This window comes from Ambystoma mexicanum, chromosome 5p (assembly GCF_040938575.1).
Source record: "Ambystoma mexicanum isolate Mex_15411 chromosome 5p, UKY_AmexF1_1, whole genome shotgun sequence".
NCBI lineage: Eukaryota > Metazoa > Chordata > Amphibia > Caudata > Ambystomatidae > Ambystoma > Ambystoma mexicanum.
This window is the reverse complement of record NC_090930.1, coordinates 886,318,722-886,890,594: the sequence shown is the minus strand read 5'-3', so window position 1 is coordinate 886,890,594 and position 571,873 is coordinate 886,318,722. Positions and strand designations below refer to the sequence as shown.

The 571,873-nt window shown below is 46.8% G+C and overlaps 1 protein-coding gene and 1 long non-coding RNA gene across 5 annotated transcripts; one reads left to right on the top strand and one right to left on the bottom strand.

Moving 5' to 3' along the window:
* Positions 1-283,866: 283,866 nt before the first annotated feature.
* Positions 283,867-314,895, bottom strand: LOC138481269 (uncharacterized). Its single transcript, XR_011274210.1, has 2 exons — positions 314,539-314,895; positions 283,867-285,701 (listed from the first exon to the last, which is right to left on the bottom strand). It is a non-coding gene; the product is annotated as an uncharacterized lncRNA (long non-coding RNA).
* A 235-nt stretch (positions 314,896-315,130) lies between these two features.
* UPP1 (uridine phosphorylase 1) lies at positions 315,131-548,701 on the top strand. Of its 4 annotated transcripts, none has more exons than XM_069613322.1 (8): positions 315,131-315,213; positions 367,034-367,095; positions 407,774-407,891; positions 448,063-448,221; positions 518,485-518,599; positions 520,818-521,027; positions 541,450-541,596; positions 544,899-548,701. In XM_069613322.1, the coding sequence occupies exons 2-8, from the start codon at positions 367,043-367,045 to the stop codon at positions 545,045-545,047; spliced, it is 951 nt and encodes a 316-aa protein (XP_069469423.1). In that variant the 5' UTR covers positions 315,131-315,213; positions 367,034-367,042; the 3' UTR covers positions 545,048-548,701. The 4 variants fall into 4 exon arrangements, with proteins under 4 accessions (XP_069469423.1, XP_069469424.1, XP_069469422.1 ...); XM_069613323.1 differs by lacking the exon at positions 315,131-315,213 and adding an exon at positions 324,610-324,725; XM_069613321.1 differs by lacking the exon at positions 315,131-315,213 and adding an exon at positions 324,707-325,089.
* The last annotated feature ends 23,172 nt before the right edge of the window (positions 548,702-571,873 follow it).

The window sequence follows — 571,873 nt, the reverse complement described above, 5'->3', positions numbered from 1 at the left end:
ACACAACACATGTTGACATCCTCAGCATTGCTAATCCACTTTCCAAGTGGAGCTTCATGCCAGAAGAGCGGTCCGTTTACAGCGTCCTTTGCACCTTGTTTGCCCAGCCTGACTATTCTTGTGTGGAGGCCTAAATGAGCTTACTCTTTTTGCTGGCCATACATGGTGGCTTTATGAGGGTTATGCCATTCAGATGCTTTTCTTATCGCACATACCGGAAAGGTAGGGGATGAGGAAGGCATGTAGCTACCCGTATCGCTGCCTAGACCTTTCACCACACAGTCCAGACAAGCACAATCACAGCAAACAATGACACATGTACAGGTTGGATGTGGGGAATACATCTTGGTACCTAAACACTATCTCCATACACTGATTGATGGAATCGAACAGGAATCGCACATGCTCTCATATGTTAACCTCAATCAAGCTAGACCAGTAACAGATGAAGGCCTACAGGTACTTGCCCCCCTGCCCTAACAGCTCAGTTTACGGGCACACCACAATGGTACTACAGGTAGGAGATATGGGTAAAGCCTATAGGTACACAACCCTCCCACTTGACCTCACCAAACAAAAATAATGCATACGCTTATACAGCAGCTTACCAAACCAGGACCTATGACACACAGGTCCTACAGTTGCCTTAAGGACTGCCCATCTCGTTGGCCCAGTCAGGAGATGAAAAGGGAATATAAGCACTTCCGCCCACCCCCCCCCAGCCTCACATTTACATACATCACTTCATAAAGGAAAGCCTGTAGGAACCCAACTCTCCACCCCGTGTCAGGACCGTTCACCCCATCCCCTCAGCAAGCTTTATCAGGACGTCCTTAATTAGCAATGTTTTACCCACTTAGTTTGTATGTTAAATGCCAACTTGCTGTCCCATCCTGGTCATGGCTCCAAGGGCAAGTTTGCCTACCAGGTGCTTGGTGGCCCTATCCTCTGGTAGATAGGAACCAGATGCAGGCAGTCTAGAAGACAGGTGGGTGGAGCAGTTTACCACAAGGTATGGCAGATATCAGTCCTGCACATAACAAATGTACACAAGGAAGATGCATGGTGTGGGGCTGCCATGTGCCTTTGAGTACACAACCACATGAGTGTTGTTCCAATTCCGTACAGGTATGTTAATGCTAGTGCAAACCTTGAAGCAAGGGCCAGACTTGGTATTGGGTGCACATTGATCTATGCGTCTTAATTTCTTCTATGTAGTATTTTCCCCTTGCTCCGTTGTTCCTGTTTTTTTGCTCCTTTGCCTCTTCAGCTGTTCCTGACCTTTTACTGTATTTGGTATTGTCTCTCTCACTTGGTGGTCTCTTGGCATCCTTTTTCATTCTTGAACAGCTCCAGGGAATTTTCAATTCTGGCTTCTCCCTGGCCCTTATGTGGTTGTTTACCTGTTCCTGTTATCCAGCTTTTGCCGACACTATGCCGTACCTTCTACTGTTAAATTTGTGAGCAGTCACATTGTAATGCCAAAATACTAGTGCACTGCATCTTCTGTGCCAATCTAGCTCTATAGTTGACACCGCCAGATACCCATGGCATAGAGAACAGGTAACAATCCTTTCATCCTGAATCTCATGTTCATGGTCGGTGGGCACAGGGCAAGTTCTAGGAACGGCACTTGAAACCTAGAATCTCAAACTAAAGGGAAGGCAAGCACTGACTGATGAGATGAACACCACCTTCTCTAGGGATCAAGCATTGGCAAAGGCAATAGGTCTGCATATGTAAATGGCAAGCTTTTATGTAAAGTCCCCCCTGTAAGGAAGGCGTGGTATCCAAGCAAGACAGACGCAGGTGATCACAGTTCAAGGGTGTTTATTAAACTGTAAAAAGGGGTGAGATAAACGCCTAATTTAAACGTAAATCTAAGATGGGAGCAAGCAATGACAATCAAATAATAATATTACAGTCCTAGTGGAGTCTAGTCAAATAAAAAGGGCCTATACTAAAAAAAAACTATTGCCAGTCCTTACCTCTAAATACAAAAAAGTGTGGGATAATGTTCACAAAGAGAGAAAGAAGTTTTCTCAAAAGGATAAGTCGGGATGTTGTAGCCGGGGTATCCCTTCCCCACATTAGAAGCACGGGACAAGGCGGGACCCTTGAGCACCGCACACTTGTTTACAGTTCTTTTTCCAATATCTGGGCCTTCTGTGCCTGTCTCTTTATGCAAGGTCACTTGCCTCAGAGGGCCTGATACATCACAAACAACAAACAAAGGTTCCTTCTATTTATTTTCACGTCTGGCGATTACTCTGTACCCGAGGATCCCCCTCAGCCGGGCTCCGATCCCTTTCACAACGTCAGCCTCCCTCAATTGGGCTCAGACCAACAACTCACTGTGGACATCCCTCAGTCAGGTTCATGTTTGTCACCACAATGCAGTTCACTTAGTTTTCCAATTCATCATCACCTTGCAATATTCAGGAATCTCAATGTCTTTTTAAACAATTCACTGGGTTACTGGTGACCCCTTTACTTGGGTCCTCCTTGTCTGGGCTCAGACCTCCTTCATCTGCTTTCCAAAACACTTGTCACTTTACACAGAGACTTCTGGAATTTTGGCCAGCGCCAACATGAGTGGTGTTAAGTGCGGATACTGGCCTGTAGTGGCACATCTATCGTGGACATGCTTTCCCAACATAGCATGACCATATTACTGGATTTATAAGCAAAGCCGACATGAGTGCATCTTCATGGGGGTACTGTCCTCCACAACAATAGACATATTGCATTACTAGCATTATGGGCAAGCCAACCTGAGTGTTCCTGTGTGGGATTACTGGCATATATTGCCACAGGCAGATGTGAGGCGCCATGAATGAGACTGGGACACAGAGGAGCCATGTTTGCTGTTACAAACATTTATTAAAACAAACAGGGTTTGGAAAACGACTCACTATCCTTAATCTAGGAGGAGTTGCCCTACCTCAACCGAAACTAATGCGTCTGTCTAGTGTCGAAATGTCTGACAAAAAGTATGTCCTGTGTCCGTAATCCTATTCTGGCCCTCACACTATAACTAAAGGGTAAGTGATATTGTCTCTTGATTTTCAAAAGTGACGAAATATTCAAGTTCAACACAAAAGATCAAATCCAAGGAAAAGGGTTACAATGAACGATGTTCAAAGTTCCAGAGAATTACTTCCTTCCACAGCGTCCTTGTACAATACTATAGGTTCAAAAGAATAATTGGGCCCTGTAAGGAAGGCATGTCATCAACAGTAAGACAGACACAAGTGACCAAAGTTCAAGGGTGTTTATTGAACTTCAATATAAATGCCTATCTAAATCTACAGATGGGAGCAAGCTACGACCATCAAATAATAATAACCCTGTCCTAGTGGTGTCTTGTCAAAATAAAAGGGGCTATACTAAAACACCTATTGCCAATCCTTGCCTCTAAATACAAATAGTGAGGGGAATAATGTTATGAAAAAGTAAGAAGTGTTCAAAATTAAATGTCCGGTTTTCAGGCCGTTGTCCTCCCTTCCCCATGTTTTCAGCACAGGATAAGGCGGTTCACTCGAGCATAGCACAGTCTCTGGCTTCTTTAGCACAAGGTTACAGTTCACTCATCAGCATCAGGGCCTTCAGAGCGTAAGCCTCCTTGCTTCTCAAAGTCTCTTCACTCAAAGGGCCTGATGCAACCAAATAAACAACAAGTTATTTTCCCCTCTAGATTTTCACATCGGGTGAGTCACTATCCACCCTGCATCCCCCTCAGCTGGGCTCAGATCCTTTTAGCATAAAGTTCTGAACAGGCTTCCTTCTGCCGGACTCAGCCTGTCTTTCACCTTTCACTTTATTGCACTATGTTTGTAGGTTCTTCCTTTTCGGGTGACTCATGGTTCACCCGGATCCCCTCTGCCGGGTTCAGATTTCTTCAACACAATTAGCCTCCCTCAGCCGGGTTCAGACCAATTTTACATCAAGTAACAGACTTTTGAATGTGCACAGGGTTTGGCTTGACCCGTTGCAGGATCACTTCCATTTCACAATTATTTCTTTTATCGTTCGCACCTTTTCGGTTGGGTACCCAACAGAGACATTCGAATGAGCACCCACGTGATGCCGGACCACTCTGTCTGCGGTATTGTATCTTGGCTTCATTCACTCATCTGCTGTCTTAATAATCTTCTTTATACAATGTTGCCGCTTGCAACCTTGGTTTCCACACAGACCGGTTTGGTATCAGTCTCCCCAACTCACCGGCTGTGCTGACTTCACTGGTGTTGCTTAGTTGTAGGAGCCATAGGCGGCAAACGTTCTCCCCGCCTTGACTACCGACGCAGGAGAGCCCCGGGTACCTCTGACACACAATGCAGGATTCTTCAGCTTTAATTCCAGGTCTTACATTTCCTATTCTCTAAGGCTCATGAAAGATTCAGTCTTTCGGTGAAAAGGTCAAGGGTACCTCCCTCCTTGCAATCCTCTTCGGTCTTGCCATCTTCCGCCTTCTATTAAACTGCCATCTCGGAACTGCTGCTTCCTCGTGTGCTTTGCCTTGCTCAGAGTGTACTTCCATGCTCTGCCTTTTATCTGTGAGGGGAAGTGTGATGGAAGTCAGGTGTGTGTAATGATCAGTTATTGCCTGACCATGGTATTGGGACAGGTCAGGTATTGTAAGGAACTCATGGTGACAATAGTAAAGACAGACACAAGTTATCACAGTTCAAGGGTGTTTATTAAACTGTAAATTCAGGGTAGAAAAACGCCTAGCTTAAATCTAAGATGGGAGCAAGCGTTGACCATCAAATGAAAAATAAAGCAGTCCTTGTGGCGTCTTGTCAAAGTAAAAAGCCTATAATGAAAAAACCTATTGCCAAATTCCTTACAACTAATTACAGAAAGAGTGTGAGATAAGGTATTCAAATAAAGGAAAAGGTGTTCATAAATAATCATTCAGGATGTGATTGCCTTGCGGTCTCCCTTCCCCACGTTTTTAGCACGGGACGAGGTGGGACTATGGAGCACAGCACACGTTCGAGCCTTCCCAGCACGAGCGAACAGTTCTGTATCTGCTATCAGCTTCTTCAATGGTTAAGTCTCTTTTCAATAAAGGTCTCTCGCCTTCGAGGCCTGATGCTCTCAACAAACAAACACAAAGTTCTGTTCTACAAACACTTTGGTGGGGGGTGGCTGCAGGTGTTTTACAGCCCCAAAAGGATTACTCTCTGCCCTTGGTATCTTTGGTTTTCCTGGGGAATAGTTCCCTGGACTAACTAGGGAGACACCTTCGGGTTTCTCACAGTATACGGCTCAGATATTAGTCTGTTTTCGCTCAGTGAGTTGTCCATGGGAAAGTGTTTGTGTCAGAAAAGGGGGGGGGGTTGAATCCCTACGTATCCTACTTGGTAGGATGGGATAAAGGTGTTACAGGGAAGGGGAAACTGCGTCTCACCATCCGGTGTCTCAGTTCTCTACGAACTGAATCCAAAAGCAATGGCCCTGTCTTGGCCACCTGGATGTCAGATCCCCGGGGACTAGTTGGTGAGACAACTTCAGGTTTCTCACAGCCCCAAAAGGATTACTCTCTCTCCTTGGTGTCTGCTTTTCCTGGGGAATAGTTCCCTTCCCCAGGCTTTGTCTTCACCTTTTCCTAACACGTTACAAATCCTGATGGTATGTCTCTTCCCAAGGACTTTCACAACAGTTCCAAATCCCAAGGGCATGCCCATCCTTGGGTTTTCTAATAGACTTATTGCTCTCTTGATCTTCAACTGGTATACTTCCCTGCCAGGACTTTGTTACACAAATACTTTATTTTTAGAGTTGGGTTTCACTAACCCACTCATGACTTGCTTTACAAATCCTTTTATTTTGATTTGCTTTTGCCTCTTGTTGCCTTTCCAAGAAGCTATTAACTTTATTAGGCGATCCGGTAACCCACTAGCGCTCTTCGGATTCACAGGTATCCTTTGGCCTACGCTCGCTTCGGTTCGCTTTCGATGGACCGGCACCTGTTTGCTGGCAACCCGTTAACCCTCTTATTCCCCCAGGTCTTACTTGTTGCCTCCAGAGTTTCCTCACTCCTGTTTGAATATCGGCTTTATGTGCATCCGGTTAAACACTGTACCCTTGCCGCCTCTTTCCGTGGTGTGCAGTTCCCGCTGCTCTTCCTCTCCTATCGGTGAGCCGCCTGCACCCACGCTTTTCCTAGCCTCATTGCTGCGGCATACTGTACTCCATCCAGGGACTCGTTATTGCGGACCGTGCTGCTGTTCAGTGTCTAGAGCTCCCTTATCTCCATCTCCTTCTCCCTGTCAGGTGTAACCGGGCCGAATTTGAACTTCCCAGTTTGCTTATTCATCTTCCAACAACTAGACTGCTTCGTCGGTCTTCTTGGTCTCATAATCTTCATTACTCTGTGAATCTTTCTTGTTTCAGTGATCATGGGATAATTTGCCAAATGGTCTTGAGGGAGTGGATACCGAACTTCATTGGACGTGATCTTCACTACTCCCTGACTCTTCCCCGTCCCCCCTGACTATTCCCCGTCCCAGTTGTCCATACACTGTCCCTCATGGGAGTTTGGGGAGTAACAAAAGCAGACTTGCATAAAGCTTAGGGAGAGGCACAACAGTATGGCATTCTGGCATTAGGCATAGAATAAACATCCCTGGAAGGGTAGGTGGGGCATGCGACTTTCTCCAATTATGTCACCTCCCCTCCAGGTGATCCTCCCTCATATAGCGGCATCCAGGGTCAGCATCAGATAGTGGCTGTTGTCCCCTGGCCACATGGGTGTGGGGGCGGTGGCTATCTCAGGGAAAGGTGTGATGACACCCTTGGATTCATCACAAGGAATAAAAATGTCTTGTTATTCTGGCCGAAAGTGGCATACATATAGTGTAGGCAGAGCCAGCAAGAAAATGTCTTCTCCCATTGGCATAATACTCAATAACTTGGCATCTATTGGAGTTTGGCATGTTGCGCCTTAAAACTGACGTGGCAGGATTGTCCTGATACTATACCTCCTAGCAATCGTGCTTTAGGCCCCAGATCCTTCACCATGTTTTAGTCTTGTCTTAGCCTGAGGCCTCTTGCTACACCCGGCTCTCCTGCCATGCCCACACACCGCCTTGGCTTGGCAGGCCACAACCTAATGCGGCCCTCGGGGACCCACGAGACACCAGCTACCACTACCTTTCCAAAGCTGTGTACCCATACCACCTTATAAGGAGTATTCAGTTGTTTACGCCAAAGTTGCTTACTGATCTTGCTACACAATGTACTGTCAGGAACTCATGGTGGCAACAATAAAGAGATACACATGTGATCACAGTTCAAGGGTGTTTATTAAACTGTATGCAGGTTAGAAAAACGCCTAATCTAAATCTAAGATAGAAGCAAGCGTCAACCATCAAATGAAAATAAGGCAGTCCTTGTGGAGTTGTGTCAAATAAAAGGGCCTAGACTAAGAAACCTATTACCAAACCTTACAACGAATACAAAAAGGTTGTGGGATAAATGTTGAGAAAAGAAAGAAGTGTTCACAAATAATGTGTCAGGATGTGTTAGCCTGGGTCTTCCTTCCCCACGTTTTGAGCACGGGTTAAGGTGGGATCTTGGAGCACAGCACACACTCGAGCTTTCCCTGTATGAGTCGACAGTTCCACTTGTAGCTATCAGGACTGTCGATGGCCAAGTCTCGTTTCTCTTGAAAGTCTCTGGCTTTCGAGGGCTTGGTGTATTCAACAACAAACCAAAAGATCCTTTAACAATATTCAAGTTAATTTCCTGGTTTTGCTTAGGGTGAGGATTTTTCACCCCTGGGTGCCCCTCTTCTAGGCGCTGACCCTTGTTCCTTGGTGTCTTGGGTGATCGGATTTCGCCCCTCGCATCGCTCTCTTCCGGGCTTGGATGCTAACACAGTTCCTATTGATATCAAGGCCTTTGGGGTTGTGGTTTCCTGGTCCTGCTGGCCTGATACGATTTTCAAGAAAAACAACAAACGCACACAGTCTACATATTTCTCCGGTGATGGTCTCACCTCTGGGTCCCCCTCTTCTGGGTGCTGACCCTTCACAAATTATATTCCACAAATCAAACAATAGTTTCTTCTGTTAATAGAATTTGGGTGATGACTTCACCCTGGATCTCCATTGTTCGGGCTCGGACCCCTTTTGACTGTTAGTCTCCCTCCACCGGGTTCCCTATGGCTTTTCCAGCATTCGATAATCTTAAGGTCTTTTTAAACAGTTCTAGTGGGCATCCCTCGGCCGGGTTCACTCTTGTCAACACACTGTTTCTTGGGACTTTAGACTTTGTCCCTTCTCGTCAGCATCCCTCTTCCGAGGTCACTCTTGCCAACTTCACATTCACTTTCAATGTTTACGGGATTCACTTCCCTTGCTTTCCCACAGTTCTTAGGTCAAAGGCTTTCAACTGTACAGGGATTTTGCTTGACCTCCTGTATGACCACTTTGACCTATCTTGGCGGCTCTCCTACAGTCTTCTGGTATTCAGAGTTTCACTCAGACGGGGATCGACCAGAGTCTCTTGAGTTAGCACCCACGTGGTGCCAGTTGCCTCTACAGCTGGTCTCCCCTAAACACTTTTACAGTTCTTTGAACTTAGTTCAACTTGACACTTTGCGTCTTTCATTCACCATAGCCCGGCTATTAGCGGCTCTCCCCTCGACTCACTGGCTGTGATGAACCGCTTGGCTTTCCTCGTAACTGGAGTCAAAGCTGGTACCACGGTAGCAGGAGTTTCCCCTCACTCCCGCTTATCAGCGTCGACACGCTCCATGTACCCTTGACATCTGCTGCAGCACACTTGGGCTGTTGTCCTCAGCCTTACGATTCTTTCCTCAGAGGGTTTGCAGGGTTTTGTCGAAGAGGCCATGGTCGTGTCTCTCATCAGCCTCTCGTTTTTTGCCGCCTTTCTCCTCCTTTTGAACTGCTGGGTCTTGATAGCTGTCTCGCTGTGTGGTCTGCCTTGCTTGTACTGTGCTCTCTTGCTCTACCTTTTATCCATGTGGGGAAAGGGAAGGGCTGTCATGATGCCTACCCCCGGGCATCCGGATCAAGTCCATCAGCCCCGGGAGCAGGCATCCCGATACTTATTAAAACCCCAACAGCCCCAGCTGGGGGCTGTTTGGATTCAGTCCTGGCGCCTTAGGCGCCAGGCTCATCATAGAAATCAGTCCTCGCGCCATAAGCGCCAGGCTCATAAACTTTACTTACCTTATGCAGACCATGCTGCAAATGAGTCCAAGCCGACATGAGGCCTGGATGGGATTATTTTATTACAGGGACTATTTTTCACTTGGGTGTGGTTCTGGGGAACTTCTTACCTGGGACTACTTTGCAGGCTATTTAAATCACGCCCGAACAGCAGCCCATGCTTCGTGTTATTCTGCATCCAGCAGCGTAACGCTCACTGTGTCTGCAAGTCAGCATCCAGTCTTCTGCCACGCCCGCCTCGAATCCGGAGCTCCTAGACAAAAGAAAGAGGTTAGATCACAGACATTATTTGATTCCTTACCTGATTCCAGACCCAACACAGCTCCGAGCCTGGAAAGGACATTATTTCAGCACGTGCCGCTTCACCAGCAGCAACGCCACGTTATACTCACCAGTCCACCGCATCTTTCGACTCGGCGCTGCCTCTGTCATTTTCTTCGTCGAAACCCAGCACCTGGGGGGAAAACAAAAGGCTTACCTGCTTACCACCGGAGGTATTATCCTTTAATTCGCCGCATCTTCCTATGCCGCACCTATAAAGGGAGAGAAAACAGCAAGTTAAACTCATGCAACTTTTACCGGACAGTATTTGGTAATACAGACTCTTACCTGAACGCCATCAGCTGCCTCCAGGCAATATTCTTTTGGACCCAGCTGCAACCTAACGAGGGAATGGAACAAGAGTGACCATCGGACATATTGAACTCTTTGAACTTTATAGACACTGGAGTCAATATTCCTCCGGAACTCCTCCAGTACCTTCAAACCAGTGAAGTAACTGATATCTACGCGCCCCTGCATGCCATGCAGGATGGAGAGCTCATCATTTAAAAACATAAGGTGAGGTTACCAAGAGGGGATATCGGAGGTGATTAGTGGGGAGAACGAGAACAGTTGGGGGGCCATCACTAAAGTCCACGGGTGGCTAAATCCCTTTCCCCACTTGCAGGAGAATACTTCTATGAGTCCAGCAGACAAGATTAGGCAGGCCAGTCCAGACAGTCATCTCTGCACTACGCATCACGGTGGTAGAGACCGCAGCTGTCCAGGTCCGATCAACGCCCCTGTGGGAACCAGGTGAGCGTAACAGGCTGTCAGGTGTGTGTGATTTAAATCAATTGCCTGACTTTGCCTGATGCCTGTTTTTGGACAAGTCAGGTGAACGGCTCTGGTGTTAGTCTGCTATCTTCCATGGGGTAAGAAAGTGTTTGTGTCAAAAAGAAAGGGTTTGCCATGGGAAATGATATTCTTTGTCCTAGGGGCTTTGATAAAGTCAAAAGGGTGAGACTGATAGGGCTTGGAAATCAAGCAGGAATTACCCCAATTTGTATCAGAAAATAAACAAGATGGATTGGGGAAACAGTAGTATTTCATCTGCATAGACAGGGTGTCCGGGAAAGAATAACCAGAGGGATGTGGATAAGAACAATCGGGAACATTTGGGCAGGGAACAGAGTAACAGGGATTCTGGGAAAGAGGGTTTCTGGGTGCAATGGGGCTTGGGTTCTTGGGGAATCGGCTGGACATGGAGGGATCATTAGAGTGAGGAATATCGGAGAAAGGAGGATTCTCAGAGTTGGGGTGTTTGAGGTTTGCAATCTTAATGGCTTCACTATATACAGAGGGATTGTTGGATCCCTGCCCAAGGGATTCACTAAGAGGAAGGCAGGTAGATGTCATATATCCTATAAAAGCTTCAGAGGTATCGTCTCCCTCTTCCTCTGTATAGTACCGCGCCTCGACTGGGGTCTCTCCCGGAGCACAACCTCGGGTTCCCCTTTCCAGGTGATATTCTCTCTTCTGTCCACCCCTAGGGTTGGGGTCTGAGAGCATTGACCCTTCCCAAGCCACCTGAATAAGGGATTCTCAGGGTTGGCTAGGGAGAGTACCCTGCATGTAAGCGCAAGGCTTCTTCACAAATGTCTGCTTCCTAGTATTCCCAAATGTCTACAAATGTCATGTAAACTTGCCATGCTATATAAGATAAGCTCTGAAGCAACACCGGCAGAGCGCTCCGTCGGACCACTGCTGTGTCACTTGTCATTCTACAAAACAATACTTGCTGTACTGTTGTTTCTCTAATAATAACTTGGTTTGTCTATCAGCAAGGTGTCCAGACTCTACTTTTCATTGCTGCGCTGTGGAGTTCGTTTAGGAACTGATCCCTCCTTGGGGAGGGTGGGACCTTACGGGATTTCCTTATCAGATGCTGCTGTGACCCGTTCCGTCCTGCTTGCCTCCTGGGATGCCTGCGGACCACGGAGGACGTGGGCACTGATTCGATGGTCTGCAGGCATACTGGGTGTGGCGGTACAGATGTAAAAACCATTGTATTCCTCCGACCTCTGCTGATGGGTAAACCAACCTGTTTTATTTCTAGATTTGCACTGTCTCCAAGCCATTGTATCTCTCTGTTTGCTGTATTCACATGCCATTGTTTTTATTCATGTCCATCTGGATCTCTTGATACCCCTCTAACCACGTGGTATGTATTGTAATGCATGTGCCCGTCTATGAAATAATATCATCTGTTATGTTATGTTGGTTTCAGTATATGCCTAAATGTCGTTCACTGCATCTATCAGTTGCATACTTTGCATTGTCCTGATGCTCATTGTCATTTGCTGGGTTTCCTGGATTCAGTGCAGAGACTGCGCTCCGGGAGGCTGCTGTTGGGACTGAATGAGTCTATCCCACCCCCCTAGGTGCTTCCAAATAAGGCATACCCCGTATGAGGCAATAGAACCTACAAGGGAGGAGCAGTCCACATCACCAGCTACCATACAATGGCCTTGCAGCGCATAGACGTAGATGCTCAGCACTAGAAATGCCCACACTCCGTGACACCATTTTGTATTAGGCCCCAAACGAGACATGCCGCAGGCTCATGCGGCTCGCATTCCCAGTTCACAGAGCCCAATTTCTACACAATATGCTGGCTCCGCTTAACCCTTGTTCCCACAGAAGTCCATCTCCCTCTCGTCCCTTCAGCGTTGCGAACATTTAGTATCGCCTCTAGGAATGTGCCCAACAAAGAGCGTGAGACAGTAGCAGTCTCGGCGCTGTGTCCATTCATTTCCACTAAACTGCCATCAAGCCTCTCACCCCCACCCAGCCAGACTGGTGCTGGTCGCACACCACCAACCTGACCCCCACGCCCTCTGCTCCCTGATAAGCGCCCGACCCCCAGGTCCTAACCTCCCTAAATTGCCCACTACAGATCTAAAGCCCACATGACTGTATTTCTCCTTAGCAGCAACACCTGTCTATAGTAACATGAGATACCGCGAAGGAGTAAATCAAAGATCAATCCCTAAAGGGGAGACAGTGGGTGCAGGAACTGCGGTATTCATTAAATCCTGAATGCATGGGTCACCCCGACTGTATTTTATTCTCCTCTCTCCCGGGCATCCCTTTCCTGTGCCACCCAGGTGCCTGCCATAATAAATGAATAGTCTGTCTCAGTTGTTTAGTTTAGTCAGATACAGTGTAGTTTATGCATGCCCTGACCTTCACCGCAAGGATGAGCTCAGCTGACCCACGTACCTAAAGATCGACGGGGAAGAACCAGCCAATTATCGCCTGGCATCCCCTATGGAGCAGGCCCATGTATAGGGTGCCACCAATCGGGAGCACCAGAAAGTCCAGTATGTGAATGACAAGCTTTGTATTTATAACCCCCTGTTTGATAATGTAAGACCAGAGCGCTCTCAAGTTCTTTGCCGGCACTTGTATTTTGTACGAGTAAACCTTGTCACCTTTGCAAAACTATGCCTTAACCTATTTCCCTAGCGGGGTGTATTTACTCTGGAGTGTGCATTTAGAAGGACTTGCCTTGACTGCCCACAGTTATATTAGCTTTCACACGCTTATCCTGTAGGAAACTGTCTGATTAGTGCCCCATTCAAGAGATCAGTAGGGTATAGAGCACACGCTGGATGATCCACAGGTAATGTTCACGTATTACCGGGCACCACATTTTGAAAGTAAAATACCCACACCCTAGCTCTTATAAAGCGCCTAGAGGTGCCTTCCAAGATACTTAAAAAAATATATGTATTTTATTGATTTATCAAAACATAAACCAGAAAATTGACTCCCCATCATCATATAGGCAAGGTTGACATTACAGGGACCAGTGGGGTCTGCACTGATACGGGGTCTGTCCCAAGCCTTCACACCTAGTGACACCAGCTCCCTTAGGATTTCTCCATCCACAGTGTCTCCTTTAGATAATAATGCATTCCGGTAGATTACAACAGCTGTGTGTCTGGTGTTGGGTCTTCTCCAAGCTAATCCACCACAAATTGCAGTTGTCCCACTATGTAGTATAGTTCAAAGTGCAGGACTCTGATATTCCCCTCCGCATGTGGCTTATACAATGTTGCTAGCGCTATCCTACTCCGCCCATTTTTCCACAAAAGACTTCTGCTGATGCTCTCCAATTTCTTAAAGAAGGACCCAGGTATATAATATGGGACGTTCACAAAACAGTGTAACAGTCTGGGCAGTACCACCATCTTCAACATAGCTGCCCCCCCCCATCATGGACAGTGGAAATTTAGACCAGAACTTCATAGAGCTCTGAATACCCTCCAGTGTGTGTAACGTGTTGTGTATGTGCTCTTCCTTCGGGTCACGGTACACGTTGATCCCCAAGTATCGAAAAGTACAGCCGGCCCACTCTTGCCAAGGCCCACGGAGGCAAGGCTACTACCTGTTTTGAGCCTGTTTGCAGCCGTTTCAGCCTCTGCCAGTCCCCCTGGCCCTCACAGGAGAGCACCAGCTTGGAGGACTCGCCGCCCCAGGACCACTAACCACCACCTTGAGCCCCTGTGGTCCACGGCACGTGACAATTGTACAAAAAAACCTGTCTTGCTCCCTCACGGCTACGCACCCTCTCTAGCCACACGGTGACTCAATGCAGATACACTGCCTGCACCGCTATATGCGTATCTGAATATCCCTTAATATGCCTAACACTGCATTTTGCTAAATTGGAATCTAGGTAGACTGCCACTGTTATCTACTGCTGATACACTGCATTTTGCTCCTTTTTGCTCAATTGGAATCTAGGTAGACTGCCACTGTTATCTACTGCTGATACACTGCATTTTGCTCCTTTCTGCTAAACTGGAATCTAGGTAGACTGCCACTGTTATCTACTGCTGATACACTGCATTTTGCTCCTTTCTGCTAAACTGGAATCTAGGTAGACTGCCACTGTTATCTACTGCTGATACACTGCATTTTGCTCCTTTTTGCTAAATTGGAATCTAGGTAGACTGCCACTAATATTTTGCTATGTACTCTCTTCCCGTCCACACCTGCTTAATTAGCACACTACTCACTTTGATTACTTCACCACACCCCTCCACTCTAAAGCACCACCACCACTATCAAATCAGCCTGCACAATCGATCACACACAATAGACCCCGTTCCCAAGCCATCTCACACTCCACATAACATAGCACTAATGATACCTAGCCTCAACCTCAGACTAGACAGACTCCGAGCCCGCACCATCTCAACCCACCACTATGCCACTCCTACACACCTACCACTCAGAAACCACAGACTTAGCTCACGCACCTATAAAATGCACACACTCCACTTCCATAACAAAACATCCACCTGCCAGAAACCTAAACACACACTCACCACACCGAGCAGTAACTCCCACTCTCATTACACCACTGGACCTAAAACTGACTCCATCACCACACCCTCAAAAATCTCCTGCCCATGCCCAACGCCTTACAAATGCGCCTTAATCAATGTTCGGTCACTCAATGCCCACGCACTAGAAGTAAATGACCTAATAACTACTCAAAACCTAGATCTACTCGCTATCACAGAGACATGGCTCAACGAAGCCTCCGGCCCAGCCATTTCACTCGCCCTTCCACAAGGATATGCCATCCTCAGACAAGACAGGACAGCCAAAACGGGAGGGGGGGTAGCCATTATTCACAAAGAAACCCTCCCCATCAGAGCCATACCCTACCAAGAGGAAGGTAATCTAGACATCCTATCAGTCAAACTAACACTCTCTCCAAATAGCACAATAAATATCCACACCATATACCGTCCTCCTGGCCCAACCGCTAACTTCATGGGTCAAATCAATCACCTCCTAAGAAACAACCTTAAAAAAACTACTAAATCACTTCTCATAGGCGACCTTAACTTAGGATTCAATGACCCTAAGGACAAAACTGCCATCTCTCTAGCCAAGGACCTCCTAGACCTAGGCTTTTCTCAAAAGATCATCACACCTACCCACTCCAAAGGACGCATCCTTGACTGGATCATAGATCACAACTGCAATACAGCCATCACCGCCAATACCAGCCTCCCATGGACAGACCACAACCTTCTCCTATTTGACATCCCTATCTTAACAAGCACTAAAATGCCTATTAAAGCCCCAGCAACCTCAGCAAGAAGCGCAAAAAAACTCACTGCAGACAATATCATTGCACTCCTCAATCTACCTTGCCTAGCGCCCCCATTCTCCGATGACCCCAACATCCTCGCAGAAATATTCAAAGACACCATCACTATGGCTGTCAACACTGCGGCCCCATTAGAAATCAAAAAAGAAAAAAAATCCTTCCATTCCAATTCCTGGTTCACTCAGGAACTCCAGACCTTGCGCAAAGACAAACGCTTAGCCCTAAACAACTGGCAGCTTAACCCATGTGATACCACAAAAACTAACTTCAAAGCCATAGCAAAAAAATACAAAGATGCAATCCTCCATGCCAAATCAGAAACTTACAACAACCGCATCTCCAATGCCAACTCCCACTCCAAAGAACTTTTCAATATATTCAGAGAGCTAACCGTACCACCCACATGCCCTGATGAGATCGTCAAAGACGAGGCATGGTGTACAGGCATCCAATCAGCCATGCTTACAAAAATAAACCTCCTCCAAAACAAAATATCCCACCACCTTAAAACCCTACCCAAACAAAGTGAACATGCTCAGATAAAACCTCATGCTAAAGTAAGAAACGGGCCCAAATTCACATTTACCGAAATCTCAGAAACTGAGGTCACTGACATTCTCAGACACCTCAAACCATCACAATGTAAGGGTGATGTATGCCCCCCAAAAATCATCAAAGACTGCGCAGAACCACTCGCCCCCCTTCTCACAGCATTCATCAATGCATCCTTCAAAACAGGTATAGTTCCAAACAGCCTTAAAGAGGCTTGGGTCCGCCCTCTCTTAAAAAAACCGACACTAGACCCTACCAACCCTAACAACTACCGTCCCATAACCACAGTCCCCTTCCTCCTGAAATTACTCGACAAGGCCGCCCATAAACAGATTCAACTATACCTGGAACTGAACGCTATCCTAGGTAAAAGACAATCCGGATTCCGCAAGGGACACGGTACTGAAACCGCCCTTCTAGACTTAAAAAATGAAATTACTAACATCCTAGACAAAGGCAAGCCTGCCCTCCTCCTCCTCCTTGACCTCTCAGCGGCGTTTGACTTGGTAGACCACACCACTCTTACCAGCCATTTAACACACGCAGCACACTTCTCTAAGGACGCAGCATCCTGGGTAACATCATTCTTAGAGGGAAGAGCAATGAAAGTGTTCTCTAACACAGCACATGCTGCACCCTCCATCATCCACTGTGGGGTACCACAAGGTTCCTGTACTGCCCCCACGCTCTATAACCTCTTCACCAAACCATTATTTGACAAACTTGACACGCTAGGAATCACATACACAAACTACGCCGACGACACACAGGTACTCCTCCCCCTGACAGGAAACTATCTCCAAGACGCATCTACCTTACAGCAAATCTACTCTACCATACAGGCCTGGATGGCTACCAACGGCCTCTGCTTGAACGGGGACAAGACCGAAATCCTCATTTTAGGACAGAAATCGACCCTCTCCAAACTCAACCCACTGTACATCAATTTCAACATAGACAATTGCATCATCCCTGTCCTATCCTCAGTCAAAACACTGGGGGTTCACATAGACGCAACACTTTCCATGGACAAACAAGTCAGCGCCATAGTCTCGGCCTCAGCACTTACTACTAAACTCATTAATGCAATAAAACCATTCCTAACCAAGGATAGCTGCCTCTCCATCGCCCGAGCAACTATAGGAGCCAAACTAGACTATTGTAATGCACTCCTAGCCGGAACCTCCCAAAAAAACCTATCTAGGCTCCAAACCACTCAAAACAATGCCCTCAGAGCAGCCCTCAGCATACCCAAAAGAGAACACATCACACAGGCCAGAATAGCTGCACATTGGCTCCCAGTTAAAGACCGTATTTCCTTCAAAATCCTCACAACCACCCACAAATGTATCAACCGAACAGCTCCCTCCTATTTATCAGACACGATAGATAGATACCAATCCACAAGACCTAGACGAGCACAATATACGAACCAACTAACAATACCTCGCATCAACAGAACCAAAGCAGGAGGTATAGGCTTCCCTTTCCTCGCACCTAAACTCTGGAACTCCCTTCCCACTGACCTCAGAGCTGATACATCTCTATTCTCCTTCCGAAAAAAGCTTAAAACTGCACTATTCAACTAATCACGATTGCATGTACTCCTGCTGCTTTTGCACACATGCAAAAAATGTATCCACTTGAACTGTATGTAACTAAGTAAGCAACTCTGTAACCAGCGCCACGATGCCTTCGGGCTGATGTGCGCTTAACAAATGCGAATAAATAAATAAATAAATAATGGTAGCGTACCCTCCACTGACCCAATCAGCCCTGCTATCGGGAATAATGCTGATTTATCTATACTGATGGCGACCCCTGATAGTTTCTTAAACAGTGACATGGCCTCTAATAGCAACTCCAAATTGTCCTCTGGGTTCTGAATATATAATAAAGTGTCATCCACACACAAGGATATCGGGTGCCTACCCCGATCTATTTCAATTCCAGGGTCCCTGTATTCCGTCCTGAGGTACTGGGCAATTGGCTCCATGGCCAAGACATAGAGTGACAGTGGGCAACCTTGCCTTGTGACTTTTCCCCACTCCCACGATTCAGAGATACATCTACCCGTTTTAACTCTAGCCATCGGCCTAGTATACACCAATTGGACTCACTGAATATATGCCTGCCCAAATCCAAATCTACGCAAGGTTGCATAGAGCCAATCCCATCTCACTGAGTCAAATGCCTTCACCGCATCTAGTGTGGCAATAGCACATGGAATGTCCCAGGACACTGTCCTATCAATCGCATGGCGTAATCTCCTCCGGTTCCAGGTCATACTTCGGCCAGGGACATACCCCGTCTGGTCCGGATGCACTAATTTATGTATCACTCTTTTCATTCTAGTCGCTAATATCGCCATCAATATCTTACTATCTTGATCAAGCATTGACAGCGGCCTATAAGACGTGTAGTCCGTCAGTGATTTATGGGGTTTTAAGAGAGGTATTATGATAGATTCTCTCAGACTTAATGGGAGAACCCCCGCCTCATAGGAATCATTGAGGGTGAGGAGCAAATGGGGGGACAGCACTTGCGCATACTCCTTATAGTATTCACTGGGTAGCCCATCTGACCCTGGTGCCTTCCCTGCCGGCAAGCACATAATCGTGGCTTGTATATCCTCTAATGTAATGGGTGCTTCTAGACCATCTTTTTCCTCTTGGGTCAAGCTCGGAAGCTCGATCGCGCCCAACACGTCTGCTAAGTGGGTGCTTGGCACCGGGGGCCCCTTTTGGTACAGTTGTTGATGAAATTCACAGAACGCCCGATTAACCCTGTTTTGGGTATAGCAGAGTCCCCTTGCCCTGATTCTATTGAGTATATAGGCCTCTTTTGCACTTCTTGTACAGCCATGCTAACAATCTTCCTGGTTTGTCCCCTTCTTTATGCTGTCTCTCCTTGTATTTGGCAAAACTGTGCTTACCCAGCCTGTTCCAACATTCCATGCAATTATGCTTTAATTCCCTAGACTTTGCTTTGGTTGCTTGATGTTGCTCTTGGGACTGCCCTAATACCCTCAGCCGTTCCTCGGCAGAGATCAGTTCACAATTTATACTTGCTTGTACGCCTCTAGATCCCGCCATAGCGGCCTTTCTAACCACCACTTTTAGTGCTTCCCAGAAGGTTTCAGCACCTGGTACACTGCCCGTATTATGCACCACATAGTCTGTGATGCAATTATGAATGTTATCCCAGAATGGGGCATTGCTCAATGGTTCATTCCTAAGTCGCCACGTAGGTGTAGGGGCCCTAGGAGTCACAAATTGCCACTGTAGTCTAAATGGGGCATGATACGACAATACTCTACCTCCATACTGAGCATGCGTAATCTGATGGATCAGTTCTGTCCCTACAAAAAGGTGATCTATCCTTGCATGTACTGAAAAATAGGAATAGTGTCTAGCTGCCGGGTGAAGAACTCTCCAAGCATCTTCCAAGACAAGGAGTCCAGAAGCCTCTGTAATGTTCTGGCAGGCAGAGCAGGTTTAGGGTATTTGGTGTCAGACCTGTCCAGGGTTGGGTACAACGTAGAGTTGAAGTCTCCTGCCCATATTATGTTACTATCCCGATAGGGGCCTAAACATGGATACAAGGTCTGGAAAAACCTGGCATCACTGTGGTTAGGGGAGTATATTATAATTAATCATGTATCTACATGTTCCAGGAGGCCCTGTACGAACACCATCCTGCCCTGATTATACATTTTGATGCAAGTAACTTTGAAAGGTACTGAGGGTGCTATCCATATCAATACCCCGTGAGTGTAATCAGAATACGTAGAACCAAATACTTGCCCTCTCCATTTGCTAGCTATTAGTGTCTGTTTCTCGGCTGTAAGATGCATTTTCTGCAGGAAGACGATGTCCACCTTCTTTCTTATAAGATATGTAAACACTCTTTTCCTCTTTACATAAGCATTCAAACCCCTTATGTTACAGGTCAATGCGTCTATGGTACCTGCCATTTACCTCTATCCCTTTTTCTTAGTCCACTCCTCACTGACACCCCTGTACCTATCGGCATCCATCCTCGTAATGCTCCGTCTTGGAACGTAGTACTGCGTATTCTTTTCAACAAACATGCAGGCAACCCATTCCCCCCATAAAATTCCCCAACTAAACATAACTGCCCACCTTTGTTACCCTTATCTGCTTTCCCGATTCTGCCCCAAGCTGTCCAGCCCAGGGCAGGTGCACAGCGGGTAGGCACACAAACAAGTGCCCCATAAAAACAGAACTCGGAGGGCGTGACAAGTACGACTGTGGGTCCGGACTCCACCACCCTGTGCTGCCAGTAATCCCCACCATATACAATAAAGCCCTTTTACAAGCACTCAGGAACTCTTCCTCCAACAAAGTGACTTTTTAGTAAGAGCCATCCGGCTCTGGGATGTATGTTCTTATCCCGCTGTATCAGCACACTCCACCGTGCTGTTGTGCAGACCAAAGTACCTTAGTTTTCTCATCTCCAGTTGAGCGGGTCTCTCCTTTCGTTTTCCACAATCGTCATTACGCTCCTTTTCACCGGGCCCAACTCTGTCCATCCAAGCTTGCGCATCTTCCGGGATATCAAAGAACCAAGTCTTGCTTTTATGTATAACCTTAAGTCGTGGTGGGTAGATCGGCATATATTTCAGCCCAGCCTTTCGGAGCATAGCCTTAGCTGCTGAAAATTGCGCCATGCTCTTCTGCACTTGAAACGTGTAGTCGGGGTAGACCGACAAATCTGCAGAGGCTCTCTTCAGTTTGCCTCCTTGTCTAGAATACGCCAGTATTATATCCCTGTCCTTATAATTCAGGACCTTATCGATGAACGGTCTTGGGGGCGCTCCTTGTTAGCACCCTATATGTGCCCTCTCGATTGTAAAGCCTTGTGTGAGGTTGCCACGCCCAATCTCTTGAAGCAACAAGGTTTTGATGTATATTGTAGGGTCTGCACCTTCCTCCTCCTCTGGCAGGCCTACTACGCGAATGTTGTTGCTTCTGGTCCGCCTCTCTGCCTCCTCCACTCTGTTCTCTAGCAGACTGCCCTTTTTCTGTAAAACCTGCACATCTGCATGTGCGTCATGGAGCGCTTCGGAGTTCTCCACCTGTGTCTCCAGCGTGGTAGTGCGCTCCGCAAGATTCCTCATGTCCTGACGCAAAAGCCCTACATCCAGTTGTACTGCTGCGACCTGCGTCCCCAGTGTGGCCTTCAGATCCTCTATGGCCAGCATCATCTGATTATGCAGCTCCATTGTGCCCCCATCCTTTTCTTGCGCCAAATCCGCACTACCTCCTGGCGCCTGCTGCTTCGGTTTAGTAAAGTTGTCCATGGTGGGCTGATTCGTTTTGGTTTTTACTGACTTCAGAGGCATTTGGTTTGCTTCCTCACTTCTGGTTGGCCACAGTCGCTCCTACTCAGGATGGCAGTATTCTAGTTGCCTCTACCTGAGCGCTGCTTAAGCCGCTTTGGCCAGCGGACCCTTCAATGTTATAGGGGACTTTGGTACCACAATTCACCTTGGCAGGATCAATTTATGCAGTGCCCTCAAGGGGAGGGCACACCCCTGCCCCCTAGCTCGTTTGCTTCTGAGGCGCTATCCCATTCTGGTTATAATGTGCACTGTTGTTGCTGTCCAAGTACCAATAGGAGCCGGCTGCGGGTGTTGTCAGTCCATTCCTTCCCCCATCTTCCTAAGATGTTGCCCTGTCTGCTGTAATCCCAGAGCAATTGGGGCGATGCTGTTGGTTTCAACCCCGGGCCCGGGTTCATGAGATGCTCCGCTGCTGCAATGCGTTGCTCTTCCCAGCCAAGTATCTGTTCCTCTAACCTTTATTTGTTTCATGCAGCAGAGAGCCCTGCACCAGTAGCGTCACAGCCGGATGCAGTTGTACGTTTACTTTCATCGGGTTCAATCCTTTTCTGCAAGAGGCTTCAATATCGTGGTCGCCGACCCCAATCCTGACCGGGTCTGCACATTTTATTTTCACCCCCTGTGCCCGGGCCTCTGATGTCCCCGGGAGGCTTCCCCACACTCTACCCACAGCAGCCTCTCGCCCCGAGAGGGGGCGACGCTCAACAGAGCCCTCTCCGCTCCTCCCTGTACCTTTTAGTATGCTGGTACCCCGCTCCGGGGCATACCGCAGTAGTCCAATGGACTCGCCAACCGCTGACTGGGTGCTCTCTAGCACGAAGGAAGTCCGGTGCTGCAATGAGTTCCACGTCGTCGTCTTCCAGCTCAGCAGCAGCCTCACTGATCGATGCGCCACGCTATCGCTCCTCACCACACTATGTGGCAGTCCTGGTCAACAGCTGTCCACCTCCACTTCTCCCGACCTGCGGCACTCCTGAAGTCTGTGCGTCCTCCTCTCTCATGTTTCTCCCTCACTCAGGCACTGCAAGTTTCACAGGGCACTCCGCTCTGTAACGCTCGTCAGCTGATTCCTTTGTTGTGCCCCGGCCATCTTGATTTTGGCTCCGTCGGAGGGTCTTCGGTTCCGCATTGCATGTCTCTCTGCAACTCGACTATAATGCTTCTCCTTCCGGCTGGGCAATCACCAGACCGTTGCACGCATATCCGAAGTTTTCTGCTTATATGTTCACATAAAAGTATACTTTCACTGCAGATCAGGACGGATCAGGCATGGGCCTTCCAAGCAGCTGTCCTACTCCATCGGCCTCTAGCCACGCTGCCGTGCCTTGCAAGATACTTATCACTGTATTCAAGCTGTACCACAACCAGTTCCCATTTTTCCTCTGCCAGGCCCTGCAGAGCATGGTGTTGGCTAGTTCCTCTTTTTTGCTCTACAGTTCTACTAGGGAACTGTAGCTGCCAACACCGGCACATTCCCCTTTTTCGCACACCATGCACGAGTTCAGCTTCGCTGTGTTTATAATACACATCGTTGGTGCATAAAAGTCACAGCTCCATCGTTTTCATTGCTCTGTCACCTGCCTCACGTACAATTGTCATTACATGTACAGTTCTGCAGCTGCTTAGTTTGTGTCATCTGTCTCATTACATGTACAGTACTGCATCTGTTCATTTTGTGTCATGTCTTATCTGAGTTGTCTGAATGTAAAGCGCTGCATTTTTGTACTGCACTTACCATAGCATTTGTCATCTGGTTGCGTGATCTTGTGCACTGTAGCCAGTGGCCCATGGGCGCTGTTCCAGGGTCCATGGTTTAAGTAAGGTTTCAGTGTTTAAAGGGGTCATACCTATGCCCCTAGTTGCAGTGTGAGCTCTGGATGCGTTTTATCGGTGTAAATAAAACAATTGATTGTAACAGAAGTTTTTGGGTGCCGTCTCATGAACAGAGGTTATGGTGTTGCCAGGTCACGGGGGAAGGGGGGGGTTCAAGAGAGCCTCTGTGTTTTGTCACATGGCCCCCAAGCTTGCTAAAAGAGACTGTTGCTTTTGTCCATCGCCTTATCAGGACGCTGCTGTTGTAGAATTGCAGCCGGTCAAGTGGCACAGCGAGTAGAGCGCTCGCTTTGACATCCGTGCAGAGCCTGCTAACGAAGGTGCGAATCCCGGCAGGGCCAAACTCAGCCTTTCATCCTTCCGAGGTCGATAAATGAGCAGCACACACCGTGGGTAAGCAGCGCTCAGATACCTGAGGGTTTGTAGCGCTATATAAATGCCAAATTATTATTATAATTTGGGCTGTCGGTTTTTTGGTTGCTCATGTAGTTGTGGTTTTAAATACTGTCGGCGACTGGTCACTCTCTCTCTCTCTCTCTCTCTCTCTCTCTTCTCTTTCTCTCTCTCTTCCCCCCCCAACAAGGTGTTTAAGTGGTATGCTATTACCACATGCTTTCTCCATTTACTCCAGACACCTCTTGAGTTTTGCCTGCAGGCTCCCCTTAGTGGGGAATAATGTTGCCCCCTTGATCGCCTTTCTCGCCTGGTGCACCTAGTGTTTTCAAATGTGGCCACTGTGTTTTAAAGTACTTTGCACTGGATTGCATTACGACTGTGATATATGCCAGGATTGGCCTCGATCTATTTTCTTTGCCTCCCTCTTTTGCTACACTCACACTAGTATCCCTATATAGCTACACGCTTTGCATACCACGCGTGTGAGGGTGCAACAATTTGGCTCACCCAATGCCTCCCACCTTGCCCTACTCACGACCCAGGACTTGCTCCCATCTCAGTAACTTCCCACCTCATTCTACACTCACTCCCCTGCACCCACGATGGACCCGGTGGCCACGTCATTCTACAGGCGCATGTCTGACTAACTGTAAAAAAAATATGTCGATGGCTTCATGTTGAAATCATTTTCACTGACACCAAGGCTTCACCTTGCTGGAAGGGACATTGACTTGTCACACTCTTCCCTTACTGACCCACCTTCCCTGTTCCCTATTGACGCCGGCTCTGGTGTCGCCCACACCACCCTCCCTGGCTCTGTGCCCAATGGCACTGACACTTCCCTCCTGCCCATGTGCACCTATCCCCAAGCAGATGTTGCAGATCCTCCAATGAGGATACACTCTCCATGGAGCTCCACTGACTTATACCATGTGGCTCAACAATTCCCCACTCTGCCTGACAACCGTGCTGCATTCATGGAACATTTGACCACTGGAATTGGTGCTATGATCCCACAATTGGGGACCTTAAGCAGCTCCTCCAAGCAGTACTCAAAGACACTGTATACAGATTATGGACAAACTCCAATGGCCTGACACCCAGGACTCGCTCCCATCTCAGTAACTTCCCACCTCATTCTACACTCACTCCCCTGCACCCACGACGGATCCTGCCGCCACTGCCATTACTGCTAGTGTGGAGGCGCTCACCGCCCTCACCAAACAAAAATACCCTGTAAAATCAGACTGGAGCAAAATTGCAGCCTGTTAACATGAAACAGTCTGAATACCTCGCTGACTGCCTGTCTAGACTGACATACCGGTTTACTAAATACTTCGGCATTGCTTATGCTGGTGAACAGACTCAACCTTCCCTTGTATCGCATTTTGTTAACGGCCTCTTCCTGGAAATCTCCAAGAACCACTCAAAATTTACTAATTGGGTGGCAAGCTCAATCCATTGAAAAAGCACTACAAGCTGCCCAACACTTCTATGACAAACTCAAAAGACAAGAGTAAGATGGTGTCACCCGCCTAATGGCATTACAAATACAGCATGCTCAACAAACTGCTTGAAGCAACTGGGGATGCCGGGGTTTCTCACGCCATCAGTGAATTCAACAACACCCTCCTTTTGCCCAGGCGCTCCACAGACTTGCGCACATCTATTTTTGCTCACCCCGCAACCTCAACCTCGGCAACTGTTTTGCAGATATTGTGAGCAGACCGGCCTCCTCATCCAGCAATGCCCTACCAAACCCCCCATATCACGGCAATATGGTCCCACTGCTCTCAGAAATACTTTAATCATTCCCCCTGGCAATTCCACCGCCAATTTTTATCCACCGCCGCCTCCTCCAATGCCTCCAAATAGGGGTTACCAGGATATGCTGATCTCCTACGGACCACAATGATGTTGCCAGAGGGGCTCTGCCATGCTGGCTGCTGCTTTGCTCCCGCTGGACCAGGCTGTTCCTTATCTCCAGTGTAACATTCAGGGACAAAAAGTACACTGTTTGGTTGATACATTTGCCCGCTGCTAAGGGAAGCAGAATTTCCTCATGTCAATGTCTCTGATCAAATCGTAAATGCTGTTGGAATGTCTGGGACAACGATCCCACACCCAGTGTCAAACAACTTATCTGTTTCAATTGGTCCCATTTCTAACCAACATGCTTTTCTCTTTAGCCCATATTCACCTGCTAACTTGTTGGATATTGATTTATTGTGCAAAATTAATTGTATCATTTATTGTTCCACAGATGGTATTTACCTAGAGGTTCCACAGTCTAAACAGGCGGAATGGTTATTCCTCCAACAATCTTTGCTCTCACCCACCCCTCCAGAGTGCCCTGCCTCCCTCACCCACGGCCAAACCATACAATTGCAACACCTCCTTGACTCACTCCCCATCTCATTATGGGCTTCCCATGCTAATGGTGTGGGACACATCATCTCTGCCAAACCAGTACACATCACCTTGAATCCGATCTCACCCCAACAGATGAAGGTATCAAGCCTGTCATTCAATCACTACTTAACCAAGGTATTTTGTACTACACCACCAGCCCATGCAATACCCCCATACTCCCTCTGGCCAAAGAGGGGACAGACAAGTGCCGTTTGACACATGACTTAAGAGCTCTTAATAAGGCTGTCGGCCCTTCTGACCCAGTAGTGCAAGATCCTTTCACTATCCTCTCATGCCTCCCTCCCAATGCCACCTTCTTTACATGCATTGATCTGGCATCAGCATTCTTTTCTGTCCCAATCCATGATGACTCACAATACCTCTTTGCCTTCACATACAAACAGCGCCAGCTCGCCTACAGATCCCTCCCCATGGGCCTTATTGACTCCTCCTCCCGTTTCTCCCAAATACTGCAGGAAGACCTCCAAGATAGTTCCTTCCCAAAGGGGTCATCATGCTACAATACGTAGATGATCATCATGCTACAATACGTAGATGATCTCCTGATACCATCTCCCTCCTTTTTGGCTTGCTGTACTGACCCACACACTCTACTCACCTCCTTGGCTGCCAAAGGCCACAAGGTTAATAATTCCATACTCCAGCTGTGCCTCCCCACTGTCCGTTACCTAGGGCATGACATCTCACATGGTGCCAGGCGCCCTCCTGTGTATGCATGCATCCTTCAATGCCCCATCACCAAGAGACAGCTCTGCTCTTTTTTGGAATGAGCAATTTTTGCCTTCCTTGGATTCTGGACTATGCCTCCATTGTCGCGCCCATGCAAAAGATGCTTTAAGATGCATTGCTTGATAAACGTACCTGGTCTCTAGAGTTAACCACTGCTTTCGCAAAAATTAAAACTGCCCTCCATCGCCCCAGCCCTCCCGGATTATTCCAAATCCTTCACCCTGTCCTGTGATGAGAAAGAAGGGTATGCCTTAGGCATACTCGCACAGAAGCATGGGGCCCTACGATGCCCAGTTGCCTACTTCAGCTCTCAGTTAGACCCGGTAGCCTCCGCCTTCCCCAAATGTCTAAGGGCGGTGGCTGCTGCTGCTGCACTCTTGACTCCAAAGTGGACACCATCACACTGGCACGCCACATAAATATGGCAGTGCCTCACTCAGTGTTGGCCCTACTCCTCACCACAAAACACATCACCTATCAGTGGCCCGCCTCACCAAGCATGAAAAATTACTCATCTCCACCACCAATATCACCGTCATTAGATGTGCCCCTCTTAATCCTGCCTAACTTTTACCCACTCCGCATGATAGTCACCTGCACTATTGCCTTGCTGCGGTTGACATAGTTTCTTCTCCACGATGCGCCTCCTTTGAATATGTCCTGGTCGTCATAGACAAATTCTCTGGATGGACTGAGGCCTACCCCTGTAAATATGCTGATTAGATCACTGTGGCTAAGAGACTACTTAAGGAGTTCATCCCATGCTGAGGCCTCCCAATATCCATAAATTTTGACAGGGGCACTCATTTCACAGGACAGATTGTCCAAAACATTTGCAAGGCCCAACGTATTCTTCAAAAGTTCCACTGTTTAAAATGGGGACTTGAAAACCCGCATTGCCAAAGTGTGCCATGTAACATGGCTAAACTGGCCAGCTGCTCTCCCTCTCCTTTTGATGGACATTTGAAATACTGTTAAGAGAACGCATGGCCTGTCAGCACATGAGATTCTAATGGGCAGACCCATGAGGATGCCAGTGACTCCTCCACTAGCTCCAGAACTATGTAATCTGCAACGGGATGATAATCTTGTTGTGTCATATTGCAAAAAACTATTGCTCGTTGTCAGTTCTCACTTACAAGAAGAACGTCTTCATCCACCTGAAGCACCGTGCTGCAGCCTCCTGCCAGGAAACTGGGTGGTCCTGAAGGTTCATCTGTGACAACCCACACAGCAGTCCGTTGCAGAGGCTGCAATGCATGGTTCCACGACCCGCCACTGTGTAAAGACAGCACCACCGCCAGATGAAGACCTACAGCAGAAAGACCACAGCAAAGCGATCCTGACGTCCACCAGCACCACAATTCCAGCGCAGCTGATGTTGCCGGGGTCCAGGATAAGAGGCACCCTGCTGCAGCTGCCCTCGGGGACACCGCATCCAGCGCTCCTAGAGGATGACACCCCAATACCTGATCCCAGGTATAACCTACGGAGTTCAGCAGCCATCACCCCTCCCCTCAGCAAGTGGCCATCACAGAGTGTCACAGCTACATCTGCCTTCTGCGGGTGGCCCAACATTTCGAAATATTTTGTTCTTCACGCAGCCAGAATAATGCAGCACACCTGGAGAATAGGTGCAAAAACCCTCCAGTCCAAGAGGTCTGGGGGCAAGCTGGGTGAGCCTAGCACCTCAGCATTTGCTTCGGCTTCTTCTGCATTGCCTGCATCACAGACCAGCTGCACCGACCCATGTGAAGTCTCAGAGGCTTCTCCTTCTAGCTGGTGCATACCTGCTCTTTGCATCTCCTGCCTTATTTTCCGGGTGGGAACGACCTGGTATTCCCAGCTCTGCAGAGCTGCCAGTAAGGAACACATTGCTGCACACAAGCCTGTTCTCTTCAAGCTCCACTCCTGCCTCATCATCATTCCTGTTGTTATCCTGAACTTTGGTACCCCCTACCACTGAACTTGCTTGGAACTTTTGGGCATAAGGCCCCATTCTGCATACTGCTGGACTGCACAAGTTAGGACTATTATTGCCACCTCATGCCCACTGCATAACTGATGTTTCTCTAATCACATGCCTATCGTGCCTACAATGTATTACACATGATTACTGCTCACTTTTCATGTTCACGGGCTACACAAGCTAGCATCCCGTGGACAAGAGACTGCCCTGACTGGTGGGCCAGATTTCTTGTTGTAATAAGTGTATGTGATATGATTGTTTCCTGCGCAGTGTCATTGATTTTAAAGTATTGGACCCTGCTCTTTCGTTCCCTCCTCACTTGTATCTACGCAAGTCTCTCTATGTACACTGCCATGATATACGCTGACCAAGTTGGGGATTTCTTGGACTAAGTACCACAAGCACAGCCATTGGTATCCCTAACACATATCAGACATGTTGCCCCTGCTGACTGTTTTTCGGGGACTACTGTCCAGCACTTCAGCATTCATCTCCCCACACACCAATACGTCCCTCAAACGTCTCATGGAGATATGCCGACCTAATGAATGCCTCCGATTGTTATGTATGCTCGCACACCCCTAGGCATGCCAGTCGGGGAATACCCTTTATCCCTGTTACGTTCGATTTGTCCAAATGGTGTTATTTCCTCAACATAACTGAATATGGGACTAACCCCAATTGTCCCTTGTTAGACTACGAGTTGCTGCATGTATATTTCCACCACTGCTTCTCCAATACTATGCCTCCTAGTATCCCCAAATGCATTTATTTCACAAGCTTTTATATCAGTCAGCGATAATGGCACCATACACATGGGATCAACGCCCACCACCTACCTTTTCCACCGGGGGGGCAACATTATTATCCTGCACCACCACAATATAAGTATACCTCCTGGTAGAAGTAACACTCATGTCTGGCAACGACAATGCCGGCTGTTCCTTTCCTTGACTATCCCCAGGCCTACTCGCCTCATCCATTCCTTAGTGACCCAGATGCCTACCACAGATTTTGTCCCCCTGGGCGGATATCCAAGATTCCGTGCTGGAACGCCCCTATCACCCAGTGTCTGACCGCGTCCACATGGAATTGAGCTTGATGTAATGTGCGTATTAGGTTGCCACTATATAGCACAATCCTGCGCCCTGTGGTCTTTACCCTGTCCCAGGGACGACCAAATGGGGGGTTGATGTGGCAGAATTGTCCTGATACTATACCTCCTAGCAATCACCCTCCCTGCTTTAGGCCCCAGATCCGTTTTACGTAGCCTTGTCTTAGCCTGATGCCTCTTGCTACATCCGGCTCTCCTGCCATGCCCACACACCGCCTTGGCAGCATCACACTGATGATAGAAACAAATATCAGCACTGCTACAACCAGGGCAGGCCCCACAACACAGAAAGAAATTGACAATTAAGACACTGCAGAACATCAGTGTCTCACCCCTGTGTCTACAAATTGCTCTATGTCGCTATTAATGTGTTACATATATTATGTTGAAGGCGTTTGCTGCCAATGAATGTGTATATATGAATAAGTTATCATTTTTGTATGTGATTTTATACTTGGATTGATACAAGACCTGTGGATAAAAAAATAAAAAAAGATGTTTTACCAAAGTGAAATGGACATCACTTATTGTGTATCTCGTCAAAAGGATAATTAACTAAAAAGAAAGAGAAGGGTGACAAAATAGCCTTGACCACACAAATATTGTTTATTGATTCTACAAAACAATACTTGCTGTACTGTTCTTTCTCTAATAATAACTTGGTTTGTCCATCAGCATGGTGTCCAGAATATTCTTTTCATTGCTGTGGGGTTCCTACTGGAACTGATCCCTCCTTGGGGGAGGGGGGCTTCTTGGGGGACTTCCTCATCAAAACCAGTTGTAAATTGTATAGATGTGTACCTACTTTTTTCAAAAACAGTGTGCTATAAAATGAATATTATTAATAAAAACATTTAAAAATATCCCCTCCACCGCTGCCGCACCTCCTTGCTTGGTTTGGACTGCATCACTGTTTGGTTGCTTGCACACATTCATGGGAAATATGTACACCTCTGCCAATGTACAAATTCACCAGCCACCACTGCTCCCTTCCATTGCTCAGGTTCAGAGCCTGTTATCAGATGAGCTATTTCATGCTCCACAGGGAATTTCTGGGCCCAACATTCATATTGTGATCTGCCAGGAAGGATTCAATTAGGAAGCAGTACACATGTTATACACACTGTGTATGAAACCACAGATGGACCCTTTTAGCCTGATATAACAGATATATACAGTAAACAACTAACCTGATCAGGTACAGAGTGGTGAGTAGTGAAGAATCCCCTAGAGCCCCTGCACTCCCCTTCTTTGTAATAGAATGAAGTAGGAGATACGGCGGCCTCGGGGAAACCCTCTGGGGATATAGACCCTGGTATCATGAACTGCAGGGCTTCAGAATTGGCTCAACCTTTTGTGGTGCCGCAAATGTGGATGTTAAGTGGGTAGGATGTAGGAGATTCCTTCTGCCTGCTTGTTCTAATCTTCATGCAGCGTTCGGATCCTGTGATAAAGCCTGGCCGTGTCACGCTAAGAGAAAGAAACAGCATATAGGTAAGCAACAGAAGACAAGGAAACAAAGGCTAAAGTCAGCTTTCTGCACATAGAAGCGTACCAAATGGTTTGCAAGTTCAGCCTCATGTGCGATACGGAAGGAGATCTCTAAGGCTCTGATAGGGTCTAAACGAGGAAAGAAGAAGAGCAGTAGATGTAAGGAGCAGCAGGGAACAGGTAAGTATAGAACCACGGATACAGAGAGGGCGATCTTACCGTGTGTCCAGAGAAAAGATTAGCAATGCGCTGAGTCATTGGAGGAGACTGCATAAGACTTATTCTGACGCTGGAACGAAGGGAAACCAGGAAGTCAGCTGCAGAAAAGATTAGACCTGCACACGGCACAGCGAGCGCCATCTTGGGCGAAGACAGACAAACGGCCTGGATTCCTCTCCACCTATGCCAAAGAGAATGCCGCTGTACCCGGTATGCTACAAACAAAGCAAGTGGATGTGCTTGTGTTGCTGTGCTCTGGATAAGAATAACAACCCTTTGCTGTGTCCATAGACCCTGTCAAGTCATTTGTTTCATTTTGCCAGCAATGGCATTAATATTGACCTATCCTGGAAGAGTGCCTTCTAAGTTGCTGTCAATTTGGCTAGGAGGGTGAGCTAGTTAGTTGATTTATCCTATAAGTAGCCTCATGTGGGTCTCCATGCTGAGGCGCTTCCAACGACTGTTCCATCCATCATTTCTAAAGTTTTCCAGCATTGGATCTTCCATAGATTCTCATGCTTTGAACATTCCCCATTGTCAGGCTGAGACACCTCGTTACACACTTACTACTTTTACAAAAGGTCTCAGCCAATGGGACGCTGAGTGGTAAGCCCCTTCCCTGGAGGCCATGTTCAGATTCTAACCGCATGTCGTGCTGAGAGGAATCCTCACCTTTTTCCCAGGAGAAAACTTTTCTTTCGATCAAGAAATTGGATCAGATACGTCTTTTTCTTTTTTCAGTCGACTTAAAAATGGAGAGCAGATCTAGGAAGTCCCTTTTTCGAGCTTGCTCCACTTGCGGGCTAAAGAATGTGTTTGAGGGAGACAAACACAAGGAATTAATTGACTGCCTATATCCTAACCATACCATTGAGGAGTGTGACATCTGCCAAGGTTTCTGTGCAAAAAGGCTTGGAGACAGAGACGGGAGGGTAGTGTGCTGGCTAAACAAGGGAAAATACCCACCCTCCGAAGCTGAATCTTCCAAGAGTGTGGCAGTACCCTCATTTTCTGTGAAGCTACTCTGGTCTCAGAAAAGAGCAAGGTCCAAGCAGAGACCATGCAAAAAATATAAGGAGGAAAAAACCCACCATGGGGACCCTATGGGCTCATCTGTGGTGCCAAACAAGCTGTCAAAGAGCACCTAAACGGCTACGGGGTTCTCCGCGACCACCCAAAGACCATCACTGCCTGCAATGTCATCGTCAAGTTCCAGAAACAAGGCGGCGGACCAACGACATTCGCCGTCAATGAAGTCACAGTCGAAGAAGGTAGCCAAAATACTGATGACTCCATGATCGACAAGTTACTCGTCGACAAAGGAATCCCACTGCTCGTCGACGATGGAATCAAAACACCAGTCATCAACGAAAGATCAAGTGTACTGATCGGACCCATCCACGGAACCTAACGAAAGTCGCAGCAAAAGTCTGCTAAATCACCAAACCAAGCACCCTCGTCTTCCATAGGGACAGCAAGTGCAAAGGACATAGCCACCCAGTCTAGAGAAGGCTGGCACATATCTACCTGTGCCAATGGAGACACCTACTTTCATAGAGGAGGAAATACAACCTACCTCACTGGCCGTATCACCGATAACATACTCACATATGATGCCGGAAGAGAGATTGCAGCAGCACATTGACTCCGATTTTGAGGCACAACAAGGTTGTTCACCAACTTTCTCGGATTCTGAGGAGTCAGTTATTCTTGAGGGGGACATACCCAAAAGAAGAGATGACGACATACAACCAACACCACAGCCTCAGGCTCCACAGAGACCACCTCCAACACCTCAGCATCCATTGATACCAAGAATGGCAACTCCAGCTCCACAAATAGCTGCTCCAACACAGCCTCCAATGCACCCACAAATGCTACGTTCAGTGCTTGTACTAACTATCCTACAAAGTTTACTGTCTCAGCTCAATATGAACTGCTATACCACCACAGCAAGAGGCAAGGCTGCTACAGGAAACAAGACCACTGTGGCATAGATCACGCTCACCGCTGCCAAGAGCGGCTTTTCCAACACATAGGATGAGGTCTCCTCAGCGATACAGGAAGAAAGTGGTACCCGGACGTACACAACCAAGACCTCAGAGGTCGCCGGCACGCTGAGCTAAATCACCAGAACACCACCCATTGCACTCCCCACACATAACTGAGGATCAGGAGGAGGTTGAGTTGCTGCATACTGATACATTTTTTTTTATTTTTGTTTTTATTAATTTTAACACAAAAAACGCAAAGCCACATAACATCTATTCAACATCTTATAACACCTTCACTTGCTTATTCTTATCCTCCCTCCCCCCAACTCGAGCCTACGCCCCCTCTTCCACTGCTGTGGTGTCTTCCAAGGATTCATTGTCTTCTGTATCACTAGAGGAATTCTGTTCCTCAGGTCCGTCCTGGGTGGACCCTTGCAGTGTGGCTATCTGACGTCTCCATGCCACTAGGTCTTCTGCTTCCTCCTCCCCCTCTATTAGTCGCTTCCTGCCATACAGCTGTTTCCGCCTCAGCCCGTTTCAATAGATCCCGCCACCACACTTCTATTCTGGGTCTATGTCTCACCTTCCATCCCATGGCGATTCTACTCTTGGCCAATATGTAGGCCAGGTCCTTGAGTTTGCTTACATGTCTCAGGTTGCTAGGTCTCGTAAAGCCCCTACAACATACATGCCCACACTGATTCCACGTCCAGCCGGATTCCTTTCTCGGCTAATCTCTTGTTTATTTCACTCCAGAATTTCCCAATCTCCGGGCAAGCCCAGAACATGTGCACTATCCCTGCGTTCTCTTCTCCACATTTAGGACAAGCTTGTATTCTTGTGTTTTTTAATCTTGCAATTCTTTGGGTGGTCATATATGCTCTGTGGGTTACGTATAATTGGATTTGCTGTAACCTCGCATTTCTGGACACTTTTTTGTGATATGTTTGGGCTCTCTCCCACATCCCGTCCTGCATGGGTATCCCAACTTCCTCCCCCCAGTCTCTCCTCAATTGCACTACCTCCTTCCCCATCCTGGACATCAAGAGTTATAGATTCGGGAGACCTTGTGTCCTCCCTCCGCTATATCATATATTGTTTCTACATACTCATCAGGCTGACCTTCCAGCGCCCCCGCGAGCCACGTTTCTCGCACCAGCTGAACCACCCTGGCATGGGTAATGTCTTGACCAAGGTGTACTCTGGTACTCGCTGCCAGTTCATCAAATTCTATGGCCCTTCCCTCTTGCCATAGGTCTCCCACTGTAGCTACGCCTACCGTTTCCCAGTGCCTCCTGATCGTTTTATGCAGTTGTACGTCTACTCCCTTTAGCGCCACTAGCGACACCTGGGGGGAGCATGGAGTCGGGTTCTCCAGTGCGTGACAGGCCCTACGCCATATTTTCCATCCCAGTTCCAGCAGCCATGCTCGCCCTTTCAATACTGTGTTGGGCACCCATATCAATCCTTTCAGGAAGATCGGGGCGCATTCAGACCGGAGCAAGTTGGACTCTGCTGTGGGGTCTTCCCTTAGCCATCTGGTCACATGCTGTATTTGGCTAGCCAGGTAGTACATCTCAAAATTGGGCAATTTGATCCCACCCTTGTCATACATGTTCTGCAGCTTCCACAGGGCTACTACCCTGTTTTTGGTATTGTGCCATATGAAGCCCCGGCATACGCTTTGTAGTTTGCCGTAGAATAGTTTAGGTATCATGTACGGGATGTTAACAAAGAAGTGTAACAGCCTGGGAAGCACCACCATTTTCAAGAGTGCAACCCTCCCCACCATAGCCATGGGTAGTTTTGCCCAAAATCTCATACTCTTCTCCAGGTTTTCTATTGCCCTTTCCGTGTTATGTTTATGCTCGTCTTCCACCCTGTGGTATATGTCCACTCCCAGGTATCTAAATGTGTTGGTCTCCCAGGGTATCTGTAATACTGGTTTGGGACGTGGGGCGAGGGCCCTGTGGGCCCTTTCAATTGTGAAGAAGGGAGACAAATCCGGGTTGCCCAACAGGTCTTTCAAGAGGTTTTCGACGGCCAATTCGAGTCGGCCCTTCAGCACATTTTCCGGGACCCCAATAATGCGTATATTATTCCTCCTTGATCTGGATTCAAGGTCATCACACTTAGCCTTTACTGATTTCATGTCCGTGACAAGGGTGGCCACTGTACTCTGCAGTGTAACTATATTGTCCTCACTGGCACCGATTCTATTTTCAGCCTCAGTGATCCGCGTCCCCTGTTGATCCAGTTTGGCCCTAAGAGATGCCACATTAGCATTTATATCGTCTAGCTTTTCGTGAAATGCAGCAAAGTTTCTAGCCATAGACTCCATCATGGCCGTCAGGTCCGCAGGAGGCCCCTCCGCAGGGAGTGGTGTGTCGGTCTGGTCACAAGAAGAATGGGCCGACTCGGATCTCGGGGTGGATTTTGCAAATGTATCCATAGCCCCAGTCTTACTGGTATTCCTGGATCTGTTAGACATTGTGTAATATGAGTAAGTAAAATACGGGTGCTGTATATGACCTGGGGCTGTGCAAAGGAAAAGGTCAAAGGAAGGAGATCTGGCTTTTTGCATGATGTAGCAGTAGCCCACAGGGTTAGAAGAAACTTATTATCCAGGCTTCTGAGCCAGGGTGTAGAGGAGGCAGTGTCTGGGGAGACGACCATGCAGCGCGCCTCAATGGATCATATGAGGCAGAATGGGTAATCGCCGTGGAATCCCAATGTCGTGGAGTGCAGCGATGAGGGAGCGGGGGGTATCAACCAGAGCGGAGGGGTCGCGGGAGCACCCGCCCCCAGTATCCCCCCCAGCTCCTCACCTTACGCTTGTGCAGGATCCGGGTGGCGGAGTCTCCAGCGAGCCCGCGCGAGGGGATCCCACGCCGTCAATGGCACAGTTTCAGCGCCGCGCTGTGGGGCCCCCGGCCGTAGGTCCGGCGGGGGCGATCTCCGCGATGGGTCCTGCGGAGACACGGGGGCCGCGGGAAGAAGTCAGGCAGTGGCGCTGCACGGGCGCAGAGCGGCGGACGGCCGCGGGGGATCCCAGCGGCAAGGCCGCGACGTCTGAGGCAGGATTCGCCCACGCATATCAGCGCAGGTCGTGATGGCGGCCTCCGCGCTCCCGATCAGCTACAGCCCCAAGGCTCCGGGAGGCCAGTGATCGAGCCAGGGAGGCGGGCGGCGAGAATAAGCGAGCAGTAGGGCCGCAGGCAGCGGTGGGCCCCAGCTGCGCAACCCGTCCCCCGCTCAGCGGCAGAGCGGTGGCCCAATCAGTCCAACGCGGGGCCGCGCCACAGGAGGTCCGATTCGGGCCATAATTTCACGGGCAAGTGGGGCGAAGTGCCTGCAAGGCAGGAGCCAGTTTAGAGGATGGGGCAAGATGTTAGACGGCAGATGAAGGCAGATATAGAGCGGCGGCACACAGAGCTGGAAAGCTAGGCAGCCATTTGATTGGCTGCTCAACAGCGCCCCCCGGGTGTCTGTAATACTGGTAAGTCTTCCAGCGGGATCCCTATGTATCTGCCTACGGGAAATAGTCTGGATTTAAGGGGGTTAACTACTATCCCAGAGAGTGACGTGAACCGCTCCATCACTTCCAGGACATATTGCAAGTTTTCCTCTGGGTATCTTAAGTATTGTAGGATATCATCTCCATACAACAATATGAGGTGCGCCCCCCCCACCCCCGTGTGTATTCCCACTGGTTCATATTGCTGTCTCAAATATATTGGCAAGGGTTCCAATGCGAGGATGTACAGCATTGGGGACCAAGGGCAGCCCTGTCTAGTGCCCCTACTGAGCTGCCATCTGTCTGAAATGGTCTCCCCCGTCTTGACTCTGGCCAGTGGGGAGCTGTACAACAGTTTTGCCCATCGTAGGTATCCTGGCCCTATACCGTATTCTTTCAGGGCAGCCAACAGCTAGGGCCATCTAACCGAGTCGAAGGCCTTCACGGCATCCAGCGAGGCTATCGCCATTTCCTGCATGTCCCCCCTCACCTGTGCTATAACGTGGTGGAGCCTTCTCAAGTTATCAGCTATGCGTCTATGTGGTACGTAACCGGTCTGATATGGGTGTATGAGCTTGCCTATGACTTGTTGCAATCTGGTTGCCAGAACCGCCGTGAGGATATTACTATCTTGATTCAACATGGAGAGCGGTCGATATGACCCGCAGTCTGCGCTGGGTTTATCCGGCTTAAGGAGTGGGATGATAATTGCCTCCCTAAAGGATTCCGCACTTCCAGCGCCTCATTTAACATGTCTAGCATCAGGGGAAGTACCTCCATGCTGTACATTTATAAAATTCACTCGACAGTCTGTCTAACCCTGGGGCCTTACAGTTTGGCAGCTCCTTAACCGCTGCTTCTAGTTCCTCTAACGTTATCGGGGCATCCAAACTCTCTCTCTCTTCCTTGCTTATTTTTGGTAGGCCTATATCCTGCAGTATTTCTGTGTTCGAGGGGATTGGGTCCTCCGACGTATTCCATATCTATGACAGGTAATCACCACAGCTGTGCTGCTTCGGAAACTTTTCCGGCGTCTGCGTCCTGCGTCGATGACGTCGATACGCCGACGTCTAGGACCTCCTCCGACGTCCGACGTCATCCGATGTGATAAGTAGGACGCACGACGCCTGTAGCCTCAGTTCCGTTTTTTCCGCGAACGTGTTGCTTCGTGTTTCTCGGTTCTAAGCCTCGTCTCTTTGGTGTTCTGTTCTTTCTGGTTCTTCGAACCTGTTCGTTTGTGAATTTCGGCGATGTCTTCTACTTCGTCTTCAACCCCGCGTCCGGGCTTTAAGAAGTGCGGGGAGTGTGGGTCCAAGATGTCGGTGACTGACTCGCACGACGCCTGCCTCTGGTGCCTCGGGGAGGCCCACGACACGGATGACTGTGTTGACTGCCTGTCGCTCACGTCCAAAGCCTTACGCGAACGTAAGAAGATGTTGTCGGTAGGTCGGGTGTCCAAGCCCCGGAAGTCGAAGTCGGCGGGGCTTTCGACGGATGATTCGAGGGGTGACTCTCCGCGTCATCGTCGGAAGTCTCGTCGGTCTTCTTCTAGGAGTGGGTCTCGCCACTCCTCAGCCTCTTCGAGGCATTCTCGGAAGCGCCGTCACCGGTCGCCTTCCAGGTCCTCTTCCGAGGATTCTGCCCGGCACGTCGGTTACCCCACCAGCCGTGCGACGCCGGAGGAATGGGCTTCCTTCGGGAAGAAAATGTTGGCGATTCTTGAGTCGCAGGGTACTCAGCCGTCCGCGCCCCCGAGTGGGGTCGGCCGTGTGAGGTCGAGAGACACCGCTCGCATGAGTGGTCGGCACGAGTCACGGGAGCGGTCCCGTTCGGACAAGGAGGCTCGTTCTCGCCGTACCCGTTCCAGGTCCCGGTCCTCGACGCGTTCGAGACCGTGTGCTCCTGTGAAGTCTTCGAGGAAGACGTCGACGTCTGAGGCGTCGAGGGCGTCGACAGGCTTTCTCGAGGCTCCGGCTTCGAGGACGTCGTCGAGGCCGTCGACGTTCAGGTCGTCGAGGGACACGCTCGGGGCTCCGGCCTCGAGGGCTGTGTCGACGCCACCGATACTGGAGGCGCTGCATCTGACGTCGACGCCGATTTCCTCGACGTCGACGCCGATCCTCTCGACGCCATCGACGCCTTTCGTGTCGGAGGTGCCCCGTGTCACGGGTGTACCCCCTAGGAAGGCTCTGGTTAAGAGCAAGCACTCTCGGGTGCCTTTTCGCCACCTGGAATTTATTTCAGAGGCGGATGAGGATTCTGATGGCCTGGTTCCTAGTCTGGTGCCTGATGAGATTGTCTCGGGCCATAGTCAGTTTGACGATTTGAGGCAGTCACTGCATGATGCCAGTGGACTGGACACCTCCCCGGAGGTGGACTTTTGTAGGCCTGAGCCTGGCTCCCATGCCGATTCCTCGTACCGGCGCCTTATGGCTAGGGTGTCTGAGTATTTGGGATGGTCTGCTCCCCCAGGGGAGTTTGTGCAGGATGATCTGACGGACATCCTTGATGTTGGTCCCCCAACTGACCCGGTTCTGCCGTTCCATATGGCTTTACAGAGACGGGTGGCGGCGGCTTGGACTGCTCCGGAGAGTCTCCCGGCGGTGGGCAGATCCTTGTCGCGTAAATACCGTCCAGCCAGTAGCGACCCCTGCTACTTGACCAGGCACCCCACTCCGGAGAGTTTGGTGGTGCAGGCGGCCACGGCCCCGGCAAAGCAGGCGTCGTACCCTACCATCCCTCCTGATAGGGACGACAAACGTTTTGATGGCTGGGCGAAGAAAGTGTTTTCTTCTGGTGGTATGGCGCTTCAGGCGGCCAACTCCATTTGTGCCTTGTCACGTTTCACGCACACTCTGTGGAACTGTGTTGCGTTAGCGGCTGTACATATTCCAGAAGGGGTTGAACGGGAGGGTTTCCTTGCTATGGTCCAGGATGGTAAGGATGCCATGTGTGAGTCCGTTCAGTCGGGTCTGGACTTGGCTGATTGCGTCAGTGGGTCCATGGCGGCGAGCACCGTGATACGCAGGTTTGCGTGGTTGCGGAAGTCGGGGTTTGCTCCTGATGTGCAGTCCCGGCTCCTCAACATGCCCTTTGATGGTGAACGCCTTTTTGGCAGCAAGGCTGACGAGAGCCTTGAGAGGTTGCAGACCTCAAAAGCTGCAGCGAAGTCGTTGGGCGCTGCAGTTCGCCAACCTCCGCCTTTTCGTCCTAGGGGACAGCAGTGGAGGGGTGGTTCCTTTCGCTATTACTCATCCTTCAGTAGAGCGAGAGGAGCTGGCAGTCAAAGAGGCCAACGCAGGGGTACCAGAGGTGGACGACTGGGTACCCGTGGTGCCAAGGCCGCTCGGGCAGTTACCTCTTTGCCCTCGGGTAACGCCGCAGCCGCTCCTACTCAGTCATGAGGCCATGTCCCATGGTTCGCCGGTTGGGGGAAGGCTGGCGCAGCATCTTGTAGAGTGGCAAGCCATTACTTCAGATGTGTGGGTTCTGGAGATCATAGCCCACGGCTACTGTCTTCCCTTTCGGCACAGGCCTCGCGACAATCCACCGGGGAACCTCTCTTTGAAGTGTCCGGATCCGCTCCTTGCGCAGGAAATTCAAGCCCTGCTGGAGAAAGGCGCTATAGAACTGGTGCCTGTAGCGGAGAGGAACAAGGGATGGTATTCCCCTTATTTTTTGATTTCCAAGAAAGACGGGGGATTGAGACCCATCATGGACTTGCGCGGTTTGAACAAACTCCTCAGGAAGGACAAGTTCAAGATGGTTACTCTCTCTCAAGTCCTCCAGGCCCTTCGGCTTCAGGACTGGTTGGTGTCACTCGACCTCAAGGATGCTTACTTCCATGTGCCGATCCATCCCAAGCACAAGAAGTACCTGAGGTTCGCGGTTGGCGACTCGCACTTTCAGTTTCGGGTCCTGCCGTTCGGATTGACCTCCGCCCCGAGGGTTTTCACCAAGCTCATGGTGGTGGTGGCAGCGCATCTCAGGCAAGGGGGGATTCACGTCTACCCCTACCTGGACGATTGGTTGATCAGGGGGAGCTCTCCCGAGCAAGTCCTGGATCATCTGTCCGTCACCTGCCACTCCCTCCACAGGCTGGGCTTCTCCCTCAATTTAAAGAAGTCCCATTTGACGCCAACGCAGAGGCTCCAGTACATCGGAGCAGTGCTCGACACTTCCCTGGGGCAGTGTTTTCCTCCCCAGGTGAGGGCTCTTCACATTCAGCAGATGGTGCACAAGTTTCAGCATGCCCAGACGCTCCCTGCGTTCGAGTTCTTGAGGTTGCTCGGCCTCATGGCATCCTGCATTCTTCTGGTGCCAGAGGCTCGCCTGCGCATGAGATCTTTGCAGTGGGCACTCAAGATGCAATGGTCGCAGTCCTCCGGCAGGATGTCGGACCCGATTCAGGTGCCGCCCTCGGTCGCCCAGGACCTTCTGTGGTGGGCCGTCGAAGGCAACTTGATGAAGGGGGCTCCATTTTGGCTTCCCTGGCCGGAGGTGACGATCGTGACGGATGCATCCCTCACGGGATGGGGAGCTCATGCCAACGAGCTGACAGTCAGCGGTCGTTGGTCTCCGTCGGAGTCCAGACTCCATATCAATCTGTTGGAGCTGAGGGCCGTCAGGCTAGCCCTGAAGGCTTTTCTGCCGACTGTGCGAGGAAGGAATGTCCTGATCCTGACGGACAACACGGTGGCCATGCACTACCTCAACAAAAAGGGGGGGGCAGGGTCACTTCCTCTGTGCAGGGAGGCGATGCAGCTCGAGTTCTGGGCCATCCAGCAGGAAGTTTCGGTCTCGGCAGTTCATCTGGCCGGAGTCGAAAACGTGACGGCGGACGCTCTGAGCAGGCAGAGCGCGATCTCTCACGAGTGGGAGTTGGCTCAGGAGATTCTCCTGGAGATCTTCGCCCTTTGGGGGACCCCTCAAGTGGATCTCTTCGCCTCCAGTGTCAACCGGAAGTGCGGGAGGTTCTGCTCGCGGGAATTCCCTCCAAGAGGGGCCTTAGGAGACGCGTTCGTGGTGGATTGGTCGTTCCCGCTGCTGTACGCGTTTCCTCCAGTCCCCGTCATCCCGCAAGTGCTGCGGAGGTTGCGGAAGTTCGGTTCCCGGATGATCCTCATTGCTCCGGCGTGGGCTCGGAGGACGTGGTACCCGGACCTTCTCGACTTGTCCATCTGCCCTCCACGTCGTCTTCCCTACCGAGACGATCTGCTCTCACGGGAGGGGGGTCTGGTTCTCCATCCAGAGGTCAGATCCCTCAACCTTCACGCTTGGCTTCTGAAAGGTTGAGGTATAGGGATTGGGACCTCCCTGAAGACGTGATGGAGGTGTTGCTTTCGGCCCGAAGGCCAGCAACTAAGTCTCTGTACCGTTGCCGTTGGCGTAAGTTCTGCGACTGGTGCAGAGTTCGGAATGTGGATCCTTTTGCATGTGACATCCCCATGGTTCTGTCCTTTTTGCTTTCTTTGGCCCACAGGGGCTTGCAAGTGGGTACCATTAAAGGTTACCTGGCAGCGCTGTCCATCTTTAAGCGCTCGTCTGATGAGTGTTCTTACTTTAAGATCCCTTTAATTTCACAGTTTCTGAAAGGGCTCACTAATGTGTTCCCTCCGTCACCTTTCCTGGTGCCCGGTTGGGATTTAAACCTTGTTCTTAGGTTTCTTATGGGTGCTCCGTTTGAGCCTTTACATTCTTGCCCTTTGAGGCTGTTAACTCTGAAAACTGTGTTTTTAGTTGCGGTTACTTCCGCTCGCAGAGTGAGTGAGTTGCAGGCACTTTCAGTTAAGCCACCCTTCACTGTATTTCACAAGGACAGGGTTGTCCTTCGAGTTCGTCCTTCTTTTCTTCCGAAGGTAGTGTCGGAATTTCATTTAGCCCAGAAGGTTGTTCTTCCGGCATTCTATCCTCCTCCGCATCCTGGTAAGGAAGAGGAGAGGCTCCATAGGCTTGATCCTAGGAGAGCTTTAAGCTTTTATGTTTCACGCATGTCCCGGGTCAGAGTGGACGATCAACTCTTTATTGGTTACGCTGGTAAGCGTTTGGGGCAAGCTGTGACGAAACAGACTTTGTCCCGCTGGATTGTTTTGGCCATCTCGGAATGTTACCGCTTGGCGGGTAAGGACCCACCGGCTGGCTTGCGGGCCCATTCTACCAGGGGCATGGCTGCATCTACTGCCCTGCAGAGGGGTGTTCCTATTCGCAACATCTGTGATGCAGCCACCTGGGCTTCAGTACATACATTTGTACGGCATTATTCCCTCGATTCCATCAGAGGGCAGGATCTGGCCTTTGGCAAGGCGGTCCTTTGCTCTGCTATTTGATTGGCTATTCTAATTTTGTTTATAAATTCTTTCCCTCCTCCTTGCTCTGGTACTGCTTTGGGAGTCTGTCATAGATATGGAATACGTCGGAGGACCCAATCCCCTCGAAGAACAAGTTACTTTCTTACCTGGTAACGTTCTTTCGATGGGATGGTCCGACGACGTATTCCATATCGCTCCCGCCCTGCCTTCCCCGCTGCAGAATTTCTTTTGCGATTGCAGCTTACGTTCCGCAAGGCTTTGTGTCTGACTGGCAGTTGACTTCTGTCACACGTTCTGGGGGAAAAAACTACAACTGAGGCTACAGGCGTCGTGCGTCCTACTTATCACATCGGATGACGTCGGACGTCGGAGGAGGTCCTAGACGTCGGCGTATCGACGTCATCGACGCAGGACGCAGACGCCGGAAAAGTTTCCGAAGCAGCACAGCTGTGGTGATTACCTGTCATAGATATGGAATACGTCGTCGGACCATCCCATCGAAAGAACGTTACCAGGTAAGAAAGTAACTTGTTCATCTCGCTCTCCTCCCCCTTTCCCATGTCTTGGTACAGTTGTTGGTAATATTTGTGGAACGCCTTATTCACTCCCTCTTGGGTTTCTAGCATCTGGCCCTTCTCCCCTCTTATTGCTCTGATAGCTGCTCTGGGCGTTTCCTTCTTGTACAGCCATGCCAACAACCTCGCCGGCTTATCTCCCCCGCGTGCTGTCTCTCTATATATTTCTTATAATTTAGGTTACATAGTCTCTCCCAGAGTCCCTGGCTTTTTTGCTGTAGCTTACTTATCATTTCCACGCTCCTTGGGGGGGTTACCCCCGTTTTGTAGCTGTTTTAAGTTTCTCCTCAGCCTTTTGTAGGTCCAGAATTATATCCCCCTGAAGCCCTATGGATTTTGATATGGCAGATCCCCTCACCATCACCTTAAAAGCCTCCCACAGGGTGCCTGCTGATCGTACACTTCCAGCGTTTTTCTTGAAATATTCCTTGATGTCATCCCTTAGATCCTCCCTAAACCCTGTATCTTTCAATGCCTCTATTCTGAGCCGCCATGTGGGGATCCTTGGTCTAGGGGGCAAATATTGCCATGTTATCATCAGTGGTGAGTGGTCCGGGAGGACCCTTGCTTTGTATTCTGCCTGAGCTATTTCCCCGGCCACGTCCAATGAGACAAACACATAATCCGCTGCATACTGATACTTAACATCATCATTTAAGGGTGATGACTGGGATACGGGCGATTCCCCCACACAGGACACACCAGAAGAGCCCCCAAAGCAATCTCCACCAGACGAAATAGGGGCCTTTCATGCAATGATTACTTGAAGCATGTCAGGAGTTGGGCCTCACCCCGATGGAGGAGAAGAAAGACTGCTTCTGTTTGATCACATGAACAAAGGTAGGCGAGCAATTGTCTTCATCCCCATCGTGGATCATGTCTGGAAGGAAGGCCTACGAACCATGAAACACCCATTCACAGAGCCTGCCTTAAAAGAGATGCTTGGGAAGAAATTCAAAACCCCAGAATCCACGCCAGAGTCGGTAGTCTCAGCTAATTCAGTCACCCAAATGCTCAGTCCCTCCAAAGAATGAAGGAAAGTGGATGCATTCGGGGGGGGGGGGTGCTGGCCATTGGGGCCACCAATGTCAAGGCGGCAAATGCACTCGCCGTCATGTCAAGATATGCCAGAGAAATGTGGCATGGGATGCCACCGATCCTGGAAAACTTGCTGGAGGAGAATAGAAAGGAGGCCCTCGCCATCCTGAAAGAAGAAGCCTCTAACCGCAATAGCTACATAGAGGTAGGGATTGCAGAAACTGGCTTCAAACAAATAGGAAATGGGGGGAGTGCTCCGACCTCAAGGTTGGCTCGGCTACATGGAATTTCGCCAGGATGTTTTAAATCAAGTCCTAGATATGCCATTGCAAGGGGACAACTTGTTTGGAACAAAAATGGATGCCTTGAAGGCGATCGTAGACACCATAAGATCACCGACAACCGTACAGGGCAATTGAAGCTGTTACTACTCGCAAGGATTTAAGAGGAATTTTCAAGGATACCAGAAGTCAAAGGACTACAGAGCAGCACACAGGCCCCTCGTCTTCACATAGAGGGAGGCAGACCAAGTCATAAGCATGACTCACCACAGAGGGAGCAGGTGTTACGCTCACCTGGTATCCACGGGGACGCCACCCAGCCCTGGTTGGATGATTTGCACTCTCAAACCCTCTCCTGGTCCCTTGGTAAGGCCTCTGGTTAAAGATGGGTCTGCAATGTAGGAGAGCTGGATTCAATACCAGATTGTCTTTGTTTTCCCACCTTCCTTGGCCTCAACTCCTTCCTCGCCCTTGGGCCTTCTCCTCACCTTAATATGGTAAAAGGTGGATTCTCCGTCCTGATTCTCGTGGCAAGGGCGCGTAGATGTGAGGGGCGAGAAGCGACCAAGTTACTTCACTGGTGCAAGCCCCCCTGTGGGAATCCAGGCCTGCTGCGACTCTGTAGGTTTGCTGCTTTACATTCTTTATATGCAGTTCTTATGTTCCTCTTAGTTCGACTAATAATGTCTTGCTTCTTTCCTTTTAGGTATGAAAAGGTATTTTGGTGTTGTCATGCAGTTTGAAGATGAGCATGGGCCGGTAGGCGAAAGCGCGGTGTAAGCGATGATGTCCAGTGATTAATGTGTGATGCGCAGCGCTGTTTCGCCTTTTATATTGCTAACCTGTGTCTTTTCTCTCCATGCAGGTTGCGATGTTCCTCGCCAAGCGCCGTAATGTTCCAGCAATGATACTGACCAGAAGATGACTACCCAGGTAAGAATTGTGTGGCTTTCTTCATTCCGGAGGAAACGTGAGTAAACGCTTACAAATGCTGTCTTTTGTCTTTCTTTCTCCTCTTTCCAGGTTATGGTATTCCAGGATGCATGCAGTGCTGGATGATAGAGTTCGTACCTTCAGGTGAGTGGAACTGAAGTCGGCGATGGATTGAAGACAGGATATTGTTCTAGGTAAGTTTCGTAGTGTTCTTTCTCTCTCTGCAGGTCCTTGGTTTCAGGTAAGCTTGCATCAAAGAACTGGACACAGTGAGCGTTACGCTGCCCACAGCAGAATAACGCAAAGCATGTTCTGCTCTTTGGGTGTGTTTTAAATAGTGTTTTAAATAGTCTCAGGTAAAGTAGTTCAGGTAAAATAGTCCCAGGCCTGCCACACCCAAAGTAGTCCAGGTAATGTAGTCCCAGGCCTGCCACACCCAAAAGACTACACCGCATAGTTCTTTGTAACTGAGCTATGTGTGTGCCTCCGTGTTGGCTGAACCCCCCCCAAGTTAAATAGTTCCAAGTAAATAGTCCCATTGATGGTTATGAGCCTGGCGCCAAAGGTTCCAGGACTGATGCCAAGAGAGTCTTGGATGAGGTTTTAAGGCCTTTGACCTGGCCCTAACTGGCAGGCTGACTTGCCAGTGAGGGCCAGGGGCAAGGGTCATGACAGCAGGAGGCGCGAGTAGTGGGGCAATGTCACAAACTGCATCACCAATGGAGCAAGATCACAACAGACAGATGGGTCCTGGACGTAATCCATCAAGGCCACGTCCTAGAGTTTGCCAAGCCCCCTCCTGTTATGCCACCACAGCAACATGTGCCACCCAATCTAAAGGTGCTATGGCAAGAGGTACAAAAGATGCTGCAAGAAAAGGCTGTGCAGAAAATCCTGAAACATCTCCAAGGCACAGGGATCTACTCAAGGTATTTTGGTGTTAAAAAGCTGGAAGGAAAATGGCGGCCTATCATTGACCACCAGAGGCTAAACATATTCATGAAAACGCAGAAATTCAAGATGATTGCCCTGAAAGAGATCATAAGAGCGTTTCAGCTGCAAGACTGCTTGGCTTAAAAAGTACTTGAGGTTTGTGGTGGGAAGCAAACACCATCAGTTCAGGGTTCTACCCTTCGAACGCAAATTAGCCCCCAGAACCTTGACGAAGTGCCTCGCCCCCATAGCGACGTACCTCAGGAAATGCGATCACCCCGTCTACCCGTACTTGGATAACTGGCTAGTGCGTGCACCCACATTAGCTCTGGCAAAACAGTCCATTTCACAAACCAAGGAGACACTACAATGCTTTGGATTTACCATCAACTACAAAAAGTCCTCCAAACAACCTCTTTTTCTTGGTACTACCTATTCCATGACAGAAGCACTGGTTTGACCATCCCCGGACAGGAGCAAGGCTTTAACAACAAGGGCCCCTTCCCGCGAGCAGGCAACGTGGGTTTCCCTCCAGAAATGCATGCAACTGCTAGGAAGGAACAATGTCCTCTTGCATACATTTCATTCCAAACTGCAGACTACAAATGAGGTCACTAAAGGGGTTCATGGCTGAACGATGGTCCCAAACAACTCGCTCCTGGAACATCAAAGTAACCCCCACATTGACCCACAGACTCAAATAGTGGTCATGGACTCACCACATATCCAGGCGCAATCTGCTACAAGAACCACTACCCCAAAGAACCCTAGTCACGGGCTCCTCCCTGTCTGGTTGGGGAGCACATGTCAAACACCTCCACGTGAAGGGATGTGGATACAGCCAGAAGCGGTCCTACATATCAACGTACTGGAATTGAGGGTGGCCAGGTGGGCACTCCGGTCATTCCTACCAGTGTTGCGGGGTCAACAGTGAGAGTACTCCCAGGCAACATGACAACAATGTATTACATACAGAAACAAAGGGGAACAAGTTCCAGGACACTCTCCTGCGAGGTTCAACAACTATGGCACTGGGCGATCGACAACCACCGATCTCTGCAAGATTACCACCTTCCAGGGATCCAAAACTCATTGGCAGACGAGCACTGCAGAGAAGCCACACAATGTCATGCATGGGAACTGCACAATGGACTTATTCGAGACCAAACACAACAAGAAGTGCAAGCGATTCTCAAGCAGGGTGTCCCAGATAGGGTAGATGGAGGATGGTTTCTCCATATTGTGGAATGGCCTATCAGCCTGTGCGTTCCCCCAATCCCAGGGATGCGCAAAGTAGTACAGATGATGCACGCGTATCCTTGCCACCTCATCCTGATAGCAGCAGCCTGGCAATGCCAGCATGGTACTCAGACCTGGTTCGGATGTCAGAAGACTGCTCATTTCCTGTACAGTTAACCCCCGACAAGATGGGGATAGGATACTGCACCAGTCACAAACTATCGGTGTGGCTCCTGACTTCTTGGAGTTCAGGCACTTAGAGGTGCCAGAAGAGTGCAGAAAGGTTCTGCAGGCAGCGAGAGTGATGGCAACCAACCGCTCCTACAAATTCAAATGGAAATTGTTCTGTGCATGGTGTGCACAGCAGGGCTCACAACCACTGAGAATACGCCCAGACCAGCTCCTCCCATACCTCTTAACCCTGACTCAGAGTGTGCTCGCCCATTCATCTATTAGGATACAAACATAGCAGCTATATTCAGGTACAACAGGAAGGGAAACACTGCTCCACTATTCATTGACTGGATTATAAAGCACTTTATGAGAGGCCTATTTTGCTCGTTTCCGCTGGTCAGGAAAACAACTCCACAATGCAACCTCAACACAGTATTTGCAGGTATCGTGAGGGTGCCCTTCAAACCCTTGGCAACAGCACATATCAAATATGTATAATGAAAAGTGTCATTTTTGGTTGCAATCACTTCATCAAGGAGCGTGTCAGAAATACAAGCAATGGCAGTTAACGAGCCATATTTACGTTTCGGAAGAGATAGGGTGGTGTTAAAAACGAACCCCCCAGCTTCATCCCTAAAGTCCCAACAGACTTCCTTATGAATTCTACCATCATACTACTGGTTTTCTTCCAAAATGCCACGTTGCCTGCAGAGATTGCCCTGCACTCCCTGAAGGTGTAGAGGGCAATAAAGTACTATTTGGACAGAAAGAAACCCTTCAGAGACTGGTCGACTGTTCGTCGCCTTTCGCCCATCTAATAAAGGGAAAGCTATCTCTAAACAAGGGTTATCCAGATGGATCTTTTCTGGGGTCTCCCTCTGCCATCATGAAGCAAATAAGGCATTAATGAGCAAGGTGCGGGCCCTTTCCACTAGGCCACAGCAGCACTGTGGGCAGGAGTCCCACTCACTGACATATACCAGGCAGCCACCTGGGCGGTGCCCCCAAAGCACTGCTGCCTAGAAGGGCAGCACACTGCAGACGCAAGGATGCGGAAAGCCGTCCTGCAGTGCCTGTTTCATTAAGGAGGGCCTTTATCCTTATCACCTCCACCATGTTTTTTATTTTTTTATTTTTTTTTATTTGTATTTGTAAACAAACATACAATGTTAGCACATTGCTACAGTCATATTTTAGCGTACTGTTCGTAGTAATCATATATAACAAAAGTCAAACATTAAACAACCAACAGTGTCTGTCTTCCTGCTGTGGTAAAATTGTGTCCATTTTTTCCCCTCCTGTTGGTGGGGTGTTGTGGGGGTTGATATAACTGGTTTGGGGGAGCCCGTTCGGGGGGTAATTTAGTGTCTTGTTTGTGATTCGTAGTGCTTATGTAGAGCTTTTCATGCAGGTTTAGGGGGGCTTGTCGTCTGCCGAGGAGAGCATGTCTCTTATTAAGGCTTTCCATGATTCAAACGTGGCACTTATGTCACCCTAAGTCCCAATGATCCCTATGTTCCAGATGTTGGTTTCCGCAGTTGCCCATCTCTCCATCTCTTTAATCCATGTCTCGTATCTCGGGCCCCCAGGCGATTTCCACGCCATTGCAACCGCTCTCTTTGCTAGGATGTCCATTAGTTTCACAATGTGTTTATGCTTGCTCAATCTGGGGTATATACCTACTAAGCACTCTTTTGGGGTCCATTCATACCTGTTCACTCCCGCTTTTCTGCAGGTTCATTCGTTTCTGGACCAGAAGCCTCACACCCTGCGACAGGTCCAGAACATGTGCATCATGTTAGCGTCCTCGCTGCTACGCCAGGGGCATTGCAGCCGGGCTTGTTTGTTAAACCTAGTGACCCTGTAAGGTGTCATGTAAGTTCTGTATAGGATGTTCAACTGGATTAGTTTGAACCTGGCGTTTCTGGACACTTCTTTAGGGTAGAGAAGTACACTATCACCTCCACCATGTTAACGAGTTCTGCTATTATATTCAAAGCATGTGACTCTATGAAAGAGCCAATGCTGGAGAAGGAGTATGTTTCTTACCTCTTACTCCAGTTCTCCAGCATTGGTATCTTTTGATAGATTTACATGCGCCCTCGTCCTCCCTGGGGGTTAAAGACCTATTCTGAGGTAGAGACAAAGTATCATCATCCACCTGTTAGAATCTGAACATGACCTCCAGTGGAGGGGGTTACCACTCGACGTCCCATTGGCTGGGGCCAAAATTGCGCAAAATGAGGAGGATACACTACAAAACACACTGTTTTTTTCCTTTAGTAAAAGTAGGAAGTGTGTAACCGAGGATTCCCAGCGTGACAGGGAATATTCAAACAGCATGCGACTCTATTGTACTCCTTCTGTCTGACATCCGTTGGAACCAGGAAATGTACTTACCTTTTTTTAGCCGATGTGGGTAGGATATTGACATTTTTCATTATTTGCTTTGTTGTTTCACCTGGACACGAGGTGGGCAAGACCACCATTTCTAGATGGATTGACGTGCCTTCCAAAGGCAATTGCTTTGCTTGTTCTTCATTGTTCCTGAGTGATTACATGTGCATTTCACCAGGTCTTAGGCAGCATGAGTAACTTTCTAAGAGCATGTACGCATTACTGACATCTGTACAGCGGCAATGTGAGCTGCTCATGTGTTCTGTACGCTCTATTACTCCTGCGTCCCGACCCCTTTCCTCCATACTGCATCGGCGTCCCTCGCTAGGGACGGGAACGCAGCCTTTTATCACTTAAAAAAAGCATTTTCCCATTAAACGTAAAGGCGCACAGAGGCGTGGCTATGGGTGTGTGCGCTCTGCATGCCTTGCCCTCCAGCACCTCTCCCCAGTCCTCTTTCCCATGTCGACGAAAGCAGACCTACTTCACTGCGCTAGTGGTTAAGGCCTTTTCCCTTGTAATTTCGCGCGCAACATCAATTCCCAGAAATTGCATTTCCTCTTTCATTCCCGGCATCAGTGCCTGGGGAAGATCATCATTGGGAAGGCTGTTCCGCGTGTGATGCACTTACACCACGGTCACTTAAAAATCATTTGACTAGGTTGAGGGATCTTTTTTCCAGGTCACCACCGGAGCAGCTAAAGGACTTTGTACATCGGAAGACAAGGCCTAAGGTAAGTACCCTGTTCACCAAAGCACTCTGCAAGGGGGATTGTATTCTGGGGAGTCTCCTTAGTGAGAGGGCTTGTGTAGATCCTAGTACTAGTCAGGGGCCCGAGGCTCGCATAGCTCCTGGCCCACAGGCCGAGGGGTCTCGGGATCCTACCGGGTCCGTGACTGAGGGAGTGCAAGGTTCTGGCACCAGGAGTATTTCAGAGGGGCATCGCTCTGACACTGGGTTCAGGCCCAAGGGGAGCGCCTTCATACACAGGCACTACTGGGTACAAGTCCGAGGGTGTTAAGCCTTCAAGGTAGGTACCTGAGTTGCAGACGTGTACCGAGCAGCAGCTCAAGGGCCTACTCATGCAGGATTGTCACCAGACTCCAGTTTCCCACGCATTCATGTTAAGGGAAACAAAATGGCGGCTTTGGGAGACAAGATGGTGCGGCATGAAGGGACGTGCCCCTCCAGCCTATGCAATATTAAAGGGCATCATAAGGGAGGTGATCCCACCACCTCCTGTGCAGCCTGCCATGCTGGTTCAGCCTCCAGTCCCAGTCCAGGAACCGCTGCAGCCGCCACCAGGTGCAGCCCCAGTTGAACAGGGTGCCCAAAGCGCACCGCCTCAACCGGCCCCAGTGCAACCGAACATAGGACATGAGGGGCCTGAGCACAGAACGGGTACACAACAGCCAGGTCCCGATCAGTCTTGGGGTGACCCCCAGGATACGGAAAAGGAAGAAGATGCATATATATCTTCTTCTGCCAAACCATTCCACAATAGGTTGGCAGAGTTTTGGGGGATACCGCAGCCTCAGCAGGAGCAGCCTAAGACAGGCGTACAAGCAGAGGTGCTCACGCTAAGGCCATCAAGCAAGTCAGGCATAACCCTACAAAAGTACGTAGAGGCGCCAATTAAAAAGAGCTGGACCAAGCCTCACTCCTCCAAGCCAACTAATAAAAGGTTGGACGAAAAATTTTAGGCAGTCAGAGGGCGAGGCCATTCTGCTGTCCACGCATCACCAGCCTCATTCTTCAGTCAAAGCAGCAGCTTCAATGTATTCCAAGCCCCAATCTTCAGCTGCCTCAACTACTGCGATGTTCCTCTTAGCAAAAGAGCACAGGTTGCTCAAGACCTTCGGGAAGAATGCAGGCCTGAATTTACAGCAAACCAATGCAGACGCCCATTGGCTGCCGCAAACCAAAAGTTATGGAGAGAAATATCAGACTTCCTCCCATATTTGCCTATACATAGGCAGGCCTTCTTCAAAGTGGGTCTGGGTGAGGCCAAGATTGTGGCGCAAGACATTGAGTCTGCGGTAGACCATATTGCCACAGGGGGTGCAGTATTTGCACCTGGATGAGGCCCACAAAGTTTAATGCAGATGTCCAGGAGTGGATTCTTGACCCCTCATTCTAAGGGGTGGATCTGTTTCACTCCTCCACAAATGAGGAGCTCAACAAAAAGAAGGCGCGCTCACAGACAGCCAAGTCCTTGGTGATATTGGCCAAGCTGGCTGGTAAAACCCTTGGTCAAGCCCAGAGCTGGTCCGAGCACAGGACAAGAGCATTTGGTGGATTCTGGGGGTTTCAGGAGCGCAGAGCTATGCAGGTTGGGCAGACCAGATAGGCCGCCCAACCTGCATAGACACAAGCAACATCAATTGTCTCCTATGGGATATTTTTCAGTCCCCAGCCTTAGCGGGGAAAAAACAGTGAGGACGGTAGCCTGGTCCACAGCTCTCTGGTGAGGGGTAGGCTTACTGCTCACATGCAATTCTGGCGTTAACATTGTTCAGACCCCGGGATCAGCTCAGTGGCCTCGACGGGCTTCGGTCTTCCCATTCCCCCTGTCCCTCTGACCTCCAATGTGAGGCCTCGATCCTCCGGGACGAAGGACACCAGGTCTACCGGTACCATGACGACTGGCTGATCAGAGGAATGTCTCCAGGTGTGGTGCAGCATACAGCATAGTGTCTCATGTACAGTCTGTATGAGCTGGGGTTCTCTATCAACCACCGCAAATTGCAGCTGGCCCCCACACTGTCATTCGTCTTCCTGGGCTTAGTGTGGGACACGAACGAGCAAAGGATCTTCACTACGCAGGAGAGGATCAAGGCCATGAAAGCTGCAGTGGGGATTTTTCTCAGCAGGAAATCGACAACCGACTGGTGGTTCCAAAACTTGTTAGGAATCATGGCAGCATGCTTGTTGGCAGTACCATTCACCAGGCTCAGGATTAGAAGGATACAGCTGCATCTAGCAAGCTGTTGGAATGAGGAAACGGACTTGCAGTCCAGCAGGATAACCATCCCTGGGGATCTGCGTCCGGACCTTTTTTTGGTGGAGAGACGAGGGCAACCTTAGTGTGGGTATGCCTTTTATATTGCTGACTGCATCTGTAATAATGACACACGTCTTTGGAGGGTTGTGGGGCGGGGGGGTTCCACCGTAGACAGCCACTCAGTCCAGGGGCTGTGCTATGGTCCCCCATGGACAAGGGGGATCACATACATGTGCTGGAGCTCAGGGCCATACAATTAGCGAGACAAGCATTTCTACCACTGATCATGAGCAGGGCAGTCCTTATTCAAAGGGACAGCTCTACGTGAATTTATTATGTCAACAAGCAGGGGGGGGCAGAGCCCCCTTGTCCAGACTGACAATTCAGATCTGGGACTGGGTCATCTCTCACAATATCCACCTGTCGGCCATCCACCTCCCGGGAGACAGCAACGTGGAAGCAGACGGGCTCAGCAGGCTGGGAGAGAACTACGAATGGGAGCTATGTCCTGAGTGACATATTCCAAGCATGGGGCCATCCGACAGTGGACCTCTTTGCCACAGACCGCAACAAGATGTGAAAGCATTACGTGTCTTGGATGGGCAGGGGCAGTTCTCTTTAAGGGATTGTCTACACTTGGCCTGGGACAACCTTTGTACCTATGTGTACCCACCAATGCCTCCTGCTTTTGGGCAAGGGATATTGGTTTAGAGCCTATTTCCTGCTCCTTGGATCCATGTGCTCTCGTTCTCTGCTCATCTGGAAAAGTCGGGAGTACAGGTAGACATGTGCCGCACCTATATGGCAGCCATAAGGGTGTACAAAACTCAGACGTTATATTCCATGTCAAATCCAGTGGTGAAGAGGCATCTTGCATGTCTAACAAGATTGTATCCACTGGTGAAACGTCCACACCCGGTTTGGGATCTCAATGTGGTGCTAACCGCAATTGTGCATAAGCCATTCGAGCCTATGGCCACTACTGATATCAGACTGGTGACTATTAAAACTGTGTTGCTGTCTGGTCTCACGTCAGCACGCAGTGCCAGTGAGATCCAGGTGCTTGTAGAGTCTCCATAGGGACGATGTCGTGCTGCGCACTCATCCAGGGTTTCTAATCAAAGGTAGTACCAGCATTCCATTTAAATGAAAAGATGGTGCTTTCAACTTTCTTTTCCAATTCAAAGTTGGAGGCGGAAAGGGCTCTACCCTGTCTAGATGTAAGAAGAACACTGAATATTTACTGTAACAGGACAAAAGTGTTCTGCAAGAAGGACACTCTGTTTATAACGTTCGGAGGAGCAAACCCAGGCTCTCAAGCCTCTAAAGCTTTGATAGCAAGATGGATGGTACCAGCTATCACTGAAGCGTTTAAGGGGCAAAACAAGGACTGCCCAGCAAATTTGTATGCTCATGCGATCAGGGGAAAAGCTACAGCTGTGGCTTTTCAGAGACAGGTGTCATGGCAGGTAATTAGCAGAGCGGCTATATGGGCTACTATGTCTGCCTTCTGCAAGCATTACTGTTTGGACAGCAACTCCAGGTCGGATGCGACCTTCAGCCAAACAGTGCTGAGGAAACTATTTGCATAATATTGTACTCGACCCCCGCACCTCCCTCCAAGTGCTTATACCAGTTGTAATCGCCCATGCAGTATGGAGGAGACGGGACGTAGGAGTAATTAAAAGTTACTCACTGTGGTGACTAAAGTACTCCTAGTCCATACTCCCCTTTCCTCCATACAACCCTCTGTCCTCCTCCCTAAAAATATAGTTAGTCAGGATAAATAATCTGGCTGATGCGTAAAAGGGGTCTGAGGAGAGGCATGCAGAGCGCACGCGTCTTTGGCTACGCCCCCATTGGCCTCGTCAGGGCCTTGGCGGTATCCCACCAGTGGTAATTGCGCTGGGATACCGCCAATGCTATTAGCGTTACTGCAACTCGGTCCAGCGCAATTTGCGCCGTATCCAGAATTGCAGTGGCACTGCAATCCCCCACTTATTTTGAGTCCATAGAACTCTATGGAGCTTTTCAGCGCTATTGCTGCTGGCAATAATAGCGCCAACAATGGGCAGAAAACTGGAGATTTACATCAAGCCCAAAGCTGGACGTAAATCTCCAGCTTTCCGCCCAAACTTAGTATTGGGCAGAGTGACAATGCAGCGGTAATACTGTTACCGCCGCATTTTTGCCACTCAGCCCAACCTCTGATGAGGCCCTGTGTGCCTTTAAATTTAAAGGAGAATGCTTTTTTAAGTGAAAAAAGGTTATGTTTCCGTCCCCATCGAGGTATGGAGGAAAGGGGACTCTGGACTAGGAGTAATTTAGTCACTACAGTGAGTAACTTTTAATTCCCTGGATATTTCCTCCATTTGAGACATTTCGTTTGCTCAAGGCATTCCTGCATAACCTATTCACTTGAAGCCGCCTGACATAAGTTGCGTCACCTCCTCAGAAAATGTTTTAGTGCGTGATCTGTCCCAACATTTGCACGTATTTGCAAGAGTGCTTTTGACAAGTGCAGTTGGGCAATTTGGCTGGGTGGCGGGAGTCAGTGACTCTGTGCTCTTTAGAGCCTGTTTTCTTATGTTTGCATTTATTGTTTAATTTGCGCTCCTGCAGACTCTTTAACCTTCGGCCTTTGGCGTAATTCAGAACTTGTCATATTTATACAATATAAGTTATGCTTACACTTTAAAGTCTGCTACGCCGATTAGTGACTCTATTCAATCTAATGTTAAAAAATCGGCCGGCAAAAACCTGTAGTATGACTTCTCTAAATTGTCTGCGTTCCAATCAGCAGCAAGTTCTCGCAGGCACATCCCTTTGCAATTTGCAGACCTCCGCGATCTGTGCAAGGCTAAATCCGCCCGTGCAACTGTCTATCATCCCAGTGACAAGATTCAGCTGAATGTGGAGGCTGTTGCTGATCTTCCAAGCGCAATGTTAATTGACTTTGCAGCCACGGCTGTATTTGAGTCTGGTCTGGCTCCACTCTTGCCTGTGTCAAGCCTTCCTCTTCATTCGTCACACGCTTCGCACCTTGTTGGCGCGGCAGCCGGTGAAGTAATTACAGTTAACACCATGATCAATCCAGTTAGGGCTGGGCATTTGCCTGTACTTAACTCTCAGGTATCCCAAGCAATCCTGACAACACCTTGAAACAACTTACTCCAACTACTGCCCCCACTTCGGGCGCCAGATGCTGCACACAGGTGCAGAGCTTACATCCTAATACCAATGGCCTGGAATCTTCTAGGTCAGCTGTAGACAATCGCTCAGAATTTCTTGAAAGCCTGAATGACGGAAGGGCTGAGCTGATATCTCTTGGCCTGAGTCATGTGCGGCGGATCAAATTGCTTGTTGTGGCTCAGGTGAATGACTAACAGGCCCTAGATGGCCCTCTTCAACTGCCACAACCGTCACCTGCGTTGTCTCGATTACCGATCATGTTCTCAAAATCTTCCACAGCTTCCTCTCCTCTATCTGTCTCCTTTACAAACCCAACACCTCGTAGAGTGTCATTTCCTAGGCAAGTGCCTCCTCCTTGGGAGCCATGAACACGGCTCTAATATCATGAGCTAAACTCCACGAGACGTTGGATGCCAGGATGAATAGAAAAACGGAATTAATGTACGGTGGAACAAGGACGCTATTCTAAATTCGCGGGGGACGACACTGTAAAGGAAGCAATCACTATTAACCAGGTTGCACCCACTACTTTGGCCCCCCACTGTATCCAATAGAGCGCACTGTACGTGCTCAATTTCACGAGCAAACACTCTTTTTAAGTCTCCACACACTACATTAGATACCTCATTGATTCTGGTTGACTCAAGTTCCTTGACCTTACAGATCTCCCGCTCAGTGGACACTTGTGGCGTCACAAACGTCAACCAGAATGCTGCGGGTCCAACACTGCAGGAAACAGTGTTGAGGGGGAACCTGTCAATGAGTGTCCTGATGCCCCCAGTAAGCAAGTGGCGACGTCTGTACTTGTTTCTCGTGTGGCCCCTGGCCTGGAACAAACTAACACGAATGCCATCGGCCCCCGCTTTACCATATTCACAAATACCAAGTCCTTGCCATCTTACACTCGTATGGTAAAGAAATCTAAGAATCAAAAACTTCCACCGAAGTCGGCCCAGAGTAGCTTTTGAAGGTTTATACATTCTCTGACACTTCCACTTATCCAAACTCAGACAACTAGCTCTTAGATCAGGAACAAATATGCTGAAGTGGCCAAAGCAAAGAAAGTGACTGACGAGATTAAGTCGACTATGCCTTTAGAATTGTCAACAAGATCTGTAATGGCACATGAGCCACTCGCCGATTTAATACTCATTTAATAGCTGCTTACCTGGAAATTGAGAATGCTCCCCACAACCCTATTTGCAACACTCCGGCTGCTGCAATCCGCCATCCAAATGCAGCCATATGCTCAGATCCCAGATCACCAATGAAACCTGCCACTCTGCATTCTACATTTCTAACTTTGGAACAACAGTGAACTAAGATTGCACATTCCACAATCTCCAGTAATGTACCTAAATAAACAGAGTTGAGAGTGACAACCCACCCTATTAGGGAACACGAGGCTGTACTTAACAGTATTAGTGAGAGAACTGACGATACGCATGTCCAATCGATCACATCTGACCAAAAGTACTATGGCCAATCAGGAGCACTGCTCGGCCTCCTATAGAAGCTTTCACTCTCTGTTATTACAGTGTCGAGGGAGACGTTTTCAAACTTACATATTTGGTGATCCACAATCCCTTGAAGATCTAAGTACATCAGATATATCATTGGTAGAGTTTACACATCACCAAGATCTCACGCACGACAGACTTTGGATCAAGTCCGGCATAGTTCTAAATACCTTATGGAAAGCCAAACCAGAGCTTTATCACATGGGCTTTATTATAAGGCAGGATGACTCGCGCAATGAGACATTCGTAGCTGATCATTTTCCCATGAGGCCACCCTACCCTGGCGTCACTGCTCCAAACCCACTGCTGAGAATTACTTGCACTCGGGTAGCTTTTGACCACATGTGGGAGGTCACATCAGTTTCAGAAACCGCCGTTTGCAACGCATGGCATAGAAGTCTCCCTCAAACAGATAGGAGGAGGTTTATGCATAACAACACACCATTCTAAGTTCAACCGCTTGCAAGTTAGCCAGCTGTAACACAAGGGAGTTTAAGCATTATTACACTTGGAACACAATCCCCTTAATGACTTTCACATCATACTACTTCAAGAGATCTGGTATATCACGCCTCTGACTTGGCATGGTTACACACTATCCTTACTTCCAGCCAAAGTTTCACATTGAGGTCGTCCATCGGCTGGTCTCTTAGTAGCCGTCAAAACTGGCCTGAATTTTATTTTGAAACCATGGGCCACGCCTAATATATACACATAATTGGTAAAAATCAATGCTCCAGTTGGCAATATTACTATTTTGAACTTGTACTGGAACCATGATGGTATTTCTGATTTTGCCTCCCTTCATCACTTATAGCAAATGTTTAAACTTATTGCTTTAGACCCTTCCATCACGTTCACGGTCCTTGCATGTGATTTAAATATTCACTGCCTCAAGGGTCCTCCTTCTGAAGCAGATGGAACTAGTCATAAGTGGCTATCATTGATGCGAGATAGATCATTTGTTATGTTAAATGGTGCTCTGAGGGGGGACATTCCCCGAAAGCCCAATTGGAAGAGGGCGAATCAGAATGCCATCATATATTATGTTTTTATCCAATGCAGCATGTTTGACATTATCGAAGACTTTCGGGTTTGTATTTGTATTTGTATTTTATTTATTTATATAGCGCACTAGGCCCGAGGGCAACCAGGCGCATAATTTATGAACAAAGGTATAGACAAATTGCATTAGTACAGTTACAGGCAGGCAAAGGTTATATTCGCAGGTGCATATCTTAAGGCACACAGGTACAAAGTGGCATGGCAACAGGTACAGGCAAACAATAAATTAACAAGCAAAAGTGCCGGTAGTGCATGAGCAGTGGAGCAGGTGGCTTAGGCTGGTAGTGAATGAGGTGTAGAGGATAGCCATAGCTTGGCTTTGTGTTTGAAGAGCGTGGCGGGCAAGATGGTTCTGATGGATAGTGGCATGGTGTTCCAAAGTTTGGATGCGAGGACTGGGAAGCTGACGCCGCCGGCCGTCTGCAGATTGTATTTCGGTATAGTAAGTGATTGTGTTTGGGCAGATCTTAGTGTCCGTGAGGGGATGTATTGAGAGAAGCGGGAAATTAAGTAGGTAGGGGCCTGGTTGTTAACACATTTGTGAGTGAGAGTCAGAGATTTGAGCGAAATTAATTGGGCGACAGAGAGCCAGTGTAAGCTCTTTCTGGTGTCCGAGATGTGTGCCGATCTGGGAATGGCGAGTGCTGCTCTGATCGCATTGTTTTAGACGATCTGAAATTTGTCGAGGTTACGTTGGTTAGTACCTTGATAAAGTGCGTTGCAGTAATCAAGTTTAGACATAACCAGCGTCCTGGCGAGAGTAATGCAGTTCTGGGTAGAGAGGAATAGGCGGCAGGCTGTAATCAACTTACAAGTGTAGGCCAGTGCAGCGGCGACTGCGTTGGTTTGTCGGTTAAGGGACAGTGTGGAATCCAAGTAGATACCCAAGGTTTTGGTCTCTTTAGCTACTTTGATGGCATTACCATCAATGTTGAAAGTGCTGAAGGATGGGTCAAGCTTGCTAAGTCTTTTTTGGGTACCAAGGATGAGGAGCTCTGTCTTGTCATCATTGAGACAAAGTTCATGATGAGCCATCCATGCTTGGACGACTTGGTAAACGTCGTTGAGGGCTTTGGCGTCTGCGATGTAGTCACCAGTGATGGGGATGAGTATCTGGGTGTCATCCGCGTAGTTGGTGTAAGTGACACCCAGATAGTCAAGCACATCGAACAAAGGCTTGGTGAAAACATTGTAGAGCGTAGGAGATACGCACGATCCTTGGGGAACTCCACAAGTGACTGGCGATGGGTCAGCGGAGTCCGTGGGTGAGAAAACTCCCATGAGTCTATTGTCAAGGAAGGATCTGATCCAGTTAGTGGCATTTTCAGAAAAGTGGGCAGCAGATTTCAGGTGTTGGCATAAGATTTGGTGATTGACCAGATCGAAGGCCGCAGATAGGTCCAGGAGTAGTAGTAGGGCTAATTTACCATTATCTTTTAAGTCCTCTATTTGCCACCCAGAACCTCGACTTCATTGCGATCACAGAAACATAGCTACACGCTGCTTCTGGCCCGCTCTTATCCCTCGCCATCCCTGATGGATACTCTATCCTCAGAAACGACCGCTTATTTTTCAGGTCTAGTAGGGCTGTTTCTGCCCCGTGCCTAGGTCTGAATCCAGATTGTCTAGTACCAAGTAAGTTATTAGTCTCCAGATACTTCTGTATCTGGAGGTAGGCCGCTCTATCTAAGATTTTTAGGAGGAACGGGACCGTTGTGATAGGTCTGAAGTTAGTTGGTATGGACGGGTCAAGTGTCGGCTTTTTCAGCAGTGGGATGACCCAGGCGTCCTTAAGGTTGTTGGGCACGATTCCAGAATGAAATGAGGAGTTAATGAAAGGAGCAAGGTCGTGGACAGATTCCTTAATGATGGGGGCCGGGCATGAGTCCCCTTGGCAGTTCGAGGGTTTAAGGTTGCTGATAATGTTTTCAACCTCAGTGATAGTGAGAGGAGTGAAGCTAAATGGGGGCTGGGTGAAAGTAGTGGGTGTTTTAGGTGTCAGATGTTTGGAGAGAAGAGAATTTTGTTTGGCATTGATTTTAGCTTGTAATGTGGTTATTTTGGAGAGAAGAGCATTTTGGATACTATTGCACCAGGAGCTGTCTTTGTTACACGTATCTGGTATAGGCAAAGGGGATTCTAATTCTTTAAGAATTTTGAAGAGCTTCTTCGTGTTGGATTCAGCTTGCGAGATGCGCAGGTTGTATGTTTCTTTTTTGCCTGTATAATGGCTTCCTTGTAATTAAGGGAGGTGATGAAGAGGTTACCTTTGTTGGAAGCACAAGGGAGACTTTTCCAGAGTGATTCTGCCTTGCGTTTTTCTTTACGCAGAGCTCTAAGATGAGGCGTGAACCATGAGTTCAAGTGTGCTTGTTGTTTAGCTTTCCTGAGTTTAAGCGGGGCTATAGTGTGAATAGCTTTGAGCAGTGTTCGGTTGAAAGTGTCCACCAGGACCGTAGGGTCGTTATAGGATGTGGCACAGTTGTTCAGAGTGGGTAGGATAAGCGGGAGTAGCTTGTCTCTGGTGATGTCCTTTTTATTCCTGGTGGGGATAGAGGGGGCTATTGGAGGTTTGGTGTTGGGAGTGGTGGCAGGTAGTTGGAAGGTAATGACATGGTGGTCAGACCAAGCACAAGCTGAGTTGGAGCTTATTGTAGTATTACAATTTAAGTCTACGATCCAATCAAGAGTTCTGCCTTTGTTGTGTGTGGGTTCGAGGTTACGTTGTTGGAAGCCTAGGTTTGACACAATGCTTGCGACTTCAGTGGCCATGAGATCCTTGGGGTCAAACAGCCCAGGATTCAGGTCCCCTAGCAGCAGCACTTGTGAGTTAGGTTTAGTATTGTTGGATAGGATGGATGTGATATCTTCTGCGAAGGAGGAGTGTGGACCGGGTGGTCTGTAGATAAGGTGAAGTGTCGCTGTATTGGTGGGTGAGAGTTTTACTGATAATAATTCTGCTGAGCAACAGTGAGTGTTGGGGATCAGTCTCATGTTGATATTCTCCCTGTGTAAGAAGGCGACGCTGCCACCTTTAGACAGGTTGGATAAGCGGTTGTTTCTGAGGATAGAGTATCCATCAGGGATGGCGAGGGATAAGAGCGGGCCAGAAGCAGCGTGTAGCTATGTTTCTGTGATCGCAATGAAGTCGAGGTTCTGGGTGGTAATGAGGTCGGCAATTTCGAGGGCGTGAGCGGCAAGTGATCTGGCATTGATAAGCGCTCCTTTCAATTCATTAGGTACGGTCGTGGAAGGTTTGGGTGAGGACTGAGTAGAGGCACTGGTGATGTTGGTATGTTGGCGTTGGGTGCACGGAGTGTTCGACAGGTGTATAGCAATCATGAGCTGTTGGCAATGAAATGGTCTTGGGTAATTTTCCCATCTCTTCCAGAGCGATACATGCCTCTGCTTGAGCTCTCGATCGGCCGCAACAAGTTTCGCTGGTCGGCGGGCAATTGCTCGACTTTGAGCAATCCCTTTGTGCTGACCCCCGAGACCTCAATTTTGAGATTATGTTTCTAGATGGCCACTATGTGGCTGCCATGTTCATGTTTAGACTTTACTCGTCAACCAACCGGAGACCAATATAGAAGCATAAACATGCCTTTGATCAGGAGGAGGTCATTAAGAAAGCAGAGTTGTGCAGAATCATTAGACAAGTGGCTTATTTGCCATTCTATGTGAGGCATGAATCTGTACAAGTTCTCAGGATGAAGTATACAAATTGGCACAGAGCCAGGGCCTCTAAGAACAGTGCTGACATCTCGAAGATTATAAATGCTGTGTACCAAATCACTCAATCTACGTACCAAATTTATTCTGTCACCAAAGAGACCTGGATTCAACATTTTCAAAGATTGTATGCTACTCATTGGCCCAAAACCTTGATGATTCAGGCCACTGGACATCGTCTGACAATATGAGTTTTGACAAATCGGACATACTCGTTCAGATTAACACGCTAGCCCTTCTCGCGCACTGGGCCCTGATGGCCTCAACAACCACATGCTAAAATCTCATCCATAAGCATGGGCGCTAATCCTCTATTTCATCTTCTCTAGGGTCATCGAAGAAAGGCAAATCCCTCTGACATGGAGAAAGTCCATCATAGTACCAATCTTCAAAAAGTGAAACCGTAAACAACTGGAAACTATCAACCAATTGCCCTCCTGAATATTCCAGGGGAGATATTTGCGAGGTTACTATTGAAGGACCTATGCACATGGGTCAAAGAGGCAAGGGTTTTTGACACCCATCAAACAGAATTTGTTCAGGGCCTGGGAACAGCAATTAATTTGTTCGCAATATGGGTGAATAAGAGTTATGGCTATCAGCGTAAACAACCAATCTACATGGCCTTTATCGACTTTAAGGCAGCATTTAATTTGGTGTCAAGAGAACTTCTGTTTGAAAATCTCAAGAAAGTGAATTGCCCTCTCTACATGCAAGCCTTGGTTGCTCAATTGCCTACAAATACCTCCATACATGTCCGCCTGTCCATAGATGGTAATTTGTCTGGGCCAATTGTAACACATTGTGGTCTCAAACAGGGTTGCATTTTAGCATCCTCCTTATTTAATTTCTTTATTGCTGATTTTGGGCGCTTTCTGAAAATCAGTAGTTTCCGACCCTCCGAAGATTGGCTCTTACCCGCTACCGTGGCTTCTATATGCCGACGACCTAGTTCTATTTTCGAAAACACCAAAAGGTCTACAAAGTTTACTTTCGGCATTGGAGGTCTATGTTGAACAAAATCAATTGACTATAAACCTGTCAAAGACTAAAATCCTGATTTGCGGTACGACCCAGCAAATCAAAAAAGCCAAGTATAAGTGGCATATAAATGGTTCGCGAATAGAAACCACAAATGAGTACTGCTACCTAGGTTTGAACACCAACAACCATCCATCTGATTTATTTATTTTTATTTATTATATACTCACAGCCGAGTGGCTTTGTATATACAGAATACTACAAATTAGACATACAAAAGATACAACAATAAACACAATAATATTTGAGTACCGACTGTCGGTGCATCTGATCAGCTGATTCATTACATAACATATCAGCCATACATATTATTATATAAAACAACAAATCAAGAAGATAACAGTTTAAGAATTACAGCGCATTTCCAATAACATTTTACCATATAAAATATCATGTTGTGATCATGTCCCTCTAAAAACAAGGACCCGAGGGAGGACAAATCAGCACAGTTAACACCACTTTTATAGGATTTTAGATAGCTGAGTCTTAGATGTTGCAGACTCACACACACAATCAAAAGGTGTTCTAGGGTTTCACTTGCTGAAGTACTACATAGCCGACAGTATCTTTCAGATCGTTCTATGCCAAGGGGCACCTTTGGTAGCCAACACGTCGCTTATGTTAAACTTCAGTAACAAGTATTGTCTGGCTATCGAATTACTGGAATACGCCACAATATTGGGAGGTTTAGTCAAGCGATTGGCTATATATTCACAAAAAGGGTGCTGTTACATTTTGTATTAAGAGTAACTAAGTTTTGTTCCTTATTAATCATGCTCAATCGTGATTTCAGTCGAGATTTAACTACATACACGTCCCCCTTCCAGGAGCGATTAATGCACCCGACATGCCGCTTTGTATACAGTGAAAGAAATGTGCCTAACGTCCCCATGGATTTGTAGTTGTCATGCTCGAGAAATGCACCTAATAAGCTCACCATCATTGTACCATTATGTAGGGTTCGAAGATGTTCATAGAACCTTACAGTTTTCATATATAATCAAATGTAATATCATTGAACTTGAATTCTAAATACAAGTATTCGATGGACAATGCTTGGGGCATGCAAAACAGACACCGCAGTATGGAGCCTTCAAAGCGTTTTAGAGCTGCTGCATACTGGTGTCCCTAAATCTCAATGCCATGAAATCGGATAGGGCGGATTTTTGCAGAGCATAAGAGTAGAATTGTTGTGATGGAAAGTCCTCCTTGGCGCCCTATGAAATAGCTGATTGCACGGACAGCTGTATTACATTTGGCTCGAGTTTCTGTCCAGTGCATCGACCATTTCAAAGTATTATGTACATAGAGACCTACATATTTGTAGGAAGTAACACATTAAACCATTTAACTTGCATACTAAGTTCTTACGCTGATGCGAAGCAGGGGAGAATATAACTGTCTTGCTTTTCGCTATATTAACAGCTAAGCCGTTTATATCCGTGTACTCCCCTAACACTGTGATCAGCATTGTAACCCTTTGGGAGTATGATCTATCAGGACGAGATCATCAACGTATGCTAACCAGCTAGTCTGATGGCGGGCCCATTTTCACAGGGCAAGTGCGCAGGTTGTTAAAGGCCATCCAGAGATCGGCCAAGTGTATGTTGAAGAGCATAGCAGCAACAACGCACCCCTGCTTCACCCCAAGATGTGTAGGCATAGGGTTAGACAATTTTCCCTCAGCATCCAATTTAATCCTTACAGATGTATTTGAGAAAGCAGCATCAACATCCTGAGAAGGCCAGGAGGGATTTTCCAATCAGTTCATTTTTGCAATAATTTGTTTCTGATGACGGAGTCAAAAGCTGTAGAGAAATGGATGAACGCACAGTACATCAGAGTCTGTCTACGTGACTAGGCAGTTTCCACGAGGATATGAGAATCAGCAAGTTGTGAGAAGTGGATGCTTTCTTGATGAAGCCCATTTGATTTGTAGGGAGTATGTTATTCTCAGTAATCTATTGGTTTAGCTCTAAAAGTAGAACCTTTCCAAACAGCTTAGCCAGGATGTCTAACATGGCTAGCATCATGTAGTTAGGCGGTTCATTCTACAAACCTTTTTTATGTACTGGCAGAATGTGGCCGCACGTGTCAGTAATGCGACCAAAAGTACCTATATGAGTGAAGAGAAGGTGTAACGCATGTGCCCACATCCCTCGGGATAATTTAACTAGGGAGTTGCAAATCCCATCAGGACCCGCAGCTCGAGAATAATTTAGTTGTTTGATTATGGTTGTTAGGCCTAAGATAGTGGCTTGGCACATCCAGGCAGTGACAGGGATAGGGGGGAGGTCTTTGTGGGGTACGATCAAGCCCAAGGTGGATGAAATATGGTGAACCCAGTCTGGTTCAGTTACACCATTAATTGGTAGGGGCCACTTTCCATTACCCCTCAATACACTCCATATCCTTGTGTTGTCTTTTTGAGTGGCAAGGTGGGCAATTTCGTTCCATTTTGCGACTTCACATTTTAATTTTTACTCCTTTAACCATTTTTGATAATTATGTTTACCCATTCTAACATACCAGTTAGTCACCTGGGGAGAAGCCCCTCGGCTCCTCAAGCTGGCTCATGGCTATTCACTCTGAAACAAAAGGAGAGCTGACAGTCCAGCCATCCTCCTGTTTCAGAGTACAGAGCCATCAGCAGCAGGCAGCACTTTCATTCAAGGAGCCCGTGGTAAAGCATTGCACCACGTGGCTCCTTCAATGACAAGGCTGCCTACTGGATCTGAGCTTGGGCACACTGGTGTCACACCTTTGCTGCGCCCAGCCCCTTCTTTTGTTTAAAAGGAGAGGCTGGCACATCAAAGGTAATAATGCCAGCACACCCCAGCTCTACTTCTTGATAGGGGGCGTGGTCTAAGCACACCAGTATATATGCCACACCCCCTAATGCCACAGACCCTGTGAAACCAGCCCTACTGTGACAAGACCACACAGACCAAGAAGAATACAAACCCACGACTACACACTCAACCCAAGAAGATGGAGTAATGAGGCTCAAGCCTCGGTATCCAAAAATCACTGCTGATGGATACAAATCTATCAGCAAGAAGAAGAACAAGCGCCACACCCCTTAACGAGAGCCCCCCCACCCTCGATTTCTAATCCAATTTAAAGCACTGGCGCTAAAGCACCACCAAATAGCCAAGCTTTCACTCCTTCCTTGTTCAATATGCCTTGTAGACCTTCAAAATGCGAAGGCCACCCAGCACTTAAGCGCCAACCTTGGTGGTCACATGCATGCAGTTAGGATGTGTATAAAATTACCTAGTTGCACTTTATTTTAACAATACATAGTGTAAAAGTAAGGTGCAAAGGCAATTTCACCTTGTTTTTGCATGTTTTGGTTGTTCCCTCTGCGCAATTTTACAAAATGACGATATGTACTCTAAAACCACCTAACTAGGATCCTTCTATTCCCTTCGTATAATGGCAACTTTAGGTTCTGGCTATATTTACAAATCGCTACGCTTTTGGTCTCGTGGTTTATTTAGTCACCACCCCGCTTCCCCCTCAAAGGCATTATACCTCCATTATACATAGTAACATAAGGACCGCAAGAGGTCAGGGCTTATGATCTCAAGCAATTAAAGATGTCACGTGTAGGTCATTGCACCGATCATTCGTCAAGCAAAGGCGCCGCATTTGCTTTAAACTGAAAATGCGCATTCGGGAATCTGGATGGAACTTGGCTGTGCGCCACATTTCCTCAATCCTGTCTTTTCAGCCCTCTCACGCAAAGTACTTCCTTGTTTGACTAGCGCTGCGTTTTGCTTTGCCGGATATTACTCAAGGAGTATGTATGCTTGCAGCTACCACCCACAACTTCAAATATTGGTGAATTCATCAACTTCAGTGATTATTTTCCTGCAGGTGAGCGTACCAATATATTTCATTGATTGGAAATGGAAAGCGAAGTGGTGGCAGGGGATACATGAAATCTATTTCTGGAGCCGACATCTGCACTTGTTTTTGTTAATGCTTAGTTGTGTAAATCGCATGTGCATGGAATATTTTTCCTAGAAAACAAGCAATAATGCAAAAGTCCTAACAAAGATGGCCATATCCTTTGCACATGATTTATTCAATGATGGTGTTATTTGAGAAGCGGGGTTTCATGTTTTTTCCCCCCAGGCACAACACTTTTTATAGTGTTAATGGCATAGTGTCCCTATGGCTGATCAGTTGTTCTTGTTTCTTTGGTTTTATTCTGAACAAATAAAAGACATCCCATAGAAACCTCAAGGTGGGTCACAAAATATGTGTAAAGCACAGGGATGAAAGGTACAGATAACAATATGTACAAACAAATTACATATAGGCAGCAGGGTAAATGGGGAACAAAAAAACGAGTCTGTTAAGTTTCCTAAGCATGTGCCATGAATAGGACCCATTTCTACCAGACCATCAGTTCTGAGACAATACAGTGATTGGCGATTGCAGGGCCTTGCCCATGGTTCTTGTCTAGCCATTTTTAGCTCTGGTTTCCGGGTTGAAGAACAACAGTAAATCGAGAAATTGTACTCGCACCATGTACCTGATAAATTAAGACGGTGGTGGGTAAAGTTAAAGTACAGAAATCAGGTGGGCCAGTAAACTCCTGGATTCATATAAAATTCTCAAATATGTCCCATAGTCTGTCTCATCTAGGGGTCCCACTTCACCTCTAACTGAGCCGAGGACCCCACCCACAGGGTCAAGCCTGCGAGAAAGGGAAGGGGTGTTTGGGAAGCCCACATGCTGTTTTCCTGCTTTACCCTGGGAGCCTCTGCACTGCTGACTGGCCACGCCTCCTGCGCTTGAAGACCCAAGGACCCCACCCGCAGGGTGAAGCCTGCGGGAAAGAGCGCAGGTGTTTGGGAATCCCACTTGCTGTTTTTCTGCTTTCCCCTGGGAGCCTCTGCACTACTGTCTGGCCACGCCCCCTGCACTTGAAGAGCCGAGGACACCCCCCGCACCACCTAGGGTGAAGCCCACTGGAAAGGGTGCAGGTGTTTGGGAAGCCCACATGCTGTTTTTCTGCTTTCCCCTGAGAGTCTCTGCACTGCTGTCTGGCCACGCCCCCCTGCACTTGAAGAGCCGAGGAACCCACTGTTAAGTGGGGAGGCTGCGCCCAGGTGCAGCTTCCCGACACATAAATGAGGGACAGAGACGATGCTGCACACTCAGGGTCCCCGTGCTCGCTCACTACACGTGACATGGGGTTGCCACTCTTATTGAATACATGCCGCTGTGATGTCATGTGTATCACAGGAGACCGAGGTCACATGCTGGGGGCGGGACCGGGGAAATAAAGGAACCACTGGAACTGCGCAAAAGGCGCCGGTCTGGGCTTACGCACCATACGATTGAGTCCTGTGTATTTGTGCTGCGCAATCACTGACGGCCGAGCGGGCCTAATCACTCTGTGCAGATCTCCCACACCATCGGAGATCCCAGGACAGAACACTGGCGACGAGGACGTTGCTTCGCCACACGCGCCCTGCCTGTATCTGCACAAGTCACATCAGTGAAGCTGCTGTCTTGCCGTGCCGCAGACAGTGCAGTAGCAGTCCATTCCGGTAAGGAGAACTACCAAGTACGTCGCACGGAACCGCGGATCCCCAGGCAATATACATTTCAACACGGAGACCGCGTAGAGTGCGCCCAATATTCCGAACGTTCTGTAAGCATCACAAACATTCCATCATCTCGCGAACACACGCAAGCATGCATGAAAAGTTCCCCCTACGTTCTGAAGCCAAATTTCTACACTACTGAACGTTCCAACATCTTGCGAGCACCGAAACAAAGCTTCCCCAACGGTCTAATGGTCTTTTGTTTCCAAACGCACTGTCGCACACTCTCCCACCACCTGCAAGTCAGCTAATCGGCACGTACCCACACATGCGCCTGGCAAACTGTTGACCGGATACCACGCAAACCTACCATTCACTGAGAGAGCACCAGGCCAGCACCATGTCTAGTACAAATGCTAGCCCAACAAGTGCAGGAGGGAGTGCAGCTGACAGAAGAAGTATCAACCTTAACCCTGATCGTCAAGACCCCGCACAAACCACCCTTATGGGACCATTCGACCCATATACCACTGTGGCAGCAGTTCGTGGGGCATCTGGCTACAACAATTTGAGATGCACCTGGAAGCCAGAGAAATCACTGAAGACAGGAGAAAACGCACACTTCTTCTACTCAATGTCGGGTCAGCGACCCTACGCCTGTTCAACATGCTCCACAACAATGGCGCTGCTAGCGACTACACTGTGGCAAAGGCAGCATTAACCGGCAAGTTCAAACCAGACCTCAATCCTCAATCTGGACTATGAGAGGTTCCATTTCTGCATGGCCAGACAATGCGAAAATGAGACCATGGACAACTTCCATGCAAGGCTACGGGAAATGGCTGTCGGATGCGAATTCCCTGATGAAGAGTTCGCGATCCGCCTCCACATCATTAACGGACTATCCTCTGAGAAACTACGGACAGCCATACTGTCTGAGAAAAACGTAGCTCTGTCACGAATCCTTGAAATGGGACGCCTTTGTGAACGCACTGATGACCAACTGGCCGTCATAGAAGCGGCAATCCAAAGCCTACCTCTGGATATTCCCGTGAAAAGTGAAGAAATCGCAGCCATCAAGAGATGTCAACCCACTGGAGAACAAGGAGGATATAGCCCAAACCCATCCAGGCCCAACCAACCACAAAGGCTAGGCGACACGTGCAAATGGTGTGGAGGCCCGTGGCACCGAGGTGAACCATGCCCCGCATGGGGTTTGACATGCCGAAAATGCAACCACCTCAACCACTTTGCTGCAGTCTGCCTTCACCCGCCTGGCGGGAAAGAAAGAGAACAACTACCACACCAACGAGACCACAGGAGATGATTCAGCCCAAGGGAGCCTCCTGGCCAACAGCAGAAGAATGGAAGAGCAAGAGCATTAGACTGTTCGCAAAGGACACCAAGTAGCATCGAAATTGAGGAAAGCGAAGAAAGAGCGTCTCACCAGACAGACGCGAGAAAGAAAGGCGGAAGAAGGCAAGCAAGAAGGTGCACCGAGTACACCTGATATCCTCAGTAGAGCCATGAAAGACCAAGCGAGCGAAAGTCGGAAGCACCGGAAGCAGCCCTCATGCACCATAATCTCAGACGGCAACCCGATGAAAGTATTCATCGACACAGGAGCAACTGTTAACATGATGCCAATGCAGGCATTCCACAAGCTCAGCCTGAAACCGGCACTCCAAGACAGAAAAGTACAACTATTTGCATATGGCTGCAAGAAGCCACTGCCAGTACAAGGGTCCTTCCGATCAAATCTCTCACACAACAACACAGCATGCCGCAGAAGAATCCACCTTGTGGATGTGGGGTGCAAGACTCCTGAGCTGCAGGACAGGAGAAAATCTGCAGTTGATCCACTTCGCCTTCAGCACCCAGCCAACCGAAATTGACCACCTCCTCAAGAAGCACCACCGTGTGTTCCAAGGCATAGGATGCCTTTGGGGCAGGTCCATCAAGTTGCATATTGACCCTACCATTGAACCCAAGGCAGTACGGCATCGCTGAGTCCGTTTTCATCTGAGGGAGGCCGTTGAAAAAGAGTTAGACAAGCTCGAAAAAGCTGCCATCATAGAGAAAATATCAGGACCAACCCCCTGGGTGTCACCCATGGTGTTGGCGCAGAAGCCAAAACAACAGAATGCGGTCAGGATCTGCATAGATATGAGGCTCCCAATCGCAGCGATCGGAAGAGAGCGGCACATCACACCGACCATTGACAAGCTCATCGTCGACATGACCGGAGCCAAGTTGCTCAGCAAACTAGACCTCAGGTCGGGGTACCACCAATTACGCTTAGCAAGGGAGTCAAGATATATCACCACATTCTCCTCCCACCTCGGCCTGAGAAGATATAAACGCCTGAATTTCGGAATATCTTCCACTGTCAGAGTATTCCAGAACGAAATACAGAAAGTCCTAAACTGGCTGGAAGGCACAACTAACATAAGCAACGACATCACAGTGTATGGAACCAATGCCAAGGAACACCACGAGCGCCTTACAGCCGTATTACAGCAGCTCGAAGACATGGTGAGAAGTGTGAATTTTGCAAAGAGGAACTCGGCTTCTTCGGCTACATTTTCATTTCCAGCAGGGTATCACCTTCCCCCTCAAAGGTGAGCGACATCAAGAACACCAAAGCCCCAACGTCATCCACTGAGGTGAGGAGTTTTATGGGCATGGCAACCTATTGCGCGAGGTTCATCCCCGACCTTGCCACCCTTGCAAGCCCCCTTTGAGAATTAACCAGGAAAGACCAGAAATGGGAATGGACGAATCAGCACCAGCAGGCATTTCAGCAAATCAAAGACTCGCTGTCCAGCTCCACGACCATGGCGTTTTTCAACATCGAGCATACCACCATGTAAAAGCAAGCCCGGTAAGCCTAGGGGCAGTCTTGACCCAAACCGACCGTGATGGCAGCGTACACCCCATTGCTTTCACCAGCCGTGCTTTAACCAAGACTGAGGAGAACTATGCACACATTGAAAAGGAGGTGCTGGCGATCCTCTGGGGGTGCCGCCACTTGAAGGTCTACCTGCTAAGAAAGGGGGCAAAGGTCCTCTCTGACCACAAACCCCTTATCCCCATCTTTAAGGGCCCAGCACCACATGCCCCAGCGAGGATTGAAAAACAGATGCTGGAGCTGCGACCATACAACATCGAAGTAGAATACCGAGCTGGGGCAGACAACCCCAGAGACTATATCTCCCGCCATCCGTGGTCTGCCAAAGAGCTTGAAGAACGTTACGTGGCAGAAACCGAGGAGCATGTATGCCACATTGTTGCATGCGCACGGCCTCGGTCCCTCACTCTACAAGAAATCGCAGAAGAGACGAAATCTGACATCATCCTAACACGAACCATGCAAGCCGCCCAGACAGGAAGCTGGAAGAACTACCTTGCTACTCTGGCCAGCGAACACCATCAGCTCAAGAGAAGCTGCAGGCCTCATTCGGGATCCACCACAAACTCACAATATCGCCCGAAGGGGTGCTACTAAAGGGGCACAGGATCATACTACCAACAACGCTGGAGGAGAGGGCCCTCAAAGTAGCCCACAGCGGACACCAAGGCATTGTCAAGACACTCTCATATCTAAAGTGCAGGATGTGGATGTCACGCATGCAACAACGGGTAATGAGCCTCAATGAATCCTGTGTGGCCTGCCAGTTCGCAAGAAAAGCCGCAACACCTGAACCAATCATCAGTGCCCCACCGAGCAACATACGCTGCGAGTCTGTTAGCATCGACTTCTGCACCATTGCAGGAGAAGGATATCTGCTGGTCCTAGTAGACGAATTCAGTCACTATCCAGAAGTCGTACATGTAAAGTCCACCAACGCAGAAACAATGATCATGGCACTGGAGAAGATATTCGCCATACACGGTATCCCCGCCAAGATAAAAAGTGACAAAGGCCCAGCATTTACCAGCCAGGAACTGAGGCAGTTCTTCCAAGACCTAAGTATAAAGCGCAGTAAGATCACCCTGTATTGGCCACAAGCAAATGGCGACGCAGAACGGTTCATGGGGTCACTGAACAAGGTGATACGCATTGCCAAGGAACTAAACCAGTCCTGGTTGACAGCTTTGTACCGGTTTCTGCGAACGCATCACCAAACCCCACATACCTCAACAGGTGTCAGTCCTGCAGCGCTCATGTTTGGGGTGCCAATCCAAGCGGAGCTCCCGATGCACCCAAACTGGGTATCCCCAGAACCGGACATTCCGCTCATAACGAATAAGGCGAAACGAGTAAGACGGAATGAGCAAAAAAAGCCTAGCTCGCTATGCCAGGCACCACAAGCTGTAGCCAGGAGACACAGTGCTCGTCAGAAATCGAGCACCCCCTGAAGAAGATGGCTGTAAACTTTGAATCATGACTGTGGACGGTACGTGATGGTAATCACAGTATGATTACGGCTACCAGGGACAACGAAGTAGTGACCAGGAACATCTTGCACTTCTGGAAAGTCCCCGCAACACTGTGGGAAGAGAGAACGGGAAGCCCAAGAGAAGAGCGTGAGCCACCAGTGCAATCAGAGGCAATGAGACAGGCCGGGGATGACGAGACGCCCCAAGCCTCCAAGGAGCCGACCTCCAGCACTGCAGGTGCCCCAATGAGCCCCCCAAGAGAAGAAGGAACTGCACGGGCTCACCCTCGCTACCACCTGAGAGAAAGACCGAAGCCATCATCCCGGCTCCATGGGTATGTCGTGCAAGGCGTGTATTGCAGAACAGGAGGAGCTAGGGCATGATCAAGAAGGGACTGGAATATAGTTAAATATCTGCTAGTAGAAAAGCATTCTAAGTTTGGGAGGAATGTGATGTCATGTGTATCGCGGGAGACCGAGGTCACGTGCTGGGGGCGGGACCAGGAAAATAAAGGAACCACCGGCGCAACAGGTGCCAGTCTGTGTCTATGCACCATACTATCGAGTCCTGTATTTTTGTGCTGCGCAACCACTGATGGCCCGAGAGGGCCTAACCACTCTGTCCAGATCTCCCGCACCATCGGAGATCCCAGGATAGAGCAACCATGGCGAGAACGTCACGGCTCAGTTAAAGGGGCACACTCCTCCTTTTCATAATTGAAACAAAAACCAAACACTTACCGTCTACACAACCACAACAGGTGGAAAACAACACTATTTAACTGCAACGGTTATTTATTAACAACGTTAAGTGGTACATGCTCAGGTCAGGGGAGAAAAACTTCATAGTCTTGCACGTAGCTCAGCTGCCTGCGGTGCTCCCACACAGGATAGCGCTTCTCCCCGATGGGACCTTTTCCGCCCATGGCAACGCCTCCCCTTGATCCGTCGGGCCGTCGTTGTCGCTGCTTAACAAAGGTCCTCCCTGATCAGACTCATCGCTATCCATTCCTGGCCATTGTGAAGTCCCTGACACCCTTCGGCTCTCTCTGGTGGTTCCTGGCAAGCTTGCTAGCCTCCCAAAGAAACTGGAGTTCCTCGTTATTGTTGCCTGGCCATCAGAGACAGTAATCATAGAGCCTTTTGTGTCCACTACTCTGAATGGAGTGGGCTCATGGGGGAGTGGCATCATCCCTTTCCGGTGTCTGGAACAAACCAATACTCTGTCTCCAACTTCCAGATGTTGTTCTCACAGCCTCCTCCTGTTGTTCTCTCTCTCATCTGCTCTTCTCCTTTCAAACACTGTATCATTATCAATTATCCCTGGCTGTGAGGAGAAATGTCTGACAATAGCTCTCTCGAGCATCACTGGAAAGTTGCTTCCACCGGTGGGATCCCGGTCGAGCAATAAGGGGTGGTGCGATACTCCGACAGAAACTGATACAGGGCTTTTCGCTCGCACTCCCCCTGTCTGTGTGCAATCCGAAACACCTTATTGAGTGTTGCATCAGCCCTTCCGCTTCACCATTCACTCAAGGCCCCACTGGCGTCACTTTCCGATGTCTCACTCCAAGGGGATGCAGGTATTCAGAAAAGCCTCCACTTTGGAATGGTCGGCCACTGTCAAAACTCTGTAGGAAGTCCATGGTGGCAAATATCTTTTCCAGAACAGTCACCACATCTTCCAGTGAAGTGGACTCCATGTATTCCACCTCCACGTACTGCAACCACGGGTCCACTGGGACTAAAGTGCATGTTGCAGCAAGTGGACCCAAAGCCAATGTGTACAACCTCCCAGGGCAGGCTGCTCTGGTCCATCGACTCGATGCAGGGTGCCTTCCAATGGGGCATTGCTGCTCGGAAGAACAGACAGTTGCGGACCAGCCATAAACCAGGCCTTCAGCCGGAGCCACACTTCGGTCTTTGCCACCCCTTGATGACCGTTGTGGGCAAGCTCCAACACATGCGGCACTAGGCTTGTGGGGATGACCATCTTTGATCCTCTATGGGACCAGCCCATCATCTATAAACGTGAGTTTGGTCCGTATGTGCCACATTTGTTTGAGTGCCTGTCTGGCCTTGTGTGTGCGCCGGTCCAGCTTTTCAAGCACTCTCTTCCACTCTCCGCAGGTCCCTGTCGATTGTAGTGTTCGGAAGCACTCATCGCTCGCTGAAACCTCTCTTCTGTCATCGATGGACATGGAGACTGACATTGCGGCTGTCGACAGGATGTGTAAAAACTCTTCTGTCTCCCCTTCCTCCTGTCTCCACTCTTGCTGCCCCACCTCCATGGGATGACGAGACAAATAGTCCCCCAAGTTGGTGTTTCCCTGGCGGAATACCAGCTAAATGTCGTACGTCTGCAGAGCGAGCTGGAGGTTTGGAGGATGTTCCAGCCATTATCGGGATCAGCGGCTTGTGACTTATGATGACTGTCACAGATTTCCCATACACTTAGCGGTGAAAGTGTTTGCAGCACCGGAGCACAGCCAGGGCCTCCAGCTCTATTTGTGAGTATACCTGCTCAGTCTCAGACAGGTCTCTGCTTGCGAACACTACTGGGCGATCATTCTGGCTGCATCAGTACTGCCCCAAGACCAAAGAGGCCGGTATCCACGATGATCTCTGCCCACTTTCCTGGATCAAAGAAGGCCATGGTATCATCAGCAGTAAGTGCGCTCTTAATTTCCTCAAAAGCACTCTGTTCCGGGGCAAGCCACCTCCATGTGCCGTCCTTTTTGGTGAGGTTTTGGAGGGACTCGGACAGGGTGGCCAAATTCCGTATGAATTTACTGTAGTACGTTACTGTAAAGACCGGAGGGGGGGTCTGCACTTCTGCTTTCTATATGGTAGAGGGGAGGCAGAGAGACCCGTGCCAAGATTCTCTATTACGGTAGCAATGGACGAGCAATCAAGGCCTAGCTTCTCGGGAGGTGATGCAAGCTGGTTCTTAAGTACAGTGTAGTCCCCAAGCCCCCACGAAGGAATGCCCACACGCTGTATCGGTTAAAACACAGTCTTTATATAATTAAAATGCAAAGTCATATACACGATCACGATAACTCACTTTGTACTCTGAAAATCAACAATGGTAAATAGGTACAATTCTAAAGTGGTAACACTAACGTTATTAGATCTTATTAAAGTGCATACGATCCGAATGACACACAGATCAAAATAAAGAGGAAACCAGCAGTAGAGAGAGGAAGGAAAGCAAGATGGTTGAGCAATAGGCAGAATATTGGTAACTACCGTTAAACACAGTTATGTGTGGAGATCCCCCCACCTGGGCAACCTGTAGAAGAAAGATACAAGCCCAGTCCATATATTGTTCACCCTTAGACTTCCCAATAGTTCTGCAACCCCAAAGTACCTTGGTGTTGTAGCGTTCCGCGTCGGGGAAATCGACAACCCTTCTTGAGTGTCCTCCCTTTCAGGCAGGAGACACGGGTCATCGAACGTCCGACGGAGAACAGGTTGAGCTACGATGGTGAAGTGGCTGCGTCGTTCCTAGTGGCGCTCGTTGACGGGGAAACGGAAACGTCCTGCCAGGAAGAGGCGTGCGGGGCACCTCGGTGTCCATAGTTCTGGACCGCAAAGAGTTGAAGAACTGTGGCCCAGCAAGGGCGTTGAGTCGTCGGCGTCTCTGTGGCGTTTGGGTGGCAGGAAACCCACCGGTGGATGCGCCTCGGCACGTCGACGGTCAGGCCTTCTCCAGCAGGATACAGAGGCAACGATGCGGACGAGAGCGTCCTTGGATCAATGAAGTTTCTTAGGCAACGGGAGCACGGCAGCTCCAGTCGGTGACGGCGGTCGACGGCAGTGATGGACAACAGGCCAGGCGCTTCTCCTTGGAGTTCCGCGGCAGTCCCCGCATCGGGTCGGCAGCCTGTCGAAGGTCTGTCTACCAGGGAGCTTAGGCAAAGATCAGCTTTGCACGATGGTCCCTCGTAGCTTGGGAAGAGGGCGCCTTACCAGGTCCTCTCTGGGTCAGTTCTTGAAGCACAGCAGCTTTCATATTGCAAAGGAGAGAAACAGCATTTCTTCTCATCCAGCAGGGCTCAAGGTTAAGCTTCACTCCAGTTACTCGTCGTAGTGGACTTCAGCTTCTGAACACGACTCCTAGCCGCACTCAAGCATCCAATCACGACTACGGGCATTCATGCAGGCAGGCAGCCAATCAGGCACACAAGGTATTCAGGCCATTCACTTCTCTCCAGACACTCACAACAAGTTATGTGTATTGGGACAAGTACCGAGCCATTCAACACTCCAAGCTGCATTCATACCGGTTTCGGGCAGGGCTGTCTCAACCATTGTGTCAAACACCAGATACTAGACAGTCACAACATAGAATGTATATTCGTCACACACTCCATTCACCCAGGTCCCACCCACAGGTGTACCCACAACATACGGTCATTGAGAAGGCTCCAGCCAGTCTGGTCGGCACTTGCCCACACTACCATATACGGAACTTCCACCCAACAGCCAGTCAGGTGGAAGGGACAGAGGCAGGGCTTCCAGGGAGTTCAGGAAGATCAGGGTAACAGGTGTTGGAAGGCAAGAGGCCAGGGGGGCCATTTTGCCTCCATCAGGAATCTACCGATTCCAATGACAGGGCCTGGGCATCCCAAAATGGAGGACGCTCAGGGCAGCAGTAATTTCAGCACAGAGCCGCCACCAGCCTGTACCCTGCTCTGTGGGTCACACACAGGTCCCCAAAAACATACACTAGGGGCACAGGGTCGTACCCCTACCTATGGGTGCCATAAGGGTATCCCATGGGTCTGTTCACCAAACCAAAAGAGAGCTGCACCTCCAGGAGTCCCACATGACTCCTATGCAGAAAACACGACAGAACACACGATAAAAAGCAGTAAAGGACAAGGATACCGAGGCCCTGTCCCTCCGATGCATTTCCAGCATCGCAGTGACCATCCCAAGGAAGCTATGCACCTCGGACACATTCATGGGGGCTCCTGCATCCTGGATGTCCTTCACCTTCACCGGATCTGGTGAAATTCCCCCCTCTTTGAATACAAACCCAAAGAAGTCGATCTTCCTATGGAGGGAAGGCACACTTGTCCTTATGCAAGGTTAGTCCTAGCTGTTGAAAACGTGTCAAGACGCTTCACAGTCTATCCAGGTGGTCTTGCTCCGACTTTGCATACATCATGATGTCGTTGCTTATGTTGATGGCACCTTTGAGGCTGGCCAGGGCCCCACGGATGGTATTTTGGAATGCCTCTGCGGCCGAGGATATTCCAAAGATCAAGCGTTTGTACCTATACAGTCCTCTGTGCGTCATAAACGTTGTAATGTAACGGAAATCCGGATCTAATACCAACTGGTGGTAGCCGGATCTTAGGTCAAGTTTCGAGAAATATTTGGCTCCCTGTAGATCCGCCAAGATGTCATTTAGCGTTGGTGTGATGTACCTCTCTCTCCTTATGGCCCTGTTTAGGAGACATATGTCCACACAGATGCGAGTTGAGTCGGGCTGCTTGGACTTTCTAGCAATCACAATGGGAGTGACCCACAGCGTTGGCCCTTCCACTTCCTCTTTATATCCATCTTCACCAGCTAGTCCAGTTCTCTCTCGACTATCTCCTGCAAGTGGAACGGCACCCACCTGTGCTTCAGCGCTGTTGGTTGGATGGTGGAATCGATGTGAAAGCAGATTGGGTCAACAGTGAGCTTCCCAATCCCAGTGAATACACCAGAGTACTGGGCCAGCAGGGACTGAATGTCTTCCAGATGAACGCGAAAGGCAAAATTGACTAGGTGCATCATTTCTGCAGAAGCAAAGCCTAGTAGTATCATGTCGCTCACCCTGGTGACAATAAACCTGGCTCTTATGGTTTGGTCATCATGTTGAACAGAGGCTACGAAAACACCCTCCAGAGGCAGTGGGTGTTTCCCTCCAAATGTGTAAATACGCACTTGCGTGCCCTTCAAGGGTGGGGCATCTGTTAGCTGCTGGTAATGTTCCTCCGCCATGATGCTCACTGATGCCCCAGTGTCAATCAGCACAGGAATCTGGGAGTCGCAGATGCGGACCATGCACTTGGGTTGGCACCTCTTAGAAACTTGCAGTTCAGACATGCTGAATATAAAGAACACATTCTCTTCATCTTCCTCCTCCTCATCAGGCTGGTCCACCTCCAGCGGGGGCTGCTCAACCTGGGCTACCTTCCGTGCTGGCCTTTGGAACGACTGCCTTGGAGAGGCTTGTCCTCTCGAATGTATGGATGGTGCTGGTGCTCGGCAGACACAAGCAAAGTGTTCGATATGCCACATTTGCCACAGATGTGGCCCTTCACTGGGCATTCCTTGGAGTGGCGACGATCGTAGCAGCACTTGGGGCACAGCGTCAGATCATTTCCCCGCGCATCCTTCTTTTTCCACGATGGTCGCTTGACCATCCTGCAGTATTGTTGTCTTCCTAGGGCACATGCTTCCTCCAGCTTGGCTGATTTCATGGCGGCATCCATCTTATTTGCCCTGACATCTGCCAACTCATGGGAGCATCCCAGCTCACGGTTGCATACCAGGGTAAGGCCGGGCTTGCAAAGTATTTGTCGCCTCCATTTTATGGACAAACATCCCTGGATCAGCTGCTGCCGCAGCACATGCTCCTCATCCAGCGATGCACACATCACAGCCATCTACCATAGTCTACTGTGGAATGCATCGAAGGACTCACCCTCCTTCTGCATCGTCGTCCTCATGAGGAACCACTCGTAGTCCAGGTTCGCCACCAGCGCAAAGTACTCTTGGAGTGCTGTCTTGGCCGCATCAAGCTTGCTGTCAGCATGCTGAAGGGTCACAAAGATATTATACACAGTAGGCACAGCCGAGTAAAGCATGATCGACTTTGTGGCGTCATTGTCCTCACCTGTGGCAGCCAGGAACATCTTGATTTTGATTGATTTGATTTTGAGAATCTCTAATGCCCACCAAACGGAATCAACTATATACAGGTGCTGATGTAAACTACTGGATGGACTGTCAGAGTATCAGTTCAATATGCACTTTGTATAAATGAAAGCAGCCTATCTGAAGAGAAAAGTTTTCAGGCTCTTTCTAAAAAATAATAGGGATTTAGAGGATCTAATCTCTAATGGTAGTTGGTCCCACAATTTCGGACCAAACACACTGAATCTTCTATCTCCCCCAAAGATCAGGTTAGACCTTGGCACAGACATCAGGAGCTGATCTTTAGACCGGAGAGCTCTACTTGGACAGTAACTAATGATCTTATCGGCAAGATATCCCGGGGCAAGTCTGTTCAAACCTTTGTATACAAGGCATGCCATTTTAAATTTAATTCTGTCCTCTACCTAAGCCAGTGTAGGGATCTCCAGAAAGCAGATAAATGATCCCTTCTGTTCAGCTGTCTGATTAACCTGACTGCTGCATTTTGGGCTCTCTGTAATCTGGCTAGCTGCTTGGCTGGAACTCCTGCCAGCAGGCTATTGCAGTAGTCCAGGTGGGGGCTGGTCATGGCACCCACCACTACTGCATCATCTTCAGACGCTTCACCCATGCGGAATACTTAGAACCCAAAGCTGATGAGGCTCCCATGACGTTGAATCCCTGCAGCGGGGCAAGGCAAGTTGAAGGGCGCAGCACTCTGGTGCCAGCAGGGGCACCTTCGGTATCATTTGCCATTGTGTATTCATAATGGAAGACTGCACAGATGGGCGTGTCGCAACCAAAACCACTGTGGGTGGAGAGGCTCAGCTGGGGCCTTGAGCAGGTACTTGTTCCCTGAGATATACGTGGGGGACCAGAGACAGGGCGCACAAGAACTCCAGGTAGGAGCTGCAACCCCTCTCCAGGTCAGGCTAACAGGGTTCTTTGTCAGTGCTTGGCACACTAACCTTGTAGGTATGCAAAGTGTCCTCTCCCACCGTTTGCTGGCACAAATAGCAATACCTCTTTAATGATCATGTTTGTGAGGAAGAGTGAACCCACTGCACAGCGCAGAGGGCATTGTCTTTATGCTCATATCGAAGCATTAATGTAGACCAGTTGTCTGCTTTTTGGAGCGTAATGCAATGTTTTCTTCCTTTGTTTTCTCTTTTAGAAAAAAAATGTTTTTTTACTCTCTCGACACATACCTCCCAGGGCAGGCTGCTCTGTCAGAGTCCTCGCCCTAGGAACTTGTGGGAGAGACACAAAGGAGGCCAGAGCACTCCTAGCACACCAATGGTGGCCCGGGTGAACAGCAGGATGTTCCCAGTGCACAGCGGCACCTGCTGGAGCATGGCTGCCACGCACTAGCTGTTGTATCTCTCGTGTTCAGTCTAGAGTGCCGTGAGCCCCCTCCTGCCTACAGACACACGCACATGCAGCTGTTGTTGGTTCGGGCTCCCCGGTCGCTCTGACGCGGCCAGGAGCGACCCGTTTATTTATAGTGATGTTGCACTCCGCCGCATGCGTGTGCCCTTAAAGGGGCAGCACCACACTCCTCCTTTTTCATAACAAACAACGAACAAAGGATTGCTACCTACAAAACCATAAATGCAGCAGAGGTCTTTCCCTCTGCCGCATTGACCAAAGATGATGTCGCTTGTTGGAAGCGGCTGCGTTAGGCAGTGCGGTTTGACGTTGTACACCATGTAGGGTCATTTACTCTAGCCTCTGGAGTAGTGAGTGTTTGGCGAGCCCAGTGTGTTCCTCTGCAAGGAGCGCAGGGCTGTTATTGGCGGCTGCAATGTTGGCAGGGTGGCACCGGGGGCTCGGTGTCACACTCACTCCGAAGCCTTTGGAAACTTATAGTTCCTGTCTACTTTTGTAAGCGGCCACCTGTCGTCCTTATTGACGGTTGCGGCAGCGGCTCATAGCTCACGGGCTGTTACATCGACAGCGCAGTCGCTCGGTATTAAGCCGGCTCTGCGCAGGAAATGTAAGAGTCTGTGGCTTGTAATCCTTCTTGGAGCATTTCCTGCCAAATGTATCGGGTTTGCTCTGGTCCTTTCTATTGAACGCTTCCATTTCCAATTATGCCAGTCACTAGATTGCAATCCCTGGCAAGCAAGGACATGGACACAGTCCGCTCATTAGAGGCAGAACTGGCCTCCACTCCGCAGTGGTCCAGTAATCAAAGGAATGCGAAGGGGGAAGCAGTCCATTTGTCACACTATTCACCCCTGCCCTGGAAGGGCTACCAAGGGTGAGGAAGTTTCTCGGCAGTCTTAGCCCTAAGTGCTAAGAGAAAAGAGATGCTTCAAAAGGAACAGTGTCTCCTTTCTGAGCTGCTATGTAATAATAAACATCTCAACAGTGCTATTACAACGGTCTCAGAGCCATTATTTCTCCTTCACCTTTTTCTTCTCCGGAACTGCCCCACTTTTCTGAATTTCCCCACCCATCGGTATCTTCAAGTGGACAGCGAAGTAACAAAACGCCAGAAAGCTCCAGTTGTGGGATAGACTCTCCTAAGGACCCCTCTAATTGGCCTGCCCATAAGGACCAGTTGTTGCAGGACATTGGGGCATGTCTCAACTTTGAGGAATTCCACTCCTGGATGATGGTAGTCAGGCTTAAACTATCTGAATCTCGGTTGTTTATCCTGCAGAAACCCTTAAATGACGAGGCCAATGGGACTGGAAAGCCTCTTGGCCATCCTGGGTTTCATCAAGCAACCAAACCGAGCCCACTGTTACTACTCATCTGGTGCCGACCTTACAGATGAAAGAAGTAGCCCTTTCCATTAGTCCTGGGCTGGAAGCTCCATCAGAGGGTGTCTTTCCATCAATCAAGTCTGTGGCACCTTTGAACTCCACAGGCCACAGGGATCCACGCATTAAAAAATCAATAATGGCAAAAATCAACAACCCCACTTTAAGGAGCTTCGTATTGGATACCAGAAACATTATAATAACCAACGTAGAGAAACCGACTTATTTTGAATCAAGAGATGGTCCTAATGAACAAAATCTTAGCCTGGCTTACTATAAAAGTGGCTCCTAACTGTGTCAGACCCTCAGACTTAGAGTCCTCTGAAGAATCCACATCGAGAACTGGTATAGTGTGGATAACACTAATTGTATTGTGGTGGGATGCGGACTGAGCAGTTTACCTATGTTTTTAAATAGAATTACAAAATTTAACCATTTATCACCGATTTCCAAGTTGAATATTGTTCTGAATTTAACTATTCGATTTAGTTACTGTGACTACTCCTTCTTCTAGCACTTGTTTTGATTTACTTTGGATATCTATAGCAGCTTCTTTATGTTTATCTCCTGTTTGACTTTTTTGTTGTTTGTCTTGTTGCGCCATCATGCCTGCGGGTCAATTGTGTGCGGTATAAATAAATAAATGTAAATAAGAACAGACTGCACACAGAATGGCAGACTCCTTTAATCACAGTCACCCCCTTCCTGCATGTCACATCCAGTCCACAGGGTGTTCCCACCAGTTCAAGGGTCCACAAAATAGTCACTTAGTCATGTCCCTTCTGTGTGATGCCTCCGGCCTGGCTTCTCCCAGTCTTTTAAAGAAACTGGCATTCCTTGTTACAGAGGCAGCCTCATCGGATGCCATCACCATCGACTCTTGCACTACCACCACGTCCAAGGGACTCAGATCGTAGGTCAGTGACAGCTTCCTGTGTGGATGGCGATTCTTGACCAACACCTCATAACCTGGGACGAACTGTTGGGGGCGAAATCCTCTTCGGATGTTCTCGTGCTCAGTCCTTGCTTTGCTCTCCTTTTCCACCTGCGCATCGTTGATGACAACGGGCTTGCGCTCGCTCGCTTCCGGTAAGAGGCCTCTCGGGCAACACCTGAACATTGCCTCAGCCGGCGCCACCCCCGTGGATGTATGTGGGGTAGCCCGATATTCCCGTAGGAACTTGTAGAGGGCCCTCTACAATCTTTGACCCTGGCCTTGAGCAATTTTAAAAACCTCATTCAAAGTCCTCATCAGGCGTTCCGCCTCGCTATTCGACCCTGGACCACAGCGGCGTGATCTTCCGATGGTGGATCCCATACTCCTCCATCATGTGGGCAAAGTTCTCACACTGGAACAGCGCCCCGTTGTCCTAGCACAGCACCTGAGGCAGTCCATGAGTCGCAAAGATCTTCTCAACTGCGACAGCAACATTCTCAAATGCCACAGATTCCACAAACTCCACCTGCAGGTATCTGGTTCCACGATCACCAGAAAATGCATGTCCCATCCTGTGGACCCAAAGTCAGCATGTACCACTTCCCAGGGCTTGGTGCCGAGCTCCATGGTTTCTATGATGGGTTCCCTCTGAGATGGTGACGCCGCCTGGCACCACACACGGGTAGCTACAAACTCTTCCACCTTCCTTTCCAGATCCGGGAACCACACCTTTTGGCACTACCAGGCCTTCCTTTTGGCAGTGCCCTGATGGCTTTGGTGTGCCAGTTCAATCACCTGCAAGATCTTTACTTGTGGGACCACAATTCAGTCACCCCAGAGCAGCAGACCAGCCTCAGAGAATGTCAGCTCATCCCTGACTTGTTCCAGCATCGCCTTGGCCTTCTGAGTCCTTAGCGCCAGCGTGTCCAACACAGACCACCACAAGCCATGCTGCAGGGCTGCCTTGAGGATGCCAAAGCACTCATCCTCCGCAGCCGCTTGTTCCAGTTTGGAAATCGGCACCGAGTTTGGTGTGACCACCTCCACCACCAGCCGGATATGCTCACCCGCCTCCTCCGCACTAATGTCTGTGGCGCTTCCGGTTCCCCCCACGGATGTCTTGAGAGGTAGTCGGCTGCATTGCTGTTACCGGGCCGGTACTCTAGGGATACCCCGTACTCCAACAGGGCCAGCATCCACTGCTCGATCCTTGCCGGTCACTTGTAGGATGTCCCAGCCAGTATGGGCAACTGTGGCTTATGATCAGTGACCACCGTTACTGGCCTCCCCAACACATAAAGCCGGAAGTTCCGACAGCCCCATAGGACTGCCAGGGCCTCTCGCTCGATCTGAGAGTACTGCTATTCCATCTCAGACAGGGCTTTGCTGGCATACACGACAGGGCGGATCTCCAAGTTTACATCGACCTGAGTGAGCACAGCACCCAGTCTGAATGGGCTGGCATCCACCACGATCTCAGTTTGGAGTGACGGATCAAAGAAAGCCATTGTGTCTCTGCCGTCAGGGCTCCCTTAATGTCCTCAAACACAGCTTGCTCCAGCGGCCCCCACTGCCATGTGATGTCTTACTGTTTCAGGGCTCGCAGCGGCTCCGATTGGGATGCCAGGTTCCTGATGAACCGGCCACAATATGTGACCATCCCCAGAAAACTGCAAACTTCTGAGACATTCTCTGGAGGTCGAGCCTCAACAATGTCCTTTACCTTCCCGGGGTCAGGTGACACACCCCCTTCTTTAAAGACAAAGCCAAAAAACTCAATTTCAGTCCTGAGGAACTCACACTTGTCTGGTGTAATGTTAGACCCAGAGACTGGAGCCGCTCAAAAGTCTTGGCAAGCTGGCGAAGATGTTCTGCCTCCAACCGAGCAAACACCAAAATGTCATCACTGATGTTAAATACACTGGCCAGATCAGCCAGGACACCCCGGATGATGTTCTGGAAGACTTCTGCCGCTGATGATACCCCAAAGCTCAGGCGTTTGTAGCTGTAAAGGCCACAATGAGTGATAAACGTGGTAATGTACCGCGATTCTGGGTGTAGCACCACCTGATGGTATCCAGCCCTCAAGTCCAGCTTTGAGAAGAAACGGGCCCCTTGCAACTCAGCAATTATGTCATTGATGGTGGATTTCAGATGGTGTTACCGTTTGATGGCTTTGTTCGCAAGCCGCATGTCCACACATATCCTTACTGAGTCTGGCTGATACAGTTTCCTGGCGAAGACAATCAGGGAGACCCACAATGTCGGACCTTCCACCTTCTCAATGATGTCCAGTTTGACAAGGTTGTCTGGGTCTTTACAACCAAGTCCCTGAGGTGGAACGGGATCCAGCGATGCTTCAGTGCAATTGGTTGAATGGATTCATCTATGTGGATCCTCACCGGGTCACCTGCCATGCTCCCATTGCCCACAAACAGATGACAATACTTCGCCAGCAGCTCCTGTACATCCTCCACATACACAGAGTATTCAAAACTGACAATGCCTAATGCCTCCGCCACCACACAACTCAGCAGGGTGTTGCTGCTGACCATGTTCACATAGAAACAGGCTCTAATGGACGCTTCACCATGTCCCACATTGGCCACAAACGCACCATACAACTGGATCGGCTGCGCCCCACCAAAAGTGAAGATGCATGCTTTGGGAGTATCTAGCCTCGGTGGACATTCCATGGCATCATAGTGTTCTCAGGCCATTAGGTTCACTGAAGCTCCTGTGTCGACCAGCACCAGAACTGATGACTTGTTCACCCTCACCAGGCACCACGGCTGTCTCCTGTTTTTGGAGCGCAGAATGCCCACACTGGATACGAAGAATACATTCTCTCCTCATCTTCGTTTTCGTCCTCTGGAGGGGCACTATCTCCGCCTTGATCCACTTGGACCATGTTTGGCGGGCGTTGTTGCCGGAAGAATTCTGCTGTGAAAGGCCCCCTTGGGACCACGACCGGCAGCGGGGTCCTGCACATCCAGGCATAGTGATCCGACACCCCACAGCGGCCACAAGATTTTCCCAGCGCAGGCCACTCAGCAGGGTGCGGAAGATCATATCCGCACTTCATACATGAGTCCATTGTTCTGGTGCCCCGAACCCGCTGGTTCCCACCTGGGCGTCTAGCTCCTCTTCCACCCTGGCCACGGCTAAGTGCGCACACTCCCTCCGATCTCCCTGGGTCCACCCCAGCCTCCATTCTGGACGCTCTCACCTCCGACACTTCCTGACAGCGGCCCTACTTCAAGATGCGATGTAGTGAAATCGCAGGGTCACGCAGCACCTGCCTGGTAGCTTTCCTGACGCACACCCCTGGATTAGATGGATACTGATCATCGCATCAGGATTGTCCCATGCACACGGCAGGGCTAGCCGACGCAGCCTGCCGTAAAAAGTGTCCAAAGTCTCATCCTTTTGGCGAGCAGAGCCCATGACAAAGCGTTCATAGTTCATTTGCAAGTGGCAGGAAATATTCTTCGCTGCTTCATAGGAGGTGTTTGGGGGTTGCAAGGAACGGAAGACCTCATGCACCGCAGTGGCAGCAGAATACAGAAGTGTCGCCACCTTACTGTCATCATTGGTCTCCATTGTGGCCCTGAACTACATATCCAGCCGGTCGATCCACATCTTCCAACGCGGTCCCAGGCTGGATGGGACACCCGAGATATCAAACTCGGCATTGCTTGGAGCGCCCCTGCTGGTTTCATTCCGATCAGTGGCTGGTGTGCTGGGGCCTGGTGCCCTGGTTGTTGTGGCAGAGCATGGGGGGCAGAGGTGCTACCTGGTTCTGATCCATGATGGCAAGCACACCGGCACCCCACTAAGTGTAGATGGGGCCGCAACTCACCACCCTGCACCCAGAAAATGAGTGTGACAATGTCCTTAAAACAGCGATGTCGTGGCACACACTAGAATACTGTGGATGAGTATGCAAAAAGAACCTCCACCACCAATGGTCTTCTGATGACTTCTAATACCACCATGCACCTGGTAGGCCTGTGCACCCTTCCATGCACCCCAGTAAATGTCCAAAACGATGAAAATGGGGGCACCAGGCATGCACCACGAACAGCAAAGCACAGAGTGGGCAGATGGCACTGCCAAGGGACTTCCAGCCACTCCAGTGGCTCAAAAAATTGAGCAGGGTGGGGCCCAGGGGAACAGACAAAGGAAAAATGACAGGCCTCTCCAAGCTGCTCACCTCATACTGGACGTCAAAATGCTAATAAATGACTTCAAAGGCACATCATGTGCAATATCATCTGTTCCGCGAACAGAATGTCCAAAAATGCAGCCTGGATAGTACACAGGCACTCTAACAAAGAGCCGCAACCATCTCGAGCATGCGATCCAAAATTGCGGCCAAACCCCGTGGTCCTTCCCCTCTCCGCGGCATTACGACAGTGAAATTAGGATCAATAATATAGAACGTAACTTCCCCGTTTTCGCTGTTGTGCCCGGGTAAACCATCCCATGCATCGTCGCCACTGTTGTATCCCTCCGGTTCCGTCCGGAGTGCCGTGAGCCCCCTCCCACCTACAGACACACGTAGCCGTTGTTAGTTCTGGCTCCCCAAGCGCTCTGACGCGGCCAGGAATGCCCTGTTTATTTATAGTGTACACGGCGGAGTGCAACGTCACTCTGCCGCGTGCGTGTGCCCTTAAAGGGGCAGCACCACACTAGCTACAGCGCCACCAACCTGAACGGCCAGGCCCAGCCCCACACTCCTCATAGCAGCAAGCAGAGAGACGAAGCCGCGGCAGGCTACATCGCTGGCGGAAACAGCAGGTTCACAACCACGTGGATACTAATCCGTCCTGGCAACCGCCTAGTTGCCAATTACACCTACATGAAGGACCCGGAGACGAGGCTGCACACTCACTACATCACCCCTTTTATTGAATACACGCGGTGACATAGCATGTCACGACTCAGTTAAGGGGGCACATACTACACCCACCCGCAGGGTGACGCCCACAGTAAAGGGCATGGGTGTTTAGGAAGCCCACATGCTAGTTATCTGCTTTCCCTTGGGAACCTGTGCACTGCTGTCTGGCCACGTCCCCCTGCAGGGTGAAGCCCACGGGAAAGGGCACAGTTTATTGGCACCCTGCATGTGGGAGGCTGCTGTGATAAAGCTTTTGTAGTAGTGGACTACGCAGCATTTCACAGAACGGCACTTGCACAACCAGCTTCAATCAGGCAACCAGGCAAGACTGAAGAAGATCCAGGTGAGAAGCTGGGCTGGATTGGATAGGGTAGGATGAAACTAAGTTATTGTAATCTCGCTTTTGATGCTAACCGAAACAGGTAGCTAAAACTAAAAACAAAAAAATTTAAAAGAGCATAAAGAACATAATAATTCCCCCCACCTAACTAAATACCCTCTCACCCTCCCAGCACTATCAAGCATGTCTCTTGCCACACCAAAACTGAAAACCCGACCGTAAGACAGAAGATCCCAACTGTTCTCCCCCTATCTGGTGCCGCTGAACCTTGCACCTATACCCCAGCAGGTCCTGTGTGATAGGCAAAAACGCTGATAAAAGAAATTCACCAATTCCTTGGCACTTTCGATACCAGTGTGGAACAGGACCCCCTGGGTGAAACAAATGAAATAAATGAGCAGAAGGACAGCAAAAAGGAGAAGGAGGATGCTCTACTGGCCATTTGCTGTAGCCCCATCCATCGAGTTACAGCTGGCACAGCTGCTGCCCTACCGAGTCCAATGTTGTTATGGGGTTCTAAGATGAGATTGCCTCTAATCTTTGATGGACTCTTCCCAGGGGCGGAAGTAGTGGGGCCCAACAGAAAGGAAAGTGACAACGAGAGTAACAAGATCGCCACGCCCATTATGCCATCTGAGGCCCCGAACCTTAATCAGCGCCCTGACCTACTTGACACCCCTGTTACTACTGTAACCAGCGTGGAGGGATATACAGTCATATCCTTGATGGCCAATGTAGGTGTGATTCCCCTCAAACATAGGACAAACCATTGGGCCACAGGGTGGGGTGCTAATGGAGTGCATATCCTATAATGTGGATAGTAGTGATGATGAAATAGCGCTGATGCAAGTCCTTCCACAAAGGACTATGAGCGTGGAGAGTGGTGTCCAATCACTTGATACCCTTTTATGCCCAGCCTTCTGTCCCGGCTGGCAAAGGGGCTCCCACGGACAATGGGTGTAATTGGACCACTGGACAAAATCCAGCGAACCATCCTACAAGTTTCAAACCCGAAGGAAACTGAGTCCCAATCAAAAACAAAGCAAGCACCTCTCGCACAACTTTGGTCCTGGATTCCAAAGGCTCTCACCATCAATAGGAAGAAATAGCAATGCGCTAGGCTCACTCCGGACCCCCCCCATCAATCGACCAGCTCTGGTGAAGGAGGAGCTGTCTTTGGGGTCCTGGAATACAAGGGGCTTTTACCACTTGACCAAGGAGGATGACCTAAACTTAGGTCTCTTCAACATAGTTGACATAGTCTGTATTCAAGAATCCTGGATGATGGAGAAACCAACAATGGACGGATACGTAATAGCCTTCGCCCATGCAAAAAAAGGGGCGCTGGGCTGTCCTTTTTCAGGCCTCATAACTGCGATTCGCTCAGGTAGTGGGCTACATCTCCAGAAAACGTGGATGACATCCACATACCTCCTTGTCACACTACTCCGATGGGACAAACCAATTGGTGAAAACACCATGCCATAGTCATTGCTGTTGATCATCATTAACATTTACTGGAACCCTTTGGCCATGGACGATAAAACCTTCCTCTTGATGATCGAGCAAGCCATTGATGACATTATTGTGGAGTTTCCAGCTGCCCTCATGATACTATGTGGCGATCTTAACGCCATATGTCGTCCACACAACGAAACAAGCCCACAATCGACGGCCTCCTCACAGAGAGAAGACAGAGGCAATAAGTGGCTCACCCTAATGTCATCAAGAGCCTTTCTCAACGCAGGTGACCTCTTTCCAAGGCTAAACAGAGCACCCTCTTGGGCGAGAGGAAGCTCCTTCACCGACATCAACCATATTTTTATGAGCAGTCCCTTAGCGGCACAAGTCGCCTCATTTGAAGTAGTCAAATGTACTGCCAGCGACCACAATCTACTGACTTTCGAGTGGAAATCATGCTTAGCCCGAAAACTTTTTATGCCAAATTAAGTTGAGTGCAACCAAGAAAGAAACTGCCTCAAACTGTCTGTTGAATCACAGGCGAAGGTAACTTTACATTACCAAAGGGGAGGTGAAGCGAGCCGTTCAAAGAACGTCCCTGTAGCCCCAGACTACCAGCCTCTCTTGGTCCCGTATACATCATCTGTCAACAAGGCCTGACGCAGTCTCAGACCTCATAGCCATGTATACTGTAAGACACTGGTGGGGAAACGTTGCGAGCTTAGGAAACTGAAGCGGCTAGTTCGGTTACAGCCCTCACAAGTAAACCTTGATCTACTCCGAACAGCCCAAACAGTTTACAAGTCCTGGATTAGGCATCACTGCCTAAACCTGTATCAACAGGGCGCAGAATCAATGTTGAGGCTTGTCTGTGGTCACAACCCTTGTGAATTCTGGGCAATATTCAGATCTGCCGACACATCCGCGGAGGAAGCTCAACTAAACAACATCGGCGAGGAGACCTGGATGAACTTCTTTAAATAACTGTTCGAACCCCCTTCAGTGCCCTTTACCACAGAGGAAAACATCCAACTGGAACCATGGATCGACCTGAGTAATAAAGAGGATATAACAGAGGTTATACGAAGACTCAAACCTTCCAGAGAGGCTGGCCCTGATGGCATTACCAATCTGGACCTTAAAAAACATCCTGAGGAATGGTCAACGCTGATCAGTGCGATCTTCAAACAATGCTTGGAGGCAAAGTCAATTCCATCTTCCTGGACCACCTCCATCATGGTCCCAATATTCAAAAAGGTCTGCAAAGAGGAGCCAAGAAACTACCATCCCATTGCACTGTTGGACGTCATTGGCAAGGTCTTCGGGGCTCTCTTACTAAAACATTTCCAGCTATGGGCAAAAAATGCCCCATGTGCAAACCTCTTTCAAACGGGATTCACCAAAAACATCGGGACCACGGTGAACATTATGTTCTTGAGCGTGCTGAAGAGTAAAATCATTGACGGGGCCCCTCGAGTCTTCGTGGCCTTCATTGACCTGGCTCAAGCATTTGACCAGGGCAATAGAGAGACTCTTTGGAAAAAACTGAGAGAGTGGAATTGCCCCCGCGACATTGTCCAACCCATCCGAGCCCTCCACCAGAATACCAGGCTGAGAGTTAGACTAAACCAAGCAGGCCTACTATCTGAGGAAATCCCGGCTGGAAGAGGAGTCAAGCAGGGCTGTCCACTAGCCCCGGCCCTCTTCATAGCTTATATGGGCGACTTTAAGGACTCAGAATCTACCATCCGATCCTTTCCACCTTTTATGGGCTCGCAGAAAACAACGCGTCTGTTGTATGCAGATGATATGATTCTAATGGACCTTACTCCTATTGGCCTCCAATGCCAACTTGACAACTTGGCATCCTACATACATGCCAACGACTTGCAAATCAATGTGGTGAAAACAAAGATTCTAGTTCTGGAAAAATCTAAACGACCAAAGGAACGACTGAGCTGGTTTCTTGAAGGGGTTGCCTTTGAAAAAGTACAACATTTCAAATATTTGGGAGTAACCTTAGATTGCTCTAGCATAAACGCAGCGTTGCAACAAACTCTTTTGGAAAAAGTAAAGAAACTAGCCGCCCAAGCTCGAGCACTAGATAACAAATATGGCCGCTTTTCCCTGGTGCCAATGTTAAGATTCTACCGAGCAAGATGGTTCCATCTTTAACTTACGCTGCTGAGGCTCTACCGCAAACACCTGTGAAACTATGGCTCAGGCTGAAATTCTACTTTTGCTGCACTGTCTTGGGCCTTCCAAAATCCACCTCTATGCTGCTAATCAGAAGAGAGCTAGGGCTGCTCTCGCTGGAAGCGCCAATTGAAACTAACAGCATGATGCTTTACAGGAAAACTTTGCTGCCCGACTGCCCAAACATCTTAGATATAATCAGAGAAGAAACACTAGGTACGCGATGCAGTATGCTGAAAACATGGGAAACAACCTGCAAATCAAAGTTGAATGAAATCCACTCATCTGAGGCCGAGCTAATACAAAACCCAATGAAAATAAAAAAAAGAAAATGGAAGAACTTGACTGGATTAAGACTCTGGATCGTGCAGCCGTGTCAAAATCAACCAGCCACTTACCCCCACAGCCGAGCAAACTAAACTCTGTCCCGAACTACTTGGAAAAATTCCCCAGTAAATCAGTTAGACATTTCTTCATGAGGGCTTGTTTAAATCTCCTCGAAACCCATGAAATTTTGGCAGTCAGAGGTCAAAGCAACTCAAACAAATGCTGCTTCTGCCACAACGACGAGATTGAAACCATTTGACACTTGTTCCTCAACTGCCCGGGAACAAGTCAATCGGGGAGAAGTATCTGTTGCCACATCTGTCGGCTTCCTATATCCAAGATGAAGAGCTGTGGTGGGGTAGAATAATGAGCCGCGAAAAGACTGCTTGGACTATTGCCACAGCACAGACTTTGAAACAGATCCTGGTTCCCCAAATCAGCAAACAAATTTAGCTCAACATTACAATGCGAGCAACGATTTTCTTTCTGCTTCGTTTGAATGTAAAAGCTGTAGTTCTTCTATTTTGTGACTTTTTCTTCTTGTAAAAATCATTAATTTGATTGAATCAAGTAAATAAAAAAATAAAATAAAATGGGTGTAATTGCAGCAAAGTCTTATCTGGGCTGGCGACATTAAAGAAGTTACTCCTATCCCTTATCGGAGTACTTGGAATTGGGGGGGGTCATGAGGGACTTCCCAGCCTGCATGGAGAGTGACATAGGGGATCGAAACCCTGTGGAGACAGTAGTACCTACTCCGGATGCCAGTTTAACTGTGGTCAGCAGCAATCCGGCCAGGTGGGGGGACATTAGGGGAAATAGAGAGTCTGTTGGGATTTAAAGGGCGTTGGCTGGCAAAGGGCTAATCGCCTCAGGCATACTGAGTACCGGTGATCATATCCTGAGTACACAGAGCGTACAGACCCTTGCATAATCCACGCCTTTGCTGGTCCCTGCCCTGCAAGAAGATTGCGCACCAAGAGGCAAAGTTGGAGTGGCAAAGATATCCAGCGGGCTGGTTATCTGACACTAAATCCCACCTCTAAAACCAACGAGTTGATAGAGGCACGTAGGGGTTAGGGATACTATTTCTTCACAAGGTCCCCAAATTGGACTCTAACAAACATGAAACCAGGGAAGCTCGCGTGAATAAGTGTACTCACTGGCTATGCGCCATACTGGGTTGCATCCTTGTAACTCGTGATGACTCCCTTTGGCCAAAGTACCCATCCCATATGTAAAACCAATGAGTCAGCCATTACTGTAATTCTTGCTACACAAGCTTTTTCCGGGAACTGAGCTTGTCGGTGGACTGACAGGCTATAGGATTTATTGTAATTGACTCAATTATATAAAAAGTTGCAATGCATCATTTCATTTATTTATTTACATGTTTTTTTCTCCTTTCTTTCTTTTAAAGTTTTATGTGTTATGTTGTACTTTTACGAAATAAAGTTATTGACTGGCTGATTATTTTCCTGCAGGTGAGCGTACCAATATATTTCATTGATTGGAAATGGAAAGCGAAGTGGTGGCAGGGGATACATGAAATCTATTTCTGGAGCCGACATCTGCACTTGTTTTTGTTAATGCTTAGTTGTGTAAATCGCATGTGTATGGAACATTTTTCCTAGAAAACAAGAAATAATGCAAAAGTCCTATCAAAGATGGCCATATCCTTTGCACATGATTTATTCAATGATGGTGTTATTTTAGAAGCGTGGTTTCATGGGTTTTCCCAGCACAACACTCCTTATCGTGTTAATGGCATGGTGTCTATATGGCTGATAAGTATTTTTTTTCCTGTTTCTTTGGTTTTATTCAGAACAAATAAAATACATCTCATCTACAGCCCACAATAAAAACGTCAAGGTGGGTCTCAACATCTGGCTAAAGAAAGGGGAATGAAAGGTACAGAGAACAATATGTACAAACAAATTACATATAGGCAGCAGGGTAAATGGGGAACAAAAAAAACGAGTATTTCCTAAGCATATACCATGAATAGCGCCCATTTCTACCAGATCATCAGTTCTGAGACAATACAGTGTTGGCCAATCGCAGGGCCTTGCCCATGGGTCATGGGTCTCTTCTAGTCATTTTTAGCTCTGGTTACAAGGTGGAAGAATAACAGCAAATCGGAACATTGTACTCACACCATGTTTCAGATAAATGAGGAAGGTGGTGGGTAAAGTTAAAGTACAGAAATCAGGTGGGCCAGTACACTCCTGGATTCCCACTTTACCGTTATAACGGTGCCTCTCATGATGACACATCTGTTAAATGATGGTCTCCCATAGACGTGTTTTGGGCAGGTCTTTTGATTTCCAGCAAGTCAAAATGGCTTTTTGTGCTGCAGAAAGAATATTGAACAGTCTTTTTTCGGGCCACGCCTCATGCCATGAATCTATGTCGTCGCCAACAGGGGTGGACTGGGAACAAAAAAGAGGCCATGGAAATAATTTTCGAAGTGGCCCCATATTACACATTTTGAGCAAGCCCAATCCCTTTCCTATGAGAACAGTTGTAAATACCTACACAAAAGAGGACCAGGGTGCAGTGGTCTACCGGGAAATCTCCAGAGTTTCCGATAAGCCAGTCCACCCCTGCCCAAACAGCACAGATATTAGCATCATATTTGGGGCGCTGCCACCAATCAATTCGATCTTATCAAAAACCTTATTCCACAGGGGTTGGACCTTTCGAGCAAGCTTGCATCATATACCCCAGTGTGCCCACATTTTGACACTCCCACCAACAGTCCAGGCTGTTCCTCAATTTCATGGTGTGCATCCTACTCAGTGCAAGATGAAATCGTTGAACACGTTTGAATTGTATTTCTCTATTCCTTAGACAAACAGTTCTTTAATCAATTAAACACATTTGTAAATGTCTTCATCACCCAACCCCCCCACACACCCCCTATGCGACCCTACATCCTCGGACCACATTGTGGCTAGTGTCAGGTTCCTATGCAAGTTGTTGGGGATGCATAAAGGGTCAACATCTTTAAGTCTGGGGTAGTCCTGGCAATTTTGGCCAACTGCTGATTCGCAGTTGGATGGCTCTCTAGCATGTTTGTCACCAGAGATAGTATGTTCGACTTTGGCGATAATTGCTCTGTGTGTCAGCCAAGCCCCACACATGAGCCCCAGCGTGTCCGGATATCTGTAAAGGGTCTGAGTGCATAATATGTGTAGAGATCAGCCACTGTAATATTCTCGGGAAATTCGCCCATATTAAATCATTTCTAAACACCCAGCCATGGTGGGATGTTCCCTACATCCACCCCATGCGTCTCAACGTTCTATGCAAGGTTCTCAGTGTGGATCCCACTATCAGATGTTCCATAAGACTATATTCACGGGCGGGAGAGATATATGTCTTGTGGTTTAAATGGCTTCATCATTGCTACTACGGTTGTGCGCCAACTAAAGGTGTCCTCCTGATTTTGCCATATTCTCATCCAGCATAATTGGGCTTCAGTATGCAATGTAATTGTCATCTTTATAACAATTGGTATGGTCCAAACACGCTATAGTTTGAACGCTCTCAGAGGACAGTTTATGGGAAAGTCGTCAGAGAGGTTTAGAAAGCATGTGTGCATTTTAGAAAATACGAAGGTAGGTAGGGGTAGCCAAGTCCCTGCTAGCCACCCATGTCGAGCTGGCATGCGGATGGGTGCTGAGAGGGGAATATACAAGAGTAGGAGAGACGTGGGCAGCTAGGCCGAATTTATCGTGGGGGTTGCTGCATTCTTAAGGCCTAGGTTTTGTGTAATGTGTATTAGATTAAGGCCCAAGAGTAGATGTGTGTGGGTGGATGGCAGTGCCTTCGGCTAGTTTCGATAAGCGTGGTGTTTGATATGTACCCAAGTGTCCTGGCAGGTTTCTTGGTTGAGTAGCTGCAGCTAAATTTAGCAGGGGGTGAATTCAAAGCATGGCTAAATTCTACCCATTCGGTGCATAAATGCACCTAGTTTCATATAGTGGCTGCAGTTTAAAATTCACCTAGTGTCAATATCTTTGCTACAGTCCATAATGTACCTAGATTCAAAACATTGGCTAACCTCAAGAGTTCCTCTAACGGTTATAAATTGACTACCCTCAAAAAGTAATCTGAAATGCAATACATTGGCTACCCTAAAAAGCCCATCTATATACAATACATTGGTTACCCTCAAAATTCATCTAAGTACAATACATTGGTTATTCTAAGAAATAAACTAAATGCAGTATATTGGCGATCCTCAAATTCATCTAAGTGCAATAAATTGGTTATCCTAAAAATTAAAACTAAATGCAGTACAAATTGGCTATCCTCAGAAATTCATCTCGTTGCAATATATTGGCTGCTCTCAAAAGTCCATCTAGATGCAATACATTGGCTACCATCAAATTTCATCGAAATGCAATACATTTGGTACCCAAAGGAATAATCTAAGTGCAATACATGGGCTAGCCTTGCTTCGGCTATCTCCCATAAGTATGGTGTGCGATAATTACCCGTCTGCTGTTCCTGGCTTATTGGTTTTGTATCTGCGGCGTGCATTCTCTCCTGTTTTATATTGGGTATTGTCAGTCAGGTTGGTTGCAGCAAAATTCTTACCGTTCATTTGGTGATTGTATGGGAATTCATTCCTGTCGCGGTCATCCTGGGTTGTATAGCTTGCTCCTAAACAATCTTAAATATGTGAGTCATGTTCCTAATGTAGGATTCTTTTTTGGTACAGATTTTTATGAGAACAAAAATCATTGCTCTGTGGTAAAGGTTCCCATATAGAGCCCACATTTGATACAATGGACCTGTCTGGAGATTCTTATGAATTTTTGGAACTGTATAAAATATTGGATCACGAGTGTCTGGAAGGGCCAGCCCACCGCTCCCTTTGTTTGCCTGTAATATTTTGCTGCTCACTCGTGCTTTCTTGTGTCTCCATATGAATCTGTTGACTTGTGTATCTAGGACCCGTATCATAGAGTTGGGGGACAGGGTCAGGATCATTTGCGACAAATAAGTGAGTTTAGGGAGCACATTCATTTTCAGAGCTTTATGTGGCCGTATATTGACTGCGGGAGACTATTCCACTTGTCTAAGCTGGCTGAAATCTTTAATATGATGCGGGCGAGGGGGTAGTTCTCAGTCACCAGGTTTTTGAATTAAGAGCTGACTATAATCCCGAGATATCTCATGTTTGTAGTTTGAAGGGGGCCACTCCGCCTGGATCCCATGGTATGTTTTGCCTAAGTGGGAGCACCTGTGATCTGTCATAGATTTATTATGTATACAACTAGTGGGCCATAGTTTCGTAGTATTTCGATTATATGTGGTAGCGTTTGGATGCAGTGATGCATGTATAACACATCATCTGCGTATATCGAGATTCACTTTTCCACGCCCTCCAGAGGGATACCCTTTAACTCTGTCTTCTCTGACTTGGTGGACCAAGGGATCGATCACTAATGCCAGTGGTCGAAGTGAGCGGGGACGGTCGGGAGAGGAGTTCCACTACTTTCATTTTTTACTGTTAACTGTTCCACTACTTTTTCCAACCATCTTCATCTATCCAGAAGTGTACTTTGTGAAGGTAAAGCACACTTCACCATTTTACCACCGGGTAGCAGTTACAGCTTATCTGAAATCTATTTCAACTCAATTGGCTGTCAACCAGCATGTTTCAGTTTATGGAGGAGGGATGGGTCATGCAATTTTTTTTGGTTGCGTTCAACAGAGCCTAGCTCTGTCGTGAGATCCTGCTCCCTGTGCCACTATTGTTTTATTTTTCCCACCTATATGGCTATAACTTGGCCTTATCTGGTATGCACATTTTGAATAGGACTGGGCATGGTCTGCCAACATTATCGGCAGAATCTTACAGAAGTCCACCAAATGTACCGCATTGGAGGAACCACCCTATAATCTAGTCTGGTATAATTGGTATAACTATGATGTTGGTGTGAATAGTAAGTCTTTAATAGTGGTTGGCATTTCGCACCACACTGAGTAGCTTAAAGGAGTAGTGTGCTCAAAAATATTATTGTCCCAAGTGTTCAGGCATGTGTATTTAAGCATATGTTAATCGATCGTAAAAACATTTCCTATGCACCTTACCGTGGTTTTCCTCACTTTTATATATGCAAAATTAGGCAGCAGGGTGGGGCCATTTTGTGCTAATCGTATCCGTTGCCGCATCGCCCTAAGCGCAAGTGCCCTTTCGGCACTAAATCATAGTCCCCACCCCTGAAGCTGACATCACCATTCCTAGCAATATTCTCCGCCTATTTCTGTGACGCTACTGTGAAGCGTAGCCAAACACAGCCAATCATCACCTACGTCCAGACGTCAGTTGACGCAGAACCCGGAATAGCAACACACATCCTTTCACAGCACAGCACGTCCCAATTGTGAATACAAAACACTATCTTTAAATGAAACTGCAATACTCTGCAATTTAGAATGTGCTTTTATTTCACAATAAATGCTCCGAGAACATCCGCCGATTTCCATATTCAACCACATTTTTTGTTTCTTTGTTCTCGATACACAAATGTTTATTGTGAGTCACACAGTGTTCCTTTGGGTATAAGCGCATTGGATGGAGGCACTGACATTCACAAGGCTTCGGCATCAGCTTGTTGCTACACCATTGTAAACAATGTCAAGGTATTCCTTATTGCCGGTACCGCAAAAGGGCATATGGGCCCGCAGAGATCATCCCAAAACAGCGTGATGGTCATCCAACCATTGAGGTGTATCATCAACTGCCGGCTAAAGAAGCCATCAATTGGTATCTGGAAATTATGACATTTGCAGTAGGGCAGGATGTGGATGAGTAGAAAACATAACAGAAATGTGTCTCAGTAGCCGTTCTTTATTCTATTCTAATCAATCCATTACTTATGCACTTTGTGAAAACTAAGGATGAACACAAATGAGAAACAATGCAAACACAGAGAAAACAACGTGCAATGTTGGAGCTAACAATGTGATTGAGAGGTTAGTGCTATGTAGTGTGTTTAGCTCGCATTGGGAGGCTGATGAGGAAGTTGACGGAAGAATTTGAATAACACATAGACAGCATTTTAACGTAACATTAGCCTAGAATTGGGCATTGGTGGAACCTGTGCGAACACAGATGTGGACTTCATGCATTTTGGTGCTGGACTGCCCACGTGCCTGGGACAAATACAAGTACACACCAGTTGTAACGCTCACCTGATTCCCGTAGAGGCGCAGGTCTTGACTGGGCGTATACCGTATCTTCAAAGGTGATGTGTAACACACGGCTGGCTCTTTGGGCTGGACCTCTGTGCACTGTATGTTTGACTCGAAGGGTAAGATGTCTGCAGATAGAAAATATGGGATTAATGAACTGGGTTATTGAATGTCTCTCTCTTCTTCCCTTTCTCTTCTCCTGTAGGACCCCGAAGGTTAACGCTCTCACCTTAGGTAAGTGAACGCCGTGCTCTCCATCTGCCTCGGGGCAGGGTGCTGTAACCAGTTTCTTCACTGGATAAGGGGAGCAGGCCTCTTGACTTCAGAGGACTGCTGTCCGTCGTTTACTGCACGAACGGTAAGTTTCGAGTAATTCTAATGTCTTTAAAGTCTTTAGTAATGATGTCTCTTGTTTTGCAGGGTTCCGGCGATGGTGGATGACGGGCTGAAGTGAGTTGAAGATGGAGCCCGTGTGATGAATAGAAGCGCCTGGAAGCACGTAAGTAAGCGCTTGTTGACTGCTTCACGATGCGCTCTAACTGTCTTTTTATTTTGCAGGTACAAGTTCGGAGCGGCTGCAGGGTGCCGGAATACCCACTGGGTTAGATGTGGAAAGGAGTAATGGCACGTGAGTATTAAAGTTCCCCAATGTCTTTAAACGCACCTTGTTTTGTCTTTCAGATGTTGGATGCAGCGCCGAAGGCCTCCGGAGCGTGCAAAGAGTTGGTAAGCTTTTGTCTTTCAGATGCCGGAATGCAGTGTGAAGACCTCCGGAGCGCACGAAGAGTAGGTAAGCCTTTGTCTTTCAGAATGCAGCGCGAGGCGTTGGTGACAGCCGATGGCCCAGGTAAGTGAAGAGCTGTCACTGAAGACCGTAATGCTAACCTGTTCTTTCTTGTCTTTATAGGTGTTGCTGAAGACTGGATTCAGGATGGTAAGCCTTTTTCCTTAGGCCCAGGATCAGATGCAGAAGACACGATGAGCGTTCTGCTGCAGAGGATGCAGAATAACGCAAAGCAAGATTCATCCATCGGGTGTGGTTTAAATAGCCTCCTGTAGTGCTTAGGTGTCTACTTCCACAGCCACGCCTAGGTAAGAAAAGAGTTCCTGCTTTCCAGAAGAGTTCCAGTGTTCTGAACCTAGGGAGTGGCTCCTGCCCCACCCAACAGGAAAAGTAGTTCCAAACAGAAGAGGATGAGAGGCTCAACTGGCAGGCAAGTAAGCAGCTTGGTCTGCTGCAGGTAAGTCCACCCAAGCATTATGAGCCCGGCGCTTCCAGCGCTGGGACTGGGCATATTTATGAGCCTGGTGCCACTGGCACCAGGACTGGGTCCAAAAGGTCCCAATTGGGATTGGTTGGCACTCGGAACCTGTGTTATGAATCTGCTTCCAAGGGAGTTGGGAAAACCCTGACCTTTTGGAAGCAGGGATCATGACAGTACCCCCCCTCAAGGCCCCTCCCAAACCGGGTTTCTCCGGGGGTTTTGGCTTGTCAGGAAATGTTCGGTGAAATCTTTTGATTAGGCGAGGAGCGTGGACATATTCAGCAGGTTCCCAGGATCTCTCTTGGGGGCCGTAGCCTTTCCAGTCAATTAGGTAAAATAGTTTAGATTTGGAGATCTTGGAGTCCAGAATGCTTTTGACTTCAAACTCGAGTTCCCCATCAACTAGGATAGGTTTTGGAGATTTAGTTAGTCGGGTTTGAGGTTGCACGGGTTTTAATAGAGAGACGTGGAAGACCGGATGTATCTTCGTGTGCGGGGGCAAGTCCAACTTGACCGCTACTGGGTTTACTATGGTAGTGATGGAATAGGGACCAAGGTATCTTGGGTTGAATGTGCGTGGCCCTTTTAGAGGTAGATATTTGGTGGATAACCAGACTTGATCCCCTACTCGATATTGAGGGGCTTCCTTCCGATGTTGATCTGCTCCTTTCTTGTATTGTTCTTTAGCCCTTTGAAGGTGAGAAACAGCTTCCTTAAAGGCTTGGATGATTGTAGAATGCAGGTAGTCTACTGCTGGTGTTTCAAGATCTTGGAGGGGATCCAACTCCGAGGTTCGCGGGTGACTGCCGTACAAAAGAAAAAATGGGGTTTTCCCAGTTCCCGAATGGACAGAGTTATTGTAGGCATATTCGGCTATCCAAAGGATGTCTTTCCAAGTTTTTTCAGTTTGTTGCAGCATGCAGCGTAAATACTGTTCCAGAGTTTGATTGGTCCTCTCGGTTTGTCCGTCGGTCTGAGGGTGGTGACTGGTCGATAGTCTCACATCAATTTGAGCCGACCGACAGCAACTTCGCCAAAAATGAGAAATAAATTGACTACCTCGATCCGAAATTAGAACCGAAGGAAAACCGTGCAGTCGGACGATGTTTTCGAGAAATTCTCGGGCCAGAGTTGCTGCTGTTGGCAAGCCTTTGAGCGGAATGAAATGCGCCCTCTTGGAGAATAAGTCCACGATTACTAGAATCGTATTGTATCCGGAGCATGGAGGTAGATCGGTGATGAAGTCCATAGAAAGCGTATGCCAAGGGCGAGGTGGGATGTCAATAGGGCGTAAGAGGCCTGCTGGTCTTTCCTTTTGACTCTTGTTTTGGGCGCATACTCCACAGGACATTATAAAGTCTCTGATATCTTTTTTCCAAGACGGCCACCAGAAGTAGCGCTTGATCTTTTCTGAGGTCTTGGCTATACCGGGATGTCCTTCCATTAAAGAATCGTGATAACAAGAGATTACTTCTTTCTGTAAATCTGTGCTGGGTAGGTATAATCGTTCTTGGAAATACAATAAGTTGTCCTTTACTGCAAAGTCCTTTCCTTGCAGATGCCAATTCTGTATGTCTGCTGGAGTTACAAGTTGCCTGGCTTTATCCTTAACTTCCTCTATGGATTGTGTGGCGATGACACCCAGAATTCTTTGTTCGGGAATGATTGGTACAGGTTTAGGGTTGATCAAGTGTTCTTCCACTCCCATCCGAGAAAGGGCATCAGCTTTACCGTTTTTTGTACCAGGTCGATAGGTAATTATGAAGTCAAACTCGGCAAAGAATAATGCCCAACGGAGTTGTCTAGAGGATTGGGCTTTTGCGGTTTTCAAATATTGCAGGTTTCGGTGATCCGTAATCACAGTAACGGTGTGTCGGGCCCCCAGCAGATAATGCCGCCAAGCCTTAAAGGCAGACTTGATAGCCAGAAGTTCCTTGTCAGTAATCGTGTAATTGATTTCAGGAGGCGAGAATTTGCGGGACCAAAATGCCACGGGATGCAACTGATTGGTTACCGGGTCCTTTTGTGATAGAACTGCCCCCATGGCAAGGCTTGAAGCATCAGTTTCCACGATGTAGGGGAGTTCGGGGCGAGGGTGTTTTAAGATTGGTGCAGAGATAAATTTAGTCTTCAAATCCTGGAAAGCTTGTTCCGCCTCGGTAGACCATTCAAAACGTTTGTTTTTCTTTAACAAGGCAGTGATGGGCTGGACTATTCGAGAGAATTCGGGGATAAACCGGCGGTAAAAGTTAGCGAAGCCTAACATGCTTTGCACACCCTTTACGGAGGATGGTGATGGCCATTTGAGAACTGCATCGACCTTCTTTGAATCCATACGCACTCCGCCAGGTGATAATATGAATCCCAAGAATTCAACTTCAGTCACGTTGAAAACACATTTTTCCAACTTAGCGAAAAGTTTGTGTTGACGCAATCTTTCGAGGACCATTTTCACGTGTTTCCGATGTTCATATTCCGATGAAGAATAAACGAGGATGTCGTCAATGTAAACAACAACACACACATCTATGAGCTCTCTGAGGACATCGTTCATAAAATATTGAAAGGCGGCCGGGGCATTGCAAAGTCCGAAGGGCATGACCTGATATTCAAATAGCCCATACTTGGTGCGGAAGGCCGTCTTCCATTCATCGCCCTCTTTTACTCGTACCAAGTGGTAAGCTCCTCTAAAATCCAGCTTTGTATATATGCATGCTTTTCTGACTTGGTCCAGGAGTTCAGGGATCAAAGGTAACGGATATCTATTCTTAACGGTGATCTGGTTCAGGGAGCGATAATCTATACAAGTTCTAAGGTCTCCTTCCTTTTTTGGAACGAAGAACAAAGCTGAAGAAGCAGGGGACTTGGAAGGACGAATAAACCCATTTGCCAGGTATTGATCCAGGTATTGTCGAAGGTGAAGGTTCTCAGGCTCGGTGAGGGCATAAATTCTACTACAAGGAGGAGTAGATCCAGGTATCAGGTCTATCTGGCAGTCATAAGACCTATGAGGAGGTAGAGAGTTAGCCTGATCCTTCCGGAAAACATCTTGGTATTCTAGGTATTCGGGAGGTAACTGGGGAGTCTCTGAAGAAATTGCTGCCAGTGCAACACCAGGTGGAGGGTGACAAGTAGAGACACATTCTGGAAACTGGACCGTTCTTGCTCGCCAATCGATCAGAGGATTGTGTTTCTCTAACCAAGGTATTCCTAGAATAATCTGAAACTGAGGGGCCTTGATCACATCGAACACGATCTTCTCATGGTGTCCATCTTGACTTATTAGCGTCACTTCTTGAGTGGTATGCGTTACTGGCCCGGAGGCTATCTCTGTACCATCCACCGTAGTAATGACGTCCTTTACAGCCTTGGGACAAAGAGTTAGATTCATCCTCAAAACCATTTCATGATCCACATAATTGCCGATGGCACCACTGTCGACGTAAGCTTCAATTGCATGTAATCGATCCGTATTATCAGAGCTAATGAGGACCATAGGTATCACGAAATGCGAGGTCACGGAACTGGTTTTCACGCTCGGCAAGAGGACCTCTATTCTTGTCGGGCGAGGTTGTTTCCCTGCTCAGAGTTTGTAACTTTGGTAACTGCAGCTCCTACTGCCTTCTTAGCAGGTTTCACCGGACAGTCTCGAAGAAAGTGCCCTGAGTTTCCGCAATAGAGGCATAATTGCAACTGTTTTCTCCTTTCCCGCTCCTTTTGTGTTAGAGGACCTTTCAGACCCCCTATTTGCATGGGTTCCCCGGAGTCTACTCCTTTGGAAGGAGTTGGCGGTTTGGAAAATACTCGAGCATCAAACTTGGAACGATCGGCCTTCCTGTTCTGCAGTCTGTGATCTATTTGAACGACTAAGTCTATATAGTCCGAACAATCTTGTGGGGGATTCACTACTTGGGCTAACACATCTTTGAGCTCTCCACGTAGACCTCTATAAAACAGCGTAATCCTTTTGTCCTCAGGCCATTGAGTTTCCACTATCAGTCTGTTGAAAGACGCAATATAAGCCAAAAGGTCTTGATTACCTTGTCGCAACGAAAGAAGCTCATTGTCCAAGGCCTGGCCCTGTGAATGTCTTGCGAACAGTTTTTCCATACTGAGCTGAAAAGCTTGAAAATCATGGAGGACCGGATCATCTTGATTTACTAGAGGGATCGACCAGTCTGCCGCATTGCCACTAAGGTACGAAAGCACGAAAGCTACTTTAGCTTGATCAGTTGGAAAGGCTGCTGGCCGGCATAAGAAATGCAACCGGCACTGATTGATAAATACTGCAAACCTCTTTGGGTCACCAGAAAATCGTTCGGGCGGAGCCAGAGGTACATTCCCAGGTAGGTTGATCTGCACTGGATTCATAGAGGATGTAGAAGGAAGATTTCCCCCAGATGCGGGTAACAGGGTCTGTCCGGCTTGTGACTGTAGCAATTGTCTAGCGAGATCATCTGTTTGCTCCTTGGAAATAATCAGTTCCCTTCTTAGAGCGTTCGTTTCCTGACGGGCTGCATGCACTTCTGCCCTTAGTTCCCCAAGTAACTGGGCTAGTTGGTCGGTATCCGAGGTTTCCATAGCGCCTGGACGGGAGTTTTGTGGTAGGCTTTGCGTTCTGTAACGCTCACCTGATTCCCGTAGAGGCGCAGGTCTTGACTGGGCGTATACCGTATCTTCAAAGGTGATGTGTAACACACGGCTGGCTCTTTGGGCTGGACCTCTGTGCACTGTATGTTTGACTCAAAGGGTAAGATGTCTGCAGATAGAAAATATGGGATTAATGAACTGGGTTATTGAATGTCTCTCTCTTCTTCCCTTTCTCTTCTCCTGTAGGACCCCGAAGGTTAACGCTCTCACCTTAGGTAAGTGAACGCCGTGCTCTCCATCTGCCTCGGGGCAGGGTGCTGTAACCAGTTTCTTCACTGGATAAGGGGAGCAGGCCTCTTGACTTCAGAGGACTGCTGTCCGTCGTTTACTGCACGAACGGTAAGTTTCGAGTAATTCTAATGTCTTTAAAGTCTTTAGTAATGATGTCTCTTGTTTTGCAGGGTTCCGGCGATGGTGGATGACGGGCTGAAGTGAGTTGAAGATGGAGCCCGTGTGATGAATAGAAGCGCCTGGAAGCACGTAAGTAAGCGCTTGTTGCCTGCTTCACGATGCGCTCTAACTGTCTTTTTATTTTGCAGGTACAAGTTCGGAGCGGCTGCAGGGTGCCGGAATACCCACTGGGTTAGATGTGGAAAGGAGTAATGGCACGTGAGTATTAAAGTTCCCCAATGTCTTTAAACGCACCTTGTTTTGTCTTTCAGATGTGGGATGCAGCGCCGAAGGCCTCCGGAGCGTGCAAAGAGTTGGTAAGCTTTTGTCTTTCAGATGCCGGAATGCAGTGTGAAGACCTCCGGAGCGCACAAAGAGTAGGTAAGCCTTTGTCTTTCAGAATGCAGCGCGAGGCGTTGGTGACAGCCGATGGCCCAGGTAAGTGAAGAGCTGTCACTGAAGACCGTAATGCTAACCTGTTCTTTCTTGTCGTTATAGGTGTTGCTGAAGACTGGATTCAGGATGGTAAGCCTTTTTCCTTAGGCCCAGGATCAGATGCAGAAGACACGATGAGCGTTCTGCTGCAGAGGATGCAGAATAACGCAAAGCAAGATTCATCCATCGGGTGTGGTTTAAATAGCCTCCTGTAGTGCTTAGGTATCTACTTCCACAGCCACGCCTAGGTAAGAAAAGAGTTCCTGCTTTCCAGAAGAGTTCCAGTGTTCTGAACCTAGGGAGTGGCTCCTGCCCCACCCAACAGGAAAAGTAGTTCCAAACAGAAGAGGATGAGAGGCTCAACTGGCAGGCAAGTAAGCAGCTTGGTCTGCTGCAGGTAAGTCCACCCAAGCATTATGAGCCCGGCGCTTCCAGCGCTGGGACTGGGCATATTTATGAGCCTGGTGCCACTGGCGCCAGGACTGGGTCCAAAAGGTCCCAATTGGGATTGGTTGGCACTCGGAACCTGTGTTATGAATCTGCTTCCAAGGGAGTTGGGAAAACCCTGACCTTTTGGAAGCAGGGATCATGACACCAGTTGTTTCTGAGTCTCCTCACTAATTGCAAAAAACAACAAGCCATTGCAATGTTAGCTAGCCAGCCATACCGGTCATAAATGAAACCTTGACTCTTTTGTCTCCAAATTTGTCTCCAGTAAAACATACATAATAATCGGCATTTCCATTCTCTTGGCGTAATGCGGAGTGTCTGTTCAGATCAATGATTTTTCATAAAATGAAATGAAATGTTACTTTTTCCAGTTTTGGAATGCTGACCCTTATCATGTTTGACGTTTTTACATACCTCATCCCATTCCTTTCCTTTCCTTACGAATCCTCCCTTTATTTCCAAGGACAAAAAACAATACAGGCTTATGCCTAGCTTGCTTTTGGTAAATGGAAGCGACAAATAACCTCGGCAGGACGCGAGGGACTAGACAGCTCAAGTCATTGACCTTGAGCCCTACGGCATCAATTCCCATGTGCACCACTGTAGCATTAGGAATATTTACGAAAAAACAAACACATTTTTGCTAGCATACACCAATGCCGTGCACAATTTCCAAAGATTCACTCATTTTATGAACACACTTGGAATTCATAATCCACCTGTCAGCTGAGCATGTCCCCAGTTTTTTGCTAGCGAGCTCTGCACAGGGAGCACCAACAGCCCCCACCTTTGCAAATGCTGCGCACAGTGAACAGTGACTGCCCCCCACATTTTTCCTCTGGGGCCTGTGTCAGACTAGCCTATTTGTCACGGCTGGTCCACCTCAAAGTGTTATAATTATAACAGTGCATTGGTTTTGCTTCCACTCATAAGGTCTTGGAAGAGAGGTACCCCTGTACCCCCAACCCTGCATTTATTTGGAAATGGAATGTGTTCGATATAATGTTTTACAGGGCGGCAGATTTATCAGTATGCTGAACCTCTATGAAGACTTTATTCTTCTCAATGCCACTCTCCTGGTCTCATTCCCTTATGGATGTGTCCAATTATTATTATTATATTTTGTATTTTGGGGATCCTGCGCCTTCAGACCCTACCCATGCACCACCTCAAATTCACCTCCCATATACCTAATATTGAGTGCTCAAACAGGCACCTCTTGCAAAACAAATTGACAAACAGGGTACATCTGGAAAGACATTTTTTGTACGCTTTATTGGGACAATTTATACTTTTGAAAGCTTTGAAATTCAAGTTACATATGTTTTCCATTGGTCATGTACAATGTTTCAAAATTGTTGAACATATAAATGGCTGATAATCATTTGTACCGGGAAGTGAACTGTGCCACTGGTTCTGCTTTCGGTGGACAGGGCACGTTTGCAAGGTTTTGTGGCAATGTATGTGTCCTAGGAACCAAACCATGCATGTCCAACACAGTCAAAATCAGATCTTTCACAAAATCGAATTCCATTTCTTGGTATATTGGCTTGACCACCCACTTTTTGGTTCTTTTTCCAAAGGCCATTTCTTATCGAGGCATCCCTAATTTTCCAGCAGTTCTAGATTGTTGTCTGCCTATGTTCTTGTTATGCGCTAATAACGCTAGTAGTGTGCGAGATTCCATACCCTGTATATCGAAATGCAATCTCTTGGGCCGGTACTTTAGGCACATTTTGTGCAACACCTCCAAATCTCCTGTGTGACAGAATTCTGTGAGTCCCTTCAGATCTCTTGATAGAGTTTTATCAAACACGGTCTTCTCAAGAGCTTTGTGTGCAGGTGAAGATGGAACCAACCACTTCTTCTTGCGTTCCTGCTCCTCCGATAAAGGTCCATGTTCACATTTGTGAAAATGTCGGTTTTCTGTCCGTGAGTGAACGTTGGAGCAGTGGGGCATCAATGAGCGCCATTTTTCAATTAGAATTTCCACAGACCCATCACAAGTTTTGGAGCTCCACCAAAGATGGTTGCTGAAAGACTGGGACCATTGCAAAATATTTTCAGAACCCTTTTTTTTTACCAACAGCTGTGATTTTTTTATTGATTGATTTAGCTACGTGCCAGACATCAAATTGATGGCGAATGTTTGGAAATTGCTCGCGCGTGACCTTGGCATTTGAAACATGTCTTTACTTTACTTAACTTTATGCTTGTTACGCGCCGAAAGCCTGCAGGCATCAGGGCGCGGTGAAGCGCAGTTTTGGTCCTTTGCAATTTATGTCTCTCGATAATTCGCTGCGCTAAGTTATTGGAAAAGTCTAGTTTTCAGAGCTTTCCTGAAAGTAGCGTAGTTTTCTTGTTGTCTTAGTTGCCTGGGGAGCTCATTCCAGTATTTGGATGCTTTCACGGGAAAGGATTTGCCCCTTCCTGATGCCCGTTTGGCTTCTGGGATGTTTAGGAGGCCAGTACCAGCAGATCTTAGGCCTCTACCAGGGCATACCAGGAGAAGTGCTTCTTAAAGTAGGCAGGCACCTTTCCAAAGAGGCATCGATGGACAATCGTTAGCGCTTTAAATTTGACTCTATCCTTGATTCTGAGCCAGTGTAAATCCCTCCTACTGTCTGATATATGGTCCTTTTGTTTCTTCCTTTTAATGTTGCGAACGGCATCGTTTTGCATGATCTGGCATTTAGCTAGCTCCCTTTTTGACGCTCCCAATAACAACGCATTTCCGTAGTCCAGGCGTGATAGCAGAATAGCTCTGGCGATGGAGGCTGCGTTGATCTCATTAATGTATGGTCTGATAGCTATTAGGAGACGCAGGTAGTACAGATTATTTTTATATAAGTAACTAACCTGTGCGCCTGATCCCAAGGAAGCTTCGACCATCATTCCTATGGTTTTTACCTTGGGTACCACTGTTATGGCTGCATCTTTAATACGGAAATTCTTATATTGGGGATCTAGCTTGGACCTAGCTTGATTCAATCCAAATATCATTAATTCCGTTTTGGTGTTGTTTAGGCACATCCAGTGCTTCTGCATCCAGGCGTCGATAATATTATAAACTTTCTCGATCCGCGCACTGTCCACAGCATGGTCTCCTGTTAACCCAAATAGTAGCTGGGTATCATCAGCGTAATTGGTAAAAATCACGCCAATTTTTTCTAACAGCGAGCAGAGGCTTCTTATATAAAGGTTAAACAGGAGAGGGGACAAACTGGCAACTTGGGGAACTCCAAACAGTATCGGGGTTGCTTCGGAGAAGTTTTCGCCCCAGTGTATTCGTGCCATCCTGTCCTTCAGGAAAGAGGCCAACCAGGCCTGTGCTTTAGTTGAGCACCCTACAAGTTTATCCAATGCTGACTGTAGCAATTGGTGGTCTACTAGATCAAATGCAGTGCTGTGGTCGAGCAGCATGAGTAGCCCAGTCTTCGCTTTCTCTGTCAGTTCTAGCATATGTGTCTATAGGTCTAGCATTGCGGACTCTGTACTGTGGACCGCTCTAAAGCCAGATTGTTGGTCATGTATCACATCTGCATTTTCAACATGTTTCTGCAGTTGATTGGTTGCAATTTTATCTAAAATGTTTAAGATAAAATTCGAGTTGGTAATCGGACAGAGGTTATTGGGGTCCTTGGGATCCAAGCCTGCCTTTTTTACAAGCGGTGTGATGGTCACTTTTTTTAAGTCCTTCGGGACTACACCTTCTAGGAACGAGGCATTGACTAGCCTTGTCAGTACCGGGGCAAAAAGTTCTTTGTTATCCAGGATGATCTTAGTGCGAAGAGTGTTTTCAGCGCAGGAAGTGGGTTTCATGCCTGCCATTACCCTGCACATTTCTTCCTCTGAGACTTCTGCAAAGCTAAAACTTTCCTTTCCTACGGATAGGAGTTCTTTCTCATCGGGGGGGCTCCAAACTGGTGTTACCTCTAGCCAGGATTATATTGTTCCTGGCTTTGGTTATTTTTGCGGCAAAACCCGCTTGAACCCTTTCACAATCCTCTTTAGTGGGGATGTGAGGAGGGGAGAGGATTTTGGGCTTTTCTATGTCCTTAAGAATATCAAAGAGTTTTTTGTCGAGTTTGGGGCTGCCTCGATTTCCATGTTGTAGTAATTTGACTTTGCCTCTCAATAGCCTTCCGGTACACTTGGTCGGCACGTTTCCAGTTCTCTCTGTCTGCCTGTGTGTGGGTCTTATGCCATACACGTTCTTTGGCGCGTTTACTCTGTTTGAGCAAATTTATATGTTCATTAAACCATTTCGGCTTACAGCTGTTTTTCCTAACCATCTTGTTTTTAAGAGGTGCATATTTATCAATCATCTCTAGTATGGATTTGGTATATTTAACTAACATGTGTTCGCAACTGTCGTCTACTAAAAAAGAATCCTCGATCTGGAGTAGGCACAGTTTTAACTGCTCAGGACCGATTCCCTTAAAGTTTTGGTTTGTGATTTTCACATGTGGGTTCTCTAACAGCTTGATTGGAGAGTTTAGGGTTATTTTCAATGTCACCAAACTGTGGTCAGACCAGGTACATGGCTCCGTCTTAATCTGAGAGGAGACTAGGTTATTGGTGCAGACCCAGTCTAACAGGTTACCTTGTGGGGTGGTGGGTTCCTTATTTACTATTTGAAAAGACAAATTGTGCAAGGCATTTTCTGGAGCAGTAGCCTCTTTGTCCTCAGGGTTTCCTCTCCATCTGTTCATGTCCACTGCTAACAAGGAGGATGAATGATCAGAAACCAGTTTGCTTAGTTGCGAGCCTAGTTCACTCTCAAAATCGGAGGTCAGGGAAGGGGGTCTATAAACAACAATAATGTTAAGGCAGTCATTAGGTGTATGAGTCAACTTCAGCTGCATGGTGTCACATCCACTGCAGTCAAAGTTAGCTTTAAAAAGATGGAACACATCTTTTGCTATAACTGCTACGCCTCCACCTTGCCCCAACTCTCTGTTTTTGTTATATAGAATATACCCTTCTGGCGTAGCATTACTGCCAGTTGGACCTACAGGGTCTTTGAGCCACATTTCAGTGATGCACATAATATCCAAGTCTCTTTCTAGGATGAGATCATGGACACGATTTTGTCCCTATTTTCACCATAGGCGAGTCCCGTGAGTGGTTTACTTTCACTTTCAAATCACCGCACGGCATAAGGCTTTCCAGCTCAATTAACAGATTAACCGAGTGCTCAAATGAGCTAAGGTAATTAATGCACTTACTCTAATCTGATCAGAGCACAGGCGCTTATTTGCTTATTATTATCACCAGTAAAAAAAATAATGACAAGGGTTTAGGAAGGACTCACCTCCCTTTCACCTCCTTCACAGACTGCAGCAGACTGTGCCTGCCCGTGCGCGCCGGCGCATTCGCGCCGGGTTTCTAGGGAAGTTGGAGTTGGGAACTACAATCCTGCTGGGGATTGTAGTTTTAGCCCAGATAGCGCGTGTGGGGAAAGTAACTTCACTTTCAATTGCCAAAACAAACAAACGTGAGTACTGCAACACTAATTCTAGATGGCCTAAAACTATTCAAACACTTCCTAAATTGTTAACAGGATTTCTTGATACTTTTAAGCAACAGATTCTGAAATTCAATACAATTCTAAAATAATTAAAAATAAGTCCTATGCGCAACAAGTAAAATGCTAAAAATTACAAAGCCTGCTTCCAACACGGTTAACAGGCACGCTGCTTTTATAATGCAGCAGACTGTGCCTGCCCGTGCGCGCCGGCGCGTTCGCGCCGGTTTCTAGGGAAGTTGGAGTTGGGAACTACAATCCTGCTGGGGATTGTAGTTTCTAGCCCAGATAGCGCGTGTGGGGAAAGTAACTTCACTTTCAATTGCCAAAACAAACAAACAAACGTGAGTACTGCAACACTAATTCTAGATGGCCTAAAACTATTCAAACACTTCCTAAATTGTTAACAGGATTTCTTGATACTTTTAAGCAACAGATTCTGAAATTCAATACAATTCTAAAATGATTAAAAATAAGTCCTATGCGTAACGAGTAAAATGCTAACAATTACAAAGCCTGCTTCCAACACGGTTAACAGGCACGCTGCTTTTATAATGCAGCAGACTGTGCCTGCCCGTGCGCGCCGGCGCGTTAGCACCGGGTTTCTAGGAAAGTTGGAGTTGGGAACTACAATCCTGCTGGGGATTGTAGTTTCTAGCCCAGATAGCGCATGTGGGGAAAGTAACTTCACTTTCAATTGCCAAAACAAACAAACGTGGGTACTGCAACACTAATTCTAGATGGCCTAAAACTATTCAAACACTTCCTAAGTTGTTAACAGGATTTCTTGATACTTTTAAGCAACAGATTCTGAAATTCAATACAATTCTAAAATAATTAAAAATAAGTCCTATGCGCAACAAGTAAAATGCTAAAAATTACAAAGTCTGTCGGAGGCTACGAGGTCTATTTGCATTCCCCTTGATTGGGGATCTTGCTGGGATTTTATAAAACCATGTTTCTCCATGGCCACTGAGGATTTACATTCGGACACCTGTACGACCACAGAACTCACTATTTTTTTAGTGTCCATGTCCTGAAAGTGGTATGTGCAGTACTTTGCCAAAAAACCGGGCCTGTCACACTGTCCATCGCCAGCTAGCCTGAACCGTTTGGCAGAGAATGTCCATTCAATTGACATTCGTTCAATTTTCCAAGCTTTACTGATTGCAGGGAATAAAAATTCACGTTGGAATTTGAAATACTGCGTTTTAGCGAGGAACTGACGTCCAAAGATTTGCAGAAACTGGACAACTTACTAACGCTCGAACCACTGAAAAGCAAATCTGCTACACACAGTAGATTTCCAGCTGGCACTTTGCATAGCATCGGTTGAGCAGACCATGAAAATGGTGCATGAAGCAGGGCACATGTGGCTTTGATTTTCAGGTTTGAGCCTTGTGATACATGAGTAACATTCACCAATGGCTTCCTGCATTTTACCCCCCTCACTGGATGGACACATTTCAGCATCAGTATAATCTGTACTAGGCAGCTGTCGAATACAATGGGCCTCCAAACCGGGCTCCATTACCGGGTTCCTGCAATGGGGATTTACCGGGTCATTCTGACATAGGAGGACCCGGTAATTCCTCTTTGCAGGAACCATTCCCCATTCCCATTTGAGCCCACATAGGGCTCAATGGGAATATGGAGGGAGTTAATAACGGGCACATAACAAGTGCCCGTTATTACCTCCCTCTTCCCCTCGCGGAACCCGGAAAAGACGTCTGGTTTTACTAGACGTCTGATCCGGGTCCCGCAAAGGGAACCTCGTAATCGGCGCTCACGTAATGAAGGGGGCCAGTCCCGTACCGGCCCCCTTCATTCCGGGAGCGCCAGGGTCGTAATGAGGCCCTATGTATTTGTGCTCCTTTACTACATTATCGTCCTGCGTCAATGTGGTTTCTGACTCAACTGTGGTGGACATATCCGGCGAACTTCCCACACTGAAGTCGAGATCTTTGGCAAGGTCCTCGGTCAATTCCGTTAAGGCTTCAATATCTGTTATATCATATTGTGTTAATTGTTCACGAATTGGAGAAACCACCAATGTCGATGGTTTATTGGTTGGCCCTTTTTTTGCAGGTGTAGATTGTGTGATGGGGTCAGTGAGTAATTCAAGAGCATCTTCCCTATATTCAGTGTCATCTTCATCTTGTCCAGTTCTCACATTGTAGCAATGGTCCAACAACACTTTGCTTGCTTTGCCGGTCACATTCCATTAATTTTCTGGCCATTGGGCATTAGCATCTGTAGTCTGCTTATTGACTGGAACACGCTGCGCCTCCAATAATAGTTGATCCACGGTGAGATCTGTTTGGCAGGCATCATCCTTGGTTTGATATGTTGTCTGTGTGCCCATAGTTCTTATGGTTCTGGGCCTCTAGGAGATGGGTTGTAAAAATATGTTCAATGTAAATCGAACATGCAGTATATAGCACTTTAGATAAAACATACATGTTATGAAGACAACACCAGCACAAAACACTTTTCACAAACGAATGTGTTTGTAACTTACCTTTGTTGTCTTGTATTTCTATGCAATCATCTTCATTGTCTGTGCAAGCGTCTTTTTCGGTGTGACGACCGCACCTGCAAGCTGGTCATCCATATTTGATCCACGTGCCTCCTTTTCTAATTCACCTCCTTGTATACATCCCTTCAATCGAATATTCATGTTTAAAAAACAAAAAAAAACATATTTGGAATCAAATTCTTTCAACGCACAAATCGCTTACATACATACAGTCGTAAACAGTGTACGTCATTTAGTCTAAATGGACATTTTGAATTTCGTCTGATTGATGGCTAGTGCACTCGATCAGAGATCGCCATGCAAAACAAACTTATTCTAATGTTGCACTGAAGCATTTGGCATTGTATTCTGCATACCTCAGACTCGGGAACAGCTCCAAAGGATGATGTAACTGTAGTCGAGGTACCATCATCACCCTGTAACACAGTACTTATTTTAGAATGGATGAAAACAGCGAAATTGAACAGAGACTATTGGATGCAGACATTTGGTACATATATATGAAAACGTAAAATTGATACTGGCGGGATACATAAACTATTTCTTATTATTTAGAATTCCTTGTATAAATCATTCATGTTATCATAAAACTACCTGATAGGTGGTCGAAGTGGTTGTGGAGTCCGGGAAAGAAAAGGATGCAGAATCTAGCTCCTTCATTTTCAGTGAATTGCAACGAAGTGATAAAGTGAAAATTAGATTTGCATTAGATATGTGGGAAGATCCAACTGTCAATAATATGAACTTCTGCAAGTCTCTATGGCTCACCATTGGTATACTTGAATTTGTGGTGTTGTCGCCAGCATCGAGGGTCTGTGCTTCAGTCAATATGCTTGCCTAAAAGAATTGAAATGTGAAACAACCAATTACGATAAGATTATGGTTATTTCCAAGTGCACTATTGCATAGTCATCTCTGATGCTCATAAAACTAGGGACAAATGTCTAGCAAAATGTGGTATAGTTCTAAAGTAATACAATCTGGTAAATATGCAAATTTTTGTAACAAACAATTACACCCAAAGCACAAATCCGTTCATGTAGTTATCTGTTTGGTACCCAAAGGCCTACAGCTAATTCATCATCGTGAACCCACCTGGTCGCGCGTGTACATTAATAGAGTTGGAATTGCATACGTAAGCAATTTACAAGAGGTTCTGAGTCGACGCTTCTTTGTGTACTGCGATGGGTTGTACATATCCAGGGAAAAGTGCTTGCTGCATATGCAGTATTTATTGCCCTTCAAGTCCATCGAGACTGCCAGGGTTCTACTTTCCAGCTCGTCTGGCGCAAATCCAAAATATCTGACCCATTCTCTTATTAGATCTATATTCCTCGGGAATGCATGCATTGTAGACATGGTCCATTAAGGCTGCAATTCTATCCCAAATGACAATGTTGACACTTGCTACATACAGAGAACAAAATAGAAGACAATGATAAAGGCAATGAGATGAATGAACATTACATTACACTACTGGGTACATTCGTTCGAAATAGATATTTTACAGAGATCAAAAAGAGACGAACAGGTGACCGGACTTACCTTGACTAGCAATCAATGAGATTCAGCAAGTCGGGCAGTTAGTGGCAGGAGAAAAGGTAGCGCAATCCGGAGTTGATTTCCAGTGCTCAAAGATGCTCACAGGTAGCACTATCACGAGTTGACTTCCAATGCTCACAGATGTTGTCAGGGTAAATATCTAGGGGTTTAAAAAGAATTAGAAAACCGGGTGTGTATGTGAATGAGTGACGTGTTTATGGCATGGTCTTACGTGGATTGAATGGGGCGCGGTCTGCATAAAGGCAACAGGCCTGCAGACACTGGGTTAGGGATGCCCTGAGTACAATGGCCGCTTTGCGGAAGATAACGTTGAAGTGTAGAAGGTGTAGCGCAGCTCAGACGTACCCATCCTGCCAGCACCCTCGGGAGGGCAGGGCCACAGGTGCGAACTGCCATTGATACTGGATGGGGGAAGGATGCACAAGAGAAATGGGGAAAGGTGCCGGAAAAAACTGCTGAATGGAGGCGACAAACTTATGTGGATTGAAGGGGCGCGGTCTGCATTAAGGCAACAGGCCTGCAGACACTAGGTCTAGGGATGCCCTGAGTATAATGGCCGCTTTGTGGAAGATAAGTTTGAACTGGGGAAGGTATAGCACAGCTCGGATGTTCCTATCCTGCCAGTGCCCTCGGGAGGGCAGGGCCACAGGTGCGAATTACCATTGATACTGGAGGGGGGATGGATGCCCAAGAGACATGGGGAAAGGTGCCGGAAAAAACTGCTGAATGGAGGCGACAGACTTTTTTTAAAAAAATCAAACAACCCCCCTTTCTCCCCACCCTCCCAACAACCCAAGACCACTCTCCGTTATATTCAGTTCCGCCATCGACGGTAGGTCATTATGGACTGCCTGTGTCTTCATTAGAGGAGGCTTCCTCTCTTGGATGGAATAATGTCACTGTGAGCGCCACCCATTGTTGCAAATCTTTGCTAGTGTCCTGTTTCTGCTCAGGCTGCGCATTCACCCATGCCCCTGTTTCTGCGGCCCACCATTTCCGGAGATCCTCCCACCACAATGCAACGCTGGGGTTCTTTGGGCTTTTCCACCCCGTTGCGATGCGCCTTTTAGCCAGGATGTACATCAGGTCCTTAGACTTGTTTAGAGGTTTGTTCTTCTTGCTTTTCTTGTAACTGCCCAGTATGCACGCTTTTGGCGAATGTACGTCCAAGGTTATGTCTGCTGCGGCCAACTTCATCTCAATTTGTGTCCAAAAGGTTTGTAGTGTCCGACATCCACAAAATATGTGGGTCATCCCCGCACGGGGTTCATTGCATTTGGGGCATTCAGTGACTCTCACTCCCTTGAATTTAGAGATGACTTCAGGAGTGAGGTAAGCTCTGTTGATAATATAAAACTGTATAAACTGCAATCAGGCGTTCCTGGACACCTTCTTGTGACAGTGCGTTATGGCTTCCCATTCTTTGTCTTCAAATTGCGGGCCCAGCTCTTGTTCCCATTTCGCTTTGCTCTTGATGTCCTGCTTGGTTGTGCAGACCAGCAACGACTCGTAGAGCCTCGAGGTTTCGTGTCCCCCCTCAGCCGTGTTCAGCATATTTTCTATGACCTCTGTCCCTGCTTTGAGGTTCTCAGTCTCTGGCCATTGAGTTGTGAGTTTTTTTACTACGGCTGCGTGCCAAAAGAACTGCCTTGTTGGTAGCACCGAGGTCTCGTGCAACTCAGCGAACGTTAAGATGCCCTGGTCGTTCGCTAGGTCTCCCAGGGTGGCAATTCCGTGGGGCTCCCATATAGTCCTTATTACTACAGGGCCCCCTGATCTGGTTGTCATGATGGCTGCGATCGGGATCTGAGGTGAATAGGGGTCATTAGTTTTCATGGCTTTACAGGCTCATTTCCAGATCTGGATCCCGAGGTTTATTAACTATGGGTTATATTGTTTTGCTTTTGATGTGGTCCAGAATAGGTCTCTGAGGAGCTCTTGGGGGATAGCCGGCTGCAGGAGTCGGGTGTCCGTTGTAGTTTCGTCTGCCATCTATTGGATCACATTCTTCAATTGGCCTGCTAGGTAGTACAGTTCGAAGTTGGGGATCTTCAGACCTCCCTTGTCATAGGGTCCCTGCAGTACCTCTAATGCGACACTGTGCTTCCCACCCTGCAACAGGAATCTTCTACAGAGTTTGTTTAGTTCTCTGAAGAACTGCTGAGGGATGTTGTATGGGACGTTGGTGAAAAAGTGTAAGAGTCGGGGTAATGCCACCATTTTAAGTAGTCCCTCTCTCCCGGCCACTGATGGCGGTAATCTGCCCCAGAAGTCCATTGCTTTCTCTAAACTGTCTTTGGCTTTAGCCGTGTTTAGGACGTGTTCGGTCTTGGGGTCCCGGTGGATGGAGATGCCCAGGTATTTGAAGGAGGTGACCTCCCACTTGAATGCCAGTTTTGGGAGGCTTGCTGCTCGGTCTTCGCTTAGGGCCGCCAGGGGGGCCAGGGGGAAGAGGCAGGATTTGTTGTGGTTAATTTGGATCCCTGTGAATCTATGGAACCCCTCTAAGGTTTCGAGTATGTATGGTAGTATATGTTCAGGGTCGCTTAGGTAAAGGAGCGTATCGTCTGCATACATTGAGACCAAGTGGGCCACCCTGTCTATCTCTATGCCCCCATCTGCGTACTCCTGCCTTAGGTATGCCGCTACTGGTTCAGCGGCTATGATATATAGCATGGGGGAGTGCGGGCATCCTTTGCCTCGTGCCCCGGTGGAGGTGCCATTTATCGGAGCAAGTGTTGTTAGTGCGTACTCTGGCAGTAGGGTCTGTGTATATGAGTTTGATCCATTTTTGGAAGGCCGGCCCTATTCCCATTTTAGTCATGGTGGCATGCAGCCAGTTCCACCGGACTGAATCAAATGCCTTAGTGGCATCCAAGGATGCCACTGCGCACTTGCCTGGCCTGCCATTGGTGCTATATATAACGTGGTGCAATTTGCGTAAGTTCTCTGTGATGGAGCGCCCCGGCACGTACCCCGTCTGGTCCTGATGGATCAGCAGCGGGATCGATTTCCACAACCTCCTGACCAACAGCGCTGTCAGTATCTTATTGTCTGCGTTTAGCATGGACAGGGGCCTGTACGAGCCGCACTCATCGCCGTCTTTGCCCAGTTTCAGGAGTGATATGATCACGGCTTCTCTCATGGTATCTGGAAGAGTACCTATTGCGTATGCTTCGCTGAATACCTGGGCTACTAGAGAGGCTAGAGTGTCTTCATATGTTTTATAGAATTCCCTCGGGAGCCCGTCGGTTCCGGGTGCCTTCCCGGATAGGAGTGACCTGATGGTGGCCGTGACTTCTTCGGTGGTGATGGGCTCGTCCAGGGTCCCGGCCAACTGCTCGTCTAGTGTGGCCACCGAGTTAATCTCTGTCTGCGTGTGCGCTACTGTGCTGTCGGGTCTGCGGATTGACAGATGGGCTTCCTAGGGGCTTCTCGTTTATAGAGCCATGCTAATAACTTCCCCAGTTTGTCACCTAGGGCGTGATTCCTCTTTATGTGCTTTGCGTAGCTGAGTCTCCCTAGTTTTTCCCAGTGTGCTAAGCAACCTTGTTTGAGTTCCACAGCCTTTTTTAGGTGGGCAGGGTCCGAGGAGGCCGTGACTTCTAGTTCCCTCAGCTCGTCCTCAGCAAGAGCTAGCAAGGTCATTATGGACTTCTGGGCACCACCTATGGCAGCTATCATTTCCTCCCTAATCACCACCTTATATGCCTCCCATGCCGTGCTGATGTGTTGGACACAATTTACTTTTATTTGCCAGTAGTCTATCGTGCTTTTCCGGATCTGTTCGCTGAAGGCTCTGTCCAGCAGAGCTTCACTCCTGAGCGTCCACGTGGGCGCAGGGGGTCTGGGTGCGAGCACTGTCCAGGTGGCTGTGAGCGGGGAAAGATCTGACAGCACTCTGACCTGGTATTGTGTGTCTCCGAACGAGGCTAGGTGTTCCTCGCTCACAAATAAATTATCTATTCTAGTGTGCACCGGGTGTGGTGGTGAGTAGAAGGAGTATTCTCTTACCTCGGGGTGTTTCTCTCGCCATAGGTCTGTTAGTGCAAATTGTTGTGTCAGTGCTATCAGTATTTTGGCGCGAGGGGAGGGGCGGGTGTGCTTACCGTCAGACCTGTCTAAGCGGGGGTCCCGGGTACAGTTGTGGTCTCCCCCCCATATTAGGATGCTCTCCCTGTATGGGCCGAGTCTAGTATATAACGAGCGAAAGAAGACTGTGGCATCGTGGTTGGGAGCATAAGAGTTGATCAGACAGACTTCCTTCCCTTCTATGGTGACGTGTATCAACGCCATTCTACCCTCGTCATCCGTTTTTTTCGTGGGCATCGGTTTTATGGGGATGGTGGGGGCGATCCATGAGGACTCCCCTTGCATACGTGGAATATGTGATACCTATCATTGTTCCTCTCCAAATCTTGGCCAACGCAGTTAATTTTTGTGCGTCCAGGTGAGTCTCCTGCAGGAGAGCGATTCCGACCTTACTACGTTTCATGATAATATGAATTCGGTGTTGCTTGACATAGCTATTCATTCCTCTGACATTCCATGTCATGATCCTGATTTTGTCCGCCATGGGTTTTGTGTGGTCAGGTGCTTGAGGGTGGCGCCTGGGACAAGTCCATTTTTAGTTCCGGCACCTTTGGGCGCCCAGGGTGGTCTTGGGTTTTTGTACTAGTTAATCCCCAACTGAGGTCCCTGGTTCTGGGTTCCCCTTCCCAAAAACGTTAAACTCCCCTGTAACAAAACAAGTCTAGTGAGGTTCCCCACGTTCTGACTATCCCGTTTCCGCTCCATGTGACCTTTAGGTCTCTTGGTTCCCTACGGGTGGGTTCAATATACCCAAACTTCTTCTGGGGGCAGAAGTAGGTCTGCTTCGGTTGCTGTCACTTTAGGAGCATTCCGACTCCAGTGTGGCTCCTAATAGGATCAGTATTGCAGCGTTAGGATGAGTTCCGATTTCCGTGCGTGCCCAGCCCTGGTGCTGGGCGGCAGATGTCACTTAGGGTGCTGTTTCCGTGATTTGCGCTCACTCAATTTGCGGTCGGGGAGCTGTTCTCTATCCATCCACTCGCTGACTTCCGCTGGTGTGTCGAACAGGAGTGCTTTGTTGTTGTGCAGCACTTTTAGTTTAGCTGGGTAGAGGAGCATGTAGCGTAAGCCTGCATTTTTCAGTCTTGCCTTGGTAGAAATAAATTGGGCTCTCCTCATCTGAACCTGGAATGTGTAATCTAGATATATGGCTACCTTAGCAGAGTATCTTTGCATGCGGCCGCCTGATCTCGAATATGGGCCTGGGAGGGGTACCTGGGGGTGGCCGTTTGGTGAGGGAACGATGAGCTCTCTCGATGGTGAAGCCTTGCAACAGTTTTTCGGCCCTGATTTCTTGCAGTAGGAGGTTTTCAATGTAGTTCGTGGGGTCGCTCCCCTCGATACCCTCTTTTAAGCCTAGGAGTCTAATGTTATTTCGGCGCACCCGCCCTTCCGCTTCATCGGCTCTGTCTTCCAGGTTTTTTTACCTTTTGCTCTAGTTCGTCTACGTCCCTAAGGATCTGGGTTTTTGCCTCCGAGTTCTCTCGAATCTGGGTTTCTAGCGCTTCTGTTCTACTTGCGATGGAGCAAACATCTTGTCTTAATAGGTTTAGGTCAATTGCTACAGCATCAATTTTAATTTCCATCGTCCTCTGAAGTGTTTTGATGGCTTCCATAAACTGCGAGTTCGCTGGTTCTTGAGGCTCTGCCAGCGGTGCATCGGTGCTGGTGGTGTTGGTATTTGGCCTGGCTGGGCCACCGGTCATGTAGGTCTCCATAGTGGTCTGCTTCTGTTTACCCCTACCGCCTTCTGTGGTCATTACTCTGTGGGCAGGCAGGCCTGCCGGTTCCCAAGACTGGCTGCAACGTTGTAAGTTGTGGTGCTGTGTCTGGGGGTGGTGTGGCTGTTGTGCGTTCTTTGTGGCTCCCCAGGGCTGTGTGCGTCGCACTAGTTCTCTTAGGCGTGAGAGGGGTGGGTTCCTGGGCTTGCTTGGGTGTTGCTGGTCTTATGCTCCCTAGCTCAGCGTGCTGAGGGAGCTCTTCCTGGCTTCTCTCCCCCGATAGCCTGTGATCTGGTTGCTGCGCTTGTGTGCGGGGAGAGCGCGTCATTGTAGGTGCACTGCTTGTAGTCTCTGCGTGCAGGGCCCACCCTGGTGTCTGCCGCGGGGCACCGTGAGCAGAGTGATGTGTGCCCTAATCTCGTGCCTTTCTGGGCTGGGCACAGCCCTTAGTTGCAGTGCCTTATCAGCTGCTGTGAGCGGGGGCACTGCAGGAAGGCGGTGGGGGTAGGGGGGCAGCCCGCTTGTCAGGTGTGAGGTCACTGCTATTATGGCTGGGCCCCCCCCTCCCGTCGGCTCCTTACCCCGTGTCCGCAGGTTGCGCCGCCGGGCTCCTCCGTGCTCCTGCTCCCGGCTCTAGCTGTGGTGTGCCGTGCCTCTCGCTCCCTGCCCGGCCCCCTCGCGTGCAGTCCGGATGCCCTCCACAAGTGTCTGTGGTCGGCCGCGGAGGGGCCGCTCGCTCGATTCCTCCTCCGCAAGGTCCCGGAGGAGCGCTCCTGCCCTCACAGGGCTGGTCTTCCCTGAGAGCCTTGGGGTTGCCGGGTTTTGGGTCCCCTCGGCGCTTCGCTGCTCCAACACCCGCTCCGCTCGACACACTGCAGGGGCCTCTTGCCGTGCACCTGGATCCCCCGAGGGGTCCTGCCTGGGCTCGCTCGTCACTCAAGGCCTGCACAGACATGGGCCGAGGGAGCAGGACCCCGTGCGCTGCGCCGTTCACTTGGCGGGTGCCATTTTCGAGCCTGGCCTTCTCCTCTCAATCTCGGTGTGTCTCTGCGTAGGAAGGTCGCAGCTGCCCCAGATTTCGGGTGTGGGTGCTCTGAATGTTCGTCTGCGGTTGCGGCAACTTTCAGGTGTTTTATGGGGGCGTGGCTACGAGAGCCATGTAGGAGGACGCGTTCCAGCAGAGCTCCCGAGATCCTGAACAGATCCGGGCAAATTAGTGCGGTGTGACTGCTTATTGAACACCGACGATACGCATGCCAGTGTGTGAAAGTGCTACCTATGCACTGTGAACTTTTGGAGGACATAGTAGCTACGGCGGCGAAGATTGGAGAAGGAAAGTCGAGAGACGTTGAGGACAAAGGGCGACTCAAAATGGCCGACATAGGCCCGAGACGGACTAGAAAAGAGTAGCGGGAAGACCTAATGAGGCCAGCGTGCAGTGCGCCCACTCATCATTCGAAAGACCTGCACATCCCCAGAACCATGTCAAGTAAGGCAGTGCGACCCAAGGCGAAACAGCCCACGCTGGACGACTTCACCAAGACGTCCCCGGACCCGGACGCCACCAAGAATAAAGATGCATCGGCCGTGGGTGGCGCGACGCCTTCGAGCTCTAATCAAGAAATCCTGGCGGCGATTGCGGACCTGAGAGCAGCCTGGGAGTCGAAATTAGAACTGGCTGTCTCCGAATTAAAAACGGCATTGGACCTCAAAGTTGGGGAGGTCCAGGAGGACGTCAATCTGCTGAGACAGGACGTTAGGGTTCTGGCAGAGCGCACAGAGTCCCTGGAAAAAGAAGTTGGCCCGAATACGGCGGACTGCGCCACCCACAAGGCAAAACTGCACGCCCTAATTCAAAGGGTGGGCAACTTGGAAAGTAGAGCGGAGGAGGCGGAAGGACGAGCCCGTCGCAACAATATCCGCATTGTGGGCCTACCGGAGGGGACGGAGGGCCGTGACCCTACTGACTTTGTTGAGACCATGTTACTGCAGGAGATACCCGGAGGGGCCTTATCTCAAGGCTTCGCAGTGGAAAGAGCGCATAGAGCCTTAACGAGGAGGCCGCCTCCCGGAAACCCGCCTAGACCCATCATTGCCAAAATTCTTAACTACCGCGATCGGGAAAGAATATTGGGACATTTTCAAAAAGGAGGCACGATCAAGAGAGGAGCAGCAAACATCACGGCGTATCCGGATTACACTCTAGCTGTGCAGCGGAGCCGCATGAATTTTGGGACTGTGAAACGGAGGCTGAGGGAGGCAGGTTATAAATATATGTTGCTTTATCCTGCAAAACTGAAGGTTATACAGGCGCATAAAACTTTATTTTTCGAGACCCCAGAGGACGCCATGGAGTGGCTCGACACACAGGGATGCCCCCAGGAATCGGCGGACCGGCCCAAGAAGGACTCGGAGGAGCTGCGGAAGGCATAAAATGGCGTCGCAAGATGGCGCGACTCATGGACTTTGAGACTTGATTATAGTCGGTTCGGAACCTTCGGTATGGAAGGTCAGTTGGTTGTATTGTTTGTCGCAAACACTGGGATTATTACCGAACGGGAGCCCCATGGAGCGATACACTTTCCCCACAATAGCTTAGGTTAGGTGGCCATTAGGGCGACCTCACCCTACTGGGCTCCGTGCACTGATCGGTGATTGCGGAACTAAATGTGGGGGTGCCTGAGCTCTGTTGTTGAAGCTGGGCAACAGTTGGGGTGTGTGGTGTTGGGGGGAGGGCGGGTGAGGGAGGGGAGAGGGTGTTGGGGTTTGGTTGTGTGTGTAGTTAGTTGGGGAATGAGCTTATTCGCGGAGTGGCTGCAGTGGGACGCCTTCTGTGTCATGCAAACTGCTGGAGGTTCCTGCAAATGGGGTGGGAAGACACATAATTGCCATGGGAGACCTTAAGATTGCCACCTGGAACATCCGCGGACTCAATAATTACCTGAAAAGAAATAAAGTCATGTTGTATCTTAAACGACAGAAGATCGACATTGCCCTGCTACAAGAAACGCACCTGACCCAACATAAACTAGACCTTGTAAAGAAAAAATGGGGTGGCACGATGGTGGGCTCCCCGTACTCGGCCTATGCCAGGGGTGTGCTGATCTGGGTGGCCCCGCATGTCCCACTCAGAATTGTACGAGAGGAGGTAGACACGGAGGGTAGGCTGGTAATACTAAGGGCACTGATTGAGAACAGAGGACTGAGTATTATTAATACATAAGCCCCCAACCAGAATACTGCTATATACTTCAGGACTTCATGTACACGCCTGGGCCCGTGCGCAGAGGAACCGATTATCTGGGGGGGGGGGGCTTCAACTGTGTTCTTGACCCCAAGATAGATAGGTCCGACAGTAAAGTGGACAGGCCCACCCCGGCGGCTAGGGCTTTACGGGTACTATTAGAAGATTTTGGACTAGGAGATGTCTGGAGATCGAAACACCCCACTGCCTTGCAGTACTCTCATTATTCGGCCCCTCAACAGTTGCATACGAGACTAGACTATTTCTTTGCCACGCCAGAAGTGGCGATAGCAACTACTCAGATTGAATACAGAGCGAAGGTCCTGTCGGACCATTCGCCCTTGGTGATGGCCTGGCAATATGGCCGCCCCAGAGGGCGGATACCAACATGGCGCCTTCAGGCGGAGGCGCTTAGAGACCCGGTCTTCAGAGAGGATATTAGAGAGGCGATTATACAGTACTTTGAGGAGAACACGGGCAGTGTAGATTCGGCTAGTACACTTTGGGAGGCCTTCAAGGTGGTATTGAGGGGCGACGCTATTTCCAAATCAAAGGGCCTGCAAGGGGGGGTTCTAGCTGAGCTAGAGAAAGTGGAGAAAGAATTGGAGCGTGAATGTACCAGAGCGGGGGGGGACACAGCCTAGTACTTGAATTACAGCAACGATGTTCGGAGCTTTCGGAGCAGCTTTGTGACCTCAACTACAGGAAATACGTGGAGAGGCAGCATGCAGGCGGTGACAAAACTGGTCGCCTACTGGCATGGCTTTATAAGAGGGAAACCCCTAGGGCCCCGATCATGATGATAGAAAGGGAAAATGGGGAGGAGGCTCACACTCAGGAAGAGGTTAACGCTGCTTTCTTAGATTATTATAAAGCGCTGTATGAGGACAAAGGGGAAGACAATCTGGATAAGATCAGGGACACACTGGAAGATATGGAATTGCCTAGAATTAGTGCAGAGGAAATGGAGGAGTTAGATGGTCCCATTACGCTAGATGAACTGGAAGAGGTGGTGAAACGGCTGCCTACTTGCAAGACCCCGGGCACTGATGGACTCCCGAGTGAGTTCTATAAAACATATAGCGCAGAGATACTCCCCCCTATGCTGGAGATGTATAATGAATCATTTGAGGAAGGCCGATTGCCGGACACGCTCAGAGAGGCGCTGATCGTGCCGCTTCCCAAGCCTAACAAGCCGAGACAACACTGTGGGTCGTACAGACCGCTGTCGATGTTGAACCAAGACAGTAAGATCCTGACAGCGGTCCTGGCGGACAGGCTACGCAAGGTCATCGGCAGACTGATACACTCGGATCAGACAGGTTATGTTCCTGGCAGGAATATAACCCATAATCATAGGCGGCTCCACCGGGTGATCGAAGAAGGGAACAGAAGGGATGAGGAAATGGCAGTGATTTCCTTAGACGCAGTCAAGGCATTTGATTCGGTGAGGTGGCCGTGGCTGTTCGCGGTCCTGGGGGAATACGGTTTCGGGCCAGGCTATATCAGATGGGCGAGGCTGCTGTATAGCCAGCCAACGGCTAGGGTGCGCACGGGATCGGTGATATCCGATAAGTGGCGCCTTGGTAGGGGTACTAGGCAGGGATGTCCTTGGTCCCCAATGTTATACATATTGGCCCTGGAACCCTTAGCGGTATATCTCAGACAGCAATATGACCTGGTGGGCATCGAGGTGGGAGGAGAGAGCCACTTGATATCCCTATATGCCGATGACTTGCTGCTGTACCTAAAATATCCGGAGGAGAACCTCCAGTATGTTTTGGAGGTCATGCAGAAGTATGCCGAATTGTCCAGCATAGCGGTTAATCCCGGCAAGTCGAGCATGTTCCCCCTAGGGTATTATGTGAGGGTCCCCACGGAACGCTTACCGGTATTACCCGTGCCTTGGGCAACCGAGTCCTTCCGATACCTCGGAATAGACATATATCATACTGTGGTAAACGAACATCTGCACAATACTGCAGTTGCTGTGGATGAAATCCGTGCGTCCATGCGATTTTGGGAGAAGCTGCCGCTGGCAATGATGGGGCGGGGGGCGTTGCTTAAAATGGTTGTCCTGCCTAGACTGTTGCATTTCTTCAACAACATACCACACTTAATACCTAGGAGGTTCTTTACCAAACTCGACAGTATGTGTAGGGACTTCCTATGGCATGGCACTCGCAACCGAGTGGCACTATGGAAGCTGCAAAACTTTCACGATAAAGGAGGGATCAAATTACCGCATTTTGAGGCCTATTATGTAGCGAGCCAATTGCAATATGTTACACAGTGGCTCTCTGATGAGGAATCTCCCGAGTCTAGGTTGGTTGGGACAGATTGCGCCCCGTTTTATTTGAAGGAGATCATCTGGGTCCCTAGACAGGACTTAAATGTTCGCCCTGGCATGCTGTTACTTGGGTGGAGAAAGTGGCGCAGAGCAGGTCGGCTACTGGAAAGCCTGGACCCGTGTTCGCCGCAAATGCCACTGGTCGCCTTGACTGCGGGGGATAGCCAACTTAGGAAAATGATCAGAATATACTGGGAATCGGTTGGGTTGGCCACGTTAGGAGATATATGGCAAGATGGGGCCATCAAGGATTTTGCAGACCTAAAAGAGGAGACCGGATTACATGGGGGCCAATACGTTACATACCTCAGGTTGGTACAGATTATCCGAAAATCTTGGCCTGAGACGGTGTTAGCGGAGGATCCGGACGCCCTGATTGACACGATATATGATATATCAGAGGGCGGACACGAGATTTCCAGATTGTATGAGGTGGTGATGTCCCGGGTGGGAAAGGACCTGATGGATTTGAGACTAGAATGGGAAACGGAGGTGGGGACTCAGATGACTGATGGGATGTGGGAACGGGCTATGGGATATCATAAAAAAGTGTCCAGAAATGCTAGATTACAGCAAATCCAACTATATATCACGCACAGAGCGTACATGACCCCCAAAAGGATAGCTAAGTTTGCGAACACAGACAGACAAGCATGTCCGAAATGTAACGAGGAGGACGCGGACATGACGCATATGTTCTGGTCCTGCCCAGTAATTGAAGTCTTCTGGGGAGAAGTGTCACAGAAGTTAGCAGACAAAGGGGTCCCGATAAGCATTGACACGGCCTGGGCTTGCCTCCTAGGGGGGTTCCCCAGACCGAAGAACACCAGACATCTGGGGAAACTGAGAGACCTAGCGTATATACTCGCTAAGAGGAGGATAGCCATGAACTGGAAGCAATGCTACAAACCCAGGATAGAGATGTGGTGGAGGGATCTGCAAAAATGGGCGGAAGCTGAAACCATGGTCTGGCAAGAAGCATGCAGTAAATGCGGGGAGGAGGATGTGGGCAACCTAGTAGCCTGGAGGTTGTTAGTTACTGGTCTGTTTGGGGTGCAAGGGGAACCTACTGCCTCGGAGGAGGATGACACCCGGCCACTCCAGGTCGATACAGAACTACCCTGTTGATAAGCTCTTGTGGGGGAGGGGGGGAGTGCAGTGTTGTGTTTTTTTAATTGTCAATTGTCCTATTGTACATAATGCCACAAGTTTGTTTTGTACTGTTTTCATTTAAAATAAAATAAAAATATATTTAAAAAAAAAAAAAAAACTTTCAGGTGTTTTATCCGAGTAAAACTGCGATTCTGCAGCAAAATCAAGGGCACATCCAGCAGAGCTGCCAGGAAAGCGTCCAACTTACATGGTGGTTAGCCACGCCCCCATGGAGGCAACAGATTTATGTGGATTGAAGGGGCGCGGTCTGCATCAAGGCAACAGGCCTGCAGACTCTAGGTCTAGGGATGCCCTGAGTATAATGTCCGCTTTGCGTAAGATAACTTTGAAGTGTGGAAGGTGTACCACAGCTCGGACGTTCCCATCCTGCCAGCACCCTCGGGAGGGCAGGGCCACATGTGCGAACTGCCATTGATACTGGAGGGGGGATGGTTGCCCAAGAGGAATGGGAAAAGGGGCCCGAAAAAACTGCTGAATGGAGGCGACACACTTATGAGGACATCCTGCCAGTGTATGGAAGGAGGGGTTGTTTTGCCTCATCACTGGTGCCAGAAGAGAAATCCTGGCAACAATAGAAGAGGACCTACTGCAGGACCCGGTCCGAATCCATTTTGTATAAACCTCCGACTCCATTTTGGAGTAGGCGTTCAGATGAATGTGAAGCCTCCTCTCCACCGCGAACAACGAACACAGCCGGCCTCCACCTTTTACTCCCCCTGAGCCTGTGCCAGACAAACTCATTTCACACGGATGTATACTGGCTTGAATTGTTGCTAGCAAACAGTGTATTCCACTGAGCTCATTTGCCTTGTATGTGACCGGGCCAAATGGTGCCCTGCAACCCATCCATCTCCACAAAGTTGCTCTTGAGCCTTTCACCCCGTCCTGTGGAAGTTATTGCATTGTTGCCCCAAGTGCCCCAACATTCTCACTTTGATGTAGCAAAAGCGTGAGCTTTACCCACTGACTGCCTAGAGTGCCCCCAATATAACCTATCCACAAGTCCTCATATATTTTGCTAAAATCAACACGTGTCACTTCACTCATTCTTGCCTGATGGCACCAGTAAAACTAAATCTCAAATGTAATCCTCTAATCACGCAACAGGAAAGTAAGACCATTGCACCCCTTACGCCCACAAAGGCCTCGAAATGAAACGTGTTTATATGTTGTTACAATTTATAGGTATCCCCACATTCTAGGGGTTGTACACGATTTGCATTATTCATTGTGTGTCAGAAAATGTTATGTAGTTTGGAAAGTCAGGATTGACCAACACCCGCGGAATTGACCTGACCGTCACATCGGCCAGATGAGCGCGGCTGACCCACATGCAGCAGAGTTCTCTGTGTACTGACTTTACATAAATCCTTTATACTTCTTTCAACCACTCTCCCAGTCTCATTCCCTTCTGGATGTGCCCATTTACTAAAGCTTATATTTGTATTTTGGGGACTATGTACACTCACCAGCCCTGCCAGGACAAGTTAGCGTGTCCTTCATTCACAGAAAAATTGAAACAACTATTCATTAAAATTTCAAATTTTATTTTATTCGGTTGCTGATATTGAAGTCACACATGGGTTGCTGCAAAGTGTGGGAGAATCCCCTGTACTGTCCGCTGTCGATGTGGAATTTGGCTCAAATGGCTCCAACGACACAGCCCGGTATTACTCGTTGAACGCGGTGTCCAAGCCTCCCAAAAAGCCACCATGTAAACGAACGATAGGCCACCAGCCTGTACCACCTGTGGAAGAGAAAACATACAAGCTGTAACTTTATATGGACATGATACGTGTACAAACCTTAGTTGAACATAAAAAACTTGTATTCTATGGCATAGTAGCCAAAACAAATGTTTCTTCATGGATCAATGAACATGGGTGTTAAAGTGTAGACACATCACGTAAGTGAACATCCATGCAATCCATAACGTTTGGGGGACATAGAAATATTGTTTCTTGGTTCTGCATGAAAGACACATAAGATGACCACTATAATTTGAACAGAGCGTGAGAGAACTATTGAATTGCCACACTACATTCATTTGGCAGTGATAGATCAAAGTAATGACAATATAGGAGACATCCATGTCCTAAGTTTAATCACATCTAGAGCACACTTACTCGTTACTTGGATTGCGAGGGCGAACTGTTGCTTGAAGTTTGTGCATAAGCACCATCATAATCCTTAACACGGACCTTGTGAGGCAGGCTGCCCTGAAGTCATGCAGCTCGGTAACGCATAGCAGTGGTGTGTCTTCTTCGGATATGTAGGCCAAGCATCCAGTTTTCTTGGCAGCAGCAGTTCTCCACCTCGGTTGGCATGACCTCACACCGATTGCAGGTACACCAGGTGGAGACGTCGTCCATGCGACTAGGCTCAGGCTCTTGATCGGGTGAATCATCTTCCCAACTGTCGACTGAAGCCCCATCGTTTCCGCATCTTTCTCTTTCCACTAATTCCGCCTTGGAATACTCCGGCTCGTACTGGTAGGGCATTATTGATGCCATGATACGACAAAATTAAAATCTATTGTAAAGCTGGCACTAGTATCTGTTCACAGAGGGCTACGAGCAATGAGGATAGCTGAAAAGAGCAGAAACGAGTCACAGTTTATTCGAAAAAAGACAGTGAAATGACTGAACAAGCAACTCTGATGTTGTCTGATGAAAAGCGGTCTGTTTATACTTCTTGAGGAAAGAGGCGTCCTGCCCTTTCCATGGAGACACACCATTAGCAGAGAACGTTGACACGAGAAGTGCATTTGCATTGTGAAATGGGCCGTACACGTCAAGTGATGTCAGCTTCAGGGGCAGGGACTATGATTTAGTGGTGAAAGGGCACTTGAGTGCGGCAACTGATAAGATTAGCACAAAATGGCCACGCCCTGCTGCCTGATTTTGCATATGGAAAAGTGAGGAAAACCACGGTAAGTGGCATAGAACAAGTTTTTACGATCAATCAATGTATGCTTAAATACACATGCCCAAACACTTCGGACAATAATATTTTTGAGCGCACTGCTCCTTTAAGCTTTCCCATCAATGATGTCAGTGCAACTACCTTCTTGGGAGTTGGGTAGGGTCCCACTGTAAGCGATTGTCTTTCCATCCCAGGTACTACAGCAACATTCAAGTCCCTCCCATCACTGTGAATAGGCCTATGAAAGGTGCTACTAGGCTGAACAGATGAGTGAAGAAGCCTGGGCTACCCTCTATCGGCCTATACACGTTCACCAGCATCGTGCCTTAGCCATGTAGGATGCCACGGACTAACATCTCCTCTCTGTGTCCCGTTTCGTAACTAATTCACAAAATGGTAATCTTCTATGGAGTAAGATAGACACACGCCTTTTTTTGGGTTGAGGTGCATGAAATGCCCCCCACACCCAACCTCTACAAAATGTATCTGATTCTGCCTTATCGAGATGCGTCTGCTGAACGAACACTAGATTCACATTGTTGTCCCTTAGGTAGTTCAGAACCCTACATCTTTTAATCTGGTTCCCTGGCTCTTGTATATTCATAGGTATGCCTGTAAGCAGAACCATTTTCAAGAAGTAATTATCAGCTGGGTCCGGCTGTTAGGCCCTTCCCGAAGTGTTGTCACTTTGTCTGTGCCGTGTCTAGTGTAATAATTAGTTTCCCCATTAACCCATAGGCCCACAATCCCATATCAGCAGGCATGGTTTCCAGGCCTAGAGAGAGAGCGTTCCCTTCAGAGTGGCTGTGACCCTTCTCTCCCTCCCTCCTATTGTTAAAGAAGATGAATTGTTTGTGTGGCTGCTAAAAATGTAAATAAAGGAAAAATACAATAGCCACATTGGATTCCAAATGTGGAACCAAAATGAAACCTGTTTGTAACCAATGTAAGTCGATCTATAATCGGGGGCAACAATGCAGTCCACCCAGATCAACTCCAGTTGTTTGTAGGAGCTTTTCTTCAGAAGATGTACAGTTTGTCTGTGTCAGTATAGGTGACAATGAACAATGTATCTCAGGGGATTGGAGGCACAAGACATCCACTTGACCGGGACAGCATCTCAATGGCCTTTTACTTCTTTTCCTTTGGGCCACTCCTCCACATGGCCAAAACAGACAAATGGTGCAACCCATGTTCCACAACCCCCAGACACAGGGGCAGGGGGGTTCCAGTGCACTGGGTTTGATTTCTGTGCAAGGTCAGGTGCTTGCCTCCTTCCTGAGCCTTTTTCTGGCTACAAGCACCAGCCCCTTAGGTTTCAAAGCCCTGTTTCTCTCCATCCCATGTGTGCATCTTTAGAGTGCTGGCATTGTGATGCCAAAGCTTGATCCCTAGAATGCACTCCCTCGTCTTGGGTCTCTTGGGTCATATCAGTGCTCACAATATTGCATTCATGTAGAAATCACAAGGTATCCTCCGGGCTGTCCAATGAGGCCACTATTTCTGACCGCGACAAAGCCTAGCTGAAGAAGATAAGACCCTTGGTGGCCTCTGATAACTTTCAGTGGCGACGGGTGCAGTGGCAGAAGTAGGTGTCAGGTTTTGGGATTTCACGGTTTACCGTCTTTTGGTTCTTTATTGCTGCAGCTGCAATACGGACCTCGGGACGGCTTCTGGCAACGTGGACACGACCAGTGGACTGGACTGTGGACCCTCACCAAGTCTGGACACTCCAACTGTAGTGTCATTCAGTCTTACATGGGATTATGGTAAAATGGAGATGGTCATGGAGCATGAACTAACAATAAAAAAAAGCCACCATTTCAAGAGTTTGTCTACCTGCACCACTGAAGTTTTGGTTTAGTTGCGCCCCTGGCAGAAAACATGTGAAACAATGAAGGGATAGCCTTTCCTTTTTAAAAATCCCAACTCTCCTTAAGTCTCAGAGAGGATTGTTTGATGTGCAAATGTGTACATGATGCATACCTTTGTCGAGCGTTGATTTTCAGAAGATGGGTTTATCACAAAGGGTATTATTTTGCCGAAACCAGTTTTTTGATGAACATTTTTTGTCAAAAGGACATAGAACCATCACACAGGCTCTTCTGGGGATGCCTAAGTCTTGAGCTTTTTTTTTTAACAACTTTATTTAATTTTCAAGAGCATATATTATAGACATGTGTGCATAAGAAGATAATAAACAATAGCTTTGCCCATGTTTCCCACTTTTTTCCCCATTCCAAGTGTTTAGTTCCTTCTGCTTGTAAGTGATAATTGTCGAACTTCCCCCCCCCGCAGCCTCTTCCCCACCTCCCTCCAAACATAACCCCCCAACATTTGGGTGACGAATTGCACTTTTTGAGTTTTTGAGTGTTCAACAGGTTGAGTTGCTCATCCAGCTGAAAGTTTGCATTATCAAATAACATAAATTGTACGGAGCAGCCTAGGTTTGAAATACATCTGTTCCTTGTCATCTGTAAATTCATGTAATGGCAACCAAGTGTTCAAATATTTTGAATAAAAACCATGGGCTATCGCCATTACTTATTCCATAGCCATTACTCCCCAGAGTCTCACCCACCACATGGCTACCAATGGTCCTTGCTTAGTCTTCCATGCTTGCGCCAAAGTGATTCTGGCCACGCTTAGCATGTGAGTGATAAGGGTAGCCATGGACCCAGAATTCGCATAGCATCCTTCGAATGCCTCTCCTAGTAAAACAACACGGGGGTCAAAGGGAAGCTGCGCCCCCGTTATCTCTTTGATATGACTCAGGATCTCCTTCCAGTAGGTCTCTGACGCTGGGCAGGACCACCACATGTGGATTAGATCCCCAGGTTGCCCACAGTCTCTCCCGCAGGATGCAGGATATTCCGGGTTAATGGAGTGCATGCGTACGGGTTTCATGTACCATCGCAGGCAAAATTTGTATGCCGCCTCCTTGATTGAAGCACATTTGGAGCTTTTGGCAGCTCTATGCCATATGCGGCCCCAGGTTTCCCCGGAGATTGGTCTCCAGTCTTGAGCTTTTTAAGAAGTATTTCAAAGTTTAAGGGCAAGAACATGTGTTTTACTGAGACAATCCAGGTATGTTTTGTTAAGATCAGCCTAATTTCTTTCTTTGGACACAAAAAGTATGAAAGTGGACAGACCTTATGATCTGGTTTGGGCAGAATCTGCTTGAAAGTGGGACAGTGCTGGCATATATTGTTGAGAGAGTCCTCCTGTTTTTCTTTGGACACAGCCAGCATCAAAACCTGTTACAAAATGTTACTGTTTACTATTGGTGACCTGGCCTCTGTTGGAGTATTTCATGTGTGTGATTCATGTGTGCCCTGAAGAGCTGAGTGTAAACTTTACATTGTTACCCAATGTATATGAGATTCCTGCTGTGAAAAGCATAATTTCAGCCCAATATTTAAAATAAATAAATAAATCAGGCTCAGGCATGGTCATGGGGGAGTGATCCAGTGTATCTGGCCTCCATTGACCTTGTAGCAGAACTTTCAGAGGTGTAAGGCAGGGGTGCATATTAGCCCCCTGCCTCTATAATTTGTATATGGCAGATTTAGATCAATATCTTCAACCTCTGGCTTTGGAAACGCCCAAAATATTAAATCTCAGACTATTGTTGCTTGGCTATGGAGACGACTACCTAATTTTTGATAACATACCTATAGGCCCGCAACACTTACTGAACGTTTTTTCTGCATTTGTGAAAGGCCATTCTTTGTCGGTTAACCCAGCAAAGACAAAGGCGATGCAACTATCCTACACCAGGAAACAAGCTCCCTTTAAGTGGCACGTTCAGACAGAACACGTGGAAAGGATTGACTCTTTTCTTTATCTGGGCTTCATGATCAACTCAAATTCCTCTATTCCAACAACTCGTCCTTGGCTTTTCAAAACGTCCACAATTTAGCGAATGAATTGTGCAGGGTGGATTCAAAGTATGGCAAGTATTCATTATTGCGTTTCTTTGAGGGTAAGATTGCCCCCAAATGACTTTATTGGATTGAGATATCTGATCTTTCAATTATCGAATATTTGCCTAAACTAGAAGCCTTGATCTGGAGAAGAGTCCTTCGTCTCCATAGCTCGCTGCCACACTCAACAATTTGTTATGAACTTGGCATAATTTCATTAAAGGCTAGAGCCTTCTGGAGATACTTATCACTCTATGGGAAGATGCTGGCTCCCCCTGAGAATTCCCTCCTCTGTGACTTTGGGAAGGCCTGCGAGCTTGAAGGCTTGCAAGCATTGTCTGAGTTACAGGGGCTTGCTCTGTTATTGGCTGAGACTGGATGTATCCCACTTGATCTGACTGGAAATCCAGACAAGTTAAAGAGGGCCCTTTTCGCAGCAGATTGGGGTAATACGGTTCCAAAATTTCAACCATATTCCTCCTTAAGTCACCTAAAAAGCATCATAAAAAGCAAGGCACATTAGTCACATATCAAGTTATCCTAGCAAATCCGGTCGCTTAGTGTTTTTGAGATTCCGTTTGAATTTGATGCAAACTAAGGAGACTTTGTTAAGATATGGCCTTGTTAAAGAGGACTGTGCAATTTGTAGGTTTTGTAAGGACGTGAACCACAGAGCAACATCTAGACACTTACTATTAAAGTGTGAATCTTTGAAGCAGTTAAGAGAAATAGCTTTTCACAAGTTCATAAAGGACTCCAGTACTATGCAAAATACAGCTACAATTTATTTTGGTTTCCTATCTTTATAGACTGAAGATTAACATAATTCGTTATGTACCTGTTTTCTCCTACTCTTTTATTTTTTGTTACGCTTTCTCTCTCTTTTTGTCTTTTATCTTTCTCGTTTTATTGTAATGTATGCTACAATTTGATTATTTTAATTTATCTTTATTGATTAATTTGGTACCGATGTTAAAGGTTATATTGATTTGTAACCAAGGAAACTACAACAAAAAAGGTAAGAGAAAGCACCAGCTGTGACGGATTGACTTCTGCTCTGCAGGAACACAAGGATGAGTAGAGGTTAAAACACCCACTTGGCCCTCACACTTCTACAAACCAGGAGCCAACACAATTATAAAGGCAAGATAGGCTCACAGTTAACAGATCTACCTCTGTGGCCTTTTGTGGTAAGATGGTCAGAGGGAAGGCTATACTCTCAAGAGGGGTGTGAATGTGGTTCAGTGGCAACCCAAACAGTGAAGTATAACAGTCCAAAAAAGGAATGTCCAATCAAGGTTCTATGAAAATATATATGCTTTAAATAAACATACCGTCATGTATAATATTAATGAACTAAAAAAAAAAATACTAAAACCCACTCCTGTAGAAAGAACACAGAATATTCAAAGCAAGCAGATGCAGCACTCTGGGTAATGAGACAGCGGGCAAAAAGGCAATTAAAGACCACAATGTCCAAAAGGGTAAGTTTCTAAGGTTGCAAAAGGAATTAAAATGACCTATCGGCATTGAACCAGGCTTCTCAGCGTCGTTCAATGGTTTGTTTCAGTTCAAGGATGTGGTGGCCGCGGTGGTCCAGCAGCATTCAAGCGTTGAGTCAGGGTCGAACAGAAGGTATCTGCGGTCTTGCAGCATCTACCATCCATAGCTGTGCAGACCGGTTGGTCACCAGGTTCAGTTTCGCAGTCGAGGTTTGTTCGACAGCAGCGAGCTGTTCGATGTGAGGTTCAGAGGGCGCTGCTCATGGTAATACCAGGTTAAAAAAATGTGTCATGGGTGCCCCTCTATGAGAACAAACACAGCAAAAATGTCCTGTTCTATGGGATGCTACTCACTCTAGAGTCCACAGCCACATTTTAGCTCACTGTACCTTTCACAAATGGGAAACTAGCATTTGCATATCAGTCTTTGTCCCACCCACATGGGCAGTCCAGCACCAAAATGCTATGGCAATTCCCTTCTGAACAAGAGTACCAACAGCAACCCCATACACGTGTTTCAGCCTTGTTGGGCATCATCAGGGAGGTGGAGCTGTGCCTCTCTGAGCACAGTGAGCAAGGGGTCCACGTCTGGATGACCCTAGGACACTTAGGGTGACTAAACCCAAGGCCCTTGAAAAAATCTAAAAATTAGTCATGGGCGCCCCTCTATGAGAACAAACACAGCAAAAATGGCCTGTTCTATGGGATGGTACCCACTCTAGAGTCCGCAGCCACATTTTAGCTCACTGTACCTTTCACAGATGGGAAATTTCCTTGGCATATCAGTCTTTGTCCCACCCACCTGGGCAGTCCAGCACCGAAATGCTATTTCAATTCCCTTCTGAAAAAGAGTACCAACAGCAACCCCATACACGTGTTTCAGCCTTGTTGGGCATCATCAGTGAGGCGGAGCTGTGCCTCTCTGAGCACAGTGAGCAAGGGGTCCACATATGGATGACCCTAGGACACTTAGGGTGACTAAGCCTAAGGCCCTTGAAAAAATCTGCTGATTCTCGAGTGGGTACCTTCCCAAAGAACAAGTCAATGGGCCGTGTTCGTTCTCGCAGAGGGGTGCCTATGGAGTATTTTGTGATTGTTTAAGGGACTGAATCCCCCTCTTGTTGTAGGGGATTGAGTCTCCAGCAACACTGATTGGACAATTAATGGTGGCGGTTGTCCATATGGAAGCATGATTGAAGATAACTGATTAGCATACTTTAAAAGAAATATAGGCTAATTAGACAACTGACATAGAATTGCTTTATGTAATATGTGGTGTAAGGAACTCATGGTGGCAACAGTAAAGACAGACACAAGTGATCACAGTTCAAGGGTGTTTATTAAACTGTACAGGTAGTTTGGAAAAATGCCTAATCTAAACCGAAATCTAAGTTGGGAGGAGGCTTCAACCATCAAACAATAATAAAGCAGTCCTAGTGGTGTCTTTGTCAAATAAAAGGGCCAATACTAATAAAAACCTATTGCCAATCCATATGCTAAATACAAAAGAAGTGTGGGATAATGTTCAAAAGAAAGAAGGAAATGTTCGCAAATAATAGGTCAGGGTGCAGTAGTTGGGGTCTCCCTTCCCCATGTTTTCAGCATGGGACAAGGTAGGATTTTGGAGCACAGCAGGCGCTCCAGCTTTCCCAGCACAAGCCAACAGTTCCGCTCTTAACAATCAGGGTCCTCAGAGGTTAAGCCTCTTTTCTATTAAAAAAGTCTCTTGCCGCCGTGGGCCTGATGTATTCAAAATAAGAAACAAAAGTTATTTTCTGCTTGCACGTTGGGTGATGCCTTTCACTCTTGGATCCTCCTTTTCCGGGCACAGATCCCTAAGTTCCTTGATGATACCAGGACCTCTGATAGCTCTGTTTTCTTGCTTTTGAGGGCCTGACAGGATCAAAGTATCAGAACAACGATCCAACAAAAAGTTCTAGAGTTCTCTGGTTTTATTTGTGTGATAATTCTTCACTGCTGGTTCCCCCTCTTCCGGGCTCAGAGCCCTCTCGAATATCAGCTTTTCTTTGTTGGGTTCACTCTGGCATGTCATGCATTCAAAGGCTTTCCCTCTTGTACTTTTCTATGTTGCATTCACGGGTCGGCGGGTGTTGGCTTCTCACCCTTGGATCCCCCTCTTCCGGGTTCAGATCCGACTCGACTGTTCGCCTCCCTCGATCGGCTTCACTATGGCTTTCAATGCAATTTTTGTTGGTGACATTCGCAAATCTCTATGTCTTTTTATATACTTCATTGTGGACATCCCTCGGCTGGGTTCACTCTTGTCAACACATCGTATTTTGGAATTTTATACTTTGCCCCCTCTTTATCGGCATCCCTCTTTCGGGTTCACTCTTGCCAATCTTGTCCATCGTGCCTTTTACATTCAACTCTTACGATGCAGGATTCACTTCCCTTGGCTTCACAATCATCTGTTGGTCAAAGACTTTTGACTGTGCAGAGGATTTTACAAGACCCCTGTATGAGCACATTGACCCTTTTCTTGCCTTTCCCAAGGCCTTCTGGTACTCGTAGTTTCAACAATCGGGTAATCGCCCAGAGTTTTCCTGAGTGAGCACCCACATGGTGCCTAACTCCTCAATTGCTGGTGTTCCCCCCTTTAACATCAATAGCTTGTTGTGCTTTCACAGTTCAATTAGCTATTTGCTACTTTTCATTCAACACAGTTCGGTTTCTTATCGACTCTCCCCTTGACTCACTAGCTGTGACAAACCGCTTGACTTTCTTTCTCTTTGGATTCAAGTTTGGTACCACAGAGACAAGCGTCTCTACCCGGCTTGATTATCAGCAGAGGAGGGTCTCATGTACTGTTGACATTTGCTGCCACACACGCTGGCTATTGTTCGTGGTCTTACGATTCCTTCTGTGGAGGTTTCACAGGCCTTGGTCGGAAAGGGCAAGGTCGCTTCTCTCCTTGTCACCCTCTCGGTTTGCGCCGTCTTTCTCCTCCTCATGAACTGCCGTGTTGAGTTAGCTCTCACGTCGTGCGGTCTGCTGTGCTCGTATTGCGCTCCTGTGCTCCACCTTTTATCCCTGTGTGGAAAGGGAAAGGGCCGTCTGGTGTGTTTGTTTCTGGTTAATTGGGCGACTTTGCCTGACCCTGGGGTTGGGACATGTCAGGGAAATGGCTCGAAGTGTTATTCCGTCGTCCTTCGTAATATGCGAAAGTGTTTGCGCCGGAAAGGTGGAGCGGGGGGTAAAGGGTTTCCATATCCTACGTGGTAGGTTGGGGAAAAGGTGTCATAAGAAGGGGGATACCGCGTCTCACCCATCAGTATCCCACCTCCACTGCCCGAGAACCCCCATCCAGGTGATCCTCCCTCACTGGTCCACCCCCAGCAAATGGATCCAATAGCGATGGCCGAGTCCTGGCCACCTTGATAACAGACGCCCAGGGACTAGTCAGGGAGACACCTTCAGGTTTCTCACAGTGGGTTAGTTTAAATGGGAGTGGCAATCTTAATAACAAAGGGTGATTTTAGATGTTTTGTGTTTTAGTTTTTAGACTTTTCGGCAATAGGAAGGAACATTCTTGTATGCTTCGTTGTACCACCATCTCTACCTTGAAATGATATAACATACAGGAAGAGATTGAGTGGGTTTGCTTGTCCTTAAGAAGATGGACAAAGTTGGATGAAATTAGTTCGATGTCTGTCAAAACTGCACTGGAATTATCCCTGGGCGGACGACTGCCTTTAACCTACGCAGGCTGTTTGGCATCATCTCGCTGCTCAAGCCGAAGGAACAGGTGGTGGTTGTTTCCCGGGACGCAGAGAAAGCTTTCTACTCGGTCTCCTAGCAATTCCTGTTTTCGGTGCTGCGCCGCATGGGTCAGGGCGAGTTCTTCATTCGGTGTGTATGGCTGCTATACACATCCCCAGCGGCCCAGCGGCCAGGGTCCGAACTGGGTACACGCTGTCCCCTGTGTTTTTGCTAGAGCGGGGTACGCAGCAGGGCTGCCCGCTATCTCCACTGTGATTCTCCCTCACTATAGAACCTCTGGCTTGCATTATCCAGCTCTGACACATGCATCGGGGCCTACACATGACAGGCCCCACATATGTCATCTCGCTATATGCAGACAACTCCTTATAATACATTAGGGACCCTGCTGCAAACCTCGCCCGGTTGCAGGATTAGGTCCGCAAATTTGCTGAATTCTCGGGATATCACATTAATGAGGCCAAGTCGGAACTGTTCCTGTTGAACGAGGCCACGACCCCCCACCCCAATCTGGAGGGTTGCCGCTGGGCCCAGGATAAAATGAAGTATTTGGGCATCGTGGTCACACGCCAACACCACTCGTTATTGCAAGAGAACCATGGTAGTTACATCCCTATCCTTAAAGATAACCTGAACATATGGGCCTGACTTCCACTCTCACTGTATGGTAGGCTGTCCCTCCTCAAGATGGTAATAGACCCAAAACTATTATATTACTTCACAAATGTCCCGGTATAGCCGGGGCGCGTATTCCTTGACAAATTAAGATCTCTCTTGGTGGGCTTCACATGGGGCAAGGATACTCCACGAATGAAATCGGAGGACATGACCAGACCTTACGACCAGGACGGGTTGCAGGCACCAGATCTTGACCTATATTATGAGGCAGCACAGGCATATTTTTTTGGCCACTGGTACTCATCCCATGATCAACCAGTTCATACAGGCCTAGAGAAATATAGTGCATCTCCGTTCGACTTGCGCTCAATAGTCCTGAGCAATCCACAATCTGACACATGCACTTTTGACCCGGTACGTATGACTGGTAACGCCTGGACCAGAATCTTTAAGAGACTGAATGTTCTGGCGCCATACTCCTGTGAAGTGTCCTGGGTCTCCCCAACATATGATGAAACTATAGAGACTGCATGGGACCCAGACAGCATTATGACACTGCATGACCTCTTCCCAGGTGGCTCATTTGTTGCTTTTACAGATTTCTCAGAGACGTTGGGCACCGGCCCCATTAAAACGTTACACTAATACAGGATCAGAGCGGCAGTCAGGAGACACTGGCCCTCATTCCCGAATGAGCCTGAAGAGTGTGATGTCCTTAGCTTGGTGGAAGCGGGCGGGAATCCCAGAGGCTTGGTATCCAAATTGTACAGAAAATGTCAGGATGCACTAGCACAACCCCTGAGGGCTAGCGAGAGGCGGTGGGGGCGGATCTTGGTACCTCGCTGTATTATACACAGTGGACCCATTGGTGCCGCCTGACAAAAGAGGTGTCCCACAATGCCAAGCACAGGCTTATGCAATTCAAAGTACTCATCAGACTTCAATACACCCCTGCGAAAATTGCTAGATGTGCCCCGCTGTCGTCTAGTACCTGCGTCAAATGTAGTGCGGAGGTCGCTAATGCATATCGTATATATTGGGACTGTCCCAAGATAACCCAATTTTGCCGGCAGGTAGCGGTGGTACTACATTTTTGCATGGGAGTCCCAACACAGCTGACATTTCCTAAATATCTGTTTGGGGACATAGGCAAGATAGCGATAAAAGTAAGACGACTCTTCAATCTGGGCTGTCTTTTGGCCAAAAAATGCATTTTACTGAGATGGAAATCCAGAACTGCCCCTGGACATGAAAATGTGGATGCAAGAAATTACTTATACCAATGAATGCGAGGAGACCTATGTGTCACAGGCACCACCTAGCTGTAGACCAAAGAACATCTGGGGGCTATTCCGTAAATACCTATCTACACAGAACCCTGTATAACGATGTCCAAGCACGAATTGCATGCAATTAGATCACATTACATGAATGCTATCTGCATGTCTCTGAATGCACTCCTTTGATCAGCGTGTATGCTACAACTGATTGTAGACTGATTTGATATGATCTATGTCACTAATTGCACTGTACAAATAAAGTTTCAAAAAGAAAAACTGCACTGGAAGGATGGTCTTTATTATTGGTAAAAAAACAAGGGGGGGTCCTGGGACTTCCTCTGCCGGGATTTAGTCCTGATTACGAGAGCCTTACCCAGATTCTTTAGCTCACTATCTTTCACAGATGAGAAATATCCAAAACACATCAGTCTTTGTCCTGCACTGGGGCAGTCCTGCCCTGAAATGCTAGGCAATTCTCCTCTGAACAAGAGTATCAACAGCAATCACAGACACGTGTTTCGGTCTGATTGGAGCTCATCAGTAGGGTGGAGCTGTGCCTATCTAAGAATAGTGAGCAAGGGGTCCATGTCTGGAATACTCTAGTAACTTAGGGTGAGACTCAAAGTTACTTAAATGATGCAAAAAACAAGGCGGTTACGAGCGCCTTACCCAGATTCTTTAGCTCACTATCTTTCACAGAGGAGAAATATATAAAACATATCAGTCTTTGTCCTGCCCTGGGGCAGTCCAGCACCAAAATACTAGGCAATTTCTCCTCTGAACAAGGGTGCCAACAGTAACCCCAGACACATGTTATTTTTTGTTTTAGACTATAGTGCTCAGATCAATGTTTACACCAAGATATCTCATGTTGGTAACTTAGGTGAATCTTTCGGTTCCAATACGCCAGTGGAAACTTTGCTGTTTTCGCATCCCATTTAGTTTCTGGAAAACCAGGATGGTGGATTTAGGGACATTAATCTTCAGAGATTTGGGTTTGATGTAAGTATGTAATTTGGCTAGTTTCCTCTGTAAACCAATAGGGGTTTGGTCCAGGAAGACAAGGACATCAGCGTATAAAATCCAACCCATTGCAGACTTTTCAAATGTGGGCGGGAATGATCCATCAGATGACATTGGGTCTTTTCTATCCGAGATGAAGAGATTGAATAACTGAGCCGCTACAGGGGTATCCTTGTTTTAATCCTTGGAATGTTGGAATTAGTTTGGTTAGTAACCCTGCTTGATTAAGCCTCACGCGTATTGTGCTAGCGGAATAGAGGGATTTTATTGGCTCTAAAATGTCAGGCGGTCAACCCCATTTCGTCATTTTCTGCCACAAAAGTTCTCTGTCAATGCTGTCGAACACTTGGGCAGTCCACAGCTGCCACGTACATTTTTGATCTTTCTCTAAATGCTCTTAATTTGAGGATGTTTAAGATGGATACATTTAAAGAGCAGCCGACCCCTTTGACAAAGGCTGTTTGCCTCTGATCGAAATTACCTGATTTTTTCACCCATTCTTTTAGTTTGTGTAAAATCAGGTGGCAAACAGTTTGGCAAGAACATCCAATTGGGCGATTGGTCGGTAGTTTCTCTGGTTTGACGTGTCGCCTTTTTTGAAGATGGGTATTACAACTGCGGTTGTCCAAGATTCTGGGATTTGTTTCTTGGTTATTATCTCTTTGAAGATGGTCATGCTGAACTCAGCCCATTTGTCTGGGGCTTTTTTAAACATTGCATTAGATAGGCCATCATGGCCCAGTGCCCGCAAGTTGCTTGCTTTTCTAATCAGGTCGGTGATTTCTTTCTTCTCCAAGTTTATAGACAAAAGCGTTGTAGTAAATTGCTTTTTGGCTGTTACTTTCTGGGAGACTGAGTAGTGTGCCATAGAAAAGCATCCAGTCTTTCTCCTGCACTTGGTTACTTTGGAGGGCTGGTTGTTTCCCATCTGATTCGTTCAGCAACAACCATAGGCTTGAGTCATTCGCTGTCAGGATCTTTAACATATGTTCAGCATCACGCTGGAGCAGTATGCTTTTATGGTAACGTAGCCAGTTCTTGTACTGTTGGTTTTGTTTTTTATGGTTTTATTTATGTTTTTTCCTTTGGCCAGTTTTATATACCTTAGTGTTAGGCAGAAACCTGTGTGGTTCCCTCTGGGACCACTGCAAAAGATTTAGGACTACAGGTGTTTGGCAGTAAACCCACTTGGTAGCCGTCTGTACCACACAGATTCACTTGGTAGCTGTGGCTGAGCAGTCAGACTTCCCTCAAGAAGAGTTAGGCAGTATACAGTGTATTCACAACAGGTCAAGAGAACACAATAGAACAAGTAAACACTGACCAGGGCTTGGTGTAAAAGAGATACAATTATTTATTTAAAAACCACATCTAGAAAAACACACAGGCACTAATAGTAAGCAATTCAAAAACACGGTCACTAAAAGATATACACTCCCTTAAAAGAATATTAGACAAGTCTTAAGTAAAGCCCCACTTATTTTCAGACAGCGGTGAGCGCTTAACGTAGATGGCACTCTAATAGTTCGTTTTTAAAAGGGAGAGAAAAGCAGAGAACAAATTGAAACAGATCCCAACACTTTTTACAAGAACATAACAAGAGAGGAAGGCAAAGTAAAACCGTGAATTCAGAGTCAGTAGGCCAGATCCGCTTTAAGAGGATCGAAACGAAATGTGTCCAAGGTCACACGGTTGCAGTGCACAAAAGTCTTGTAAAGGTTCAAAAAGGAGTTGGACCAAAGAAAGGGACCAGTTAGAGGGTCAAGGCGGCCAGCCCAGTCCAGAAGGTTAAGGAGTTATTATTACCTTGTAGCAATCTTTAGAAAGGGAGGCCTGGCGGACACGGTACCTTAAAGTGGTGAGAAGACTCCAGCGGGGGCAGTTGTTCCTGGCAGCGGATGCAAGTCGGTGCTTCGTCTGGAGGAAGAGAGGGTCTCATCGTGGAGGAAGACAGGAGTCCGTTGCACTGCCAGGGAAGAAACCAGCCGCAGAGTTTCTCAGGTACAAGGAGCGGTTCGTTGATTCGCAGTTCAGTGGTGAGTGGCTATCCGGCCGCCGGGGTGCTTGGCACGGGCAGTTCGACCACAAACCGGTCTGAGGTGCGAAGAAAGAAGGTAAAACTGGTTGTGCCCACCAGTCAGGGGAAGAAGCCTCTCCAGTCGGGAGATCTTCTCTGTCGTCGGGAAGTGGTGAGTCGGTTCCGCAGGGCTCGACCGGTGGTGTCGTCGTGGTAGGTCGGCTCAGCTTCTCCCTCGTCGGATTCTCAGGTCCTGTGGCGACTTCTGAAGTTCCAGTCCCCAAAGCCCTGCTTTTATGCAGCATACCCCCATTCACTCAGCCTAGCTGTCAATCAAACATGCTAAGTGGTGAGCCGGCCGGCTCACCACTTGGGCCAATCACACAAGAGTGCGACTTGAGTTACCAAGGTAACTCAGTCCAGGGTCCCTAAACCCCCTCCCACACCCCCTGTGGTACCCAGACAGAGTGGCACCACTTTTGGAGGCTTCTGTGGAGAAGCCCGCCAAAAAGTGGAACAAAGGGCTCGACTTGGGTTGGAGTCACAGAAGAGAACACAGACGCCATTTATAATCGAGTCCTGGCAAAAAATACCAACCGCCGAATTAATATTAATTAAATAAACCGGCGGTATGTTCGAGGCTATGAGAATTAAATAATTAAAGTTGGTAGCCTCGAACAATGGGAAAATCCCATAGGAAAATATTTGCGGTTGAATATAAAAAGTAGTTTCCACTGCCACCAGCCAAAACTCAATCAGGGGGGACGGAGACGTGCCCCCTCGACTAACAGACCCCGGGGCAATCGAATTGCCCCGACCAGTACGTCCACAATATGATGGTTTGTACTGGTTTCTGTTAATAATTTGGGACTAGTAAAGCCAATGGTGACTTTACATGCCCTGGGAGACAGTAGTCAGTCCCAGGGTATGGAGTCTATGGTGGGGGGTCACTATGATACCCCTGTGTTACTGCACGGAGGGTGCTGTGTAACACACAAAATTAAAACACATGAGACCCTATGGAGTAAAGGACCCCATAGCCCATAAAACACATTAACAGTCAGAGGAACACCATAAATCATGTACAAGAGTGGGAGAAAAAGAGTCTCACTCTTGGCAGGAGAATAAAACAAACTCCAGAAATCCAGCAAAGCTGCTGGGGGACTCACTAGGTTGGGAAATTCAGCCTAAAGAGAGAATTCTCCCTAACACTTAGGTCCTGATGTAGATGGTGTTTCATTTGTACTACTTCAGCGTCATATATGCGTTTGGGCTTGAATTGAATTTTCCTACTACAAGAGGTACAAAGTCCCTGAACAGCGGGATGTAATTGGCATCAATGGTCAAGTTCATTTGTTGAATCTATCTGGACGCAAAATGGAGTCTGTTTCTGCCTGGGCCTGCTCTTACCTTATGGGTCCATACATCGCAATGTCTGCTAGTAGGTAGGCAAAGGGTGTCTCCAACCAGATCGTGATCGCTTTGAGGCATACCAATTACAGCTTAGGATTTCACCAGTCAAAGTAAATTGGATGACAAAAAGACGTAATAAAGTATTGAGATTTGCTTGGCTCGCTTCCAAGTTGAAGCAGCTGGAATATCGCCAGTAACTTCACCATTTAGAAGATGGAAGTTATGCTTGTCCATTTCAGTTGTCAATTTTTTTGCGTTGGGACTCGGTTTGATGTTTTTTACTTCAACCAAGGTTTTTAGGTTGTATAATGTTGCTCCGATGCAGTTTAAGTTCTAATTTCCATAGCATTATCATTGATTCATCGTATTCTATCATGATATTGTCAATTACAAGCATAACTTTGTCGATAAAACATTATTTTATCCATCTAACAGGATTTCAGTATAGGTTTAAAATTACCAGGCAGGTAGATTTCGACTTGATATCGTTCATTAGTTTTAGTGTTGTGGTCTGCATATGCTGGTCAAATGTTTTTGATGGTGCACCTGTAGGCCGTTTTCGGTCTTTGTTAGTTTCATTAGGCCTGAGGTTGGTCTACCTTTCAGGCCTTTGTTTGCTGGATTTAAAAATACTGAATAGCCATCTACCATGGGGGGTGGATAGCCAGGTTTCTTATAGGCATAGGATATGGTATTTGAGTAGCAGGGACTTTCCATTGTAGAACAGATGTTTAAATCCCCGAGTATTCCAGCTACCAACACTAGTAGACATTTCTGACAGGACATTTGGTTGTTATTGTGTATTGTTTGCGTTTAGTGATCCTGCGAGCTAGTCCCAATTTAACTGGTCTCTGTAAACTTGGCATTCCGGTTCTTGCATTTAGAATTCCCGCTTTGCATTCTCTTGTCTATTTAACATTACTTTGAACATGACTTTTTCGACCTGTAGGTCTGTTTCCAGCTCTTGAGGGGAATCCAAGTGAGTTTGTTGATTATGCAGGCTGAACGGTCATTGGTTTTCAGTTCTCGTAGATTTTATCAGTGATGCGAGGTCTAATTGATTTTTCGTTGTTGATCAGCTTAAGTCTAGGGTGCCTGATCTTGATTCTTTTAAGTCAAACCCGAGAGGCCAAAGAGCTCAGCTGCTTCCAATAATAATGAGCTGACAAACCTGGAGTTGATATAAAGGTGAGTGCAATTAAAGCGATTTGGCACTGTGAAATCAATAGAAGCAATATCACTGGATTCTCAATCTTGAAGTCTTGGTATGTGTTGAAATAATCTAAACACATTGGTCCGATATAGCATTAGGCCATCATCAACTAATAATAATCTTTCTAGTAAAATGTCCATCTTTTTTGCAGGATGTTTAGCTGTGAGTTTTGATCTTTGAGCTACTCGAGCAGAATGTGTTAGAGGGCTATTGTTTTCCTCTTTCACCAAAGTCTGGATTTCAATCAAAGTTTTAAGATTATGGTAACAGACTGAGGTGACAATATGGTCAGGAGGTCCTATATTTACAATAAATGGACTTGTCTTTGTCAGTGATAAGGGTTTCGAGTAGAATGCAGCACATGAAGTTAATGCCGCTTGTTTTTCATCCCCTCTTATTGCTCTTTCACTGTCTATGGGGTGTTGATCTGGGCCAGCTGCAGAATATTCCGTCATCATTCTTCTAGTGTTAGAAACTTTTGTTTTGGTGAGTCAACTAATATCAGACAATTCTCACTTTGGGCCAAGATGACATTTTTTGGTTGCGTGGTTAAGAGAGTAGTGGTGGGTTTTGGTGGGATTAGCGGGAGAACTACTCGAATTATATCACCCACTTCTTCCTTGTAGAAAGAGATTTCTTCCAAATCACAGAGAGCTTGTCTTTAGTTACAATTAAAGTGTTGTGGTTGTTGATCTGTTGTGTCAACTGAGATTTGGGTTATTGAGTCCAAATTTGCCTTGGACTTACTAGAATCTCACTCTTTCAATATTGATTTGGAAGTCTCTGTATTAGAGGGTAAGGCTTGTAGATAGCGTATGAATCAGCTCAAACCATTTGCCTTATGTTTTTTGTTTTTTTACATTATGTTTCTTGTCTTTTTGGTTTGCTGTTGGTATTGTTGTTGGCCTCGTTCATTATTCTTTTGGGCTTGTTTTTGTTTTTTTCTTGAATAGAAGATTTCATAATTATCGGTAGAATTTGCTTCTTGTATGGAGACAATGTCAGGTATAGACGTGGAGATTTCTTCCAAGGTTTCATGCATGTTCGATTATGATAGGGTACCAATGCCATTGATTAGATGCGTCTCCAGACAGTTCGGTTCAATGGTGAACGTGCTAGCAGTTTCGCTCATCGGACATGTGATGACACATTCACTTTGGCTATTTCTAAAAGTTTTCCGGATCTTTTCAGCAGGATTCTCAGCCTATTTTATTGTTGACGCCAGTGGTTTATGTAAAATTTGTATTTTACCTTGATGCACATGCTCAGTTATGCCCATCTCTGAAGATCTTGTTATACCTCCAAGCTCGCCTTGAAAAACGTTGGGGTTCTGCTCAGGGGCTAGCTGGCTTGTGGAGAGGCAAGCCTCTTTGATGACTACCATTGAGTTAAGGTGAGTTTTTTTGGCTGTGTCTTTTCCCCATTTTAGAATTTCTTTAGCAGCTTCCAGTTGTACTTTCTTACTTGTGCAAATTTCAGCCAAATGATCAGACAATAGGTTTTGTAGTATGTTGCGGAAGATGATTCCTGTTCCAATTTTTTCCTAAAGCGACAGTGCAAAATCTTCTATATGTATGAGTTTAGTGTGGGCCATTGGCAATAACGTGGCCTGATCTTTATAATTCCAATTAATAGACGAACAAGTTACTCTCTTACCTGGTAACGTTCTTTCGATGGGATGGTCCGACGACGTGTTCCATATCTATGACAGTAATCACCACAGCTGTGCTGCTTTGGAACTTCTTCGGCGTCTGCGTCGATGACGTTGATATGCCGCCCTCGAGGATCTCCTCCGACGGCCGACGTCACTGGATGTTATAAGTAGGACGCACGACGCCCGTAGCCTCAGTTGTAGTTTTTTCCCCCAGAACGTGTGGCACCAGTCTTCTGCCAGTCTGACACACAAAGCCTTGCGGAAACGTAAGCTGCAATCGCATAAGAAATCCTGTAGCGGGGAAGGCAGGGAGGGAGCGATATGGAATACTTTGTCGGACCATCCCATCGAAAGAACGTTACCAGGTAAGAGAGTAACTTGTTCTTCGAGGGGATTGGGTCCTCCGACATATTCCATATCCATGACAGACTCCCAAAGCAGTACCAATGCAAGGAGGTGGGAAAAGAATTTAGAAAACATAAATTTAGAATGCCCAATCAAATTGCGGAGTAAAGGACCACCTTGCCAAAGGCCAAATCCTGCCCACGGATAGAATCGAGGGAGTAGTAATGTACAAACGTATGTACCGAAGCCCAGGTGGCTGCATCACAGATGTTACGTATGGGAACCCCCCTCTGTAGGGCAGTAGAGGCAGCCATAACCCTGGTAGAATGGGCCCGTAAGCCGACCGGTGGGTCCTTACCTGCCAAGAGGTAACACTCAGAGATAGCCAAAATAATCCAGCGAGAAAAAGTCTGTTTCGTCACAGCTTGTCCCAAACGCTTTCCAGCGTAACCAATGAAGAGTTGATCGTCCACTCTGACCCGGGACAAGCGTGAAATATAAAAGCTTAACGCTCTCCTAGGATCAAGCCTATGGAGCCTCTCCTCTTCCTTACCAGGATGTGGAGGAGGATAAAACACCGGAAGAACAACCTTCTGGCTTAAATGAAATTCGACACCACCTTCGGAAGAAAGGAAGGATGAACTCTAAGGACAACCCTGTCCTTATGAAACACAGTGAAGGGTGGCTTAACTGAAAATGCCTGTAACTCACTCACTCTGTGAGCGGAAGTGACCGCAACCAAAAATACAGTTTTAAGAGTTAACAGTCTCAAAGGGCATGAATGCAAAGGCTCAAACGGAACACCCATCAAAAACTTGAGAACAAGGTTCAAATCCCAACCGGGCACCAGGAAAGGTGACAGAGGGAACACATTAGTGAGCCCTTTCAGAAACTGAGAAATTAAAGGAATTTTAAAATAGAAACACTCTTCAGACGAGCGCTTAAATATGGACAGCGCCGCCAGGTAACCTTTAACGGTACCCACTTGCAGGCCCCTGTGGGCCAAAGAAAGCAAAAAAGACAGAACCATGGGAATGTCACATGCAAAAGGATCCACATTCTTAACCCTGCACCAGTTGCAGAACTTATGCCAACGGCAACGGTACAGAGACTTTGTTGCTGGCCGTCTGGCCGAGAGCAACACCTCCATCACGTCTTCAGGGAGGTCCCAATCCATATACCTCAACCTTTCAGAAACCAAGCGTGAAGGTTGAGGGATCTGACCTCTAGATGGAGAACCTGACCCCCCCTCCCGTGAGAGCAGATTGTCTCGGTAGGGAAGGCGACGTGGAGGGCAGATGGACAAGTCGAGAAGGTCCGGGTACCACGTCCTCCGGGCCCACGCCGGAGCAATGAGGATCATCCGGGAACCGAGCCTCTGTAACCTCCGCAGTACTTGCGGGATGACGGGGACTGGAGGAAACACGTACAGCAGTGGGAATGACCACTCAACCACAAACGCATCTCCTAAGGCTCCTTTTGGAGGAAATTCCCACGAGCAGAACCCCTGGCACTTCTGGTTGACACTGGAGGCGAAGAGATCCACTTGAGGGGTCCCCCACATGGCTTAGATCTCCAGGAAAATCTCCTGAGCCAACTCCCACTCCTGAGAGATTGCGCTCTGCCTGCTCAGAGCGTCCGCCGTCTCGTTTTTGTCTCCGGCCAGATGAACTGCCGAGATCGAAACTTCCTGCTGGATTGCTCAGAACCAGAGCTGCATCGCTTCCCTGCACAGAGGAAGTGACCCTGCCCCCCCTTTTTGTTGAGGTAGTGCATGGCCACCATGTTGTCCGTCAGGATCAGGACATTCTTCCCTCGCACAGTCGGCAGAAAAGCCTTCAGGGCTAGCCTGACGGCCCTCAGCTCCAACAGACTGATATGGAGTCTGGACTACGACGGAGACCAACGACCGCTGATGTCAACTCGTTGGCATGAGCTCCCCATCCCATGAGGGATGCGTCCGTCACGATCGTCACCTCCGGCCACAGTAGCCAAAATGGAGTCCCCTTCATCAGATTATCTTCGACGGCCTACTGCAGAAGGTCCTGGGCAACTGAGGATGGCACCTGAATAGGGTCCGACATCCTGCCGGAGGACTGAGACTACTGGAGCTTGAGTGCCCATTGCAAAGATCTCATCCGCAACCTGGCCTCTGGCACCAGAAGAATGCAGGATGCCATGAGGCCGAGCAATCTCAAGAACTCGAACGCTGGGAAACTCTGGGCAAGCTGAAACGTGTGCACCATCTGCTAAATGTGATGAGCCCTCGCCTGGGGAGGAAAACACTGCCCCAGGGACGTGTCGAGCACTGCTCCGATGTACTGGAGCCTCTGAGTTGGTGTCTGAGTTCTTTAAGTTGAAGGAGAAGCCCAGCTTGTGGAGGGAGTGGCATGTGACTGACAGATGATCCAGGACTTGCTCGGGAGAACGCGCCCTGATCAACCAATCGTCCAGGTAGGAGTAGACGTGAATCCCCCCTTTCCTGAGGTGCGCTGCCACCACTACCATGAGCTTGGTGAAGACCCTCGGGGTGTCATGATGCCTACCTCCAAGGAGCCAGGTCCGACCCAGCAACCCCAGAGGCAGGCATCATTTCCCCCAGGGGGGTGCCAGCGGGCCCAAGCTGGGGCCCTTTGGACGCAGTCCTGGCGCCTTAGGCGCCAGGCTCATGTTGGACCTCTGTCCTGGCGCCTTAGGCGCCAGGCTCATAAAGCTAGACATGTGTTCAAGTGTTTTAATGTGCACTTACCTGATGCAGACCATGCTGCCACATCCAGGCCCTCTTGAGGCCTGAATGGAACTACTTTACCTGTGGGACTACTTTCCACCCGGGTGAGGTCGGGGAAGAATACATACCTGATCGGTGGAAGGATACACACTTGGAACTTCTTCCAAAGCTATTTAAACCACATCCGATCAGCAACTCACGCTTCACGTTGTTCTGCTCCTCGCAGCTGGACGCTCACCGTGTCAGCTCCTGCATCTGGACCTCAGCCACGCCTGTCAGTATCCTGGGTCACCTGCAAAGGGAGACAAAAGACCTTACCTGCTAAATCAGCACCACAGAGACATCACACCGACGATCCTGAAAAGGAAGACATCATTTTTAAAAGCATTTCGCTACGATCGCTGCAGCGCTGCATTTCACTCACCTATCCTGGACGCCACCATCTTCAGCAGCGATCATCCGGATCCACAGCCACTTCCCAGAGCCTAGAGAGAAAAAGACAAGAACAAGGTGAGAGAAGGAAGGGGATAGGAAAAGCTCAGTTTCCTTCTAAGACTTACCTGTTGGGTCATTCCCATTTCATTTCGGGTCTTGCCGCTTCCAGGCATTTTCCGGACCCCGGCCCCTATGGGGAAAAAAGACAACGACATTGAATGAGCGAATGCAAAGACATTACCTGAGCGCTCATCCAGAATTTACCTGTCATTTACTGGAACTGCACGTTTCACTTCGGATCGGCGCCATATCTCCGGCATTCCGAACCCCGGCCCCTTAGGGGAAAAAGACAATGAACATTATTATTAAGCTTGGACTTTTGAACTTGCAACAGAACTTTTACAGAGCCTTACCTGAATAGTCAAGCTTACCTGAACTCCCATCAATCCTCAATCCAGTGAAGTAACTGGGTTTCAACGCGCCCCTGCATCAGAAGCAGGATGGAGAGCTCATCCTTCCTGACCCTAAGGTGAGACTTCACGGGGAATCGTGGAAGGGTATCGTGGAGGGTTGGAGAGAGTGGGAGGCTTGAGCATAACTCAGTCAGTAGGTAATACTCCCTTTTCACGCACAGGGGAATATTCCTGCGAGCCAGAGAAGCCAGAGTAGAAGGGCCCTTCCTGTCCATCTTCAGAGTCCTGCGCTTCACCATTGAAGAAGCATCAGCACTCGAAGCCAGACCTGCGCCTCTGTGGGAATCAGGTGAGCGTTACAGAACGCGAAGACTACCCACAATTTCCCACCCGGGCTCTATGGAGACTTCCGAGACTGACCAGCTGGCCCAGCTTTTGGGGGAATTACAGGCAGAGGTGCACTCAGCCCGCCAGGAGACTAACGCTCTCAAAAGAGAACTGATCCTATCCAAGGAAAGAACAGATGACCTAGCCAAAATGTTATTACAGGCCCAGGCAGGGCACACTCCTTTACCTAATTCCGGAGACATTTCCACATCAATGGGTTTGAATAACCCGGTACAAATTAATCTACCTGGACACATGCCTTTGGCCCCGCCTGAATGTTTTGCGGGGGATCCCAAGAAATATGCTGTCTTTATGAACCAATGTCGTTTACACTTTCTATGCAGACCCGGAGCCTTCCCTAACGACCAGACCAAGGTAGCCTTTATACTATCTTACCTCAGTGGCAGTGCTGCCGATTGGTCTATTCCATTGGTAAATCAGGATGATCCCATTCTCCAGAATTTTCAGGGCTTCCAGGCCAGCATGGAAAGATTGTTCGCTCGACACTCTCAAGAACAGGCCCTTGATAACAAACTGCTATCCTTACGACAAGGTAATCAGGATCTTCTGCCCTACATTGCCACCTTTAACAGACTGGTTGTGGAAACTGGATGGCCAGAAAACAAAAGGATCACATTGTTTCATCGAGGCCTGCGCGGAGAGCTTAAGGATGTTCTGGCTCAGATAGTAAACCCACCCCAGGTCTGTGCAGACTACATAGACTTGGTGGTTCAACTTGATCACAGACTTCAAAATAGAAAAGCAGATCGGTTCAAGTACGAAACCCGAGTACCGATCAAAACCCACGCTTACTCCAAGAGTACCGATGTATTCGAACCTATCCAAATCGGTGGTGTTAAAGGACCATTAACACAGAAAGAACGAGAGAGAAGGCGGCAAATGCAACTTTGTCTGTATTGCGGGACTTCCGGTCACTTTCTTCGAAATTGTCCAGTTAAACCACCTAAGAAGGTGGTTGGAGCTACTGATAATGAATTATTGACACCTGATTCGGGAAACGACCTAGCCCTACAAGCGTAGGGGTCCGCTTGCCGAGCTTGAAAACTAACTCTTTGACCTCGCATTTTGTCATGCCAATGGTGCTCGTGGACCCAAAACAGCCTCAGCAGTTGCATGCTATAAAAGCATACATCGACAGTGGAGCTATTGGAAATTACATAGACCGTGAATTGGCTTCCAGGATTAAGCTTCCTCTCCGCCCGAAAGTAACCCAAGATGTCAATACTACAGTAGATGGAAACGAAATAGCCTCAGGGCCTGTAACGCATTCCACTGTTGAAGTGACACTGGTGGGTCAGGATGGACATCGGGAAGCAATCGTGTTTGATGTGATCAAGGCCCCACAATTTCAAGTAATTCTTGGAATTCCTTGGTTGGAAACACATAATCCCAGAATTGACTGGCGAGCAAAGAAGATAAGTTTTCCTGATTGTGAACCAACTTGTTATCCAAGAAATCCAGCTATGGGTCTAGCCTCAGCAACTTCCACCCCTGTACAGCTACCGTCAGAATACCAAGAATTCCAAGACGTTTTTCAGAAAGAACAGGCTATCACGTTACCTCCCCATCGGTCTTATGATTGCCAAATCGATCTGGTACCCAATGCTCAACTACCTTGTAGTAGGATTTATGCTCTTACGGAACCTGAGAACCTGCATTTGCGTCAGTATTTAGATCAGTACCTAGCCAATGGTTTTATTCGCCCGTCCAAGTCTCCTGTCTCTTCAGCTCTGTTCTTCGTGCCAAAAAAAGAGGGCGACCTTAGAACGTGTATAGACTATCGCGCGCTAAATTAAATAACGATTAAGAATCGTTATCCTCTGCCCTTGATCCCTGAGCTTATCGACCAGGTGAAAGACGCTTGTGTGTACACCAAGTTAGATCTCCGAGGAGCTTATCACCTGGTGCGTATAAAAGAAGGCGACGAATGGAAGACTGCATTCCGCACCAAATTTGGGCTCTTCGAATATCAGGTGATGCCCTTCGGTTTGTGCAATGCACCTGCCGCCTTTCAGTACTTTATGAATGATGTTCTTCGGGAACTTATCGATGTCTGTGTCATTGTTTACATTGACGACATCCTGGTGCACTCTTCTTCAGAATCTGATCACAGAAAACATGTTAGGGCAGTTCTTGAGAAATTGCTCCAGCACAGACTATTTGCAAAACTCGAAAAATGCGTTTTTCATACCACAGAAGTCGAATTTCTCGGATTCATCCTGACACCTCAAGGAGTCCGAATGGACTTGCGAAAGGTGGACGTCATCCTCAAATGGCCATCTCCTAGCTCGGTGAAGGGAGTTCAGAGCATGCTCGGCTTTGCCAATTTCTATCGAAGATTCATCCCGGAATTTTCCCGAACAGTCCAACCCATCACAGCTCTCCTAAAGAAAAACAAACGCTTTGAATGGACTCTTGAGGCCGAACAAGCCTTCCAGGACCTGAAAACCAAATTCACCTCTGCACCTGTATTGAAGCACCCGCACCCAGATCTCCCGTACATTGTGGAAACCGATGCATCCAGTTCGGCCATGGGAGCTGTCCTGTCGCAAAGAGACCAAAAAACTAACCAACTACACCCAGTGGCCTTTTGGTCCAGAAAATGTTCTCCTCCTGAAATCAACTACGCAATTACTGATAAAGAGTTACTGGCCATCAAATCTGCTTTCAAGGCTTGGCGTCACTACCTTCTCGGGGCAAGACACACCATCACCGTAATTACGGACCACAGAAACTTACAGTATTTAAAGACGGCCAAAGCTCAATCTTCACGACAACTCCGATGGGCTCTATTCTTTGCGGAATTTGATTTTGTAATTACCTATCGCCCTGGCTGCAAGAATGGAAAAGCGGACGCCTTATCCCGGATTGGCATGGAAGAACCTAATTCGAGCTTAGAACCTGTGCCCATCATACCTGAGCAAAGAATCTTAGGCTTAACGTCATTGCAAACTATTGAGGACATCCAAACGCAAATAAAACAACTTCTAGACTCTTCAACCTTACTGGAATGGAGTCAAAAGGGTCCTCATTACACCGTTAAGGATGACTTACCCTACTTCCAGGAGCGGTTGTTTCTGCCAAGTAAAGAATTGCAAGAACTTGTTATTGCCCATCATCATGAATCTTTAATGGAAGGACACCCTGGTATCGCTAAAACGGAGGAAAAAATCAAACGCCACTTCTGGTGGCCTTCTTGGTGAAAAGACATAAAGTCTTTTGTTCTGTCTTGCGGAATTTGCACCCAAAACAAGGCTCAAAAGAAAAGGCCAGCCGGCCTACTTCAACCCTTGGATATTCCACCGGCACTATGGCACACCCTGTCAATGGACTTTATAACCGACCTGCCTCCTTGTGCTGGTTACAACACAATCCTTGTAATTGTGGACCTATTCTCCAAAATGGCCCACTTTATCCCTTTAAAGGGTTTGCCTTCAGCTTCCACCTTGGCCAAGGAATTCCTGGAAAATATAGTTTGCATACATGGTTTCCCTTCCATATTAGTCTCGGATCGTGGAAGTCAATTTATCTCCCATTTTTGGAAGAAGTGTTGCCAACTAGCACAAATAGATGTGCGGTTATCCACCAGCCACCACCCCCAGACCGACGGACAAACCGAGAGAACCAATCAGACTCTCCAGCAATATCTTCGGTGCATGTTACACCAATCCGAGTTAAATTGGAAAGACATCCTTTGGATCGCAGAATATGCATACAACAATTCAGTGCATTCTGGAACCGGACAAACCCCTTTTTATACTTTGTATGGTCACCATCCTCGGACCTCTGACCTAGATCCACCTCTGACCCTGGAAATGCCCGCAGTAAATCATCTGCATTCCACAATAACCCGAGCCTTCAAAGAAGCTGCAACTCATTTACAGCAAGCCAAGAAAAAGTATAAAGAAAACGCTGATTTGCACCGAAGTAAAACTCCTCCTTACCAAGTAGGAGACCAGGTATGGCTAGCAACTAAACATTTACCCCTCAAGGGCCCGCCAACCTTCAATCCCAGATTCATAGGACCTTATCCCATCAAGGCTATAATCAACCCATTGGCCTTTAAACTGGATCTACCGTCCAACATGCGTATTCATCCAGTTTTTCATGCATCACTTTTGAAGCCAGTACAACCAGGAACCCGATTGTCCAAGCCTCGAGATCCAGTTCAAATTGAAGGGGAATTAGAATTCGAAGTTAAAGACATTTTAGACTCCAAGGTGGTAAAGTCAAAACTCTTCTATCTTGTTGACTGGAAGGGATATGGACCTCAGGAGAGATCGTGGGAGCCTAGTAACCATGTCCACGCACCTCGATTAGTACAAAGGTTTCACCGGAGATTTCCGAACAAGCCAAAACCCCCAGAGGAAAGAACCTTGGGAGGGGCCTTGAGGGGGGGTACTGTCATAATGCCTACCTCCAAGGAGCCAGGTCCGACCCAGCAACCCCAAAGGCATGCATCATTTCCCCCAAGGGGGTGCCAGCGGGTTCCAAGCTGGGGCCCTTTGGACGCAGTCCTGGCGCCTTAGGCGCCAGGCTCATGTTGGACCTCTGTCCTGGCGCCTTAGGCGCCAGGCTCATAAAGCTAGACATGTGTTCAAGTGTTTTAATGTGCACTTACCTGATGCAGACCATGCTGCCACATCCAGGCCCTCCTTAGGCCTGAATGGAACTACTTTACCTGTGGGACTACTTTCCACCCGGGTGAGGTCGGGGAAGGATACATACCTGATCGGTGGAAGGATATACACTTGGAACTTCTTCCAAAGCTATTTAAACCACACCCGATCAGCAACTCATACTTCGCGTTGTTCTGCTCCTCGCAGCTGGACGCTCACCGTGTCAGCTCCTGCATCTGGACCTCAGCCACGCCTGTCAGTATCCTGGGTCACCTGCAAAGGGAGACAAAATACCTTACCTGCTAAATCAGCACCACAGAGACATCACACCGACGATCCTGAAAAGGAAGACATCATTTTTAAAAGCATTTCGCTACGATCGCTGCAGCGCTGCATTTCACTCACCTATCCTGGACGCCACCATCTTCAGCAGCGATCATCCGGATCCACAGCCACTTCCCAGAGACTAGAGAGAAAAAGACAAGAACAAGGTGAGAGAAGGAAGGGAATAGGAAAAGCTCAGTTTCCTTCTAAGACTTACCTGTTGGGTCATTCCCATTTCATTTCGGGTCTTACCGCTTCCAGGCATTTTCCGGACCCCGGCCCATATGGGGAAAAAAGACAAAGACATTGAATGAGCGAATGCAAAGACATTACCTGAGCGCTCATCCAGAATTTACCTGTCATTTACTGGAACTGCACGTTTCACTTCGGGTCGGCGCCATATCTCCGGCATTCCGAACCCCAGCCCCTAAGGGGAAAAAGACAATGAACATTATTATTAAGCTTGGACTTTTGAACTTGCAACAGAACTTTTACAGAGCCTTACCTGAATAGTCAAGCTTACCTGAACTCCCATCAATCCTCAATCCAGTGAAGTAACTGGGTTTCAACGCGCCCCTGCATCAGAAGCAGGATGGAGAGCTCATCCTTCATGACCCTAAGGTGAGACTTCACGGGGAATCGTGGAAGGGTATCGTGGAGGGTTGGAGAGAGTGGGAGGCTTGAGCATAACTCAGTCAGTAGGTAATATTCCCTTTTCACGCACAGGGGAATATTCCTGCGAGCCAGAGAAGCCAGAGTAGAAGGGCCCTTCCTGTCCATCTTCAGAGTCCTGCGCTTCACCATTGAAGAAGCATCAGCACTCGAAGCCAGACCTGCGCCTCCGTGGGAATCAGATGAGCGTTACACGGGGCAGAGGTCAATCCGAACGCAGGACCCGAAACTGAAAGTGTGAGTCGCCAACCGTGAATCTCAGGTACTTCTTGTGCTATGGATGTATCGGCACATGAAAATAAGCGTCCTTAAGGTCGAGAGACACCAACCAGTCCTGAAGTTGAAGGGCCTGGAGGACTTGAGAGAGAGTAACCATCTTGAACTTGTCCTTCCTGAGGAGTTTGTTCAAACCGCGCAAGTCCATGATGGGTATCAATCCCCCGTCTTTCTTGGAAATCAAAAAATAAGGGGAATACCATCCCTTGTTCCTCTCCGCTACAGGCACCAGTTCTATGGCGCCTTTCTCCAGCAGGGATTGAATTTCCTGCGCAAGGAGCGGATCCAAACTCTTCAAAGAGAGATTCCCCGGTGGATTGTCATGAGGCCTCTGCCGGAAAGGAAGACAGTAGCCGTGGGTTATGATCTCCAGAACCATGGGACATGGCCTCATGACTGAGCTGTAGCGGCTGCAGCGTTGCCTGAGGGCAAAGAGGCAGCAACCCGAGCGGCCTTGGCACCTCGAGTACCTTGTTTTCCACCTCTCGCACTCCTATGGTGGCCCCTTTGACTGGCAGCTCCTCTCGCTTTACCAAAGGACAAGTAATAACGAAAGGAACCTCCCCTCCATTGCTGTCCCCTAGGATGAAAAGGCAGAGGTTGACGAACTGCAGCACCCAACGACTTTGCTGCAGCTTTGGAGGTCTGCAACCTCTCACGGCTCTCGTCAGCCTTGCTGCCAAAAAGATGTTCCCCGTCAAAGGGCATGTTGCACATCAGGTGCAAACGCCGATTTCTGCAACCACGCAAACCTGCGTATCACAGTGCTCGCCACCATGGACCGTCTGACGCAATCTGCCATGTCCAAACCCGACTGAACGGCCTCAGACATGGCGTCCTTACCATCCTGAACCATGGCAAGGAAACCATCCCGTTCATCCCCTTTGGGAATATGTTCAGCCGCTAAGGAAACACAGTTCCACAGAGTGTGCGTGAAACGTGACAAGACACATACGGAGTTGGCCGCCTGAAGCGCCATACCCCCTGAAGAAAACACTTTCTTTGCCCAGCCGTCAAAACGCTTGTCGTCCCTATCAGGAGGGATGGTAGGATACGACGCCTGCTTTGCCGGGGCCGTAGCCGCCTGCACCACCAAACTCTCCGGAGTGGGCTGCTTGGTAAAGTAGCAGGGGTCGCTACTGGCTGGGTGGTATTTTCGCGGCAAAGACTTGCCCACTGCCGTGAGACTCTCCGGAGCAGTCCAAACCACCCTCCTCTGTAGAGCCATATGGAACGGCAGTACCGGGTCAGTTGGTGGACCTTGGTCGAGGATATCCGTAAGGTCATCCTGAAGAAAATCCCCTGGGGGAGCAGACCATCCCAAGTACTCGGTGACCCCGGACATAAGGCGCCGGTACGAGGAGTCAGCATGAGTGCTAGGCTCAGGCCTACAAAACTCCACCTCCGGAGAGGTGTCCAGCCCACTGGCATCATGCAGGGATTGCCGCAGGTCTTCAATTTGGCTATGGCCTGAGAAAATCTCGTCCGGTACCGTATCCGGAACCATGCCATCATCAGAGCCCTCATCCATCTCCGAAATAAACTCAAGCTGGTGGAAAGAAGGCACAGAATGCAGAACAAAGCCATGCTTGGCCTTTGCCAGAGCCTTTCTAGGCGGTTCCACCGAGCCCCGGGGAACCTCAGTCAAAACAGGCTCGAAAGGCGTCGAGGGCGTTGAGTGAATCGGCGTTGATGCCGAACGCGCCGCCGATAGCATCGATGGCGCCGACACAGTCCTCGAGGCCGGGTCCCCGAGCGTGTCCCTCTACAGTCGGGGTGCCGATGGCGTTGATGACTTCTTCGAAGGCGGGGCCTCGAAAGAGTCAGTCGACGACCTCGGCGCCACCGGCGTCGACGTCTTCCTTGAAGACACCACAGGTTCACACAGTCTCGAGCGCGTCGAGGACCGGGACCTGGAACGGGCATGCAAAGAACGATTCCCCTTGTCCGAGTGGGACCTCTCCCACAAATCGCGACGACCACCCGAGCCCGAAGGCGTGCGAGCGGTGTCTCTCGACCGATCACGACCGACCCCACTCGGAGGCGCGGACAGACCAGTGCCCTGCGATTCGAGAATCAACAACATTTTCTTCCCGAAGGAAGCCCATTCCTCCGGCATCACATGCTTGGTGGGGTAAGCGACCTGCCGACGGGCGGAGTCCTCGCAAGAGGACGGGGAAGGCGACCGATGCCGGCGCTTCCAGGAGTGCCTCGAAGAGGCAGAGGAGTGACAGGACCGACTCTGGGACCAAGACCCACTGGACTTCCGACGACGACGCGGAGAGTCACCTCTCGAATCGTCCGTCGAAAGCCCCACAGACCTCGACTTCCGTGGCTTAGACACCTTACCTACCGATAACTTCTTCTTGCGCTCCCGCAAGGCTTTTGACGTGAGCGACTGGCAGTCGACACAGTCATCCGTGTCATGGGCCTCCCCGAGGCACCAGAGGCAGGCGTCGTGCGAGTCCGTAACCGACATCTTGGACCCACAGTCCCCACACTTCTTAAAGCCTGGACGCGGGGTGGAAGACGAGGTAGACATCTTCACGAAGAATATACTTCACAATACAAACAGGTTCGAAGAACCGAGAAAGAACAGAAACTCAAAAGAGTCGAGGCATGCCGAGATCTCCGAAATGAACATGTTCGCAGAAAAAACAGAACTGAGGCTACGGGTGTTGTGCGTCATACTTATAACATCCAGTGACGTCGGCCGTCGGAGGAGTTCCTCGAGCGCTGTGTATCGAGGTCATTGACGCAGGACGCAGACGACGAAGATTTTCCGAAGCAGCACAGCTGTGGTGATTACTGTCATAGATATGGAATACGTCGGAGGACCCAATACCCTCGAATCATACAATTTAAGAAATGGGGCTAGCGAAATTGTTAGGGTTGACATGAGTCTGCAATTAGTGTCAACATCAGATGGTGTATTTTGAGGAGGGGTGGATCGCTTTGCTCTTTTGTTTCCTTGGTGTCTAGACTCAGTCTCCTCTAAGTGGGAAACAGACGTACTGTCTGATGAATCGCTGCTGGTGTCATAGTTGGCATCGCTACAGTCAGATTGATGATTGTGGTAAGGGGAGATGTTGTAGTATCTTGAATTAGCTTTCGTAGTGTTTTTGGTATAGTTTGTGCTCAAGGTTTTTGTAGAGTTTGTTTTTTGTGTTAGACAAGTTGTCACAGAATGCGCATTTACATGAGTCAAGGTGACTTGTTGATGAAAGACTTCAAAGTTCTGGTAGTAATCCATTTCTGATGTTTCTGGCTCGTGCAAGTCCTCTGGTTCTAAGCACTGCACGGCTAAGGGCATTAAGATTGTGTGACTGCTATCTGACTTTTGGGACTTCCTCACATGACCGTGTGCCCGATCAAGAAGTGAAGGGAGTACATCTCAGCAAAGCTTTGTTCAGAGGTATTGGATTGGTCAGATCATCTTTACTAGGGCTGAGATTTATTTGCAGGCTTCGAGTGAGCAGAATATTCAACCTCTGGCCTTAGAACTGGCCTTAGAACTGGTACAACGTCCGCTGGTGCAGTGATGGTTTGAGCGATATTTTCAACAAGCAATTGGGTAAGCAATTTAGGAGCAGGGGTGCGTCAGTGAATCTGCGATCATCTAAAGATGTATTACGAGCAATGCGCCTTCCACTTTCTTGGTAATTTCTATGTGGGAGCTAGGCATCATTAAAGGCGCATGTTTTTTACGGGACCACTCAATGTGTCCTATTTCAGTCGCAGTTAGCGTGCATTCTGCCAAGGAAGCAGACTTCTGTGCAGGGATAGATGGTGCAGGGGTTGTGGTTTATGTAGTTTCTAATGTGCCTGACAGAGGCAGAGAGCGTGGCGGGTGGAAGTCTTGTGTTCGTTCTCTCTCGACTCGTCAAGCGTCTGAGCGTCCCTCAAAGGCTGCTGGTCATTGATCACTGTTGGGATTTCTTGTGGTGCTGGGGCTAACACCCGGTGTATGTTCGCCACTCCCATTGGGATAGTTGCTGGGGGCAGTGCTATACAAGAGACTGAAGGCTTGTGCAGGTTGTCGGTATACTCATTAGCAGACTGTTTGGCTCTCGAGCATGTCAGTGCAGTAAGTTTGGTACTCGCTGCAGCAACATTTTGGTTTTTAACAGACAGAATGTTAGATGAAAGAGGATTCATGGAGGTAGGTTATGATATGATATGGCATTTATAACATGCAAATACACAAGTGTTTCAAGGCGCGACGGGGCAAGGGAGGGGAAACAGAGGGAAGACAGACAACGATCTTACTAGGCCAGGTGACATTGAGATCGTGCAAGTGCAGGGGCAGGGGAAGGGGAAGGGCAAAAGTGCAGAGGGAGGCAGAGGGGGCAGTGCATTACATGAGATACAGAAACCGGTCCTCAAGTGCGGGGGTTACCAGGGAGGCAGTGCAGATGTGCAACTGGTGTGGGAGGGGACCTGGGCCTGAGAGCTGAGGGTAGCTAGGTGACCAGTGCAGTATCAGTAATGGCCCGGTGTTCAGCAGGGGAGAGTAGGAGAGAAAGCAGAATCAAAGAGGAAGGTTTTTTGGTGCTTACAGAACCAGAGATGGTTCTCCTCAAGTTTCAGGGAGGTAGGGAGGCTGTTCCAGAGGGAGGCCCCAGCCGAAGAAAGAGATCGAGCACCAACTCGTTGCTTGGAGAAGCAACTGACCGTGTGGGAGTTAGAGGCGGATGAGTGAAGAGCTCGACAAGGAAGGTATTTAGGAAGAGAGAGTTGGAGGTATTTAGGCCCCATGCCCCAGAAGGCCTTGTGGACAATGCAGAGGGGTTTTAACTTATTCCTTGCAGCCACTGGGAGCCAGTGCAGAGATTTCAGTCCTGGAGAGATACGATCCATGGGCTTGAGGCCAAGGACAAGTCTCGCAATCCTGTTCTGGATGAGTTGCAGAGGGCGGAGAGTAGAAGCAGGCAGATTTAGAAAGAGGCTGTTGCAGTAGTCCAGCCTAGAGAGAACCAGTGAGCTTCTGGGGGAAGGAGAGGAAAGGAAGAATATCTCTTAGGAGGTGCTGCTAATAGTGTGACTTCTTAGAGATGTCAGAGATGGGAGGAGAGAAGGAGAGTGTGGAGTCATAGATGACCCCAAGGTTTTTAGCCTTACAGGTGGCAGCAGGAAGAGGGTAAGAGAGGCCAGCCAGAGAGTGACAGGAAAGGGGGTATCGGGTGTGCCGATGAGGAGAATCTCGGTTTTACTGGCATTAAGGCAGAGATCATTGGCGGCACACCACTCCTGGATAGCAGACAGTCAGAGATGAGAGAAGGAGAAGAAGTGGTAAAGGAGCCCGAAGATGTGTTGAGTGTCATCCGGATAGCACTGAAAGTTGGGACAGAGGGCAGCAATGCGGGGGGCAAGAAGTGCCAGGTATTGGTTGAATAGCCAGGGAGAGAGGTTAGACCCCTGGGGAACACCACAGGTAGAGAGAGAGATAGAGATAGAGGAGAGGACGGACCTAAGTTGGACCTGTGAGGGCTGATCAGAGAGTAAAGAGGTCAGCCAAGCCAGGGCCTGATTGGTGATACCCAGGTTATCACGGAGACGGTTGTGCAGGATGGCATGGTTGACCATGTCAAAGGCAGAAGAGAGATCAAGTAAACTGATGACAGAGGGGGTGTTTGAATCGAGGTTGGGCAGCAGGTCTTCAAGGAGGTTCAGGAGAGCAGTTTCCGTACTTCTGGCAGCTCTGAAGCCAGACTTATGGCCATGGAGACTACCAACAGATACAGTGTGAAGATTAAGCTGGGAGATGGCCAGCTTTTCCAGGAGTTTGCCTGGAAAAGGAGTGATAGAGATTGGGCGATAGTTGGCCAAGGGTTTCTTTTAGAAGGGGGTGCACAAGGGAGTGCTTCAGGGCGGAAGGGAAGACTCCAGTGGTGAAGGAGTGGTTGCAGAAGTCAGCCAGAGCATGGGCCAAGGTGTAAATGAGGTCCTTGATGGTTTTGGAGGAACAGGGGTGAACCTGTTTTGATGTGAATTTCATAGATCAGACTTATCTAGAAACCTTGTTTGGGGAGAACAGGGGAAGGCAGAGAAGGAGGGAGGAGGAGTGGCGGAAGGGGGGCCAGAGGAGGAGCAGGGAGTAGAGTGAGGAGGGGGAGAGGAAGAGGAAGAGAGAGAGGACAGGATGTCCTGAGTTTTAGAGATGAAATGAGAGCCAGGGCTGTGCAGAGGGCCTGGGAGGGGACAGGAGAGGTTGAAGAGGAACACTTGCTAGGCTATCCGCTGGGTCAGATAATGAATTGTCATTTAATGGATTTAAGCTTTTACTTGATAACGCTCTTACTTGTAGAGTTGATGATGCAGTTAATTATGTTTCCTCACAGCAAGCATGCGAGCGGGTTTGGCTTCTGGTGCGTTGGAGGGACGCTGGGTGTTTGTCCATGGTTGCAGTGAACGTCGCGCACTCTCGGTCCCCGAGCCCCCGAACATCGGAACACTCAGCACAACACTCTGCACCGCTCCAGTGGAGTGCTTTTAAATGTTCTGGACTTGCTCTTTGGGTCCAAAAGCAATAGGCACAAAGGATAGACTGGAACAAGTGAGTAAAGCGCCGGAACATTCAGCACAACACTCCACATCGCTCCGCTGGAGTGGATTGCTTTTGAATGTTCAGGACCGCCTCCTGGGGTCCAAAAGCAATAGGCACAAAGGATAGACTGGAACAAGTGAGTAAAGTGCCGGAACCCTCAGCACAACACTCCGCACTGCTCAGCTGGAGTGGGGTGCTTTTGAATGTTCAGAACCGCCTACTGGGCTCCAAAAGCAATAGGCACAAAAGATAGACTGGAACAATTGAGTAAAGCACCAGAACACTCATCACAACACTCTGCATAAGTTACTAGGGGAATCCAGGCGTGGACCCCTTGCTCACTATTCTTAGAGAGGCACAGCTCCAGTCTGATGAGGTCCAACCAGACCGAAAACACGTGTCTGGAGTTGCTGTTGGTACTCTTGTTCAGAGGAGAATTGCCTAGCATTTCGATGCTGGACTGCCGCAGGGCAGGACAAAGACTGGTAGGTTTTGGATATTTCTCTTCTGTGAACGATAGTGAGCTAAAGAATCTGGGTAAGGCTCTCATAACCAGGACTAACATCCGGCAGAGGGACTCCCAGGACCCCCCTTAGGAAACATTCTTGGCAAAAAGTTTCCTTATGCTCCATTAATCACCTCATGGTTGACACATGTTATCCTCTATGAAAGGTTTGAGATTAAACTGTAGAAAGTAGTCTACGGTCAATCTTGACCATTGACATATTTTCCGAAAGATCTGACAGGGCACATTTAGTGGTATATACACTACTTGACCAGTATGCTGTGCTGATTAATTCCTGCGCTTTAATGCTGTATTTTGCACTTTTGTAGTAGGCATATGCTCAAGATATATAATACTGTCGCACATGAATTGTAGGCTTGATTGTTTGAGTCAATTTCTTACTGTGTTTTGCACATATAATTAACTCCAGGTGATGATGTTATATATTTTATATTGTAATTTGTTGTCTGTGTCGATTTTAATCTTTGATATATGTTGTTGTCATTCTCTCCAAAAATACAATTGTATTTGAAAGGAGATCCTTTCCTTATGCCAGCCCAAGATGCTGGAACGCCCTTCCGTCAGATCTGATGAGCATGTTCCTCTCAAGTTAGATTTAAGCAGGCTCTGAAAACAGGAGAAATTCCTCTTTCTTTCTGTTACTAAATCCAATCTTGTCTCGGCCATGATATTTGTGTTTTTCTGTTGTTTGCCTTATCTTGCGCTACCATGCCTAGCGGCTTTTTCGTATTTAGTACATTATAAATAAAATAAATAAATAAAGGGGGAATCTGATCAGCAGATTTCCCTTTCAGAGATGGAATTACCCGCATAATTTTATTAATTGATCAAAATCAAAAAAGCTAGGGCTTCTACACCCTTGTCAGATGGCAAATCCTCACACTAGCCAAAGCCTTACAGCATTAGTGAAGGTGCGCTCACTCAATTCAATTCAGAGAAAATATTTACACCCCTTCATTTTACAAATTCACCAGCTACAGTTGCTCTAGACTGTAGTGGTATTGTCAGAGTGGGGGATGGAAGCTCTGATGAATACCCAGATGTCGTCACTTCTCCCTTAGGAGGAGCCCCTTCCCAAGAGACCAGGGTGGTGAGGCTGCTACCCTATAGCCCCTGGGGGTGGGAGGGAAGCCCCCCTATGGGATTAGGGACGACCTGGGGAGAACATGGTATCCCAATCGCTCACCTTACCCTAGTCTGGCTTCCTCACCAACCCCTTCCTATACATTCCTAATGTTCCTAGATGTTTTTTCCATACTACCAATATCGGAAGTACTGGGATGAGCAAGAGTAAGGACTACCCATGTTGAGTCCCCTTACAAAATACTAAAACGAAGAACAGCTCTGTTGACTCCTGGGAGACTAGTCAATTCAGTACTGTGACGAGGAAGAGGCACGGAATGCTGAGGAGCATCCCGGGAACCAAAGTGAGCAGACCAGACAATCTGGAACAGCTAACTCCAACTATAAAATAAAAAGGGAAGAAGTACTTTGTACCAGTGTCAGCCCTCCCTGGAGGAACAGCAGGAATCGGTTCTGTGTGCACGAGAGATGGAGAGAAGACCAGGACATCGGGGAATAAGCCAGAAGGTCCAGAGCCGTTCCCCAGCGAGAAGGGATGCCGGGCTGGCGGACGATGGTGCCAGGCGGTCTTGAAGCCTGGATAGCGAGACCACTACCAGGAGGAAGATTGGTGCTGCTGAACCACCACAGACCAAACAAAGCTCAAGGGAGCACCACGAGTCCTGTGGCTGACGGCAGGCGCTGGAAAGGAGCCGGGCCCTCATGCATGATGAAACAAGGTATGCGAGTTGGCTGAAATTAGACAGGGACCAGAGGAGGCGGTGGCAAGCAGAAAGGGCCGAGAGGAACCCTGAGTACAGAGTCTTTGACCCAAAATGTAATTGTGAAGAGACTTTCATGCCCATTGAAATATATGCTACTACTTGGCAGGAGAGTCAACCAAGTATTCCAGTCTGGGACTTGCAATCCTAAGAAGAAGATTGTTGGTCAATCTTCATAGTCACAGTACCTGGCAGAGAGGTGAACCAGTTTGGCTGTGAATCCAAGAGAGAGCGAGGGGATGGAAAGCATTACCCTTGACACAGTGCTGTGGACATTGATCTTCATAGTCACAGTACCTGGCAAATATGTGAACCAGGTTGGCTGTGAATCCAAGAGAGAGCAAGGGGATGAAAAGTATTACCCGTGACACAGTGCTGTGGGCTTTGATCTTCATAGTCACAGTACCTGGCTAAGTGGTAAGCTAAGATGGTGATGACACTAAGCTAAGAAGAACCAGGGGAAGGGAGTCATTCCTCCTGGCATCTGTGGACACTGTGAAAGGCCAAGAGATCAGAGTCATTCTTTTGACAGTGTGAGAAGATGGAAGAGAACTGGGGAAGGGAGACATTACCCTCCGGAGTTGTGAACCTCGTGAGAGAAGTCAAGAGAAGGGAAACATTCTCTTGGCCGTGTGAAGAGCTTGTGGGTAACCAGGGGAAGGGAGCCATTCTGCCTTGTATTGGTGAACATTGTGAAAGAAGGCCAAGAGAAAGGAGTCATACTCTTGGCAGTGTGAATTGCACGGAAGAGGCCAGGGAAGGGAAGCCACGTACCCTTGTATTGGGAAATCCATTCAGAAACCTGAGGAACATTGGGGCGGGGGGAGTCATCTCCCTAACACGGTGAAAACACAAGACTTTCTTTTTATGTGTCTTGGTGGAGCCCCAATCCAAGGAACATTATTGAGACTGTTTGATGTGTACCTTTGTGAGAAGAACATTTCATTTACCCCATCTAGAAGTGAACTTTGGGCTGCCGTCCAGAAGAAGGGAGCCATTCTTCTGGACCAACAAAATCACCAGTTTTTTCTTAGTTAATTTAGAATGTAAGGGAAGGAAATAGGTTTTGACACAATGGTGGACTATTTGGTTTTGACGGACCTCCTGATAGAATCCTTAGTTTGTTTGAGGCAGGAAAACCCCTTTTAAGCATAGGGACAGGTAGGGTTTTTCCTTTTAATTTTGATCTAGTAAAAGTTTATAACCAAAAGCAAGCCATCTGTGTGTCAGTCTCCTACTTCTTTACGAAGCCCATTAAGAAGGCTAGGTAGTTCTTGCTACCTTATTTGACCACACATTGAGAGAACCCGACTTCCCACCATAAAAGTGACTTTTCCAATAGTTCGCCCCTGTGCCTGCTATGCTGAATACTCCCCTAGCTACGAAGGGAAGTGATAGCAGTGGGTTCACAGGTACACCCTACTCTACATAGATAAAAAGCAACTGCCCCCCAGACTCCTGGAAGGACAATTCATTTAAATCACACATGGTTGAAGCTACCTGCTAAAGTATCTAAATCTTAACAGTTCGATTTGGTATGTGTGAATCATAAACTACAAAAAAAAGTGTAAGGGAGCCATGGATGTACTTTATGAAATAAATCAGGAGCCATGTTATTTATTAATGTATTGGTGATTTACGGTTCTATGGGATATTTCCGCATTTTAAAGGCTGAACACAAAAAAGTACGATTTGTTTTTGGCAGATTTTGTGTGGCTTTTAACAGGCGGAAATATTACATTCTTGACCCCCCACCCTCTGCCTCACTGGATAGATTTCTAGAAAATCAGGGAGATGGGGGGTTACCTATGAACCTCCCCTGTCATCACCCACCGCCCCCCCCCTTCCCAGCCCAACACATTCCCCCTCCTCTTCCACACAGACACGCACTCACAAACACACTAACAACAATGAAAAATACTTACCTCGCTCCAATGACTGTCCTTATCTGGCCACGCCTGTCAGCCCCTGCACACACTCGTTTGCAGCAGGGGTATGACAGTTTGATTTAGAAAGACCCACTCAGAGCAGTCTTTCTAAATCAGACTTTTTTTTACATTCAAATATGTAAAAAAGACCATTTCACTTAACACAAATTTACACCATGTCCACAGCCTAGAGCTCCCTTCAGGGCACTAAGAGAGACAGGGTGTTCACAGGGAGGGCGAGTGTCAGACAGTGCATGTTAGTAGCAGGGATAAAGGAGACTGCTGCAACCCTTTCAACACCCAATGATCACGTAGCTACTCTGCATGAGCATACTTGCCACAAGTCAGAATGAACTAGGGTCTGATTCACAGAAGCGTTTTATAATGGCACAATCCCTTAGGAAGAAAACTCTGTGACTCAGCCCCCAAGTGTCATGATCACCGGCCATAAAGACCTGAAAACCCCAACTGTGTTAGGGGCACATGGGAGTTGGATTAGGCTACACCGTGGTTGATAGATTGTGTTTGGCAGCGCCACCAATTCAATATATATATCTTCAAAGGGAAATATTGCTTTCGGTTGGTTTAAGAGCAGCTGTACTAAGGAAGACCCACAACCTAGGACTTAATGTAAAGTTCCAAAACAAGCTCCCTCATTAAGAGAGCATCTCACAGACATAGCAAAAAAGACAATTCAAATATTTGCTTTCCATGCCTGTTATATTTAACACATTGGGTACATTTCATTTAGTGATATGAGATTTTCCGTTGTGTTGTTAAATTTGTGACGTGATGTCTGTCTAATGTGCCTTGTTTGGCACATGTGTCAAAAGTATGCCAACTCTATGGCCAAAACCTTTCACCCACTGGGCTTTCTCAAGGCAGGTTACATATGTTATCAATGTATTTTGTATAGTACAATCCCTTGCACCAGCTCACGTGGCTCGGAACGACTTTAACGCTACTAATGCATGCCATACAATGTTTTTATGTATAGATGAACTTGTGGCAATTAATATGGAGCTGCTGGGAACGTACCAAGACAGACTTGGAGCACACATATTTTTATGAAACTACCACCAGAAACAAGGGGGCACAGGTATTGGAACACAAGGTACAGTATTTCAATCCGCTTTCTCACAGATTGAGATAGCATAAAATAACACCAGCAGATTTTAGTGACCGTACTGCGTATTACCAATAGGTTATCCGAAAAGAGATTGAAATGTTTGAGGAAATAACTATTGAAAAGAACTGAACGCCAGGAGGAGCGACTCCTAGTGACAGTCAATCAAGGAGAAGGTAAACAAAACAAATTCAGTTCAAATATTTTAGTCAGAACTAATGAGTGCCTTTTGCAAGAATAGAGGGAATATACTGACCAAAAATAACACTTGAACTCAAATTCCTGAGACCGGTTGACTTGTCCTACTCTTTAGCTACACAGACACGTCTAACATGATTTCTGTGTGGTAATTAAAATGTACTAACAAATGTTTTCAATTTTTCTCTTTATCTGAATTGCCTTTTTTACTATGTCTGTGAGATTTTCTCTTAATGAGGGAGCACATGGGAGTTGGACTGCATTAATGCATACTTGGCTGAGTAACAAGGGCCACCATAAAATGGCCACCAGGGAGAGAACAAATCTAATCAACCAAGATGGCCGTTGCTGGGGACACAGGTACCGGCTCCAGCTAACACTCTCTGCACTTAGCATGGGCTCAGGGCTATATAAACCACACCCTGGGCCCACGCCGGTGCTTAGCGTTCGTTTCACTTCCCAATTTCAACACAAGCGTTTATCTCGCTCTAACACTTAACTGATTCTCCCTCTCCGCTTCTGAACTCCCGGACCATTTTCCTCTGCTCCTGTTGCTTACGGACGACACCTGTTGGGCCCGTCTCCCTGCTAACAAAAAGAGGCCATTTAAGCCTGCCTTAATCTCCCGATCTACAGCACGGCTAACGTGCACACTTGAAGAAGATAAACGAATAATTACATATCAGCTGCAGGTTTGGCAGGGACATCTCTCCACTTCACGAGAGCCATATCTAGGGAAGAAGAAACGACAATGACCATATGAACGAAGCGCATTCACACGTGCACTGCAGCAAGAGACACTAGACACAAGGAGAACCTGGAAAACATTGAAAGCACAGTCAACTAAGCGCAATCATGTTCGCATCACAGCAAAGTCAAGACAGACACACATGAACTGTAGACAAAGCATGCAAGACCCCTAAGGGAGAAGCAACGACCACAAAATCAAACATAAAAGAAGATGAAGAGACTTTTTCCGCATCCAGACTGGACCAGCACCAGTGATGTAACTGGTTAGAAGTCAAATCAGCCACAGCATTTTATGGTGAGTCCAACCCCCATTGGGATATCCATGGCAATGAGGTAGGAAGTGAAAAACCACTATTAAAGTAGTTTCTTTCCCATCAGGGGATCCTGCTGAGGAAAGCCATGCCAGTGCAGCCATCTTCACCACCAACCCTGCTCCCTCTCATCCCAAACACGTCTGAGTGTTCCCAGTTGCGCCTCATGTGGTTGGGGTGGAAGGTGGTGTGGGACAAGTCCATGGAGAGTCCTGATGTCCTGCAAGACATAAGGTAAGCGTTACACCTAGGTGTGGCTTGTCACACCTGAGTGATCAACAGACAACACAAACCGAAATATATAATTCCTCCTTTAGATTTAATTGTGGAACAAACCAGCAAAGATGGATCCATCTTTGACTGGGCCCCATACAATGGGTGCTTGTTAGTGTATCAAAATCTAGACAGGCTTTCTGTGGGTTTGTGGCTCTCTTTCTTTCCATCCCTCACCAGATTCGAGTCTGACTTGTGGGTCTAAAACAGTCCATTGCAGTCATTAGCATTTATAGGGTCTAATTTGTCTTCCTTGATTTTTGTTGTGATTTTCTTGGTTGGTGTAAATGTCACCAGGATTGCAGTTGGGTCACCTGGACTGTCCTAGCAGGTAGTCACACCTGGTAACTTCAGGTGTTCCGATGGGGGTGAGAGGCTGGTTAATGGTACAAACAGTAAGATCACAGAGGTTTTGGATTCCCGTCTTGATGGGGATAATAGTAGTTCAGTTATTATGGGGGTGCCTGCTCAATTTGGCTGCTAGCACTATGCCTCTTCACCACTGTGTCAGCTTCTTCAGGATCAGGGCTTTAAAGAATGACTCTTACCCTTGATCCTTCCTGCTTTTCTCAGTTTCTCTCTATTCTTCCTGTTTCTTCTGCCCGTCTTCTGTGTTCTCTATTTTCCTCCACATCACCTTCTTTTTGTTCTACCTTGTTCTCGCTATCTCCTCTATCTCATTTTACTTCCTTGTTTTCTTTTTCACCATCTCTACTCCTCTCTGTCCTCTTCTGTCTCTCTCCGGCTCTCTTTTCTCCACCACCTCCATTCTCATTGTGCATCCTCAGCCTCAACCTTTTTCCTCAATCCCTCTTTCCTGCCTTGCCTCTCCAGCGATTTGGCGTTTACATTCTTTTTCTCTTCCTCCTCGCCACTCATTTTCCATCTTTTCCACCTTCTCCCTGCTCTCTACTCTTTCTTAGTCCTCCCTATCCTCCCCACTCTCTCCTTCTCCTCCCTCCTTCCTCTCCTCTCCATCCTCTTGGCTCTTGTTTACCTCTTCACCACACTAACAGGCGCTAACCTTCACTAGTGTCTCCCTACTCCTACCTTTCACACTTTCCTATGATTCTGCTCTCTTTTTATCTGCCGCAGGAATAGGCTGGAGATGTCGAATTACCTCGTTGCGATTAGCTGTGTTGGCCTTGTGAGCATGTCCTGGGATTGGATACTTCTAACATGAACTACCAATTGACCAATTCCCCAGATGACAGCAGTTGACTAGCAGATCATCTTGCTACTCTGCCATTCAAAGCTGTAATAACTGCATATGGTTTCTTGGAATTATTTTGGTAGCAAACATTTTCACTGCAGCTGCTAATGTCTCATCTACTCTATTCATCCATAAGATTTCAATGTTCTGACGTGTCCAAGATCCCACGAACATGAGCAATCAAAGGTTCCGGTTCACTCCGCAAAGAGCATTCACAAAGCTCTTTCTCTCATTAAACCAGGCTTCCCTATTTGTATTGTGTGGCTTGCTGAGACCCCCAGCGGCAAGTGCCAGATCAGTTACGTCTCTCTCCAGTCTGTTTTTCCCATGAGGCGGATTCTTCGCAGGCCACAAATGAGTTCTTCACAGTTGATAGGGTTTGCCATAGACACAAGCTTGGGCATGGATATGGGATCTGCCATGCCCCTCCTCGGGGGCACACATCACTGAGCAGGTGGTGCTCCCCTGCCCCCAGGGTTACTCCTGTCCCATACTCTAGCCTCAAGTATGGGACTTTGTCACAGGCTGTGATCCACCTTCTCTCAGGGGACTCCATTGTTTCATTAAAAGGATCTGCTTAAAGCTAATGATTTGCAGAAGTGGAACACGTTTTCTGGGTTTTGTAACCGCCCTGAAAAGCAATGCAACTCCTCCAGTTGAGTTTATACTGCTGTATATGTTAGGCAAGCTTACATGAAATAACAAGTAGCCTTCCTTGTCCTTGAAAGGTTTTGATTTAAATAATTACCATTGTTCTTTATAATTAGAATACCATTGATCTTTATTATGTGCTTTCTGTGTGTAACCTCTTAACTGCCGAGAACGTGGATGTGTACATCCTACTCAAGCCCTGTGGAGAATGTGGGCGTCTGTGTTCCAGCTTGAGTCCGAATAATTATGGGACAGTGCTACCACAGCTTTTGGCAGAGCAGTGAAGTAGTTAATAGAAACCCTGCACATGTAGGTAAAATGTTGTTTCCTTCATAAAATGTATTTTGAATCTGCATGGAAAGAGCACTTATTTGTTTCTTATATAAAAGCAAAGGCTTTTTCTGTGCAGAAGTGAGCTTAAAGGCATACTCTAGTAAAAAAATTTATTTCAAAAATAGATAGGCCACATTAAAAAAAAATACTAGCATCCTCCGTTTTAAAACTTCCTATGTAAAATTTTGAGCTATTCAAGCTCAAAATTCGAAAAAGCAAGCACAGGGGCTCCGCCATTTTGTGAAATGGAGGCCCTCCTCTGCTGGCTTTTGCTTTTGCGGCACTAATGAAGGAAAAGCCAGCCAGCTGTAGTAAACAAAGTCTACCGCTGGGTGGCTTTCCCTTCATTAGTGCCGGGACTCGGAGGACGCGGACCGGAGACCAGAGCAGGAAAGCTGCAGCTGAATCTCGGTAAGTGCTATTTATTTTTTTTACAAAAAATAAGCAGTAGCTGCGGTTTTTTTTCTAAGTTTTCCGGGCTGGAGGAGCCCGGAAAACTTAGAAATAAAACCGCAGCTTTAAAAACGTATTTATGTTTGCGGTCGCTTTTGAACAAATACAACGTTATTGTGTTGGAAAACGCTGCGGTTTTTCGTTCCAAGTTTCTCAGGCTCCTCCGGCTCGGAGGAGCCTGAGAAACTTGGAAAAAAAAACCGCAGCGTTTTCCAACACAACCGCGTGTGTTTCTGCCTGCTGTGGCTATCACTTTGGGTCTCCGGTGCTCCCAGGGAGCACCGGAGACCCAAAGTGAAAGCCACAGCAGGCAGAAACACACACGGTTGTGTTTACATGCCACGTAGTGTTTCTACCTGCAGCTGATTTCCCATTTGGGGCTCTCGGGCTCCCCATGGGGAGCCCGAGAGCCCCAAATGGGAAATGCTACGTTGTCTGCCTGAATCTTCTTTTCCATTTGGGGCTCTCGGGCTCGGGGAGCCCGAGAGCCCCAAATGGAAAAGCAGATTCAGGCAGACCCAACGTGGTTGTTTTCCGCAACGCCGCGTTGTCTGCCTGAATCTGCTTTTCCATTTGGGGCTCTCGGGCTCCCCGTGGGAAGCCCGAGAGCCCCAAATGGGAAATGCTACGTTGTCTGCCTGAATCTTCTTTTCCATTTGGGGCTCTCGGGCTCCCCGTGGGGAGCCCGAGAGCCCCAAATGGAAAAGCAGATTCAGGCAGACACAACGCGGTTGTTTTCCGCAACGCCGCGTTGTGTCTTCCTGAATCTGCTTTACCATTTGGGGCTCTCGGGCTCCGGGGAGCCCGAGAGCCCAAATGGTAAAGCAGATTCAAGCAGACACAACACGGTTGTGTTGGAAAACGCTGCGGTTTTAAAACCGCAGCGTTTTCCAACACAATAACGTTGTATTTATGTTTGCGGTCGCTTCAAAAGCGACCGCAAACATAAATACAACGTTTTTAAAGCTGCAGTTTTATTTCTAAGATTTCCGGGCTCCTCCAGCCCGGAAAACTTAGAAAAAAAACCGCAGCTAGTGCTTATTTTTTGTAAAAATAAATAAATAGCACTTACCGAGATTCAGCTGCAGCTTTCCTGCTCTGGTCTCCGGTCCGCGTCCTCCGAGTCCTGGCACTAATGAAGGGAAAGCCACCCAGCGGTAGACTTTATTTACTACAGGTAGTTGGCTTTTCCTTCATTAGTGCCGCAAAAGCCAGCACATGAGGGCCTCCATTTCACAAAATGGCGGCGCCCTTATGCTTGCTTTTGAGCTTAAATATCTCAAAATTTTACATAGGAAGTTTTAAAACGGAGGATGCTAGTATTTTTTTTTTAATGTGGGCTGTCTATTTTTGAAATAAAATTTTTTACTAGAGTATGCCTTAAGGATAGATGCAGGCTCTGCGTTAAATTTAAAAAAATGAATGTTAACAGTTGCGCAAAATTAATTTACAATGGTACATAAAGCATTCCTATTATTACCTGGCATTTATAAAAGTTACTTGATTGTAAAATAACTGTATTGGAAAGGGACTGGATAATGTAAAAATAAACTTTTGTTTTAAATTCATTGTTATTACAGAGTCAGGATAGCTACTGTGTAGTTATGGTTAAGTTGCACACCCCATAGTACCAGAACTTTTTGGGTGGCTTATAACTTTGGCGCTGTTTGAAGAATCTGCATGGAATATAAAAAAAAAATAATAGAGCAGACACAGAATTTTTGGAAAAGTTGCATATGGTTTTATCAAGGGGGCAACGTTATATTAGGCTCCCAAACCTTGGAAAGCCAGATGGAATTGCATTTAAAAGAATTTCGCCATTTTAGCGCAAGTTGTGGCTGCATGGTCCCCAAAATAGGCTTTTGCAAATTTGGTGTTAATCTGTATCACGGTTTACTTGAAAATTGCCAAAATGTAGGTAAAGAGAAATTAGTGATATATATCGGTTTGCTCCACGGACTCACGCCTTGATTCGGTGTCTGCAGACGACTCCCAAGCAATCACTGGGGGTCATGCTGTTAGCAAATATTGCAGAATGGTGCCGATTGGTGAATTAGGAAATGTGCATAGAGTCGAATTGTTTTGAAATGAACACTATATTTGGTTGTGCGAACTTCACCCATATGACTCCAATAGGGCAGTACAATTCTTCAAAAACACATCAATACAGTAGTCTTGCATATGAAACAGTCACAGTGGAAGAGAGGGGTGTTGAGTATTGGGTTGAATATGTCAGCAAAAGGCCAAAAATAAGCCATTGTTTGTTCTCAGTGTTTGCGAACTTGCCAAAAGTCTGCAGACACAGTCACACTTATGACAGCCATTGCCCCTTGTCACATTGTTTGTGAGATGGCTGAGGTCCATTCCCAGATCATGTGGAGCTAAAAGGTATCCCCTCTTTACTTCGCCAAAAAAAAATCAAACCTTACCTCTTCTACATTCACTTAATGAGACATTTACTTCTTCATGCATTTGCGTGGTCTGCATCTTCGCATTGGCATGGTGGCAATGGATATAGTAAGGTTAGGGTAGGAGGTTGAGGGAAGACTATCGGTTAAAAAAGAAGGGGAATGAAGGAGTCTCCCCCGTAATGATGAAGTGAATGTTAGAAGAAGTGAAAGACAGAAGAGTAAAGGTATGAATAGATAAAAGTGATCTAGTGAATGCAATGGCGAAGTGAATACTTAAGAAGTAAAGACATGCATTCACTCAAAGTATTTTACCCCCATAGCGGGTTTGTGGTTCACCAGCCACACTGCCTGAGGCATGGCCCTGCCATCCCACCCAAAGTAGCCAATAAGCCTGGCCGGTGGCCAGGTCCAGTTCCCACTTTACCTTTATGATGGTTCAAAAGGTCTATTACGTTTCTCTTAGCATGCACCACACATCCGCCTATACAAAATGTTTGTCATCCATCTTAAAACATACTAAGAGAATGTTTTTACCCTGACAGGTAGTTTCCTGTAATATGCGAGGTGCTCTCACCTGTGACGTCATCAGTGTACTCTAGTTTCCAGCGATGCCATTGATGCAATAAGTGATGCCATCTCTACGATGTCATCAGTGTGCTCATGAGCTTTCTAGGGGGTTGGGGGGTTCAGAGTTAAGGTAGCATAGTTTCCAACACTTGACTAATTTCAAGGGGTTTGGTGTATTAAATCATCGCCTTAACATTACTTCAATTAAGATTGAATTCAATCAATTTCAAGGATTTTCTTGGTTTGAAAAGTTTTAACTTAACTCTCTTTTAACTAAGGGACTATTGGAAGTGCTCATCCGAAACGCTAACGGGGGAAGCGCTGAATTGACAACCTACCCGGCGGCACTCTGAGCGCTTGGATCTTGGCTCGAAGGGAGGAAGACTGGGAAAGATAGGCATTTCTTGCGGTTGGTGGCATTCATCTTAGTTATGGGCAATATAACCCTTCCAACTCTCCTCAGTTGGAGCTTTACAGCAGGGGTCATTTTATTTGAGAGGAAAATGTTTTACCCCTGTAGCTAACACCATTTGAAGATTGATGATGTGGACCTGGCATGAACGACAGGCATATCTAGAGAAGAGGCTCTCCGACAAGAATGAAAATGGGAAGGCTCAACGCCACAAGCGGCCCACTAGCTCTGTGAAAGGTTGAAGTGTTGGAAAAATGAATTACACTCTGAATTGGTCAGCTGCACTTTTCCAAGTGAGCTACTTGAGTTTGTACCACAGATTTTTTCACTGCAGATACCATAGTCACCATAGAGTCTTTACGTATTGTGACTAGGGGCAGCGACTGGTGCTCAAGTATAGTTGTTGAACATAAGTCATGGGCTAGTACCAGAGGCAAATCGGGGGGGGGGGGGGAATTAGGGAGGGCAGGGCGGATTTGTTATGGTAAAAGGTTTTAAGAAAACTGGTTTGGTTGCAGTGTACATTTATTTGCTGGAATCAGTTGTTTGTGAAATTGCCTGTATATTATGTGTAAGCGTTTAAAACCAATACAAATTGTTTAAATAAAAAAAGATTTCTTCACTCCACTAAGTTCGACAAGCAAGCAGCGCCTGTCCACCCAAGAGACTTCCAGGCCCCCATCACCATCACAAGACCCTGTGATGGCTGCCTTGGGGACGATCAAGAAGACAGTGGCATGCCTGGAAAGTAAATTTGACAAATTAAATGAGAAAGGGGCCCCACTGAGGTCTGTGGCCTCAACAGAAAACCAATAAGTTGGATCTTTAATGTGGCCAAGCAACGTATGCAGCAAAGCAGTTGGGAAAAGAGATGGCAGCAGTAATTAAGGGAAACAGGTCAGCAGAAGCCAGGCATGAACATCTTGAGAATATGGTATGGGGGTGAAGCCGATCAGACTGATTGGTCTTCCCATTGGCTCAGAAGAGGAGAATCCAATTTCCTTTGTATCTGTATGGCTTCCGGAGCTGCTCAATATAAAGGTCAAGGAGGATCCTATACACAGTCATAAGTGTTACAGGATTGAGACCCACATCGCTGGTAAACTGCAAGACTCAGAGTTGGGTCCAACTCTCCTCACCCAAGTGTCAAATGCCACAGAGAGAATTTTTCAAAGGGACATGCGGTCTTTGTAATATCAACACCACAAAGGTCTTCTTCCAGACTTGGCACCTGTGACTGAGAAGAGAAGGAAAAGTTCAAATACTCTCAAGTAATCCTTCCTTGAACGAGGAGTGAAAAAGCTGGACTGCTTCGACCCACTAGACAGAGACACTTGGAAAGTATTTTTGGGAAGCTGAGAAGGCATAGGACTTGTTGAAAGGGATTCCTGTGAGGCATGCGGCTACTGAAGATAAGAGTTGAGGATTGACCTTTTCTGTCGAGGACGATGTTACATTTTCTATGTGAAAGGGGAGGTTTGGTCCATATGTCCGCTCTTCAGCGCTCTGCTGATGACTTATTCTAGCTGTAGGGTGACCTGGATTGCTTCTGGAGAACAAGGGGCATTTGTACAATTTCAGCTAATTCTCGCGTGTATCAGGTTTGTTTGCAAGACACACCTGATAACTCACGAAGAGCAGGGGAAATTTAAAAATACAACACAATCCTCTTTACGTGCTCTGATTATTACTATATTATTATTGCTACCATATTACTCTGCAAAACAAAGTTGAAGTTTCAATTCATTACAAATTGATATCATTCTTACAATTTCTTTTAACCATTTTGAATGAAAATGGATCCACTCATTCAGTCAGTACTCAATTTTCAGATTAAACAAATATACAAAACAACATTTAATTATAGGGAGACATATCAAAAAACCATTCATAACAACCATAAAGTGCTATCATTATGCCTCATAGTGGAACCAATATGTGGTGAGTACATGTGCAAACAGAATACCTCAGTGTTATCAAAAGGTACTATTCCAATGCCACATGGCAGAACCAGTACCTTGCACAATATTGCAATGCATGTAAATGTGATACAGGTACAATAATGCAATACATGTCAACACAATAAACAACACTAATGATACTGTAATTCCACCACTAATACTCGCATACATGGGGAAAACATACAATTGATCCCCCTTCCTCCCCATCCCAGCATTTGCGCACTCCCTACTCCGACCTGCACTTCTTTTCCCTCCTTAGCACCAGTGCATTCAGCTTTGACCGGCACTTGCCCCACCACCTCCCCACTCCCCTGCACTTCTTGTTACTGCACTTGCACGTTCGAAATGGCAAAGGCCTAGTAGGACCGTTTTTGTTTTTCTTCATCCCTGCCCCCTTTTCCCCTTTTGTCTTGTTGTGCCTTGAAACACCATTTGCTCACATTTTTTAAAACAGCATACATTTACTGCTGCCATCACAAGTGCACTATAAGTCAAATGTATTCTTGTTTCAACGAACAACTGGAATCCGTTTAATTGCCTACTTCGTCTTCTACAGGATGTTATGGGATATATTGGTGGCGGAGAAGATTACGGCTCTCTTATTGGATCAGTTTTCAAACTACTTGCATGTGTCCTTTCCTTTCATTGAGTATTGCAATTAGAACCCCCTCCCCTACCCATGTACAAACCTTCACCATTATGAAATATTCACTACTGCGTAAAGTGGTTGGTTATACCCTGAACCCATTTGGACAGGACAGAGTGGCATGTGATGCTTAATAGCTGTGTGAATAAAGTGTGAAGGTGCAGATCCAGCGATCCACAGGGGGGCGCAAGTACAACCTACGAAAAGTATTTTAGCTGGGCCTTAGGTCCAGGTAGTGATGCAGTGGTCACATGGGTTGGTGGCTTTGTCATGAACCACCGGACGAGTCCCTTCTGGACTTCGTGGTCCCTGACCCGTAGGGGACTGAACTCAGCAGTACTCCCAACATGGCCGCTGAACGTGAAACGCTATTTGCCAGTTTCCGCGTTGTACTCTCGGCGTTCTACAAAGCAGACACGCCCCCGCGGCCCTGAGCGTCTCAACGCTACCGCTTGCAGTAGTCAGACGTGTGCTGCCGTAGATCGTACAACGATTTCCACTGTTTCCTGGTTCCCGGTCCCCTAATTTTCCTCCTCCTTCATCCTCCCTTTTTGTCCTCACCTTGCATTCCTGGATTTCCTTCGCACTCGTCTTCCGAGTGCGCTCCTCGCCATTTCCTGGACTTTTTTCCCAGACATCTGAACGCTCCCTGGAGACGGGACTCGAACCGCACGCTGGAACCCGAGGACCCACGCACAGGGTTGTACAAGACCCGAACGGTGCGAAAGAAGATTTCATCGAAGAACTCGAACAAACAACACAGACAGGTGAGAAGGGGTGAAACCTCTGACAGATTGAGACGCCAACAAACTGATACAGTTACGGACATGGAGGCTGCAGTTCAAGACCTCATGCGCGGCATGCAGGAGTTAACAACAGAAGTTCAGAATCTTAAGGCCGAGAATGCTGCATTGAAACAACTAGTCCTGTCATGTGATTCCGCGACCAAGATAAGTGTGTTGCTGGGCGGAGTGGTGGATAAATATGATGGCTCATCAAAGAACCTTCGTGGCTTCCTCGATTTGTGTTTGGTGCACTTTACCTTTAAGCCCTACTACTTCTCCACCCCCAGAGCAAAGGTGTGCTTTATGATTTCACATCTTTCCAGGAATGCATTAACTTGGGCAACGCCCTTAGTTAATTTGGGTGATGCCCTCCTGGATGACTATGATGGTTTTGTACGGGCACTGAAGGCCATGTTTGACTGCCCAGAACAGGTTTACAGTGCCCAAGAATGTTTATTGGACTTCCAACAAGGATCCCAGGATATGCTTACCTATGTAACACGCTTTAAGCAACTGGCCAAGGAAGCAGATTGGTCCTCTGAGGCCTGTTTTACCCTCTTTCTAAGAGGGCTATGAAACACAAGACATCATGTAACCTGTAGAGGCTATTGATGGATCGCTTTCTTCAGGACCCATAACCCTGCAAACCCAAGAGATCCTGCTTTCTATAAACCACCATCAAGAGAGGATCACATTTGACATCATAGGATCTGCCCATTATCCAAAGGTATTGGGTATGCCCTGGTTACAGAAGCACAATCCCTCACATCAAGTGGGCGGCAGGATCCTTGTTTCTTGGTTCCGAGCACTGTATGTCCCATTGTCTATCCCTGGATTCCTCATCGAGATCCTCTAAAGATATGCAAACAGACCAGCAAGGTCCATTCACGGTCTCAAATATCATCCAGGTTCCCAGGGCCTATCAGGATTACACTGATGTGTTTTCAACTGCCATAGTTCATGCCCTACCCCTCACAGACCTGAAGACTGCGCAATTGATACTGAATCTTCAGCAGTTATTACCTTTGGAAGGAGGTTCATTCTATCAGAACCAGAGAAAAGAGCCCTCTGAGAACACTTGGATACCAACCTGGAAAATGGCACTATACGACCATCCAAATCCCCGGCAGGAGCTTTGTTGTTTTTTGTTCCCAAGAAAGATACCAAGGAACTTAGGCCTTGCCTTGATTATCGTGGTCTGAATCAATGCACCCTCAAGGACCGCTACCCTTTGCCCTTGATCTCGGATATCCTGGAAGCGGTGAGAGGAGCTGTAGTGTTCAAGAAACTAGATCTCAGAGGAGCCTACCATCTGATCCGTATTAAGGAGGGTGACGAATGGAAAACAGCCTTTAGAACACCCTTTTGTCATTTTGAATACTTTGTTATGGCCTTCGGACTCGCCAATGCCCCAGCGGTCTTTCAACATTTTATGGACCGGGTGTTCTCCGATATGCTGTTCCTATTCGTCATAGTTTACCTCGATGATATACTGATATACTCCAAGGACCATCTGAAGCATGAAGAACATGTTAAGGCAGTCTTACAACGTCTACGTGAACATACGCTCCTGGCTAACCCTGAGAAATGCCTTTTCCATGTTTTCTACTGTTCACTATCTCGGATTTGTCCTTAGCCCAGAAGGAATTGGAATGGACCGCTCGAAAGTAAACTCCATTCTATCCTGGCCTGTTCCAACTACTGTGAAACAGATTCAATCCTTCCTGGGGCTTGCCAACTTCTACCGAAAATTCATACCTTCCTTTTCGGAGATAGTACAACCGATCATTACATTGTTGAAGAAGGATACTCCCTTTCACTGGACAGCAGTCCAAGATGAGGCTTTTCAACGATTACAGTCGGAGTTTACACAAGCCCCCATCTTAGCTCAACCTGACATTGATCGACCCTTCCTAGTGGAAACAGATGCCTCTAACTACGCCATCGGGGCAGTCCTAAAACAGGAATTTGATGACAAATTTGAACACCCCATTGCCTATCTTTCGTGGACCCTACCTCCTAGTGAAACCCACTATTCTGTTCCGGAAAAGGAACTGTTAGCCATCCGTCAAGCCTTCACAGATTGGCGTCATCTACTCCTGGGAGCGAAACATCCTGTTCAGGTCCGCACGGACCATCGGAATCTTCAAGTTCTGCAATCCCTGGAATGTAGGAACAGTCGTCAAGCCCGTTGGGCCTTCTTCTTTGCCCAGTAGCAGTTTAAAATCCATCATGTTCCTGGAACACACAATATAATTGCTGACGCCTTATCCCGACGTCCCGATTACAAAATTCTTGAAGACCGATCCTTCCCAAAGATGTTTCCCCACACAATATTTGTTGCCCAAGCAATCAGTCTCCTGGAAGACATTCAGATTCAAACCAAGTCCTTTGGGGTCTGGAAGGAGTTTACTGGGACGAATCGATGGAATCTCAAAACAAGGGACAGATATTTGTTCAAGGATAATGGTCTGCTCATCCCCACACAGAGACTGCGACAAAGGATCACAAGCCTATGTCATGACACCCTTCATTCATGACACCGTGGTATCACCAACACTCTCCGTTTAATACAAAGACAGTTTTGGTGGCTGAAAATGAAAGATGACATCCAGCATTACATCCAAACCTGTGCAGTCTGCACTCAAAATAAACATGATAACAAGAAACCGGCGGGTCTCCTGCTCCAACCAGCGCTACCAACAAGACCTTGGGAATTTATCGCTACAGACTTTATTGTGGAACTACCACCTTCCAGGGGATACACAACTATCATGGTTACCATTGATTTATTCACTCACATGGCTCATTTCACACCCTTATATAAACTACCATCCTCCTCCGAACTTGCTGGAATCTTCCTGGAACACATATTCCGACTTCATGGACTACCCTCCAAGATCATATCTGACAGAGGACCTCAGTACATATCTCAGTTCTGGAAACACTTATGTCGTATACTAGGAATCCAACGTGCCCTCTCCTCAGGTTATCATCCACAGACCAATGGAGCTACTGAACGCATGAACCAAACCCTGGAACAATATCTTCGCTGTTTTGCCACCAAGGTCCAGGATGATTGGTCACTTCTAATACCCGTGGCTGAATTCACATACAATAATTCAGACCACTCGGCTGTCAAAACCAGCCCCTTTCTCTGTAGCCAAGGATTCCACCCTTCGGTTCTACCATCCATACTTCCACATCCTACCCCAGTTCCTACAGTTGACTCCTGGATTGAAACCCTCATCAACATACACAGAGAAGCCAAAGAACACCTCGAAAAGGCCCGAACAAACACCAAGTATTATGCAGATTCCAAAAGAAGACCATGGCCTTCATACGCAGTGGGTGATAAGGTCTGGCTAGCCTCGAAACTACTGCCTCGACACTTACAACCAAATAAATTGGCTCCCCGGTACTATGGGCCTTTTCCATAAAGGAAATTGTTAACCCAGTGGCCTTCCGACTCAAACTGCCAGAATCCTGGAAGAGGATCAATCCAGTTTTTCACACTTCTCTGTTGAAACCATACGTCCAGTCCTCCCGGGCGGCTCCAAGATCTACCCCTGTGGTTGTCAATGATCAATTAGAATACAAAGTGTCCAGAATATGTGACTCCAGGTACAGACGTGGTCAGCTACAGTACGCACCTGGGAACCAGTCTCAAACATAAGCGCCCCCTGACTACTCCGAAGGTACCAGCTTATACACCCAGGTAAACCCAGAGGAGCTGGGTTTAGGAGGAGGCATGCTGTCATGAACCACCGGACGCGTCCCTTCTGGACTTCGTGGTCCCTGACCTATAGGGGACTGGACTCAGCTGTACTCCCAACATGGCCGCTGAACGTGAAACGCTGTTTGCCCGTTTCCGCATTGCACGCTCTGCGTTCTACAAAGCAGACACATCCCGCCGCCCTGCGCGTCTCAACGCTCCCTCTTGCAGTAGTCAGACGTGTGCTGCCGTAGATCGTACAACGATTTCCACTGTTTCCTGGTTCCCGGTCCCCTAATTTTCCTCCTCCTTCATCCTCCCTTTTTGTCCTCACCTTGCATTCCTGGATTTCCTTCGCACTCGTCTTCCGAGTGCGCTCCTGGCCATTTCCTGGACTTTTTCCCGGACATCTGAACGCTCCCTGGAGACGGGACTCGAACCGCACGCTGGAACCCGAGGACCCACGCACGGGGTTGTACAAGACTCGAACGGTGCGAAAGAAGATTTCATCGAAGAACTCGAACAAACAACACAGACAGGTAAGAAGGAGGGAAACCTGTGACAGACGTCAGCTGGTAATTAGAGTATACATATAGCTGTGCCACACATTAGGGAGCTAGTATAGAGGGGGGCGATGCAGACAGCACACGCAGACAGCACAAGCCCAGAGGGGTAGGGTGAGAGGGATGGGGGTTAGTACACGTCTTGGCTTTATTATGTAGCATGGATGGTATTAAGTAGCATTGTTAGTTGTTGCAGGGAGCAAGAGGACAGGCATATTGGGGCCAGTTAGTGTTGAAAATGACAGAGCACTATGATTTAGCTAAAGGACACAGTTTATGTTTAATTGAGCTTTATTAGTACATTAGGGCAGAGGACCTCATGGGCGAAGGTCGGAATGGAAAGAGATGCCAAACGAGGTCTAATTAACTGTTGCATGGGAATAGTTTCTCAGGGCAATGAAGTTGCTTTCCAGACAGGATGTGCCTTTCCAGATGATAACCTTATGAATACACAGTGATTGTGAAGGACACAGTATGATACACGAGGGAGCAAATCACAGCAATGCCAAAATATAGCATTAGGAGGTGAGCAACAGCGCCCCCATTGAGCAATAGGGTATTTCGAACAATAATAACAGTGTGCGGTAGAACAAATAATTAGAAGGAATTAATGTCTAGCAGCAGGGCTAGCCTGTGCACATGTTTATTTCCATGCAGCTGCGCATGGTGAGAAGAGAACTAGAAGGCTGGACCCAAAGTTGGACACATCTATCAACACGAGAGGCACAGAGCGAGCAGGGGGCAAGGACTGGAGGGATTCAATCAGGAGAAGCAGATAATGTGTTCCAAGGGCTGCAACATAGTTTTGCTCTGACTGATTTCCACACATAATATCACTGGTCGATTTCGGTGGCATACTGCCTGCCCTGTTTCCAACAAAGTGGTCCAATTAGCATCGGGCACTATCACCTTGCACTATGAAGGATGCCAGCCAATCAGATTGTCAGGGTTTGCGTTGCCCAGCAGAATATGTTGTCATTAAGGGGCGAACTTTTAAGGGTGGGAACAGCAAAACCTCAAATTGGATTATTTAACATATAGGGTTATTTAGGGGATCAATAACGAGCAGCCAATCTTTATGTCGGAATTGTGTTAATTGTTGCAATTGTAGAAACTGTTAATTCCTCTTTAAAAGATGTAGCCCAAACCCGGCACTTTGAGAAATTGTTTTTCAGTTCAGTTCCACTGAGCTGTCTGTTTATTCTCCCAGCCGTTAATAAAACATGTTTTCTCATCACTGCTTATACACTCCTTTCTGACTACTTTTGGATTGTTATTTGGATTATCTTGGGGGACCACACCTTTACATTTGGAGGTCCCCGTGAGATCTCCAGTTCCCCCCGTGAGGCTTGGGGCTCCCTGCCACACACCATGGGAGTGCGGCACCAGCCTGCAGAGACTAGATCGAGTGGACAAAACGAGGAGGTTTTGCAGACGCAGAGTTTTCCGAAGGTCTGCCTGATCCCATAGGCCAACAATGACCCAGGTGGTGCAGGCAGATGTGAGGGCAGGCTCAGCATCGAGGGTACTCGGAGGTCCTAGAGTACGTGAGTGTACCAGTGCATGAAAACATTATATTGTGCATGCTTTTGTTGATTATTGTAGTTATTAAGTAAAGTGGTTTGAAAGGGATCTCCTCCGGTGTGGGGAAAGATGGCGCTCTGTAGTATTGTACAAGTGTTTTATTGAGATATTAAAGGGAACTACTCTGTTGGGGAAAAAAGAGGATGTCATAAGTAGAATAGAATTGCAAATTGGTTTGGGTACTCCTGTGAGAAGATGAAGGGCAGCACTGCGTAGAGGTAGAAAATTCATTTTTTTATATTGGTTGCCCAAGAAGGGGGCGAGATAATGTTATTGTTGTATAGAGGGGTGAGTTTTGTTTTTGTGGTGGTGAGAACGTTTATGGTTGTAGGAGTATAGTGGAAGTATTGAAGTGGTGTAGAATTGTATTATAGTTGTTAGGCAGTGTGGGTATATGTGTGTGGAGTGGGTATTGTTTTGGTGGGTGTGAGAGGGTGCAAAGGTGTGTGGTGATTGAAGAGTGAGAGGTGAGTGGTGGCGCCGTGAAAAGAAAAAAACTGTTGTGAATTGGGGGTTTTCAAAATAGTTTTTGGATTACAAAAACATTTGTGGGGTTGAGGGACTGTTGTAATATGATTCACATTTATTGAAATTGGCCCATTGTTTTGGGGACTTGGTTTTGTGAATTGGAGGCCTTTCATAGGATGATTGAAGTTTGTCCCAAATTGAATTATTACAGTGCTACAGAAGCGTAGGGATACACGCCCCTGTTTTAAACAGTGTCGGCGGACATGCAGTGGGAGGAATGGGGCTAATTGGTATTATGGAAACCCCATTGGAACACTTATTCAGTATATTGCCACAGCACAAGGATAACATAATAAAGTACCACATAGAGTGGGTGCGAGACACGGCAGGAAAAATGTGGACCGGAGAGGGCGCATTTGACACACAAAGGGAAAAACTGGAGCGTCGACAAAGCATTTTAAATGTGTGGATAATGTTCAAAGAGTAGGGGAAAGTCCCCACCCAAACGACAGATAACAGTAGTGACACAGCTACTGTACCCTCAGCCCCACCCCCATATTGATTCTTCCCGGCATTGCAACACGCAGCGGGATACACCGCCCCCGTCATTTTCCTCCTGCCGAGCATCAAAAGGCGATGACCAAAAGGAAATCAGGGACAAGCACAACCCCCACAGCGGGTGCCTCTAGTAGCAAAACAACTGCCCCAAAGCTGTAGACTTGGATAGAAGCACACTACTTTTGGAGAAAGGGAAGAATGCGTTGAGACAGATAGTCGACGTACTGAAAGAAGCAGAGTAGGAGCTGGCGAGAGCCGTGCATGAACAGGAGGTTGGGAGGTGTGCAGCGATCACACCAGACAACTGGATGACAGGAAAAATTACGTTTAAATTTGGCAGTAAACTCACTGCAGAGGACCTCCCCACTGTAGAACCAGAGGAGAGTGAATGCGCAGATGACAAAAGTAAAACAGGGGAGTGGTGGTTGGAGATGCAAGAGCCATGGGATAAGAACCTTCCTGTTTTTTATCACATACTATTCAAGGGTCTTCCCGCGGACGTGCAGCTAGAACTGGGGAAGGTGGTAGGAATGGGAACAAAAGGATGGCCTGAAATACAAGCAAACATAGTACACCATTGTGCAGCAAAGCAGGAGAAGTAGTGAAAGATTGCAGAGCAAGCACTAAAGGCAGAAACAAAATGGATACAAAGGAAATTAGCTAAATTTAACACGGCAGGGGCAGTCCTTATCAACACCGCTCTGGGGCAACCTGAGATCAGTGCAGGGAGGAGGGCACAACTTGTGTTCGTGCAGCAGGAAGGGTTTTGCCCACAGGTGGGAAGGTATGTTCCACAGGGAGGGTATTGCCCACAAGGGCATTTTCCACAAGGGGGGTATGGTCCACTGGAGGTGTATTTTCCACAAGGAGGATATTACCCACAAGTAAGGGGCAACTTTCAGAGAGGGAGGGGGATTTGGATATGGAGGGGCGCAAGGCCCAGGTTCGGAGGTCTGTGCTATATCTGTGTGAAGGTGGGACACTTTGCATGAGAGTGTAAGAGCAGACCCCAAGCACTGAACGGCAAGGGTGGACTCACAGCATATCAGACCCTGACCTATCACCCACAGCAACAGATGCAGCCCTTGCCAATGCAATCACAGCCACTAATGCACTCCCCTCCAATATAAATACAGCCACAGACGCAACAGATGCAAACCCAACAGCGACAGCTGCAGCCCTTGCTGACACAAGAACCACAGCAGCCCCCAAAAAGCACTACTCAGCCGAAGCAGCTACCCCAAAATCCACAACAGAACGCCCTTCAAGCACAAGTGCAATCACAACCACCGGTCCAACAATGGGACAATAACTTGCTACCCCAGAATGCAGTACCAAACTATACAGGAGTGAGTGTTCGGGTGAAGACCTTTCTCATTCCCTGGGGAGGTCACATCTTCGCAATAGGACAGCCCACAGAGAGCTCTCATGTGCCCAGTCACATTTCTAGTGTGTGAGAGTTTTCCTCGCTGGGGGCTGGGGGGGTGTGGAGGTCTGACAATGGGCCACATTTTTTGAACAACCTCTTCAAAGCGATAACTTCCATACTGGGCAGAAAACAAATTATGTTCTGCATACCACCATCAAGCCAACAGAATTGCAGAGTGCCTCAACAGCTTGTTTAAAGAAAGCCTTGCGAAGATGTGTGAAACACTTCACAAGAGCTAGCTTCAGTGCTTGTTGTTGCTTTGTTCACCCTGTGTAACCAGCCTGGCCCTCACCACCACTTAACTCCGCACATGATCATTACAGGCAGGAGAATGCAAGCACCACTCATTCTTGGACAAACAATCTCACATGCTCACTGCTCTGCTGAGGTATTGGAGGAGGAATTTCAGGGATATCGCAAAGAACTTACCACTTCCTTGAAGTTTATTTCGAGACAGGATGCACCTCACACAAGCCGGCCGGACTCCTCAGCTTGAGACATCTCCACACCAAAAGAGGAAGAGGTTCTGCTGCAGCAGCCGCCACTGTATCCAGGGGAAAGAATATACATAAAAAACATCACCTGTCGATGGAGTGTGCCCCAGAGGAAACAAAGCATGTGGTCTACTTTACGAGACTAAGGGGCTCTGAAGGGGAAGCTCTCATTCACAACGCACCATGCACTGGGGCTAATTGGGAGTTTGGTGGTATCTGGGTCGTAAATACACCCAGATGCCACCAAGATGTGTTACTGTCACTCCCACTTGGCCCCACGGTATTACTGCCAGAATACAAGTGGAAGTGGCGGTTGTGAGAAACCTGAAGGTACTCTCACAACCACTCCCCAGGGATCTTCTGTTCAGGTGGCCAGGGAAGGACCATCACTTTTGGATCCTGACCCTGGAGGTGGAAAAAAGAGGGAGGATCACCTGGGTGGAGGGTCCTTGGGGATTGGGTAGAGCAGGCCGGACAGTGAGACATGGTATCCCTCCTTTCTTAACACTGACTTACCCTCCCTTCCCTCAATATTCATGGGCGATTTTGATTCAGGCCCTGTGTTACCCTATAAATACCCACTAAGTACTGAGAAGAGGAAGAAGCAACTTGGAGTAATACACACTTCCTATTACAAACAGCACTCTAGTACTTAGATGAAGAAGAGGGGTATTAAGACATCCGATACTGAAGGTCAGGCATGTCGTATTGATTGGATTAAGTATGGTCAGGCAAGACAAGCCAACAACTCACACCTGAGGCCCCTTAATAGGGCTCACTTGTATAAAAGTGGAAGGCCCAAGCATGCAACAGGAAGAGGCGAAGGAGAAGAAGAAGGTGAACGAGAACGAGGAGTTGAGACGCCATGTTGAGAAGAAACTCAGTGGATGCCGGCATCTATCCCGGAGGACCTGCAGCTTATGTGTGCAGGACCGGGAGTCCTTAAATTTGAAGGCGGGCAGCTGGGGCTGCCAAACTGAAGAGAGACAGAGAGATGCCGCCTGTGCCAAGACCTGGAGGCGGTTGCAGCTGCAAAAGCAACCGGGAGCAAGGCAGATGCAGTCCGCGTCTATTCTGAATTTGGAGGTTGAGAAGTGCAGTCGGGACATGCCCAAATAAACGTGGTGGTCTGTTTCCCCGCTATGGAGAAGGTGAGTGAGAGCAACAGGAGCAGCCGATAGGGAAATGCGAAGCACCGGTGATTGTCAGAGGACACAGAGAGACCGGAGCGCTTCCGGGACTGCAGGCAAGTGACGGTCCAAGTAAATGTGAACCATATTGAATACCGAAGTTAAAAATACCCATTGAGAATATTAAACACTGAATGAAGCTAACAAGTGTTATTTGAATAAGATCACAGCATATTAAACACTGACCGAACATTTGAAGTCAAACAGACTTATTGAATGTCAGACAATATGTAAGCAGCACTGTGGGCAAGACGAAAAGCATATTAAATATTGAACAATCATGTAAGTATTCTAACAGTATGAGAGAGGCCCATGAGTCTATGGTAAAACAAAGACTGATGCAGAAGAGAGTTACATTAACAGAAGAGTGTTACATTAACCAAAGTGCATACAAGTGTGACAGGTCAGAGTGGGACAGTTAAGGAGATATTGGGAGAGCAACGGAATAGCCTTGATAGGCGATTTACTTGAGGTGGGTAAAGTTTTGGAATTTGAGATTGTGGCACGCAAACACGGCATACATAAAGGACAATATCTGACACACCTGGGTATGATGGGCAAGTTGGGTAGGAGATGGCCAGATCTAAAGGAAGGGAGGGAATCTAACACTGCACTAGACACACTATACAACGTATCCGAAGGGGGCCATGCGTTTTCTAGAATCTGTGACATACTCCTAGATGGGCTGGAAAAGGGGGACGTGGCGGTGTGCAGGGAGTGGGAGCGGGATGTGAAAAGGGAATTCAGAGACACTGAATGGCAGAGAGTATTGTTGTACCCTAAAAAAGACTCCAGATTTAAACTGGGATTTAAACTCACCCAAACCTAGATGCTGCACAGAGCGTACCTCACCCCGCACAGGATGTTACGAATGCACAAAAATACTGTTCAGGTCTGCCCAAGGTGCAACGAGGAGAGCGTGGACATGATGCACATATTCTGGACGTGCCCAGTGATAGCCGATTCTGGCAGAGTGTTGCTGAAAAGGTGGAGGGAGGAGGGATACAAATGCATGTTTGACCACCAGAATTCGTCCTCTGACCCAACTCACTCTGCAGGTCCCACTCTCGATGTTCTGATCTCCTCTGATCTCCCCCTCTCTTACCCTCTCACCACTTCTCCCTCCTGGAATGACAACTTTCTCCTCTCATCGCTCTCTCTCTCTACCCCTCAGGCCAAGTGTACCCCCACACTGCCACCCACCTTCTCAGCCATTCGACCCAAGAAGCGTGTGTCAGTTGAGGCTTTCGCTGCCTCTTTCTCTCCCCCTTCTGCACCTCTGGCTGACTCACAACCTGACACATCCCTTTCCATGCTCCACTCTGCTATCCCTGATACTCTTGATGCACTTGCCCCTGTCATGAGAATCTGCATGAGGCCTAAAGCCAAGTGAAACTCCTGGTACGGCTCAGATCTTGTCACCCTTAAACGCAAGTGCAGGGTGGCTGAAAGGAAATGGTTGACATCGTGTACATCCTCTGACAAACTGGCCTGAAGCTTTCTCCAAAGGCAGTACTGACTCTCTGTCCTCACTAAGAAGAGAGCTCACATACAAGCCTGCGTTTCTGTGGCATCCAACAACTCAGCCAAACTCTTTAAAATCTGCAAGAGCTGGCCGATCCTGCCTCAGTCGCTACCTCTCCTGTTCCTTCCCAGGCCCTCTGTACGGCCCTGGCTTCTCACTTCCTCTCCAAGACCCAGGACACCCTGTCCACCCTCTCAGCTTCCCCTGCTTCTCCCTCCAGTCTCCCCTCTTCCTCAGACCCCCCTGCGGCCACCCCGCTCCCTTCTCTGCCTTTCCTCTCTTCTCCCCTGATGAGGTTTCTAGGCATGACGATCTATGAAAACCTCATCAAAACAGGTTCTTCCCTGTTCCTCCAAAAAAACCAAGGACCACCTTGACTGACTTCTGCAACCACTCTTTTGCCTCCGGAACATTCCCCTCCCCTTCAAGCACTCTTGTGCACCCTCTTCTCAAGAAACCATCCCCCGACCCCTCCCTTCCGGCTAACTATCGCCCGATCGCTAACACTCCTTTCCTGGGCAAACTCCTGGAAAAGCTGGACATCTCCCAGCTCATTTTCACACTGAATCTGTGAGCTGTCTCCATGACCATCAGTCTGGCTTCAGAGCAGCCAGAAGCACATAAACTGCTCTCCTGAACATCCATGAAGACCTGCTCTCTAACCTTGATTCTAATCTCCCCTCTGTCGTCATCCTGCTTGATCTCTCCTCTGCCGTAGACACGGTCAACCATGCCATCCTGCTCAACCAACTCCGTGATAACCTGGGTATCACTGATCAGGCTCTGGCATGGCTGACTTCTTTCCTCTCTGACCGACCCTCCCAGGTCCAACTTGGGCCCTTCCTCTCTCTCTCTCCACCTGCTGTGTTCCCCAGGGGTCTAACCTTTCTCCCAGAGTGTTCAACCAATACCTGGCACCTCTCGCCCACCGCATTCCAGTGATATGCGGATGACACCCAGCTTGCTTTCAGGCTCCCCTCTGCCACCTCTTCTCCTTCTCTCATCCCAGATTGTCTGTCTGCAATCCAAGAGTGGTGCACTGCCGATGATCTCTGCCTGAATGCCAGCAAGACAGAGATCCTCCTCATGGGCATACCAGCACCCCTCTTTCCCTTCACTCTCTGGCCGGCCTCCCTTGACCCTCTTCCTGCTCCCACCTGTGAGGCTAAGAACCTCAAGGTTATTTTCGACTCCAAATTCTTCTTCTCTCCTCACATCAATGACATCTCTAAGAAGTCAAACTACCAACTGCACCGCCTCAGGAAGTATTCTTCATTTCCTCTCCTTCCCCCAGAAGCTCACTGTCTCTAGAGCTCTGGTTCTCTCTAGGCTTGACTACTGTAACTGCCTCTTTTTAAATCTGCCCGCCTCTACTCTCTGTCCTCTGCAACACATACAGAACAGGACTGCAAGACTTGTCCACGACCACAAGCCCAGGGATCGTATCTCTCCAGGACTGAAATCCCTCCATTGGCTCCCAGTGGCTGCAAGGATCAAGTTCAAGACCATTTTCATTGTCCACAAGGCCTTCTGGGGCCTGGGACCAAAATATCTCCAGCTCACTCTTCTTAAGTATCTTCCTACTCGAGCTCTCGGCTCCTCTACCTCCAACTCCTTGAGGGTCAGTTGCTTTTCCAAGCAACAAGCTGGGGGCAGATCTCTCTCTTCTCCTGGCGCCTCCCTCTGGAACAATGTCAATGTCACTGGGCCTAGCAAAATCGTTGTCTTGCCCCCCCTTTTCCACTCCCCTGCCTCGTTACACCTTGAAAGACTTGTGTATAGGCGCACTATAAATAAAATATCCCATCATATCATACTTTTGCCTGCTGGGGTTGTTTCTGAGAAAGGGGAAGCAGGCAGCTCACCTTTCCAAAATAAAGGACCTGATCTGCATCCTGGCCAAGCATAGAATAGCAACGACTTGAAAATCGGCTGAGGGATCCAGGGTGGAGGCCTGGTGGGCAGACCTGAAACATTGGTCATTAGCTGAGACAGTGGTATGGCATAGAGCACTACAGAAAGGAACGAATGAGGGAAGTGTGGGAATAGAAGCTTGTAATGAACTGATTTAGAGACAGTTTGGCACAGTGAACTGAGCAGCGGCACCCAGCTAAACATCACTAGAGCCGTGTAACTATACAATGATAGACGAGCATAACAGGAGCAGGCATAGGCATTGTCCGGGGAAAGGCCAGAGCACTGAATAGGAATGAGTAAATGGACGTGTAATAAATGTCACATTACAACCATGCAATGTGTGCGTGGAAACAGGCATAGAAATGCATTGTCACAGTGTGAACAGTTGGGGGCAATTTTGTTCGTTAAAAGTTTTAAAAAATGGTTTAAAAAAATCAGTGTGACAAGTCAGAAGCCTGAGGCAGACAAGCCTGAGAAGGGGCCAAACAAGGTTAAGGGAACTCATGGTTGCGCGACTTGTGATGGGTCGACTGCATTGTTTGACAACTGTGCCTAGACCAGGCAGTACCCTGCTGTTAAGATCACAGACATCACAAATCAAGCCAAGGAGAAGCTTAGGGTACCTGTTCGCGTAACCTGCAGTGAGTGGACTGTGTGGTCTGACAACTGCACCTAGTCCGAAGAGCTCTAAATGGTGACAATCAAAGAACATTGGAATTGATTCATGAAAAACTATGAAACAATTGGTAAAGCAAGTCAGAAGGTGGGTCAAGTAGACCTATTGTTTTCTTGTTTTGAACTTTGGGAAGGGAACACTGAGAGTTCAAAGGACTGAGAAATGCTGTCTTGGGGAAGAGAACCTCAAGACCTCGTTTTTGTATAAACTATACTGTGTTGAAATTGGGGAAGGGAACCCTGAGAGTTGAAAGAACTGAGAAACACTGTCTTGGGGAAGGAAACCGCAAGACCTCCTTTTTGTGTAAACTATACAGTATTGAACTTGGGGAAGGGAAGCTCAAGATTTGACAGAGCATTGTGGAGACAAGCATCCATCAGAGCCGTGTTTAATTTAGGATAGGGAACCCAAGAATTGCACTGAACTAAGAACAGCTGAGACATTTACTTTTGAACACTATTCTGTTGGCTAAAACTCCATACAACGTTTTTGCTAAAGGATAAGCGTAGGTTTTTGACAGAGACAGATTTTTGATTTTGATTTACAGACCCAAACTTCCCTTAGTTTTATTTAGGCAGGATAAAACCCTACCTTAGTTATAGATGTTAGGCCTTACACCATCCAGGACAATAAAGTATTTTAGTTTAAACTTGAAATCTGTTGTCTGTGTCAGCTCTTGATACCATGCCTATCTCACACAGTGTAACTCCCCAATTTCTTTTTAGTCCATAGGGCTCAATAGGGCCTTTTTGTTGGAATTATCACGGGGATAATTTTGCCGCAGTAATTCCGGCAAAATTTGGCAAACAGCTGCCGGATTTACTTCCAGCTCGTAGTGGGAGGTGACTCTTCCAACTTTCTGCAGAAGTTATAGTTCGGTGCTGCAGTCATGCGGCAGTATTCGGTAATACTGCTGTATTTTACCTGCACCACCCAACTTCAAATGAGCTCCACTATCTGGTGTGAATGAGACAGGGCAGACACTGCCATGGTGCAGAATTAGGCCACAGATGCATATCGAGGGTGGACTGTTCTATAAATGGTGAAATGGTTGGTAGCATTTTCTGAAGAATAGCAGTGCACATGAATGACACGTGTTGCAGTATCTGGGATAGTAAGGTTTAGACATTGACCTGGATTGATGAAAGTAAGAAACCAGTACAAATAAAGACACTCACACACTTCTTTATGTTTCAGAACAAAAGGGATCACCATCCTGGGCAGCAATAGAGTATGCCAGAGAGTAATGGAGTTCCTGAGCCTGTGGGGAAGCACTGCGGCCCTGAGGGACTTCTTTTGAGCCTACAGCACCCAAGCGTACACTGAGCTCCCATCATGCTGGGGCAAACTTTGACACCAGGTCAGTCTGCATTCCCCCATGCTTGTCATGCCCCAGTCAGACATTTTACCAGATTCTGAACATCCTGTTTTTCGGGGAATACCTTCAACGCGCACTAGAGAGATCCCTGAACTTAGATATGAACTTGTGGTTGCATACGTGCTGCAGACAGAACAATTATTGGTCACAAAAGTCCAGGTATAAGTTAGCAGCGATTTCTATGGTGAATCGACTTTTTTCCAAAGTGGCTGTCTTTTTTACGTTTCTTCTGGCGCTTAGCATACAGACTGCTGCAAAGTCAGAGTAGATTCAGAAAACCTGTTATGAGTTACTGCAACTGGCGAATGGCACAGAAAGGTGGCTGAATGTGATAAGGGAAGATTAAGGGCAGTTAGGTTGACCACTTTGCAGAAAAGGTATGTTTTAGATTTATTTACAGCAATGAAAGGTGGAGTGTGCGTGAAAATAGGCAGCAGTTGCTGCACTTTCAGGCCTGCAACTGACGCCACCAATGGAACATTATCTCAGGCAATAAATGAGCTGCACACCCTTATTGTCGCAATGGAATAGGACACTATCAGGGAGGTCGAAGAAGACTGGTTTGATAAAAATGTTTCTTGAGTGCCTGTGAGAAAAGATTTGATTTTATATGTAATTTTCCCTCCAGTTGTACACACCCAAACTTTGTGCTGCTGTTTAAACACCTTAGTCTGACTTTGCCTGGAGAGCACAGCCTTCTGCTGCACATCTCTGGGCTTTTGCTCACTTTTTATAGGGAAACTGACATGCCCTTAAGACAGTCAGTGCTGGGAGACTTTGTTTCCCTTTGTCTTTTTCCAATGTTGCAACTTTTCTGCAACATGTAATATGTACACATTGCACATTACAGTACAGTGCACTTGGGTCTCATAGTAATTTCCAAATACCCTAGATACTATCGTAGGACTTTTTGGGAGATGTGCAGATGTATCATGGAGAGGGCTGGTGGCAGCTTATCTTTTCATATAATTGTAACCCTTTCCTGCCATTTAAACCGTGTTAAACGCGTTTGGCACAAATAGGTGGCCTGGCTCCAAAATGGCCATGCCACAAGGTTCTTTGTCCTGTCCTTTGGCCATCTTGCCCCTTTGCCTTCCCAGGTCGAGCCGACACGGGTCAGTCCTTATTTGGTCATGCAGTTTCCCGCGAAACACCATGCTTTCCCCGGCTTCTGCATGCCTTGTGTGTGTGCCTCCAGGATGTGGGCTGGGGTGTCTGTCCCCACTACACATCCTGAGTGCCAGAAAGTCTGGAGTGCTGTGAAAGCCTGGGACCACCATGGTCCATGATTGGTCCACATATGGAGTGTGTTTGTGATCAGATCTCCAATTGGGTTTCCCCATTGGGTCCTCTCCATTTTGGCGCAAAGGGAACTTTGGATAAGAGGAGGCCAAAAACACCCATACCATGTCGATCTCTGGAGTTATCACTGAATGAAGGATAGGATCCAAGTATCCTGAAACTAAGAAGCCGAGTCGAGGAACCGCTGGTGAACCGCTGGAAGGTTTGGCACGCTGAGCCCGCTGTCGTCCCGTGGGACCCCTCTGCATCTGGTCGTCCTTGAAGGTCTGCGAAGGCGCTTCGACTCATTAGAATAGTGGGAAGAACAAGTTATTCTCTTACATGGTAACGTTCTTTCGATGGGATGGTCCGACGACGTATTCCATATCTTTGACAGTAATCACCACAGCTGTGCTGCTTCGAAATATTTTCGGCGTCTGCGTCCTACGTCGATGACGTCGATGCGCCGTCCCCGAGGACCTCCTCCAACGGCCGACGTCACCCGATGTGATAACTAGGACGCACAACGCCCATAGCCTCGGTTGTAGTTTTTTCCCCCGGAATGTGTGACACCAGTCTTCTGCCAGTCAGACACACAAGGCCTTGCGGAAAACATAAGCTGCAATCGCATAAGAAATTCTGCAGCGGGGAAGGTAGGGAGGGAGCGATATGGAATACGTTGTCGGACCATCCCATCGAAAGAACGTTACCAGGTAAGAGAGTAACTTGTTCTTCGAGGGGATTGGGTCCTCCGACGTATTCCATATCTTTGACAGACTCCCAAAGCAGTACTAACGCAAGGAGGTGGGAAAAGAATTTAGAACACAAATTTAGCATGCCCAATCAAATTGCGGAATAAAGGACTGCCTTGCCAAAGGCCAGATCCTGTCCTCGGATGGAATCGAGGGAGTGGTGACGTACAAACGTATGTACAGAAGCCTAGGTGGCTGCATCACAGATGTTACGAATAGGAACACCCCTCTGTACGGCAGTAGATGCAGCCATACCCCTGGTAGAATGGGCCCGCAAGCCAGCCGGTGGGTCCTTACCCGCCAAGCGGTAACACTCAGAGATAGCCAAAATAATCCAACGAGACAAAGTCTGTTTCGTCACAGCTTGTCCCAAACGCTTTCCAGCATAACCAATGAAGAGTTGATCGTCCACTCTGACCCGGGACATGCGTGAAATATAAAAGCTCAACGCTCTCCTAGGATCAAGCCTATGTAGCCTCTCCTCTTCCTTACCAGGATGCGGAGGAGGATAGAATGCTGGATGAACAACCTTCTGGCCCAAATGAAATTCCGAAACCACCTTCGGAAGAAAGGAAGGACGAACTCGAAGGACAACCCTGTCCTTATGAAACACAGTGCTGGGTGGCTTAACTGAAAGTGCCTGTAACTCACTCACTCTGCGAGCGGAAGTAACCGCAACCAAAAACACAGTTTTAAGAGTTAACAGTCTCAAAGGGCAAGAATGCAAAGGCTCAAACGGAGCACCCATAAGAAACTTAAGAACAAGGTTCAAATCCCAACCGGGCACCAGAAAAGGTGACGGAGGGAACACATTAGTGAGCCCTTTCAAAAACTGAGAAATTAAAGGAATCTTAAAATAGGAACATTCTTCAGACGAGCGCTTAAATATGGACAGCGCCGCCAGGTAACCTTTAATGGTATCCACTTGCAAGCCCCTGTGGGCCAAAGAAAGCAAAAAACACAGAACCATGGGAATGTCACATTCAAAAGGATCCACATTCTTAACTCTGCACCAGTCGCAGAATTTACGCCAACGGCACAGAGACTTTGTTGACGGCCGTCTGGCCGAGAGCAACACCTCCAACACGTCTTCAGGGAGGTCCCAATCCTTATACCTCAACCTTTCAGAAGCCAAGCGTGAAGGTTGAGGGATCTGACCTCTGGATGGAGAACCTGACCCCCCTCCCGTAAGAGCAGATCGTCTCGGTAGGGAAGGTGACGTGGAGGGCAGATGGACAAGTCGAGAAGGTCCGGGTACCACGTCCTCCGGGCCTACACCGGAGCAATGAGGATCATCCGGGAACCGAACCTCCGTAACCTCCGCAGTACTTGCGGGATGAAGGGGACTGGAGGAAATGCGTACAGCAGTGGGAATGACCACTCCACCACGAACATGTCTCCTAAGGCTCCTTTTGGAGGAAATTCCCACGAGCAGAACCTTTCGCACTTCCGGTTGACACTGGAGGCGAAGAGATCCACTTGAGGGGTCCTCCAAAGGGTGAAGATCTCCAGGAGAATCTCCTGAGCCAGCTCCCACTCGTGAGAGATCGTGCTCTGCCTGCTCAGAGCGTCCGCCGTCTCGTTGTTGTCTCCGGGCAGATGAACAGCCGAGATCGAAACTTCCTGCTGGATGGCCCAGAACTCGAGCTGCATCGCCTCCCTGCACAGAGGAAGTGACCCTGCCCCCCCTTTTTGTTGAGGTAGTGCATGGCCACTGTGTTGTCCGTCAGGATCAGGACACTCTTTCCTCGCACAGTCAGCAGAAAAGCCTTCAGGGCTAGCCTGACGGCCCTCAGCTCCAACAGATTGATATGGAGTCTGGACTCCGAAGGAGACCAACGACTGCTGACTGTCAACTCGTTGGCATGAGCTCCCCATCCCGTGAGGGATGCGTCCATCACGATCGTCACCTCTGGCGGGGAAGCCAAAACGGAGCCCCCTTCATCAGATTGCCTTCGACGGCCCACCACAGAAGGTCCTGGGAACCCGAGGGCGGCACCTGAACAGGGTCCGACATCCTGCCGGAAGATTGCAACCACTGCATCTTGAGTGCCCACTGCAAAGATCTAATCCGCAGACGAGCCTCTGGCACCAGAAGAATGGAGGATGCCATGAGGCCGAGTAACCTCAAGAACTCAAACGCCGGGAGTGTCTGGGCCAGTTGAAACTTGTGCATCATCTGCTGAATGTGAAGAGCCCTCACCTGGGGAGGAAAACACAGCCCCAGGGATGGGTCGAGCACTGCTGCGATGTACTGGAGCCGCTGTGTTGCCGTGAAATGGGACTTCTTTAAATTGAGGGAGAAGCCCAGCTTGTGAAGGGAGTGGCAGGTGACGGACAGATGATCCAGGACTTGCTCGGGAGAGCTCCCCCTGATCAACCAATCGTCCAGGTAGGGGTAGAAGTGAATCCTCCCTTTCCTGAGATGCACTGCCACCACCACCATGAGCTTGGTGAAAACCCTCGGGGCGGAGGTCAATCCGAACGGCAGGACCCGAAACTGAAAGTACGAGTCGCCAACCGCGAACCTCAGGTACTTCTTGTGCTTGGGATGGATCGGCACATGGAAGTAAGTGTCCTTGAGGTCGAGGGACACCAACCAGTCCTGAAGTTGAAGGGCATGGAGGACCTGAGAGAGAGTAACCATCTTGAACTTGTCCTTCCGTAGGAGTTTGTTCAAACCGCGCAAGTCCATGATGGGTCTCAATCCCCCGTCTTTCTTCGAAATCAAAAAATAAGGAGAATACCATCCCTTGTTCCTCTCCGCTACAGGCACCAGTTCTATGGCGCCTTTCTCCAGCAGGGCTTGAATTTCCTGCGCAAGGAGCGGATCCAGACTCTTCAAAGAGAGGTTCCCAGGTGGACTGTCGTGAGGCTTCTGCCGAAAGGGAAGACAGTAGCCGTGGGTTATGATCTCCAGAACCCACACATCTGAAGTAATGGCATGCCACTCTACAAGATGCTGCGCCAGCCTTCCCCCAACCGGCGAACCATGGGACATGGCCTCATGACTGAGTGGTAGCGGCTGCGGCGTTGCCTGAGGGCAAAGAGGCAACTGCCCGAGCGGCTTTGGCACCTCGCGTACCCTGTTTTCCACCTCTGGTACTCCTACGGTGGCCTCTTTGACTGACAGCTTCTCTCGCTTTAATGAAGGATGAGTAAGAACGAAAGGAACCTCCCCTCCATTGTTGTCGCCTAGGACGAAAAGGTGGAAGTTGTCGAACTGCAGCGCCCAACGACTTTTCAGCAGCTTTGGAGGTCTGCAACCTCTCAAGGCTCTCGTCAGCCTTGCTGCCAAAAAGATGTTCACCGTCAAAGGGAATGTTGAGGAGCCGGGACTGCACATCAGGAGCGAACCCTGACTTCCGCAACCACGCAAATCTGCGTATTACGGTGCTCGCCGCCATGGACCGGCTGACACAATCTGCCATGTCCAAACCCGACTGAATGGCCTCACACATGGCATCCTTGCCATCCTGGACCATAGCAAGGAAACCATCCTGTTCGCCCCCTTCGAGAATATGTTCAGCCGCTAATGCAACACAGTTCCACAGAGTGTGTGTGAAACGAGACAAGGCACATACGGAGTTGGCCGCCTGAAGCGCAATACCCCCTGAAGAAAACACTTCGCCCAGCCATCAAAACATTTGTCGTCCCTATCCGGAGGGATGGTAGGATATGACGCCTGCTTTGCCGGGGCCGTAGCCGCCTGCACCACCAAACTCTCCGGAGTTGGGTGCCTGGACAAGTAGCAGGGGTCGCTACTGGCTGGACGGTATTTTCGCGACAAAGACTTGCCCACTGCCGGGAGACTCTCCGGAGCAGTCCAAGCCGCCGCCACCCTTCTCTGCAGAGCCATATGAAACGGCAGTACTGGGTCAGTGGGGGGACCAAGATCGAGGATGTCCGTAACATTATCCTGAACAAACTCCCCTAGGGGAGCCGACCATCCCAAGTACTCGGTGACCCGAGACATAAGGCGCCGGTACGAAGAATCGGCATGAGTTCCAGGCTTAGGCCTACAAAACTCCACCTCCGGAGAGGTGTCCAGTCCACTGGCATCATGCAGTGACTGCCTCAGGTCTTCAAATTGGCTATGGCCCGAGAGAAGCGCATCTGGCACCGTATCCGGAACCAAGCCCTCATCAGAGCCCTCATCAACCTCTGAAATGTACTCCAGGCGGTGAGAGGCAGGCACCTGGGAACCAAAGCTATGCCTGACCTTAGCCAGAGCCTTTCTAGGGGCTTCCCCCGTGCCACGGGGCCCCTCCGACACCACCGCCTCAAAAGGCGTCGAGGGCGCGAAAGAATCGGCACTGGCGTCGAGAGAATCAGCGTCGACGTCGAGTGAATCAGCGTCGACGTCAGCCGCAGTGCTGCCAGCATCGACGGCGTCGACACAGGCCTCAAAGCCAGAGCTCCCAGCATGTCTTTCGACGACCTAGGCGCCGACAGCGTTGACGACCCCCTCGGAGGCAGAGCCTCGAGAGAGGCCGTCGACGACCTCGGCACCACAGGCGTCGACGTCTTCCTCGAAGACTGCACAGGATCACGCGGTCTCAAGCAAGTCGAAGACCGGACCTGGAATGGGCATGGCGAGAGCGGTTACCCTTGTCCGAGCGGGACCTCTCCCGCGAACCGTGCCGACCACCCGAGCCCGAAGACGTGCGAGTGGTGTCTCTCGACCGATCGCGACCGACCCCGCTCGGAGGCACGGATGGCCCGGTGCCCTGCGATTCGAGAATCGCTAGCATCTTCTTCCTGAAGGAAGCCTATTCCTCCGGTGTCGCTTGCATGGTGGGATAAGCGACCCGCTGATGGGTGGAGTCCTCGGAAGAGGACGGGGAAGGCGACCGATGCCGGTGCTTCTGGGAATGCCTCGAAGAGGCAGAGGAGTGGCGAGACCCACTCCTGGAAGGAGACCCACTGGACTTCCGACAATGACGCGGAGAGTCGCCTCTCGAATCATCCGTCGAAAGCCCCGCAGACCTCGACTTCCGGGGCTTAGACACCCTACCTACCGACAACTTCTTCTTGCATTCCCGCAAGGCCTTGGCCGTGAGCGACTGGCAGTGGACACAGTCATCCGTGTCATGGGCCTCCCCGAGGCACCAGAGGCAGGCGTTGTGCACGTCCGTTACCGACATCTTGGACCCACAGTCCCCGCATTTTTTTAAGCCCGGACGCGGGGTTGAAGACGAGGTAGACATCGTCACGAACAGGCTTTTTCACAAAACCGAACAGGTTCAAAGAACCGAGAAGATTACAACAGAAACTCCAAAGAGTCGAGGCGTACCGAGATTCACGAAGCAAACACGTTCGCGGAAAAAACAGAACTGAGGCTACGGGTGTTGTGCGTCCTACATATCACATCGGGTGACGTCGGCCGTCCGAGGAGGTCCTCAGGGACGGCGCATCAACGTCATCGACGTAGGACGCAGACGCCGAAAATTTTCCGAAGCAGCACAGCTGTGGTGATTACTGTCAAAGATATGGAATACATTGGAGGACCCAATCCCCTCGAACAACTATTCTCTGCAACTTCAACAAAACCTGCAAGGAGCCTTCTCAGAAGTGTCCCTGGGCCAACCAGTGGGCTGACCACCTTATGCAGGACCTTTGCCCTGTCTCCGCCGTCGCTTCGACGAGGCCCTTGAAACTTGGTATACTGCTAGCTCCATGTTCCCGGCACCCTCACACCGAATTTCAAACACTTGGCATTCCCAGGTCTGAAGTGAGATGAGTGCGCCAGGACCAGAGTAATCGCGGTTACCATGTTGCCTAGCCGCGGCAAAGACCTTTGCAGGTGCGCTGCATTTGTGACCCTCTTGCCCCTGAAGCCTGCAGCAGTGAAACTGGCCTGATCCATCCATCAGGAGCAGAGAAATCGCCACTGTCCTGTCTGTATCGCCGGAACTGAAAGCCGCAGAGATGTCCTTTTTGTTGCATTTGAACCTGCAGCTGCAGTGGACCCAACTGGCGAAGTTTGGTCCGGAGTGCACCTGGGGACAGTGAGTAACCCTAACCTTAATCGGTGGCCCCTAGTGCCTCCATCTATTTTTACGCACAAGTGGCCCCTGGGGGTCCCTCTCCTTTCCACAGCTAGTGCAAACTAGCGACCTATTCCCGAACCTTGGAATCACCCCTGCCTTCAAGTGGAGGCCCTCCTCGAATAGTGGGAATCTATTCTTCATTGCCTCATCCACCTTCCTGAGCTGCTAGAGACCCCTAAAGAGACCCCGTTTTGCCCATTGGAACAACCGCGTGCGCCTGCACTACATGTACTATTAAGCATAAGGCTCCTCTCTTCTCAGGGTTTGGACAGCCGCTTAGTTAGGTGTGTGTGTTGGATGTTGAAGGGGACTAAAGACTATCTGCACTGCCTATTTTCCTTCCCCTCTAGGTTGTGAATATATTTCGTGCCTTTAACACTTTAGACCCCCATGGTCTTGTATATATCTTGTATTGATATTGTTGTGTTGGTTTAGTAGGATTGCTGTGATTCTTTTGCTATATGTTGAGTTACAAAGTCCTTGTAATAAATGTGTTTATATTTTTTATATATACACCTGTCTGGGAGTAATTTGTAAGTGTCCTTGCTCTGTGTGCTCATTGAGGTCCTTCAGTCACCCTCACCCCTCCTGAGACTTAGTCTTGACCGCCTGCCATAGCTACCTTGATTGGTCTGGCTTGTCCAGAGGTTACCCTGTTCCAAGAAACTAGGCTGGCCTTCTGAACCTCTGCCCACTAGGTCAGAGTTCAGAAATCTGTCTCAACAAATGCCTTAATGAGTATCTAACATCGTAAATGTACTTGTCCCGATTCTCGTGGTGGTTCTCGTTACACTCTGCATCTGTCAGGTAGGGTTAAGGTGTTACAAGGTGGGTGGGCATAGAGGCAAACATATGATGAGACTAACAGCAAAAAGGGTCACATAAGGCCACACTCCTGGCCAGAAGTATTCAGACACAAACTGACCCATAGAAGGGGGAACAAGAGAACTGCATGGTTCTGATAGGGGATGCAATTGGTCCCCTAGGGACACTGTCTAGCCCTCCCCCAGACCCAGAAAACTACAAGGAATATTGGGTGGACTGTTATGGTAATGGTGGGTGCTGTTTTTTGACCTGTACATCGGAGGAGTATGCAGCAAGTGGGGAAGGCTTACGTGGGGTTTGTGAGATATGGATCCCAAATGATGAAAGAGATAGAGAGAAGGAGGGGTTATCAGTTAATACATTAACTGAAGGGGGGAGTGTGAAGGTACAGATCAAGCAGTCCACAGGGGGGTGCAAGTACAAGCTACAAAAAGTATTTTAACAGGGCCTTAGGCCCAGTTAGTGATGCAGTGGTCACGAGGGTTGGTGACTTCACCTAATAATTAAAGCATACATATAGCTGTGCCACACATTAGGGAGCTAGTAGGAATGGGGCAATACAGACAACACATGCAGACAGCACACCTACAGTGGGTTAGGGTCAGAGAGATGGGGTTATTATGTAGCTTGGATGGTATAAAGTAGCATTGTTATTTGTTACAGGGAACAAGAGGATGGCCATTTTGGGTCCGGATAGCGTTGTAAATTGCAGAGCCACATGATTTGGCTAAAGGTCACAGTTTTTATTTCATTGAATTTAATTTTCACTGCTGGGCTGAGGAGCTCGTGGAGTGAAGGCCAGAATGGAAAGAGATGCCCAATGGGGTCTAAATAATTGTTGCAAGGGAATAGTTTCTCAGGGGAATTAAGTCACTTTCCAGACAGCAGGTGCCTTCCCAGATGATAAACGTATGAATACACAGTGATTGTGAAGGACATAGTATGATACACGAGGGGGCAAATCACAGCAATGCCAAAATATAGCATTAGGAAGGGAGCAACAGTGCCCCAAATGAGCAACAGGGCATTTCAATCAAGAATAACAGTGTGCTGTAGACAGAATAACTAGAAGGAATGAATGCCTAGCAGCAGGGCTGTGTACACTTTTTTTCATGCAGCTGTCCAACGTGAGAAGATAACTAGAAGGCTGGGCCCAAAGTTGCCCACACGTGTCGACACGAGAGGCACCAAGTGAGCAGGTTCAAGGGGGCGACGGACAAGGGGATACAATCAGGAAAAGGGGATAGTGGGCTCCAAGGGCTTCAACATAGTTTGACTGACTGATTGCCACAAATAATATTACTGGTCGGTTTCGGTGAGCTGCTACTGCCTGCACTGTCTCCAACATGTGCTATGAAGGATGCCAGCCAATCAGTGTGTCAGGAGTTGTGCTGCCCAGCAGAGTATGCAGTCATCAAGGGGCAGTAACTTGTCTCGGGAGGATGGTTCAGGAGCAACGCGCTTGCCTTCGAAGCAAGATGACGCAGAGCACACAGGTTTGATCCCCGTGCCCACGGTTAGAAACCTCTGGGTATTAAGCGCGTTATAAATAACCAATTAATCAAAACTCTTAAGGGTGGGAACAAAGCTAGTGAAACCTACAATTGGATTATTTAAGATATAGGGTTCTTTAGGGGATTGATGATGAGCAGCCAGTCATCACATTGGAATTGTGTTAATTGTTGCAATTGCAGAAATTGTTAATTCCTCTTTAAAAGATGTAGCCCGGAAGTGACAATTTGAGAAATGGTTTTTCAGTTCAGTTCCATGGAACTGTTTGTTTTTTCTCTCAGCTGTTCATAAAACTTGTTTTTTCATCAATGCTTGTACACACCTTTTTGGATTGTTGTTTGGATTACCTTGGGGGACCACACCTTTACAATTATAAATGTAGTTGATTTCTTTCATAGGTTCTGGAGAGCTACATCTATTTTGCTTCAGATATGACAAGTCACATTGTTCGGATTGATGAAGAAATAGGTTAATATGGGTCTTATTTCTTAAGACGGAGGGAGGTTGCCATGTTTTGCACGTATCAGTGTCATTGTGTGGGTGGAGTTGAGGACAGACATGACATTGAGAGGAAGGCATAGGCAGATTAACACATGGTAGAAGTAAAGAAGAGGTGTTAACAGAAGCTCTCTGTCCCCTGTGATTCTTTACACTGCACCTACATGTAAGCACATCTCACTCTTAAGGGGCAATCCTCCAAATCAAGATTGGAGGGTGAATGTATTTCTTTCACTTACTTAGTGTGATTCAGGGTGTGTATCCCACCAGAGACGTCATTTAGGTGTTGCCAGGGGTCTCAAATGCAACCCCTGTGTTTTATTTGCAACCTCTGGGCCAATTCTGCAACCTCACGGCCAATCCACCAATCATAGACTGGGGCGTGGCTAAGTCATTTGCGTGCTGAGGCATGCACATTGACGCTCGTTGGGCTCCATTTTGTTGCAGGAATAGCAGCAGCCAGCCAGAGCCAGCTCTCCTCAGCAACTACTTTGCCGGTGCCGGGTTCCCCCAATGTTCGTGACAGACTAGGTCTTGCTGACTAACTTCAGGTGAGGCGGTCCGGCCTCGAGCCTAGTACTGGGGGAGGCTCGGCGGATCACTCACAGGTCAGGAGAAGCTGTATGGTGCACCGTGACACAGCCACACACACGGCCTAGGCCAGGCCTTGCAGAGCCGACCCCTGGTCACATCTCACTCCGGGACTAGAGTTTTGGGGAGACAGAGTCGGACCGTAACCATTACAATTTATGCTCATCACACAATAATTCAATTATCTCTGAAGCTCCCGGTTTCTGTGACCTGCTGCTTGAATCTGCAGTTGATGGCGGGAAAAACACTGCCTGCTTGCTCGCCATCGTGGTATTATTTTTGGTCTTCTCTCATATTTCTAAAGTTGCCTGATCCTGCCACAGCTTTCCTCTTTAACATTGGCAAAGCACCTCATTTCCTTTCTTCTCATGTTGCTTGTTTCATGTTTGTGGCTGTCTACACATTTTCTTGCTCACCCTGCTCATCATCCTGCTTCTCTTCCTTCAATCTTGCTTTTCTGACTTTTTTCTCTTGTTCCTATATCGGCAACTCAGCACTTGGCTCCCCTTTGACTCTCGTCCTTTTCACTTACTCCATGTTGTTTTTAAATGGGTACATGGACTTACCTTTCGCCTTTGTTTCTCACTATCCACCTTCTCATTTTCCCAGGCATCAATCCCATTGTCTCCTTGCGGTTCAACGTTTCCTCCCAGCCGCACACCTCCCAACCAACCATTGCTGTTCCATTCTCTTCTGGACCCTACATTTTAATGTTAGAATCATCTGCCTTAGGTCAGTCTGGGCCTGATTTACAAGGTGTTTTTCCATGGGATTGTGCCATAGTAAAAAGCGTTTGTAAATCTCTTCTTTTTCACCTGCATCTCAAAGAACATTTTCTTTTATTTTCCTATCATTAACATTTAAGACTTGTTGTAATGTGTTTTAATTACTGCACTGCATTTGATTTTGGCCAGTGCTTTGATGAAAACATTCTATAATTTCAATAAAAATACAAAAAATACACAATATGCATATTCGGGTCCATGAAGAAATTACGTATTTGCTGGCATCCTATCATAAGGGGTGGAAATTAGGGTAGAGGCCACTCGCACATGGGGACACGTTACACACCCAGGCCTCCGGATAAGGTGTGTAGTAGGCCTTTTTACGCATGAAAATCTTGTAAATATGACAGCTTTATTATTTTCCTGTGTACATGTACACGCAAGTTTAGAGCAGAGGGCAGTGGAAAGGTCAGGCTACTTGACAGAAAACAGAAGGCTTCTTTTGATTTTTATTTACATGGATGTATTTGCAAGCCAAGGTTAAACGCCTCTGAAACAGAATGTATTTCTCCGAAGCCTTCAAAAAAAAGAAACTGCACACTGTGATAAAAGGAATGGTTTATTTCTATTCAGATTCTGCTGTGTTGCTGGTCATGGAGCACACAGAAGCACTGTGAATATTTATGTTCCTAGCATTTTAGGATTGTAAAATTAATAAGATGGTAAACTAAGTTGCAATTGAGAATTAATATTTTGTATTGAATTATGCAATTTTTTTCCAGTGAAAGCAAATCAGTAAATCACAATTGTATTTTTCAGAGTTCCTGTGCTGTTTGCATAATCATGCAGAGGCAAATAATGTTTACACTCATAATATAATTAGTTCTAGGCACTCCTAAAGGCATTCCTAAAGGACAACACATATCTGACCAAAGAAGAGCCGCCAACTGGCTGGCCATCGACGACCATATCAAACTTAAAACTCTGAACATTACACAAAACTGTCTGAACAATAAAGCACCTGCTTACCTCACAGAGAAATTCACTAAGCACACATCCGAACGCCCCATCAGAAAAGCCCGAACTAACAGCGGCAGAATCCCTAACTTCAATCTTAAAGGAACTGGAGGTTAAAGCTTCCCAGTACTGGCAACCTAACTATGGAACTCTATCCCGGACTCTCTAAGGGCCACTCCCTCTTTTCACGTATTCAAAACTAACGTCAAACTCTGGCTAATCTCCAACGACTGCTGATGCCTTACCCTGAATGACCGGTCTCCACTGCTAATCGTTGCCTCTAGATGCTCCTCCTTGTTATTACCAACAGAACCCCAATTGTAATTGATACCATGTATGTAAATATAAGATTTTTATGAAACTGTAACATAAGAAATGTAAGATATTTATGTAACTGTAACCTAAGATTTTCACAAGCACCCAGTTGCCTAACGGCCTGGTGCGCTCTACAAATAAACAATACAATACAACAATTATTTACACTCTAATTATAAAAACAGTGTGTAAAATGATGACTATGCACGGACTAGTTTACATCCATTCAACCTTGCAGTCAATGGGGTACATTACTATAAATGGTCAGTGGCAGCAGAGTCTTTGCTCAAGGGTGAGTGATTGTCAGGGTTATTCCAGCGTAACAGGTTACCCAGAGGCATCAGCTTTCTGCCAAATTGTTGTACATAGAACATATTTACTCATTATTAGCATCCAAACGTAGTCGGTGCTCATTTATCAGCCTCAGAAAATGTAGGGCTCAGTAGTCCACACCACGATATGAACCTGTGGTGTGCAATTCCCAAACTCACATCGCTGCAGTGAGCGGTCAACCCACTGAGCTATCCCAGTTCTTGAAAGCAGAAGTTAACATGTTAGAGCTGTCATAGCAACCTACCTGTTATTTAAAGAAGACCTCTGTTGGTGCACTTTTAATATTATTCTCACAGTATATTATAATATGCACCTGGAAATTATTGTTATGCTGATACAGGCCTTGCGCACTAACATAAAGGACCCTTAATAACGTCGTTAATACCAAGAAATATTCTTCAAACTGGGAAACTGTTCCTTGCTGCTTAAATACCCTGGTAGCCACAAGTATGCAGGGACCGACACTTGGCTGTTGTAGCTCAATGATTAGTAGCACACCATGTTAGCTGGTGTTCCACCCATTTGGCCGTAACATGCTTTCTCTGCTCAGATTGCAAAGTGGTACTTACTGTAAGGTAATCAGAAAGTAACTTATGGTTTTCCTCCCCATGAATAGGTGCGCCCTATACTAAATGTGGATGATAAGGTTTGACTTCCCTAGAATTACTGTTAGTTATTCTGAAGAAGGTTTATGCTTTGGTCTGTGTACCTTCAAGCATTGTGTTGTGTTTTTATAATGTGTGTATGACACTATGACAAAGTACTACCCCAAGACTTAACTTGTCCTAACTGTATTTATAATAAACCTTTATTTTTATAATGCTTCTGGTTGTTAAGTGCTCCCTCCTTAGATAAGCCTGGCTGCTCTGTCTATGCTATCAGGTACTCTTGTGGTACAGCCTTATACTAAGAGTGGAGTTTTGTGCTGTTGCAGTTGATGGTTTTACTAAGCTCTGAGTTGGACTCCAGAAAAACGGTCCTAGCACTGAAAATGCCAGAATACCCTGCAAGTGTCCCAAGCATCCATAGGATCTTGTACTATTGAAGACGTGTCGACCAACCAACCACACGGTAACAGTGTGCATGCTTTCCACATCTGGATCCCTGATTTGTACATTATAACCACAATTTAAAATTGTCAGTGCACTTAAGCTAGCCATCCAGTCATACTGCTGAGCCTGTACCCAGTGGGAGTGTCCCACACCATACCACAATTCTGGGCACTTCTGCTGTGCTCATGGCCATACTCCTAAGGCAAACCTGAGGCGGTCCTCGTCGTCCTTAGCTATCTTCATTTCCTATAACAGCACATAAACATAAGTCTGTTAGTATCGACACCGCGATATGCAGAACAATTCCCCCCAGTTGGCCCCATCGGTGATGATGAACCCTACGGCGGGTTAGTAATTTTAATTTCAATTATCTTTTCGTTCCTACCACCTGACCAGCCTAATTGATAGGGGGAGGGGTTCTAACTGGCAACCTTGTATTGCCATGCTGAAGGTCTGGCGACCAATACCATAAAGTAACAAACAACCTATTGAATCCCGCCAGCATTGCTCAGCCAAATGGTACCCATTGCTCTCTATTTGTCAGCTATTGAACCCACTGCCCTGCAGTACATTCAACTATAAGGATAAAAGACAAATCAAGGTATGCATATGGCACCACACAACCCTTTCGGCAAACGCTCACCATGTAGGTACTGGCATAATTTGCATCCAACTTGCAAACTGCAGATCAGACGTGCAAGCTCAGCAGCTGAGCTAACCTGTATGCAAACCTAAAAGCTTCAGATCACAGGCACCTCGCTTGCAAACTGCAGATCAGTCGAACGCGCTCAAACGCTGAGCTGGCCTGAGGGCGTCCGTGCCCTCGAGTTTTATCCCTGTGGCAGCACATAAAGTACATTTTTCATTGCAAGACAATATTGCAGGCCCCCAACCTGGGACTCCTCCTAGTTCCTATCTCTGCAACCCCATGTGTGTAGGTGCATTATCAGTACCCCACCTGGGAAATAGTAACCCTTCCTCCCATCAAAGCAGCACTGCACAATAAATAACATTTCCCTGGAAAGTTATAAACCTGCATTGTGTGTCCTCTCACGCACCCTGCCAGTGGCCTCCTGTTGAGGCCATCTCTTGGATCATTGCCAATTGAATTCTACTTCAATCACCTTCACTTAACCCCCAAGGGACGGCAAACACTCTCCTCTTTTTAAATAAAGTTCCATGATGGATACATTGTTGTAAGTGAAGGGCCTTAATAATGGGCCTTGTTGCATAAACTGTTGTAAGTGTCGCAAATTGCCATACAAGTATTTTGGCTTGGTGAAAGATCTCCCCCTGAACCTCTATGTAAGCATGCAGTTATATGTGTGTCCTGCAGGGCACATCGCCGTCTACATAAACAAATACCAAAACCCGTGGCAGTTGGACATTTCATGCTTGCTAAAAACCTTTTTGTGTCCAAGGGGAGCGGCCTATTGCCATACAAATACAGAAGTTTGGCAGCATGCCTAACAGCCCCACTTTCCACCTAGTAAATGATACTGCAAACCATCGCCAGCCAGATGTTGCAAGTTGCCCGTACCATTCTTTGGGTTGGTTGAACCCGAAAAACGATCCTTAATGCACCAACTGAACATTTATGTATGCCTGCCGTTATCTCTTCAAAGCCCAAAACATAAATTGCAAGCACCCATTGCTTGTTGAAATCTGTTTCCCCTTCAAATGTCCACCTCGCATGAGAACCTTTAATCATATTCTTCCATTCGCCCCTTTACACATATTCAAACAAAGTAACAAGGATGCGTGACCATTGACACCAGTATTTTCCTGTACGCACTGCGCTCGTAGAAAACATATTAGAAGGCGCACGCTGCACACCTTAAAACGGCGAGCAATGCAACCGTACAAAAAAGGATGGGTGCTTTCCACGCGCAGCTTGGCAACTTGGCAACCAAATGAAGACTGTACGGCAAACCTGGCGGGGGGGTGGTGGTGGGGCTGGGGGTGCCTCGCAGCGGGTGCTAACATTGTGCATGAAACGGTGGGAGTCCTCGCAGCGTTTGCTAACATTGTGCATGAAACGGGGGGAGGGGGGTCGTCCTCGCAGCGGGTGCTAACATTGTGCATGAAACGGGGGTAGGGGGTCGTCCTCGCAGCGGGTGCTAACATTGTGCATGCAACGGTGGGAATCCTCGCAGCGCTTGCTAACATTGTGCATGAAACGTGGGGGGGGGGGGCAGTCCTCGCAGCGGTGTTAGCATTGTGCATGAAATGGGCATGCATTCCCGATATTAAAAAACGATCAAAATAAAACGCTCACTCATATTGAAACCCCTACTTCATAAAACGTTTGCATGTTATCAAGTAAATAAACTTTGAAACGCAAATGTATGATCCGTGAATACGGCATACAGAACGTTTCGCACCCTACCGTTTACCCAATTGAACGCAGCGCACCGTCCACTCTACCTGGCACCAGGCCTGTGCCCCCTGTCAACACCTTCCTAGCCCATCTTCCTCCACACGTTGTCCTTTATTTACTAAAACGTTCCTGCATATTGGACAGTCAGTGGCTTCACACGATAAACGCGCTAAAAAGGCATTCAACGTTTCTTCATCCTAAACAGAGACACGTCCTGCTTGGAAACCAGGAGACGTTAATTGGTGAATGAGTAGTCACTCCCTTCCGTCAGGCTGCTAAAGGAAGCAGGGGCACTAAGAACATTCAAACATCCTACTCCCATGATCACAATCAAACTTGCCTCCTTAGCCAGTGTAACATAAACCGTGTGCGCCAACCGAAGGTATGCACGATAATTGTAGGCCCGCTCTGTGCTCAGCAAGCCATTTCCGCAACTTCCTTAAAACACATTCTGGAAGTCTAAATGAGAAAGTTGCCCACACTTTAAACAACTCTGCACCAGTCAACGTCGCAAATGATCCGATGCCACCCCACCAGACAGACACCTCACACAGAGTGCGTGGGTAAAGCCTAACTCGGAGCTACTTCTCTCCACACAGGTCAGACCTCACTGCTGCCTGGAACGGGAGCACTACTGTACTTGCAAGCACCATGCCTGAAATCGGAGCTGCGGCAATCTGTGCACCTGTAAACTGCGATGGCAACAGGCAGGGTCGGACTGGGACAAGAAATAGGCCCGGACACCCCAAAAAAAGTGGCCCACCCCTCGCCTCAATAAAGTGGCCCACCCCTCGCCTAAAAAAAAATGGTCCTCAAACCATCATCGTGAATTGAGTCAATTCACGACTTTACAGAAAATGCTACTTATGGAGGGTTCATGTGTCTGTTACATTACAACACAACTCATAAAATAACATAACTTTGCATGCAAGAATGGATCACCATATGTATCATTAATATCTGTGTGCATATATCCATGTTGTCAAATTACTGTGAATGCAAGCAGACGTCCAAGGCCAAATGATGATATCTTATTGTATAGCACTTATGCTTAAGCTCTTTTTTATAGAACAAATATGCATACAATATCACCCAACCTGTGTTGGTACTCATTTATCGACCTCAGAAGGATGAAAGGCTGAGATGGCCTCGCTGGGATTCGAACCTGCAGATCATAAAAATTGCAGCAGCCAGCGCTCAACCCACTGAGCTATCATATCAGCTATAGTAAAATGAGCAATTATTACGCAGTGGATATCATTAAACTGGTAACTGAGATTAAACAGCAGACCAGTTAAGTTCTGTTTGGCACTCCCTCTGCCAAACCTTCGTCAAATACCAACATGTCCCAGCTCCCCCACTCCATCCCAGCTCGAAGGGTCAGCATTTCATCAGTTCTGCGCTTACCTTCTGCTCGCACTGCACATGACGCACGCTTATCTGCATCCGTTTGGGTAACGGAAGCACAGCATTATTTGCACCAAGAGTACACATGCACTGTGGATCTGGCCAGGGATTTGAATTAATTGCCAGTTGGCTCTAAACCCAGAGACCTAAATTGGCAGCTCTACCCCAGACCCTTGGTCTATACCTCCAGCATGGCAGATTTTGTGTCATATTATGGGTCCCAGAAGCTGTTGCTGGCCATATCTTTCACGATAAGTCAGTGAAAGGTGTGATTCTGGTTTATAAACTTCTACTCTACGTGTCTAAAGGCTGTATTCAGGGAATATGGCCTGACAGGAAGTAAACATATGTCGACCATCAAGCCCAAACAAACACTATAGAAATTCTATATGATCTGCAAGGGGACAAGGTAATGTGTACATATGGTGCTAGCTACTATCAAGGTGGCGCATCTCTTACCTCAGCTCAAGGCCGGTTGCAACTCTCTGTCTCTCCGCTGCTAGCAGCAGCAGGCAGGCAAACTCAGCTTCAGGCTGTGGTGGTGAGTGGGCTGTGGGGTAGGGGGTCGGCGGATCGCCTCTGTGCCAGCTGGCTGGCCCGGGTGGCTGGTTGCTGACTGAGTCAGTGCCGCTCTGTGCCCTCGTGGTGTTCTTCGGCATCCCGGTCCTCGGCGGCCCTGCACAGATGGGTGGTCCTCGCCCACCATGGAAGAGACAGGTGTATGACACTACCCGCCCATCCCTTCCTAGTTGATGAAAAGTGCTGCGGTGGAGGGAGGGATGGGTGCGTTGGTGGATGGATGAATAGGATGGCTACGAGGGAGGGATGGGAGGTACGTGGATGGATGTATTGGTGGATGAAGGATGGAACTTGAGGCTTGATGGATGGACAGAGGAACAGACGGGGCACGTGGATGGATGTTTTGGATGATGTATAGACGCATGGATAGATAGAAAGACAGACGGATTAATGGATGGACGAATGGAGAGATAGAAAGACGGATAGATGGATAGGTGGATGAAGGATGGATGAACGATGGATGGACGGACGGACGATAGATAGATAGAAAGTCGGATGGATCCAGGATGAATGGATGGATAGGTGGATGGATAGAAAGACGGATAGATGGATAGGTGGATGAAGGATGGATAGATGGACGTATGGGTAAGTGAATAGATGGATAAATAGGTGGATAGGTGGATGGTTGGATGGACAGCTAGGGTATGTGAATGGATGGGGTGATGGAGGGATACTTTGGGTACTGTGGTTCGGGGAGTATGGATGTATATATGATGGGGGTGTGGTAAGAGAAAGAATGGGCGGTTGATTGGACCTGGGCGGGGGTGGATTGATGGATGCTTGGATAAATCGATGGATTGATGGGTGCATGGATGGCAGGATGGCCAACAGGACAGATAGACTGGACACGCATCATTAACCCTATATTGGGAGAGCAATATTTTAGGCTTAGCCTATCACATACCTGCCAGCACAGAATCCACGAGCACAGAAGGCCTCGCCACATCATTATACGGGAAGCCTCCTCTTGTATATGCCTCTGCTATACCAGTGAAGTGACAGGGATGGCGCCCACGCCCGTGCCAGCACACCCTGGCCTGGCCGCACGTCCAATCCCGGGGCACCTCGGCCTTCGCTGGTGTACCTGTTCAGAGCGTATCTGCATGCACAGTCAATCACCGCTTGAACCACCGTGCTGACAGTAAACACCGCGTGTGGGAAAAGGCCCAAGGGTGGAGAGCGGAGGCCGGGGCCACGGGGAAGTGTTCGGACAAGTGCTTTCCGATCGCCTCGGCATCACATCCGAGGATCATGGCATCTGTTCCCCCTCCATGGCAGGGTCAGGGGGTCAGAGAGCTAGTGAACGGGTGTGTTAGGTGCCCTTCACGGTACTACAGGTGAGGAAGTGGAACAGATCCCTGATTGACGCCTTATAATGATGTATAAATATGTCTCCCGAGTCCCTTGCCACCCCAGTCACAATCCCCCTTGGCCATCCCAGGCTCTTGGGTCCTTCCTTACCGGGGTCAGTCTGCTGCTGCTGCTGGGGGCCAGGCTCAGGGCAGGATGCTGGCTGTGGGTGCCGCGGCCACTATTCTAGTAGTGCTGCTGCCTGCTGGGCTGCATGGCTGGCTGCCTGCAGACAGTGTCTTCGTGAGTTGTCAGTCTTGGGCAATGGCTGGGCACTCGGCTAGCTGCTGGCTGACTCTCTGTGGGCTGCCTCCTCGACTCAAGGCCGAAAAATAATGCCAGGCTCAGGGCTCAGGAGGCGGAGGCCCACTATATCAGAGAGAGTCATCAGTCACCCACGTGTCGACACTCTCTCCCTCTGGCTCCAAGATTGTGGCGGCACAGAGTCTGTCTCATCGCCGCCGCAGCCCCCACATAGCACAAGGTGCTTTCAACTTTTCAGGGCAACAGATTCGTTGTTGATACTTCCTGAAAGTTGAAAGCAACTTGTTTGTGTGAACTTGGGCAGCCCCGCCGCCGGCAGCCAGGCCCCAGCCCTGCAGGCAGAGGAGCCTGGGGGAGCGAGCGGCCCAGCCAACCTCCTGCTGTGTGTGCTGCAGCAGTCTGCAGACCGCCCGGCCCCCCACCGGTGTTTGTGTATTGAGTTCAACTTCTCAGGGGGCGTGGGGGGGCTGCTTGTGCGGCGCCGCCACGGCCTGGCGTGGCTGGGCCTCTCATATGCATGATGCATCATGCACCATGAATATGATGCATGCATCTTTGCAAATCATCAAAGCAAGGTAACAACATGTTACCTTGCTTTGATGAATATGCTCGCCCTGAATCGCCTCGCTCTACCCGCCTCCAGGTCAGGAGGACTGGCAGCTCCAGGCTGATCTGCTGAGGCTCCCCCTGGCTGGGTGGGCTGGTGGCCACCCCCCCCCCAGAGAGTGAGGGCGTGCGTGAGACTGACAGCGTATCAGTTTCCTTTGTTTCCATTCCTTTTCGGGCCCAGCGCCCGAGGCGAGCTGGCTGCTCAGTCGGGCTGCGCACTGTGATCTAAAGCTTGGGCTGCGCGGTGCCGACCTGAAACACAATTAAAAAAAAACACAATTAAAAAAAAGGCCCACCTCAGGAAAAAACTGGCCTCCCAGGTCCCAAAGGTCATTGGCCAGTGGCCGATCGACCGATACGGCCAGTCCAACCCTGGCAACAGGGCAGTTTCTAGCCAACTTGGGGCCCAGGGCGAAACACTAGAATGCTCCCCCCACCCCTGACTGGCACACATCACTCCCAAACTACACCTCTGTGTCATGCGACAAAACTCCTCAATATCAACAAATAATTGCTATATAAATGATGCTGGTTTCATTACATTGTAATTCAAGTACTTTACAGAAGATATCTAAGGTGAAAACACAGCTGTTGCTTCTCAAGTAAATGTTTTTTCTGTCATCTGCTCTTAGGGAAGGCCTTGCCTGAATGCAGTTTCAAACTGTTCGTACTGGCACACTGCGGTGTGACCAGCCCACCGGGGTCTGAGGGCCCACTGACCACTGACCCTATGTTGCAGGTGTTCTCTCCATACCACCTCACTTGTATTTCACAAGGGGCAATACTAGACTAACCTTATGAATTATTATCTGATAGAAGGTTATATCATTCCAAGATGGGCAGTCTGGTACACTCTTTTTGCACTCTTTCAAAATACCTCTATCAGCTTGCTCCGAAAGTGGTAGTACACCAAGGCAGGTGTTACATTAGCATGTTTTGTCCTGCCCTCTATTCAATCAAATAATCTTTTATGAAAGCTACGTACCTGATGTGTGCACCATGTTCCCCAACTGGCGCCAAATTAATTAGAAATCACTCCCTGGTGTAACCTGCGAAAAACAATTCTAGTCACGATATACATTGTACACAGCCACTCCTGGGGGAACACTTGCAGCGACAAACATGCACAAAGTCAAAGGACCCGATTCATGGAATCGGGCGCAGAAATGGCACAAGGGCCGCGTGCCGAAAAAGGAGCCTGCGCGAGCTGTGGTGCAGAAAAAATATTTTGCGCCATGTATTCATGTATTTAAAGGCATATTACTAGCTGTCGCACAAGTAAAAACAAGCTGCGCAAAAAAAAGCCCACAACACACACCCCAAAATGCAAGCGAAAGCCCAAATCAGGTGAAAGCATCTGCACCCACCTCTGACCCACCATCCAGTACCCCTGTGAGAAGGCGAAACCCTCCACCACAAGCACAGACTGCACCCCAGCTAAATCACCCCTCACCTCACAAGCCTAGGCTGCACCCCTGCTAAAACACGGGCCCTCCCTCGCAAGGCCAGACTACACCTTGCGAAATTGCGCACCTTACCTCGCAAGCCCAGGCGGAACCCCAGCAAAATCGCGCGCCTCCCCTCGCAAGCCAAGGCTGCACTCCTGCGAAAATGCTGACCCTCCCTCGCAAGGCCAGGCTGCACCCCTGTGAAAACGCACGCCTCATCTTGCAAGCCCGGGCTGCACCCCTGCGAAAACGCGGAGCATCCCTCGCAAGGCTAAACTGCACCCAGTGAAATCGCGAGCCTCACCTCCCAAGCCCAGGATGTACATGTGTGAAAACGTGGCCCTCCCTCGCAAGGCCAGACTGCACCCCAGCGAAATCGTGCGCCTCAGCTCGCAAGCCCAGGCTGCACCCCTGCAAAAACACAGGCCCTCCCTCTCAAGGCCAGACTGCACCCTAGCGAAAACGCGGGCCCACCCTCGCAAAGCCCAGGCTGCATCCCTGTGAAAATGTCAGTCCACCCCCCTATACCCTTGGCACCCATTGTGGTCGCCTTCCCCCCTACTTTACATCAACCACTGTAGCCCAGACACAACCCACCAGCCCCCTCCAGGTTGGACACCACCCACTAGCCCCCTCACCCATGCATCCCCCCAAGGCAGCCCCCTCCAGTCTGCACACCACCCACCAGCCCCCCTCACCTGTGATCCCCCCCAGGCAGCCCCCTCCAGTCTGGACCCACCATCCAGCCCCCTCTGCCCCCCTCACATGTGACACCCCCTCAGGCAGCCCCCTCCAGTCTGGACACCAGCCCCCTCCAGACTGGACACCACCCACCCAGCCTCCCTCCAGACTGGACATCACCCACCAGCTCCCCTCACCTGTGACACCCCTCTCCAGTCTGGACACCAGCCACCAGCCCCTCCAGACTGGACACCACCCACCAGCCACCCTGACCTGTGACACTCCCCAGGCAGCCCCCTCCAGTATGAACACCACCCACCAGCCCCCCTCACCTGTGACACCCCCCAGGCAGCCCCCTCCAGTCTGGATGCCACCCACCAGCCCCTTCACCTGTGACACCCCCCAGGAAGCCCCCTCCAGACTGGACACCACCCATCAGGTCCCCTCACCTGTGACATCCCCCAGGCAGCCCTCTCCAGTCTGGACACAACCCACCAGCCCCATCACCTGTGACACCCCCAGGCAGCCCCCTCCAGTCTGGAAATCATTCACCAGCCCCCTCACCTGTGACCCCCCCAGGTAGCCCCCTGACAGTCTCCCACAATACCAGTGCAATGTATGTCTGCAGCTCACCTGAACGTCTGTGGTCTGCCAGCACCATGAAGTAGAACACCAACATGTCCACCGCAAACACGATCCACAGGAAGTACCGCAGATCCATCCAGGACTGGAGCATCTGCTGACACACCCTTCCAGATCTTAATCAGCCCACCCCATACACATGTGTCAAGTGAATGCAATGCCAAGTTGCATGCGCATGTTGGCCATGGCACATTGCCAAGGCATCAAAGCACACTAACTGAATGTATGCCCACGACAGAAGTAAACCTACTAAAAATGTGCCATATCCACAACACAATTGCCAGCCGTGTCACAGCCTGAGCATCAGTGACCTTGGTTGAAGGGGTGGCAAAATACCTGTCAGGGAACTATAACATGACAGGGTCATGCATGGGTGATGGGAGGGCAGTCAAAGAGTGCATGAGTCACAGAGACCGGAGAATTGTGCTGCCACTCTGAAAGAGCAAACATCGCTCACTACTGCATTCCAGTGTCCGAGGTGGAGCAACACATGAGAGAAGGCAGTGTCTGACAGCACATGTGTAAGGGAGAATGTGCTAATTTCCCTTACCTTTTGAGACCCCCAGCAACTTAGCTGGATTTCTATGATTTTCATTTTTACGTGGAAAGAGTGTGAGCCTTTTCCCCCACTTTTTTCATGTATTTTGATTGGTGTTTTACTTCTGTGTTCTCTGGATATGGAGTTTTAAAATAACTCCATAGGCATCATCTTTTTCTTGTGTGTCACACAGCACCTTCAGTGCAGTGGCACAGGGGTGTCTTTCAGACTCCCTAAGGTTTAGATACCTTCTCTGAGACTATTGTCTCCCAGAGCAAGTAAAGTTAAATTGACTTTGCTAGTCTTTTTAAATTTACAGACCCAGCACACCCTATCTTCCTGTAGAGTGACTAGCATCCCCCAAGTCTAAACACTCATGTAACAGTCAAATGTTACCCTTCCCATTTGAAATGGCTTGTGGCAGTGGTTTAGAACAAACTACCACGTTTTTTCCCGACCGCAAACACCGGTAGCTAAAAATCGGGGCAGCCATGTTTGTCGATATGGCGCCCAAGACCTATCTGTAAAAACAGACTCCGGTCAACTTTTTTCGCCATTTCTTTTTGGAAAGGTCCTTCTTGTGTTTGTCTCTGCGCGCCAATCCAGGTTTGGTCCCATAGTTCATTGGCCTCTGGCGGGCTTCAGTGCTGAAGCCCTCCTCTGGCGCCTGAGTGTCTGGGGTCGACAGGATGTGAGGGAGGTGCCCGAAACTCCCTGTGCTTAGTGTCCTAGGAGACCCAAATGCACTCTGGCATGATTGGCCGGCTGACTGTCCGGCAAGGACATCCACCCTGCTGTGTGAGTGACAGCCAGGCTGGAATGAATGGGGGAACCTGTTTAAAAGCAGATCTCTTGGACTTGGAAAGCAGAGTCAACCACTGGAACGAAAGAACAGAAGACGAGCTGAAGGAAGACGACTGCTGCAACTCCTGGTCCACCGGTGAAGCCCTGCTGCAGGTCCGAATTGCCTGAAACTCAATCGTCAGAGAAGCACCATGACCAATTGTTATGTTTGAATGACACCAACACACAGGCTTGTATGAAGTAATGTCCTTTATTACTTCTTAGTAATATGGTCAACGACCCCCGGGAGGGTTTCAACCACCGTCCACCGTCTGCCTTTCTCCTTCTCTCCAAGTGCCCGGAACCTGGAACTCCTGGTGTGGAGATCCACATTCCAAGCGCATGCAAACCATGACAGTGAAAACATGTATTGCTTAAATGATACACTGATATCCTAACACCTCCTTCCTTTCTAACATTTTGAAAGCAATAACTATACCTCTAATGACTGAACAAATGTTATTAATTTAACTGTGATAAAATCTTAGAATATAACCAAATTCGAATATTAATGTACAGGTATGAGGAGCCTAAGATAAGTTAACTTCCATTGCGAAATTGGACTTGTATGTCAATAGTGGTGGAGATGACAGAAACCTTATGTATGTCTGTCACTCTCTTCCTCTGGAGCACTTGATAATTGCTACTCTCTCCTTGTTCCAAATACCTCCACCTCTGACTAATACTGATGAACCTAAATCTTTTACCACTTGTTTGGGTTCAGAATACAAAGATGCCCCTTTGCGTACCTTGGTTGGTAGCTTAATTTTGATCCAATCACCTTCATTAATCTTAAATTCTTTGCAACAGTTTTTTAGATCATACCTTACCTTGGATTTAACTCCTGCCTCAAACATTCTATTCCTCACTCTTCCCACATCCACTGCAACCATCCTGGATTTTCCCATCCATCCGGGACATAAATGTGAATTGGGTTTCCTACCTCTCAACATCTCAAATGGAGTCAATCCTGTAACACTATGAGGCGTAATTCTATACTGAAATGTCCTTTCCATTGCTGTCCTGAACCAATCCCCACCAGTTGCTACTGCAATTCTTATAGCTTCCATCAACGTCCTGTTGAAGCGTTCAACACATCCATTACTTTGGGGATGATAGAGAGAAGTGTTTACCTGTTCAATACCATTCTTATCTAAAAAATCTTTGAACTCCTTGGATGTCAATTGAGATCCATTATCCGACAAGCATTTCCTGGGAAAACCTTCTCTCCAAAATAGTTGTTCTAGAAATTTGGAAATACTGCTGCTAGATATGTCTTTAAGTAAACAAACCTCTGGCCATTTGGACAATAAATCTATGACCACCAACAAGTAACTGTCACGAGTCCCTCCTATATTAAATGGTCCCAATAAGTCTATTGCAATCTCATCCCATGGTACCCTCGGCGTTTCCCTAATGACCATGGGTGTTTTTTGTATTCTCAAGCCTTTGTTTCCCTCCAGACACTCTGTGCAATCCTTGACCTGCTCTTCAATCTCTTTGTCAATTCCAGGCCACCAGAACTCAGCCCTTATTATGCCTTTGGTCCTAGCTATACCTAAATGTCCTTCATGAGCTGTCTCGACTACTTGTCTCCTCATTCCCTGAGGAACTATCATCTGATGCCCTCTATATAGATACTTATCATTGATCCATAAATCTCCTTTAACTCTGGCAAATCCACCCATATCACCTTTGTAGTTCATTACTCCATTTTCTCTTACTAAAGTTAACACTTTCTGATATATTGAATCTTCACTACACGCTTTAACCCACTCATCTTCCTTTAAGGACTCGTGCACCTGAAAAATTTCAAATGTTTCTTCCTGATTTGTTTGCTCTACTCTGATGTGACCTTCTCTATGAACAGATCTTGACAAGGCATCTGCCACGACATTGACTTCACCACTAATGTGAATCATGGTAAATTGCAAACCTTGAAGAGCTGTTACCCACTTCATTATGCGTCTTGATACACCTTCCAGTCCACCCTTGGTAAAAATACCGACTAACGGTTTGTGATCAGTACAAATCTCAAATTTCCTTCCCCAAAGAAACCTTTTGAATTTCTCAACACCCCAAATACAAGCAAGAGCCTCTTTCTCCACCACTGAATATCTGACTTCAGGATCTTTAAGTGATCTTGAAGCAAACGCTATAGTATGCAGCCCTTCTGAATCTTCTTGCATAAGCACTGCCCCTATGCCATAGTCACTGGCATCTACAAAAAGTAGAGTGGGTTTCCCTTCTTCAAATGTCTTTAGAATGGGAGCTTCAATTATGGCCTTTTTTATCCTTTCAAACTCACTCTTACAGTCTTCACTCCATTTAAATGTCACACCTTTGCGCGTGAGCTTTCTCATGTGTCTTGACATGTCTGACAGATTCTTGATAAATTTGCCATAGAATTCAACTAAACCTAAGATTGATAACACTTCTGCTTTAGATTTGGGATCTTCCATTTTCCTTATTGCTTCAATAGCCTCCTCTTTAGGTTTGACTCCCTCAGCCGTGATTTCGTGACCTAAATAAACCACTTTACTTGCTTTGAATGTACACTTTTCTGACGCTATTGTTAAACCGGCTTCACCTAATATGTTTATCACCCTTTTTAACCGCCTGTCATGTTCCTCCTCATCTCTGCCACAAACTAGAACATCATCTTGGTAGTACATTACTCCTTTCTCTCCACCTAGTAACTTGTACATAATACTCTGAAATACACTCGCCGCCGACACCAAACCAAACGGCATTCGTACACACCTAAATAAACCATTGGGGGTAATAAATGCAGTTAAATCTCTGGAATCTGGATGCAACTCAATTTGGTGGTAAGCTGACTTGAGATCCAAGATTGAAAATATTTTAGATCCAGAAACCCCCACCAGTAGATCATCTATCCTGGGTAGTGGAAATCTATCTGCTACCACCATACTGTTGAGATGTCTTAAGTCAATGCATATTCTCAAGGACCCAGAGGCTTTCCGAACTACTACTATGGGGCTCACCCATTCTGAAGATTCAATCCTTTCAATAACCCCTTCATCTTCCATTTTTTTTAATTCACTTTCTACACCCTCCTTAAGTGCCAGGGGAATGGCGCGTAATTTCGCAATCTTGGGAACCGCCCCTTTTTTTAATCGTATTTTGTGAACAAATCCCTTCATACATCCAAGTTTGTTTCCCTTCTCACTCACGCTCTCACCATTCACTGTTAAAACCTGTTCCGGATGACTTGCTTCAAGTCTGATTTTTAGTTCAGCTTGGTCACTCCACGATAATAACTCTCCTCCTTTGTTGGCAACATAAATAGTCGTGGTGGCTTCTCTATCTTTAAACTGCAATTTGGCCTCAAAGTATCCTATTATCTCTATTGGTTTGTCACCATATGCATTCACCTTAACTTTGTTTTCTCTCAATGTACAGCACTTAAATCTCTCTTTCCATACCTGTACTCCTATTAATGTGTAATCCGCCCCACTATCCATAAGCATCAATATTTGTATCCCATTAACCAACACCATGGCATATGGCTTTTTCTTCTTCACTTGCCCATCAATGGCATTCACCATGAATACTACCTCTCTGCCATTCTCAACATAATCATCCTCCGCATTATTTACATTGACTTCAAAAACCTGACCTGAATTGGAATTAACATTTCTACAACATCTAGCGATGTGTCCACGTATACCACAATTGTTGCATATGACATGTGTTGCAAAACATTCCTTGTCCGATGCTACATGTGAGAAACTCCCACACCGGAAGCACCTTCTTGTTGGGACATCTCTATTTGTCACTGCTTCTTTTGGACATCTGGAAAAGTTAGCCTCTCGTGCGAAATTCCTATTGTCTTTGACCCACACTTGGCGATTCCAACTTTTCCCCGCTGGAAGTCTACTCTCCTGTCGATCCTCGCCTTTTTTTTCATACTGTACTTGTCTTTTGGAAAAGCTTGAGCCCATCCTCGCCTTAACTTTTGATACTTTCTGCACTGTGCCCTCTGTTTCTTCCAACTTGGGTTTTTCTATGTTCATCTGATTGTCTGCTTGCAGTAACTTTATGCATTTATCAGTGTGTTCCACCATCTTTGCAATCTCTATTGCTCTATCTAATGTAGGGTCCTTCTCCTTCCAAAGTTCTTTCCTAATATTGTCATTGTTGCATTTGATCATTAATTGATCCCGTATGTGTTCTTCTTGACAGTGAGAAAATCTACACTTCACTGCTAAGCCCCTCAGTGCTGTGATAAAGTCTTCTATGTTCTCTCCATTCTTTTGTTCCCTGGTGGCAAATTTGTATCTCTCTAAAATAATGTTCTCCTCTATTTTGTAATGTTTGTCCAGCTTGGCTAGTGCCTTCTCATATGGGCCTGTGTCTGGTGCATCCGTAGGCTCTGGTAATTTCCTTAGCACTTCCTGGCCTGCTGTTCCTAGGCAATGAAACAATAAGGCTTCTTTCCTTTCATTGGAATAATTAGGGCCAAATACTGCTAACGCGTATTTATGAAAGCCTTCCTTCCAATCTGTCCATCGTACTCTAGGTTCTCCAGGTGAAGGCAAGAAGAATACTGGGGCCGGAACATTTGCCATTGTGTACTGGTACCAGAACTTGTATATGCTATGCTGTGGTACGGTTTGATATTTCCCTCAATACAACCACGTAAATACTTGCGTTGTGAATGCTATGCTGCAGTACTGTTTCACATTTCCCAACTTCAACCATGTAAACTCTTGCGTAATATGACTCACCCGCCAACTTGTGCAATGTGGTGCTATGGTTCTTCTGGTGTATACTACACTGCTTCCTTCTCGCCGGGTCGATGAATTACTCCTGAATTGATCTGTTTCCGTATGTTTATTTGCGATCGCTGGCCCGCCTACGTGTTTCTATTCGTTGCGTGAGGACGTCGGTGGTGGCGTCCGTTACGCCGTAGGGTCCTTTTCTCAGTTATAGTGGTTGCGTCCTTGAAAATTGTATTCCGAACGCTAACAGTGCGTATTCCGGAATGGCGTTAGGATGCGCCTGCAGGTATTTGAAAGTAAACTTCTTTGCACAATGTCACTTTTTGTGCTTGATTGAAGTATCGTCGGTGTCTGTGTCACGTTGATTCCTTTCTTAAATAGTAATCCTGGATAACGTATCGCAGCACGACCGATAGTTTCCTCTTTTCCTGAATCGTATATGTAGAGTTGTTGGTTGATATTGTGCCAGGGGTCGTCTCTGAAAATCTTTTATCCTCGTCGCCAGTTGTTATGTTTGAATGACACCAACACACAGGCTTGTATGAAGTAATGTCCTTTATTACTTCTTAGTAATATGGTCAACGACCCCCGGGAGGGTTTCAACCACCGTCCACCGTCTGCCTTTCTACTTCTCTCCAAGTGCCCGGAACCTGGAACTCCTGGTGTGGAGATCCACATTCCAAGCGCATGCAAACCATGACAGTGAAAACATGTATTGCTTAAATGATACACTGATATCCTAACACCAATCACATCAGAGTCCTGGGAATTGCAATGCCTCAACGTGACTAAGCCAGACATCCGAATGAATGTGTTGCATTCAGGCGTGAGTGATGCCCAGCCACACATTCCCATTTTGGGCACATACACATGAGCATCATGCATGCACATGATGTGGGCCACACTACCTCAACTGGCACACTTTCCATCCTGGCACGTCTCAGACACAAGTAACATTGCATGTGCACGGTCTGCAAGCCAGCACTACAACACACAATGCAAGAAAGAGCACTTTTAAAATCCAAAGATGAAATAATGCACACATGGAGAGCAATGTCTCGGGCATGCATGAAAACATCCATCTCAGAAACATACTTGCTGCCAGCATAAGGGGGTCATTGCCAACATGCTGGTACATGCACAACACATATGCACTGTGGCGCAGCGCACCACATGACTACTCACCATTCGACTCCAGATGTTGGAGTAACTTGCAGACCTGGGAATGCAGCTCCGGGTAGAACCTCTCCAGGACCCTATTGTTGTTACCCGACAGCCTGCACCTGCGTGCATGGTGCCCCTCTGCGGTAGCACTGGGCTGGATGTATCACAGGGCCTTGCCATGGTGCCTGGATTTCACATACTCCCAACGCTTGTGCACAGTCTTGAAGGTGCGAACTGCCACCCCCTCCGCATTGATGGCATCCATGATCCCATCCCAGATTTGCTGACGCCCTTCCTTGCCGCATTGCATCACAGGATTGAAGAGGGCATCATAATGCTCCAGGACCTTCTCCACCAGGATGTCAACTTCCCTGGCACTCAAGTTGACAGCCCTCTGCCTCGCTGCCACGGAGTTACCACTCTGTTCCAAGGATGATGGTGCTGACATGGCAACCCGTGAGGCAGGTGTGGGTGGGTAAGGTGGTCCTGGAGCTGGGCTGTGGAGCAGTGGTGGTGGTTTGGCACAGTGGGAGTCCAATGAAGCAGCTGAGGTGGTCACAGGGCCAGAGACAGGAGCATAGGCAATGGCTGGACAGCAGGCACTCCAAACGCAGTGCAGGTGGGTAGCTGGTACACACATTGAACAGGCAGCAGAAGATGGCAGAGCTGGAGGCAGCACAGGGCAGGAGGAGGGAGGTAAAATGGCAGAGGCAGGAGCGTGGGTCTTCTATGTCTCGCAATGAAGGCAGCTGGAAACAGAGTGAAGGGACTTAAAACAGAGATAAGTGTGGACCTGTGAAAACAGAGGAAAGGCCCTCACAGCGTAACCTACATTTAAAAGCAACTCTGTGTGCAAAGGGGAGGAGAAAGACAAGTGGAGTGCATGCATATTTTGGGGTGCCACACATTCCGTTCACTTCAAGGACCGTACGTACTTCTTATTTTGGTGGGGGCTTTGCCTCCGCGCACACACTTTTGATTTTTGCGAGGCTAATGGTGAGTCGTGTATGCATTTGTTTCTACTCTGGGGGCCCCTGTGTATCGCATACCACTATTCTTACTTTTGTGGTAGCTTTCCGGGGTTCGGGTACAAATTTTTTGTGTTGCTGGGGACCACTATGTATCGCGTTCCGCTTTTTCCTTATTCTGGAAGCTATCCTGTTATCACGTATGCATAATTTTATTTTGGGGGATGCCTGTGCGTTACGCGTACCGTACTATACACACCTGGGGTACATTTGAGCCTTTCTGGACCACAGAACTACATCTCTCATCACGTAGCTTGCCCCCTCACTCAAATTTCCCAGGACAATAACTTGGTATGCCTTCCATATTTCTGTTACACCTGGAATATAAGTGAAAATGCCCCAAGAGGGAAAGGGGCCAGACGGCCAGGGTTCAGGGGTGTGCTGTGGAAGCAGCTGCTCCAGCCCCAAGGGGCCAGGGGCATGCTGTGGAAGCCACTGCACCAGCCCCAATGAGGCATGCCATGCCCCAGGCCACTTGTGGGCCAGCATCTGGATCCCAAAGTGGTCCCAACTACTCAGGGGTGGCACCAACACCTCGTGGCACCCGTGGCAAGAAGGCAGAGCCTGCACAGCAGGAACAGGCTCAACCCCATGAAACGGCACATGACACTGGCACGTTGAGAAAGAAGAAATTCCATGATGAAGCACTCCAGATCCCCAGGCTATGTTACCATTCACCACAGTGACATGCGCCAGCATCCGGGGATCACCCACACAACAGCTCAGAGTATGGTGCATTGGCAGCATGTCACAGAAGAGATCAACGCCTTAGTGTTTTTTTTTATAACTTTATTTTCAGTACAGTGAAGTAACATACAACCTCAATCCCATTCTACAGTTGAGTAAGTAATAATTTATACATCCACATTGGGTTTCAGTGCCCTCATTTGCAGTCATATTGTAAACACTCCCGTATATAAAATTACATATACTTAGTAACAGTCAATCAGTTCTCTGTACTCCCAGGTATTCGTGGAAGGGCTCTCAAATGTCTTTTGGCCTACAGCTCGGTGTAACAGTAGAAATATAGGCCTCCTCACGTTCATTTGTATATGTCATTTCGTGAAGCCACATTAATATATCAGGGGCAGTTTTAGAATTCCACTTAAGCAGTAAACATTTTTTGGCCAACAAGCATCCAATGTTAAAAAGTCGTCTCAGCTTAATTGATATGATATCACCAAACAAGTATTGCACATTGGGCGATTGCTCTTCGGCCGCAGGATCTCCTTTTGTCGGGCTTCAATCTTCCTCGCAGTTTAGGCCTCCGTCCGTCGGGTTCACTATGGCCTTTTTTTAATACAGTTCATGTATTGCTCAGTTTCATCAGAAAGCAAGGTTTTCCTTCTTCTAGCTTTCTTTTGGCATCCCTCTGTCGGTTCACACTTGCCACATTTCACAGTTCACAATCTTATTGGAAAGCAGGTTTCCTTTCCCCTAGCTTTGTACACAGGATTTGACGTAACCCTTGTAGGACCACTCTGATGCCTCACGCCACACTTTCCTAGGGTCTTCTGGTTCTTTTAGTTTCAAAAACAGGTCTCAGTCAGAGCCTTCCGAATGAGCGCCCACATGACTCCGTCCCCTCTGCACCTGGACCTTAACTGGGCTTTCTTTAAAGTTCAAACACACACACAAGTTTTGTTCTCTTGCAGATTCATTGCGTTTAAAATAAAATGTTGCTACTTGCAATCTTGGGCTCAACACAGTTCAGTTAACTATCAGCTTCTTCCGACTCACCGGCTGTGCTGAACTCGTTGGCTTCTCTGATCTCTGGAGTCAAGAATAGTACCACGGTAGCCAGCTTGCCTCTCCGCCTGCGTTATCAATGCAGGAGGTCCCCATCTACCGTTGATATCGGCTGTTCCGAATGCCAGCTGTAACTCCCTGTTTTATGATTTCCCTTACGGAGGCTTCCCGGGTCTGAGTTGAAAAGGGCATGGGCACTTCCCCCTCCATTGTCCTTCCAGGTCTCGCCGTCTTTCGCCTCTGTTTGAACTGCCGGTTTGGTGTAGCTGTCTCCCAATGCTTTCGGCCTTGCTTGAAGTGTGCTTTTGTGCTCTGCTTTTTATCCCAGTGGGGTAGATAAAGGGCTGTCAGGTGTGTGTGGTTATTGTCAATTGCCTGACTCTGCCTTCCCCGTGTGTTGGGACATGTCAGGTAAATGGCACTGGTGTTAGTCCATTGTCTGTCACAGTCTAGGGAAGTGTTTGTGTGGAAAAAGGGGGTTGAGCTTCTAAATATCCTACAGGTTAGGAAGGCGAAAAGGTGTTACCGGGAAGGGGATACTGCATCTCAACCCTCAGTGTTCCACTTCCACTCCCCGATGACCCCTCACCCAGGTGATCCTCCCACACTGGTCCACCCCCAGGAACTGGATCCAAAAGCGATGGTCATGTCCTGGCCACCTGGACAACAGATCTCGGGGGCAAGCAGTTGAAACACCTTCAGGTTTCTCACAGGGACTAACCTTGACTTGTGAATTGGATATTGTAAAACCAAGAAAAAGATGCACAGAGCTGGTGAGTTGGCTAGCGACCTGAAAGACCAGTGTGTTAAAGTTTGAAATAGCAACATTCTATCACAAGTGAACGCTGCACGTGTGTGAGTGAAACGCAAGGAAAGGCAGACCTGTGAATGAACTTTGAAGTAAAAGACAGATGCAAAATCAGCGATACTAAGTAACGGAGTGGTCTGGCAAAAGGAAGTAGCGCACTCGAAAGTCTCAGTGAAAATTAAGTTGTACAAAGCGATAAAACGAAAGAACCGCAAAAGTGAAATAACGAGCTTTAACTCATAGAGAAGGGAAGAATGAAAGTTCAACTGTAAACTTTGAGTCAAAGTGGTCCTGCAGCGGTCTGAAAAGTAAACCACGCACATTCGAAAGACTTCGACATCCGAAAGTGGTCCCAGCCCGACAGAGGGAGACCCGAAGTGAAATAAGCTTGGGGAAGGCAGCCCCCATGGCAAGTTTGTGTTGAACTTTATCATGAGAGTTGTGAGCCCGGCTGAGGGGGACCTACAAGAACTGTGTGGTGAAAGGTCTGAGCCCGACAGAGGGGGACCTTTGTGAACCATTTGGATTAATTATTTTGAAGTTGAGAAAAGAGACTTAAATGTGCAAGGCCAGGCGGACCTCGATCCAATTTCTGGAACTGTTTATTGTATTGTAAGCCGAGCCAGAGTGTGTCATCCTGCCTACAGGGACAGCCTTATTCTGTGAGGTCTAACATGGGGAGGAGAGCTGGTTCAATCACCCTTATTCATTTGAACACTGACTTTTTCTTTTCCATAAATTTCTCCTTTTTACACCTTTTTTGTACAAGAGATAGGGCAGGCATTAGGTTTTATTAGCATAGGCCATTTTGATTTGACAGAATCCACTTGGACTGCGTTATTTATTATTTGATGATCGAGGCAAGACCCATCTTAGTTATAGGGCAGAATAGGAGTTTCTCCAACCCCAACAATTTCAATAAAGGTTTTACACATTGTACCCATTGTGTCAGTGCCATACTTGTGATACCATGACTCCTCTACACCAGTAGGGGAGGTGTTATAACCAGGGTTTTAATGGGAAGTACAAAAGGCATGAGTAGGAGGAATAGGCTCAGACCCACTTCTCTCTGATTCAGCTTCAGCATGATCAGAGTCTACCAAATACATAGTGGATCCCCAGTTTGTATCAGCTGATTCCGATCCCATTCCTGATACAATGCGAGAAGGGTCAGTAATGCAAGGCAGACAACTGCTTGTAGTCTTCTCAAAGTACGGCATTTTATTAAAGTAAAGGTTTGCAAAATAAGCCTTGCTTGCCCTACTCTATCGAGGAATTCCCTACCTATTCTAAAGACTAATGGAACAATCTCCAGCATGGGAAAACTGGCCCTCACTCTTCTCCACATTCTCTATTCCATTTGGTCCGCATATGCTACCTGTGTTTTTTCAACTTTTTCAATTTTTTGCCATTTCTTTGCATTCTCTGCATTTTGTGTGCGTTCCCACGAGTAGAGACCCCACCGGAGCGTTACCCGAAGAGCGCCCTAAAATGGCTGCCACGTTTTCACGTTTCCACCTCGTTCACTCGTGGGGGACTGACAGAGATAGGACTAGTATTGTCCCTATGACAACGCTGATACCGCATTCATGCCTTACCAGACCAGCCTTGCAGACTGCGCTACTGGCAAGCGGTACGAGGCATTTGTCGCCTGCAGATCGAGCTACAACAGGTATGCTCCACGTACTTACTGGAGATCTCTGATTCACCTCTGTATTTTGTTTATCTGGTTGAATCGATCATTCGCTCTTTTTGCAGCGTTGCACGAAGGGTCCCCCCCGCTCGTGCGTATCTAATTCACGAGACGAGTCACCGCAAAGCTGTGCAGTGTATACATACGGGCACCTGATATACCCCGGCCCTTTAATGCCACAGGTATGGGTTTTGGGTCCACCTCTGTCGCACCTCACCCTTTTCCCGCATGGGCCTCTCTAGATGGATACTCCATGACTCACCTGACCGCTATCCCTCCGACACTAGTGTCACCTGGGTACTTAGTGGTTAACACAATATTTATCTTTATCTTTCCTTAAAGCGTATACCTTTGGGCTAACTCAGTATTTATGTAATCACAGGTAAACATTGGATCCTGTGCTTCGGTGGTCTGTATCTGTTTCTCTGCACACGTACCCAGAGGGGCTGTTTTCTGGAACCTTACAGGCATCTTCTGCCCCCCTGATCCACTATCTTCTATGACATCTCTTCCTTTTACGAGTTGTTACCATCTATAGAGTGACATTTTTGCTGATTGATACCCGTGATCGGGGCCACATGTTCTTTTTTCAGGTCCCCACCCGGAACCATACTATGCCCTTTGGTATCTAACTACTCCTATTTTGAAGGAAGCTATCCACCGGTTTGCTGTATAACAGCGAGGCTGCACGTTTCTCTACCTGTGCTATACAGGTGAGCGCTAAACCTACATCTCTCACTGTGGTTCATCCCCTGCGTGGACTATCGGCCACCTGGTGGGCGTTCTGTTGATTCTATGTATGTGTTGTGAGCACAGATATTGCTTTGTTTAGAAGCTTATTTGAGGCTTTCTGTATATTTTGTAGGACTGATTTGGTCCTCTACACCTACTCATCCCTGGAAGTAGAGAGCCCCCAGAAGCACCAGTTAAGGTAATTTACCCCTTTCCTTTGTTTCTCTCGTTCATTTTCTGAACTTCAATAGGAACCAGGTATTGTCGTTGTAACCACCCTCTCCTGATGAATGTTCGTTATCTATGTTTTAAGAACAGAAACATGTCGAGACAGCTCTCTGGATTAAAAACAGAGACATGAAAATATGAATTATTAATCCAAATGGACATTGGTACATGATTATTTGTCTTACGTATACCCTATGTTTTCTTTGTGAATTTGTTTTAATTAGCATTTGAACCTGTTACGTATTCCTTGTTTTATATTGGATGTGAAGTTTTTGTATTGTGGACCTGTGAATCTAATTACCTGTGAATCTAATTATTTGTTTTAACCTTGAAGATTTCTTATTAAAAATGATGCTTATTTTTTTAGAAGTGTCTGGTCCGCACCCTCCTTTTTAGAGGTTCATACTCTAGCCCCTGTTTCTCTAGCTTTGTCTCCCATTAGATATTGAGTTTTCCTCACTCTAAACAACATACATTCAAAGTAAATGATAAAGCAACACAAGATAATAGACAATAATTAAATAATATTTGGATGACCTTCACCTGTCCTGGTTAGGATCCTTTTCCAAGGTTTTCAAAGTCTGCTTCAGAAAAATGCTGAAAGGAAAAGAAAAGTCTTGATACAGTTTTGATCAGTTCCAAGTCAAAACAAAGGTTCATCAAACCACAGTCCACCTGTAGCCATTCTCTGCTTTGGTTGAAACAATCCCCTTCCAATCTCCATCAAAGAAAATAGCACCAATGGTAATTCTGGTCAGGGTTATTTGCCACAGTTCAAAAGAATAGGTATATGACTTCTCCAACTGCAACTTTACAATGGGTTAAGACTTCTGTAGTACATTTGGTATATTTGTCAGATGCTTCTTCTTTGGGTTGCTACTTCCGTTTAACAACCTCTCTTCTGCTGCTGCTACTATGAATAAAGTTACTTTGCCACTACTTCAAAACCACTCCAATGTGACATCCACTGACAACTTGTAAACTACTACAGTTCAAATATTTCTACCACTGCTTTATGCTTCATAATTATCAGCTGAGTCTGACAAGACCCCCCATTCCATCCTTCTTCATCGTGGGGTGAGGGCAGGAGCCCCCCCAGCCCAGCAGAGGATCCAGGCTCCGAGCGAGCATCACGGACATGGCCTGCCTGACCCTGTCCCCATACGGCGCCTGACTCGCCCATGCCGGGCGGTGCGCGGCGCGAAACCGAGGCTGAGCCTCGATTCCATCAGCTGGATCCGCCGGCAGGCGGAATCGCCGGCGGCCAGTACGAAGGCCATACAAAGGCCTGTTCCTGCGCCCCAGGTCCCCCCATTCCATCCTTCTTCATCGTGGGGTGAGGGCAGGAGCCCCCCCAGCCCAGCAGAGGATCCAGGCTCCGAGCGAGCATCACGGACAGGGCCTGCCTGACCCTGTCCCCATACGGCGCCTGACTCGCCCATGCCGGGCGCTGCGCGGCGCGAAACCGAGGCTGAGCCTCGATTCCATCAGCTGGATCCGCCGGCAGGCGGAATCGCCGGCGGCCAGTACGAAGGCCATACAAAGGCCTGTTCCTGCACCCCAGGTCCCCCCATTCCATCCTTCTTCATCGTGGGGTAAGGGCAGGAGCCCCCCCAGCCCAGCAGAGGATCCAGGCTCCGAGCGAGCATCACGGACAGGGCCTGCCTGACCCTGTCCCCATACGGCGCCTGACTCGCCCATGCCGGGTGCTGCGCGGCGCGAAACCGAGGCTGAGCCTCGATTCCATCAGCTGGATCTGCCGGCAGGCGGAATCGCCGGCGGCCAGTACGAAGGCCATACAAAGGCCTGTTCCTGCGCCCCAGGTCCCCCCATTCCATCCTTCTTCATCGTGGGGTGAGGGCAGGAGCCCCCCCAGCCCAGCAGAGGATCCAGGCTCCGAGCGAGCATCACGGACAGGGCCTGCCTGACCCTGTCCCCATACGGCGCCTGACTCGCCCATGCCGGGCGCTGCGCGGCGCGAAACCGAGGCTGAGCCTCGATTCCATCAGCTGGATCCGCCGGCAGGCGGAATCGCCGGCGGCCAGTACGAAGGCCATACAAAGGCCTGTTCCTGCGCCCCAGGTCCCCCCATTCCATCCTTCTTCATCGTGGGGTGAGGGCAGGAGCCCCCCCAGCCCAGCAGAGGATCCAGGCTCCGAGCGAGCATCACGGACAGGGCCTGCATGACCCTGTCCCCATACGGCGCCTGACTCGCCCATGCCAGGCGCTGCGCGGCGCGAAACCGAGGCTGAGCCTTGATTCCATCAGCTAGATCCGCCGGCAGGCGGAATCGCCGGCGGCCAGTACGAAGGCCATACAAAGGCCTGTTCCTGCGCCCCAGGTCCCCCCATTCCATCCTTCTTCATCGTGGGGTGAGGGCAGGAGCCCCCCCAGCCCAGCAGAGGATCCAGGCTCCGAGCGAGCATCACAGACAGGGCCTGCCTGACCCTGTCCCCATACGGCGCCTGACTCGCCCATGGCGGGCGCTGCGCGGCACGAAACCGAGTCTGAGCCTTGATTCCATCAGCTGGATCCGCCGGCAGGCGGAATCGCCGGCGGCCAGTACGAAGGCCATACAAAGGCCTGTTCCTGCGCCCCAGGTCCCCCCATTCCATCCTTCTTCATCGTGGGGTGAGGGCAGGAGCCCCCCCAGCCCAGCAGAGGATCCAGGCTCCGAGCGAGCATCACGGACAGGGCCTGCCTGACCCTGTCCCCATACGGCGCCTGACTCGCCCATGCCGGGCGCTGCGCGGCGCGAAACCGAGGCTGAGCCTCGATTCCATCAGCTGGATCCGCCGGCAGGCGGAATCGCCGGCGGCCAGTACGAAGGCCATACAAAGGCCTGTTCCTACGCCTGTTACGCGCATGGGAGTGCGGCGTGGCCACCCCCCCCTGCACAATTTTACTACTCTCCAACCGATAGACTGCCACTCGGACAATGAAAACGTACTGTAAGTACATGCCAGCACCGGAGACACTACTGTATGCTTGTAATCTTAACCGCTTTACTGACATGTGCTCCCGGTCTCAAATACTGGTCGTCTACAGACCACTTTAGACTGCTGTATTGTGCCCTTTGGTCGCCTATAGACCACATTAGACCGCTGTATTGTGCCCTTTGGTCGCCTATAGACCACATTAGACTGATGTATTGTGCCCTTTGGTCGCCTACAGACCACATTAGACTGCTGTATTGTGCCCTTTGGTCGCCTATAGACCACATTAGACTGCTGTATTGTGCCCTTTGGTCGCCTATAGACCACATTAGACTGCTGTATTGTGCCCTTGGGTCGCCTATAGACCACATTAGACTGCTGTATTGTGCCCTTTGGTCGCCTACAGACCACATTAGACTGATGTATTGTGCCCTTTGGTCGCCTACAGACCACATTAGACTGCTGTATTGTGCCCTTTGGTCGCCTATAGACCACATTAGACTGCTGTATTGTGCCCTTTGGTCGCCTATAGACCACATTAGACTGCTGTATTGTGCCCTTGGGTCGCCTATAGACCACATTAGACTGCTGTATTGTGCCCTTTGGTCGCCTACAGACCACATTAGACTGCTGTATTGTGCCCTTTTGGTCGCCTATAGACCACATTAGACTGCTGTATTGTGCCCTTTGGTCGCCTATAGACCACATTAGACTGCTGTATTGTGCCCTTTGGTCGCCTATAGACCACATCAGACTGCTGTATTGTGCCCTTTGGTCGCCTATAGACCACATTAGACGGCTGTATTGTGCCCTTTGGTCGCCTACAGACCACATTAGACTGCTGTATTGTGCCCTTTGGTCGCCTACAGACCACATCAGATTGCCGTATTGTGCCCCAGGGTCGCCTATAGACCACATTAGACTGCTGTATTGTGCCCTTTGGTCGCCTACAGACCACATTAGACTGCTGTATTGTGCCCTTTGGTCGCCTACAGACCACATCAGATTGCCGTATTGTGCCCAGGGTCACCTACAGACCACTTTGAGGAGCTAGCGCTGTGCCTTATGGTCGCAGCTCGCCCTGACACTAATCCAATATGCAAACCTGTCCGCCTCTCATCATGTTCCCGTTCTGCATTCTCCCCAACCACACACCCTGCTTGGGCCACCACTACTGGCCCCATAACAACGGTCTCAGCAAGCCGGCATGCCCCCGGCATCACCCTATCCCATGTCCTACACCGTTCCTTCCCTCTACTCCCCCATTCCCAAACAGCGCAAGTCTCACCCCTAGGACCTATCTGAATACCATCAAGCATCATGCTATCAGCCCTGATCCAATCTCACATGTATTGCCCACTGCAGATTCACCTCACCACAGCCATACTGAAAAATTCTCTAACCCCGTGACAGGTGTAGCAAGACACTTCCGATTAAGGTCTCGTACTATCAACCACCCCAACCCAGCCAAATATGAACACACACCTCCCAAACAAATTAGGCCCAGAGTACTTCCCCCTCATCAAAACCACACTCCTAGCCAGAAACCCAACACTACTTCCAAACCAGCCCCGGACACCCCCAATAAATTACTATCCACCTTTAAAGGAGCGCTTATCAATGCTCGCTCCTTAGGGGCGCATGCTATAGAAGTTCACGACCTCATTATGGAATCACAGCTCGACATACTAGTAGTCAGAGAGTCCTGGCTCCATCAAGCATCAGGTCCACTACTAACTCTGGCAATCCCATCCGACTACACCATATTTAGAACAGATAGGACCCACTCACAAGGAGGCGGTGTTGCTATAATAGTCAAGACTTAGATCTTGTCCCATCGAAAGTATTGAAGGGTATGAAACATTACTCGTAAAATTTCCCATAAATGCTAAAACTACGATTAACTTAATAGTAATTTATAGAGCAGAGCACCTAGGCCCAACAACCACCCAGAGACTGAAATTCCATTGCTATTAGCTCCACTAATAAAACCTAGCTCAAAATACATCATCCTGGGTGACCTTAACCTAGGTTTCAATGACAGCCAAGATGCCAAAGCAGAATCACTTCACTCCGCCCTGAAGGACATGGGCTTCAGCCAACTAGTTAATGCACCCACACATATCAAAGGCAGGACTCTTGACTGGATCCTCTCCCTTAATACCCCCATAACCATTGAGGCCATCTCCCCTCTTACTTGGACCGATCACCATAACATTGTATTTACAATCAATCCCTCCGAACCCACACAAAAGAAACCTAAAACCATGATTACCTATGAAACTAGAAACGCCCGCAAACTCACGCCAGAAAACCTCACGCCTCCTCTTTCAAAAATCCTAGATTCTACCTCGATCACTAGTGACAACCCCTGTCTCCTAGCAGACATATATCACAACTGCCTCACTGCAACCGTTAATGCTATAGCACCGCTCACCACTAAGGCAAAACGCTCAGACAAGCGATCTAGCTTCTGGTTCAATGATGATCTTATTGCCCTCAGAAGAACCAAACACGCATGCGAACATGCCTACAGAAAGCATCCTACTGCAGAGGCAGAAAAAGCCTACCAAGAAATAAACAAAACCTATAAAACAGCTACTATTACCTACAAATCTAATGAGTATAATAGTAGGATCAGCAATGCGACCTCAGATACCAAGGAACTATTTGCCATTCTAAAAGAATTGGAAAACCCTACCCCAGCCATAAACCCAACCATCCCCAGCAAGGAATGGTGCACCACTATTCAAGACGCACTAACAGCCAAAATTGAACTACTCCAAATAAAAATCACATCCAAAAAACAATCACTAGCCAACAAACCTGCCCTCCTTAATCTAAATCGACCACATCAGGAATTCACCAGCTCCCCATTCCACTTCACACCAGTATCCCAAAATGTAGTGCTTGACACCATCGCCAAACTTTAAGCCTCCAACTGCAAAGGAGATTCTGTCCCCGCATCAGTAGTCAAATCCTGCGCCCACACCCTCACCCCATTATCACCAACTTCGTGAACGCATCCTTCAATACTAACCTAGTACCAGCTAGCATCAAAGAAGCCTGGGTCACCCCTCTCCTGAAAAAACCTACCCTAGACCCTACTGTGCCCACTAATTACAGGCCAATAACAACTGTCCCATTTCTCCTCAAAATATTGGATAAATTAGCATACAACCAAGTCCAAACTCACCTTGAACAAAACAACCTCCTTGGCACGAGGCAATCAGGCTTCCGCCCCAACCACAGCACAGAAACGGCACTCCTTGACTTAAAAATCCAGATGGATACCATCAGAGACTCAGGAAAACTCTGCATCCTCCTCCTACTCGATCTCTCCGCAGCGTTTGATTTAGTAGACCATAATAAACTGTGCGCCACACTAGCGAAAGACTTCAACTTCTCCACCGAAGCTACTACTTGGATCAAATCTTTTCTTGCTGACCGCACCTCCAGGGTCGCAATAGGTAAAGAAGCCGCCGACCACATCATAGTACCCATTGGTGTCCCCCAAGGTTCAAGTCTCGCACCAACATTATACAATGCATACACTAAACTCCTCTTCTCAGCGCTAGACGACATGAGTGTCATCTACACCAACTTTGCAGACGACACCCAGATCCTCATCCCTTTATCGGGAGACTACACTCAAGACACCGACACTATCAACAAAATATATGCCATAATCCAAAATTGGATGGCACTAAATAGCCTCTGTCTCAATAATGAGAAGACTGAGGTTCTCATTGTGGGCTCCCAATCCAAAATAGAAGCATTACATGCTGATTACTCATCCATCAACATCGATGGCACAAACATATCAGTACTCAAACAAGTAAAAACACTAGGTGTCTACCTAGATGCCAACCTCACCATGACCAAGCACATTAACGCCCTCTCTTCCTCTACCTCCTACACCTCAAAACTTATTGCTCTCAGTCGCCAATTCTTGACACCCACCAACTGTATCACGCTGGCAAGAGCTGTAATCTTATCCAGGCTCGACTACTGCAACGTACTCTACCTGGGTACCTCAAAAGCCAATCTAAACAAACTACAGCTTATTCAAAATAAAGCCCTTCGGGCGGCCCTTGGATTAAGGAAGTCAGATCACATCTCAAATATTAGAAGAAACCATCACTGGCTCCCTATCAAAGCCAGGGTCACATTCAAAGCCCTGTGCGTCACATTCAAATGCATCCACTCTTGTGTCCCCATATACCTCAACCACGCCATCACCAAAAAAGTATCAAAGAGGCCCCTCAGATCTAACAGTCAACTACTCCTAGCCATCCCCCGTTACAAGACAACCAAGGCAGGAGGCAGTAGTTTCCAATACCTCGCACCCACATATTGGAACACTCTTCCCCACCCCATCAAAAATGAGCAAACGTTCTCAGGCTTCAAGAAATCCCTGAAAACGTGGCTATTTAACCAAGACTAATTTCCCCTTCCATGCTTCAGGAAATATCACTGTACTGAAGCCCTGCATTAAATGTCTTCGTGTATGATTATTTTGCATTCACACGCACTGCGCCCGATTGGCAATCTCTAAGAAATGTTTTAACCAAGCTGTCTGTAACATCGCCGTGGTACCCAAGGGTTTGGGCGAGTAATAAATGCAATAAATAAATAAATAAATAAATAAATAAAGACCCTTTGACCTCTTCAGATAGGCAAGGCACTCTTCCCTTTAGTGACTTTATAAAAGGGGGCAGCCTCTTTGCCTCTTCTGTCTGTCCCACTGTCACAAGGATAACCTGCCTCTGCCCACAAGACTTACTTCCTTTCAACTTTAGCATTACAAGTTATCTTTTGGAAATTCTTTACAAGCACCCAGCTCTCCTTTCCCAGCTTTCTCACACCTCTTCTGCCCGGGTAATTACCCAGAAGCTGTAGTGCCACTCTTTCAGCTTTAGGTAACCATGCCACACTTATCTCTGAGGCTTCTGACTCGTTGACAACTTCCCAGATTAGGTGCACAGGTTTAAACAGGTGTTGTTTCACTATGCAAAGGGATAGTCTCTTGGCTTGGGTATTCCTTGTTTTCTTCTTCCGTACAATTACTCAATGAAAATAAAGAATGTCAGTTCTAAATTATAGAAGGGTCAGTCTTCAAAGTGAAAGAATAATTCATAACGTTCTAAATTATAGAAGGGTCAGTCTTCAAAGTGAAAGCATAATTCACTTTGAAGACTGAACCTTGTATAGTTTAGAACTAGCATTCTTTATTTTGATGAAGTAATTGTATGGAAGAAGAAAACAAGGAATATATATGGGCATATGCGACCAGTTTTTAAGGTAGAATTTTAAACGTACAGTATTGAATGAAATTAGATTCCTGTGTAGCATCAAGGAGGCAACTTCTAACTTCCCTTGGGAAACACAATTGGTTGCACGAAACCGTTCTTTGATGTGGTTTCACTTGTAACCCTTGCAAAATATTAATGGGAGGTTTTCGGCAGGAGTTGGGAAGCGTTCCTCCTATACACGCGACCACTTCGGTAATGTGAAAGAGTTCAACAATGGATGTAATTCATGTTACTTTCACGTGAACACTGCAGCCTTCATAATAACTGCACGTGCAGTGGTGTATTTAGGCTTTTTGCTGTCCTTGGCCCAACAAACTGCATGTACTCCCCCTCCCTCACATGTACTCAAAGGAAAGCCGTTTTAAAGAAGCAAATACACACGGAGGCACACAAAGGCAAGCTTGCATGCACCCAAACACATACACACATTTGACGTACTTGTAAACAATAATTATAAAGAGTAAATTAGATGCAGTGTACACCTCCTAAAGAAATAAAGGTTGGTAGGACTCATTAACATTCCCAATGGAAAATGGCTTCATGAGAATTGAATATATTATTAAGTGAACAATGCAAACTTCATTCAAATGGCCTTTCTCAAAGGAAGAAAGTGTACTGGACTAACAAGCATTTGCCTTTCATAAAATGAATCAAGTTCAACACCCAAAAAAATAACCGTAGAGAGGATATTTTCCTATGACGCTGATGTCAAATTATAAAGGCACATACCTTTTAAATCTAAATCTGTGTGGAGCGCTGTTGTGCCGAAGCAAGATGGCCGCCTAGGTGTTGTGCTCCGGACGGGGAGAGCAAAGAATCTTCGCGTTCAAGCCCGCAACCCCACTGCATCCGCCTGAAATCGTTGGCACATCCCTATAACCCTATCCTCTGTGGCCCTGAGAGGTTTTGTGGAGAAACACGCCCCCGGCGCTGAGCTGTGGTCACCCGGTCCTCGCTGGGACTCCTTCAGCCCGATCACCCCGTCAGCCGCTCTGTGAACCGCGGCCCTCCTAGCCACTTGAGGGCACGGCGTTGCGGCCTACTGCGGGGGAGGGGCCTGCGGAGCCGGACTCTGTCCTTCCTGCCCTTCCCTGTCTCTTATTAACCTACTTCTTGTGGCCCCTGCCATTGCCACTCCGGCCATATCCTCCCGCACTATCATAGAACAACGGTGGTCTGGTGCGTTACCACGGGACAGGCCTTCAGTGGTCCTCGCCTGCCCAGAGAAGATCATCCTGAGCTGCATCCGGAGGGAAACTTGCCACACCTGACAGCTGGCACCTTCGGGGCGCCGGCAAATTAATCTCTACTTGCCATCATGACCAAGGGAGCGGGAGCCGGGAGAAAGCAAAGCTCACTAAATATGTTCACTAAGACACCCTCCAGACCACCGACCGAGCCACCAGAGGAATCGCCCACCGCCTCCGTATCCTCACCCCCAGATGACTCGGGAAAAAATGCTGGGATACATGTGCGAAGGCTTCACCACGCTGCACACTAAGTTAGACGATATGAATGGTACCATCTCGTTGATAAAGGCTCATATCAAGAGAACAGATAGCCGGGTCGCTGAAATCGAAACAAGGGTTGGCACTACTGAGGAGGACCTGGGCTCCCTCCGCGCGGTGGTTACCACTCTCACCAGTCGGGTCCTGGCAGTGGAGAAGAAAAATGACGATCTTGAATCCCGGTCCAGGCGAAATAACCTCTGCATTGTTGGCGTGCCCGAGGACGACAATGGAGGAATATGTGGAACAAACCCTTTTAACACTACTGGACCACCCTAAGCTGTCAGCACAATTTGCGGTGGAAAGGACACATCGCTCCCTAACCGCGAAACCCAGACCTGGCGCACCTCCCTGCCCCATCATTGCCAGGATCCTGAATTTTCGTGATCGGGTAGATGCCTCGAACACTATGGTAAATACTATTAGATTGCATACTCTCCTCACGCTCTCCCCAGTCCGGTGCACCACTGCCCGGTAGCTAACAGTCCCCCAGGCGTTGATGCCTAGAAGTTCCTGGTTGATATGGGTTAGTTTGGGTCTCGTCCCTCCGATTGGTGGAGGGATCTTGGTGGGGGGGGGGGATGTTATGGTTAAAAAAGTCTTGACGGCCACTAGAGGTGCCCCATGCGGCAAGGCAATGCGTTTTGAGTACACAGACGGGGCTCCACGCACCGCCGGATCCACTAGCTCCCTGTGGCTGGTGCCCCCGCGGCAGGAATACAAGCAGTACTCACGCAAGTATGGCTAACACTGACCTGACCTTCATGAGCTAGAATATCCGAGGGTTAGGCAATCACAGAAAGATGAGACAGGTACAGCTACATGCTGAACGTCATGGGGTGAAAATCCTATGTTTACAGGAAACCCATGCTCGTTCGGAGCAGTGTGAGCGGTTTGCGAGGCCTAATGGGGCCCCCAGAGGTACTATACTAACTATTCTATGCAAAGCCGTGGCACCCTTACTCTGTTACACAAGAGCCTGAAATTCACATGCCACCACTTGCATATCGAACCTTTGGGCAGATACGTATTGATCACGGGCAAACTGCTCCATCAAGAGTTAGCCATCCTGAATATATATGGTCCTAATATCGACGACCCTGTCAAAACTGATGTGATTCATCACAATACTTATAATTGAAAACAACTGGCAGGTATCCCCCAGGGACTCACCGTTACTTCTGTTCCTCCTCCTCCTATGACTGGCACCTTCCTGCAGGGAAAGGCTCCTCTTATTTCAAGCGGAGAGAAGAAAGTGAAAAGCCTCCCAAGTACTTCTTCCCTCCCTAGATAAAACCAGGCAGGAGAAGAAATCCTAGGGAAACCCTCTGGGGAAGAAAACCCTGTGCCGAAGGTAGCGGTATGATGTCTTCAGTTGCAGACGGAGGTTCCGGTGCAGTCCGAAGGTCGTTCGTCTTGAAAGAGAAAGAGACTGGTAAGTATCAGCAGGTAAGTGAATAGTGGATATGTAAGAATTTGAGTAATGTAAATTACCCTTAAACAGGAACGTTGTGTGGGGAAAGGTGCCAGTCAGCCTCAGGATACTTCTATGATTATAAAAGAGGTTGGATGAGAAACCGTGGGAAAGCAGAAAAGAATAATGGGAAGCCACGGGGAAGTCTTTACCTGAGATGCTAATAGGGCGGAGCTAGGAGTTGTTATGGTGTAGCAGAGTCTTGCGTGGGCGGTCGTAATGTCGGGGTGACTTGTACCTGTACCTATGCGAAGGAAGATAGCATAGTGAGCCGGGAAGGAAGGAAAGACGGGAACAGATATTCCGAAGAGTATCGAATTCAGCTTACCGCGATCCGGAGAAGCCCCGGAAGGCAGACTTGGGTTAGAGAGGGACGGAGTCCGTGGAATCGGGAGAAAGGGAGGCAAAGGGAGCTGCACTAAAAAGGGCGAGGCAGAACAGGAAAAGAATTAGAAAGCTGAAATGTAATGTCTTTCAATCGTATAAGGAAGCCTAGAAGCGAACTTACGTAGCGTTGTGATAGCGGAGTAGCAACGCAACTCTGTGCTGATCTCGGAAACAGATATACCAACTCCCGGGTAGGGAGGCAGCACTTCCTGGAAACCGGGTTGTGCAGAGACTAGACCCGCAACACCGGTTACGGCGGCCATCTTGTGAGTTAAAATGGCTGACACCCGCCGTCCTAAGGTCCATTTATGCCACAAGGACCACCGTCCTCGGAGGTGCGTGACAGTATGCCCCCTCAAATGCCTCGGGCCTCCCGGTTTAGCCGGATGGGACCAGAAAAATCGGCGGACCAGAGCCGGAGCATGAACAGCCGATGCAGGTTCCCAAGAGCGATCAGCCGGAGAATACCCTTTCCAGTCAACCAAGAACTGCAGACGACCCCGAAAAAGACGAGAATCACAAATACCAGCCACTTCATATTCGGGTCCCATCGGGGTGATGACAGGAGGGGGTACCCCCATCTGTGTTCGGGAAAAACGATCCACCACGTCTTTCTTCAATTGCGACACATGGAACACCGGATGAATCCTGGACCAAGACGGAGGGAGCTTGAGCTTGTAAGCAGACGACCCCATTCGTTGCAAAATGCGAAAGGGACCGAAGTATCTCGGGGACAATTTGGACGGCACCAGATGACGAGGTAAAAATCGAGAAGCCAACCAAACGACATCACCTGGCACCAAACTTGGAGCTGGAGTGTGACGTCTATCAGCAGAGCGTTTGACACGGGCCTGGGCCTCCAGAAGAGAGGTTCTGGCTGTCCGATGTCCCATCCGAATAGCATTGATGAGGAGATCCACATCGGGAAACCTAGATGCGGAGACCGGACTGCTGGGAAAACACTGAGGGTGATAACCGTAGGAGCAAAAGAAAGGGCTAAACCCCAAGGCCGAGTGTTGAGAGTTATTATACGCAAATTCCGCCAAAGGCAACAAGGAACACCTGTTATCTTGTGAGGAGGAGATGTAACAGAGCAAATAACCCTCAAGGGTTTGATTCAGACGTTCCGTCTGACCGTTTGTCTGTGGATGGAATCCTGAGCTCAATGCCCGGGAGATATGCAAACTCTTGCATACCTGCTGCCAATATCGAGACGTGTATTGCGAACCTCGATCAGAAACGATGGTCTCAGGAAGTCCGTGAAGAGAAAAAATCCGTGAAAGAAAAATCTTTGCCATCTGGGCTGCAGTAGGAATCCGTGGAAGGGGAACAAAATGTGCCAATTTTGTGAAGTAATCGATTGTGACCATGACAACTGTACAACCGTCTGAGGGTGGCAAATCGACAATAAAATCTGTGGAAATCATTTGCCAAGGACGATTAGGGACTGGCATTACTGAGAGAAGACCCGAAGGGGCAGATCGCGGGCATTTACATTGCAAGCAGATGCCACAAGCGGATACGTAATCCATGATGTCTTGAGTCATTTCCGGCCACCAGAAATTACGCCGGACCAGCTCTTTAGTATTAGCCACACCTCTGTGACCGGCCAGGTAGGAGTCGTGACAAAGATTCAGAACCGTTCTTCGTAATTCACTCGAAGGGAGGAAAAGCATCTTGTTATTATAAGCACAACCTTGGACCAAGGTGAGTTTCCAGGTCGCCAGAAACTGTGGATTTGACTGGATAAATCGCAAAGTTGAGTTAGCCACGTTTTGTAGAAATGTGGTAACCACCTGCACGAATGTAGCTCTGGGAAACAGAAGCTCTGTCCGGAAAGGCGTAGAGGAGTTATAATCCTTTCTAGACAAAGCGTCAGCCTTGAGATTGACTCTTCCGGGAATAAAGGTGAAAACAATCTCATACTGTGAAAAGAAGTGTGCCCAACGTGCCTGTCGGCTATTTCGGGTTTGAGCATATTGCAGGACGCGTAAATTACTGTGATCAGTCCGAACCTCCACTGGGTGTCTTGCCCCCAATAGTAGGTGTCTCCACTCTTCAAATGCCCTTTTTATAGCTAGGAGTTCTTTTTCAAGCACTGAATAATTTATTTCAGAGGGAGACAGTGTCTTTGAAAGATAGGCTATAGGACATTCTATTCCCTGGTCGTTTTCTTGGAGCAGAACGGCCCCAAGGGCCTGATGAGAAGCATCAGATTCAATGATAAATCTCTTGGCTTGATCTGGGGAGATCAAAATGGGTCCTGTGAGGAAGCGTTCCTTTAGTCTCTCGAATGCTAATCGTGCCTCCACTGACCAAAGGAATCGGACATTCTTTTTAAGAAGAGCCGTCAGTGGGAGTATTTCTTGAGAATAATGTGGGATAAAACGTCTGTAAAAGTTAGTAAATCCCAGAAATCTCTGTAGATCTTTGACGCACACCGGCATAGGCCAATCGGTAACAGCTGAAACCTTCCTAGGGTCCATGTCTACTCCATTTGCCGAAATTATGTATCCTAGATAGGCAACCTGGTTTCTGTGAAACTCACATTTCTCTAATTTGCAATAGAGGTGATTGTTAAACAGTCTCTGTAGGACTTCTTTAACGTGCTGACGATGTTCTGATGGAGAGGTAGAAAAAACCAGGATATCATCTAAATAGACGATAACGGTGTGAAGAAGAATGTCTGAAAACAGGTGGTCCATAAAGCGTTGGAAGACCGCGGGGGCGTTGGACAGGCCGAAAGGCATTACCCTGTATTCATAATGTCCCAAAGGAGTACGGAAAGCCGTTTTCCACTCATCGCCAGCTCGTATACGGATGAGATGGTAAGCCCCGCGGAGATCCAGTTTTGTAAAGATGGTGGCTCCTTTAACGGCTTCGAGTATATCAGGTATGAGAGGCATGGGATAGCGATCAGGGATCGTGATCTTATTCAAGCCCCGGTAATCGATACATGGTCTGAGTTCCATAGATTCTTTCTTGGGGATGAAGAATAAGGAAGCTCCAGCTGGTGATGTGGATTCTTGAATAAGACCATTACGAAGATTCTTTTGCAGATATTCCATAAGAACTTCACGTTCTCGTCCTGATAGGACATACATGCGGCCGAAAGGAATCGGTGCCTCAGGAACTAGTTCCAAGGCACAGTCATCCCTCAGATGTGGAGGTAGTTCTGCATATTCCGAATCAGAGAAGACCGTTTGAAATTGTCTGTATTCGAGGGGTAATTCCTGTATTTGGTTCAACATAGAGATGGAACCTGAATTTTCCAACATGGAGATAGTCGGGCGAAATCCGACCGCTCCCTCCAACAGACAGTGCGTCAAACAATGTTCAGAGCCCAAAAAAACAGTGCCGCCTTCCAGTTGATGTAAGGATTGTGAGCACGAAGCCAGGGTAGCCCTAGAATTACTGGATAGTGAGCTGTACGGATTACATCAAAAACTATAGTTTCTTGATGGGAGGAGATGTTCATCTGCAAAGCTATGGTTTGTTCCTTTATGGGTACTGAAGTTAACGGACTACCATCCACTGACTCGACTGGAATAGCCAAGGTCTTAACTGAACATGGTATATTATGAGTGGTCTTCCAGAGGGTATCAACAAAATTTCCTGCGGCCCCGCAATCTATTAAGGCTGTGACCGGAATGGGATCTGAATCACCCCATCTGATCTGGACCTGCAAGGCCAACATAGTAAGATCGGGGATCTCTGTTACTTGTGATGGTATCATAGAGGATGAGGAACCTGTTACTGATTCCCTAGCCGCGGTTCCCCTTGCGGTTGGGTAATGGCGTTTCCCTGTCGTTTGGTTGGGATGAGGGGACAGTCTTGAACTGCGTGTTCTTTGGACCCACAATACATACATAGACCCTTAACCCTACATCTATTGCGCTCTTCGGGAGTGAGACGACCTCTGATAGACCCTATCTGCATGGGTTCTTCCGTTTGAGATTTCCCTAAGCTAGGAGAGTAAGTAATGGGGTGTCTCACGGAACGGCAGCGACGTCGTTCTTTTAATCTTTCTTGCAGTCGGTAGTCCATCTGCATGACCATGGTTATTAATTCTGCCAAATTTGGAGATCTGGGTACTCGGGAGATCTCATCCTTTAACTCTTCGTTTAATCCTCTGCGGAAGATAGTGATCAGAGCATCGTCTGCCCAAGAAGTGCCAGCAGCCAACTGCTTGAAATTGGTGATATAGGATAACAGATCTTGAGATCCCTGTTTGAAATCCAATAATTGTTCTTGGGCTGAAACCGTGATTTCTTGCCGGCTGAACATGGCTCTAAGACTGTTCAAAAAAGCAGGGTAGGAATCTAATAAGGCATTATTTGTAGTAACCAGAGGCGTGGCCCATGCTAAAGCGGGACCTGATAGATTGGCAATCATGTGTCCTACCTTATCACGATCGCTCTGAAAAAAGGCTGTCTTGAAAGAGAACTGAATGGTACAAGCCTCAATAAAGGCCTTACGTTTATGAGGGTTACCATCGTATAAACCCCCTGGAATGGGCCCAGGAGGTATCTCAGAACAGCTAGGGACTCTGCCTACCTGTTGCCGAAGATAGGCATTCTCTTGTTTTAAAGCCTGCACTTCTGCCGTTAACGCCTGTACTGCAGTGACTAATTGTTGTTGTTGAGAGGCGTCCATATTTCCTTGTAACTCTGAATCCCTGGGTTAACCTGCTCAGAATCCAATTAGAGAATTAATAATAATCCTTTCTGTGCTTTAGGGGCGTTGCTAACTGTCAAAACTGATGTGATTCATCACAATACTTATAATTGAAAACAACTGGCAGGTATCCCCCAGGGACTCACCGTTACTTCTGTTCCTCCTCCTCCTATGACTGGCACCTTCCTGCAGGGAAAGGCTCCTCTTATTTCAAGCGGAGAGAAGAAAGTGAAAAGCCTCCCAAGTACTTCTTCCCTCCCTAGATAAAACCAGGCAGGAGAAGAAATCCTAGGGAAACCCTCTGGGGAAGAAAACCCTGTGCCGAAGGTAGCGGTATGATGTCTTCAGTTGCAGATGGAGGTTCCGGTGCAGTCCGAAGGTCTTTCGTCTTGAAAGAGAAAGAGACTGGTAAGTATCAGCAGGTAAGTGAATAGTGGATATGTAAGAATTTGAGTAATGTAAATTACCCTTAAACAGGAACGTTGTGTGGGGAAAGGTGCCAGTCAGCCTCAGGATACTTCTATGATTATAAAAGAGGTTGGATGAGAAACCGTCGGAAAGCAGAAAAGAATAATGGGAAGCCACGGGGAAGTCTTTACCTGAGATGCTAATAGGGCGGAGCTAGGAGTTGTTATGGTGTAGCAGAGTCTTGCATGGGCGGTCGTAATGTCGGGGTGACTTGTACCTGTACCTATGCGAAGGAAGATAGCATAGTGAGCCGGGAAGGAAGGAAAGACGGGAACAGATATTCCGAAGAGTATCGAATTCAGCTTACCGCGATCCAGAGAAGCCCCGGAAGGCAGACTTGGGTTAGAGAGGGACGGAGTCCGTGGAATCGGGAGAAAGGGAGGCAAAGGGAGCTGCACTAAAAAGGGCGAGGCAGAACAGGAAAAGAATTAGAAAGCTGAAATGTAATGTCTTTCAATCGTATAAGGAAGCCTAGAAGCGAACTTACGTAGCGTTGTGATAGCGGAGTAGCAACGCAACTCTGTGCTGATCTCGGAAACAGATATACCAACTCCCGGGTAGGGAGGCAGCACTTCCTGGAAACCGGGTTGTGCAGAGACTACACCCGCAACACCGGTTACGGCGGCCATCTTGTGAGTTAAAATGGCTGACACCCGCCATCCTAAGGTCCATTTATGCCACAAGGACCACCGTCCTCGGAGGGGCGTGACAGACCCTGAATTCTACCTACACTTAGCTGCCCTCCTTGAAAGTTACCCCCTGCTCCCAATATTATGGGGGGGCGATTTCAATACCATACTAGATGTCACCCTAGATAGGTCAGGCACCAGACCTCGCCAACTTTCCAAGGCAGCCTACACTATCCTTACATCCCTTCCCCGTCTGGCACTTGTGGATGTATGGCGCCTAATGAACCCTGATTCCCGCACATTCTCCTTCTATTCTTCGGTTCACGATTCCCAGTCCAGGATAGATAGATGGCTTATAACGGACACACTGGTCAGATCCTTGTCTCACTTGGCTATCCTCCCTAGGACAATTTCGGACCATTCACCGGTACTCATTTCCCTAAACTGGGGCCAGGATGCCAGAAAAGCTAGGCAGTGGAGGCTGGGACCATATGCGCTTCTCGACCAGGCCTTCACAGCCGAACTCGAATCCTCCATCGAGGAATTTTTTGAGATCAATACAGACTCAGTAACATCGCACGCTGTCCTGTGGGAATCATTTAAAGCGTATGTGAGGGGGATGGCCATATCCAAGTGCTGCAGCATCCTTAAAGGAATCCGTTCTGACATTGCTGCTAGCAAATCGGCCCTGGCTATCCTTGAGTCCCAATAGGCCCACGACCACTCCCCAACCACTCTGGCTGCACTGGGTTCCGAGCTGGAAAGGTTTTGCAACCTCGCCCAGCGTGAGTTTAAATTCCTAGACTCCCCTCAGGCGGTGAGGAAATACGGAGAGGGCAAACGCCCAGGTCGTATGCTCGCCAGGCTATTGCGCCGGGAGTTTGGTGCCCCCCATATCCCTGCGATAGTGAGACCTGATGGCTCACTCGCCACCTCCCCGCAGGACATCAACTCCCAGTTTCAGCTGTTCTACACCTCCTTGTACTCTGCTGCCGATGGTCCCCAGGCTCTGGAAATTGATTCCTACTTAGAGGGCCTTCCCCTATCAGTACTGTCCACTGAAACCAGCCTTCTCCTGGAGAGACCGTTTACCTCAGAGGAACTTGACGAGGCCATTGCGTCGTTGGCATCAGGGAAGGCTCCTGGCCCCGACGGGCTCCCCATGGATTTTTATAAACGATATAAATCAATCCTGATTCCGCAACTGTTGGCCTTGTGGGATGAGTCGTGTGAAAAGGGTTTACTCCCTCCATCTCTCCGGGAGGCACTGATAACAGTGCTCCTCAAACCGGGTAAGCCCCCTACTCAGTGCGGCTCATACCGACCGCTGTCATTGATTAACAGCGATGTTAAAATATACGCTAAACTGCTGGCCAACCGCTTAGCCCCATACATGCTGCACATCATCCACCCCGACCAGGCGGGATTTGTCCCAGGCAGATCTACGTCCCTGAATTTGAGGAGGCTCTTCAATGTAATCAGCAGAATCAGTCCGACCACACAAGCGGTTGCAGCCACCCTAGACATGCAGAAGGCATTTGACTCAGTCTCGTGGAGGTATCTATGGCGAGTCCTCGAGAGGTGCGGGTTCGGCCCCAACTTCCATGCCTGGGTTAGGCTGCTTTACACTGCCCCATCAGCCAGAGTTCGTACCGAGGACAAATGTTCCAATCCCTTCCAGATATCCAGAGGCACACGACAGGGTTGCCCCTTCTCCCCCCTTATATTCGCGATTGCTATGGAACCCTTTGCGGACATGGTACGCCAATCACATTCACATAGGGGCCTGCGCACAGTCGGCCAATCTGATGTAGTTTCCCTATATGCGGGCGACGCTCTTCTGTACATCCGGTCTCCCGACTCTAACCTCGCCCCCATACTAGCGGAGGTGGCTCGCTTTGGGGACATATCTGGCCTTAAAATAAATTGCTCCAAGTCCACCTTATTCCCACTTACGGATTCCAGGCATCCCCCCTCAGATTTATGTGGATTCAACTGGTCACTGTCCAGCATCACCTACCTAGGGGTGGTGGTTTCCCGCCACGAGGTCAAGCTTCACGAGGATAATTATCAGACTTACTTAACTAGCCTCGCGGTGAGGGCTTCCAGCTGGTCCAAACTCCCCATTTCACTAGCAGGCAGGATCGGAATACTTAAAATGGTGGTATTACCCCAACTCCTGTACCGATTCACTAACCTCCCTGTGTGGCCTGGGGATGTTTTTTTCAGAATACTGTGCCAGATAAGCAACACCTTTCTGTGGCATTCGGGGGCTGTCCGCCTTAAACTGTCCACATTGACCACTCCCAAGGAACTGGGTGGGTTCAACGCTCCAGATTTCATCAGATACTGGGTAGTAGCCCAATCGCAGTTTGCGTCATATTGGTTTAATACCACTGATCCCCCCCCACACGTTCAGCTGGAAAAACTGGCGGTCTCGGACCACGTGATAGGTTCGCTGATCCTCAAACCGGCACCCCCTGACCCAGACTCCGTGGACCCGGTTGCTGCCACGTCGTTAGCATTGTCCAAACTTTGGATAATGGTCGGCACGCCTCACCCGTTCCACGGAGACCTGCCATTATGGAACTTTCTTCCCGATGTCCCGCATATCCCACAATCAGTTGTATCTCACTGGGCAGATGCTCGCTTCCTGGCACTCCGTGATGCCTACGAACAGGAGAACTTTGTTGAGTGGCTAGATCTTCCCTCACTGCTTAGACACCGGCCTTCAGTGTGGCGACAATACTCCTCACTACGGAAGAATCTCAAATCCAAATTCCCTGATTTCCCCGCCTTATGCCCTGATGAGCCTATAGTGGCGGAACTCTGCTCCTACCTCTCCTTTAGGGGCAAGGTGTCGAGACTGTACTCTTTACTGCAGAATGGGGCGGCCCCCTCCTTTTCAGCGCATGGGAGGAGGATTCTGGAGTTGAACTCACTGACGAGAGATGGTCCCGAATGTGTGCCCGCACCCACAATGTATCCTATAACACTAAATTTAAATTAATACAATTCAAGGTGCTACATAGATACCATCATACACCAGTAAGGCCGCATCGCATGTTCAGCAGCGTTCCTCCCAGCTGCCCCAGGTGTGCCATGGATCGAGCCTCCTACATTCATATGTTATGGCACTGCCCCGTCCTACCCAGTTCTGGTTGGACGTCTGCTCCACACTATTGGATATCTTGGAACACACTATAGCCCCCACCCCATTACACTGCCTGTTTCATGATCTCCCACAGCTTCCCCGTGACTCTAAGAAACTTGCAGGTCTAGGCATGCTGCTGGCAGTTCGCTGTATACTGTTGTGCTGGCTCCGTCCTAGGGCCCCTACCTATGCACAGTGGCTCAGGTCAATTACATGGGTTCATGATACTGAGGAATCTTGGAATGCAATGCAACACTCACACTCGAGGCCAAGAGACATCTGGCTGAAGTCTCGGGACTATATGGCTGCCATCGCCTCATCCACAAACTCTGTCGTGTCCTCCCCTGGGGGCTCCCCATAAATGATGTCTTCCCCTGATACAGTTGTTAATGTCCCGTCTGTGCCTCATTCTCAGTATACTGTAATTGATGCATGATGTGTTGCTCATTATGTATGTTGCTAGTTCCTTTGACTCATTGCTGGTGCCATGTGGCGCCTTGTTGGTTTCTGGTGTGTTGTCAAGACAAATAAAGAAAGTTTTTTTAAAAAAATCCAAATCTGTAGTGAAATATTCCACTCACAGCACAATATCAATATTTCATAGTCCTTCCTATCTGTCACATTTGCATATGGTCTAGACTAGTTTGTACATTTCTGGTTTCAGAGGTTTTTATACCAGAATTGGATTTAACCTGTTAATTCAATGAATGTGAGCACACAACCTTCTTTTTTTAATCCTGGAGTCAAAAATAAATGAGGAGACACGTATGGCATCTTCCCCTTCCCTCCCACTCATGAAAAGTACAGTCACTCCCCTCCTGTAGCCATAGTATGCCTGCCAGGGCACAATTGGAGGGCACACGTCCCCCTGGGTGTTTTTCAGACCGGCAGGGGAACAGAAATAATGGCTAAGTACAGAGCCAGGATTCCAACCCAGGCCTGAACTCTTCCCCATAAAACCACATTAAAGCGTAATGAAAGCTTGCAAAATGTCTCATGTTAGTATTTAACTTTGCAGGAACTAGTCAGATACATTTCTAACAATGGTACACAAAAATCTTCAGTAATATTGTTTTTCGTGTTTTGATGATGATTCATTTTATGAATGGCAAATGCTCCTTTGACCTGTGAACTTTCTCCTATTAGGAAAGACTGAGGGCCTCATTACAAGTGAGGCGGAACGGGTTAACGGGACCCGCTAAAGGAGGCGGACCCGTTAAACCTGTTCCGCCTCATTACAAGCTCCCCTCGCGGGACCTGGTAAGTAACGCCTGGTCAAACCAGGCGTGCTTACCGGGACCCGCAAGGGGAAGAGGGAGCAAACAACGGGCCGCTCGTAATCGGCCCGTTGTTTGCTCCCTCCCCCATTCCAATTCAGCGCTATGGGGGCTGAAATGGGAATGGGGAAGGTCCGGGCATGGGTTCCTGGAGGGAGGAATTACCGGGCCCTCCGTAATTCCCCATTCTGGGAACCCAGACCCGATTTTGGCAGCAGCCATGCCGCCAATAGCGGCATGGGTACCGCCAAAATCGTAATGAGGCCTTGACTGAATTAAATTAGCATATTTTACTTTATACATTTCTTATGACGTTGTTTCAGATTGCACATGGCAGAGTCCCTTCCCCGTTACTTCTAGCACATCTTCCTCTGTGCAGCTTCTGCAATACAGGTTTTGAGAAAACAGTACCCTCTCAGAACTTGCAGGTGAAATCTGTTGTCTCCACGTTCCGGCATTCCTCGTGAATTGCCAACCTCATGTTTGTTTGTTTTATTATTTATAATGCGCACCAGACCTGAGGGCATCAGGGCGCAGAAAGAAACAAGAATATTTTCAGCTTGGTTACAGTGCTGTACAGGTACATACAGTGGTTATACAGGTATATACAGTAGGTACAAAGTCAACAAGTTAATAAAATCACAAGGTCAAGAATAAGAAAAAGAAGTAAATATAAAATATAAAATATATACAAATCAGAGATAGGGATGACACAGGTAGTGGCAGTCCTTAGCCAGTATGTACAAGAACTAGTATGAAGTGTGGGCTAATAGAGTGGAGCTGGCGGGAGACCAGTGTTTTAGCGGCCATTTTCTTTAATCCAATTGATGATGTTTTGTCTGAAATGGGGGTATGGTTGGTCTGCCCTTAGAGCAGAGGGTTGGGAATTCCACAGTTGAGTGGCTTTAACTGGGAAGCTGCATCCTCCAGTTTTCTAGAGTTTAAACCTAGGTACCGTCAGGAGGTTGGATTTGGCCATTCTTGTTGGGCAGATGGAAGACTGTTTCTGAAACCTTTCAATAAGATAACGTGGGATGGCGTTGTTCAGACGTTTATGTGTAAGTGAGGGCGTTTTCAGCAAAATATTGTCCTTATTGGTGAGCCAGTTATTCTGGAGAATCTGGATTTTTATTAGAGATATACTTGTTGGCCCCCAAGTAATGGGCATTGCAATAGTCCAGTTTTGATAGAATTAGGGCTCTGGCCAAGGCGGTGCAGCTGTGTGTTGAAAGGAAAGGCTTGGCAGCTCTAATTAGCTTACAGGTGTAAGCCGTGGCATAGGCCATGGAGTTGACCTGTTTGTTGAAGGAGAGGGAGACATCTAGGTAGAAACCTAATATTTTAACTTCATTGGCTACTTTGATGGTGTTACCATTTATATTAAAGCTGGTGTATTTGTGGCCATGTTTCTTGAGATTGTGGGTAGAGCCGAGGATTATGAGCTCAGTTTTGTCATGATTGAGGCATAGACCTTGAGTGGCCATCCATGCCTGGATTATGAGGTACACCCTATTCACCAAGGCCAAATCCTTGTCATAATCTCCCGTCAACGGTATGAGGATCTGGGTATCATCTGCATAGTTAGTGTAGGTGATACCAAGATCATCAAGATCATCGAAAAGGGGCTTAGTGAATATGATGTACATGGTAGGAGAGACACATGAGCCCTGTGGTACCCCCACAGGTGATGGCAATGTGGTTGGCCGATGCTGAGGGAGAGAAGACATGCATGGTCCTGTTATTCAGGAAGGATTGTATCCAGCCTATGGCTTTGTGTGAGAAGTGCGCGGCTGAGTCCAAGTGGTTGCAGAGGACTTTGTGGTCTACCAAGTCGAATGCCGCTGATAGGTCTAGTAATAGTAACAGGGCGTTTTTTCCGTTGTCCCTAAGTGAGTCAATTTGTGCCTTGAGGTCTATCAATGCAGTTTCAGACCCATGTTGGGGCCTGAAACCTGACTGACGGACTCCCGGGAGATGGTTTTATTCCAAATATTGCTGTATTTGGAGGTATGCTACCCTGTCTAAGATTTTGAGCAGGAAAGGAACTGTGGCGATGAGTCTGTAGTTTGTGGGTATGGAGGGGTCCAGTGATTGCTTTTTGAGGAGTGGAAGTACCCTTGACTCCTTGAGGTTGCTGGGGATGGTGCCAGCGGAAAAGGAGGCTTTAATTAGTTTGGAGATAAAAGGTAATAGGTCTCTGGCAGCGTCTTTAATAATTTGGGCTGGACATGGGTTAGATGGCTTGAGGGTGAGGATGACTTTTTCGACCTCTGGAATGGTCACTTTGGAGAAGCTGAAACGATGTATGGGTTTGTGTAAAGGTGGGGGTGTGCTGGGTTGTAGCGTGCTGGGTTGTAGGGTGGAGTTGTGAAGGTTTTCTATTTTGTTGGCTATCTTGTCCTGGAGGCTATCTTGTCCTGGAGGGATGTTACTTTATTCACTAAGGCTTTTTGAATGCTAGCGCACCAGTTTCTATCCTCTTCGCAGTTGTCTGGCACAGGGATAGGAGTTTCTAGTTCTTTGAGGATTATGAATAGTTCTTTTATGCTAGAGTTGGCTTGCAGAATTCTCTTGTTGTATGAGTCTTGTTTGGCTAGGAGTATTTCCTTCTTGTAGTGGGAGGAGATGTTGCTCAGGTTGCACTTTTTATTGTCGGAAGGAGAATGTCTCATATGGCTTCTCTTTTTCGTTTTTCCAGTCTCAGTGACTTGAGGTGTGGAGAGAACCAAGTATTTAGATGCATTTTGGGTTTGCTCTTTCTTGATTTTAGTGGAGCAATGGAGTCTAGGGCTTCAGACTTATTTTATTGTATTTCTCAACTAGGATGGAAGGGTCGGTGGACTCAGGAAGGGAGTTCAGCGTCGGTAGTATTAAAGGTACAAGTTTGTCGGCTGTGATGTTTTTCTTATTACTGGTGGGTATGGAAGGGGCTAAAGGGTTGTTTTTGGTTGTCAGTGTTGTGGCTTCTAATGAGAATGCTAGTAGGTGGTGGTCTATCCATGACTGTGGAGTGATGGACTTGATGGAGGAACTACAGTTGTAGTCTGCCACCCAGTCAAGAGTTCTTCCTTTATTGTGGGTAGGAAGAGTCGCTCTTTGGCTAAAGCCTAGTTCGGCGAGAGTGCCGGCAATTAGTGTTCATTGATGGTCTTTGGGGTCTTTAAACCCAAGGGTGAAATCACCTAGCAGAAGGACTTGTGAGGTTTTTTTTAGATTGTCACAGAGGATAATGACAAGGTCCTCCTCAAATGATCCAATGGGGCCGGGTGTTCTGTATAGTAAGTTAATGGTGAGGGTTTGGGATCCAGGAGTCAGTAGTTTGGCGATCAGGGATTCACAGGATTTAACATCAGTTGATGGGGATAGTCTCATGGCTAGATTAGATTTGGCTATTATCGCTAAACCTCCACCGCAGGCTTCAGTTCTATCTGCTCTGAGAATTGTGTAATCCTCTGGGACTGTGTGAGGGCAGGGCCTGCTGCAGTATGAAGCCAAGATTCAGTGATGGCTAGGAAGTCGAATTTTTCTAGCTGTAGAAGGTCAGTCATCTCAGTGGCGTGTGCCACTAAGGAGCATGCATTTATTAGGGCTCCTTTGAGATGAGGGGTATTACTCATTATAAGTGATTTTGATGGGGGCTAAAAATTATTTTCGTTTTTGGGTAGTGCATTACCTGGTTTGTTCTGTTGGTATTTCTTGCATGGTAGTTGAGTTGGGAAGGTGGTATTTAGGGCCATGTTGGAAGGTTTGATTAGATGGCATGCTTTCCTGTTATTTGTTGTATTAGTAATGAGGATAGACCTGGCGGGAGGTTCGAATAATTTAGGTAGCCTGGAGCGAGATCTAAGGTTTCTGGTAGAGTGACTGCATGGTCTATCAGTTTTGGACGTATTAGTGGTTAGTGGGCGTACAAAACTCAGGATACTGGGAGACAGTAGTGTCGATGGGATGTCCACAAGTGTAGATAGTTGATCTATCATAGTTGGGTGAGGTACGGGAGGGAGGAGTAGGCTTATGGTACTGGTTTTAGAGATCAGGTTTAGAATGGCCCTTAGTAGGACAGTATATAGGCCTGACACATACATAGTGATGCTGCACCGTCTGGGGGAGATGGCTTTTTCGTGTTTCTATCAGTCAATTGTAGCAACAGTGCGGGTTTACTAGGCTGGTTCATGAGCTATCACTATGGTAAGGAAGCACACTTTGGCATAAGCGGCTGGTCCGAAATTGCTACAAATAGGGTTTGGGACACACTATCGTATAGTGGGCTAGATCTAAATGGCTGCGAGTAGGCTTTAGTAGGCTAGTTCAAGAGCTGTCACTAGGATAAAGAGGCACACTTTGGCATAGGCGGGTGACCGGTCATCTGGTATGAGATTGAAACCAGAGAACAAATAGATAACAGTAGCTAGTCGGTCATCTGGCATGAGATAGCAACCAGTAGAGTTACACACTTTGGCAAAATAGGCTAGTTCGAAATTGCAATAGCTAGGGTGCAAACAACCCAGGTAAGGGTGCAGAGGGCACAGTCCGGGCACCTCTGCTAAATGTATAGGTCAAGCATTAGGCAAGAATCATGTGAGGCAAAACAAATACTAAGAACAGTGATCTGCGTAGGCTGGATGCAGATTTGGCAGTATATGCAAGTAACAGTGACAGTACAGGGCTAGAAACAGCGATCTGCGTAGGCTAAATGAAATTTGGCAGTATATGCAAGAAACAATGACAGTGCTGGGCTCAAAACAGTAGTCTGAGTGGGCTAAATGCAGATTGGCAGTATATGCAAGAAACAATGGCAGTGCCGGGCGAGAAACAGTAATCTGCGTGGGCTAAATGCAGATTTGGCTGTGAATGCAGAAATGGCAGTCAGAGCGGGGCTATGCAATAATGGCAGTGACCGACTATGATAGTGATCATGCAAGCAGCAGCACGTAGGTCTATGAGGCACCTGGGCTCAGGTATTCAAAAGGCAGTGTGTAGGATGCGAGTCAGAGTTGGAGTCCTTGGAGGTCTGCCGTGCGCTAAGTGACGCATGTAGGAGTATGAGTTTATTCTTGTGAAGGTTTGAAAAGGGGAGCTGGGATAGTAAAATTACCTGAAGACAGAGGGCAAGGCACGCTCCACCGCGCAAACAGTGCCTTTTCGTGCAGGCCTTCGCGGTGTCGGGCCGGCGCATCTGCCTGCCAGCGGAAGTGTGTCGTAGATAAGCTACTTACTCGCGTTTCTTAGCAACGCTGGCAAGATGCTGCGGCGCAGTGGGTGGCCCTCTTTGTAGCACGAAGATATTCGGGCAAAATACAGCGTAGGAGGAAAGATCCTTCTCAGAAAGCCACGGAGCAAAGAGCCAAATGCAGTGCAATGCTCACAGTAAGCTCACCTTACTCGTGGAGGTGTATCATGCAGCACAAAGTACCTTGGCTGCTGTTGCTTTGCAGGGGGGACAGCTCCTGCTTCTCCTCTTCTATTACCACTGCCAGCCTACTACTACTATTACTTCTAATACTACTGCCAGCCTTCCAACTCCTGCTCCAGCGCCCATCTTTCCTTTCTTGTCGGGGGCCTTTCATGCCCCACAGGTTTGACAATTGGCTTCAGTTGTGAGCCATCAGTCTTAATTGCGTGCCTCCTACAATGGCTATTAGGCTTAATTGCCTAACTACTACATCTACATGCCTCTTTCAGCCCTCTTCCTCGTCTGAGTCCGTCTCGGATTCTGGGACATGGTTTGTTTAATCAAAGTTAGTTTGTCCTGCTTTTTGATTACTTATAAAGGTAGATTGAATTCCCTTCGTGTTTTAACAGAGGGGCTGTGGGTTTTAACTTATAGAGGAAGATGGTTTTTACAAGATAACATTTGCACAATCCTTTGTAATGTGCACCTTTGGAAATGAGGGGGGCATTTAGTTTGAACTACCAAAAAGTGTCTTTCTTTTGGTATAGTGTGCTTTGATGTTGCAACCTTAGGGTTCACAACTTTAAATTTAATAGAAGGTTGAGAGACATTACAATTACAATAAGCCATAACCTCTTTTGGCCGAGTGGTAAAAATGTCCCTGTCAGAGGAAAAATACCTTGTCTCATCCCACAGAATCTCCTCAGAGATATGGCTTACTTAATAGCGCTCAAGCAGAGGGAAGTAGAATATCGTCATCCATGTGGGTCTCTCATTACAAGGAGATCCTATTTAATGCGAATGCAGAGGCTCCCCTCTACGCTTGGAAAGTATGTCTTTCCAACAGTAGGATTACATTTACAATATGCAAGGTTATGGGTTCAATGTATTAAAATCGCGGCAAAAATTGCTGTTTACACAAAAACCGCAGCAGAAAGGCTATGGTTTTGCTGGCACAATCCATGTAAAGGATGCAGGGGACACCCCTGCAACCCCCAGACCCATTATACCATTTAAGGGGAGCGGGGAACACCCCCGCAACCCCTGCTCCCCTAAAATGGTATAATGGGGTACACCTTTACCGGGTCAAACCACAGCATTTTTGCCACGATTTTTCCTGCATACCAGGTTATGTGTGCTATTAATGAGAGCAAGCTCGGAAAAGCCCCAGGTCCGGATGGTGTCAGATCAGAAACCCACAAATGGTTCCCAAATGGTGGGCCCCAATCTTGTTGGAATTATTGGTTGTTCCACCCACCTGGAACAAGAGCATCCTTATCCCTGTTTTCAAGAAGGGCTCACACGCCGACCCCCATTGCTATCAGCCTATATCATTGTTGGATAGCGAGTCTAAGATTTTTGCCAGGTGTTTGGCTGCCAGGCTTGCCGAGTGGGCAGCGGACAAAGATATCCTGCCTGCTTACCAAGCCGGATTTAGAAAAGGTTTCTATGGCAATCGACCGTGCCTTTTCTCTCAAAACTATCATAAAAAAATATGTCTCATTAAGAAGGGGCCAAGTATACAAAGGCTTCTTAGATTTAGCGAAGGCTTTTGACTTCTTGGACCGGACTCTGTTGTGTAATAAGCTCCACAAACAGGGCGTGCCTGCCACACTTTTGTAATTGATTATCTGCCTTTTCTCAGATACAAGGGCCTCTGTTTTTAGCAAGGCTGGTCAAGAGGCACCCACTGAGTTTGCCACCAATAAAGTGGTAAGATAGGGCTGCCCAACGGCCCCCTTGTTGTTTATCATTTTTCTTTCAGATTTTAAGCCTCATTCTAAACAGAAAAGTACAATACTGCCAGTGTTAAATGGTGTTGGCTACTCTTTTGTATGCGGACAATGCAATTCTGCTTGATCTTACACTGAAGGCCTTGGAATGTAGCTTGAGTTATGCAGCTGGCTACTTCAAGCTTAACGGTTTGAGTCTAAATCTATCTAAAATGAAGATAGTGGTCTTTGGCAGTAATATTCCTAAATATACCTGGTCAATCCATAACGTTAAAATCAAAGTAGTGATGACTTATTGTTAACTAGGGGTTGTTTTTCAGGTGTTTGTTCCTGGACCTTGCCTTTAGAGCAGGTTTAAAAAAGGCTATAGACAGGCCCGGGTGGCCTGACAAGCTTTTACTACAGATTCAGTGGCCACCGGTTCGATAAATGCATCCATATCATGGAGGCGAAGGTTTACTTTGCTGTCTTATACAATAGTGAAATGTGGGGCAACCTTAATTGGTTAGTCCCGGATCATATCCAGCATGAGTCTTTGAGGAAACTACTGGGCCAGGGCACAAGTACCCCTGGGGTGGACCTGTGATCGGAGGTTGGTATTCTCAGTATTGGTCTGATGGTTGAATTGCAATTTCTCTAATTTTACGGAAATTATTCGCCACGCCCCCACTAAACCCAAAAGGTAGGGATGCTATGTAAGTGATGGTGTCAAAGGGCTCCTATGCCAATTACCCCTGGTTTAGGTGGTGTGTCGTCTTGTGCAATAAATGGGGTTTAGATATTACTCAGCTTAAGGCAGGTGCCATGACAAACAGCTAAACACGAAAGCAAGGGACCAGGAATTTGTTCACGCTATGGAGGGTATTGTGACAAATCATGCAGAGTCATCACTGAACCCCAGCCTAAGATCTCCTCCCATTGGCCAGGGGAAGCCTGCTGCACCCTGATCCTAACCCTGGGGTGGTATCATGAGGGAGGATCACATGGGAGGAGATGCTGTCAGGGGGAAGTGGTGACTCCTTTGGGAGAGGCGCGCATTCATCTTCTTGTGAGGGTGAGAGTCCTGTCATTCCCAAATATCTGATGGCATGCTGTGATTGCACAAGTCCCTATCATAAGGAAACTCAAAGAAGCTTATGTGAAAGGTTACCTAGACAGAAGACATTGTATACCTTGGGAGTTCCTGAACCAGATGTGACATCCTGTAATGGCCATGATTCTCTCTTCTCTCTTAGGTAGAAGTCTTAGCCCTAATGCTAAGTCACACATCACTCACATAACATCCCCTAACATCCAGTTCAACCATCAAATGAAAATGAATAGACATGAAGAACTTAAATCCATTATAGACTTCAAGATCCATAATGCCTGTGGTATTGGGACGACAAAGAAGGATCAAGCGTCAATGAGGATCAAAGGTGCCACTGAAGGGAATATGTGGTCTAGTTGTTTGAAGGCAAGGTACCCAAGCAGGACATTTAATCCTCAAAATTCCACAGCTGAGGAGAGGCGAAGGAGCAGCAGGGGCAGAAGCAGTCTTCCAAGTATTCAATTGGAAGAATAATTGTGACATTCTAATATTTGCTTTACATCCTAAGAAAGTCATTGTGTGGAGGAAAACAATTGCCTTGGTTTATGGACTAGTGTTTTGTGAAAGAGACATTTGCCTTACAAGGAAGGAAACTGTGGAGGAAAACAACTGCTTTAATTTTTTAACAAGTGTTTGTGAAAGAAGGCCTCATTACAAGGTTGGCGGTCCAGTAATAACGATAAAGGTAAGGCTTTACCGGCATCATTTACCGGACCGGCCCATTACAACCTGCAAAGCCGGTCCTACCGCCATCGACAGGGACCCGCTGTGGCCATACACCACTATTCCGGCATGCACGCGGGTGCGCGGGTGCCATGCCAGTAACAGCGGCATGCCGCAGACTGCTGTGTTCCCAGTTCCCAACTGACACAAATGCACACAATCAGCACAGCTGGAGGCAATGGAGCCTGGCCTTGCCCAAAAGAAGCACACCCACACACCACACCCCTTCCAAGACCAAAATGATTCCACTTGCAGTCGTGATACTGGAGCAGGAGGACATGCCTGCACTGCTGGCAGTACACCAGGGATTACAGAGGAGACGAAGGAGGGTAAGACTGCCCCAGCAAATTCCACCAGTGCAGGCAGTGGTTCCCCGCAGGCAGCCACCAATCCCTCGCATAAGGGTCAGTCCATTCAACTTAACCCTAGCACAGATCCACACCATGTACCACCTGGAAAAATACACCATCACCACCATAGTGGATCTAATACATGAAAACCTGGTCAGCCTGATCAACATCCATACCGTCAGGCTGACCAGGTTTTCATGTATTAGATCCACTATGGTGGTGATGGTGTATTTTTCCAGGTGGTAAAGGGTGTGGATCTGTGCTAGGGTTAAGTTGAATGGACTGGCCCTTATGCTGAAGGTGGCGTCTGTGCTCCACTTCCTGGCCACAGGCACCTACCAGCACACAGTGGGCCAGCTGCATGACATCTCACAACCATGTTTCTCCGGTGTGCTAAACCAAGTGCTGGATGCACTCCTAAAGCACACAAGGGCCTACATATCCCTACCACAGACAGTACAGGAGGTGAATGACACCAAAATAGCATTTCATGCACTGGCAGGCATGCCCAATGCCATTGGTGCCGCCCTCGACTGCACCTACGTGGAGTTGGTAGTCCTGCATGCCGTGGAGGTGGTATACAGCAATCGGAAGCTATACCACTCCATCAATGTGCAGATGGTGTGTGATGCCAGCAAGATGATAACACATTGCTGTGCCAGATTCCCAGGATCCACGCATGATGCAATGGTGCTGCGGAACTCCTAGCTACCCCTCTATATGGAACGAGATGCTGCCCGACATGCCTGGCTGCTGGGTGAGTCTGCCCTCTGGGCCATGGCAGTGTATTTTCGGGGGAGGGGCTACATGCATATGCAACCTGTCTGCTCCCTGAGCCATGGGAGCGTCCTCAATGGGGTGTCTGGACACTGTCCATGCTGGCAAACACTGTACCCATAATCATACAAATAAGATGCATGACACAGACAACGTAGGCTGACATACTCTGGCCGCACACCAATGTGTAAATGTCAGACTCACAATCAGCACACACACCCCTGACCTTGTCCACTGGACATCACCTGACCGTACCCACAGCACCACAATGCATCATCATGCAGTCACAAAGCTGAATACACATGACCGCATCGAAGCACTTCGCAGGTCATGCATCCATGAGTGCGCATTATGAATTGCCACTGAGGAAAATCCCCTGTCACTGCCCGTCCCCGACAGCAACACTGCATAACACCATGGCAACGTGTGCAGATGAATACAAATGGGAAAACACATGTGACAAGGTTGCTTCAAATTGGACCCATCAAGTAGTGAACAACACCTACATGGGTGCGATTGGTGCGGGTATCACCCACAGCACATGAGTATCAGCATACAAGTCGACACCCTGCATCATCCAAGGAACACTCCCTACACTGGTGGACCCTACCAACAATCACATTGTGCCATTGTAACTAGTGTGAAGACGTCGAGGGACACGTGCATGGCGTCAACAATTATCCAAAAGCATGATAGTGTAAACAAGCTGTATCATGTTGGGCATCAGCCTAATGCATCATACATTGCCCAACATGCATTTGGTCTCATCCGCTGCCACACAAGCCTCACATGTGAGTACATCATGGACCTTGTCACTCCATCTGGGTGGTTGGTGATTCCAATGTCAAGGCCCCCAAGTCGTGTACGTCACCCAAGTCCAGAACCATGGATTGCCAAGTTGTGTACAGGGGAGACAGTTGCGCAGATGTGAAGTCAATAGCTGCCATTGATGATATACTGCATATGAGCATGAACGATGTACAGGATGAGCACAAATGGAATTGAAGAAATACCCTTACACATACCTTATTGTGCGCCCATGCAGGTGATGCTGGCTATCCCCTGAAGCCGTGGCTCCTCAACCTTGTCAGGAATCCACAGAACCGGCACGAAGAGGACTACAATCGTGCACATACACGCACTCGTGTGGTCATAGAGCAGACCTTTGGCCTGTTGAAGGCACGGTTTCGCTGCCTCAGCAGGTCGGTTGGCGCACTCATTCACGGGCCTTAAAAGGTGAGCAGGATCATCATGGTATATGCCATGCTGCACAACATGTGCATCCGGCGGAACGTACCTCTGCCACCTGACATGGACCAGTCACCACCAGGTGAAGATGAAGATGAGGAAGGAGAAGATGTTGCACATGGGCCAGGTTGCGATGCACATGAGGGACGTGCTGTGCGCCAATCACTGATAGACCATAGTTTCTGAAGCACTGGGATGCAGAGGGTGCTATGGATGTGGGACCCTGGGCACTGTGATTAGGGGAATAAGGGCACTGGGTTTGTGAAAAATGGGCACTGTACACTGTCATGCAATACATTGACGGACACTGAAGAAGCAATGTCCAGCCATGTGAATTTGTTTTTCACAACGGGTGTATTGAACAGATAGTATTTTTTCAACATGAATGAACCCTCCACCCGCCACACACTCCCTCCCCCCTGCCCCAACACACCCACACACCACTTCCCTCCTCCCCCAGCACACCCACACAACCCCTGGCCCCTCGCCCCATCCCCCAACAACCCCACACACCTCCTCCCTACACCCCCACACATCAAGTGCACAACATGTGTCCAGAAGCACTGACAGTCAACATGTGCAGGGTACCCCTGCTACAGCGGCCCCTTTTACGATGGAGGGGGTTGCATGCCTGTGCGCCACATGCTGCGCAGGTACCTGTGCACAGGGCTTGTCTGCGTTGAACTGACAGGCGTGGTAGTCGAGGAAGTGGATGGATGTGGCTCAGATGCCGCAGGACGCCACTGCTCCATGGTGTTGGCCATTCACTCCAGTATCTGGGCCACAGTTGCAAAGCCCACATGGACCCGCTTGGAATTTTGATTTACAGCCTTGATGATGGCCTCAGTGTTCACTCTCATCGCCTGGCGTGTTGCCTCCCCATCGACAACATATTGCTTGACAAGTGCATGCATGGACTCTTTACGGCCCTCCATCCTTGTCAAACGTCCCTCAGGCTCCCGTATTGCGGTGGAAGTGGATGTTTCCATGGTCGGTGTGGACGTGCGCAAAACAGGGCTGTCCTCTGGTGGAGACCGATCCCCCTGGCTGCCCTGGCCTTCAGGCTTGTGCTGAGGGGTGCCCTGTGTTGTGTCCTGCGGCCTGGGCATTTCTCCACCATCCCCTGACATGCTGCCTCCTTCATAGGTGTCCCCTGCATGCCCCTCATCCTCATCTGCACTATGTTGGGCGGATGCAGCAACCTCCCCAACTGAACTTGTGGCTGCCGACTGCGTGCCGTCATGGTAGCTTGCCACAGATGTGGGCTCATGCAGTGAAATGTGTGTCTCCAGGGGGGCAAGGGCAGGTGTTTTATGGACCTGTTTTGGGGGCTGTGCAGCCGGTTGGGCAATGGTGTGTGCCTTGTGAGCCCCTTGGCTCATCCTTGTGCCCTTGGACGTGGATGGCCTGGTGCCATCGTCCTAACCACTGGACCTCTTGGCATGTGTTCTGGGCTGTGCCGCTGCATCATCCTCGTCGTTGTCTGCATCGGTGCCTGTGGGGGACAGAGAGGCAGGGCATCAGTGATGGGAGTACTTGCATCATGCATGCATTGGTGTTTGTGCAGTTTGGGCTTTGTGGTTTGTTGCATGCTTGTTGGCGAGGAGGACAGGGTGCTTGCAAGATTGGGGGGAGGGGTAGTATTGGCATCCCTCTGGTATAGACATGTTTTCCATGGTGTCTGCTGTGAGACCAACAGGTGTGTTGTGGCTTGCGTGCTGTGTGACATGTGATTTTTGTTTGTGTATCGGGTGTGTATTCGGTATAGGAGCTGCATACTTCATGCGTTTTGATGTGACAGCATTTCGACAGGGATTTGTGTATGTGTGTTTGATGGGCCATATATTTGCTCTCAGCAAAATCGCATTTGTTGGCCTGCATTGTACTTTGGATGTCAGGTGTTTATGAGTACTTGTGTGGTGTGCAAATGGCCACTCACCTTCATCAGCCGATCATGGGACTCCAAACTCTGCTCCACCAACTCCTTCAATGGCCTCCATGTCGATGGTGGAGCTACAGGTTTCCTCCCACCTCGACAGCTTTGTGGGGAAGTTTGGACCACCGCTTGTTGCCTGCCCCTGGCTGTAGGTGGCTGATACGATGTTACAGACTCGCAGGCGCAGGTCGTCCCACTGCTTCTGGCAGTCCTTTACGAGCGTGCAGTGATTCCAACCGCACTCACCTTTCTGGCAACCTCCTCCCATATTCTTTTTTTCATTAGCTGTGCTGGACGGCGCAAGTCTGCACTGAAAACTACATCAGCATGCTCCACTGGCGTTTCAGCGAGCATATTAAGCTCATCATCACTGAAACGCGGTTTTCGAACATGTGCTCTGCTTTTTTTGGTGACTTTCCACATTGTTCACCAGTAGGGATTGGGAAGTAGGGTGCTCAGGTCGTGTATGCAGAGGATTGCAATGGATTGTGTTTTTAAAGATGGCCGCCGGTGCATTTCCTGTTCTGGCGCGATGATGTTACTTCCGGTGTCGGTAATGATGGTACCGTTATTTAGGGTGCCAACGGTGGCAGGGGAGGTTTCAACACATTCCTTGATGCCTCTATCAGGGGGGGTGGGTGGACTTTACCGGCAAGGCGGTGCAGCGTTACCGGCATGCAGGAACGTGCGTGGATGCAGACTCGTAATCGTACGTTGTTTGCGGTGTGGGTACTGCACGGACACGTTCATACCGGCATGCCGGTAATGACTGATTTTTACTGCTTACCTCGTAATGAGGCCCAAGTGGAAGGATGGAGTGGATGGAAAAGACATTTTGTGTTGGACTGAACAGAACTTTTCTAAGGGTATTCCTGAATTGATCCAGTGGAAGGGAGCCCAACCCTGGTCACAAGGAGTACTTTCTAAAAACGATAAGTTTGAACTTTTGCATTGTTTTTGCCAAATATTAATTGTACACTTTTGGACACTAGGTCATCTTTCTTTAGTTTCAGTTTGCTAGGTATGGACATTCTCGTTAGGATAGGCAAAGATATGCATTTATCTCACTCCTTTTTATTTTAATAAATGGCAAACATTGAGAAAACTACACTTTTGTGTCTGTCTTGCATTTCTGACCCCTCACAGTATTACAAAGCTGTGTTCATTGCAGTATCTAGCTGCTGCACATAGCTTAACTCCAGTAAATACTGCAATAAGCACAATAAGATCACCAGCCCAAAGGCCCATTGTGGTAATGGTTAGACTGAATACTCTACCATTAAAGGATTGTATGTCCTGGCTTTTGAAGAATAAGCACTGTTCTTGTGGGGCTAATGAGAATTTACCTAATTTCCTGTTAGTCTGCAATATGCCATTGGATTTAAGAAGGCAGTGGCTGCTTTATCAGTTTATACAAAATAATGTCAGATCCGTTGCTGAGGCAATGTTGTTCATCTGTTGTTCATCTTGTCTTGTGGTGATATGTTTTTTAAATCTGATCTCTGTGAATATATAAATGCTTCTTTTAAACAGTTAGGAAGACAATTTTAACTCAGCCTTGCTCGGCAAGTTTTATGTACTCTAATTTGACAACCAGGGCATTTAAATTGTTGCGTGGATCTGTATGTATTTTAGTTCGTTTTAAATTCTGTATATGCATATGTATGATTTGTGTATTGGAATTACTTTGTAAATGGCATAAGTCAAATAAAATGTTTACTACTACTGTGTGGGTGTTTGTATTTTCTGGATGGGTGCCTGTGTGGTGAATGCAGTGTGAGTGAATGTGAGAGAAGGTGTATGAGTGAGTGACTTGTGGGTGTGAACTGAATAACCTCAGCCCTTTAAGATGAGTAGCAATTACCCTGGAGATGGATGAGGATGCAGATTTTATTCATACTTCAATAATCAAAACGACTCAGGTAGTTGGCAAAAAAGGATAACTGTTCTGTTGTCAATTATCTAAAACAGAGCACAACGAACATCAACAAATTCGTTCTATCCTCTCACTCAACAAGTTTCATAAAAAACTGAGCTTACATATCAAAAACTCGTCATCATTGATGTTGACCAACGTCATCCTATGTGGGAAACTACAAAAACCTAGTGGCGATTGTGGTAGGCTCTTAAGGAACCTCTAAGAATACGATCCATACTAGTATGGGACAGTGAATACAAGTAATTGGTTTCTTAACATCAGGTGAGGTAACTAAGCCCTCCCTACAAAATGGCCACTATGAACGTCATTAAATACACAACGTCCCATTGGCTACACAACCTATAGGACCCTTAATTACGCAGTCCCCTACAATTGGTTGGCACTCTAACCTTTGTCAGTACTTTTCCACCCACGTCTAGCAGCACACAGGCTGGCCTTTCAGGTGCTGGTCAGCTTGTCTTAACCATAGCTTCCCACCAATTAGCATATCAATCCATCATCACCTCAGTGGTCTGCCCAGTCAATTAGACTTTGAAACTCGGCCTTGAGTTTGTTCTGTACTGTGGAGAATTCAGGGGAGTAAAGGCACGCTCTCCTCATGAGTAGGTGTGAGCATCTTGCTCGTCCAACTTCATCTGTACACGTGATTGTAGACCATGATTTCAAGCCTTTAGTGTGTTAAAAATACTATTTTACTAATAGACCTCTGACGTCTTCCTTGTTTTGTTCATGCCTTCTGAATAGGAGCTTGTTCTTTCACATGCTTTTGTATCCAATGTTAGTTAACTTCTGCCTGATAAGAACTTGGCTTCTTGACTTGGCTTCATGGCTCATTCAACCTTGCCTTTCAGGATTCACTATGTTATTTCAGTTTTTGTTAGCTGCGACACACTGAAAATGAGAACACATAGTGGAAATATCCATCCTTTATGCATATATGTATATATTGACGCATGCCGCAATCTATTCAATATTAAGATAGCTTCAGGATTACTTTATTTGCTTGTGTTTCTTTTGCATCTGTACACGTGTAAACTGACTTGATATCTTCATCCATTTTGTGGCATAAGCTTCTTCACCTTGATCCCAAGATGTCACTTATCCTTGATACTTTCTTGATGCCTTATAGATTATCTGCATCCTCTAGTCTCTGCATCTTCTACATGCATGTCAGCTCAGCTCTGCATGACGTCACCATTCATCTTTGCATTCATTTATTCTGCTTCTTCCGGGATTTAATTCAAATGGCCATCATATTTTCTTGTATGCAAGTACAGTTTTCTCGATGGGAACCTTGCTTCCAGGATTCTCTTTGGTATCAGTATTCTTACTGGTATCGCACGTGTCTCACAATCGGCCCCCAACATATAGGCAATGTGGGTGAGTTGGTTGAGGTAGGGGCACTTGGCTCCTTCTCTACACTCCCCCCTCTGGGTGCTTTATCGACCACTCTCTCATCATCCTTCACATCCAGACATCTTGGTCTGAAGAAGAGCTTCCTTGGGACCTATATCTTTATGACTCCCTTCAGGCATCCTGCTGATTTCACATGCTCATCTTTGTTCCATGCCATGAGCCTGCACTGGCCACTTGGACTGCAATAGATACATCTTCCCACATCTTATGACTCTTTGGATACAGGAACTTCGTCCCCTCAGGTGCATGGATACTGGTCTTCAAAAAGTCTCTTATTTCTTCATCTGTCAAATCTTTGGCCTTCCATCCTGGTTCAACATTGATAATAATCTTCATCCCTATGGCTTTTTTGACCGTTTTCTTGCATTGGGAGATTATTATCTTTATCACACAGAATCCAAGCAATATCATTAGTATCAGAGCTCCAAAAACTTTAAAATGTCTGCCATCCATTGTGTAACCCAAGGGAAGAGTGATCCAAACCAGTTGTCATCAGTAAAGTCTTCTACTTCATCGATCATCTGGCCATGGAGCTTTGTCAGCATACCTATGGCCTCAAGGTTCCATTCTCGTCATCATGAGAAGGTATGAATGTGCAACATGATTCTCTGATTTTTGCACAAACACCTCCATCCATGCTGTGATCATGTCCAAGACATATCTGTTCTGGAGAGTCATCAGTTGTATGGCTCTAAGCTCTTCTCTGATTGCATTGAATCCCTTTATAGTCGTGTTGATTGTCTTTGACAATTCCCATCTTGTAATCTGCAGCCATTTGGTATTTGCTCCAACCTGGACACTTGGCATGAAGATCAATGAAAACACTGAAGCTGTCTGGATAAATAGTCTTTGCTCATATGGAATAGCATCAAAAGCTTGTATAGATTTTGCTGAGAAACAGTTCTCTTTCTTCATTCTTCTTATCAGCTCCACAGATCTCTTCTTTCTCAGGTGAGCATCTCCTTTTTGGCAAACTGTCAAGGTTTAAGTCACGTTTCAGAATCACCAATGCTGGAACATGAACATTCACTAATGAGCATCGTCCTCCCCAATCCTTGGGTAACCTCATATATGCTCTGTATCCGCAAGCCCAATAGTGATCCATGATTACTGCTGTTCCAAGTATAATTCCTGGTACATCAAAAATTCGACCACAGTTCTGATTCTCTCCAACTTTCCTTGTGCCATTATTTCTGAAGCACAGCTTTGCACTTTCCAAAGGCACTATCTGCAAGGGTCCTGCGCTGTCTTCGACCCAGGTCAATAGTTTAGCAAGTCTTGGCCATAGTGGCTTGCAGCCATTCTGTACTATGTCAATTGCTGGTTTATAACAACCAATGACCACCCAGGCTCTGCAGATCACCACTCCTTCTTCCTAGCCATCTGGTGATAGTACTGATTCCCAGATTTGCATTTGGCCTCTGTTCTTCCATCTACAAATTTCTTCTGCAGATTTTCCTGGACTCTCCAGTCCTTTGTTTACCTCCCATCTGATCTCATCTGACTCCAGCTCCTTTCACTCCAGGCTTTTCTTACCTGATCACATGATTCTTAGTGTGAGCTGTTTCTTGTCTTTGTGCCCTGGACATAGCCATCTTCATCTGGATCTGTCCATTCAGTTGCCCATTTGAGATAGGCATCTCGATCTATGAACTGGTCTCTTGTGTGGCAAAGTGCTATGTGGGAAAGACAATGTGCTGCCTGGACGTCTATTTCAATAGCTATGAAGATCTTAAGACTTCCTCATGCTATAAGGCAGGAGTGCACACACAAAGCATTCCTCCTTTGAGGTTCTTCTTCCTACTTCCCTCATATGTTGATACCATATTTTGTTTTCCAAATGTGCTGTACTATCCAGGTAATCATTTAGCTTTAAGTCATCCTCCCTGGTATCTCTCTAAGGTCTCATTTTCCTCTTGTGACCTTCTCCCATCATTTCAAGAAGTATATCAACATAGTTTCTTCTAGCTGGACCGATCACAGGAACACGCGTCAATGGACTAGGTGTATTTGCATGCATTAACTGAGTAGGTTCACCTTTCAACACCCATTTCTTTTGTCTCCCTTGTAAAGCCTGTCTCTGGTGTCCAAAAATAATCTCTAAGACACTTTTCGCATGTGACTGACTATCAGTAACATGTACCTCAGACCTAGGTGATTCCTCATCATTCCTTGGAACAGGGATAACTACATAGGGTCTTGTTTGTCTTGTAGTTGCCACGTTTATACCTTCCTTCTGTTTAGGAAGGTTCTCATGAGTTTTTGCTCCATGTATATCTAGATAATAGGATGTGCGCACAGTGAGTGAAAGCAGTATCATTATGAACAGAATGCAAGCATAAGTAACACAGAGGTATGAGAACGTGCAGCATCCATTTTTTTTACAAAACGTGGACGTCTCTCTGGATCTGGCATGATGATATTGCTACTATGCTGCCCATTTTATTGTCTGAAGAAGGAAAAAATAAAACTTTAACATGGCAACATTATGTACTGCTTCCGGAAACTGCTGATCTCACTTAATAAACTTCTTTGATCAGCTCACTGCTAACTGGACGATGAACACGAATTCCCAATGGATCCCACAAGCGGCCCTTCACTAGATGACATGATGTTTTTCTTTCAGCATGAAACAAGAGTTATTTTTCCCAATGGATCTCGGATTTGTCCCTCGAGGGAAAATCTCATTCAGTTCTCAGAGTTCTCTAGGAATAAGCATTTACTTGTACTATAACATCTCTCAAAATCTCATTCAATGCTGCATTATTTCTCGGGTCTCTTAGAAATGTGCGGACATCTGTGTGTCTATTAACAATCTGTGGGCATTCTTCAATCAAGTAGCAAAAGACTAGACTGACCAGGATGTGCGCGTTATCAGCTGATAGGGCATTTGCTCTTTCCCCACTACATTCAGGAAGCTCCCGAACTTGCTCGATAATTGCTGTAAGCAATCTTCTTACGATCGGACCATTCTTCGGATCTTGCAGGAGAAAGTGAACGCTAGTAGTTCTCCCCACAATTTCAGGATATGTGCGCAGCACAAAAAGAAAAACTTCAAATATGATCCATGAAACGTTGTCATTGGGCACCACCATGGGCAAATCCAAACAGGAACTCAGTGAGAAATTAATCAGGGTACTGTACCCTCTTCCAATTGTCGAAAACGAAATCAGGATCTGCCATATTTTTCTTCTTATCAAGGCTTAAGCATGCCTCAGTCCAATGTCACAAACTCCTGTGGCTCAAGAACAAATATCTTCCCTTGACTCTTTCCCGAATGACTGAAAAGAGTGTTCAAAATAAGCCACAGTCCAATAAACTCTTTGCCTTTACTCAACAGCTTCTGCGTCCTTCCTCGTCATAGGCCTAGTCTGCACGTGCTGAGGTTCTTCCCCGATGCTTGCTTCAGAATGGTGCAGGGGTGAGGGGGTCTCTCCAGCATAGATCTTTTTATGTCTCCCAGAAAAATCCAAGCGCAGATGGCGTGACATCCTCTATGATAAAAGGACCGTTGAAGCGGGGCTCGTTCCACTTCTTCCCTGCAAAGTTGTGGATTAGGACCGCATCTCCGGGAAACACTTTAGTAATACATAGTTCTTGAAATCCACTTGTTGAAGCACCTCCTTCTGTGTTCTGTACTGCCCACACCCTTTTTGCCATAGCTGGTCTGAAATGACATTGATACTTGAAGTCATACAAGTAAGGTAGTCATGTAACTCCATTCCTAACAGTTCTGATGTTGGCTGGGCATCACTTCTAACTCTCGATGGAGGTGTGAGGGGTGTCCTCATTCGCCTCCCTGTCACTATTTCATGGGGAGTAAGATGGTGGTCCGAACCTGGTTGGTTCCTCAATGCATATAATGCCAGTGGTATGCAATTCAACCACCCTTTTTTCAAGGTAAGCTTCAACTTGGCTATTCTTTCTTAAGCAAGCCGTTGAGCCTCTCACAGGTTCCATTTCCTTGTGGATGATAAGCCGAAGAAAACTTGTGCTTTATACCAAGCAACAAGCTAATCTGTTCAAAGATTTGATTAACAAAATGAGGACCATTATCTGATCTTAATACTTCACATATTCCCCATCTAGGGAATACTTCTCGCACAAAGAATTTTGCTGCACAGGTGGAATCTGGGTGTGCACACGGACCAGCTTCCATCCATCATTAAAAGGGACAAACTACTACAATCATGTATCTATAGCCATTACATACTTGCAGCATATCGACATGGTCAATGTACAAATGCTGACAGGGTCTCGGGATAACTCCTCTAACTGTGTGCAGTGTGTGCCCAGCAGTGAATTTTTGACAAATGATGCAATTCACTACATAGAATGCAACGGGCCTCATTACACGGTAGGCGGAGGACCAAGGTGCTATTCCAAGGTTGGCGGGGCGGTAATTCCCCCTTCCCCCATTGCCCTTCCCCATTCCCATTTTTGCCCCATAGGGCTCTATGGGAATGGGGAAGGCGCTAATTACGGTGCCGCAAATTGCGGTACCGTAATTAGCACCCTGGTCCCTTTGCGGGTTGGTTTTTAACGCCTGCTAAAAAGCAGGCGTTAAAGTACCTACCCGCAAAGGGACCTCGTAGTAAGGCGGTAAGGGTTTACGGTCACCGGTACCATTACCGGTGACCGTTAACCCTTACCGCCTTCCGTGTAATGAGGCCCAACGTGTTCTAACAAATTTGGTACAAACCACTCCTCTGCAATAGTTGCAGCAAGGTTTTCTCTAGTTGTATGCACAAGGTAGTTTAGCTGTTCCAGTGCCACCCTTAATAAGGCCACAGGCATTACTGGTTTACCAGTGCTGTCTTGTCGCCATAATATTTCAGAGGGGTTTAAAGAACACCCTCTTCATGGCCATAGATCCTTCTCATCTTGATGTGCTTCCCCCTGGACCTCTATTAATTGTGTCTTCGAAAGATTACTATAGGATTCAGACACACTCATTATTACCACCATTTTTTCATTTACATTACGTGTATCAAATGACATGATAATTTCTAGACATGCAGCGCGTTTGGCTTCATAGTCTGCTGCTTGATTTCCACGTCAGATAAAGTGTGTCTTTTTAGTGTGAGCTGCACATTTAACGACTGCGATGGCTACTGGGAGTTGCAGCGCCTTAATAAGCCTGTCCGATAAAGCAGCATGCTGCAATGGAGTGCCATCTGCTCGGAGGTAGCCCCTTCTTTTCCAACGTACTAATCAGGCGCGTACCAACGACGTCTCATAGGCTGAGTCACTGTACACCGTTACTTCCTGGTCTGCATGATTCTCGAGCTTGACTATCAACAGCACTAACTCTGCAGCCTGTGCTGAATAGTGAGACGGTAGCCGTGCACTTCCACAGCAGCACCCGTATATCTCTGTCCATCACTTTGAACGATCCTTGAAGAACCGTCAATAAAAACAATTTATCCCCCTGCCAAGCATTTTCTTTTATCCTAGGGATTTCATCATAGAACTCTTCATAGTTCGAACACTAATGTGCATGCTCACCCTCTGCCATTGGATCAGCGACAAACATGGCAGGAGTCACTAGTTTGCATCAAACTATTTTAATCGCCGGATTTGATATGATTATCTCATAGGCAGAAGCTATTTGAGAAGTAAACGTCCCTTTCGGTTTCTCCAAGGTGGCAAATAATGCATGCTCAACAAACAAAGTCATAGAGCATCCCATCACTATACTTGCAGCCTTTTCAATGGCGAATGTGGTGGCTGCCAAAGATTGTTCACACAGAAAATGACCCCTCATTACTGGGTCCAAAATCCCACTGTAATATGAAAGGGGCTTGTACCTGTTGGGTATTTTGTGTAGATTTGGAGCCTAGCAGTATTTTCTTACCACCAAAAACAAAAATAGTTTTGTAATAACCACTCCTTGTATTTAGATTAGGTTTGGTATTATAGTGGTATAGTAGCTATGCATTATTTCAGAACACAGATACATTCAGTTGGTATACATTTCGTTGTGGTATAGTGATGAGCATAATTTATTTGTTTTATTTGTGGCCCCAACATACAAAACCCCTTTCTTTTGTTTAGACTGTTCTTGTGATCTCTAGAGGCCTCAGGCTTCTACATTATTCAATAACACCACATTTACATATGGAGTGCCACTTATGGCTGTTGTCATTGATTTATCTACACCAGCGAGCTATGCTTCCATAAAGTATTCACAATAACATGTGGTATTATCACTAATTTATGTACATTAGTGAAACTATTTCCAGAGGCCTCTCTCTCTGCTGATTCATGTACGCCCAGCAGACTATCAGATTGTGTTCCACTCAGAAGCCACACACATATATACACTGAGTGGAACCACGCACACAGCTATTTGTAATTACTCATGATATAACTTTGTCCACATAGGATGCTTGGCATATATTACCTAATAACCTCCCCTTTTATCATGTGATATGGGCTAACTGCACCAGAGAAAACAGAAGCAAAAAGAAGCCTTTACACAGGTTGTGATTTACATCAGTTTCATTTAAAAAATCATACATTGCCAGCTTTGCGAGGCAGTCTTTTCTAAAATAAACATAACAAAAACAATTGCAACATACATGGCATTTCATTAGATTCTTTGCAACAATAAAGAAAACAATGCCTCAGTGAACTTGCATTTAGATGGCAAATTTAGAGTGTAGCATTTAAATACAGTGCTTCTTCAATGGAAGCTATCGCTACGTTGCCTGCCTGAAATAGATTTCATACACACACTGCACTCTCACTTTGTATCAGATAATTACCAGCAACTTGTAGCTGTTCAGCACGCAAAATCTCTGGGCTGGTCGCTTTCTTTAGATGGCTCAGGGCTGTCTTTTAGAGCACCCCAGCGAGAACATGCAGAAGAACATGCAGTTCCAATCTGCAATCTTCTATTCTCAAGCCGGTGCTCATCGACTAGAATCCCCAGCCTGTGAAGGTCAACAGTGCACTGGAACGACGCCTCTCAGCCAGGCAACCCCACAGCCACTTCAGCCAAGTCCTCACCGAAGCTATGCAAAATGGACACCGCCTTTCTTCCTCCCCGAGGTGCACCAAGAAACCTCTGTTACAGCCCCTAATGTGACGCCTGTCCAATAAAAATCCATCATGTCATACCCTCCTTCTTCAAACAATAGCTCACTTTTACAGTACGCAACTGTAACAAAATTGATTTCCTGCTTATTCGAGTTTTATTTCCTGAGCAAGGACCGTTAAAAGCACAGAGAAAAAGAGAGAAAAAAAATCTGAATGCACGTTTAAAGTGAGCCTCAGCCTGCCACATTTTGCACATGGAGAACACATTACAATATTAAGAAGTTAAAATCGTGTTATTACTTGATAATTATATTAGTTCATTAATTATCTACCATGTCTCCTGCAATAGAGGCATTTCAGGTGAGAAAAGAAAAAAAAATGATGTGCTTTTAAATGAGAAAATGGTTTGTTTCTGACCTGTGTAGCCTGTCTTCATTTACATGTCCATATGTTACACCATTAAAAATGACGTGCTTTTACAATGTGTAACCTGTCTTCATTTGCATGTCCATATGTTACACTGGCAACACATGGCTTGCTGTACCGCATTATAGCAATACATTGATCCCATGCAGTGGCGCTGCACTCCAAAAACACGCTATGCATTGATCCCGTGCAGTGGCGCTGCACTCCAAAAACACACTAAATAACACACTAAATAATCCTACATATCCCCTCCTTTTTCTGAGAATTTGGCCATGGTCCAAACCACAATTGGAAGAAATCCAACTTGCCCCCTTTCTTCTTTTAAAATGTGGTTATCCAACAAAATGAATATTCACATGTGAAAAATGAAAATTGAAAAATCACTGTTCAATCATCATAATATCAAAATTCATCTCTGAGTCCATCAGTTCTTATGAAATATTTTAATTCTTCCCAATGGAAGTGTCCATAGTCCAGTGTTTTAATTTTATACTTGAACTTAATCACAAAACAATAAAACAAATAGTTAAAATAAATAATTAACACAACAGCTTAAAATAATTAATTAAAATAATAAATACGTGGAACTCCATACTGCAGGACACTTGTCTGCCTCTGATATGTACCGACCGGCGATGTCACATCATTTGGTTCATTCGGGTGCTCTTTCATCTTGGCACTCTTGGATCCTTTTTCCATAGAAGTCATCTCTTCTTTGGCATTCCGGTTATTTTGTCTTCACCTCCACCCGGAGGCAAGCATCATTTGATCTTCATCCAGGGGACTCCAGGACTCCATCGTCTCCCGTGGCCTCCGGTCCCGGAACCTCCGACTAAATGTATGTTAATATTCTAAATCAAATAGAAAATAAACAAATTAAGTACATAGCACAATACTAACTTCACCCTTTTGCCAAAAATAAAACATGCTTTGTAAAACATTTCACCCTTTTTCTCTCGCCTTCTGAAATTAAGCACAGGTTAAAGAGAAAATAAACATACATAAAACAACATTCAATATTTAATACATTTTCATTTTGCAAACCAATTCCAATCATTTCAGCTTCCATTTTTTTAAATATTTTTTATATATAAATATATCACAGAGTTTATGTTCCATTATAATCAACCATCTTTATTTAACTTATCTGCCGCTGCTTTCTGACTAGACCCATTTACCTTACCTTTTTATGTTCAAGGGACTTTATCTGTTTCTACACACTCAAGTTGTTTAATCTCATGTCTGGGGTGGCATGGTTTAATTTGATTCACATGAACAAACTGTTCTATTGCTGTATAAACCACAGGAGATACCTTATCTATAATTCGAAATGGCTCCTGCCAGGCTGCTAGAAATTTAGAATTTTTCTGTTTACCTTTTCCAAAATGAAATTTATACACCTGATCACCCACACAATATTCCTTTACTGATGTCTTTTTATCATAATATGACTTGCACTGTCAGCAGCTCTTTCTAGATTTTTCTGTACAAAAGCAAATGCATGTTGTAAATGCTTCCTCAGTTCATCAATGTATTCATGAACTGTGGATGCACTCACAAGTGTCTGCTCATGTGTTCTGTATAGCAGGTGTTGTGGTAACACCATTTTCCTACCTGTTAAAACCTCATGGGGACTAATACATGTTGCTTTGGCAGGAGATGATCTGATTGCCATCAAAACCAAAGGTAAACATAAATCCCAGCTGGAACCTGCTTCTGCCACACATTTCTTTAATATGTCCACAACAGACCTAGTAGTGCGTTCAACTCCACCCGAAGAAGCCGCCCGATATGCAATATGTAGTTTTCTTTTCACACCCAGTATTTGCCATACCTTACTCATTAGAGCACTTGTGAAATGACTTCCTCTGTCTGATTCTGTTCTTTGTGGCAACCCAAACCTTGAAAACACATGATTCAGCAGTAATGTGGCTGCCGTTTGCGCACTACAATCTGGTGCAGGAATACACTCAATCCATTTCGACATCAAACACATCACACTTCAAATATAACGGTTCCCCCTGCTTGACCTCTTTACAGGCCCTACATAGTCTATTTGCAAATCTCACCATGGAAGAGTTAGGCCTCTTTTCATTAATGGAGCTCTATGCATTGGTGAAGCAGGTTTAAATTGGGCGCATACTAGACATCCTCTAGTATATAATTCCACATCTTGGGACATATGCAGCCAGTAAGCATAATCCTTTAGTATTTGCAATGTTTTTTGTGAACCTCTGTGCCCTGCAGTTATTGCATCATGTGCATGGTGTAGCATTAGCCCTATGAATGAAAGGGGTACCACCCACTGTATCTGTCCTGTTATGGACTCTCTAATCATGAGTCCATCCTGTAGTCTAATTCGTTTTTTATTCTTTAATAGCACCCTCAGCTCTTCTTTTTCTATACAATCATTTTCTGTTAAAGGGTTTTGTTCAGGGTTTATCAAATGATTATAATATATTTCCAAAATTAGATCATCCTTTTGTCCCTCAATCAGATCTTGGTCTGGTGTATCATAACTCCATTGGGCTACTGGTTGATCTACCTCCTTTGGTGCTTTAGAACGTGTTACTGCATCAATTTGTATTTCACCAAGTAAATGTTCAATAGGTAGCAATTCTCCCATCACGGCCCCAATTTTAGCCAGGTGATCTGCCTTATCATTCCACTCCTTATCCTCTCCTGGTGTTTTTAAATGCCCACGAATTTTTCTCCAGTATATTGTTAAATCATTTTCTGACACCAATTTGTCTACGGCTTGTATCATTTTTCCATGTTTAAGTGGTTTCTTGTTGTATGTAGTTATGCCTCTCGCTTTCCAGCCAGGTAAATATTCCACAAAGCTATTTCGTGCATAGTCAGAATCCGTCAGCAGGACAATTTTACTGAATTTATTATCAACTGCAGTAGCAATTGCCTTATAAATGGCTGCCAGTTCTGCTACTTGACTGCTCCTAGCTCCAATTCTCATCCCTATACTAGGGACACCTTCACATTTCAACCAGACATTTCCTATTCCTGACACTAATTGTTTATTACTGTCATTTTCAATGTGAAAAGCACAACCATCAACATATACAGTTGGCAAGTCCTTGCATGTTTTTTCATCAAAAGCTTTGTGTGGTGATTGTTCAAATTCCTGCAAATTAGGTTCTACTTCCATTTCGTTTGATACTTGTTCAGCTGCACAGTCATGTAAATCTGCTAAACCTTGAGCAATTGGGCTTCTCTTATTTTGGCCATATCTCACTTCTACAGGAAAGCCTTGCAATGCCAGCGTCCATGAAGTGATTCTGGATTGTGCTAGATTACCTGACCTAATTCTTTTACTCTTTAAAAACAATAAAGGTTGATGATTTGTCTCAATAATCACCTTTTCTCCCTGAACAATGGGGCGGAAATGTTGTAGCGGCCACACAGTGGTTAATAGGGCCTTTTCACATTCATTGAATTTCATTTCAACTTGGGAATACGCCTTACTTGCATAGGCAATGGTTTTGTGATTCAAATCATGTTTTTGTGATAACACTGCTGACATACAATGTTCAGAGAAACCTATTTCTATAAAGAAATCCCTGTCCTTTATGGGATATGCTAAACATGGTGCCTTTACAAGACATTCCTTTAATCTAGGCACTGCCTCAGACTGCTCCTTTTCCCATTTCCAGTGTGTATTCAGTTTAAGCAGTTTAGTCAATGGTTGAGTGATTTCAGCATAATTTTCAATGAACTTTCTGTTATAGCCTGTCATTCCTAATACACTTTTTACCCCTTTCACATTTTTAGGGTCTTTTAGTTTTTGTATAGCCTCTATTTTTTTCTTTTGTGGATTTAGTCCATGTTCATTCACTTCATGGCCTAGAAAGTTCACTTTTTTCTTGCACCATTGTGCTTTTTGTAAAGACACTTTGGCGCCTGCCTTCTGCAATTGGCCAAGCACATGTCTTATTTCATCAAAATGGCTTTTCAAGCTTTCATTTTTTATCAGCACATCATCCACATAAACTATGGTTCCTCTTTCTGCTGCATCAGGCATAGCTTTTCTCAAAAATATGTCAAATTCACTGCCACTATTGACGTACCCGAATGGAGTTCTAACCCATGCGTATTGAGTCTTATCAAATTAAAAGGAAAATAAATTCTGTATCTCCTCTGCCAATGGCACGCACTAATACCCAGAGGTGAGATCTAATGTGGTAAATACTTTTGAACCATGTATCTGAGCTAATCCCTGATCAATGAATGGCAGTGGCCATCTGGATACTGGCACTCTTTTATTTAACTCCCTCAAATCTGCACACAGACGCCATTGACCATTTGGCTTTAACACACCTAAAATAGGTGTATTAGATGTGCTATGAATGGGCCTGATGATTCCCCGCGACTCCAAATTTTTAATAATCTCTGTCATTGATTCTAAACACGCCAATGGTAGTCTATACTGGCGCGCAAATATCGGACTTCTGTTACATCCTTCCGGTAGCATGGCCACATGTAAATCAGTTAGACCGCAATCATAAGCATCTTTTGCAAATCCATCTTTAAACTCCATAAATATCCTCCTCAGTTCATTTCTATCCTCATCATTGTCACAGGCATCCGCTGATAAAATCTGCTCCTCTACCAATTTGGAGAATTATGGAAAATGTTCTGGCATGGGAATCTCGGCGCTTTCCTCTAATTGTGTGGCTGTGTCTCTTTGTAAAGCTGCCACTTTTAAATGTTTTGGCATATCAGCTTCCACTTCAATGGGCTGATTTTCTATTTAATTTTCATTTAAGTTAAATGTTATGCAATCCTCTTGATGACAGCACACTGTCTCGCTTGAATCATAAGGGTACACAGAATTAATCTTAAATATCCCTTTGGGCTGAGAGTCCAGGTATTCTGGCAATTCACCCTTAGCATCTACATACTTTTCAGGGATATTTCCAATCACCATGTTATTTAGATCTGCTGTGTAATGTGATTTTTGTATGGCCATTCCTATTGGGGAGTTTTCCTCTAAATGAATATTCACCATAATTTTTACAGACCCTTCACCCACATCTACCAATGGAATGTATTCATAATCCAGGCCTTGCTGTTTCATGGATTCATTCAGACACACAAATGCATCAGAATATTTCATCTGCTGTCCATTTTTGCATTTCAGTGTTATTGCAAACTGCTTTTGAATGCAGGGATAATAGTATCTTACCTCATTTGTAATTCAATTGCATAAGGGACCAGCTGTGCGCAATGATAAGCCCTTCTTTTGTCTTCAAATTCAGGTGCCGGCCCACCGATGCGTGACCATATCTTTTGATTAAGGAAATCTAACACCATACACATTCTGTGCATGATGTCATTGCCCATGTAAAATTCATTTTGGGTTGCACTCACTATCCAAACATTATGGTAAATTGTTTTTTGTCCAATGTTAATTTTCAGCATGCATCTACCTGCAATTTGGATTTCAAAGTCTGGACTGTCCAAACCAGAGACATACTGGTTTTTAATCCTACATTTCAGGATCTCCTCCCTTTCCATTATTTTTTGCAACAATTTTTCATTAATGAAGCTCCTTTCCTGTTCAAGCGCCAAAGTGGCTTTTATTGTTTTAGAATAGTCATTTATCCCAACATGAACCCATGGTTGTTCATCTTCCATGTGTATTTCAACAAGAGTGGTAATGTGTTTTTCTGAACCTGCTCTAGGAGCAGTATTCTGTTTGCATGTCTTCTCTTTTAAATAAAAACATAAGGTGTGCTCATCTATGGCAGTTTGCCATTCTTTCCTTGGGTCTAAGTATATTTGTACAGGTAACTTTTCATTTTCACTCTGAATTTTGTCTTGACACATTAATATAACAGTGACGCTAGGTATGCAACTATTCTGGAGATACACCTCCACTGCATCATTTGTTTTTGCAACGGTGTGACATTCATTTATATTGCTAGTTTGTGATTTTAGTTTCTTAGGTCTTAATGGTTTTTTAGTTAAGGACCAGAGTACTCCATTCACCCCATCTATAAGAGGAGACAATCTTTTTAGGCAATCTGTTCCCATCAGAAATGGTATTTCACAAATGGATGTGACCAATACCTCCTGTTTCATTCTGTGTTTACCTATCTTTATGTCAACCTCGGTGACGCCTATAATAGGCACCTCCTCCCCGTTAAAATTATGCACTGGACCTTGATTTTCCTTCACTGTGATCTGATTCTGCGGGGATCTCTTTTCATTGATACTCTTTACTAATTCTTCAGACATAATTGTGGCCTGTGCGCCAGAGTCAATCATTGCAAATGTATGGCATTTTTCTTCCACAATGATGGGAGCATAATACCTGTCTTCAACTTCCTCTAACACACATAAGAAATGCGAATTCTTACTTATTTCAGGGCTCACCTTTCTCAGGCCTTTTTCACTTTTGGCTAAGCACATTGGTAAATGGAAAGACAATTTTCCCTCCTTTTTGCTCATTCATGTGTGAGAGACTTTATTCATTTCCCCATGTTCAGAGGTTTTTTGGAGTGTGGCCACCGTTCGTCCATCCATCCAGGTATCATCCGAGGTCACACTACAACCCTCCAACTGAACATGTGTAACAACATCACTTGGCAATTTGTCATTGTCTAATTCTGTGCATTAGTGATTATTCAGTATGGTACCAGCCCTTTTAACCTCTTCAAAAATATGTGGTTCAAAGAATTCTTCAGGTGATTGACCGTTACCCTCCTTTTGAGCATTTCTTTTTCCTGCCTGTGTTTGGTCATTGTTTTGATTGCCCAGGGAAGGAGTTATAGCATCGCCACTTAATCCCGGTTCACTGGTATTCCCCATGCATGAGTCATTTTTCTTAAACCTGTCTCTTTGTTCTTTTGGATTTTCAGGTTTTCCTATTTCATTTGTACAGATCGCCAATGTTTGATTTAGTTCTAGGTTAAACCGTACCTCTCTTTTAGAAGTATTAGCATTTTCTGTTACATGTTCATGTACTGGTATTTTCACTTTTAAATCATTAGGCATCTCAGAGTCATTATGCAAAATTACATCAGAGTAAACTGTCTTTTTGGCGCTGCAGGTATCATAAGTACTTAGTCACTTTTCAGAAGCCCCCCGGCCATTGCTATGGCCTTCTGCCCCCTCCTTTGATGACTGTTTTTGTACTGTAAAGAGCTTTCCTATTTGCTCAGCTAACATTTTCACTTGGGCCTCGAGGCACTGGAATCTTTCCATCTCTCTAGAATCCTCTCTCTGTGGCCTAGATCGATATTGTTTTTTTTCTACCTGATTGGATCTATTCTGATACCTATCAGGAGAATGATTTCTATTAGGATGGTTCCTGAACTCTTGATTCATTTGCGGAGGGGAGCGGGGTGCACCCATCCTTTGGTTGTAGTCCCCTGGTGGGGAATCATTGTACTGACGTGAAGTGTAGTTCATGTTCTGCCTCATGTCCTGTCTCTCAGGTTGTGGGTACTGGCCCCTATGTTGATTCCCATTATCAGCAAATCGATCCACATATCGGGGTCTATCCTGATTACCATATATCATGGTATTGGGATCAAATCTGCTTTGTGTCCCCAATGTCTGATAAGGACCATCATTTCTTTGATCCTGATTTTGTCTCTGGTTATTGTTCATACCTGACATATCAGGTCGATAGCCTGCCCGGGGCCTATCTCCTAAGTACCTGGGGCTGATGTAGCTCTCCCTATTACTAGGATCATGTGATTGGAACATTGGTGCAGGGTGTGTTGACCTTTGTTGATTACCCCTCTGTTCAGGTGCCAAATTATTTTTACTTGGACTTTGAGCAGACTCAAGGGACATTTTGGCTGACTTGATTTCCATCACTGTTGCTGAGGGTTCTTTAGATTTAGGTCTAGTATCTTTCATTTTATCACTTTCTCTACCCTGACAATAGAGTACCTCATATAGTTTTGTGCTTTGGTGTACAATCCATTCCAGGGACTTGTCACGGTCAAATTCACGGACTAATTGGGATATGATGTCTTTCTGTAGCCCATAGAAGTAGGCAGTTTTAAACTTGTTGGAATTGGGGTCAAAAGATACATCAAAGCGAGAAAACGCTCTTTTTAAGTCTTGTAAAAACTGGCGAGGGGATGTATTAGGGGCAGCAGTGATTGTGTAAGCGACTTTCTTTGCCTCCTGCAAGGACTGGAAAGGAAAAAAATGGCACCTAATCTCTTTTTCGAACTCCGCCCATGTCATATTCTGCTGCTCATTCAATCCTCTTATAATACTGGCCATCAGGGCATCTAAAGTTAAATGAAAATACTGCCTGTACTGTTCCTTAGATATCTGGAGGGCTTTAAAAATGTCATGAACCGCTTCTAAGTGATCCTCTATGCAGCATTCCCTTCCTTTTTTAAATGGTTTGATCAGGGCTTTAATAGACTTCATTATCTTTATGGGGCTGCTTGTTGCAATGCATGGAATTGTGCTACTTGGTGACTCAACCCTGGTTCCAGGTGTATGGGATTGGTGGAGGCTCCCAATGGGAGTATCAAATCCCCCAAGGGCGCTGCAACCAAGTTCAGTCACCGGCCCAGTCACTGGGGCACTAGCCCTTTGGGTAGAAATAGAATTCACCTTAACTCCATTGAATGTGGTACCTTGCCGCCTCTCCTGGGACCTGGGTATGCACATTTGCTGTTCTAAGTCCTTACACTTTTTAAGGAGCCTGTCTGCTTCGTTTTGCAAATAGTTGTTTTCATCACTCATTTTATTAATTACCTCCTGCATGTCACACATTTGCATTTTGCATTCATTAAATTCTTTATTTCTCTTGTCTCTTTCTTGAAGCATTTTAACCATTTCTTGTTCCGCATTTTGGAGGTCACATTCTTTCTCATAATGTTCTTTTTGTAAAATCTGCATTTCTGACTCAACCTCATCTTTATCTTGTCTAATGTGGTTCACCAATGCTTTTAAGTGTACAAATTCTTGTTCACTGTCCTCAAACTGTTTCTTGCTTTTGGACAATTGAACATCAAAATCTCTGCATTTTAACTGCATGTCTTTTTGGCATACATCCAATTCTGCGCTTAACATTTCCTCTTTCTTACTTGCCCCATCTAAGTCAGTCTTTAACCTGTTAATGAGCTGGGTGTCATTTTCTTGCATTTGCAGGGACCTATTCAAAATAAACCAGATTTTGGCGCATAGCCGTATCAAACAGTCTTTCTCTGCATTTTTATTGGCTGCATTTAATAACCTTAGAAGGCAGACCTCTCTAGTTTTTCTTTCTGCACCTCATCAGGAATGCGGTCATGCCATTCTAAGGTACTATTCGATGACCACGTCCTATGTGCAAATAACCTTGCCTCTAAATAATCCACTAGGTCTGAGAATGTGGTTTCCCTTTGAGACATTGGGCCTCATTCCGACCCTGGCGTTAATCAAGGCGCTATTAGCGCCTTGGTTGACGCCGTTATCTCTCCGACTCCGCCATGGTGAATGGCGGAATTACCACCCCATTCCAAGGTTGGCGGGGTCGGTAATTCACCATGGGCCCTTCCCCATTCCCATTTTTGCCCCATAGGGCTCAATGGGAATGGGGAAGGTGCTAATTACGGCACCGTAAATTGCGGTGCCGTAATTAGCTCCAAGGTCCCTTTGCGGGTTGGTTTTTTAACGCCTGCAAAAAGCAGGTGTTAAGTTCCAACCCGCAAAGGGAACTCGGAATAGGGCGGTAAGGGTTTAACGGCACTGGTCTCGTTACCGGTGACCGTTAACCCTTACCGCCCGACTCGGAATGAGGCCCATTCTGAAATTCGTTTTTAGTGACACACTGCTATTATGAAATGGGTTCCCTTTAATGTACAGATGGCGGTGTGAGACACACTTGCCATGCCCAGTAGGTGCTCTATGATCACTTTCCCGGCCTGCAACGCACCATAAATATGTTGGGTATTTTGTGTAGATTTGGAGCCTAGCAGTATTTTCTTACCACCAAAAACAAAAATAGTTTAGTAATAACCACTCCTTGTATTTAGATTAGGTTTGGTATTATAGTGGTATGGTAGATATGCATTATTTCAGTACACAGATACATTCAGTTGGTATACATTTCATTGTGGTATAGTGATGAGCATAATTTCTTTGTTTTATTTGTGGCCCCAACTTACAAAACCCCTTTCTTTTGTTTAGACTGTTCTTGTGATCTCTAGAGGCCTCAGGCTTCTACATTATTCAATAACACCACATTTTCATACGGCGTGCCACTTATGGCTGTTGTCACTGATTTATCTACACCAGCGAGCTATGCTTCCATAAAGTATTCACAAAAACATGTGGTATTATCATTAATTTATTTACATTAGTGAGATTATGTTTCCATGGAGTATTCACAATAACATGTGGTATTATCACTTATTTATTTACATTAGTGAAACTATTTCCAGAGGCCTCTCTCTCTGCTGATTCATGTACGCCCAGCAGACTATCGGATTGTGTTCCACTCAGAAGCCACACATATATATACACTGAGTGGAACCACACACACAGCTATTTGTAATTACTCATAACATAACTTTTTCCACATAGGATGCTCGGCATATATTACCTAATAACCTCCCCTTTTATCATGTGATATGGGCTAACTGCACCAGAGAAAACAGAAGCAAAAAGAAGCCTTTACACAGGTTGTGATTTACATCAGTTTCATTTAAAAAATCATACATTACCAGCTTTGCGAGGCAGTCTTTTCTAAAATAAACATAAGAAAAACAATTGCAACATACATGGCATTTCATTAGATTCTTTGCAACAATAAAGAAAACAATGCATCAGTGAACTTGCATTTAGATGGCAAATTTAGAGTGTAGCATTTAAATACAGGGCTTCTTCAATGGAAGCTATTGCTACGCTGCCTGCCTGAAATAGATTTCATTCACACACCGCACTCTCACTTTGTATCAGATAATTACTAGCAACTTGTAGCTGTTCAGCACGTGAAATCTCTGGGCTGGTCGCTTTCTTTAGATGGCTCAGGGCTTCCTTTTAGAGCACCCCAGCGAGAACATGCAGAAGAACATGCAGTTCCAATCTGCAATCTTCTATTCTCAAGCCGGTGCTCATCGACTAGAATCCCCAGCCTGTGAAGGTCAACATTGCACTGGAACGACGCCTCTCAGCCAGGCAACCCCACAGCCACTTCAGCCAAGTCCTCACCGAAGCTATGCAAAATGGACACTGCCTTTCTTCCTCCCCGAGGTGCACCAAGAAAACTCTGTTACAGCCCCTAATGTGACGCCTGTCCAATAATAATTCATCATGTCATACCCTCCTTCTTCAAACAATAGATCACTTTTACAGTAAGCAACTGTAACAAAATTGATTTCCTGCTTATTCGAGTTTTATTTCCTGAGCAAGGACCGTGAAAAGCACAGAGAAAAAGAGAGAAAAAAATCTGAATGCACGTTTAAAGTGAGCCTCAGCCTGCCACATTTTGCACATGGAGAACACATTACAATATTAAGAAGTTAAAATCGTGTTAGTACTTGTTAATTATATTAGTTCATTAATTATGTACTGTGTCTTCTGCAATATAGGCATTTCAGGTGAGAAAAGAACAAAAAAATGATGTGCTTTTAAATGAGAAAATGGTTTGTTTCTGACCTGTGTAGCCTGTCCTCATTTACATGTCCATATGTTACACCATTGAAAATGATGTGCTTTTACAATGTGTAACCTGTCTTCATTTGCATGTCCATATGTTACACTGGCAACACATGGCTTGCTGTACCGCATTATAGCAATACATTGATCCCATGCAGTGGTGCTGCACTCCAAAAAGACGCTATGCATTGATCTTGTGCAGTGGCGCTGCACTCCAAAAACACACTAAATAATCCTACATACCCCAATGTGGTTCTCTGTGTGAGGACTGTTGTCATAACGGTAGCATCCATATGTGAGAATAAAAAGAATTCCTCAGCATAATTAGGAATCCCTAAGACTGGAGCTGTACAGATTGCCTTTTTCTATTGATCAAACCCTTCTTCCATCTCCTCAGTCCAAACTATTTTCTGTTGTGTTGCCTGTGCTTTCTTTAGAGCCTGTAATAAAGGCCTTATATATGAGCTGTAATCAAAGACCAATGTTCTGATATAGTTACATAGTCCCAGAAATCTTTGCATGTGCTTTATCGTGTGTGGCTTCATGGTTTTGAGGATAGCCTCAGCTGTTTCAGGAGTAATCTTTTTTCCATCATGCGAAATCAACTGACCTATATACAACACTTCTTGTTGACAATACTGTAACTTTCCTTGTCACCTTTATAGCCTTTATCAGCGAGCGTAATCATCAACTAAATAGAATCACGTCTGCACCCTTCCTTTGAAGTGCTGCAAACTAAAATGTCATCTATTGGAGAACTCTATTGAAAATCGATGGGGACTCACAATACCCTTGAAGTAATCTCGTACTTTTTAACTTTGTCTGTCTGAACGTAAATGACGTCAGATGCTGCGAGTCTTTGTGTAAGGAGATTGAAAAAGCTCATTTTTCAACCAATCACAGTAAAATATCATGCTTCAACAGGTATGCTACATAAGATTGTAGCAGGATTAGGAACTAGAGGGAACTCAGCCTCTACAATCTGGTTAATCGTCTCAAATCTTGAATTAGACGCCACAACCCCCCCTTAGATTTCTTGACAGGGTACACTGATGAATAACACGGTGACTCTGATGTCACCAAGATGCCTTGATCCATCATGGCGGAAATATTTTAAAAATACCTTCATCTGCCTCTCAAGACATAGGATACTGTCGTGCTCGAGGTAAAATTGCTCGTGGCTTCAATTGAATCTTTACTTCTCCAATCCCCTTCAACAGGCCTACGTCATAGTGGCCTGTAGTCCATAGTGAGACTGGCACTTTTGCCCTGTCTTAATCAAAATATTTGGGACGCTTTTGTGCTATCATCATTTTTTGGAGACCCTCTTGTTTGATGGCTCGTACCCAATAAGTAATGGTCATTTCAAATATCGGTTCGTCATCTGATGGATGATCTCCAAACATATCTTCATCAGTGACGTCAGTTAATCTGTATCCCTCCCGATGACGATTGATGTGCACCATCATCTTCCTTCATAATCATTTCCATCAAGCAAAGCCATTTCTCTTCGCACTATGGCTGCTTGTCGTTCTAAAGGAAAGATTCGTCATTCCTCTTCATCCATAGGTATCTTTGGCCTGAATAGAAACTCATCAGGTATTCTCATAGTTCTGCCTACTAAACCTGATAGCCATGCCAACAAAATGCAAACCCCATAATGAAAAACTTCAGGTTCCAACGGAACTGCTCATATGGTCACTTGTCCTGCAAACGCCATAATAAATTCACTCACGTTTAAAAAATGCATTCCTGGTGTTGAACATACTATACCTTCACCAGTAAACAAGATTATTATATTCAACTTAGTCATTAAATCTCGACCTAATATATTGAAAGGTGTCTGCCTTGAATACAGCAATTGCACCAACATGTCACATTCTCCTACAGAGACTGGTAATTCTTCAGTAAAAGGAACTCTGCTTGTAGCTCCTGTGAAACCTTGAGTATTCATGGCATTGCCAGACATTGAGAATATTCCTTCTTTTATACACGAGCGTGTTGCACCCATGTCTACTAAAAATGAAAAATGTTTGCCTCCTATAGAGACGTCTACCCTCGGTACCTCATGAGGATTCGGCATCACAGATAGTATTGAACACATCAAGTCTCCCAGTGAGCTGTCCTATTGTCCTATTGTGGATACAGCCTCATTCCTGTACCTGTAAAAGGATCCCCTCCCTTTACAGTGACACCCCCTATCCTAGGAGTCATTAACTGCCCTGTGCTTGTGCTTTGCTGTATCTACATAGGTGAATGCTGCGACTGCACTGTTTGACTCTGAGCAAACCCATCTCCACTCTGCTGTGAACATGCAGGTGGGTTTGAAGTCCCCCCTCTTGACAATTGACCATTCTGCACAAACCCTTCACTTCTACACATACGAGCTAAATGCCCTGTCATTCCACACGCCCAACATATAGGAGTCAGAAATCTCCTATTCTGCCCAACCTGCATATCTTGTCATTCTGCATATTTTGAAACATGCCTTGATTGCTCTGAAAGTTTCCCTGATTGTTCTGCCAATCCCCTTGATTATATTGAAAATGTCTACCTCGAAATCCTCCTCTTCCTCGTGGAGCAAATCCATGATTGCCCTGATTAAACTGCCTTTGATTATTCATTGTTACCTGCTGTGAATTCGATCCATCTCCACTTGTAATCATCGCCCCTTCAAAAGCGTACTTAGATAACTTCTTTTGCACTAACTTTGCCTCTTCTCCTTTCCTGATATCATCTTTTTTGCGATTCCTTTCTTGCAAGAGTCTGCAATACTGTGCGATGGTCATCTGAATTTCTGACCACGGTTTTGCCTCCATGCCCACTAACCTCTTGAGCTGCTTCTGTACCGGGTCTGGCAGCCCTTGGCATAATATATGATAGAACACAGGTATAGATTTCCCCCAAGCCTTGCATGTCTCCAAGGCCCATTGCTCTTGGAAATTTTGAATGTAAGCAAGCGGGTCTTCCGCTTCCTGCATCTTTTTTGTCATTATAGCTCCCATATTGGACGTGTCTGGATACAGTACTCTAAGTGCTTTCCAGACTGCCGCTCTGCAGTTATTGAACTTTGCTCTGACATGAGCAGTGTTAACCGCAGTAACACCAGCATACCATGCTCTGGACCAAAGGTCATCAGCTCTCTCTCCAAGGATGGCAATCAGGAGACCCTTAATGTCCCCTATAGCCAATGTATTTCCTCCTGTCATCTTTTCTAATTCAAATATCCATTTCCCAGCGCCAGAGGTTAAACTCAGAAGTTTACATCTTAAATTATCCTTGTCCATATGGGGCCAAGGAATATACTGTAGTCTCGCCCCCCCTTACTCTAGCAAGGGAAACTGTGAAACCCCAAACTCACTCTCATCTCCCATCATCTGTCTATTCAAGGTAGGGACAATATTTCTGCACCGTCTTTCTCCTGGCAGTGACCTTAATCTGCTCACATAAGGTGGCGACTCCCCCTTCTCACCATGGGGTTGCCTTTTAGGTTGGTCTGTGTCAATGATGTTGACGCCCGAGGTATAGGCACGTCTAAATCTGACCATCTCACTTCCTTATCCATTGTAAACAACCCTCAGGACCACATATGTCACCTCTCTCTTCTCCACGGAATGTGTCTCTGTCTTCATCTGACATTTCCTGTGCCCAACTCGTATAATTTCTCTCGTCTTTATCTCTATGTAGAGTCAGTCTATCTAAAGATAACTCCTTGGGCCTCGTGCTACATGAGGCTCCCTCTGTATACTCCTGAGCCGATCATTTTTTCCTTTCCTTTTAATTCTTTCTGGGCTCCCATGTCATGATAAACTTTATCAATCCCTCCCCGATGCTTCTAGAGTCAAACTCGTCCTCTACATTTACTCTAGATGGACCTGGTAATGACTTGTATTCTGGGAAGAACTCCTCTATGTCCTCCCATGCTACTTCTGGATCGAGATCACGTGCTCTTGGCCTTCTTTTTCGTTCTATGTCATCATCAACCTCTTTACGCTTTCTTGCTTCCTCTCTCACCCTATCTTCTCTTTTTTCTTCATATCCCTTCTTTCGTTTGCCCTTCGTATCTCCTCATCCTTTCGTCTTTGCATTCTCTTATCCATTAAACTTCTGTTAATCTTCTTCTATTCTTTTTCTTTCTTGCCCTTTGTCTGTTATCTCGTTTTCTTTGTTCCTCTGCTCTTTCCTGCTTCTTCAATTGTTCATCTTGATATAACTGCTCCTGTCTTTGTCTATCTTTCTTTTTTGCCTCTTCTTCTTTTGATCGTTCCTCCCTTCCTCTGTCCTTTTTATCTTGCCCATCTTGATCTTCTCTTTGTCTTACATCCTCAATGCCTTTACCATTGAGTTTGAGCAAAATCTGTCCACCCATTCATTCGTTCTGTAGAAGTGCTAACTCATCAGCTTTATCTTTTTCTCCCTTCCATCTCTTTATATCTGTTCCTATATCTAAAGATGTGCTTGCTCGATCACTTCTGTCCTTGTCGCGTCTCTCCTTGTCCCTTGGGACCTTAGGGATTGCATCTTTCTCAGTATTTTTCTCTGAGCCCTCGTCACTGCTTTGCGCAGGCGACTTGTATGCCAGGTTGCTCTACCCTGTTGCTGCCTCAAGCTCCCTCAATGGGTATAACCCATCGTCTTTCTTGTTTTCGCCGTCTATTTCAGGTGGGGTGGTGGGAGCAATCTATAGGAGGCAGCTCTTCTCTCTCCTCCTGGTATATTTTCCAAAGTTCTAAGCTCGCTAGTCGGTTGTCTAGCTTTTTTCCCGTATATGCTGCATGCATACATGTTGTCATATGCTGCAGGACTACCTTCGATAGTTACCCTCCTTGTGGCCACGAGAAACATTTTGTCTGTGGGTTCCCTTAACCCATTCCGCACTATACTGTGTAAGCTTAGGTGCATGTTTCGGCAATTGCTTGTAGAGGTGCACAAGTGGAGTAATATCCTCCATGTTTTACTCGTCACTCTTAACCGTTAACACTTGTTTGCTTTTTACTTTAATCTTGCTAAAAAACACCATCAACTTGAATTCGTACAAACAATTACATTTTCCAACCTCGTGTTTCTCCTTTTTTTCATCAATCACTTTTAACGATTACATCATCACCAACACATAAATACATAAAACAAAACAGACAGAAATACTCGACCGGTGACATATATCTCTTATCTCTTACGATCTTTTCTCTAAGACTCGTCTTGCCCTCTAAATCAATACTCCTACAGAGTTTAAATGAACCTCTTTAAGTTACGTGTTTAACCAAAATCATCTCTTACGGCTTCCACTATGTGATTTTAGGTTCAGATTGCTTCTGTTCCGTTCTTTAAAACACAGACACAGGGCGTATTCTATTATTGTGGCATTCTCTTCGCGATACCTCTTAATTGCTTGGCCTCTCACAAGTCAATTTCTATTCAATATTTAACTCTCTTATTCTCAAGTTACGTTTACCCCACCTCTCTCTGTTACACTTCTTTCCCTTATCACTTTTTATCACTCATTGCCCATACACAGTTTTGCCACCTTGCTCAGTTTTTACTCACCATTTGCATGTTCATCTTCCGACTCTTGGGATTGTGCGCCTCTTTTACTGCCTCTTAAACTTCCTGTACGTTCAGCTTCTCGTAGACCGTGGGAGGAGATTCCGTCTGAAACTGGAGGGACCGTCATACCCTACTTGCAAGATTTTAGCAATTTAAACTAAACCACTATCTATGGGGAGCTTCACGTCCTGTTGGCAGAATGGCAGAGGTTGTGCGATATTGCCGGAACTCCAAAGTTTACTTATGTCAATGGATTTTTTTAAACCATCCTCTCCGATACCAAGTGAACTCAATAACCCCAGCCCTTTAAAATGAGTAGCAATTACCCTGGAGATGGATGGGGATGCAGATTTTATTCATACATCAATAATCAAACCGACTCAGGTAGTTGGCAAAAAAGGATAACTGTTTTATTGCCAATTATTTAAAACAGGGAGTGCAACGAACATCAACGAATTCGCTCTATTCTCTTACTCAACAAGTTTCATAAAAAACTGAGCTTATATTTCAAAAACTCATCATCATTGACGTTGACCTACTTTACTACCAACGTCATCCTACGTGGCAAACTACAAAAACCTAATGGCAATTGTGATAGACTCTTAAGGAACCTCTAAGTAAACAATCCATACTAGTATGGGACAGTGAATGAAAGTAATTGGTCTCTTAACATCAGGTGAGGCAACTAAGCCCTCCCTTCAGAATGGCCACTATGGACGTCACTGAATGCACGACGTCCCATTGGCTACACAACCTATAGGACCCTTAATTACGCAGTCCCCTACAATTGGTTGGCACTCAAACCTTTGTCAGTACTTTTCCACCCACGTCTACAGCAGGTTGTAGGTGAAAGGATCTAAAACAAAAGGATCGATATCCTTATTTTCGACACCAAAAGTGCAGGGAAAAAAAAAGTTTTGAATGCTTTTTTTAAAGTTTTTTTTATGGGGCGTTCCCCCCAACCCCCTGTTTTCCTTTTTAAAAAAACTTTTTTATGCATACTAAACTAAAAAGTATATAGATAAATAAATATAAAAGCATTTGAATTTTATTTTCCGGGCCTTTTGTTTTCAAATAAAAAAAAGGACATTCAATCCTTTGTTTTCGATCCTTTGACTGGACACCCTAGCAGCATGCAGGCTGGCCTTTCAGGTGCTGGTGAGCTCGTCTTAACCATAGCTTCCCACCAATTAGCATATCAATTCATCATCACCTCAGTGGTCTGCTCAGTCAATTAGGCTTTGAAGCTCGGCCTTGAGTTTGTTCTGTACTGTGGAGAATTCTGGGGAGTGAAGGCACACTCTGCCCTCATGCGTAGGTGTGAGCATCTTGCTCGTCCAACTTCATCTGTCCACGTGACTGTAGACCATGATTTCAAGCCTTTAGTGTATTAAAAATACTATTTTCTAATAGACCTCTGACGTCTTCTGAACAGGAGCTTGTTCTTTCACACACTTTATCCAATGTTAGTTAACTTCAGCCTGATAAGACCTTGGCTTCTTGACTTGGCTTCATGGCTCATCCAACCTCGCCTTTTCAGGATTCACTTTGTTATTTGAGTGTTTGTTAGCTGCGAAACACTGAAAATGAGGCATTCTTTTAAGGTCCAGCACTGCTATAACACGTAGTGCAAACATCCATCATTTACTCTTTATGCATATATGTATATATTGGTGCATGCCGCAATCTATTCACTATTAAGCTAGCCTCAGGATTACTTCGTCTGCTTGCGTTTCTTTTGCATCTGTACACGTGTAAACTGACTTGATATCTTCATCCATTTTGTGACATAAGCTTCTAAACCTTGATCCCAAGATGTCACTTATCCTCAATACTTTCTTGATGCCTTATAGAATATCTGCATTCTCTAGTCTCTGCATCTTCTCCATGAACGTAAGCTCAGCTCTGTGTGACCCCACCATTCATCTTTGCCATTCATTTGATCTACTTCTTTCGGGATTTCATTCAAATGGCCATCATATTTTCTTGTATGCAGGTACGGTTTTCTCAATGGGAACCTTGCCTCCAGGATTCTCTTTGGTATCGGTATTCTTTCTGGTACCACACTTGTCTCACATTCGGGCTCCCAACATATAGGCAATGTGGGTGAGGTGGTTGAGGTAGGGGTACTTGGCTCCTTCTCTACCAGTGAATGGTTATTAATGTGATTATGTGGGTTTTTGAATACTCCGGGTGGGTGGGTGCCTGTGTGGAGAATGCAGTGTGAGGGAATGTGAGAGAAGATGTATGGATGAGTGACTGGTGGGTAAAAGGGCCGAATGTGATTAAGTGCCCAAAACCCTGGGAGGCCGGGGATCACTGGAGCATTTCTGACACATGACGTGGCATGTTTTAGTGGAATTTTCAGGCAAAGCCAACTTCATGTGTGTTATCACGTGGCAAAACTGCCATGCTGGTGTAGCCAGCCTAGCTATTTTTTTTTATTTTTTTTTATTTGCATTTAATCAAAAAGATTTTTACAAAAACAGTCTTTTAAAATTCTTTTCATGAAGAGTTTTTAAGAAGACCACTTGACACACCGCTCTCCATTTCTTTCTTTCTTTCAAAAGTCACAAGTCATTCCGTGGGCGGGTTTTGCCCTATCATCGTCTGACTGGACTGAACTCGTTTAGCCTGTCAAGTAATTTTCCAGGTTTGCCTTTTTTAAAGCAATGTCCAGTAGTTTAGCGGCAGCCCTCGACCATCTGGCGGAATCGCCAGAAATGAGCCGACACCAGCCCACCTCTTCAGTTAATGTCGATGAATGGGATAATAGCGGTGTCAAGTATGTCACTCTTTCTAAAGACATCGCTGGACAAGACGTCAGAAGGTGTCTGACAGTTTCCAATTGGTCAGGATTTTTACATAGTCGGCATGAGGCTGTAAGGGATTTTGATCTAATATATAAAATTTCCCTTGTATGAAGAGTGTTTAACCGAGCTCGCATGAACATTTTTCTTAAAGCTTTTTCTGGAAATTTTTTCGCAGTATTTCAGTGGAATTTTTGGTTTATTGTGGCCAGGTGGAAGGTCTTTCAACAGTTTGTATGACAAAATGTTTTCGTTTGTCCAGATCCATTCTTGCTGCAATAATTTTTCTTTTACTCTGCTTGGGTTAGCAATCAGGAGTTCTTCCGTGCAGGTTATCTCTTCCAATTTATCTTTCTGTTTCCTGACCCAGGCAGTTAGAGGCTTACACCCACCTCTTTGAATTTCATCTGCTACCACTCGAAAAATTGGAAGGGCATTTGGGCATACAATTCTTCTGAAAAGTTGAAGAGCACCATGCTCCACTGATGCTGCAAGGGACGTAAGGCCGAGGTCTCGTCGAATCGCCGCCATCGGTGCTGATTTTGGGAGACCCAATACCGACTTCCATACAAAGCCTTCCAATCTTTGCCATAATTCTTCTGGAAGGCTTAGGTTTGCACACATTCCGTAAGTTAAAGCCGGCACTATTTTTGCCTTGTAGAAATTCAAAGCCGGTATCCATGAAAATTTTCCAAACTTTCTGTCTACAGCTTTTAATTGAGCTGTCAGGTTTCTGGCTTTGTCTCACAGAGCTTCCATAGTGGTATTTTCTTTCAGGGAATTGTCTATCCATACCCCAAGATATTTATATTCATTGACCACTTCCAATTTTCTGTTTTCCAAAAACCAAGCCAATGATGTTTTTCGGTTAGTTGACAATTTGGTAAAAATCAAGATTTTGGTTTTCTGAACGTTAATTTCTAAATTATTTTTACTCATGTAGGCATAAAGGTTTGATAATTGCCGCTGGAGACCAATTTTTGTCTTGTCCATCAAAATTAGGCCATCCGCATACCATAGTCTGGACACTTGTGACAATCCTACTTTTGGTGGAAATGAGCAAATTTTTCCCTCAGTGTACTGAACATCTCCTATAAAGGCGATGAATAAAGCCGGTGCTAGAGGGCAGCCTTGCTTAACCCCACGATTTGTAGGGATTTTGTGGGATAAATGGCCTTGCTGACTTAATCGGACCCGCATTAATGTTTGAGTATGTAAAGCCATGATTGGATCCAAAATTTGCGCTGGACAATTCCAGGCTCTCAGTTTGGCCCACAGTTTTTCACGATCCACAGTATCAAAGGCCTTTGACAGGTCCACCAGAGCCAGATGGACTTTAGGAGAGCCGGATTTCACCCTTGCTTTAATGATATTTAAGATAAAGATGTTGATTATTGTCCCTGTACCCTTCTGAAATCCCGTCTGAAAGTGGTCGGCCGCTGGGGAAATCTTAACCCACTTCTGAAAGTGGTTTAATAATAGAGTCGCAAATATTTTCCCCAGGATGTCCAATAGTGCAATAGGTCTATAATTAGGAAGAATTTTCTTTAGGGCCTTTTTTATAAATTGGTACCACCACTGCTTCTGTCCAAGATACTGGAATTTGTTTTATTTTATGACAGTGAATGAAAATTTCCCTTAATACTGCGGCCCATTCATCTGGATGTTGTTTAATGTCAATATTGGACAGTCCCTCAGGGCCTGGGGCTCTTGAGGTTTTTAATTGTGATATTACTCTCAGTATATCCTCCATATTTGTCAGCAGGATCCAATCGTCATCCGAGGACTGGGTTTTTCTGTCTACAGTCGTTGAAGGTGATTGAAAAAGTGCAGTGAAGTGCTCTAACCAATTTTGTTCCGAGACTGCATTTGCTATAGAGGGAGCACTTTGACCGTTTGTAGCTTTTAATAAGTTCCAAAAATCTCTTGTATTTTTTGATGCAAGAGACCTTTGCATCGCTTCAGCGTCCTTCTGGTACAAACTCGCCACATGATGTTTTATCCATGATTTGTAGTGGGATGTGCCCTCATAATAATCAGCCCATACCTCCACTGTTTGGTGCCTTACAGCCAAGTTCTTCAGATTCCTTACTTCACGCCTCTTTAGAACCACCAACCGATCATAGGTGTGATTGTGTACAAATTTTTTTTTTCTTTTTTTCCCTTACCTCCTGAAAAGGCCACCCTATAAGGAAGCAATAGAGGAATGTAATCTGGCCTTTTAGCAATAGAGCTTGTTGTACTGCGTTGACGATCCGTACTCAGCCTGTCTTTTATAGTTCTTATATTTTCCGCCGTAAGGCGCAATCTGGATTGTTGTGTATTTGGCTCTACTTCTGCTGTATATATAGACCTTTCCGGAACCATCAATCTCCAAGTTAACTCTTACAAATTGTGATCACTTTCTAAAGTTTTCACAACTCTGAACGATGAAACGTAGGGGATCAAGCTTTCAGTTACATAGATGTAGTCTAAGGTAGCGGAAGAATTATCTCTTTCCCACGTTGGAATCTGGGATCCCTGATCTTTTAATGTAGCAGCGTTAAAGAGATTTCTTGATTTTATCAACTTAGACCATGCACACCCTCTTTTATCAGCAGAAGAGTAAGTCTGTAATGCTTTTTCAGATGTTACTTCGGTTTTGCATTTAGCATTTAAATCTCCGCAAATTATGAGGTTCTCGATGTTACCATCTGCGAAGATGATATCAATAACTCCCGTTACTTTGTTACAGAAGTGTCTTATTGTTGTTCTCTCCGAGTTCCAATATAGATTTAAAATTGCAAGGTCTGTTGTAATCCATTTAGCTGATTAGGGATCATAGCGCTGCCATGAGGTAAGGGTACCAAGCATACCATAGGCTTCCATGACTTTAGTCTTTGGTGTAATACCTGAGCCAATGCGAATAGCTGTTAATAGGCCCGCAGATGGTCTACCCAATAGCGATCTGCAAGCTGGTGAGGTTTCAATTGTAAATCCGTCTAATGTTGGACAATCTACTAACCATGTTTCCTGTAGACATAAGATGTCAAAACTTCCTAAATTAATGTTGCTCGGGCGAGTCTGGTGATTAAAACCTCTGGTATTCCAGGATGCCATTACCAGATCTTTCTTGGTCAAATTTAGGGTCAGTTTCACACTAGACACCGGAGACTCTTGGAAAGGACTTTCTGGTCGCTGCTATTTTTTATGGGAGCGTCCAAACGTTTCAACCAGCCACTTCCATGGTCCTTGGGCGCCTTTTTGCTTCTGATGGCACGTTTGGAATTTCCTTGGATCTTCCCATCTGTCAGTAGAGTTGATTCTATCTTTTCTTGTCCACGTAGATTTGTAATTGTTTCGGTAACGCTGAGTCCGATTTGTATTTTTCCATTTTGATGAAAATTCAAATTTTTTTTCCTCTTTTTTTCCCATCGACATGGTCATTGCAATTGCTCAGTACCCTTAATCGAGGGATTTTACTCCTGTCCGAGTCGTGTCTGCGGTTTTGAATATGATCAGCCCTTGTTGAAGTGAGCCTCCTCCGGATTTCTTTTTCTGGTGCTTTACGTGCTTGTTTAGATACTAGGGTCCGGTTGAATCCTAGTTTGTGTAGATCTTTGGAAGTTTCTTTAGGGATTTCTGCCAGAACTTCGTTTCTTATGTAGATAAGGGCTTTTGCTCTGTGCTCCCTATGATATGGTTCAACTAATTCACTATCGTTTGTCGTCAGATGTTGTAGTTTCTTCATTTTTGCTACGATTTTAAGAATCATTTTTCTATTTAGAACCATATAGTCCTCTTTTGATGATGTTTGTTCGATTTTATATACTGTAGTTCCTTCAAGTTTTTCATCGAGATTCCTATTTCCCGTTTTCTTCCTTAGATTTCCTATAAATTTTGAGGGTCTATGGGCGATCTCGCATTGTTCAGGATGTTTTTCTGAAATCATCACCTTATTTTGTCTTTGATCTCCCAAGCTCATTTTACTTTTTTCTTTGGGTTCTATATGCACCTTGACATTCTCTTCTCTTTGGGCCCTCTGTCTAGGGGCTTCTTTAGAATCTTCCACCTCTTCAGTTTCCGATTGGGATGATGTTACCGTAACTTGGGAATCTTCCAAATTTGGATGATGTTGAGACAAATTCATTAGTTCGCTATCTTCTAGAAATTCTTCAATTGTTTTTGGGGATGTAAGCGAAGGTTTATGGACTAATTTGACAGATGGTGTATTCTGGAAAGATTCCGTCTTCCTTACTTTACTCTCTTCGAGTTTGTTCCCTTTTGTCCCAAGACCCAAGACCAACAGTGGTTGAGAAGACTTTTCCTCAGTCTTCTTCGATTTATGTATCAATACATCTTTTCTTTGGATCATTTGTGTTGATTTAATTTTTTGGGACTCTGTCTCTGTCTGCTCGTTTTTCTTTGTTCTCAGTTCCGATATTACAGTTGGAATTCCTGATGATTTTTTTCCAGAAATGGGTGCCAAGTCCATATAAATAGGTCCTTCACCAGTCTGTGAGCCAGTAGACGTTTTAGAAGATGGCAAATGAACAACAATGTGTTTTTCCGACAGCTGCGCTTCTAGCTTGGCAATTTTTTTTTCCATTTTCGCCTGTGAGAGTGTGTTTTTTGTCTCGAGAGCTGTTATAAAGCCGTCCATAAAGGTCAATTTTTCCAACATTCCTGATGACAAAGAGGTGTTGTCTTTGAGAGTTTAGTTAATGGACTCGTAGAGCTTAGTAAAAGGATTTAGCGCAATTGTAAATGATGACATTATTTGTAGCAGATCAGTTTTTTTGCTAGGAGAGTCTTTCTGAGCCGGCATCGATATTTCACTAAGCCTCCTGCTAGTGACCGGTGTATGGAAACCTTTGTCACCCATGTGGGCAGATGATCTGTCCATACTTCTTCTGTCTATAGACTGTAGTAAATCATCAGTACGGCTCTCAGTCACAGCTTTATGACCTTTAGTGTAACGCGATGATTCCACTATGTGTGCTCTTGTTCTTACATTTCGGTCTTCTCCTGAACCCACTGTCGATTTTGGGGAGGGCCTGGCTTCTAGAAGAATAATTGATCCTTGAGGACTGACTTCTTCCGCAGTTCGAGGAACCATCGACGTTTCCTTTATTTCGGTTTCGGATCGCTTTTCATTTATGCTACCGGGATTTGACGGAACCGATAGCTGAGTGGGCGGCTCTACACGACAATCCTGCAATGCTACACTTATCATTTTTTCTGCAATCACCTCCTTTTGGACTGGCACTTTTAAGTTTGATTCCACCCTTTGTGCGCTTTGTTCAGTCTTTCTTGTTTTATTTGCAGGTAGTGGATCTTGCACCGCCTCCAAGATCTCTGCGTCTGAGAGTTCTGCATCATGATCTAACTTTCTTTTGTGTTGATTCAAAAAGTAGTCCCTTAGAGAGGATGATATTAACAGAGTTGGAAGGCATTTTGCACTGTCTTGATTTCTGAGTCCAGGTTTCCTTTGTTTTTTCGTATATATTTTGTTTGGAGTTACCTTTGCTTTCATTGGTCCTTTGGTGTTTTGCTCCGTTGTTGTCAAGCCAACGGGTTCATTGCCGACTTGTTTACCACTTCCCTGGTTCACTTTGGAGGCTGATTCCAAAGTTAAGTTTTTGTCTCTAAAGTTGGTCACACACGGCGAATCTTTATGTTTCTGGCTCTGATTCGCCGTCCTAAGAGACATCGATGGTTGATCCAAGGGATTTCCATTCTTTGATGATTCTGCTTCCGACTCGTCCTCGTCAGAAATTCTAGGCCCCTCAATTATAGATAAGTCTTCTTGATCCGAAGTCAAGGAGACACTTGAGGCAGTTCTTGAGAAGGAGTTTGATAAAGAGTGTGAGCTTTGCTTTCCAGTGTTCTGATTTGAACATCTGTGGATTTGTACGGTTATTAAAGCGTTTGTTCGTTGGAGTACCGGATTGTCAGAATCCTTTATTTTATTTTCGATTTCATTCTCTACGGGCAAGGGACTTTGGAGTGGATGTGACTGAGCGGCATTTAGGGCGCGGGCCATGTTTTCGGTCCCCCTCCATTGAGGTTCTTGCCGAGGCCGTCCTCCGACAGCCTCAGGCAAAGAACCGCTCGTCAATACGGTAATACCGGTGGGGGACCGCATAGTTATTTGGCCAGACGCTTGTTCTTTTTCCTTAGAGTCCATTTGGTTTTCACTTTTTTGCTTGTCCCCCTTCTCGTCGTTTAACTGACCAGCTTCAGTGAAAAGCAAGGAGTTTTCCTGCTGCAGCTGGGTCAGTCCCAACAATAGTACTCGTCCCATTTGTCCCGTCTGTGCTTCGCATTGAGTAGATATTTGGGGGCTCTTTGCCGGCATTAACGGTTTCTGAGCCAGCATAATCCTAGAGGTGTCCGAAGTTGAACTCATTTCCCGATCTTCAGAAGAGGCAGTTTTTAATGCAGACGATAACAAATTTTCGCCTCCAAGTTCTTTTGACAGGGTGCTACTTCGAAGCCATCGTTTTTCAGTAGTCGGTTCAGATGGAGTAGACAGGGCCATTTAGGTCTAACAAGGCCGGAGAGAAGGGAGACACTAAACCCAGAGATAGGTGGATTAAGGCTTACAAGCACCACAAACTATTATGGCGCCCTCCGCTATACGCGGTATAGAACAAACAAAGAAGTGAAAGAAGCAGAAGTTTTGAATGGCATGGAAGGAATAATAGGGGAAGGGGGCAGAATAAACTTCCACTACCAAACTTCCAAACTACCCCCACTGTCTCTTACCGCGTCTAACCGCGTTCGGGCTCGGCCTAGGCAGGACACCACCCACAGCTGGAGCCAGGCTTGGGCTAGAGTGCCGCCAACAGCGTGATATCCACGGCTCACGGCTCATACACACGCGTCTTGTTTGCTCGCTTGGAGCTGCTTCCACCCGTCGGTCACCTGAGCACCGACACAGCTCCACAGGTCCTCCGCTCCTCAGCTCTTCAGCCCCGCGCCGTAGCGCCGTCACCGGATGCAGCTCCCGAACTTCCGTACTGAGGAAAGGACCCTCACACAGCCGATACGCCGACAAGCCGTCAAGCCGCACCAGTCTCGCGCCGTCACTCGTCACACGCTACTGGCCGCTTCCGACAGCAAACTCTGTTTCTAAAATTGGTCGAATGCAAGAAATTCCGCCACCTGTCTTGTAGACAGGGAGTAACTAGCTATTTCTTACTGCGGCATGACTTTTTTTTTTACTGAGCATCTATAAGGAAGCAAGCGTGATAAGTGTTCTTACGTGTCTAGACTGGCCTACATTGGAACCAGTATGGAAATATTTCCTTATTGTGGCATGGCACTTTTAATGGTCAGTCCAATAGGAATATGTTTTTACTTAGGGGTACTGGCATATATTGGCATAGCCAGCTTTGACTTGTTTTTATAGTATCATTAGTGGCATTATGCACAAAGCGAGCATGAGCATGTTCTTATATGGGAATGCTGGCACATATTGATGGAGCCAGCATGGAAATGTATGGGCACAACCAGCATGAAAATGTTTGGCATATATTCTGAGGAAAGGTCTGAAAATGCATTGGGAAATGCGCCAGTGCACTTTCGGTGACTTGCATTGTTCATGAGTTAACCTACAAAACAGATTGGAAAACATCTGGCCTTTTACCCAAATATTCATGGAAGGTGTGCAGCATAATGCACCATTTTAACAAATTATTCAAAGCATTTTCTCAGAGGGCGGAACTCCCTACAGACCTATTTTCGTTGATTTGGGTTCCCTTGCTACACTAGGTCACTCTTGCGTACTTGTGACAAGTAATTGCACCCTTCAATAAAACAACACACCACCCATGACTGGTGGCTATTTGGGGCCCAGGCACTGCCCCCTTCTTTCTACGCTCGTTGAAACATTTAAGCTTTGATTAAAAAAACATACTTCCATCTTTTACCTGGAGCAGTGCACGCACCTGCAGCAGCATGATCATCATTGAAATTGCGCAAACGTGGTGGTCCAGTCCGGCCCCGAGTGTGGCGTTCCCTGTGCTTTGAGGAGCTTGGGGGCAAGAGGACCCTCTCAGAATGGTTTGCAGGGGGCCCCCAAATGTTTTGCTATACCACTGCCCACCTATTGCAGACCATGAAGGTACAAGAGCTTGTGAAAATAGCAGAAGGTTTGTGATGCAAGACTAGATAACATACCAGGGCATATCAAACAGTTTTGCTCATTTGCCTGTGAGGCAGTAATCTGGATGGCCCAAGCAACTTCAGTGATTGGCAGAAACTGTGGAGGAAATAACGTTAGGTCTTGGGCAGTCAGTCGGCTACAATATAATCTCTTGTGCACTGACTGGCTGGTGAGTCTATGTATCTGCCTGTCAAATCAAATGTTATGGGATGGGAGTCAAGCCAGTGCAACAAGAACTCAATTGTAGGTGACGGTCTCAAGGGCCATCTACAGAGGAGCATAAAGGATTTGTCCCGAAAATCATTAAATGTGTCCCATTGTGAGGCCGTTGTTTTCAGAGTAATTAGGACTCCAATGTTTGCAGTTATGTCACAATGATATTACATGTTCTGCCCCGGATCACTCAATTTCATTAAGCAGTGAATCCAGGAATGTAACCCACTCTGAAAATTAGGCACTTGATCACATACTTTCCAAGTTTTACTTTGTACAAATATTTCAGTTTTGGCTTTCAATGACTACAATAACACTGCTTGCATTGATTACTTTCAAAATAAACAAATCACATAGTAAAGCAACCTGAGAATATGTACCTCATTTTAGAAACATGTTAAGACAAAATAATCTAATTGTAGCTTTATTTGGGCATCCTGAATGGGAAATGGCAAGTCCCAGAATGCAAAATAATCATGCAACTCTAAAAATGACAGTGTTTACACCACAGTACACGTAACATTTTAAGACAAATCCTAAAAGACATTGGCCCTCATTACGAGGTTGGCGGTAACCTGCCAGTGCTATCGGCGGGTTGCTGCCAACCCTGTATTACCATTACCCCCTCCTGACATCCCGGTGCTACCGGGATATCACAAGTGGCAGCAGTACGTTATATTCCCATGCCCATGCAGTAATGGGAACGCTGAAGCACTGGCAGCGTTAGTAACGGTGCCGGTGCTTCAGTGAAAAACATGCTGGTAGGGGCCTGAACTTCCGGCAGTTCAGGCCTGTCGGGAGTTCACAGCACCTACCGGGAAACACAGAGTGAGCCGGTCTGGAAAAGGTCCCTCCCTTATTTCCGGACTATTTCCGGACAGGCTCACTCATAATGAGGCCCATTGTGTAGTAAGATCACCTGGGTATAGAGATTGTTATGAACATTTGACTATCCACACAATAGCAAAACCTTGTTTGTATGTCAAGCTAGTAGACAACATGGCTCTTAATGTGCCTTTTCTCATCTCCATTTTGTTCCTGATAAAGGCATGTAGAAAGGGTCCCTTCAGCATTGGCCCAAAATGGGAAGTGGTTGATTGCATTAGCAGGGCATTAGTAGAATGAAAACCTTGCCTCATGTTATAATGTGAAGGTTAATAGAACCTTCATGTACTGTGGTTCGATGTGGCGTTCCTCGGGCTGAGATTCTATTCATGAGGCTCAGCTGGAGGAAGGCGGACAGCGACGTAGTGAGGGAACTCTCCTTCAGGAAATAAACAAGATAACGAACCGGACACAAGTGTACGCTTACTTTGTCTGTAATAACATACTCACCTCACTGGACCCCAGAGAATGAGAAGTCGGCACACTTTCTTCCAGACGCATGGCCCCTCCTAAAGAGGCAGCAGCGGAGGGAAATGTCCTTGTTTTTGGCACCGTGGAGCACTGTGTGTTGGCCCTGCCCCCACGATCGTCACGATACTGTTTCTAGCTGTACACTTGTGATATCCTGCACAGAGTTGGATTTCCCGCTGCAGGGTGCGGTTTACACGCTGTGCACGATGGCTGGATGTCATATTGCATGACGTCACAATCCGGTAGCAAGACCGGGGAGGAGGTGGCAGCGGCCGGGTTTCCCATAATTGCAGGTACTTCCTCCTTCATCCAAGATGAGACAGCCCTGCCTCGAACTGTTGGGCGGTCGCTTCTGCGTAACAGAGCGTTTCATGCTGCTATTTGCCCAGCTGGGGAGGGGACAACTGAATGCGGCGAGTGCCAAAGCCCTGGGTTCATTTCCTAGCCGAGAGTGGGCGGGGGGGAGTGTCGGCCTGCCCATATACTGCTATATAGGTGCGGGGGCGGAGCAGAGTGGAAACGCTCCGGGGATGCGCTCCTAGATAAAAGGTCAGGCGAAGCTGCGCTCGGTATGAACTGTCAGAGAGGCGGCTGAGCAGCAGTTCACATCAGCGGCTGGGAAGCATCCACTGCAAGCGTTCGCATCCACCGGAGGTAAGAAACTGCCTCTGATGCCCGTCTCAGGTACCACTGTGGCTTGCCACAGCCCGGTATGGCATCATAGTGGCAAGGTCACGGGCCGCGGGTTCTTCACGCTGCCTGGAAGCAGGCTGCGCCCTTCGGGTGTATGCCTCGTTCTGTAGCTGTGCCGCATCTGAGTGGTTACTATGGCTGACGGGACCTGGCGTGCATAACTCCCCTTTTTAGAAGGCGTGAGAGGCGAGTGGAGACGTAGCTTTCCTGGAAACGGCAGAAGCAAGAATGCATGTTCCTCTAAATTAGTCACTGTTTTAACGTGTGCACTTTCAGTACACCGCAGGCGCTTTATTCAACAGAAACGACAGCTTTGCCCAGCTGAGCAAGGTTGGGACTTGCGTGTGTGTGGGGGGTGGGTAGTGGGTCAAACGGGGTAGAGTGGATGTTGGGATGGGGGTTGTGGCCACGGACCTCCCCTTTCTTCAAGGTTAAATGGAAATGAGACGGGGGGCAACATTAATGCAGGCGCAGGCAGACCTGTTTCTAGTGAGCCTCCGGTCACGTCTTTGATCGAAGGGCTGTGTGCTTGCTGCCACAAATGATCTACGTGTTAACACGTAATGTATATATTACTCGGCAGTGAGTAACGTGTTCAATTAAAAGGTTACTATGTGCATTTCTAGGCCCAGGTGTCCCGATTACCCCTGTGAGATCCACACGGAGTCGGAGAGCAGAGCAGTGCTGCACCTGCCTCGAGCCATTGATAATTGCTAATACGTGTGACTCAGGAGGTTCATACCGTGTTTCTATCTAGACAAGAAGTGCCATAGTTACAATATTATACCCGGGCACTTTTTAAATTGTGGTTTATTGATAGGTGTGTAATTGTTCCTTGTTTGTTCATAAGTGCGAACATACACAGACGGTAAAACGCAGCCTCCCCTCTAATACAGTCCACTTCGTGGGTCTCATTCCAGAAAGCATGAAAGGCCACCGCTGGTAGTAAATGGTGAATACCGCCAGTGGTACAATGCCTCCAATTACAGAAAGGCCACATAGCGGTAGACTGGAAAATCTGCTCTGCCAGTTTACTGCTGGCGGTAAATTACGAGCAGTGGTAAATCCATTGCAACCGGAAATTGCTGCCATAGAACAATACAAGAACTAAAACGTGTGGATAATAACTAGCTAAAATAGATTCGCTCTGAGTTCCTTTTGTATATTACCACCTTGTTGCTAAAGTGTTATTTCTGCACTGCCCCAGACGTATGCATCTGTTTTTAAACGTTTAAATGTTGTCCGCAGAAAATGACACCATTAACAGTAATGAGGAGCACCGATACAGCGAGCCTCTGGCCTCGGAAATCCAGTGTGGGCTGCCCCCGCTCGCTCTTGTGGGCCCAGAGAACGTACCGGCGGTGGATTGGGAGGCCTTGCCCACATTATTTGGACTCAAGGGGCAGCTCACCTGCCCTGACCTGACATGGGAAGTTTGGTAAAATAGACCAAACCTGTACACCGTTATTGAACAGCCACTCTGCCTCATTGTAAACCCGACTCAGTGGTAAATCAGGGTGTAGTGCTTTTTGTGCATTGATTTTCCGCTATCACGCTATGCCGCATCTTTCAGCAGTGAGAAGACGGGCACGGAGCGGAGTTGGAAGATGGAACGTCCGCTGTGCACTGCGTCTTGTCAGTGCGTTTCGTTTCACGCCTGCGTGACATTTTCATGCAGGCATGACGCTAATGGGTTCTACTGGAATACGTCTTGGTTTAGCACCTGCAAAAGATCAGGATCATTCCATGGGAGTAAATTAATGCTGTCTGCCAAGCGTAGTTTGCAGGCAGAATGTATTCACAAGGCGGGGTGAAAACTAAAGAGTAAACAGGAATGCGCCCTGTTTTAATCTTTCATGTTTCATTCACAATTGTATGCAGGGGACCCAACAGCACGTAAGTGCTAAAGTTTGTGGCCCCCTGCATACAATTTACATTTTGTATAAAATGACCCTGACTGTATTTCATATCCTTTCTAGTAATGGGGTGAAACACATCATTATAATACAAACTAACCCCCCTTCTCTGCCAGTGCATGTGCAATAATCAAATCTGGCACTTTTATTACAATTGATCAAACCACGTTATTCGTATTCTTAATTCTTTCTCATTTCTTATGACTAGTGAGACTCATCATAGACACAAGAATTCATATTAAAAACCAAATATATCACATTTGAAACTCAACAATTTACCTCAATTAAAACACCCATACAGTACAATAACCAGAAAGTGCAAAGTGCCAATAAAGTGCTCTTGTGACTGCAAACATAGACTTTCTAAGCTTCAACCCTAAAGTGCAACATCAAATAACCCACTTTACAATAACAGACTCTTCGTATAGCTGGAGTGATCTTGCTGTCTGGACCATTCTATTGTTTTATGTTTCGCATGCAATTTTTTTCCATTCCGTCCACTTCCCTGCATGTTTTGTTACCTTAACTCTGAATAAATCATGGAACTTCTACAGGGGCCACTTTTGCGGATCCTTTCTCATCAAGGAATACACTAGCCAGACCAGTCGATATTTCACCTATTGCACACAAGAAAACCTTCTTACATTTTGACGTCCTCTCCTGCACCTGTATTGGCATCACACTCTTCACCCTTGTTAATGGGTACCATTTCCTCTCGCCATACTTCATTTGTGATCACGTTTGTCTTCTCGATGACGAGACGGCTGGCGTCTGGTTTTGCAACAGAAGTCAAACGCGATCACAAATGATCGGCTCAGCCAAGATCTACACTTGAGGAATACGTGCGGACCACAATTGCTGCATCGTTTACTTTTGACTACGAGATTTTAAAGTGTGTACACTGCTACACCGCCCCGAGCGAGACATAGTGCAACGGCGCCGTAACGAGGCTTATGAAGCGGAACCTACTCATTCCACACTTAATTCAAGTTTAAGAGCAACCTGACTAATACAGTTCCCACACTAAGGAGCGACGCAGCGTGCTGTTTGAGGGGACCACAAGACTCCCGACCTTTTTGGAAGGTCCTTCAAACTTTTGAGGTATCCCTTCACAAGACTACAACCAAAAGATATCCTAAACAAAGCTACGACTGAAGAATGATACATCCCAACAGCAGCCCGCAACATAGGACAACCAAAGCCGCCCTACAACAACTGACTACTGAAATTGTTCGCCAAACAAGAACTAGCCTAGGTTTAGCCCGTTTTAACACTCCACACTACCTAGATCTGCTGAATAGGAATTGATTTGGACTACTTCTCCTGAAGAATGTTCAGTATTTAACACCTAGAGAACAGAAACATGTCGAGATCATGATCTCTGTATTCTCACAGAGGCCCAATTAATAGTATATGATAACAACGTGACCTTTGTTGTGCATTGATATTGTGAATGCCACACTCATTTTGTTCTTTAACAATGCCAACTTTAGGCTTTGTGAAATTCCTATAGATCTTCTCTACCATTTTAAAATGGTTTGAACATAATAACATTGTTTTACTTTCAAGGACTGTTGTATCACTCCACCCTAGGAATCTTAACCTGTCACAATAGCTCTATCTCAATTATACTAATATTATATGGTTGAGTTCACCATGGTTCCATACATGAGGTCTTCCGGGGGTATGTTGGTGGAGCTGTGGGGCATCACCCGGTAGTTCCATAAGAATCTGTACAGATCCACTTTCCAGGGGCTGTTTTGCGACCTTACTTTACTCTCTTCGAGTTTGTTCCCTTTTGTCCCAAGACCCAAGACCAACAGTGGTTGAGAAGACTTTTCCTCAGTCTTCTTCGATTTATGTATCAATACATCTTTTCTTTGGATCATTTGTGTTGATTTAATTTTTTGGGACTCTGTCTCTGTCTGCTCGTTTTTCTTTGTTCTCAGTTCCGATATTACAGTTGGAATTCCTGATGATTTTTTTCCAGAAATTGGTGCCAAGTCCATATAAGTAGGTCCTTCACCAGTCTGTGAGCCAGTAGACGTTTTAGAAGATGGCAAATGAACAACAATGTGTTTTTTCGACAGCTGCGCTTCTAGCTTGGCAATTTTTTTTTCCATTTTCGCCTGTGAGAGCGTGTTTTTTGTCTCGAGAGCTGTTATAAAGCCTTCCATAAAGGTCAATTTTTCCAACATTCCTGATGACAAAGAGGTGTTGTCTTTGAGAGTTTAGTTAATGGACTCGTAGAGCTTAGTAAAAGGATTTAGCGCAATTGTAAATGATGACATTATTTGTAGCAGATCAGTTTTTTTGCTAGGAGAGTCTTTCTGAGCCGGCATCGATATTTCACTAAGCCTCCTGCTAGTGACCGGTGTATGGAAACCTTTGTCACCCATGTGGGCAGATGATCTGTCCATACTTCTTCTGTCTATAGACTGTAGTAAATCATCAGTACGGCTCTCAGTCACAGCTTTATGACCTTTAGTGTAACGCGATGATTCCGCTATGTGTGCTCTTGTTCTTACATTTCGGTCTTCTCCTGAACCCACTGTCGATTTTGGGGAGCGCCTGGCTTCTAGAAGAATAATTGATCCTTGAGGACTGACTTCTTCCTCAGTTCGAGGAGCCATCGACGTTTCCTTTATTTCGGTTTCGGATCGCTTTTCATTTATGCTACCGGGATTTGACGGAACCGATAGCTGAGTGGGCGGCTCTACACGACAATCCTGCAATGCTGCACTTATCATTTTTTCTGCAATCACCTCCTTTTGGACTGGCACTTTCAAGTTTGATTCCACCCTTTGTGCGCTTTGTTCAGTCTTTCTTGTTTTATTTGCAGGTAGTGGATCTTGCACCGCCTCCAAGATCTCTGCGTCTGAGAGTTCTGCATCATGATCTAACTTTCTTTTGTGTTGATTCAAAAAGTAGTCCCTTATAGAGGATGATATTAACGGAGTTGGAAGGCATTTTGCACTGTCTTGATTTCTGAGTCCAGATTTCCTTTGTTTTTTCGTATATATTTTGTTTGGAGTTACCTTTGCTTTCATTGGTCCTTTGGTGTTTTGCTCCGTTGTTGTCAAGCCAACGGGTTCATTGCCGACTTGTTTACCACTTCCCTGGTTCACTTTGGAGGCTGATTCCAAAGTTAAGTTTTTGTCTCTAAAGTTGGTCACACACGGCGAATCTTTATGTTTCTGGCTCTGATTCGCCGTCCTAAGAGACATCAATGGTTGATCCAAGGGATTTTCATTCTTTGATGATTCTGCTTCCGACTCGTCCTCGTCAGAAATTCTAGGCCCCTCAATTATAGATAAGTCTTCTTGATCCGAAGTCAAGGAGACACTTGAGGCAGTTCTTGAGAAGGAGTTTGATAAAGAGTGTGAGCTTTGCTTTCCAGTGTTCTGATTTGAACATCTGTGGATTTGTACGGTTATTAAAGCGTTTGTTCGTTGGAGTACCGGATTGTCAGAATCCTTTATTTTATTTTCGATTTCATTCTCTACGGGCAAGGGACTTTGGAGTGGATGTGACTGAGCGGCATTTAGGGCGCGGGCCATGTTTTCGGCCCCCCTCCATTGAGGTTCTTGCCGAGGCCGTCCTCCGACAGCCTCAGGCAAAGAACCGCTCGTCAATACGGTAATACCGGTGGGGGACCGCATAGTTATTTGGCCAGACGCTCTTTCTTTTTCCTTAGAGTCCATTTGGTTTTCACTTTTTTGGTTGTCCCCCTTCTCGTCGTTTAACTGACCAGCTTCAGTGAAAAGCAAGGAGTTTTCCTGCTGCAGCTGGGTCAGTCCCGACAATAGTACTTGTCCCATTTGTCCCGTCTGTGCTTCGCATTGAGTAGATATTTGGGGGCTCTTTGCCGGCATTAACGGTTTCTAAGCCAGCATAATCCTAGAGGTGTCCGAAGTCGAACTCATTTCCCGATCTTCAGAAGAGGCAGTTTTTTTTAATGCAGACGATAACAAATTTTCGCCTCCAAGTTCTTTTGACAGGGTGCTACTTCGAAGCCATCGTTTTTCAGTAGTCGGTTCAGATGGAGTAGACAGGGCCATTTAGGTCTAACAAGGCCGGAGAGAAGGGAGACACTAAACCCAGAGATAGGTGGATTAGGGCTCCCAAGCACCACAAACTATTATGGCGCCCTCCGCTATACGCGGTATAGAACAAACAAAGAAGTGAAAGAAGCAGAAGTTTTGAATGGCGTGGAAGGAATAATAGGGGAAGGGGGCAGAATAAACTTCCACTACCAAACTTCCAAACTACCCCCACTGTCTCTTACCGCGTCTAACCGCGTTCGGGCTCGGCCTAGGCAGGACACCACCCACAGCTGGAGCCAGGCTTGGGCTAGAGTGCCGCCAACAGCGTGATATCCACGGCTCACGGCTCATACACACGCGTCTTGTTTGCTCGCTTGGAGCTGCTTCCACCCGTCGGTCACCTGAGCACCGACACAGCTCCACAGGTCCTCCGCTCCTCAGCTCCTCAGCCCCGCGCCGTCACCGGCTGCAGCTCCCGAACTTCCGTACTGAGGAAAGGACCCTCACACAGCCGATACGCCGACAAGCCGTCAAGCCACACCAGTCTCGCGCCGTCACTCGTCACACGCTACTGGCCGCTTCCGACAGCAAACTCCGTTTCTAAAATTGGTCGAATGCAAGAAATTCCACCACCTGTCTTGTAGACAGGGAGTAACTAGCTATTTCTTACTGCGGCATGACTTTTTTTTTTACTGAGCATCTATGATGAAGCAAGCGTGATAAGTGTTCTTACGTGTCTAGATTGGGCTACATTGGAACCAGTATGGAAATATTTCCTTATTGTGGCATGGCACTTTTAATGGTCAGTCCAATAGGAATATGTTTTTACTTAGGGGTACTGGCATATATTGGCACAGCCAGCTTTGACTTGTTTTTATAGTATCATTAGTGGCATTATGCACAAAGCGAGCATGAGCATGTTCTTATATGGGAATGCTGGCACATATTGATGGAGCCAGCATGGAAATGTATGGGCACAACCAGCATGAAAATGTTTTTTTTATACTGGCATATATTCTGAGGAAAGGTCTGAAAATGCATTGGGAAATGCGCCTGTGCACTTTCGGTGACTTGCATTGTTCATGAGTTAACCTACAAAACAGATTGGAAAACATCTGGCCCTTTACCCAAATATTCATGGAAGGTGTGCAGCATAATGCACCATTTTAACAAATTATTCAAAGCATTTTCTCAGAGGGCGGAACTCCCTACAGACCTATTTTCGTTGATTTGGGTTCCCTTGCTACACCAGGTCACGCTCGCATACTTGTGACAAGTAATTGCACCCTTCAATAAAACAACACACCACCCATGACTGGTGGCTATTTTGGGCTCAGGCACTGCCCCCTTCTTTCTACGCTCGTTGAAACATTTAAGCTTTGATTAAAAAAACATACTTCCATCTTTCACCTGGAGCAGTGCACGCACCTGCAGCAGCATGATCATCATTGAAATTGCGCAAACGTGGTGGTCCAATCCGGCCCCGAGTGTGGCGTTCCCTGTGCTTTGAGGAGCTTGGGGGCAAGGGGACCCTCTCAGAATGGTTTGCAGGGGGCCCCCAAATGTTTTGCTATACCACTGCCCACCTATTGCAGACCATGAAGGTACAAGAGCTTGTGAAAATAGCAGAAGGTTTGTGATGCAAGACTAGATAACATACCAGGGCATATCAAAGAGTTTTGCTCATTTGCCTGTGAGGCAGTAATCTGGATGGCCCAATCAACTTCAGTGATTGGCAGAAACTGTGGAGGAAATAACGTTAGGTCTTGGGCAGTCAGTCTGCTACAATATAATCTCTTGTGCACTGACTGGCTGGTGAGTCTATGTATCTGCCTGTCAAATCAAATGTTATGGGATGGGAGTCAAGCCAGTGCAACAAGAACTCAATTGTAGGTGACGGTCTCAAGGGCCATCTACAGAGGAGCATAAAGGATTTGTCCCTAAAATCATTAAATTTGTCCCATTGTGAGGCCGTTGTTTTCAGAGTAATTAGGACTCCAATGTTTGCAGTTATGTCACAATGATATTACATGTTCTGCCCCGGATCACTCAATTTCATTAAGCAGTGAATCCAGGAATGTAACCCACTCTGAAAATTAGGCACTTGATCACATACTTTCCAAGTTTTACTTTGTATAAATATTTCAGTTTTGGCTTTCAATGACTACAATAACACTGCTTGCATTGATTACTTTCAAAATAAACAAATCACATAGTAAAGGAACCTGAGAATATGTACCTCATTCTAGAAACATGTTAAGACAAAAGAATCTAATTGTAGCTTTATTTGGGCATCCTGAATGGGAAATGGCAAGTCCCAGAATGCAAAATAATCATGCAACTCTAAAAATGACAGTGTTTACACCACAGTACACGTAACATTTTAAGACAAATCCTAAAAGACATCGGCCCTCATTACGAGGTTGGCGGTAACCTGCCAGTGCTATCGGCGGGTTGCTGCCAACCCTGTATTACCATTACCCCCTCCTGACATCCCGGTGCTACCGGGATATCACAAGTGGCAGCAGTACGTTATATTCCCATGCCCATGCAGTAATGGGAACGCTGAAGCACTGGCAGCGTTAGTAACGGTGCCGGTGCTTCAGTGAAAAACATGCTGGTAGGGGCCTGAACTCCCGGCAGTTCAGGCCTGTCGGGAGTTCACAGCACCTACCGGGAAACACAGAGTGAGCCGGTCTGGAAAAGGTCCCTCCCTTATTTCCGGACTATTTCCGGACAGGCTCACTCATAATGAGGCCCATTGTGTAGTAAGATCACCTGGGTATAGAGATTGTTATGAACATTTGACTATCCACACAATAGCAAAACCTTGTTTGTATGTCAAGCTAGTAGACAACATGGCTCTTAATGTGCCTTTTCTCATCTCCATTTTGTTCCTGATAAAGGCAGGTAGAAAGGGTCCCTTCAGCATTGGCCCAAAATGGGAAGTGGTTGATTGCATTAGCAGGGCATTAGTAGAATGAAAACCTTGCCTCATGTTATAATGTGAAGGTTAATAGAACCTTCATGTACTGTGGTTCGATGTGGCGTTCCTCGGGCTGAGATTCTATTCTTGAGGCTCAGCTGGAGGAAGGCAGACAGCGACACAGTGAGGGAACTCTCCTTCAGGAAATAAACAAGATAACGAACCGGACACAAGTGTACGCTTACTTTGTCTGTAATAACGTACTCAACACCTCACTGGACCCCAGAGAATGAGACGTCGGCACACTTTCTTCCAGCCGCATGGCCCCTCCTAAAGAGGCAGCAGCGGAGGGAAATGTCCTTGTTTTTGGCACCGTGGAGCACTGTGTGTTGGCTCTGCCCCCACGATCGTCACGCTACTGTTTCTAGCTGTACACTTGTGATATCCTGCACAGGGTTGGATTTCCCGCTGCAGGGCGCGGTTTACACGCTGTGCACGATGGCTGGATGTCATATTGCATGACGTCACAATCCGGTAGCAAGACCGGGGAGGAGGTGGCAGCGGCCGGGTTTCCCATAATTGCAGGTACTTCCTCCTTCATCCAAGATGAGACAGCCCTGCCTCGAACTGTTGGGCGGACGCTTCTGCATAGCAGAGCGATTCATGCTGCTATTTGCCCAGCTGGGGAGGGGACAACTGAATGCGGCGAGTGCCAAAGCCCTGGGTTTATTTCCTAGCCGAGAGTGGGCGGAGGGGGGAGTGTCGGCCTGCCCATATACTGCTTATATAGGTGCGGGGGCGGAGCAGAGAGGAAACGCTCCGGGGATGCGCTCCTAGATAAAAGGTCAGGCGAAGCAGCGCTCGGTATGAACTGTCAGAGAGGCGGCTGAGCAGCAGTTCACATCTGCGGCTGGGAAGCATCCACTGCAAGCGTTCGCATCCACCGGAGGTAAGAAAATGCCTCTAATGCCCGTCTCAGGTACCACTGTGGCTTGCCACAGCCCGGTATGGCATCATAGTGGCAAGGTCACGGGCCGCGGGTTCTTCACGCTGCCTGGAAGCAGGCTGCGCCCTTCGGGTGTATGCCTCGTTCTGTAGCTGTGCCGCATCTGAGTGGTTACTATGGCTGACGGGACCTGGCGTGCATAACTCCCCTTTTTAGAAGGCGTGAGAGGCGAGTGGAGACGTAGCTTTCCTGGAAACGGCAGAAGCAAGAATGCATGTTCCTCTAAATTAGTCACTGTTTTAACGTGTGCACTTTCAGTACACCGCAGGCGCTTTATTCAACAGAAACGACAGCTTTGCCCAGCTGAGCAAGGTTGGGACTTGCGTGTGTGTGGGGGGTGGGTAGTGGGTCAAACGGGGTAGAGTGGATGTTGGGATGGGGGTTGTGGCCACGGACCTCCCCTTTCTTCAAGGTTAAATGGAAATGAGACGGGGGGCAACATTAATGCAGGCGCAGGCAGACCTGTTTCTAGTGAGCCTCCGGTCACGTCTTTGATCGAAGGGCTGTGTGCTTGCTGCCACAAATGATCTACGTGTTAACACGTAATGTATATGTTACTCGGCAGTGAGTAACGTGTTCAATTAAAAGGTTACTATGTGCATTTCTAGGCCCAGGTGTCCCGATTACCCCTGTGAGGTCCACACGGAGTCGGAGAGCAGAGCAGTGCTGCACCTGCCTCGAGCCATTGATAATTGCTAATACGTGTGACTCAGGAGGTTCATACCGTTTTTCTATCTAGACAAGAAGTGCCATAGTTACAATATTATACCCGGGCACTTTTTAAATTGTGGTTTATTGATAGGTGTGTAATTGTTCCTTGTTTGTTCATAAGTGCGAACATACACAGACGGTAAAACGCAGCCTCCCCCCTAATACAGTCCACTTCGTGGGTCTCATTCCAGAAAGCATGAAAGGCCACCGCTGGTAGTAAATGGTGAATACCGCCAGTGGTACAATGCCTCCAATTACAGAAAGGCCACATAGCGGTAGACTGAAAAATCTGCTCTGCCAGTTTACTGCTGGCGGTAAATTACGAGCAGTGGTAAATCCATTGCAACCGGAAATTGCTGCCATAGAACAATACAAGAACTAAAACGTGTGGATAATAACTAGCTAAAATAGATTCGCTCTGAGTTCCTTTTGTATATTACCACCTTGTTGCTAAAGTGTTATTTCTGCACTGCCCCAGACGTATGCATCTGTTTTTAAACGTTTAAATGTTGTCCGCAGAAAATGACACCATTAACAGTAATGAGGAGCACCGATACAGCGAGCCTCTGGCCTCGGAAATCCAGTGTGGGCTGCCCCCGCTCGCTCTTGTGGGCCCAGAGAACGTACCGGCGGTGGATTGGGAGGCCTTGCCCACATTATTTGGACTCAAGGGGCAGCTCACCTGCCCTGACCTGACATGGGAAGTTTGGTAAAATAGACCAAACCTGTACACCGTTATTCAACAACCACTCTGCCTCATTTTAAACCCGACTCAGTGGTAAATCAGGGTGTAGTGCTTTTTGTGCATTGATTTTCCGCTATCACGCTATGCCGCATCTTTCAGCAGTGAGAAGACGGGCACGGAGCGGAGTTGGAAGATGGAACGTCCGCTGTGCACTGCGTCTTGTCAGTGCGTTTCGTTTCACGCCTGCGTGACATTTTCATGCAGGCATGACGCTAATGGGTTCTACTGGAATACGTCTTGGTTTAGCACCGGCAAAAGATCAGGATGATTCCATGGGAGTAAATTAATGCTGTCCGCCAAGCGTAATTTGCAGGCAGAATGTATTCACAAGGCGGGGTGAAAACTAAAGAGTAAACAGGAATGCGCCCTGTTTTAATCTTTCATGTTTCATTCCGTCTTGTGAACTTTTCACAATTGTATGCAGGGGACCCAACAGCACGTAAGTGCTAAAGTTTGTGGCCCCTGCATACAATTTACATTTTGTATAAAATGACCCTGACTGTATTTCATATCCTTTCTAGTAATGGGGTGAAACACATCATTATAATACAAACTAACCCCCCTTCTCTGCCAGTGCATGTGCAGTAATCAAATTTGGCACTTTTATTACAATTGATCAAACCACGTTATTCGTATTCTTAATTCTTTCTCATTTCTTATGACTAGTGAGACTCATCATAGACACAAGAATTCATATTAAAAACCAAACATATCACATTTGAAACTCAACAATTTACCTCAATTAAAACACCCATACAGTACAATAACCAGAAAGTGCAAAGTGCCAATAAAGTGCTCTTGTGACTGCAAACATAGACTTTCTAAGCTTCAACCCTAAAGTGCAACATCAAATAACCCACTTTACAATAACAGACTCTTCGTATAGCTGGAGTGATCTTGCTGTCTGGACCATTCTATTGTTTTATGTTTCGCATGCAATTTTTTTCCATACCGTCCACTGCCCTACATGTTTTGTTACCCTAACTCTGAATAAATCATGGAACTTCTACAGGGGCCACTTTTGCAGATCCTTTCTCATCAAGGAATACACTAGCCAGACCAGTCGATATTTCACCTATTGCACACAAGAAAACCTTCTTACATTTTGACGTCCTCTCCTGCACCTGTATTGGCATCACACTCTTCACCCTTGTTAATGGGTACCATTTTCTCTCGCCATACTTCATTTGTGATCACGTTTGTCTTCTCGATGACGAGACGGCTGGTGTCTGGTTTTGCAACAGAAGTCAAACGCGATCACAAATGATCGGCTCAGCCAAGATCTACACTTGAGGAATACGTGCGGACCACAATTGCTGCATCGTTTACTTTTGACTACGAGATTTTCAAGTGTGTACATTGCTACACCGCCCCGAGCAGTAACGAGGCTTATTAAGCGGAACCTACTCATTCCACACTTAATTCAAGTTTAAGAGCAACCTGACTAATACAGTTCCCACACTAAGGAGCGACGCAGCGTGCTGTTTGAGGGGACCACAAGACTCCCAACTCTTTTGGAAGGTCCTTCAAACTTTTGAGGTATCCCTTCACAAGACTACAACCAAAGGATATCCTAAACAAAGCTACGACTGAAGAATGATACATCCCAACAGCAGCCCGCAACATAGGACAACCAAAGCCACCCTACAACAACTGACTACTGAAATTGTTTGCCAAACAAGAACCAGCCTAGGTTTAGCCCGTTTTAACACTCCACACTACCTAGATCTGCTGAATAGGAATTGATTTGGACTACTTCTCCTGAAGAATGTTCAGTATTTAACACCTAGAGAACAGAAACATGTCGAGATCATGACCTCTGTATTCTCACAGAGGCCCAATTAATAGTATATGATAACAACGTGACCTTTGTTGTGCATTGATATTGTGAATGCCACACTCATTTTGTTCTTTAACAATGCCAACTTTAGGCTTTGTGGAATTCCTATAGATCTTCTCTACCATTTTAAAATGGTTTGAACATAATAACATTGTTTTACTTTCAAGGACTGTTGTATCACTCCACCCTAGGAATCTTAACCTGTCACAATAGCTCTATCTCAATTATACTAATATTATATGGTTGAGTTCACCATGGTTCCATACATGAGGTCTTCCGGGGGTATGTTGGTGGAGCTGTGGGGCATCACCCGGTAGTTCCATAAGAATCTGTACAGATCCACTTTCCAGGGGCTGTTTTGCGACCTGGAATTGCACAACACTTTGTTGATTGTTTGCATTAATCTTTCCACATCCCCATTTGCCTGTGGCCACCGTGGCGTGATGTAGTGATGTTTGATGTGTAGATCGTCCAGGTATTTCCTCAGCTCCGTCCCCTGGAATGGCGGTCCATTGTTGCTCCCGATGCGTCTTGGCAGTCCATGTGTCGCAAGCATCTTCTCGAGTGCTGGTATTATGGTCTCCGCCGCTGTCGAGGATATGATCTCCAATTCTGGGTATCGTGAGTGGTCATTTATAGCCACCAGCAGATATGTCACTTCTTGCACAGTGCAGAAGTCAATGCTGATAGCGTCCCACCTTGAAAACCCACGTTCTGCTGACTGGATTGGTTCAGGGTTTGGAGGTGCCACTGTGATTTGGCAGGGGTGGCAGGATGTGATGACCTGCTCCACCTTGGTGTCAATTTGAGGGAACCACACACAATGTCGTATTCTGGCCTTTGTCCTGACCATTTCCTGGTGGCCTTCGTGCGCAAGCAAAACTATTCTGTCCTGCAGGCTGCTGGCGATTACTGAGCAGGTTCCTCTCAGGATCAACCCTTCGCTGGTGAGGGGCAGTTCCTGTCGTACTGGGGACATGCCTGTGAGGAACTCTCTGGCCGCTGGTGTACGGTTGTGTACATGGCGGACAAAGGATTTCCAATCACCAGATATGATTGCGTTCTTCACTATATCGCAGCAAGGGTTGTTGTGGGTGGCCTCCACAATGTCTTTGATGCCGACTGCCCTGGGATTCTTGGTGTGTATGATTTGACATATGTGCTCTTCCGTCTCCTATGCCTCGCTTTCTTCCCCCAGGGTCGCAGCCCTCGGGTGACTGGACAGGAAGTCTGCCGGGTTGTCCGTGACCGCCTGGTAGGCCAGTTCAAACTCATACTGCTGAAGGTGGAGCAGCCACTTCCTAATTCTAGTCGGAGGGTGTGTTGATGACCCTGTGAAGTTCGGGATGAGTGGCTTGTGGTCTCCTTCTCGGTGTGCAAATACCTCTGTTCGGTGGGCGTTAGGGGTCGGGAGGCATATGCGATGGGCTTGGTTTCCCCTGTCTGTGACTGTTGGACCAGGATGGCCTGAAGGCCAATGGGGCTCGCATCAACATACATTTCTGTCATCAAGGTTGGGTCGTAATAGGCCATTGTTGTTTCAGAAGAAAGTTGGGTCGTAATAGGCCATTGTTGTTTCAGAAGAAAGAGACGTCTTGATTCGCTCAAGCGCCTTCTGGCATTCAGAGCTCCAGTTCCATTTGACGTTTGACCTGGTGAGCTCCCTGAGCGGCTCAGACATGGTTGCCAGGTTGGTAATGAATCTGCTGTAATATGTTGCCATCCCCCAAAAACTGCATACTTCCGTGGGTGTTGTCAGGGGGAGGCCTCCTTTATGTCTGCCACCTTTTGTGGTTTGGCGGATATCCCTTTGCTGTTGAAGACATATCTGAAGAATGTTATCTCTTTTTTCAGGAATTCACATTTGTCTCGTGGATGGTTACGCCTGCAGTCTCCAGCTGGCTGATCACCATTTCTAGGCGACGCATGTGCTCCTGCCTGTCTCCGGTGTGGATGAGGATGTCATCACTGACATTCAGCACTCCTGGGATCCCTTGGATCACCTCCTGGATGGCCTGGTGGAACACCTGTGCCGCTGAAAGGATACTGAAGCTTAGTCTCTTGTACCGCCGCAGACCCAGGTGGCTGAAGAAGGTTGTAATGTACTTTTGAGTCTCGGTGTAGTTCAAATTGGTGGTTGCCAGTGTTGAGGTCATATTTTGAAAAGATCTTTGAACTTGTGAGGTTCGTGATTATCTCATTTAACGTGGGGGTGATGTGTTGTTCCCTTTTGATCGCTGCGTTCGGTAGGCGCATGTCTATGTTAATGTTAAAGGATATTTATACCGCACACTATCACCACCAGACTGGTCCACTGGTGCTTACTTCCCCCGGTTGCTTTGGTTTTTTCGTGATCACCATAGGCAATACCCAGGGCGCTGGTCCTGTGACTTGTTCGATAATACTAGCCTTTTCAAGTTCTTGCAACTCCTTTGCGACCAGCTCTCTCATGTGAAATGGAGTTTCCCTATGGTGTACCAACCCGGGGCTGTACCGTAGGGTCAATGTGCAATTTTATGAGTTCGCCTTTTAAGCATTCAAAGCCTTTGAGGATGCCAAGGTGTTTTTTTACAAGGTCGGTGAAGTCAGCGGAATCTGCGACATTGCAAATGAAGCGGATCTGTCCCGGGTCTTCAGCTGCATCCGCGCTAAGTAGGCATTTGATTCCAGCGTTAACAACATATATCTTTGATTTGATGGGGGTCCTGCCTCTGCTGTGAGTTGTTTGTTTTATTGTAGTCATCCCTCGGTGCTTGGCGGTTGGAGATTTGTGATATTGCCGCTGTCGTTGCCGCCAGTTGGAGTTTCTTTATTGTGGTGCCCATTTGTGCTGCCTTTGCCTGCGACAGCTCCCTTTGGCGTCCATGTTGGAGGATGCTGGCTAGGGTGAAACCTTTTTTTGCCCAATACCATTCTGCACAGTTTCTCTGAGTACATGCCATTGATGATCTGGCGCCTTATTTCCTTTTTTGACGTTGTTGAATTCACAAGAGAGTGCTAGTTTTCTGAGTCTTGTGTGGTAGGCATCCAGTGTTTCGTCCTCCATTTGTACTGTGGTACAGAAATTGAAGGTTTCATAGTCCAGATTTAGCTGCAGCATGAAATGCGCTGTGAGGGCGTCTTTAACTAATTGGTATATGTCCGCACCGTCGTTGATGACCAACGAGTTGAAGATGCACAGCACGTTGTCACCCACATTGAGCAGGGGGTTCAATCTCATTTTCCTGGCCGTTCGAGATGGCGATGGACTGCAAGGATATAGTAATGCAGTGCTGGAGCCACAGAAGATGCGTCACACCAGTTTACACTCATGCCCCGAACTGCCTGCCTTCCGGCAGGGCGGGTCCTTAATTAACATTACGCCTAACGTCACTGCGCATGCGGGACGTGAGGCGGATATAACAGTATTCATCAATATGTGCAATTTGCGGTGATTACAAGGTACCATCCATTCACTTCCTAGCTTCTCAGCATCTCGCACCGCCATCTTTCCGTTATTTAGAGCATGTTCCCTGTTCCCATTGTTTACACCTAAATCATACAAAAGGCAATCAGTTAACCCGCTTGGTCGCCAATGCTCTAGACTACCCTTTGTAATCCCTTTGGCCCTTCACAGCCCTCTGCGTTTATTTACTTCATCTTTCAGAAACAGCATTTTTATTTTATTCTTTTTAAACGCTCACTCAGTAGCACACGTTACTGTCACCATTGGCTAGTGTCTATCTGGTATACATGCCCCGTACAGCGAACTATTGTATCTGGAAACGCTGCGTTACTAAATCAAGGCGTACAGACTGACATCAGCCCGTAGTTACGCTTCGCTGCACTTTTCTCTAATCCTTCCAATCTTCTTACAGTATAGGTCTCTGCCTATACAATCAGCGCCATCTTAGCCTCTTCTAGTCAATAAAGATTTGGCTTGGCTATCTCTGAAGTCCAGCCAGCTGCACCACTTTTATATTGTGTACCAATCTTACATCCCAAATGCTGGCTTCCCATATGAAAGGCAAAATATAAACTTGGACATACACCCCCAAATGTGTGCCTTTAAAGCTTTAAGAATATAATTACATGAGATGCAAAGCCTTGAAGAAACGTGGCCAGAAACCGCAAGTTTTTCATTCACCCACATATTCTTAAAATAACTGAGTTTGTCTACTTAGTATTTTTATTCAACCCCTAATCTTATGCCACTTAATGCATTAATTGTGTCCCCTCTGATCTCTTTGTGTAAGGAAGATCAGTTCTTACACTTTTATTAGCAATCCGTCACTATCTGCATGTATATCTTTATCTTTGCCAACTTTGAGCAGTGCGGTCCATTTTAACTCATCACACTTATGGTTTTTGGCCTGAAAGTGCCCTACCATTGGCGCTTCTACAATATTATTCCTTACGCAGCTTGTGTTCCTTGATTCTTGTCCCAAATTTTCTTTCTATTTTGCCCATATACAATAATGCACAAGGGCACCACACTGCGTACCACAATTTCTGTGTTACATTTCGAGAAGGATGTCTGGCACCATTTAGTGCAGAAGCCTATGTCTACTACGTGTGTCCTAGCAGTTTGCATGGCCTGTACGTTTATCAAGTCTCCACATCTCAGTTAGATTCCTTTGTCTCTGCATTTTTAAACGTATATCAGATTTCATCACTAAATCTTTTAGATTTGTTCTGCTTTTAAACGCCATATTTGGAGGTTCCAATCGGCATTTACCACCTCTCAAGATCTTCTATTTTTTGGTAATGGTTTCCATAATACTATTGGAGCAATCTGAAAATTTGCTCACAAACGGCTGCTTTTGTCCTTCCCGGCATATTCCAGATTCGCAGCTCCGTTGTTATTCTTTACCCTTTTGCAGGATTTACTGGCAAGGTGTTTAGGATATCCTTGTACAACCAGTTCCTTTTTGGACATCTCAGCCTCCCTTTCAAAATCGGCTTTCACAGAGCTATTGCGCTTCAGCCACAAAAATTGCCCAAATGGCTTATTTTCCTGTATATGCTGTGGGTGAAAACTCTTATATTGTATAAAATGACCCTGATTGTATTTCATCTGCCTTTTCGCAATGGGTTGAAATGCATCATTCGCATCAGACCTGACAATTGCATACATTAAAACGTTTAAAAAAATGGAAAGAACACAAATCACAAGTTCCGGAGTGCAAACTTAAGGCATAAAAGCAAGGCGTAAGCAGTTTATACCTTAATTTTACAGTCATGGTGATTTTCCTGGTATTCGGAGGTGCGGTAGGGTCACAAAATGGATGTAACATTTCTGCTGTGCATTCCTCCACCTTCAAATCACTCTTGGTTTTAGGTCATCGTGAGGTTTTTTTACTTGCATAAAATGAATGGATTCCTATGGAAGATGTCAAAAGCAGGCGGATGCCGTAGGAATCCATAGGCTGAGTAGTGTGGGCTCGCTTTGCTCCTCTTACCAGATCCCTAACTAAGTAATAAATCACAGACAACTTCTGTGTATGGAAAAGTTGTAGGCCGTAGGCATTTTATTTTCTTACAGAAAATACAACACAACAAAAATAAATACACTGCCATATGCTTTTGGGCGCCTTGTGTCCAGTCCCGAATTGCCCAAGGCTCCTCCCGAGTCCTTGTTATCCCTGGGCCTTCGTTCCTGGGCACATGCCGCCTACGACATGTCTTGGACCGTGTACCGAAAGAGTACTCGGCGTTCCCACTTCTGCCTGCTCCTTCTTCTCTTGGACCGTGTACCGAAAGAGTACTCGGCGTTCCCACTTCTGCCGGCTCCTTCTTTTTTGGACCGTGTGCCGAAAGAGTACTCGGCGTACCGGCTCCTGCCTGCACCCCTCTTCTTCCGTTATTATTGTAGGGTGGGTTGGGTGGCGAACGTTTTCCTTCCCCTTATCCAGGCACTAAGAGCCTACCCGAGAGAGGTGAGCCGCCTCTCCTTTTCCTGGCTTACTTATACACCCCCGGCCTTTTGTTCCTTCTTGGGGGCGGCCGGGATACCCCTCTGAACCCTTGCTGTTATATTTCGCACCTTCCCAGGTGCTGCTTCCTGCCCTTTCCTGGGCTTTTGTTTCGTGTGGCGCCGTTCGGACGCCCCTCCCTACGCTTTCGCGCCGTTTTCCCCCACCCCGCGCCTAAACTCCCAGACCCTCTATCGTCCCATTTTTCATGGGGCCCGGGCCCTGGGCCATAGGCTGAGTAGTGTGGGCTCGCTTTGCTCCTCTTACCAGATCCCTGACTAAGTAATAAATCACAGACAACTTATGTGTATGGAAAAGTTGTAGGCCGTAGGCATTTTATTTTCTTACAGAAAATACAACACAACAAAAATAAATACACTGCCATATGCTTTTGGGCACCTTGTGTCCAGTCCCAAAGTTGCCCAAGGCTCCTCCTGAGTCCTTGTTATCCCTGGGCCTTCGTTCCTGGGTACATGCCGCCACACCTGAGCGGGTGTTCCTCACGCCCGCTCAGGTCCCCCCCAAAAGCACCCTACCTACAACCCCGTTCTTGTAGTGCCCTAAAAATGTTGTCGGAAAAAATCCCCATCCCTTTCCTTGATAGGTGTACCCCATCCTGGTGAAACATGTCCGGATTGTTCCGGTGTAAGCCATGTATTATGAAGTGCAGCCCTGTACTCTTGCAGTACTTTTCTACTGATTTATTTAGTTTCTTTCTGGCTATTTCGATTGCGTGCTTCTTCTGTGCCCCATACCAGACCCTTCTTGGTATTATTTCTGACATTAAAATCTCGGTTTTCCACCAGCTGCGGGCTATGCTATGCAGCAACTCGCAAATGTTTCTTTGTAATTTACCCCAATTTGTGCCCACCAGGTCGTTCCCTCCGAGATGTATAACTAGGTACTCGGGAGGGGGGGGTCCCTGAAACCTATCAGGTCCGACAGCCTGTCGTGAATGTCCACCCAGTGCATCCCCGGGAGGTCCCACCAGGATGTAATTGTGTTTCTGAAATGTAGTCCTTACTTCTCTTCTTCCAGCCACCTGCCTGCCCGGGTCACGAAAGAGTGCCCCACTATCCATGCCGATTTGTAGGGTCCAGCCTCTATGGAAACGGGGAAGATAAGTGTTATATCAATTCCTCCCTTATGTATTTTTTAAAACATTGCGACTTCCATCCCCCAATTCTTCTCACACCCTTCGCTCCCAGGCCCCCCGCCCATGCAGAGGTTGCTGCTCCTATCCTGAAAGAGTGTGTTCCAAATTCGGCTCGATCCCATCCTGCTTTTGCCACAGCCTGTTTCAATACCGCCTGAAACTGGTACATGCTGAGTGCGCTGCCGTCCCTATGTATTCATAGCTGCCCGTCGACCTCTGGTCGAAGATCTAGGAATTCTTGGGTGATGCATCTGGGACAGTGGTCCTTCTCCCTGATGCAATTGAGGTCTATTGCTCTCCCATTCCCCGTTTGGTCTGTTTTAGATTTCTTTAGCATTATAGACATCCCCTTGTTTCCCATACTAATGTCTTTCCTTCCCAGGCAGTCTCCTGCCATTGTATTACTGGCCACCAGTTCCCCTACCCTGAAAGCCCCATAGTATGCTAGCGCAAATGCTGCCCTGAACAAAGCGGTTTCGTATGTGCTGCTGCATGTGTCTCGCAGTACTTTTAGCAGAATTATCAACTTCCCAAAATTTATCGGCCTTCTATTATCTTGTTTCTTCCCCTCTAATTTCGGCCATCCTCTCATAGCGTATTTTATTTTAGCGCTGTCGGTTGGGTCCAGTATGCCCGCCACTTTTGTGGTATATGCCACCGCCGCTAGGTGCGCTGCTGCCCAGCTTTTCTTTTTCCCTTTGGAAAATACCCCTTCGAGAAATTCACACATTTTTTCCATAGAAATTTTTTCCACCTCTTTTCCACCAACACATATTTACATGCTTTTCGTACTGCTTACCCGTTTTGTACGTTAGGGCGTTCCTGGTCAGCTTGTCGATGACCCTTTCCTTTCTCCGTTCTTCTCCCACTTCTTTTGAGTCGACCTTGTGGCCAACCGTGCTTTCCTTTCCAGTGCCTCCAACAGGACCCATGCCTTCTGCGGCGTGGGTGTTCTTTCCTTGTCGGTGTCCAGTCTCAGCTCCCTGAATTTTTCCCACTGAAAGCGAGAGATTGCATCAGCCACCACATTTGCTTCCCCAGCGACATGCCTCGCCTTTATGCATGTATTCATTTTTAGGCTTTCCAGCGTGATTGCCCTCATTAATTCCAACACTATTACGCATGACGCACTTCCTTTATTTAACACGTGCACCACCGCCATGTTATCTGACCATACTGCCAACTCCTTGTTTCCTAGCTCTTCCCCCCATGCGCATAACGCGACCCATATTGGGAAGAGCTCCAGCAGCGTTTTGTTTTTCGTCCATTCCGCCACCTGGCATGTTTTTGGCCACTTGCCTGCACACCATTGTTTCCCCAGTATCGCGCCAAAACCAAGACCACCTGCTGCATCGGTGAACAACACCATTTTACCTTTCCTGGTTCACCGGTGAGCGCCATATCACCGACCCATTGAAGTATTTCAGAAATTCTGCCCACACTTCCAGATCTCTCTTGATTCCTCCCCCTAGCCTGACTCTGTGGTGCCCCTTTGTAGCACCTCTCGTTTTCAGCTCAATACTTCTCTGGAACACCCTCCCCTGAGGTATGACTCTTCCTGCGAACTTCAGCTTTCCTGCCAGCGCTTGCAATTCTCTCACTGTCACTTTGTTTCTTCCTTGTAGTTCATTTATTGTCTTCAGCAGATCCGTCACCGTGTCCTCCGGGTTCCGGCACCTTCCTTTGTTTGAGTCAATTTCTATTCCTAGGAATTGGATAATCTGCGTTGGGCCCATCGTTTTCTCCTCCGCCAGAGGAAAACCCCACTCGCTTGTTATTTCCACGAATTTATCCAGGGTTGCCCTGCATAGCTCGGAACCTTTGGGCCCAATGAATAAAAAATCGTCCAGGTAATGTACCATCATGGACTCCCTCATCTCTTCTGTTACCGCCCATTGCAAAAATGAATTTACCCTCTCAAAATATGCGCATGAGATGGCGCACCCCATCGGGAGACATTTGTCGACAAAGTATTCCCCCTCCGAATGCAAACATAACCATCTTTGCGATCTGCTGCTGACTGGAAACAGGCGGAATGCAGATTTAATAACTGCTTTCGCCATCCATGCCCCTTTTCCCGCTTTCCTGACCAGTTCTACTGCCTCCTCGAAGTCTGAATATGATACTGTTGCACCGTTCTGGGCGATGCCGTCGTTTACCGAGGCCCCCAGCGGGTAGGATAGGTGGTGTATCAGCTTGTATTCCCCTTCGTCTTTCTTCGGCACCAGCCCCAGTGGAGAACATATAAATTCTTCGAATGGTAAGGCCGTAAAGGGGCCCTCCACCCTCCCCAGTTCTACCTCTTTCCGGATCTTGCTGGTCACTATATCTCTGTTCTCGGTTGCTGACTTTAGATTCCTAGGAATGTCTTGCGCTCCCTGCCCGGTAAACGGGATGTTAAAACCTTCTCTAAAGCCTTGTCTGATCTGCCGTTTCCTGGTCTGGGTATTTATGGAGCCACCCTTCCATCCTCTCAATTTTTACCGGCGTGGCTCCCTTCCCGCCCCAGTTCTTATTTCCGCGTCTCATCGCTTCTGCCACTTGGAGCTGTGGCCCTTGGCGCTGCTGTGGTCACCCTTACATCTCTCGCACTTGTGGCTGAACTTGCACTTCCATCCCCAGCTACAGGGTACCCCCTTTTCAAAACTCTGACATTGTCCTGGTTCTGCTCGTGTTGTTCCCGTGCTCCCGCTGCCCCCCACGTGTTGTCGGGGGAAGGCTGCTCTGCCACCCTCTCTGTGACCCATAATTTCTGCTCCGAAAACTCTGGTCTCTATTTCTATCATAGCTGGATTCGTACCTTCTGTTATTGTATCTATAATCCGCTTTGTAATCATTCTGCCAATACTGCCTTCTCTGCTGCCCCACTGTGCTTCGCTCCTTGGAATCCCATTTCTCCTTTAGCACATCAAATATGTAGAGATTAAAGTTTTCCTCATCCCAACCCATATCCGGAAAGCAGTCCATCTATTTTCTGAAATTGTGATCATACTCCAGCCATGCGTCATCTCCAAACGCTGCGTGTACCTTCAGCACCCTCTGCTGAGAGGCCACTAATGCTACCCCGTCTTCCGGGAATTTTTGTGATATAATTGTAGACATTATGGTGAAGGCCGCCATCCAGTTGTCAAAATTCCTTACCACTGGCCCCTTTTTTAGTAAGCTTTTCTCGTCCTCCTTAATGTCCTCTAGGGCCACACTCATCCCCCTCTTTTGACAATCTAACAATGTGAAAATATCAATCAATTCCTTCCTCCATATTTTCTCCTTTACTTTGTCATTTATGTACCAAGCCATTGCTTTCATCGACCTGCCCTGTGCATCTTTACCCATGGTTGGCCTGCCATATTTCTTCATGAGTGGTCCCCCATTTTCTGCCGCTGCCACTGTCGGTGCTGCCCCCGGTGGTGGGTCCCCTGACACTGTTGCCCCTGGTGCCTCCGTTGGCACCCCCGGTTGTGGGTTGGGTCCTTGTGGTGCCCCCCCTGCGCTTGGCCCTACCGGTACACCTTGTGGTGTCGGGTTTATTGGTGCCCCTTGCGGCACCGGGACTACTGGTGCCCCTTGCGGTGCTGGGACTGGGGTTTCCCTGGGTTCTGCCCCCCCACCCCTCTCTGTTTCTCCTTGCTCACCACTCCTCTCCATTTTACCCAAGCCCTTAGATGATCCCTTTCTTCGTCATCACTGCTTGCTTCAGTTGAGGAACTCCCCTGTTGCTCCTCCCTGGATCCCTTCTCCCGTCTGCTCTTCTTGCCATTGGTTCTGGGCGACTTACCCGAAACCGTGACGCAATTTTTTAGCAATTTTACGATTTTTTTCCCCACATTATTATTCACAGTACCTTTGTTTTTATCTTTTTTCTTTCTCTTGGTCGGTGCCTCTGTCTGTTCCTCCGATCTCTTCGACTCCGCTCTCCCGCTCTTCTGTCCTTGCGGTACCTCGTCTTCTCCTTCGCTGCTGCTGGGCTCTATGAACAGCAGAGGTGACGTTGCCTTCGCCCTTTCTTCTTTCTGCATTATCTCCAGCACCCATTGTGCCCCATATTCCTTCTCTGCCTTCCTCGCCCATTCTGAGAATTCTTGGGCCCTTTTTGCTCTTCCTTCCGCTATCCTTCTCGTCTGAATTCTGTCAGCCACGCTTTCCGTCTCCTCCGCACCGTGCGTCCTCTGTTTTTTCTGGTTTTCTACTCCCGATCTTCCTCGCCCGTCTCGTTTGTCCACGGAGAAGGTGCTTTGTTCGCTCACAGCTGGTACTTCTGGGTCGCTCCTGCTCCGGCACCACTGGGCGACTCGTAGCCACTGCGTTTAGGTCGAAATCAGAGTAGGTGGAAATGCGTGAGCCCGCAAGAGCAAACGTTTTTCCTTCCCCTTATCCAGGCACTAAGAGCCTACCCGAGAGAGGTGAGCTCTTACCTGGTTTGTGCCGCCTCTCCTTTTCCTGGCTTACTTATACACCCCCGGCCGTTTGTTCCTTCTTGGGGGCGGCCGGGTTACCCCCCTGTCCCCTTGCTGTTATATTTTACACCTTCCCAGGTGCTGCTTCCTGCCCTTTCCTGTGCTTTTGTTTCTTGTGGCGCCGTTCGGACACCCCTCCCTACGCTTTTGCGCCGTTTTCCCTCACCCCGCGCTTAAACTCCCAGACCCTCTATCGTCCCTGGGGCCTGGGCCATTATAAATGCTGTCTGGGCCATTATAAATGCTGTCTGCCATGCATTAAGGGCAGGCGACATTGTCACCTTTTTTTTTTTTTTCAAACCCGAGGGTAGTAGCAAGGGGTAAAGTCAATTTCACTTTGCTTTTGCAAATGTGCACAATTGCATGGAGGAGACCAAAGTGCAATTAAGCACTAAACGTTGATTGTCCCCTTATTTCCGAGGTTTTTGTAACACGCCACAGGCAGACTGAACTACATCAAGTTTTCAGAAATGTGTGGAACGATGCATACTTTTTCACCTGACACACACGTATTACAAAGACTGCTACTGAGAATCTACGATCTCTGAAGGATTGCAACTTTGATTTAGGTATAGGAAGGAGATCCTTTAATAGAAGATCTGAGGGACCGGACTAGGTGGCACCTATTCATCTTTTGTTCCAGATAACTCAGTGCAAGATTGTTCAAGCATTTGAACATCAAACACAGCACCTTGAAAAGAATTCTGCTCCTAACTGGAAGCCAATGAAGGGAGTGACAAAATGGAATTAGAGGAACTGCCAAAGAAAACCTAATGCGGGATGCTACATTCTGAGCATTTAGCAACCAAAACTTTTGTTATTCAGTAGTATCCAAATATATTGAATTGCAGTAGTCTGATTTGGGGTTAATAAACCATACTAAGACCGGTAAGTGGTTGTTATCCATATATAGGTATTTTCTTGAGCAGGCAGACTTTGTGAAATGCTGTCTGGATCGTCTCACTGATGTGAGAATTTAGATCACGGTCGGATTACCAAAAGATATATGCACAAAGCAGGAGGGAGGGCTGCTGGCTATTCTATTTCCATTTTCCTTTTGGATTCAAGATAGTGACATCTGTTTATCAGCGATTTAACTGAAGCCGATTGTTTAGCATCCATATTTCAACTTCAGAAAAACAACTTAATAGATTGGAGAAGTCGTAGTTAGGGCCATTGATAGAAATATACACTTGTGTGTTATTGATATGTAAGTGGAATGTCAATCCATATCTTGGGACAATCTCAAATAATGGCTGAATGTAAATGTTAATCAAAAGTGAAGAAAGAGGAGAACCCTGAGAGACACCCAGGTTCTTTCCACCGGAGATTAATAGAAATGCACTAGTTTTACTAATTGACACTAATGGAACTATGATTTGACACCTGAAACACCTCAGTAAGACTGGACAATAGAAAATCAAGGTCAACTGTGACAAAGGCTTCTGGCTGGTCAAGCATGACTAGGGAGTGTTGAGTGGCAGGCATCGGCAACATATAGACTATCTCCCCAGCAGGGGAGTTGCTAGGTCTGGAAAAGACCCGGGGCTAAACTGATGTCAGAACTGTTGGGACTGGGGGCTAGCTAGTCTTTTGGCTGTAGCTCCTGAGATTCTATCCGGGGCTACAACCAAAAGATCAGGGGCTATAGCCCCCTTAGGCCCCCCTAGCAACGCCCCTGCTCCCCAGACCGTGAGGAGAGCCATCTCTGTTCCATTTCTAGCTGAGAAACCAGACTCATAATGATGATAATTGTCTAAAATAGACACGTCAAAGTATACTTTTTTATGAATTGGGATGCACAAGGTAGTTTCAATGTCTTCTGGGCCACCCCCTCAACTAATGATTTATCAATGAATGCTGTTATTGAGTTTACGATCTCTGGTTCAAATGCTTTAGCCGATAAAGCTGGCAAAGCATCCTCCAGCTGGTTGGTAGGACAGAAATTAGTGAAAAGCAGGAGTACTTCAGCTGAAGACACTGAAGTGAAGTAGAACTGCACTAATAGAAGACTTGATAGGTAACAGCTTAGCTGTGATATTTTCTTGAATAGAATATCAACAATTTTATTTCTGAAAGAGGTTGTTAAGTGCCTCATTGTAACAAGGACATACAGCTGGATTTCTCAACACCTGAACTACCTGGAAGAGTTTTCGAGGAATAATGTCTGCTAATGCAATTTCCATGTTGACATACAGCTTTTTTGCCACAATTATTTAACCTTGGATAAGGCATCTAGCAATTTCGATTTTTCCACACTCTTTCAACCTTGGTGAAGACTGGTTTAGCATCTTTCAATTAGGTGGAAAACCATGGGCATGCATTATTTTTAGGTTTAAAAGTATCGAGGGGAGCATTTTTGACCTAAATATATTTCAAGTGACTCATTAATGAATCTGCAAAGATGGAGCAGCAATCATTTGTATCCAAGATAATAGATACATCAGTTTTCAGCTGATGCGAAAGAAGCATACTTTTTTTCTCGACATGAAGGGGTGTTTTGCAAGGCTGCACACGTGAAAAGTTGGGATGGAAAAAATATTAAAAAGCAAATGAAGTGATCAGATCAAGATACTTGAACAACTCCCACCTATAACAGAACCAGACCCCTGGTCTAAGCAGTGACCTTTACTATGACGGCATTATCTGGAAGGCATTAGCGCCCGTGCTGTGTAATAGATTGTTTAAAGCAATTAGCCCCATTATTTTCATGGCAACTTAATCACAATGACAAATCTACTAATAGCACAAATTATTTAGAGTTATGGCTTTCCTTTCCAAAAAAGAATCCAGGCCATTTGAAAATTCGCTGGCAGGACCAGGAGGCGCAAAGCAGAATGTTCACAAAGATGGACGTGTCTAGTCCCAGCTTAAAAAAAAATATGATTTATTATCCCATGATTCAAATGGCAAGCAGGTCAAACAAATGACTTATTAGCTATCCTAGCTATCCCCCACCACGGGATCCTATACGGTTAATCCATTAAATATGAAACTTAGGTGGCACTAAATTATGCAATATTGATACCCAGTTATCCATGAACCAGGTTTTAGTTCCAAAACAAATATCCAGTTCATTGTCTACAAAAAGATTGAATATTTCTGCCAAGATGACAACCTCGGATCTATCATTAACTAGGGCACTTCTGATTGGTTGATCAGGTCGGGGCACTCTACTCGATATAGCAGGCTCTAATACGGACAACGGATGCTGTGGCATGGATTTTGTAGAGAGTTCTTTGAGGAAAACTGAATGAGCTGTGTAAACCGGGTGCTGCCTCTGCCCTACAATATTTAAAGTTGGCGGCATGGTGATCACCCAAAACAGGCAGAGCCCACAGTGTCAAAGCGGTATGGGAGAGAACACACTTCCACCTAGAAAGCACCACCCGCCTCTCAAGCCAAATAGGCCTAAGTACTGACGCAATTCAATTAAGGTTGCCGGTCCCTGGAATCTTAAAGTCACCCCCTGCATCGCGGACGATGTGATGGACAACGCAGTTTTGTAACTATGGGACTCATTGGGCCTCATTCCGAGTTGGGTGGTAAGGGAAAAATGATGCCGGTAAAGGAATACCGGCATCGTTTCCCGTTACGGCCCATTCTGACCCACCAGACCGTTATTTACGGCGTCGTAAAGTATGATGCCGTAAATAGGGGTTTAGTGGCGCGCGCCCGACACGCCATGCCGTAATTAGCGGCATGGCGTAAACCGGAGCTGATCCCAAGTAAAGCGGACATGGAAAAAACACCCTCCACAAGACCGCAAAGTACCTTACCGCCATGGAGTAAATACCGGCATCGCTGAGAAGGTGTTAAGGACCCTGAGCAGTGTTTCCAAGAGGAACAGGTGCACTCAATCAGCACAGGTGGAGGCAATGGAGTCTGGCACAGCACAAAAGGAGCACACCCACACACCACACCCCCTCCCACACCAAGATGATACCAATTGTAGCAGCATTCCTGGAGCTGGAGGCCCTGCTTGCAAGGCAGCAACTACAACAACAGCAACTACAACAACCACAACCCCCACCACAGAGGATACACAGGAGGAGAAGGAGGGTGAGACAGGCCCAGCATGCCCTACCGGTGCAGCCACCATTACCACGCCGGCAGCCCCCAATCCCCCGCATCAGAGCCACCCCCTTCAACCTCACACCAGAGCAGATCCACACCCTGTACCGGCTTGACTGGGACACCATTACCAGCATAGTGGACATGATACATGATGATACAGTGAGCCGCATAAAAATCCGCACTGCCATCCCCCCTCTACTGAAGGTAGTGTCTGTGCTCCACTTCCTCGCCACAGGGAGCTACCAGCATCCAGTGGGGCACATGCATGGCATTTCACAGCCCATATTTTCACGGATACTCAAACAAGTGCTGGATTCCCTCCTCACCCACACAAGGGAATTCATATCCCTACCCTGTACTCCCCAGGGGATATATGACACCAAAGCTGCCTTCCATGCACTGGCAGGCATGCCAAATTGCATAGGTGCCATCGACTGCACCCACGTGGAATTAGTGGTCCCGCATGCCATGGAGGTGCCGTATCGCAACCGCAAGCAATACCACTCCATCAACGTCCAGATGGTGTGTAATGCCAGTAAAGCCATCACACATTGCAATGCCCGATACCCCGGATCAACTCATGACTCCTTGGTCCTGCGGAACTCAACACTACCACGCTACATGGAGCGACATGCCGGACGACGTGCCTGGCTGCTTGGTGAGTAACCTGAATGGGCCATGACAGTGCATTGGGGCTGTGAGTAGGTCGCCTGCATACTCCACCTGAGTGGGAAATGGGGAGGATGCATACCCCACCTGGGTGGGAAAGGGGGGGGATGCACACTCATCCCAGTAATCATCTGCGGCCATGTAAGACTAGTACAATTCTCCACCATGAATGCACACACAATTACCTTCTTTCCACTTACATGCAGGTGATGCTGGCCACCCTCTAAAGCCGTGGCTCATGACCCCGGTCCGCAACCCACAGAACAGGCATGAGGAGGACTACAATAGATCCCATACCCGTACACGGGTGGTGATAGAGCAGACCTTCGGCCTGTTGAAGGCACGATTTCGTTGCCTCAGCCGGTCTGGTGGGGCACTCATCTACAGCCACGAGAAGGTGTCCAAGATCACCATGGCATGTGTAATGCTACACAACATGTGCATCCGTCGGAACGTGCCACTGCCCCCTGACGTGGAACTGCTACCACCAGATGATGATGAGGGGGGGAGGAAGGAATGGCAGGACAGCAGCACAGTGCCGATGCACAGGAGGGACGTTCAGTGCGTCAATCATTGATTGGACAATATTTCTGACTCACAAGTCAGCTGAGGGTGTGAGGGTGAGAGGACATTGGGCACTGGGTGTGGGGATACATGTACACCCTGCAATGTGCGACATCAAAAGACACAAGCAAAATGAGCAATGTCCACTCTGTCTTTTGGGAATGAACAACCAGTGTATTCAACATTTATGTAGGAACGTGTACAACAAAACCACCACCCTCACCCTCCTCCCCCTCCCCCCCAACTCCCACACACACCCTCACCCCCCTCCCCCTCCCCCCCAACTCCCACACACACCCTCACCCACCTCACCCCCCCCAACTCCCACACACACCCCCCCCCAACTCCCACACACACCCTCACCCCCCTCTCCCTCCCCCCACAACAACCCCACAATAGTCCCATCAGTGCAACATAGGCCACTTGTGTGTGGCAGTATGGTCATTGTGTGCTTCCAGAGCCAGGGGTATCCATGTTCTGGCGGCGGAGTGTGCGCATTGACCGACGGACAGGGCTGGTCTGCGTGGAGGAGCACTGTGAGGGTGGGCACTCCCACTGGGGCTGTGGTCTGGGGGGTGCTGCCTCCAGGGCATCAGGGATCCGGCCCAGCACCTCACAGAGCCGGTTTGTGTTGGCAGTGATGACTTCGCCCAGGGCCTGCAGGTCATTGTGCCACTCCGACCTGGATTCACGGTTGTCCCGGATGAAGTCCTCAATCAGGCCCGTGAAGCGCTGGGAGTGCAATCCATCCATGGCCGGTGTGGCAGATGTGCTAGGCAGCCGTGGTGTTGAGCCTGCAGCCCTTTCGGGCTTTCTGCAGGGGAGGTGGATCCAGGACTGGCAGGTGGTGCTCCTTGGCCTGTGAGGCCTGGGGTGTCACTCTCCCCGGAGTCGCTGTGTGCATCTTGACTGTAGGATGTGGTGTCTGGGCTGTGCATGATGTCATGGGGCTCCTTCACGTCGGATACGGGAACAGATGTCGGGCTATCTGGCTCCTCGGGGAGGCACATGGCAGCATTCTCCCCTGCCACACTGGACTCCTCTGTGTGCACCGTGGGGCATGTCTCCGTCGGCAGTGCAGGCATGGGTAGGGGTGTGGGTGTGGGTTGTGCAGCCTCCATGGGGGTTGCTGGTGCAGGCGGTGTTGCCTGTGCCTTCTTCCTTCCTGCAGGTTTACGCTGTCCCCTGGCTGTGCCCCTGGAGGTACAGGGCTGTGTGGCTTCCTGGCCCTCACTTTCATGGCCGCTGCCTGTGGGGGGGAAGAGAGAGATGGCATGAGCTATGATTTGGGGGTCAGCATTTCTTCAAGCCTATGGTATTACAATGGGATTGCAGCGTTTTGTTGACATTTGGGTTGGGAGTGGGACAGTGATCTGGGCTTGGACGGTAAATGCATGCAGGTGTCTGGGTCACTCATGTTGGTGGAGTACTGTGCCTACTCACATTGACTGCCTCTTTGTGTGCTCTGGCCAATATGGGTTGGAGCCTTGCACCTGGCATCAGCCTGGGTCTTACTTGATGGGGGGGGGGTTCCCATACGTGATGTGACTGCTTGCCCAGCCCTTGGCGGTGCCTTACATTGGGAATGCATTTACTATCTTCACTCATGACACTCACCTCCATCTGCGGATGACGGGGCACCGCACTCCATCTCGCCGACCCCCTCTATGGCTTCAGTGCCCATCATGTTCGCACACGTTTGCTCCCAGGGCATCATCTTGATTGGAGAAGCTGGGCCTCCTCCTGTCTCCAGGGCCTGTGTTCGGTTGGCCGATAGGATGGCCCGCACCCTGAGACGGAGGTCATCCCACCGTTTCCTGCAGTCCCTCGTCGTACGGGGGGTGTTCCCTACGGCGCTCACCCTCTGTGCCACCAAAGCCCAGATCTCCCCTTCTTCCTGGCAATGGTCGGCCTATGCATGTCACTGCTGAATACTGTCTCAGCATTTGCGTGCAGGGTGTCCACCAAGACCTGGAGCTCGTCCTGCGTGAAACGCTCCTTCCTGATGCGGGCGGCACCTTTCTTCAGTGCTTTCGGCATGATACTGGTCACTGATGGCTTTTTTGAGGGTCGAAATATACCTCCGGGTACTGTATTAAGAGGATGGTGGTGGATTGTGTTTTTAAAGATAGCCGCCGCGCTCCTTCCCGTTCCTGTGCGATGATGTAATTTCCGTATCCGTTAATTAGCGGTGACCGTAATTTACGGATAACGTAAATTACGGTCACCGCTAATAACGGACAGCGAAGCTTCGGTGGCGGTGTTGTAATGACCGTCTCGCTTCATGCCGCTAAGGAGTTTTACGGGCCCTTTAGCGGTATGCCGCTAGGGGATTTACCGGCATGGCGGAAAGCTCGTGCCCGCGAAGTCGGAATGGCCTGTAAATTGCGGCGTCGTACCAGACCGGACTCGGTCTTTCCGCCATGCCGGTAAAAACCCATACTTACCTCAAAACTCGGAATGAGGCCCATTACATAGAAGCCGGTAAGGGTTAACGGTCACCGTTAAGGGTACTGGTGACCGTTAACCCTTACCGCCTTACTACGAGGTCCCTTTGCAGGACCCAACCTTAACGGCTGGTGTAGACCAGCCATTAAAGTTGGGACCCGCAAAGGGACCTTGGTGCTAATTACGCTAATTAGCTCCTTCCCCATTCCCATTATGCCCTATGGGGCAAAAATGGGAATGGGGAAGGGCCATGGAGAAAGGGGGAATTACCGCCCCGCCAACCTTGGAATGGGGTGTAATTCCCCTTTCCTCCATGGTGGTACCGGTATGGTACCGGCGGCAACCATGGTGCTAATAGCCTACTGTGTAATGAGGCCCTATAAGTTTAAACAGGCAAATCAAGACATGCATGCAAGTTTAAAGGTCAAATACTGTTTAAAAACATAGAGCAAACTAGTAGATCAAACAATGATCAACACACAGAGCCGTGCACGCACCAAAGCAAATCAAATCGAAGCAAATCACACCATTGCCATTTTATGTTACTATACATAGCAAGTATCGTTTTATTTTGTTCCTATAATGTCAACTTGAGGTTCTGATGACATTTACACATCTCTATTTAGTCTTGTGGTTTAATCAGTCACAGGAACCCCTCAATAGCTTTTAACTACCAAAATGCATGCAGGCCTAATGCTCTCTTATGTGTCCACTTAAATGTAGAGGTCAGGGGTGATGATCCCATTCAACTTAAATTCCATGTAAAGGTGTTGCATGAAGACACAGATCATCCTTCAAGCAAGGGCCGCACAACTGCTTCAATATGAAAAAAGTACATTAATGACATTGAATTCAGCTTGGCTGTTTGCCACATTCCCTCAATCCTGCTTTTCAACGCTCTCACGCAAAGTACTTCCTTGTTTGACTAGCACTGCGTTTTGCTTTACCAGATAAAACTCAAGGAGTATGTATGCTTGCAGCTAACACCCACAACTTCAAATATTTGTGAATTAATCTACTTCAGTGATGATTTACCTGCAGGTAGGCCTGTAAGCAAAGGGTGACAGGGGAATAAGTGACGTCTATTCTGGAGCTGACATCTGTACTTTGGTTTTTTAATGCTTACTTTTGTAATTCGTATGCCTATGGAATATTTTCCCCCGAAAACAAGCAACAATGCAAATTTTATTTATTTATTTGAATTTGTAAAGCGCACAAACAGCCCACAGACATTGAGGCGCTGAAACACAGTTTAAGGATGCTTACTTGAGGGTTACAGTGAAGCCGCCCTAGAAAAAACTTGAATACATTTCGGTAGTTGCATGTTACGGTGCATTGCAGGTAGGTGGCCATATCCTTTGCACATGATTTATATTCAATGATGGTGTTATTTGAGAAGGAGGGCTTCATGTTTATTGCAGCACAACACTCTTTATAGTGTCAGTGGTATGCTGCCCATATGGTTGATCAGTACTGATGTGTTTATATTCCTTTTCTACCTGATTATGGCCTCATTTGTCTCATTTTGACTTGCAACCCTAAAACCTTATTAAAGTGTACAAGCACCCCGAGCTAGATACAGTGCAGCTAGTAAACTTTCAAACAGTTGGGTGTAAATACCCACCCTAAAATGCACTAAGGGAAAGAAGCGCAGAAGCATGTAGCCCATCCATTTTTGGGGGATTGCCCCTCAAGAATGTGTCATGGCCACACATAGGTGTGAAGTATATAATCACAGAGCTTCTGTTAACACTTGTTCTTTATTTCTACTGCGTGTTACTCTGCCTTCCTCCCAATATCATGTGCACTCTACATCCTGCCCTTCTTAAGTCCACCCACACAACTGCATGGATGCGTGCGAAACATGACAACCTCCCCAGGTCTAAAGAGGTAAGGCCATTCACCCATTTTTTCAATCCATCGTTTGGACAGAGGCGTAGCCATGATTGTCCAACAAATGGGGCCTGAAGCTAAGGTAGTTGGGCCCACTGCAGAGACATTGCATCTGTAAATGCACACACAGTCCTGTTGAGCGGGCATTTAGAGATTTTGGGTGGGCCTTGCCCGCTCAGGCCCTAGCCTTTCTAGGTCTCTGCGTTTGGGCCCTCCAACTACTCTGTGTCGGCCACATTGAGGGCCTGGGTCACCAGGCAAACAGCAGCTCTGCAGGCATGCAGAGGTCGGACCGCAGGGGGCACCCTGCGTATTCCGGATCACCGGAATAAGACATTGTGGCTGGGGGCACCCAGGCCGGGGCTGCAACCATAGCCGTGATCACACGGTAAACCAATGCCAGTGGGACGGTGTTGCCCAGCAGGGGCACAGTCCAGATGCAGGGCCACGACAGTAGGCCTTCTGCATGGTGTCCAGTCATAATGTCGAATACAATAATTTCGAAAGTCAAAATGTCAAATATTTAATCGAAAATAAAAATGTCAAATTACAAAAATGTCGAATTTTTTTCGATTTTTTTTCGAATTAATGTTTAAATAATTAATTAATTGATTATAGTTTATAAAACATAATTTTTTTAAATGGTTAAAGGTATATCCATGGTGGGTGGAGGGGATGGGGGGGAGGAGGGGGGTTGGGGTAGGGGTTTGGGATGGTTTTTTAAAATAATTAATTATTTAATTAATGTTTAATTAAATATTTTTTTTTAAAAATTAAAGGTATATCCATGGGGGATGTTGGGGGGGATGGGGAGGAGGGGGGGGGTTGGGGTAGGGGTTTGGGATGGGGGCTTGGGGGGGACCCCCCCAATAAAAAACGTTAGTATGTGTGACATTTTACATATAGTTATTTTAACATTGGTTTTTCGATTTTTTTTTCGACATTTTATTTTCGAATTAATGACTTTTTCTATTATATGTATGTGTTTTCGACATTTTTGCATTCGACATTTTTGCATTCGACATTTTTGTAATTCGAAATTATTTTTTTTCGATATTATGACTATAAACCCTTCTGCATGCTGCGTGGCACCAGCATGGTGCTGACAATAAACATGCAGGAGTCCATTCGTGGTCGACTGACAAGCCGGAACTGGCTCACCCCCTTTTATTGGGTTGGTCACATGCTTACAACCATGTGACCATTACACAAGTCCTGGGAGCTACCATGCCCCCAGGAGGGGTGACATGCAACATACTCCATAGGCTCGGCTTCTTTCGGCTCTAGATTTATCTAGTATCGGATGCACTGTCTCTTCAGGGATATATTCATCTACTGACCATTCACTGCTGTCGACACTAGTTGTGGCATCAGCCTTTATGTAATTTATACTGTCACATAGTTGATTTGCATTCTTGAAGATTGAGGAATTCCTAGTGATGGAGAGGTGTCACTGCTGGCAACCGTTATCATTGGCCCATATACTTCTGTGATGGTCAATGTTCGAGGGGCAAACAAAGGCGCCACATTACTTGTTTACGGCTGTCTTACCAGACCTTTGCCTCCTACCTCAAAATGTGAAACTCTGGCTCTTTTCTTTTTGCAGCATACACTTTCAATTATCGCTTTGAGATGGCCATCTCTCACCCAAAGGCTTGACATGTCCAATGACAAATCATTTTCCTCAGGTCTTTCCGGTTGACGAGTCCATATTGTTCTGCCAAACAGTTCTCAAGAGCCCCGTTATGTTGTACTATGCGGGTCTCAACAATTGAAACAGAACATGCGCCAAAGATCCTTTTGTTATAGAGCAGAATTGAAGAGTCCTTTTGTGGTTGCTCATGAATCGCTCTACTAACCCATTTACTTGCAGTCACAAAGAGGTCACTCCTATGTTGGAAGCCAAGGCATTCTGCAAATATCCTAAAGTCTTGTCTGCTGAAAGGTGAACCAGTTTATGTCTTGACAGTGAGGGAAATGGCAGGCATTTGCAGCAACAATTTCTTCCACTTCAGGGATGACTGATGTTGCAGCCCACTAGGGTATGAGCTGAAGATTCAGATAACGAGAGAATTCATCCAATGCAAATAATATATGCACCAGCATCAAATAGCCACAACAAGTTGACAGAAAACTCTTCCCACACACAATCTTGCAGGGGAATTATCCATAACTGCTTGGGAAAAGTGCAGGGAGCTACACTTTGACAAATGTAGCACTTCTTAATAGAACTCTCTCCAAGCCACTCTATTGTTAGGAACCACACTCTCCTATAAAGTTGCCATTTAGTGAATACAATGGCGCAATGGCCCTCTTGAGCTAGCAGTGGAAGAAAGGCACGTTGCAACGACGAGTTAGTTGCCGTTGAGTATTATCCCTGACAGTGTAATGGAAAGTTCATCTTTCACTAGTGCAAATGTCTTTCAAGCTTTTCGACAGACAGCAGTGTCTTGTGTGCAATCACAAGCTGGTGCCATGGCTGCTTCCAGGTTGCAGATATTGCGTGACCACCTGGAGCTTGGGCTCAGCTCTTGTGTTGGTGTGCATGTCAGTTCAGTTTAGTGTCTCAGGTATCACACCACATAGATGACGTACTGTTCCGCTGAGGATGTCTTTGCCGTCTGTGCCAATGGTAGTGGATGGTGGGGAAGATAGACAGCAGGATTCTTTCTTTTGTTTTCCTGGCTGGTGGATTCTGACACATGTATATTCTTGAAGCCATGTACCCCATGAAGCTAAGCAAAGGCAGCATCTTTTCTTTAAGGAGCCAATAAATTGTTGTCAGGGATTGAGGTCGGTAATTGTGGTATAAAACGTTCTGAATAAAAACAGATGTTAATGTTAAGATGTCCAAACCTTAGCCAGTCTTTATTCTCAGCTTGGCAATAAGCTTGTTCAATATCACCGAGGCTCCTGCTGGTGTAGGACACAACTCTGCACAGAGGTATCGAACCTGATTTGTATTGTGCAAATGTGGTGCCTATGACTACTGGACTATCGTCCACGGTCATTTCTGTTGACATATCGGGGACATGATACGCAAAGCCCACAGCCTTTGTAATGCGCTTCTTTACTTGGTGCATTGCTGTTTGACATGCCGACATCCGCAGAAAGTCCTGATCTTATTAAGTTATTGATGTAAGGGTGCAATGATGAATGCACGTCGTGCAGCCCATCCTCGTAAAGGAGCAAAATGTTGATAGGTTTTTCCAGACAGGGAGCTGAAGTGAGAACTTTCCATTTCTCTGCGTCAGGATTTATCCCTGCATTCGACACAATATGTCCAAAGAATTTTAAGGTGCATTTATTAAACTTGCATTTGTGTGTGTTCAGATTTTCATTGGCTTCTTCAAAGGGTTTATAGTGACTGTTTCGACAGTCAAATTTTCGAATGACAAAAGTTCCGACACAAAAGTGTCGGCAAAAAAAGTTTCAAATGTATATATTTTTTAAAAACATTTTTTATGGGGTTCCCCCCCAAACTCCTGTTTATTTTTGTAAAAACACTTATTTAACTATACGAAATTAAAATAAAACATTTAATATTAAAAAATATACATTGAACACTTTTTTTTCTCGAAACTTTTGTTTCAGAACTTTTGTCATTCGAAACTATTGTTTCGAAACTTTGACAGGACAGCTTCCAAAGCCATGCAGACCCTGCAGAGTGTGTCATCATTTTGTCTTATGTGATGCCAAACACTAATCTGCCATCTCTGTAATTCCGGCATTGAGGTATGTGCCATATGATGCTGTAAATGTCCTCAGGGAAATTCATAGCACCCGAGAAGTCAACAAAATGGAGTTTTGTATCTAAATAATCCCAAATGGGGCAACAAATGTGGTGATGTTATCTTGAGGATGGGGTCAGTTCCAACTGATGGTAGCCTTTATTGAGATCAAGCTTGGTGAAGGTGGTAGCTCGATTAAGAGAATGCATCATGTCTGTAATCCTTAGGGCCTGATCCTGATGTCGACCTCTTTGTACTTCTAAATTAGGTATGCACAGATTTATGCAGACACGGATGTGCCCTTCTAGCCCTTTCTTTGAGAGAGATGCAGGAGAAACCCAAAGAGTGGGTCCTTTTGCTGGTTCTATAATATCTTGATCGAGCAAGGTTACACAACTGTCCCTCAATCTTTTGCTGAATGTTGAAAGGAATTTCTATACTGTTGTGCCACTACTTGACTGATTCCTCCATGTGCAGTTTTGTTTTATGGTTTTTGAGTCTTGTAAAACCTTGATAGATACTTGGAAATACACTTTTAATTACGTCTTCTTGGTTTCTCATTCAGCCTTTCATGAGGTGATATGGCATGCAGATTAGTCCTATTTGTATTTCTGGCTTGAGACGGAGGATATATCCACATTTACTATTCATGTGAATTACATAAAAGTCAACTTTGTGTGTACGATCTTTGTATTTACACATGACTGAGAACATTCCCAGGCACGTCAACATGGATTGAGGCTTGTATGGATAAATATCTTCTGGGACTGCTCAGAGTGTGGTCTTCTGTTGTACCCGCTGATGTCGCTGATGGTGGCACTCATGTCTATTAGAAATTCAATGTGCTGTCCATGTATTTGTAACAATAGTATTCGTCTACCTTCTCTGGCCATTGGATTTCCTTGTGTGAACAAATAGGCTTTCAATATTCAATCACTAGAGGAGGAGTCAGATTGGTTTAGGGTGATTATATTGAATCTATTTGGTCATAGGAGAATTGGTAAAAAAACATTTGACAGGTTTATTTTGCTGTATATATATGCGGGGGAGACACCCGTAGGCCCCCCCTTTATCCACATACAATAATTATTTCCCTAAACCCACCTTCCACTTATATATGTGACAAAATTAGTCAAAAAATCTACGACGAATTCTCCAGCGACCAAATAGGCTGTGCAGTAATCTGCCAATCCCGTCCGATTCACCATAACGTGTGGTTTTGCAGTCAAGGCAAGGTACTCTGCATTTCTGGGAGGCTTGGGAATTAGGCGAGCGTGGGTGCATTCTGGAGAGGGTTGTGCAGAGGCGTTGCTAGGGGGGGGCTAAGGGGGCTATAGCCCCTGGTCTTTTGGTTGTAGCCCCGGATAGAATCTCAGGAGCTACATCCAAAAGACTAGCTAGCCCCCAGTCCCGACACTTCCGACATCAGCATAGCCCCTGGTCTTTTCCAGACCTAGCAACACCCCTGGGGTTGTGGGCAGCCCATTTTTCTGGGTGACCGTCTTGCCTCTCTTGTTGGGATCCTGCTAGTTGCTGCAGCTCGGGCAGCCAGTGAGATTCTACGTACTGCTCGGGAATGATTTTCCCGCCCGCAGGTGCTGCAGTTTTGTCCCATCGCTGGACCGACCCCCTTATGTGGGAAATGGTAGCCACATAAGGAGCATGTTTTTCCGGTTGGCTTAGTAGTTATCCTTCATTTGATAGCCTTCCAGTGAGGTCAGTTGTTGACTTGCGTTTCTCCATAGCATCTGCTTGCATTTAAATCACAAACGCAGTGCTGCCCATTATCCACATTTCACCGAAAATTCATTGCCTTTGTAGAATTCTTTTCCAAAACCAGATTTGGGAACCTGATTTCGCTTATGATTTCAACGCCTCATCATTTCAATATTTATGAACGTCACAATGTATCCCTGTATGGGGCATAGCCTCATTCTGAGCAGGTTCTCAATTTATAGCGCGCCGCTTCAATGTCCTGTGTCATTTCTGCACAAAACAATGATCGGCTTTAGCGGCCCTGCTGCTTTACCCAGAATTAATCATGGCAGTGGTGCTTTCTGCCTGTGCTGCCCAAGCACGGTCCTGATTGGCTTTCTCGCCCCCTTTCCCACTTCCGTCTTGTGAGCTGCCGCCAATCCAAGTAATTTGCTTTTGAATATGCAGACTACTCGCTTGTACTGGATTAGTTAGCGGTGGATCGTTAACAGTTTTAATTGACATGTTTTATTGCTGAATTTTCAGTGGAATTTTGAAATCCTGAACAGTAATTCTTGCCCTGAAAGGTAGACTGTGGCATTTTCTTAGTATTACAGTACACTGAGCACACCTGCGCATGTTTGTCATGATTCCTGGGTCAACTTTCCAGAGAAGGGTAACAATCTTGAGGACCTGAAGCAGAGGTTTCCACTTCCACTGTCAGGTTGCAGTGCAAGGACAGACGAGCACTGAGTAGATAGTTCAGTACTTACCTCTGGAGACCAAGTAATGTGTGATGCACAGTGCTCTTGGAGGCCGGGCTAGGCCCTTCTGCCTACCTGCAATGATGTTCTGCCAACCTCAGAACTGGCAACATGCAACCAGGACAGCCACCACACTCACTGCCACACTTCAAGCTTGTATGCCGCCTTTTGCCCTTCACATTTGCACTCTGCACTGCAAAATGAGTAAAGCATTTACTTTTCATTGTGAGCAGTGTTCCCAACTGAAATTAAACCCTTGCTGACATGCAAGCATGTTGGGGAGGGTTTCATTTGAATTGTACACACGCGGGAGCATGGCAGGGAGCGTGTACAACAAATCCCTATGGGGTCCGCCTGCTTTCTGCTGGTGCATAAAGCAGGCGTACCCTATAGGGCTCTCCAGCATTTGCGCCGGTATGAAAATCCATGCCGGGGCAGATGCTGGAGCATTTGTATGGAAGAGAAGAAGAGAGCGGCAGAAACGCAAGTTGCGTTTTGCCCCTCCTCCATACAAATGATTGAGAATAAGCCACGGGAATGAAAGACCTTAAAGCCTTACTCAAGGCTTTTATACTTTGTATTCACATTTCGACTCAATTGAACATGGGCCCCAGAATGTTAAAGATACTTCACGACTGCAATCGCTCCACCAGTAAAAGGAAAGATCATTGAAAAAGTTTCATAACAACGCATTTTATTCCTGCCAAAGGCATAAATTAATCATTTTGTTATGAAACCTACAGGCGTCGGTAACTTACGATGCAGTCTCGCCTTCTTCCACGTAGATTTGCTTAGACTACTAAGAAGTGGGAGGGAGGGAACGCACCCATTGGAGTAATGTACTTTTTTGCACTGTACATGTAACTTCCTCAATCTTCATATTTCAACACCTTATGCTCTGAAATTCACCCGGGCAATGATTTTGCAAGGAAATAATGTGATGATGTCATAGTCAGCAATTTCTCAATGCAAATTGTTTTACAGAGCAATCGTACGACTCCTAAGAAGCTCGCACCTTGATGCTGAAAGGTTTATGGCGATATCGGAATGATTACAAAAGAGAAATAAAACATAAGTACAGATAAAGGCAAGCATAAAATAGATAATCCATTTAGGAGCACCATGTGGACTCATCGCGGTCAGAGTCCAGTCTGAGTTTTGGACGCCAGAACACCTCAGCCGGCCTATTTTGAAAGGCCAAGTCACTGCTTCGTCTCCAACAGTAGAAAAGTCAAGGGAGGAGGAGTTTATGTGGGTAAGATGCCAGTGTAGTCTCCTTAGTGGAGGATTCTGATGGCCCGGCATGGCGAACCAGGCCAGGTTTGCCTTCAAAGGCAGCCAGTAAAAGCAGGTAGAGGGGGCAATAGCTGACACTCTGGGCCAGGCAGCCATCTGTGCAACTGTGCGTGAGGATGCTGGTAATTCAAAACAACATTCTGGAGACACTGCCGCCCACTAAGTTGAACCAAACACAAACAAGCATTAGCATTGCCAACAGTATTGTGTAGGCATGGGAAATGCATTTGCCAGGCACTGCCATAGTGGGATTAACTGGCCATAAATGGTAACAGTTGCAAAATAGTTTGAGTACCTGGCCATATAATAGCAGTGCCTGGCCAATGTCTAATACTTATACACAAGCTAAAACGATTGGCTTTGCCAATGCTTCTTTTTAACAGGATTTACACGCAGGACACACATAGGGCCCATACCTCGAGTGGCCAAAGGCAGACCTGATTATGACATTTTTATTCCGCCGCTTGCACTTTTACTGCTCAAATTAAGTCATCAACTCACAGAAGACTGCTTTGAAAAAACACCAGCGGACCCTTTGAGCACGAAGTTTGATGGTCAAAATTGATAAAGTTAGCTCAGCAAGATGTGTTTTGGGCGGGGAGGAGGCAGGAAGTGAGTGGGAATGGCATAGGGACTATCATGGCCACGAGCAGTGAATGGGTGGGTAAATAACCAAACAACACGTATAGGCTGTGTGTCCCTCCCTCCTCATATGCCATTTCTCCATAGCTGTTCTCTAATACAATAGTATTGGCTTACAGGTGGCGCTTTAACTAAATAGCCAAAACTAAAAACAGGACAATATCTTAGGAAGGAGCTGCAACTGCATGATAGCGGTGATGTTTCCCTTGCAAGACCACTTCCACACAACAGACATGCTGCAATCATTGTTAGGTAATATTAGGTGAGCCTCCAGTGGTCTGCAGAGCACTTCCCAAAGTCTTCCAGCAACTATTGCAAATTGGAGTTCACCACCCCTTCTCGCTCACAAAAAGAAATGGCATGTACCGGCTGTCAGTGCAGCGGTTGTGACATTTACAAACACGCTAAGACTGGACAATAGTATATTTCTCCTGGCATTGATCATCGTAGTGTTCCCCCTATGATGTTCCTCATGAGTAAACCCCCACCATCAGAACGCAGTTGCGCAACAGAGCATGCATGCCTGCATATCCACACATACCTCTAAACACTTTTGTCGGGTTTCATCCGCCCTGTATGCAGCTCTCTAACCACCTGTTTGGTTTTGGCGCTTTGGTAGCATAAGCCATCTAATCGCTAAACCATTGGCACTGTAAATGTAAAAAAAAAATAAGGTGAAAGTGGAGTTCGGGAGCAGTGTATGGCATTGGCATGGCAACTTGCCGATGCTTGGCTATGAAATGGCCAAAGAACCAGCTGGGCCTTGACCCTTTCGCTCGCGTCTTCAGGCCTGCTGCTGTTGCCAGGGAGCTGTGCATGCTACCGAAGCAAGAGCAAAATGATTGCACTTAACTAGATGCACATTAGATTTTCATTTGTATGCACCAATGTTTTTTGTCAGATGAACTCCTGTCGAACTATGTTTAAAATCCAAGCAGAGTGATCTGTTGGCATACGGAGATAGAGACAGCCAGGCAGGCCTCTGATTTATGAGGCAGGCAAGTGCCTTTGTTGTTAGAATGTAGCAGAGAACCCACGCTTGCTCCCCAAGTGTCCCCTTTGAAACGTTCTTCACACTGCCATGGACCCATGTTTTCAGTGGGTCTTGTATGCGTCAGGACTAGGACGGTCGGCTTCCAGAGAGTTCTGAGTTGTGGCTGAGCTGATGGCACGCATTTCAGCTTTTACCCCCTTATTTCTCTTAAACGTACAAATGGCATACTCAAAAATAAAAATAAATAGCAACTCAGTGCGGCGCGTTACAGACTGTGGGACCACAGTGAGCCCTCACAGACATACCTGTTCAACTCTGAACACGTGTGGTTTCATTGTTCGCGGAGAGCATCGTGTTTTCTAGGTCACATAATCAGCAGGAAGCAGTGTTAAAATGTAAGAAACTGAACGCCCATGCAAAATAATGTGTTGTAATGGAGGAAAAAGTGGTAACCTCATCAGATAGTAGCCACCATTCACGTGTATGCTTTTTTAGGGAACACCACACTGTTTTTTCCTAGCAATAAAAAGCGCCCCTCCATACTGAGTCCGATGATGGCTTGGAGCCATTTAGCCACCCCTGGACCCAACCACCACTTTCGGAGATACTGCAAATGGCCAATGGGAGTCACGCAGAAGGGTGGGCAGTCAGAATGTCCCCAGGTAACAGTCGGGTGCCCGCTGGCAGATCACACTGTGCAGTGTATGAATGCTTATATTGATTTGCTGCAGAGTGACTGTTGCTGTTTGAGTGCCTGCAGGCTGGAGACAAGCAGCTGTGACTAGACTGCTGCACTGGGGTTGCTGTTTGGAGAGTCTGGCATCTGAGTGAAGAAGACTAAAGCACACACACTATCTCTCACTTCTCTCAGCATCCTCGCTCCCTTCCACTGGAACCACCTCCCCCTCCACATCCGCTCTTCTCCCTCCTACCCTTTCTTTTGCTCTTCTCTAAAATCTTATCTTTTTCACTCCCCTCCCTAACACCCTTCACTTTCTCTTCTTCTTCTCCCTCCCCCTCATTCCTCACCTCTTACTCCTGCTCTTCCGTTCCCTCTCCATCCTCTCTACCTCCTTCTTCCCCATCCCCTGCTCTCATCTAGCCTTACTCTTTCCTCTCTTCTTCCTCACACCTTCTTGCCTTCCCTCTTACTTCCGCTCTTACCTCCACTAATACCTACCATTCCCTCGTACACATCTGCCCCTCCCTACTCCCTCCTCACCTCAGCATTATTCTACTCCCTCCTCACCTCAGCATTATTGTAAATGGTTCCTTATACTGTTTTCAAGTTGTGATTCAATTGCCATCTTATGCTTCTTGTATTTTTGCTTGTTCTCATGTAATGCACTTTGGATTAAAGGGCTGTATAAATTCAATAAAATACAAATACAAATGAAGCACACAGGCGTGGGACAACTACACAAACATGAAAGTATGCGTACATTTTCTAAGGGGGGAACATTTCTTAAGGACGGGGGAACTTTCGCACATTATCCTGTGCATGCTCCAGTACCACAAACTTTCTATAGGCGTGTGCTGTGGTCCTCTTGGGTTTCGATGCATGCATCAAGCAGTTTCTTGGAAAATCTTGCATGCAAATATCCTATGAGTCCCTAAAGCGAGCGCAAGCTCTTGTAGACCTGCAACACAGCTCTTTTGATCCTTTGACGGTTTGGGGGAAGGGCGAGGCTTGTGTGTGGTGGTTCCACAAGATGTCTGTGCGAGTGGGAGTGAGCAGCAGTGAATAGACCGGAGCTGGCATTGGCACACAGCAGAATCCACAGTTTCTAATCTGAGAAGCCTGCCACTGTAATCTGTAGCATCTCAACAACAGGTCACCTCCCTCACACTGATGGCCCCCACAATGTGAGGCCACATACAAGGCTGAGGCCTCTTGCTTTACATGATGCAAAGGGCACTGCAAGGAGGGACGCAGAGCCCAAAGTCCTCTAGAAGCAAGGAGTGTTAGGTTAGTGCTTCATTATTTAACCAAAGTGTATGATACTAGGCAAAATATTCAATCTCAATCTCACTCTGATTTAACTACACACAAGTCCTCCTTAAGTGATCCCATTCAATCGCAACCCCAGCCACCCTACCCCCTCTTTCTCTACTCAACGCTACCCCTTTCCCTCTACCCTCACCATGCATGCTACCCCCTTCTCTCTAACCCCACCCACCCTACATACACCCTTAACGCACCACCCGCCTTACCCTCTTTCCCTATCCCCGCTCATCCTTCCTCTCACACTCGCTTTGTTATCCTCCCAGTTGCGCCCTTTCTCTCTCATATTTTCTCATACTGATTATCGATGGCACCCCCTATCAATGGTTTCCTCCCTTGTAATTCTATTTGGCACCTGCACCCCTTATCACATTCTCCTTGGAAATTTTGCACTCTCCTCCTTGCACCCTGGTGCCTATAAATGCAAAATAAAAACAGCAGTAAGAACCAAAACTATTGGCATTGCCAATGCTTGTTTTAGTTTTGCATACATATTGCACTTTCAGTGGCTATGAAACACAATGTACCTGCAAACAGATGAGATTTGATGAAAAGGTGAAGTAGCAGGTTTATTTATTTATGCATTTATTTCAGCACACCTAACCCTCAGGCATCTGGGCGCTAGTTACAGGAAATGCATAGTAAAGTTCATAAAGTGCAAGAGGATGCATATTTTTATATTTGTATTTTAGTAAGCACCTTAAATCTAAGCGCTTGTACATAGGATGAAAGAGCAGTACAATAAAAATGAATAAACAATTAAAACCAGAAAACAATCATTTAAAAATGTTGGAGTAAATGAGATTTCGAAGAACCACAGAAAAGGGAATAGATAGAAATAGAGCAGAGAGAAAGTGGAAGAGCATTCCAGTGGAGAGGGGCAAGGAGTTCAAAGGAACGAAAATGAGACTGAGCGCAGGGGGGACGGGGAGCTAAGAGTAAGAATTGAGAAGAGGAGCGAAGAGAACGAGAAGGCATATAGAAAAATATTAGTGCAGTATGATAGCTGGGAGCAAGACCATGAAGAGATTTGAAAACAAGACAGATAAAATTACATTTCATTTGAGAATGAAAGGGTAGCCAACCAAGTGTTGCGAGAGAAGAGATAGTCCCGAAATGAGAGAGGACACAGAAGACGGATGGAGGAATTGAATACTGATTTAAGAGGTGCAAGACGAGAGTTAGGGAGGGCAAATAGGGCAGTCGAACAGTAAAAAAGTTGAGAAAGATAAAAGAAGAAATTAAGAGTTTAGATGCTTAAAAAGTTAGAAATGGACAAGCCTTACAAATGTTATGGAGGTGAAAGCGGCAGGACTGAGAGGTCAATGCAATGTGATAAGATAAAGAGAGATTAGTATCAAAGTAGAGAGCAAGATTACGAGCCATAAGAGAGATTGAGAGTTTAGATGGGGGAAAGGATATAAAAGAAGGTGGAAGATGACAAGGAAGAGTATTAGCAGGAAAAAACAGTACTTCAGTCTTCCCAGCATTGAGGGTAAGGTAGTGGGAAGACATCAAAGATTTAATAGCAACTAAGAAATCAAAGAGAGTGTGATGAATTTCAGCGTAAAAGAAGAAAAGTAAAGAAACTGTTGGGTGCCGTCAGCATAAAAGTGGTGAGATAGCCAAAAGGAAGAAATAATGACCAAGAGATAAGATGTTTAAAAAGAGAATAGAAATGGGCCCAAAACCAAACCTTTAGGCACCCCGTGGGCAAGTGAAAACGAGTCAGAGGACTTGCCCGCCCAAGAGACAGAAAACATTCTGTTAGAAAGATAAGAGTGAAACCAGGCTAAGACAGGGCCTGTTAGACCAAAAGACAAGTGGAGCCAGAAGTAACTAGTGATCAGTGTCGAAAGCATCTGATAAATCTACAAGAATAAGAAAAGATGAGTGCTTGGAATTTCGTGCCGAAAGAAGAGAATTCAACACAGAAAGAAGAGCAGTTTCTGTGGAATGAAAAGGACGAAAACCACACTGAAATTGGGGAAGAATAGAATAATTAGAAACAAACGTGGCATATAGATTAAAATGATGGTAGTGGTACATGGACACTATGAAGAGTCTCATCTCACGGTGCGGGGGCTACTTCAGGCATAGTCTAACCACTACTTGTCCTAGTGGTCTAAGGCCAAGTTGGTTGGCGATAAGGTGCTTCTGCACCCGGTCCCACAGTTTTCAACCGTTCCTGTTTCCAATTTCCTTCGGGCTGTCTTCTTTCAGAAATTCACCCGCAGATCTTGAATTTCGGAAAGAAGACAGCGCAAAGGAAATAGGAAAAGGGACCGGTGCAGAAGCACCTTATCGCCAACCAACTTGGCCTTAGACCATCACAGAAGCCACATAACCTGGACAACCAGGAAAGGATACCAATTACTAATACTGTCTGGGGAAGCAGGCACCACAGGATACTGTAAGATAAGGTGCGGAAGGACACAGTTCTAAAATCCACCAGTGATACAAATCATCAGGAAGGCTACACCATACCCGCAACCAAGAGGGATGATCTACAAATAGAGAAAACCGACATTGAGAACGGTTAATCCTACGGGAACACTGAGCAGGAAGCATTTTTAGCGCACTAAAGAGAAAGTTGCACTAAATAGTAAGGCACACAGATTGGATATCTGAAGTTATGAAGAGAGCAGCCAACTCCTGAAGACGGGGCCAACATACTCCAAAACGCTTAGAGATACAAATCACAGATTGGACATTCCATAAGAAATTTCTCTGCCAAGAAATTGTTTTGTAGAGTTATTTTTTCATGTAATATCGAATGCAACATCATATGTCAGCTGAGATTTGTAATTGTCTATTCTACTGTGGAAAATTGAGAGAAATTAAATTTTATATTGAACGTTGATCACAAAATGAATGGTTATGTATTAAGAATATACAGTTGATCATATTGTTGACTAAAAAATCCCTTTTTTACAATCGGTGAACGAACGACATTATTATTGAACTCAAAATTTTAAAACTTACTAATATAAATCATTAACAATTGGTTGTCTATACAATTAAGATTGGGTGTGCAGGGGACGGGAGAGATCCACAAGATTGTGGACATCTGTTGCTTTGAAGGCTACTTCAGGCATGCAAACAAGCATATTAGACAAAATAGATGTGAATACACCAACTGGCAAAGCCTCACCTCATAGTGCGGGGGGCTACTTCAGGCGTGCAAACAAACAGACAAAATGGGTGTGAGTACACAAACTGGCAAAGTGTCACCTCAGGGGTGCAACGAAACCTACATTTTGGGGGGGGGGGCTAAACAGTGATGGGAGGGGCCACTTTCTAAACTGGGCATGGTAAACCTGGAGGCTCTGCCCCCTCTGTTCAACCCAAAGGGTTCTCTGGCATGGGGCCCAAGTATCAAATGGTAGCAGCCCAGCATTACATATAGGTGGCCACGCAATTGCACATTTATTCACTTAAACATCCCATTCACGATACACTCACTAATTTACACGTGAACCCATCCCCCATACATCATACTTATTCACACACGCACACACTCATTCACAAGTACATTACATACACACTCCTTGCACACATGCATACATTATGAGATACAACAACACACTTTAACACTGCTACTTTCAGAAAAGGCTTACCTCACCTCTGTGCCTAACAGAAAGCAAGTGTGCGCATCAGCCCCTTGCCCTCAGTTGTGAAAGAACTTTGCTCGCAACCGTGGGCAGGGCGCTGATGTATGTATTTGATTTTTGTTAGCCAGAGAGGTGAAGCCTTTCTTGAAACTAGCAGCTTTAAAGTTTTGCTGCCTTTGTTCAGAGACATTTACATAGCTCTCAACTCACACGCTTTTGGTGGGTGTTACCCGCCTTGTAAAGGGCTGACTCACCCGTCAAGTCTCCTGCACGCCCATTCATTCCAATGGGCGTCTCACCCGCCAAAAACAAAATCAGGTGATGTCACCCGCCTTTGCAATACAAATGGTTGAGAGCTATGCATTTATCTGCACTAACACAGGAACAATTTAAAGCTGCCGGTTTCAGAAAAGGCTTCTTTTCCGCTCTCTGGCTAACAAAAAACTATTTCGCGCAACACCATTGAGCTAATCGGGCTTCAGCTCCTCCCCTCAGCTCACATTTCTGGGGTTGGAGGGCTGAAGCCCGATTAGCTCAATGGCGTTGCGCGCCTGCCGCAACTCATGGTTCCAGGGGCTAATTCAGGCGTGTAAACAGGCATGGTAAGTAGGTATAAGTACACAAGCTGGAAAAAGCAGATGAGAGACCGACCTGTTCAGAATGGGTGGAGGACTTGAGGCAACTGGCCAGAATTGAGAAGGTTATCCTTCGCAGGAACAAAAAGTTGAAATTGTTTGATGATATGTGGGGTGGGTTTTTGGATGACATGTGATATAATAAATTGGCCTGTTTTGCTTTTTAGATTCTGTGAAGGTTGGGGATGGATATGGGGTGTGGATTCTATGCAATGAGTTCTACGATTACAATGCTGATAAGTTTGTTCCTTGTATGTTTTCTATAAAATTCAATAAACTTAATAATAAAAAAAAAACAAGCTGGATAAAGCCTCACCTTATGGTGCGAGGGGCTATTTAAGGCGTGTGAACAAGCATAAGGACAATTAGGGGCAGAGTTAGAACCTGTATATAGACTAGGCAGGCTTTCTCTCAGTGAAGAGGGAGATTAAGTAGTGGCAGTGCAGTACTGGATTAGCAAATTATATAGATTAGAGATCATGTAGTAAACAGTGCAGTAACAGATTAACAAATCGCATAGGATTGAAGATCATGTCCAAAGTAGTCATCAGATGGCCGTGTAGAGCGAATGTCCAGGATTGAGTTTTGGCTGGGCTGATATGGTATCAATCACCACCAGCTGGGTGCAACATAAACAGGCCTAAGCAGAGGCGGACTGGGAACCAAAAGAGGTCCTGGAAATAATTTTCAAAGTGGACACATATTACACATTTCCAGCAAGCACAACCGTTTTCCTATGAGCACATTTCGAAATAAAATCGGTTACCACACAAAAGAGGCCCAGGGTGCAGCGGCCTCCTGGGAAATTTCCAGAGTTCCTCAAGGCCAGTCCACTGCTGGGCTGGGCCTGAGAGGGGAGCGGTAAGGCCATGGAGCGTATCGCGCAAATCAGGAAGAAGCCTCTCACCCAGTGAGGCACGGGGCTGCCTGCAGCAGTTACACCAAACATGCACGTGCAGAAATAACGAGGTAAGGCGCAGTGGGGGAGGCCGTAACGCGCACATTGATAATACAGCGGCGCGGTGAGTACCGGGCAGTTCCCGGGCTGGTAGTGGAGGATATCCAATATCGAACCAGCCTCTACCAGAGACTGGGCCAATGGAAGCGCGGGGCTGATGTGGAGGTTAAGCTCTTCCTTTGCACTCTGCATCTGCATAATTCATGTGGAGAATCATTCGCAGCAGCCATGCATATGCCAGAATGGGAAACACGGGACTGATGCCCAAGTCAGATTACCCATTCGCTCCCTTCCAGCAGCACGCATTGTAATGAATAATAAGAAATGCATGTGCTCTTTTCCTCCTAGTAGGTGAGAATTGATTATACACTTGTGGGAGATTCTGGTTTCACAATTTAACCGGCCCCTGTTATTTCTGCACCCCGAATGCTAGAGCACGAGTAGGCAATTTCGAGGACCTCCATTTTGTGACAGTGATGGACATCTTTGTTGATATTGGGCGGGGAAGCGGGGGGTTGAATGCGTTTGTGTGTCTGTTTATTGCCTGCCAACAGAGCCCACGGGAGCTGAGTGTAGGCAACCGCCCGCCAAAGGTCATGCATGTATTAAGCACAGGCTCTTTTTCACGGTAATGCGTATTGATCTGCCAACCAATCGGCCAATGTGCGATCAATCGGAAGCTGGGGAAGCGGAACAATCAATGAATGCTCTTTACAAGAGAACTGAAGCCTGCGTGGGAGTGGGAAAATACTCATTAGGTGCGTGCTGCTGGTTTCTTCTCAATTCATAATGCCGTTAATTACAATGGGCTTGGCCAGCTTTATTGGCCCAGCTGCTATCACCAGGCCAGACTACCTCACGTAAAATGTAACTACTTATTTTTGCATAAGACAAGTGGCCGTTTAAAGCCCTAGACATATTGGCGCAGAGATTTGTACAGGGGAAATGTCGTAAAAGAAATGTAAAATCACAGATTAATAATACCAGGAAATTAAATGTTTTCAGCAATATTGATTTTTAAAAATGTTGTTTGTCTTTTAAGGTTTAAAAAATGGCAGCTGTTACCACGACAGAGAAGAAAACTACACAAGTAAATGCTTCCAAGTAAGTGTGAACATCAACTGTGCAGTTAAACTAGATTCTTCTTTAGAAAAAAACATGAAATCAGATCAATCTAACGAATGCATGTTTAAAATGTGCACCCTATTACTTTTGACTAAACCCCATTCCATATCAATGACTTGTTCGTGTTGTTGCACACCTCTATCAGTATGCAACAGGGATCAGAAATGGAGAAAATCAATGCCATACATCCAAAACCAACACCTTTGTCTGTAAAAGCATTGAGTGTCCTGCTTTCCAATGTTTGATCCCCCAAAACATAGCACAGGTCAGCTTAAGAAACAGGAGGAAACCAGAAGCACAAATGCTACAGAAATTAAAAAAATACAAAGATAAGTGCAAAAGCACATCAATAAAAGAGGGCAGGTGCCTTGAGCATATTAGGAAAGGGCACGTGGTAAAGGAAGGCTACAGCGGGGGAATCTTTGAATATGAGAGAACCCCTTTTTGAAAACAAGCAAAGGCAAAGCCAAAGGTTTTGGCTTTTTTTAAAAGGAACTGTTTTTGATAATTCAATCCTCCTCTCAGGTCCCAAGCAGAGAGACCAGTGAAGTGGCCTGCGTGGAGATGGTCGCCAATGATGGGTCATAGTTGACGATGGTCAAACAAAATCTTGGAAATCTCTACACATTAGTACATTTTACTCACAGTGGTGGAAAAGCACCATCTAAATGAACCAAAAGGAAACATTTTATAGTGTCTGAAAATAAAACCATGAAAATATTCCTACTCACTCAACACAATTCTGTAAAAATATCAATGTTATACAAATTTGCAGTTTTCACATCAATCTGATGCTTCGCAACAGTGCTAGAAATGGGTTGGATTTCTCTGGATTTGGAGCCCAGCTAAAACGATCTCCCACCAATCCTGAATCTCCCCCGCTGCTTCAAATCATTGAACAAAAAGGCCTTTAATGTTCGTCCTGCTCTAATTTAAAGGCAGTGCTGATCCCACATGAGTATATTGTTGTGGAGCCCCCCTGGAGTAAATATAGTGTTGACCCCCAGTTGCCCTATCTGTTTATATTTTCTATTAAAAGCAGTCACCGTACTCCCTTTATTAAGAGCCTTGATTCCTCCCCTGACACCCTTTGGGTACCCTTAGGGAGCGAGGGCAGCCCTGCAGTTTGAAAACCACTGTTTCAAGGTGAAATATAGTGCACCCTGCTGCCCTTCTTGTTGTGCAAGTGATGTGAAAATCACCCGCTGGCACACAGAACCAGGTTGTAGGGCAATAGTCGGGAATCTGGAATTGTGCATTTATCATTTGTAGAGGGTGACTTTAGGAGATAACCCCAGAACCCCCACTTGAAGCCTTGAAATGTGAAGTTTGTGTTTCTCAGACATGCATCCCTCTCTTAAGCTGTCTGCTTTAATTGTGTTTCAAAGTTAAACCTTATGCTAAGAACCTGAAGAGGGTTGTTAGAATGTGGTAAAAAAAAGTTTGCCTCATTAAGAAAATGTATTTCGCGCAGACGAGCCCTTATCCGCAATGACTCCCCTGAAAGCCCCACCCCCTTCAATCTGGCCACTCTGTCAGGCCCACAGCAGACGTAGTCCCAGAGTGCATTGTTTCCGTTTCCAGCACTTGTATAAAAGTGTAAATATTAGAGCACAAATCAGTCGACCCCACCTTGCTCCAGAAAGACAGCCCCTTTCCCTTAATCCCCATTTTGTAGTGCAAATAGCTGTTGATGTTTGAGGCTTCTTTCCTAGCTCCAGGAGAACCGTTATTGGGACAGATCAAACCTTGTACATATGATCCTCCATGACAGCCCCTCCCTATCCCTGAAAGGACAGCCCCTAAAAATAGACCAATACTGCATACCTGCTCCTCCCCTGGCATCATTGGTTAGTTCTGGCACACATTTTTTCCCTAGGTGCTTCGGCACAGAGCGGTACTTAGTAAGGCCATGAGCAATACAAATTAGGAATTGCAGTGCTTTTGGTCCGGCGGTTCTATCCTCCCACCCCCAAGCCTGTCTCTTGGCAGGGTGCTTTCCTTCAACCTTACTGCAGCCAGGGTGCCCTTTCAGGTTTGCCGGATTGAGCACCCAGCTTTGTGGGGCCCTCTGCGGAATCGAACTCCCCCTTTTATCTTTCCTGATCATCATTTCACTGTGAGGGGAAACACAGGTAGGATTTCAGCATCATTCTGAAACTAAAGTTGTTCAATGGGCGCAAAACCAGGTGACATGTGGCCGGTAGGAGGAATTCCATTTTGGGCCCGAGGTGTGTGCATGGTGTGAGAGCAGTTTGAGGTTTGTGGGAGAAACTGGGTAGAATTCTAGGAGAAACAAACAGGGTTGCTGGCCCTTGCCCTGATTGCCCGATGAACGCCTGGCAAATGCCATCCTATGTCTCGACAGGCTTTGATCCAACCAGCAAAACTGCCTAGCTGGCCACTGAGCATGGCACCGGAGCAAGTTGTAGTGAGGACACTGCACCTCTACAGCCAACTTACATAGCACACCGTGAGCCAATGCCGTAATGTGCTACTGACACCCGGGGCTCCCCTTTGCTCTTGACATGGAATTCATAGAAAATGTCCCCCAACCATGCACAGCAGAGAGTACTTCGGTCTATATGCATCAGCAAGATTTGCCTTCATTCCCCTTGATCTCCTCACTAACCTCATCCATCCCCTGTTTCATATCAGCCACAGCGCTTGGAGACCATGGAAACGGTAGCGAAACGTGGTAACAAAAGCCCAATAGCATAACATAACATGCATCACGTGAAATATTCACATGATAAAGTGAACAAGTTCTACAATGTGTTTCAACAAAATAGACTATAATTGTGTAAAACATATACCCACAGCAAACACATAGCAAGAAAGCTATCCATTGAAAGCAAATAACTTATTTTCCAAAACATGCAACACTAATATCTCTAATTGATATATAGTTTGCAGACTAACATTTCTCAACAGCTGTGCTAAATAAGAGCCCACTAGTTTTGGCAACTCTGCCTTTATCAGGGCCTAATTACATAATTGAGTTATGTACATACATCATTTCTCTCGCTCTTGAAATCTTTCTGTATCAAGAATTGTGTGTGTTTATATTGTAATTGTAATTTTGTATTTATATATTCTACTATTAGACCAGTTTTCGTCGGTAGGTGAACACACATGCAAATAAATGTATGAAAATATATCAGTTTTATAATAATATTCAGGGTTACAACATGCATTACAATACATATATTACGCAATGTCTTTCCCAATCATACTTACTCATTGCATGATGGTTGTATCAACTTTTGATATTTGTTTGCTCAGACCATTTACAAAGAGGCCTTCTGACAGTTATTAAAACATGTTTTGATGGAATTACTATTGAGACAACATCGAATGTTACACAATTGAAGGAACGCACAAATACCCTGAATTAAGTGGTCTTATGAGACATTCACTGTGTAACACACTGAGCACTCAATACAAAATGCCGAATTGGCAGTTTGCTAAATGGGAACAGGCAAAAAAGAGCCCCTAATTAGTCTTGGTGGCTGTATTGTACATTTTAACACTGAAACCAAATGTTTCAAGATTAACAGGTTTCTATTGAAGTTAGTACAATCACTAATAATGGCTCGTAAATAAATTAAAAAATGTAAGGTATTAGTCAAATCTACTGGGGTGTAAATATAGGAAGCTTGTGTGCTGCGTTTCGGTGCCTCATATTGTTGCCCCACCGTGGCATTTCAATAGACACTGAGTGAATAACACAATGGGCCTCATTAGGACCCTGGCGGAGAGGGTATTACGCCAGCGTAGTGCATGGCGTACCTCTCCGCCATACTACGAGTTCCCGTAGCGCCATGGAGGTTTTCTCCGCCTGGTTTTACCAGCCGGAGAAAACCATGGCGCTACGGGACCTCGTTGTTAATTACGCCACCGTATTTTACGGTGGCGTAATTAACTCCTTCCCCACTCCCATTATACCCTATGGGGCAAAAATGGGAATGGGGAAGGGCAGAATGGGGATTGGGGATTTACCGCTCCGCCGAGGTCGGAATGGGGCGGTAAATCCGCCAACCCCCATGGCGCTATCGGCGGCTTTCCGCCATGCTTCGCGGTGCATTTAGCACCGCGAAGTCCGCCTGGGTCGTAATGAGGCCCAATGTATTTCTTCCCGAGCATCAGTAAAGCAACCTTCTTAGGAAAACCATTTCACTGTTTGTTACTGTAGCAGTCACAGTGCCTTCTGGGAGAGTGTAGAGCTGCTACACACTCCCATTTTACTGCACTTTGAATTTTCCTCAAATCAGATCAGTTTACATCCATTTTGCAGAAATGCTACATGTAAATGAAGTGCAATCCTTCCATATGTGTGCGTTCCTCGAGACCTGGTCATGTAATGATGCAGGTCAGCCTCTGCCCTTTTAGATCACAGGCATTTAGAATATAAATTGGGAGAATAGCCCAGGGGCAACGTGTTCACCTTCGAAGCAAGACGACACAGAGCACCGCATGTTCGATCCCCGAGTCCGCGCTTAAAAGGTCTGGGTATTAAGTGCGTTATCAAGAACATTGATCAATGCAAATACGTCGACATGAAGAAGAGACAAGAAACTGCTCCCAACTTCTTTATTGAGTTCACTACTCAAGAGTAGCCACCTTAATTTCTTTTGAACATAGCACGCTCGAGACCTAACTTAGACAAAACACGTCAATAATCTCTGAGTGGATGACCTTAAAGGAAAATGCATACACTCTTTCTACAAAAGGATGGAAGGCTAGACTTGGTCCAAACAGTCACAAACATTGATGTCCAAGCATTTCATTTGGGTTGGGTTAATCAGCCCATCTTTGTGCTCCCAATTTGCACTTTTTTGGAAAGTCGGCTGCATATTTCAAATCATGGAAGCAGAGAGAACTGCAAAAGGGATATGCCTTGGACCTGGGGATTGAGAGGAAGCCAGAGCGATATGTATGTGTGTTTACAAATAAGGTGGGGGTGTGCGTGTGTGTTTTAGTTTTTGTAACTGGGTGTGTTTAAGTGCATTTGTAACAGTGTAAAGTGTAGTTGGAAGAGTGTATCTGCGTTCATGTGACTTTGTAACTTTATATCTGAATCTGGTGTTGATTTCCATGTATGTCTTTTGTTGGTCACATAGGAAAAGAGTTTTCTGGCCACGACAATGAAAAATGATCACAGTCTTAGGGGGTCTTCAGAGTTGGTTTATAACAATAACATCCATGTATTTATTTATTTATATACAGGAGGAACAATTCTCTTTTGATCACAAAAGAACGTACAATAGATAGGAAATCAGATTTGATGAGAAGCAGTGAACTTCTTACAATAGGGTGAGTTTGAGGGACAATCTGACCAGGTTGTGGCGGGGGAGTAAATGTAACAGTCATCAGGGACAATACATAATCATCAGTATTTGGCAAATAACATTGATTTTACCGTCAAACCAATTCAGCGTTTGATCAGATACCATGGGAGTTATTTTAGGTAGACTTTTTTCAGAAAACCATCTATTTTTACCTCAAATCCAAGCTGTCCTCAAATTCTGTACTTCTTTTTATTGTACAGAATGGAAGCACAGGTTCCTTCCTTCAATAGCATGAAAGCACATTTTTACAAAGGGCCATTTTGAGGAGTTAAAAAGGTGGGCATCTCTGAATGCCTCCTCTCACCACATTATGCACATAAAGCATACAAGGGACAAACTGGACTCTTCTGTACATGAAGAAAATAAACAGCAGTGATGTGAGCCACTACTGTACATAATACATTTCTCCCTGCACACTGATGCTGAATATAGCTGGAAGAAATGTGGAAAAAACGTTTTACATTACCGTCATTGGAGGTGGTATTTCTGAAACAGCACTGGAGGTATTCCAGAAATATCACCTCTGCTGGTGGTAAACTTTGACACTCTCAGAGTTGGTAACTTTCTTCAGCAATATCAAAAATCTGCCAACTGTGAATTACCCCCCCCTTAGTTTGTAGTGTTCTAATAGTTAATACCTGAATATTACATCTTTCTATGTGTGTTTTCAACTATGTCCAAACTTAAGTACCAAAAACGGACCAACGGCCATTTCTATAACCACTATATAAGTAACATCTGTGGGTGCTATTCAGGGGGCTATTAAACACTTTTTGAGTAAACACACTGATGATCAAGAAATTTGAGTTAGGTATGCCAGTACGGAGACACGCAAAAAAGGAATTGAATACGGCAACTGCACAGACTCCATCTACACCGGGGGGAGAGCAGTGCTGTGAAGGAAAGGAACCCACGGTTTCAAGTGGATTTCTCACATTGCCTGGACATTGATGTACGTGAAATGTGCTTTGGGTCAATTGCTTCACAGTTAGTCATTGGGCACACATGCATTAGACGTTCTACCATTAGTTACTCTGAAACACATGTTTTGGGTGTTTTGTATTACAGGTCCCGAGTGCCATACCATGAGGCTGCTACCCTGACATGATAATAACATTCAGCAAGTCTCCATAAAGGCAGCAAGTCACCCAGTAAGAAGAAAGGGATTTTCGGTTAGCAATTGCGTATAGAGTAGGATGTGTTGGGCTAGTTAGTGCCGATTACACTTGTATGGCATAACATTCTGATGTATAGTGTACTTACTACACTAAAGAGATAATTTTGTGTCTCAAATTCTTGGTAGGTAAACAAAGGATTGAGCATTGGTCCAGACAGTGTCAAGCACATGAAAAAGTTTGACACTGAAGAAGACAGGCATGAGGTATGTCTTCTTCATTATGAGTAGTGCAGTATATAACAATAGTGTACTTATTGTCCTCTATAGGTTGAAGTAATTAAAACCTATATACTTTCCTTGTAGACACAATATGCGGAGAGTTGCGAACTGAGAAAAATACCTTGAGTATTGGGAAGAAAAAGGATCTAGCATTTACCATTTCCAAGCGTTCACGTTCATGAAAGAATGTTATTATCAAGTTATTGAATGATTTGCCATTGGTTGATTACATAGTGCTTATAGTCTTTATTGGGTTGGATGACAAGTTTCCTGTTCAAGGCAGCGATTGTTAGGTCGTAGGACATCTCATCGTGGTCTGGCAATATTTTGACGATTGACTTTATTTCTTTTCCTGCTAAATTGGTGAATATATCCAGTAGCAATGAAGATTCGTCATCCCTGATGGCTTTGAAGGAGTAATACATGTGGCGCAATGGGCTCTGGTTCTCGTGGTTCAACCATTTGTCTTTCTATTTTTGTTATTTATGGCTATACCTCCCTGGAGCTGAGCCTCGTATTGAAGGTGGATCGCTCACTCTGGGTGGCCAATGGCAGTGTGGAGGATGGTGGATGCGTGTATGGGCATGAGCTTGGAGGATTTTGGAAATCCCTATGGCTGTGTTGGATGGCACTGGATATTTGGATGGATGTCAGCTGGATGGTTGCATAGATGTTTGTGGATGTTTGTGGATGCCGCAAAGGATGGCTAGGGCCTTTGGTGGACGAGCAGTGTGAAATATCCCTTGTTGACAAGCAGTGTGGAATAGCCCTTAGGTGGTAGTGGTGCTCACTCTAGAAGCCCTCGCCTCCTGGAGGGCCGCTGCTGGGAACGTCACAATGCCAGTACTGGAGCTGGGCGGCCGCTGCACAGGACACTTATGTCTGTCTGCTTCGTCGCCAGATAATTTGAGTGCTAATGGACCCATGGGAAAGGTTCAACCTCCTTTATTTTCATCCATATACTTTCTGGCGTTGTTCTGCCCCATGCTCCTCCCCTTCCTTCTTTTCTCCCTGTGCCCTTTCTGTTCCTCCCCTTCTCTTAAAAGGGGCCCTTCGTAAAGCAGCACTGTTCCATGTGGGGTAATAACACTGCTGTCCAGGAAAGGTGTTCTGGGTGGCAAAAAGTAAGGGAACGGTGGAGGATTTTTCTGAAAAGTAGAGCAACTTCATTCCCCTTAGTTCCCGCCCACTTCCATTCCTGAGCAAAGCTCTCTTTCCAGAATGGCACATGTTTGTTTCTGCAGTCATCAATACACTCTTCTTGATACTCTATCACTTCACCACTGTAAACTCCTGCCTTTTTCCTTCAGCTGAACACCACCATGAAGCAATTAAGTTATGCAGTGTTCACCATACAAGCCAATTTAACATAAGCATAAGGGAGAACAGCATGCAGCTGGAGATTCTTAATGCTGATAGCAGTAGGTTGATGTTATGAGCAGGGCAAGTGCAAGGAATTATGCCTCCCAGTTGAAGTGCCATTGTGGCGACGCTCTCCCTTACACAAGGGTCAGATTTGAGGATTTCAGCTTTTTCAGGGCCAATAGGGGAACCTGGTTCTCCTCTGCTGCTTGCACCCTAGACGGCACTGGCAGCATAGCATTGCCTTTGTTGTGGGCCTTGAAGCAGGCCTGCGAATCCGTTTGCACCTGTTTTATGATAATTCGCTTTTGAATGATAACGCTCAGTGAACAGAATGTAAGAGTGAAGATCAAACATGTAATGACATTTCCATGCCACACTATCATTTGAAAGGATAGGTGCATATTGATTTAATGTAGTTCTGGGGCGAAGCTTTGTTTTGTATGAATAATAGTTAAGCAAACTATAGTAACCTCTTTAGAAAGCTTGCTGTCAACAAAGCTAAGCTTTTAAGCCTTTCATTGCACGTTATCGTTGGTTCAATGAAAATGCCCTTAATTAACGTGGTATTTTGATGTTTTGTGTTGCTGAACAGCTGAAGCAAACAATTTACGGATGGTTTAATATGTTTTTACCTATCGCATTCTCATTGGCACTTTACTGTGTGGGTTTTCCATTACATGCAGACGGTACTGTAATATTCACTACAGCAAACATCAGCCATGGTTTGATTTGTGGGTGTGTCTCGGAGCTATAGTGTTCGTGCGGTTTCAGATGATGAATGGCCCAGTACAGGTTTATTCTGCAGCATGTGCCCTGCTCAGGCAAACAATGTAATCAATAATTGTGTCTCTTCCTTCACCTCAATCTACTTATTTCACGCAACTCCTTTTGCAGCATTGTTCTTCCATTTATCCATGTTGTATTTACAAAAGATAATGCAGACTTTACAAAGTTGACGCTATTTATTGGGGAGATGGTGCCCGAGTTGGACTACTGGCTCCCCCGCACTTGACTAAATTGTGTGATCCTTTGCAAATCAAGTACTGCCCCTCTAGCTCAGTTTAGTGAATATGAAGAGTTAAAAAAACAAGTTAAAAAGGCTTCATGAAAAGTGAACATTTGCATGTCTCCTTTCTCACTTCTCTACCCTGCCAGTTGACCTGTGGAGTCCTTTGGAGTTGCACATTGTCAACCTTTATTATAACTCTGGTCCAATGTCCAGATCTGCAAGAGCTGCTGAACCCCGCAGACCCACCAGAGCGTCTCAGTTCGAGCTAACTGATAACAGCTAAATATGACACCGCCCCCCCCCCCCCGTGTAAAGGGGAAGTGGATAAAATAAAAAAAAACAACAGACATCCAGACGTCACTGCTGCATGGAAATCTGCAGGGGGCGATTAGATGACAGATTAGGTTCACATCTAGAAACAACTAGACCTTCCTTCTACCACTCTTGGGGTGCCAGTTACTTGTACTCCTCTCCTGAATGCCTAGAGGAGATTATACCATTTTTAGTCAGAATAGAGCTTGTAGACTGTGTAAGAGTTCATTCATTCTTTGCTTGCCTTTTCTTTTCCTTTTAAGTCGTCATACTGAAGAATGACCAGGGTCCCAAAATGTTCTGAAGAATTTTGTCAGCTCCAGGAAACTAACAAACTTACCCTAACTAACTAGTAAACTATTGTTTCATTAAAGTCACTTTTAAACGTACCTGCCGAACCTCTGGGTTTAGCCCAGAGATTCAGGGTTTTATGCTCTTCTCCGGGTCTCTGGGAAAGAGTGTTGAGTGTCCGGGTTTTCCACCATAGTCCACAGTAGTCACTTTGCTGGGCTTCCCCGAGCCAGCACACCCGACTGAGACTCCTGTGCCTGCCACGGCTAATCAGCTGCCCTTCATCCGCAGTCCCTTTCTGTGAATTTACCTTTTTGACCTGTGGGTGGGGCATGTGGGCGGAGTCCTGTGTGGCTATGGTCGGGCATACATCTCAGGGTTTTTGATTTTCAAATGGAGGCAGGTATGCTTTTAAATGAAACTTCAAAATGTGTTCCTGTACATTCAAACTCCATGCACCTTTTGTTCTTGTCTTCTTGATTCAAAAAGATGTCTCAACTTGCAGTGTTCACACCAGAACATGTACTTTACTTTTACTTAGGGTCACCAGATTAAGAAAAAAAAAACGGGACAGGCCATAGACATAGATGTAGGACTAAAGTAAATACAAATAAAACGGTCGTCCTACTTCTATATCGCTGGCCTGTTGCAGGGGTGTGGAGAGGGTGTGCTCACAGGCACACTACTCTCATTGGAGGAGAGGGAGGAGAGGGCCAGGGACGGGAAGGGAGAGGAAATGGGGGGGTGAAATTCGTCCAGGAAGAGTCGCGCCGGGACCCGATTTTCGGGATTTCGAAATCAGGTCCTGGCAAAAACCGGTACCGTAGCCACCCACTAGGGTGTCCAACTGTCCCGGATTTCACGCGATTGTCCCGCAATTAGGGACTCTGTCCTGCAGTTTGCAGAGTGGCTGTGTGGTACGCCGGTTGTCCCGACTGTTGTCGGGACAACCTGCCTCCAGCAGAGCCACTATGCAAACTGAAGTGGCCATGTACACAGCACGGCGCTGCCGCCTGCTGCTTCTTTCTCAGAGCTGGGCGGCTCTGCAGCCCTGGCTCCTTTTGAGCCTCCAGGTCGAGCTGTAACGCTCTGACACCTGGCTTAATTCAAATGCTAATGCTTTGTTCCTGGGGTGGTGATGGTCATGTTTGCAGTTAAAAAACGTGACCATCACCTCCCAGGGACAAACGATTTGCATTTCAATTAAGACAGGAATTAAGAGCCATTAAAAAATGTACATTATAGAAGGGGCGGGCCAAATGTGAATGACGTGACGTCATCACCGCCTTTTGTGCAAGTGTCCCGCGAAAGACTATCAAAAAGTTGGCCACTATACCACCCACGCTTGCAAACCCGGCACAGGGTTTGCAAAATAAAAAAACTCCCGGGACGGCACAGGGTTTGCAAAATAAAAAACTCCCGGGACCCCGGGACGATTTCCCTGGACGTCTGGTCGCCCTACTTTTACTTCAACAAGTTAACTTTCAAAAACTCCTTCTCTGCAAGAGTTTCCCTTTATTCGTAAACAGCGGCGACCTCAGCAAGGAAAACACTACTCACCTCCAGGGCAAACTCTTGCTTTTGAAAATCAGGGAAAACGAGCGGTGACACTACCTTCTCATGTCATGCGCGCCTCCCTTCCCTTCACAACGCTTATCCCAGGCACATGCACAGGGAAGAAATAGGCGAGAGTTTGGTTACGAGCAGAGTTCTGTGCCGAGCTGACTAAAGGAGTGAGTTTTTCCTGCATAAAATCCTTACGTTACTTGTCCTAAACTATATTTACAGTGAAATAGTCACATTGATAACCGGCTCTTCAAGCCTTAGATTTTAACTTTAGCTCTTTCCAAAATTGATATGCTGCGCTCCCACCGTCTAACCTCCAAATGTCCCACGAAGTCACCAAAACCTGTAAACGAATCTTCTTTTCTTCTCCAGCCGTTCCATCACTGTTTAACGCCCGAAATGGGAGGAGCATGAAACACTGCACCTTCGTGCTTGGTAAAACTTGATGAAAGGCAGATTACAACACTGGCAGCACACCCAGGTTCCAAACTAAGCCAATCAACAATCAGCAGCCCCACCACCATCATGACTTGGGACATGCTCCTGTCTCTGAATAGAGCTGGTTAAGGCCCAACCAACCTGTGAATGAGATACCAGAGAATTACCACCTCCTGCCAGAAAAACAGCCCCACCCTGTGTACCACCCCAGGGAGTACTCTGTACTTGACACTCTGTCTCCTCAATCTTGCATGTGGATCTGATCCTTTGACTTCAATTTCATGAATGATGCTGCTTGCACCCGGATCATTAACGAAATAATCAATCACCTTAGGTCCTGAGCCTTACAGCCACCTAGTCTCGTTAAAACCGAGACCCTGGCTTCCACCGTTTGCACCCATCATCCTGTGTGTTTTCCTTCTGGCTGAAATCTAAACGGCTGGTGCCACAGCCCTCAATATCTGTCAGAAAACACAAGTACAAGTGGCGTTATACAAGTCACTGAAGCTGCAAGTACTTGTACCTACTTCTCTCTCTCCCACACCGCACCAAACGTCCTTTACATCTGCTTCCATTCCACCTGGTGTTATGTACACGATGAATGGTTTTGAGTCCTCCGGCCTGGACCTCGGGAACGTCATTTTCCTGGGATGCACCATCGATCAGGGTCGGACTGGGGCATAAAATTATCTCGGGCACCAGCAGAAAAGTGGGCCACAGTTGCAAATGGGAATTCATTCCTTTTGTGACATTGTTTGAATAATGCCCAAGGGGGAGTTTTTTGATAAAATGTGATACAAATTGTGCATTTTAAAGAATATTTATTGAGCAACACTGGTCAAAACTATTAGTCACATATTGAAGTAACTCATAAAACTGGCCCACATTGGCCAAAAAAGGGGCCCACTTTGACCCCAAAAAACTGGCACACGCAAGCATTTTTCATTTTTGGGTCAGCCACGGGCCTATTGCCCTATAGGCAAGTCAGTGACTGCTGTCGCTCCTAGCCATTGTGCACATTGGGATCAGAGCACAGCGGCTTATCATCTTTGCTGCTTCTCTAAACATTTTATATCCAAATTACAGAATTTATCATACAACATTTTAGTTAAATTTTCAGGGCCGGTCACAGGAGTTGATTGGTGGAACTATGTTAGTCCCCTATATGCATGTAAAGACATTTTTTTGGCAACAAATCACATTAACACCCCTCTTTATGTCACAAACCTTCCCACACTGCCCCTCAATTACTTAATTATACTGATCGGTAAAAACACTGTCCAATATACAAAAGGCTTGAGATGGCAAGGGGCGAGACATTCACACTGAGTCTGACCAATGATGTCCCACACGGGTATCAGCGAGGACACGTACAATGCTGTGCCCTAGTGACAGCGAAACCTCTCTTTGCTGATTGGCTTCCTGTTGCATGCCCCATAACCTCTACCCCAAAGCTCTGGCCCCCCCAGCTCCTTCTCACACCTTGCTGCCAAGTGTAGTCTGAAAAAACAGTACCACACCGTGGCTGGATTTTACTTAACTGTATTTGATATCTATTTATCTGCCAATTCTCCATGTGCACCCAGATGCCTAGCTCAGTGGCCTCGCAAGTATCTCTTGGAGTGTCTTCGATGGGGTTGCATTCTCCTGGGAAACTTCAGCTGTGCAACATTTCTGCACACTGTTTCTGCTGAATGTTCAAGAAATACATACAGCTGTCACAAAAAGGCCTGCAACTCTTTTATTATGAGCTGTTTGAGAGAAATGCTTTCCTAATCATATGGGCCTACAACAAAATGACTTCTCTACTGTTCACATATTGCAAAAAAGCCTCCCTACCACATCCCCCCCTAAGGTCCCTTGCAACTCCACCCGGTGCCTGCGCTATTACTATGCCCAAATCACCCACCATTCAGTGCGTGCTCCCGTGGGAATTCTCGCGCTGCGCCTGCTTCTGTGCCCCCTTATGCAAGCAGCGCCGCATTCAATGTTGTCCCCACTCCTGATGTCAACCAACCACGCTGCTCTCTATGTCACCACATTACTTGCACAACTACTACGTGCGCCTCCCTTGGCAGCGTTGAACCTGGACCTTTACAACAGAGGGGTGTTTACGGGTGATCCTCACAAGCGTTTTTGAGAAGGAAGGGGGGAAGGAGGTCCTGCCCGAGTGGGCGCCAAGGGGAGGGAAGCTCTACGGTAAAGGCCCTCATTCTGTTGTGGTCCGGTTTCACCGCTATACAGAGAAGGCAGAGGTTCTGGCTCTCGCAGCTCTGTGCAAGACTTGATGTATGAAGGGGGCACTATAGAAATGTATCAGAACCTGCCTAGCCTCACCTTTGCCAGGTGAGATTGCTGCCAGTTCACACGATCCCTCTGTAATAGGGGTCTCAGATAGCGGTGGGCATACCCATTTGCACTGTTCTTTGAATGTGAGGGGGAGGACTACAGGGTCACCACGGCTGCAGAGGCCACCCAGGCTCTTGCCACCTTTCCCGTCAGGATCAGGAAGGACATAGTTGATTGAACACTCTGTCCCTGGTGAAATGATGGACAGTATTGAGCGAGGTTTGGGGGGCCAGGATGTTCATGTGTGTGGCCGCTGATTACACGGCTAAGGAGTGTGGGGGGAGGGATGGAGTTATTCCCTAGGGACCTGCGTCCAAAGCTGGGCTCTTCAGGGGACTTGGTGGGGAGGTTTCGTATGACAGTGTTGTTAGTATTTCATTTGGGGTTGGGGGTTTGGGGATGGGAAGTTAACAGGGATTGGTTAAAGCAGGGAGACGGTGATGCTTCTTTTGGGAGATGCTTGCTGGGGAAGTGATGAGTTATGGGATATGCACAGACGATCCGAAGCAATGCCGTCCTCTGTGATAGCCACACCCGCAACCGGCTACTAAAGGTGGGAACCCTCAATGTCAAGTGGCTGAACTCCCCCACGAAAAGAGCCCTGATCTCAAAGGAATTCACGCGAGCAGACCTGGACATACTATTCTTGCAGGAGACCCAGCTGAGTGATAGGTATGTAAGACAGGTTGGAGGGTGACCGGAGGGGGAGGGGATTTGGGGTTCCAGGAAGGTCAAGAGGGGAGGGGTTGAAATTGTCCCCCATAGCAGATTATGGGACTCCTTACAAGTTGGCCAGTATCCCTCTGGTAAATGCGCTGGTATCCCACCCAACGTTATTAGCGTTACCGCAACTTGGTCTGGTGCAATTTGAGCTGGATCCCAAGATGCAGTGGTGCTGTTAATCCCCATTTATTTTTCGGGGCTTTTCAGCACTATTAACGTTGGCGAAAACCCTCAAGCGAAGGAAGGAGACACACTGGTAAGGTCATGGCATCCACCTTTACACTCAGAACATGACCCCAAGCCCCCTGAACTCCGATAATTTTATGGCTTATTGTGGTGTAGACCCAGTTCAACCACCTTACACCAATAGTAGAACTTTTTCTAACATCTTCTATAAAGACACTGAAACAAGGAAGAGCATGGGAGCAATATAGAGCATGGAACTGGAGAAGCATTAGTGGCTTGTGGAGTCCGGGAGGGGGTGCAATGTTTAAAAGAAGGAAGCGTCAGGATGGAAGGAGATTCACTTCACCCGACACACACCAGGAGGCGGAGAGAAGCCAAGCTCTTAGCCAGGCAGTCAAGCACAGAGACGCCACACAAGAGCAGAGAAATCTCCCTAGCTCAGGCTGGGAACACTGAGGCAGAGCCAAGGCACAGAGAAGGGAAGGCAGAGGCTGGCCAAGAGATGCATCCCCGAGGGCACCGGAGATGCTGAACTGGGACACGAGGCAGTGGAGAAGCTTTGCCCAGGCAAGGGAAGCCAGAGGGTCAGGTAAACACCATTCTGCTGCAAGGCAGAGCTGCTTGAAGTGTGATGAAAAACCAAACACAGAGGACCCGATAGAGATAGCGGGGAGGCCCAGAAAGCCATCACACCACTGGTGAGCCCATGGTGGAGGGTTCAGACATCAGGTTGTGCTCTGGGTACATATTACTCACGGGAAGTGGGGAACAAAATCCCACGGTTTGCATACTAAGTGTTTTGAATAATCCTAGTGCTTGGGAAAGTTAATGGACAAGTACACAGAAGTAAATAACAGTACTTGGGGAAGAGATATATACCCCCATGTGTCCTTAATGGTGATGAAGGTTGTGAAAGACCTGGCAGGAGAGTAAACCAGTCAGTGTGATTGCGAGTTTGGGACCTGCACCCAAATACAGAGAACATCGTACAGTCCTGGCAAGAGTATCCCAGGCACAGTGAAGGAGACGGTTCAAGGCAAGTCTCATGCGCCTTGGAACTGAATGTTGTAAAGACCTGGCAGGAGAGTAAACCAGACAGTGTGATTGAGATTCTGGGACCCACGCTGAAATACAGAAAACATTGTAAGGTCCTGGCAGGAGAATAAAGCAGGCAGTGTGATTTTGAGTCTGGGGCCTGCACCCAAATACAGCAAACATTGAAATGTCCTCGCAGGAGAGTATACCAGGCAGGCCTATGGGAAGTCGGAAACCCTAGGGAAGGGAATCATATCTCTTGGGCTGGAAAGGTGAATAACATGTGGAAAGCACAGAGTAGAAATGAACTGTGTGAGTGTGTGGAATCCAGGGTAAGGGAGCCATATCCCCTGGATTGCTTAATGACATATGCTGGGAGAAGAACTGTGACTTTAAACTGGGACGAAACTGAGAAACTCAGGGGAAGGGAAGCCCCCGTCCTGAGGATTGTGGAACTTTATAGAACTTTGATCATTTGTTTGTACACCTTTTATGGAACGTTTTGTTGGTACATTGGAAAAGCCACAGATGGCAAGCTGAAAGACGTTATCCCTTTACACATTTCTTTGAGTTTAGCTTGTAAGGGTCAGGATAGAACTTTGGACAAAGGCCAGAGAACTCTCTATTTTTAGACATTTAGACTTTCTGACACTGACCTCCTTTCTAATAGTGATAGGGCGAGATAGGTCTATCTGCAATCCTTCTTTTACTTTCATAAAAGTCTATAGCAATCATCATAATGCCTGTGTCCGGCCCTTACTCCTGATTCATTAAAAGAGGTATACAACAGTACAGATGCATAATGAAGCACTTTTCAGAGGTATCAACAGAACAGATATACAGTGGGGGTAGGAAATGAAAGGGCACAGAGGAGGGTACATGGTGGCAGAGAGGAGAGGGACGGACGGCTTTTAGCGAGTCAGCTGGCACGGGAGCAATGTGATGGACTAGGTGTTGAGGAGAGACTCCTTCAAGAGGTGTGTCTTGAGTTCTTTTCTGAATTGTAGTAGCATGGTGGAGAGTCTGATGCTGATGGGGAGGAGGTTCCATAGTCTATGGACGTAGGCAGAGAAGACTTGTTTTCTTGTCTGTTCCTGTTTGCAGCCGCAGATTTCAAGTCTGCACATGTCCTGGCTTCTGGTGGGGCGCTGTCCACCAGAGATGCTGAATTTCACTGCAAGGTAGCTGGGTTTCTTGTGGGCAATTGCCTTATAGATGACATAAAACAGTTTGGACAGTCCGGGTATAATGTGTGCTTAGGCTTCACTAATTTTAACTATTAGCACTCATTGACCCTCATTACGAGTCTGCCGGTAGCACCGGCGGGTTACCGGCAGACTTGCCTTACCGTTACCAGCGCCCGATATCCTGGTGTTACCGGGATATTATGGGTGTCGGCAACCAATCACTTTGCAGAAACTGCTCAAATGTTTGCAGAGGCCCCCGAGCCTTGAAGGCTATCCCACTTGGAGGCTCAAATTAAGAGCATTAAGAGCAATTTCTTTGATGCCTACTCTAACTGCACCCACACCTATGCATTGAAAAAGACCCTTGATGGGTCAAAACACGTGGAAGCTAAACTGTGGAATAAAAAATCACCAATATATACTACAACATTGAGCGTTTTTACTTATCACAGTTTCCTACATCACAAACGTCGAGCTTTTGAATCTTTTTCTACATCATAGAACCCTATAATCAAAGGGAAACTACCAACCAACCTAGCGCCATTGTGGTACAGGTTCAATACCCACACGCTTTGAAGAGGGTTCTGCTTTTGTTGTCGGCTTCTGCTATGGAGTTCTGATAGTAGGAGGCCTTGACTGTGTTGATTAGTTGTCGGCGGGTTGCTCTGAGTTCCTAGTCCTGGATAGATTTGGGCAAATCCTGAGTGATAGGGGTTTGAACGATATTTGGTGGAAGGTCCAACCCCGAGAGACGGCTTACATTTTCTATTCTCCCTCACATAACACAGATATGAGGATAGATTACCTGCTATTGGAGAACGGCCTGGTGAATAGGGTGCATCGCTGTGGCATGCGGCAGGTGGGGTGTTCGGATCATGACTTGGTGTATATGGAGGTGGAGATGGCTGGCCTCAACAGGAGGGACTGTATGGAGATGCAATTATTCCCTATGGAGGGACCATGTCTTTTCAATTTAATTGGATCAAGGGATCAGGATAACTTAGAGTTGAACGATACATGGGAGGTTCAGATGTGCACAGGTTGGGTGGCTGGAAAGGCAATATGGAATGGCCTGTTAATCAGGGAGTGGGCTCAGAAGGAAAGGGAGATGACTATGCTGGAAAACTCCCTGAGAGTAAAAATAGGAGCCCTGGAGTTGAAGCTGCATGGTACCTCAGGATGCACGCCGGAGGAGTAGGGTAGGCTTCAGCAGAAGGATCTAGAACTGAAGTCACTGAGTCTGGGGGACACAGTCCAAAAGCTGAAATTTCTGAAACAGAAATATTCTGAGAAAATATTCTGAGAAAGATGACAAGGCAGATGCGCTGTTAGCTTCATGACTCGGGGCACAAAGAGCATAAAGATGGGTGGATAAGATACAGGATTTAGAGGGGGAGGTGCAGGAGACTCCAGGGCGCATTGCGGGGTGCTTGGCAAAGTTTTATGAGCACCTCTATACAAATGAAGGGGGCACATGGAGGTGAGACAATATCTTGATGGAGTGGTTCTCCCAACCCTTACTTAGGAGGATATTATTTAATTGGATTTCCCCCATCACAGCGATAGAGATTCAGGCGGCAATAGGTAGGGTACTGTCGGAGGAGGATAAGTATACAATTGGGTTTTACAAAAAGCATTGGCTGAGCTTTTCAACGACAATATGGCCAAAGGAAGGGCTCCCCCTTCCTTTAGTAAGGCGATCATATCTGTGATTCCCAAGGAGAGTAGGGATCCAACCAGATGCCAATCATATCGCCCCATATCCTTGCTGAATGTGGACGAGAAGATTTTCACCCATACCATGACCTCTAGGATGAAGACCCTGATGCCTAACCTGGTCAATTCTGACCACGCAGGGTGTATCCAGGGCCGTCAAGGGGCGTACACACTCAGGAAGACCCTAAATTTGATTGAATCTACAAGGGAGGGCAGGGATGACCTGACCCTTTTAGCATTGGTTGCCAAGAAGGCTTTTGACCGGGACCTGGGCTTTGAAATTGACAACACAGTCTGGGAAAAGCATTGGGCACATAAAACTTCGATAGCCTGACAGTATGAATTGCATGGCCTTAAACTTTGTATGGTAGTAGTAGTTTGTCATTTATATAGCACCTTTATCCCATTAATAAGGCCTCATCGTGCTTGTAGTGGGAACGCCCTCAGGGGACCGAAGTCCTAGGTATGGGAAAGTTGTCAGAAGAATTTGAATGCGTGTGGGCATTTGGCCAAGATAAGGAGTTAGGTGGACTAGCCGTGAGCCAGTAAGCTACTCATGAAGATCGGGCATGTGGATGGATGCTGAGGTGGATTGGAGAGTGAGCACGTGCAAGGGACTCGCTATGTGTCCAGCTGGAATGAATTTGTCCTCGTAGGTCGGTGCTGCATTCTATTGTCAAAGGTGTTGTGCTGCTTGTTTTATTCTGTTTCATAGAGGCGAATCATTATGTGTTGAACTAGACTAAATTTTTTGTCATAGGCCGTCGCTGCATTCTGATGCATGTGGGTGCATAGCTGTGCCTGCGGCAGATGTCCACCTAGGGGTGGGAACAAGTTACTTACCTGTAACTGTTGTTCTCCAGCAAGGGTCTGGCATGGATTCACATGCTCATGAATATTCCCTGTCGTCAGGCTGGGAATCCTCGGTATAAAAAAAAAACAGTATCAGTTTCGTTTCTGATCTGTCTTTCCTAGTAGTAACCATTCACTGATCTCTGGGTCATACTGCCCACAGCCAATGACTGCCCTCTCCCTAAGCCCCGCCTCCGGCAGCCATCCTCATTTGGTAGCACGTAAAGTGGCAGTATGACCAAGTGAAGAGCCGCAGAAGGGTAGGCGGGAGGGTTCGCATGTGAATCCATGCCAGACCCATGCTGGAGAACAACAGTTACAGGTAAGTAACTTGTTCCTTCTCCAGCATGGGGTCTGGCATGGATTCACATGCTCATGAATATAAGATTACATAGCAGTACACACATGCACAACCACGGGAGGTGGCAAAAAGGCTCAACATTAAGCAATAGGCCTGAATCTCTCCCACGCGCCGTGCGGAGGTGATGGCCACAAGAAAAGCTTTCCACAATAGGAACTTCAACGGTGCCGTATGCATAGGCTCGAACGGGGTCCCCATGAGCCTAGTCAGTACCACGTTGAGCTCCCACGCCGGGGCTGGGGCCTTCACCAGCAGGAACGAGCGGAAAAGTCCCTTCATAAATTCCTTCACCAGGCTATGAGACCACAAGGACACCCGTCCTGTTGTCCTGGTGTATCTGGAGATGGCAGCCAGATGTATCTTGATGGAGGCATGAGCTAGTCCAACCTTGGCCAACGACAGTAGGTACGGCAGTACTTGAGGGGCCGTGATCCGTAGAGGGTTAATCTTCTGTGCCCGGCACCAGACAGAGAACCTCTTCCATTTGTGTCCGTAACACTTGAGAGTTGAGGACGCCCTGGCCTTTGCAAGAACCGCTCTGCAGTCGGCCGGTATATCGTATCCCCCAAACTCTAGTGCTGCAGGAGCCAGGCCTGCAAGTTCAGCGACTTCGGGTCGTGATGAAGAATGGCGCCTCCTTCTCTGGAGAGAAGATCCGCGTCCACGGGCAGTTTGATTGGTGGGGACGCTGATAAGTCCAGAAGGTCCGGGAACCAGATCTGTCTCGGCCACACCGGTGCGACAAGGATCATCCTGCACCGGGACCTCTTGAGCTGGTTGATGAGCCGGAGTAGCAGTGGCAACAGCGGGAAGGCATAGAGGAACAGATTGTCCCAGGGGAACGAGAAAGCAATGCCCATGCTCCTCGGTTGGGGGAACCTGCTGGCGAACCTCTGGCACTTGGAGTTTGTCGCCATCGCGAAGAGATCGACCTGGGGTCTGCCCCACAGCCTGAAGAGTCGATCCACTTGATCCTGGCGTAGCTCCCACTCGTGGCACGAGTGCAGCTCCCTGCTGAGTGAGTCGGCGATGGTGTTCTTTATCCCTGCCAGATGAAAAGGTACCAGAAACATGCCCTGGTCGACGGCCCAGTGCCACAGATCCTGGGATTCCTTGGACAGGGCTGGGGATCTGGTTCCACCCTGCTTCCTGATGTAGAACATCGTGGTGGTGTTGTCGGTGAAGATCCTCACCACCTTGCCCTTGTGGGATGGAAGAAAGGACCTGAGGGCCCAAAATACTGCGCGGAGCTCCAAAATGTTGATATGAAGTTGTTTTTCCTCCGGGAGCCAAAGGCCTCTCGCGATTTCCGGTATGCGCTCCCCACCCTTCCAGGGTGGCATCCGTCGTCACCGTTACCTGGTGAGCTGGGGTCTGAAAGTCTGCGCCTGCCGCCAGATGAGCGTGGGTGCCCCACCACCGGATCGCTCGTCGGAAGGTCTTGTTGAGCGGTATCCTATCCTCGAAGCTGCCCGTCACCTGGATCCAGCGTGCGTAGAGGAACTCCTGCAGTGGACGCATCCGAAGTCTGCACAGGCGTACCAGATAGATGCAGGAGGACATCATCCCGAGAAGGGATTTGATGGATTTTACCCTGGCTACGTCCGTGGCTAGCAGGCGTTGCACCTTGCCCAGGATGGCATTCGTCCTTTCGTCGGACGGCGAGGCCAGCCGTGCCACTGTGTCGCGCTTGGCTCCCAGAAACAGGGCGACTTGCGAAGGGACCAGGTGGGATTTGGGGAAGTTGATGGAGAACCCCAGGTCCGTGAGTAGCTGGACGGTCCTCGCTGTGTGTTCTACGGCGAGCTCCCTTGTCCTTGCTTGGATGAGCCAGTCGTCCAGGTAGGGATAGACGTGGATCCCTCGCAGGTGCAGCCACGCCGCCACCGGTGCTAGGCACTTGGTGAATACCCTGGGTGCCGACTTTAATCCGAACGGGAGGGCCTTGAACTGGTAGTGCCGTCCTTGGACCACGAACCTGAGGAACTTCCAGTGTCCTTTTAGAATGGGGATGTGGAAGTAGGCATCCTCCAAGTCCAACGACGACAGGAAATCGTCCTCCTCCAGCTGTCCCAGCACGTGCTGGAGGGTAACCATCCGGAACTTCTGAGTCTTCATGTACTTGTTCAGTCGCTGCAGGTCCAGGATGGGACGCCAACCTCCTGTCTTCTTCTTTACGAGAAAGTATCTTGAGTAGACCCCGGAGCCCCGAAGTCTCTTTGGGACGAGCTCGATGGCACCTTTCTTGAGCATCGCCCTTACCTCCAGCAGCAGATGTGGTATGTGGTTTTCCTTCCTGGCCACGGGTGGCACGCCAGGGCACTTCTTTAGAAACTCGAGGGCGTGCCCCTGGGCCAGGGTATCCAGCACCCAACGGTCGGTGGAGATGGACTCCCACACGCTGACGAACTTCGCCAGCCGGCCTCCCACCAGGGTGCTCTGGTGGGGGCCCGACGCCACGGTCGGTTCAGTCTTGTTTCAAAGCCGCCTTGCCGCCTTGACCTCCCTGGCGACAACCGCGGGAACCTGCAGACTTCCCCATCCTCTATAGGCCTCCTGCGACGAGGAATGGGCCGCTTGACGGTAGGTCGAGGAGCTGCTGCCGGAACCTTTTGAGGCCCCTTGCTTGCCTCCGGTGTTCCGAAAGGTCGGCCGTTGTTGCTGGAGAACTCCCAGGGCCCGGGCTGTCTCTGTGTCCGTTTTGATGGCTTGCAGGGACTCATCAACTGTCTTCCCAAACAGGTTGTTCCCGTCGAAGGGCATGTCCAACACCTTGGCTTGTACGTCCTGGCGGAAATCCGTCGCCTTCAGCCATCCGCGCCGTCTGAGGCAAACACTGTTGCCCAACTGGCGGAAACTGGTGTCAGTAATGTCCGTCGCCACCATTATGGCGTGGGCCGACGCCACCTCGCCTTCTTGCAGGATTTCCAGGGCTTCTGCCCTCTTGTCATCCGGCAGGAAGTCCAACAAGGGAGCGATTTTATACCAAAGTTCCCTGCCGTAACGGTCAACGACAGCCAGGGCGTTGGCCGCCTTAATCGTCGTCGCTGCCGAAGTGATGACTCGTCGTCCCATCGCGTGGAGCTTCTTTCCCTCGCCGTCCGGCGGTGAAGTCGATGTCGATGCCGATGCCCCCCCGCCTTCTTTCTGGCTGCCGCCGAGACGACTGAATCCGGGGTTGGCTGTGCTCTAAGGCATAGAGGGGCCGCGTCGGGGACCCGGTACTTCTTTTCATATCGGTCCCTTTTTGCCGGCGTCGTGGACGGGTTCTTGAGGAGGGAGAGCCCCTCGTCCCAGATGTCATCCAGTAGAGGTACCACGAGGACCGTCTTCCTCTTGGTCTCTCGACGTTGATAGAGGAACCCCTCCTTCTTTTCTTCGGGGCAGAGCTGGAAAAGCTCAGATGCCCTGGAGATCATTGCATGGAAGGATCCAATCTCATCGGGCGGGGAAGCCCAGGGAGGGGGGGACGACGGGAGGTCCACCCCGCCGTCGCCGCCCTCGTCGTCCGTGCCCGTCGTGTCCGTGTCATCCCCGCGGATCGTGGACGGGGAGGAGGGTTGTGCAGGCCTCGAGGACTGGAAGGGCGTAGGAGGATGTGTTCTTCTCCTCTTGGGTGGTGGACTTCCCGACGGCCCTGCCCCTGGCTCCTCCGTCGGGCCTGGTTCCGGCTCCCCCGTCGGGGGTAAAGGCAATCTAGTCCATATTTCAGAGCATAAGGATTGTATTGCCATCAAAATGGCTGCCGAGTTGTCCTGCGGCACTGGCTGCGACGGTTGGTCTGGGGTCCCGTTGGCGCCGCTGTCGCTTCCGTCGTCCCCCTCGTCGGGATGCCTCTCTACGGGCTGGTCCTCCTCCATGCCCACGTCGTTGCTCTCAGGGGCTTCGACAAGTTCCTCCTCGGAGGTTGTGTCTGAATCCACGACGGCCACTGCTCCCCCGTCTTTCCCCGCCGTGGCTTTCGTGGGGGTTCTTTCGATGGGCTTGAAAGATGCCTCTCTCCGAGGTGGCAGGGAGACTCTGGGCCCCGAGGCCGCTACCACAGATGTAACCTCCGCAGGCTGCGCCAGGGTTGCCGCAACCTCCTCGATAGAGGCCTTGGCTAGGTGAATCAAGGCCTTAGTCACCGACTGCATGCTTGTGGCCTTCACCTTGGGGGAGGGCTCTGCGCCTCGCTCCCCCTTAGCCGAAATCTTCGAGATCGACCGGGGCCTCTCCAGAAGCTTGGCCGGGTTCTCGGATTTCCTCTTACCCGAGCCAGAGCGTTGGCTCGTGGTCGATGGCGCCAGGGAGGATGCGCCCTGCCTGGCAGCCGAGGAGCCCGACCATTCGGCGCTTCCGTTGCCCGCGGACTCGCGGTGCTTAGCCTTCTGTTGGGCCCCCATCGCCGGGACGCCCTCACAGGACTTAGAAGACCGCTCGGATTTCTTCTTTTTCTTCTCACCTGATGGGCTCTTTCCCTCCAGCCAGTTGGCTATACGAAGATGGCGGTCCCTCATGGTCCGCTCCGACATGTTTCCGCAAAGCGCACAGTCCTCCTCCACGTGCGTTTTGTCCTCGTGAAGACAGTAGAGGATTAAGGAATGCTCGTCTTCCTTGAACACGTTCTGCAGCTGGCATCCAGGGCAGGCCCTGAACAGCTTCCCGGGCGTCAAGCTCCCTTTCTCCTGGGCCATGTCCGGGGTAGGCCTCAGAAACTTCTGGAATCCTCCAAAAGCGTTGTTCAACGAAATCTTCACCCTTGAGGGGCGTAGAAACTTCCGAAACGGGTCCCCGTTGATCGGATGTAAAGATGGTGGAGCTTGAGGCTCAATTTAACCGAAAAATGAGAAATTCTCTTTGAAAAAGCGCAAAAACGCAGTAAAGCTCGAGAGCTACAGCACGAGGACTCCCAACACTTGAACGTGCGGCGGTAAAAATCTGAGGATGGCACTGGAGGCGGGGCTTAGGGAGAGGGCAGTCATTGGCTGTGGGCAGTATGACCCAGAGATCAGTGATTGGTTACTACTAGGAAAGACAGATCAGAAACAAAACTGATACTGATTTTTTTCTGTACCGAGGATTCCCAGCCTGACGACGGGGAATATTCATGAGCATGTGAATCCATGCCAGACCCCATGCTGGAGAACGTGAATACGCACCTTGATGCTCAGACGGAGCTTTATCTTGGATGTAACTGTGCAACCAGATAATCTTTTTAAACAGGTTGCTCTCATAAAATTATCTACGTGTAATAGACACGCTACCCTCATAAGTCTTCTAAGCACAATAGACTGGCTACCATCATATATATTTAACGTCCAATATCAATTTCTTCTATGTGCAATTCATGAATCATCTAGCGCAATAGACAGGCTAACATCATGAATCTTCTTGGTGCAATACCAAGGCTAAGTGCAATAGGCAAAGTATCCTAATACATCTTCTATGTAACATAGACAGGCTATCTTAATACATTTTATGTAATAGCCAGGTTACCCTCGTAAATCGTCAAGTGCTATGACCAGTCAGTCCTCCTATACCTTCTAGGTTCAATGGATAGGTTGGCCCCATACATCTTCTAAGTGTTATAGACAGGCTACAATTAGAAATCTTCTAAATGCACTACCACAGTTACCCACATATATCTTCTATATACAATCTTCTAAGTTCAATAGACAGGTCATCATTATATATCTTCTATGCTTAATAGACAGGATATACCTATAAATCTGATATAAATTAACTGGTGGGTTTCAATTGGAACACAGACTTAGCAAGAGAAACACGTGATCTTTCCTGATTATTACTTTTATTCACTTCTAAGCAGCCCCTTGAGCAAACAACAGTGTGATCAACAGCATTTCGGTCTTCATGCCCCTGCCCCACCCCACTGTTAACACCGTAATAGGTGGAAATACGATCTGGTGCGTCTTTCGAGGATGTACCCTGGAGTGGACCCCGGTTGTGGGAGGGGTTCTGGTGAAAGGGCAACATACTGGGCCATTTGGTGGGGTTATAGGACGGTACAGAGCTTTTGGAAAGAGGAACTGGACCCAATGCTGGTGCTCTTTGGTCTTAAGAAGCACTAAGATGGGTGGAGGCGTATCTCATATGGTGCATTTTGCTCTTTTGGCAGCTGGGGCTAGCCTGGCCATTCAGTGGAAAGAGGTCTCTGTGCCAGGGGAGAGGGACTGGTCCTGAAAAACAAGGGCTATGAGATAGAGAATATTACAGGAGCTCTTAATGACCGTAGGCCTTCTAGGACGATGGAATGGTTGCCATTCTTGAGAAAGTATGCAGCAAGTGGTAATGTCATTGGGGTGATTAGTCAGGAAAGGGATGGGGAGGAATGGGGTTGACTCTACGATCGTTTGTGGTGATAGTGCAGGTATCGATGGGGGCGGGGGTGAGAGCAGCCAATTGGTGGGGATTGGTATTTTGTTTACTTGAACTGCTTGTCAATACATACGTGCCTACCTCTCCGGCAGCACAATGTTGTGGAAGTGCTCCCAGAGGTGGGGGGAAGATGGGGTCTGAAAAGTGAAAGCATGCACTGTGATGGCTGATCAGTTGTAGGCGCGTCAGCGTCCTGATTTGTGCTGTTGAAATAAAGATAGAATTTCTTTCTTTTTAAACATGACCCCTCTAAAAATGTGTTTGACTTTTTAATAGTAGATGCTCTTATCACAATAGTTGGCATTAGCAGGGAGTTTTAGATGGCCCAATAACATGGAACACGAGGCAGAAGTCACACCTGCCGCGTTTGTAAGCCGTGTGAACATTACATCTCAGACTGTGAGTTATGCATACTTCCCTTCCCGTCCATTGGGAGGGCCTGCGAAAGAGCGGGCTGCGAGCTCTCATCGTCCCACATCCTGTTATGAAACTGGCCGCCTCCTCAGGACAGTCGTGGCTCAATGTAATACAGTAACTCAAGGCGAGTTGCTTTAGCAACCAGGCCGCGCCAAGTCGAAAAGTGCGTATCTGCGCGCGACATCTCCGATAGCAGGATTCCATGGGTCGTGCTGAGTCACTAGGAAACACTCTTGTGTACACAGACAGGGCCACAGCTTTGAAAAGAGAAGAGTTCATGGAAGTCTGCTAATGCAGGACAATAAAACCGGCCTTTCTTCAACATTGAGGGCTATCTGGACTTCTTAGCAATTGGTGCCCGGGGATGCTTAAAATAAGCCTAGATATACAGAGGTGAATATTTTAAGATACTAACAGATTCAGGAAAGAACCGATACCAGCATAGCTCATATTGCTGTTTTTTACGTTTTCTTTTTGGTTTCTCACGGGTCCATATTTTGGGTTTTAAACGCTAGTCTATATGTTCTTGGAAAACGCATGATGAAATTTGGGATTCATTTACCATGTTTTCATAGTAGGAAAACATCTCACGCACGCAGAGCCCAGGTACTTCCACTCTGCACGCACTAACAAGGTCGTTAAAGCGATCTTTATTTATTTGCATTTGTTAAGCGCACTAAACCCTTAGTATCAAGGCGCTGGTTACAGTCTAACAGGATAAACGACATAGATTATAAGTTACAGGTAAGACAGTCAGCGACATAGAGAGCAGTCTAAAAAGTCACTTAATTAGGACATAGCGAGGTCGTGATGTGTTTCCTAAAATGTCCAATAAGATTGTTCTGATCGAAGATGAGGGGGTAGAGCGTTCCAGCTCTTGGCAGCCAGGACTGGGAAGCTAGAGCCCCCTGACTTCGATCTTCTGAACCTTGGGATGGAAAGGCGTGTAGGTCTGGTCGAGTAGGACTTGGCGAATTTCTGAGACAGGTACTCGGGTGCAGAGTTGGAGAGACATTTGCGCGTGATGGATAGTGACTTGAAGATGATGCGCACTTGGATAGGGAGCTAGTGTGCCTCTTTTCTAGCACCTGAGATGAGATCTCTCTTCGTGATGTTAAGTGCAGCTCTGAGGGAATTGCTCTGAATAATTTGGATTTTTTTGATGTGCGCAGAGTTTGTGACAAACAGGGCGTTACAATAGTCTAACCTGAATCCAATAAGTGTTCTTGCAATGGAGTTTGTGTTTCCCGCTGTGAGGAAGGGTCTGCAAGTGTTAATTAATTTGGAGGTGTGGGCGACTGATGAGGCAATGACATTGACGCACCTGGTGAGAGAGACTGTGGAATCTAGGTACACACCTAGGGTTTCTACATTACTTGAGACTTGGATGCAGATGCCATCAATAGTGAAAGCTTTGTAAGAGGGGCACATTTTCTTAAGCGTGGGGTGTGAGCCAACCAACAAGATCTCTGTTTTTTCATTGTTCAGGCAGAGATGGTGGGCAGCCATCCAGGCCTGGATAATGTGGTAGATTGTGCAGAGATTGTGAGAGTCAGTGATGTAATCCCTGGTAAGGGGAAGCAGGACCTTCAAATCGTCTGCATAGTTTGTGTGTAGGTGATTCCTTTGCCATCTAGCAGGTTGAAAAGTGGCTTAGTCAAAATATTGTAGAGTGTTGGAGAGACACAGGAACCCTGAGGGACGCTGCATGCATCTGGGGCCAGTCAGCATGTAGTGTTGGTGGAGAACACTCTCATTGTTCTTTCAGAGAGGAAGGATGCAATCCAGTCAATGGCGTTAGGTGTGAAATAAGCTGCTGGTACTGGATGACCAAGTCAAAGACTGCGGACAGGTCGAGCAGTACGAGGAGTGCTGACTTACCAGCATCCTTGATGTCGTCAGGTTGAATCCTTAGATCAAGTAAGGTGGTTTCCATGCCGTGGCCCGCTTGGAAACCAGATTGTTCTAATCCCAATAAGTTGTTGGAATCTCGGAAGCTCTGAATCTGAAGATAGGCTGCCCTTTTAAGAATCTTTAGCAGGAAAGGGACCGTGGTACTGGGGCGGTAACTGGTAGGGTTTTAAGGGTCTAAGGTTGGCTTTTTTAGGAGCGGGAGGACCCATGCATTTTTGAGATTGTGGGGTACTTTGTTAGAGGCGAAGGAAGCATTGATGAAGGCAGTTATAAAGGGTGCCAGTTGTCTTGCGTTGTCCACCTATTCCCCACAAATGTAACCCATCCCCCTCTCTGTCAGATCCGCCAGAGCACCTGGAGACCTTGCAAATGGCAGTGATGTACAGAATAAATCCCAGTAGCATGACCTAAATGAAGTTATTTTCTCTTCTTTTCTCATACTAATTTATTGTGTGCCTGTGGAAAGCCTTTCATCCTCCCTCCACTTTGTGCCACCCGTAGCGTCCCATGTCTCTGGGAAAGGCATTTTCACGATAACTTTTCCTGTTTATTGCTCAAGACATAACCGATAACCTTTCATGCTTTCAACAGGATGTATTTATGATGGGTATTAGAAGCTTACATGGAATAGTTGCGGTTGTACCTACTTACATAAACTTAACTCTCACTGAAGGAAACTTGCAATAATGGTGATACCGGCTGCCGTGAGTTCTGCCTTTAATTTCCAAAATAAAGGAGAACCATGCTAGAACAAAGGTAATCGGGAGATTGCCAAGTCAGCCATATGTGGCTGCAATAAGGTGGATTTCCAAACAACGCAAACAACATGAAACAGGGCAGCAAACACATACATGCCTACAATATGCAGACATCTACAGAATTTCCTGCACCACAAGCAACTGGCCGTTACAAAAGCTTACAGAGGTTGTGCAAACATCTGTGCACAAAATTAAGACTTGGAAAAGTACAGAATTAGCAAATAGTAAAGAAAGGAAGGACGGGCTGTCCTGAAACCTCTGAACATTTCAACAAACAAGTAGGCAATGTACTGTTCACCTGCACCCAAGAAGCAACAGAGACCAATAAAGGTGCTGGACGGGTAGCACCCAAGGGAAAGGGCCCTCAACTTGAAATGAGGTGCAGTGAAGGTAATAGGTCAAGCATGTAGGACGGTGACATGGGCCCCAGGAAGAAGGCCCCAGACAGTCTGGAAGTAGTTAGCCAAGAAGGAGTCCTCCCTCGGTATGGCAAAGAGGAGTGCAATAAGTAACAAAGGACTGAGCCAACTTCAGTGGGCTGCATTCTCGCAGCAGTCCCAGGGTATTGATGGTGGTGGCCCAAGCAGCAGGTGCAGACAGAGAAACGGGTGTATGGTCTCCCAGTTTCCAATTGTGTGGCCTTCAAATTCTGTGTGTAGTTTATCGAGCTTTGGCAGAGGTTTCTCACATGTGAATTTGCTCCCTACATCCCTTCCCATATTCTTCTCCCATCTTTCTCCAGATAGATTCTCCCAGTACTCTTCAACAACAAAACCCTGGGATATAGAAGGTTCTCCATCCAAACAGCCACTCTCGCCTCCTATTGGACAGATGCATTAAAGATCACTGCATTCAGAAGACACCTGAAAACCTTCTCTACACAGCTGATATTGCTTTCAGCCCTACTCTGTGCTTTGTTTACAAAAAACGTTAACAGCTCCAAGAGGGACCATGCAAAACGAAGTTAACATAAAATGCAACCCTTTAGGAGGCTACAGCTACATATAAAAGGGACTGACCTACATGAGAAGAGAGATCTGCCTGGGAAGCCAGGAAGCTGTGGAGATGGCTGGAGTGGAGAAGCCGGTGAAAAAGACACCGACGGCTGCAGGACTGCAAGAAGGACGTAGACGTTGGGGAGAGCCGCAAGAGAGTCCAGAGTCCTGCAGAGCTCCGAGCCGTGTGTCCCCAGCTGGAGCTGGGGTACACAGAAGCTGCCACTTCGCTGCAGGGAGGCGGCACGAATGTCAGGAAGAGGCAAGTGCGGCTCGCCGGTGCTCCCGATGTGAGAGATTCAAATTCAAATTTGGCCATTCCTGATTCCTATGTCAGTGTTTAAAACATAGGCTCCCTCTTCCTCTCTGAGTGTGCCAACCTTGCCTCTTCTCTTCTAACCTCTTCCTCTAAGCTCTTCCTCCTCTGAGATTTAATTATTCATCTTGACTCTCCCGAGGCGGCCACTTAACTCTTCCGCAACTTCTGCGACTCTCTCTCCCTCACCATTCTTCCCTCTGGGCCAACTCACTTAGCCGGGCACACCTGAAATGCGCTTATCTCAGCTGATGTCCCCTTCTCAAACCCTCTCACTGCCCCTCTCTCTTGGTCTCACTGTGCTCTCCTCTCCTCCCTTCCTGAGCTCCTTGCCTCCCCAGCTAAGGCTACACCTGCACTGCCAGTCTCCTTCTACATCATTAGACAGGCTACCTTGCCCCCCTCTTGCCTTCCACCCTACTCTCCTCCTTCTCACCCATATAACCTGATGAGGTGACCAAGACAGTTTGCTCTATGAAAGTCTCCTCCAAACAGGTGCTTCCCTGCTCCTCTAGAACTTTGCAGGACAATAATGCCTCTGTTGCTCCCTCCTTGGCTGAGTTCTGTAACCACTCCTTTGCTACTGGTTCCTTCCCATTACCCCATAAGCACTTCCATGTGCATCCCCTCCTAGAAAAGCCAAATGCTGAACCGTCCTGTCCGGTTAACTACCGTCCTAACTCCACTATCTCCTTCTTGGGTAAACTCTTGGAGAAGATGGTCATTCCCCAACTAACCCATCACACTGCATCTGTTGGCTGTCTCCATGACCACCAGAACAGCCAGAGGCACAGAAACTACTCTCCTGAACACCCCATGATGACTTGCTCTCAAACCTCGAGTCCAATTCTTTTGTTCTCATCCTCCTCGATCTGTCCTCTGCCTTTGACACGGTCAATCACTCCACCCTCATAAATTGACTCTGAGATACCCTGGGCATCATGGACCGGCCACTGGATTGGTTGACCTCTTTCCTCTTGAATTGGCCCTCCCAAGTGCATCTGGGCCCATTTTCTCTCCATCTTTCCCTCTACCTGGAGTGTCCCCCAGGGCTCTATCCTCTCGCTGTGGCTTTTCAACTTCTACCTTGCCCCCCTTGCCCACTTGATCTCCACATTCTCTCCTCATTTCCAGTGTTATTCTGATGACACACAGCTTTCCTTTAAGCATCCCTCTGATTCCTCCTCTCCTTCCCCTCTCATTCCCAACTGTCTGACTGCTATTCAGTCATGGTGTCCTGTTAACGATCTCTGCCTTAACGCCAGCAAGACTGAGATATTTCTTATTGGGACTGCTGCCCCTTCTTCCCTCCTTCTGTCTGGCCACCCGCTTTGGGCCCCCTCCCGTCACCCTTGTTTGAGGCTAAAAACCTGGGTGTCTTCTTTGACTCCTCTCTCTCCTTCTCACCTCATATCGCTGACCTTGCCAAGAAGGCCCACTTTCAGCTTCACCTCCTCAGAGGCATTCTCCCTTTCCTCACCTTCCCCCAGGCTGGATTACTGCAACAGCCTCTTCCTTAACCTTCTTCTTTCCCCCCTCCGCCCTCTTCAACTAATCTAGAATAGAACTGCAAGACCTATCCTTTGCCTCAAGCCCAGGGGCCGCATCTTTCTAGCCCCAAAATCTCTCTTCACTTGCCACTGGCTTCCAGTGATTGCAAGAATCACATTCAAGACCCTCTACATCATCTACAAGGCTTTCTGGGGCATGGGACCTCTCAACCTCCAAATATCTCTCCCTAAATACCTACCTGCTAGAATCCTTCTGTCCTCTAGCTCCAGCTCTCTGCAGATCAGATGTTTCTCCAAGCAGAGAGTACATCTCTTTATTCGACAGGAGCCTCGCTCTGGAAAGGTCTCCATGCCTCTCTACAACTGGAGCCATATCTCCTTAAGTTCTGGAAGCTTCTCAAGACCTTCCTTTTCTCTTTCTCCTTCCCTCTCCCCTGCTGGCCTCCTCCTGCCTCTGCGACTGGTTGCCTGCGTCCCTTATGAGTCTTATCAGGACCAGGCCTTCCTTTGACCTGTCTTCCCCCTCACCCATTTACCAGTACTTTCCCTCGGTCTCCCTTCCCTGACTAGTCCACCAAGTCTGGTCCATCCTCACACTATTGTGCCCCTCCCCTAGTTCCCCGGGCACCTCTTCTCTTGGGCTCCCCCTGTACTTGCCCAGCCCCTGAGCCCTGTCCTTCCTGCACTTCTACCCCTTGCCTTTCTCCCTATCCCATCCCTCCTCCCTGGTCTGCCCCTTCCCCAGCACTTCTTGTTAGTGCACTTGCACAATCCAAATGTCACAAGACCCAGGAGGACCGTTATTGTTGTTTTCTCCTCTGTCCCCCTTCCCTCCATGATCTTGTGGCACATGGAAACACTTTTTGCTGTATAGGGACCATACACATATTCAATAAATAATAAAGGGGAGCAAGAGAAAAGCAGAAGAGGACCGCGCAAGCCTCCGGGGGAGCTGCCGCATACGAGTGACAGGGAGAGAGCACTTGAACCAAAGCGCTCCAGGGGTTAATCTGGGCAAAAGAAAGGGCCAAACAAATACATACATATAATGAAGGTGTCTAGAGATCCAGGGGACATTATTAAGTGTTGAGAGAATTACCAAGTACTTAATCAATATTGAATACCGAACTGAAGAAAGGTAATGCATCAGTGTAACAAAAATACCGCACAAATGGAGAGAAAGTGATGTGTATTTACGAACAGAGTGGAATTAAGGAAAAAGCATTTATGAACAATGTGAAAGTGAATAGCCAAGTGGAAACCAGTAATGAGAATTTATGAAGCACCTGAAAGTCAAATAAGAAGCACTGTTGGTTATTGTGAAAGCAAGGTGATAACAAGGAGTAAATACAGCGAAGTGAAGTGTGTGAAAGGCACGTGTTGGCAGAGTCAAGAAACTGCCAAGAAGAAACAAGAATGCAAATGGTCTACTGTCACAAGTGCAGAAAGGAAACCTATGGTGGGAAAGTAGTCCAATGAGAATCAATGAACATTATAACATTATAAAGTGCCAAGGGTTATCGGTTGCGTGACCTTTGATGGGTGGACTGTGTGGTCAGACAACAGTGCCTAGACTGAGTAACCCCTACCTGGAGTGAGCCAAGGAGAACAAAGAGATTGAAGATGTTTTGTTTCATCAGCCTGGAAGTGACAAGGAGAAGGAAGAGCCAAGCGAATGATGAGGAAGCCTTAAAGGATAACATTCGTAATGAAAGCTAAGAAAGTTGAATTAACTTTTAACTGTGTTGAACTTGGGGAAGGGAATCCCAAGGTTGTTTGGGACTTTGTTGAACCTAGGACGGGAGCTCCAAGACCTTTTTGTGGAACTGTCTGTTTTGAGTCTAAGGAAGAGGAAGCTGAAAACATACCAGGAGCTGGAAGAAGCTCAGATCTTTACTTTGAACACTTTTTCTTTGGTTGCTGACATCTCTACACTTTGTATAGATTTAATTGTGATGGCAAGCATAGGTTTTGGACACAGAAAGACCTTTAAGTTGAACTTTATGACACAGAGTATCTTTAGTTTCTTTAGGTAGGGAAATCCCACCTTAGCATAGGGCACGTTAGGCCTTACTCCACCTTGACACTTGAGAAATAAAAAGCTCTATTTTAAAAAAAAGTGAAGCTGTTGTCTGTGTCTTACTTCATGATGCCTTCACACTGGACAGAGATGCAGTTCCACATTAAGACTGTTTCTCATACCTTCAAAAATGAATCCTGTAACATGCCCTAAAATCCAACATGGTGGAACTCCTGCTACCTTAGCCCCCGGACTTTGCCTTTACTGCAACACTCCTCTGACTCCATCTCATACACCTACTTATATCAGCTACCTATTCGCACATCTCTTAAAACATAAAATAATACACTACCGCTAAATGCAAGATACATCACCCTATCTTTAACCTCTGCAACCACAACGTGAATACATTGTTGCTCTTTCTGTACTAGAACGCCTGCTAATATATTTTTCCCAGTATAAATCTCTTCGCCTTACTAGGGTGTTGCACTTGCATCCCAACAAGACCAAAACGATTATACCCTGCCCCACCACCCTTGTAAAACTGTCACCTTCCACTTTCTAGTCACCCCAGTCCCCATTCAGACATCAACCCTCTTTGTCATGCTCCTCCCCACTATACCATTCAAACTTGGACCTCAAGATGCCTATACGATTTAATCTTACCCCATATTAGCCCTTCAACTCGCAGCTGTCTTCCACAGATCTAGAAGATAAACACATTCAGGCTTGAAAAAACATTGAATTTTATTGCCTTTTCTATTCTTCATGTTCAGGCACAGGATACTGAAATGTATAGCTGATTGAAAAAATATGTAATAATAACTTTTAAAGCGCTCCATTGTATATCCGTATTGTTGTATACCTCTATCAAGCATTCCGTTGATTCTCGAAGCTAGGTCTGTGCTCAATAAATACCATAATAATAATAATGATAATAATAATAATCCTTCCAGGCTTGTATGGGAAAATAAAAGTTATAAAATGCTAACTTCAGAAAGGGAAAATCCTAGAAACAGGTGTGCCTAAATGTACACGCACCTAATACAAGACAGCTCATAATGTCAAAGACCGATACCAGTAAACAATAGTAACAATAGTGTTGTGAAAGCACATACGTAAATATTTCAACTGCTATTTTCTAATAAGGTATTTGTATCACTGTTTTAAACTTTAGATATCAACTGTGCATGTTAAGTTGCACCTTTTAGCAGTTTAGTAAACTTTCATTTATATTTCATTATTGAATGGATTTTAAATAAATTACTATTTGTAGTAACAGCTTTATGAGATTTTTAACTTAGGTATAGTTTCCATAGCCTTTGCATCAGTTATATGATGGCTGGGTGCTGCTTTACACCTATGCCACCAAACTGTCATCTTACCCATCTTCCTCACGACTTCCATGGGCAAGATGAGCACTGTCACCCTCTGCAGGCCTCTGATTTCCTCTAAGTCCAGCTTTCCCTTTGCCCTTCAACTGTGAAATGCTTAAAAGAGAAGAATTCAGTCATCTAACCCAATATGTCGCAGAAAATAGTCTCTAACCACTCCAATCTGGATTCCTCAAAATAAACTGTGAGAAACCTGAGGGCGTCCTCACATCTACTCTCCTTGGGTCCTTTTTTTCAGGTGACCAGGTAAAGACTATCACCATTCTCTTGGATCCTCTTGGATCCTGACCCTGGGGGTTGAGAAGATAGGGAGGATCACCTGGGTGGATCACCTGGGTGGACGAGATGTTCTCAGGTGGGCTGCAGTATTCTGCATTTCCCTTTCAGGGTGAGTCCTATACCCCAGAGGCAGTTATGAGGTATTGCTAACCCTGTCCAACTGACCTGGAAAATGCCCAAGGATATTACCCTCTGAATGCCCTGGGAAAAGGATGAAGAGAAGAGGGGTTAAGGGGGAGAGATGGTATCCCCCTTTTCCTATTGAGGACCACCCTAGCCATTCCCTGCCCTTTATGTGTTACCTTAAAGCAGTTCCCCTCATTTCCCCATATTTAACATCTGAGAGTACTGGGACGAGGAAGAGGTGACTAGGACTAATGAACACTACACCTTCATTTCACCACTTTAGTACTAGGACGAGGAAGATGCCTACAGGCATATCACTAAACAACGCATATTGAATCCCAAACTGAATGAAAGTTTAAAACAGTGCTAAAACTCTGCAAATTGAATACAGAATTGATTGAAAACCTGAAATAAAAAAATGTTGACTACTGAACTGAAATACAACTTTACAGGCAAAGCAAATTACTAATGAAAGCTCAAACAGAAAATGTCCATATAGAAGCAACCTATGGGGAAAAGAGCAAGTGTAAAGGAGTGCAACTACACCTGGGGCATGAACAAGACAACCACAAAGTGAATCTTATTAACTGATGCAATGTGGCAAGGCCAAAGACTGGCAAGAGGTGTGTAATACTGTGGGTGGCAAAGCCAGGAGGCTAACTCTGAAAAGCCAGAAGAGTATAAAACTGCACATAAGGTCCAGGGGCCAACAAAGTGAAGCCAAGTGAAGGTAAATCTGTACACAGGCCGAATGCTGAAGAACCTGTGTGGGCTGAGCATTCTAGGGGGTCCTAGTTGCGCCACCTGTGATGGGTGGACCGCGAAGTCTAATAACTGCTCCTAGACCAGTGAGCCCTATATTGTGAAAGATAAAGACATTCTGAAACCAACCAAGGAGTAGCACTGCAAGTGAGCTGGTGATGCAAACCGGAAGGATGGTGATGCAAACCGGAAGGAGGGTCAGGTTGAACCAGAGTTAAGTTGAACTTTAAAGAATTGGAACACATATTAGTTGCTAAGTTGATGTCTTGGGGAAGGGAACCCTGAGACTTGATTAACTACAAATACTGTATTGAGGACAGAACCTCAAGACCCCTTTTGTTTGAACTGTATTACTTTGAACTTGGGTAATGGAACCCTGAGGAGTTTGTGGAGGTACATCTTGAGACTTTTTGTGGAACTTTCTCGAACTTGGGGAAGAGGAGCTGAAGAGGAAGTTAAGATCTGGATGAAGCTCAGAACTTTATGTGCAATACCATTTCTTTGATTAATCACATCCGTACACATGGTTTACCTTTAGTCGTGAGGGCAAACATAGGTTTTGGACACAGACAGACTTTTAAGTTAAACTCTTTGACTCAGACTTTCCTTGGTTTCATTCAGGTAGGGCAATCCCACCTTAGCATAGGGAAAGTTAGGCATTCTACCATCCTGACATTTGAATTAATAAAGTATTTTAATGTGAACTTTGAATCTGTTGTCTGTGTCTTGCTTCATGATGCCTTCACACCACTCCCATGAGAGTGGTCTTTTTAACCTGTTCAATGTAATCTGTCCTACCATCACAACTGCCTCTATGTAACCCATTCTGATTCTCTTTGACATCTATGTTTCCTTCAAAACAACCACTCACACCACAGTGGCCTCAGATGTACTACTTCTTTTTATTTGTTGCAGACCGTAATTACAGCATGAGCTGAAGTTTGTCAATGAACTAAGGGCAAATTCCCAACCATTTATCTTTTCACTTAACTATAAATCCCTGGGTAAAATGTATCATCCTTTGCAGACCGCAAACACTGCTTTGTGTCCCTTACCCACCCTCTCTATCTCACTACGCACACTTACCTCAGACTGTGTCGCTTCTATTCAGAACTGGATGGACACTCGCAGCCTCATAGTTAATTGACCCAACAAAGACTGAGATTGTCTACTTTCTATGGATTCAGCTACCTCTCATTCCAGCTACTATTTAAAATTTGTCTATGCTCTAGAGTACCCTTTGGCTGTACTATTTTAAGAGCTTTCCTTGAGGGTTCCCTCTACTCCTCTTGACAAGGACCCAGCTTTGCCACCCTTAACCTATCAAACCCTGTTCCTCTATGCTCTAAAGACACCTCCTCGTAAAGCCATCATCCTGTAACGTGGGTCTTTTTCTATTAGCAATCCCTTTACACACATGGACACGTTCCGGACACTGGTATAAATCCACCCCTGTCCTAATAAAGCCCAGTCCTTCTAGCTTTACCAGCCCCTTGCTACAACACCCACTTCCTCATAGCAGACACCCTCCACTGCTTCCCAGTACCAAAACTGTCCTACCCGTCTTCTCGATTCAGGAATTTTGTCCTTCTGGCTTCCTATAATCAGAATGGCCTTCCCTTAGAGGTTGCTACTTCCACCATCCTACTTCCATGGCCTTAAGAAGACGATGAAGCTGCACCAATTCTGACATGAGGGGCATCTAGTCATTTCTGTGGCCCACCAAGCAGATATAACCACTGATCCTAAATCTCTAGCCCTTATGAACTTGATGTCTGTTTTGATGAACCATAGCCACATGCATACACTACTTTATCCTCTAATTGGAATTTCCCAACTTCTGATATGTTCCTCCGTACTGCCTGTTGCTATCAAGTTGCTCTACAAATAAATAACTATGCACACTTTTCATTGGATTGGTGCTTCCGTCATAGGATGCACTTTTTTAGATGCCTGATTTTAACAAGTGCATAGGTCACCTTTCTCAGAAATGTGATCTGCACAGCTATGCACAAGTTCAAATGACTTGATGGCCAGGGTCCTTGCATTGTGGTTCCAACACTAATCCGTGAAAGACTCCCAACTTCCACACAGGAGCTGCTTGGAGCACATTTCACAGTGACCACCTCTGAAAGAGCCTGTATTTTGAAATGCTAAAATAAAGAACCAAGCATTGGCAATGCCAACAGTTTGGGCCTTTGTGTAGGAATGGGAAAGGCACTTGCTAGGCACTGCGGTAGTGCTGTGAACTGGCTATTGATGGTAGCAGCTGCAAATGGTGCAAGTACCTGGTCATCCAATACCAGTGCCTGGCAAATCTCTAATACATAAACACACAGCTAAAACGGTTGGATTTGCCAATGCTTGTTTTTAACAGGACCTCAGTGAAAGGCACGCATAGTGCTTATAAATCGAGTGGTTGAAGGCAGACGTGGTAGGACGTTTCTATTACACAAGTAGCATGTTTACAGCTCCAATTAAGTCATTAACTCTCAGAAGACTGCTTTGAAAAGACACTGGCAGGCACGTTGAGTGCAAAGTTTGATGGTAAGGCTTCATTAAAGTGGGCTCAAAGAGTTCCCATCAGGAGGTGTTTTGATCAGGGAGTGGTAGGAACTGGGTGGAATGGCCACAGGGATTAGCATGGCCATAGGCAGTCAATGGGTGGACAAATAACCAAACACCACCTACAAACTGTGTGTCCCTCCCCAGATACTATTTCTCCCCATCTGTACTCTAATCCAATAGTTTTGGCTTATAGCTGGTGCTTTACCACCTAATAGCCCAAACTAAAAAGCATTTTTGTCCCGGTTTGAGGGATAGAAATGCAGCCAGAACAGCAACTGTTACTGCTGTATCACTTAGAAATAATAACCATGTTGTGCCCTGCTCATCCCCCTGCGCCTATTCCGAACAGGCACATGCAAATCTGTTTGGGTCCACGCATCTTTGAAAGCATACCATTTTTGGATTCGGGATGTGGTTTAAAATGTGCAGGAACGTCACGTGCAAACGGGTTGGCAATCACATTTCGAAATGTATGCAACTTTTTTGGTGTAATTGGAGCTAGCGCAGCACAACACTTGCACCATAAAACCTTCTTAGAATCACACCCTATATATTAAGAACTGATCTTTCAATAATGCACTGAATGAAATGTGTGCTAGCTTTGTGAAATGAAAGGAAGTACTAGCCTCATCAGAAGTCGGGCGGTATCCCAGCTGTAAATCCACCCGGATGCCGCCAACGCAAATAGCGTTACTGCAACTCTTTCATCACTGGATCCCGATGCTGTTACTCCTCATTGTTTAAGAGTTTATAGGACTCTATTGGGCAGAAGTAGCACGATTACTGCTGGCGTTAATAGTGCCGCAAATGGGTGGAAAGTGGCAAGATTTACCTCCAGCTAAATGCTGGAGGTAAATCTGCAACTTTCCGCCCAAAGGCAGGATTAGTTGGAGCAGTAATACAGCGGTAATAGCGTTATCGTCACATTTCTACTACTCCGCCCAACCCCCGAGTAGTGCATTATTGATCCAAAATTGCCTTTATTTGGTATTAATCCACCACAGAGTCTAACAGACTTTCTCTTTGACCCTGGCATTTGGTGATTGCTGACTTTCACTCATTTTCTCCCTCCATTTTAATAGAGACTCCTATGTTCACATTTCAAATCCTCACCTTGACAACATAAAAGAAGATATATTGTACCATTTTGATCTCGGAACGGGGACACACGATTTCCCCACCTTGTTTGGAGATGTAAAGGTAAGATAGCATGCTCACATACTGGCTTTCTCGCTCGACATGGAATTTTAAATGTCACTTAAATGTTACTCGTCTTTTTCCTGTATCAAAAACTCATCCTTGGTGCTCCAGTTAAAACATTCTTTGCTTCTAAGTTATGAAAGCAGACCCTTGCTGCTTGAGACTTTTTAGGATATCATTTAAACACAGAATCTGTGTATGCCTGAAGATTTCACCGCTCAGTGATGCAGTGATCACAGAGGAATGGTTCAGTTTTGACCCGTGGAACCCGCTTATTAAATATTTCATAGAATGCTTGTTGTTTCTTAATTGGATTCACTGTAAAAAAAAAAATCCATGAGCTGTTTTAAACTAGAGGGAAACTTATTTATCAAACAACATATGTTCCGACTGTTATGGTTGATGGATCAACAAACAAGTGAGGACTCACAAAGTAGGCTTCAATATGTTTTTTTACAATACAAAACAGGCCCAGAAATTGGGATTGACTAAGGAATGAGAGATGGATTTCCAAAGAAATCAAAACTGTGCAACGTTAGCTTGCTTGATGACCATAACCTCTCTGTCCTTCCCTCACTTCCCTTGGTTTCCACCTGCCGGGGGTCAAATGCAAGCCACCCACAATCACCTGGGGTTTTAAGTGTCCCACTAAATGCTTTCTTGGGCTTGTCTGTTCCTTTCCGCTATTGTCTTGTCAGCTGAGTTCCTTATGTGGACCTCTCGACTCACTGCAGTCCAGTGGCTAGGCCTTGTTTCAGGCAATGCCAGACCTGGGTCTTCCTTTGCTCGATCTCACTGGGTCCAGGGAGTTTCAGGCATGAGCCTTGGGAGGCAGAGATGCATGAGCCCCGATATGCAGATGACCATCACTGCCACAGTCTGTGCCAGAACAAGTCAGTGTCAAAACAACATGATCACCCCTTTTGTAGGCTCTCTCCCTTTTTCAACCACCTGTTCTGCCTTTCTCTCACTGTGCTCTTTTCTCCCCTCCTCGACAAGCTGCACTCATCAAAACCTTTTCAACCCCATTACCCCCATCTTAGCTTCTCGTATTCTCCCCTGGGAGATTCTATCCTTTCCCCATTCTCTACTCTCTTTTTCTCGCCCTTATATTCTTGTCTCCACTGTCCTGCCTGTCTTCTTCCCATTTCTTCCTTCCTTTGTCTTTCCACTGCCCACTCTGTGCCCTAGCTCAACCATTTTTCATTCCTGTATCCATGTCTTTACTCTTCTCTGGCATTGGATCTTTCATGGATTCACATGCTTAATGAATATTCCACAACGTCAGGCTGGGAATCCTCGGTAATATTAAGGCAGTTTAGCTTTAAAGCTTAAAACTGCTTGTCACTTTTGTAGTCTACCAGTGTCACTTTGGGTCATACTGTCCAAGCCAATAACAGTGGTCCTCCTTAGCTCCACCCCAGCTGGCCATCTTCAAATTTTTTACTGCATGTTTAAGTGTTGGGAGTCCTCAATATTTGCTCTTCAAAACCTGACGTTTTTTGTCCTGTTTTTGAGAAAAATGACATCCGATTCCTCAAGTTTAATGACTCACTGCTTCCCGACTACAGTGATCAATTGCCGGTGAGGTTCCAACCATCGACGGAATTGCACCCCCATATGAGGCCTTCTTCATCCATTCATGGAAGACATAAGGGAAAAAAAAGCCTTTTTAAGGCTTGTCCCAAATGACACCTCAAGAAGGTGTATATTGAAGATCTGCATGTACTGCCTGTATCCTGATCACAACGGTTGTCCCATCTGCCAATCCTTTTCATCGAAAACTTGCAAGGACCGCCATCTTAGGTTGGTGACATGGCTAGATGAGGGTGCTAGGGCCTCTGACTCCACCTCGGTCTGCAGCCATGCCTCCGCTAGACACACCAGACGCTTGGAACGCACTCCCTCTTCTAAGATGAAGACATCCTACAAGGAACCTTCCCTGGGGAAGAAACTCAAAAAGGGACATGGGTCGCATCACGCTATTCCACCGTCGACCACTTTGTTGATGCCTGCTCCCTCGTCAAGCACCTTGCCTACTCATACAGTCGTCTTGTCAGCAGATGTGGCGCCTAAAGCTCCACCATCAAAACATTCATCAGAGAATCAACGGTCAACCACCGCTTCCACTACGACTCTGTCGAAGACTCTGAGTCGCACAAAGTCACTGTCGATGACTACCTTGTCAGCCATCTCGTTGACGACCCATAAACGTCCAAAACCTTCATCATCAATGACACGCCCACCCCGACGACAACCTCGTTGACAATCTTATTGGTTATTCCGTTGACCGCTTCCTCCAAGACTACCGTCACTGCAATCAAGACCATTACTAATCCATCAACCAGTTCTTCTATGGCCAAGATATCCTTGCCACCCCGACCACCATCAGCACCACTGGTTACACAGGTTCTGGGACCCGTAATAGCCACGTGTCCAAGAGGAGTTAGCGTTCACAAGGAGATGATTTCTGCTTTGGATTTTCTGCCAAGGCCCACGTGGGTTCAGCCATTGTTCACTCTGGCACCCTATGTTCCACCTCAGTAATTGCTCCAGCAAGGTGAATTTTCCGATGATGAGCCTCTGGAGGCTCTATTCTTTGACCATGAGGAAGTGCATGAAGAACCTGCTCCTCTTCCCAGCATGCCTTTACTGCTCCCTCCTAGGCAAAACCCTCTACCAGTTCACCCACCAGCCCCACTGGGTACTCCTCCTGTGGCCAGGGGTCTTTCACTGGATATATTGTCCACTGTGCAAACCCTGGTGTCAGAATGCCAGCATCATCTTCCTTCTCCTCCTCAAGGCGGACCTCAGGATTTCCCTTCAAGAGAGATTTTGGCCCCACCTTGGGCCATCTAGACCTCTGCAATAGTTCTCTCCACTGGTTGCCACTGTCACTGAGACTGATACTGAGGCTGGAAATGATCTCACTGACAAGTCTCCAGATACTCATACCACGGATGTCTTTGACAACCTTGTCCCAGGCGATGGTGAGCCATCAGATCTGCCGCCAAGAGATTCACCTCCAGATGAAATTGGCATGTTTCACACCCTCATACCATATGCAGCTAAACTGTTTGATCGTATACCGGAAGAACAAAGGAAGGTTTTCTTTTCCAGAGACGTGAAGCTTCCAGAACGTCTGTAGTGTCCATTCCCATGTTGCAGGACGCCTGGGAGGATGGTCTTCTGGTCATGAAGAACCCCTTTTCAGCACCAAGAGCATCACTCTAGCCGTAGACACGGTAGCCCCACTTACCCTCAAAAAAGCAAAGAAAGTCAAACATACGAACGCCTGGTTTACCCAGAAGCTCCTACAGTTGCGTTCAAAGAAGAGAGCTGCTCATACTTCTTGGAAGAACATCCCCAAAGATTCCACTAAAGTTGCTTTCAAGGCACTGTCTAATGAATATAAGACAGCCATTATCAAGGCCAAAATCCTATCCTTTAACACAAGGATAGCCAATGCCAAATCCGCCACCAAAGACATTTTTGCCATTTTCAGAGAGCTTGAAACCCCCACCTCCCCTCCTCTCACTCTTGTTAAAGACGAGGCTTGGTGCAACGAAATTCAATCGGCCATGCTTGAGAAACTGGACACCCTGCACTCCAAAATCTTGGCCCACCAAAGGGCTCTTATCGATATCATAGCCAACAACCACAGCCCACCATCACCAACCACTGACACCAACCAACCCCCTCTTTTTGAATTCAAGGACATGACTGAGTCTGAAGTCATTGCCCTCCTCACGTCTATCAAACCATCTAATTGCAAAGGGGACGCTTGCCCTGCGCAGGTCATCAAGGACTGTGCAATCCCCCTTGCGCCTTTTATCACCGCTTTCATCAACGCATTCTTCCAGTCTGGCCACGTCCCAGCTGGACTCAAAGAAGCGTGGGTCCGACCACTCCTCAAAAAACCTGCCCTAGACCCATCGGTCCCAGGGAATTACAGACCTATCACCACTGTCCCATTCCTACTAAAAATGTTGGACAAAACAGCTTACCTGCAAGTGCAAAAGTTCCTGGAGGACAACCTCCTAGGGCTTCGGCAATCCGGCTTCCGGCCGCGACATGGCACCGAAACGGCCCTCCTTGACCTTAAAAATCAGATGGACGATCTTAGAGATGCAGGCAAACCAGCACTACTTCTCCTTCTGGACCTATCTGCTGCCTTTGACCTTGTTGATCACAAGACCCTATGCCACCATCTCGTCACCGCAGCTAATTTCTCCCCCAGGGCCTGTAAATGGATAACCTCCTTTCTGCAAGAAAGAGTAATGAAGGTTTTTTCAGACACAGCCTCTGCCAATCCCAGCCTCATTCAATGCAGCATCCCACAGGGTTCCTGCATTGCCCCCACCCTCTACAATCTCTTCACGAGGCCCCTCTTCAAAATTCTGGATGCCCTGGGCAACTCATACACCAACTATGCTGATGACACTCAGGTGCTCATCCCCCTCTCGGGTGATTACACGTCCGACCTTAACACCCTCAACTCCATCTACTCCACTGTCCAATCTTGGATGGCAGAAAACTGGCTATGCCTCAATACTGAGAAAAACGAAATTCTGCTTATTGGATCCCCGTCCACACTGGGCAGGCTGGACAAGCAATACAGCTCCTTCACCGTTGACAACATCCCCATCTCTCAAACAGTCAAAACCTTTGGTGTTTACCTGGATCCGAACCGGACTATGGACAGGCAGGTCAATGCCATAGCTTCCGCCGCAGCCTACCACTTTAAACTGCTCAATGCCGTGAGGCCATATCTCTTCCAACAGAACTGCCTTACGATCGCCAGGGCAATAATCGGCTCAAGGCTTGACTATTGCAATGCCCTACTCATAGGAACATCCGCGAAAAACCTTGCTAAACTACAACTCGTTCAGAACAATGACCTTAGGGCTACCACGGGCACTTCGCGCAGGGACCATATCTCAGGTCTCAGAAAACAAGTCCACTGGCTCCCAGTCAAGGAAAGAATCATATTCAAAACCCTTGCCCTGACGCACAAATGCCTCCATGATATGGCCCCACCTTACCTTGTCCAAAGGATCGCCAAACCTTGCACCACCATGCCAGCCAGAACAGCATATGCCAACATGATTACTGTTCCAAAAACCAACAAAGCACGTGCTGGTGGCATCAGCTTCTCCACCATGGCTGCCACCCACTGGAACACCTTACCACCACACCTTAGGCTAATTGAATCCCATGGTGCCTTTCGTAAGGCCATCAAAACCAAGCTCTTTGTGTAAACCTGCAGGCCCCACGTGCACATCCTAAACAATCTGTATGTTTATTGCTAACATATGTACCAATGTGTTCTGTAACATGTAATTTCAAGAATACTTGTTGGGCGGCTTTTTGTAACCCTTAAATATGCCTTCTTACGATCCGTTTTAAGCGCCTCAATGCCCTTGGGCTGTAGAGCGCTCTACAAATGTAAAAAATAAAATAAAAAAAAATACAGACCGCCTGGAGAAAAAGTACAGGGACCAGATTGAGCTCCAAAGTGCCTGCGCACTCAACCCTGCCCAGACTCTGCAGTCTCGGCAGCAGCACGGAAACGGTCCACCAATCCTTCCTCCCCATGCATGGTGCCGCCTGACAAGAAGTATAAGCAGCTTGACACCTTCAGGAAGATGGTTATATCCACAGCCGTGACTATCATCAATGCGGCAAATTCATTGGCAATCCTCTCCTGGTATGATCGCAAGCTTTGGTAGAAGATGGATCCCATCCTGGAATTTCTCTATTCCATGAAGGTCAGGCCGCTTCATACCATGCCATCACTGTGGCATTAGACATCGCCAATACAGGTTTTTGGCAGATGGGAAATGGGGTTGTCATGCGGCACCAGAGATGGCTGAAGGCCACCAACTTCCAACCGGAAGTTCAAACAAATGTGGTCGATATTCCCTTTGATCCGGTAGATCTTTTTGGGAAAAAAGTTTACGAAACCCTGCAAACCATAAAAGCAGACGGTGACAGAGGCCGTTCCCTAGGCACCCTCCAACAACGCCACCAGTCTTTTCTATCTGGGAAACCAAGATTCTCAAGAAGGTCAAGGGAGTACAGGTCCTCCTATCGCCCACAAATATCCCGCACGGGCTCTCAGGCAGTTTAAAAAGGAAGGTCCCAGGCGTACAGGGGAAACCAGCGTTGACGCAGTGTTTCTTCAAGGGCCCCAGCCACTAAACAATCATGACCAGCCCCAGTACCCGACCCCCGCTTCCACACTCGGTAGGCAGTTGGTTGTCCAACTTTGTCACGCAGTGAGAAAACATCACAACCAACAAATGGGTGCTTAACATCATTCGTCAGGGTTAGACCCTAGAATTCATGGGAAAATGCCCTTCCATTCCTTCCATGCGGAAAAAGGAACAATACCAATCCTTCCTTCTGCAGGAAGTTCAGGCCCTTCTAAAAAAGGCGGCAATAAAAGTTGTCTCATTGCACCTCTGGGTCTCCAGAGTGTACTCCAGATACTTCCTAGTCAGAAAAAGTCCAGAGGCTGGAGACCCATAATGGATCTCAGGAAACTACACAAGTTCCGAAAGTCCCAAAAGTTTTGCATGGTCATGCTGCAACACATTCTAGACCAGCTGGAACAAGTAGACTTTGTCTCCTCTCTGGGCTTGGAGGATGCGTATTTCCATATCCCCATACATCGACGACACAGACGCTTCCTCCGCTTCGTAGTGCACGGCAAGCACTATCAAACCAAGGCGCTACCCTTCGACCGAAAGTCAGCACCACAGGTGTTCACAAAATGCCTAGCTCCAGTGGCGCCCACCTCCGGCACTCGGGCATCTACGTCTACCCTTACCTGGACGATTGGCTAGTGCGCGCTCCAACCCTGCCACTATTAACATGGCACACTGAAGAAACCATCCAGTGTATAACATCTCTGGGATTCTCCATCAACTTTCCAAAATCCTGCATACAGCCTGCTCAAAACTCACTGTTCCCAGGCTCACGCCTCAAAACCCTAGCATAACTTGCCACCCCCTCGGATGAGAAGGTCAACTCTATTCTACACAAAGTCCAGCGACTGTCCAAATTAACGATAACGTCAGTCCTGTAGGGTATTTTGTGGAGATTTGGGGCCTGACGGTATTTTATTACCGCCGAAAAATAACTTAGCAATAATCACTCTTTGTATTCAGATTTGGCCATGTGCAACAATAATACAATGGACATGCATTATTTCAGCACCCAGACCTGCATATTTGGTATACGTGGTTGGTGGTATTTTGGTGAGCATAATTCCCTTGTTTTATTTGTGGCCCCAATGTCCAGAATCCCTTATCTTTGCTTAGATTTTTCGTGTGATCACTAGAGAGACCTCAGACCTGCATTCTAGGAATACCACATTTCCAGTGATAGTGTTGGTGTGCCACCATGGGCGAACTCACTGACTTATTTACGACAGAGAACTATATGTGGTAGTCTTGTGGTAATTTCCACTACCTTATATACGGAAGGGAGCTATGTTCAGAGAGTCTCTCTTCCCGTTGGCTCATGTACCTCCAACAAGCTATGCTACAGTCACTCACAATTATTCATACTGATTCTGACATGCACACATCTGTCTTAAAATGACCATTGCACTGTTTAAAAATCTCCCCACATCATCGGCATTGTAATGGTAAATAGAAAATAAAACACCCGTCTGTTTTCAAATATTTTCTGTATTATAAAAGCTGCATTTAGACACGATCTCATTCTTTACAGAAATAAATAAAATGGTACAGTCAAAGCATTGTCTATGACACACTGCAAAGAGCGTGGCGGAGAACAGAACTCAAATTGCAACATTGGTATTTGATTAAGACACGCACAGGAATCCTACACTGACTGCATATTACCGTACACACTCAGCTCCCACACTTCTCATTACCTTATCTTTTTAGTTGTTCTCTTTGTGAATGTGGCTCTCTTGGATTAACTCCAACAAAAAGGAACGCTTGCCTTCTCAAGCCGGGGTCATTGCCTGGAATTCTCAGCTTTTTCAGCTAGGAATGCCTCAGCCAGTGGAAAGGTTTTTCTTTCAGCTATCCCCAATCTCGACTGCAGCAGGACACAGGAATCTGCATTCAGTCAGGACCCCACAGCCAGGTCTTCTCCCCAGTAGTGCAGAAAGATGTCTGCCTGTCTTTTTTCCCTGATACTGCCCACTAAAACTTTCCTCTCAGCCCTCTGTATGACGTGTCCCAATGAAATCCATCATCTCTCATCCTCCTACTCTTCAACAATAGCTTCGCTTATACATTTGCAATTGTTGCAAATCTGACTTCCTTCTCCTGCAGTTACTGTGCACAAAAACACGGAGAATCAGGCAGAGAAGAGAAGAGAAAAAATCTGCACACACATTTAAATGGTTTTCAGAGTATGCCTAATTCTGCAGTGGAGAACACATTTTATTAGTGGGTTATATTAAATAAGGTTTTATTAGTCAGGTTAATGGTTAATAGGTTAGCTGTTAATTTTCAAATGTGTCTCTAGCAATATAGGCATTTCAGGTGAAAAATAGTGTGCATTTTTAAATGAGCACGTGTGCTTTTAACTGTAAAAATAGATTTGCATCTTATATGTTAAAATCGTTTTTGACTGAATAGCCTGTCTTTCCTTGTTAATCTGGCAACCATATAGCAATGCACCGCACCCTTGTGGTGGTGCTGCAAAAAATTTGTGCTACTTGTGCAGTATTACTGTACTCTGTACTGTAACACGCCAAATATCCTTACATATACCCTCCTTTTGTTTTTAGAACTTGGCTATAATCCAAGCCAATTCCTAAAAACAACTTGTTCTATTTTCTTTACAATATAGCAATCCAACAAAATGAATATTCATGTGCATCAATGAAAATTTGCAATCAACATTTCATCTGAGTCCATCAGTTCATAAAATGTTCCACATTTGCCTTCTCAGTGGAAGTGGCATTACTTTAAGTTTAAATTTTCCAAGTCAATTAAAAACAATGAAATAAAACAACTAACTAAAACAAATAAGTAATATAACAAATTAAAATAAATAATTAAAATAATAAATACGTGGAACTTCATATGCCGGAACTTTTGTTTTGTCTCTTTTGGTATGTCCCGACCAGCGATGTCATTCGGTTCATTCGAGTACTCTTTCATCTTGGCAATCTTGAATCCACAGTAGTCATCTCTTTTGGCATTCCGGTTATTTTGTCTTCACCTCCACCTGGAGGCAGGCATCTTTTGGTCTTCATCCAGGGGACTCCAGGACTCCATCGTCTCCCGTGGCCTCTGATCCCGGAACCTCCGACCAAATAATGTTAATTGTCTAAATCAAAATAGAAAATAAACAGATTAAGTACATAGCACAATACTAACTTCATCCTTTTGCCAAAAATAAAACATGCTTGGTAAAAATATTTCGTTTTTTTTTTTTCTTCTTTTTTTCTGAAATCAAATACAAGTTAAAAGAAAACAAGCATATATAAAACAGCATTCAATATTTAATACACTTTCTCTCTGCACACCAACCACGAGCTTCCGTTATATGTGCATTTATTTATTTATTTATTTATATTATATATTTTTACATATATTACAGTGTTTATGTGCCATCATAACAATCAACTTTTTTTTAACTTCTTTGTCACTGCCTTCTGATTACACCCATTTATTTTCTCAAGGGACTCTATCCGTTTCTACATGCTCAAGCTGCCTGATCTCATGTCTGGGATGGCATGGTTTGATTTGATTTACATGGACAAACTGCTCTATTGCTGTTTCACCTTCATTTTTCAAAATTTTATACACTACAGGAGAGACTTTATCTATAATTCGAAATGGCCCCTGCCAGGCTGCTAGAAATTTAGAATTTTTCTGTTTACTTTTTCCAAAATGAAACTTGTACACCTGATCCCCTACACTGTATTCCTTTACTGATGTCTTTTTATCATAATATGACTTTGCACTGTCAGCAGCTCTTTCCAGATTTCTCTGCACAAAAGCAAATGCATGTTGCAAATGCCTCCTCAGTTCATCAATATATTCATGAACTGTGGATGCACTCACTAGAGTTTGCTCATGTGTTCTGTATAGTAGGTGTTGTGGTAACACCATTTTCCTACCTGTTAAGACCTCATGGGGGCTAACACCTGTTGCTTTGGCAGGAGTCGACCTGATTGCCATCAAAACCAATGGTAAACGCAAATCCCAGCTGGAACCTGCTTCTGCCACAAATTTCTTTAAAATATCCACAACAGACCTATTGCTTCTTTCAACTGTACCTGAAGACGCCACCCGATATGCGATATGTAGTTTCCTTTTCACACCTAGTATTTGCCATACCTTGCTCATTAGAGTACTTGTGAAATGACTTCCTCTGTCTGACTCAATTCTTTGCGGCAACCCAAACCTTGAGAACACATGGTTCACCAGCAATGTGGCTGCTGTTTGCGCACTACAATCTGGTGTAGGAATGCACTCAATCCACTTTGACATCAAACATACCACACTCAAAATATAACGGTGTCCCCTGCTCGATCTTTTTAAAGGACCTACATAGTCTATTTGCAAATCTGACCATGGGAGAGTTAGGCCTCTTTTCATCAATGGTGCTCTATGCATTGGTGAAGCAGGTTTAAATTGGGCGCATACTAGACATCCTCTAGTATATAATTCCACATCTTGGGACATATGAGGCCAATAAGCATAATCTTTTAGTATTTCTAATGTTTTTTGTGAACCTCTATGGCCTGCAGTTATGGCATCATGTGCATGGTGTAGCATTAGTCCTCTGAATGAAAGGGGTACTACCCACTGTATTTGCCCTGTCATGGACTCTCTAATCATGAGTCCATCCTGTAATCTAATTTGTGTTTTGTTCTTTAATAACACCCTCAACTCTTCTTTTCCCATACAATCATTTTCTGTTAAAGGATTTTGTTCAGGATCTATCAAATGATTATAATAGATTCCCAAAATTTGATCATTCTTTTGTGCCTCAATCAAATCTTGGTCTGGCGTGTCATGACTCCACTGCACCACCGGTTGATCTACCTCCTTTGGTGCTTTAGAACGTGTGACTGCATCAATTTGTATTTCACCCATTAAATAATCAATAGGTAGCAATTCTCCCATCACAGCCCCAATCTTAGCCAGATGGTCTGCCTTATCATTTCCCTCCTTATCCTCTCCTGGTGTTTTTAAATGCCCACGAATTTTTCTCCAGTATATTGTTAAATTATTTTCTGACACCAATTTGTCTATGGCTTGTATCATTTTTCCATGTTTAAGTGGCTTTTTGTTGTATGTAACCATGCCTCTTGCTTTCCAACCAGGCAAATACTCCACAAAGCTATTCCGTGCATAGTCAGAATCAGTCACCAGGACAATTTCACTGAACTTTTTATCAACTGCAGTAGCAATTGCTTTATAGATGGCTGCCAATTCCGCCACCTGACTGCTCCTATCTCCAATCCTCATCCCTATACTAGGAACGCCTTCACATTTCAACCAGACATTTCCTATTCCTGCCACTAATTGTTTATTATTGTCATTTTCAATGTGAAAAGCACAACCGTCCACATATACAGTTGGCAAATCCTTGCATGTTTTTTCATCAAAAGCTTTGTGTGGTGATTGTTCAAATTCCTGTAAACTAGCTTCCACTTCCATTTCATTTGGTATTTGTTCAGCTGCACAGTCATGTAAGTCAGCTAACCCTTGAGCAATTGGGCTCTTTTTATTTTGTCCATATCTTACTTCTACGGGAAAACCTTGTAATGCCAGCGTCCATGAAGTGATTCTGGATTGCGCTAGATTGCCTGATCTAATTCTTTTACTCTCTAAAAATTGCAAAGGTTGATGATTTGTTTCAATAATCACCTTTTCTCCCTGAACAATGGGGCAAAAATGTTGTAGCGCCCACACAGTGGTTAATAGGGCCTTTTCACATTCATTAAATTTCATTTCAACTTGGGAAAATGCCTTACTTGCATATGCAATTGTTTTGTGATTCAAATCGTGTTTTTGTGATAACACTGCTGACATACAATGTTCAGAAAAGCCTATTTCTATAAAGAAATCCCTGTCCTTTATGGGGTATGCTAAACATGGTGCCTTTACAAGACATTCCTTCAATCTAGCCACTGCATCAGACTGCTCTCTTTCCCATCTCCAGGGAGTATTTAGTTTAAGCAGTTTAGTCAATGGTTGAGTGATTTCTGCATAATTCTCAATGAACTTTCTGTTATAGCCTGTCATCCCTAATAAACTTTTTACTCCTTTCACATTTTTAGGATCTTTTAATCTTTGTATGGCCTCTATTTTCTTCCTTTGTGGATTTAGCCCATGTTCAGTCACTTCATGCCCTAGAAAGTTCACTTTTTTCTTGCACCATTGTGCTTTTTGCAAAGATACTTTGGCGCCTGCTTTCTGCAATTGGCCAAGCACATGTCTTATTTCATCAAAATGGCTTTTAAGGTTTTCATTTTTTATCAGGACATCATCCACATAAACTATTGTTCCTCTTTCCGCTGCATCCGGCATGGCCTTTCTCAAAAATATGCCAAATTCACTCCCACTATTGATGTACCCGAACGGAGCTCTAAGCCAGGCATATTGAGTCCTGTCAAATGTAAAGGAAAATAGGTGTTGTATCTCCTCTGCCAATGGCACACACCAATATCCAGATGTGAGATCTAATGTGGTAAATACATTTGAACCATCTATCTGAGCTAGGCCCTGATCAATGAATGGTAGTGGCCACCTAGATACTGGTACTCTTTTATTTAACTCTCTTAAGTCTGCACACAGCCGCCATTGACCATTTGGCTTTAACACACCTAAAATAGGCGTATTGGATGTGCTATGAATGGGCCTAATTATTCCCCGTGATTCCAAATTTTTAATAATCTCTGCCAATGATTCTAAACATGCCAGCGGTAGTCTATACTGGCGTACAAACACTGGATTTCTGCTACAACCTTCTGGTAGTGTGGCCACATGTAAATCAGTTAAACCACAATCATAAGCATCTTTTGCAAATACATCCTTAAACTCCATAAATATTTCCCTCAGGTCGTTTCGATCCCCATCGCTGTCACATGCATCCGCTAAGGAGATCTGCTCTTCTACCATTCTGGAAAATTCTGGAAACTCTTCTGGTAAAGGAATCTCAGCGCTTTCCTCTAACTGTGTGGCTGTGTCTTTTCGTAGAGCTGCCACTTTTAAATATTTTGGCATATCAGCTTCCACTTCAATGGGCTGATTTCCTGTTTCATTTTCATTTAAATTAAATATTATGCAATCCTCTTGATGGCAGCACACTGTCTCATTTGAATCATAAGGATACACAGAATGAATTTTAAATATTCCTTTGGGCTGAGAGTCCAGGTGTTCTGGCAACTCGCCCTTGGCATCTACATATTTTTCAGGAATATTCCCAATCACCATGTTATTTAAATCTGCCGTATAATGTGATTTTTGTATGGCCATTCCTAATGGGGAGTTTTCCTCTAAATGAATATCCTGACAACCTTTATTATTTACCATGATTTCTACAGATCCCTCACCAATGTCTACCAATGGAATGTATTCATAATCCAGGCCTTGCTGTTTTATGGATTCATTCAGGCATACAAATGCATCAGAGCCTTTCATCTGCTGTCCATTCTTGCATTTCAGTGTTATTGCAAACTGTTTTGTAAATGCAGGAATAATAGTATCTTTCCTTATTTGTAATTCGATGGCATAAGGAACCAGTTGTGCACAATGATAAGCCCTTCTTTTGTCTTCAAATTCAGGTGCCGGACCACCTAGGCGTGACCATATTTTTTGATTAAGGAAATCTAACACCATACACATTCTGTGCATGATGTCATTGCCCATGTAAAATTCATTTTGTGCTCCACTCACTATCCATACATTATGGTAAATTATTTTCTGCCCAATGCTAATTTTAAGCATGCATCTGCCTGCAATTCGGTTTTCAAAGTCTGGACTGTCCAACCCAGAAACATATTGGTTTTTAATCCTAAATTTCGGGATTTCTTCCCTCTCCATAATTTTTTGCAACAATTTCTCATTAATGAAACTCCTTTCATGTTCAAGCGCTAAAGTGGCTTTTATTGTTTTAAGATAATCATTTATACCAACGTGAACCCATGGTTGCTCATCTTCCATGTGTATTTCTGCCAGAGTGGTAATGTGTTTTTCTGAATCTGTTTTAGGAACAATATTCTGTTTGCATGTATTCTCTTTTAAGTAAAAACGTAATGTGTGCTCATCTATAGCAGTCTGCCAATCTTTCCTTGGGTCCAAGTATATTTGTACAGGTAGTTTTTCATTGTCGCTCTGATCTTTGTCTTGACACATTAATATAACAGTGACACTAGGTATGCAGCTATTCTGGAGATATACCTCCACAGCATCATTTGTTTTGGCAACGGTGTGACATTCTTTTATATTGCTGTTTTGTGATTTTAGTTTCTTAGGCCTCAATGGTTTTTTGGTTAAGGACCACAGCACTCCATTCACCCCATCTATGAGAGGAGACAATCTTTTCAGGCAATCTGTCCCCATCAGAAATGGAATTTCACAAATAGATGTGATCAATACCTCTTGTTTCATTCTGTGCTTTCCTATTTTTATGTCAACCTCAGTTACACCTATGATGGGCACCTCCTCCCCATTAAAGTTATGCACTGGGCCTTGATTTGCCTTCACTGTGATCTGACTCTGTGGAGGCCTCCCTTCATTGATACTCTTTACCAGCTCCTTGGACATAATTGTGGCCTGTGCGCCAGTGTCAATCATAGCGAAGGTGTGGCATTTTTCTTCTACAGTGATGGGTGCATAATATCTGTCCTCAACTTCCTCTAATACACATAAGAAATGTGAATTCTTACTGATTTCAGGGCTCACCTTTCTCAGGTCTTTTTCACTTTTGGCTAAGCACATTGGTAAATGAAAAGACATTTTTCCCTCCTTTTTACCCATTTCTGTGCGAGATATTTTATTCATTTCTCCATGATCAGAAGTTTTTTGGAGTGTGGCCACTGTTCGCCCATCCATCTGGGTAACATCAGAGACCACATTACAACCTTCCAACTGAACATGTGTAACAACATCATTCAGCAATTTGTCATTTTTTAATTCTGTGCATTTGTGATCATTGAGTGTAATACCAGCCCTTTCAGCCTCTTCAAAAATATGTGGCTCAAAGAATTCTTCAGGTGATTGACTTGTACCCTCCTTGTGAGTATTTCCTTTTTCTGTCTGTGTTTGGTCATTGTTTTGCTTGCCCAGGGAAGGAGCTATGGCATCCCCACTTACTCCCTGTTCACTGGTATTCCCCATGCATGAGTCATTTTTCTTAAATCTGTCCCTTTGTTCTTTTGGAATTCCTAATGTTTCTTTTTCATTTGTGCAAATCTTTACTGTTTTATTTAGCTCTAAGTTAAACCGTACCTCTTTTTTAGAAGTATTTGCACTTTCTATCACAATTTCATTTACTGGTACTTTCATTTTTAATCCATTAGTCACCTCAGAGTTGTCATGCAAAATTATATCAGAGCAATCTGTCATTTTGGCACTGCGATTATCATGAGTACTTAGTCACTTTTCGGAAGCCCCCCGGTCATTGCTATGGCCATCAGCCCCCTCTTTGGAAGGTTGTTTTTGCGCTGTATAGAGCTTTCCTATTTGCTCAGCTAACATTTTCACTTGGGCCTCAAGGTACTGGAACCTTTCCATCTCTCTAGGATCCTCTTTCTGTGGCCTAGGTCGATATTGGTTGTTTTCCCCCTGATTGGATCTATTCTGATACCTCTCAGGTGATTGATACCGGTTGGGATGGTTTCTGAACTCTTGATTCATTTGTGGAGGGGAGCGGGTTGCACCCATCCTTTGATTATAGTCCCCTGGTGGGGAATCATTGTACTGGCGTGGACTGTAGTTCACGTTTTGCCTCATGTCCTGTCTCTCAGATTGTGGGTACTGGCCCCTATATTGATTTCCATTATCAGTAAATCGATCCACATATCGGGGCCTATCCTGATTACCATATATCATGGTGCTGGGATCAAATCTGCTCTGTGTCCCCAATGACTGGTAGGGACCATCATTTCTTTGATCTTGATTTTGTCTCTGGTTATTGTTCATACCTGCCATATCAGACCGGTATCTTACCCGTGGTCTATCCCCTAAATATCTAGGGCTGATGTAGCTCTCTCTATTACTAGGATCATGTGATTGGAACATTGGTACAGGAAATGGCGATCTTTGTTGATTACCCCTTTGTTCAGGTGTCACATTATTTTTACCTTGACTTTGAGCAGACTCAAGGGACATTTTGGCTGACCTGATTTCCATTACTGTGGCTGAGGGTTCTTTAGATTTAGGCCTAGTATCTTTCATTTTATCACTTTCTCTACCCTGACAATAGAGTACCTCATATAGCTTGGTGCTTTGATGTACAATCCATTCAAGGGACTTGTCACGGTCAAATTCACGGACCAATTGGGATATGATGTCTTTCTGTAGCCCATAGAAGTATGCGGTTTTAAACTCATTGGAATTTGAGTCAAAAGATACATCAAAGCGAGAGAATGCTCTTTTTAAGTCTTGTAAAAATTGGCGAGGGGATGTATTAGGTCCAGCAGTAATAGTGTACGCGACTTTCTTTGCCTCCTGCAATGACTGAAAAGGAGAAAAATGACGCCTAATTTCTTTTTCAAACTCCAGCCATGTCATATTCTGCTGTTCATTTAATCCCCTTATGATGCTGGCCGTCGGGGCATCTAAAGTTAAATGAAAATATTGTCTGTACTGTTCCTTAGGTATCTGGAGCGCTTTAAAAATGTCATGTACCGCTTCTAAGTGATCCTCAATGCAGCATTCACCTCCCTTTTTAAATGGTTTGATCAGGGCTTTAATGGATTTCATTATTTTTATGGGGCTACTTGTTGCAATGCATGGAATTGCACTATTTTGTGATTCAATCCTGTTTTCAGGTGTATGAGATTGGTGGCTGCCCCCAATGGGAGTATCAAATCCCCCAAGGGCGCTGCAACCAAGTTCAGTCACCGGCCCAGTCACTGGGGCACTAGCTCTTTGGGCAGAGCTAGAATTCACCTCCACTCCATTGAATGTGGTACCCTGCCGCCTCTCCTGGGACCTGGGAATGCACATTTGCTGTTCTAAGTCCTTACACTTTTTAAGGAGTCTAGTTGCTTCATTCTGCAAATAATTATTTTCATCGCTCATTTTATTAATCGCCTCCTGCATGTCGCACATTTGCATTTGGCATTCATTGAACTCTTTATTTCTTTTGTCTCTTTCTTGAATCATTTTAATCATTTCTTGTTCTGCACTCTGGAGATCACCTTCTTTTTCACAATGTTCTTTTTGTAAAATCTGCATTTCTGAAACAACCTCATCTTTATCCTGCCTAATGTGATCCACTAAGGCTTTTAAGTGTGTCAATTCTTGCTCACTATCTTCAAATTGTTTCTTGCTTTTGGATAACTGAGTATCAAAGTCTCTGCATTTTAATTGCATGTCTTTTTGGCATACATCCAATTCTGCTCTCAACATTTCCTGATTTTTACTTGCCCCATCTAATTCAGTCTTTAACCTGTTAATTAGCTGAGTATCATTCTCTTGCATTCGCAGGGACTTGTTTAAAATAAACCATATTTTGCCGCATAGCCGTATTAAACAGTCTTTCTCTGCACTTTTATCGGCTGCATTCAATAATCTTGTAAGGCAGACCTGAATTATGCTGCCTTCTGCAAAAATATTGTCTAGTTTTTCTTTCTGCACCTCACCCTGAATGCGGTTACTCCATTCTAACGTGCTATTCGAAGACCAATTCCCATGTGCAAATAACTTTGCCTCTAAATATTGCACTAGATCTGAGAATGTGGTTTCCCTTTGTGACATTCTGAAATTCGTTTTTAGTGGCACACTGCTATTATAAAATGGGTTCCCTTTAATGTGCAAATGGCAGTGTGAGACACGCTTGCCACGCCCAGTAGGTACTCTATGATCACTTTCCAGGCCTGCAACGCACCATAAATATGTAGGGTATTTTGTGGAGATTTGGGGCCTGACGGTATTTTATTACCGCCGAAAAATAACTTAGCAATAATCACTCTTTGTATTCAGATTTGGCCATGTGCAACAATAATACAATGGACATGCATTATTTCAGCACCCAGACCTGCATATTTGGTATACGTGGTTGGTGGTATTTTGGTGAGCATAATTCCCTTGTTTTATTTGTGGCCCCAATGTCCAGAATCCCTTATCTTTGCTTAGATTTTTCGTGTGATCACTAGAGAGACCTCAGACCTGCATTCTAGGAATACCACATTTCCAGTGATAGTGTTGGTGTGCCACCATGGGCGAACTCACTGACTTATTTACGACAGAGAACTATATGTGGTAGTCTTGTGGTAATTTCCACTACCTTATATACGGTAGGGAGCTATGTTCAGAGAGTCTCTCTTCCTGTTGGCTCATGTACCTCCAACAAGCTATGCTACAGTCACTCACAATTATTCATACTGATTCTGACATGCACACATCTGTCTTAAAATGACCATTGCACTGTTTAAAAATCTCCCCACATCATCGGCATTGTAATGGTAAATAGAAAATAAAACACCCGTCTGTTTTCAAATATTTTCTGTATTATAAAAGCTGCATTTAGACACGATCTCATTCTTTACAGAAATAAATAAAATGGTATAGTCAAAGCATTGTCTATGACACACTGCAAAGAGCGTGGCGGAGAACAGAACTCAAATTGCAACATTGGTATTTGATTAAGACACGCACAGGAATCCTACACTGACTGCATATTACCGTACACACTCAGCTCCCACACTTCTCATTACCTTATCTTTTTAGTTGTTCTCTTTGTGAATGTGGCTCTCTTGGATTAACTCCAACAAAAAGGAACGCTTGCCTTCTCAAGCCGGGGTCATTGCCTGGAATTCTCAGCTTTTTCAGCTAGGAATGCCTCAGCCAGTGGAAAGGTTTTTCTTTCAGCTCTCCCCAATCTCGACTGCAGCAGGACACAGGAATCTGCATTCAGTCAGGACCCCACAGCCAGGTCTTCTCCCCAGTAGTGCAGAAAGATGTCTGCCTGTCTTTTTTCCCTGATACTGCCCACTAAAACTTTCCTCTCAGCCCTCTGTATGACGTGTCCCAATGAAATCCATCATCTCTCATCCTCCTACTCTTCAACAATAGCTTCGCTTATACATTTGCAATTGTTGCAAATCTGACTTCCTTCTCCTGCAGTTACTGTGCACAAAAACACGGAGAATCAGGCAGAGAAGAGAAGAGAAAAAATCTGCACACACATTTAAATGGTTTTCAGAGTATGCCTAATTCTGCAGTGGAGAACACATTTTATTAGTGGGTTATATTAAATAAGGTTTTATTAGTCAGGTTAATGGTTAATAGGTTAGCTGTTAATTTTCAAATGTGTCTCTAGCAATATAGGCATTTCAGGTGAAAAATAGTGTGCATTTTTAAATGAGCACGTGTGCTTGTAACTGTAAAAATAGATTTGCATCTTATATGTTAAAATCGTTTTTGACTGAATAGCCTGTCTTTCCTTGTTAATCTGGCAACCATATAGCAATGCACCGCACCCTTGTGGTGGTGCTGCAAAAAATTTGTGCTACTTGTGCAGTATTACTGTACTCTGTACTGTAACACGCCAAATATCCTTACAGTCCACTTCATCAAGTCTCTACTAGGGATATATGTCTTTGTGCAACCCGTTGGGCCCGCACTGCAGGCTCCACATGAGGTGTGACAAATCTGAGGATGTTGTCCTTTCTCCCCTAGGGGGAGATCTTTTCCCATTGGGTCAGGGTTGTGTGTCCACAGAACAATAATGCACTCAGGGAGAATCACATGGGGAAGGAAGCCCCTTGCGGAAATGGGGACAACCATTCACAGAGATCGCAGTATACCCCTGCTTCAACACACCCAGCCCCTTCTTCAATTCCAAGTCCTCCCCCCCCTCCTCTTTAGCAAATGTGTTCTATTGTCAGGTTAGTCAACCTAATATACTTGACGGGACAAAAACACCAAAGAATACCAAGTATGCTACATATGGCTCTATTTCAAGTACTGTGAAGAAGAAGATGACCGGGAGTCCGAGGATCACTGTCGGTAATCAGAGTGACCGTTCTAGCCTCTCACAGTATGTGATTCACCCAAAGCAATTCACCCATCCAGCACGGAAGTTCAAAGGCAGCTGAGCTAAGACGCTGAGAGAGAACTTTCCTCGTCTGAGGAACTGCGGGAGCCGCACACCAGCCCAGCAGGTGAGACCTGAAACGGAGACTGTGAATGGAGGAGGAGAATCTGAATGTGGTCCAGGATGGAAGGACTACTCTGGCTGCTGCCGAGTCAAACCTCTGGGCACCCTAGGCCCTGGCAAATGGCCCGATTGAGAGGATGTGCAGCCTGAAAGAGTCAAACGTCTGCAGAGCCGCTGCAGACCCTGCCGGTTAACCACATGTTACCAGAGCCTCAAGAAGAGACACAGCAGCTCGGGAAACGCTGGTACCGGCATGGACCAGACAAGCAGATATGCAGGTTTCCAGAGAGGTGCTAGATGTTCGGGGAAGCAAGCGGGTGAAAGTAGAAGCTGGAGTAAGAGGGTCTGGGACCTTGAGAAGACATTGCGAATCTGGAACCCACACCCATATGGAAGCAAAGTATAAAAGGGCCCCGAGAATAACCAAGATAGAGAAACAGGAATCATATGTTTGGCAGGAGAGTGAACCAAGCAGATACGATAATGATTTGCAAGTCTGGGACCCGCACCCATAGGAGGATCCGAGAACAAGAGGGTTTGGGACCCTGACTGTAAAAGGAACAAACAAGGAAGATTTGTAAGCTTGGCAGGGGAGTAAACGAAGCAGATATAACGCTACATTGCAAGTCTGGGACCTGCACCCATATGGAAGACGAAAAGCTAAAATAATGAAGAATAGGAGGGTCTGGGACCCTGTGAGAAAAAGAGAGACAGACCATCAGAGGACAGTTGCTTGGCAGGAGAATAAACCAGGCCATTCAGAATATTACAAATCTGGGACCGGCACCCAAACGAGAGTTGAGAATAAATGGGTCAATAACCCTGTAACTGAGCAAGACTAATTAAAAGGAATCCTACGCTTGGCAGGGAAGTTTGCCAAGTTGGTGGGATAAAGTACTGTGAATTTGAGAAGCATATTCTTGTGAATTACCCAGTGACATTTGCCTAAGAAAATACAGGGCTCAGGAGCCCAAAAGAAAGTAGAACAAACACTTGTGTATAGGCGCATACAAATGCCATATCATATCATATCATAACAAGAAGGACTCTAGGTGAAGGGTGTACTACCCTACCCTTACATTTGTGAACATGTTTTATTTTCATCAGTTTTGATTACCCGAGAGACTGGGAGCCTTTCTATTGGTTGGAACTACTATGAATACTTTACTTTGGGAAGAGATCATCCTTGCACAGTTGATTTAAGTTATTAGTGTTAGGGAAAGAGGTAGGCTTTTGAGACACGACAGTGACAGACCTTTTAGTTTTGGACATCCTGACAATTTCACTAGTTTGCTTTGAGGTAGGGAACCCATTTTAGTTTTTAGAGATAGAGAGGCATTTTTCCTACCCTTTCTTGATCAATAAAAGTTTCTTCCCAAAAATATGCCACCATGGTGTCCAAGCCATACTTCTGCACCCTTACACAGGCCTCTTCAGCAATGCCTTGACGCCCACTGGCAACAGGTGTCAGGTTCTGGGGAAGACAAGCTTCTCCTCACACCACCTTTCCAATGGTGGAGTCATCGCAACAACCTTATACAGGCCGCGCCCTTTCGCCTTTCAATACACCAGGCTACAGTTACCACGGATGCCTCCCATGAATGGTGGATAGCCCACACAGGACAGTACCACACCAGGGCACTATGGCAACCTGAAGACAAAGCCCTTTACATCAAGGACCTGGAATTAAAGGCTGTGTTCTGGGCCCTAAAATCCTTCAAGTCACAACTTCAGAACAAGGCAGTCCGCATCTACACGGATCTCACAGATACCCCCTTCACTCTCACCTGAGGAGTCAGAAGAGGACGCAAGGGATTGTTCTTCTTGCGTAGATTCGGTCGTCCTTTGCCTGGCAGAACGTCTCTTTTCGAAGAGATATGGTCTGTTTTGGGATGTCGCCACTCAGCCCTTCCAAGTGTAAAGTGTTGCGCCTAGAAACCCTTGTGTACAGGCGCGTTATAAATGACATACCATATCATATCATATCAAACAGTCGGGAAGAGTGGTTTTCCTCCCAGAATCAGCCAGTAGTAGGGAAAAAAGTTAAGAAGGTGTAAAAAAACCCTGAATGCAAACTAGCGGTGAAGGAGAACCAGATTCCTGAGCAGTTCCAATTGTAGATCAAGCGTGTCAAAAAAAAACAGATGAGAACCGTAGGATGACTGGAAATAGGAAAAGGATAATGGACAAAAAGCCAGGAGTAGCGGGAGACAGTCAACAGTGTGGCCTCCAGCAGAAGACGAAGGTAGGTAGGAACAGAAGGACTGGAAAGCAGCACGAAAGAAAGAGACTAAGCATCTTACCCAGAGCAGAAAGCAGGGTTGCAACGCGACACGAGGAGGATCACAGAAACAATTGTAGAAACGGTAGGAAGCCATGTTGGAGAAAGACTAGACGGCAGGGGCACGTTGCGTGAAAAATGTGCAGTGTAAGTCATTGGCGGATCTTACATGAATGCCTTATCTTCCAGGATGGAAAGCTCATGACAACGGACAAGACCATTACTTAAAATCATTACAAAATCAACTTACAAAATCATTACTTAACTGATGAACTTGCCTATAAAACTCTGCAGCAAGATTGTCTCGTATAGATTATCACTCATGACAGGAGCTCCTCTTCGATATTGGCCTTTTCACTGACCTTGCCCCAGTGTTGGGGCTGCTGGCAGCGCAGGCCCTGTTGTTCTCAACCCACCTTAGTGGTTATTACAGTACAGAATTTGCAGCAATGCCATGTCATGCTGGCTGGGTGGAGAGCAGTGTGTGGACATGGCCAGCATCAGTGCCCAGCATTGTCACATCCAACTCATTGTTATTCATGAAAATAGATACATAGCCCTGCCAAACGTAGTCATTAGGTTCATGAATAACAGTGAGCTAGCCCATGCAGCACTCTGGCCAGTGCACACCGCAGGGCTCAAATTTAAGGTTCAATGAGCAAGAGCTAAAACCAGCTCCTGAGTGTCGGCATCATCCAGTAAGCAGGAGCTACGGCTAGGTAACTAGGAGCGGATACAAAGTGCACCACAATCTAACCTCCACATGAGACGCATAGTAACCTTTTGGCTATTATGTATGATCAATTATGTTTTAATTATCAAAGACTCAAAGTAAATTTCTATTTTTTTTATTTTAAATGGTATGTTTGATTTGACAAACTTTTCATTATACAACTCATTAAAAATGTGTTAAGAAAATGTATCAAAAAGAAGAAGAAATAAAAACGGAGAAATGTGGTTGGATTGAAGAACATAAGGCAAGGTAAAAGAATCACAAAATGACAACTACTATTCGATGTCCTTCTGGATCTCTATCCAGAATTTAATGCCCGTAGAATTAAATGTTTATCATGGCCTTTTAGTAGTTGGGCCCACCGTTCCTGTGTGGTCATCTGCTTTTCCGATACTCTGAAGAAGTCCCTGAATAAATTTCTTTTTTCCGTTAAAGCGGGACACACCATGATGATGTGGAATAGTGTCTCTTTGGTGTTTTCAATCTTGCAGAATCGGCAATCTGAGGATTTGGCATCTGCATGTTTGATCTTGTTCAGGTAATCACGGGTCGGTAAGATGTTTAATCAAAACCATAGAAAGAGATCTTGCATGTATCGATCTGGAAAGCAAGTTAATGTCACATATGGAACAAGTTACTTACCTGTAACTGTTGTTCTCCAGCATGGGTCTGCCATGGATTCATATGCTCATGAATATTCCCCGTCGTCAGGCTGGGAATCCTCAGTAAAGAAAAAATCAGTATCCGTTTAGTTTCTGATCTGTCTTTCTTAGTACTAACCAATCACTGGTCTCTGGGTCATACTGCCCCCAGCCAATGACTGCCCTCTCCCTAAGCCCCGCCCCTGGCATCCATCCTCAGATTTGGTAGCACGTAAAGTGGCAGTATGACCAAGTGAAGAGCAGCAGAGGGGTAGGAGGGAGGGTTCGCATGTGAATCCATGCCAGACCCATGCTGGAGAACAACAGTTACAGGTAAGTAACTTGTTCCTTCTCCAGCATGGGGTCTGGCATGGATTCACATGCTCATGAATATAAGAATACATAGCAGTACACACATGCACAACCACGGGACGTGGCAAGGCTCAACATTAAGCATTACATAAACTCAACATTAAGCAACTCTTACCTCCTCACCAGGCCCAACTTCAGGCGAACAGGTTGCGCAGCACTGCTTGGCCGACTCTGGACTCCTACCTGGAATCCCGGTCTATGCAGTAGAATCTCGTGAAGGTGTGCGTCGACCTCCACGTAGCAGCCCTGCAGATGTCCAGCAGGTGCACACCAGACAGGAAAGCCGTGGTAGCAGCGATCGCTGTGGTAGAATGGGCTCTTGGACGGCCGGGCAACGGTCGGTTTGCCAACCGATGACAGTGCATGATGCACCAACCTCGTCTTGTGAAAAGTCAAGTATGGAGGCTTGCAGGATAGAGCCTGAATCTCTCCCACGCATTGTGCGGCGGTGATGGCCACAAGGAACGCTGTCTTCCACGACAGGAACTTCAACGGAGCCGAATGCAAAGGCTCGAATGGCGTCCCATGAGCCTGGTCAGCACCACGTTGAGCTCCCATGCCGGGGCTGGAGCCTTCACCGGCGGAAACGATCGGAACAGTCCTTTCATAAACTCCTTCACCAGGCGATGAGACCACAGGGATGACCGTCCTGCAGTTCTGGTGTATCGGGAAATCGCTGCCAGATGTATCTTTATGGAAGCGTGAGCTAGTCCTGCTTTGGCCAGCAACAGTAATTACGGGGGCACTTGAGAGACCGTAATCCGTAGAGGGTTAATCTTCTGTGCACGGCACCAGACAGAGAACCTCTTCCACTTGTGTCCGTAGCACTTGAGAGTTGAGGACACTCTGGCCTTTGCAAGAACCTCTCTGCAGTCCGCTGGGATATCGTATCCTCCAAACTCTGGTGCTACAGGAGCCAGGCCTGCAAGTTCAGCGACTCTGGGTCATGATGAAGGATGGCGCCTCCTTCTCTGGAGAGAAGATCTGCGTCCGTCGACAGTTTGACTGGTGGGGACGCTGACAAGTCCAGAAGGTCCGGGAACCAGATTTGCCTTGGGCACGCTGGTGCAACCAGGATCATCCTGCACCGGGACCTCTTGAGCTGGTTGACGAGTCGCAGTAGCAATGGCAACAGAGGGAACGCATACAGGAAGAGGCTGTCCCAGGGGAACAAGAAAGCATCACCCATGCTTCTCGGCTGGGGAAACCTGCTGGCGAACCTTCGGCACTTGGAGTTCGTCGCCGTCGCGAACAGGTCGATCTGGGGTTTGCCCCATCTTTGAAAGAGTCGATCCACTTGATCCTGCCACAGTTCCCACTCGTGGCACGAGCGCAGCTCCCTGCTGAGCGAGTCGGCGATTGTGTTGTTTGTCCCTGCCAGATGAAAGGGTACCAGAAACATCCCCTGGGCAACGGCCCAGTGCCACAGATCCTGGGCTTCCTTGGACAGGGCTGGGGATCTTGTCCCTGCTTCCGGATGTAGAACATCGTGGTGGTGTTGTCGGTGAAGATCCTCACCACCTTGCCCTTGAGGGACGGGAGAAACGACCTGAGGGCCCAGAACACCGCTCGGATCTCCAGTATGTTGATGTGGAGCGTCCTCTCCTCTGGGAGCCAGAGGCCTCTCGCGTGAAGATCTCTGGTGTGCGCTCCCCACCCCTCCAGGGAGGCATCCGTCGTCACCGTCACCTGGTGTGCTGGGGTCTGAAAGTCCGTGCCCGCCGCGAGATGCGCACGGGTGCCCCACCACCGAATCGCTTGGCGGAATACCTCATTGAGCGAGATCTTGTCCTCGAGGCTGCCCGTCGCTTGCATCCAACGGGCGTCGAGGAACTCCTGCAGGGGGCGCATCCGAAGCCTGCACAGGCGCACCAGGTAGATGCATGAGGACATCATCCCGAGAAGGGACTTGATGGACCTCACGTTGGCCATGTCTGTGGCCAGCAGAGGCTGCACCTTGCCAAGGATGGCCTTCGTCCTTTCCTCCGACGGCAAGGCCACTCGCACTACTGTATCGAGCCTGGCTCCCAGAAACATTGCGACCTGCGACGGAGCCAGGTGGGATTTGGGGAAGTTGATCGAGAAACCCAGATCCGTGAGCAGCTGGACGGTCTTCACTGTGTGTTCGACGGCGAGCTCCCTTGTTCTTGCTCGGATGAGCCAATCGTCCAGGTAGGGGTAGACGTGGATCCCCTGCAGGAGCAGCCGCGCCGCCACTGGTGCTAGACACTTGGGGAATACCCTGGGTGCCGACTTCAATCCGAATGGGAGGGCCTTGAACTGGTAGTGCCATCCCTGGACCACGAACCTGAGAAAAGTTCAATGTCCTTTTAGAATGGGGATGTGAAAGTACGCATCCTCCAAATCCAACGACGATAGGAAGTCGCCTTCCTCCAGCTGGCCCAGCACGTGCTGGAGGGTAACCATCCGGAACTTCTGTGCCTTGATGTATCTGTTTAGTCAACGCAGGTCCAGGATGGGACGCCATCCTCCTGTCTTCTTTCTGACGAGGAAGTATCTTGAGTATACTCCGGAACCCCGGAGCCTCTTTGGGATGAGCTCGATGGCTCCTTTCTTGAGCATCGCCCTTACCTCTAACAGCAGTTGAGGGATGTGGTTTTCCTTCCTGGCCACGGGAGGAATTCAGGGGCACTTCTTTAGAAATTTCAGAGTGTGCCCGTGGGCCAGGGCATCCAGCACCCAACAGTCGGTGGAGATGGACTCCCAAACACTGATGAACTTAGTCAGCCGGCCTCCCACCGGGGTGCTTCGGTGGGGGCCCGACGCAACGGCCGGTTCAGTCTTGCTTGGAAGCGGCCTTACCGCCTTGGCCTCCCTGGCGACGACTTGCCTCGTCCCCTGTAAGCTTCTTGCGACGAGGAGTGGGCCGCCTGACGGTACGTTGAGGAGCCGCCGCCGAATCCTTTGGAGGCACCTTGCTTGCCTCCGGAGTTCCGAAAGGCCGGCCGCCGTTGCTGCAGAACTCCCAAGGCCCGAGCCGTCTCTGTGTTGGCCTTGATGGCCTGAAGGGACTCATCCACTGTCTTCCCAAACAGATTGTTCCCGTCGAAGGGCATGTCCAAAACTTTGGCTTGTACATCTTGGTGGAAATCCATCGCCTTGAGGCACCCCCGCTGTCAAAGGCAAACGCCGTTTCCCAACTGGCAGAAACTGGTGTCGGCAATGTCCGTGGCCACCGTTATGGAATGGTCCGACGCCACCTCACCCTCTTGTAGGATCGGCAGGGCCTCTGCCCTCTTGTCGTCCGGTAGGAAGTCCAACAGGGGGGCGATCTTGTACCACAACTCCCTGTCGTAGCGGGCCACAATCGCTAGGGCGTTGGCCGCCTTAATCGTCGTCGCCACAGACGAGATGACTCGTCCCATGGCATCTAGTTTCTTTCCCTCGCCGTCCGGCGGGGAAGTTGAAGTTGAAGCCGATGCCCCCCTGCTTTCTTCTTGGCCGCTGCCGAGACGACCCAATCCGGGGTCGGTTGTGCCCTAAGGCGCAAAGGGGCGCCGCCGGGGACCCGGTACTTCTTCTTGTACCGGTCCCTCTTGGCAGGCGTCGTGGACGGGTTCTTCAGGAGAGCAAGTCCCTCATCCCAGATGTCATCCAGCAATGGCACCGCAAGGACCGTCTTCCTCTTGGCCTTACGCCGTTGGTAGAGGAAGCCTTCCTTCTTCTTTTCTTCGGGGCAGAGCTGGAAAAGCTCGGACGGCCTGGCAATCATGGCGTGGAAGGAGCCAATCTCGTCGGGTGGGGATGCCCAAGGAATTGGCGACGGGAGGTCAGTCCCATTGTCACCACCGTCCCTGTCGTGGACGTATCTGTTCCCGTGTCATCCGTCGCGGACCGGGGAAGGAGACAAAGGCTGAGAGGGCCATGAGGGCTGAAAGGGCAGGGCTGGATGAATCCTCCTCCTCTTGTTTGGAGGGCTCCCCGACGGACCTGGTTCAGTTGGGTCATCCGTCGGGGGTAGGGGCAATCTCGTCCTTATCTCCGTGCATAAGGCTTGGATTGCCGTCAAAATGGCTGCCGAGTTGTCCTGTCCACAGGAGCTTCATCGCCGCCACCCTCGCTCTCGTCCCCCCCCCCCTCATCGGAATCCCTCCTGTGGGACCGGGCCTCTTCCAAATTCTTGTCGAGTCTGTAACGGCCACAGCCCCCCCCTTTTTCCACCAGGGTCTTCACGGGGGTCTTCTCAATGGGCTTAAAAGAGGATCCTCTCCGCGGAGGCAGGGAAACTCTGGGCCCTGAGATCGCCTCCACTGGGGCAGCCTCCACAGGCTTTGCCAGGGCCGCAGCGACTCCCTCAATAGAGACCTTGGCCGGTTGAATCAAGGCCTTCATCACCTTGGGCGCTCTTGAGGCCTTCACCTTAGGGGGAGGGTCACCGCCTCGCTCCCCTTCGGCCGGTTCCTTCGAGATCGACCGGGGCCTCTCCAGAAGCTTAGCCGGGTTCTCGGATTTTCTTTTTCCCGAGCCAGAGCGTTGGCTCATGGTTGATGGCGTCGGTGAAAGTACGCCCTGCCTGGCAGCCGAGGAGCCCGACCGCTCGGCGCTCCCGGTGCCCGCGGACTCGCAGTGCTTTGCCTTCTGTTGGGCCCCCGTCGCCGGGGGGGCCCAACAGAAGGCATGGTGGGATGCTGGACTCTTGCCTTCCAGCCAGTTGGCGAGACGGGTCAGACGATCCCTCATAGTCCGATCCGACATGTTCATGCAAAATGCACAGTCCTTCTCCACGTGCGTTTTGTCCTCGTGTAGACAGTAGAGGCACCTGGAGTGCTCGTCCTCGTTGAACACATTCTGTAATCCGCATCCCGGTCAGTTCCTAAACAGCTTGGATCCATCATAGTCCGATCTGACATGTTCATGCAAAATGCACAGTCCTTCTCCACGTGCGTTTTGTCCTCGTGTAGACAGTAGAGGCACCTCGAGTGCTCGTCCTCCTTGAACACATTCTGTAATCCGCATCCAGGACAGTTCCTAAACAGCTTGGATCCCGGTGTCGAGCTTCCTTTCTCCTGGGCCATGTCCGCGGGGTAGGCCTCAGAGACTTCTGGAATCCTCCAAGAAGTGTAATTCGACGAAAACTTCACCCTTGAGGGGCGTAGAAAATCCCGGAAACGGGTCCCCGTTGATTGGAAGTAGAAACGGTGGAGCTTGAGGCTCGATTGACCGATAAAATGAGATTAAACTCTTTGAAAAATCGCAAAACGCAGTAAAAGCTCGAGAGCTATAGCACGAGGACTCCCAACACTTGAACGTGCAGTAAAAATCTGAGGATGGCTGCCAGGGGCGGGGCTTAGGGAGAGGGCAGTCATTGGCTGGGGGCAGTATGACCCAGAGACCAATGATTGGTTACTACTAAGAAAGACAGATCAGAAACAAAACTGATACTGATTTGTTCTTTACCGAGGATTCCCAGCCCGACGACGGGGAATATTCATGAGCATGTGAATCCATGCCAGACCCCATGCTGGAGAAGCATGTTTGTAAGGCAGCAGTTGGACTGGAGGGACAAAAGTAGTTACTGGTAGCTGTTGGTTTCAAGGCAACCAGGCTCTCCTAGGGTAATCAAGCTGGAATCAGCAGTAAGTGCAGGGTCTCAGATATAAGTGCCAGGGCTGAGCACTGGCAAGCCCCCCTACAAATTAAGCAATGCTCTTATGGCACTCTTGCCGTATTTGTTTTCATATGTTTCCCTTCTTTTGGCCCAAGACGTTCTCTACTTGTCTCCCCTCCTCCACCTTCATGAAGCTGTGTGGAGTCCTCATGGGATTTGGCCCCCTTGCCTACATCTGGCTACTTCTGTCCATTCCCACGGCTTTTTTCTAGGGGGCCCAGTGTCCGAGGGGGTCATTGTCATTCGATTGTAGAATGTGTGCCGCTTCTTCGCACGTCGTAATGCAATGTTGTTTGCCTTCCCACGAGAATAGCAAGCCGTATGAGAATGTCCAATTATATTGTATGTGTCATGATCCGCCGTCCCTGGAAACTATGAAGGAAATGGAAAAAGGGCTAATGCAGCGCTCTAGTTGTTTACGGCGCGTCACGTACAAATACCGTCACGCCTAAGCGACGATGCAACCCTCCTTTGGGTATACATGCTTGTTCTCCGTCCACTCTTCTGGTGGTTCCCGCTGCCTTCCCGCCTTCCTTGCTTTGTCTTCTCCTTACCTCCTTCCTCACTTTCTCCTAGCGGTTCGTTATATTCTACCGACCGCCATTCTGCCCCTCCTCTGGGCTTCACTTTCCTTCGGAGCATCCTTCCACTCCGAACCTTCCTTACTCTTACCTTGTGTTCCTACAACGCACCTGTTAACACGCATTTGCGTATCCTCTTCGATACCTTCTGGAAAGATGGGATACGCCATTTTCGTCTCACAAAGTCGACTGCATTCAAGAACCGCAGTTTAACATCGTCCCAGGGTTTTTCAGCTTCGCTTTTCCCTGGTCGTGGGGCAGTCCCCCTGGAGGCCCCCACTGCCGGGCTGGCTGCTAGTAGGCAGGTTGGCCCCCGGCGGGGCTCTTCCTAAGACTCGTCCAAAAAAGCCGGAGCACGCCTGGAGGAGCCGGAGGGAGATATCTTCAGTAGACTCATCTGAGGAATCACAGACAGGTGAGGAGGAAGGGGAATCTGGGTCAGAAGAATTGTTCTTGGATAGTTTACCCCACATTCCTGAGAGTTTGCAAAGCCAAGAGATGGCCAGTTTAGAACAATACCAAGAGCGTGTTAAAGCCATACAAGGTATTACAGTCGAACTACAGACTTTGAAAACAGAGAACAATGCATTGAAGGCAGACAATGCAGCATTAAGACAACAGTTCTTATGTAGAAAAGATCGGGGAGATCTCCCACCAGTATCTTTACCATGCGGCAAATACGACGGGAATCCCAAAAGACTTAAAGAATTTCTGGACGCCTGTCAAATTTACTTCACTTTTCGCCCCAAGATGTTTGAATTAGACCTGGCCAAGGTCGGATTTGTTGTCTCAAACTTAACGGGTAATGCCCTGGCCTGGGCAACCCCGCTTGTCACCGATGCCGATCCAGCCCTCACTGTTTATAGAACTTTTAACCAACAGTTCCGGACAAGGTTTGAAAGACCAGAGGTGTTGTTTACGTCTTATGAAAACCTCTTAGACACCAAACAAGGCACATCTGACGTTCAGACATACGTGACCAATTTCCAGAGGATAGCCCAGGAGACTGGATGGTCAGACTCTGCAAGACAGACTTTATTCAGAAGGGGTTTACAAGAGGACATAACGGACAAACTGTTAAGAAATGCTAGACCTGCATCATTTCAGGAACTGATTTCCCTAGCTCTACAAATTGAATTCCGACTGTCGGAGCGCCGGGCAGAAAGAAGACGACTCAGGTTGCTTGCTCCTCACCTTCCTTCTCCCATTGTGCAGACCACCCCAGAAAGGCATAAACCTTCAACAGAAGAACCCATGCAAATCGGGACTACCACAGGACCCCTAACGGCTGCAGAGAGAAAACGGCGAAAGGACTTGAGCCAGTGCCTGTATTGCGGATCTGACAATCATCTTCTGAGGGATTGTCCTGAGGTCCCTCCTAGGAGGTCAGGAAACGAACAACCCCGTCCATGAACTTGGATACGGAAGGGGTCTATCGAGCCAATCCCTGTATTTCAAAAAACCCCATAGTAGAGGAAGTCTCACACCAGCTCATGATCCTCAAAGTGGTATTAAAATGGAAGAAGAACTGTAAGGTGGAATACCTGGCCATGCTAGACTGCGGAGCAGCTGGCAATTTCATGGACGATGAATGGGCAACAAAGCACGCCATACCTAGAAGAAGTAAGCATCTACCAATACCTGTGGAAGGCATAGATGGCTCTCCCCTATCCTCGGGTCCCATAAAACAAGAGACTCATGAATTAATAGTCACATTGAACACCCATCGAGAAAGAATTGCATTTGACTTGATAAGGGCGGCCCACTTCCCAGTGATCCTGGGAATCCCTTGGCTAAGGAGACACAATCCCGGTATTGACTGGAGTGCAAATACGCTGGAATTCCGCTCTGACCTCTGTTTACACAACTGTTTGTCTCAAGAGACTGAGCCGATTCAAGCTAATAACACGATGCCCATCAAAAGCGTGATTGGTATGCCGGAAGAATACCAGGAGTATTCAGATGTTTTTTCCGACATCCAACCCAAGCCTCTCCCACCTCACAGAACAGAAGACTGTAGAATTGAATTAAAACCAGAGGCAGAGGTTTCGTTCGGAAGAATGTTCCCATTGTCCCTACCAGAGAAAGACGCCCTGAGGGAATATCTAGCCACCAATCTACAGAATGGTCTCATCTGAGAATTGACTTCTTCTGCAGGGGCTTCTCTGTTCTTTATCCCCAAGAAGGGTACCACGGATCTCAGGCCCTGTATTGACTATCGAGGTCTGAACAGTCAGACAATCAGAGACCGCTACCCGATGCCTCTTATCAAGGACATTCTGGAGGCTGTGCAAGGAGCAAAATGGTTCACAAAATTGGATCTCAGGGGTGCTTATCATTTACTAAGAATACATAAAGGAGACGAATGGAAGACAGCTTTTCATACACCCCTGGGTCACTTTGAGTACAGGGTAATGCCTTTTGGCTTAGTTAATCCTCCCGCTCAATTCCAAAGATTTACGGACAAGATTTTCTCTGATTTGTTATTCAGCAGGGTGGTAGTGTATCTGGACGATATATTGGTCTTCTCAAAGACTCTTGAGCAGCATCGTCTGGATGTAAAGGAAGTCTTGGAACGGCTAAGATATAATCATCTCTTCGCTAAACCTGAAAAGAGCCAGTTTGAAGCCTCTTCTGGGTCTTATCTGGGGTTTATACTTTCGGAAGACCAACTGACTATGGATCCGAACAAGGTCAAGGCAATATCCCAGTGGCCCACTCCCGCTTCAGTCAAGGATGTTCAACGATTTTTAGGCTTAGCCAATTTTTACCCGAAATTCATCACCGGGTTTTCCAACATTGTCCTAACAATAACCAACCTGTTAAAAAAGGGTGTACGGTTCACATGGTCAATCGAAGCAGATCAAGCCTTCCATCAATTAAAAGAAGCTTTCATCACCGCTCCAATACTTAGCCAACCTGACCAGCCTTTTATCATTGTCAATGACGCTTCGTATGGGGCCCTTGGAGCCGCTCTTTTACAGAAAAAGGAAGACCAGTTGGAACACCTAATTGCTTACTATTCAAGAACCCTCAATTCTAGTGAGAAGAATTACTCGGTGTTCGAAAAGGAACTCCTTGCCATTCGACAAGCTTGCGAGGAGTGGAGACATCTTCTGCAGGGAGCAACATTTCCTTTTCAAGTCCGCACGGATCATAGAAACCTTAGCATCCTACAACAAATGGAATGCAGGAATTCCCGCCATGCCAGATGGGCATATTACTTTTCCCAATTTGACTTCGAACTGACCTATCTACCAGGGAGGGAAAATCATTTAGCCGATGCTCTTTCTAGAAGTCATGGGGAAGAATCAGGAAAGTACTCAGGTCATGAATACTTACTGCAGGGTAAAACCTTTATCAACTCCATAAACACTTTCTTACAAAATGTTCTTGAAGCCCAGAAAGACCCATCCACCACCCTTATTCCTCTCTTAACTCAAAGAGGGAACCTTTGGTTTCGGGAGGAAGGATTGTATTTTCCAACTCAGGAGCTCAGGACCAAGGCACTTACATGGTGCCATGATATACCTACTGCAGGCCACAAGGGTCAGTCTGCCACTCTGGAACTATTACGTTGACATTTCTGGTGGCTGAGGATGGCTAAAGATACCAAGGAGTATGTCTCCTCATGTCCCACCTGTGCGAGAAACAAATATAATACAGCAAAGCCCTTGGGACTTCTTCAACAAGACAGTCCTCCTTCGGGACCCTGGTAACACCTCTCGATGGATTTCATTGTAGAATTACCAGACTCGGCAGGATACACGGCAATCATGGTGGTAGTCGATTCCTTTAGCAAATTGGCTCATTTCACTCCTATGAGGAGCACTCTGTCAGCCTCGGAGACAGCCCTTGCCTTTCTCAGAGACATTGTGCGTCTACATGGAATTCCGTTTACCATAGTTTCTGACAGAGGCACCCAATTCACCTCGAAATTCTGGACTGCTCTTTGCAAACAACTTCAGATCCAAAGAGCTTTTTCTTGAGGTTTCAATCCGGAGTCCAATGGACAAACGGAGCGTCTTAACGCTACTCTCGAGCAATACATAAGATGTTTTTGTCACCAAACACAGGATGCTTGGCATCAGCTATTACCGGTGGCTGAATTTTCTTATAACAACACAGTACACTCAGCAATCGGAATGAGTCCATTCAAGTGCACCTATGGATACCATCCTCGTCACATCCCTTTTTCTACCATGCAACCCACCACGTTACCTACCATCGATCAGCTGCTGCACACACTCAGAGACATGCACAAGGAGGTTCAAGAGAATCTGTCGGACAGCCTCCAGAGGAACAAAAGATGGGCCGACAAGGGTAGAAGACCCAATCCCAAATGGAAAGTCGGTGATAAAGTGTGGTTGTCAATCAAGCATCTTCCAAGATGGGTCCATCCTGGGAAGTTTGCCCCAAGATAAATAGGTCCTTAATTGAAAAATGTTTCAATCCGGTAGCCTTCCGACTCTCTTTGCCATCTTCCTTACGAAGAGTCCACCCTGTATTTCACACATCCCTGCTCAAGGAATACAAATTCGACCCATATAAAAGGCGACTGAGAAAGAAGACACCGACTCCAGAAGACACCCAGGAATATGAGGTCTCCCAAATATTGGACTCCAGGTACAAACAAGGCATAGTCCAATACCTCATACTCTGGAAAGGGTATCCCTGGTACGAAAGATCATGGGAACCTGAAAGGAATGCGAAGGCTCCCAGGCTCCTACGTCAGTTTCATAGAAATCATCCAGGCAAACCAGGAGGGGTGCCCATAAGAAGGGGTCATACTGTCACGATCCGCCGTCCCTGGAAACTATGGTGGAAATGGAAGAAGGGCTACTGAGTGGAAACTAATGCAGCGCTCTAGTTGTTTACGGCGCGTCACGTAAAATATGCGTCACGCCTAAGCGACGATGCGTTGCATCCCTCCTTCTTTGGGTATACACGCTTGTTCTCCGTCCACTGTTCTGGTGGTTCCCGCTGCCTTCCCGCCTTCCTTGCCTAGTCTTCTCCGTACCTCCTTCCTCACTTTCTCCTAGCGGTTCGTTCTATTCTACCGACCGCCATTCTGCCCCTCCTCTGCGCTCCGCTTTCCTTCGGAGCGTCCTTCCACTCCGAACCTTCCTTACTCTTACCTTGTGTTCCTACAACGCATCTGTTAACACGCATTTGCGTATCCTCTTCGATACCTTCTGGAAAGATGGGATACACCATTTTCGTCTCACAAAGTCAACTGCATTCAAGAACCGCAGTTTAACATTGTCCCAGGGTTTCTTAGCTTTGCTTTTCCCTGGTCGTGGGGCGGTCCCCCTGGAGGCCCCCACTGCCGGGCTGGCTGCTAGTAGGCAGGGTGGCCTCCGGCGGGGCTCTTCCTAAGACTCATCCAAAAAAGCCGGAGCAGGCCTGGAGGAGCCGGAGGGAGATATCTTCAGAAGACTCATCCGAGGAATCACGGACAGGTGAGGAGGAAGGGGAACCTGGGTCAGAAGAATTATTCTTGGATAGTTTACCCCACTTTCCTGAGAGTATGTGCTTCCGATATAGGGCTCTGACCACCTGACCTATTGCTCTTCTTTTTGTAGAGTTGACTGTGCTAGGTCCTGCAATAGTTGTATTTCTGTTCCATTGATCCTTGTGGGTCCTAGCGTGCAAGCAGCGTAGAGAATTTATTTATTTATTTATTTATTTATTTATTTATTTATATAGAGCTCCCAACCCAATAGGTATCTGGGTGCAAGTTTACATGTTACACTTGAGAAATACATATTTTACAGGTTGCAAGTCAGAATACAGGTGTATTACAGTGCATTACATCTCAGTACACACTGCATACACATTACAGGTGTATTACAATGCATTACGTTACATCAAAGTAGGTGTGGTATATAAGTTACTATTATAATATACATATTCTTACAGGTCAGTGATACTGTGCCTGTGTATTATATTACAATAGGCAAGGTACATCAGTTCACGTTGTAATTACAATGATCATACAGACAGAGTAGTAGTCTACCTAAATGTCAGAGAATGTGACCAGTGATCCAGATCAGTAGTGGGTGTTAAGACAGGATGGATGTGAGGCAGTAATCAGTAGAGGATGTGAGCTAAGGAGCTCCTGCGGGGTCTAAGAATCCTTTCTTTTTGCCCATATATGGTAATTGCCGCCAGCACGTCTCCTGTTCTAGCTCCTGGGTCCCCTCATCTAGGCCCCACAAGTTGGATCCAATCTTTTTGCACCTTTTCCTCATTTCCCAATATTTCCCCAAAGTGATGTTGTATAATTTCCTTCAGGTCTTTATCACCAATATCCTCCGGTAAGTTCTTAAAACGGATATTGGATCTCCTTGACCATTTCTCAAGATCTTCACATGGCAGCTCCAGATTTTGGGAGAGCCGCGAGAGGTGTTCCAAAAGCTCATCGTTCTTTCTGGAATCATCCACCAATTCTTGCATGGCATTTTCTGTTGTATCGGTTTGTTCCTCTAGTTTGGCGATTTGCCCTTTTATCTCGTGCAGCAACTGTTTCAGTTCTGCTTTTATGCCAGCGAATTGGGACTGGATAGATTGTGTTATTTTCTCCTGAAAGTCATTGAACTATTGCCTTAGATCTTCTTTGCTCACTGCCATGTCCGGTCATAGCAACGGTTTTAGTCGCTCTCCCAGCAGATTAACAGGCCTTGTGTGTCCCTCTGTTCCACTCTCTTGTCTCCAGCACCCCTTTAGACTACCTTCCCCGGTTTTGTGAGGTGGTTTGGCATTGGCCGTTATGTCTTTGCTTTTGCTCCTTGGCATCAAAAGTCCTCCTTTCAGCTCTTGGCGCGTTCACTTAAGGAATGGTGTCCCTTATTCCCCTGTTCTGCCCAGTGCTGCTTGGGGCAGACTTACTAAGCTCTGCTGGTGTTCTTAAGGCAGTGCTTTCAATCCCCTCGCCCCCTGTCGTTGCCACCACCCTTAATGCTTGGTTGGGTGCCCTCCCTGGGTCGGACCTCTACTTTAGAAATTGTCTGCCTATTTCCTCGTTCTTGAGGTTTGTGTCTTCCTTTCCCTACCCCTGGCCCCCCAGTCTTCTCACACTTCTCGTGGGGGCTTGTACTGCTTTTGTGGGGCAATCCCTTGTGCATGTATCCAGGGGGATTGATTTACAAATGATTTTTCAAGAGTCACCCCCTACTCCATGCATGATAAGGTTCCCCTATCTTTTCAGGGCTGGGATGTCTCAGCTCTCGGTATGTCACTCGTGCTGTGTTTCTCCACTCCAGTTTCCCAGGGCTGCAGTGGGACACGTCTTCTTTGTGTCACGCTTGTAAATGCTGGCGGTTGCCCACCTATGCCTGGCTGTCAGGCCCCTGTGCTGGGGCATCTTGTGATCGGTGGTCTGCGCAGGGCCTGTCAGCCGCAGCAACTCTGAATCCTCCTTGGCGGTGCTCGAGACCTCTTTGTGCTCTGGTTTTCCAGCAGTGTTCCTCCTCGCTAGCCTTGCACACTATGATGTACCTCTCGATGCAGTCTATCCTCGGCTGCGACGCTGGCGCTGCCCTTTCACGCTGGTGTGCTCCCTTTCACACCAGGGCTGCGCTGTCTCCACTGATGCCACTTGCACTGGGCTGATCCCTTCGGTACCTGTCCTTCACTTCTCTTCGGGGAGCCTTTTTAGCCTTCACAGATGTTTCGTTCAACTCCAATGCTACCTTTTGTTACTTTCCTTAGTTGTCGGGAGCACTTGTTATAATTTCTTTCTTGATTTTTGCACCGGGTGAACAGAGCTTTCAAACTCACGTCCTTTCGATTCCGGTGGCCATCTTGGAATGCACAGTCAACTTTTATAACAATAATAGATCAACCCCAATCAACTCTTTAGACTCAAGAGCTAAACATATAAGCTCAACAGCAAATGTTTATCCATTAAACCTAGGATCGGGATCGGGTATCCCGACTTGGAGGGACATAAGTCACATCAATAACAAGAATAACCCCCCCCCCCAGTTGAGTGGATAACCATCGGCTGAGGCAGATGAAGTCTACAGAGCAAATCATTTGATCATAGGTCGATTTTATGAGGATTCAGCAGGGCCTGGTCACAGCTCTAGTCTCAGTAATTTCCCTGCTTCTCCTGCAGCGGACCCCTAGGCCTCCTGGATTTACCCGCCCTTAGCCATTTCCGACTCCACAGGGCGCAAAGGGGGCCGGAATCCTCTTCTTCCATTCTGGCATTACCATCCCCTGATCTCAACAGGCACTCTCCCTCCTTCATAGATTTGATGGACTACTGTTTCTTCTGGTATGAGAAAATGAGCGCAGTGGGCAACCCCATCTGTATGAAATCTCCTTACTTCTAAGCCACTCCGTTATTGGACATAGCATTCTGCTCTTGGTTTAAGTTGAGGCTGCCAAATCCCGGAACAGCGAGATCATGACATTTCTAAACATGATGGCCAGATTGGCGCAAGGCACTTTTATAATGTGCTCTTTTAATGTGAAAAGTTGCACATGTGTTCCAATGTCCGGGAGCATCTGCTGTTTTGAGGGGTTTATAAATCTCGTCCAGTACTGTCCAACTCAATAGTAGAATCCATAGGCAGTTCGAGTATGGATCTAAAAAGGCTCTCGACAAAGACTTTGCTGCGGCCTCTGCACGGGGCCGTCATTTTGGCTGAATCCACCTTATCTGGGGTGTTGAGAGTCGGAAAAACTCCACGGGACAGCCCAGCTATGTTCGCATTCATGCTTTGACCTTGGATCTGGGGTATGTTGCCTGGGAGACGAGCTACAATACGTCCAATCCCTCATGACGTCGGAGGCTCTTAGGCAGCCTGGCCATCTGGTAAAATGGCGCACCAAGCCACGCTCCCATGCACTTTTTTCAACTGAACGGGTGCACCAAGATACGCCCGTTCAGATACTGTTTATGTATTGGGCTGCTCCTTTTTGTGGCGCACACTTGCACCCAAAAAAGCTTTGCGAATCTGGACGATTAAGCAAGGTTCAAAATGTATTTGCCCACATTTTGGAGAGACTTTTTGTTTACTAGATTTGGGGGTCTCGAGGAGAGAGGTGTAAGCAAAAGGATAACCATCTGCCTGGATACAAAGAAGACCGAAGGCGCACATCATGGATGAGAACGATGTGGAACTTATATTTTATATCCTTGGGTCTGGCTGTTCTCTTGTTTGCATAATTTACTGCCCTGAGTTCATGTTATGCTATTCGTACAATATCATATAAATCTCTAATGACCAATACAAAATAAAGTTATGAAAAAACAAACTAGGTGATGGGTTTCCAGAACTGTCCCTGTCAGGAGCAGGTTTGCGGAATCCGTTTCCCCACACTCTGTGTTCAGTTTTCATCTGCTCTTACCTCTGACTGGCTTCAGATACCCTGTGCACTTTTCTGCTGTGTAGGAAGTTTTAAATGGTGCATGTTTACTTTGAATTGGCTCCAGTTGTGAGAGCCTTCTCTTGGCACACACTGAACATTAGATCAATCATTGCGCCATACGTTCTGTTCATTGGAAACCATATCTCAGATTTTGCTAACTATCTACATTTTCATTTTTATATGCCCGCACATCCCTTCTCTCGCCAGTTTGTCTGTGTTGGTGGTAGTGCATCGAGGATGAAAAGCTTCAGCCAGTACATAGCAGGAGAACTGAAATTGGGGGATCCCAGTGACGATATCCCTAACATCTGTGCCGGCACCGACCGCTATGCCATGTACAAAGTGGGACCAGTCTTGTCAGTCAGTGTGAGTATGACGTGATTAATGAAGATCAAGTGTATTGCTAAATAAAAATGTGCACTTTGTAAGGGGAAATTGGAGAACTGTGTACAGCTGGAAAGTAGAAGCAACCAATCATTAGTATTGTTGTGACGGATGTTAATTTGAAGTGTTACAGTTGTCTGAAATTGGAAGTTAACATGACATCCCCATACACATTTTCAAAACAAATAATGTAATCATTGTAATGAGGTAGTGTCAGCAAATGTAGTAGCGTCCTGATACACCAGGACCATAAACGTTATGGCTTCAGTATAAATGTATTGCTGCAAGTCAGGGGTTCCTGATTTCACATTTCTTGGCTCCTTCACTGATACTCTTCATGTGTTGTTTGTGCACTGGACATGAGGGGACTGTGTAGCAGGTACGTAGTGCATGCCAAGTTCCTAGTGACGCGGACTCGAGCTGTCTTTGGCATATTGACTCATTTTGCCTTGGTTGTCTGCTGGGACTCAAGGAAGTGATGCAGATCAGCGTTCAAAGCCCAAAGCTGCCAGAAGGTTGGTAGGTGACCTATGTAACCTGGCTCTCCAGACCCACATGCAGTCTTGTAAGGTGTTACATAGGAACAGAGCAACAGGCTACTAAATAGGCAAGCGTTAGTGGGCGCATGATCACTTTAATCTCAAATGAACCACATTCAACAGTCAAAAGCATCACGAGAGTTCCATAAACCAAAGACAGCTTACTTGATGCAGTGCAATAGTGGGTTGACCAGAGGGCAAACCTAGAGCCATATGTTTGCTTTACTCTCTCCCTTTCTCTTTTCCTCCCTCCCCCTCATGGCCGAACCTAGTCAATGTCCGATCCTTTATTTGATAGCTCTCGTCAGTCCCTGTTACACTCAGGTATTGGTGTCTGTTCCGCAGACAATGGTGCTTACCATTTGGAACTGTAGCGTCTTCGTTTTGTTCCTGATGTGCAGCAAGGAGGTGGCTGTTCTGGAGTGGAACAGAAAGTTGTTCTCCAGTATAGGAGCTTGATAAGAGAAGACTGGTTTTCTTATTGAACACGTTGTTGAACAGGGTGTGGATCAATGGGAGTTAGGATTCATATCTGCACTGGATGTCTGCACTGTTGGCTATTTGCTTGGCTTGAAAACCCTGCAAGCTCCTCTCTGTTTATAGCGTTTCTTATACTCGCCCTATTCTGGATCCAGCTCCAGGAAACCATGTGTGGTTTATGTGTGCTTTATACATAGAAATAGAAATAAAAGTGTTTATAGTGGTTATAGGAAAAGTTGTTTGAATGGGTGGGTCCTATTATGTGTAATAGTGGCAAGACATAATGGTCTATAACATGCTACCTCTTAGTGAGTACAGGGGCATCTCCAAGAATTTTTTGGAGTATTTTGGAAGGTACTAGTTCATTTCCTGACCCTAAAGACATTTTGATGCCGTGTTAGTCCAGTTGAAAATCTATGCTAAAACAGGTCTTGATACCTTTGACTGCATTAACTGAAAACAAATAAATTGTGCCATCCTTTGGGATATTTAGATTTTATCTAATAGGGAGCTATCGAGACCTGCCATATTTGGAATTAAAACATGGACTAGCCCTACTGCTTTGTGTAGGGATGTGAAGGTTGGTGGCTATGGAAAGTGAACCAGGAGACACACTCTCAGAAATATCACCTCTGACGACAGAATTAATTATTTATCTTTGTAGCTTTTTCAGGGTCAAACAAAGCAGTGCTTGGGATCTGGAGTAATTGATGGGAACCAATAAAGGCTCAAGTCTGAAGTCCACTGAGTGTTCATTCTTGAGTAAACAAAAAGTGTAACTGGTTTATGCATGGTTATACACAAGCTGTAACACTCTGGCAACTGTTTTCATTTTGTCAGTCGAACGGGTTGGGGGACACACAATGAAATTCATGTTTCCACTTCCCCCATCCACTCTGCCTGCCAAAAATCAATGCCTTTATGACACAATCTGATTTTGGAGCAGGCATACATGCATTGGATTCTGAGAGAATCTGGCAGCTTTGATTTATTCATGAAATGCTGGCATGTTCCAGTCCTATGGTTTTTCATCTCCATAATATAGAAAGTGATATGTTTGGTGGTGACATTTTGATCGTTGCCTATGCAATCCTTTTTTCTTCTTTTAAAGGGGCATCCCTTACTTCACACTGCCGACCCGTTTCCTCCTTATTGCACCCCTGCAATACCCCCTTACACCCACATATTGTGAAATGCAGCATTAAACATCCCAGGCGAGAGCACATCTCTACCACCAGAAAATCATGCAAATGGCTCTCCATACAACAAAATAAATCGACCTAAAAACCATCTGTCTCACATACAAAGCCTTAAACCACTTAGCCCCACCTAATCTCACCAATAAATTCACCATGAAACCTACTACTAGAAGTACGAGATCCTCCAATACCTTATCACCTTAAAAAGAGCTGGAGGATCCAGCTTCACGGTCCTTGCCTCCCAACTTTGGAACACCATACCACTTAACATCAAATCTATCAAGTCCTTTCAGTCTTTTAGGAAACAGGTTATTGGATGGTTACTGGACAAAAACTAGTATTTACCATCTTCTCTCTCCTACGTCTGACAATACCGTCCATAGTTTGTGCTTTTATCTGTAAACTGTATAAATGTATAAATGTAAACTGTATATAATGTACTATGTAACCTTTTCCCGAAGCGCCCTTTTACCTCTGGGTCTGGAGCGCTATATAAATAAATGAAACAAACAGACATATATATATATATATGTGTGTGTGTGTGTGTATACATATGTGTATATATATATATACACATATATATATTCAGTAAAAAAACTTTGTTAAAGGGACGTTATGGTTAAGTTGCGCTACTAAAAACCTATCAAATTCAGTAAAAAAAAATGTTGTTAAAGGGACGTTATGGTTCAAAGTAAAACTGAAAAACCCCTGAAATTCGCCAGTTGTGGTAAGCTAAGCAACCCTAACTCGCGCCACCACCGTGCACTGCTAAGACTAACACCCAGGACATCAAAGATGACATCTCAAATGTCATTGATGACATCACATGTGCATTTACCTTTCATGAAAAGTGTGTACAATGGATTGTTATTATAATGTTGAGAAAACAGTGTCAAGGGTCATTGGAATAAATATCATGAGCTACTTAGTGCATTAAGCAATGCATTGATATAAATAGCATTCTATTATGAAGTCCTATCCAGTATACTAAGCTACTCATGTAGCAACATAGGCATTGTGTGCAGCCTATATGATGGAGGTGCAATATTCATAATCTTGCCATGTTGAACAGTGAAATGATAACTGCTTGCTTATTAGAGTTTTGCGTACTGTGAAACATGTAATAAGTAGCTAATGAAACCCACTTACTACATAAATGCATTATTACAGACAAAACACAAAGAGACAACAACACATACAAATATGAGTACATACAGGAAAGTGAAGTAGGCAAAAAAGCAACAGTAGTAGCAGAAAGTGTTCATAACCTAACTGATTATCTTAATGCAGAGAAATGATTGCTCTGTTTCAAAGCTGCTACTCACCCTATGTATATGTATTACATGATGCGACTGGACCCTAAGGAAAGTAGTGTGAGTACAATATATACAAATATGAGCATATACAGGGAAAGTACAGTAATAAAAAAACAACAGAACTATAAGACAGTGTTGATAACCTTAGTAATCATCTTCATACATAGAAAGCATTGCTTTCTTCCAAGTCTGTGTTTTCCCCTTTGTATATGTTTCATATGCTGTGAGTGGGCCCTAAGTGAATTACAGTAAGAACATATTTGAAGTTTAAGTCTACAAATATAGTACTTTTTAAATTTTTTGTTCCTGAATGTTACTGGCCTAGATATATCAATAAAGGAAAAAAGAGTGAGCCAGACATGTGATGTCATCAGTGATGTCATCAATGACATTTGTGATGTCATCTTTGATGTCCTGGGTGTTAGTCTTAGCAGTGCACAGTGGTGGCGCGAGTTATGGTTGCTTAGCTTACCATAACTGTCGAATTTCTGGGGTTTTACTTTGAACCATAACGTCCCTTTAACAAAGTTTTTTTTACTGAATTTCATAGGTTTTTAGTAGGACAAGTTAACCATAATATCCCTGACTTTATATACATGTACCATAGAACATACTGAACCCCCAGCTAGTGATTTTGATGTCCGTGGACTGTGCGAATGTCCGCGGACGGACGCGGACAACACCAATACTACCCAAAAACTCAGGGGTATCTTAAATTGTTATATCATGCATTATGAACACTGTACAAGTTCAAAAACCAACACACAAACACATTATATATAGTAATAAATAAGAAGTAGAACTTATATATCTAACACATCAAACATCCATTTAAATACCATATATAGTAAAATGGAATATACCAAAACAAGAAAGGCATGCTTCTAACATAATTACCTCACAGAAACTGCACAACTAGGAGCAGCAGCAGATCTACAGAACAGTGAAAAGACAGCTTACCACAATCTAGTAAGTACACTTTTTGTTTCTGATATATTTCTAAAATGTCTATATTAGATACAATAAAAGTAATATATATATTTTTTTCCTTTTTCCTCACAGAAATGTCAAATACTTTAGAATGGCTTGAGGAGAATTTCCCACATGGTGAAATGTCTGAAGATAGTGAAACTAATGGTAGACACTTCTCTATTTAACCAAATTAATAAGCATTAATTTATGTGCATGCACTTTTAATATATATATATATATATTTTAACAGCCCATACAAACAATGAAAACAATACATAACAAGATACTTTAGAACAAACTCTCTGGAAGAAAAAATGAACAAGCTCATGACAAATTTCCACCTTTTGAAAGATTTTGTGGAGGACCATATAAAAGAAAAAAATAGATACCACTCTGCAACATGTACCAGTCCCCCCTCTCCATATTCCAGTCAATTATCCCTAAATCCTCACCACATAGAAAAACGTTTTGATGAGACTTCCATCCCTTCATCTTCTCCTGTCCATCCTCTTGAAAACCCCAATTCCCCTGTGTTGGTGTCAGTTTCTGCTACCCCTTCTCTATCATAAATTGTACATATATATAATATAATGAAAAATAAATGTTATGTGTGTGTTAATTTAGTCCTTTGTGTTTTTCTTTTTTAAAAGCCAGTTTTGGTGTCCGCGGACAACACGGTTGTCCTGAAATGTTCATCAATAAACAAAATGGGGGTGTCCTGAGGACACTATGCCTGTCCATACTGTTCATAGGCAGGTTGAAACTGTTCTAAGAACACATCAAGTGTCCCGGGATGTTCGTAAATAAACAAAATGGGGGTGTCCTCAGGACGCTATGCCTGTCCGTATTGTTCGCAGGCGAGTTGAAACTGTTCTAAGAACACACGCGGTGTCCTGAAATGTTCGCAAATAAACGAAATGGGGGGTGTCCTGAGGACACTATGCCTGTCCGTATTGTTCGTAGGCAGGTTGGAACTGTTCTGAGAACACATCAAGTGTCCTGGGATGTTCGTAAATAAACAAAATGGGGGTGTCCTGAGCATGCTATGCCTGTCCGTATTGTTCGTAGGCAAGTTGAAACTGTTCTAAGAACACAGGCGGTGTCCTGAAATGTTTGTAAATAAACAAAATAGGGATGTCCTGAGGACCCTATACCTGTCCGTACTGTTCGTAGGTGGGTTAAAACTGTTCTGTGAACACATCAAGTGTCCTGGGATGTTCGTAAATAAACAAAATGCGGGTGTCCTGGGGACACTATACCTGTCCATACTGTTCGTAGGCTAGTTGAAACTGTTCTAAGAACAAACGCCTGTCCGTAACTGTTCGTTTCACTTGTGTCGCACTTTTAATTAGTTTCAGGACCCGAACACTGTCCGTAGAACACCAATGCGCATGCGCAAAACAGTTTCAGTGCATTTGGTGTCCTGCGGACACCCGTTCCCTTCGCGGACATGTACGCGACGCCATCATGTGACCGCGCCCACGCTGAGCGTGTGTTCTGACTGCGGACACTGTCCTTGTCCGCAAACAATTTAAAACTACTTTTTCAGGCAATCCACAAATTTTTATAATAATAAATCAGCATAGCACAAGTCCCAGACAATCATCCTGAGTTTCTACATACGTTTTGGGACTTTTTAATTTTATTTTTTGGTGTTCTATCTGTCCGCGGACGGAGCGGGTGCCCGCGGACCGGTCACCAGCACCCCTATAAATGGCCACACCCCAGAACTCATCCTCATTGTGTTTCTGGCTACCTTACAGAACACAGTGCATTTTGCTGCCAACTTTCCAGATTTTCATCTGAAACCTGATGGCATCAATGGCTCCTCCACTGCCACCAGGTGCTACATCTGCTTCAGCACCGCCCCCAACCCCTCCACCACCACCACCTCCCCAAGGGCCTGAAGAGGGGAACAGGAGTGAGGATGTAGAGGAGTATGAAGAGGATGAAGAGGATGAGGTAGTGGAAGTCTCTACTACCAGCACTTGCCATGACTCTTGGGTGTGGCGGTTATTTACCATTCATGGTAACGTACTCAAGGCGCGTGCGAACAAAGTCACCTGCAACGAGTGCAAAATGGTGCTCAGTCGCGGGAGACCTTGTTCGTACAGCTTTGGTACAACAACTATGAAGTGACACCGAAGGTCGTTCCATGGTGGGGCCATTCGCAAGGTTGTACCTTGCAAGGTGCGTAGTAGGTTGAGTTCCTCTACTACATCCTCCGTTTCCGCTCCTCTCACCACAAGGGACACTCCTGTGGGAGAGCGCATCCCTCCAGCTGCCTCACAGGCCATTCATAATGCTGATGACCCTTACCTTTCGTGGGTCACAGTTTTGTATATGTACTGCGACGCAGTACTCTGCAGGGGGGAGAGACTTCATAGTGCTTTCGAGACTGCGGTCAAGGAGCACGAGAAGACCTGCTACCTACCTAAGTAAGGCCCACCCTACATCTTCCTCTCTCCACCTGCCTTTTCTTATCCCTGTGGGTGGTGTCCCCCTTACCCTCCTTTCCCCTCTCCTAGTGTGTTGTGTGTAAAAAACCAAAAAATATAAAAAAACAACACTTTTTTAAAAAAAGGCTCTTTTCAGAGCCGCATTTAACAGTTTAAAAATAGAAGTGGCAAAAAAATGGAGCAGGGCCCTGTGTATTTTTTAGAAGTCCGTGGACATCTAAAATTTTGGGGTGCTGCCTTATCATAACCATTGCACTTTTCTCTGGGAGGAAGTGGTGGCTCTTTTGGTGGCGTTTGTTTGAAAAACTTGAAATGGTCAACACCTACTGCAAAATGGATGGCTGTAATTCCAAAAAAGGTTGCAATGCATTTTGTACATTTCTCAGAAAAATCTGATTGCCAGCATAAGTAAGATGGACTTGATCTCTGCGAAAAATGTATCTGCTACGAAACATAATATTTTCATTGTGAAAAGAGGACATGCCAACATCTCTTAGAAAGGCACAAACAGCCTTATTGACATTGCGCCTCGCTTTCTCCATTTGTGGACCAAATGAAGAAGAACGCAGCCACATTTGTCTCTGCGTAATCCAAGAAAAAATTACTTGAGAATTTGGAAACATGTTCATGACCTTCCCAAGTCCTTCTTTTATTGCAAATTGCAAAGAAATTCCAGACACATGTCCTAAACTATTCCCTCCACAATGAATTATCATTATGTCTGGATGATGCTCTGTCTCCATAATAGCACAGAGAAGTAGCAAGTCCAGCCACTTCATTCCACGCACTCCATGCCAGTGCACTTCCACATGTGGCAATCCAAGATCTACAGCTACTCCACAGCTTTCTGCATGCACCTTCAACCTATATATCCACGAGTCTCCCAAAATCCAGACAATCTGTTTTCTGAAACACACATCCATAGCTATCTGTTCTTCTCTCAGGAAAAAGACTATCTGACAAACTCTCACCTGACACAACACACCCACTAAACTTTACTGACCAATCTCTTGCTCAGCTCATTCTCATTTGCATGCCTCCCCACCCCAAAATCCCCGCATGTAACACGTGATGTCCGCGGACTACCGCCTTGTCCGTGGACATATCGTAACATGGACAGCCCTTCTACCATTTCCACTTCACTCTCTGTGCCTTTCCCTCATTGGATACAGCTAAGCAGTCACACAACCATCCACCAATCACATCCAAGACCTCTACATCTAACTCCATCATCATAGATCAGCACTTCAAATGTATTGTTAATCACTCTGAGTACAAGTCTCATATCATTGTAAAGCACCTACTACAAGAACTACTGTACAAGTCTACAAGATTTCTACTTGCATCTGCATACATATCCATATGCATGAACACAAAAAACAGGTATACATATTTTCTGTATAGTACATGTGCAATTCTTATAAATGCATATAAACAGATTAACCGTCTTTTAACCTGTATAACCTATAAAATGAACCTACTGTCATTTTTCCCATCTGCTATAATCAACTGTCACTTCCAAACCTATCTGCTATTTAATTTCTTTTTACACACACAATTGCAAAGCATGTTGAACTAAGATACTTAAAGGAAAATATAAAGACTGCACATAGTCAAACGAAATTGTATGCACACACTATGTTTAGATATCAAACAAGAATACTTGTACAAAAACATAAAAATCAATGTCTAAATTAACATCAGTGCTATAAACACACAAAATTACTAATTTCTTTCCTTTACAATTGCAGTGTAGACCACTCCCCCGAAAAGCAGCAGCAGAATCTGAAGTACAAACAACAACTCAGAAGAAACCTGCTCATTCCACAGAAAAAAGTAAGTTAAATACCACCATAATATTTTTACTATTACTCAAACACACTGTGGGGTTCATTCATGGTATTTCTGCTCCTAAAAACAGAGATTGTGCACCATTCTGTCCACAAATCCCCATTTGTTAAACAGGTATTTGCAGGCAAATGGCGCACAAATATCATTTTGTTTTCGGCGCACAAATGACATAACTCAGCCCCTAGAATTTTAATATTATAGAACACAGAACTGTTTTTATTCTATACCATTAGATTTACTATTTGTGCTTCTTCTCACCACTAGCTTACTTTCTACTGTCATCCGAACCCCAGTTTAGTAGCACATAAATTCAAGAATACCCATCCCAACTAGTTGTAGTTGCCCAATGCACAATCACACACCATCACATACATCTTTATCATCATACTCAGACACTCATGCACACATCACACATACATTGCAGAACATCCCAACCCATACCTTCTTTATTTTTTCAACAGACCCTAAAGAATGCCTACCAAAAATCAAGTTTGTAGAAAGCAACGCAGAAGTAAAGCAAATGAAAATAAAAGTGTCCAAAATAAGCATCAATCACTAGCAGAATTTGTACAAGAAGTTCAAACAAAACAGCTAATACAGTCATTTAGCGAAACAAAACAAGCTTCAAGTACAGAAACTTTGCCTCCTCTATCAAAATATAAAACGAAACAGAAAACAATTAACAGGAATTCAGCTACCACTACTGCTAAAACTGTTCCTATAAATCTTGATATAGTGCCAAGTAAGCATACCAAAAAAAGTATTTTAGCAAAAATGTTCCGCCACAGAGTCCTTCAAAATCTTATAAAAACAGGAGAGAAATCATGAACAACCTTAAAACCTACTGTAGAAAATTAATCTTAGAAGCTTTGATAGACAGTGCAATCCTTCGTAAAAGAAAGTAATTTATTTTAGTGTTAAACAAAATGAAACCACTAACAAAACTAATGACTAAATTCCAAAAAAAGACTTCTCAATAAACGAAATGGCAACAAAAATAATTTCTTAAATATCTGTGGAGGTGAGTGGAGTCACACCACAAGCACCGAACCATATTTTAATGAAGAAGCACACAAACAAAAGCAAACAAATACAATTGCCATACATAGCAGTGGACAAGGTTATTAAAAAGTTAATACCATAATGGAGCAAGAAATACTGCTTATAAAAATATCCCCAGAAAATCTAGAATTACCTCTCCATTCGACGGAACCAGAACGTCTAGTATACAAATGGCCATGCACGTCAATGTGTAACATTCCCAAAAACAATTTCAAGTCTTTACGCCAATTCCTCAATCAGTATGTGAAAGGCAAAGACAAAGTCAAAATGAAACTACTGCAAAATATGGATACCTGTCCAGTGCGCAAGTACTCAGGACCACAAGGACATTAATTAGCCTGCATTTCAGGACCTATTTGCAAAACCAACTTCCATCATATCATAATGATATCAACACATCATTCAACTATAATAAATCTAGTGTATAAACTGTACTATGCTAAAAGTCCTGCTTTAGCACTAGCCAATTTAAAGTAACACAAAAACTTTAGATCTAACATACAAAATAGAAGACAATGAAGATTCTAAATGGTTTGAATTAGCTCTCTACCTTTTAGCAGAAAACAAATACGAAATAACTGGCGCCTTAATACTTTGCAGTTACTGCACTATAAAACTTGACAACAACCAAACTCCTTCACGTGCTATCACAAATAACTTGGAATTATTCCCACTACCAAAACCCCTGCAACAACTCAATTTATATGAGAGCATCATAATTCAAACAGTGCACCCATTTCAAGCAATAATACGCCTTCAACCAAAAACAGCAAAATTACCTCCCTCTGAATTGGTGAAAGGCATTCGTGGCAAAGTAGTTTATTTAGCATTAGAACTGAAAGAAAATGTGCACACTCTGGGATTGCAACGTCCAATATAGCAATCTTTAATTGTCTTGGTAAATGGTGTACCAACAAAAGAAAAAAAATTGGCAACAACTCGTTGTTAAGGGAAACAACTGAAATAATTCAAGAGTCACCAGGAACTGGTCAATTTGAACTTCTAGATCCTGCTACAGTATCCAATACTTTAGACCATTATACAATTCATCCATTGCACTTTAATGACACCGTAGAAGATGCACTAGAAACGTACCAAATGCGACAAACAAAAGAATCACCAATCAGCATATGGGAAAAAAGCATAGAAGCACATGCTTTTCCTCTACTCTTTCCTACTGGCAAAGGAGGAAGGTACGATAATAGACCTATTCAAATAACAGCATCAGAATACCGCTCGTTACGGATGTATTCTGAAGATCCCAGATTTAGACAAAATGTAGAATACATATTCCACCTACTCTTTGAAAGTGAACTAGCAACTCTATGTTACGGAGTTGCACACCCATTAAAATCAGGAACCCACTTTCAAAATATGTCAGCTACACAATTATTACAAAAAGTGCAAGAAAAAGATGAGGTTTTACAATCAAGTATTACAAATCTATTAGCAAACATGCTGTTGAGACTTCAGTGTCCTGTAGGCATAAGAGACCTCTGTCCTCAAATGCCACACATAGAGAACTCAAAGTCACTCCCTGTGCGACCGTTGAGGCCACAGGTCGAGATGGTCAACTCCGGAACCGCGAACCTCTGGGACCCCAATCCGCTGCAAGAAAATACTGATTAAGTACCAAGTAAATGACAGTGCCAAGATAATGTGAAAAAGGTCTTACCAGAGGGGTCAGGAAAAAGGCAATGAACCTATGAGGTAGGGGTCCAGGACTCATGTGGGCAGAGCCACCCCAGATGGAGCAGGTAGACTGTAGTCCCAAATATTGGTGAGAGAACCACCTGATGACAAGAACGTGGTTTGGTAGCTGTGGAGCTTGAAAGCAAGAAGTTCCAAAGAAAACCAGATGCAAAGGGAAATCCGTGTTGCAGTCCAAAGAGCAGTCCGTATTCAAACCACAGGCAAATCCAAGGTAACAAAGCCAGTAAGGTAATCCAAGCGAAGTCCAAGTATGCAAACAGAGGTCGAAATCCAAAAAGAGTCAAGAAATCCAAACGAACGCGTAACGCCAAACAGGTTGCAAAGAACAGCTGTGAAGCAGCGAGTACACGGAGAGCCGTGTTTAAATACTCGCGCTTCTGGCATTACTTCCCGTCACGTGACGCGCTGTCGCATCACGTGAATGGATTCCCGGGTCACGTGAGCACACAGCGCTGGTCACGTGACGCGGAAGCATAGTAGCGTTCCGCCGATTACCTCGGCGCCAAGGAAGCTGCCAATGCAAAAATGGACGCAACCTGGAGAGCGTTCTGTTGCAGGTGAGGCGTGCATGTGCATGCGAGTCATCAGGAGGCCCATGTGAGTGCCGGAGTGTGAAGGGGGAATAAGATGGGACAGAGGGAGCGGGGCGAGTTATAGTGATTCTGGGGTTTTGGCCAGGGGCAGGAGTGGCAGTACTGTCAGATGTGTGTACAAGGGAGGGTGTGACACATGCGTGGTACTAAAGAGTACTGGTTCCGACGTCATGGAGATGTACGTTGTATGATAAGAAACCTTGGCCCAGCCACTTGGTTTGTTACATTAAGTTGTGCAGAATATTCATGGGAAGATTTAAATGATTTCCTACGCATATCAAACAAAAACAGAACAAACATAGATATACTAACACCTGGAGAACTTTGTTCTCTAGATCCTGTTAATGTTTCAAGATATTTTCATCATCGCTTCATTGCTATGCTACACTTTATTTGTAATAAAACTGTTCCTCCCCTCGGAGAAGTGCAACACTTGTTTTGGAAAAAAGAATACCAAGCCAGAGGAGCACCACATATCCACATGCTTTTATGGATTAAAGATGCTCCTAAATTTGGTCAAGACAGTGATGCCACTGTGTTACAGTTTATCGAAAAATATGTCACTTGTGAAATTCCATCGGAAGCAACAAATAGTGATCTTCATGCACAAATTTTACAATTTCAAAGACACAAATGTGGCAAATACTGTCATCGCAAATACAAAAACAAAGGGAAATACTACACCAAATGCCACTTTGGTTTCCCTAGACCAGTTACAAAAACAGGTCAAGTAAACAACTTCATGCGTTCAGTTAGACATAGTGTTAAAGGTAAATCACCTAAAAATACATATTACATAAAAAGAACAGAAGAAGAAAAATATATCAATGATTACAATGCAATCATTGCCCTCTTATGGAATGCTAACATAGATGTGCAGTACATTGCAGACAATTCCTATGCAGTTGCACGATATGTTACAGCATACTTAAGCAAAGCAGAAAAACAGAGCTTCAAGACCTCTGGAATGTCCTGTCATCAGACAAAACACTGTCTCAGAAATTGTACAGCTTGGGCATAAAAATGCTCTCCCATAGAGAATGTGGCTCCTATGAAGCAGCAGATCGTTTAACCGGTACTGCTTTGTATGGAAAATCTGAAAATATAGTATGGCTAATTCTTGGTCCTGCTAAATCTAGAAAAAGAGCTCTCAAATCATACGACGACATAGAAACAATAGCCAAAAATGATCCCAACAGCCAAGACATTTTGAAAAACGATTTGCTGGACACATACTACCCAAACAGAAGTACCACTTTGGAAACCATGTGTCTATACCACATAGCCCAAAACTTCACATACAAAAATAATATAAAACCCGATGAAAAAAGGTAGATACAGACTGACAAATTGTGAAGGCAGCTTAGTAAAACTCACCAAACCAAGTTTAATGAATCATATCAAATTGTCATTAAAGACTCCTCAACATAAAGAACTATATTACATGTCCCTGATACAACTCTTTAAACCATGGAGAAAAGAAGAAGAAATACTAGATAACTATGGCTCCTACGAAGATGCTTTCAAAGCAAATGAAAGCACTATAACCAATGTAAACTTTACACACTACAAAACAATGTTGCACAATCAACAGCAACACGAAGAAGAACTCCAGGCCCAACTAGATAAGGACACTCCTGACAGTAGTCAACCTTCTGTAACAGGAAGCCAAGAACCACTGGGACAGCCACTAATAGCAAATGAGGCAGAATTATCTATGACGGAAGTAGAAAACAGCATGTGTCAGTATGAAGATGAAGAAGACTTAACTATAATAAAATCAAAACAAACCCATGGCAGCGTAGCATTTTTCAAGAAGTAACAAAAGAAATTACACATGGTGTACAACATGAAAATAAAGAATGCACCTGCCAAAATTACAAACCTATACTACTGTATGTCAGTGGTGAAGCTGGTTCTGGCAAAACATTCTTAATCAAAATCATCAGCAAGTTCCTTCAACAATTGACAAACAACAAACTGTCAGCTGTTGTCACTGCCCCCACAGGTTTAGCTGCCTACAACATAGGCGATGTCACTTTACACCAATTACTACTCATGCCAGTAGAACACCGAAACAAATTAGATTATTAGAAACTTTCTACAGAAGCTGCAATGGAACTACGCAGAGTTTTGAAACAAATGAAAATGCTACTAATAGATGAAGTGAGCATGGTCTCCAACCTAATGTTGGCTTTGATTCACCTCAGATTACAAGAAGTATTCAAAAGAAACTACGAAGAGCTCTTTGGAGGAAAACACCTTATTGTTTTCGGAGATCTTCTTCAATTGACACCAGTGAAAGGTGAGCCTATTTATAAAACCTTAGGACACAAACTCTGCCGTAAAACTGTTGGCAGCATAGGAAATGTCAACTTTTGGCAACATTTTCAATACAGAGAATTAACAGAAAACATGCGGCAATCTGCAGATCTCACTTATGCCAACATCTTAAAAAGTATTAGAGTTGGTATACTATCTCAAGAAGCACAAGCAATATTGAAAACCCGGCACATTCATGCACTTTATAGCGATAATGCATGTGCTACGGATGTTATGGAACAATTAGCGCACAAAAATGTCAATTGTATGGCCTTAATACCAACTCTTGCAAGCTGTTCCAAATTCAATGAAACAATGTTAAAAAAAGAAATGCAACCAATAATGGAAATAAGCGCCACAGACAAACTAGACGTACATGGTATGACACTACCCATGTGTGAGCAAGCCACAACAAGACTAAATAGTTCAGAAAATTCAATCTCCAACACAGATGGGTTGGAAAAAATATTAAAATGATCCTTAAATTGTAGAGTAATGCTTAAACGTAACCTTGACGTGGATCAAGGACTAGTTAATGGAGCACTGGGTACAGTTGTTGGCTTTCAAACATACCCACGTCACAACATTCAGTTTGTCAATATTCTCTTTGACAAACTTTCAGAAGTGAAAAGGATAGGACTCTCAACAGCTCGATTCCTTCTCTTCAAAGACATGTATGTACGCAGAGAACAATTTTCTGTAACCCTTGCATACACAGTCACCATTCATAAATCACAAGATCTTACCCTAGACAAAGCATTGATAGATATTGGTAACACAGTCTTTAAAGAAGGCATGAGCTACGTAGCACTATCACGCTTACATACACTTGACGGTCTATTTCTAATGAACTTTGATGCAAGTAAAGTAAACGCTGATATTCCTTGCATTTTAGAATACAATAGACTTCGTTCACTATACACCCCCCATCTAAAAACATATCCTGTTCCACAAAAAGTAAAATGTTGTAAAAAAAAACTAATTCAAACAGAAATGCAACAGGAGGTCACTGCAAATCCTCCAAAGAGAGTAAAAGAAACTAATCCTGCATCAATTACCACAACCAAAGAAGAACCTATTACTCAAAGTAACTCGGGTACCTCAACACATTCCAAAAAAATGACTTGGACACAGACTTATCTGGTCCATTTAAATTTACAAATATAACTGGTGTAAGTTGCTACGCAAATGTAGCAATGCATATTCTATTTCAATTGCCACCAATTGTTGACAACATTTACTTACACAGTACAGACCAATTGTGTTTGAAAATGTTAGTACTTCATAGAAACGCAACAAACAATCCTGACAACACGTATAGTGTTCATGGAATAAGACAAGAATTGGACTACTGTGCTGGAATGGTGAAATTCACTATAAACTCACAGGAAGATCCACAAGAATTTCTAATGTACCTACTACAAGTACTGGAAAACAAAAACATACCTATAAATGAAATCTTCCAGATTTCATACATATGGAAACATACATGCACTCTCTGCAACAATGTGACACAGGAACAAATCCCCAATGAGCGCTTCGTGTATGTATCCATACCTAATTGTGAATCAGTTCCATTCCAGCAACTTGTACAAAATGCAAACCATGGGAAGCCGCCAGCCGGAGAAGGCCAAAGGACAAGGCCGCATTCTCTCTCTGCAGCACTGCTGCGAGAGAGAACATGACAGACATCCCCCTGCAGCCACGAAGAAGGATGAGCCCCTCCACGAGGACGAGCCCCTCCTGCCCATGCCGCCATTGCTCAACACGAGCCCCCAGCTGCAATACACAACCACCGGCGAAACCGTCTGTGCACCATGGCAACAGACAACACGATTGCTGGAGCCGAGTCACGTGACTCGCGCGTTGGAGCCCGCAGCCACTCCTCTCCCGCTTTAAACGGAGAGGAGGCCCGCCGCCAGGCGAAGCCGCCAGCCAGAGAAGGCCAAAGGACAAGGCCGCATTCTCTCTCTGCAGCTCTCCACTGCTCGATGGCGCATTTGGCGCCCCCACGCTTTGTTAAACCTGCACAAGTACTGGAAAACAAAAACATACCTGTAAATAAAATCTTCCAGATTTCATACATATGGAAACATACATGCACTCTCTGCAACAATGTGACACAGGAACAAATCCCCAATGAGCACTTCGTGTATGTATCCATACCTAATTGTGAATCCGTTCCATTTCAGCAACTTGTACAAAATGCAAACCATGGGAAGCCACCAGCCGGAGAAGGCCAAAGGACAAGGCCGCATTCTCTCTCTGCAGCTCCGCTGCGAGAGAGAACATCACAGACATCCCCCTGCAGCCACGAAGAAGGACGAGCCCCTCCACGAGGACGAGCCCCTCCTGCCCATGCCGCCATTGCTCAACACGAGCCCCCAGCTGCAATACACAACCACCGGCGAAACCGTCTGTGCACCATGGCAACAGACAACACGATTGCTGGAGCCGAGTCACGTGACTCGCGCGTCGGAGCCCGCAGCCCCTCCTCTCCCGCTTTAAAGGGAGAGGAGGCCCGCCGCCAGGCGAAGCCGCCAGCCGGAGAATGCCAAAGGACAAGGCTGCATTCTCTCTCTGCAGCTCTCCACTGCTTGATGGCGCAGTTGGCGCCCCCACGCTTTGTTAAACCTGCACAAGGTAAGGCCAATAGCATTAATGCCCCCATGCTACAACCTTCATGTGCGCCTACCTTGCTAGCAAATACACGCCCTCCGCTGTACCACAGCAGGAATGCGCGACTACGGTCCCGCACTGAGCCCACCAACCCCATCAGTTCTACCCCTAACTTGGGTTACCGAAATACTAGGTTGGGCATAAGAAGCCAGTTGCCAGCACACACATGCTCTGCCACGACACGACAGTTCATCATCAAGGGTCGTGTCAACAAACAATACTTCACGATCACCAACCCTACTATCAACATTAACTTTGCCCCACAACCCTCGCCCTTCAGTCCTACTGCACCCATGCCTGTAGCGCATACTGTTGCCGCCCCCATGACCACACTTGATTTTGTGCAGCTCAATGATGTTCCTGTGCCTATTGATCCTATTGTTGCCGCCCCCATGACCCCACTTGATTTTGTGCAGCTCAATGATGTTTCTGTGCCTATTGATCCTATTGTTGCCGCCCCCATGACCACACTTGATTTTGTGCAGCTCAATGATGTTTCTGTGCCTATTGATCCTATTGTTGCCGCCCCCATGACCACACTTGATTCTGTACAGCTCAATGATGTTTCTGTGCCTATTAATCCTATTGTTGCCGCCCCCATGACCACACTTGATTTTGTACAGCTCAATGATGTTTCTGTGCCTATTAATCCTATTGTTGCCGCACCCTTGACCACACCACCTAGTACTTCTGACCCTCCATCCTCACCCACCAGCCCACCTATCGCCACACCTCCCCATGCCTACACGCTAAGCTGCGCCCTGCTTAATGCCCGTTCCATACCAGCTCACGCCCTTGACATCTACGACCTGCTCATAAACGACAAGCTTGACCTCCTCATCCTTACTGAAACCTGGCTGAATGAAAGCTCAGGCCCGGCCTGATCACTCGCCATCCCACCTGGATATTCCATTTTTAGGAAAGACCGCACCTCTCAGAGAGGTGGAGGCATTGCCCTCATCACTGGGGACAACCTTACCATTGGAGAAGCTGAAGACATCCTTGATAGCAATAGTGACTACCTCCCGCTAAAAATCAATGTCTCGCCCAACTGCACCATATCCATGGACATTGTATACAGACCCCTTGGCCCATGTACTGACTTCCATGACACCCTTATCCCTGCACTGTCTTACAACATCAAAAAGACCTCACAGGTTCTACTCCTTGGTGACCTCAACCTAGGGCTGAATGACCTAAAGACTCCCCAGCGAAACACCTCAAGAAGGCACTCTCCAACCTCGGCTTTGTGCACTCCATTTTTGACCCCACGCATATCAAAGAACGCACTCTTGACTGGATCAGTCATTACAACTGCTCCCTTCTCATCACGGCCAATACCCCTATCCCCTGGTCTGACCATCACTACATCCAATTCAACCTCGGAACCAAAAAAGTGTCTCTCTCTCCGCCACCACCATGCCTCGCTACCTACGCCAGGAGCTCACGCCTTCTCAGAGTCGAGAACTTAGCACCTTAGCTCCTTAACCCAGCCCTTCAGGTCCCCTCATCTAATAACCCTGACACCTTAGCTGACACCTTTAAGGATGTCATCACGTCAGCCGGGGACGCCATTGCTCCCCTGACTCTCAAAAAAGCTAAGAAAGCCAAACATGCTAACTCATGGTTCTCTAAAGAACTCCTTGACCAACGTGCGCAAAAGAGGTTTGCACTATCCTCCTGGAAAGCAAACCCCTCTGAAGCCACTAAACAGAAGTTCAAAGCCATTTCCAAATCCTACAAGACTAACATCACACTGGCAAAGGCTGCCTCCTTCAACGCCAGGATCTCTGACGCCAAGTGAGGATCTAAGGAACTATTCACAATCTTTAGGGAACTTGAAAAACCATCTGGCCACCCCCCTTAGTTATCAAAGATGACAAGTGGTGCAACAGCATTCAATCTGCCATGCTAGAGAAGCTCACCACTCTCCAAACAAAAATGTGTGGCCACCAAAAAGCCCTCTCCCATATTATAGCGAACATCCACGCCAAGCCACCCATCAAGACCACGTCATCCCCGATGTTCGAATTCAAAGACATCACTGAGCAAGAGGTCATCACCCTGCTCAACTCTATCAAACCCTCCAATTGTAAAGGCGATGCCTGCCCAGCCAGCCTCATCAAAGACTCTGCACATACCCTCGCCCCCTTCCTTACAGCCTTTATCAACTCCTCCTTCCAATGAGGCCATGTCCCATCAGCACTTAAGGAAGCGTGGGTACGCCCACTACGCAAGAAACCCTCACTCGACCCAACCGTCCCAGGGAATTACAGGCCCATCAGAACTGTACCATTCCTGCTAAAAATTTTGGACAAAACAGCCTACCTGCAGGTCCAAAAGTTCTTAGAGGACAACCGTCTCCTCGGCCTGCGGCAATCTGGGTTCCGCCCCCGACATGGCACTGAAACGGCCCTCCTAGATCTAAAGAACCAAATGGATGACCTCAGAGATGCAGGCAAACCTGCTCTTTTACTGCTCCTGGATCTATCCGCAGCTTTCGATCTGGTTGACCACAACACCCTGTGTCACCACCTAGCCACCCAAGCCAACTTCTCTCCAAAAGCCTGCCAGTGGATCACCTGCTTTCTCCAAGAAAGGCCATGAAAGTCTTTTCTGAAGTTGTCGCCGCCACCCCTAGCCTCCTCACCTGCAGTGTCCCCCACGGATCCTGTATCGCCCCAAAACTCTATAACCTCTTTGCAAGGCCCCTGTTTAGCATCCTGGATTCCCTTGGTATTTCATATACCAACTATGCTGATGATACGCAGGTACTGATCCCACTCACGGGCGACTACCTAGCAGATTCCAACACCCTCACCTCTATCTACACTACCATCCAATCCTGGATGGCAGAGAATTGGCTGTGCCTCAACAGCGAAAAGACCGAACTCCTCCTCATTGGGTCACCCTTCACTCTGGGTAACCTCGGAGATCAGTACGCCTCCTTCACCATTGATAACATTCCAATCAAGGTCTCGAACCATGTTAAGACACTCAGAGTTTACCTTGATTCCGACCTGTCTATGGATAGACAGGTCAATGCTATCGCTGCATCCTCAGCCTACTACTCCAAAGTCCTCAATGCAGCCAGGCCCTTCTTGGCCCGTCAAAATTGCCTCACGATTGCCAGGGCAATTATCGGGTCAAGACTTGACTACTGTAATGCCCTTCTCGTGGGGACATCCAGCAAAAACCTGGCCAAATTGCAGCTAGCCCAGAACAATGCGCTAAGGGCAGCCACCGGCACCTCAAGAAGAAACCATACCTCCGAAATCAGAAGGCAAGTACACTGGCTCCCTGTCAAAGAGAGAATTGTCTTTAAAACTCTTGCTCTCACACACAAATGCTTTCACGAACTTCCCCCTCCTTACCTGACCAACAGAATTACTAGGCACACGGCCACAAGACCTCTCAGGTCCCCTTATGCCAACTCAATTGTCACGCCTACTACTCGGAAAGTGCACGCTGGTTGCTCCAGTTTCCCCACCCTAGCCGCCACGCAGTGGAATACTCTGCCACCTCACCTAAGACTCATTGAATCCCACCTAGCCTTCCGTAAGGCTATCAAAACCAGACTCTTTGTTTAACCTGAACCTGTATCTTCCACTGCATATATACTTGCCAAGCTGTAACTAAGAGCTCTCCTGGCACCTGTCTGTAATCCTAACTTTGCGTATCCTCTGTAACAGCGACTCAATGCCTTATGGGCTGCAAGCGCGCTTAACAAATGCAAATAAATCAAATAAAATAATTATGTACTACCTGCAATTCGGATAATCGCTCCACCTTACTAATACAAACACATAGTAAATACGTAATACTAATGCTTCTACGTTACAATGCAGATGGTACCAAAAACAACTGCAAGCTGACTGGATTCACACATGGTCAAGTATCACTTGGTAAGAAAACCTTCACAACAATAGGTATAATCTACCACACAGGAGCCACAACCAATGCAGGTCACTATACTGCATTTACCAGCAAATTTTACAAACGCTTATTTAATCTTCTTAAAACCAACATTTATTAACTAACTGTACTTAAACATTAACAAAACTTCAATTAAAAAACTATAAACTGTTAGAATATGCCAACAGCTATCTAACTGCCCCAAGATTCTACAACAACTAAACAGATAAATAAATACCACTAAATTATATAAAAAAATAAACAGTTAGAATACGCCAACTGGTATCTAACTGCCCCAAGATTTTGCAATAACCAAACAGATAAATCAATACCACTACATTACAACAAAAAATAGACAGTTAGAATACGCCAACTGGTATCTAACTGCCCCAAGATTTTACAATATCCAAACAGATAAATCAATACCACTACATTACAACAAAAAATAGACAGTTAGAATACGCCAACTGGTATCTAACTGCCCCAAGATTTTACAATATCCAAACAGATAAATCAATACCACTTCATTATAACAACAAATAGACAGTTAGAATATGCCAACAGGTATCTAACTGCTCCGAAAATCTGCAACAAGCCAACATATAGAACATTAGCCAGAAACAACAAGTGAACACTGAAAACAAACAAACAGACTGTAGCATAACAAAAAAAGGTTTTTTTAATCCAACATGGATTTTTTTTTCCATAGACCCAATGATTTTAGCAACAAACACAGAAACTGAGGAGCAAATTGCACAGTACACTGGTTTGTAATCTACTAAATATGAGGGTAAAAAAAATTTAAAAAAATGTCAATTATTCAATGTTATAAGTTGTTACAAACTACCAATACTAACATGATCTTTTCTTTTATCACAGAAATTGACAAGAAATATATGTACTCCAGTTACTAAACCAAACAGTAAGTATATTATAATAAGTACAACCATTGCAGCAAATCACACCCATAATGGCTTATAACTTCGGTGCTTATAAATTTGATCTTGGCCTTGCACCCAAAACTCTAGGCCCTGGCCACAACCACTATAGCATATTACTCCCATAGTAGCTTATAACTTCGGTGCTTATAAATTTGGTCATGGCCATGCACCCAAGACTCTGGGCCCTAGCCACAACCACTACAGCATATTACTCCCATAGTGGCTTATAACTTAGGTGCTTATAAATTTGCTCTTGTGTGCATGGCCTTCGGCCATGTACCCAAGACCATAGGCCCTACCCACAACCACCACAGCATATCACACCCATACTAGCTTATAACTTCGTTGCTTATAAATTTGCTCTTGGGTGCCAAAGTTATAAGCCACTATGGGTGTGATATGCTGCAGTGGTTGTGGCCAGGGCCTAGAGTCTTGGGTGCATGGGCGTACGTACCCAAGACTCTAGGCCCTGGCCACAACCACCGCAGCATATCACACCCATAGATCAGACCCATAGAATAAAACATTTCAACTATGCCATGTGAGCACTTTTGATGTCTGCGAACAATATGAGTGTTCTTAGAACAGTTTCAACTTGACTACGAACAGTACGGACAGGTATAGTGTCCTCAGGACACCCCCATTTCGTTTATTTACGAACATTTCAGGACACCGCGTGTCTTCTTAGAACAGTTTCAACTTGCCTACAGACAATACGGACATGTATCGTGTCCTCAGGACACCCCCATTTCGTTTATTTGTGAACATTTCAGGACACCGCGTGTGTTCTTAGAACAGTTTCAACTTGCCTGCAACAATACGGACATGCATAGCGTCCTCAGGACACCCCCATTTTCTTTATTTACGAACATCCCAGGACACTTGATGTGTTCTTAGAACAGTTTCAACTTGCTTACGAACTGTACGGACAGGTATAGTGTTCTCAGAACACCTCCATTTTGTTTATTTACGAACATCCCAGGACACTCGATGTGTTCTTAGAACCGTTTCAACTTGCCTGCGAACAATACGGACAGGCATAGCGTCCTCAGGACACACCCATTTCGTTTATTTACGAACATTACAGGACACCGCATGTGTTCTTAGGACAGTTTCAACTTGCTTGCGAACAATACAGACAGGTATAGCGTTATCAGGACACCCCCATTTTGTTTATTTACGAACATCCCAGGACACTTGATTTGTTCTTAAAACAGTATCAACTTCCCTACGAACCATACGGACGGGCGTCGTGTGCTCAGGACACCCCCATTTTGTTTATTTACGAACATTTCAGGACACCGCCTGTGTTCTTAGAACAGTTTCAACTTGCTTGCGAACAATACGGACAGGCATAGCGTCCTCAGGACACCCCATTTTGTTTATTTACGAACATCCCAGGACTCTTGATATGTTCTTAGAACAGTTTCAACTTGCCTACGAACCATATGGACCGGCGTTGTGTCCTCAGGACACCCCCCATTTTGTTTATTTACGAACATTTCAGGACACCCATGCTGTCCACGGTCAGAACGAACACAACAGGGGTGCCTGCCACCTAAATAAATACAACATTTAACCCATCTCTTACTCCCCCACCCTCCCCAAACAGTCTTACACACCAACACACTTGACTAAATAGTATTTTTCCACCAAGTTTCACTGCACTGTCCGCGGATACAAGATGGCGGGCGTGCCCAGAAAATCTGACGCACCACACGCTCTGAACCACCCAATCAGCGAGCACGTCCAATGTCTGCGGACATGACGTGGATCGCCCAGCCAATCAGGACCCTGTCCGCGGAGCGAACAGGGAAGTCTGTCTGCGGACCGAACATAGATATCTCACATTTTTTGTGACCTACTTTTTGGTCATTTTAAAAAGAACTACTGGACAGATTTTCACCAAATTTGCAAAAGCATGCTTTCGTGACCAAGCCGCTGCTCCTGGTCCAAATTTGGTGAAAATCCTTCCAGCGGTTTGGGCTTTAGGCGTCAGCAAAGTTTTTTCCCCATTCAGTCTATGGGAAAAAAGAAGTTTTGGGACCCCCCCTATACCTTTGCCCCCCCTGGATCAAACCTCACCAAACTTTGCAGAAAGATTCAGAGTGGCCAATATACTTTTTAAGTTTGGTGAGAATTCGTCCAGGGAGAGCGAAGTTATAAGCCGCCCAAAAAGGGCTCTTCCTATGGAAACAGCAACTTAACCATAACTACACAGTCACTACTGTGGCTGTGTAATATATATATATATATTTTGCCACTGTGATCAGTCACTACCAAACTTACCAATTTCAAAATGGTGGCGGTGAAACCACTTCATACCGCACATTCCATAGGAATCCATGTTCAATGTCTTTTTTTAATTTGTATCTTAAGTGTACAAACAGTCTTTCATAAAATCTTAACACCAAAACAATAAATGCAACAGAAAAAATACAAATCTTAAAATTCTATAGAGTAATCTGGTAATTACAATTGAAAGAACATTCCCATAAATACAAAACATCATACGTTTCAAACATTCAATAATTCATCGATCTCTTTCCACAGAAGTGATAAAGCAATCGTTAGGGATAATTGTTTATTTAGTTTAAACCATTATTTATAAACAGGATCACATTACATAGCACCAGCAATGAGAACATCAAATCAGAGAGATGCATCAGCAAGAAAAACAAAAGCAACGCAGATGACGTAGATAGAGATTATAACATGCAGTAAATGCCCACCAGTCCAGGGGTCACAACACACCCTGCAATGAAACATTTCTCCAATTATAACCAGCCCGCAGGGATAGATGTTTCAATCACACTCGCCCCTCAAGGTACAGACAAGTATATCGTAGGAACATATTAGGGAAATTGTGCCTGGCAACCACTGTATCCACACATTTCCCCAATCTTTCAATTCTCATTTTTCCTGTGACAGGACAAGTCAATAACAGATGTTTCGAAGTTTCAGTCATCCTGGGATTCTGTGTTTTCAATCTAGATCCTAGCACTTCTCGAGAATCCAGCATATTACATCGAAGTTTCGAAGATAGCCGTCTCAGGTCTTTATTGGGAAAACACTTCTATGAATTGCAAGTAACGTATGTAAATCTGGGTCTGGCTAGATGTATGTGCATTGTTTACACAGAGTGGACTGCATTGCACGTAAGTGCTCGTGTTGGTGGTCACCTGTGAAATTTGCACCATTTACAAAATGTGGCCCATTCTGTTCTAAAGTTCTTGTTGCATAGTTTTCTGGCTTTGATAATCAAATGTCAACCAACCTTGATTGTGTTATTATTCTCTGAATAGAATATTTAACATTAGAATACTAATCCGTCAGTCGTCAGCTTGCCTGGTGCACACTGTTCCCCTAATAGGTGTGTACATCATGTCATCCTTCCCATCTGAGCCTGTACTTCATGCCTGGCCACACCTTGATCATTTGGCTTTCACAGCAGCATTACCACATGTTCCTGTAGGCACAGGTTGGATGCAGGTTTGGCGTGTTCCTTCTAGAATGGACAGATTAATACAAAATATGCCCGGTTTCCTTGCCACCTTTCATTACACGGTTCTCTTCTCTGATGAACCACGTGGTGGGTCTCTGTATTCAGGGGCAGTTACTTGTCCAGCCGGTCATATGCAGCTGTCAATGGAAATATTTGCCAACATATATACTGTAAGTGAATTGTTGTTAATGCCTCTGTTCTCACTGGCATTGCCGCCAGCGTTATTGTAGGTGTTGTGTAAGTATCAAGGTACCGGTTTCTTCCTAATACTCCAGGCTCTCGGGCGGATAAGTTGCTCTTAAACATTGTGGTAAAGATGCCACATGGCCCTTTTCCACAACTAGTACATTTATCCAGACCTGTCCTTTTTGCCAGCAGCACTTGGCGTGGCGGGACTTGTAGTTCTCCCTTGGTGTTGCACTGCCTTCTGCATAGGAGAAGTTCATGGGAGACTTCCCCAAGTGTTGCTGCAGGGCGCTGCTCAATCACACCACACTTTCTCACTTGAAAGCGAAGGCCAAAGTGATGATCATGTTCCAGGAACATTGCCCGTCCTTGGTGACAATCCTATGTGATGTTATTTGTGCTGTCAAGGATGCCACCCGAGAAGGGAATGGGAGAGGTGGGAAGGGCAAAGGTGTTTCTAGTGACAGGTCTGAGTTAGCACCTACGTTTCTGAACAGAAAACCACTTGTCATCCTATTATGTTGTATGTGCTCTTATCTGCTTTCAGCTTGGCTTGGACACCCTCGGCAACAGTATGACACTTTCACCACCACAAAGGCTGGCCTTTTCTGCACATTGTAGGATTTGAATCTCAGAACATCTCAGTCATACGCCTAGGTGCACAGTGATCATCACAGTGGGCCTCATTACACGGTATGCGGTAAGGGATTACCGGCACCGGTAAGGGCACCGGTGCAGGTAATCCCTTAACGCCCTACTACGAGGTCCCTTAGCGAGTCTCTCCCCTAACGCCTAGTTTTACCAGGCGTTATGGAAGGGACCCGCTAAGGGACTTCAGCGCTAATAACGGTACTGCAAATTGCGGTACCGTTATTAGCTCCTTCCCCATTCCCAATGAGCCCTATGGGGGCTCAAATGGGAATGGGGAATGGTTCCCGGAATGGGGATTTACCGGGTCCTCCAGGGTCGGAATGACCCCGTAAGTCCCTATTCCGGGAACACAGACCCAGAATGCGGTAAGAGGGTAGCCATAGCGCTTATAGCGCCATGGCTACCGCCTATCATGTAATGAGGCCCAGTGTCTTTTAGGGTTGTCCATCTCATAGGATCCCTAATGCACTAAGCACTGAGGGCACATATGTGTTGCAGGAAGGTTAGGCTGCAAGGTAAACAAGGGGTAGCCCAGACCTCTGCATCTAAATACCTGGGGAATGCCCAACATGGGGTCATGACAACTAGGCTTTCTTGCCTATTCACTGCAGGAACATACATTTTCTATTATTTAATAGAACACCTACATGAGGTTAACTAGCAGCGTTTCCATTGGGCAGCTTTTAAAACAAGCTGGAGCCAGGGTGCATTAACAAAGTGACTTGTGGCATCGAGGGTCCAACACGTCAACACGTATATTAGCGGATGCACATTAGGGACATGCATGCCGGAGAAAGGCCAGGCTGAGTGTGCAAACAAACTCCAAATCTGCATTGGCCCCCGCAACCCATCTAGGTGTGCATTGCCAGTGATGGGCATTAAGTGGCCTGTCATTGGCAATGCATTTTTATACATTTACACCACTATTTTACAGGTGGAAATGTAGAAAAATAGAAAGGCTCATGCTATGCAAGCGTGTTTCTCTTTTTAGTATGACATTACAAGCAGAGGTCTAACACAACCCCTGTCTTCAGTACAAAATGCTTTTCCCTGTGCCTGGCCTGCAACATAGTACACAGAAAACATCAAAAGAAATCCAGCTGTACTATTCAAACTATTGTTTATACTTCTGGGCAAACATTTTCCACTACCAGTGTATGGTTAACTCTAAATATATACGGTTCATAGGTAACACATTTTAGTGGTGAGAAGGCAACATTTTTCACTTTACTCACATACCCAAAACTTCTTACACTGCATAGAAATGTCACATCCTGATTGACTCGTTGAGTGGGTTTGCGTTGACAGTGTTGTTTTTTTAAATTTCGTGAAGTATTATGTCATTGGTTTCTGCTAAGTAGTTTAACGTATTTGGAAGCAAATTAAGTCTGATTGTATCTACTTCACGGATGCTCTACAACAATGTGAGGTAGATCAGGAGAGAACTAGTAGGAATCCATACTGGCTGGTTATTTCCATTGACTCCACTCTACCATGGAATGAATATGCTTAAATGCCAGACTCGCAAGTTATTGTGGGTGCCGCACAAATGTAGTCATCTACATCCTATGCAACACATAGTTCTTATAGAGGACGTGGAAGGTCATGTAACTAGACTGAAATCCTAGGCAAGAGAAGTGGCTGAGTGGCTAAATTGTTGACTTTGGACCCTTGGGATCTGTATTTCAATGAGGGTTCGACCACTTGACCAAAACTGTCTGATTATGAAATTGTACACTGGTATGATGTCATTGTGAAATAGTTTGTAAAGAACAACTGTGAGGTGCGTTTTTTGGAGTAAGTTATGTCTCGTGTACATGTTCCTCAGCTCCTCTCCCACTCACATTCTGGGTTCTGTAATCCTGTCTCAATTAAACCCCGCAGGGTCCCACACAAAGAGCACACTGTTCTATGTACAACCTCTCACGTTCGAATTGCTTCCTTTATGATACATTGGTCTCCACCTGTGCTGAAGCAAATAACACCCATCAAAAGAAAAAGCGCTTGACCGGTTCCATTTCATTTCACTGACAGAAATCACTTCTAAGTGATTATTGCGAAATGTTACTTCAAATTTTTATTTTTTATTTGAGGGGTGTGCCCCATGTCCCCACTTCCCCTTCACTCCTACACAAGCCCCTCCCCACCCCCTTTTCCCCCCTAAACCCACAACTTTGATTTCTGTCGGTGAAACCACGGGATACGCTCTCGTCACCAATGTGGCATCCGCTGTCCTGCTGTGAATGTGTTCCAGTTTCCTGTCTTACCTTTTTAGTTTTATCTATTAAGTGGTGCTTAAAGTGCCACATAAAACCTAAACTATTGCCACAGGAAGTAAAGATATGTGGGAGATGGCATGCGAGGAGGGATACATAGCCTTACAAAATAAAAAATAAAAATAAGTCACACAGCTCTGCCAGGTCACGAGGAGGCTGCTCAGAAAAAGTGAATGAATCAAATGTAAGATGGACTCCATTGGACATGCTCAGTGTGATGGTGGCCTCAGTGACGTAGCCCAAACTTTGGGGGCCGCCCTGCAAGTTATGCTAAGCCCCCCCCCGTCCCAAGCTCCTTAACAAAACACTGGGTACGTGTGTGCAATGTCCATGATGATTTTGCCTCCGCAGGTGCACGCACTACTCCAGGTGACAGTTGTAAATATGTATTTTAATCAAAGCTTAAATGTTTCACCAAGGGTAGAAGGAAGGGGGCGGTCCCCAAATATACCAGCCACCAGTGGTGGCTATTGAGTTGTTTTATTGGAGGGCATGAATATTTGCCACAAGTATGCAATCGCGACCGAGCGTAGCAAGGGATCCTGAACCAATAAACACTTGTTTGGGGGGGTTGGAGGGGATTCTTCCTCCTCCCCTGAGAAAATGTTTTGAATAATGGGTTAAAATGGTACATTATACAGCACGCTTTCTGTGAAAAATTAGGTAAAAGGCCAGACAGTTTGTAATCGGTTTTGTAGGGTGACTCATGAAAAAATACAATAGATGCACAGAAGCATTTCCCAAAGCATTTTCATGCCTTTGCCTGCAAAGTATGCCAGCATATAAAACATTTTCATGCTGGCTGTGCCCATATATGTCTGTGCTGGTTCCACCAACATATGTAAGTATTCTCATTTAAGAACATACTCATGTTCGCTTTGACATTTTTTTATAGTATCATTACTGGCATTATGCACAAAGCTGCCTCTGCCAATATATGCCAGTACTCCCATGTAAGAACATACTCCTGTTTGTTTGGCCATTAAAAGTAACATGCCACAATAAGAGAACATATACAAACTGGTTCTAATGTAGGCCAGTCTAGATTTATAAGAACACTTATCACGCTTGCTTCATCATAGATGCTCAGTTCATAAAAAGTCATGCTCTACAGTAAGAAATAGCTAGACGCTACACCAAAATGCTAGTATATCCATGTAATACAACTTATCATGCTTGCTTTACCAAAGATGCCCAATAATAAATGTCATACCACATTAAGCAATGGCTAGACTGGCTGCACCAAAATGTCGGTCTAGCCATGTAATAACTCAAATGAACTTGGATTTGCCCGAAAATACCAGTATAACATGACAAGTCAATAAAGGATGTGTCAAAAATGCTCTAGTGATCCCCAGCCTCCCAGGGTTTCTCTCTCTCTAACACACACACACATTCTCCACATAGGCACCCACCCACCCAGAACATTCACACACACACACCGGCAATCACAGTCAAACACATTCACCCACCAGTCACTCACCCATATACCTTCTCTCACATGCACTCTCACTGGAACCTACCTAGAACATTCACACGCACATACTCACATTCCTACTCATTCACTCACCCATAAACCTTCTCCCACATGCACTCACATTGCATTCTCCAAGCAGGCAGCCACCCACCCACCCACCCATCCATAACATTCAAACACACACTATCACATTCATACTCATTCACCCAACATTCACTAACTCATACACCTTCTCTCACGTCCACTCACACTGCATTCACCACACAGGAACACACCCACCCATCCAGAACATTCAAACACACACTATCACATTCATACTTATTCAACCAACATTCACTGACCCATACAGGTTCTCTCAGGTCTAATCACACTGCATTCTCCAGACAGGCACGCACCCACCCATCCCGAACCTTCAAACACACAATCACATTCCTACTCATTCACCCACCATTCACTCATCCATAAACCTTCTCTTACATCTACCCAAACTGCATTCTCCACACACGCACATACCCGTCCAGAGCATTCAAACACAGTCACATTCATACTCATTCACCTACCATTCGCTCACACATAAACCTTCTTTCACATCTACTCTCGCTGCATTCTCCACACACAAACGCACCCACCGACCCAGAAAATTCAAACACATATTTTCACATGCATACTCATTCACCCACCACTCAATGACCAATACCACATACACACATCTGACATGCACCTCACACATGCAAAATACACATACACATTTTTAAAATAAGCCTTCTTACCTGTTTTTCAACTTGAACTTCAGTCTGTCACTCCAGTCCCCCGGCTCCTCTGCGCTGCTCACACACAGGAACCAGGAAGCTGGGAGAGCTTTCTGAGTCCCATATATGACAACGTAAATAAGCCAGAGAAGGGGTAGGAGCTGAACATGACATGTGATATGTGCCACATGGTACTTTGGGTGTGTGTGCTGTGAAGGTGTCCTCACTTCTTTCAGCAATATCTCCTCCTCTCAGGTGGCCAGGGAAAGGCTGTCGCTTTCGGATCCTGACCATGGGGTGGATATTCAAGGCAGGATCACCTGGTTTTAGGAGACTTGGGGAATGGGGATGAGGCATCCTTGGGTGAAACGCGTTATCCCCCATTTCTCTTTTGTAAGGAGTAAATTGTCACCTAGGCTTTTATAGGGTATTACCAGTCTCTTTCCTATTTTGCTGGAAAACACTCTCCCAATGCATACCACTCTGGTACCACACCACTCTGGTACCACTCGGGAAGAGACAACCCAGAGTAAGATGTCCTTTCTTAACACAGACATACACAAACACCACTCTGGTACTAGGACGAGGAAGAGGGATGCGGAGTACCAATACTGTTACTCAGTAAAGGAACATTGCCTGCACCTGGGACCCAGGAAGGCGTTATAAATTACCTGCTCGGGTGAGGCTGATAATATTGCCTGAGAGTTGGCCTGGGAGATCACCAGAGAAAGTGCCTGTGGAACACTTGCAGGAGAAGCCGGAGGTGAGACCAGGGAGATGCATGCCTAAAGCGCCCAGAAGCTGCAGAGTCGATCCAGCAGAATCAGAGTGTGGCCGGAGCCTTCGGAAGGTCTCAGAGAGCAGAACTAGTCTGCAGACTTCCTGGAGTCGGAGGGACTCCTTCTGCGTACAACTGAGGCAGCAGAGATCCTGGAACCTAGGCGTGCCGAGCCAGGAGCAGCAACAGCCATAGAGAGCCTGCTGACACGGAGTGCAGCACCCAGAGATGGCGTACCTAGTGAGTCAAAGGAGCCTGAATGACTCTGGCACGCTGTGGGTTGAACTGGGTGGTTTCTGCAGACCGGGTGATTTCTGCACGCACATGAGCGAAGGACCGCTGAGGGAGTGTGAATGCCAGTCCAGTAGTGAATTAAAGACTTGTGACAGTGTGATAAGCAAAAGGCTGAGAAAACTGAATGAAAGTTTTTTTTGTGAGTAAGACGGAATTGAAAAGGCCAAGAGAAGGTCAAGGAGAAGTGAAGTTTGGAACTTGTGAAAATGCCCGTGAGCAGGGTGCAAATTCCCAGCCGGAGAGTGAGCTGTGAATTTGATGATAATGGATTTTAAGTGGCTAAAACAAATTAGATGAAACAGAGGGAAAAAAACCCTCACAGGACAAGACCGCAGTGTTGAGCGACAAAGGTGTGCAGGAGATGCTGGCCGATGAAACATAGCATGTTTGCTACGTCCACTCTATCAAGCCTATAAAATTCGAGGTTCGGACCATCTGTGGCAAAGCTCTCGCGGGACAAGGCCGCTGTGTTGAGCAACACAGGTGTTTGGCGGCGAAGGGCTCTGCGGCGCATACAGTGAGTGCAGACGACTCACCTTCCTGTCTGCGGCCACCAAGTAAGAAGTTGTGGAGAGTTAGCCTTCTCTGCGATTCTCAGCCCTTCTGACCTTGCCCTTCTCCCTTGACTTGCACCCCCTCCCTCCCCTTGAGTTCTACCTCCCTGCCCTTTCCCCTAGGCCTGGTGCGCCCCCTCACCTGTTTTCTTTCCTCGTGGTCCCAATGCATTCTTCCTTACATGCTCGCCCTCCCTCATTCCTTCCTGTTCTTCCCGCCTCTGTGTTCTCTGTCTGTGTGGTTCCCTCACAATCCTTGATCGCGCATGCTCTACGCCCCTTCCATCCATGGCCACGCTCGCGCCCGCGCATCCTTTGCCCATGTGGTTCCATTGCAATCCTTGATCGCTTGTGCTCTGCACCCCCTCCACCCTTGGTTGGCTACGTTTGCGCCTGTGTGTCTCTCGCAATCCTTGATCACGTGTGCTCTGTGCCCCCTCTGTCCTTGGCCACATTTGCACCTGCGCGTCCTTTGCTAGTGTGGTTCCCTCGCAATCCTTGATCGCGTGTGCTCTGTGCCCCCTCCACCCTTGGCTACATTCGCGCCTGCACGTAACTCGCAATCCTTGATTGCATGTGCCCTGCGCCCCATCCATCCTTGACTTCACCCGTGACTGCGCGGCCTGCTCCCGCGTGGTTTCCCTTGCAGTCACTGATCACATTTGTTCCACGCACCTTCCATCCTTGGCTACGCTCATGCCAGCGTGTCCCTCTCAAATCTTGATCGCATGTGCCCTGACCCCTTCCATCCTTGGCTACGCTCGTGCATGCGCGTCCTCTGCCTGCGTGGGTCACTCGCAATCACTGATCGCGTGGGTTCCGCGCACCTTCCCTCCTTGCCTACACTCTCGCCTCTGCACCGCTTCCCTCCTTGGCTACGCTTGCCTCTGCGCTTCCTCGGCCTGCATGATCCCCCCGCAGTCCTTGATCGTGTGTGCTTCACGCCTCTTCCATCCTTTGTTTGCTTACTCCTCCTCTGTGCTTCCCCCTGCTCCGTGTGCAGGCCCCTTCCCTCCCCTCCTGCCCATTTCCTCCATCCCAGCCCTGCTGTTACTCTGTGATCTGCTGCCTTACTTCTTCTAGGTCCCTTTTGCTCAACTGCACTGTTCTTGTGTCTGCTACCTTTGACTACTATATACTTGTACTGCCTACTTCTCTATGTTTCTCCTTAGGTTCCCCTGATCTTGTTCTGTCACTTAGCCCTCGCTCTGCCTGTGGTTCCCTGCTGTGTTCCTTTCTCTTTCAGGTTCCCTCGTTCTCACTCTGTTAAATGTTTTTTTTCATATCTACTTGGCTGCTCTTCGTTTTCTCATTTAGCCCATTGTGTACCATATTAACTTGTTCTTGTCTCCTTCTTGTCTTGTCTGCTTGCACCCCTCCTCTTGTGCCCACCCCTAGTATCTCCTCCCCCTTACCTTTGTTCCCCCTCACCTCTATCTTTCTCTCCTTCTCTCCTGCTCTGCATCCTCTATGGTGCTCTGTTTCTCCTATCTTCACTATCTGCTTCTCTATTGACTATCCTGTCCTTACTAAGTCTGGTAGGAAGAAGTACAAAAGGGATATCCTGGCCTCCAACCCAGGCCTCCGCATTGCTGATATCTACACCAGCGCTTCCTCCAGACAGACCCTCACCATCATCCTCTTTGTCGTTCTTTCACCAGACCTATCGACCCCACATATAGTTTCTGTGCTCTCTAATGTTTCCTCATCTCCCATTAATGGTGAGACCCGGTGGGAGACCCTCCTGCCCCCCTCCCACTCCTCTAAGACCATCATAATGGTCCAAGGCCATCAGGCCAACCTCCTCCTCTTTGATAGACACTTCCCATGCCTCATCAACTTCCTTTCTTCTCCAGCTGTCCCTTCTTTCCCCTCTCAAGCTCCTTTGCCTTCCTCCTCTGCCCACCCTTGGGCTCCTTCTACACTTCCACAGGATGTACCCCTGACCTGTACCCCTCCTCGGAAGTTAACCTTCTTCACATTGCCACTCTCAACTCTCGCTCAGCTGTCAAACACTCCTCCGACATATGGCGTCTCCTGGAAGAACTCGACCTTGATGTTCTCGGTCATACCGAGTTTTGACACTCTCCTCCCTGATGGCTACAAGATCCTCTCCACGCCCAGATCCAACCGTCCTGGTGGGGGTATAGCCTTGATCTTCCTGGAGTAGATTCCTGCCTCTATCATTCCTATGCAGGTCTACTCCTCCTTAGAATGCCTTGTCTGCAGGCTCTCTCTCTCTCCCTCTGTCTCTCTCTCTCTCTCTCTCTCCTGGCCGTTCTCTCACTGTGGCTACTATCTACGGCCACCTGGTCAGGTTACCTCTTTCCTCTCAGAGTGGGCGGACCTCTGCTCCTGGCCTCAACCACTCAACTCCTTCTCGGAGACGTCAAAATTCACCTGAATGCTTCCTGTCCCTCCTCTGTTCTCTTTCACAACCTCTGCGATTCTCTCGCTCTCCATTTTTCCCTCTGACCCGACTCACTCTGCAGGGCACACTCTGGATGTTCTGATCTCCTCAGACCTTCCCCACTCTGACCCTCTCACCACTCCTCTTTTCTGGAGTGACCACTTTCTCCTCTCCTTTCATCTCTCTCTCTCTCTCTCTCTCTCTCTCTCTACCCCTCAGGCCGAGCCAACCCCTGCACTGCCACCCACCTTCTCGGTCATCCGACCCATGAAGTGTGTGTCAGCTGAGGCTTTCGCCACCACTTTCTCTCCCCTTCTTGCACCTCTGGCTGACTCACATCCTGGCATAGCCCTTTCAAACCTCCACTCTCGATGTTCTTGCCTGTTTCATGAGGATACGCTTGAAGCCCAAAGCCAAATGCAACTCTTGGTACGACTCAGACCTCGTCACCCTTAAACGCAAGTGTAGGGTGGCTGAGAGGAAATGGCAGGCATCTTGTGCACCCTCTGACAAACTGGCATGCCTCCTGCTCCAAAGGTAGTACCGAATCTCTGTCCACACTAAGAAGAGAGCTCACTTCTAAGCCCGTGTCTCTGCAGCATCTAACAACTCGGCCGAACTCTTTCAAATATGCAAGGAGCTGACCAATCCTGCTGCAGTCTCTACCTCTCCTGTCCCCTCCCAGGCCCTCTGCACAGCCTTGGCCTCACATTTTATCTCAAAAACCCAGGACATCCTGTCTACCCGCTCTTCCTCTCCTCCTTCTTCATCTACTTTTCCTCTACCTCTGGCCTTCCTGCGGCCACCTCTCCTCCTCCCTTCTCTTCCTTTCCTAGATTCACCCCTGACAAGGTTTCTAGACAAGTCCAATCTATAAAGTCTCATCAAAACAGGTTCTTCCCTGTTCACCCCAAACCATCAAAGACCACATTGACACCCCCGGTCTAGCCTTGGCCGACTTTTGTAACCACTCTTTCACCACTGGGTCTTTCCTTCCCCCCTGAAGCACTTTCTTGTGCGCCCTCTTCTTAAGAAGCCCTCAGCCGACCCCTCCTGTCCGGCTAACTACCGCCCTATCTCCATTACTCCTTTTCTGGGCAAACTCTTGGAAAAGCTGGCTATCTCCCAGCTTAACCTTCACAGCAAATCTGTTTGTTGTCTTTATGGCCATCCGTCTGGCTTCAGAGCGGCCAGAAGCACGGAAACTGCACTTCTGAACATCCGTGAAGACCTGCTCTCAAACCTGGATACTAATCACCCCTCAGCCTGGCTGACCTCCTTTCTCTCTGACTGACCCTCCCAGGCCCAACTTGAGTCCTTCCTCTCCTTTATCTCACTCTCTACCTGTGGTGTTCCCCAGGGGTCTAATCTTTCTCCCTGGCTGTTCAACCAATACCTGGATACCTCACGCCCACCTAATAGCCGCACTGTGCTCCAACTTTCAGTGCTATGCAGACGACATTCAGCTCGCTTTCCAGCTCCCCTCAGCTGCCTTTTCTCCCTCTTTCATCCCAGATTGTCTTTCTGCAATCCAGGAGTGGTGTGCTTCCAATGACCTCTCCCTTAATGCCAGTAAGACAGAGATCCTCCTCATCGGCTCACCAGCACTTTCCTTTCCTTTCACTCTCTGGCCGTCCACTCTGGGCCCTCTTCCTGCTCTTACCTGTGAGGATAAAAACCTTGGTGTCATCTTCGACTCCACGCTCTCCTTCTCTCCTCACATCTCTGACGTCTCTAAGAAGTCAAACTACCAGCTGCACCTATTCAGAGGTATTCTTCCTTTCCTCACTTCCCTCAGAAACTCATTGTCTCCAGATCTCTGGTTCTCTCTAGGCTGGAATATTGCAACAGCCTCTATCTAAATCTACCTGCCTCTACTCTCCGTCCTCTACAGCTTATCCAGAACAGGACTGTGAGACTTGTCCTTGGCCTCAAGCCCAGGGATCGTATCTCTCCAGCCCTGAAATCATTCATTGGCTCCCAGTGGCAGCAAGGATCAAGTTTAAGACCCTCTGCATTGTCCACTAGGCCTTCTGGGGCCTGGGACCGCAATACCTCCAACTCTCTCTACGGAAATATCTTACTACTCGAGCTCTTCGCTCCTCCACCTCCAACTCCTTGAGGGTCAGTCGCTTCTCCAAGCAATGAGTTGGGGGCAGATCTCTTTCATTTGGCTGGCGCCACCCTCTGGAACAGCCTCCCTGACTCTCTGAAACTTGAGCAGAACCACCTCCAGTTCCAGAAGCACCTCAAGACCTTCCTCTTTGCTTCTGCCTTCCCTCTCCATCTCCCCTGCTGATCTTCTGTCTGATACTCCACTGGTCACCTAGCTACCCTCTGAATTCGGGCCCAGGTCCCTGCCCATCCAGGTGCACACCTGCACTGCCTCCTGGCACCCACTGCACTTAGTGGTCTGTATCTGTAACCGTACAGTCGCCTTCCTGCACTTATTAGACACTTGTCTGCACTTTTAACTCTCGCACTTGCCACCTGTTGGCTGCACTACTTGTTGTGTTGATTTCCTGTCCTGCACTTGTCCATCCGATCTACCCAGCCCCTCCCCCCCGGCACTTCTCCCCTCCCTGCACTTGCGCGATCTCTATCTCACTAGGCCTAGAAAGATTGTTGTTTTTTGTCCTCCCTCTGTTTCCCCTGACTTGCCTTGTCGCGCCTTGAAACACTTGTGTATAGGCACGTTATAAATGCCATATCATATCATAACCTTGTGTTTTGAAGCCCGGACCAAGAGAAAACAAGTCTGACTGAATACCAATTGGATTGTAAGCAGCTGGTGATATTCTTTGATACAAAGGAACTGTGTAGTGTAAACTGAAGAAAGTCAGCATTGGCAAGTGCCAAAATGAATATAAAGAACTATGTGTACTGAAAGAATAAGCAGTGGCAAAAGCTTTGAGAACATCTGAAAGTATAACAAGTGAATAGTGGCAAAACAAATATTAAGAAAGCTCCAAGAGGGTAAATCGAATACCACCCTGAGGCTGAAACGGTGGTAGTGTAACTGTAAAAAGGAAGCAAGTAAGGTGTGTTGGTTGCATGACCTGTAATGGGTAGACCACGTGGTCCGACAACTGAGCCTAGACCGAATACACCTATCTAAAGGAAAAGCCACTTAAAAGCTTGTGTTTGACTATCAAGGAGAGTGAGTTGGAATTAAGAAGCAAACTTTGTGATATTGGTGATATTGGTGAAATTGATGAACGGCAACTCCGCCAGAAAGCTGTGAAGTGTCCCATAGAATTCTGTTGTTTTGGAACATTGAAAGACTTCAAAGCTTGAGGGAAGGGACCCCACTTTTTGACAAAGTGAACTATTCTGAAACTTGAGGAAGGGAAAACCCCTTTTCAACCAAGAGCTGGAAGAAGCTCTTAACCTTTATTTGAAAACTTCTCATTTTCTAGCTGACATCCCTACACATTATATTCAAGTAGTTGTGAGGACAAGTATAGGTATTTGCTTTGGACTTCCTGACGCAGACTATCATTAGTTTCACTTGGGTAGGGAAATCCCACATTAGCATTGGACCAGTTAGGCCTTTTTCCCCCCTGCTTTTTATTTTAATAAAGGTTTGTGACCCAATCATTGCTCTGTTGTCTGTGTCTACTTCCTGATGACTTCACAGAGCATGTGTCATTTCTGATAATAAGCACTGTGTACAGAAAACAATTACATTCCTAAGAATGGAAACTAACATGGAACACAAACCTTTGGTCAAGGAGTGCAACTTGTAAATAAGTAAACGTGTGTGCCCACGGTTCCATCACGCAGTGGTTTCACAGCACATAGCTTTCTCCATTTTCTATTTTCTCCAAGGTGCTTTGGGCCTCTTAGCCTGGTCTCTAATGCTGCATTACTCCTTGATTTTCGGTATCTCTGGTTGCCAACTTCACTCCCTTCTTTCGCTCTGGTTTTGAGTGCATATCAACATGCTGTCCCTCTCAACTCTCTGCCAACTGCAGTCAGTGTCTTCCTTTCCTACTATTGCTCTGGTCTCATTCTGGCTCCTTGAGTCAACGCTTGCTTCTTGTAGTAATTTGTGTAGCTGAGACGGTTCTAGTTCCTCTCATTCGATTCTCTCCCATTAACCACCAGCCTTTCCTGGGTATCTTCTTGTTTGGCAAGCGTTGCTTACTCGTCCTCCAGGGCTACCTGCTCAGAGTCACACATCAGATTGGCCAGCTGCTGTAGATCACATTCCTCTGGTCTTCCCCATTTTTATTGATAACAGTACAACTTCCGACGGGTTGTCATTTGGACATTCCATTTGGCACCTTTGCAACACAACACAAAACTTCTCCGCCTGAGGGATGGTGACGAATGTGCCCCTTCTTCTCTGCAGGCCCTTTGAAATGGATGTGGTGTCCTGCCCTGGACTATCTGACCCCAGCCAAGGACAGCAGATTCCAGTGAGCACCATTGTTGATGCGATGTAAAGGGTGACTCCTCTCAGAGTATTTACCAGGATGTGCATGTAGCTCTATTGATTGAGGCTGGGGATTATACCTTTGGGGGCTGGGTAGGGCTATATCTTCGGGGATACAAGGTTTGGCAATAGATGGCTACAGAAGCGATACAATTTGAAAGCTATCTGATTTGTAATGGTTGCTAATCCTGTTTGAGATCATAATGGCTAATCCAGTCTGATTATCTACCCTGATAATAATAATACGACAAAGCTCAATATTGCTAAATCCCTGCCTGCTCTCATTATGGCTAATCCCTTACCTATTCTTTATTTAGCAAAACCTCAATACTCATCAGTATTGCAAACCCTGCCTGTTGAAAATAATTGTTTTACATATGCTGAGGTCAGTACTTCCACTCTCTTGCTTGCCTGACATTATTGCGGAATTAGCCAACTTGAACGTAAAAAAACGATCGAATAGTACATTTGACCGATTTCCGGCAGTACCATTCGATTGATTTTTCAAAATACTCAACACAGAGAGCAGGGATTATGGGGGTGTCCCCCGCTCTCCTTGTTCGGTATTTTGGGGATTCAGGAGTGCGGCGGTGTCCCCCGCTCCCTCAATATTGGAGGCGGGGTGACGGAAAAAAAAAGAGAAAGGGGACCCTGCAATGTCAGATCTGTCCCGTTTTAGAGGAAAGGAACTGACGCAGCAGGATCAGAAGAGGTGGGGGATGGAGAAAAGGTAAGTAAGGGGTGAGCGGAAGTTCTGGGGAATTGGGGGGACATAGGTTTGGTTTGTTTGGCCACAGTAAAATCGTATTTGTGACAAAATTGACTACGTTCAATTCCACCGTGAACAAGTCTACCACAGTCAAACAACCGAAATCCTGCAAATTCTGCTTGATGAACTGCATTCATAATCCATCTGATGGGCATTTTTACTAATCTGATCTGACATCATTATTGCTCTATGGCTGATGGGAGTTGTGGTCCAAACCATCTTGGGAGCAATAAGTTGCAGACCCTATAAGCTATGGGGCTGTCTGATGCATTTGAGAACAATTTGGTTGAAATGCATAGTGTGCACCCTAATGAATGAGCGATGTCGTTTAATCACATATACAGCTTTTCGAGTGACATAAGTGAGTTTTCACCAAATGGTTTACTGGATGTAAACGTTGGTGGGATTTCCTAGGTTTCCTCCGATTCTGTAAACTATTTTTTTAGGTGAATTATATTCACTAGTTATATTTTAGCATAAAACATGTTGCTTGGTCCATTGTGCTTACCGCAGCGCTGCAACCTGTAATCGTTGAGTTACATATTTAACATTTGGAGAGAAAAAAAGAAAAAGGGTGTGTGCCAGAGCCAGTTTGGCTGGTTTGAGTAGCAGGCTTTGTTGGCAAAAGGCACGATCAGTGCGTCATATTTGACACTTGCATTCTCTTTTAACAAAATGAAGTGGAATTATGCTTCAAGACAAACTATACATGACAGTGAAATACTTCATATGCAGGAAAATGTACAGGCCCCATCAATATTGGTGTATTTGCGTTACATCAGTGCCAATAAGTGTGTTATTTTCTCTGGCCACATGTCGAGGCACTACGTTGGTGAACTGTGTCTGCCCACCTTTTTGAGAGGGTGAATGCTGTCGTCCTCCCTGTGCTTTAAGGAATTAAAACAAATATAAAAATTTCCTTCACACACTTACAGGGTAATTCATAGAATTTCGCAGAAAAGTGTCGCAAGCGGCTGGCGCAGAGTGTCCGCGTGCGATTGACTGCGCCAGGCACGTGCGCTAAAACCGATTTCCGCGCACAGCGTATTCATGGATTTCATGCTCCCAAACCAGCCGTGGCGCAGAGTATCGCAGCGACCCTGCAGCAGCGCCAGTAACGCCCCCAAGAACGCCCTCGCGCAAGGAAAAGCCAGCAAAATCGCTAAATCATCGCAAAGGGCTGCGCTAACCCTGGACCAGTTTACAGGGCAGCCAAACAAGGAACGCAAAGCGGGTAACGTGCATATCAGGGGTACATGTGAAGTCATACACGCGATTAGCCAGGGTAAGTGTATTACAGGGGTACACGTGAAGTCATACACGCGATTAGCCAGGGTACGTGTATTACAGGGGTACGCGGGAAGTTTAACACGCGATTGGCCAGGGTATGTGTATTACAGGGGTACGCGGGAAGTTTAACACGCGATTGGCCAGGGTACGTGTATTACAGGGGTACGCGGGAAGTTTAACACGCGATTAGCCAGGGTAAGTGTATTACAGGGGTACACGTGAAGTCATACACGCGATTAGGCAGGGTACGTGTATTACAGGGGTACGCGGGAAGTTTAACACGCGATTGGCCAGGGTACGTGTATTACAGGGGTACGCGGGAAGTTTAACACGCGATTGGCCAGGGTACGTGTATCACAGGGGTACGCGGGAAGTTTAACACGCGATTAGCCAGTGTAAGTGTATTACAGGGGTACACGTGAAGTCATACACGCGATTAGCCAGGGTACGTGTATTACAGGGGTACGCGGGAAGTTTAACACGCGATTGGCCAGGGTACGTGTATTACAGGGGTACGCGGGAAGTTTAACACGCGATTAGCCAGGGTAAGTTTATTACAGGGGTACGCGGGAAGTTTAACACGCGATTAGCCAGGGTACGTGTATTACAGGGGTACGCGGGAAGTTTAACACGCGATTGGCCAGGGTACATGTATTACAGGGGTACGCGGGAAGTTTAACACGCGATTGGCCAGGGTACGTGTATTACAGGGGTACGCGTGAAGTTATACACGCGATTAGCCAGGGTACGTGTATTACAGGGGTACGCGGGAAGTTTAACACGCGATTGGCCAGGGTACGTGTATTACAGGGGTACGCGGGAAGTTCAACACGCGATTGGCCAGGGTACGTGTATTACAGGGGTACGCGGGAAGTTTCACATGCGATTTGGCCAGGTACGTGTATTACAGGGGTGCGTGGGAATTATCACACGCGATTTGGCTTGGTACGTGTATTACAGGGGTGTGCGGGAATTATCACACGCAATTAGGCTGGGTGGGTCCTCACAGGTGTTCCCTGTACACCCTCCACAGCCCCTGCAGGCAGCCCACAAAACAGGGGACTACCCTGCACACCTGCTCATGTCCCCCTGCACCCCCACCCCCCAGCAGTGCAGGGGCACCCTCCACCAGGCCCCCACTCATGTCTCCCACCACCCCCACCCCCCAGCAGTGCAGGGGCAGCCTCCACCAGGCCCCCACTCATGTCTCCCACCACCCCCACCCCCCAGCAGTGCAGGGGCAGCCTCCACCAGGCCCCCACTCATGTCTCCCACCACCCCCACCCCCCAGCAGTGCAGGGGCAGCCTCCACCAGGCCCCCACTCATGTCCCCTATCACCCCCACCCCCCGCCACCAGGGGCACCCTCCACCAGGCCCCCACTCATGTCTCCCACCACCCCCACCCCCCAGCAGTGCAGGGGCACCCTCCACCAGGCCCCCACTCATGTCTCCCACCACCCCCACCCCCCAGCCACCAGGGGCACCCTCCACCAGGCCCCCACTCATGTCTCCCACCACCCCCACCCCCCAGCAGTGCAGGGGCACCCTCCACCAGGCCCCCACTCATGTCTCCCACCACCCCCACCCCCCCGCCACCAGGGGCACCCTCCACCAGGCCCCCACTCATGTCTCCCACCACCCCCACCCCCCAGCAGTGCAGGGGCAGCCTCCACCAGGCCCCCACTCATGTCTCCCACCACCCCCACCCCCCAGCAGTGCAGGGGCAGCCTCCACCAGACCCCCACTCATGTCTCCCACCACCCCCACCCCCCAGCAGTGCAGGGGCAGCCTCCACCAGGCCCCCACTCATGTCCCCTATCACCCCCACCCCCCGCCACCAGGGGCACCCTCCACCAGGCCCCCACTCATGTCTCCCACCACCCCCACCCCCCAGCAGTGCAGGGGCACCCTCCACCAGGCCCCCACTCATGTCTCCCACCACCCCCACCCCCCAGCCACCAGGGGCACCCTCCACCAGGCCCCCACTCATGTCTCCCACCACCCCCACCCCCCAGCAGTGCAGGGGCACCCTCCACCAGGCCCCCACTCATGTCTCCCACCACCCCCACCCCCCAGCCACCAGGGGCACCCTCCACCAGGCCCCCACTCATGTCTCCCACCACCCCCACCCCCCAGCAGTGCAGGGGCAGCCTCCACCAGGCCCCCACTCATGTCTCCCACCACCCCCACCCCCCAGCAGTGCAGGGGCACCCTCCACCAGGCCCCCACTCATGTCTCCCACCACCCCCACCCCCCAGCAGTGCAGGGGCAGCCTCCACCAGGCCCCCACTCATGTCTCCCACCACCCCCACCCCCCAGCAGTGCAGGGGCAGCCTCCACCAGGCCCCCACTCATGTCCCCTATCACCCCCACCCCCCGCCACCAGGGGCACCCTCCACCAGGCCCCCACTCATGTTTCCCACCACCCCCACCCCCCAGCAGTGCAGGGGCACCCTCCACCAGGCCCCCACTCATGTCTCCCACCACCCCCACCCCCCAGCCACCAGGGGCACCCTCCACCAGGCCCCCACTCATGTCTCCCACCACCCCCACCCCCCTGCCACCATGTCCAGCCCCCACCAGGTCCTCACAATGTGCGTAATGGTCAGCCTCCACAGCCAAAAAGCCCTACCAAGTAACCCATTCACCCACATGGAAATGGAAATCACATGTTACACCCCCAATGTTCATGAAGCAAATGAACCCATGTCCGTCACACACATATTTTCCAATTGAATGGGAAAACACACAACATGACATGCATGAAACCAATGAGATGAAACCACACAGTGAACAATGTTAAAAAAAATGTATTAGAAAAAAATACGAATGCTAAAGAAAGAAAACTAACTACAATGTAAATGTGAAAAAAGAAGCTGCATGTCCGCATAAAAACACAAAACTAGAAAATCTAATCCAAAAAATTTTGTCCAAAGTGAAATGTCAAAACTCTCCGTGCAACAAAGAACTATGTACAAAAATAACAAGGGTCCATCATCACAACAGAACTAAGGAAACCTCCTAAAAAACCTACCTAAATATCAACTATATACAAAAAGTGGAGCAGTGTCCGTCGACTCCAAATCATAAGAAAAAACAAAGGAAACCTAAAACTAAAGAACTATATACAAAGGCGGCGGGCAAGTCCAGCGGCTCACTCTGTGGTGTTCCGGGCCAGGGCATCATCGAACTCCTGTTCGATGTCCCGGAGGCGGTCCAGTTCCATGGCCCCGAGGGTCCGCAGGGACGACGCCGTGTCCTCCTCCAACCCCCTGCGGATTGCCTCGAGGCACTCGGCCCGCCTCAGGGCCCTCCGCATGGAGTTCTCCGCCCTGACCATTGTGAGCCGCGCCTCTTCCGCCCGCCGCCGCTCCGCACCTATGGCGTGGCCCAACCGCTGCCACACGGAAGACACTCTCTGTCCTGGGTCCTCCTGCCCTCCGGCCGATGCCTGCCCCTCCGATGTCGAAGGCCCCGAGCCTTCATGGCTCCCACCATCTTGCTGCTGCTGCTGCTCTGCCTCTGCCCGTGCACTGCCTCCTGCTGCCTGCACATCCTCCGCCGGCTGGGGTGCAGTTGTTGATGTGGCCACCCCTGCTGGACGTCCGACTCCCGACTGTGGCAGGGATGCCTCCTCCACCAGCCTGGCCGCACTGTCAGAGGCAGCTCCACAGGGCACCCAGGTGACTGATGGGTGGGAAGATGGCACAGAGGACGACTGGCGCGTAGGGGGTCCAGTTGAGGAGGGGGTCGGAACAAGCCCCATCAGACGGAGGAATCCGGTCTGGGTGACCTGTCCCAGCAGGCTGACGTGGTCAACGAGCCATTCGAGATGACGTGCAGTCTCTCCATGAAAAGACTGCAGGTCACCTCGCATGGCCCGTTGACGCAACGCCACACCAGCCAGGACAGGCTCAACCCGGACCTGGATAGCCACGTCCGCAGGCAGAGGAAGGCCAGTTGACGTCAGCTCATCCCCTGCCTGAAAACGGGTCTGGACGTAGGCATCCCTGCTGGTGCAAGATGATGCAGGGACAGGATCGGGGACAGGATTGCACACAGGCACCTCCGCGGCCGCCTGTGCTGCCTCCTGTCCCTGGTCCTGGACTGCACCACTAGCACCAGTGGGATCCCCACCTCCAGACCCCGTCTCTGGTGCTTGCGCGGCCCCCTCCTCCACCAAACCCCCCACCAACCTGGATGACTCTGTGCCATCTTCCCCTGTTGGGCCCTGTGGGGTCCCAGCTGCCCCTTCTGCTGCCGAGGAGTCCAACTGCAACCTCCGCCTCTTGGACCTCCCCCCGGCAGCTGCGGCCTGGGACGCGGCACCGGACTCCTCACTCCCCGACGAGATGACAACACGGGAGGGGAGCCGGGCCTTGCATCTCCGGCTGGCGGTCGGATCCCCGCCGCTGTGCTCCACAGCACCTTCTCCGCCCTCTTCATCAGTTGACGCTGCAGACAGGGAGAAACAAAACACAGGCATCAGGGCACTGTACAATGGACACATACACGCATGACAGTTGCACATGAGTGGCATTGGCAAACCTCAGACATGTCATCACAATCCCCAACACACATGTCATTGCAACTGGCACACATGAGCCATACCACAGCCATATCGCAACTGCCACCACCATCCCTACACATACAACAGCATCAGCAGCCAAAGGGGAGCCATACATCACATGCAACACAGGAAGTGCACCACACATGTACACACACCACCACACTTGCATGCATGTCTACACCTCTGCCAAGTGTCGCACTGTTCAGACGGGCATCCATGTCACATCTGCCAATCAGGCTTCCACATACCGCTGTCACATGCATCCATGTAGCATCACTGTTGCACCTTTGACAAATACACACACATGCACATGTACACAGTGCTCATACATGCAGCCGAAAACAACATACATGCCTGACATCACGGACATGTCTACTTACATACACATTCATCCAAACATGTGTGCACGCACAACTGCATTTGCCATGCAAGCCCACACACACAAGCACCATCCATGTCTCACACATTACAGCCCTCGCATGTGTCAGCCCCACGGCCCTGTACACCCCCACCCATACTCCACCCCATACAAACAGATGTGCAACCGGCACAATGGGGAATGATCACCACACGCCCTGCTCACAACCAGGATGCATGTACACTCACCGCTCGACTCCAGACGGCTCTGCTTCTCTAGGACCTGGACGTGGAGCGCTGGGGATATGCGTTCCAGGACCCCCATCTGTTCTTCCGACAAGTGGCCCCGGCGCCCCTTGGCATCCGCTGCCTTCAAGAGGCGCCGGGCCTTGTTCAGGGTCCTGGACCTGAAGTCCTCCCAGCGCTTCCTGACATGTTGTAAGTCCCGGACTGCCACCCCCTCCACGTTGATGGCAGTCACGATGTCTGTCCAGATCCGAGTCCGTCCTTCCTTGTCGGCGCGGGAACTTCCAAAGAGGGCATCATACTGCCCCAGGACTTGCTCCACCAGGACACCAACTTCGGTGGCACTGAAGCTGGTGCCCCTCTGCCTCTCTGGCCGGGGGTTGTCAGTGGTCACAGATGGTGTTAGCCCCGACATGACAACCCCAGAGGCAGGAGTGGGTGGGCAACTGGGTCCTGGGGCTGGGCTGTGGAGCGATGGAATTCCAGTCGGGAGTCTTCTGTTCCAGCAGGGGTGGTCACAGCAACAGCACCCCTGGCTGATGTGCAGGCAGCAAATGGCAGTGCACGTGGGCAGCAGGCAGTCAGGCAGCAGCAGATAGCAGGTGGGAGCGTGCTCGGGGCTCTGGGGGGCAGTAATTCGGCCTTCTGGGCAGGAGCGTGGTCTCCCGTGTGCTCACGCGTGGCCAGCTTGGTACGGAGTGAATTGGCACGTGAAAATCCTGCACGTCAGCGTGAAAACCGAGGAAAGGCCCTTAGCGCGTAAGCGCGTCAGCACGCATACGCGATTCCATTGGACCAAAGGCCCTCAGCGCGTAAGCGCGTCTGTGACGTGACCCGCACGGGTGTTTCCCACACAGCACGTGATGACAGAGCACACGTGGAAAGACTGCACGTCAGAGTCTCATCGCGTGTAATTGGACAAAAGTGCGTGTACACGCGATTGGCCTATGTACGTGTATATGAGGTGTGCGCGGACACTTACACACGCAAGTACGTCAGCGCACCTGTATCCCGGTGTACGGCCATTTCCACCAATCACACGCAATGAGACTCTGACGTGCAGTCTTTCCACGTGTGCTCTGTCATCACGTGCTGTGTGGGAAACACCCGTGCGGGTCACGTCACAGACGCGCTTACGCGCTGAGGGCCTTTGGTCCAATGGAATCGCGTATGCGTGCTGACGCGCTTACGCGCTAAGGGCCTTTCCTCGGTTTTCACGCTGACGTGCAGGATTTTCACGTGCCAATTCACTCCGTACCAAGCTGGCCACGCGTGAGCACACGGGAGACCACGCTCCTGCCCAGAAGGCCGAATTACTGCCCCCCAGAGCCCCGAGCACGCTCCCACCTGCTATCTGCTGCTGCCTGACTGCCTGCTGCCCACGTGCACTGCCATTTGCTGCCTGCACATCAGCCAGGGGTGCTGTTGCTGTGACCACCCCTGCTGGAACAGAAGACTCCCGACTGGAATTCCATCGCTCCACAGCCCAGCCCCAGGACCCAGTTGCCCACCCACTCCTGCCTCTGGGGTTGTCATGTCGGGGCTAACACCATCTGTGACCACTGACAACCCCCGGCCAGAGAGGCAGAGGGGCACCAGCTTCAGTGCCACCGAAGTTGGTGTCCTGGTGGAGCAAGTCCTGGGGCAGTATGATGCCCTCTTTGGAAGTTCCCGCGCCGACAAGGAAGGACGGACTCGGATCTGGACAGACATCGTGACTGCCATCAACGCGGAGGGGGTGGCAGTCCGGGACTTACAACATGTCAGGAAGCGCTGGGAGGACTTCAGGTCCAGGACCCTGAACAAGGCCCGGCGCCTCTTGAAGGCAGCGGATGCCAAGGGGCGCCGGGGCCACTTGTCGGAAGAACAGATGGGGGTCCTGGAACGCATATCCCCAGCGCTCCACGTCCAGGTCCTAGAGAAGCAGAGCCGTCTGGAGTCGAGCGGTGAGTGTACATGCATCCTGGTTGTGAGCAGGGCGTGTGGTGATCATTCCCCATTGTGCCGGTTGCACATCTGTTTGTATGGGGTGGAGTATGGGTGGGGGTGTACAGGGCCGTGGGGCTGACACATGCGAGGGCTGTAATGTGTGAGACATGGATGGTGCTTGTGTGTGTGGGCTTGCATGGCAAATGCAGTTGTGCGTGCACACATGTTTGGATGAATGTGTATGTAAGTAGACATGTCCGTGATGTCAGGCATGTATGTTGTTTTCGGCTGCATGTATGAGCACTGTGTACATGTGCATGTGTGTGTATTTGTCAAAGGTGCAACAGTGATGCTACATGGATGCATGTGACAGCGGTATGTGGAAGCCTGATTGGCAGATGTGACATGGATGCCCGTCTGAACAGTGCGACACTTGGCAGAGGTGTAGACATGCATGCAAGTGTGGTGGTGTGTGTACATGTGTGGTGCACTTCCTGTGTTGCATGTGATGTATGGCTCCCCTTTGGCTGCTGATGCTGTTGTATGTGTAGGGATGGTGGTGGCAGTTGCGATATGGCTGTGGTATGGCTCATGTGTGCCAGTTGCAATGACATGTGTGTTGGGGATTGTGATGACATGTCTGAGGTTTGCCAATGCCACTCATGTGCAACTGTCATGCGTGTATGTGTCCATTGTACAGTGCCCTGATGCCTGTGTTTTGTTTCTCCCTGTCTGCAGCGTCAACTGATGAAGAGGGCGGAGAAGGTGCTGTGGGGCACAGCGGCGGGGATCCGACCGCCAGCCGGAGACGCAAGGCCCGGCTCCCCTCCCGTGTTGTCATCTCGTCGGGGAGTGAGGAGTCCGGTGCCGCGTCCCAGGCCGCAGCTGCCGGGGGGAGGTCCAAGAGGCGGAGGTTGCAGTTGGACTCCTCGGCAGCAGAAGGGGCAGCTGGGACCCCACAGGGCCCAACAGGGGAAGATGGCACAGAGTCATCCAGGTTGGTGGGGGGTTTGGTGGAGGAGGGGGCCGCGCAAGCACCAGAGACGGGGTCTGGAGGTGGGGATCCCACTGGTGCTAGTGGTGCAGTCCAGGACCAGGGACAGGAGGCAGCACAGGCGGCCGCGGAGGTGCCTGTGTGCAATCCTGTCCCCGATCCTGTCCCTGCATCATCTTGCACCAGCAGGGATGCCTACGTCCAGACCCGTTTTCAGGCAGGGGATGAGCTGACGTCAACTGGCCTTCCTCTGCCTGCGGACGTGGCCATCCAGGACCGGGTTGAGCCTGTCCTGGCTGGCGTGGCGTTGCGTCAACGGGCCATGCGAGGTGACCTGCAGTCTTTTCATGGAGAGACTGCACGTCATCTCGAATGGCTCGTTGACCACGTCAGCCTGCTGGGACAGGTCACCCAGGCCGGATTCCGCTGTCTGATGGGGCTTGCTCCGACCCCCTCCTCAACTGGACCCCCTACGCGCCAGTCGTCCTCTGTGCCATCTTCCCACCCATCAGTCACCTGGGTGCCCTGTGGAGCTGCCTCTGACAGTGCGGCCAGGCTGGTGGAGGAGGCATCCCTGCCACAGTCGGGAGTCGGACGTCCAGCAGGGGTGGCCACATCAACAGGTGCACCCCAGCCGGCGGAGGATGTGCAGGCAGCAGGAGGCAGTGCACGGGCAGAGGCAGAGCAGCAGCAGCAGCAAGATGGTGGGAGCCATGAAGGCTCGGGGCCTTCGACATCGGAGGGGCAGGCATCGGCCGGAGGGCAGGAGGACCCAGGACAGAGAGTGTCTTCCGTGTGGCAGCGGTTGGGCCACGCCATAGGTGCGGAGCGGCGGCGGGCGGAAGAGGCGCGGCTCACAATGGTCAGGGCGGAGAACTCCATGCGGAGGGCCCTGAGGCGGGCCGAGTGCCTCGAGGCAATCCGCAGGGGGTTGGAGGAGGACACGGCGTCGTCCCTGCGGACCCTCGGGGCCATGGAACTGGACCGCCTCCGGGACATCGAACAGGAGTTCGATGATGCCCTGGCCCGGAACACCACAGAGTGAGCCGCTGGACTTGCCCGCCGCCTTTGTATATAGTTCTTTAGTTTTAGGTTTCCTTTCGTTCTTATTATTATTTGGAGTCGACGGACACTGCTCCACTTTTTGTATATAGTTGATATTTAGGTAGGTTTTTTAGGAGGTTTCCTTAGTTCAGTTGTGATGATGGACCCTTGTTATTTTTGTACATAGTTCTTTGTTGCATGGAGAGTTTTTACATTTCACTTTGGACATAATTTTTTTGATTTGATTTTCTAGTTTTGTGTTTTTATGCGGACATGCAGCTTATTTTTTCACATTTACATTGTAGTTAGTTTTCTTTCTTTGGCATTTGTATTTTTTTCAATACATTTTTTTTTCCATTGTTCACTGTGTGGTTTCATCTCATTGGTTTCATGCATGTCATGTTGTGTGTTTTCCCATTCAATTTGAAAATATGTGTGTGACGGACATGGGTTCATTTGCTTCATGTACATTGGGGGTGTAACATGTGATTTCCATTTCCATGTGGGTGAATGGGTTACTTGGTAGGTCTTTTTGGCTGTGGAGGATGACCATTACGCACATGATTGGGGATTGTGAGGACCTGGTGGGGGCTGCACATGGTGGCAGGGGGGTGGGGATGCAGGGGGACATGAGTGGGGGCCTGGTGGAGGTTGAGCCTGCACTGCTGGGGGGTGGGGGTGGTGGGAGACATTAGTGGGGGCCTGGTGGAGGGTGACCCTGCACTGCTGGGGTGTGGGGGTGATGGGAGACATGAGTGGGGGCCTGGTGGAGGGTGACCCTGGTGGCTGGGGGGTGGGGGTGATAGGGGACATGAGTGGGGGCCTGGTGGAGGGTGACCCTGGTGGCTGGGGGGTGGGGGTGGTGGGAGACATGAGTGGGGGCCTGGTGGAGGTTGAGCCTGCACTGCTGGGGGGTGGGGGTGGTGGGAGACATGAGTGGGGGCCTGGTGGAGGGTGACCCTGCACTGCTGGGGTGTGGGGGTGATGGGAGACATGAGTGGGGGCCTGGTGGAGGGTGACCCTGGTGGCTGGGGGGTGGGGGTGATAGGGGACATGAGTGGGGGCCTGGTGGAGGGTGACCCTGGTGGCTGGGGGGTGGGGGTGGTGGTAGACATGAGTGGGGGCCTGGTGGAGGGTGACCCTGCACTGCTGGGGGGTGGGGGTGGTGGGAGACATGAGTTGGACATGGGTGGGGGCCTACTGGCAGGTGCCCCACAGTGCTGGGGGGTGGGGGTGGTGGGGGACATGAGTTGGACATGGGTGGGGGACTGCTGGCAGGTGCCCCACAGTGCTGGGGGGTGGGGGTGGTGGGAGACATGAGTTGGACATGGGTGGGGGCCTGCTGGCAGGTGCCCCACAGTGCTGGGGGGTGGGGGTGGTGGGAGACATGAGTTGGACATGGGTGGGGGCCTGCTGGCAGGTGCCCCACAGTGCTGGGGGGTGGGGGTGGTGGGAGACATGAGTTGGACATGGGTGGGGGCCTGATGGCAGGTGCCCCACAGTGCTGGGGGGGTGGGGGTGGTGGGGGACATGAGTTGGACATGGGTGGGGGACTGCTGGCAGGTGCCCCACAGTGCTGGGGGGTGGGGGTGGTGGGAGACATGAGTTGGACATGGGTGGGGGCCTGCTGGCAGGTGCCCCACAGTGCTGGGGGGTGGGGGTGGTGGGAGACATGAGTGGGGCCCTGGTGGAGGGTGACCCTGGTGGCTGGGGGGTGGGGGTGGTGGGAGACATGAGTTGGACATGGGTGGGGGCCTGCTGGCAGGTGCCCCACAGTGCTGGGGGGTGGGGGTGGTGGGAGACATGAGTTGGACATGGGTGGGGGCCTACTGGCAGGTGCCCCACAGTGCTGGGGGGTGGGGGTGGTGGGAGACATGAGTTGGACATGGGTGGGGGCCTGCTGGCAGGTGCCCCACAGTGCTGGGGGGTGGGGGTGGTGGGAGACATGAGTGGGGCCCTGGTGGAGGGTGACCCTGGTGGCTGGGGGGTGGGGGTGGTGGGAGACATGAGTTGGACATGGGTGGGGGCCTGCTGGCAGGTGCCCCACAGTGCTGGGGGGTGGGGGTGGTGGGAGACATGAGTTGGACATGGGTGGGGGCCTACTGGCAGGTGCCCCACAGTGCTGGGGGGTGGGGGTGGTGGGAGACATGAGTTGGACATGGGTGGGGGCCTACTGGCAGGTGCCCCACAGTGCTGGGGGGTGGGGGTGGTGGGGGACATGAGTTGGACATGGGTGGGGGACTGCTGGCATGTGCCCCACAGTGCTGGGGGGTGGGGGTGCAAGGGGACATGTGTTGGTGTTCAAGGAGACATGTGCCTTTGCTGGGGGGCATGCCCATGTTGGGTGGGCTGCCTGCGGGACATGACCAGGGATGCAGGGTAGTCCCCTGTGGTGTGGGCTGCCTGCAGGGGCCGTGGAGGGTGTACAGGGTACACCTGGGAGGACCCACACTGTCAAATCACATGTGGGACTCCCCGGCACCCCTGAAATACACGTACCGTGCAGAAATCGCGTGTAAAACTTCCCGCGCACCCCTGAAATACACGCGCCCAGGCTATTAGCGTGTAAAACTTCCCGCGCACCCCTGAAATACACGCGCCCAGGCTATTCGCGTGTAAAACTTCCCGCGCACCCCTGAAATACACGCGCCCAGGCTATTCGCGTGTAAAACTTCACGCGCACCCCTGAAATACACGCGCCCAGGCTATTCGCGTGTGGAACTTCCCGCGCACCCCTGAAATACACGGGCCCAGGCTATTCGCGTGTGGAACTCCCCGCGCACCCCTGAAATACACGCGCCCAGGCTATTCGCGTGTGGAACTTCCCGCGCACCCCTCAAATTCACGCGCCCAGGCTATTCGCGTGTGGAACTTCCCGCGAACCCCTGAAATACACGCGCCCAGCCTATTCGCGTGTGGAACTTCCCGCGCACCCCTGAAATACACGCGCCCAGCCTATTCGCGTGTGGAACTTCCCGCGCACCCCTGAAATACACGCGCCCAGGCTATTCGCGTGTGGAACTTCCCGCGCACCCCTGAAATACACGGGCCCAGGCTATTCGCGTGTGGAACTCCCCGCGCACCCCTGAAATACACGCGCCCAGGCTATTCGCGTGTGGAACTTCCCGCGCACCCCTCAAATTCACGCGCCCAGGCTATTCGCGTGTGGAACTTCCCGCGAACCCCTGAAATACACGCGCCCAGCCTATTCGCGTGTGGAACTTCCCGCGCACCCCTGAAATACACGCGCCCAGCCTATTCGCGTGTGGAACTTCCCGCGCACCCCTGAAATACACGCGCCCAGCCTATTCGCGTGTGGAACTTCCCGCGCACCCCTGAAATACACGCGCCCAGCCTATTCGCGTGTGGAACTTCCCGCGCACCCCTGAAATACACGCGCCCAGGCTATTCGCGTGTGGAACTTCCCGCGAACCCCTGAAATACACGCGCCCAGCCTATTCGCGTGTGGAACTTCCCGCGAACCCCTGAAATACACGCGCCCAGCCTATTCGCGTGTGGAACTTCCCGCGCACCCCTCAAATTCACGCGCCCAGGCTATTCGCGTGTGAAACTTCACGCGAACCCCTGAAATACACGTAGCCCGCTCCCCCAGGCCCGATCGCGTGAGGAACTTCACGCGAACCCCTGTAATACACGTAGCCCGCTCCCCCAGGCCCGATCGCGTGTGGAACTTCCCGCGCACCCCTCAAATTCACGCGCCCAGGCTATTCGCGTGTGAAACTTCACGCGAACCCCTGAAATACACGCGCCCAGGCTATTCGCGTGTGGAACTTCCCGCGAACCCCTGTAATACACGTAGCCCGCTCCCCCAGGCCCGATCGCGTGAGGAACTTCCCGCGCACCCCTCAAATTCACGCGCCCAGGCTATTCGCGTGTGAAACTTCACGCGAACCCCTGAAATACACGTAGCCCGCTCCCCCAGGCCCGATCGCGTGAGGAACTTCACGCGAACCCCTGTAATACACGTAGCCCGCTCCCCCAGGCCCGATCGCGTGTGGAACTTCCCGCGCACCCCTCAAATTCACACGCCCAGGCTATTCGCGTGTGAAACTTCACGCGAACCCCTGAAATACACGTAGCACGCTCCCCCAGGCCCGATCGCGTGAGGAACTTCACGCGAACCCCTGTAATACACGTAGCCCACTCCCCCAGGCCCGATCGCGTGTGGAACTTCACGCGAACCCCTGTAATACACGTAGCCCGCTCCCCCAGGCCCGATCGCGTGTGGAACTTCACGCGAACCCCTGAAATACACGTAGCCCGCTCCCCCAGGCCCGATCGCGTGAGGAACTTCACGCGAACCCCTGTAATACACGTAGCCCGCTCCCCCAGGCCCGATCGCGTGAGGAACTTCACGCGAACCCCTGTAATACACGTAGCCCGCTCCCCCAGGCCCGATCGCGTGAGGAACTTCACGCGAACCCCTGTAATACACGTAGCCCGCTCCCCCAGGCCCGATCGTGTGAATAACTTCACGCGAACCCCTGTGATGCACGTACCCTGCAAATCGCGTGTGACACTTCCCGCGCACCCCGGTATACATGCACACGTATTTTTTGTCAGCGGGTGTCCGTGTTTGTGGGTACCCCTTTGCACGTCATTTTTCCTGGAGGGCCACAGTATGGGACATTCATCATGGCAGTATATAGGTGCTATTTGTTGGCGCACCTTTTGGCGCACATTTCTTACAGCCGCAGAGACGCTACCGCCTCCTTTCTTGTGGCGGTCGTGTTTGTGCCTGTGCGCTGGTTTGAGCGTGCGCTTTTTTCCCCTATTCTATTCCATGAATACGTGTTGTAGGCGAGCGTGTGGGCGTTCCGCGCACTTGTGCCCTGTACTTCCCCCGTGACGCCCACGTTTTGGCAAGTTGTTCCCCATTCCGAGTGTTACGCCCGTGTTCCGCCTACTTTTATTGCGTGCGCCGCGCTATGTGCGAATTTCGCTGTGGCCTGTGCGATTTTCGCTGTGACCTGGCGCACGCTGTTAGATGGCCTGTGCGCCAACGTGCGCCAACGTGCGCCGCGCACTTTTTTTTCGCACATCCGCTGGTTTTCTCGCGCACGGCCTTCCATGAATCGACGTGCGCTGCTTTTCGTGCGATTTTCGCACGTTCACTGCGATTTTCGCTATTCCACTGCGATTCGCACGTTTTTGCCCACTTGCGCCGCGCTAATTATTCCATGAATCGGCCTCTTAGTGTGCAACCCCACGGCTGGGACTGGACAATAGAAACACTTTCTTTTTAACATACCTTGGTCGATGGTTGATTCACTTCACATGATGCTGCTGCTTCTTGTCTTCTTGGGTGGAGCAATGACAGGGTAGTCAGCCAGAGAGAAGTGCTCTCCTTATCGGGTCTGCTGGCGTGGGTGGGCTCTCGCAGTTGCCTAGCAACCAACTTTAAAGCGGTGGATCAAAGGTAAAGAAAGGGGGCCCCTTTCTGAAAAGTTAGAGCTGCGCACTACCTAAAAGTTAAAAAAAATAATAATTTTCTATGGCCTGCACAGAGCTTGCGCGTTTTTATTTTATTTTTAAGGAGCTTGCTGCTTGCACCTTAAAACTGCTGCCCCCCCCGCCCCCCGCTCCACCCACCCCCCAAGTTCAATATAATTCCAGGGCAGCACTTCTCAGGGTTGCCTTCCCCAATATCATTGTCAATTGATGTCCTGCCCTTGTCTCTGAGAAGCCCAATTATCTGTTAGCTGGGAGCACCCCTGTGCTGTTGTGACGCTTAGTCGGATTTTGAGGGTGCAAGGGAGATAAACTAACCTTGACACTAGGTAGAATTAACAGTAAAAGACAAGAGATGTCCACAAACTTGTGGAACCCTCCCGTCCCTCAACACACCCTGTATGTTGACAAAGTCAACTAAAGATTGTTTTAACAAAAAATATGTTTTACACTTAAATTATGAAAAATGTTTATGACTCCGATCTTTTATCTAAAGCAATTTTGTTCAGTTTATACAATAGTATGTATGAACAAATGATGATTCAAACATTAAAGTATTCTGATTCACAAACAATGTGCATTTTTCAAATGTAACATTAATTATTTGGATCACATTAGATAAGTCAAAACAATTTCATTCATTGTCAAACTTGTGATTTTGCTCAACGCTTTTTCAGGAATATTTTCCCTTCAGGAGCTGCTAATTCCCTTTAGTTGCATTCCTTTCATATCTAAATTCAATAAAATAAGTGAAAAAGTATTTTAGTCTCTGTTCTATTATTGTAGTTTCAACATAATTTACTCTGTCATCTATTCTTAAAAATAAGTGGTCACCTGGATGATGCTACATGGATAAATGTCATCCCGTATTTCAGCAAACTGAGTAAAAAGTGTTGTTCCATTATTCATAGTTTGACATGCATTCAAAGCCGGTCTATGGCCACCTGAAAGTAGGACACTACATAACGTAGTTAAAAAGATAAACTGTACCATATTTATGTAAAAAGAAGCTGTTTGGCCATTAAAACTAGCCCTAGGCTCGAATAAATTCAATTTAGATTTAGGCTGTACCTGTCACAAGATGGTTGAGCAAAGATTCTTGTAGATTCCACTTGGCTCAGTATATAGTTAGGTTATAAGTCTCAGACTATAATTTTCCATAGATTTCCACCAGTTATCAGTCCAGTCACCTCCTGTAATTCAGGAAAAGGGGTTGAGTCACTATCTTTTCATAATCATGTTTTAATCACATTACAATTTTAAATTTCAATATTTCAGTATCCTGCCAGATGCTATGCTAGCACCTTGTATCCTGCCAAATGCTATACTAGGACCTTCTTTTCTTACCTATTGTGGGCCTGTTTGCTTAGGTAGTCCCTCTAGTGTCCATAGGTGCCTTCGATTGATTCATCAATGTCCCAGTATTCTGTAATGAAAACGGGACGTTTCTAAACTTGGGTCAATTGAGATGTTCTTGGGCTTTCAGTAGGTGAACATCCAATATGTTATTAGAGTCCCACTCTCTGAGAAGGGCAGGAGATATTATTATCCCAGATATGCTAGCAAGAGGAGGAGAGGGATTGGGGGTGAGGTACCTTGGGACAAAACACATTATCGCCCATATCCTCTTGATAAACAGCCTAACTCTCCCGCGACCTTTATGGGTCATTATAGCACAGTTCCCCTTTATTCCCCTCTTGGAGTACCTAATAGTACTGAGAAGAGGAAGAAACAACTGGCAGTTATGAACAGTGCACACTTTCCCCTCTCTAGTACTAAGACACGGAAGAAGCAACTGAGAGTAACAGACACCACTTACTCTCACCACATTGGTACTGGGACGAAGAAGATGCATGAAGGTCAGGCATGTCCTTATAATCAGAGTCTGGAAACCTTAATTAATGGAATACACCTGCAGCCCATTGAAGGACCACAGGTGTATGAGGTGGACTGCAGATGCATATGGGAGAAGCAGCAGCAGAGAAAGCAGCAGCCGAGATAGCAGCAGAATAGGAAGCAGCAAGGAAAGGAGCCGTGCAGGAGTCGAGGCGCTGAGACGCCTACCAAGATCCCAGGAGTCCTGCTGGAGGGACTCTGCAGGACGGAGAACCCTCAGAAGGGACGACGGGCAGCAGGTGCTGCCGTAGAGTGGAGGCAGAGCTGTGCACTAGAGCCGGCGGGTGCTGTACGAGGCACCCGGCCAGAGGCTTTCCTGCTTGGAGACAAGCTGCCAAAAGCAGCTGCCGGGTCCGGATGAGTGTCGGGCACACTGGAGCTACTCGGGCACTCCAAGGGACCGTGAATGGATTAGCGATCCATGAAAGTAAGTAAAGTTAAACTTACTGAATACCGAACTGTATGAAACAAAGTTACACTTATTGAATACCGAATTGAATGAAACAAGCAAAGTTGCCTTATTGAATACTCAATTGAATGAAACAAGCCAAGTTACATTTATTAAAATACTGAATTGAAGGAAATAAGAAAAACCTGCACATATTGAATACCAAAGTGAAAGGGAGGCAAAGACTATTCATTTTAAATAGGGAGTAACGTGAAACAGCACTGCTATTAACATTGAACCTCAAAGTGAATGCAAATAATCAACATGCTTAGCTTGAACTATGAATTGAAAGACAATTGAAAACCAAGTTGAATGAAACACTCTGAGTGCAAAGTTGAAGTAAAGGCTGAACAAGTGTTTGTTGTGGGGCTGCATTTGAGAAACCACGTGTTTAGTAAAGTTGTGGAGTTGCATTTAACACATCATTGGTTCAGCTGAATATTGAACTACTCAAAGAGAGCTTGAAGTTCCTGGTTGCATAACCTGTAATGGGTGGATTGTGCGATCCAACAACTGCACCCGGCCAGAGAACTACTACTTGTTGATAAAGTACTGTTGACAGTGAATGCAAAGTTCCTAGTTGCGTGACCTGTAATGCGTGGACCGCTTGGTCTAGCAATTGCGCCAAGACCTGAGAACCCCTATATGCTGACAAGGAAGTTTGCTGTGGTGTAAAAGTGAAAACTACCGTTGGTGCATATAAAACTTGGGGAAGGGAACCCTGAGCTGTTAAGAACTACGGAAACAGTTTAAAGAGAAAGCTTCAAGATACTTGGTGTGAAACTTTGTTAATTCACGTCCATAAGAATGTAAATTGAACATTGTGTTAAACTGGTTGACATTCTGGGAAAAGAGGCTGAATGGTAAGTTTGAGCTGGAAAGAGCTCCGAACTTTACCTTTGGAGCACTGTTTAGTTTATTGTTGACATCCCTACACATTTTTTTGTCTTAGTTGTAGGTTCTTAGTTGTAGGTTTGGACACAGACAGACTTTTCAGTTGAACTTACTGATACAGACTTTCCTTAGTTTCTTTAGTTAGGGAAATCCCACCGTAGTATAGGGCAAGTTAGGCTTTACACCACCCTGATAATTTTTTTAATAAAAGCTTTTTGTTATACTTGAATCTGTTGTCTGTGTCTCCTTCCATGATGCCAACCTCACACTATTCCCCCGGCACAATACCGAGGCCCCCGCACCACGGATGCCCCTTCTACACCAGTGGGTTGCCTTATAGGCCAGGTGGTGTAGCACCAATCCTGGAAATAAAGACAACTTGTAAGCATGTTTTCCTCTGTTTGGATCACGCTTTCATATTTATAATGTGCCTTGCTGCACTGGTCCATACAACCTCTCACATCCAAAATCAATTCTATATCCAGAAAAGTCTTACAGACGCCTTTGTTACATGATATGAAATAGCAGAGATAAATGTGGGCACATACTGTTGTTCTGCCTCCCCTTTCTTTACAAAGGGCAATTGAGAAAATTGACACCTTAATGGTGTGGTCAACATGTCTAGCTAATTTATTTGCTGTCTGTAGAGGGAATGGGACCTTGATCCATGTCCGAGTAACAGATCTCTTTGGGTCCTGGGAGGCGCAGCATATTTATTACAAAGTCTATGAATGTTGTGGGGAAAAAAGGGTTCCCCAGATTCTCCTTATGTTTTCTAATGTTCAAAGGTTCTTTGCAGATTTTAACATACAGTAGAAATGCACAGGGCCATCTTAAGAACTTTTGTTGCACGGACACCTTTGGGGCCCCCCCTCCACCGAACCAAAGGTATCAAGGGATCCAGAATATTTGGTTATGCCTCCTTGTCGCGATCATAACCCTTAGCTTGATATGCTGCCTTGCAGCAGTCATAATAAGCATGGGTGCTTCATTCTTGCTGTAAACAGAATGATAAACAAGTAGCATTACAAGGACAACAATAGCAGTTCACGACGGGGGTACCAGTGTTCTAGCATAGGTACAGGACACTTTTTATCAATAGCAGCATGAGGAAGGTATACAGGTTGTAGTGTAAGATTGTATGAAAAGGGTGCACATAACCCCGAATAGAAAGACAACTTAGATTAACTGCCTCACAGAATGAAAAGGTTCTCAAGCATGGATAACGGAGAGGAATCGGAAGCAAGGAGAAAGCTACACATACCATAGCATAGAGAGTGGATGAAAATTAGAAGCTACCAGGAAGGTGTCCTCATGCAGACAGACTGAGATTAGAATAGGGACATGGTTTTGAAGTAGTGCTGCCATTTGAGAGCAAATAAACAAGTGTGCAATTGCAATATAGCAATACTCACTATTATTATAGAGGAAGCTACACTATAGCCAGTGAAACCATGATTGAGGCTTTTTTGAAGATTACACCGTTGGAATAAAATCACTCTGAAGGATGATCATTTTTAAAAAGTTTATAGACTGGCAGTTTGACAGGTTAGGCAATACAAGATCAAATGAGATGCCCGGTACACACATCGGTTAAGCAGTGAAGCTAGGATTTGTACCGTCTCTGCAACTTGTGCACTTTACCACTTTCTTTTCCAGTTCTTACCATGAAATAGTGCACTTTACCACTTTCTTTTCCAGTTCTTACCATGAAATAAAATCATCACATTTTGCAGAACTGACTTGGAAAATACACAAATCACATAACCTTACATGACCATTTTTAAAAACAAAATGTTATACAAGCGTGTTATGCAAAATGGGAACGATTCTAGCTTCATTGGCTCCATCATCAAGGCAAGTATATGAGTAGCAGCATACTAATTGGTGTGAAGAGAAACCTCCGGTCTCTGTGCGCTCAGTAAAGGTTATTCCAAAAAGAGGACTCCACCATATACATTTCATCAAATGATTTTAATGTTAGAACATTAGCAGCTGCTTCATCTACCTAGTACCCTTGTGCCAACATCTACCTACTGGTGCACATGAAAATGTTTCGCCCGTAATGAGCTTCATCTCGGCAAAAACATCATTCGTAAACAGTGTTTACAAAACCAAAAACGACATGAATTGTACAATCTTGTCCATTAATTGGTTACACATAATCCACCTCTCACAAAATGCTTCTTTGAAATATGTGGGCATGTCCCCAGAATAAATGTGGATTTGCCAAATTCTTGAGAACACCACTAGAGTGTTATAGGATTAAAAGTGAGAAATGTGGTTGTATACGAATTGTTCGTATTACAACTGTTCGAATGACAATTGACCTTTTCACAATTGACCGAATTGTGAAGGTTAATTATAACATATATATGTGGGGGTAAACCCCCCGCAACCCCCCACCCAACCCAAACCCGCCCAAAACCCTATATATATATATATATATATATATATATATATATATATATATATATATATATATATATATAAAACCAAAGCGAATATATATATATATATATATATATATACCCTATATATATATATATATATATATATATATATATATATATAAAACCAAAGCGATTATATATATATATATATATATATATATATATATATATATATATATATATATATATATGGTCAATTGTGAAAAGGTCAATTGTGACCCTTTAAATTCGGCCAATTGTTCATTCGAACAATTGTAAACAAACAATTTGGGTAATACCAGAAATGTACAGCATTCCTCACCCACTCATATTAGATGGGCTTATGTTATGCCGCAAATCAATTGTAACTTGACCTTTTTGTACTTGTGCAGCGCTTGTTATTTTTGATTGAGAAAAGTATACTCAGGAGGTTGTTTAGTTGTCCTCTTACTGGAAATGTTTCCTTGCATCTGTCATTGCAGTAGAAATGGCTTTCAAAATGGAGCGGCATTCCAGAACACTTACTTTTTCAAGAGCTTTGTTATATTTAGACCAGGTTGGTGCTGTGCTTCCTAAAACACTGTGTGTAATTCCTATACTAATTGATATGATCTTAGAAGATTTCATCTGGGTTTCCCTTTTGAATTGTAAAGCTTTAAATATGCCCACAACACAGGCTTTTCAAATGGCTATTTATACACGTAAGAAAAACCTCTGAATTTCACAAGAAAGGAAAACCGTTTTTTGTGTCAAATGAGCAGATATTAAAATATGCTTGCCCAGAGGCCTGTACTATAGGGGTCTACTCTCTTCTATCTACAACCCCTTCCACTCAAATGGATTGGGGTTGTTTGTTCGTGTAATAATTGTTTGCAGTGTACTGACCTCAATAAATGTGCTTGCATTAGCAATCTCGCGAGAAATGCTTGTACAGAAAATGTAAAACATTTACAATACATTTATTTATAAATATTAAACTAAAATGAGCCTGCCCCCACTCCCTTACTTACCTGCTTGCTTGGCTCTGCTTCCCCTGTACCTCTGCGGCGTCAGATCTGTCCCTCTAACGCGGGTCAGATCTGACACCCCCGCATTCACCAAGGCCAAAAATACCAAACATGTGGAGTGGGGGAAATCCCCGCTCCACATGTTCGGTACATTTTATAATCGAACGACTGGTACTAACCATATTTGGTCAAATGTACCATTCGATCAATTATAAACGACCAATTTGGCTTATACCACTCAAATAGCCTATAGAAAAAGAAAGATCAGGTAATGGGCTTAAGAATGCCACCAGCATGTGAGAAGGCAAACCTTTTCAAAGAAGACAGCACAGTAATGTCAGTGATAGAAAAATAATTATCCAGGATCACTGTATCGTCTGCTGGCAAAGGCAGGATACGAGAAAGAAGGCCTTGGTGCACGGACATCCAAAATGCCCTCACAAATAAAATCACCAAACTACAGACCAGAATAGCTGACAAACGCAGCCTACTCACCAACCAGGTCTCCACCCTGCCCCCTACCGACGTTCAAAATCACTTACCATTAACACCACAGCTTCTGGGCTTCAAATTCTCTAAGGTTTCAGTACCTGCAGTACAGAAAATCATAGCCTCCTTGAAACCTTCTAATTGTCAGGGAGACAGCTGCCCAGCTCAGATCATTAAAGATGCGGCCAGGGACCTGGCACCATTCATCACCAAACTTATCAATTCTTCATTTTCTAGTGGCATAGTACCTAGAGATTTGAAGGAATCCTGGGTACTTCCACTGCTCAAAAAACAAACATTAGACCCCTCTATTCCCACAAACTACGGAGCGATTACCACGTTCCAGTTTCTGCTAAAAATTCTGGACAGGGTTGCATATCTGCAAATTCAGAACTATATCAAAGTCAATAAACTCCTGGGAACCCGGCAATCTGGCTTCAGACCACAGCATGGGACTGAAACTGCCCTTGTGGACTTAAAAAGCTAGATTGAGGACTTTAAGGACAAAGGCAAGCTTGCCATCTTGCTCCTTTTGGACTTTTCGGCGGCGTCTGACCTGGTGGATCACAAGGTTCTTTGCGACCACCTGGCAACAGCTACCTACTTCTCCAAGTCAGCCATCACTTGGATTGAATCATTCCTTAACAATAGGACCATGTGAGTCTTCTCGGCCACCGCAACAGCTGACCCCATACCCATCACCTGCGGTGTGCCCCAAGGCTCCTGCGTCTCGCCTACTTTTGTATAATATTTTTATAAAGCCTTTATTTGATGTACTGGATTGTCTGGGTGTCACCTACACTTATTATGCAGATGACACCCAGATACTCTTACCCCTCACTGGCATCTATGACACAGACGTACATCGCGTAAACAAAATCTACACCATCATTCAGGCATGGATGGCCAACCATGGCCTATGCCTGAGTGACGATAAAACAGAATTATTACTAGTAGGCTCCACAGCCAACCTAAATAAATTAAGCCCTAATTACAACACATTCATCATAGATGGTAATAACATTACTATTACCAAATCAGTAAAAACACTCAGCTTTTATTTCGATGCCACCTCAAACCTCAGCAAACAAGTACATTCAACTGCCTCAGCCACTGTCTACACAGCAGACCCTTGCTTTCCACAGAAAGTTGCCTCACATTAGCCAGAGCTCTCGTATGCTCCAAACTGGACTACTGCAAAAGGCCTGTACTTGGGTGCCAACAAAACGATAATAAACAAATTCCAGACTCTGCAGAACAATGCCCTCAGAGCTGCCTTAAGAGCTGCCTTAAAAATACCCAGAAATGAACACATCTCAGCAACATGGAAACAACTATACAACTATAAACGAAAAGATCGAACTTAAGACACTATGGGGGTCATTACGAGGTTGGAGGTAGCCATGGCGCTATTAGCGCCATGGCTACCCACTTTCCGCATACCGGGTCCGGGTTCCCTGAATGGGGAATTACCGGCCCATTCCAGCCTTGGAGTACCGGGTATTTCCCCATTCAGGGAACCCATCCCATTCCCATTCGAGCCCCCATAGGGATCAATCGGAATAGGGACCATGCTAACAAAGGGCCCGTTAATAACAGGCCCGTTGTTAGCATGCTGGTCCTTTAGCAGGTCCCACTAAGGGCGCCTGGTAAAACCAGCCGCCCTTAGCGGGACCTGCTAAAGGACCTCGTAATGCGGCGGTAAGGGGTTAACGGCACTGGCACCTTTACCAGCGCCGTTAACCCCTTACCGCCAATCTTCTAATGACCCCCTATGTCTCACCTTCAAATTGCTGAACCATACAGCCCCCCCCTATCTCTCTGAAAAATTCACTAGGAGATCTTCCATTCAAATCACCAGATCTACAGACACCTCCTGTCTAACGGTCCCAAGGTACAACCTAAAAAGGTCTGGGGGCTCCAGTTTTCCGGTCCTAGCCTCCCAACTATGGAACTCCCTCCCTTCTGATATCAGAGCCATACAAGTATCTGACAACTTCAGGAGAAGCGTTATCCCTCGGATACTCAGCAAAAACGAACCCACTGTCGCCTAGCCCTACATGACCTTCTACCTAGTGCACACCTTCAAATGTTACCTGCCTGTACTATGCCCTGTTTCCATTACAATGATGTATGTACTAAAAGCTCTGCACTATCTTTATGCCTTGTATATGCTACCATGTATGAAAGGTGCCCAGATACCCCTGGGTCAGGCGCGCTATATAAATAAAATAAACAAACAAACAGTCTTGAATTTGGTTACGTAACCACCTCTTGTGTGAACGCTTTATGCTCATCATTGGAGGTGGCTGTCTAGGGTGTACAACTCCCCATCTGAACAAACCATTTCCAGACCATCACCATACGTATGCTATGTTCGTTTTTATATCAACAACTATCTAGTGCTGGTACATTGCAATAGCACCAATTGTGTTACAAAACAAAGTGCATATACATGCAGGTTTAGCAACTTCAGACATGGGAAAGGGACCACTGAGCTGGAATTTGGTAGTATAATCTTGCATATGAACACAGATCTCTGCAAGGAGTGCTTAACACACTGAGCTATCTTCTGAACCACCACTACACTCAAATGTATCAATATGCATTTCAACTTTGCACATGATCAATATCATTCCTACAGAAAGGTGACAATGCTACAGGAGCTGTGCTGTAATGAAACCACAAACTATGCATACCACTGTGAACAGAATGCATTACAGGATGAATTGATCAGAGCAGAATGTACCTGTCAACAATAGCCAGTCAGTAGCTTTAGAGCCAGGGTTGAAGACCGCCAGAGCTGTAAATGTGTCTCGAAGGCCAAGCTGATGAATAGTGCATTCGGTTCTCAGTTCGTTCAAATTCTTTGTGAAAATGCAATTAAAGATGTATTTTTTGTTTTTATCAGAGCAGGGCTATCAATATCGCCGAGCCCATAGTTCCCTGACAACGTGTGGCTGGTTAGGGAGTGGTTGGTCGGTGTATCATGGCTACTGTGTGGTACAAAGTGCTCCCTGAATATAGGTCGCCATGAAAAGTGCAACTGAACGGTCTTTCTTTGCATAGTGGGGCTTGTCGATGAGATAATTAAGCCCCCTTTTTTTTATAGCCTATGCTGGTTAAAATATACTTTGTTCGACGAGCTCGTGCTAGATTGTTCATGCAGCTTTACAGTGATTTTCACTGAAAACAGAGCATACATAATTCAGAAACGCTGGGCAGCAATTTTCAGCAAAGGGTACATCAAATAAGGAGTTTCCAACGATGGTGGCATACCCATCGAGCCATAAAATGTGGCACAGGTGGTGAGGGTGGGCAAGAGACAAAGGTGGAGAAAAATAGCTTTTTCTGAAAGGAGCAGCAATTGAAAGGGTGCAAAAGTGTGTGTAATTTATTGAAGTATTTCAGCTGATCGCCTGGACATTGATTTTCAACTTTAACTTTTTGACACTTCATTTCTGCCCAGGAAAAGATCAGTGTGGCTCAGCCTCTCACTGCAGAGACAGCCTGGCCACATAGGGGCACCAAAGCAAGTTTTCTACATTTCTCAACTGGTCTAATCGATACTTTCTGCGCTCTTTGATGTCAAGAGAGGGGGCTGCATTTACGTGTCAGATACCACTTGATGTTGGGTGGCCGACTTGCCCTTCCAACACACACACACGGCCCCCCAAAACACTCTCTACTAAATTTCTAAATGCCCGGAAATAACAATAGTTAGATAAAGCAGATCAAGAGTCACACCTAAGCTGCAACTTATTGCATCACCAATTGCAACATTTCAGTGACGCTACATCCCTTTGTGTCGACATGCATGTTGCAACCCCCTCGGCAACTTCATCACGACACTAGATCTCTCATGAATGGACGTGAGCTTGATTCACAACACTAATTATCCAAGGTGTGCCAGAAACATTCATTTTCAAATGAGGCAATCATTTGATTCAATTACTCTTTTGTATAAAATGCACTCTTCCCGTGGGACACTGTGCGACTATTTTCATGCAGCAATTGTTATCCTTTTAAGAGTTGTCACAAGCGGTGACCATCTTCAGATTTAAATTGATGTGTCTATTTTCTGAAATATGTTAAATTGGCATTGTCACTGTATCAAAATTGTCTTGCTTCATCTTGAACCAAACAATGTTGGCGATCGCACAACACTATGTGATTATAATTGTTTAATACCAAACTCTAAGGGTGACCAAACGGAATATAAAGCAAAAGTTGCTGCACGATATTTTTGCTCAGTCTACACAAAATGTATGCGGTTGGTTTATACATATCCTTCCAAAGTCCCTCTACAAAAGCCAAAACGATTGACTTTGACAATGATTGTTTCCGTAGTACCCCGGCTCTCTGGCACTCTAAAGAGGTTTCTCTGCATGGAGCCCTTTACAAAACACCCAAAATAAATAATTTGAGGGAAGCTATATCTGTGAAACAATTGTTTTCCTTAGGTGTGCACTTTGACAATGTATGCAGCAAACCTTTGAAGATGTAGTCTGGATGGATGGATGGATGGATGGATGGATGGATGGATGGATGGATGGATGGATGGGTCCGCTTGCACACTGCAAAGCAGTTCCTTGGTGCTAAACCCACACAGGGAAAAAGGGGGAAGAGACGCAGGGCAGGTCTATGCTGGAAGGCGAAGAAAAAAGCCAAGTCTTGAGGAGCAGCCAAAGGCTAAATAAGAGCGCGGGCGTAATAGATGCAGAGAGTGAATTCCAAACCGATGGGGCAAGTACTGAAAAAGGCACGGCCCCCGGTGCTGCTACCATGCTGCTACTATGAAAACAAGGCACTGTAAAAAGAGCAAAGTTAGGGGAGGGAACACCTCTTACAGAACGATAGAGGGAGGGTCTAGATGAAAGACTGCAAGGACTGCCCACAGAGGGCAGCAATAGACAATGCAAAGGGACTCATTACGAGTTTGTCTGTATTGGGGTAGAATGGCGGTAAAATGGCCCATACTGAATTTCTGCCACTTTGCCAAATTGGTGAATTGCACAATGCGAGGTTAATTGGAGGATAAGTCTAGGATTTAGCCCCAGCTCCTGGGGGTAAATCCTACATGTGCTCAATGCGAGGTTAAGTGGAGGATAAGTCTAGGATTTAGCCCCAGCTCCTGGGGGTAAATCCTACATGTGCTCAATGTGAGGTGAATCGGAGGATAATTAGACATGACCCCCTGGAGCGAAATCCTCCTCTGTAAATCGTTGGATTTACTGCAGTAGAATGTCCACACACAGCCGAATTACTGCCAAACCCGTAATAAGGCCTATAGAGCCTTAAACGGAAATCGCTGCTAGACAGGAAGTTGATGCAGGCAATGTGGATAGTACGTAAATCAGACTGAAAGTACCAACAAGTTGGTTTTTGTGGTGGGTGCCAAAACTATAGCTAAAACATAAATACACAGAGTTGGGGCCTACGTCCACAGACCTTTTATGATCCCACTGCCTAGAAGACCCAGTGATTCGTTCTGAGGAGGCTGTTGGTCTGGTGAACAGATGGACAGATCGTGTTACGTACGCAACCCGCTTTGCTCGTGTGGTGTACAATGGTTGTTGCTAGAAGTAACCCTTGTTTTAGTCAGTTGAAAGTTTTAAAAAGCACTCAGTGGGTCCCATTGCAGCATTGATTTTCTGTTTTTAAGCTTTGTTCATTTCACAGCAATATCTTGCATTTCACAACAAAAGTAAAGCTTGAATTAGCACAGTCAACAAAAGAAAGCATTAACAAAGCATCAGGAGGCCTGCGGTTCCAGACTACACACTTTAAGTACCTACTCACGGTGTATTACTCAAGGGGCAGGCTATGTAAAATAGAGAGGCAGGGTGCATTGCAAAGTAGAGAACGTGACCTTTTTTTGCACAGTGTGATGACTACTGCCATAATATTGGGACAGAGTTCTCGGAAGTGGTTGTTTGTCCCCCTCTAGAGTCTGACCCAAAGTTGTCATTGTTGGGGATCCGGTCAGACAGTGACACCTCCAGGTTCTCACAACTCTTGAGTACTGTGTTGATGTTCGCAAACAGGGATATAGCCAGGGTATGGAGTACGAGTGGTGACACTGGCTTGAGCTGGGCAGAAGATATGAACAGAGGTAGACTTCAGAGCAAGGGCTTTCCACACAACTTCTAGAAAGTGTAGGGTAGGGAGGAGGACTTTGAATGATGCAACTCAATGGAACCAAAAAATGGCTCTGTGTTGAAAAGGGATGGGAAGAAGAGATATCGTAGCCCACCAGGTCTTGGCGTGTGTGTTAGACACTGAATGTGACAGAGAATAATAGGAAGGTGAAACGTGTGGGTGAGGGTCAGGCAATGCCAGGGGCGGTATTGGTAGCTGTGGTCCTGATCCTCGTTTCTCATGGTTGTTCTGATACTTTCTTTTTGATTTTTGGAACAAACTCAGTAAAAAGATATAAACAAAAAACAAGGTATGAGGACTTAAGTACTTCTCATACGGCAAGTTGAACCTTAAAGGTTTAGGGTGGATTGGAAACATTTAGATATCTTCAGGTTGTCCAGCACAAGACTAAGTGACTCTGCATCAAAAATTAGCACTCTGAAATGTCTGTAATTTGATGTTACTTATGGAAGGGCATATTTATTTATCAGGTGTTACATTTGAATAAAAAAAATTTGGAGAGATGTCGCATTCCCCTAAAATAACTTTGTCAAAAACATATGTGGTGAGTCCAAACTGCAAACTTGGCATGCACATGCCAGTCCTGGGATTCCAATGTATTTGTTTTTTTGGGGCCTCGTTCCAGATAATTATGTCCATAAACATGTCCTAGAGGATCAGCCTAAAAGACCCAAAGCGCGGACAACCTTTTAAATCCTGGCAAACCACACATAATGTTTTACTTCCTAAATTTGCATTTATTTAACGAGTGGCAATAGATTTGGAACCATGGACCATAAGAGCAAACAACCCAGAATTTGTGAAATCCCTAATCCTACTGTTTTGATCATTCCAGTTGTTGACTATGATAGTCTAACGGTATTGCTCCCTGTTATCTTTTCAGCATGGAATGGGTATTCCCTCTATCGCTATTATGCTGCATGAACTCATCAAGTTACTCTACCATGCCGGGTGCACCAACGTCACTGTTATCAGACTCGGGACTTCGGGTGGAATCGGTATGTGTTTCATCTGCTTTTCAGTCCTCGGTGCATTAGTAGTGCACCACTTCTCATGATGGCAAAGGGGATCGAAGTAGCATGTCTCAGGCGTGTGCCATTTGTATAGAACCTTTCACTTCAGCGTACTTGAGCTCCAGAGAATTGCAAATGTTGGGGGTTTGTGGAAAAGAAATGTGGGGGTGACTTTTGCGAGAAGTGGTAACCGCATGTAGGAGGCCGCTAACATTAGCAGATACATGCTGTTGGATGCCCTCCACACAACTTTCCGTATTTTGCAAAACAAAGTGCAAAAGCAAGGTGTGAAAATAGGCAAAATCGCCTTTGCGTCTTGCTTTTACACTCCGTTTTGTAAAAGAGTATAAATGCCTTCTGCCATTAATGAACGACAGGCAGGATCTGTAATGGATTCCTATAGAATCTGCCTGATTTAGCAGGTGCTAACCAGGTGGATTCCTTAGGAATCCGTTGGTGTTATATCTGCATGAAAATGTCATTCAACCAGGAGGCCTTTGCAGGCAGAGAAGGGGTGCATGTTTTGATATCATGAATCCGTGTTTGCCCCTAATCTGCCTCCAAATGGTGCTATAGCAGGGGTAGGGAAGGGTAGGGAGCAGTGGTCGAAGTGTACGAAAAGAAGTAGTGGAACTATGTTCCCGGCTGGCCTGCACCCACTCCCCACAAACCCCATCACCACGTCCCCTCTCACACACAATACACGCCCCCCCCCCAAACACTTGCACCTGCTGTTTAAGGGAACGTTCAGTGCAGTGCACTGAAAGTGCAAGTTTCAACTTCTCCCTAGACTTTTATTTTTTAATGAAACCATTCCGGAAAGGTTTATTTTTAAAATAAAAGTATAGGCGCTGTAAAAGTCATTTAAAAAAGTACAGGAGCACCGCTCCCGACTGCTCCCGCTCACTTCGACCACTGGTAGGGGAGGGGTGTAAATGAAGAAACATTCAGGAGGAGATAAATGAAAACGACTTAATAGGTAGAACTAACAGAGATTTCTTTGCTAACAATCAAAAGTACTAAACATCCCAGAAACACGAGGTGAAAAGATTGGATGGGAGGGGGGATTTGTGCTGCAGCAGCGTGCAGTGATTAAAACGATCTAATTTAGGTCATCATATATTTGGTCGTCTCATTTTGAATGAGTTACTCACCCCCACTGTGGCTGATTCTTTAAAAAACGAGGGGGAGCAGGTTGCATGCTACATGTAAACTACAATTAACAGAGGTCCTTACTAATATCAGTGGTATTAACCGCAAAAACCTGCACGGCCTGCCAGCCAGCCAAGACTGCCTTCCTGATGAGTGAATAATCCAAGACAACTTTTGGAGGAGAGGATCTGTGGCTGTGTGGGGAACCAGAGTGCACAATGGGCTGCACAAATGTGACCCATGCCTTGCTTTGGAGTGTCACTATGAGGGCTGCTCCCCGAACCCCTGTGGTGGTCTCACCAGAAAAATGGGGGCGAGAAGGTTTCCTGCAACCTGAAGACTACAGCCACAAGAAATTCTTGCTGCTACTAGTGATATTAACCACAAAGACCTGCAAGCCAAGGCTGCCTCTCCTGACCCCCTAATGAATGGCTAAGCATAGAAACATTTCGAGGAGTGGCTGTGAGGTGAATTGAACAGGGAACAAGAACACACACCCTGCTCCACTTTCTGCAAAAATAATATACATAGATATATATGTGTGTGTTAGGGTTTAGGGGTGTTTGAGGGTGGGTGGGGGTGTGGGCTTGGGCAGCGGAGGATGTGGGGTATAGAGAGGGGTGGTCTGTGGGACCCCGCATAACAGAAAAGGAAAATCAACACAGGTCGCTATAAATGAGTCGACCAAATGCAAAATCATTTAAAACCACACTCAAACATAGAGCTTCGTGAACCCATGCGACATGCTATCGTATTCCTCTGATGGTTCTTTCCTAGCCGTCATCACTCTTTCATAGATTGACAGTGGGGGCAAACTTTCAATACAACCCTCCACAATCGGTTTACGATTAGTTTTACAGACTTTAAGAATGTCCTTTAGCACAAACTAGTGCCCTAAATATCCATTGTTTCTGTCAATTCTTGTTGCAGATTGTGAGTAGAAAAGAATTGCAAAGGAAAGACTCCAATAATGGAGTAAAATATTTTGTCCAATGGGCACCCTCGAAATAGCCACCATATTTACATGTCAATATACTTTTTTTCATGACAGGTCTAGACATAGGCTCAGTGGTCGTAACCAGTCAGTCCGTGGATGCGTCCTTCCGCCCCCAGTTTGAGCAGATCATTTTGGGGAAAAGAGTGGTGCGCTGTACTGAGCTGGACGAAAAACTGGCCAAGGAGCTGCTAGAGAGCAGTAAAGAGATCAACCAGTTCAACACGGTGATTGGCAAGACGATGTGCACCATGGATTTCTACGAAGGTACTGTAATGCCCCAGTTAGCCACACGATAACGAGTGACGGACATGATGTTCCGTTAAATTGTACTCAGTGCATTTATAATATGCCAGAAGTTGGGAGTTCATCAAGTGATTAGAATATGTAACACTTAAGAGGTACAACACATGCCACACTGCAGTGCACAGACTAAGTGAAATGGCAAGATTAAGATGTGCTGAACACTATGTAAAAACTCGGATTAGGTTCATGCATTTCTGTTTAGTAGATAACGAAAGAGCATATCAGTGTATTCAGTGGATTATGTTTATAGTTTAGTACAAAGTATATTTTATAACAATGCACCTGCCACACTGGGACACAGGAGTGAAGTGAAGTGGAGTGAAGTGCCAGGCAAAGGGGAAATATATGAAGCATGATGAAGTCTTATTTCGGTGTACAAAGCTTCAACTTTCTCTTTGGGTTGGAAATATGGAAATGTTTTCGATTGTATTCTACTACACATTGGGCCTCATTACGAGTTTGGAGGTAGCCATGCTGTTTTTACTGGTAATTCCCATTTTTCGGGACCCGGAACCGGTACGACCCCATTCCCGTTTGAGCCCCCATAGGGCTCAATGGAAATGGGGAGGAAGGTAGCAGCGGTACCGTTAATAATGGTACCGCTTCTACCATCCTGGTCTGCTTGCGGGTGCCGGTTGGCACGCCTCGTCAGACCACATGTGCAGTTGGGCACCCGCGAGCAGCCCTCGTAATGAGGCGGTGAGGCAACAACGGCGTTGTTGCCTTACTGACAGGGTCGTAATGAGGCCCATTGCCTCACAATGAAGGTTCTTGGGTGTGGGGGGAGGTGACTGCTGTTTAAGTGTTTCAGTAATATAGGGCAAAATGTCTTGTGCCACCTGTGCAATCTGATCATAGTTATATATGCTCTAAGGACAAGATGTAGGTCTGCAACCATAGAATGAAATGGTGTTAGTTATGTCACCAATTATTGTGTGCTACTTTAATGGTTACTAATCCGTTCATAGCTACAATTGCCTTTACAAATGACTTGATGCAGAGAAACTATTTGTGTATGGAATGGAAACATCAATTCTTTTGGGAGAAAATATGATAGTTCGAAATTAATGTAACCTCTGATAACAACCCATTCACCCTGCACCATCCCCTGCCAAGTACTGTGCCATTTGTTCATATTTCTCGCCTTTAGGCATTCAGATCTTAATAACATTGTCACATAGAACCCTATTTTACCAAAAACCTGGACCATGATGGACCATCAGTACTTTGCAGTCCCAACACGGTTTCATAATCACTTTCCATTCAGTTCTTTTTGCCTGATATTATTTGGAGTTTTTAAATTAGAGAAGCAAATGAATGTATGAATGAATTACCTTCCCCGCTCTGATTGGCCCACTCTCCCATCTTACAGCCAAACTGGAGGGCATGTAGGCGAGTGCCGGCTCCCAGCCAAGGCCCGCACAAAAGGGCCCGGTCCGAGCTTGTCAGAGCATGAAGGAGCTCCTCCCAAAATCTTTTACAGGACATTCTAAACTCATGACTTTACTTGATGTTTCATCCTCACTGGTAACCAATATTAATGCACAGGGTTCCATCTTCCTTGACTGGACAGTATCTCTATTGTTATGGTATTACTGTTGCATGCGTTCTGCCCTTCCATTTTTTTGCTTGGAGTGCCTTATGTGAGAAAATCGAATCTTAGCGTTCTGTGATCTTTGTAAGCATTTTCCTTTGCTTAGAGTGCCCTTATGTGCCATTTACGGGGTTGAGACCCTCTACACACACGACCTGTTATAGTCCCCCCTAACATGAGGCAAGGCTTTGCCAGTCCTTGTAATCCTACCTACCTGACTCTCATGCTGCCTGATGTAGCCCACTGTAACATGAGTTGAGGCTTTGCTCTCATGCTGCCTGATGTAGCCCCGTAACATAAGGCGAGGCTTTGCCAGACCGTGTAATCATACCGATCTCGAGTCTCGTGCTGCCGGCTGTAGCCCCCATAACATGAGTCAAGGCTTTGCCAGTCCGTGTAATCCTACCTACCTGACTCTCATGCTGCCTGGTGTAGCCAACTGTAACATGAGGCTTTGCTCTCATGCTGCCTGATGTAGCCCCTCCGTAACATGAGGGAAGGCTTTGCCAGACCATGTAATCATACCTATCAACTCTCATGCTGCCTGATTTAACCCCCCCGTGACATGAGGTGAGGCTTTGCCAGTCCCCGTAATCATACCACTGTATGTCTGTAACCGTATGCTTATGTATCATGCACTTTCTGTAACAAGCGCCTAGATGCCCGAGGGCTTTGTGCGCTGAAATAAATGTAATAAATAAATGAACAATTAAATAACAAAACATAATTTGCTATTATAATCAAGACCACTTGTCCGGTCTAAAGATCCCAAATTTGCAGTTTAGAGGGGACCATAGAAAGATCATTTCATTGTTAATCCTTCCATTTTATCCTTAACATGTTAAGTTTTAATGTGTCTTTCTATTTTCTCATTCACTCTGCATGCTCATTGCTACTCGTCTCCTAATGTTTATTTTTCTACAATTCCGCAGAACGTTTTTCTAATTGGATATAAGGATCAATAAATACTTTTTCTCTGGTTGAACCTCTGCTTCACGCCATCCTCTTCCTAATCCCGGAGATACTCGAACAAATGAGGCTTGGCATTTCTAACACCCACTGCATAATTTCCTACCCCAAAATCATGGTGAATGTGGCATCATGAGCCTCTTCATTAAATGTTAAGGGATTAAGCCACAGTATTAAAACGTCGGCTCCACCAGCCCATCTCCAGGCTGAACCTCTTGGCGAGATCCATCTATCGGTGTACTGAAATCATCCACAGCTAAAGCAATTAACAAATAGACTATGACCACTTTGGCATCAGGCAACCATTGTTGCAACATACCTTCAAACCCTTATATTTTCTTCCATACCCCATTACTGTACTCTAACCTGTATTATTTTACCCATCCAACGTTTCAAAGTTGGTGCGACAGCCCTTTATCAGATCGGTTTGGTAAAGTAAAAAGAGCAAACCAAAGACAATACGGGCTGCATTCAACCCCAACTAACATAAAACACAATAAACAAGAAAAGCAACAACAGCCCAGAGGAAATATATCTAAACCAAAAAATCATCCAGAAAATATGACATAGTCAACAGATTATAAAAATATATCTTTCTTAAAATATCTATCTTTGTGGTACAGATCAGCTTCACTTGAAATGGTCTATAGGAATCGTTAATGGTTCCACCAACTTGACCGTGGCTTGCCCCCCCAAACACTTCAAAGGAAATCTACTGTGATAACCATTTACTACGGGTACAGAAAAGGAGGAAACATCTCAGGGTGACATAACATGCTCTGCCTACCCAGGCACACCCATAAAAGACCCAAAACAACTTTAACAGAGTTCAAAGAGCTACACAAATGATCTCTAGAGCAAAAAGCACGTTATTCACAAATAAAGTAATTACATTTATCAATATTTCTAAACGGGTGTTTGCAGTTATTACAAATCTGCAACACCGCTCAGCACTTTACCATCAAATCATCGCATCCCAAATATTATATGACAACATACCTGATTCTATTAAACCCAAATTTCCCACTGGACAGATCTCAGCAGTTTCCATGTCAGGCATTTTTATATATGTTGTATGGTGCAGTCTAACACATTTGACCTTCCCGCTTACAATTATGAAAATAAATATCTTTACAATATCTCTTCACACCTGGGTTGTTTAATGTAATTTATCAAAGACTCCTAAAACAAGACATAAATAACTTCAGAGGATTAAAAAAATCGTAGCTCAGATCGCTGTGGGACTGAAGACTTGCTATTGAGCTATTAATTGGCTTTCATTAATCAGTGATTGGCCTACAAGATCTTCTGTCTAGTGCATGGAAACATGCATGGCATTGGCCCTGTGTTCTTTTACAAGATATTGCCCTACCTTCATCCAAGGTACCCCATCTTAAAAACACTCAAACCTCCTGGGCATCTCCAGAATGGCACTGCCGTAACTGAGGTTTCCACCCCTTAGAGCCATAGTTTGAAAGGTATGCTCTGTCTGGCTAAGGAACACCTACTTTTCCACCACACGATCAAAACACGGTTATGTCCCTCATTATGAGAAGTCTTAACATACTCCAGTCAAGGTTTTTTGCTGTATCAAGGTCCATACCAAGATGTTTTAAAGACACACATTTCTTATTACAAAACACCAAATACTGCTCATCACCTGTGACACCGGGACATCACTCAAGGTCCAATACAGATTATCAAGCCTGCTTTTACTTGCAACATTGTCCCTCCTACCTATTTGAAGGGCCACGTCATGTGGGCTATACCACACATAGAATTTTAATCCTACACAGTAAAAATGCAGCAATAATGTTAGAAAAGAACTCTTCATATTCAGGAAAATGCCATATTGAATTATGTGCTGGTGTGATCACTTGTTACGTGGAAGGTGGCATTGTGGCCCTCTTTGTCCCATTTCCCAATGTTCCTTTTTGAAAGGGCTATTATGGACCGAAGTAGTCCTTCCAGCATCCCAAAGTTTAACCACATGCTTGCTGTAGCTCAGGAAGATTGTACCAGGAGATTGCACCTGGAGGCCCACAGGGAACATTAGCAATGTTACCCTTTTTTCGGGTATAGCCGTGTCTAAAGGGAGGCAAATTTTCAGTCAAGATGGGAGCTAATTGGTGCCCTTAATCAAGTGACTGCCTTATACCTGCAACTAGAGGCATGCTTCGCCAGGTGTCCCAGTCAAGGACAGCACAGCAAAGGGCTTTATCTGTGTATTTTATATTGTAGGTAGGTTAATATTCTGTGCCATTACTTGACTTTAGAATAAATTGTCAATTGACTAATAATCTTGTGTTAAGTACTTATTTACACAGCTGTTCATATCTCGTGTATTTTCATTGATGCCAACATTATCCAATAGGGGCACATGCTTATGTTTCTTCCAAACCTGTATTTTTTTCAACGCACAACATCTAATTGCAAAAATCTTTTTCCAGATACGTTGCTTCAAAACATAGAGTATACACTTTAGAATATAATCATTCATAAAATATCACATTCATTATTCATTTTGTCGCATTTGTACACATTAAATCATTGGTCCATCACAACTGGTTATATACATGTATGTCTATTTTTACACCTCCTGTCATTGTTTATTCACAATGAATAAGTATCCTAAGTTTTATCTAACTATAGTTATCATCTATTTTATGTTAAGCCTCAAAGATGATTGCTTCTATTCCTGTGGTATTTTATACCCTTATGTTTGTAATCATCTTGTACACTTATGTCTGTTATAAAATAAAATGGTCCACTAAATTGTGCATTGGTTTCCTGTTAATTCTTAGTTGACTCGTTCTTTCCAATCCTGTTGAATGTAACGCACACGTGGAGCGCCACCATCATGACAAAAAACAAGAAGAGAAAGGATAAGTTTCCAAAGAATTGAAGATATCTGCCGGCATAGTAACCGTTAAGTTAAGGTTACAGGAAGACTACATTCAACAGCATTGGAAAGAACAAGTGAACTAATAATGTACAGAATTAAGTATTTGGCTTACACCTCCACTTTGCGCTCCATTCCATTTTCGTACCGACACAAGGCCAAAGGAGAGGCACGAAGTGGGGTCAACTTTTCCACCATGCTTTATGCTTTCTCTTCCATTTATTCCTGTCTCCAGCAGTTTCAACAATAACACATTTTAACCTTTCCATCTGGAGAAAAACACATTTAGTTTTCTTTTTTAAACCAAAAACTACATTTCCCTTTTGTCCCAGGCCAACTGTAGTCCCAATGTCCTGACCACGTTAACTTCGTCCTTCCACTTCCTGTTCTCTCCCTCTTCTTTTCCAGCTCTCAAAGAGTTAAGTACCTTTATTGACAGCTGTGTTTTTTTTAGACAGCTATTTGTGTATTAGAGGTGTTGTAGGAAGCTATTTATGGCATAGCAGTAGAGTGCACAGCGTATTGCCTACCTCGCTTACACTTATGCGCAGCGTAAGGTATAATTCATCTAATCAGTAAAAGCCAGCATTGGCCCCGTGCCGCATTATCGGCATGTTGAGGGCTCGCCGGCCTCCTTTTTTCACATTACGAGAGGGAAGCTGAAGGAGCGCAACCCCCACCTTTTCGGGGGCAGGGCTAAGACCCGCGAGTGCGAGCAGGCACTGTGAGAGGTGAGCCAACTGAAGGCGCGACGAAACAGCCCCACCTTCGGGGTGGCGGGGCTACCACTCGCAAGTGCGAGCAAATGCCGTAAGAGGCAAAATAAGAGCATAACGCTCATTGGCAAGTGGAAAGCCCCCACCCTTGCGTAGGAGGAGCCAGTGTATGCAAGGAGAGTGGATCATAACGAGCGACTTGCGACACACCAGAGATATTATAATAACTCCGGAGAGAAAGGAATATCTTACTTACAGTGTGTCATTCGCCCGCAGAGCACAATAAAAAGAAGAACACGCTCCAGCCGCACAGCTGACGCTAAGCTGATACAGAGTGGCCACAGAGAGCACTATCCAGATGTCTGCTTTGCAGAACAGGGTGCAGCCTCAACTACATTGAAAAAGTGAGCTAGGTGGACGTGCCACTACACCTGGAAAGGTATTACAAGGGACTTACCAGCACAAAATTACAGATTTTGAATGGAGTGAGGAGGAGCAAGAGGCAGCCTATTCAGAGGATCTACCCTATAGTTTCAAGGACGTGCTGGGGGACTCACTAATTGAGGCAGTAGCTCAAGGGGTCAGGCCCCTCCAAGAAAGATTGGAGACAACTGAATCATACCTGAGCCAGAAAGATATAAGAACCATAACAAAAGGAAACACGTCCACAAGGGTCAATCCAGGGGACCCACAGGGGTAAGACCCCCCGGGCCAGACAGATGGGGCAGATCTGAAGGCCACTGAGGCTAGCGAAAAAATGCGTTTAAAAAACTGCAAAACGCATTTATGCTTGAGTCGGGAGTGCCAAGCCTCACGTCCCCCTAGCCAGGGGAATATAATATGGGCGAGGAAGAACAACCCCTCGAAGAGGAACCCACCGGGTCCCCGGGTTCCTCGCAAGAGGAAGACAATAAAGAAGAAGAAGAGGAGGTGCAACCTCCACCCAAGAAAAGGTTGAGGAAGCTCAACAATACAGAGGACGAGGAAGGGACATCGGATATGTTCCAGCCAGAGGACATCCGAAACCCAAAGTCCTCAGAGTGGTTGCCATCACGGAGGGTCACTAAATAGATAATCCATAGGCTATGCAAAGCATTAGAAAAAGAGGTGAGGCAGAGAATGAGGGCGCAATGCCTAAAGCCAGAACTGCCAGGGAAAGTGGCAGAGGCACCGGAGCTTGATCCGAAGATGTTTCCTTTGTGGGTAAGACCACCACAGATCCCAGAAAAGGGATTGATCGGTCATGGCAAAGTTGCCAAGAAAAGGTCCTAGACTTAGCAGGACCGCTAGCAAAAATGATGGACCTGACCGAACGAGCAAAGGACAAAGGGGAAGAAGTGGACCCGGAAGTGCTTGCTAACTGGGCCCAAAAGGCAGTTTGCCTCCTAGCAAACGCTAATTGTGCCATCTCAAACCGAGTGCAAAAGAAGGCTGCTCCTCAAAATTGACCCCAAGCTAGGTGATCTGGCGTCCTACGAGGCAGGTGAAGCAGCCCATGGGCTGCTATTTGGGGAGACCTTTGGGAAGGAAACAGGGAGGTTCGTCGGAACATACACCTCCTTGGACAAGGCGCAAGCCTCTATAAAGAAAATATTACCCGGAAGAGTTTTTGCCTGGACCGGTGGTACCGAGGCCGAGTGACCAGTCGCTACCAAGATACCAGGAGTCCTCAGAACAACAGAGCCCACTATTGGGAAAACAGGCAGCAAGACGCCTTTTTCCCCCCAAGAGGTTGTTTCCCAAGAGGAAGGCGAAGCAGAGGCCAGGGAAGAGGACAGGTGAGGAAGCACAAATATCTGCCAGTGAGTGGGGTCAGAGGGAAGAACATCGAGATTTTGGCAGAACTGGTGCGCGCTTTCCAGCGACGCATGGGTATTGCAGACAGTCAGAGGCCTGAGTTTAGAATTTGCAGAGATACCCATACAATCCCAGCCCCCTCCCTGCCCCTTATACTCAGCGCAAGCAGAGAGGGAGACATTGCACGCAGAGCTGCGAATCCTAGCGGAGACAAGAGCGATAGAACCTTGCATGACAACTGAGGTTTATAATATGTTCCTGGTACCCAGGAAAGACAAAGTAAGGCCATTGATACATTTGAGAGAAATTAACAATTGGGTTGTTAACAACCATTTCAAATGGAAGGGATCCATCAGCTCAGAGATACTCTCAGACAGGGCGACTGACTCTCGAGGATAGATTTGAAAGACACTTATATTACGATACCAGTCCAAGAGGAGTATCGCCCCTTCCTAGCGTTCAACTGGGACGGGCGATGCTGGCAATTTGCGACGATGCTGTTTGGGCTAGCCTCAGCACCATGGGCATTCACGACACTCACGATGCCCAGAGCCGTGGCAATCAGAGAGAAAGGTATAAGAATGATTATATATCTAGACGGCATTTTGCTGATGGCGAACAGCAGAGACGGCAGACCAGAGAATTACAACTTGCAGAGCTTTGGAGACGCGGGAGCGAGGGTTCGCAAAATGGCGGACAACAAAGGACCGAAGCCGAGACCATAGAAGCAACCGAGCCGCACTGTGGAGATTGAAACGGAGACTAGCCCCTGACACTCGCGCGGTGCCGCTCCTTGGTGCCTGATCAGTTTCATTATCTTGAGCAATGTGTGCTCAAGGAACCCACCGCCGAGTTACATTGTTGACAAATATAACACCAGGCGCGGGAGACCGAACAGTGCAGCGGACACAGTAGCCGCGTTGGGAACTTTGTGTCACAGCAGTAGATGAGCCTCCAGACACGAGAAGCTCTGGGCGTCTGCATAACAGAACAAAAAGACACAGTGCCGTTTCATTCGAACGACTACGGAGAGGCCGCGCTGCGTGTGGAGCCAGCGCGACTTGCTGAACACAAGCTTGCCTGCAAACACGCACGGAGTCGGAGGCAAGATACAGAAGGACACTGCCCCCAGCCATTGTGCATGAAAGCAATCTGCGGAGTAGCCCGTGCACAGATGCAGAGGCTGTGCCAAGCGAAATAGTAGCCACATTGAATAGAAAGCCTGCAGACACGCATGGCATGCCCAAGACGATCACAGAGTGGATGAGAGAAACACAGTGATAATACATGCAAACAGCAGCGTAGGAGCCGCACTGAGGGAGAGGAGCCAGCGCGGCTCACTGGATACATGTTCGCCCATAATTATGCATGGGGACCTGTGGCGAGACACTGAATGTTGCGGCTTCCAGCCATTGGGTTTGTCAAGTAAGCACCCTGCACAAACTGAACCCTACTATTGCACCTAAAGAACAAAGGTGCTAGATGCCAGGGAAGAAGAAAGGGCCTTCCCGCTGTGCCGGAGACATATGCCTAAGTGGCTGCCCTGCCAAATGAACTCTGAGGCGCTAGGAATGAGCAAAGGGCCCCGAAGAGTGAATTAGCTGAACACTGAGTGTTACTACTGAAGAGCACGGTATACAGGGCTGAGCCAAGTTGTTGATGACACGGGAGTGGCCCCAGCGAATACAGACAGTAGTGCGCAGAATATAATGAGCCCAACAGACAGATGGTCCTGCTGGAAATCAGAAGCAATCTACAGGAAGCAGTAAGGATAATTGGAAACGTGGGAGGACATAACCCATCCGAAGATATAGCTTAACGCATATGAATCTATACAGGGGCTCTTCAAGGATAACGGCCCAGGCCTGGAGTGGCTCACTGGTGTTACGGCAAGACAGAGAAGCAGAATTGCCACACCACGGACAAAGTAACCTCAGATACATAACTAAGATTGCAAGATGGTGGGAGAGGAGCCAAGAGCAAAAGCAAGCAACCCACGATGGAAGCATTTGCCAGGAAACAGCAGTCTCCTGCGGCGTCGACGCACAGTGGTGCAACTGCACCAGCGGAGAGTCCCTTGGTGACAGAAAACCACCTGATACTAGCGGCTATAACGGAGCTGAGAGACTCATGGGGGATAGCAATGGCGGACCTGCGAACTTCCTTGGAGGATAAAATAGACACAGTGGGAATAGAGGTCAACCTGCTGCGACAAGACATCAGGGCGCTGGCAGACAGAACGAGCAGTCTGGAGAGTGCGGTGAAAACCAACACAGATACCAGCACTAATAACACAAAGGAGGTTCACATACTAAAGCAGCAGGTGGCTAACCTGGAGAACCGTGCGGAGGAAGCTGAAGGAAGGGCAAGACGTAATAACTTCCACGTGGTCGGCCTGCCGGAGGGGGAAGAAGGCCATGACCCTACGGATTATGTGGAGAACATGATCCTGCAAGAAATAGGGGCCGACAAACTCTCGCAAGGATTCACAGTGGAGCGAGCACATAGAGCCCTCATGCGGAAACTGAAGCCTGGGGCCCCTCCCCGCGCAATAATTGCCAAGATACTGAACTATAAAGATCGCAAGAAGATTTTGGAGTACTTTTGTAAAGGGGGAACGATCGAAAGGGCTTCAGCCACTATTACAGCGTATCCTGACTACACAATGTTAGTCCAGAGGCAGCGGTATAGCTATGTGGCAGTTAAGAGGAGGCTACGCGCGTCCGGCATCAAATATATGCTTCTGTACCCCGCGAAATTGAAAGTATTGCACAAAAGTAGAATGTTCTTTTTTGACACCCCAGAGGAAGCAGTGACATGGCTGGACCTACAGGGCTGCCCGGAACGAGATGCGGAGCAGGCCCATGAAGAGCGCGATAAGTGATTGGGATATTATATGCATACTGAGATGTCACATAGCGGGGTATCCCAGTAGAGACTATGATAGAGATATTGATAGAGGGGTACGGACAGGTAGTGCTGAAACCAGGCTATGATACCCTTGATTTTGTTGAACTTGATGGACTGGAATATAGAGTATTGAATACATGAGTAAATTGAATAGCAATGCGTGGTTGAATTGAAGCAGACAGGAGCGGCAGGACAAAGGCACCCTGCCCCCCGAGTAGTAGTAGTAGTAGCAAGATAGCCATTAGGGCGACCTCACCCTGCTGAGCTTCGAGTACAGGCTATTGCCTGAGATCCAGGGATGGAGCTGGGCAACAGTTGGTGGGGGTAATGTTGGGGATGGGAAGGGAGGTTGGAGGGAGGGGGATTGGGGTGTTTGGTGTGTTTGAAGTTAAGGGGAGTTCAAAATTGGGAAACGAGCCTATATAGACTGAGATGGAATTTCGATCTGGACTGCACCGGTGGCGGGTGGCGGGAACTCTTAATAGGCCATGGGGGACCTTAAAGTAATTACTTGGAATGTTAGGGGTCTTAATAGCTATTTAAAGAGGAACAAACTCATGTTGTACATGCATAGGCAAAAGATAGACATTGCACTGCTGCAGGAGACTCACCTGACACGGGAGAAGATGAGGATGATTGCTAAGAAATGGAAGGGAGTTGTGGCGGGCTTATCATATTCTGCTTATGCTAGGGGAGTCCTTATTTGGGTGGCGCCGCATGTCCCGTTTCAGCTGTTGCAGGAGATAGCTGAGATGGATGGGAGGATGGTTATAATGAGGGGATTGGTGGAAAATAGGGAGATAAGCATTGTAAATACGTATGCCCCAAATCAAAATACAGCGGCATACTTCAGAACACTGTGTACTAACCTTAGCATGTGTATGGGGAGCGCAGTGATCTGGGGAGGGGACTTTAACTGTGTATTAAACCCTAGGGTGGATAGATCAGATGGGAAGATTGATAGACCTGCCCCAGCTGCTAAAGCGTTAAAGACAATGCTGGATGACTTTGGTCTGGGAGATGTGTGGGGGACGAGACACCCCCAAGAAAGGCAATACTCGTATTATTCCGCCCCGCAGCAGTTACATACGAGGCTGAACTATGTCTTTGCTACATCAGAGGTAATAACAGAGATTACACAAGCAGAATATAAAGCAAGGGTCCTTTCGGAGCACTCGCCCCTGATCCTCGGATGGCAATACCGCCCCCCGAGAGCAAGGATTCTGACATGGCGCCTCCGAGCAGAGGCACTAAGAGACCCCTTTTTTAGGGAGGATATGAGGGAGGAGATTATAAACTATTTTGAGATGAATACTGGCAGTGTGGACTTGGCGGGCATATTATGGGAAGCCATTAAGGTTTTGATGAGAGGGGTAGCCATAGCAAAATCTAAAGGGCTGCAAGGTGGAATCCTGGCTGACCTACGGGAAACAGAAGGGGAACTGGAAAAGGCATTGAGGGGAGGAAGTAATACCAAGGAAGACATGGAACTGATACTCAGGCTGCAGCAGAAATGCGCGGGCCACTGGGAAAGACTGTGTAACCTCAACTATAAAAAATACATAGAGAGACAGCATGAGGGAGGGGATAAAGCAGGAAGGCTCTTGGCATGGTTATATAAGAGCGAAGCCCCCAGAGCCACGATTAGGCAATATAGAGGGAAGACGGTAGTGTAGCCGACACCCAAGAAGGAGTTAATCAGGAGTTTGCAGACTATTGTAGGCTACTATATGGAGATGATGGGAAGAGTAATCGTGTGACGATAACAGAAACACTGGAGGATATAGGACTGCCCAAGATAAGTGTTGAGGAAAGAGAGGAGCTGGATGCACCGATTACTTTGGAGGAGCTAGAAGAGGTGGTGAGACAGTTGCCCACTAGTAAGACTCCGGGGGCTGATGGACTCCCAAGTGAATTTTATAAAGTATATAAAGAAGAGGTGCTCCCCCCACTGTTAGAAATGTTAAATGAAGTGTTTGAGGTGGGAAGATTTCCAGAGTCACTTAGAGAAGCGATTATAATACCGCTTCCTAAACCTAACAAGCTTGGGCATAGCTGCAGTTCCTACAGACCTTTGTCGATGTTGAATCACGACAGCAAGATACTGACGGCTGTTCTGGCAAACAGACTGAGGAGGGTTATCAGTAAACTAATACACCCCGATCAGACAGGCTATGTCCCGAATAGGAATATATCTAATAATCATAGACGACTCCAACGAGTTATTGAGTTTGGGAGCGGGAACGAGAGTGAAATGGCAATTGTATCTTTGGATGCAATAAAGGCCTTCGATTCGGTCAAATGGCCATGGCTGCTGGCTGCCCTGACGGGCTATGGGATGGGGCGTGGATATATACAGTGGGCGAAAATGCTATATAGTGAACCACTGGCCAGAGTCAAAACAGGAGTAGTGATATCAGAAAGATGGCAACTCCGCAGAGGTACCAGACAAGGATGTCCATGGTCTCCAATGCTCTATATATTAGCCCTGGAACCCCTAGCAATATACTTGAGACAACAATATGACATCATAGGCGTTGCTGTGGGAGGGGAACGACATCTGATCTCCCTATACGCGGATGACATGTTGCTGTACTTGCGGCACCCGGAAGAAAATCTCCAATACATTTTAGAAGTGATGGAGAGATATGTGGGGTTGTCTAGTATAGCGGTGAACCCTCAGAAATCTAGCATTTTCCCATTAGGTGGATATAAGGGGATTCTAGTGGAACAGTTACTGGTGTTACAGATACCATGGGGGGGTTAGCACTTTTTGTTATTTAGGGATAGATGTGTACCACACAGTAGAAGAGGAGCATAGGCACAACACAGAGGTAGCCATTAAGAAAATCGAAAATTGCATGAGATTCTGGGTGAAGCTGCCCTTAGCAATGATGGGACATGGGGCAATGCTAAAGATGGTGGTCCTACATAGGCTCCTGCACTATTTTGGGAATATACCACACCTGATACCCAAGAAGTTCTTTGTTAAACTGAACAGTATGTGCAGGGATTTCTTGTGGCATGGCACGCGAAACAGAGTGGCACTATGGAAGCTACAGAACTTTTATGAAAAAGGGGGGATAAAACTGCCTAATTATGAGGTCTATTATGTAGCGAGACAACTGCAGTATGTTGCCAAATGGCTCTCAGATGAAGTGACCTCCGAATCCAGGTTGTTTGGACAAGATTGTGCCCCATTTTACTTGAAAGAGATGATGTGGTTGCCCAAGATGGAAATGGAAGGGCGTTCCAAGATGATGATACTTGGGTGGAAGATGTGGCGCAGGGCATGGCAGATAATGGAGAACCCATCCCCATGTTCCCCGCAGGTACCACTAGTTGCATTGGCAGGGGGAGAAAAGCAGCTAAGGATGATAATCAGAAACCACCGGTTGGGTTAGCAACAATGGGTGACATCTGGCGAGAGGGGACTATCATAGATTTTGAAGTGCTGGGTGAGGAAACTGGGTTACACACGGGCCAGTATATGGTGCAGAGAATTAAGAGAACATGGCCAGAAGTGGTACTGGAGGAAGAACCAGATGCTACCATAGATACAATATACGATATAATGGAGGCTAGGCATGAGATCTCTAGACTATACGAGATGATGATGTCTAAGGTTGGGAAGGAAGTAGTACAATTGAGACAAGACTGGGAAGCGGAAGTAGGAGCCCCGATGGAGGACGGGATGTGGGAACGAGCCCAGGGGTACCATAAGAAGGTGTCGAGGAATGCGAGATTAAAGCAGATACAACTGTATATTACACATAGGGCGTACATGACACCCCAGAGGATATCTAGGTTTGAAAATGCAGGACAGCAAGCATGCCCTAAATGTGATGAAGAGAAGGCGAGCATGGTGCATATGCTTTGGTCATGCCCGGTTATTGAGCGCTTCTGGAGTGAAGTGGCACAGAAACTAGCAGAGAAGGGGGTCAAGATTGTGGTGGATACAGTGTGGACCTGTTTGTTGGGGGGGTTCCCCAGATCACAGAAACTCAAGCATGTGAGTAAATTGAAAGATCTGGCATATGTGCTTGCAAAGAGGAGAATTGCTATGGGGTGGAAGATGTGCCACAGACCGCGAGTAGAGGTGTGGTGGAAAGAGTTGCAGAAATGGGCGGATGCAGAAACCATGGTATGACAAGAAGCGAGCAGTGCAGGGGAGAGGAGGAGGCAGAGACCCTGATGGCCTGGAAATTATTAATAGCGGAGTTGTTTGGGTCAATACAAGACCCAACAGAACCCACGGAAAGGGAGACCCTATCACAAGATGCAGGAATGGAATGTGGGAAGAAATAGGCTTGGAATGTTGGAATGGAGGGTGGGATAAGGGAAGCAGTGATCAGAATTAAGCAATGTACAATTGAACTGTTGATATATGCGCTGCTTGTTTGGTTTGTATTGTTTGTTTGTTTGTTTGAAAAAACTAATAAAAATTGTTTTTTAAAAAAGGAATAAAGTTTAGAAAAACACCACAGCCAAAGTATGACTCATCATGGGACATTTCGGTAGTTCTAAAACTGTTGGCCGGATGGCCTGGAGACAAGTATTTGTCATTGGAGCAACTGCCAGGGAAATTGGCAATGCTGTTATGCCTGTTGTCATGTAGAAGAGTAGCAGACGTCAGCGCGTTAGACGTGAATAGGAAAATGTATGGGCCACAAGGACTGACCTTCACCCTAGTAAGAAGAACAAAGACAGATTCTGTGACAATAGTCTATCCATATCTGCTGGAACACCAAAAGTGGTGTGTAGCAGCCTGCATAAAAGAGTATGAGCATAGGACAGCAGAAATTAGGCCAATGGGGACGACGCAATTACTTATAGCACGTAGAAAGCCTCACAAGGGCATAGCGATGGCCACCATAGCAAGATGGGTCAGAGAAGTGATGCATTTAGCAGGGATAAATATGACTACGTTTGGAGCACATTCTGTTAGGGGCGCGATGGCTTTGAAGGCAATGGCACAGGGCGTGCCATTGCAAGATATTCTACGAGCAGCTGATTGGGCCAGTGATACTACTTTTAGAACATTCCATTTTAAGCCTGTACATTCAATTGCAGAGTCAGTGATAACAAGCTTTGAACAAGCATAATGCTCGCCTCCGTCTTGACATAGAATGAAGATTACCCCTGCTAATAGCGCAGGGAGTCTTGATTCTATTAAAGACAATGAGGCGAGCATTACTTTTCCGCCCTAGATACACGGGAGGGTTAATGTTGTTTTATAAATCATTTTCTCCCAGAATAGGGTGTATCCGCCTCCCTAACATGATCTGTTGTATCTTCCACTAGGAGATGAGCAGAAGAACAGTTCAGTCAGAATTGAGAAAAACTGGAGGTTGAGAGCAAGACCGCATGTTTGAAGTGTGGAAGATTTGCAGAACAGGACAGTTAAAATAACTATTGGTGGACTAGTTGAGAGTTCAGTTCAAGTTGGATTGCAGTTAAAGAGCAGTCAAGAAGAGGGAGCGAACAGGAAGTGGAAGGACTAAGGTCACATGGTCAGGACATTGAGACTACAGTTGGCCTGGGACAAAAGGGAAATGTAGAATCAAGACTCCCTGCGCTTTTAGCAGGGGTAATCTTCATTGGAATCGTGCACATCCTGGAATTGGACAATACTTTAACCCGATAGCTGCAAACTCTGTGTCAATTCTCTAAACGTGGTTATTTTGGCATAGTGTTGAATCAAGCTCATTCCTGCATTGGAATATGAAAAAGTACCAACATGTGAGCATTTAGGGAAGCATTTGACATGGCTTTGTTATGTACGATATATTATAACAATTTAAAGACAAAAAAGAATGCAGGTGTGACATGAGGTTCCATTGATTAAATGTAAGCGTTAACTGTCGCACATCAAATACAATGGGTACCACTAATTCTTTACGTTCACAAATTGAATGATAGCTTCATTTTTTGGCTCACGTTTTTACGACAGCACCATACTGAGTTCTATTGCCAACACCGCTGCTGGGCTGGATATCCGAAGCAGGGACTTGGTTTTGCTTACTAAAATAACTGTCTTTTAAGCACGTGGCTTTCAGCAGTGCTTAAGTTAACATTTTGTAAGATGAAATCCTAATATTTCAAGACTAAAATGTGGAAGTTGTGAGTGACATTTTTATGAAATTCAAAATGCTGCCATGCTTAAAGTTTTGGGAGCGAATGGTGCGCATGATAAAAAATATGGAATCAAATAGTTATTGATGGGGCAGGTAGAGATAGCCTGCCCGCTGAGAAGAAAAGGGAGATGCCCCGGACACATCACTGGAATACTTAGTGTAAATGAAGTCCTTTATGTCACTATGACCCGATACCCCTCCCTGGGTCGGCAGCATGCCACCTTTTTCCTAAAAGTGTAAATGAAGTCCTTTATGTCACTATGACCCAATACCCCTCCCTGGGTCTGCAGCATGCCACCTTTTTCCTAAAGGTGGCCTCCCCAAAGCATCTGACTGGTGAGGAATGATGAGACAAAAGGAGGCGTAGTACACCCAAAAGCTACGCAATGGAAATGGCATTGTTATATACCCGCAATTATAAAATATCAAAGAGCGACACCACAGCCCTTTACCAGAGTTAAGACTCCTGCAATTTCCCCTTTTCCATGAGAAATACAGGCTATTCACCAAGTTCCCTTGGCAATTGCATCGATACGGTTTCCGAATTCATTTGTTTCATGTAATTTGCCCACATTTCCTGAGAGAATTTACATGACTCCTTTTTAACCAATCAGGCAAGAGCTGAGTTGAACCTGCCCCATTTTAAGAGGCCTCGAATGATGCAGCAACACTCATGTAATTTGCTCACCTTTAGGTGTTTGTCTTCGGGTTATTACTGTGAACCGGAAATAAGGTCAGAAAGTCTAAAAGAAGAACCACGGAACGGACCATAAAAGCCTGTAGAAAGACACAGGTGACTGGACAATGTTGCACACTTCCGGCGCTGCACCCGGAAGCTGCGTTGCTGAACTGTTGCGCCTCCCTGCACAGCGATCTCTGTTCTCCCCTCCCACGCTCCGCTCAGTCGCAAGGTGCCGGTTCAATGCCCTCGGGCGAAATGTTCACATCCCCTGCCTCATTATGCTGTCCCGCGTTTGTGCCCCCATTTAAGTTCCATATAGTTAATGTACCTGGCCAAAAATGTTCTGTTTGTGAAAGGAAGAACTCCCAAGCGCAATACACTCTAGTCTCTGATAGCTGCTCTAAACCCCAGAGCCCCACCGTGCTGTAAATAGTATCATTTCCCCTCAGTTCACTGGCCTACCACGTCCAAAGGTTGATGATCATGATCCCACGGCCCTGCTGCTCCTTTTTCGGTTCTTGGTTGGTGGCAATAAACCGCTGTATGTATTCTGGCAGTTTCTCGCAGGCGAGTGAGGGCTAGCTATTATTTTAGCGCCGCGAGAAGCTCGTGGAACTAGCCTGGCATGGTCGCTGCAAGCTCAGTAGTTACACTTCTTCTGGGTCACGGGCTGGTTCTCTTTTGCACTTTGTCAATGAGAGAGGCTTGTAAGGGTTAGTCCATGTCAGCGCTCTGGGACGTGCTATTGAATGCCATCAAATGGAGTGTGTGCATGGCTGGTCCCATGGCTGCATTGTGCAAAGAACACTGTTTCCCTGTGCATGGGACGTCCTCGGCAGCACGTGAAAGACTGACTGCTGACTGTACGTCTTTGCGTTTGCAGCAATGTCAACTTTTGAACCATATTTTTAAAAAGGTATTAGAGTGGGGTTGATGAAGGAATGTCCATGTGGCTATTAAGGTCCTAAGGGTCATACATAATTTGAAAGCATCACCTCTCTTCGAGCATAGATACATATTTAGCTTCATAAAAGTGGGCGGCTGTCAGCAACGTGTTTAAAAGCGTGTGCTGGATTTCCTGCGGATCCATTCGCATGTTACTGAAAGCCAATGTTTCCCTCAGAACATGATAATGTACAGGGCCTTAACTACCTGAATAATTTTGAAAATGAGGCGCCAAGCCGATACAGGTCAGTCCATCAATAGCGATTAAAGGGCAAGGTCATTTTAGGAGGTTGCCCAGAGCACCGTCAGCAGGGGAACACCAAGGGGCGCCACCGTGTCCTTGAAAATAGCAAATCTGACCCCAATGCAAGGCGGGGCCGAGGAAACAAAATGGAACATAGTATGAGGTGGCAAAGCTCCTTGTAGTGGCCCTATACCTGAGACCCTTCACATCGTGAGTGTCTTGAAGGGTAAGGATACTGCTTAAATTGTTTTTAAAAAAAATAGTGCCAGGGCTTAAATGTTTTGTATCACTTTTGTACCATCTATTCCAAGGCCCTGCCTAATGTTGACTTCCCCCACTACCATCCTTTCCACTGCCAGCTCATTCGGCGAAAAGGCATGCATGCCAACATCCATTCCATTCAGGAGATGCTAGTCCAGTCCTCGTTTTAACTGTGCATTCTGGGCCTTGGTGTCCTGGATTATAAATGGGGAAATCCAGGTCCTAGAATGCAAAATTAAATCCAGGACTGGACTAGCAGCTCCCGAATGGAATGGATAATGTTGGCATGTACAAAAATCATAAACTATTTTAAGTGCCTCTAAACAGCACTAATTCATGTGTTCATTGTTATCAGACGCTTGTTAAAGATATGTTGACTACACAAGAAGGGCGAACTGTCATTTTTCAGCAGGGCCTTTATCCATGTAATAGGAGTATAAGAGAACTTCTCCTTGCTGCTCTGCTTTCCATGATACAAATAGTTCTGACACTTTGAGATGTGACTGCTATACTTTTATTGGAACGGGACTTGCACTTCATGTTCTATCCAATGAAAGAGCTTTGGGATACACCACAAAAATGTATACAGCAGATGGATAAGTAACAATAAAAAGTACAGATTGCCAACCACGCTGCGGACAGCTCCGAGCAACACCCAAAGCATCTCACCCTTCAGTGGACTACCAAGTCCACTGGTCTGTAAATACCTATTTTTCAAAGAACCCAGAGCGATGGAGTCTCGTGCCAGATCTCCCAGCTGTATGTAAAACATGCCTTAACACTCCTACAATGGAGATAAATAAACATTACACCAAACGCTTACTGTGTATATGAAGCAAACCCTTGCACATTGCCGATGGGATCTGACAGAATTGTCTGTTTTCAAGTAGTTGCCTGTTTTCAAGTAGTTGCCTCCTTCTGTCCACCTGAGCTGTCACACAAGCCAGAATCTACTTCCCACAAATGATAACACTGCAGAGTCCCTTTCTCCAGGTACATCCACCCTTGATGTTGTCTACCTCACCTTGTTTGCATATCAAGTTCCCATTGACAGGTAATTGGAGATGTTCCAATTTAGAATCCTCAGCGAATCACCGAGGGCGAAGCCCTGTGGGTTGAACCCATCTCTTGATCCCAATGCATCGCATTTGTAATGAGTGTTGTACGCAGCCATTGGCGTTGACCTGCACTGAATGTAAAGGCACATTTATCCTTTTGTATCCTAGGTCAAGCGCGGCTGGATGGGGCCTTCTGCTTCTACACCGAGGAGCAGAAAATGCAGTACTTGAAGGAGGCCTACGACGCAGGAATCCGAAACATTGAGATGGAATCATCTGTGTTTGCGGCCATGTGCAAACTTGCAGGTCTCAAAGGTGCGAACATTATCATGCCTACATTATTTCATCTGCGTGATCGAGTATCCTAATTTAGGGCTCCTCTGCCACAGATCAGAGTCTGACCATCTTCATTTCTGAGGCTATTCGAAACCTTTCATTTCACACTACATGCCACGGGTATTTCTTATGTGTGTAATCATTGTACTCATATCTTCATGTATTTGGTTAAATTGAGTTTCTGTCTCTCAGTTTGATAGCTCATTGAAAAGACCTGTATCTGACAAAATGGTGGCAGTTCAGCGCAACAGTCCTTTGTGCTATATTAGTACCCGGCGAGGATCAATGAGCTTGTTTCAAGCAAACTCATTGGCTTTGCCCAGGCCTTACATTGCTGAGAAGGCTCTCAAGCCTCTGCTTCTCCGACTGCGGCATCCCATAGTGGCCGCAATGGAAAGGAAGAAGGGACTACGTGTAGTCCCTTCGCCCCTTCCATGGTGGCCATTTTTTGTTGACTTTTTTCCCCATTGGTTTTAATGGCTCCCATGGAAAGGGAGAAGGAACTACTGGTAGTCCCTTCTCCCCGATCCCTGGCGGCCATTATTTTTTGCTTTTTTTTCTCGAAGTCGAGAAACGTTTGCAGCGTCATTTCTCAACTCGAGAAAAATTGCTATTAGTACCCCGGTATGACGTGCAGGGTACTAATGCAATATGACCCTTGGAGGGGGAGGCATTACACGACCAGTAATGCCCCCCTACTAGGTTCATATTGCCTAAATGTCTCACGGGACTGACACAACCCATTAGAACAGGGGTCTGTAACCTTTCTCTGCAGATGTTTAAGACTGCAACTCGCATCAGCCCTGGCCAGAATTGTCATTCATAAGGGATCATAGGAGTTTTCTAGTAAAAAAACACACGGCGAGCCGAAGGTTGCAGATTAGACAATGCAGGGAAAACCGCAGTGTGTCAGGCAGCTAGGTAGGCCCTCACAGTACACAAAATGTCTTGTATTTTTGGACTGACGCTGTCTTGACAAATTGATCCAGAATGTCTTCAGGAAAGTGAGGTTTGACTGCTTTGGCAGACAGGCACCTTAACGCCGCACCCACCTTACGTGTCTTGTCCCATGATGTAATCTGCAAAGCGAAGAGAGCAGAAAAAATCCTTGAAGAGGCCAAGCCATCCTGGCCTATAATATAACAACAGCGCCCCCTTCCTCCCCTGCATTCCAAGTAGTCTTATGGCCGTTTGCACCAGCTCCTCCTTTTAGCCACTTTTATATAGTTTATATAATTAAAACATGCATTATTTCCCTTAGCCGCTCAGCTCCCGAGTCACCCTTTCCTTGTTTCATGACAGCCATGCTGGCAGGTTTTTTCTTTGGTTAACGTTTGTGCCCCCCTCTTTACCACAAACATGTTTGCATCTCGGGTGTTCTGCCAGGGTGCCAACATGGACTCGGACCATCCACGAAGTCATTATCATCAAATTGTATGTACCCCTTTGTATTAGGCCCTTGAGTGTGGCTCTGAGTGCATTTCCTTGTTGGTATAGTCCATGGTAAAATGGCTCTAGAGTGGCATTGGAACCAAAGAGGTGGGCTGTAAGGGGGACACTGAGCGTTCATGCGGAATGTTGAGAAGAAGGCCTCAACTGTTCCAATAACAGCGTTTTAAGCCCACCCCTGGCCCATTGATTACAATAGCCCCAATTCCAAGGTTCGATTTAAGCCACAATGCTGAGTTTAGTGACTGCACCAGGTAGTAGTTAATATGTCTAAGTGCAGCCTGGGTTGTAACCAGATATCGGGCTGTTACTAGGTGACACACACTGGCAGACACCATTATTGCGGTTAACACTGTGGCAAGATATCTGAGGTGCTAAAGGCCTCTATGTTGTTTTTTTTAAAAATGCGCCTTGCAGGCTGTGCGACCTGTGTATTTTCACAAAATACACGAATATGACTCACATTGAAATGCTTGACGGGTCCTCTAGGGGGTGCGCATCTTCGATTTCTCTCTAGTACAGGGAGATGGAAGAACAAAGCATGGCACAGGCAGTTAGACGAGTGCGGAATGGATGTGGGCAGCGCAGGTGGGTTTGGGAGCCATGCCATGGGGCTTCATGTTGGGTGATGCCTATTTACTTGGAAACAAAAGGAGGGCTGGGCAGTCCAGCCGCCCTCCTCCTGTTTCAGAGTACAGAGCCATCAGGCAGCCCGCACTGCACAGTTACACCTACTGCTTGCAGGTGTCTGCACTTTGGTTTAGAAAAAAGAAAAGGTGTTGCCTTTTCTCTTTAAAATCCGAAGTGCTGACACCTGCAGGCAGCACGTGTAACCGTGCAGCCGCTACACGGGCTGCCTCAGGTGTCAGCGTGGCTAGGTCTAGTCGGGGCTGGGCCCGACATAACCCCGCCCGGTAGCCCTTTCTGGAGACTGCCGTGTATGCTTCGGTTAGCCCCGGCCCACTTAAAGCACTCTGCATGTGGCTAAGGACTGACTCAGCAGATCAGGCTGCTTTACATGCAGATATGTACAAGGAGGTAACCATGCCTGCCCGAGCATCCAGGTTCGCTAAGGGTCATCCTCTGGTTGCTAATAAAGCTGCAATCACCTCATGGTCAGGTAATGGGCGCCCTGAGATAACGGTCCGAGTCATGGGCGTAATTTTAGGGGGGCACAGGGGTGTTTGCTCCCTCCAACTTTCATGGTACCCATTTTGTCCCCATTCATTTGGCTGGGACACTTTTTGTTCAGATGTCATGTCCCCCCCAACATTTTAAGCAAAGTTACTCCACTGGTCCGAGTGACGTGCATGCAATTTCTTTGTGCTGTGGTACTGCGAGGAAGTGCAGCCAAAACGGCAGAGGACGGCGGAGCTACATAAAGGCAATTGGTTTTATTTAAAAATAAATGCAGTTGAAGCGGAGGGAGATGAGCAGAAAGCAGGTATGGTCAGGTGACAGCCATTGAAAATCATGGATTGTTGGCGTAGTAACAACAAATAGTTTAGGTTAGCTACCTGGCGGGTGGAGATGACAGCTAGCGCTACTCACAAGTCTTATGACAGAATGGACCCGATTTACAAACATGGTTTCAATGGGACTTTCCAACAAGGTGCAATGTACATGGTTTTGATGCATGCATGCCTTGGTCATTTGTTGAGCCATGCCATTAGTGGGGGTCATTTCCTGATATTTCTGGGTGCAGATGTATGCCAGCTTGCTTCATGTTTATAGTATCTGCATTACAAGGTTCTCAATTTGCCTGCATGTAAATGACTCGTAACCGACCTTAGGCGTTCTCATAAAGCTATGCTTATTTGTTTCATCTTTAGCTGCTGTGGTATGTGTGACTTTGGTGAACCGGCTCCAGGGAGACCAGATAACTAGTACTCACGAAGTCCTGGCGGAATTCCAACAGAGACCACAGAAACTAATAAGCCATTTAATCAAGAAACATCTTGGAAAATCGGAGGCATCGTGAACGAGCCCCCAACTTAAGAGGACCACTATTTATTTTTAGTAACGATGAGGTGCTATGCAATAGTCCTTTGAATGGAGCATTTACAGTACAGATCATTGAGAAATCTCAGGGGCTCTATGTGTTCTTGCTGTTTTCCCCCTGAATGTCTTACTCCCCGAATTCCTCCAGAGGAAATCTTTTTGCTGAAAATGCGGCTTTGCATTAGAGTTTTCAATTCCTGATGTTTTCAGTGTCTTTCTCTTTTTGAACCCATTTGCCTTCCTTTTCATGTTTCTCTTTCTGATGGTTAGTCTTCAGTTCATCTGCCCCACCCCCTTCCTTTCTCCGTCCTTCCCGTGTTCCCTTTGCTCTCCATTTAATTGAGGGGCGTGTAATCAAACTTACATTCCCCCCACCGTTTTCCTTGTCTGCATACCCCATCCTCTTCCTTATTTTTCTTGTACAGATCTTTGTGTGTTTTTCTCTGTCTACTGCAATCCTGACATTCCACTTAATATTTGACACTTATATTTATTGTTTGAGTGCTTGACCTGCATCAACAATAAAGCTCGGGCAAGTGCGGAATTCTGACACTTTTTAGTTTTAGCTATTAGGTGGTGCTTAACTGCCACCTCTAAGCCAAAACGATTGAATTGGAAAACCGAATTCCTATGCCCCCCTCAAACACCTTCACCTACCCAAAACACATCCTCCTGGCATGACTCTGACCTAGCTCTATCGAGCAGTCACATCAAGCTTTGTGCTCTACAGGGCCTGACAGTGTTCTGGTAGTTAATGTCTTAATTGCAGATGCAAAAGTGCTACTGGTGTGATAAAAATGTCTTAGCCAAGTGTTCTTTCTAACACCTGATTTATGAGCAGCATGTGTCCATGCATTTGTTCTTTGCACTGAAGTCCCAACGGAAACACGCTTTGGCAAAGAGAACAGTTTTGGCTTGTGTATGAGTAACAGATGGGCATTTGCCAGATGCTGCTATCATATGGTCACAGTATTTCCCAGCTGGTGCTATCCCATGGTCAGGCAGTATCAGTATGCCAGTGCCTGGCAAATGCCAAATGCAAATTTACACAAAAGCCCTAACTGTTGGCTTTGCCAATGCCTGTTTTCAGTGATATGGTTTCAGCGGGTGGGGTGACAGCAGGTGGACGTAATCCCAATCCCCTTCCCTCTTTACATCGCAATGCACAGCATCGCAGTTCTCTGTGAGTAGCTCGGCAAATCCGAGTGCTGCTTAATACCATCACGCAAACTGTCATCTTCAAAGGACCCATTCATTTCAGCATGCCCGTTCTAGAAACTTGCAATGCCAAACTTGTTAGAAGTCTGGTTGACATAGATCCTGCAGGCTATCTGAAGCCAGTTAATGCCTGTGTTATAAAAGGTTGCAGATACAAATTAGTTCTACCTTGTGCCTGATCTAGCAGCGAAACACCTTAGTGTTGCAAGATATCTATGAGACGCCAATAAATATAATGAACATTGCAATATGTGTTTGCAAAACCCTGACGTGATGGTTTAGCAGCGAGTTTGCTGTTGTATACCAGGCCTAGAGGACAACATGAACAGCAGTTCCAAGAACCGACATGTTGTGATCTGTTGGTGGATTCCTGAGGACAGAGGTGTCGCTAGGAAGGGGAGGGGCGGATCTGAGGGGGCTATAGCCCTGGGTCTTTTGTTTGTAGCCCCAGGGGTTACAACCAAAAGGGTAGCTAGCCCTGAGTCCCGACAGTCCAGACTTTAGCATAGCCGCAGATCTTGGCTAGACCTGCAAACACCCCTGCCTGAGGGGGTTATCTATTTTTCGATTAACAACATGTGGCATCTTGCAATTTATAATTACATTAGTGATTAAGTAGCATGTTTTGCCTGCCTGTTTCCCTTTTTTTTGTTGTTGCAGTTTGTCTTGTGTAATCCCTCACTGTGTTCGCCTGCAGGATAGAATGGTGCTACGTGCTCATAAGTATTACATATGGGTATGAACATGTCAGGCTTTCAAACGCCCCAGCATCGGTCTGTCACAGAAACCATGTACAGGGTGTTGAGGTGTAATAATAGCAGGTTTCATGCAGTTTTTGTTGAACATGATCAGTCTTCTGCTGTTGCAGAAGAGTGTAATACAATAGCGAGGCTTTCATCAAATAAAAAAATTAAAACCTGCTTTGGCCCTTTTCTAAATACCGTAACAACATATTTGAAAGGTATAGCCGAGCCAAAAAGTCCCAATTTTGTACTGCTTTCAGTGCAACCAGTCATTGCGGCCTTCAGCTGCAAAGTGCCAGCCTTGGTCACAGCAGCCATTTTTATGCTGAGACGATTGTGCCAAAAATACTAAACTTTTCATGAATCAACTTCAACATCAGAATCATGTTGTATCAAATGTAGCATTTGTAAAATGATATTTGTCTCTGTTAAATCCAACATTTTCCCCCTTAGTGTTCAGATCATGTCATCCTTTGAAGTTTGTTCTCATTTGTTGTCTTCAAAACGGACAATGATGTGCTTTTACAATTAAATGATTCAACTATTAGCAGTACCTAGCATATCATATGCTGATCTAAAATGCACTCTCTTTCTCTCACTGTATGGCCCTGTCGCCTTCTATGTAGGTGAAGTGTACTAGGGTGCACATTTTCTAAAGCAACCTCGGTCGTTGCTGACAGCTACATGACCAGAGGATACACAGAGATATTTTGAAGGATGTGGAATCTGTGCTTTAAAAAAAAATATTTGTAATAAAAGCAGCTATTAAAAAAAGGAAGTTATTTAATTGTACAAACATTGGCTCATTTAAAATGTGTATGATGTTTATTTATAATGACTTCTTTAAGTGTATACATTGCAGTCAAAAAATAACGTTACACTCCTCTTACTAGGCAAAGCATGTTCTCAGAACCTAGAATAACCAAATAAATAGTTTTCTGATATGTTAGCATTCCAAAATGGACAGTCTTGTGCTCATGTTGTACTTTTAGAAATCCGCTATAAGAAAGTGAACGGCTATAAATCGCACCAGCGAGTGTTCTGGTCTTATTTGCACAAAATCTAAGGGTGTATTGGGAACGTAAGAATGACCACAGATCTTTGTAGTTGAACGAAAATGTCTGTGATAAAAGGGTTATTATGCTTGAATCACTAAATGCCCACTGGTGCTCATTTTCTATATCACAACACTCACCCTAACTTTAAAATCTTTGAAACATTGAAGCATGAATACCGATTCATAGAGGCCCAAGATTTTTATGTGGCAATAAAGTTGCTGGGAAATGAGCCACTCCATTGGGGCATCAGGGCAGCCTTCGGGTTGGATTTTATGTGAAGGATGTCTGTATATATCATATAGGTATATCTAACTATATCTGTATAGATGATTCATTCAGAGGTGGGCGTGGTAGAATTCCTTTCCTTGGTCTTTTTTGTAATGCATATCAATGTCACCTTACCAATGTGCATTATTAAATGTAGATAAACCAATATGGCTGTGAACGAAAGGGCAATATAAGGCGCATGACCTATTTGTACTTTTTTCTAGAGCACGAAAGTGTACTTTTATTTTATAATGTCTTAATAGATCTGTTCTTCTGGTTTAGAAATTCAAAATTTTTCAAAGGTGCTTTATTTATCTGTACTGTAAATAAAAATATAAATGAAAACCACGTTATTTGATTTAAATATGGCTTTTTTAAAACCAAAATAATGAAGCGTAATAACAGATGTTTCTTAAAGTCGCCTTCTGCATACTGTTCTGGCCCTTATTTCAGGAAATCTTTGTAAACTCTCCGGTTTATATTGTCTTGTGTTATGGATTGGGGTAAGAAAACACAATTTACCTGAGAACTGGATAATAAGATAGCAAGGGGCCGAAGCAAAACATACTAATGCCATGGCAGGCAGTAACAGGGCATACAGAATCATTGGGCCTCGTTACAAGTTTGCCGGCCCGGAAACAACCGTACCGGTAAGCTTGCCGGTACCGTTGTTTCCTGATCGGCAAACTACGAGTTCTGGGAGCGGGTGCCTTTTGGCCCGCGGAACGGCACCCGCTCGCAGACCTTGACGGATGCACCGGCACCATTCACGAATGGTGCCGGTGCATCCGTCCTCCCCATTGAGTCCAATGGGACTCAAATGGGAATGGGGAGTAATATTTTCTGGCGTCTGGAATGGGCAAATACCGGGTCCGCCGGGCCTGGAATGCCCCGGTAATTGCCCATTCCTGGGCGCCGGAAAATTCATGACTCCGGTGGCAGCCGTGTCAGTATTTACCGGCACGGCTACCGCCAACCTCGTAATGACCCCCATTGTCTTCTTCATGAACCCCAAGGCCCTGTCACCATCTGTTGTGTCATTTGTGAGTCATAGCTCACCATTTGCTACTATGGAACCCCTGCGTGGTGGCAGTGCATGAATGCTCTACTGACATACAGTGGCCTTCTGCTGGGAAGCTGCATAGTTCATCCAAGGCAACCGACTCACTGTATCCCATCCCGTGGGAAATCACAGTAATAAGTCCCAAAATGATGGGCGGCTTTGGAAGGCATGTTAAAACATACCAGTCATTGTCATCACCTAGAACAGGGGTCTTTGGCTCTCCAGAGGTTTTAGGCTACAACTACTATCAGCATAACCACCCTAGTCAGTGGTGAGGTATCATTGGATTCAAAGTCCAAAATATCAGTAGAGCAGCAGATTGGAGAGACCCCTATACCTGATGTAGGATTAAGACCGGTTCTGAGCTGTGCATTCTGTACTTATTGCATGCTTCTACCTGCAACTGAATCCCACCAAGACTGAGTTCGTTTTCTTTGGCTGCCCCCCAAATAACTACTTGTGCAACGATGGCTGGGCAACGTGTGTATGGAAGGAGTCACCCCTGCAGCTGTCAAACTTGGCCAAATCACAGGGCTTCATTGTTTTTTTTTTTAATCACTTTATTTCTACTTTAAATTATCATACAAAAACAAACACAAAACATAAATGCAAAATCAATACATAGCATGAATCATACGAATTAGAACATTAGTAATAGCTAGGAAACATTCTTAATAATTCATGAAAACCAACAAATCAAGCAAATAATAAAATGCTATACTACAACCTAACCAAGTAATCCTTTTCAGACTGACAACCACAAGACAAGACTACATGAAAAAGGGCTTCATTGTTGACAGTGGCCTTTCCTTCCAGAAGCAAATAGCCATAAAGATGACAAATGTATGGCTACACATCTCCACTACGCCCCTACATCAAGGGACTGCCAGCCTCACAGCTGTGCCTACGCGCGACAAGGATTTTTGTATTTTGTTTATTTGTATAGCGCGCCTGGCCCGAAGGCATCTGGGTGCATTTCTTGAGGTTACAGTGACATAGTATGCAGTAAACATATATCAAAGAAAACATTCAGAGATACTTATAAAATATTTACAAGATATTTACAAAGGAGTTAGTCAAAACGGCAAGGCTTAGCAGGGCCAAGCATCAGACAAGCAGTGTTTGTTGTTATGGTCAGTGAGACAAATGGCGGCTTTGACAGTCCTGCGCTAAGAGCCACATTATAGCTTTACTCTTCAAAGGAGGATTCAGATTTGAGAGGATTAGGTAGCGAGTTCCACAGTTTAGTGGCGAGAACCAGGAAGCTGGCCCCTCCTGCTTTCTGAAGCTTAAACCTCGGGATTGAAAGACAGTGAGCTTGGGCAGCTCTCTGTGGGCCTCTGGAGATGTGGGGTGTGAAGTGGTTCGCCAGATATTTTGGAGCCTGGTTGGCCAAGCATTTATGTGTGAGAGCTAGAGTTTTGAGGGAGATTCTTTGGGAGACCGAGAGCAAATGTAGGCTGCGTCTGGTGTCAGAGATATGCTGGTTCCTAGGGATATTTAGTGCAGCCCTGATGGTGTTGTTTTGGGTAACCTGTAACTTGCTTAAGTTCAGTTGACTAGTCGCTAGATAAAGCGCATTGCAGTAGGATACATGCCAACCCTCCCGATTTAGGGGGGAAACTCCCTACTTTTTGTGAAAAAATATTGCTATTTTTCATATTCTCCCACCTAAAATACTCCTAGCCCCAATGTATCCCTATGGGAAAATGTGCCACTCCCGATTTCTCTGATTAAATCTCCCTCCCAGGTGACTCAGAATGTTGGCATGTCTGCAGTAGTCGAGTTTCGACATGATGAAAATTCTGGCAAGGATAGTGTAATTGTCCGTGATAAAGAATGGGCGACATGCTGTGATAAGTTTACATGTGTAAGCTGAAGATGAGATTACGGCATTGGTTTGTCGTGTGAGAGAAAGGGTTGAATCAAGATAGATGCCTAGCGTTTTCGTGTCATTGGATACCTTAATGGTATTACCATCAATAATGAAAGATTTGAATACTGGATCTAATCTATTGAGTCCGTGGTGGGAGTAGCTCTGTCTTATCGTCATTAAGACAGAGCCTGTGTTGTGCCATCCATGCCTGGATGACCAGGTAGACATCGTTCAAGGCTTTTGTGTCAGCTGTGTGGTCACCAGTGATAGGGATGAGTATTTGGGTGTCATCTGCATAGTTAGTGTAGGTGTTACCCAAATAGTCAAGAATATCAAAAAGCAGCTCAGTGTAGGTGAAACGCACGATCCTTGAGGGAGCCCGCATAGGACTGGCGAGTGTTCAGCGGAGGCAGAGGGGGATAAAACCCTCATGGATCTGTTAGCCGGGAAGGATCTAATCCATGTAGTAGCTTTGTCGGAAAAATGGGCTGCAGATTTGAGATGATGGCAGAGAATTTGATGGTCAACCAGATCAAATGCTGCCGATAAGTCTAGTAATACTAAGAGGGCCAGCTTGCCGTTATCTTTAAGGTCCTTGATTTGAGTTTTTAAATTGATAAGGGCAATTTCAGTTCTGTGCCTCGGTCAGAAGCCAGATAATCTGAGGCCAAGGAGTTTATTTGATTCTAGGTATTCCTGGATCTGCAGATAGGCAGCACGATCCAGGAGTTTGAGTATGAAGGGTACAGTGGTGATGGGCCTGTAATTAGTAGGGGTGCTCGGGTCTAAGGAAGATTTTGTTGAGAAGTGTGATGACCCACGCGTCCTTGAGGTTGTCCGGGACGGTGCCTGTGTTGAATGAAGAGTTGATGAGGGCGGTGATGAAGGGTGCTAATTCATGGGTAGCCTCCTTAATGATGGGGGCTGGGCAAGTGTCACCCTGGCAATTGGAAGGTTTGAGTTTACTGATGATGTTTTCTACCTCTTTAATAGAGGCGAAAAGCTAAAAGCTTTATGAGTGTGAGGAGGCGTGGCGGTTATTCCAGTGGGAATAATGTGCTGAAGGTCGGTCAGTAAACTACTTTTTTTTACATTGATTTTGGTTTGTAATGTGGCTATTTTGGTCGAGGAGCGCTTTTTGTATGTTGGAGCACCAGGTGCTGTCTTTGCACAGGTGTCAGGTGGAGCTGATGGTGCTTCCAATTCTTTAAGTATCTTAAAAAGCTCTTTAGTGTTGGATTCCGCTTGCAAGATTCGCTTGTGATAGGTGTGTTTTTTTGGCTTGGAACATTGCCTCCTTGTAATTGAGGGATGCTAGGATAAGTCTGTCCTTATTTGCATCCGAAGGAAGGCTTTTCCAACGGACCTCAGCAATTCTCTTGTCCTTGCGAAGTACTCTCAGGTGTCGCGCACCACGTATGGAGGTGTGCACAAGGTTTGGGTTTCCGTAGTTTAATTGGGGCAATGGTATTCATGGCTTTAAGTATGGCTTGATTGAAGGTGTTTCGACAAGGACTGTGGGGTCCGCCCATGACACTGAGGCATTGTTTAGAATAGGTAGGATAAGTGGGAGCTGCTTCTCCCTTGTTATGTCCCTTTTATTTCTTGTGCTGATGGATGGTGCAATGTTCTGTTTGGAACATTGGTTAATGGCTTTGATGTTAAAGGTTATCGTGTGATGATCTGAACAGGCGCAAGGTGTTTTTGACACTGCATTGATGCTGTAATTCAGGTCAACCAGCCAATCAAGGGTTCTCCCCTTGTTGTGAGTGGGTTCCTGAATGCGATGGGAGAAACCTAGATCAGTTAGTGTACTGGCAATGTCCAGAGCTTTGTGGTTATTTGGATCTTGGAAACCAAGATTGAAATCCCCTAATAAAATAACTTGTGAATTGGGCTTGGTGTTGATTGCTAAGAGGGAGGTGATGTCATCTGCAAAGGTGGAGACGGGTCCTGGAGGACTGTAAATAAGGTGCAGGGTGATGGTTTGGTTGGGTGAGATAGGCAATTTGACAGACAGCAACTCAGCTGAGGGAATATGCTGATTAGGGATGAGTGTAAGACCAAGCATGCTTTTGAATATGAGGGCAACGCCCCGCCTTTGGATTGGTTAGTATTTCGGTTGCATCTAATGATGGAATAACCATTGGGGATAGCGAGGGAGAGTAGTGGTCTGGTCTGGCAGCTGCGTGTAACCAGGTCTCCGTAATAGCTAGGAAATCTAAATCTTGGGTTGCGATGAAGTCTTCAATATCCAATGCATGGGCGGGGAGGGACCTGGCATTGACAAGGGCACCTTTAATCATAGTACCTATGGTGGAGGTAGGAAGGGTGGTGTTGACACCCAAAGAGCCTCCATCAAGTAAAATAATGAGGATCGCAGGTAAGCCCTGTTGGGGTTGGTGTGCCTGATATTTAGGGAGCATTTGTGCCACAAGTTCTTTTTCTTGCATGAGCCTCCTCTGAATTCACAGAGGACCCACTGTCCTTCACGCTTAATTGCGCATTGGTTGCAAAATTGTTCAGCTGTGTTCCTCATTGCCCGTAGCGTGGGTGGGCTTTGACAAATCCATTGTTGGGCACCTATTTGAAGATGGCCTGCTCATCCACTGTAAGAATTACCCCTACTTACCTCCATTACTACTTTCCAGGCGCTTGCCCCAACACTAACCTTCCTTCTCTCCTTTTTCCTCCCCTCCTCCTGCAACCTTCTACCTTACACTGCTGTGCGATTGTAATGCTAATTGTCATCATGTGTGATTGTTTCACCACACTACCACTGCTCACCAATACGCTGGCAACTTACATGTTCTCATGCAGTGCATTATGTACATATGCAATCAATTTCTCCCTTATGTGTCGCAGTGAAATCTGGCTAACCATTGGCCTTTATCATGTACCTGTAAATATGTATGCACTAAATACCTTGGTTACAATTGTCACTGACATATAATGTTACTTACGGCACTCACCTTCAACATCATCATGCATTGTCACTCTTACACACTTGCACAGCCTTGACAAAGACCCTAGGTCGAAACATGTGTTGGCTTTATCTTGACATGCAAATGTACCCAAGCTTGTCTGCAAGACCTGGGCAGCAGTTTGCCCCTATAACAAACTAATAAAACCAACCAGCTTTAAAATCTAACTCTGTCCAGCAGTGTTTGAGCCTTTACTTGGGTACAACCCTACCCCATGGCAACAGTCTCATCCAGTGCCACTTTAGCCAGGGTTCCAACACCTGCCCTTCACTTCTCACGATCATCAGGACCTTAGGAGCTCTGTCCGCTGGAACCCTAGAAACGGCTGCAGGAAGAACAGCACATTCATTCACCAAGCAGATCAGCACGGGGGTCCCACCTTCCTACATGCTCCTACCTTTTCTTAGTTATTGTCAATTGCCTGTTCTGCTTGGCCCTTGTGTTGGCGCATGTCAGGTAAACGGCCCTGGTTTTAGTCTGTTGTCTTTCATGGTTTAAGAAAGTGTTTGTGTCGGGAAAGGGGGGAGTGGTAGGGGGCAAAGTTACTGAATATCCTATGGGGTAGGATGGGGAAAAGGTGTTATAAGGGAAGGGGTACCTCATCTCACCCGTCGGTGTCCCACTTCCACTCCCTGATGACCCCTCATCCAGGTGATCCTCCCGCATTGGTCCACCCCCAGGAACTGGATCCAATAGTGATGGCCGTGTCCTGGCCAACTGAATGACAGAGCCCCGGGGACTAGTCAGTGAGACACCTTCAGGTTTCTCACAGTGGCAAGTAATTATTTTGACAGTCTAGCCACAGAAAATAGAGAAATAGTGCTTCCTTCCTCTACAAAAGCGATGAACCAATGCAGACATATTTACTGAACTGATGAACTTGCCTTTCAAATACTGACAACTGTGTGGCACTGATTGCAGTCACATGTCAATGCATGTTTAAGACTAAGTGAGTTGGGGGCCTCTTACATGCCTGTGTATCTGCACACTCCATGCTGGATGCATTTCAGAAGAGAAAGGGGCATGGCCCAACTTAACATATTCCTGCGTGTGTCTGGTGAGTGTCCCCCACATGTAGAAGCGCCACAAAGCACAGTGCGTATCCTGTGTCAGCCATACCACTGACACAATATGCCTGTACATGCCTACCTGCCTGCTAAATTAGTTTGCTTTCTCTGTTACTGCTGGTGCCTGGGTGCTGCCCGCACCCAACCCCTCAGCCACCCACCCTACTGTCTGTGCCGTTAATTAGATTAGCGGGTCAGCATCCGTGTCATATAGGCTGATTGGGGAATAGCCAGCACCAAAGACCAGCATTGTCACCTTCCAGCTCATTGTTATACATGAACATGGATGTCTAGCACAGACGTGCTGGTGGGCTCATCAGGGTAATGAATAACAGTGAGGCAGCCCGAGACGCATAGCCATAGATGCAAGGCCTGTGCAAAGCATGTGTCCTTGTTGTGTGGCTACAACTGACTTCCACTCAAAATAATAAAGTTGGCAAACATCACATCATAATCAAACTGAGTCTGAGACAATAAGTACTGGTGCGCCCCCACAAATTAAGCAATGCATTGAGGAAACCTTGGGACATCAGAGCATAGAGCAAGTTGAAGTCGTGGTGTCCCCGTGGAGCTGTTGCAACAGGGCATGGGTGCAATGATTGTTCTCATTCTGAAATGGTTATTCTTAGTCCCATATCTCCCCCTGGCAGATGGAGGGTGCTCTGCAGATTACTGCTGCTATGAGTGCCCCTGAATGTTGTAACAACGTGCAGAAACGTAGCCAGAAAGAGACCTGTAATCCAGTTGTTGCGCATAGACTCCCAAATCACACTATTACTGCTCTTCTGGCCTTCACATAAATGTTGTGTACTGATCCCTGACACATACATGATGCCTCACCTATCGTTCTTGGACTGCTGAAGGGGATAGGCACACCCGAAGGAATGCATGTTTGATGAATACAGCACCAAATGCAAGTTCTATTCATCACACCCGAAGAATAAGAGTGACCATCACAATCCTCTCTACCCCGCAGGTGACACTGGATTCCCCAACCACCCTTGAGTGATGCAGGGATTCTGCAGACGGAATCCAGTGCACCACAGACAGAACTATTACAATAATGCCCACCACCACTGAGTTGAGAATTTGGTCTACTTAAGAACCGCGTCTGGTCTCTGCAGATGATTGACAGAGAGCAGAAAAGGTCTGCTTCATTGTGGCTATGTGCTGAATGTTGCACAACATTGCCATCCGTGGAAATGTGCCAGTGCCCGACCATGCCAATTACGATGCAGACTCTGATGATGCTGGCAATGGGCATGAGCAACAGCCACACAAGGATCAGTATCAACAGGACAATGAGAATGGCCCTTTGCTGCAGGAAGAAATCATCAACAATTTCCTCTGATAGAGGCGAGTACATCACTAGCCCCTCATCCAACCCATGCCCAAAATTCCCCAAAGAATCACAAATTGGAAACTACGTGATAGGATGGGACATTTGCTGCTGCCCTATGCGGCAGGGGGAAATGCAGCGTTTAAGAACATTTCCAGGGCAAGTCCCAAGAAATAAGCAGGCGAGGCTGAGCCCACGGAAACAAAAGTCCAGAAATGAGTACATGAGCAAGACATCCAGTTTGGTCCAAAGCAGATCAAGGGAGAAACCGGGTACAAATGTATCCAGAAGGAGGAAACAACACCACAAATAATGCTCCTAACTGTAACAGGGAAGAAAAAACTGGAGAAATGGGAGGGTGGCTAACTTCTCCACTTTGGCTGCTTCTCCTCCTAGCTCTGGTTGGTGTCTGTGTGAAGAGGTGCTGTTGAGGGCAGAAATCAAAATGTGACTGCTGGGTAAATCTGGGAGCAAAAGGGGGAAGGAGGAAGTAGAGACGGGGCTCAATTCCTTCCCCACATATTCGTGCATGAGGGTAAGGTGCTGCTCCTGGTTGGTCAGCAGTCCAGTCAAGGCAACCTGTGACTTGGCATAATGCAGCCTGTCCTCCAGCATGTGGTACCACATGGTGGCATTGCTGTGGGACAGTTGGTGCACTGGAGGCCTGCTCTTAGGCCAAGGCGTCATCTTTCTTGGACCCAGTGTAAGCCTCTCTTGATACAGCAGCATTAGTGCTAAAGCAGCAGCATCAACAGCAGCATAGTACTTCTCTCAGGCTTATCAGACACTCTCCCTGGCCTGAGCTTAGCCTTTGAAGCAGAAGCAACAGAGGCCTGCTCTCTGGCCAATCGAACATCCACCCTTCCCCCAGTACAGTGCTCTGCAGCAGAGGCCTGCACTCAAGCCAATCAGGCATTCTCCATGGCTTCAGTGTAGGCATCCACAGTGGTACCAGCCGACTTCTGCTCACGGCCAATTATGGGTCCTCTTGGGCCTGAGAGCAGGCCTTCACTGCTGCTGCGGCCTGCTCACAAGCCTCTGCTGATGCAGATGCAACTACGAATAAGTCATCTAAGCGAGATAACGTTCATATCAAGTTCACAAAACACATACAGAACGTCCCTAGTCAGAAGAACACCCTGACCCTCACAGGCAAAGCTCTCCCTGGGAGGCCGGTGGTGTGCTGTCTATCTAATAGGGATAGTGAGAGGACTCTCCCTCCTCAAGAAGTATATAAACACATATGCCACATACATTCAATAAAAAGACCAGAATCAAGTATGAGTAGAGACAGTGAACATTAGATCTTACCTCTGCTCTGTTTCGCAAGAGGCTCCTACTACCTAGCATTTATGTGCATGTTTAATCACCAACTGGGTAGTGCCCTTTCACACATCTGACCTTGTTCTGGAATATTAAATGTGCTACCCTCAGATTGGGGAAAATCTAGAGGAATGCTGCCTGTCTAGGATTAGTGATTGGTCTGTTGTGTAGACAGCTGTCAGCCTCAAACTCAGGCTTCACATCCTCCATGGACTGGTGGACCTTTGTCAAGAAATACCTCACCAAGAAACAGGCATCCAACAGTTCCCTTCCATTATCTTCTACCCATGGCCGGGCTGCCTCCATGCCTGGCAGTTTCTCAATGATGTCAGCTAAGACACTGCCAGTCACCCGGGCAGTAGCACTGGATGGTGAAGAAGGGACAGTGATAGTGGAGGCCTTTTCCTCGAGCAGGTGCAGCAAGCTCCATGTCAAGCCTAGAAAGAGAGGACTCCAAAAGAGGGGTGGTCTTGTTCTCCAACACTAAGAAATGTCCCCAGTCTTCAGTTGCTGGGTGCCAGGTTGAGTCATAGTGACACTGTCATTGCAGTGACTGTGGTGGGGGTGTCTTAGTCTCCCTGGCTAGGCTGCTGCAGTTTTCTGCTAGTGGAGGGCTTCGGATGGGTGCTCGTGGTGGGATGGTGTCCCATGGGGTCTTCACTGTTGCTTTATTCATTCCCATCATCACAGTCAGGTGACATTGTGCAGGGGGCAAATCAGCTGCTGACCCTTGTTTTCCCTGTACATGGAAAGACCATATACAATACAGCATGGGTCGGCGAGTTAGCATGATCATAGCAAGATGGACACTGAAGTCTAACCAATGGGAGAGCACTGGCTAATCCTCTACCCTCCTACCCTCACATCTTTCCTTTTTGCGGAGTCAGGGAGGAAGCATGATCTGAAGATCCCCCTGCATTGGCCTATGGTTGCCGTTGTTAGAAGAGGAAAGCAAAACATGAGAACTGGCTTATCCTGGGTAGCCACGTGTAGCCGGTAGGAAGGCGTCTATGACAGATAGCTGCCTGATCAGTGGCGGGTTCAGAGCAGCTTGCCAATGAGGGTCTAAGGGCAGCCACCACGGCACGGCCATGCCAAGCCAACACAGAGCAGGAGGTCGTGCACAGAGGTATGATGGCACCTCATGAAGACACCATTGGCAGAGATGAGCAAAGACAATGAGTGGGAACCATTAAGTGCAAGAAGTTGCTCTCAATACCTATTGCTGAGAAGGGTGATCGACACTGTGAAGGCAGAGTGCCTGGGTGCTGGCACCAATCCATAAGCCTGGTGTGGTAAGTTGGTTCCTTTAAACACTGTAAGTGCCTTTTGATTGCTTTGGGGTGTATGGCCGCTGCAGAGGGAAAGTCGGCTCGAGTATTACTTTGAGGGGCAACCCATCAACACAGTGAGATTCACGGCACATGCCAGCATGGCTACTTACTAAACGGTGAGCTAAATAATAAACAAAGGCATATAAGTCATGAAAGAAAAAGGAAAACACAGTAACGTAGTCACTGGTGCAATGTTACTACTTTGCTATGAGAACATACGATAAGGGCCAACAGGTTCTCCTTTTTGGTTCAGGAGGAGCCAGGAAAGTGCCCAGGGAGCCTGCCCAGAAGGAACTGTGGCTTCTGTAATGCGCTTAATAACATTAATAACAGAGTTCATGGGAGTCTCTGACCCTGATGTCAAAACAATGTCTGCCGAATTAAAGACCAGTATTGACAAAAAGACTCTATAGTGCGCAAAGTGAACCTAATACAGGGGAAAGTGAATCAACATGGCAAATTCCCAGATGTGGCAGAACAGTGAGTTTCCTATGTTGAAGATACAAGCTTGGCGTTTTCCGATATGAAGTCAGTGCTCAAAACAATTGCGGCCTAAAATGAGGATTTAGAGGCACGCTAGAGAAGAAATAATGTATGTATCCTTGGTATTGTGGAGGCAACATCAATGGGCAAGGTGGAATTGGAAGTCTTTGGCAAGGATGCATTTTCCCCAATCTGTATAGTCAACAGATCACATCGTGCATTGACCCTCAAACCAGTATCCTACCCGAGCAATAATTGCTAAATTATTAGAGACGTGCACAAAATGCTATGCCTGTTGAGTGAGAAAGGCACATTAGGGTTTCGAGATATGATGTTAGCAATATTCCCAGATTTCACTATTGCAGTGCAGTCAGCTAAAAAATATTTTGTCTCAGTAAAGCAAAAACTGCGGAAGTTGCAGCTATAATACTCTAAGGTACATTGAGCCAAACTGAGAGTGATCAAGGATGGCAAACCTCACTTCTTCACATCCCCATTCCAAGCGGAAGATTAAGAGACACATTTGGAGACAACTAGCATGAAAGGACGAAGGTGGAGATGATATGGAGAAGGAAATTACTTTAAAAAAAGAATGGACGAAATCTAGTTGTCTTTTATAGAAGATGTGTATAAGTGCCCGGCTGGCTAGTGTAAAACCTTCATGGGAATTCGACAAGTGGATAAAAGGATTGCCAACCCCGAGGATGCTGGGACATGCTGACCCTCCACGCCACATGCTATTTTAGGGTACAGTGACCAACATGTTGGCTGTTCTTTCTCTGTAATCCTTAAAACATAGGCCGGAACTATGTATATCCCAACACTAGAATTGAATGATGCTATCCCAATGTGTCAGTTGTGTTAATGTGGAGTTGGGAGGGTGGGCTTTGTGGTCCCCAGTCAAGGCCTGGTGTTTGAAAGGTTGGGTTTTCTATTCTCGAGGGTTCAGGAAAGTAACGGTTTCTCATCGAAAAGGTAAAGGGAACTTCCCTCCTTGCGATCCTCTTCTGTTTTGCCGTCTTCTCTCGTTCAGCTGCTGTTTCACAACTGCTGTTTCCTCATGTACTTTGCCTCGCTCAGAGTGTGCTTTCATGCTCTGCCTTTTATCTGTGTGGGGAAGCTTAATGGAAGTCAGGTGTGTAATGGTCAGTAATTGCCTGACCTTGCCGTACCATTCTATTGGGACACGTCAGGTATACAGCTCGTCGGTTTACTCTCACAATAGGCTATCCGCATGAAAATGTGTTGTAAAGGGGGGGGGTAGAGTTCCTATATATCCTACCTGGTAGGATGGGGTAAAGGTGTTATAGGGAAGGGGATATTGCGTCTCACCATACAGTGTCCCACTCCCAGGTGATCCTCCCACACTGTTGCACCCCCAGGAACTGGATCCAAAAGCGATGGCCGTGTCCTGGCCACCTGGATGACAGATCCCCGGGGACTAGTGGGTGAGACACCTTCTGATGTCTCACAGTTCATATTGCCTTGTATTCGGACACAGTGAGACTGTTTTGGTTGGATGCATGTACAAGGGAAGCGCTGAAAGCTCATTTAATGGAAGAGGAAGTTAGCAGAGCAATAACCGGGCTTCCCGGAGGTTAAGCTCCAGGATTAGACAGGATTCCTGCTCAATTTTATAAAGCATTTTGAGAAATTCGTATACCCTATCTGTTAGATATTTACAAGTAGTTAGTACTGTGTGGGGTCAGAAATGCAAGATGGACACAAAGGTATAGTTTTCTCACAAGTTGCCATTTTATTAAACAATTAGGGGTGAGACAAATGCCTATCTTTCCCTACCCTAACAAGGATGTCCCAGCCTAACAAACTAAGGCTAAAGAAAAATGACCTAGTGTCCAAAAAGTATCTGACACTCACACTAATATACACAACAAAATTATAGAAGATTTGTTTGGCTGTCTTAAATTCCACAAAATAACATATCAATTCAAACTCAAAAGTCATAAAAAGTAATCTTGTGACCAGGGTTAGATTCCCTTCCCCTGCATCAATTCAGGAATATCTAGAAGTTCAGTTTCAAGAAATTTCTGGGTAATAAAGTTCCATTCAATGTAGCATATAAAGTCTTTTCCATTCAATATCCCCTTTTACTTGACAAAGTGAATATCTCTCTTCGAAAGGCTTGCTTACGAATCAAAGCAATTGTTATTTTTTCCACAACCTCCTTCTTTATAAAACAAATGTCTTCTTGTCCAAACACCTCCTACTTGGTAAAATAAATGCCTTTTCCTCCAAACATAAATCCATAATTCAAATGCAAGTGTTTTTTCTCAAAAGGCCAATGACTTGTTAGCACATCATACTTCTTCAAAAGAAACACTTTAGTCAGGATGGCTCAACAATTACTTTCTGAAATGCCACAGTTCAAGTTCAACAAGACACATTGATGGAATGAATACTTCTTCTCCACCACAATATTTTACCACAACTGCAGCACTTTAAATAATCTTCTCTCTGGCATACTCGCCTGCCAGGACTAACTACAATTGGTCCCTTTCCTGGTTTACTCGCCTGCTGCAATAAAACTCCTACTACTACCATTTTAAAATGTGTACTCTGTGGTAAAGCTTGTTCCAAATTCCTCACACTAGTATTATAAATGAGGATATTCAAACCAACAACTGCTTCTCTTGATAGTCTTTTGACTTTTAACAAAATGTGCTACATCTCTTTCCAAATTGATATTCCACAAAAGGATACTTGTTCTCTTGCTTGTCCTTTCGGCCATTGCAGGTTACAGTTATCTCCCCCTTGGTTTCTCATACCAGGAGGGCTTTGCTCCTGTTGCCTTTGTTATCTGGTTGTGCAACCTCTTGGCTGCTGACATTGCAGGTTACAATTATTTCCCAATCAACATCTCTTTTTGGGAGGGTTTTACCCAGTTTGTCTTTGTATCACTCTTCTACTGACTTGACTTGTGGGTTACGACAGTCTCTTAATTGGCATCCCTGATTAGAAGACTTGCACCCAATTTGCATGTATTCCAATGTTCTCAGGTAATGCACGTTACAATTGTCCCCTAATTGGTGTCCCTGGTTAGGAGAGCTGTGCCCAGTTTGCCTGATTTTAAATCTTCTCTGGCATTGGCAATGCGGATTAGAACAGTCCCCTATGTATGATATGATATGATAGGTTATTTATAATGCACTTAATACCCAGGGGTTTCTAAGCGCGGACCAAGCCTGTGTTGCTCCATGTCGCCTTGCTTCCAATGCAAGCACATTGCTGCTGAGCTATCCTCCCGAGACGAGGATCTGTAGAATCCCTCATTAGGAAAGAATCTGTAGAATACACAAGCATCTGTAGAATTCTATGAGAATCTGTAGAATCCCTCATTAGGAGAGATAACTCATTAGCTGAGCATGAGCCCCCCGTCCCCCGCGAGACGAGAATATGTAGAATATCGCATTAGTAGAGTTGCGCCCAGCTGGCCTTATCACTTTTCTCTGGCTTTGGCAATGCGGGTTACAATGGTCCCCTATTTGGAATCCCTCATTAGGAGAGTTGTGCCCAGTTTTCATCAATTCAATTGTTCAGTATTCAAAATAAGCATTCTCACCTAGCGGTCTCCTTTGGAGCGCCCTAGGGTCACCGACTTCAGGCCAACTCACTGGTATGCCTTGGCGTCTCCTGATTCACTGGTGTTGCTACAGGTCTCTTCGGGGCTGCTTCTGCCAGTTCCAATTGGGTTGACGCCATGCAAGCGGACCTTCATTGAAGCTCTCGCATTTCCGTTCACTCTCCAGTGTAAATTCAATACTGGAGCAGTTTACGGTGTGTTGGGAGCTCCTCCCCCACATGGTATGGCTTGCTTCAGCACTGCTTCCCATTGCCTGCTCTCTGCATGGCCATGTCTCCCCAACATCTATTGGAGCTCCTGCACAGCGTCCTGCTGCCGCCACAACAACACTATCAGCTTCTGCTTCCTTCTGCTGCTGCTCTTTACATTTTTAAAGGTCCCGCTCATGTGTTTTGTATTTAAACAACTAGACCGTTCATACCACTTAATTAACTATGAGCCCCTCTTCCTCGTCTCAGTACTATGTACTCCATAATGTTCTTGTTTGTTTTATTATTAGTTAACCCAATCTGATTGGATAACTGAGAGTGTTCAGACTTAGGGAAGATTGTTAAAGCATTTGGTATTTTTCCTTGGGGTTTAGGACCCAGATAAAAGGCAGAATCACAACAGCTAGAAGTTGTGGTATTAGCTTCCAGATCCCTCATTATACCATTACCATGTTATAAAAAGGGCCTTCATGTTCTGTACTTTGGGTAGTTCGGGGAGAGGGAACCACACAGTGACAGCATGCCATTAGATACTTAGACATTCAGGGAATCTCATCCTCAGAATAGGATGAATGCTGCGTCTCTCCTAACAAAGTCACCACTTCCCCCTGACAACCATCTCCTCCTCCGTTATGATACCACCCGCAGGGTCAGGATCAGGTAGTGGCTGCCTTCCCATGGCCACATGGGAGGAGACTTTAGGCTGGGGTTTAGTTATAACTCCGCAGGATTTATCACAGTGCAGAGGGGAATTTTGTCTATATCTACAAGAGGGGCCATGATCACAGTCCTGTTAAAACTGGGAAAACCGCTGCAGCAGTGTTCTTTTTGTCGTTCTATTTCTCATAAATGTGGATAACAAAATATTTGTTAGATCACTTGCTAACAGCATATTGCTAATATTTCAGGACATATCCAGATCCAAACAAGCTGGCGTTGTTCCTGGTAGATCAACCTCACACAACATTTGTAGCCTATTCAAACTGATAGACCAACTGGAACCAGAACTTCAGGTTGCAGCAGTTATGCTAGACGGCTCTTTTTTATTTGAGGTTCTGGGTAGGATGGGGTTAGATAAGATATTTCTTTCATAAGGCTACTATATAATTCCCTGACTGTGAGAGTTTGTACAAATGGTATTATATCCTCCCGGTTTGCTATGAAAAGAGGACTGAGGCCCTTTATCTGCTCTCTTTTTTCGACATAGTAATTGAGCCTTTGGCAGTGACAATTAGGGCTGAACATATTGATAGGGGCCTTCAGCTATATTCCCACAAGCTGCGTATTTCCCTATACACAGATGACATCATGCTCTTAATTAGGAATCCTGAGGAAAACCATTAATGTGGGATATAGTGGAATTTGGAAAATACTGAGGGTTGTGTATAAAGGTAATCCATTTAAAACTTCTCCATCAGGCTTATTGTAGCCCTAGAAAGCTCCATAAAATCTATCCCAACGATCCAGATGCTTGTGGAAAGTATAACACTCCAGAAGCAGGATTTGTCCACATGGGTTGGGAGTATGTTGAAGTTGCTGAATTCTGGAGAGAGGTTTTTGAGATAACCTCTGTAATGGAGGGAATAGTGTTCTAGGCTTCCCTACTGGTGGGTGTGCTGGGGTAAAGGGGTGAAATTCAGACAGGTGTGTGTACATTATGAGGCATGATAATGGTTCTGGCAAAGAGATGTGTATCACAAGCTTGGATGAGGGAGCCTGGCCCATCCGCCAAGAAATTGCTACGTGAAGTAGTCAAATGTATGGACTGTGAGACAGATCTTTCAAATGTGTGGCCGCCAATATGCAGACTGAAAGATATATGGGCTCCAAAATATATCGCTACAAAGCAGGGAGGGGGATTAGGACTTTATCAGTAATATAGACAAGAAAAAGCAAATACCTATCCCCAGGGTGAATTATTTTGCATGCTAAACAGCAGCGAAACATATTATATACATTGGTTTTATAGTGATCATTTCGAATTACATTATGTCGAAAGTCATAATGTTGAAAAAAAAAGTCGAAATTATTTTTTCGAATGTCTATTTTTGTTTGTTTTTTGTTTGAAATGGGGGGTTCCCCCAACCCCCTTTTTTGTAATGTTTCTTTTGTTTTACCCCTTTTTTTTTACTTGCGGAACTAAAAAAAAAAACATGTAAATAAAAAAAGAAAACATTTGGGAAAAAAATGTCGACATTTTTTTTGTTGACATTATGTCTTTCGACATAATGTTTTCGACTTTTTCACTGCACACTATACATTGTTTTTAATTATGTATGTTGTTTTTGCTCTGCTAAAATTGCACTGTGTGTGGAAACCTAGTAATGCGAGGCGGACAACTGTTTGATGATTTGTTATCATATGCCATTTTATTCTTAACAAAAATGTCTTCAAATATTTCTCACTATCCCTACTCTGGTGAGGATTCCCCTGCCTAACTTTTTCTAAGGGGATACACTCGAACACAGGATAACTAGCCCTCACACTAAGCAACAAATACACAAAGAAAATATATGACAATACTACATAACATGAACAACATTCACAGTCTCTGAATAACCTTCTAATGTCCTGGGGGATTTCCCTTCCCCAGGATTCAAGGACAGTTCTGTTAGTGTTCAACCAAAGAAAGACATGTCTCAAATCAGTTCTTAAGACTTCAAAGTCAATGAGATAGTTTGTTAACCCAGTGATAGCAAATCTCTTCTCCTTAGTAAAATATCCACTTTCCACTTCCTCCAAACAGCACCAATGGTAATACCAGCTGCAATGTGTTGTCCCCTCCTCAAGAAGACTTGTCACAGTTCAAAAGAAATGCAATATGCACAACCACCAGTGATACACAGTTCTTGATTAACAGTTAGTATTCTCTTGGTTACAGTTTTAGGCTTCACAATGGTACATTTCTCAGGATGACTTCTTAGTGCCGCTGCTTCAACGTTAACAACTTCACTTCTACTTCATTCCCTATGAGAACAGTCACTTTTGTCTCACAGTACTCCTCTTTGTTTGAACTGCTACAATGTTGCATCAACTGACAACCGGATGTACCACCACAGGTTCAGTACTTTGGACTAATACCAAAACCTTAGTGATTTGTATTTTTAGGCAGACTTCGACAAAATATACGTCAAAGTACTTCAACAACTTTAAGTAGACAACCACCTCCTCGACACCCAGGGTATCACCTACACAAATTATGCAGATGATACCCAGATCCTTCTACCCATCACAGGAGACTATCACACCGACTCCATTTCACTGCAAACAATCTAGCACACTATACAGGCCTGCATGCCCATCACTCGCTTTGTCTTAATGATGATAAGAACGAGCTGCTTTTGAGCAACTCACAATCCCAGGTCAACAAGCTTGACGCAGCCTGCAAATAATTTACCATCAACAGCATTTCCATACTAGTCTTTCAGGAAGTCTGAACTCTCAGGGTCTATCTGGATTCCAACCTGTCCCTAACGAGACAAGTTAATGTTATCTCCTCCTCAGCAGCCTACACCTCGACACATATGAATGCCTGCAGGTCTTTTCTATCTACGGACAGTTGCACCTCCATTACTAGAGTGCTTATAGTATCTAGACTTGACTATTGCAACTCACTATTGGCTGGCACTAGTACACGGAACATCAACAAACTACAAACTATACAATACAATGCTCTGTGAGCCGCCCTCAATATCCCGAAGAAAGACCACATCTCTGCTGCGAGAAAAAAAAGAGCACTGACTCCCTATTGGTGAGCGCATATTTTTGAAGACACTGGCCATCACACACAAATGTCTTTCGAACACTGCCCCTAGATACCTATCTATCAAAATCAACAAAGCACATTCTACCAGACCCATCTGCTCTACATATATGCAATGCCTCATCATCCCTAGATTTATATTGCAACGAGCTTGGGGCCTCAGCTTCCCGGTCATTGCGTCTCAGAACTGAAATGCCCTGCCACCAGCATTGAGAGCGGAAAATTCCTATTTGACCTTCCGTAAGCACCTAAAAACATAGCTCTTCGATCTTGACCTGAAGTGACAGTTCTGCCAATAGTCCAAGTTAATCTTCTTTCCTTTGTTCTGCTGTTCTACAAACCTTTTCCTCCACTGTAATGTAACATGATCTGTTTCTATATCTTAAGCAAGACTGTCAGCTTAATCATGTAACCTTCAAAGTTTTAATTTCTGATTTCCTGTCTGTTTTTTTCATCACCCATTACTGTAACAAGCGCCTTGATGCCCACGGGATTAATGCGCTCTACAAATGTCTAAATAAATAAATAAATACGTACTTATATAGGTATTTGGCAATGGTCTTAGCAACGTTAAGTAGGGACACACGGCCGCTCATTCTTTTCATTCATTCATAGGCTTTATTTCGACAGTAAAAGTCACACTGCATAAATACATCACAAACAGTACAATACAAACCTAACAAAATTCATCAATACATCATAGCTAAAATAATTAAAAAGGCAAGGGTTTTACACAGCATCCCAACAGTAAATCAAACAATGATCGCCAGGGGCGACTGAGCTGCCTCTTTAGACTTCTTCAGTTGGACTCTCCATGCCCAGCTCAAATAGTTACTTTTGCAAAAACAGCCAAAACCTCTGTGGAATCCATGTCTTTACCTATTGTCCTACAGCCATGATTCAAAAATAGCAGCTTCAGGAAGCATTTCATCAGCGGCTTTGTCCCGGGACAGAGTAATAAATAATGTCGGAGATCTTCAACAGCATCTCCACACAGGATGCGGGTTAGGGGAAGGGTGTTATTCCATTTATGTAGGAGTGCAGCTGTGGGCAAAATCCCAAGACAAAACTTTAGGTATACAATATTTTCCCTCCTATAGGAGACATAATCTAAATACTCTTCGCAGTCAACCCATTTCTTAATTGCAAGGTACCGGGCCAGCGACTCAGAGAATCTGGATTTCGTCAGGATATCACTCTCCACCTTGACCCCCGCTGCGCTCTTGATAACTTCCTTAGATACAGATGTCATGACGAAAGGGTTGGACCAATATTCCCCAAGACCCAACTCACCCAGAGTGTTTTTACATGGTCAACCCATTTCAGGAAATTACTCCCATAGAAGTGGCTCTTTGTATTTAGAGAGAATATCATTTGACCATAAGCAGGCCCAATACAAAATAGGTTGAAGTTTACAAATTGACTCAAACCCTTGCAAGCCAGTCTCAAGCAACACTGGTATGTTTGGTGCGCTGATGGGCAGCCCAAGAATGTTTTTCAAAAATGTATTCTCTGCCACGACAGGTGTCTCAATATCCATTTGCTCCCAGAGTTCAGCCCCATAAAGTGCGGCCTGGTGTGCCTGAGCTTTATATGCCTCCAACACGACCTGTATCGCCCCATTTCCATGCTCGTTTGTAAACCTTGCAAGGGTTCTGCAATACCTGGCCAGTGTAATCTTGGATTTCTTGACCTGGAGTGTCCACCCGCAGGACGCCTTGACTCTTACTCCCAAGTAGTCATACGATACAACCTGCTTGATCACACCATCCTCCAGAGTAAGTCTAATAGCCTTCTATTTCTTCCTAACATTAGCATTAAAAATCATGGACTTAGTTTTGCTAATTTTCAGGGAAAGCCCATAACTCCTACTAAAAGCAATGAAAATATCCAGCTGCTTGTGGACGCCTACAGGTGTTAAAGATAAGAGCACTGCGTCGTGCGCAAACAGCAATGCTGGCAGCTTATCACCCGCGAGTGAAGGGGCATCAGTTTGCTCACCCAGGAGTTTCTTTAAGACTTTGTTGATGAAGATGCAGAAAAGTTTGGGGCCAAAACGCATCCTTGACGGACCCCCTTCTGCATATCAATACTGCTAGTAGTGCTTCTATCAACTCCCCAATGTACCACTGCAGTATTTCCTGTATATAAACTCTGGATAGCTGAAAATAATGCAGCTGGGATTCCAAGCTCCACTAACATATCCCAAAACCATGATCTTGGGACAGTATCGAAGACAGTTCGTAAGTCGAGGAACACTGCATACACATTGGTCTTCCAGAGTACAATTGTGCTTAAGCCCTCACCAAACCCCGCCTGGTGGTGATCTTTTATCCCATTGCTCAGGGCCCATTCGTCCAAATGGAACAATGATGCCTGCGCAAACGTTTTCCCCCCAGTATCCAATAAGGAGATTGGTCTAAAATTGTCTGGGTCATCACAAGCTCCCTTCTTGTGAATTGGGACAATTTCTGCAGTATCCAAGGACTCAGGAACCTGTTTCCTGCACAATACTACATTAAATAATTTAGTCAGATAGGGTATCCAGACATCAAGCTCATTTCTATAGAAGTCTATCGCACGCTATCCGGGCCTGGCGCCTTACCTATCTTATGATGTGCCAGCGCCATCGCTACCTAATTAGTGGTAAATATCAACGGGGTTGAGTATGACTCCCCAGCTGAGGCAACACACTCTCTGCTAGAACCATGAGTCTTAGAGGCCACCCCTTCCGCCCTGTACAAATTGCCATAGTACTCAACACATACTTCTTCAGGGATGGAGCCCTGCAGTTGGTTGTGGCTCCCTCGTTGACTTGCACCCATCTTAGACCAAAAACCCTTAGAGTTCCTTCTTTCTATTGCCTCCAAGAGTGCCTTCCATGAATCTTCATGCCACTCCCTCTTCTTATCCTTCATCAGCCTCTGATATTCCCCTCTTACCCACCTTAGCTCAACACCCCTCTGGTGCCCTGGGTTCTTAGCGGCTATAATACGCCGTCCTTTGGCCTCCCTACACTCCTTATCATACCAAGGCGTAACTTTCTCTGTGAGAGTGCAGGCCGCTTTTGTGAGTTTTGAAAAATATTGTCCCACCTAGTTATTATATGCTCATGCATGGAAATCTGTGCTATAGCATCGCACTGGTCAGACCTCACATGAACCTCTAATAGATGGCGAATATTGTCATACATCTGTGGGAGAATTCACACCAAGTCCATGTCACCCCACCTGAGATTTTTCCTAGCATATCCTACAGTGTTCAAAAAGACAGCCCCCTGAATCTACCTGTCTCCCTCCAGGCCCCCCCCCCAAACTCCTCATACACCTCCAAGAGCAAAGGGTGGTGGCCTCTCTCCACCCTCTTTTTAACTGAGAAGGGTCTCATTCTTCCCCATGCATCAAGATTGACAAAAATACAATCGATTTAGCTTGAAAACAAGTTATTATCAAAGGTTGAGGCCGCTGGCGAGCCCCCAGGGAAATGGCTATTACATGCCCTAAGGTTGGCCGAAGCTATCAGAATCGCTATTTCCTCCGTGGACTTGTGATGTCTTACCGGCAATGAGGAATTCGGGGGGCCCAATCTCCATAGACTATACTCTCCTTCCATAATGTCAACAAGACCACAGAGGGGCTCAACCTGTAGGTCAAGTTATTTTACTCATAATCCTCTCTATGAATACCGCACCCTTAACCGCTGAGGCCATATTGTAGAAGTTAACCACCAACAGCGATGTACCACCTAGCAGTTTTAGTTGCAATAATAGAACATCTGGCAAGTGCATATCTATCAGAGTGGCTGATTCAAACAAGGCTACATTCACCCAGGTCACCAAACCCCCACTCGGACGTCCCTCACTCCCTTGGTTGCAGGGATAAAAAAGGTAGCATACCTCTGCAGGAGCGGTGGTTCTAGGGCCCAAGTTTCTTGGAGAGAGATCACCTCAGACTCCCGGACAAAAGCAAGCCAGTCGTTATCGACAAGGTACTTATTAACTCCAGCAATGTTCCAGGACACAACCCACAGTCCGCTCAAAGTTGGAACCAATATGTCCCCCACAATGAGGTTTGAAGTAGCTTGCAGCACCCTGTCATCCAGATCGTGGGTGAGAGGTGGTAAATAGGGTTCCGTCCCACTTGCTTCGTCCTGGCCCTGGTTCTCACTCAGCTGTAGTAACCTTTGCTGTTGAATCCCAACCCTATTAAGATGAGGCGTTCTAGAGTAAATTCCACACCCTTCACTGCCTCTAAAAGTACTCTCATCGTTCACCCGCAATATAGGGAGCAGGATAATCTGTGGCTGAGATCCTAGGGTAACATGAGGCCTGCCTCCCCATCCCCCTGTGGCTACAGACTGACACATGGCCAGTGCTCATCTCCAGGGATCTGTGTGAATTTACCTTTTTTAAAGGTCTCAAGAGAAAAAGACCTATTTACTTTGACCCAGCCCCCCCAGTTCCCCTCACCCCCTAAACC

Excerpts from the sequence above, each read along its gene's own strand:
- UPP1 (XM_069613322.1), top strand. The coding sequence starts at position 367,043 with ATGGCAGCTGTTACCACGACAGAGAAGAAAACTACACAAGTAAATGCT. Across the intron at positions 448,222-518,484 it reads GACCAGTCTTGTCAGTCAGT|CATGGAATGGGTATTCCCTC; the intron begins GTGAGTATGACG and ends TTATCTTTTCAG. Across the intron at positions 521,028-541,449 it reads CACCATGGATTTCTACGAAG|GTCAAGCGCGGCTGGATGGG; the intron begins GTACTGTAATGC and ends TTTGTATCCTAG.